Here is a 460134-nt window from a genome sequence, read left to right on the forward strand (position 1 = left end):
CCTGCCTTGAAGACTTTGTCATCTAAACTGCCACAGGAGGCAGAATGCAATGGGAAAGGCAAGCAGGGAAAAGGTGCCGGGCTGCAAATTTCACATCAGCTCTATTGTTAGGAATATTATTTTGGATCTCCTTGGTAGGACCTCTATTGGAGCTTTCATCCCAGTCCAGCAGCACATCAAGGCCAGGAGTGGCAGGAGAGGACCCACAGTTTGGGGAAAGCCGCCTTTGGAAAGCCCTGCTTACCTCCACTGTGGACATGGTTGGATGGTAGTGCTGCTGGCTGCTGGCTGCTGGCTGCCAGAAGAAGGATCCACAAGTGAGGGAATCCCTCAGAGATGGTCCTGCTGCAGCTGTTTCTGGTTAAGTGCTGAGGGAAGTCGGACTTTGGTGCTCTCCAGTCGCGTTATGCAGAATGGGTGCTGCCAAAGTATCGTTCTGGAGCTGGACATGAAGGTGAAAAGTCTTGCTTTCTAGCTGGGTGATTGGGTTGGGTTTCGAGGGAAAGGAGGGGAGACTGAGGTCTCAGTGATCAAAATCCAGCCCCAAAAACCCTCTAGTAAAGCCATAAGATGTCTCCAGAGAAAGAAGAATAAGCTTACTTCAGCTAGAGAAAGAGAATCTCAAGTTGAAAAAACAGGTTTTAGTTCTTAATGTAAGGCTTTGCATGCTTCTGTTGCTTAGTGCAACATATAATTGAGTACAAGAAGTGATGTGTAAGAGAATCTTTGCATGAAAGATAAAGAATTTGTGCTTCAAGCATTTTAGGTGATTTAGGCAGATATGGACCCATTAGTGCATTAAAGCTGGAACAAGCCCTTATTATGACTAAATAGATTTATGATGAAACATGTAATAAAGAGCATACTTTAGTTGTGAAGAACAGCTCCACAAAACATCATTTAATTACTTTTTTTCAGAGACCCAAACTATCCACAAGATCCATGAACTCATTCAGTCCCTCTAGACCATTAATGCTTCCCTGATGTTATCAAACCATTTGCTTTGGCAGCGTAAATTTGGCTGAACAATGATGGCCATGAACTGACATGCAACTCCCCCCATGTGTGCACCTTCTGAAGGTAATAAAAAAATGGGTTTGGGTACTGATCTTGTAACTTGCTTGTAAATTGTGCATGGTGAGAAGACGATCCCTATGGGGATCTCTTGAGCTCCCAGACACTGAGTTGCTCATTCGTCACCCTCACAGTGGCATCAGCCCTTCACAGCCATCAATCGTACTTGCATGAAATATTAAAATAATCAAGGACTGCAAGTGGATTTTTGTGTTATCTCTACCAATACACCATCATTTAAAAAGAAAAAGCTGTTGTTCTTTCCAGTGTATTCCCCAGTTCCCAGCATAAAAAGAGGAAGGAAGAGTGAAAAAGCAAGGCAACTATAGGATATTTCTTGCTAGGAAAGCTAAATCAAGATATGCAACAATTTAATTTTGTTATAATAACAGAGAGCATAATAATAAAGCAAGCATATTGTAGCATCACCCCAAGTGGAACAGAAGCCACACAGGGGCAACCCTGGGTGTCCCTCACACCCCAGAGGAGACTTGGCCAAGACAGCAGGGCAGGTACCTGGACATCCCAGCTTCTTTTCCTCAAGGCATTCACCCTTACCCCCAAAAGCCCTGCGACACCCCATTTCAGCTGCAGCTGAGGAGAACAACCCCTGCAGTGACCCCCAGCCTTTCTGCCTCCTGTTTTGTCCTTGTCTCCCTTCCTTGCTTGTCCTTCCCTATTGCTTTGGCTCCTCTATTCTCCTCTTTGTCTCCTAGCTTTGCCTTTCCCCTCCTGGCCTTTAACTCTACCAGACCCTTCTCCTTGACTTTAGGCTTAACCTTTTCCTTTCCGTTTTTGAGTTCAAATGAAGACTTTTCCTGTTTTCCCCTCCTCAAGTGCTATTTTATCTCAAGACTCCATTTCCTCCATCAATATCACACTTTGTAATTCTCCTTTCTGATTCAACAGGCGCTTCTCTCCTCAGCCCTGAGATTTGCCAGTGACATCTTTTGAGTGACCTACCCATGTATTAGGTGACCTCTAGGTCCAGGGTGCAGCAGCTTTTCTTTCCAACTTCCGGAGAAGAAAGCTGACAACAGTTCCTCCTTTTAAAACCCCAAATCAGACTTCTTTCCCTCTGGGAGACTCCAACGGGTATTCCCAAAGCCTTATTTTTACCTGGTGGTACCAAGCCCTGCCCATCCTGGAGAAATGCGGTGTGACCAAGCCCTGCCCATCCCAGCCAGGTACATCTCAGAGCCAGAGCCCAGGCAACGTGCCCCATATCTCAGTGCAGGGTGGTGGCCTCCCACCAGCAGTAGATGCAGCTATTGGCCCCTAAGTGCAATTAATCCTCAATCTGAGGGATGGGGAAATCTTCACACCAGGCTGGAAGGGTTTCTTACAAATAAATAAATAAATAAAAATACTTAATTTGGGCTGGGTTTTATGTCTTTACAAGTGCTGGTCGTTTTGCTGAGCCATGCAAGCCTCCTGGAGGAGAGGGCATTAGGTGTAATAAAATCACACCAATCTCCACCAATTACCTAAACTGGCTTTTCCAACCATAGTATCATGAGTTTAGAAGCCAGGAGCTCAGGATCTACCAGAGCAAGGAGTGAGGGCTGTATTTCCATCAGTCACCACAGTTCTTCACAGACATTTAAAGCTTCTGTCGTTAATCCAAAAGGCTATGAAACAGCCATCCCTGCGCTCAGATTGCGTAATCACCAGCCTCATCCTCACAATTGGTTGATTTCTGGCAAGAAGTGGTAAAAATGGCAGAAAAAAATTAAAAGAAAGAAGGAGGAAAATAGCATTTCTCCAGCCAGTTGGTTTAATTTGTGTTTTTGAAAGCAGCTACAAGAAGAAAGCAGAAGACCTGGCAGAGACGAACTAGCAGCCAGAGCACAGGTAAGACAGGAAAGGGAGCATGGCCAGAGATTCTACCTGCCTCTCCCTACCCCAGGTGCAGCACATTTCCGTGCAAAGAGAAGGGCAAAGGTCTGAGGCAGTGCTTGGTGGTCAGGGAGACATCCAAAACCGCACTGTGCAGGGACCCAAGGAATGCAATCCCACCCACCCCCCTCCACTCCCCAAACTAGAGGGATCGAAGCAAAAGCAGCAGCAGGCTGTGGGTGAGCGAGCATGACCTCATCCCTCAGACACGCAGAGCTGCCATGAGATTAAACCAGAAAATAGTCACTGCTGCAGCGCCGATGGCAGAAAGGGAGCCTTGCTCTTGGGAGAAAAAAGCCCCCTGAATGTCTTCCCCTCCCTCTCTAAAGCCATTCCCAGCCGAAGCAGGGAAAGACATCCATTTCCCAGTATTTCATCTCTTTTGGGGGGTATTTTTGAGAGCGCTGCTAGAAGGCCACGAAGGAAGGTCACAAAGATGCCATGCTCATCCAGGAGAAAAGGAGGAGAAGCACAAGCCCTGCTTTTGGAGGCAGAGAACTGACAGGCACATCATCTGGTCTCCTGGTGCCCCGAGGCAGGATCATTCCTGGCAGCTCTCTCCCTAATCCATGCTTTAAGACCTCCAAAGATGGGGGGAGCCTCCACAAGCCTCCAGGACATTTTTTTTTCTTTTCTGTGTCTTGCTTTTCTTATCTTAGACAGTTTTTCCTCCTGTTTAGTCTGAATATTTCTTGCAGCTACTTACACCAAGGAATTTTTGTGACATTTACTTGGGTTTTCTTGCCTTTCCTACAACTCCTTCCTTACACAAAGATCACTGTCGTGCTCCTCCACAGCCTTCTCTGATCGCTTCTGACCTCTCTCTACTCAGGCCAGCGCTTTCCCTAGCTGCAATGCCGAACTCATGGTGCACCCTGAATAGAATCCAATTAGCTGTCCTAATCCTCCACAAAGGTCTGGGGATACGACTTAAAGGCTTCTGGGCTTTTCCTTCAGAAGCGCAAAAGCAAAGCCATGCCCATCTGCCATGCACACCCTTGGGTCCCTTGCACACAAGCACCCACAACACCGATGCACAAACACAGAGCCACAGGCTTTGCTCAGGGAAATTATTAATACAAATATGCAGCTGCCACCAAACTCCTCCTGCTAACATCCCGAAGATGCCGGATGCTATTACAAAGCCAAGCAACAATGGCAGCGACTGGCGAAGTTTTCCTATGAGGCCCCAGACATGCTTGGCACCATCACAATTTTGCAAGTTGAGACTTCACTGCAAACTGGAAAACCAAGTTCTTTGTGTGAATTTAGCACCTTGGAACCAAGTAGCACATTATTCTGTGGGTTTTTGGGAGGACTCAGGCTCTCAATGCCCTTTTCCAAGACCCACAAGGGAGAGCTGGGTTTCCAGAGTGGCTGGACAACTGGGGTGGGAAACCACAGTGAAGTCCTGCATGCAAGGTCATACTCTCTTCTCATCACTGGCCGCTCAGTAGCCCATGTCTGCAGCCTCTCTGCTTTCTCAGTGAGATCAGCATCCCATGAACACATGGTGTGAGGCCATTCCTCTGCAGTCAATGAACCCTGGAAGCAGCTGGCCAGCAAACGACATCAAATTATCACAGGAACATGGGGATAATGCATGAAGGATGACAGCAAGAACCCTCTGTGGAGCAACAAGTTCCCATGCAGAAAAACGCCCTGCACAAAGATGGGTATGGAGCCCAAATTCTATTGCATCACATGTCTCCCTCATAGAAACCAGGCAGCATTTGCTGAGATGAGAGACTGCACCCAGCCCGATTTGAGGGGAAGCATTTTCCCTCATCCCACCTAACCACATTGTGCTGCGCCTCTGAGCATCACTTCTCCCACAAGCTAGGATCAGACTCATCCCTAAAGCATACCCCCTAGCAAAGCACTCAGTTACAGCTGCATCTCCAAATTCCTGCAAGATATTTGCCTTGGCAACCTCTCTGGGAGGTTTTTAGGGGCTGGGAGTCTCCCTCCTTAGTCCTCTGGCCACCCAGGGATTAACAGGCAAGCTTGGGAAATGAAACCATAAAGCTGAAAAGGAATAAATGAGCCAGAAAGTGGAAGTCGACGCCGGGCCTGGCTGATGGGAGATGCTGAACTGCAAGTTAAGGGATGGTGAAACAAGGTCAGTGAGATTTATACTGACAGCCTTGGACAGCTTCCAGCCCCTACTGTCAGCGGTGAAGGCTTGGAAAAGAGGAGGGAAAAAGTTGCTCTCCTTCTAGGAACCATACTGCAAGGTTTGTGGGGAAAGCTCTGCCGGTGTGGCTGGGTCACGGTGATAGGAAAGCAAATACTAACCCCCCAAAAACCCTGTTTTCCAATTCGGCAGATATTGAACTCCAGGTCAGCAGGACCACAGAGGAGTTCAGGCGTTCAGCACCACCTCAGTTTAAATAAGCCAGCTGCCCAGCCAGACCAGATGCCTGGGTGAGGGGCTCCCCACTGTGTCAGGCGGAAACCTATTTAACCACTCCTTCCCAAAAACACTGTGCCTACATAGAGGCTTAAAGCCGCCTGATCACTGCGGCATCCAAGAGAAACACGTATACCGTAGCCTTGGGATCTAGACGACTGTTAAAGCCTCTCATGCTGGCCACGGCTCGGACCACCTACTGCCTGGGGGACACGATACTGATGGCAGCATCGCCCTCATCCCACCAGAATCACTTTGTCTCTGGGGCTCAGTGCAGGAGACAAGCTGTCCCTGCCAAAATATGCACCCATACCATGGGGCTGGCTGGTGGGAGACATCCATCCCTGCCTGCTATCTTGGCATCCCCAGCCCTTCCCTTTATTTACAGCAGGATTTTTCCCATTGAGGCCCGACACAAACTAGGTTAACCTTACCCAGCATCCCTGCAGATGCAGCTTCCCTTCTCTCCACACAGACCATCTTATTAATCTTTAACCATCCTTCTGCTAAAATTAAGCTTACTGGCGTGTAAACCCCAAATATTTCTTTTTTTTTCTTGCCTCTTCAAGCTAGCTACTGAGCATTTCCCTGTCCCCCTGGGCCTCACTCATTCACATGGCCAACAGTTTTCATTCCATCATGACCCCTGCCAGCCAGTGAGTGCTTTTGAGCGAGTCTCATTGAGCCCTATTCCCTCTTTTAGCGCTTTCAGCTTGAGCAGGGGAAAATTAATTTTTCAGTGGCATGGGGCCAGAAGCACCCTGGGGTGGTGGACAGCCAGGAAACAGGTTTGTTTTATGCTTGTTTTCCTGCAGTATTCATGGATCAAGTGTGAGAAAGAGAGGAGGAAAGTCAGTTCGTGCCTGGGGACCATGGTTTGTACACACTCTGCTGCAAGGAAAGAGCTAATTCTGATGCTTTGCAGGATACTTCCAATCCTTCATCCACAGGGATGATTTTCCCTCTATGCAGGAGAGAGTTTGCATTGCTCATCTGGATTTAGCCAAAACTCCGCCTTTTAGGGACCATCACCTTTCAACCTGTGATTTATTATAGTCACCGCAGCACACCCCATACCTACTGCTCCAATCCCCAAAGTGATGGGGCTTGGCCCTGGCACGAGCTATGCTCAGGGGTCTGATGAGACTGGGAGAGCAAGAATGGGGGGAAAGGAAAGTTTATGGTGCTCAGAGGTCTAGTATTGTGCCTATATGGATTTTATTTTTAGTTTTCCAAGCCCTGGCTCTGCAAAAGCATCTTAATTACTATTCTTCAACTATAAAATGAAACACAGATGCACTCTCTTTGCAGAGGTCCAACGGTTTCGTCGGGGGGTTCTGCTAGAGAGGTACATCATAGAAAGAAAAACATGGAAATTATTATTATTTTAAGAGCCATTATGTCAGAGCCATTCACAGTGGCGCCGTGCCAGCACATGCCTCCCCAGCACCACTTTCAGCCCGGCCTGCTGACAGCAACCCTGAGCTCAGCCTCTTCCTATGCACCCTCCCTTCTTTAGTAAATAGAGAACTTATCACCCCAGGCCCCCAGACACACTTTATTTTCACTGATGGTTAATGAATACTCCCAAGTTGGTACTTGAAAAGATGATGTCTGTGGGACTTGGGTATGTTTGCCGTTTCATATTAGGCAGAGTTGCCATAGCTGGGTGCAGAAAATAGTGAAAAAGTGGTTGGTGGTTGTTTTTTTTTTTAAACACAGCCCCAAAGCCCCTGATACCTGCATTGATTTAGCTGGGGCTGTGGCAGGTTTCCCCTTGCAGTCCCACGTGCCAGCGGAATATTGGCTCCTTGGTGTATTTTCCCTTTTCAATGTATGAAAAAACATAAAGACACGTGAATTTAAGCTTCCAAGGATTTCTGCTCACCCATAAGTGGGGGAGAAGGCCCTGGCTAAGGTATGAAGAGCCCTGTTCCTTTTACCTCTGTTAAGACCAAAGAGGGGCCCCTTTGCCAGGGTACTCAGCAGATGCAAAGATGCAGAAAGGGAGAATGTGGCTAGGAGCAGCTGTATTTTTGTGCATTTTTGAATAAAAGAAAAAGTTCTAGTAATAATCTTAAAATAAAGGGGTTCCCACAGGCTAACTTACTCAGAGAGAGTTTCAAGGGGGAGCAGTAAAGTTGAGATGTAGTCTTTTGCCACCTTTTCGCACCCATGCAGTGGATTTAAGTACTTATTTATTGCACATGCTTATCGTATGTGTTATTCTGCCAGAAAATAGATTCTGGCAGAAAGCTTTGCTGTCTCTGGAGGGAGGCAGTTGATCTAAAGGTACACATGGATGAACATGGTGTAATTCTCCACTGAAGTATTGCTCACAACAAACAAGCTTCATTCAAACACAAAGGCTGAGCAGTGAGGAAGCACATTCGTACCCACTGCATAGCAGCAATGCCCTTGTATCTGCAAGGAATTAGGGTGTACCTCCACTTACAAGGCAGCATTTGACCCTGAACTTCCCACAGATCAAGTCGTGGGATTTTTATTCAGTTCCAAAAATGTTTTCCTCTATTTTTTAATAAATGTTTTATATTACATATGTTTTAACAGTGATTTAAAAGACAACTTTTATCCCTGTATAGATAGTGAATACCATTTAGCACTACCAATGGTTACAGGTTAATCACGTCATGTGGGGTTTTTAACTATACTCTTATACGTGACCTCTGCTATGAGAAAAGAGCACACATGCAGCACATCTACTGCAGAGAAAAACCTGGAAAGGGCATATCAGCATACACCAAACCCTTAGGGACAGGAAGGCAAATCGAAGCATAACTACAAGCTTATCCATTTTAAAAATAATCTCATTAGCTAGTAGCAGAGCACAGCTACAAAAGTCACCGTTGCCACGTTACCCACACGCTGCAGCCAGAAGGAGGGGAAAAGAAGCAATAAAATCACTCACTGCTTTTACAACAATGGAACTGAATTCCCAAACTGGCCAAAGAAAACCTTTTTGATGACAGTCCAGGGTATTTTGGCATGCAGGAGCAAGCGTCCCTCCTTCACTCTGTGCTCAAGGCTTCCTGAGCAGCATGGGGAGAAATACAAACCTCACTGCTCTGCAAACAGAAGTTGGGGGACTTCTGGTGCCCCCAGCTTTGGGTTACAGCTTCTAGGGAGGGGTGTAACACAGGTCCCACTTGAAGACAATTTGCCTTTTCTCAGCACAAATGCCCCTAAAGCTGCAGGTCCCAGCCCTGTGGGGAGGGAGGCACTGATAAGGATGCATTACCCTGATTTCTTTGGGAGAATGATCTGGCCCAGCCTAGTGCACTTGGGCAAGGCTCTGCTAGCATGGCAGCCTTTAAGTTCACTCCTCCAGTAATATGTGTATATATATATATATAAAATATATGTATTTTCTCTGGCACAGGTAAAAGGCCCACTAGCACTATTTCTTAAGGCAGCTGTGGGCCCCTGTTCAAAATACTCCAGCCCCACATCTCATCCCTTTCAAGCTGCATCAGGGTTCTTGCCACAAAGACCATTTTCAAAGCCATGAATAACTTTTTCCATAGGCAGAGTAAGGGGTGAGTTTGTTATTTTATATGACATGAAGAGTTTGCATGACTCACCCCAGCCTGTGTGTACAAACATAGGTGCAACAGTGGGGTGCCAGGTGATTTCTCCCCTTGCCCTGGTGTAACTTGGAGCCCATGGAGCCCAGCTCTGCACCCTTAGGCAGCCTGGACATTGCATCCCTAAAGTGCTGGCTCTTGTGGCTGCAGAGCCAGCTCTTTCCCTTTTTCCCAGGATTGTGTAGGGTTTGGAAAAAAGGGCTTGTAAACAAAGCAAAGTTCAAAAAATGGTCGATGATACCCAGAGCTGTCGGGATGCCCTGTGTCCCCCAATGGAAACAAGATGCAGACTCAGGATGAACACTGAGATGTCGTACTATCTGCTATACAGATGGATACTATACCATTAGGCCAGTATAGCAGAAAAGCAGCCAGGCATCCATGTTTATTGCTCTGAAATCAGTCCTTTAGGACTGTAGGCTGGAATTTAAGTATTCACTTATCTGCCTTAAAATAACTTCAGGCCCCCTAGGCTGTATTCCTGCTCTTAAAGACCTGAACAAGAAGGTGGGAAGAGGAGAAAAAACAACCAACCAAACAGAAAAGATTTGTCCTGGGTTCAGCAGTAGCAGTCATTTTTCTCTCTCTTAGTAGCTGGTGCAGTGCTGTGCTTTTGACTTTTGGCCTGGGAACAACATTGATAACACCGATGGTTTTAGTTGCTGCTAAGTAATGTTTACTCTGACCAAGGACTTTCGGGGTCTCATGCTCTGCCAGGGAGGAGGGGAAGCCAGGAGGAAGCAGAGACAGGACACCTGACCCAAGCTAGCCAAAGAGGTATTCCATACCACAGCACGTCATGCCCAATATATAAACTGGGGACATTTACCCAGAAGGGTTAGATCACTAGTCGGGTCGGGCTGGGTATCAGTCGGCAGGTGGTGAGTGGTTGTATTCTCTTCCTTTGTTATTTCCCTTATCATTATCATTGTTGGTGGTAGCAGTAGTGGTTTGTGTTATACCTTAGTTACTGGACTGTTCTGATCTCAACCTGTGGGAGTTACATTCTTTTGATTCTCCTCCCCATCCCTCTGGGAGTGGGAGGAGGAAGGGGGGAAGTGAGTGAATGGCTGCATGGTTTTCTGTGTTGCCAGCTGGGCTTAAACCACAACAAGATTACAATGCAGTTAATCAAGAAGAAAACCTGCAGAAACAAAGAAACCTGCAGAAAACCAGTTTTCATGAAAATCAATCAATGAGCACTTCTTCCATGGGCTTTCCCCAGCCGAGCAAAGCTGGCTCTGAAAAACTAAGGTAAACAGGAGTCAGTACTAATAAAGAGGTGAAAAAAATAAAGGCTTGTTTCAGTCCTTGAACCTCACGCTGAGCGATTTCCGTGTAAAGGTCAGCTAACAGATCCAGACAATGGAAAACAGCATTTTTGCTTTAAATATAAAAACACCCTTTGAGTTTCTTTTTTCTGTAAGTATTTTTGTCCACAGATCCCCTGGCCGTCACCTCCCTGGGTCAAATTGTGCCTCCTGGCAGGGAATAGACCCCAATGAGGCTGGAGATCAGCTCATTAACCCCATCTTATTAATAGCTGGTTTTTAAATATATCTTTATATTCTATATATTATATAGAATACATGTGTGCTATATTTAATATAAATACATTCTATAGAATTATAGAATGTATTTTATATTGTATAATTATGTCAGATAATATATGCAATCTATACATTCACAATATATGCTATACAATGTATAGCATATAATGTATATAGTACATATAATTATTATACTATTATTCTATATATTATATAGAATAATTATATATATTGTATATAGTAAAATATTGTATACACTCTATAATTTTTCTGTATATAGAAGATATATCCCCCCATTTGCTTTGCTTCTCGCTGAGCACTTTCAGAACTGTGGATCTTTTCCTTGGAAGGGTGGTTTCCGCAGGCAGAGCTGAGGGACAGAGCTGGGCAAGCATGGCTCTGACACCCCCAGTGACCCCATGAGCCTTTTGCCACCTATGAGTGGCAAAACCATAGCTCAGAGCTGAGGTGCTGAGGCTACGGAGGATGCTGAGGCTAGGAAAGTCCTGCAGTTCAGGATGGATATGCATGGCCAAGTATCTCAGCAGAGCTCAGTGTTGTAACCATGGCTGGTAAAGAATGGCGGGGGAAAACTGAAACTGTGACCCAAATTTGCAGAAAAACAATTTATGGCAGGATTCAGCACAGGAGAATTGATGCAGACCAGGTCACCCAGCACAACTTTGAGGATGCTGTGCCCCATCTTCCAGCAATTCCCCCCTCATTGGGATCCCCCATGGCTTCACCCAGCCTTGCACTGATTGCTCCAGCTGGAGCAAACCCCTCTGAAACCCATTCAGAGCCAGGTTTGACTTATCATCTGGGAAAGGGAGCGAGGTTTCTGCCTCCCAGCCTGGGGAAAAGAAGAAAAAAATAAAGCATGCTTGATTTTTTCACATTCAAACAAACTCCCATCTCCAAGGCAATTTTTTTCCAGGCAATTGCTTTTACCCCATGTTGGAAATCGCTTGTTAGGATGGTGGGAAAGTGGAAAGCAGCTTTTGAGCCCCCAGGTCCAGGTGACGCAAACCTCCAGCCTTCATTACCAAGATTAAAGGGGCTGGGATTTCCTAAGCAATTAAAACCCCTGCCTAATTAAGTCAGGGCTATTAGGCAGGACTTCGAAGGGTTGCGGCTGGGGGCAGGAGAAGGGGATGAGTCTGCAGCCTGGCTGATAGCAAAGGAGCATGCAGGTAATTGCTTAAGTAAGGCAGAATAAACAGAGATGTACTGTGGCTCTGCGAAGAGAAAAAAACATTATCACACCTCTTGCAGATTGCTAAGTCAACTGTCCTACCATATCAGCAGCAAATTATCCAAGCACTGAAATATCTGGTGGGGACAAAATACTCAGGCAGGTATTTCTGCATTAAACAAAACCAAACCAACATGTGGTTAAGTCAAAAAAACAAGGGACCCCTTGGGCACTGGGGCTCTCACAGCCACAGCAGGAACCACACCAAGGTTTAGGAAAAAGCATCCCTGTGATTTAAAAATGTTATTTTTCTTTCCACTCTCCACCTTTGAATTTCTGCTGCCCGCACCTCCCGCCACTGGCAACAGATGAAAGCAGCTGCTAAGAGAGACAGAGCGTGTGCTACTGCTTTTGTGCTTCCCATCCTATTTTATCACCCCTCCATCCAGGCTCCTGCCTGTATCAGCAACTTCCCCATCTCCCCCCCTTGGCTGCCAGGCTCCTCTCCCCCTGCTTCGAGGGAAGGGGGGCACTGGAGCCCTTATTTGCATAGTTTTGATTAACTTTATTTTTCACTCTTCCCTTTCTCCTTTCCTTAAAAATCATTAAATACAAATCTCATTAACTATACTTTTAAGTCTACTCTTTGCTGAACAGCTAAACCTCCCCAGCATCACCTTGGCACTGAAAAAGGCTGGTCTTGGGGGGCAGCAGGGACCCCCAGACCTTGTGCCATGCCTGCCTTTCCGCCAGCCACATCTACAACTAAACAGTTGGGAAGAACCAACAAAGATGCTCAAATCTTAAAAATACCCAGGTCTGCAGTGACAGGGATCTCTGTGAGTGCTAATCCAGGCTACAAGTGTTACGGCTCCAGATATACACATATATGCACACAGAGGCCTAAATTTATAACTCTGTGTGTGTATATATTTATATATACGCATATATGCATGTGTATGTATATTTGTGTATATGTGCATATATATATGCATATCTGTTTATGGGTGTATATAAATATATATGTATGCATGCATATTCTGCACTGGTTTAGGGAGAAAGTGAGGACAGTCTCAAAGAATGTGGCATGATTCCACGCATCCACCAAATTCAGACAATGGCATCCCAGCCTTTCAGAGTCGTTTTTTCAACTCACACCCCACTCACAATCAAGCACCTGCCCAAAAGGGTTGATTTTTAACTTACAGTATTTTTATTGCGTCCAAAAGAACCCCAGAAATTCTCCCATTCTAAGGCAGTTTTGGGGCTCGCCCCTCCCTCCCCACACCCCCAGGTTCTAGGAAAACAGTCTTTTTCCTCTGCCCCACCAGGAGAAAGCAGCAGGGGACGCCCCTGCACCCCAACCTACACAAATTCCCCACGGAAAGGGCGGGAGGTGCTCCCCTGTGCCTGCCAGCGGCCCCGCAGTGTGCACAGGGGCTTGCCCTCCAGGCTCTCCAGCTCAGGGAAGCCCAGCTGGTTCAGAATCTCGTAGACCCCAGCCACTGCCGCCACCTGAAAGCAGAGGGAGAAGAGAGATTTAACTCCCCTGGCATCCTTGGGATGCTTTTGCTACCTCCTGGGGGAAGATGCATGGGGCAGGGCCCCAGCACCTTCCCACATCCAGGTACCCCCCTACCCTCCCACCCCAGCTTTCCTTCATGGAACCATTTATACATTTTATAAGCGTCTTCCTTGCTGCTGGGGTCAGCCATCACAGGGTTTGTTGGCTTTGGCACCCTTCTGGTGAAAAGCTACAATGGCGCCTTGTTTTTGCTAAAAACGCAGGGATTATGCAGCGGGGAAGGGTGCTTTTGGGGTCAAAGGCTCCTTGTGTATCTGTAACTTGGGTGTATATCCCCCCCCCTCCAGCAAATAAGGGGGACAGGGGGCTGTTGTGGTTTAAGCCCAGCCAGTAACTCAATACCACCCAGCCATTCCCTCATAACCCCCCTTCCCTCCTCGGGGTGGGATGGGGGGGAGAATCAAAAGAATGTAAATCCCACTGGTTAAATTAAGAACAGTCCAGTAACTGAAGTATAATAGAAAACTGCTACTACTACTAATAATAATGGAAATAACAAGGGGAGAGAATATAAAATTGAAAGGGGAAAGGAAAAAAAAAAACAAAACAATAAACACAAGTGATGCACAATACAATTGCTCACCACCTGCTGACTGATACACAGCCCAAAACAAGCAGCAATTTCCTACGCAGGTCCCTTGACCTTACTTTGGGTTAGGGCAAAACCAGCCCTCAGAAGGATTTGGATTATTTTCTTCTCTTTCTCAAAGACTTCTTCCGCTGTATCACCCCACATGATAATGTCATCAATGTATTACAGGTGTTCTGGAGCCTGCCCCTGTTCCAGTGCAGTCTGGATCAGTCCGTGGCAGATGGTAGGGCTGTGTTTCCACCCCTGGGGCAGTGGGTTCCAAGTGAACTGGACACCCCTCCAAGTAAAAGCAAACTGTGGCCTGCACTCTGCTGCCAAAGGAATTGAGAAAAATGCATTGGCAATATCAATCGTGGCATACCACTTGGCTGCCTTTGACTCTAGTTCATACTGATGTTGTAGCATGTCTGGTACAGCAGCACTCAATGGTGGTGTGACTTCATTCAGGCCACGATGGTCTACTGTTAGTCTCCACCCTCCGTTAGACTTTTGCGCTGACCATATGGGGCTATTAAAGGGTGAGCGGGTCCTGCTGATCACTCCTTGGCTCTCCAGTCTACGGATCAGCTGATGGATGGGGATCAGGGAGTCCCGGTCGGTGCGATATTGCCGCTGGTTAACTGTTGAGGTTGCTATTGTATTGTGCATCATGTGTGTTTATTGTTTTTTTTCCTTTCCCCTTTTAGTTTTATATTCTCTCCCTTTGTTATTTTCCCTATTAGCAGTAGTAGTTTTATATTATACTTTAGTTATTGGACTGTTCTTATCTCAACCCACGGGGTTTACATTCTTTTGATTCTCCTCTCCATCCCGCCCAGAGAGGGGAAGGAGGAAGGTGAGCAAACGGCTGCATGGTGCTGAGTTATCGGCTGGGCTTAAACCATGACAGGGGCAGATGTAAACCATGCATTAAAGATGCTGCATTAAAGATGCATTTAAACCCATGCATCCAGCCAACAGCAAGCATCACACATCTCCACTAAAAAATGGTCCAGCCCCAGCCACCACCTCCTGTCAGGCTATACAAACACCAGCATAACCGAGATGCCAGGGAGGGCACTGGCCATCCCCCCTCCTTGCTGTGGCCCCTTCAAGCAAGATGGGGCGGGGGGGACGGTGAGCAGAGCTGGCAGCCACTGCTTTCATCTCCCGCCCAGTGGATCAAACATGCCAATACGAATTAGTGGTGCTGGCAGAGGCAAGCAAAGGGATGAGGTTTTTCCCACAAAGGCAGGCACTGCCTGCTTAGCACCATGCAAACCCGGGCACAGAAAAACTAATCTCTGCACCATAATAGAAACAAATAATAAAAATAATAAGTAATAAAATTTAAATAATGAAAAAATAATAAAATACAGTGATAAACATCAAATAAAATATAAAATAACATAATTCAAATTACTGTGTTCTCCATCTTTCCCTTCTCCCCTTTAAATCTCTTGTGCAGAATAACCCTCCAGAGAGCAGCACACATACTCCCTATGCCCCCCATCATTTGTGCCACCTCCGAAGTTCCTTTTCCAGGTCTGGAGCATCTTTCTGCTGCAAATTCACACCCCCTCCATGACAGAGTACAAAGCAATAATCCCCGAATAAACCAGAGCCTACATCCCTCGGAGCAGGAAATAAGGATAATTTAGGGTCTTTCACCAACCCCCCCTTCCATTTTCTCATCTGATTCCCAGTTCCCTCAGATGCTCAGTGCCCTCCATCCCCTATGCCACCTGCCCCAGTTGGGCAAGGCAAAGCAGGGCTGCTTTTAGTTATTCTTTCATTTCACTCCCCGAACTGTTTGTCCAGGATATTGTACTTTTAATGTACTGTAAAGAAACCAGACGTAGGGTTGGGTACAAGAAGAGCCAGCCAAGCTAATCAAGCCAGGCAGAGGCGGCTGGGGCAGGGTTGGTTGGTGGTCTCCCAGCCCCAGATGCTGCAATCACAACTGACAGATCACAATAAACCCTGGGAAGCTCAAAAGAGGAAAAAAGGGGCAAATTTGAGATGGGAGAGCACCCCATCCATGTGGTAGGATACCATCTATCTGCAGTGGCCTGCTTGGTTTTCCATAAGAGCCACCAACCTGGTGGTACAGGAGTTAATCAAGAACAAAGGGACACACAGGAAACCCCCAGCAGCCATATGGAAATCATATACAAAATAAGAACAGGGCTCTACTTCCCAAATGAGCAAGGACTTGGTGGCAGCTTAGGTGGGGAAAGGCTCACCTCACGCATCCAGAGGCTGAAGGGCCGCTGCCAGGAGTCCTTCTTGTCAAGATGCAGGTAGGCATTGAAGAGGATCAGGTAGATGTAGCGCTCCAGGTACTGCAGGCTCCTCAGCTGCAGCATCCGCGTCTCCTTCTCATCCTTGCCCGACTTCCCCTGGAAGGAGCAAGAAACTGGCTGAAATGCCCGTGGCACCCGCTTTGGAAACGCACCTGAGAGGCAGCTCCTGCACCCAGTCCTCATCCATGGTCTTGCCCTCCAATCCCACGAAGGACCTCCTATGCTAGGGAAAAGCCATATATACTGTTACACACTGGTCCTCCAATACTATTATCCCCGAGGGAGCTCAGCCCAGGGTGCAGCCCCCACCTCACCTTCAGCTGCCGAGAGAGGACCACTCTGGGGACAAAAGTAAGCGTATCCTTCCAGCCCGCTCCCACTGTGGCCTGGCAGTCCAGGCTCTCATTATCTTGTGGTTTCCAGCACATAAAAACTTCCCCTTTACCATGCAGACCTCAAAAATAGATGAAGGATTGCTGAATGTGTGGGGTGTGTGCCCAGGAACCAGGAACAGATGTCCAGGTGCAAACCATACCCAAAACCATGAGCTCTTGGACTGCAAAGCATTTCCCCGGGGAAAACTCCAGTCAGATTCAGCCTCCACCACTGAAGAAAGGAGGCCACAGCAGCCACCCAGAGCCCCGCTCTGAGGCTGGTGACCATTGCACCTCCTATTACTACTGTATATACATATAATTATGCTATTACTATAGCTATTATTTTAAGAACAGATAATCCCTGCAATGATGCCTCTTCTGGGAATTAATAAATAATAAATGAGGAATAAACAGTCAGCCAGCATACATAAGAGCCCTGATCCCACAGTGAACCCTGCAGACCATCCCCAAAGAGTAGCAAGTCCTTGCTCCAGTGTCAGCACCAACCCGCTCTCAGCAACAAGCCCACTCTACTTTCTCTAGGTCCTTCCCCAGCCACTTGTTACCAGGGCACACAAACATTTCCACCATGGACTTTTTAAACCACAGTTTGTTCAACCAACTTGTACCCCTGTTTGTGGCAGCAACAAGCAAGTGGTTCTGACCTTGAAAAAGGTGTCTCCTCTGTATTCGAACAGCAGATTCTATTACTATTATACTATTACTTATCATGGTTTTATATTATTCTGTTTAGATTTTATTCTATTATCCTATTATTTATCATTTTATTATTTTCTATTATTTAATTTTATTCTATTACCTTATTATTCATAATTGTATTATCCTGTCATCTTATAGTCTCCTATCTTTTTCCTCCCACCTAGGGGTGAGAAGGGGTAGGAACAAACCAAAGCAAGTACCAGAGCACCATATCTTTCCCTCCTGCTTGCCCTAACCCTGAAAAGCATCTCTGGGCAGGCTCCCACAGCTACAAAGCAGCATTACCCCCACGCATACAGCAACCATGCCATGACAATGCTGGTTCACCCAAACTGCATGCTTCTCTAAACACTAACCACAGCTTAATTAGAAGTCCATTAGGGCAATGTCTAGAATATACAATTCCTGCAATTCTCTTCAAGCTGCTCATCACTGGGGAAAAAAATACAATAAAAAAAAGAGAAAGCATTTGTGCATGCCTCCCCTGGCCCAGCCAAATCCAATGGGGTGGATGGAGCAGCTGAGAGAAAACACAAAATGCAATGACAAAAGTCTCCTCCTAGGACAGAGGGTGCAGGAGGAGCGGATGACTCCCTCTTTATCTCACTTTCCCACTAAGCTGCCAGGGTGAGTTGGATGCAGCCAGCCCGGAAACAGGATACAGCCCAGGAACACCCATATGCTGGTCCTGACCATCAAGAGCCAGGAAGAGGGGCAAGGAGGTCGCGGGAATTGTCTCCTGACAAAAACCCACACTAGGAGCAGGCCAGCAAGACTGCTCTGCTGAGCTTTTCCTCCTGGGACCCCCAGGGCTGAGTAGGGGCAGGAGGCAGCAGCAAGGCAGGGATCATTCTGGGTCACTGGAGAACATAATTGAATCCATAAGCAGGAAGCCGCTAGTTTAGCATGGGAGTTTTTAGCTCTGCAGCAACAAAGGATGCAATAAAGTAGGTGAGGCTTCCCACTGACTACACGGCCACCTCCCCATAATACATAAAGAAGGGGAAATAAAATTACTTATCCCAAATAATTTCACAGTAGCTATTGCTTTAAATAGTCAGGTCCCCAGTGGTTTGTCCCATGGGGCTCAGGTTTTCTCTCCCAGCCCCCCAGAAAAGCAGAGGACCCCATTAAACCAGAAGGCAGAAGCCCAGGGAGCTGTGGATGTTACTGGGTGATTAAATGCTTTTGTTTTCCTTCCCCTGGTCAATCATTCACAGTTGTTAAATGAAAACACAGGTCAATGGCAGCTGTGGCAAAAGCTACAGCAAGGCAACAGTGGAAGGGACATGGAGCAAACCATCCTGGGCAGGGACAATGCTGAGCCCTGAGCTCAGCCTTTCTTAAGGTCCCATGAAAGAATGGCACAGCTTAAAAAAGGAAAAAAAAAAAAATATCCTCTCTCCCCTTCATCAGCTCCACAGAAGCTCCCACATAAAAGCGGGCTGCAGCCCACAGGCTCAGCAGGCCACAGGATGCTTCCTGAACGGGCAAGGATGGGTCCCCTCCCGATCTCGTAGGAGCCTCCGGGGCTGGAAGCGGAGCGGGAAGGACCAGCCCTGCCCTCTGCCGGCTGCGGGATGCGGGACAGCGCCGGGAGGGAGGGATGCTGGGTGGCATACGGGAGGGTGTGGGATGTGGGACAGCGGGATGCTGACTGGGATGCAGGACAGTGCTAAATGGCCAGGCTGCTGAGTGGGATGTGGATGGCACCGGCCAGGCGGTATGCAGGGTGGGATGCAGGAAGGCACCAGACAGGGAGGACAGAGAGGACATCCTGCATCCTGTGCCATCCTGCAGGTGGGATGCAGGATGGCACAGGATGCAAAGACAGCACTGGGTGACTATGACCAAAAGTCACTGGGTGGCTCATCTCTGGTGACATGCTAGAAAACTTCAACCCCAGCTTCAGCAGGGCTGGTCCCAGAGCCTGGCAGCACCCTCTGGAACTGGGTGCAGCAGACCAGGGCAGCCCTGTGCCCACAGGGAGAAGGGCATGCTCACCTGCCGGTAAGTGCAGATGATGATTTCTCGGAGGTGGTAGTGCATGGGTGTCATGGTCTCACTGACTGTGTCCAGAGCCATATCCACCTCTTTCTTCATCCGGTGACCATCGGGCAGGAGCTGGACCACCTTCATCACCACCTGGAACACGGGAAGAAGAAGCAGGGGCTTTACCAGGTGCCTCCTCCCTGTGACCCTACTGCTACATCCCTACCTGCAAGAGGATATGGCCACTCCGAACAAGCAGCCATGGCTAAGGTAGCAAGGAACAGGCTTGGAGGGGGACCCTTAAAACAGAGTCAGGCCTAAGGACTCACCTCAAACTCCCCTTTGGTGTACTTGGCATCAGGCACACTCACGATTTCCTCCTCGCCCATCTCAGGGATGCCCTGGGACAGTCAGAGCGACAGGCCATTAGGGGCTGCACACCCTGCACCATTCATGCTGCCCAACAGCTTAGCAGAAATGCAGATCCTGAACCCAACTCACCAGGACCTCAGGCATCCCCCACCTCCCATCTGCCTGGGAAGAGAAAACCAAAATTTAACCCCACCACCCACTCTGCAAGGAGGGAGCCAAATCTCTCCTGCCTTTAACCCTTCTTCCGGGAGTGGGAACTCTCAGTCAGGGTAAAGGCTCACCAGGAAGGTACCCTCACTACTCCTGAAGCGAACTGGAGGCTAGGCACAGCAAGATGCCAACATATGGGCAGTCACTCCCTTGCAGCCCTGGCATCACCCCTGCCCTCCCCACTCTCCTTTTAACCCTCCCACTGTACAATGACTGTACTGAGCTTCCCCAGCAGTCCCCGCTCCAGCCTGAGCCCAGGGAGAGCTGGAGACCCAGTACGCACATTGAAGTGCCAGAGGGTGAGCACACCAACAACCATGGCCGTGGTGGTCCTGCCTCGGCCACTGGAGCAGTTGAACACAAAGGCTGCCCGTGAGTCCTCAGCCAGAGCGCTCTTCATCACCTCCAGCAGCCGGTCAAAGTCCTGCCGGGGGTGAAGCCAGGGTTTTTTTATCAGTGCAGCCCACCACATGTTGGCACAGGCTGCCCCCCCTGCCCTCCCCACCAGGGCATCCCACTTATCCTACAGCCACCAGACTAAATCCTTAACTTCTTGCTGCTGGATCCAACCCAGCAACCTCCACTCTATCTCTGACAGGCTGAAGGCACTTCCCAGGGACCCTTCCCTGCCTCAGCAAGCACCCCGTACCAAGCCTGGGCACACCACCATAGTCCCTGGCCCAGAGGGCACCGAGCACCCAAGTGACATTCACCCCGCAGCAGCAGGAATGGCTTGGGAAGCAGGCAGCACCATTCCATCCCCAGGGTACCTGCTCCTTGGGAGCACAGAAGTCAGGGATGGGGATGCGGCGGTAGGTCAGCCCCTGGCAGGAATTCTTCTGCTGGCTAAATATCTCCTGCATGGTCAAGCAGCTCTTGAACATCTTCATCTGCTTCTCTGCCTCCAGGTACACTTCCAGCCACTTCTGGCACTTCAGCAGGTCACCCTTCAGCGTAGCCTCTAGTTTCTGCAGAGGATGGAGAAACCCTCACTGTGAGACCCACTCCTGTTATTTCTATTGGGGAGGGGGGGGAGGCAATTTAATTACTTTAATTATTTTTTCAGATGCAGGCTGAAATCCCTCTTAAACACCCACCAAACTCAAAACTCCCAACCAGGTCCTGGACGTCACTCCTGACCAGCACCTCTGTCCCCACCATGCTTGATGGGAGCCTCAGGAGCCTCAACTTCCATCACCCCAGGGCAGCTCCTCCGCATGGTCACACTACTGCTGGCAGCCAAGCTACTCGCTGCTTATCTCCTCTGGACACCAAGCTGGGAACATCTGCTCTTCCCTTTCCCCGGGTGCCTTTTACCCTCACTTTTAAGCCACACAATAAATTCTCTGGGGGAGGATCTCCGCTTTGCTCTGTTTTTGCAAACTCTTACACAGTGACATCAAAGTCAGGACTCTTTTTGCAGTATGATGAAGAGCAGGTCAGCCACCCGGTTTTCCATCAGCGGGGCTGTCCCCAGCCTCCAGCAGACATGGAGGGCACAAGCTAAGCATGGCATCCAATATGACCACTGCTCCTCATTGCTAGAACTAAAAAATCCCAAAACCAGAAGAAGCAGCTCCAGGGGCTGAGAGACTATCAAAGCCTATGGACATGGCCCATGAGGGCTCTATGGGAGGGGAACATCTGCCCTTCCTGGATTGGCAGGAACCCCCATGCACAAAGCATCTCCCCAGTGGGCAAGAGCTCACCTCCAGCTGCTGGGGCGATGCGGTGGGCACAGGGATCAGCTCCTCCAGCTGCCCGGGCTCCCGCAGTGTATAGATCTGCTCGTTCCCCTCCAGGACCACTTCTTCCCGGAGGTTGATCCAGATGATGTGGGCATGCTTTCTCTTGGCATCTGTCAGATATCTCAGGACGCTCCCCAGGGTCTAGGTGAAGGCCCAGGCAAGGATGATGGGAGGGCAGGTAGCCCCTTACAAGGTTAGAGATAGGATTAGCATGCCTCTCACCTTGGAGCTGGGCTGCGCAGTTCCATAGATAGGCATCTTGGGCACCCGTCGGAAGTTGGCCACACTCATCTCCTTGGCAGTGCTCAGCACATCCGGGCAGAAGCGCTCATCTGCCACCTGCAGCAGAGCAAAGCCTGGGCAAGGGGTGCACCCCCTAGCACTGTATCTGCCCCTTTCCCACTCATGGGTTTGCAGAAATGTTCCCAGCACAACACAGCCTCTCACCCATAGTCCTGCTCAGAAGCCCCCAAACCCTTCCAGCACCAGCAAGCCAGGGCTCAAAGCCACACAGCTCCATTTCAAAGGTGGGAGATGCTCTTCTTGAAGCAAGACGATGCCAAAGCTGCAGCAAGCCACCAACAGCTCTGGCTTCCTTCACCCAGGCACAGCCAAGGACCACTAAAACATGAAGCTGCAGCTAGGCTAGCAGCTTAGGCTTGCATCTTGGGGTGCTCCAGCATCATGGTACCCCTGGTCTGAGGGGCCAGACACATCTGTGTGCGCAGGGGGTCTCCAGCCATATGTCCATCCTTGCCAAGGATGCCAGCAGGACATAGACTGAGGCCCCAACAGAAACCTGGAGACCCCACGACTCAGCACTTGCCCCGTACAACAGGGAAGTCCCTTTGCTTCTCCCACCCCACCAAACACCTTTGAGGAAAGTGCCATTCAGGGAACAATGAGGAGCAGCCATGCCCACCCCTACATCCACAGGAGGTACTCACCAGTACTCGTGTCCCCTTGATGATGAGATCCCCAGTGATGGTAAGCTCCGATGAGTTCATCTCCGCCTGCAGCCGGTAGAGCTCGGGGTGCCGGCACATCCACCTGCTGAAGCTGAGGGCAAAGCCCAGGGGGTACTGCCGGCGGGGGGCCGGGGGGAAGGGATGTGCTGTCAGCACGGGCTTGCACCCCCTGCCCAGATGCAACCCACAATCCCACCAAAAAAACCCACATTTGCTTAAGCAGCTCAGAGGTGGAGAGTCCTTCCCTCCCACTGCACGTGGAAGCCAAAACAAAGCAAAGGAGGAATTTTGGGGTTGGTGGAGTTTTGTCTTTACCTGCTCATGAATGTAGTAGTTGAAAGCAATCAAGTAGAAATAGCGTTCGAGGCTCTGCAAAGTCTTCTGGAGAAAATACTCTTTGGTGCTGTTCCCCTGAAAGCAAAGGCAGGTGGGATTTGTGGTGCCCAACGCCAAACAGTCCTGAGCCCCAAGCAGACCAGAAGGCTGGGGGAAAAATCCCTACACACACTTATTTGCAGCTGACTTAGAAGAGAGACAAGCAAGCAGAAAACAGGACTGAGGCATGTTTTTTATGGAGCAGGTTTTCTGGAGGGAAGAGGGGAAAGACAGGCAGAAATGCCACTTAAGCTGCTCAGAAGGTTTTTTGCATATTCATGCTAACTTCACCAAGCTGTTTGTTTGGAAAGAAACTACTTCCAAATGAGAAGGGGCTGGGAGGGGGAACATACAAAACCCAATCTGGAATGCAGTGTGGGTTTTGGTTTTGAGGTTGGTTTTTTTTTATGAAGTATTTCAAGTTTTCCATATTAAATGATGCTTAAAGACATAAATTTGCATTTCAGCTCAAACAAAATCTTCCCTTTAGGCCAAGGACAAACCGGGAGCGGTTCCAAACAGACCCAAGGGGCGTTGCTGTCCCAGGGAGATACGCTGTCCAGCTGCTAACCAGAGACTCAGACCCAAGGGGAGGGGGGTGGTTAACACAAGGTCCTGCCTGCATCCCAGCCACCTCCAAAGCCTTCAGCGGAGATGCTTGGGCAGCAACATCCTTTGGAAAAGGCATCCCCTTACTAGCAATGCCAGGGGTAGGGATGGGGGAAGCTGGCTGGAGACATCACCTCCCAGCCCCATGCACCGGGTAGTATAAGGAATGGTTAAGAACCTTTCAGGGACCCCATCTCTGCCTTCAGAGCCCAGCAGAACCCACCAGGACTCACTCCAGGGTCAGCATCTCATGGAGGATGCAGATCCCTAAATGATGGGTGACACTAGACAATCAAGAGCAAGATGAGCTTATTAAATAGAAACATAAGCCACACACCCTGTAACAGCCTCCATTTCCAAAAGCCTCCTTTTTCCTTCATGCCCAGAAGCATCCCAGTGCCTATGTAGCTGGCTTCAAGCAAGCACTCTTCTTCATCTTCACCATCACCTTCCCAAACCAGGCGTGTGCCTCAGCACAACTATCTCCTCCCAGGGAGAATTTTTCACAATTCAGAAACCACATCCACACTGCCTCAGGGCAGGGGTTTGTACATCTGAGCATCCTATCCAATAAACTAACCCACAATGCTGGCACCAGCAAAGGTGCACCCAGCACAGGACCCACAAGCATCCTTGGAAAGCCTGTCAGGAGCATCCTTAGAGAGCCTGTCAGGACCCTGCTTCCCCCAGGGTACAATGGAAAATCCTTTAAGATGGGGCTGTATACATATGGAGATTGGCCTGGCAAGCGGCGTTGTCCACCTCCGACACTACACGGCTGACACATGAGTATTTACTTGTTCTCAGCAAGAGAAATCCGGCCTGCTGTCATTTATCAAGAGGTAGAGCAGAGGTCTTTGCTCTGGAAACTCCAAAGCCTGCAAGGATGGAGCCATGCCGGGTTTGCGGACAGCACCAGTGGTGGAGCAGTGCTTGTCCCCAGGAGCTTAGGTTCCTGTAGTCTCACCCAAGTTAAATCTCTTAATATTCCCACTTAAATAGGCTTTTGATGAAAAGGGGGATGATCAGCTCATGTGTCAGCCATGGAGAGCTGAGTACCATGGGAATCCAGCTGCAGCTCAGTAGCCCAGGCCAGGATACACCTACAACACCATCACTTTAGGCCTTAAATCTCTGCTTTTGTCCTCAGCGCAGGGCAGAAAACCACAGTCCAGCATGACATCATTCCTCAGTGCCCAGAAAAGCCTTTCCTCTCCCCAAAATCAAGTGGGACTCTGCCAGCTCAGCTGGCAAAGCCCCTCGGTATCACCTACAGCCCCTCCAGCCCTACCAAGCCCAGGCTGTTTTTTTCAATGGTCAAGCATCAGCCCCTCTCCCCTCCTCATCCTCTTTCCTCCAGCACATTTTCCTGGCCCCCTGCCATTGTTTAAACTTGCTCTCACTCCATGTAGATTTCAAATAAACTCTCCTTGCAGGTAATTTATGGCAATCCCCCAGTCGTTTATTTCCCCAGCATCCAGGATGACATGGAGCAGCCTTTCCCAGCAGCAAAAACTCAGGGAAAGGCTTCGAGGCAGCAGGAAAATCTTGTGCCCAAGCTTCCCCAGCTATACACGAAACTGCCTGCTATCACATGAGCAGCACCAAACATACCCAAATTCACCCTAAAAGGGTGCAGGGGTGTGGACAAGTGTGGGGTTTGCCACTAAACGCCAATAAAGTGGCAGGAAATGCTTTCTTTTCCCATTGCTTAATCCTTTTTCATGGTGTTTTTGTGCTCCAGCCTCTTTGCTTTGGATGCACGGCACCTGTTTTCAGATTGCCCTTTAGAACCAGTCCCAGCACTTCCAAGCCACATTCAGCAATAAATGGGAAAATTAATCTCCAAAGAGGCTAAGATAGGGGCAGCACTTCCATTTAGAACATCCTCCCTCCCTCCATCTGCTGCCTGGTGAGGACCCCCTGGGTCAGACAGGGGAGACTACGACTTCCCAGCATGGAAAATGACCCTGCTGGCTTTCCAAAACAAAGGGAAAGAAATCTGCAGATAGAAAAGCATGACCTTGAGTGATTACATTTGCAGGAAAACCTCTCAGCAACAATCCCTCCCAGCTCCTGAGGACTTCTACCAGCCAGGCTGGTATCAGTTTTTCACTTTCAGACCCGGTGAAACCAGAGCATGGGATATTATTTGCCCCCAAGGTCATCTACCACAAGCAGCAGCAAAGCCCAAAACAGCCAGCTTTCCTTCAAATCCCAGCCTGCTCCGTGTTAGGGCTCTAAAACAACGGGAGGGGGAGAGGGGTAAGGGGGAAAAGAAAAAGAAGGAAAAAAAAAAGAGAAGCTCCACAACCTTCCAGGTTTGACATCGCTGGGAAGCTTCCAGCTCACAGGAAACTTTGGATTTCCAGAATTTACATTCTTCTCATCCCCACGCAAAAGCAGCTCAATAAATTACCCTGTGCAGGCAACTTGCCTCCGGGCAATCCTCTAATTAGCATACCTGGATCTGATAGTCCTCCCCAATCCCTTCCAGCTTCTTCTTGTATTCATAGATGGCTTCCTTCATGTCATGCATCTCCGAGCAGCAGGTGATGGCACCATCCACCTTGTGATGAGCAAGCAGAAAGCTGCTCAGCAAACCCCAGACTGGGGGGGAGACCAAGTTCCCCCCCTCTCATCCACTGTGAAAGGGATTTTGCTGGCACCCCCTTACCTCCTCTACTATCTGCTGGCCTTTGGGGACCATCTCAATGAAGGCCTGGATGATCCGAAGCCTGTCCCTGGGGGATGCTTTAGGCGGGTGGGGGAGACTGGGGTGGAGAAGAAAGAGATCAAACCAGCCCCAGAGGAACAGGCATTCCCCCAACCCCTGCCCCAGCAGCTGCGCCACTTACTCAGGCTTCTGGGCAGCTCCTCGGTGGTGGTGGAGGATGAGCATGCCCATGGCCATGGCCAGGTTGGTCCTGCCCACGCCAGTCTGGCAGCTGAAGAGCAGCGCTGGTGGGGGTCTGCCAGGGTCCCGCAGCAGCAGACTGGGGCTCTCCTAAGGGAGGGGACAGAGGGATGGAGACCACAGAGACATCCAGGAGAGACAGGTCTGCCACCACAATGGCCAGTGTGGAGATGACAGCTCTGCCCAGGCACAGAGAGGTGAGCGGCATCTCCCCTTTGCTCAGGGAATGGTGTGTATGGCCCAGGACAGCACAATGGGCAGTCAATCCACCGCATCCTCCTGCCCCATGCCCTCTCCAGCCATGGCAGACATTGGCCTGTCCATCCCACCAGAGATGTTCCCATCACCAGGCCCCAAGCCACTGAGATTTCATCTCCCAGGATAAAAAAAAAAAAGATAAGAGAAGCCCTGCCATTGAAAGCCTTTGCCCCAAACCCAGATCACTTATCCCAAACCCATGAAGGGAAGAGCCACCTGCACAGGGATGATAGGAGGTGGCAAGGGATGGTCATCTCCAGCCAGAGGTAGGGATAAGCAGCTGGACAACATAGGTTTCTCCAGCAGTGTCTACAGCAATGGGAATGGAATGCAACCGCAGGCACAAGCATCCCCTAACACAGAGTGTAAAACCAAAACCAGAAGATGCTGCTCCCATACTCCCCGATTAGTGCACTTGCTCAGGCAGAAGAGAAAATCCCAACCCAAGGTGGCCCCACGGATTAAGCTCACCCTGAGGAACTGGATGAAAGCATCAAACTGCTCCTCCAAAGGGGCTCCCTCAGCAGGCAGAGGCAGGCGGTGGTACCTGAGAGTACAGGGACAGCCCTTGTTAGGAGGAGAGGGACATGGCTGGGCTTTGTCCCCACCACCATGAAGGACACATGGCTTAAAAGGTTATTACAAGCTCAGCTTGCAAAAGCAAAGCCACCAACCACACATGAGGAGGAGGAAGAAGGGAAGCACCTGTAGGAGGGCAGGAGGAAGATGGGTCTGCGGTAAACCTCCTCTGTCACCTGGATGTCCTCCTCACACTGCACCCGCACAGTGTGGGGCTCATCCCTCAAGCGCTCAATGTCATTGTAGACATAGTAGATGCTCTCGCTCAGCTGCGCAAAGTCATGGATCTGGAGGAGATGTGGAGCCCCATTAAGATCCATGGGGTGCCCACCACCTCTGACAACCCACCCACCTCCCATGGGGTGACGACCCCCTCCCATCCCACCTCACCTCCTTGCGGATGGCCAGCTCCAGGCTCTCTGCCCGCAGCCCCTGCTGCAGGCGCTGGAGGTTCTCATGCAAGTTCTCCTTGCCCCGAGGGGTGTAGGACACGAAGTCCCCCTCCAAACGCAGGAAGACCACAGGCTCCTCACGGACGCAGAAGAAGACGCACTCCTGTGAAGATGGGGAGAGGCTGCCCAAAAGCTCTCTTACCTTTTTCCACCCCAGTTTCCACCCTCCCACCAACCTTGTGGCCTTCTCTCTGCAGCTTCTGCAGCATGAGCTTGAAGCCGTTGAGGCTGGGTTGTCCCATGCCAAACACAGCATAACCTCCTTTGGCTTGTCGGAAATTGGGAGCGCCACAGCTGCCAGTAGTGTTCAAGACGTCTAATTTGCCGTATATGTCCCTGACCATGAAATATTTCCCCTGCAAAAGAAGACGGGCAGAGAGAAGATGGGGAATAAGTGGATTTGAGCAAGCAATTTGAACACAGCTGGGAATAAAAGTGGCTTCTTCATGGTTAGCTTCAAAATCAGCAGCAAAAAAAAACTGAGGTCACCAAACCCCAGGCTGAAATGAGTTTGGCAGGGGGTGGTGATGCTCACCTGCACAAGGTAGTGTTCCAGCGTGGTGTCAGAAATGCGTCCCACTGTGTAGTTGGCCTTCAGCAGGTCATCGTGGATCTGAAACTCCTCCCTGCAGTTGTACCTGAAGGAGCCACATGTGGTGGATAGAGTTAAAAAATAATGGCATAGGTAAAGAGTAAAAAAGCAGTATATAGGGAAGAGGGTGCAGAAAAACAGAGGTCTGGAGTTGCAAGAGGCTGCCAAGGACTTACGTGATGACCACAGGTGCCACTTTGTTGGTGATGATGGACTTGGCCTTGCTGTTATGGAACCCCAAGGTCTGGAAGGAGTGGATGCTGAGGGAGCGCTGGTCCTCCATGCTGCCGTCGCCTGGCACTCTGCTCTCCAGGGGGGATGCCGAGACTGCCTGCTGTGCTGCGCTGGCGGTTGTACCCATAATCTGCGGGCAGCTGCACTGGGACAGGGAGGCAGCAGGGAAAACAAGGAGGGAGAGGAGCTTTTTTTTCAGCTGATCCTCGTTTAGAAAGGGAAAATCCTGGGCGGGCACAGGGCAACCCCCTGCTGACAGCCGGCAAGGAGAGGCCCCTTTGGGAAGAAAAGCTAAGCAGCCCTTTCCCTCCCACTCCTGCAAATGGCTTTCTTCCTCCCTGCCTGCCTGCCATGTGGCTCCCTCCATCAGGGAGGGTCCAGACCCGGAGCAGCTGAAAGTGGGGCTGAGGAAGGTGGGAGGAAGGTGAAACACTAGATCCGGCCCCTAAAATCTGCTGAGTCAGCAGATGGCACTGCAGAGGGACACAGCAGCACAGCCCCTAGCCTTACCTTCTACTTCCCCAGCACCTGTAAACCGCTCCAGGGTTCCTCCCTGCATAGAAAACGCTTGAACAGTGGTAAATACTGCTAAATATTTAGTAATTTAGGAGCTGGCTAGCACGCCTGGAGCAGCAAGCGATGGAGGCTTCAGGAGGTTGCTCCCCAAGCCACGCTGTGCACGCATATGCGTGCTCACATGCATGCTGATGCACACACAGGCAGAGGAAGAGCTGGGGAGCAGGGTATGAAGTGTTCACACATGATTTTGCAGCCTCAGAAATTGTGGGCAGCAGCAAGGAGGAAAGGTGTCCCCTGCATAGAAGTAAATAATCCTGCAGTGCTGAGAAACCCCCTTGATTGCACCGGAGGTATCAAGAGCCTGGAGGCAGTGGGATGACGGATTTCCTCCACCAATTAATGAAGAAATCTGAAAGCTGCATTTGAAGCAGCTGGTTATTCCCATACTGGAGGAGCATCTGCTCTCCCAGGGCAGGTAGAGTACCCTGAAAGCAGTTCCCCCTCCCCAGGGAGCTTATCCCTAAACAAGGATGAAAGCAAAAAGGCCAGAACAGGGTGGGGGACTGGCTGCAGCCAGGAGCATCCTGCCACACTTGACCGGTCCAGGACAATGAGCCGACTGTCTCCATCAGCCAGGGCTGGATTCCAGTAACCAAATAAAGTGAGAGATGGCAAAGGGGTAGCCTGGAGAAAAAAAAATGACAAAACAACTCTGCCCACCCTTACTGAGGTGGTCCCCAATAAAATCGCCTTTGTACTGATGCTGCATGTGAAATAACCTTGGCAGCATCCAAAGGGGGATGGTACCCACTCGGTGGCAATGCACAATGCTGGAAAACCCAGAGTAACTTTAACCCAACTCTACAAACGCTTTTGCAGCTGCTTCTGCTGCCTTGCAAGCAGCACAGGATCAATCCCTTACTGCAATCCCAGGGAATGTGATGCCCCCAGCAGCTGCAAATGCCTGAAGTGGGAAAAGCCTCCGGAAAATGTGCTATTTCAAGACAGCCATGTGCTGGCACAGATTTTCCCCTCCTCCCCATCTTCTTTCCCCGCTCCACAGAAAACTTGTTGCTCTACCATGAATTTTCTGCACCATTAGGCAGCCTGGTTTCTTTAATACACACGAGAAAGGGGGGGCAAAAAAAAGCAGCTGCTTCAGGCCAGTGCCATTTCTCCACATCCCCTTATGCATTTCTTTCACATGAACATTGTCAGGGTAAAAATAATGCAAAAAAAAATAAAACATAGGGAGATTTCAAGTGTTTCAGAGCAGGCACTCGTGGCTTTGGAGACCCCAGCCAGCAAGCAGGAGGAGGGCATTCAGCCAGGATGCTTTTTTCTTTATTTTGCTCAGAATTGGTGCATCTTTTCAAAAGCAGCCGTCGCAGCCCACAAGCCGTACCGATCCTTCTGGGTCTGCTCCAGCATCCCCATGCCAGGGGATGAAGACTCACCCCTGCAACTTGCAGGCAGGCACAGGCAGCTTCTGTATTTCATCCATCCTTCTCCCCTCCACTGCAGTCACCCGCTTTCACCATAAATGCCCCAGGGATATTTTTTTTTTTTGCCTGACAAACCACACCGGCAAATAACAGACATAAAAGACGTCGGGCAGATTTGGAAATGGTCTTTCAAACCACAAAATGAATGGAGAGAGGAAATCACATTTCAGCTTCTTTCCCCCTCTCAGCTGGGCAAGCAAAAGCAAGCATCTGTTAGAAAAGTACTGAAACTACCCAAAATGGGTGCTCTGGGCAACCATGGGAACTGCTCTAAAAAGCCACAGGAAGAGGGAAGTGCTGGTGTTATCCATACAGGAGCAGCTATTTACTGGTACTGCTGCTTCCAGAGGGAGTAAAGGGGCTTACACACTCTTAGTGCCCAGCCTGCAAGCTGGGACACAAAACAGGATAGGTGGGGAAAAAGAACTCTATCCCAGAAATCCAGATACAATGATCCTGCCTGAAAACTCTCCTAAATATCACCAGTAGCTGTGATGAGAAGAGATGCAATGGAGCCACCATCACAGGCCAGCCAAGGGGGCAGGAGTCCAGCCTGGGAGGGACCAGCCCAACAAAGGGCTTTGGATTAGCCCAAGTATCAGGTGTTTTTCCCCTAGAGTTGAACCCAGTTAGCAAATCCTGAACAAGTGCTTAGGCAGGCAACTTACCCTTAAAAAATAATTAGTTTTATTATTTTATCTGTAATTTAAAGAACCCCAATGAATCCAGCATCTCAGCCTGGAATACTAAGATCTGAATTATTCCTCAAAATCAGACACCTTGGTGAGGCTTTGCTGTTTTCATGCCACTGCAAGAAATGAGGGCGCTCAGAAGCAATTTGCAAGGATTTTATGATGGTGTTAGCCATCAGCCAGGTCAAGCCAGTTTTGAGCATTTCTTTACAAAGCAAAATGCTGCATTTAGGGTGTTCCTTTCTAGGAGAGAGAGGATGCAGAGACAAAATGTCCTGTACAGCAGCCTTTCCTCCTGTCTGTAATCTTATCCCCACGGTGAGAGGTGCAGAGACAAACTCCAGAAATCCTCACCACGCCAGCTCATCCCCACCAGCACTCACAGCTCCTAATCTCAGAGACATTGTGGCTGTGGCTCATTAACAAAGAGCCCATTTTCTCCCCAGCCACAAAAAAAGATGGACACCCTGTAAGAGGGTGTCTCACCAGAACAAACCAGCACTGTTCTTCTCCAGGTGTTCTGCCTACATTCAAAGCTCCAGCAGCCACCAGTTAATTATTCCTGCTACCTAACAAGAAAGCAGAGCCTCCAGGTGGGCAATGTATAGATGCTTCCCTTCCCCTGCAGACCAGTCCCACTGAACATGGAGTGGATGGGGCATGCTGGAGGAGCTGCAGACAGCACCAGGATGCTGCTTGAGCATCCTAAGGGATGACAGGAAGGCCCCGTGGCCTCTCCCACGCATCTGCCATGTAAGTCTCAATGATGTACAGTGCTCAGCCCCCCACCTCCCCAAGTCGCTCCTCTGCCCACCACCCAGCACAGAAGTTATTCCCACATCCAGGGACCTGGCGAGGACTCAAAGCCAGAACAAACAATGGACTAAATATAGTGGGGGGCGGCAGGGCTACAGCTGCAGGATGCATCTGCCCTGGCCTCCACTATGAGGAGGAAGCGTACACTTGCCTGGCCGCCTCATTGTCAGCAGGAAATAAATCAAATAAATCTCCTTCTGTGCATCCTCAGGTTATTTTACAGGTTTGGTTTGTTGTTTTTTTTTTTTTTTACATAAAGCGCAAAGCCCTATAGGAAGCAGCAGCAATTGCAGCATCCTCCTGACGCATCCATCCCTCCCCTTGGTGTGGGGCAGCCCAAGTGGCTTTTTAGCACTGGACCGGCAAGGATGCATCCACAAGGGACCAATCAAGGGGCACCTGGCACTGCTGACCCAAGCAGGGAAGCAGGAAACACTGCAGTGGGTGGAAGGAAGCCACAGCGCTGCCGGAGAAGCATCGCTGAACCCTGAAGGAAGCACTGGAGCGGAGCCCCAAGCCCCGGCGTGCTCTTTAACCCTTTTTTTCAGAAAACTGTGAAAATAAAAGAACACACAAACAGACATTTGCCAGGGGAACCTGCATGTGTTGGGAGATAACCCAGAGCAGAGGCTGCATGGGAACCAGGCTCCTGTTGTTCCAGATGATGCTGGAAGGAAGCAGCTTGGCTTATTTAAAAAACACAATAAAACAAAAAAGAAAGGTGAGAAATAACATATTAAGCCATGGTTTAGCTGAAACATGATGTTTGCTTGCTGAGCATCAAGGGTGAAATAAGGCAAGGAAGCAACACGACCCAAAACACTTTAAACCTACGCATAAGCACTTTGCAGTGGGAAAGGAAAAGGCTCTGAAAAGCCAAGTTTGCAACAGCTCTGATTTTACAAGTCTTGATTGTTTTACTATTATTTTTAAATACGCAAAAGCAACCGCCCTCCATTATCACGGCTCCTCAGAGAGCCAGCATCGACAGCCAAAAATATAACCAAATAATCAGCATTTCCTAGAAAGTACAGAGGTATTTCTCAATCGGTCCGAGATCAGTGCTGCTAATCCCCTGCATGCCCTATGCTCTACCACTGGCATCTGCCAAGGCGGAGGGGAAAGTATCAGTGGGATATCTTCCCCCAAATCCAAGCAGGAGCACCAGAATAACAAGGACCCAGCATTTCACACCTCCCTCCTTGACGTACTCCTGCCTTTTGGCAGAAAATCGAGCACCACATCCCCGTCCTCCACGTGACCAACCCGCCTTTACTTACTTCATTTAAAAGTCTTTACCCTGAAGTCAGGGAAAGCTGTTTGAGACAGGGAGGAGGGGATAAAAAAAAGGCAACCAGGCATGTCACCCCAGAAATGTGGGTGTGATTCTGCACCCCACCATGGAGGTAGCCACCGATGGGGAGGATGCTGGGACCCACTGGGAGATACTGGGAACGGTACCCAGGCTCCAACCCTTGCTCCCAAACCTCGTTTACAGTGAATCATTAATCAGCAGTGTCAAACCCTCCTGGCTAAGCAAAACCCCAGGCAACACATGGGAGGAATTAAGATATAAACATGTCTCAGCTGCAGGACATGGCTTTTTTGGCCGAGCCACCACAGCTTCACTCAAAACTCACCTGTAACACCTAACAGGGCCCAGGTGCAGGATGCCCTTTGGATAAGCAGCTACCACATGCACCCTCTCCCCTGCAATAAGCATCTTTATTGTGTTTTTTAAAGGGGATCCTCAGCAGGTCCCCTCACACATTACACTACTCCCCAGGGTGCTGCTTTGCATGCCAAGACACAAGAGAGAATTCACTGCACAGCACACAGGAGATGCACAGGCTCCCTGCTATGGAAGTAAGGGGATTTGTCAATAGAAAGAGGAACAAAGCCCTAATTTGCAAGTGCCAGAGCTGCCAGTTGTGTAGTCAGCTCACTGCGGTGGTTTCAAGGTCCGCAAGCATGCTTACTGAAGTTTCCTTTCAATAGTGCAGAGAAAAAAAGCCATCAAGGATAGAGATAAAGGCCAGGGGCATCTCCAAAGAGACAACCACCCTGCAGCCAAGCTTCCCTCCAACACAAAGTACTCCCCAACTCACCAGGAAGCACCACAGCCCCACGCCCAAACCCGTTCAGCCAAGTCTTTCAGCCAGTGCTATTTCCACTTCTTCCCACTGGAAGTCTCAGTGCGTGACCCTGTACAGGCTGGTGGCCGGGGGGTTCCCCATAAGGGTGGGGAGGCTGGGGTGGCACCCACGGCACAGCACCCTGCTCCCAACCCTGGGAGGCTTAGCGCCACGACAAGCCTGACCAGGGCTCTTCGGAAGGCAAGGGCTATGATTTTGTGCTATTCCTAGCTAACCACCAGCTCCCCTCCCGACGGGAGGGCTGGCGGAGCAATGGGACGGCTCCATTTACACGGGGCCGCTTTTCAAAGCCGGGCTGCGGCAGACCACACCTTTCGCAAGACAAGCAGCACCTTATACGCGCCAGCACCCGCCGTCGCACACGCCTTTGCACGCTCAGTGGTTTTGCATGCGGTAGCGCACGGAGCTCATGCTCCTGGGCTCTCCCCCACCCCACTCTCCCAAATAAAGAGAAACCAAGCGAATCCCAGGGGGGTGTTTGCTCACAACAGAGACCTGCCAGTTATTTTTAGGCCCCGTGTCATTTGTGCAGACATAATCACTTCCTGCCTTCCAGGAAGGAAATGTCCCACCACTGCTGCCTGCATGCCTCCCCCTGCCTGCCTGCTCCCTCCTCAGGCAATGCCTGCCCACTCCCAGCCCAGCCACCTCAAAACTTGCTGCCTTCTCCCCCCACTCCCAATCCAGAGGGGATAGCAATCAAGACACAGGTTGGGATGTATCAAGTGCTGCAGTGCAGAGGCTGCAGGAAGATGGTGTTCGCCCCCCCGTGCTTAGAGAAGTGATGCACTGTGGAAAGCATAGAGGAAGAGGTCCGGAAAAGTCCGGCAGCCATAGGAAACACAGCCTGGATGTAGTTTCTGGAAGCTTTCAGCCCCGATAGCTACAGATCCTGGGCAGGAGCTTAGTGAGAGTAGGCAGCCTTTCCTTCTAGGATATCCTCCGCATCCTGGCTCTGCCTGGGAGACACGGCACTGAGGGTGACCCCAATCCTACATGGGGCAGAAGCCCATCAGGCTCTGTGACGCACCATGCATGAACATACCAGAGGGAAACTGACTGCTGAGTGATTCCAGCTTTCCTGCTTCTCCTATGCTCCCCAAATAGGATGCTCCAGAGCAGGGAAGGAACTGTGGTTACATCTGCTCCTCTTCCTACTCTATCCTCATCCTCCAGCGGAGAGCCATCCCACAAATCCCCATTTCAAAGCTGGCTTCTCAGATGGCCTTTGGGGGTGTAAGGGAGGCAAACCAACGGATGCAAACACCAAAACTCACTTTGGAGCACTCCAGCCGCAGCAGGCACGGCTAGCACCATCAGACAGCCACACTGGGCTTCCCGCCTGGGTCAGCCTCCTGCAGGGCTGGCTTCCAGACAGCAAGAGGGAGAGAAAAGCCCCTTTTAAATAGGAAACAGGACTGCAAAGGCACAAGAGCTGGGAGGACACCACAGGGCGGATGCTGGGCCTCAAAACTACTTATCCATCTATTTTCTAGAGGTTTCAAGCACAGCATTGGCTGCAGATAAAACCTCCTCGACTGCGTTGGGGTACCTCATGCCCACACCGTGGAGTTTGTTTTCCTGGGCAAACTAAAGCTTCCTCCCATCATCCCTCGCCTTGGCTCCGGGGTGAAGGGACCCCTGCCCAACAGCACCCCGGGCCCCGCAGGAGGAAGGCTGCTCCTAGCAGCGGCACCCACCCCCTCTCCCGATGGGGGCTGGCAGCAACCTTCCCCCCCTCCCCGGGTAGCGCATGAGGGCACGCCGAGGTCCCGACCGGCTCCAAGCCGGTACCCCACGCTCCCTCCATCCTCTTCCCCATGCACCCGGCTGCGAAATTACCCCACCCGCCCCAAGAAGGGGATGAGCGGGGGAGCCTATCCCGGGGGGGGGGAGGGAGGGATGCCCGGCCCTGGCTCGTGGGGGATACGGTACCTGGCGGCAGCTCCTGGCTCAGCTCCCGCGCCGGGCTGGCCGCGCCATCGGGCGCCCCATGAGGGCGGCGGGACCGGGGTGGCGGGAGCGGAGCCCCGCGGCCGCCCCGACCGCCGGAGCCTCGGCGGGGGAAGGAGGCGGAACTGGAGGAGGGGCAGCGCTGCCGCTTGGCCCCAGCCGCGCCCGCCGGCTGCCCAGCACCGCCCCCCGCCCAGGGACACCCCCACACACACAGGCCCGCCCCACGCGGTGCCCCAGCACGTTGTTACCCCTCAGGGACCCCCTGGCATGCAGCATCCATCACCCCGGAGACCTCCGGCACGCAGCATCTCCCAACCCACAGCGCCCATCCCCTCGGGGACACCCTGGCACGCAGCACCCATATTCTCAGGGGCCCCGTGGCACGTTACATTCCCCAGCCACAGCACCCATCCTTGAGGGGATCTTCCGCTACACAGCACCCCTTAGCCACAGCATCGGTCTCCTCAGGGACCCACAGCACACTGCATCCTCCAGACAACAGCCATCCATCCCCTGAGGGACCCTCTCGCACGGAGCACCCATCCCCCTCAGGGTCCTCCGGGCATGGAGCATCCTCCAGCCACCACACCCATGCCCTCAGGGACCCCCAGCACATAGCATCCCCCAGCCACATTAATCCTTCACATCCCCTCCTGTGTCAATCCCCTCGGATGGACCGGGGACTGGCAAATGCCACCACCTCAGACAGGTTCAGGACACCACAAGTTTTGGGAGCATCAAGGCACTGTCTGCATCTCTCAAAGCCAAAATGCTCTTTTCCTTCCCAGAAATGGAAGAGCAGAGATTTGATGTGCGCGATGGGGACCAGGGCAAGGGATACTGCTGGATCCAGGCTGGGACTGGCATGAAGTGGCCTGCAGTGAGCCCTTATCTCCTTGCTTTATCATGCCAAGGTGGATTGCACCCCAGAACTCACACAGGGAAAGTATAGGTCCAGCACTCACTTGTGCAAGCACCCAGCACAACTTTTAAAGCAGCCTGAGAGCTGAAGCTTACAGAGGAACCTGCGCTTTCTGCTAATTTTAAGCCCCCTTGCAGCCTGCTGGAGATAGAACCCCCCCTGCCCAGCCCCAGAATATCTCCTCTCTCCCATGCTGCTGAACAGTCAGGTTCCAGGGCTCTTAACCACAGATAGGGTGGGAAGCGGCTGCCCAAAGTGAAGCTAGGTATGTAGCATTGCTTTCACAGACCCAAACACATCAGCTGGGCTTAAAAGTAAGCCACCTGCCAAGCCTCCATGCTTGGCCTTCCCACCTTGTGGGAGGCTTTCAGGGCATGGTAGAGAGGGTGTTAGACCTGGAGGCATCCTCTGAAACACCAGGGTAGCTCCAGCTCCCCAAGTCTCAGAACAGTCCCACCTTGCTTGGGCCACTCAAATGCCTGGGGAAATAAGCTGCTGCCCACACAGCTGTTCCCTAATACATACAGGCACCATGGTGGGTTCCTGCTATGACTCTGCCAGTACCAGCAGGGCCAGCAACAAGGTCTATTCATCTTCTGTTAGTTTCCATCACAGCACAGAGTAAAACCATGAGATGACTTCAGGCTTCCCTCATTGCCAACAGGCACTGCACTTATTCTGCTGCCATGGAAAGATGCCGGTTTAGCTAATCCATAAAACCCCAAGTCCTTCAGCTCCCAGCTGCCTTCCCCCATTTCATTTGTGTTGACCCCTGAGCCCTCAGAGGGCCCCATGTAGGAGGACCCCAGCCCCACCTCCCTCAGAGACCCCCAATGCCCCAGCACTACAGCCTTGCTCACATGCAGCATCATTCGCAACTGCTGCACTGCTCCAGGAGGCACCGCCGAATAAGTGTTTATGGGACACCAGCAGACTGAAGGAAAAAGAGAAAAACGACATTAACATGTTCACCGGCGCTGGGAAGGAGGGCCAGGAATGTAAACGGAGCCCGGAGGCAGTCCGAAAATGGTAACGGCTGGAAAGTTTGTTAATCGGGATCCTAGATACTAGCCAGGCTCCCAGCCTCCGGCTCAGCCAAAATACCCCTTCCTGAGCTGCTGTGCTGAATCACGCAGCTGCACACCACGGGGCAGACCCCAGCAGTCACACGTGCAGGCGGCAACTGCTCCAGTTTCAAACTCAAATCCAGAGCTATAAATCCAACGAAGGCTTCAGTCACCCTGCTGCATGTGAAATTACCCAGGTTTAGTTCATTGACAGCTCGCTATCAACTGACAGCTTCAGTCCTAGACTGAAATTTTATCGTTTTTAGAAAAAAAATAAAATCTCCATTTTTAGCTCCCAAATCACCATCTAGAAGCTCCCACTGAGTTACCCACACACATGCACCTCACTGCAGGTGCTTTGGAAGCCAGGATTTAAAAAGGGCACCCCAAAATTCAGGAAGAAAACAGTTGTGCTGCCCTAAGCTTGGCATCTCATGGACAAAGCCAAACCCAGAAGAGGGGAGCTCCCAAATGCTTCCAGCATTTTTTTCTTCTTGCTCCTCTCCTCTGTTCACAGGCTTCAAAACCCATGAACTTTTCGGGCGGAAGAAGCGGAACTCGGGATCCACCACTCCCATTCAGCAGTGGAAGCAGAAATGTCTTACTTCTCTTTCATTTTTCACAAAGACATGCTGCCTGTTTCCAAGCAACACAGCTTTCCTCTGGATTGGTTTCTCCAGCAGGCTTTAGGCACCCCTTAATAGAGACTTCAGGTAAGAAACAACCTGCAGAGCCAAAAGCTGGGGAGAAACTGGAGGAGGAAGCAGCCGTGCAACACGCATGCTTTGCACCAGCAGCAGTGTCTCCTCCAAAGGAAAGGGTTTCCTCACTGCCTTCTCCACCCGCTGTCCTACTTTTAAACTCAGGATCAGGAGCAAGAGTATAGCAATAGTAATTTAATCTTGTCCTGTGTAACAGCACTGTGCGAGGCACTGCTGCTGCAACATGCACCCACGTTAATGGGAGGTCTCACAGAAGAGCCACATGTGTGGCCAGTCTGGGGTGTGCAAGGGGCCCCCAAACCCATGTCAGTGGCACCCTTGGTGCCACCCTCCCAGCTTCACCCGTGGGACCTGCGCAGGCAGTTTGGGAATGTGGCTTGCCACCGCGGTATTTCACACGCAGAGTCCACATCCCATAGTAATACACTTTCAGCGGTGCCACAGCATGGGGAGGGGGGGGTTGCTGGTTGTTTGCTGAGACACCCACAGAAGCTGGGTCCCCTTAGGATGTGCCTGCAGCCAGACAGAGGGAATGCCCTGCGCTCACCTACCTTTTCCTTCCTACTAGGGGGAAAAGGCTTTTGCTGCACAGACACCCCCCTCCCCACCATACAGAGTAGCTGGTATAAAAAAGGGCCAACTTTGCTGCAACATGGTTTGTAATTTATATATATAATTAAAGTGAGAATTTTAATTATACACACCTGCATCAGCACAGCCCCCCTGCGAAAGTGGGGCGGGGTCCCTCCAGGAGCAGCAGAGACGGCGCAGCCAAGGCTGCAGCATAGGCTAACAGAGCAGCCAGGCCATATGCTGGGCTTAAAAGGGCTCCTGGGCATAGAGGTCCTCAGGTGAGGCTGCTTGGGGCTGTTGAGGTCCATGAGGGCCCTCAGGGAGGAGCTTGGGTGAGGGTGGCTGTACCGCCATGCTTGTACCCACCTGCTCTCCTTGGTCAGCACTGGTTTGTGAGACAGCTTTGGCTTTGCAACAGCTTTGCAGCCCCCAGCAGCTAAAACCCAGTTTACTTGATGGCTTTAGCAGCACAGCCGACATTTTGGGAACTTGCCCAGCGCTTGCAGGACAGGGATGCTTGATGGCATGTGCTTCTTTCACATCAGCTGGAAGGGGTCACTGGCCAGGGTACCCCGGGCTCATGCAACCTTGCCTTTAGCAGCAACGTGGGGAGTTGCTGGGGGGTTGCAATTTAAGCTTAGCTTAAGTTCAGGACTTTATTTGCATGTTTGGAGTCTAGCTTAGACATGTCCCATGCTCTTGTGGTACCTCTCTAGTTTGATGCCCAGGTTTATACAGGTTTTTGCACCTGACGGTGCAGGATAAATGATCAATTTGCAGCAATTTTGCACACGGGAGATCCTTCTACGGTAAAACCAGATTTTTCTGTGCATGAAATTTTGCTGGCGTGTCCCTTCTTAACCCTTGGCTGTTGGTTCTGGGTTTGACCCTCCCCTGATCTTTGTAATGCTTAATTTCCGCACAGCCAGAGGCAGGGGCTCACTCCTAATTTACTGTCCTTGGCCTGGATCCCCTTTTTTCCAAACTGGAAATTTGGAAAGCAACTCACCTAAAGAATCTGGGAGGGGAAAAAGTCAAAAGCTAAAATAAAAAGGAAGGAGGGCTGACCTGCAAGGAGGGTGAAACCCAGGAAGCATTTGCTCTGAAGGGAAAGGAAAATCCCCCCATACCCTGAGTCACAGTCAGAAGAAACCTCCAGCACCTTGATTTAATAGACCAAAATCTTTATTGATTTCACTGTAACAGCAACCACTGGTGAGAGCTTTTCTCCTCCCAAACACCTGCTTGAAGAGACAGTAAAAACCCCAAATGTATACCCTGACTAGCAGAGGAGCTGCCCCAGCGAGGCCAGGCACTCCCTCCCTGCTCTTCAGCACCAAGCCCAGTTATAAAAGAGAACCGGGAGAAAGTCGCTGGGATGGGGAATAGAGACAAAAAGAGGTTGGGAAAGGGGTTTTTCAGGGGAAAAGTGATTTCCTTCCGGCTCCTGTCCGTAAGTTAAGTTGTCCTTGGATATTTTCTGATTTTTTGCTTGGAGAGCAGGCTTCTCAAAATGAGCGGCTGTGCCAAGGGCACTAGGTCCCTGCATCCATGGTGACCATGCCCGCTCTGCAAAGGATGTCCTCAGCCCCTGCCCCTGCCCCTTCCTCGATCCGAGGACCTAACAGACCTCCTAGGATCTTCACTTTAAGGAAAATATATTTATTTATATATAATATATATATTTGTGTGTGTCTTATCACCACCCACCCACACACATATACATATTTCTACTTCCACTCACTCACTCGTGTGCCTACGATGGCCAGCTACATATTCACATCCCGTCCCACTGAGCACTACCCATGCAAGGGAAAGGATGGGAGACACCCCATTCCCTTGGGTTTTTTTGCCTTTTCCCCTCAAAAATGAGCAGCAGCACCCCCCTACTGAGAAAAGCAGCTGGAAGATGGGAGCTCACAACCAGCCACCATGCCGACCCATGCCAAACACACCTAGAGAAATAAATTACCGGACGGAAAGTGCACAAAGCCTGCAGCATGGATGTCAGTGTGGGGCGTACCCATCCCTGTCACGCACAGCCACCACCCTGACAGGTGACAGGTCCCTGGGCCTGGGTACCGGGGGGGGGACAACCCCAGTGGGACAGGATGGATGGAGCAGGCACTCAGGTGGGGGCTGATAAAATGGCACTTGAGAAGGTTTCAAAGCTGTTCTGGCTCCCAATAGGCAGTAAAAATACAAAAAGGGGGGGCTAGTTGGAACAGGGGCACAGCACAGCACTGCCGTGGCATCCCCTGTTACGCATGCCCTCACTGGATGCCACTCTTAAAGGCAAGAGTTGCACCAAGAGAGGAGAAAAAATACATCCCATCTCCGGGGGGGTTTCAAGATGCCAGACACAGGCAGGATGGCCACAATATGCCAGCCTGGCAAAGCGACTGGCTCCGGGCAGATTAACATGGAAACCCCTTATGCACTGCAGCGCAACGCGGCCAGGTTAAGACCTGGCACAAAAATCAAGTGGAGGACAGCAACACCACTGGCACCCTGCAACTGGAGCACCCCAGCCACAGCATTGCATCCCTGCAATGTCACCCCCCCCGGGTGCCCTGGTATTCCTGAGACATTCAACAGCGCCAAGGGATTTTGCTCCTCTGTTATTCACATTTTAAAGGGGGGTGAGGTGTAAAAAAAGAAAAGCACTTTCCCAGAGGCGCTCGTCCCCAGCCCAAAATAAAAGAAGCATTGCTGGTGAAGTTCCCCTTTTTAGTACCAAAAAAAAAAAGCACGGGGTCTTCTTTTGTAACATATGGCCAAGTCACTTCAAGTCCTGGCTGGCGGGTTGGGGATATAGCCCCCAGTCAAAAGGACATGATGGAAGAAATCTGGGTAGGAAAGAGATGTGGGCATGCTGTCCAGCGCTGTTGAGGCCTAACTTGGACCCCTGGAGCACCAAAGCGAACAGGCTGCTATGTTGTCCACCAAATGCCAGCAGGTCCCAGGGGAACTGAAAAACCCTCTCCCTGGCGTGCAAGCAGGTGCTCAGTTTTAGAAGCAATTCTTTTCGCCTCCTCCCAAATTTTCTGGGAGAAGAGGCAAAAGGGATGACGCAGCTCTGGACTGCCAAGCTGCCGGCAATGGGAGGTTTGGGGTAACACGAGATTTTTCTTTTTGGGTGGGGGGGGAAGCATAAGGCAGCAGGAGAGGCAAAAGGATGTTTTAAGAAGCCCAGTGGAGATCAGGCTGTCAGTGGGCAGAGGAGGAGGAATAGGGCTGGATCCAGAAGGGATGTTCTGTCCAGTGCATGCTGGGACTGGTCACCCAAAAAAGGGGAGAAGCTAGAGCTGTGCCCCCTGGAAAGAGTGAGGGAGGCAGGCAGGGAGAGGGATGCCAGCAGGGACCGCTGCTGCCTCTGCCTCGCCGGGATGGATCCTGCTAAGCCGAATGGGTGTGCGCAGGTCTGGGGAGTTGCTGCCTCTCCGTGGTTCCCACTCAGATATCCATCTCGAACTGGGCATCGTCCCCTGGTGAGAAGCAAGGAGACATGCGTTAGGGGTGTCACCCCCCACCCCAAATCCTCCCGCCCCACCCCGGGGGTCCTTTACCCATGGATGGCTTCCCCTCCTGGTGGTTCAAGTTGCTGGCATCCGCTTTGGGCTCCTCTCCGGCCGAGCCGGGGCTGGTGACGCCGGGAATACTGGGGAGGTGACAAGGCGGGGTCTGGGCCATGGGGGAGTTGCGGCGGTCCAACAGGAACTTGCGGTCGTAGATGATCCGGGTGCCTGGGGGGGGGCGGTGATGAGAGGAAGCTGGGGGGGATCCGGCCCAGCAACTCTTGTTTGCAGAGGGAGTCTCCCGGCAGGACCAAGAGTAGGCAGGGAGGAGAGAGGGGTGCGCGCCGCCGCTCTGCCCGCTCTTATCTGAGCACGGGGGCCGATAATTCCGCGCTAGGTAAACATCCCCGGTGGCACCTGGGCATCAGCTGCCCGGGGCGCTCGGCGCTGTCCTGTGCGGAAGCCTGGCTAACTCACGGCAGGGGCGGGAACGCATGCCGACGGATGCGGCACTATGAAATGTCCCGTGTTCGTCTCCCCCGCCCGGGGACGAGGGATGCTCCGACCGCAGGGGGTCACAGCGGGAAGGGGCAGAGCCCCCTTCTCTCGCCACCGACACCTCTCGGGGCATCGAGCTTTGATCAGCTCGTCCCACCGGGGCCGCCTGCCACCCGCTACCGGGAGCCAGCTCCCAACCCGGCCGGGACCCTCCGCGCCCCCCGTTACGCCCCGGAAAATACACCCTGCTTCCTTTAACGACAACCGGCGGCAGGCGCTATGTGGATACGATATACAGCGCGATACAGGAGCGAGAGCCGGGCGATAGGTGGTGTTTAAAGAGGCGGGCGGCGGGAGAGCTCCCCCGGCGTGGCCCCGCGGCCACCGCCCCGCAGGCCCCGTCCACCCCGGCTCTTACCTCCCGGGGTGGTGGAGAAGAGGGTGCCGCCGGGGGTGGTGCAGTAGTCCGGGGGCAGCTGTGCCACGTCGCTGAGGGCCACGGTGCGTGTGGGGATGGCCCGACTCTGGCTGGGCTGGCGGCCGCCGGCGGACGACATGGCCCCACGCTATTGTCCCCGCGGAGGCGGCGCGGAGCGGGCACCGCCTCCCCCCGCCCTCCGCCTCCCATCGCCCCCCCGCTGCCGCCGCGCGCCGTCCGCCGCCGCCAGGGGGCAGGCGCGGGGGCAGGCGGTGTTGCCCGCGCCCTCCCACGTGGTCTAGCGGTGAGGATTCCTGGCTTTCACCCAGGCGGCCCGGGTTCGACTCCCGGCGTGGGAAGAGAGTTTTGAGGGGTGCGGAGGAAGGTCCCGTCTTGTCTCCGGTGCGAGTGGAGGCAGGTCCTAGGGTTTAGGGCTTCTTCTCTCAAAACATTTTGGCTGAGGGGAGCTGATCAAAGTCACCAGGAAAAGGGACATCCCTGTATCCCAAATACACCAACCCAAAAAGCTGGGAATCCCACATCCCAAGGGCTACATAATCCTCACATCACCAAGAAAGGGGACTCATCCCCATGTCCCAAAGTACCAACCTGGAAAGTCGTGAATCCTGTCTTTATGGGCCACACCAGCCCCAGATCACTAGGAAAGGGGCTGAATCCCCATAACCCATTCCAGGAAAGGGGATGTATCTCCATTTCACAAAAGTACCATCCTGGAAAGTTGTGAATCTCATACCCTTAGGGCCAAGCCAGCCTCAGCACAGCCTCCCTCCCTCCCCTGGGAACACTGATCCCACCGGTTATTTTTAGCAGGACTCTCCCGGAAGGCCGGAGCGACTGATTTCTTTCTCCAGCCGTGGATCCCCCCAGCCAAAGCACGTCCCCAGCGGGACCAGTCGCCCGCATGCAGAAGAGGATGGGTGAGGCGGTAGCACGGGTAGCCAGGAAGGTGAATGACACAGTGGAGAACAAAACGGATTCCCTGGGTAAGACCATTGCTGCAGCTCAGCTCCCGCTCGGGCCCAGGGAAGGATCGGGTATCTGGGTATTCTTTGCTGCCACAGTCTAAAAATAAGAAGCTGTTGGCCCCACTCTGGGTGCTGCACCCAAGGCTCCCACAGCCATAGGGAGGGGAAAGGTTCCTCCAAAGGACCTTCAACCCCCTCCCCCAAGTTTGAGTGGGTTCTCACTAATGGCATATAATGCACTGGGACATGCCCCAGGGATACAGTCCCTCATTGCAAGCGATGGCAGGAGGCAGATCTTTCCCGACATCGCTTTGTCAATCTGTGTTTTTCTGCAATTTCCCTGTTCCTAGCTAATATCCGAGTCCCACGCGCAGTTCATCAAAACAGATGAAATCCGCTAATTTTTATTGATGCTGGGTTCCCAGCCCTGGGGTACAAACCAGCATACGTTGAGAGTCATAGCTTCATCACTCAGCCTCTCGACAGCCTCCTGAGCGAGATGATAAGCAGGAGAGGACAGAGCTTGTGCAGCCCCTGCCACAGCTTTGGCGAGAGGACAAGCAGCAGAGCTAAGGCTGAGCACCATGGGGCTGGGACAGGGTTTCCATCCTCTGGCACATCCCAAAAAGAGAAATAGAAATAACGTGGAGTAAAACAAAATTGCCAATAGGTCAGAAGCACGAATACCTTTCCCCTCCCCACTGCTTGCCGTGAGAAAGCACTGATCACCATGAGAAAGCCAGACACAAGTAAGTCTAGGGAAAGTTCTGCTCCATCCCCATCCCAGTCAGCAGTGGAGGAGGCATCCCTGCAGGGCTCAACCATCCCCTGAGTGTCAGGGACATAATGGAAGGGGATTTCTGAAGTTGTGAAGGTATTAGACATAGACAGGCTGGCTGAGGTTTTGCAGAACGACTTTGCACCATGGCAGTATTTGCAACATGACAGGGTTGAACAAACCTGAGGCAGAACAGCCTCAGCATTGCTGATGGGAACAAAGTATTGGTTTTTGGGGAGGTAACTGCAGAGGTAACTGCAGAGATCCCTGCAAGAGAGGAGTATGGCAGAGGATACTACAGCATCCTTGGGTGGCAGCACCCAGACAAGCAAGTCAAGCACTAAGGAATGGAAAACAAGATGGAAAGTATTGCTCCATCCCAGCTGAGGTGCATTATAAGACGCCTTGGTCTCTCTGGGACAGATCTAGCCAACTGCAAACTGATGACCTTCCCCATCGGCATCTACAAAGCAATGAGAAGCGTCACTGAGGGGATCCACTGCATTTCTCTGGCAAACAATGAGCTGAAGTCCATCACCAACCGATTTGTCACCACCTTCAACCAGCTGAGAGGTAAGGGGCAGCCCCACTGCTTCACAACAGCCACTTCCAAAACCTCAAGACTCAGTAAAGAGCCCCCAGGTTGCTGCAGAAGAGGCACAGCACCAGAGCTTCCCCATGGCAGTTTTTGCTTCTCTACACACACTCCTCATTCCGAGCTACAGTTCACCTCCTCCCAGATCCATTTTTCTTTACCCTTTCCAGCCCTTGTGGGGGAAGGGGGGGGTGGGGGGGTGGAGAGGGAAACTAGTTTTTATTTCACCTACCCTCCCAAACCCATGCCCTGCCACCTTCCAGCAGTGGCCAGGCTGCTGCAGCATCACTCATCCTCCAGCTCCTTCCAAGGATGAGGCTGGGGTTGAACAAGGACATGAAAGGCAGCTTGGGCTTAAGGGTGCATGGCCAAGATGGGGCATTTCAGGCCGCAAAAGGCATGGTGGCATGCTGCTGGCTGATTAGCCCCCATCATGAGACATCAGTGTTAGCTGATCTCTCTTCATTCACTGCAGGAGATGGGGACAGTCATCAAAGCATGGCTGGTGCCATGCTGTGGAGCCCAGCAAAAGCAACCAGAAGCTAATCTGCTGAAGTATGGTCATGCAAGCACCCAGAGCACCCAGCAACATAGTTTTGAACAATGGGGATTGTACTGGGGCTTTGCCTGCCTGCAGCAACACCAGGGTTTCTGGCAGCCTTTGAAGGCAAATATTTTGTTCATATAATGTACTGCACAAGTGCTGCTGTGGTGGGCATCTGAGGAAGCTTCCTGTATTGTACGGGAGCACCATCCATGAAAACTCCCCTAGGCTGGGGAAAAGAAAGACTTGAGCAAACGAAATCAATTTTCATTTTCTAGACAGCACAGCGAGCCCAAGGGGAAAAAGATCTCTTCCTAGCAAGGGCTTTGCTCTGCCAGTGAACAAGTCATTCCAGTGATGAACATGCTGGGCCCCAGCAGGGCTGTTGCAGCGGACAGCCTTGCAATAGTCTGAATAAGACAGGACCTATAAATACCAGGTATTAGGAGGGGCAGGGCAGCTTGCATGGGTATTTATAGAGCAGAAAGACCTGTGTCGCTGGAGAAGGGTGCTTGAACAGCAGAATTTAGATTCCTATGGCTAATGGCCTTCCATGAAGACGTGCTGCTACTGGCCACACAGAAACTCATTCTGGGAGGGTGGTGGGAGAGCAAACTCTGTAAACTAGATATTTTTCACATATAGATATTTCTTCCACCACTCTGTTTATACCTCAGAAGGGATTCAGGTATGTGAAGATAACAAACTAGCCTTAAACCATGACAAATCTGCAGTGGGGGAAATTGCACCAACTTTACTAAGAAATATTACTTATTTCTACAGCCCCTGCTTGCAAAATCCTAAAAGGTTTTCATTAGGAAAGCCTGAGGAAGGCAAGAAACTTATCAATCCTAAAAGCAGTATTTACAACAGGCAAAAGTACAGTGGCAAACTATTGGGATGAGCAAGAAATCCCATTTTTAGAGTTGGAATCCCATTGCTGGACCTGGCAACCCATGGGGGACAGAGGCTGTAAAGTAAGCTGTGCATTAATTATTTTTCCATCCCCTCTCCCCTTCTTCCCCCCTCTCCCCTGTTCCCAAACCAAGAGCTCAACCTGGCAGGCAACTACCTGCACCGCCTGCCTGAGGAGATCACCTGCCTGCTGCACCTCCGGGCCATCAACCTCTCCCGCAACAGGTTTCGGCATTTCCCTGAGCCCCTGGCTGCTGTCACTGCCCTGGAGACCATCGACCTGGAAGAGAATGAGATCAGAGGTGAGGAGGACCTTTTTCCACGGGAGGGAGGATAAGCACCTTCCTAGGGCAACTGCCCCTCCCACCGGTGATGCTGATCCACATCCCTGGGCAGGGAGGGGTGCTGGCTTGACGCTTTGCTTGCGGTCCACCATGCCCTGAGATGCAGCCAAGCCAAGAGACAGCTTAGTGATCCAGCAACAGCAGCATGAATTTGGCAGAAGAAAGGGCATCCGGGTGTCGGGTAGATGCTAAATAGACAGAGCTTTGTTAGCCTCTTGCTGTTGCTAACGCTTGTACTGCCTCCTGAGGCAAAGCTGTGGTAGGCACAGGGGGAATCAAGCCTCATTCAAGTTACCCCGTTCAGTGCACTGGGATATGGCTCTCAAAGGCAGCTCCAACTGTGACTGAATCACCAGATTTAATAAAAAATAGACCTGATGGCAGAACCCAGCCCTAAGGAGGCTGGGCTAGGATGTTTGATGCCAGGCAAAGTAAGGGCACAAACCCACCTGTTTGTGGGTTTCCCAGAGCAAACAGGAGCTGTAACACTACAAAATCCCCTAAAACAAAAATAAATCAAAGAAGCAGCAAGAGCTGCTCATCCCTTGACCCTGCAGTGGGAGGAAAACCTTTCATGTGCAGAGCTGAAGCTTTTGGAGTCCCCAAAAGTTGGGCAAAAGGGACAGCTGTTGCATATAGATAAAAGAGCTTATTTAGGAGTGAGCTTCCAAGAGCCCAGGCTGGAGCATCCCAGAGCCCACGCAGATCCCCAGGGAGGCAAATATCAAGTCCACTCAATTTTGCTGTTTTATCTAGAATGGCTTCAGCTGCTGCTGGGAAAGCTGCTCCCTGCTACAGAAGTTTTATTAACAGCATCAGCTGTTTACTGGCCATGCCTATAGAAACACAAAATGTTAAATACTGCTTCCATGATAGCCAGCTACATGTTTTTTCCTCACCCTGTTTTTATTCTCCTGCCTCCTGTAGAGAGCTCTCTTGGTTTCCTCCATTACTTTTTGAGCCTAATTGGTTGAGTTAAATCAGACTTGGTCTCCAAAGAGTGTATTCTCCCACTCATTTTGTGCAAGCAGGCTGCTGCAAGAAGGGAATACAGCTTCTTGTTACATTTTCCCCTGTTTAAATGCAGGGAGAAAAGGCTGCAACAAAGGTTGTACCCAGTGGGGTTAATCCTGGGGGAGAATGTGGCTAGAAAACCTAGCTTCCAGGCTTGTCCACCTCCCACCGGGCTCTCCTTGGCTGCTGTTACCAGACTCAGGAAAAATACAGGGTAGAAATTAACAATTTCAAGCTAAAATGTTTTAGGGATATCTTACTAGCAAGCATAATGTTGTCTGGCTGCAGAAATAGGCAAGATTAGCATTTCCTGGAAAGGGAAAAGGGTAGAGATTAGAAAGGTGGGGTGTTGCAGCCCTTTTTCTCAAGGAAACAAAAGTCTGGGCAATCACATTGCCCCTGCCAGCCCTTCCAAATACTTCCCAGGCTCACCTTTGTGTGACTTTGTATTTATATAGATATATATAGACTTTTATATACCAATACATTTTTATGTTTTATCTATGAGCTTGTATTTATACATACACCTTTTCCTCCCACACTAGCCTGGCACAAGGCACAGGAGAAGGAGAATTAAGGAAAACCCGTCAGCTTGAGTTTAACTGGCACAAGTATTTTATTTAACAGTCAGGCAGGATGGAGCCCGTCACACATGAAATACAGCATCAGGACACATTTCACCCCAAATGATCTTGAATCAGACTATAGGAGATAGCACTTTCTCTCCTGCATACCTGTACAATTGACCTGCCATGGCTGGCTGAGAACCATGCTTTGGCAACAGGGACTCACAAAGAGTAACCAACACATTCTTGGACAATGTGTTCAGATATTTGAAAGCTCATTTTGATGCTGATTTTCAGCTGCATTACCCACATACCTCCAGCCAGCCCAACATAGGAAAGAGCTGCCTTAACAGTACAAAAAGGAACAGAAGCTGCATTTTGGTGCCTTTTATAGTTTGGGAGCCAGGTTGTCCCACTTAGACCAATAATGAGTTGATGACCCTGCTCCAGATAAAGGACCATCAGACAACAGAAGAATGCTGTATCTGCTATGGGTGGAGATGAAAGCTGGGGAAGGGTTATAGCTGCTCTCAGAGCTATGGGGGTTCTAGATCACTGGTTTGTAGCACTGCAGTAACCACATGCTGGTCTTAGTCTTAGCTGTCCTCTTCTGCTTTCTCAGTGATACTGAGATACATGGCAATGCTGTAAACCAGATTTTAAAGTACTTGCTGAAAAAGAGGGGTGAGTCACCTTCAGTCACATACTGAACTGGAGGTGGTAGGTAGGTAATGTTTTCCAGCTAAAGGGAAACAGGAGTAAAAGATTAATTAACGCCTACTTGGAGTATGTGGACTCTGTGAAAGCAGACATTTAGTGCCATGAGCTGTCCTTTTCATCTCAACAAGCTCTTAACCCTGAAGTGTAATTATGTATATATTAATATCATTAATATATGCATTAATATATTAAAGGGAAAGTGCTTTTAGATCTTTCCCTGTGATTCAGAATTTTACCAAATTAGCATTTTCAGCTCCCAAACCCGTAGGGGTTTTGTGGTGCCTGAAGCTCCAGTTTCTCTTTCCCTTATTCCTTGATTAATGGTTTATTGTGGAAGATGTTGATATAAGAAGGGGCATGCTGGAAACTACTACCAAGGCTGAGCAGGTCACTGCTGGGGCTGGGGCTAATTTTGTTCTCCTGAGCATCAGAGAGCCACTCTTAATTTAGGATAATGGTATGGAAAATGCATCTCTGTAATAGCTGCAGAGGAGCCAGAGAGTGTGTTTCCACCAGTGGACTTGGAGGAGTCTGGTGGCTGCCAAAGGATGTGGGTAATGCTGAAAGGTGACCAGACAGTGCCTCTACTGATCAGAGCAGAGTTTTTCCACCTTCAATTTGCAGATGTACATGGCTGCAAGACCTCTGGAACTGTCAGTGTTCATTACCTAGCCCCTCAGCTGCCTCTGCAGCTCTTTCATATCTGTCTCCTCTGATGCCTCCAGAAGCCTTGGCAGTCCTTTCATCTGAAGGAGTTAGGGTTTTTGCTCACTTATTATATCATATTCTGATCTGAAAAAAAAATCATTTGCTTTAATTATTAACAAAGCTTCTTTTTCCTATTTTTGCCTAACTGGTGAAGTCAGTATGCATAATTCATGCTCAAAAGCAAGGACTTTATTCACTGAGGAGCTGGCAAGTGATGCCTTGGGTTGCTCATAGAGGAGTTCATGGCTCTCACAGCACAGATATATAGCTGTAGGCTTCACTGCATGCCCTACCTGTTGTTTCATGCCAGGGTGAATCACTGCTCTGTACCTTGAATTAATCTGCAGAGCTGAGCTGTTCCCACCCTGGGCAAGGCTGCTCCCTAAAACACTTAACTCACTAAATTTAAGCAAAGTGAGGGTTTCTCACTCTTCATAGCCTTAGAGGATATTAAACAGGAAGAAATACAAAAAAAAAAAATAGAAAAAGTGCATCAAGGGAAAAGACAGCACAATTATACAGGGGATTGATGGTGAACAGACCTGCCATAAGAGGAGCTAAAAAAATCTGTCTGAAGCTCAGCCTGATGAGATGCACGCTGTTAAGAAATGTGTATCACAGAAAACAGCACTGCTCTCTGGAGGAGAAAGGAAGAAAATCCATCAAGGTGTTTGAGTCTTTTTCCAGCATAAAATAAGTTTCATGGTTTAAAACTATGGAATCTCCTCCCCAGCTATAATTACAACACTGCAATTCTGCCTCAAGTATTGGCAAGAAATCAGACCTGCGGACATAAAAGGCTCTTGTCGTTTTGGTGGCCAAATTACAGAGAAACTCTTCTTGATAAACTGAGACAGGTGGGCTTGTCAAGCCTCAAATATTGTGATTTGTAACAGAAATCTAAATATGTCATCTTTTAGTTATCTTAATGATGAGGCTTTTGCATTGGTCTCATTTCTCTGTTCTTGGTGGATTCACATTGGAGCCATCCATGAGACTTGCACCTTTTTTTAATGTAAAAGGGATTTCCTTTATAAACCCTTACTAAATGAAAACATGCAAATGAAAACATGCAAATGAAAACATGCCCATCAACAGCCAAGAGCTATTTTGCAGCCTGTCCAACAAAGCCAAAGAGCACATGGTCCCCTATTAGCCTGGTGAGGTCTCCTGAGCATTGCAACACTGGGAAATAAACAGTTTTTGAATACCAGCAGGGTTTTTTTGAGTACTAGGAGAACTGGAGGGCAATGGCTACATTTAATATGATGGTACTTGTACCTTGCCAGACAAATGCTTGAGTAGTTCTATAACTGAATATTCAATTATGTCTAGGTTCTGATAAAAGCCTGGAGACTGGAGTGAGCAGGGTTTGTTCTGGGCTGCCCATTGAGCCACGGCTTTTGTCCCCTCTGCCACTCTGAATTCCCTGGCAGCTGAGGCCTGGATGGGTGCTCACCTGAGTGTTCTCTTTTGCAGAGGTGCCAACGGAGAAGCTGGCCTCCATGGCATCGCTGCGGAGCCTCAACCTGCGGGCAAACCCCGTTGGTCCTGAGGTGCGGCTGCTGGTCCGGCCCCTTGTCCCCTTTGACCTGCTGCTGTCACCAGAGGAGCCCATCCCCAAAGCCTGAGAGGGTCTTGGGGTGCCTGGGGTGCAAGCTCTCCTGAGGGGTGACTGTCTGCAAGAGTGGTTTGGCTTAGGTCAGTCCCTGCTATGCTGCTATTTCTCTCCCAACCTGCAGCGAGGCAGCCATTCCCTCATTTTTCATTAATAAAAAGCAAGCAGAGAGGCTCCTCTGTGAAGGGATGGCTTTGCCAGCTCCCAAGCCTGGTAATTTCCTGCTTTGTGCTTTAGGGAGACAGAGGAGCCACAACACGTGCTGTGTGAGGTCTGGGTAAAACTGTGGGAGTCGGATGTTTGGCTACATCCCTCCTGCCTGGCTGGTGATGAGGAGCACCCAGGGCCAGGATGGTGGGGGATGTCCCTGCAGCTATAAGGGTTCCCCTTGGAACTGCTGACGTAGTGGTGTACCAAGTGCCTGATTAAATGTTTTCTTGTTACATGGGGGTTTTGTATCTGCTTAAATTTGAATTACCAGTCTTCCCCTTAAAGAAGCCCCTTTGCACATCCCCAAGGCTGCTTTACTGCAGCTCAGGCTGAAGCCTCCAGCTGAATTCCCCCCATACCTGAGCAGTATTTTGCTGGATTCCAGGGAAATTGTTGGGGGGTTCCCCCCATGTTTTTTTTTTCACTACGGAAATCAAAACAACCCAGTTCCAGTGGATCTCCACACACTGCTCACCCCATGGGTCCCCAGAAGCATGCACCCACATCCTGGGTACTGTGGGTCTTTAAGATGTGCCACTTTCTCTCCCTGGAAGAAACAGCCTGTGGGGTTCAGGATGTGATCCAGAGAGAGCGGCTCCTTGGTGGTGGGGAGGCCACTGCCAAGCATGCTGGTATCCCTTACAGCTGACAGCCTGCAAAACACCTCCTGGGAGAAACTGCAGGTGTTTCCTCGAAATGGCTTGTTTAAACATCTCTCGTGCTTACTCCTTTGTTTTTTTGAGGGATAAATGCTCCCCAATAGTGTGGGCTGGTGTGGGGCAGGTAGGAATGGTTGCTCCTGTAAATATTTGACTTCTAGAGTTGCCAAACCCAATCTTCTTTGGTAAAAGACCATGGTAAGAGGGGATTTGTTGATGTTGCCAATGACATAGGACCTGGAGTCGAGCAGAGCAGCTTTGGGCTGGGACCAGCATCCCAGAGGATCATACTGCTTTTCCCCACTGTGTGGGTGATTTACATTGGGTGGAGAACAGTGGTCCTCCCAACTCGTACTGGGACTCCCAGTGTGTTGCCCCCCCGGGGCAGGCAGGAGCTGGCATCAGCTGGAGGAGAGGGAGTCAGCAGCAGCGTGGGAACCTCTGGGTGGCGGGGGGAACCCCGACCCTCCCCCGGGACCAAACCTGCTCCAGCTCTCTCTTTGCCTCCCCTCCCGCTGCCTCGGGCGGGGGGGGGGGGGGGGCTTGGGGGGGGGTGTGCGTACCCCGGTATCCATGGCGATGGGAGGTTGTCCCCCCGCCGCCCCCCTCCGCTGCAGCCGCCGAGCAGCCGCAACCCGCTCGGCGGCACCAGCGGCAGCGCGGCACCGGCACCGGAGCTCGGCTCCGGGAGGGGGACTGGAGGAGGAACGGGGACAAATTCCGCAAGCTCCCCTGGCGGCAGGCCCCCCCTGCCTGCATGCCGGCGATGCAGCCCCCGGAGCCGGGCTGGGACAGTGGAGGTGAGTACCAAGATCCGATCTATTTTCATTCATTTCAAACAGATGTCCAGCCTCTTCCACCCCCCGCTCCCCCCTCCCTTCCGACCCCTATTCCATCATCCCAGTCTTTCCCTGTGGTGGTTTCCCTAAGCCAGGCAGGGAGACAGGTGACACATCGCCCCCCGGCCGGTGTCCCCCCTTCTCCTCGTCACCGCATCCCAGACGTCAGCGCCGAACGGAGGATGTCTCCATCTATCCAGCACCAACCCGGGCACTTGGCAGCCCCTTATTTTCTTTTCCTCATCTTCCACCTCGCTTTTGAAATTGCCTGTGATTTTTTATGCATAGGATACCCACCTCCCACTAATGCTGTAAGACACTGTAGCCCAAAGAGATGAAGTCCAGCAAAGTTTCAGGCTTAATATTACAGGATTCAGGCAATTTCATTAGAGTCTTTGCTATTACTTCTGCTAAAGAAGCCAGTTTATGTGGGTGCATTTGATGCTGACCAGCTGAAGCATCTTGTTCCAATAGCCCTGATGTTTCCTTGCCTCTCTGAGAGGCTCCTTCTGTGCTGGTGCTGCAAACCCCTCTGACACCTTTCTGAAGCTCTGCTGGAAATGTACTGGCCGAAGCCTGCACCCAGAACAGCGGTATATTACCCAGGCAGCGCAACCCCTGTGTGACAGAGCCTTAGAGAAGCAAGTGGTCCCAGCAGCTGGGAAAAGCATCCTGGATGGCAAGCTGAGCACCGGCACAGGGCTCGGGAGTTGATACAGCCACCCATCATGCAGTAGCTTTGCAGTGCTTTCTCAGAGCAGCGCTGACCTGCCGGTAGTTAGGCTGAGCCTTAAAGCAAAAATATTCCTTTAATTGTCTTAAAATCGCAGCCTGGGTTTGCCTGGAGCAAGTCGTCACTGCAGGCAGCTCCTGCCTGCGCGCGGCATCCTCTTGTGTCCCTGCCTGCGTAAAGCCAGGGAAACCCAAGGGTGGGTGCTGCACAGACCAGCTCCCCCTGTTAAACCTGTAGTGACAAAATGTCACCCCCTTTCCATTAGAAGCTCTCAGGGTCCCAGATAACCATCATAATTATGTATAATTATTGTTTTATATGTAAGGGGATGACAGGATCTTCCCTTCCCCAGCCCCTCTCCCTTGGGTACTGGAGCTTTGTTGGGAAGAAGATTTTAGGGAATCTCACATTGCAGACCTCATAAGCACAAGGAGAAGCAGCAGCAGACACCCAGGAGTAGGGATGCTCCCAGGCTGGCTGTACTAGGGACCCACACAGATAAAGCTCCCACACTGCCAGAGCATTGCAGTGTCAAGACACGGATTTCTCTTCCCTGCATTATCCCTACAAAAATCCCATGAGAACAGGATGTCTTCTGTGCTGCTTTAATTCCTCGTTAAAATAATGATATAAAATACTAATGATATAAAATAATGCTTCAGAGGAGGTGCTGCAGGACCTTGGGATGGGCTGTGTAACCCAAGGAGGAGGAGACTTGTTGGGCCACTGAGATGATGCCAGTGGGACATGTCCCAGCCAGGCTGGGCACTGGTGCAAATATGGAAACCCACCTCCATGTGATAAAGCATAATCGCTTTATCCTCTCCCAGCTTTGCTGTGCTGCCTTCCTTCCCCCAGGCCCTTCCAATGGCAGCTGGCCCAACTCTACCACAAGTGAGAGCCACCTCCCGAGGGAGAACTACACCTTCTTGGCGTACTACCAGCATTCCTCCCCCGTGGCTGCTATGTTCATCCTGGCCTACAGCTTCATTTTCCTCATGTGTGTGATTGGCAACATCCTGGTGTGCTTCATCGTGGTGAAGAACCGCCAGATGCGGACAGTCACCAACGTGTTCATACTCAATTTGGCCATCAGTGACCTGCTGGTGGGCATCTTCTGCATGCCCACCACCTTGGTGGACAACCTCATCACAGGTGAGTAGAGGAGGGCAAGACAAAAACAGGGGGGAGAGAAAATGGTGGGGAACATCACCCACCTTCTGCCCCCCGCACATGAGGCCACCCTGTGGGTGATTTTTTTGCTGAAGATGAGGAGGGCAGGTGGTGGCCACTCAACCACTTCTGATGAAAAGTATAATTTCACTTATAGCTACTATTTTAGGGGGAGGAAAACCTTTTTCTTTGAGGTTTTGGTCTTTTTTGGCAAAATAAGTGACCTTAATGCCACATTTACAAATTTATTTAAAGTTTGGCCACTCTCTATCAAGCAACCCTGAAAAAAAAAACCCTCTTCTTGCATCGATCTTCTCCTGTGCTGGCTCAGCTCTGCCCGTTGACCTTTACAAACATAAAAGGTGACAGTGGCACAGTTGGTGGAGTTTAACCACAGCAGTAGCTGGGCACAGGACAGAGTCTGTATTTATTTATATGGGGTGTGATTTATTTATTGCCAACACCGTAGCATTGGGATCAAGAAACAAGACAAAAGTCCTTCTGATTGAGGATCATGAGGTCAGTCCCCATGAAAACACCCCAAGCCCTACATAAGGGTAAGAGAAATTACAACTACCATGCTTCTTGAGCTTCTAAGAAATGTAACATGCATCTTTTTTACCAATTTTGTTTTTTTTCCCCAAGCATCTGTTGCTAAAGGCCACCCCTGTATGAGCCAAAACACAACCCTCCCCTTAGGAGCAGGATTTAGCAACCCCCAGCAACAACACAGTATATGGAGACATCTGGAGGGAGCTGGTGATGTAATTGTCCAAGCCAGAGGTACCTACAGCCTCCAAGGTGTCCCTTCACAGGTTGGCCCTTTGACAACACCATGTGCAAAATGAGTGGCCTTGTGCAGGGCATGTCTGTCTCCGCCTCTGTTTTCACGCTGGTGGCCATCGCTGTGGAGAGGTATGTTGGCATGAACATGTGGGGACATGGGGTCCTAGTTACCTCCAGAGTGTTACGGTATCCCACATGGTTTCCATCATGGGAAATCTCCTGGGGACATCAGGAGTGTGTCCCAGATCTCCAGGAGGACCACAAAGTTACCCATGGAGAATCCCAGCATGGTGTCCTTCCCCACCTTGAGCTGAAAACACTAAATCTGGAGAGATCCCAACCTATCTCTGTCACCAAAAGCCATATGTAAAGAGAAACCCACCTTATCCTCCCCTCCCACCCCTGGGTCCTGGCTACCCTCCTTTCTCAGAGACATCCCACTGGGTGCCCAAAGCCACCAATGCCTGCCCTCCCACAGGTTTCGCTGCATCGTCCACCCCTTCCGGCAGAAGCTAACACTGAGGAAAGCCCTGGTGACCATCGCCATCATCTGGGTGCTAGCCCTGCTCATCATGTGCCCTGCTGCCATCACCCTGACTGTCACCAGGGAGGAGCACCACTTCATGGTGGACACCTATAATAACTCCTACCCCCTCTATTCCTGTTGGGAGGCCTGGCCTGAGACGGGGATGAGAAGGATCTACACCACTGTCCTCTTCTCCCACATCTATGTGGCCCCCCTTGCCCTTATCGTTGTCATGTATGCCCGCATTGCCTTCAAGCTCTTCAAGTCAGTGGCACCTGCCCATGGCCAAGATGAGTCAGAGGGGAGGAAAGTCTCCCGGAAGAAGGCCAAGGTCATCAACATGCTGATCATCATCGCCCTCTTCTTCACTCTCTCCTGGCTGCCCCTCTGGACACTGATGCTGCTGACGGACTATGGCCAGCTGAGCGAGGGCCAGCTCCGCCTCGTCACCGTCTACGTCTTTCCCTTCGCCCACTGGCTGGCCTTCTTCAACAGCAGCGCCAACCCCATCATCTACGGCTACTTCAATGAGAATTTCCGACGGGGCTTCCAGGAGGCCTTCAGAGCCCCCATCTGCTCGTTCCACTGCCATCACCATCACCACCACCATGGTCCCTACACCTCTAGGAACCATGGGATCTTCTTTGGTGCCCGCAACCGTGTCTTCATGCATGCACAGGCCAGTGATTCACCACCTGCCTCTGAGTCAGGGCCATTGGCACCACGCCGCACCGGTGTCCATGCATGGGACAGCTGAACAGCCACGGCACCAAGGGCCTGCGGGGTGGGAAATAGGGGGCTTCTCCACATCATGGAACAGGTTGTCCGAAGTAGTGAATGCATCATCCCTGGCAGTGTTCAAAGCCAGGTTGGACAGAGCCTTGGGCAACATGGTCTGGTGTGAGGCATCCCTGCAGGGGGGTTGGAACTAGATGATCTTAAGGTCCTTTCCAACCCAAACCGTTCCGTGATTCTATGGGCCGTGAGTCACTGAAATAAAGACGCATCCTGCTGATGCCACATCCCTGCCTTTTGCTCCTCTGCTTTCCGCACCACCACCATGACAGATTGGGGGTAGAAGGGGGGGTACCAGCCAAGTTCCCTGAGGAATGCCAGGCCATGGGGAGAATGGGCTGTCTCGTGACATGGAGAATCACGACACACTCTATCACGACATTAGCCACGAGACTCCGCGCCGTAAGCTGCGGCGGCTCGGGCTCGCGTGGCGCGGGGCGGAGTACGTGCAACGACCTTGCCGCATGCGCAGTGGCCACCCCCTGAGCCCGGGGGGCGCGGCGCAGCGCGTCTGCGCAGTGCGTAACCGGCGGGCGGCGCGGCAAGCATGGCAGGGTACAGCGTGGAGGAGCGTGCCGCGCCTCACAGCTTGGAGTACCGGCTTTTCTTCAGTGAGTCCCCGCCGCCTTCCTTGTCCCCTTCCTTCTCCTCGTGCTCCCGGTGTGAGGGCTGGGGGGCTGAGGTGCGCCTCCTCCACAATGTGAGGTTTCCCCCTCAGGCCGCGCCTGACTCGTGCCCTTTTGCCTTGCAGAGGATGCCGCCGGGTGTTACATCTCCCCCTTCCACGATATCCCCATCTACGCGGATGCCGGCAAGGTAAGGGGAGAGGGCCCGGCGCGAAGAGCACTCGGTAGTTCTTGCGGCCTCGTCGGCTTGGGGGCAGTGACAAGGGAGACCGCTGGAGCTCTGGGTGTGAGCGTTGGTGTATCGGTGCTCCTCTAGGAGAGTGGTCCTGCGGGCCTGGAGTACCTGAGGGAAGCTCCCGGCCCGTTGCACTGCTTCTTGGCAGGAGCACCTAACAGAAGCATCGTCAGATCTTGCAAAGACTTTACCTCTCTTTCGGGTAGAGCGACGTAGGAGAAGAGAGCAGGTGATCTGATTCTCATGTTTGTGTCTGAGATACGAGTGGTTGTCTTGAATTTGCCCATGAGGCCACATGAAAGGGTTTTGGGTTAAAAGAATCAGTTTTCTCTTTAGCTAAATACCTACATCCACGCCCATGGGTGATATTTCAGGCTTGGGTTTTGACTGCAGTAAAGCCACTTTATAATCAGCTGCTGATCAGAAGGCAGGGATGTTAAATTCTTGCTGTAGCAGCTCTTGGGAACCTCTTGCCGCACAAAAAGTGCAATGTTGCAGGGCTTTTACATCCTTCCCTCAGCTGGTGGTTAGACAAATTAGGCTGTTCTGAATCACTGCCTAAGTGCCCCAGCTGTAGGAAGCTGAAACGGCTGTGTTTCAGTTTTTACTGACTGCTTTGTCAGGGCTCTCCGACTGTATTCCTTACCTTTGTAGCTCATTTCTCCTTTTAACACATGCTAAAAAGCTGTGCAGTTTGAGAAATGGGGTGGATGAACTGTTCCTGGTGTAATTTGGAGATACAGAATAGATATGGGAAAGGAAAAGAGTATGCAGAACTGAGAAATGAACCTCTAAAAAGCACCTGATTGAGCTTTGAGGTGCAGGTATTGTCAGAATTTGCTTTGGAAAGCCTAACGTGGCTTTTGCCTGCTCAGAAGGGAAAAGACAGGTTGTAATCATCAAGAACAGTGGTGAAGCAGTTTCAGTGGCTGACTGAGAAAGCAGTTTTCAAAAGCAGGTATCTGAAAGGTAACTCAGGCAAGGCAACACTACACTCTGCAGACACAGAACAGGGGAGGAAAGCGCAGGGGAGTGAGCATAGGGGTGAGGAGGGTTTCCATGGACTGGTAACACTTAACAAGGAAACTGAATTGCTGGGGTTCACTTCAGTTGCTTAGTAGTGCTTTCCAGCGTCTCAGTGCCAAGTCATTAAGAGAAGCAAGAATCACTGAAGGTCAGTCCCTGAAGTTACACAATAGTGCTGGTCACATTAGACCTCTTTCTGTTGCTGAAGTGACTCTCTGCAGAGATTTTACTTGTTATTTAGTAGATTCATTGCCAGCTAAGGTAGGAAGCCCAGCTAGGAGCAAAAGGTTGCTTTACCCTGTCTGGGCTCCTTGATCTTTATCCTTAGACTTCTAAGACACTGAGAGGATTGCAGGGTGGGGTTGTTTTTTTTTTCAGTCTAGGGCTCGGATGTGCTGACCTCATCTGTACCTGTGTGTCTTGGCATTGCGAAGGGATGACCTTGGGCTACTTACTGGGTCTCTTAGACCAAGGCAGATTTGTAAGACCAGTTGCTGGAAAGCTGCAAGCCTAACAGAGATGTACCCCCAAGTTATCTTTTCTTGCCTGCGAGGCCATAAGCACCCTGCCTAGCCAGTTATAATTACCTCATTCCTTTCCTCAAGCTACTTATAAATAAAAATAGTATATACCTTTTCACATAGAAATTGCAAATGAACAGTGACCCCCTGCAATTAAGGGATGTAATAAACTTGTGTTAGGAAAAGGTGTGGGCAAAGTCAGTGATGTAACAGCACTTGTTGCACAATAGCAATCTAATTATGGCACGATACAGGTTTGAGGGGCTTTGTAAGGCTAATAATAGTGCTTAACGTGGGGATTAGAAACCTTGCTAATGCTAGAGAGCAAGGTTTGACTTTTTGTTAAAAGCCGTAATCTCTACAAACAGCAAATGTTAAAGTTCAAGCATGGAGAAGCTTGTTTCCTTGAGGAGGAGGTTGACATTGAACTCTTGAAAGTCCTCTCAGCCCAGCTGGAGTCAACAGTAGATGTTATCAAGTATCGCCTGTAAACTAGGTACTGCAAGATGTGGTTCTGTTTCTACCCTACATCTTTATCCTTGCACCATGCTCCTAACAAGGTCTGCTTTTATAGGAGTGTCAATTTGGAGTGGATGAGCTCATGCATCTTTCCCTGCTTCAAGACAAACTAGAATATTGGGGAGTAATGTTCTCTGTTGGTGAGAATAGTACATAGGTACCCATGTTATTAACTAGATGGCTTACTCCTACCAACTGTATCAAAACTGGCACTGGGAGGGAAAGCTTATGGTTTTCATGTGAATTGGCTGTCATGCTTACTTATATGTGTCCCTAGTTTAAAGTGTGGTCTTGAGATTCCTTCCCATTCACTGATATTTTGCTTTCTTCAGAATGTGTTCAATATGGTTGTGGAAGTACCTCGATGGACAAATGCTAAAATGGAGGTAATTATATTACAGTTCCTAGCTAAGTGCTTGAGCTGACTAGTGTAATAATCTTTGGCTTTGCTGATTTTTCTCCTCCTTACTTCCACCTTGTGAATCTGAGTGGTTTCTAACTTCTCGTGTAAATACTTCCTTGATGCTAAAGGTTTAGTATGGAGTCTGAGACTTGCAGAAGTTACAATAACTTAGTAGTCTTCTGTGACTTCTGATTAAAGCAGCATCTTCTGGCTCTCAACCCCATGCACTTCTGATGTTTGTAAGTCTGCTGACAACTCTGTCCCAGGAGATGGCAATGCAACAGGAAATTGAGTTATTCCATATCTGCTGTAGACTTCAGGGTCAGCTCCTGGTCTCTTGTCAGTGGCCAGCTTCATTAAAAAAACATAATTGAAGTCTTGTTTTTTCTTCGAGCAGAGTGAAGAGATTTCTGTAACTTATCTTTCAGATTGCAACAAAGGATCCTTTAAACCCAATTAAGCAAGATGTGAAGAAAGGAAAACTACGCTACGTAGCTAACGTGTTTCCCCATAAAGGTTATATCTGGAATTATGGTGCTATTCCACAGGTACTATGATTGGTCTGGGTGGCTCATCCTTTCTGCTTGGGAGGAGGGAGGATGACTGTGTGTGTCTGTGACTACCACTACATTAATGAGCAAAAGGTTGGCTGAGAGTCTGATCTGGAGCATAGCATTTGTAGCTGAATATATAGTCTTGATAACGAAGAGAACTTGTTAAGAAAGGTGGGGTGCTTTTAAGTAGAAATCTCAAGAGTTAGGTTAGTAGCTCATGCTGTGAACAAGTTGTTTGAGGATGAACAACTGTTGCGCCTCTCCTTGGCCACCTGGCAATTTGGTTGGACAGTAGCTGGAAGGTCCTTGTCTTTGGATCAAGGAAGGAACTGAGCATCTGGCAATGCAATGCCCTCAGTGCCTGCCTGGTGAAGCATAAAGAGCTAAAGTTTTAAACTAATGGTACAGAATCTCAGTGTACAGCCCTTAGGCTTAATCTTTACAGAAGATTCTTCTTGTAGTGAATTAGCTGATTGTTTTAGGCTTTGGATGTGGGCCACAAAGATCTGAAGACTGTATCTTTCCCATTTCTGCCCCTCTTATTGTTCAGGGTCTAAAACACACAGCTAGACTAATGTATTGACCTGTTGGATGGTAGTGCACGCCCTGTTCTCAGTGTTGGTTCTGAGTGGTAGAAAGGCACTCAAAAGCCCTGAGACTGCACAAACGTACTTTCTCTGAAACAGCTGGTAAGGTGGGACTGACAGATGGTGACATCTGGATATATGCTCTTAGCTAGCTGGTGACTCTTAGGTAAAGAGGACCTTTGAGCAAGGCTGTTTGCCTCTGATGTTCTCTGAGGTTTGAGTTTCCTTTAGAGAAATAAATTCTCAGTGACAGTTCACAGGGCAGCACGCTGAATTTCATAGCTATAGTCTTGATAGCTGTGCATATCAAGTGTTTCCTTCAAGTGGGTTAAGATGGTGTTTCAAAGTTGAATTGCTTCCTACTTGAATGGATTCTGGAGCCAGTTTTTTTTTGTACAGAATTGCAGCTTTTGAAGCCTTACTCAGTCATGTGTTAGTGATTCAAAGTTGTGTATGCACCAAGGACAAGGGACTGAACGCTTCCTTGCAGAGAAGTGTGATGGCGATTGTGAAGAGTCCTTCAGCACCACCCAGGTTTCAGTACATCTTCCTGAGTGCTCTGGATGCATCACAAGGTTTTGACTACTTCAGTTGTGTCCTGGCATGCAGAAATTTGGAAAAAACATTGCGTCTTTTTATATCTCAATAGCCTTAGAGGTAGATGCTCCTTACAGTGCAAGCAGTCACAGTGTCCTTTTGCTCCTGATCAGAAGTGTGTTTTAAGCAGCTATTATATTTGGAGACGTAGCTGACATGCCTTCTGGAGTCCTGTCTTTCAGCTTATACTCACCACTTTAGGTGAGATGCACTGGGACACTGCGTAGCCCAGGGTATGGGACTCTGCATTCCTGTTGCTGCTCTAGTGTAACAACGTGTCTTTAATTGTTTAATTGAAAGGAAACAATCCACCCTGTCTGTCTTCTGTCTCTGGTGGACTGCTATCTGGAGTTCAGGAAACTTCTGTTAAGACATGAATAGCGAGAGGAATAGGCAGGCAGCCAAATCAATGAATGTTCTTTATAGATGTGAACTTTACCTTTATGTAGCTGTGCAATGGAGGAGGAAGTCTGGAAAGTTGTTGAAAAATGGTTTGTCTGTAGGAGGGAGCAGTTTACTTTGGCAAGATAAGACCTTTTAGTTTGGATTCAAACTGCTCTTGCAGGACAAGTGAAATAGTAGCCCAACCACTAGATCTGAAAGCTTGTGTGAAGTGGGCCATCACCTGTATTTTGGAGGCAGTTGCATGTCTGAAATAAACCTGCTTTTTATTTCCTCTTGAAACCGGAGAGTTCTTACTTGTGTAGGTTTTTTTTTGTTTGTTTGGTTGGTTTTTTTTTTCAGACTTGGGAAGATCCAGGTCACAAAGATGAAAATACTGGCTGCTGTGGAGATAATGATCCAATTGATGTGTGTGAAATTGGAAGCAAGGTAATGTGTTCTAAAGGGTAACTCTTTTGAAATATGTCATTAATGTCTCTGAAGTCAGTTATCCAGAGACATTATTCAGTTCCTACCTCCTCTACTTTAAGAATGTTTTTTTTTTCCCTTCACTGTCTCTGGAGATTGTTGATGAGGTCTTACAGCACAAGCCATGTGAGTCAAGGATTATGAACTGCTGATAAGTGATACCTCATTTCCTGGTACCCACTGCTTGCTCAACTCTCATAGCTCACGCAGTCTCCTTTTGTGCATTCCTTGGATGCATCAATACAGACAATAACGTCTTTGTCCTTTCAGGTCTGCTCTCGAGGAGAAGTTATCAAAGTGAAGGTGCTGGGCACTCTGGCACTGATTGATGAGGGTGAGACAGACTGGAAGATAATTGCTATCAATGTTGAAGACCCTGAAGCAGACAGCTATAATGGTAAGTAACAGGAGGGAGGAGCAGGCTTTGTTGAGAGCCTGTAGGAAACTTTCAAATCAGGATGTGGGCTTGATCCTTCTATGCCATGGTATTAATCGGCTGTGATACTGGAAGGACAGCAGAACAGGATGTTGTCAGTCCTATATCAAAACATTTTACTGTTTATTCCAAATCATTTGCCTCCTGCACAGCCTGGCACCTTGAAGAGAGTGGTTGTAAAGCCTGTCCTCTGAGTGGAAGGAAAGGGATTGTCCAGTAAGTCTCTAATCAAAGCTGTTGAAATGAGTCCATGCTCCTGGGAGAAATCAGGATATACTGTGAATATGAAACACTAACTTTCTTGTGCAGATATCCACTTTGTGTCTTTACTGTAACTTGTCTGAAATGTCGCAAAGGCTATTCGGGGAGGGGCTGAAAGAGGGGCAGCTCAGGAGAGCAGGCAAGTAGCTAAGTAACTTCTGTCACTAGATCTGGCTAACAAACCTTTTCTCTCTGGCTAGATATCAGTGATGTCAGAAGAATGAAACCTGGATACTTAGAAGCTACAGTGGACTGGTTCAGAAGATACAAAGTACCTGACGGAAAGCCAGAAAACCAGTTTGCTTTTAATGGCGAATTTAAAGACAAGGTAGCATTGCCTTTCTTAGTTACTGTGAGCGTGCAAAGGCACCCCGTCCACAAACTGAGCTTAGGGACATAAATGAGCTGTTGCTGAGAGAATGGGTTTCTATGAGGCTGCTAATAGTTGACTTAATTCTTCCTGCTGTTTTCCAGCCTGCCATTCAGCTTGTTTCCAACATAGTGGTTGCAGGAATACTAGGAGAAAAAGCATAGCATTATCAACCTGCTGCTGTTGGATATTATCAGTGTTTCTTTTAGATGACATTGATGTGAGATCACTTAAGGGCTGGGAGCCTCTCTCTCAGAACCAGGATGGAAAACACCAGGTTTATTTGCTCCTGCTTTGGATCAAGGGTGCTTGACATCACCCTTTGCTTCCCTTGCTCACTGGCTTTGTTCCACTGCAGGCTGGTGCAAGTTGAAGTGCACAGAAGTTAAAATGCCTCTTTCTTCAGGCATAAAATGTTCCCTCACACCCTTTGAGTAAGGTTCTGCTGTGGCAGCATTGTACCTCTGCCTTTTCTCTGGGTTGGGTCAGATAACTTATGGTTCCTGAGTGGGTGAAATCCTGCCTCTGCACCCTTCCTCTTGCCAGTCCTACTGTGCCTTGAGTGTGTTAGTGAGGTGACTCAACTCCCAGAGCTCCAGAGTTGGTGCAGAGAAGGGGAGGGCCTACAAAGCCCTGCCTGGGAAGGAAAGGGTAAGGGAGGCTGAAATGGAAGTCATGTAGGAGTGGGCCTGTCCCCTTAGGCTTTAGCACAGCTGTAGCTTGGGTGGGCTGGGACATCTCACTGCCTCTCTGGATGGGTGGAACCAGAATCAAAACCATATTGTAAAATAGGCACAAATAACCTTGCACATTTATGCAGTGATTTACTTGGCTCTGTATGGTATCAAACCAGGATATTTATTACTGGTGTTGGTGCAAACAAAGGATTTTGTGTGCTTCCTTCTTCAGCTGACAGGTTAATGCTTGAGCATATAGCACTTTTTCTTCTAAGGGAAAAAGCTGTGATGTGCTTGAAAGCAGATTCATTATGAAATAGTTGCAAAGCTAGAGTAGATGCATGTCTCTTCCTGTTGGTCTGCACAGCAGTTGAATGATTGACCCAGAGTGGAAAAAAGCTCACAGGTATGCTGGGATCAGCTAACTGCTGGAGGCAAACTGAGAGGGAGGACAGCAGAATGGAGATGCTTGAATAATATAGCACTGGCCTGAGACTAGAATATCTGTGTTCAGTTTCTTTTGGCCTCAAGTTCACTAGGTGACCTTGGCATATCCTCCTATCTTGAAAGTAAAACAGTTTGTGTTGTAAATCTCTGTTGTTTCAGCTGTTGTATGCTGGGAGGTTGCTGTTGTTCCTGAATGGTGCAGTAATGGAAGAGGGCTAAGAGTCCCTTCTAGAGTCAGAAACTATCTAAAATCAACTTATAAATAGTGGCCCATTGTTCCATGTAACTGATAGTCTGGATAAGATGGTCTAGTGCTTCCCCATAACATGATGTTTGTTCTCATCTTCACCTTTTAGGATTTTGCTGTGAACGTCATTAAAAGTACTCATGAACACTGGAAAGCTTTAATAGCAAAGAAAACTGATGGAGGGGAAATCAACTGGTAGGTTAATGCTTGTGGTACTTTGCACGTTCCTTTCCCCTAAACAAATAACACCAAAGCTGCCTTTTCTGAGTGGTGCTATGCTTCCTGTTAGCTGCCGGCTGTCTCTGCAGACCTCCCCCTTCAACTTGGCAACTGTAACAGTGATTCTTAATATTCCATTATTTAATACTCTTGGGAGAGAGATACTTGGCTTTCACATTCTCACAACTGACCTATCTCTTCTAGCACAAACCTGACGGTGTCCAACAGTCCCTTCTGCTGTAGTCAAGAGTGTGCAAAAGCTACTGTGGATGCAGTAAGTACAGATTTGAGTATCCTAACCCCAATGTTAGTATTGGGCAAAAGAATACTATTTGTGTGGTTAACTGTCCTCTTTGTGTGAATAGTGCACTGTATGCTCAGAACAGCACCTGTTTCTGATTGAATAGGATGTATGTGGAGCAAGCCAGACTTTCCTCCAGAGGCTTCTCTTTGCCTTTAAGTCATCTGGGAGATGGAATCCAAACCAGAGTTTGCATGAAGGGCTAAACTTCAGCTTGGCTGCCAGCTGTTCAGATAGGGTTTAAATATTTGGCCTTCCAAGAGCTTTACAGTACAGGTCATCATCTGACAAAAGGAAGACTAATTCCTGAGAGCTTGTAGCCAGGGCCCTTGCATTCTTTGCAATGAAAAGCTTAAAGTTCCCAGTGTAGAACTCATGTCCAGTTTCAGGGCTTAACTGCATCTCCCCACATGTGTGATGTGCTGCTGGTAACTTGAAAGGTGTTAGAGCACTGGGATAGAAGAATCAAAATGCAAATGTTGCCTCAGTATATGGAAATGTGACTGGAAGCCAGAGTCTCTCCATAGCCTTGGCGGGACTCTCAAAGCCATTGCATTGGTTTGAAAAGTGCTTGTATTCTCTGGTGGTGTCCAAATTACTTTTAAGTTTTGAAAGTACAGCCCTCATGGAGGATGTTTCACCATCCAGGGCCCATTGCCTCCCTTTGGTTGCAGGTGAAATCTCTTCAGAGAAGTTTTCTGAGAGTCTCTTGTACTTCTGTTCCACCATCACATTGTAGGTTCAAAAAAAAGCAGGCTGCCTGCAGCTGTATTGATGCTGGAGCAGTAACTGCTTGTAGTGAAAAGCAGATGGCACTGCAGCCTGTGCTTAAAGCAGAGTGCCTCTGGCATGTAGGACATCTGTGGAATGAGGAGGCTGTGGCGATGACAGGACTTGTGCTGCATGTGAACTCATTTACTCCCTCACAGCTGACCAGAGCTGGCTGCCACAGACCAGCTCATGCTGCTTAGATATTAAATGGTGCTCATTAAAGACTTATGAAGTTCTAAATGCTGTCTTGTGAGCTTTGGGTGTAGGGACAACCTCTGTCAGCAGCTGCTGTCTGCTAATGCACTTCTTGTTTCAGGCACCACCGTCTAAAGCTGCCAACCCAATCCCACCTGAGGGTGAGTCTCAAAACCCACATTTATATTCCAGTACTTAGTGGTGACTTCCTCAAAGGAATTATCAGTAGGAAAATGAGGGTCTTAGCTGATGGCTGGATTTGGCTCTAGCACCAGGAGAAACAAAGGGCCTTCTTGGACCTAACTTGTGTCAGTAATGCAGTTTAATTCCTGAATAACGTCTGTTGTTGCCTTACTCCTTTGTTTGGGTACACAAGGTGGGTAAATGAGCGGTAAGAGAGACCTGAGGTGGAGTTGTTTGCTTCAGAAGATGTTAGCTTGTCCTGAAAAAGCCCTGCAGAGGACTGAAGTGCAGTGATAACAGGAGACCAGTTTCATTGGTTCTGCAAGATGGGTTTCATCAGTATCCTTAGTGCAGGTGAGCCAAGGAAGGGAAGTACTCCCTACCCACACAGAACAGAGGCAGAAATTGGATGCACATTCAGTACTTCAGTTGCAGAGTTACACAACTCTGTAACAATGCAATGGCTGTGGGATGAATCCTCACTCAGCTGTCATCTTTTCCTTCCATGCGAGGTTGTGGTGGGTTCCTTGTACGGGAAGTCTGGACACTGTAGCAGGGACAAGAGCCAAGGGCAAGCTAATGATGGTATTGAGAATCCACAATTGCGTGGCAGAAAGAGGAGCTAGGCGTTCATTTCCAGTCTTTCTGTGGGCAATAAACTTATGAAGAAATTGATGTCTTCTGTGCAGACAGGGGAGTTGGAGGCAAAATGACTTTGTCTCGGCTTGGGGAGACAAAGGGAAGCCAAGCTAGCTCTGGCTTGCTGTTTCTGCTCACCTGAACTGAATCATGCCTGGGTGCTCCCAGTGGCAGCCTGAGTGAGGGTGGCTTCTTCAGCAAAACAAACCCATGTAGGCAGGGTCACTCACGAACCTGTTTGCTGGGTGGTGGAGTTGTTGACAGGAGCACTGGAGGTGACATGCCATGCTGTATGACTACTTAAAAGTGGGTAGCTAATGAAGGAGTAACCCCCTCATGGTTTGTTTTGTGTTTTCTGACCCTTACAGTTGACAAGTGGTTCTACTACCAGAAAAACTAAGGCCTGGGACAGCTGTGTCCTTTGTGCTACGGAGTCACCATATCTGGGAACAGACCAAACCATAGCTTCAGTGTCAACACCAAGGAGCCACTGCCTACGTCTTTGCTGATTAGAATTCTGTATCTAGCAGTGCAGTGTCTGCTGCACTGAGGTCTGGTGGAGGCTAGAAGCCCTAATTTATAAAACCACACCACCCTGCTTGTGCATGGTTGTGCAGTGTACTTTGTAAACCCTGACTGAAGATCACTCACCTGGTACGTGTATGGATGCTAGAAATAAAAACTACTGCAACAGCACTGCAGAGTTCCCTCTCCTTTCCCTCCATGTTACAGTCTCACACCCCTCGGTTCTCTGCTGGCGTCCGTTAGGGTGGGAGGGGATTACGGGAGGAGTTACCGGCTAATGCGGTACCGTGTCCCTCGCAGGGACTGACCCCCGTCCGGAGGAGGGGGTGCGAGGACCGCCGGGGGCCGGTCTCGAAACCGGCTCCTCCAGAACTTGGCGTTACCGCTCGGGGGCGGCCTCGAACCCCAGGCCTCCTGGTGCGGCCCCGCGGCGCCGTGGCGTCAGACGCACGGCCGACGTGGGAAGCCAGCGCGGCGAAGCCGCCGGGCCGGAAGTGGGCGGGGGACGTGGTACGACGTATTTCCGGCGAGGAGCTGGCGGCTGCCGAGGAGGGGAGTCGGTGGCTCCGCGGCCCGGGAGCAGCCGTCGGTGAGCGGTGGCGGCGGGGCCTGTGGCACCGGGGGAGGGAAGCCCGCGGGCGGCTGGGGCCAGGACGAGCTCAGAGCGGAGGCGGGGGGTGACACGCAGGCAGGGCGGGGGCGGGGCGGGGGCTAGGCCGCGCCGCCCGCCCTTGAGGCTGCCGACAGGGCCGCTTCCCCTAACCTGCCCCCTCCGCCCCTCACCGCCGCGGTCTCTGCTGCCGCCCCGAGCCCGGGTTAGGGGAGCCCGCCAGGGGGGTGGGGGTGTTAGTCACCGCTCCTGCCGCCGGGCCGCGCTCGGGCTCCGGAGCCAGGGCGGGGAGCGGGACCTGCTCCGAAGTGGCAGCATCCCACGGCGCGGGCACGCCGTCGGCTTGCGACCCCTGTAACTGTGGTTTGTCCCCGCAGGCGAGTAATCTTCAGCGATGTCTTTCATTTTCGAATGGCTCTACAACGGCTTCAGCAGCGTGCTGCAGTTTCTAGGTAATGCCACATTATGTGGGTTAAAAAGCTCAGCTCGGGCTGTGGTCACTGCTCTTAGGTCAGTTTGGCTTCTCCCGTTTGCCAGCATCCCTTAAGAGCTGGTGATTAAAGAATGTTTCTTTCAGAGTGTGCAGTAGCTCTGGCTAGGATGAAGTCTGACAAGAAAGCTGCAAATCAGCAAAAAGTATTTTACACTAGGGGGAGAAACTTTCAGAATATCTGGAGGTGTTGGCCTCCCACTCAATCCTTCTCTTGCCATTTACAAATGCAAGAGCAGCTAGGCTGATGCCAAAGCCCTGTGTAGCCCAGGGCCCTACCCCGGGCAGATGTGCTACCTAGCCAGGGAACCCTGTCTTCCTCCTCATGGCATCCAAGGTCACCAGTTCCACCCAAGCTTTCCCTACTGCTGTAGCTCTCTGGCTTGCTTCTTCTCCTCAAATGATCACTTCCTACACCAAGCTACCACTTCCGTGACATGCCCCGGAGAGCTGCTGGCCACTGACTAATGCAGGTGATCCAGGCTGAAGGCTGTTTGGGAAGGTGCTGGCCAAAACATTGCCCAACCCAGGGTGACCTCTGCAGCTGGGCTGGCTGCTGCACTGTGGCACGAGCAGCCCATTCCTGGGCTGTGGGTGATGGAGAAACTCCTTGTGCCAGAGTTGTGAATTCCGTTGGAGGTCCTTGCCAAGGGATAGGGTGCTGTCTATCCAGAACACCTCACAGTGGTAGTGAGGAATGAGAGAAAGTTCTGCTGGAAACCTAAGGGAACTTTGCTGTGGCAGGTACCACAGCATTTTGTTCACCTGGAAGTGAACAAAAAAAAGCTAACACCAAACAAGTTTATCTAAAGAAAGTGATCTGTTGTTTCACACTTTGCACTGTTTCTTCAACAACTTGCTGCTGTCTTTTACAAGTTTATTTAATTTTCACATTTAAATACTCCTTTGGGGCAAGATACTCATCCATAAGCATTGTACATAAGCAGTACTTTGCTGCACACTCTTCTGTTAGGGGGTATGTGAGGAAAGAATTCATTGCTCTTAGGAATATGAGCTTAGGAAACATCTGTTGTTGTAGACATGACTGTGGGCTTCCCTGGTAAAAGCCAGTTCAAGCTGTATGGGTTTTTTTCCCTGCTGTTCTGTGCCTGTGCTGGAAGTCCTATATGTGCACAGGAGGCAGCATAGCCCTGAGACAGGGGTTTGTATGCAAACAGCATCAAGCTGGAGTGTTTTTTGCTTGTTTTCCTTCCAGGTTTGTACAAGAAGTCTGGAAAACTGGTATTCCTGGGCTTGGATAATGCAGGCAAAACAACTCTGCTGCACATGCTCAAAGATGACAGGCTGGGTCAGCATGTCCCAACACTACATCCCAGTAAGTCTGCCAGCAGTGGAGCCCCGTCTGCCTTGTCGTGTGGGTTTTCCTCTCTAGTGATGGGGATATGGTGTCGCAAGGTGCCTCAGCGGTAGCTCTGCACTGGGGAGACAGACTTTAAGAGTCCTAAACCTGCATCTGAGGTTGCAGTTGCATGTTGATTGCCTGGGCTGAAGTGGATTTGCGTTTTCCTCTCAAGTGTAAAATGGAGAGCCTGATAACTGGCATGGCTCAACTATTATGATGTGCCTCTCTTGGGGGGGAGTGGGTTTATAAGGGAAAGTATAATAAGGTATAATAATTGCAGATTAGTAAGCATGTACATAAGTAGGGAAGTGGGAGAAATTATTTTCTCCTGCTCATGACTTTGTGAAATTACTCCATTAGAGGGGCTGAATTCTATGGGAAATGCAGGGAATTCCTGAAGTCTGCAGGGTATCTCATATGAGGAGAGTGTGTGATGTTAACACAAGTCCCCAGGAAATTCTCTGTGACAGCTTCATGGTTTTCCTGAAACACAGCGTGTATTTGTACTTTTCAGCATCAGAGGAGCTGACAATTGCTGGAATGACCTTTACGACTTTTGATCTGGGTGGACATGAACAAGGTAAAAGTGAAGTTGCTGGGTGGGAGGCACCAAATGAGCTCAAGCCCGCTGATGTACACAGTGTTCCCGAGCCACCTTAAGAAAGAAACATCTACCAAAAAGCGATACTGAAAGGTGATGGCAATTAACAGTACCTAATTATTCGTTGCCTGAAATTACTTGTGGAGCAATATATGGAAACAACCTCCCTGCTCTAGGATTCCAGTTGTCTCGTGGCTCAATAGTTCTGCTTAAGTCTGGCACTTTGGAAAAAAATGCTGCCAGTTCATGACTGAAGTATTTTTAGTTCTAAGCAAAGTTTTTCTGCCTTTTTTAAAAATACATAGAAATACTGGAAGACAGACACCCTAATGTTGGCTGCCAAAGCTTGCTTACAAAAGCAGAGTGTAGCTGGCTTTTTGAACTGCCTGGCCTGCAGCCTCAGCCAGACCCTTACCCAGGAGGTCTTCTGTTGTCTTGAGGAAATCACAACAAAGAGTGTGGCTCCTGTTCGGATGTAGTTTTCCCGTTGGCTTCAGGTATCGTTCTCACGGGCCAGTCTTTGTCACTTCTGTGTTCCAGCTCGCCGGGTCTGGAAGAACTACCTGCCAGCCATCAATGGGATCGTCTTCCTGGTAGACTGTGCGGATCACTCACGTCTCATGGAATCCAAAGTTGAACTTAATGTAAGTATACTTTCTTTTTTCCTTCCCCGAGACCTCTGAATAGCTAAATTATAAGTAACAGTTTTTGGGGGGGGCTGAAACTTGTGCACAGCACAATTTGAGAGTCTTGTGCTTTGGATTTTCACTTCCAGTGCAGCTGTTACACTAGCAATGTGCTGTGCAAAGTGTGTGCTTGTAGGAGCTTGCACATGACTCTATGCAGGGATCAGATAAGAACGGATTTGTAAGTACCCTCTCACAGAGCTGGAGAAGCTGGTGTGCCCTTACTGGGGGTTGACCTCAAGGCCAGGTTAGGTGGGACTTCGAGCAACTTGTTCTAGTGGAAGTTGTCCCTGCCTGTGCAAGCGGGGCTGGAAGTGGGTGAGTTTTAAGGTCCCTTCCAACCCAGACCATTCTGTGATTCTGTGGTCACTGTAGGCTCTTGAGCAGCCTTTGAAGAAGTTTTGAAACAGCCAGTGGGTTTAGATAGGACCGGCTTTTGAGAAATCTTTCCAGAGACACTCCCCTCTACAGGAGTGCTGTAGCATGAAAAAATAGCCCTTGCTGGTCACAGAGCTTAGACAAAAATGTTGTCTTCAAATAATGAGGGTTTTGTCTGCCTCTATTTAACTTTTCTTCCATCTTGCACACAGGCGCTAATGACAGACGAAACAATATCCAATGTGCCAATCCTTATCTTGGGTAACAAAATCGACAGACCAGAGGCCATCAGTGAGGAGAAGCTGCGGGAAATCTTTGGGCTCTATGGACAGACCACGGGAAAGGTAGGGGGGGATCCCAGTACCAGATTGTCCATAAGCAAGGGAGGGCTTGTGTGTTAACTTGCAGAATGAGGCTCAGCCCAGAAACTAATTGAGCTGTTAACTGTGAATTTGTCCACAATATCAACCCAAAATGAATCAACAATAATAGTAATAATAGTAGGAATAATAATACCACCACCACCCTTGGGCAAGTTTTGAAACTGCCAGATGTGCAAAACGCAGTACCTGTGCAGCAATGAGGGGATTAGGTGTCAAGCTGGTATGTCAACATGTTGTCCAGCTCTTCTGGCTTCACTGCTCTGCATTTCCATCCCATTACCCATCGGATCACTTTTTCAGTGTTTACAAACAGTACAGTTAGAATTAATTAGGAATACTGGTAGTGGTGGCAGTAAAACACTGCAACTAAACCACTAGTAGTACTCTTGGTGCTAGCTTGTGCATGCAGTGACAGTTGCTTCTTATATCACATTGCCAGGCATCGCAGGTACATCACACTGTGCCTCAAAACCCATTTGCTTCAGTGTTTCTAACACCTATTCTCCCACACTTCTGGCTTTGAAAGTCTGGTGGGTCCCTCTTGCAGCAGAGAGGGGAAATTCCCTGGGCAGAAACTGGTTTCCCTAGACAGAGGTTTCCATAGAGGGCAGTGACTCTTCCCTGAGGACAGCAAGGACGCGTTCTGATTTGCCTTTGGATTTCCTTAGGGAAACGTGCCACTGAAAGACCTGAATGCACGCCCCATGGAGGTGTTTATGTGCAGTGTGCTGAAGAGGCAAGGCTACGGCGAGGGCTTCCGCTGGCTATCGCAGTACATTGACTGATACTTGGACGGACACAAGAGTTTTACTCCTCTGGACTGATCTTGTTCACAGCTTCCTACGAACTTTTCTATTTAGAACACGGAAGACTTTCCAACCGCATACTGGCATTGACCAAGAGACTCCTGGTTTTCGGCTGCCCAGTCGCACAGTGGTGACACAACTCTTTTCCACGTGATGGGGAGGCAGCACCATTCTGCACGTGGGTGCACGTCGTCCCTTTAAGTTTGGTTACAGCAGGGCTGGTGTGATGTGGGAAGTCAAACTCTGCACGCTGCACAGTAACAGCTGAGAAAGAGAGCACGTCTCACCACTGTGGTTAATTGACTTAAGAAAAAGGAAGAAAATGCAATTATATTTTTTAAAGAAAGTGTTCATGTAAACAGCGTCCCTTCTAACTTTTTAGTTGACCGTTCATCTTGTTTAGTCCAGAGTCTGGTTAGGTTTTTTTAAAAACATATTTAACGATATTTAGGTATTTCACAAATTACTGAACCAAGGTATCACGATATTAGAAGTCATCAATAAACATAGCATTTGGGCTTAACCGAGCTGTAGGGTGGCTGTGCTGTGACACGCTGACCGACGACAGCAAGGCTGCCGTTGAGGCTGACGTGTGCAATCCGAGCTTCTTTACTTTACAGGGATATGTTTTAGGTGAAGGGGAGCCCCTGCAAGCACACCTGCTTTAGTGTGTGCAGGTGGCCACTGGCGCTTGCTCCCGGTGGGATGCTGGGCTTAACCCCAGCGTGCTGCTGGCTCCCCCCGCAGCTGGGCTGGGCTCCACTTGCCCAGGGTGTCGAATCCTCACTGCGGCATCACAGGAAGAACCTTGAAGTTATTTTGGTGGTTGTAGCTTGGAAGTGTTTGACATTTGCATATCATGAGGTTATTAATGTAGACTAAAGTGGTTTCTTTTATACTCAACAGACGTTTTGTCTCAAGTTTCATTACTGTCTAGCGCTCATTTTCAGTCAAATAAAGACGTCTTTCTCCTCCAAAGGGGTAGTGATCCTCAGTCTAACCTGGCATTGGCTGCGCATGCATACCTGATGCTGTCAGTGAGGGGAAGACAAAATGCAAACGGACAGAACAAACTCGCTGTCACCAAGCCCTCCTCTTAAGGCAAGCAACGAGTGCTTGACATCGATCCGTACACTCAGCCCAGGCTTGAAGCCACCCTTCTCCCGCGAGCAGCAGCGAGTGCCTGAAGTGCTGCCCTAGCAGGCGAAGCAGCTTCAGGACAGTCCCACACCATGGCGGAGCAGAGCCCATACAAGAATTGAGTGTGCATGGACCTGGCAAGGTGCTGCTTTGGGGAAACGTGGAGGCAGGAGAGCTGCTGGTGAGGGGAACTGCGGCAGAGCAGAGGGCTTGCCAGCCTCAGGGCTGGTAACCGTCAAAGCTGGTGGGTTTCAGGAGCAAGCAGGGGCTTTCTTCTTGGTGTAATAGCCCCGCACTGAGGGCTGCAGTGCCATTTACTCCCAAGGTTCTCGGAGTTCTAGCTCTTTGAAGGAATTCTGCAGGTACTGGTACCTCTTTTGGCAAAGAAAGCGAAGCTTTGGTGCTCCCTCGTGTTGTGGACGAACAAGCCCATAGCTCAGAAGCTTCATCACCCCGAGAGGAGTGCCAGTGCCTCTGGACGAGTGGGCGCGTTGTGCCAACATTTCCCGCTCCTCGGGAGAGCAGGGAGCGAAAGCTTCCGTGAAGCAAGCGGGGCTGGACCCGGCAACATGCCGGGGAACAGAGGGACGGACGCCGGCACCCCGCCAGGGACCGACCGGTCGCGCAGGGACGGGTAAGCGGGCTCCGGTCAGGGGGCGGGGGGGCAGAGGCGTGGCCCAGGGCCGAGAGGGACCGGCCCCTGCCAGGGAGGTGGTACCGAGGCCCGGCCCAGCCCTCCCCGTCGCTGCGGGCCGCGGGGGGGCGGTGTCGCCGCGGCCGGGTCTGACTCGTTCCGCGTTGCGCTGCTTGGCACCGCCCCTCCCCGCCCCGCCGGCAGGGCTGCCCGCGGGCTGCCCCGCATGCAGCCCGCCCCGCGGCCGCCGCCATGGCGGAGGAGCGGGTCTGCTGCGCGGTCAGCGTTTCCGGCCCGACCGACGGCCCCTGGAGCTGCAGCGGTGTGGTCCTGAGCCGCGGCCCCGCGCTGGTGCTGTGCCAAGGCGCCGTCTTCGCCCCGTTTCTGCGGGACGGCCCTGCCGCCTGGGCGCAGCCCCGCGCCCTGCTGCCTGCCGCCCTCCGGCCCTGCCCGCACATCCTCGTCCTACAGCCCCTGGCGGGGACCCGCTCGCCGGCCCTCGGCCTCGACGCCCCGGCCGGCGGCCTGCAGCAGCATGAGGCCAGGCTTCTGGCCCTGGTGCCCTGTGGCGCCTTCCAGCAGGCGCTGGGGCGAGCCTTCGGGCCGGCCGAGCAGTGGCGGTTCGGCGGGGAGGCGGCGGGAGACGACCCGCGGGCCCTGCACTGGTTCGCCTGGCTGCGGGTGCCTGGCCTCGACACCCCCGGGGAGGGCTGGACAGCCCGGGCGAGCGCCAGCTGCCTGCGCAAGGGCGAGGGGCTGCTGGCCTGCGGGTCCCCGTTCGGCGCTCTCTGCCCCGACCTGTTCCTCAACACCCTGAGCAGAGGGGTGGTGAGCAACCTGGCCGGCGAGGAGAACGCCCTCATCCTGACGGACGCGCGGTGCCTGCCCGGCACTGAGGGCGGCGGGGCCTTCTTGCCCTCACCCGACGGGTCTCGCTTAGTGGCCGTCATCGCCGCCTCCTTCTGCTGGAAGGGTGCAGAGTGGGTCGGGCTCACGCTGCTCTGCTCCGTCGCCGCCATCCTGCGCAGCAGCGCCAGCGTCCTGGGCGAAGCCGGGGTCGTGGTACCGCCGGTGCCGGGACGGGTGGCCGCGGTGCCGGCAGGCGGCGGGCAGGACCCGCTGGGCTGGGTGGCGCTGGTGGAGTGCGGAGCAGCGTGGGGCTCGGGGGTGCTGCTGGCGCCGCGGCTGCTCCTCACCTGCCGGCACGTGGTAGAGGCGGGTACCCCGCTCCGAGTGACGCCGGCACCGGGCCCCGGCCGGTGAGTGCAGCTGCGTGTCCCCACCTTGTCCCCCCCCGCTGTGTGCCCCTGCCGTGACGTCTCACGTCCCGTGTCCTTAGGCCTGCCGCCACCCTCAATGGACGCGTGGTATTCACCACCGAGGAGTCGTCCCCCTTCGACGTGGCGGTGGTGGAGCTGGAGAAGAGCGTGCCCAGCTTCATCCCTCCATGCCCAGCAGACACCTTTCTCCCAGGTAAGCGGCCAGGGGACACATGGGGTGCCGGAGGGGGAGGGAAATCACCCCCTTGCACCCACCTTCTGCCTTATCATCCCAGGGGAGGAGGTGAGCGTGGTGGGGTTCGGGGCGCTGGGGCGGGCATGCGGCCCCTCGGTGACAGTGGGAATCCTGTCGGCCGTGGTGGCGGTGGCCGGGCACCCTGTCATGCTGCAGACCACCTGCGCTGTCCATGGGGGCTCCAGCGGTGGCCCCCTTGTCTCCTCCCGTAGCGGACGCCTCTTGGGTAAGCTGGAATCTCCCATGGGTGAGGGGGGCCCATGTGTGTCCCTGAGCAGGACCTGGTGACACAGGCATCACTCCTCTCCCCACCAGGGATCGTGGCCAGCAATACCCGAGACACTGGTGCGGGATCCACTTACCCCCACCTCAACTTCTGTATCCCCATCACCATCCTGCAGCCCCCCATCGCGCACTACCGCCACACCGGAGACCCTGCTGCCTTTGCTGGGCTCAACAGGGCAGGTGACGGGGTGCGGGCGGCGTGGCGGCTCCAGCAGCAGCCGAGGCCTCCCAGCAAGCTGTGACCCCCCTGTGGGGGATTTGTGGCAGGGACAGTGCTGCCCGATGCTGTCAGGACTGAGTGCCTGGACCCCAGCGGAGGGTGGGCATCCTGGGGTGGGGGACAAAGGCAGCACCTTTGCCAGCTGCTGGTGACCCCAAACTGGGGGGGAGCTTGGGGATGGTTTCATTTTCTCTCTGGAGCCATAAATGCTGCAAGTTGAGGCCCTGGTGTGCTGTGGTGCTGAGCAGCTGGGGTGGGGGAGTGCAGGTCCTGGATGGATGTGGGCTGGATTGGGGTGGTCTTGTAAGGGAGATTCTGGGTCAGGAGTGAGACTCAGTAGGGGTCATGGCTGGGAAGGGCTATAGGTTGGGGTCCAGGATCAGGAAAAGATAGTAGTTCTGGGTGCTGATATGGCTCAGGGCCCTGTGGAGGGGGAAGATGGGGCTAATTTGGGGCTGGGCTGGGGTCCTGTGCTGGGGCTGGGGTCAGGAGTAAGTATATTTGGAGAAAGGTCAGTTCCATCCTTATGTCAGCTGAATGCAGGGACCAGACCAGGGGCACCCCACCCTACCTGAGGGACAGGGGCCCACCACCAGCCCTGGCTCCCCTTACAGGAGCACGGAGGGCTTCAGGGCAGGCACGGGTGGGAGAGCGCTTGACACAGCACGGGGTATTTATTTCACAGCCGCTACACAACGCCGGGGGCCGGGGTGGCCACGCAAGCACAGCACAAGGGGGATGCGGGGCGGGGGGACAGGTTATCTACGGAGGGGGTGTTTGGTTTTGTTCCTTTTCTCCCCACGTTTATTAGCGCTGCTGGCCCGGTCGCAGGGCACGCAGCGGCGCACTAGGCCTGCTCGGCTTTACCCAAAGACAAAAAGCTCAGGTTCGCACAAGTGCAGCTCCCCGCCCCGCTCGCCCCCTCCCTGGACGAGTACCCCAATGCCCCATCCCACACAGGGCCGCGGGGGTACCCCTGCCCCACGCCACACCAGTGGTGGGGGTTCACGGGGACCCCCAGCTGGGGGGCTGCCACCCGGCTGTGCTGCCTGCCAGGCTCTGCTGCTTCTCTACCAGATGTAGCCACCATCATCGCCCTCGCCTGCTTCGCCCTCCTCTTCCTCGCCTTCCTCACCCGCCTCCTCCGGCTCCTTCTCCTCCTCGTCCTCCCAGCCCACGCTGCTTCCGAAGTCACCTGAAAATCCTGCTGCCTCCTCTGCCGGGGCAAGGGGCAGAGATTCACGGCCGGGTCCTGGGGCTGTGGCCCCCTTCCCGGGCAGGGGGGTCACCCCCCGATTCCTCTCTGTGCGCTCACCGCAGTCGGGGCTGCCATGGCTGCGGGTGCCCGTCAGCTCGACACCGTGCTGGTCCACACACCAGCATTCACCGCCGCCCGGCTCACACTGCGCCCGCTGGTAGTACCCATCCTCATCACAGCTGGGGATGAAGGTGCCTGCAGGGAAGCAATGACACCCCACGGCCACCCAAACACATGCAGTGCAGGGCCCCCCACAGAGGTCCCCATCACTCCCCAGCCTGGCTGTGCAGGGCCCTGCCAGGGGACAAAGGTCCTGGGACCCCTCACTCACCCGGCTTTTTTTTAGCTGCTTCTTGGATCTGAATCTTCTCCAGCTCCCTCAGACAGGGCGGCTCTGCAGCACCCCCATATACCCTCTTAGGGTGGGCGTGCATCCCCCAGCCCTATGATGGCAGCCCTCTGACCCCACAGTGTGCATCCCCATGATATGCATTCCCCCTCAACCGCATGGCATACAGCCCGCTGAGACCTGCAGCATGCAGCCCCCCATGGTTTGCATCCCCCCCTGACCGATGGTGTACTTCCTCTTGACCCCACAGCATGCATATCCCCTACCTCCCCACCAGTGTGCTGCCCCCCCCCCCCCCCCAACTCCACAGCATACATTTCCCATGACCACACAGTGTGCATCCCTTTAAATCCCATGGCATGCATCCCCCGCCATGGTGTGTATCCCCCCAGTGCACTTCCTGCCATGGCAAGCATCCCCCCCCCCCCAACCCCACAGCATGGATTCGCTATGACCCCACAATGTGCATTACCCTGACCCCTTGGCGTGCATCCTCCTGACCCCACAGCACCACCCCCAGGCATGCACCCTCTGCCCCAGCAGAACACAACGCACTTTCCCTCCAGAAGCAAAAGCACCACTCAGGAGCAGAGACACGGCCGTCCTTGGAGGTGTCGCAGGAGTTGAAGAAGGCGCGGATGCACACCTCGTACTTGTCCAGGTTGATGGCAGCCAGCTCAGCCGCCTCCAGGAAGAGATCCCCGCTCGTGTCCAGCCGGGCAAACATCCACCCCACTGCCTCCTTGCAGCTGGCTGCTACGCTCCTCTCCAGCGCTGTGGGGCAGGATGCGGCCAATGGCTGCCAGGATCCCCCTATTGAGAGTGCCCCATATCCCCTCCCCTGCAATGGGGACACGTACCAGTGGTCGGGCTGGCCGGGAGGCCGCCGGAGCCATTCTGCTTGGCATTCTCCCGCAGGAGCTGGAACCAGTCACGCAGGCGGTCACCCAGGTCGGCCAGGTCCTGCCCTGTGCATGGCTCTGGGAATGGCCCGGGGGCGGTGTCAGGCCAGGCAGGGCTCGGGGACACCCCCCGGTGCTCCCCATGCCACTCACCTTGCTTGCTGTCCATGGCAGGGCTGTGTGGGGTTGGGCAGGGGCACTGCCCCTCGCACCGCACTGTCAGCTGCTTGCTGGCCAGGCACGCCTGCTGCTCCAGCTTGCACTGCGGGGCGGCAGCGGGACATCGGCGGAGGGGACACAGCAGTGCCCCCCTCCCTGCGGTGAGGTGCCGCCATCCTTACCGCCGAGCTGTAGGTGTGGCCGTCGGAGCCGCAGACAGCAACGAGTGGTGCGGCGTGGCAGGGCTTGCAGCCCCCATGCCCCTTGGTACTCGGCAGCTTGATCCTGCGTGGGGTGAAAGGCAGGGGTCAGCGCTGGGCCCGCACCTTCACCTCTCCCAGCCAGCTCAGCCCCGCAGCCCTCCTACCTGTGCTCCAGCTTCTTGCGGCTGATGCACATGGCACGCTGGTAGCCCTGCGCCACGCACACCTTGTGCCGGCTGCATTTCACCTTCTGGCAGGGGTCCTTGGTGGTGTCCAGGGCTGGGGGGGCAGAGAGGGGCAGGTGCAGGTGGGGACCCCTCAGGGGATCCTAGCAGCAGTGGCCACCAGCCGGCCTGGCACAAAGTGCCATTCAGGCTGCAGCTGGGCAGCACCCCAGCACCAGCTGCTGCTTCCCGGCATGCACCAGCCCCAGTGATGCTCCCAGCTGGAAGGGAAAAGCCTGGGGGATGTGGGCAGAAAGTGTTCCCCCAGCCATGGTGGCTGGCACCAAGCCCCATGTGCCCCATCCCAAACCTGTCCCAGCTCCATCCCAGTGGTACCTTCATCCCCAGGCTGGTTGTCCTCCCAGCTCTTGATGTAATCATCCTGCAAAGGGGGCAGAGCCTGGATGAATGCAGGTGGTGGGAGAGGTGACACCGGGCCAGGTGTGCCACCACCCAACTTGGCCCACCGGCCCGGCAAGGCTTCTCCTACATTGCACACACACCCCCCTCCCCCCACCAGGAGGGGAGCAAGCAGGGGTGGGGAGCAGCCTCCCCCCCAAAAGCAGGCTGCATCAGGGCAAAGCGGCCCCTGGACGCTCACCTCCACCTCCTGGCAGCACGGCAGCGAGATGGCCCAGCCGACACCGGAAAAGAGAGAGAAAGAGAGAGCAAGAGTGCCCACCGTTAGCCCCGGGACAGCCTAAAACCTCTGCTCCTGGCCCCAGCCCAGGGCGATGGGCACCCTGTGCCAGTTCACCACCCTGACCTTCGCTGGTGCCCAAAGGTCTTTTCACCCCCCAGATGTCACACTCACCCACCCCCATTCTGGCTCAAGACCTGTAATCCTGGAGAGCCTTTATAGAGGATAAAACCTTCCCTACCATCCCTTGGCCAGCCAGGAAATGCAGGGAACAGGGATGGAAGAGGTATTAGGTGGAGGAAGCCTCCTGGGGCCCAGCAAGGCCCCACGGGATCCCTGTGGGGTGGCAGTCCTTGTGCTGCTGCCCGGTTTTTTCCATAGCAAGCCCAGGAGCAGGCTTAGACGGATGCTGCTGCCTGGGGAGGAAGGGCTGCTCCTCCAGGGTCCTGAAAGCATCCCAGGAGCCAGGAGGAGCAGTGGGGGACTCAAACCCTCCTGGCAGGCAGCATTGCTCACCCCACAGGATGCTCTGTGGTGGGTTTGGTGATAAGGCAGGAGCATCCCTGCAGCCCTGGGGAGGGCAGGCAGGGGTTTGGATGGCAGCCTGAATCAGCGGCAGCTCCGGAGGGGATGTCTCTAGCTTCAGCGCAGCAGCGTTTGCACTGCAATCGATAGCCGCGTTCCCGTGCCGTGATTAGTAACACTGCGGTGCTCAGCAGCTCCCTGCAGCGCAGCTCTCAGCACAGCCGCTGGCCTCCTCCCCGCTGCACCGCGGGTCGCGCGCCCCCCCCCCCCCCCTTCTAGTACTGCTTGGCCAAAACCCACATAAATCCACGGGATTTGCTTATTAATCCACGCTATCCATCGGCAATGTCACAGACCCCTGGACCCGAGAGGATCTGGCACAGCTAGGCAGGCCCCATGTGTGCTGCTAGCACCTGGGGATGGGGGTCTCTCAGCCCCAGATCCCGCGGAAATGCCCAATGCCATGGGGGTACATCCACACGTGCTCCCCCCTCGAGCATTTTGCAGGCGGCTGAGGTCCCGGGTACCCAGTGCTGCGCTGCCCAGCTGGATGCATTGCTGGTGGAGGTCCCCGGGGAGGCATTAGCCCATCCCAGGCACCCTCACCCGTGCTTTGTCCCCCTAGCTGGTTTATCTGGGGGGGGTCGTGGGGCACATCTGCCGGCAGCGCATCCTTGCTCCAAGGTGAACCTGGACACGAATTTGAACAAAGACTGGAGGGGCCGGATGTGTGCCCCCTCCCCGCTCCCTCGGCTGCCGCAGGCCCCCTGGACGACCCCCCTTGGCTGAGACTGCAACGACGTCGCCCCCCGGACACAAGCTGGGTGTGACATGGGGGCAAAGGTGTAAAATAATCCCAGGAAAGATCCCAAGTGCCCCAGAAAATTAAGGGCTGGAAATAGATGCCACCGAGGGGCTGCGTAAAAGCTCGGGGTTAGGGGATCCAGAACCGAATGTGCCCGTCGCTTGCATCCTCCTGGCCCCTGACTCGCGTCCTCCATCCTCAGGACCGCCATCCGCCGGGACACAGCCGGCTCCGGCTCCCCGCAGGGCTCAGGGGAGCGCGGAGCAGAGGTGGCCTGACCCCCGCTGCGCTGCTACCGAGGGGCTGAGGCTAGGGCGCAGCCCCCGCGAAGGGTAGGCAGGGCCTGCCTGTGCCCTGATGCGGTGCAGTGGACAGCACACTCAGGTCCCTGGCGAGACTGGCTTTAGTGTCAAGCCCTGGCCACGGTGGCCTTGGCATTAGCCGCGCCAGGTTTGGCGATGGGCACGGTGGCGTGGCGTCGGGCACTGTGGTCTCGGCGCTGCCGAGCCGCGAGCATCCCCCGGGTACCGGGGCCGGTAGCCGCCCACGGCCGCCGCGGGAGGCAGCGGGATGCGGGCAGCGCCGAGCAGCCCCGGCCGCCTGCGACGGAGCTGGCGCCGGGGGGAGGGTCGTGCTGCGGCAACCGCAGCGGCGGGGCGGGGAGAGGGCTCCCGGTGCCCGGCGGCGCGTCCCGTTCCCCCCACCCCCGCCCCGCTGCCGGCGCGGACTCACGTCTCGGAAGCGGTTCCAGTGCTTGATCCTACCGCCGTACTGGGAGATGGAGGAGAGCCATTGCTCATCCTCCATGAAATTGCCGGGGCTCTCTCCCGCCGCGGCGGGGCCGGCGGCGGCGGCGGCAGCAGCGGGCAGGAGCAGGGCCAGCAAGGCCATCAGGGCGCGGAGCCCGCCGCAGCCCCGCATGCTGCCGCAGCGCCGGGGGCAGCGGGCTGCGCGGCGGGAGCGGAGCGGCGCGGTGCGGTGCGCACGGGGAGGCGCCGGCGGCGAGTGCGGCCGCGGGGCGGCACCGGGCGGCACCGGCGGGAGGGCCGGGGCGGGGCGTCCGCCGCGCCCGCCGCACCTGCGCGCCGGCACCGGGGCGGGGGAGCCGGCGGTATCGCACGGCAAGGCAAGGCACGGCTGCATCCCGGTCCCTGCCCTATCTCCCTTCATTATCCCTCATCCTGCATCCCTGGTTTCTACCACGTCCCCACAGCACCCCCCCCATCCCTTCCACATTTCCGTCGTGCAACCCACATTCTGCATTCCCAGTCCCTACTACGACCCCATCCCACACCCCCGGGGCCTGCCATGTCCCTGTCCTGCAATCCCCAACTTGCATCTCCTGACCCTGCCGTGCCCTCTATCCCCACCAAAACCCTACTCTCTATTCCATTTTCCAACTCCTGTTCTCACCCTTTATCCTCTGTCCCCGCCATGTCCCCACCCTGCATCCCCCATCTTTTACCCCATCACTCCCATGCCACCCTGTGATCCCTTGGCCACCCCAGCACTGCATTTTGGGGCTCCAGGAAGGATGTCAACCCCAGCCCAGAGGAAGGCCACCTAGCAAAGCAAGGCAGGCTAGTTTCACACCACTGCTTTTGGGGTTTCCCTCCTCTCAGCCCAGGGAAGGCAGGCAGGCAGGGCAGGCATGGGGCCACTTGCAGGGACATCTCTGCTGAGGCTTCGCAAGGAAGGATGGTGACAGCTCACTCCAGCATTTCCTCACAGGAGAAGCAGCAGCTAGAGGCCATGGAAGCAGCAAAGCTGACCCTCACAGAGGCTGCTGCATTTGGAAATAAAGCTGGATTTAAGAAAATTGTTATTTTCAACTATGGTTGATGAACTGTGCTCCTGACCTGGGCTCCAATGAGTCTTGCTGCTGAGCAAAATGATGGCATACAGCAACTTCCTTCCTCTGTGCGCTAAGGACGCAGGGATCTGCAAGCAGGGTGGCTAGCCTCCAATGCAGCCTAGGTGGGAAAAGAAGCGGAGCAGCAGATTTCAGTTTTAACAAGATTTAGGCAAGCTCTAAAGCATCAGATTATATTTTACAAAGCCATAACACTGCCTGGTTTAATGGGATTTCAATTCATTGGTGCAGGACCATGCATAAACCAGTTTTATCATGCTCAGTATCGAATTGTTTAATTATATTTATGAACAATGATAGATGATAATCCATCATGGTATATGTTCTTCTGGTCCCCACCCCCAAAAAGCAGTAGTTGTGTTTTATTTATGTGAGTAGCTCCCTTGTGTAAGGGTGAGGGGATACAACACTCAACTCTGTCCTCTTCATTTGTGTAAGTGCTCTTGTTTCAAAAGCACTGCCAGCAAAGCAGAGCTGCCACTCCACCAGACTCATGTGCGTGCTTAACATTATACAAGGGGATCAAGCGAGGTGTGAATTTAAGTACACACACAACAGTTTGCTGGATCACAGCCTAACCTATGACTCCACAGATGAGAGAAAAAGACCAGAACTCTTAATTCTGCCCGGGAACACGGGTGTGAAACGAATTTAGCCGTGCCAGGCTAGAGCAGCGGGATAAGCTGCTTACCACCGAAATTCAACCAACTTCCAAATGCTCACAGAAATAATTGTCCTTAAAACACGTCTGCACTAGTGGGAAGTGGAGGAGTATCCTTAGATCAGCCCCTTCCTTGTAGAAAAGTCCTGTTTGCCTCCATGCCAAGATGCTGTTCAGGTCAAAGCTAGTCCCACATTAGGGAGGTGAGAGGGCTCACTCCCAAGGCCAGCTGCACTGTGAGCCCACCTCAGTGAAGAACAACTCGAAATCACCCAGAAGCTCTCTGAGGTATATCTCTCTTCTTGCACAGGCAGCACGGCTGGTGGCTGTGCAAGTAGCTCCCAGGTCTGTTCTTTGGGTGGCTGACGACATTTGCCGAGTACCTCTTCAGGCTGGCGGAAAGATGACAGAAACTGGTGTCAAGTGCTCTCAGCACCTCCTTGCATCGGGCTGCTAGCGAGCATGCCAGTGCTCTGCTTGCTGAGGAAACAGTTTCAAGTGACCTGTCTTCCTTCACTTCAAGAGCACAAAGGCATTTAATTTGGCTGCAAGAAAAAGCAGAGACAAAAAGCCCCATGGCTGTAATTGGGTGCAAACACGGATGCCACAGTAAAAGGCAACCAGCACAACCACATATGACTTGATTTCCTGGCAAGCAGGCTTGAAGGCAGAGATAGTCAGTTTGGTCTTGGAAACACAACTGGCAACGCATTTTGGGGAAAAAAAGAAAGCCACTCCAAGTCCTGACCATCTCCAACTGCTGCTCAGGCATGCAGTCAGAGCACAGCCACACCAGCTCATTTTGGGAGGAAGGAGATGGGATTAAAACCTCTTATAAACAATCACTACTAAAAGTGGGTGCTGAGGGAGCAGCCCCATCCCTAGCTAACACACTCTCCGCTCCAATGACAGCGTAATTACACATTCATGGCAGCAACTAGGAAGGGGCAGTAGCAGCCGCCGTCACTGCCAGGCTGTTGCAGAATAACTAAACACCAGCATCTTCTATTTTTCAAACCGTTCATCCTCAGGCAAGTTGAAAGCTTGTGTTGCTGTTCTTACTGAACATGTTGATTTACAAGAGCAAACAGTTGTCTTCAGATCTCTGAAACAATCACAATGGTATCAAAGAGTTTTGCGCTCCTTTTAACAGAGAAACCACCTACAAGGCATATATTTTTTGTCATGCTCCAAAATGGTCACTGGAAAAAGCTCCTACCATAAATGCTTTCTTATTAACATAGTTGTCTGCTGGAAGTTTAATTACAGAAACTATCAATGCAACAGGAAATAAACACTTTGCTTTTGAAGGGAATTACTTTATTTGGAGATCTACATCACACAGGCACACTGCTGGAGATCCAAGCAATGCTTGACCTCAATATCCTTAAATCATGCTCCAGGGATCAATCTTGGATTTTAAATACTTATTTCAAGAACAAACTCCCTTCTTCTGAAAGAAAGCTATGCTTAAACACCAGTGATGCCCCAAAAGCCACCTGCACCAGTTTTTCTAGTTGTTTTTTTGGAAAACGAACAGGCCACAGACATCACATGGGCACCTTTGCAACATTTCCACTACCAATGGGGAAAGGAGGTGGAAGGATCCCTGTTCCCCTGCAAGGGAGCACAAGCAGTATGTGTAGGAAAAGCTCCGGGGGAATGCCAGGGTTCCCAGCTGCAGTGTGCTTTCAAGGAGTGATGAGGCATTCCTGACGGAGTTCCCAGGTTCCTATCCAAAATTTGTGTCCCATAAAAACATTTCACTGAAGAACATGTGCGTCTGCACAGAGTGAACCTGCTGCAGTAACCACATTGCCGCTTCAGAACATCAGCTGCCCAGATGTTGCATAGTAGCCAGAGGCATCTGAGGAGAACCTCTGGGAAAGTCGCACTGAGTCCAGCTGCACCTCTCCAAAGTAGAAGTTCTCGAAGAGCTGAAAGAGAGGAGAAAAAAATGTCTGAGTGACACCTACAGAAATGCAACCTGCACCTGGCCCAGGGACTGCTCACAAGAGCTGACCCTGCAAAACCCCTCTACTCACAGACCTGGTTTGCCTTTAATTAAACTATTCTTTAAATTATTGCCCCCTCTGAAGACTGCATTTAGCCTTTAAAGGAATCAGGGTAGGAAATGAACACCTCTTTTCTACAGCAGCAGTTGCTCACACCTTCCCTACCTTGCTTTCTGACTGTGCCTCATTTAGGGAGCTTGGGGAAGCTACTGACCAGCCTGAAGGCCATCACTCCCAGGTGTCTCTTCAGGTTGTAGGCTCCACAGGAGCAGGGATTGAGGCCAGGGTGTTTTTACAAAGCCACAGGACATACGACTTAACAGTTATGGCTCAGTTCTAACTCAAGCTAGCAGGCTAGAGGTGCAAGGTTCTTCATCCCAGTACTGACCCCACTTTGTTCAACAAATCCTTCTTTGTTCAGCAAAGACCTGAGTGCAAATTAATGAAAGCAAGCCAACTCAGGGACCCGGAGGCATGTCTCTGCTGATTAATCCAGTCTATGAAGCAGATCAAAAAAATGACATCAGAATTTCTTACAGGGAAGTTCATCAATACTGCTAGAAAGGTACCGTGTCCAAGAATAAAGTGCTCCTCCCATTCCATTAAGATGCAGGAAATTGCTCTACCTGGAAACATCAGTCGTGCCTTAGGAAAAGCTTTTCAGTGAAGATGCTAATTTCAAAACTTCACTTAACAGGAGCACTGTGAGTTGCCAAGGGCCTGAGCAGCGACATCTCCTCACTGCTGAGATCTTTGAAATGTCCATTCCATCTGTCTCCTATTGAATTTTCTATCTGTCCCTGCAGGCGTTAGCTCAAGACAGTCTCACACCCCTTCCTGCCATTACAGAAGGCACAAATGCTAAGGCTAACGGCCAGCAAAAGCCAATGCATTAATTACAAGGCATCCTCCGAGAGCCAGTGGTGCATCAATTCCTCCATACAGCAAATGACTGAAACCCCAAATACCTAGTTAGCATCTGAAAGGCTGTACTTCACTTCCTCCAAAAAGGCATTTGACTTGCCTGGGCTGATTTGGGCACAACTGCTCTTTTGTTGGCTCTCCCAAGGGTACTGTATTTTGCAAATACCTCTTTTTTCCACATGGGAACCAGCTAGACTTCTTTCAGGACAATTCCTGGTTTCATTGTCACTGGTCCACAAAGGAAAAGTGCCCTAGGGAAAGTGATTCCTTGCCCATCTTCAGGACAGAGCAAGCAGGGCTTTGGCCAGGGAGCACCACCAAGGTAAGTGGGTCACAGACCAGACATCAGGCACCATGATGAATCCAGCCCTTGCTCCAGACCGCCAGCTTATCCAGACTGCTCTCCACTCAGGGTTTGGCTGAGGCCAGCAATTCCTCATCAACACACAGTCAGAATGGCATCTCTGAAGACAAGGGGTATTTATGTGTGCCGAGCCAGCTCTCGGCGATTGCCAAGACCCTGCTTCAGTTTGAAACGGCTGCAGCTGCAGTCAGACGTGCTGCAGAGCACTTACTGCCAGCAGCCCACCTGCCAGGGACCACCCTCTCCTTCCTGGATCTGCCTGTGTGGTAGCACAGGCAGTCAACCCCAAACTGCTTCTGCAAAAAGCCTCTGGGTTAGCACAAACACCGCAAAGAACAGGGTTTCTCTGCACTGGACCATTCAGTCACAGTATGCCTGATGAGGAGAGGTGGTGGGAAGCCTCCAGCTCACCTGCACCTCCCCACAGCTCAACCTGCCTTGGGATGTGCCTTGGGGTTACACTAGTCCCTTAAGACTCTAGCACTTAGTTTGCACAGGGCCCTAAGTAATTCATCACTAATCACTCAGACTCATAGTAAGCTGCAATTCACTGCCAGCTCTTCTGAGTTCCTACTTGGCAGGAGCTAGGCACCCACCACAGGGGTCACCCAGGTCCCTGTCCCAGCAAGAGGCCCTACTGCAGTAGCCGGGCTTCAAGCACTGTGTGCGCAGCTCCATGCAGCCGCTGCTCTAAAGCAGGGCACCCTACTGAAAGAAGCTGTACTAAAGGAGCATCCCGAACAGGGAGAGGAAGAAAAGAGAGAAGAGAAATTACTACAGCCATGCAAACTCCATTTGATACAATTAAAGATTTATACAATTAAAGATTAATTATGTTCCCAAAAACCTGCGTAGTTCACGTTAGATGACTTAGGATAGAATGTCTCATTAATAAGAGATGGTAGTAAAAAGGCCGGGGGGTTGGTCTGCCTTCTCTTTTTGTTTTGACTGATCTCAGAAGGAAGGATGACTTCCAGCTCTTGAAGGCTTGCTGCAGTGCTTGCTCCCAGCATGCCCACCCACCCCAAACCTTAACACCTGTCTTTCAAATCTACACTCGTTCCCTGACAGAGCACTCTCCATCCAGGAAAAAGGGAGGCCATTTCTCTCCACTCCTAATAGAGGGAGCGCTAGGTGTGCTGGGAAGCAAGGGGATAGTAGGATTTGAAAAGGATTTATTTTTTTTTTAAGAGAAGGGGGATGAGACACATTTACTTCTGCAGAATGAAGGCTTTGCAAGCATGAAGAAAACAACAAACTACTGGGATGTGCCAGTCCCTTCAGCAGCCCTGGAGGTCAAACGTTTATACAAAAACAGCCATAGGAAGAGTCTTTCAAATACTTGTTTATACTATCACTTGCACACCACAACCTGTTTTTCTTACAAAACACGTGTACTTATATGATTCTACTTCAAAGCAAAAATTAGTTAATAAGACAAACCCTCCCCCTCTTGCCTCACACAGCCTCAGGCACATTGGACCAGAAAGACAATCAGGAAGTCCCAGAAGACACTGCCCAGGTCAAGGGCACTCCATTTGTACACTGCTGAAAAGTGAAGCAAAACCCTTGTACCAAAGCACTTTGTATTCCCTTGGCTTTTTTCAGGCACACGACCTCTCATGTGTCCGAGTGTGCATGTGTTTCCCAGGGAGAATGCTGCTAGAACTATTGATTTTTGGTAATGTAGCAGTACTTTCTGAGAGTAAACATGCTACAAGATTTAGAGGACAACCACAGACATTTTTTTTGCTCTCTTTTCAAGCTGGCTTCTCACTGATGCTCCTTTGCTCCCTGAGGCTTTCCATAACAGAAGCCAATGGAGAGCAGGTTTGGGGATCACAGCTGAGCCACTGTATGGCCAAGATCTGCCTCAGGCAATGGGGAGGGAGACCCCTCAAACATCATCCTCGGAGACCCCCAAAACATCAGGAGCTGGCTTCCCCTCATGAAAGCATGCTGTGCTCGGGTCCCCAGGGGCTTGGGAAACGATTTCAGAAGACCAAGGCTCTGCTTTCGACTTTCACTTCTATTTATCTTGGGGAGAAGCCAAGCAGAGCTGAGAAAGATATTTATATCTCCCCCCTTTCCCCAGCCACCACGGAAACGCTCTGGTTTTGGAGGAGGCCTGTAGCACTGCTGATGAAATGCCTCCAATAAAAGCATTTTAGCATTTTTTATTCTGGGCCAGGACAGAAGATACCTGGAGGTTGTTATGCTTCATGCACAAATGCTGACAACCCTAATGCTCATCTCCCTCCTGCCCTTTCCCATGGGTGCCAAGGGCCCACCTTTCTCCAGAAAGGCTGCTAAGAGCACGAAGAGGTGCAGATCAGGAGCAGCGAGGAGGGAGATGGAGGGAGGAAAAACATAATCACCAGCATGGTTACCGAAAGCCGTATCATTTGATTGGAGTGGGACGTGAGGCTCAGCAAAAGCACGGTAATTCTATAAATCCAAAACCACTGAAGGATTTATGTCCCCACTGCTTAAAGAATAGGGTAGGGGGTGGGGATTTTTTTTTCTTTTTAATATTATAAATGAAAATGAACCTGATGGAAGTAAAGGTCACCTTATGAAGCCAACACTATACACGCCGTGCAAGCGTGTAAACTTCCAACAAGGGAATAGCACTTACCAGACTAAGTGCCCTCTGTCTCCCAGCTGCCTTCCCAAATAAGGAACCGAATAAGGAAAGAGCGTTGTTAACACCTCTAAGCAAATGTGCCAGAGATGTGCCCTCCTTTTCAAACCACAGGCGAAGGCTCAGAAACTGCATAGTGAGTATGCCTAGAAGGACACAGCATCTCCCATAGGGAGGAACTGGGTGCCTAGTGAGCAGCGCAGCGTCCTCCCAGGAGCAGCATCCCCAGGACATGCAGGGGATGGCAGGGGTTGCAGGTGAAAGCTGTTACCCCTGAGAGAGGGAGTGTACTTATGCATGGGTAACCAATAGTTCATATGTCAGCCTGCAAACTACTGCAGACCCACATGTGCAAGTGCTTCTCCTCCCTGTGCCTTCTGGGGGTCGGGTCCAAGGACACAACTGTGGAGGTAATCATGAAAGTCAAGGTAGCCCTGTGGTAGCTCCGAGAAAGCAAGCTTTTCTCTATTTCTCCCCCAAAAGTAATGTATTCTGAGCCTGGAAAAGCCAGCAGCACACCTGTCATTTCTAACACCCCAGTTTCTCTCATTTAAGGCAATTCTGTTCAGATGTTGGAAACTCTTCTTCCTCTAAGATCCGTTCCCCTCTATTACCTACAAATTACACACCAAGGTCTCCCTTGGGGTGCAGCAATCATTTTCTGAAGGAAGACAGAGGCTGAAGACTTATTTTGGGATAGAAAGAATCACAAATATCAAACCACTCTCTCCTTGCAAACCTGAGCCAAAAATGCTAGTACCAACTTCAGCCCCCAAACCACAACTTCCATATCAAAGGCAGAGCAATGGATGCATCTTTCATACATTTTTTCCGCTTTTACTTAAGCCTGTAAATTAAGTTTTACCAAAACACTGTAGAAACAAATGCAAAGGAGGATGATTCCTCAATGAAGCAGTTAAAATGTGTGTCTAAATGATGTTGTGTTCCTGAGCGCAGGTATTTTGTCAAGCAGCCACCCTTGGGGGCTCGCTTCCCATGGACAACCCTCCCAGAATGAGACAGCACCTTTGTGTTCAAACCTGGAAACAACAGTAATAATACACAGTGCTAATATACGTAAGGACAGCGGCAACGCGTTTCAGCTCCGGTTATGAACAGCGGAGATGCCAACACAAACCAGTGCTTTTAAATCACCTGTCATGGGCTCAACAAGCATAAGAAATATTAACGGATTCGCCTGGAGAGGCACTGGGCAGCAGGAGGACAAAATAAGTCCAGACAAGGGAAGGAAGTAAGAGGTATTTAAAACTTCCTTCACGTAATCTCTGGCTTGCAGACACACTGCCTGGCCTGGATTTTGCTGCTACCATCAGGATTATTGATCAGCTTTTAAAGCCTTACATCGTCTATGGTAGTCAGCCAAAAAGGACCCTTCCTGAATTAATAAAAAGTCCAAGCAGCTCTGCTGAGAGCCTCAGCGCTCAGAAATGCTGAGGGAACAGCGATTCATTGCAGTGCCTTGCAATTAAAAAATACCACCAAAGAGCAGCATTATCACAGGATAAAATGCATCACAGGATAAAACACACACATAACCCCCAGTCTGCGGGGAGCTCACTTTGTTGTGAACTCCAGCCACAGAAAGCAGTGCCTTAGGGTAGGGGTATTATAGATTAACAGTACAAAACTGTCCCTGGTGAATCAGCACTGCAGGCGAGCAGAGGCATGTAATGTCATTAGCCTGTGACCAATCAGCCTAGGAAACCTGTCTGCTCTCAGCAGGGACCTGGAAGCAGACAGTTTTCCATTTTATGTATCTGGAATGAGCACAGAAATTAACAACTTCTGAAATATGGGAAGGAAGAAGCTCACAGCTCCAGGAACCTATGGCTGCGGCCGAGCTCACTGTCATTCCTGCCGCACAGTCTACACTGAGCATGGGACACCAGCAATCCCTTCTCCTCTGTTTCACCTGGGTTGAAGGTGTTTATCCACCAAAAGATCCCCTCCAGGAAGTCCTACAAACAGGCTGATCACCACTTGTCTCTGCCTCCGTGGCAGAACATGTGCAGGAGGATCACTTCTGACACGCAACCCAGCACTGTGGCTCTGCAAGATCGCACCAGGAATCAGGGTCCAGCAGCAGAGAGCAGAACCGAAAGAGCTCAAACGAGATTAAACTCAAGCTTCGGAAGAGCCGCAGGCTTTACAGCTTCATCTGCTCTGCACACAGTTACAACAGTCACCAACTCACCCAGCAGCATCTGCTACCCCTGGCATGTCTTGATCAGGAGCAGTGGTGAATGAATGAACAAACTCAGAAAGCTGGGAGGGATGGACAGTCCTTTTCCATGGGAAATCAGCATGCTATGCTGTTGTTATCCCCTTCAGAGAAGCGAAGCAAACAAAATCCCAAGTACCCGCTGACAAGCATGGAGAAAAATTAAGCATCATTTCTGAAGAGTGTCGACATGGAGCAATGAAACCTTTGTTTTCAGACTCTCCACACCTTCCCCTGGATATTCCTGACGGTACTCACAGCAGAGCATGATCCCAACACCCCAAACCCTTCTTGCACTATCTTACACTACATGGGAGGGGAGGGGCTCAGACAGGATCAGACCATGCGCTGTGACTTCTCCAAACGAACATCAGACTATTTTTTCAACTCATAAGGAATGACATATTTGAATTAATGCTTGTATAACACTCCCACAGCTTGGGATAGAAAACATTGCAGAAGAGCAGAAAACAACTGCTCTTCTAAATCATCTGGCTAAAGCACAACTGTGGTACCCATGACAGTCACAGCAGTGAAGGCACTGACTGACAAACTGCTGTGTTACAAAGCTGATGCCAGCATTAAGCAAAAAAGGATTGATAGAGAAAAGGTTACGGATGGCAAAAAAATATGGATGGATTAAAAAATAATAATAATAAAAAGATATAGAAATGTGAAAGTAACACTCAGAAACACTGATGGACTCTAAGAAGAGTCCGCTGAAGTTCAGCAACCTATCCATTGGAGCCATTCTGACTAACCTCCTTTCCTGCATGAACCACAGCCTCCAATCCTGCTTTTGGGATCCCACCTGCCTGCTTAAGGTGCCTCACTCCTGTGACCTCCCACATAGACCTGTCAGGGCCTCTCAGGTCTGAGCAGCACCTCTGTTCCTCCTTGGCAGGCTGACCTGTGAACACAGTTCAGCAATGGAAAGCTGTTGGCAAGAGGGACCTCAAGGGCCAGCCTGCCTGTGCCCCGTTTTGGCTTTATAGATTTACGCTCCCAACACCTCCCTGTTGACCACCCCAGTGGTCTAGAGAATTCTGTTATCTCCATAGCAAGAAACGTCAGAAACTGTTCCAGTTCCAAGGCTGCAGTATATGCTAGTAGACCTCCTTCTTCCTCATCCTGAGAAATGCACCAAAACCTTTTCCATTTACTATCTAAACACACCCAAACTATGACAGAAAATCCCCAAACCAAATCCCCTGGTGGCTCCCAGAAGATGAGACACAACTGGGCAGTGTGTCAAGATCTGAGAAGTTTGTTCAATTAATAGGTTTTTCCCTTCTATTTTCCACTTCCAAAATATGTTTTCTGAAGCAGTTTGGTGCCAAAAAAGAAATACCTGATTCCTGTATTATTCACTAGGGACACCACTCCATCAATGATTATCTGTCAGAGGTTTAATTGTGCTTGGAAGCTTGCCAGCTGTAATGCATGAGAAGTGTAGGAAAAGCAGGCAGACAGGCACTCATCCAGAAAGGTGGCTCTTTCCAGTGTTCCCCCCCTCTCCAGAAGCAACTGCTTCCTCTTCATGGCTTTTTAAAGGACCACTGGATGGGCATCCAACACCTTCCACTAGTGCATAGGCGTTACAGGATTAAGATGTCATGCAGAGTGGCAGGGCAAGGGTGGAAGAGAGGGCTAGGAAGGGCAGAGAGAAGGTGGTTGTCATCTGGTCCGTCATCACGGGCACACTGCCTGTGCCAAGGCCTCCAGGCATCAAGCCACAAAGCTTGGTGGGTGTATGTAAAAGATTTGTGTTGTTCTGCAAGTGCTCAGCTGGCTCTGGAGTGTCTCCATCACCAGTACAGCATCGAGTCCTTCCATCCAGACAACGCAAGCAACAGCCCTTCCCCTCTTGTTTTCTTCCAACCTCTGGCAGGTTTTAAAAGGTGGCAGCAGAGGCCCTTTCACCTCAGGAAGAAGGAAGAAGGTTTTTACCCTTAAGATGAATAAAACATGCAGACTTCAGGAGGCAGAAAATATGGTCATAAAAGTCCCAACCATCTATCTTTTGGGAGTGCAGCTGATCTGTTATCATTAGCAAAGCACTAACTCCTTTATCATTTGCATTCAGCTTGCTAATTCTGGAGTCATATATATCTGCAAGCTTTGCCACAAATCACCAAGACCTGAAATTACAGACAAGTTAGGTTAGGCATCTTAGGCTAGTACAAGCACAACACAGGATGCAAGTCTGGGGGTATCTCCTCTGTGACACAGAAAAAAGCCTTCCGATTAAACCACCAGTGCCATCCCTTGGAATGCAACAACAATATAACCATCTCTGTCTGGAAAAGTACCACCAGTGTAAGAGAAAGAAACATGTATGTAGTTCAGGGAGGAAGATCCTAGGTGTGCATGATGGGAGGTTTCTTTTTTATGTTTTTATTTTACTGAGCCAAAGTAAATGCAACGTAAATGCCAAGAAGCTTTTTGTACGTTCACAAATGTCATCTCATGGGTGTTTTGCATCCATTTCATGTAGTAATCATAAAAGTGACAACCTGAAGAAAGGACCAAAAGAGTTCATTGTCTCCACTGTCCTCTCCTTCCCCAAGGCAGGTGGCGCAAATTGGTGGCAGATCCCGGACTAACATCTCCGCTCCCTCAAAACAACTGGGACCCCCATTTTTCCAGGTCCTTAGAGCAATGCTTCATTACCTTTCCCATTACAAAGATTTTCCTAACACCTAATCTCTTGCTGCAATTTAAGCCCATTATTATGTCCTCCAGAGAACCACTACTTGCCAAAGCTTTCACATGCTTAAAGAGTTTTGCCTATGAGCTATCCTCCTCCTTCCCTTTATTAGCCTCTAAACAATTCTAAGTCTTCCAGCCTCAGCTCCTAGATATTTTCTAGTCCTCTGATTATCATATTGTTGCTTTCTGGGCTCTTTGGCCCATCCATGGTGCCCCAAACTGGACAAATACTTCAGCCAGGGGCTGAGTGCTAAGTGTAGTCAGAGGTTTACTTTACAGACATTTGCCTCTTTATTTCCACAGACTGACTAGCTTGTGCTCTGAAGCAGTCCCCCATAACCCAACCCCCAGTCTGTGAGGCTGGTATTGAGGCAGTTCTCCATCCTGCACTAATGCCACTGCTCCCTCCTGGACCTGCACTTGTTCGCAGCAGCCTGTTTGTTTCTGCCTGATTTCTCAAGATTATTTGGAGCTCTGTTCCCTCCTACTAGTAAGTGCAATTTTCCTGCCTCTCCCTAGCTGGGTTTTCTCTGCAGACCTAAGAGAAGCCTGTTTCATTCATTCTGCCCATAACATCCTTCTGACCTCCATGGTTAGGAAGAGTACGAGGTTTCCAGCTGAGCTCTGCAAAAATGGAAGCAGCCGATCCTTCTTCTGACTGTTGCCATGCAAAACCTCGTATCTTCATGAAACTGGAGCAAAGCCACCTCAGCTGCCAGAGGGTGATGCAGCAGTGGGGAGGGTGACATTCTGTCTAAATTAACATCAGGCCTGGGTTTTGTAAATAAAACTATTTGGGGTCAGGTGCAGCCCTTTGTTCAGTTGAGTTCCTCTCCCTCCATGGTCCCCCTCCTTCATAAATCAAATCTAGTGGTGCTCCTGCCAGTTCCACACTGCAAAACCTTCACTTTAACTCACAGTTTTGGGTCCACTCTCCCCTGCCACAAATCTATGAAAATTCATGCACTTGAGGAAATCAAACCCTAGTTGCTATGGCGAGAGTCATTCCGCAAACTAAGAAACAAATACAAGTGGGACATTTGGAGGTTACTGGATTTTTGCACATTTCTGACAAGAATAAAAAAACCCTTCAGAATATGAAAGGCTCTGCTAACTTCCCAGACCCTGCTACACCCCAAACATAAGGGATTTACAGTACTTGCTTAAGGAAATTAATAATTGAGCACTGCAATTCACCAAAGAAATCATCCCCATGGCTCCTAGCACTGCCTATTATAGCAAACGCAGGAACAGTTTTGAAGAGCTGCAGAGATGTCAGGAGGCTCGAGACACATCTGGGAATACTAGGATAAGGAGCTCCCATCAATGTGACTTACTCACTAATCTCACCAAACCACCAAGAGGAAAAGCTCACCTATAGAGGCCAGTAAATTAATTTGGACAGACCCAGGAAATTACCTGGCAGAAGGGTCACGGCACCTTTGGGATGAACTGCCTACTTTTGCTAATCACTGTGTTGATCTGGTTTGATTATTTTTTTTTTTCCCTTAATGTGCTGGATCCCTGTCTTCTCTTAAGGTGCCGCTGTAATTCAGCCCCTGCTAGCTCCACCAAGAAAAACTGTCCTCTTAAGATCAAAGAGGTGATGCTGGTGGCAGAATAGAGATCTCAAGGAAATGAAGAAGCAGGATGCCCACTGTGTGGGAATCATGATCTCCAAAGCACCTCCAAAATGGTTGAGCTGCTGAGCTGGAGGGGACTGCAGTGGTGCAGGCAGCCCTGCATGGAAGGGGCAAGAGGATTCAGAAACATTATAAACCTTGCAGCAAATACCCCCTCTTCCAGCACTCACGGTTCCTGTTAAAATTAGTCAAGACGGGTGTTGAATACCTCTGAAGAAAAAGAGGCTTCTCTCCTTTATGGCAAGGTCACCAAATGGATCTCTCTCACAGCCGGGCAAGTCAGCATAAACCTTCTGCACTTCCTGCACTACGTACTTCTCAGCATGGCATCTCAGCCTTTCAATACCTCCAACACTGTCTCATCACTCTGCTCCAAGGCCCAAACACTCCAACAAAGATATTTTCCCTCTATTGTCTAGTCTGATTTTTCAAATGCCACTTCAGATTCCTGTTTCACCAAATGCAAATAATGTGAACATGCCTGCTTTTTTTTTTTCTTTTTCCTAAGGAGTATCATTTATAGGAAAGCATTTTCACAGCAACCCCAGTTCAATCTTTTCCCCCCCCAAGACCATACAAATGTCAATCTCCAGTCTCATCTGCTCAACTGTCACATCCTCCCATCCTACTGTTGCTCTAATTGCACACTGCTGAGCCCCTTCATTTGTTTCGACATCCCTCGATAATGGCAGGATCAGAACTGAAGGCAAAAATCCTCTCATCTGCAAAGCAGCATTACAGACTTTCATTTTTGCTTTTGATTCTTCTGTATAACGAGGCAAGGAAAGCACTGGCTTATTTCTGATATAGTGATGTTGCACTACAATCTCTTATTCAGTCTGTTCTCACCCCAGTGGATTTTTGTTCAGTATTTTTAACTCTAAACTTTCCAAGCAGCCACCTCCTGTTAGGTACTTGTTCCAGCTGCCAGTCATACTTAGGATATATACCTTTATCATCTTGCTAAGGATAATAGAATGTTCTTACCCTTTCCAAACACTGAGCAGTCTTGATTGTCTCCTAATGCCAGTTCTCTGTCCCTTTGATTTCACCTGAGCTTAAAAGTACACCAGAAAAAGACTCTGTCTCCTTAAATTCACTAATGAAAGTTACACAGAAAAGGCCTGGGTACCAACGGCTACAGAGCACCAGAAGCACTCCTCAACTGCAAGTGATGTTGGTAATGGTGGCTCTACAAAGGGGAGATGTTAATTTCTTTAGTGCTTGGTGGGTTTGGAGCATTTTGAAGGATTAGGGGATTTATCCATGACAAGATGAACTACTGCATACCACAGGCACTTCACTATTCTTACCCAGCAAGACAGAAATGATAACACAGAACACTACCAGATTTCTCTGCTATGATCGGCTCTTCAGCAGCCCTGCACTATCCCCCTGCTCCAAGTGAAAGCACATACAATCCCATAACTTAATACCCCATATGCAATCTCAAAAGAGAAGAAACCTCATCGAATTATGGCTTGTCTGACCTAGAAGCCCTCCCAAGCAGTACTGAGAGGTATTCCCAAGAAGTACTCCCAAGAGTCCAGCTGCTCTGCTCCTGCTGCTGGAACAGGGTATTGCAGCATTGGTGTCATTGCCTTGACTGATCCAGTTCCCAGTCTTGCATCCTAGCTTAAAGTCTCCCCTAATGCCCTAAGACATAAGATGTGCAGCTTTCTGCTGTTGTGCCTCAGTAGCTGTTCCTTCAATATTTAATCTTGTAAGCTGCTAATGCACAGATCTGTGCTAAGTTGCAGGGTTCATCTTCTGTACTCAAAATCTGTTTCCTTCTTGTTTGAATGTGGCAAAGGCCGCTCTTATTCCTCAGACCTCTAGTCAAAAATCATTCAATTTTAACCCGTGAGAGTCCAGGTGGTTTTCTCCATACTGTAAGCCCTCCTTGCTTTTTAAAGTACAACAGAAAATGTGGGACAGGCGGTACCTTCACAACGTTTGCATTTTTATTTATTCACTGCAAGCCTTAGTTTTTTTCACTAAGCAAAATAAATAAAAGCCCAGAGGCAGCCAAGTCTCATCTCCGGAGATGCAGGCAGCTGCCCCAGCCACCTCTGTGCCGGCGCTGTGCCACTTGGCCAGCTGCAGCGCAGGGCACACAGCCACTGTCTGGGACATAGGAGGAGGCAAGGCAGAAGGGCTGCCAAATCAGCATCCCTCTGAGGCCCAGCTGCCTGCCCAGCCTCACCCTGCTCTCATGGGATGGAGCTGCTGCTGTCTTTCAACTGTGAATTGCTGCCCCTTCCCTCCACTCTCCAAGAGATGAGCCACTTTCTCTTGACCAGAGATAGATTTTGGTACGTGACTCTTGTCCAAAGGAGTCGATCAGCTAGCCAACTGACCACCCTAAAAGAAATACATAGTGCTCCATATGATGTGGTGCATAAAGCATAACCAGCTTCTTGGGACTAGATTAGACAAGCACAAAGCTAAAGTGTCTAGCACTTTAAGACACAAATCACTCAGCTGTTGGGTCACAATCCCTTGGGCTTTCAGCACCAGCTAGGCCAGGGAGCCTTTCTCATGGATATTCTTCAAGACAGAAGTAACTAAAATGCCCGAATGCAACTCAACCTACAGGATCTATTTTCTGAGCAGTGTGGGAAAATACTGGCCTGCACAGCCATTTATTAGCTCAAAGAGGAGTGTACGTTTAACTCTGCAGAATGGGTAGAACAAAGGATTATTAAATGAAATTCTGATTAGTTCAGCTGAAAGCAAAATACCAGCTGGAGCCTGGGGTAAGGCAGGCATGCTATCAGCAAACATGTGCCGCCAGTGCATCTGCACACACACACCAGACTGGGGAGCCTCAGACGGGAACAGCAGAACCAAGGCTTCTCCATCATGGTCCATGCTCTGATAGCTCAGGTCCTGTTCTCCTCTAGGCAAAGCCTTTGGCACAGCAGTGCTAGTCATAGTGCTGCATAATGGGAAAGAGAGTGACAAAATCCAAGTTTTCCAACTTCATGCCCTCCTATCAGTAGCCGCGTTTTGTGGGCTTTCCAATTGGGAACACAGCCACTCAACATAGTTATCACAGAGTCACTCTGCCTGGAAACACAGGCATGGCACATGGCTCTACCTATAAGGGGATGGTGCCCACAAGCCACCCTGCCTAACTGCAGCCATATTCATTAACAGCCTATCGTTTAGATCCTATTGCAAAAGTTAATGAAGACACTTTACGAGAGGGCAGCCTCCCTGAGATGAAGATAAATAATGTATATAAAAGAGGGCTGGGAGGGAACTGGCACATCCTTGCAAGGTCATGCTAGAATGCATCAGTGGCTGGCTGAGGCTGGACTCCTCCGGTAAGAAGCCTGGAGCTATTTATGACTCATGTAATTAATTAATGCCAACGGGCGTTCTGCTGCAGGCACGTGGGAGACCAAAGGGAAATATGAAGGGAGCAGGTTAGGAAATGTAATGGAGGTGGGGGAGAAGGATGACATTTCTTGTAGCAAGACATGCTTTGAAGTAATTATCAACAGTCTAAACAGCCAGCAGCTCTTTTGGCAACATCAGTACAAAATCAATTAGGAGCTCTAAAAATGCATTGGCTCATATTTCAGGGAGCATTGAGAATAAGAAGTAGCCATCTGAGGCAGGGCAGCTGCATTTCTAAGCACCACATACTACAAGACCCACGGATCCTCAGACCCCGCAGTGCAGCCCACAAATGGTGTGACCAGTAGAGGGAGTATCATTAATGCCTTCCCAATCATAAATGGATATGACAAGCATTAAGAAAGTCCGACAGTTTGATCTTATGTGTCTCTAAGTCTGAGGACAGGTTTAACAAAAGGAAGAGAAAGAACTAAAGGGCCAAGCTAAATGTGAGTGTAAGCCTTGAAAGCTGAGTCCCTGCAGGCACTCTGGGCTTCTGACATACACCCTCCCCTTCAGGAGCCAGCTTTCTGCCACCAGGAGCTAATCAAAACTCATAGAATACATTAAGAAAGGGACCACCTCTGTGGCTTTCCTGCTTCAGTTTGCAATACTGCAGTCTTACACTGAACACTCAACATGTGGTGACGCTGAGTCATGACACTGCTTGCACAAACTGTTTGAGGACAATGAGAGCTTAACCTAATTTTGTCCCTTTGTTTGTCCTCTGCACAGAGGAGATCAATCAGTTCCACTCCCTGCCTTCACATCCCCATGCATTCAGTGCCTAATACATTATACAGCAAAACTGTAAACCAAATAAAGTGCACTCTTTTCCTCCTCTGGTGCCCTAAAGTCCTTCTGGGTTGTCCAACTCCCACTCAGGCTGCATACTCTCTCATATCTCTGTTGCCAGAATATTGGTTCCCAAATGTATTCATGCATTGTCCAGTCTCCCTCTTATCATAGCTGCCTGCAACAAACCCCCTCACACAATGAGGACTGCAAATCTGCTTACAGCCCAGCATTGTTTTCCATTTTCTACTCCACTGTACTTCTCTCTGGACTCTTGCAGGGGCCAAGCAGCACAGCATCAGTCTGCCACTGCCATCTGGATGGGCAGCAGAGGCTGCCTGAAGTCTCAACCATGGCTAGCAAAGCCTGGGAGGCTGCAGGATGCTCCCCTTTGAGCCTGACCCACCTCTGACCACTGGCAAAGCTGGTGGGACTCCCTACTGCTATCTGCTATTTTTCTGGAGCAAAACCATGCAAATCCATAGTGCAAATCAAAGAAAACAAAACAAAACAAAACAGAGTAAGTGAAATGACAGTCGGTTTTAGTTTCATAAATATATGAGTAGAACAAGAGTAACAAAGTTCTCCTTTCTGGTGGGGTGAGAATTGACATGAGCCTGAGTCTCCAGGCTAAAACATGAGTGAAGTAAATGACAACACGAACAACCAGTTAGCATTTGTGTTACCTACACCTGATCTGAGCCTCACCAGCTTTAAGAACACCCCTGTTAAATACTGTAATGCTCCCAATTAGGAGTGATCTGGATTGTTTATTTTCAAAACAGATTTCTCCCAGCAGTGAGATCTCATAAACCTAAGACAAAAGCAGTCTTGAAGAGGTGTTTCAACCTCTTTTGGCTACACAATATCCACAGCTGGCTTGAATTCCCTAATTGTTTCATACTGACCTTGAGGATATTTCGGCCATTAAATGACTCTCGCTCCTTGAAAGATGATTTACCAGTCATTGTATTGTTTCGCTCTTCAGCTGTAAAGAGAAAAGCAACCACCAGAATGAGCTTCAGATGGGAAAATTGTGTGTGCTGTACTTCAATCCCCACTCTCTCCCTCCCCAAAGTCAGCTGCCAGCTAATAGACCATCTTTGCCCAGTTCTTACTGAAAAAAAAACCACTTCCACTTTGATTTTAAAGAGAACAAGGCTGAATACACAAGAATTGGTACCTTTGTAGGGATCACCTATATTACCTGGAGGAAAGACCCTAAATCACAGCTACTGCTAGGGCGATTCTGTAGGGCTGATGGCTCAGTGCAACACATCTGCTTCTCTCTGGCTGATTTTAATCCCACATCCTGCCAGGGTGAGAGTCAGCATGATGAGTGCTTGCATCACCTGGAACAGCACCAAATACCAGACTGAGCATGCAAGCAGAATGTCAGGCGCAACCCGGACAGCACCTCTACAAATCTCTGCTGCCTGCTTGCTCTGGGAAGCACATACATGTGGTGTGTGTGCTTCTGCAGGGTGGGCACGCAGCCACACACAGACATTAAGAATAGCAACCTAGGCCTATAGCAACTGCCAAATGCCTACGTCTTAGATCCATTTCCCCACAGCATGTCTGGATTTTTATATAATCCCTAAGTATATGATTTTTTCTTTCAACAGGACCTCTGCCTCAGTCAGTGAATATATGCAGTATTTCTTTTTCATCTCCAGCATTAACTATGAAGTCCACTCACATCTAGCATGCTACTCAAATTCTGTATTGAATATAAAACAACTTCTGTGTAATGCTCTCACCATTGTGTCTGAATGCTTCACATGCCTCATGGGGTTGTTCAGAATATAGACTCATAATGCCCGATGCAGCTGCCCATGTGCTTCCCCTAACAGACACATAAGCACTTTGGGCTCATCATCAGTTTTCAGGGCTCAATTTGAGAGCTAAGCCCCATCTCATCTTTCAGGGTTTCTACTACCTGAATATGATTACCTGACTTCAGTAGCAGTCATCCCCAAAGTCAGCTGCTGGATGTCCAGAAAACCACAACTGGTTTAATAAACCATCTGCTCTTATCGCTGTCCATTCAGAGGCTCAGAGAGTCAGTAACTAAAGAATACCTGACATAGCCTAGTGACATTGCAGAGACCACTGCACCAGAGAAAGCTATAAAAAGCTTTAGCGAAATGCTGTTAAGGCTTGCAAACCGCACACCAGTGCCAGAGCACATGCATGTTTGCAAATGGAGAACAGGGCTGTAATATACTGCCCCTCCCCAAAAGCAATGCATCTGAGGCTGCTGCATCAAGCAATGCAGTAAGAAAGATGCTACAGACTGCTAGAGCAGACAATCTTTTGGCAGAGACAGCAGACACTACACACTCAATAATACCTTATATTCAGCCTCATAACCATTTGAATCTGATTTAATGAGAAGGACACTGGAATCACATTCCTAAACCAATGGGCAATCTAACTTGACCAATGAGGATCACATTTTTTTCTTGTTTAAAAGTCAGCATAGCACATCGATTTGTTACTGAATGTCAGTTTAACATTAGGACACAGAGAGCCCAAAACCTCACATTTTACTTGAGTGCATTCCTCCCTAGCCCAGATCTTATGAGGGCTACTTGCAACAGGTTTTTCAAAGCTATGACGAAGATCCAGAAAATGCTCAAAGCATGCCTGCCTTCTCCAGCTCTACAGATTGCTTTTTGATTTTCCTCTGGGTTTTATCTACTGATATCCCCCCACAGCCTTGTACGTATTCTTGAGATTAAGAAAAATCACAAAATTAAAAGAGCAAACATAAAAGCCAGGAAAAGCATTTCCTGACCAGTGGGACTACTTTAAATGCACTTATCAGTAAGGATGAGGGATACCCACCACTTGGATCTTTCCTGAAGAGAGTGTTCATGACTGTAGCATGCAGTTTCACCCTATCCCACTCTTTAAGCATCAAGCCGGAGGCCACAAACCGCTCCACCAGTTGATCAGCAATCACCTGCAATCTGGGAATGCAAAAAAAGGAAGAACAAAGCCACATAAACCAAGGAGAAACCCTTGAGTCATCAGCTTTCCACTTTTCAGCCAGGGAGGACAGCATGTGTGAAATGAAGTCTGCACACACACACAGGGAAAGGGAGCTAGTCTCTGATGGAAAGTGAACAGAGCCATCAAGGATTCAGTTCTAATGCAGAAAGTTCTGGCTGCTTTGCAAAGCTTCCTCAGTGATTACTTCTGCTACACATATTCCAGGAAGAAGGGAAGATTCAGCACAGCAGAGAGCTTGTTCTCTGTGACAGATGTTATTTGGACTTGAAAGGAGCATCTTCCCACTGCCAAGAAACACAATGTACCTACCCTTGCAAATGCTAAAATCTGCAGACCCCCGGGAGGGGTTTGGGCACCTTGACTCTTGGAGGATGTGCTCTGCCCAAGGACTGTGATCTGTCCAGTGCATTGGGCTGGAGCTCAGACATTCTCTGGCCCACATAAGCAACCCAGTCACTGGGCTTAATTTCTGGGAGAGTCCAGAATGTGATGACAGAAGGCACAAACCCAGACAGCACATCATGGTGAATGCTCCAGCTTTGGAGCTACTGAGCAAGCAGAATCACAGGATTTATTGCCACCTACTTGTCTGGCCTTGGTCAGGGATGAAGTGGCCGTGGCCGCAGGGACCTGCAAGCAAACCTGTCCTAAGATAGCCACCAGGAACAGGCAAGTGATCAGAGCAATGTGCTCTCATGTCCTACGTCTAAAGAGCTGAAGGAATTTCCAGGCTGCTGCTGTCCCCAACAAAATTTCTGCAGTGCTTCAGCCTTTCCAAAAGCAGCAAGGATGTGGCAGAACAAGAGCAGCCCCCAAAACAGGGGAAGAAGGTATTACTCTATGCAGAAGAATTTGGGCTTCTCTCACCATGTCCAAGGAACTAGACAGCTTTCTGCTCCACCAGGTCTCATCACATTGGCATCTCAGCAGTAGCATGAGAGGCAGAGTGTGGCCTCTTTGAAGCTGGCCCCCAGAGCCTGGGCTGCCATGCTCTGGAAGCCAGTCCTACTCCACCACTGGTTTTGGACTGCTCCTCAGAGGCCAGCCCCCATGTGACAATTTCAAGACTCTCAAACTACCAATTGTCATGGTTTTCTACCATTTTCTGACTTTCCTTCAGTGATTTTTAAAATTAGCAATGACAAAGATTAAATGAATATAATTACAGACAATACTAAAACAAATTAACAGAGAATAGCTCAAGTGGAAATGGTGCTTTATTATGTTATAAAGTTAATCAAAGAAATAAAACAAATTAGAATGAATTATAATGGAAATTATTTGCCATGTGAGAGGCATCAGAGCATGATCCCTCTCTCAGTCTAAGCCATTATATGTGCAGAAGGGCTTGCCAACCCCTAATTCTGTCTGCAGTTATGCAAGCTAAGTCAGGGTAAATCAAATCTCCTGCTTTATAGCTTAAGCTGATCAAGATCATTCAAAGATCAGGAAGGAACTCCACCCCTCAGCCATGCCAGGAACTACACAGAGCTAGCAAGACGCCTTGCATGAGACAGGAAGGCACACACCTCTCTTAAATGCAGACCACAGCAGTCTGAGCCAGCACAACAAGTCACGTGGCTGCTATTCTCCTTAGTAGTGGTCTTGCAGCTGAGAATCTGTGCTTTCTACCTAATTTCCCCATTTCCCTAGGTAGAGCATAGCAGGTTTTAGCAGGCAAGAGGTGCATGGAGCTGCTCAGCAAGGATCCATCTAGCAGGCCAGAAAACAAAGCAGTTTTCTTGAGGGATCACCATTTGTCCCCTCTTTATAGTCATCGTTTGCCCAATACAGTTTGCTGGAATCCCAAAGGAAGCAGAAGAACCTTACGCTGCTCTCCTACAACAGAAAATATCTTCTTTTCCCTCTGCAAAGCTAAATGCTTACTGGATGCTTGATAACAGTTAAGGAAATACACTAGGGGAGAAGTGCCAGATTAATTAGCTTGCAGATGAGGGTGGGACAGGCCTGGGCCAAAGATAAAAATTTAAAATCACTTGGCCTCTCTGAGCACACTGCTATGCAAAAAGCAAAATTGGTGTTGTGGAAGAGAAGTCTAGCAGCTTGCAGGTGCCATGCAAACCAGATGTGGATTTGGTCAAAACCTCAGCTAATAGATCTTTGTGAAAGATAGAGGAGACATCAGCCCTTTCCTGGGGCTGGGGGCAGGGGTGTAGCTTTCAATTTCAAGGCGAGATGGATTTAAATAGGTTATTTCTCTCCTCTGCCAAAAGCACCTCTGCAACCCCTAATGCACGTCATCGCATTCTCTTAGCATTATGGGATGCTAATTATTCATTATGGGCTACATGGAGTCTCAGCAAAACAGATATGGCTGGCATCTGAAGCAGACAAGACCACAGTGCTACTGCCAACAATCCAAGCTGTCTCCAGACACCAGCAGACATCACTGTCCACTTTAGGCCCAATTTATGCTCTACAGGATTTCTCTAGCAGCTCCTCAGGTCATAGACTTATTTTCACATGCAAGCAGACTCACAAACACTGCACCTCAGACTACCTGGAGCATGGTGACTCATGAGAAAAGAGGCCCATACCTCAGCTCTCAGAGCTGACACTTAGGATACTTTCTATAACATATCCACTGAAGGGCACGTTGGTCATTCAATGGTCAATGCCTCTGTCTCATCTTTCTGAGTGCTTCTGCTTTCTCCCTGCACTTCTGTCTCCTGGCTGCTCTATAGCTTGTCCTGGTTCTCCACCTGCCCCATTTGTTTTACCTCACCTCTTTCAGGGCAGTACAGACTTCGAAGTGGAAGAGCCAAGAAGAGGAAAAGATTTCAATTTCTACTGCCTCCCACCAATTCTTACATTTTCATTTTCCCACCCATTTCCTTATCCCACTTCCAATCTCTTACTTCAACACAGACTCCAAAGTGCAGTTTTAAGCAGGGGCCCCCTCTTGTCTCCTTAGCCCTCGGGGAAAGGAGATGCTAGAACATGTCCCTTTTCCCCTGAGCCAGTGCTTGCTCACAGCCTCCCTCCTCCAGCTGCACTGCTCCGTACTCCTCTGCTCGCTCCTGCTGTCTTCTAGCAACAAGAACAAAAGGGCAGCACTGCCAGAAAAAAGAGAAGGCTAAGGCTCAGAGAGAGAAGGCTAAAGCTCTTTTGGCTATTTCCCTACCCTCTTTCTCATCTACCTCACAGCTGGCAGCACAGAATACAACAGCTCGTGTTTCCCCAGTCTTCCAGAGAACACTAGCAGAAAAGATGGTGCTGCCACTGGTGACATACTTGTAAAAAATGAGATTGAGGAAGGTTGTTTAGATACCGCCACATCCCAGGCGCTGCTGTTTGTAAAGTTAAAACCATCAGCCACAGTGGCAAACAACATAAACACATGACTGACACCAATCAGGCATAAAGATTTTACATCAGTAGCTCAGAAGACAGATTCCAGGCTACTTACAGATACAAAAATCAACTCTGTAACCAAGTCATGCTTCACTGAGGACCTTCTGATATAACTGGGTTTTAAGAATAATTAAGTGTTGCAGAATACACAAGGCTGTCCAGATTAATCTGGACTGCAGTTTGGGAACAGCAGACATCAAGTTGTCCTGCCTTCTAAGTCATCTCAGGAGTATCTCCTTGGCCATCTTATCACCTCATGAGCCATGACACCATCATTCAACCTGTCAGACTGCTACAGAAACAAATGACATCTTTCAGCTTCACCACCAGTGACTGATTTAAAGAGCAAACACATCAGTGCCTTAACCGGTTTAGGAAGCAAGAATGACTTCATCTTCCTGACTACCAGCCCAAGAAGGAGGAAAGACAGAAAGAGGCATGAGGAACTCACCTGTCCGAGCCATCCTTCATGTGGACTTTGGCATAAAGGACGTCTGTCATGGCAGGGTCATCGTTCATGTACTCCACTCCTACCACTTCCACAGTCAAGGGCTTGCCTCCAGCAATTTGGCTAAAATGCGACAAATCCGTGATGTTAAAAACCAAAACATCACACATGCTTTTGAAATATGATGCACACACCAAGTATTTGTTTTTACTAGGAGAATGATACAAAATATATTTTTTGCTATAGTTAAATAAATTTGAGGTTAAGTGGGACTTAAATGTTATACAGACCCCATGCGGCAGTGAGCTCCAGCAAGGTGTTTTTCTCTTTTCCAAATCACTGAAAAAAAAACCACAAACACAACACACACAAAAAAGGCTCCCTAACTTCTAAAGCTTGAAAGGCTACAGGTGCTATTGTCTCACCATCACAAGAAATACTGTAGAAACACTTGAATTCATACATTCAGTGTTTTAGACACACATTAAGTCAACTTGTCAGTATTCACAGGCCACCTCAGTGCAGAGATCTCCATTTACATTTCAGAAAACCCATCAGCAGTTAAATGGTACAAGTTCTCATTCCAGAGAAGCTCCTGCCTTCCCCATGAAGAGAGTGATTGTGATAGTGACACAAAGTCTCCAGCTTGTTGATTTTCACTGGAAAATGTACTCAATACAGAATGCAGTTTTAAGTACATCTCAACATCCACTTACAAATGCCGGAAGTAAATGGAGCTCCAGCTACTCTTGCAGAAAAGCTAAACTGAAAATGCATGCAGGATATAATACACACTCCCACACCTGCAAACACACTGTGAAGTCTATCTTGCTTCCAAACATGCTGCGTCCCTGCCTTTACCACCAGAACATCACAGGGAGGTAGGGAGCTGCAGTAAAAGCTCCTTGTAAGTAAGTGTCGACGTCTCTAATACTGAGGTCTCAGTACAGGGAGTGTATGGACAGGCAGAAGCAATAAACAGGAGTTAACAACGTGAGCATGACTTTGCTGTAACCTTGCTCATTTCTATTCAGCTTGCCCAAGAGACTGCCTTTGAGATTTTCTGAAAAGCTTCCCTGGTGCAATAAGGAGATTGTGATTTCCCCTTCCAGTATGTGTACTGGGAGGAAAAGAGCGTAAGTGTATTGTCCTGCACATCAAAACCAGAGCACTAAAGGCCACGTATTATACAAAGAGTCAAAGAGTGCACATCCATGTTCACATAGTGCTGCCTGCATTTAGAAAAGTAAATAAATGCTAATAAAGGTTTATATGGGAGGAAGAGAGCCTAAGTTAATTTTCAAAACATATTTCTTTGGGTGTGGCAGTGGAAATAACCTAAGGGTTACATTCAAGTGTTGATTCCCCTCCACTAAAGAGAATGGAGAATAAAGATTTTCTCTGCCTCAGTTCAACCCACTTACAAGGAAGCTGGTGTCTTCCAAGTACTGTGGGCAGAGCCTTCCCCTGGAAACACACTTGCATTTCTGTTCAATACCTGAACTGGAGCTGTTGTTTTAAAGGCAGAGGTATGAATTTTGGCCATGCATTAATTCGCACAGGTATTAGCTGGCACAGCATGGCTAACTCTTCACACACCAAGGCAATAAATAAACAAATAGCAAGGATCTGTGCTCTATGTGCAAAGGTGTTGCAGAATCCCTCAGGCCATCTCCAATTTCTAAGCTAAACAGAGATAAGCTAATTACAGTGTCATTCAACCACGTTTACAGTTAAAGCCCTAACATTGGCAGCTCAGTGTTAACAGGCTTTGAGAAAGCCTCAGTCCTGGAGCAGCACTGAATGCTTCAGACTGATTACTTGCATGGCTTATGCTGGCTTCCCTGCACACAGCTCCCTGTATCAAGAAATGCATGTCAAGGACACCTCAGCATCTGCTCTTAGGCAGGAGGGAAGCATCATGCCAGAGCTCACTGCAGGCAAGATGCAAAGGTAATGCAGCTCGTCTCTCCCTCTGCAGCAGGTAAAGGACAACAGCAAAAATTGCTCAGAAAAAATTAACAGGGAAACATGTGAGAAAAAGAAATGCGAAGAGAAGGCCTTATGCTGAGGGCCTGAGCTGAGCTGCAAGGTGCTATTAAACTCTTTGTGACTGCTTGGTGATTTCTACTGCTCCCATTTGAAATGTTTTAGCCTTTTTCTAGACTTCTAGAGTTGAGATAGGCTATTGAGCAGCTTATCTCTTTGCTGTCCCTTGTCAAAGACAGCCTGCTGCTTTCCCCCCACTCAAGTACTTGGTGATGACAAGCCTTTTTTATCACTTACTCCACAAAGTCCTCTTTGCATTGCTGTAGGAGGTCACATGCTTTCTGGATCTCTTGTTCATTCAGAAGTACCAGCGTCCCAAGAGTCAGATGAAGCTTAGAAGGGTTCTGGAACAGGCTGCTGCTGACCCCGTGATCCTATAAATCAGTCCATATATATAGGTGTCTTATCATACACGCACACACCTTCCATCAGGGGGAAAAATACTACAGACAACAGGTACCAAGCCATTAGCACCAAACCTTTTATCTCTGCATCACTGGTCGGGTTGGTAGTGGCTCAAAGTTGAAATGAGAAACAAAATTTCACAGGCTTTGTGAGCCAGTAAGCTCAGGCTGGCAGGTAAGTGCAGCCCCCCACCACACACACACTCCCTGCCTGCCTTTTCATCAGAGCTGCTGAACAGCAGCCTGGAAGCTCGTTATGACAGGCTCTAACTCAGGGCCCAGAACAGCAGCACTTGCTCATATGGGGTTTCGAGAGGAGACTTCCACAGCTGTCAAAGTGGCAGCTGCCATCAGCAGTGAACTCAACACAAGTCAGCACAGATTTAAAACTTGAGTTAAGCTCATTTTTTGTGCAATAAAGCTGGAACCAGCTGTAGTGACAAGCTCTAAATGGTCTCTAAATCCTGTCTAAACACAGGTTGCACCTCACAACACAAGCACAGCTAATACCAGCTCTGATAATTACATTTTTCTTGTTCCCATGTGCCCTATAGTTTGCTGAGATGAATTAAATTTAAATTCCCTTTATAAGAAGTGCTACGTGTTGTTGCTGGGGAAGAACTGTTCCCAGGTGGAGCAGTGGTTACATTCAGCTTTAAGAGACATGCTCTTTTGTTCTAGGATGTTTATAAAAATACCTCGAGGATGGTTAACACACCCATATTAAAACAATTATTTCCACTTAGTGGCCATTTCCCATCAGTGCATTAAATAAACTCCACTTTTAACTCCAGGTGAAGCTAACTTGCCAGGCCACTGAAGCCCTTCTTTGTCTGATAAAAGTCCACTGACTGAGAAGGACAGCTTTGAAGTTTCTAGTTGTGCTTCAGTTTGAAATAAAACCTTTCAGATGTTTAAACACTGCCGTATCTCAACCCATCAGAGTTTAATGCCCCACATGTTGCTTGGTATTTTTCATGTTTAATGACAACATCTATATCCTTCTTTACAGCTGTGCTTGTGGGCTGAACTAGAAACAAGCCAGCCTGCAAGAGAGAGGTCTGGGTCTTGCCCCAGCCGTCACAGACTGGCAAACTATGGTGGTCCCCAGAAGAGGGAGAGCATGTACATGCCTTCCACAGCTGCTAATTACTGCTGACTGAAACCCCAAATCATACCATGCTAGTAGTGGCAAAGGATGTTGCAAACCTCAGCACTGTGCAGCAGCATGACACAAGCAGAGACTATGTCAGGCACATTAGGAGCAGAAGAAGGAGGGACAGCTCCTTCTCACTTCTCCCCACCTTCCCCTCTCTGTGGTAAAAGCCTTGCGGCTTCCTTTAATTCATCCTGCTGTTAGTTAACATGCATGATAGGACATGATTCCTCTCCATCAGCCTTTTTTTCTCCAATGGTATCCATAGCCAGAGAATATTTGGCCCATCTCAAAACAATAGCTTGGGTAACAGAAACTGGGAGAAAGTTCGATTTATCCTTGCCAAGGATAATCAGACAGTGTCACTCCCACAGTGTGCACAGATGATGTACAGTAATGAGAAAGTAGTCCACAGGTCAGAAAGCAAAAGTCCTACCCTCATTTTCTGCCCCAGCATGATCTGTACTGCAAATATCAACCTGTCCCAAAAGCAGCATTTTCCCCTGAGCTTTCCAGCACCCGAGTGTGGGCTGATAGCTGACAAATTGATGGCATGTCATCTCCACATGCCACGCTACCACTGCTAGGAAGATCAGCAGGGAAGAGCAGTACACAGTGAGCAGACCAAGATCTAGATAATATTGGTTTACCCCCTAGTATTTCAGACAGCTCCTAAAAACCTGCTTACAGCCCTACTCTTTCACAGGCCAGCAGATCCCACTTCTCCCACACATAAAATAGATGCTATGTCAGATGTAGCTCTCCGTGGAACAGGCAATGTTTCTGCAGGCATCTGAGAAGCCCTTCATGGCTGGATGCTGCTCAGCAAGATGCAAGAAAGCTTGAACCCACTTACTCAAATCCCAGATGATGATATGCTATCAACAACCACTGCGTTGCCTTATGGAAAGCTGCCCTGTCCAGTGGTATCAGTCCTCTGCAACCTGACCAACAGCGCCAGACAACAGCAACGCAGAGCCTAGAAATATATTTTCATAACTCCTGTTAAGGAAAATCACATCCTCCCCCAGGAAGAACAAGACCAAGAGATGTGATCCTGTCAATGTTGTGATTTATGGACATCTTCCAAATACTTAAGGAACCCTTTCAAGGTAACCTACAACCACAAAAGCAGGAGTGAGGAGTGAGATTCACCATCAGAGATGGACAGAGATCCGCTGGCATCTAAGACATGCTCTCCAAGTGCCCCTAGGTGACAAGTTCCTCTTTCACCAGTTTCCTCCCCCATACAATGGAAGGTGGGCACTCCTCATAGCACAAGTCAGTGGCTTGTGACAAGCAGTGGCTTCCTGCCTTAATGAAAGCAGAGCACGAGATCAGGGGAGGGGAGGTGTCACAGCAGAGAATCCCCGTATTCTACAGGGGAACCTGAAAGCAGCATATTTGAGGGTACTCGCTGGCAGATACAAACACATAAACCAGACTCTATCATCTCTCTAAATGTTTGCTGTTCAAACTTAGGTTCTCTAAGGGTGTATTGAGAGACAAGGAGAACACCCACTTTACATACTATCTGTACACGATGACTGTCCATTTTACCTTATTCCTCTTCTCTTACATTGCCTGGTCATGGTCAAAAAGTTACAACTCATTTCCACTCAGCCTTAGAAATCAATTTTTTTACTTCCTCCTGCTACTTTGACTTCTACTTTTGCTCTCCTCCTTTAGAAGAAACATAGGAAGCATTTTATCTGGAGTCTTCACCTTTCTTTGCAAAGCCCAAGCACATTGTTCCTCCAAATCTAAAGCCCTGTAGAAGGGAAACCATAGACCAAAACACACTTCAGTGGTTCTACAAGACAAGGCAAAGAATTAATCTTAGCTTTTCCTTCCTGGTTGTGTCTTGTCTACTGTCTTAAGAGCTTCCAGTGTGTCCTGGGTTCAGCAGTAGCAGTCATTTTTCTCCTTCTTAGTAGCTGGTGCAGTGCTGTGCTTTTGCCTTTCCACCTGGGAACAACACTGATAACACCGATGGTTTTAGTTGTTGCTAAGTAATGTTTACTCTGACCAAGGACTTTCGGGGTCTCATGCTCTGCCAGGGAGGAGGGGAAGATGGGAGGAAGCAGAGACAGGACACCTGACCCAAACTAGCCAAAGAGGTATTCCATACCACAGCACGTCATGCCCAGTATATAAACTGGGGTGAGTTACCCAAAAGGCCCAGATCACTGCTCAGGTCGGGCTGGGTATTGGTCAGTAGGTGGTGAGTGGTTGTATTCTCTCCCCTTGTTATTTCCCTTATCATTATTATTGGTGGTGGTAGCAGTAGTGGTTTGCGTTATACCTTAGTTACTGGACTGTTCTTATCTCAACCTGTGGGAGTTACATTCTTTCCATTCTCCTCCCCATCCCTCCGGGAGCAGGGCGAGGAAAAAGTGGGGGAGTGAGCCAGCGGCTGCGTGGTTCTGAGTTACCAGCTGGGCTTAAACCATGACACAGTGTTTGCAGACAGCTTTATGTTTTCGAGGCTTTTTTTTCTTAGTAGCAGGATACTGCATACCAGCTATATGCCCTCTCCCACCCTGACCCACAAGCAAAGAGGAAGCCAGATAAACAGCATTTCCTCAGAACTGACTGAAGAGCTATAGGCTGAGAAAACCCTCCCATTTTCAGTCCCTTCCACTCTGAGATATATTATCTCATTAGCAATGTTTGATATTTACAGGTTGCCATATATTACAGCAATCGTATTTCTTCTCCCTGCTACATTGTTGAGCCTGTTGAAACTGTAAATGCTGCATTTGCACAGCTCTGAAAGATCCAACTGTGATTTTTCACAACAATATTACTGCAAAGTATTTTCCCTTTTCCACTTGCATACTCAGACATTTCAGTTTTCTTCACTCTGACACCTACATGACTGTAAAAGGAGACTTCCAAGGTCACCCAGTCGTCTGGACTTCCCACTGCACCACATCAAGTAACGAGCCTGCCCAGGTGAGCCACCTCTCCATATCTGTATTAAATTAGCCTCAAAAGAGCCTCCCCTCAGCCCTGCTTCATTGCCTCACCTGGCAGCCCTGATCATACAGTAACGTGAATGACACCTGAAGTTTTCCATATTTCAACCAAGGTTTATCTTATAAAAGGTCTTGAAGACACACATGAAAAAAAAACTAGAAAGCACATGCCCACCAACATAACCCTATGATTTAAAATATAAATGAATGGTTGTCATGGTAACTGCTTCAGAGAGAAATAGAGTCCCTCACAAATGCTCAAAGGCCGGAAGAAATCCTCATACATGCACATCTGGTCCTTTCCCTTCCTTACCCTTATTACCAAGCTTCAAAGGCTGAAGTTTACCTAATTCTGCAATGTTTCACACCAGTAAATTGCAAGAGAAGCACACCACTTCTGTCACTGAAACCTATTCAGATTTCACCAAGTATCCTGCAAAATCCCATTGCTTTGCACAAATCTATAAGCTCTCTTATTGCTCTGTGAGGCACCATTATGAATTACTGTTTTTCATTACTGATGTGCTTTCCAGCAGACCCTGCTGTGAGATAAAGTGGTATTAGAGTGGCATTACCGGCTGGTGGAGTGATTGAGAGACATAGGGGGCTGCAAGATACTCCTTGAACTAACAGACGGCAATAGATCTACAAGCCCTTTTGCTAATACCAGGAGAAGGAAGAGCAGAAAAAGAAAGCACCATATATTCCTAGGCTGTAAATATGCAAACAACCAAATACCTGTTACTGTTCGAATCCTACATTTCAAACTAAAAATGAAAACTCTAGATCTGATGTAAGCTGTACCAGGAACATTTCAGGCCCTCCTGAGAGGTTAACACAACCACATACCTTCCAGGTCAGGGAACCTAGCACCCATGCAGTGTGGAGAGGAGGAACTACATTCCCAGACCTTCTGCCTCCACCCATGTAGATGTGTCTTGCTATAGGGCAGCTTCAGCTGCCACAATTCTGGAAGAGTCTCAAAAGCACCTTGATGACTCGGCTGGTGCAAAAGGCATGCCATGTCTTAAGTGCCACACTCTCTCAGAAATACTGATGTTACTGGTATTAGGAAGAGTCACACCTGGGTGCTGGTTCTAAGTACAGTTCAAGCCTGAGGTCTGAAAGGCAGAAGTAACTGTTAAGTTGAATTGTGTTTCCATGGGCACATCCATGCTGCAGGATCCCTGACCGTGAAGCAGAGCCTTATAGTACCCCGTGAGAAGGTCAGGCAAGAGGAGGAAAACTTAACATGACTAGCCTGGTTAGCAGTGGTCTCAGCACTCCTCTGACCACGTCTTGGTTTCTGTAGCTTTCTAAGACCAGGAACATGTGAAGGTTTGCAGATGCTCCCAGGCAGCTTCTTCTGAATGAAACTGACAACACTGGGGAAAGCACCAAGATAAATGTTTCAAAGTGGATGGCAAACTCCATGCCTACTCAGGGATGCAAACTGATACCAAAGAGTGAGCAAGAGGCAAACAATGTGACAGAGACAGATGAGGAGAGGTTGGAAGAACAAGTAAGGTGACCAACTAAGTCTGGGCCAATGGAGGTCTGCAGAGATGCAACCAAATGAACAAGCCTGAAAGATGAGTGCTCTTCAAGGAGAAGAGCTAGTCCTGTGTGAGGCCAGTGTGTTGTAGGATTAAAGAAACAGGATGAGAGCACAAACAACAGCATTAGCTGAAAAGATGAATAAAAGAGGCCACATCTAAAATGTGACATCTAAGATGTGACACTGGAAGGATTTTTTTGACAACCAAGGCAGCCTGGAAGCCAGAACCCAGCAAAGCATAGGGGATAACACTGAGGTTACCACCCTGAACAGCAGGCAGGTCTGGGTTTGCCGTGTAAGGGAGAGACCCACAAGACCTGGTGGCAGAAAGCTAGAGGAGGATCAGATAAGCAGAGTCCTGAACACCAAGGCTTCAAGCAGAGCAGGGCCAGATCTCAAGGGAGATCAAGTGATAGGACTTTAACAGCCATAAGCCTAAGCAGAAGGGGATAAAGGACAAGAGAAACACCAGACTGAAAGCAATGGTCTTAGCCCACCGCCAACAGCATGAACAGCCGTGACTAGAGCCCTGTGCTGAAGTTACCAGCCCGCAAAGAGCCATTTCTCTCTGCATAACTTTGATGTGTCCCACACAAGGACTGGAACTAGGAACCAACAGAGGGAGCCAGGCCACCACTGATGGCCAGGCCCCACCCAAGGTTGGGCACTCTCTCCAGCCAACATTTTCTCAGGCTAACGTTTCCATCCCCTTATCTGCAAGGCTTTCCTTTGATAAAGTAAGCTTTAATAAATGTAGCTGCCACTGGCTAACTGGGATAGATGATCAAGCCTAGCCCAAGGAAAGAGTGCTTGTGGCACTGCACTGTTTGGTAATCCCTGGATATATTGGCCAATTTCAGCTGTATCTAACATCAGGTGGAAACCTGAGTGATAGAAAGCTCCTAAAATGTCATGGAAACAGGCAGCTGGGCAGAGAGGGACTTAGAACTGCCAGGAAAGACAAGACTGTGAAGACAGCTCAGTTCTGCTCTTGGAGATGAGAAAACTGACATGCAAGTGACCACGAAAACTTGAGCAAGAACTTGTATCTCTCCAGATACCAGATAATTCACACCCACAGCATGCACAGGAAACTAAACTTAAGCTGTGACAGCTGCAAGACTGTATTTTCCCTTTTGAAGGGCATAAGCAGAAGTGACAGACATGAATGTAAGAATATCAGCCCCCGAAATCCTGCTGCTTGTAAACAATCTAACCTATGGTCGCCACAAAGAGGAACTCTTTTCTTTAGCTTAGAGATGTCCTCCCAGCAGACTCAGAGGATACAGTAATTTAATACCACTACCTCCCCTCAGCCTGGGCCTGTGCATTGACATACCACTTCTGCCAAACTAGAAGCATGCTAAAATAAACCAGGGAATACACAGCTTTCACTTCATTCTGTTCCTCTTTTCTCTATGCTTAAGTATTTCCTGCTGCCCTCAGTGATCTGAAGGTAAGTAGGAGGGACTGTCAGCACGAAGTCTCTTGGGGAAGAAGGGAAGCAATTAGATTTGCAGGATGGCATGTGCTACCAAGTAATTTCTTGCTCAGCTCTGGTAATGACACTCATCTTCCCTTACTGTCAGTAACCAGAAGAAAAGTGAAATAGAAGCAGCAGCAAACTTGTGAATTCCTACCTGGTTTCATGGTTACGTAGAAATCACATAAAACATAGAGAGGTCCACTACATTATTTAGTAGCTTTCCTATTAAAACCAAAAAACCCCAACACTCTTTTGAATCTTAGATATCTTCTCACCTAGGAAAATCTCTAAGGAGAGCAAAGTATTTTACTAACAATTTGCTAAGTAAGCCATTCCACTTTCCATAAGATTTCACAACAGCACTGATCTAATTCACAGCAGATCCACCAACTTAAATAAAAGGCCTGTTAAAAATACATTCAGGAAACAGAGCAGAATAAGGCCTTCAAGGTAAATGCTAAAAAGCTATCTCAATAAATTAAATGGCAGTCTGCTGAAGGGCTCCCACTTGATTTTGTGGATCCTTACCTTTGAGCATTTCTCCAACACCTCTTCCTTGAACTGCAGGAACTTCTCCTGGATGGTGGGCTGGTTGAGAGCCAAAGACAGGAAGTGTGTGAAGGGCTGCTTCTTACGGAAGCTGTCCAGGAGAACATCAATCCGCGTTCGGGCAGAGATGACACCACTGCGATGCTGCCCAGTAATCACTACAAGGAAACAAAGCAGCACCTGTCATTTCTGTGAAGCTACAGTGAAACTCCTGATACCAATGCCCATGCAAGATAGAGAGTAATTAAATGGACTGTGATTTTACATTATACTTATCCATGCACTTTAAAATATCAATATTGGAGGATATTGTGAAGGTAGGAACATTTCACCCAGGCGATGCCAGGAAGGAATCAGAAAAGCCTGCACAGCAGCACCTCCCCAGTGTTAGCCCCAGGCTCACTGAAGAAGCATTAGGAATTAAACCCCCAAACCATGCACAGAGAAATCTTGCCAGACTGCCTGCTTGACTTAAAATGCCTGACATGGCTATGTTTTCCTCTGTACAGACAGGACGATGCCATCAAAAGTATCCCTCTGCTCTCAAGAAAGTCAGCTCTGAGTGCCTAAAAAAACAATAACTAGGAGTCTATCATTTCAGCATCTCTTCAGATTTCTAGGGCATTATTTCAAGTTTTCAGAAAGGCAGTCGAAGTGAAAAAGAAAATCTATTAAAGATCAAGATGGCCTCTATCGTCTGTGCATGCACTTCAAGGCACCAAACAGAGAACACTTGAGCTTGAAAGGAAAAAACTGCAAGGAGCAAAATTTTCTTGGCTTCCTGTTATTACATGTTTTCAATGTCTCTCAACCTTCCTAATAGTCCTTCACAGTTCTCAGGAAGAATTCAAGATACACTTGTTAAGAAGTATTGCCACGTTCCTGTGCAGCACCACAGTTGGATCCCCCTCGGTCACTTTTTCCTCACAGCTCTGTCATGAACGTAACTCTACAGCATGCCATTTATCACCAGGGTGTGCGTAATGGCCCTTCCAGAGAGCCACTCAGGCAGAAACCCGCACAGGCCAGCCCTGAAGAGCAATGCCTTCTTTCTTTTTAAGTCACTGGAAGTGATGAGAAGGAACATATGGTACCAGAAAGCCTGCTCTCACTATCAGGATCAAGTGACTACACCAGAAAGGCAGCAACGTCATTGAACACTTCTCATATTAAAGCAGATGCTGAAGTTTATTTTGTGCATAAGTATACAACATGGTAACTTTTTCTGGATGGGTATTACAGTTTCTTATTAATGGAAATGGTATTTTCAAAACAAAACAAAAAATCCAACACATTCAGGCCCAAAGTTCTCAAGCCAGTCATTTGAGGCCCAGAATTTACTTCAATGAGACTATTCATAGGTTTAAAATAGATCTTTTTTTTCCAAAAAAAAAACCCTTACACTGCTTTATAAGGATTTACAGACAAGAAAAAAATAAACTCAGGAGAAAAGTGAAGTGATTTTCCCATGGCCATAAAGTGAGTCAGTGCCATGTCACAAGCAGGAATTAAACGAAAAACATCTCTTGTGCCTCCTCCCTGCTAAAATTGCATATGCGCAAGAGCTGATGAGAGAACCCCCATTTTGTGCATGTTAAACTCACCAATTTCTCCTTCCACTCCAAGCTTGGGAATGCTGATGGAGGTTCGAGTCTCTGCTTCTAGTCTTTTCTTGGTTTCCCCTTTCTTCCCGATGATGTACCTGAGGCATAAAAGTGCAAGAGAGTCACTCATACAGTGTCGCTGGGCCACTCTCCATCAAGTGTGTCCAGCCATGCACAGATGAACCTCGCTTTGAAGCTGGCTCCAGGCAACTGGGTTCCCCAACACTAGGGATCTCCATGCTGGAGGGATGAATGCACACAGCTCCATGAGCAGGACTCGGTGCAGGTATAAAGGCTGCTCCCAAGATGCTGCATGTGACCAGCCTAGAACCAAGGGACAATGTGGAGCTGTGGCTCACAACTAGCTTAAACTAAAATAAGTCAGCTGTCCATGACAGCTCTTCCCAGCACATCCTGCCACAGCTTATTTGTCTGCTGGGTTATCCCTTTTTCCCATTACCCCAGCTGATGAAGAACTAAGGGCTCTTTTTCTGCTTTTTGCTTTGCTCAAGTATCCAAACACACAACAGAACATTTTTGCTTTCCTATATTGCAGTAAAACTATTCAACCAATAAAACTGTCAAAATAACTAGATAAAGCTTTGAACACTACAGGCGTCCCAGGAAACATCAGATTGGAGTGAACAGTCAACTCCAGTCGTGTGTGCTTTCTCTCAAAGCTTTCACAAATTCCCCCTGCCTGGCTGCTGGCCCCAGTTCTTCCTCTGCTTCTCCCACCCTCCCTGATGCTTTTATGTTCAAGGGAAGAGAAGCTCAAAAACCCTTCTGCCAGCAAGAAAGCACCACCTGCTGTCTCTGTCACAGGAAAGGCTAGGACTCAAGCATGGCACAACTGTACTAGAAAGGCATTGCCAATTTTCCCTTCCCAAAAGCTAAAATCCACATCCACATAACGTAATACGCTTCAGAGATCCGGTCCTTACACCAACCTCAAAAAAAATTATTCTGCACTCAACCACTTCCTCAGCTGGCGGAAACGCAAATAAACCAGAAACACACAGGCTCACTTGTATAACAGGCTGGGAACCTCCAGTCTGCACTGGAAGCCTTTCTCAGTCTCTTCCACCACAAAGACATCACAGGGCTCATCTGCACAGTCACCAGGGCCTAACAGAAAAAAACAACAGACCTAGTACAACCTTTGTGAAGTTTGGCAGCACTTTATGTAGGACAGTAGTCTCACAGGCTTCTTTTTCCAAGGTTAACTAAAAGAAGAAATGGACTCCTCTCTATTGCGGCTAACTGCTTTTTATTTCACCTTACTACCAGCTCCAGAAAACATAATGACTACTTCTAAATCCACCGCACTGGGAGGTGTAGGAAAGTGATAGTTACAGCCCAGGTTTTCTCTCAGGTGGAAGTTGTGCAACTACCCAGTGAAAATGGTCTCTGCTGGCAGGGTGGAAGCTGCCAGCCCATTCAGAGACCTGAATAGGAATTTAAAGTCACAGAAGAATACAAATAGAAGGTGAGGATAGTTTTGGTTCAAGGGTACAGGTACAGTGTTTTGGAAATCAGTTCTCATACCTTTGGCATGGAAGATCCACACAGCCAATCTGTTTTCCTCTTTTACTAGAAATCTTTCACAGCCAGCAAGAAACCTGACAGTCAGCAGCAAGTCACCCAATCCGCATTAAGTAACTGGGATTATGTCCATTTTGGTCAACAGGATCATCAGGGACCAACACAAAGCATTTTTCTCCCTCTCAAACACTTTGCTTCATCACATGGGCAGGTCTTTGTGCACGTAAAGACATCAGAGATGACACCAAGAGCTCCCTAGATCCCCAGTGTCAATGCTTTCACCTGTAACATGTCCTGACAGCACCACAGTCACCGTTCAAGCCCCACTCTTTACCTGCACAGAAATCATCCTCCTCTTCATGCTGGTAGGCCTGCTCTTGAATGGCATTCTTCCTATACACCCGCCCCTCAATCCTTATCAGGGTGGGCCGCAGAACGTCCATCCTGCTCCTCCTCCTAATGCAGAAACATAGACAGCTTTACTAACATATGCCAACAAAAGGTAAATTTCACTGTTTCCTCAAGCATAATTTGTAAGAGGCATCAGGGGAGCTCTGATGGGCTCAGCAGTAAAGAGCGAGGTCTGTACCTCCAGAAGAGCAATACCTCCTTCTATGCAGACGTATGAGAGACTTCAGAAAGGCAATACCTTCTCAAACCTTGCCTTACTCGTTCAGAGAACTTATAAGTATACTCTTTGTCAGCTCATGAAGCACAATCAAGTAAAAAGGGAAAATTTAAGTAATGTGAAATACATAATAAAGCATCAATTTTTTTGCCCCTGCAAGGTCAGCACCAGATCACTACTCTACCTGAAACTCACAGGTTTTAGTTAAAACTCTCTGCAGCCTCAATGTGCCTTTTCAGCACTGCTCAGAACTATGAACAGTTCTGCCTCGTAATTTTCCACAGCTACAGAGCAAAGAGACCCTAACCTCTTGCAAAGATTCCCGTACAACACCAACCTCTCTCAAAACACCTCACATCCTCCATTTGTTTCTCTCTCCCAAGGAGCTTTTCAAAAGCAAACCCAGTTCCCTGGATGTGCTCTGGAGGCAGTTGGGGAAGGGACACAAAGCACACTGAGGAGCTTACAGAGCTGCTGTAAGTGGTTACACCTCCTGCCTCCAGTGCAGAGCACTGCAGTAAGCTTGAGGCATAGGCATAGAAGTCTTACCCTGCCCTACATTATTCCAAACAACATCAGAAACACAGGGCAGAGTTAAACTTCTTGTGGTGGAGACCACTGAATGGCGCAAAAGCAAAGCACTGCCAGTCATCGGCAGACTTCACTCTCTCGGTACATAAATGTCTGTGTTCACTGAAACTGTTAACACTGCCTATCTCAGTTGGCCTTGCTTTTAAAACAGAAATGTTGTTACTCAGAAAACAGACTCCACCAAAAAATTGCCTTCATCACCTGATGTTACATTTAAATAAAAAGGCATTCCTGCAGGTCAGTGAAAGAAGTGCAGAGGTAACAACCTCAATCTGCGCCAGGGGACGTTTACATTGGATATTAGGAACAATTTCTTCAGAGAGGTTGATCGGGCATTGGAACAGGCTGTCCAGGGCAGTGATGGAATCACCATCCCTGGAAGTGTTCAAAAACCGTGTGGATGAGGTCCTCGGTGACACGGTTTAGTGGTGGACTTGGCAGTGCTGAGGTAATGGTTGGACTTGACAACCTTAAATGTCTTTTCCAACCGAGTTGATTCTATCATTCTATGTAAACTCTGCACAGAGAAAGACAGAATAAGCCATGAAAAAAAAAAAGTTATGGTTGTGACTGTTTCGGTTTCACTCAGGTTTTGGGCTTTGTGTTGTTTTTAACGGCAGCGCCGGTATCAGAAATCCTCAACGCAAGACCTCAGGAGCGGCCACACCCCATTGCCCCGGCTCTGCCTGGCGCCTCGCTCCCACGCAGGCAGAGGAACGCTGCGGGACGGGCCTGCTCAGGGTTGCTGAGGAAGGTGTTTCTGGATGTATCGTAACCATATTAAAGGTTTCTTCTATTCAGGCATTATTCTTCACAACCGGTAAGCCTCCAGCCTCCTGCCAGCTGCTGCACTGGTTTGTATCACACACCATAAACAAGCTTGAGCTATGTGAATGAACACACAATCCCTAGTTATGACATTTTGTCCACTAAATCCTTAAGTGCTTTCCAAAGGCACCATCTCCATAGCCTAAAGAGTCTGCAGAAGTGTATTAAGTAAGGAGGATAACAAATGTATTAAATGGTCAGGATAATTGGAAAGTGCTTGCAAGTGGTTTGGCAGAGTAGCAAGTGCTGTTTCTTACAAGTGCCAAGTGACAGCTTTTTTACTGTTGGAGAGGTATGTGACAAGTTTGAAGTACCCCATCATGGCAAACTCTACAGCCAATTCCTTTTAAAAGTAAGGCTAGGAAAAGGGTATGTGAGAGGCGACCAGGCTTATGCTGTACAGGCAGGCGGATGCTCAGCCATTGCCAGTTTAGGTCAGATGCAGCATTCCTAAAGTAAAAGCACATCTGGAGTGATTCGGAGAGCAGTTGCTGTGAATCAGGTGTAGTGTGGCTTTGTGCAGGATGCAGCCCTGGAACTGGCAGTCCCACCAGCTTCCAGGCTTTATGAGGAAGCAGCACTTTTTCTGTTTGTGCTCCTGGAAACAAGGCAAAAAAGGAAAATAAAAAGTCTTTTTATGGCCCCTGGGGAGCAGGAAGAGCACGAAGCAGTGAATTCAGGCCAGCGACCTGTACCAGGTTATTTTTATGCATGCTCTGATCACCCTGCTGAGTTCCCAGGTCCCCTTGCCGATGGGGTCAGAGCCTGGGTTACCTTCAGTTTCTGGGTGCCACCGCGTGGTGTGACAGCTAACTGCAGCTGTCTCTGCAGCGGGTGTATGCAGTGTGTGCATGTAGCAGGCGCGGGCGGCCTCTCCTATGCATGCAGGGCAGTCTGGAACCACCAGAGCTTTGAGGCTGCTGAGCCACAGAGGGGGATGGCAGCCCAGAGCTGTGCTTACTGCCTCTTCCTGGACCTCACTGCCTTCATCTGCTGTCAGATACGTGCACGGTTTCTGGCTTTGTGCCCTGGGAAACTCCGAGACGCCCTTCCTAACTTGGCTTTGCTCCCTTTTTGTTCTTCCAGGCTGGGACGGGGTGAAATGGCAGCCTCTTCCTCATCCTCCTCAGCTGGTGGAGTCAGCGGCAGCTCTGTAACAGGATCAGGGTTCAGCGTTTCGGACCTGACACCGCCCCGAAAAGCCCTCTTCACTTACCCCAAAGGAGCCGGAGAGATGCTGGAAGGTGATTGCTCCTGCATTTCTCCTTCCTTGCTGCTCCTGGTGTGCAGGCAGCCCTGCAAAGGAGTTGCTGAACTTGGCATCCTGCTGCCTTTTCAGACTTTAGCTGGCAAAAGCTGAAGGGAGAGAGGAAGGAAGCACCAGGGCTCGGGTAGGTCCTGAGCAGCCCTGGCTCTCCCACCAGTTGTTCATGAGGAAGTGATTTTTCTGGCAGTCGCCTGTTTTTTAGCTCCATGACACTTCAGATGAGGAAGCAATCTACCTGAAAGGGAACATGACAGTGTTAATTGCTCATTGTTAGCTAATCCTTTGATGTTGGGCAGGAATTACTATAAAGATAGCTGAAGTAGGAGTATTTTTCTTGGCAAAATGCGTTCTCATGTTGGATTTGACTGGGCTATTATAGAAGGCATCTTGTATCCCTTCTGGCCAGGAAACACAGGGCTTACTTTTGCCCTCGACCCAAATAAAACCTTGCCACAGAGGTCTGCAACAGGATAAATCAGGACTAGACATTTCCTTTAATCCTTCAAGGCTGAGCATGTTCCCCATTCAGGCTCAGTTTTGTCGGAGTATTTCTGCAGGGCCGCCTGGAGAGAGCTGGGGCTCTGATCCAGCACTGCCTCTGACCTTTGGGTGCCTGAGCCTGCCACCCTCCTCAACAGGGCTGCCTGAAGGAGGACCCAGACACATGCAGCTGCATGTCCCTGCCCCTGCTCTGGGTGAGGGAGGAAGGGCAGGTCCTCCAGATGACAGGGTTAAGCCAGGGTCTGTCTGTCTGCCAGCTCCCCTTGAACTTCCTGTGTCACTATGCTACACACTTGACTGTGTGAGCCTGAGGTTCATGGTGTGGCTGGGACCGGGGCTTGGGTGGCCCTGCATCTCAGAAGTGACACAGCAGTCCAGGGCAGCTGGGAACCGATCACTACATCATTTAAGGACTGTTTTTATTACACATTAGAGGACATATGCCAGTCTATTGAAGTAATTATGACTGAAGGCTTGCTCATAGAACTTAACGAGCCCTCAAAATAATGAAACACTTCACATTACCAAATAGGCAGCTACAGAGCCACTCTGCAGGACAGCCAGGCTGTGGAGTCAGAGGAGAGGGAAGTGTATGTCTGGAAATAGCACAGGGCAGCACCAACATAGCATTTCAGCAGCTTGCGAGAGGATGCTCTGAGCACAAAAGCCCAGCTTATCCCTCCTACCTGGGATTCAGATTTTTCAGGGACAGAGATCTGTTTCTGCCCTTAGTGTTTGAAATTGCTTCTCCCGTCATTTTTGTGGCATGGAGCTTTTAATAGATTTTGCTTTGGGTTGACCTCTTTACCAGTAACACAGCAGTTTGTCTGCTCTGGCTGGCACCAGCAACTAAACACTCTCCCCGTCACAAGAAGCTTTAGGTTGGGTTTTTAATGTCTGAGATAAAAGGTGATACACCAGTTCTTTCATCTGGTGGGTACTAGAGGGTAGCTGCATATCAGTTTCTTGTTCAAAATCCTCACTGACTGATTTTTACTGTTACGTTAACTTGCTTGTTTTTACGTAAACCCTCAGGTATTTTAGGATGTTTATTAGAAGGGAGGAGTGTAAACTCTATCAGTACTTGGCACACAGTTCGCTATGTATTCCAGATTGCTTTATTTCTGGGACAACTGTGTGATCAATTACTGACTTAGATGGCAGGAGATACACATTATTTGAAATCCTTTATACACGGTTATGGTCTAAGTCTGTGGGAAATCATAAAGCATTACAAGGACAGAAGCGTCTGAGCCCCGAGGGAACCAGAGACTGCCATAGTATTAGCTGGCTTCTCCTTAGCTTACCTTCTATTTAAAATGGGCTAAAATTGCTTGACAGAATATCAGCTGGGATGCCTCCCAGGTGTCACAGCCATTCCCCAGCCACACTGGGAGCCGGCCAAAGCCGTGCACAAGATTTTAGCACAGGGTCACAAGGGCTTGAAACCAAAGCAATGCATGCTCAGTGGAGGGCAAAGTGTTGGAACGAGGCAAGTAGGGAAACCCACAGCTCTGACATAAAAATAGAAGGTTGGTGACACTCAGTTAAGGCTGCTCAGTCTTAAAACTCTCAGATTAAACCACCTCCCTTTTTCTGTTTACAGATGGCTCCGAAAGATTCCTCTGTGAATCTGTTTTCAGCTATCAGGTTGCATCTACATTAAAGCAAGTGAAACACGGTAAGCACTGCAGCGCCATCTATTTTAACTGCATGTTGACCAGGAAAGATGGCAGGGGAACACAGAGAAAAGGCTGACATGTTCTCAGGTGCTGACCACAAAAAAGCAGAATAGCCTTTTAAGTTGGCAAATTAAGGCGAAGTCAGGCCATCATCAAGTCCTTTTGCAAGCCCTATGCAAAGCAAGGAGAACCCACACAGCCTGGGTGGGAACAGGCCGTGCCTTTCGAAGGTTGTTTTTCCATCTCTCTGTACCGCGCTGCCTTCGCGAGAGGTGAGGCCAGCAGGGGAGGTTATGGGCAGGAAACACCCACACTCTGATCTTGGCCCAGCACTGACTGTCTCTATGGCCCCAGGCACACAGACACTTGATTCCACCTTTGGTTCTCTGCCCAGCCTGAGCCCTAGTGACACCAGCAGGGTCAAGCCAGGTTTCCAAAGGTGCTCAGGAGATGGACACGCAGATGCCTGGTGTGGCGTGATGGGGCTGACTCCACTCCCTACCTCCCCAAGGAAGAGCCTTACATCTTGTTTGAACTGCTTCCCTCCTGGGGCTTTTGACTAGCTGCCTGTAACTGAATGATGAACTTGACTGCACAACAACTTTCATTCTCAAGTTACTGAGCAGAGCTCAGCACCAGCTTGTGTCTGCTGCAAGAGGGTCACATCCTTTCTGGTCCCCACCTCTTTTCAGCTAGAATGGGTACTTCCATGTGTTGTCTCAGACCAGCAAGGTTTCCTGTCCTCCACCAGCAAGGGTTGTCAGGAGGAGGTCTGGGAATGTGCAGCAGCCTGCAAGTCTGTGCTCCTGTATTTCTGAACCATAAGACAAAGCCAAGCTTCAAAGCTATTGTTTCCACAGCCCTGGTGCTACTGCGGCTGTAACTACCAGGGGCTGCTGCACAGACTGGCACCCTGATAATCACCAGCCTTTGAAATTCATTTATGGAGCACCAGTCCCCTCCCCATAAGAAAGGGGAAAGGCTTAAAAAAAGATTAAGGTCATCATTTTTTGGCTTGTTTGTTTGACAGTTCCCAGAAGCACTCGGCTGCAGGAGGTGGAGTGAGAACAGTCCCACTTAAAAGCACCCACTGCTGCAGTCAGCATAAATCATGCACATTTCAAGTTACGCCTCTTGCTAGCAAGTCAGCTGTGCTGGGCCATTCTTCCAAGAGACTGCTGTGGTGTTAAACTTTGAGCAGAGCCAAAAGAAGAAGGGGCTGTTCTCATCTCCCTACCATGGCAGGCAATTTGACTGAAAATTGAGCCTGCATACCCAACACACAACTGGTTTTAAATAAAGCTAAGAGGAAGAAGATGTCTTGGGGATCCCCAGGGAGGCATCCTGTCTCTCCATAGGGACCTTTATGTCATTAGCATGCTTTGATTGCAGAGCCTTTCTGCTGGAGTCATCCAGGCCCTCCTCAAAGGACCTTCATTAAAATGAGGAGTTCCTTGTGCTGCACCCAGCTCTACCGTGTGCTGACCAAGCTCTCTCTGAACTTCTCTGTTCTTTTGCACTATAAATATTTATGCTAAAGAAATGAGCTTCATCCTGTTCTCACCCCCATACGCTAATCAACCTCGTGTTTCCCTGTTAGGACTTGAATTCAGATGGCACGGGCAGGGATGGGTAAATACACACTGAGCACCGGACAAGGCAGAAAAGCCTGTCCCTGCTTTCTCCTGAGGTCTCACCGTTTGCACAGGGCGTTGTGTAGAGTGGGTTTGTATTCAGATTGGCTCGGTGGGTTTTATTCTGCTCTGCTCCCCACTGGCAGCTGGGAATTTGCATCTAATTGAAAGGTTTAATTGCACTGTCATTGCAAACCACAGTTACCTTTGAACTTCTTGCAGATCAACAAGTCGCACGGATGGAAAAACTAGCCGGTTTGGTGGAAGAGCTGGAGGCAGATGAGTGGAGGTACAAGCCAATAGAGCAGCTCCTGGGATTCACTCCCTCCTCGGGCTGAGTGTGTCTTGGATTGCTGCTGTCAGGGAGCAGAAGTAAAACATTCTCTGGCCTGGCTTCAAAAACACCCCCCCATTTATTAAGATGCTGACAGCTGCATCAGCAGGACTGGGTTCTTGTTGTGTTTTTCTTAAGCTGAGAGTAGGGATCCCCCATAAAGCTGCCAGTAAATGGAAATGACGGGATTCTCCAAGTCTTCTGCAGTGTTACGGGCTGGCGGGGCTCAGTTTCTGTAACTTACAAGGTAGGATCAGTTTCACAGAACTTGGAGAATCCCCTTATTGCTCATGGAGAAGGGAAGATTTACAGTGGGGGGGGGGGGGGGGGGGAAAGCAACCCAGAAACTTGGCCTGGCCTTTCCCTCTGCGTGGCTGAAGGACCGGGTGATTGGTGAGCTGGGAAGCTCGTGTCCTTGTTGCTCGAGCCAGGCCTCTGTAGAGCACAGGTAGGCCATCCTGCCAAAAACACTCTTCACCCCTAGCCATTGTTTTGGGGGATGAACAGGACAGGAACTGTCCCAGGCTGGTTAAGAGGGGGCAAGTGGTGATGCTTTCTGCAGAGCCACCGCATGTATCACTGGAGCTGTTTTCTCTCTTGCTGTTTCCCTTGTGTCTGCACAACAAGTGCTGGTAGGACACTGCTCTCTAATGCAGAAGCTGTATCTTTAATACCCTGAAACTCTTTTTTCTCTTTGTTACATATTAGATTGCTCTGTGATAATAAAAGAATTGTGTCTTTGAAACCGTTCATCTTTTCAAAGCTTGTGCAGGGGGGTCTGATGAAAGAAACAGTCAGCTGTTCCATAGGTAATGGGAGGTTTAATGAAGCTCAGAAGCAGCTTGGCTGTTACAATGGTCAGCTTAAGTTCAAATTAAAAGAAACCCTCTGAGAGGAACCAAACCACGCTTGCTTTGTGCTCAAAAGTGGATTGATTTAAATCAGATTTTAATCCTTGTTTAGCTCTGCCAGCAGAAACCCCTTATTTAAATCCATCCGTTTTAATCATCTTGTTTTCATTTGTACTTCACTGCTGTTCTTGAAGGGAACTGGATTTCCATCCTCTGGCAGAACCATTTAAACGTGTTCATTTTTCCACTGATTACAGCCTCAACACCACGTTTTTTCTAGGCAGCAAGGAGACAGGCTTAGCACTCTACTTAAGCAATTAGACCACTTATTGCTCCAGATGCCCAATTCTTCCATTTTCAACTTCTTATTTACACGAGGATTTTATTTTTACTCACTATTTTAGTCCAGCCACATCTGGATTGAAACATCATAGTTATATGGCCAGCAATTTCTGTTAGCTAAAAAGGGGGAAGCATGCAGGCATGTTCTGTATTTGTCTCTAAATTAGCCCTGGTATCAGAGTCAGCTTTTTGTGATCCAGAGCCACATGTCACCCAAAAGCAAGGCCTGATCTGCAGACAAAGCCCCAGTTCCAGGCCTGTACCCCATGCAAAGTGACCATACGGTTTCTGAAAAGGTGTCTGGACGTTCTCATGTATGGCTACAGCTCAGCTGAGACGTGTCCCAGCCCGGAAAACCTCTTCCTGGTGCTGGCGGGCTGCCAGCCCCTGCTCTGCAGGGCCTCCTGCAAAGTAAGCTGGTCCTTGGTCAGTACTGCTTTAAACGTGATGGCATTTGGTGCTAAACTTCCATCCCCGAGCAACTATTTTGAAAAGAAGGGAGCGTTTCAGTCATCAACCGTTTTGTTTTAAATCATCTGGTTTTAATCCTTACTCCAAACACCAAACGTATGTTGGCCAAACTCATCAGAAATACCCCCTGTATCAAGACAACCCTGCGGGGTTTGGAAACAGAGTTGCGAGCCTTCTGCTGTCTGCCGGCACACAGCGCCCCTCGCCCCTCGTACTGGCCTTGAGTCCCCCCACACCTCGCTGCCCCTACGTGCTGCAGCCGGCGTAATCAGATACAGAAAGAGCTTTTCCTTTTTACTGCTCCACCTGAAACTTTTCCACTTCGCCAGCCCTCCAGGGAGACTGGGGGATTGGTGCCTGTGGCTCTGCTGGCAGGATGCACTGCCCAACCATTGCCCACATCTCCCTGCAAGCCCAGTGCATGCCAGAGGTTCTAAAACGGGGGGCTGAGATTTCCCTGAGGCAGGTCCCCCCCTTGTCCTCCACCCATTCCGTGTTTTCCAGCTGTTTCTTAGTGGTGTGCTGGGCTCATGGCTGAACAGAGCAGGAGCAGGGAACGTCCCGGCTCCATGCAGTACACGGCTTGTTTGTATGCTTGCCCAGCACCAAAATAGACACATGTGTGAGAGCCATTGAGAGGAAGTGAAAAGTTCAGCCTGTACAGTACTACAAATGCAAAAACATGTTGTTGGCTGTTCCCTCCTCCGGCTCAGTAAACACTTTATGTAAGGCAGCAAAAACTGGAGGGATTGCTGTACAGTAAACGAAAAAAGCTTTGTGCTCCCCTTCCTCCAAACGCAGGTTTTCCCTGGCAGCTGGAAATTCCCCAGCTGCCCTATTTCTATTTTACAGATCTGTGGAGCAGAGCCGGTGGTAACTATTCCTCCCCAGGGTTTTGAAGCCTGTTGCCCCTCACCTCAGGGGTCTTTGCAGCATCATCAAAGGCTGGGTGAGCCACTCTGGGGCTATTTGGAGGCTGCAGCTGGGAGGGGAGCAGCAGGGGGCAGGGAGCCCATCAGCTGTGAGCAAAAGTTGATGTGGGGAGGGGAGGGAAAGTAAAAAAAACTGAACAAAGAGCCCGGTTCAGGGCTGCTAGTTGGTTTTCCTGTGGGTGCTCGCAGCAGAACGTTATGTACTGTGCGCAAGCCACACTCGTGCCTCCCCCCCCCCCCCCCCCGACTCCTCGCTGCTGGCCGCAACCCCAGTGCTGGCCGTGGCACCAAAGCACACGCTCGCCCTGTGGCTCGGCCAAAGCACCCGGCTCAGGAGGGCCTCTGCCCACACCCAGGATGCAGGACTGGGGGGCAGGCCCCCAAGCACCAGCTTATGGCTTTTACCTGGGGCAGGCAAATGAATGAACTCGGGAGATGAATTTCACAGCCCCCACCATACAAATGGCACGATGTCAACCCAGCACTTGGCCTCTTGGCTGCCAAAACCCATCCACGGTCCTGCTTGTGTGCACGTTCCTTGTTTCCCCACCCGACTCCCCCAGGTCGCGGGCAGGCAGCCTGCCTGCAGCTGCTTGTCCTGGGGGTAGAGAAGCCTGAAAGGTTCGGCTGTGGTGGAGACCTGCCCAGCCAGCAGCACGCCGGGACCTGCTGCAGCGTCCCACGCAGCTGCAGCCTTCAGCTCGCCTCTGAGAGCTCGCCCCCGAGAGCTGGCCCCAGGCTCAGCACGGTGGTGAAGGATGTATGGGGTCACCCCTTGTGTGCCCATCAGCCCCTGCCACCACTGGGGACCTGGTGACTACAGACAGGGTCAGAGAGGGTTCAAAAGGCACCCACCCTGCAGGCACTTAGGGGGCAGCCCAAAAACTGTGGCTTCCTTCCAGCCGAGACCCTTTGTTACATTCCCCACTTGGACACAGATGATCACACCAGCCTCTGTGTCAACCCCAACTGGCAACTGTGTGCCAAAACAATGTGTAAATCTACCTAAAAGCAGCTTCTGGGGCAATGGAGCTGCTGAAACCCAATGTGAAGACAGGGACCGCACCATGGACAGTGGCAGCCACCCCATGGGGTAGGAATGTGCCCCCCCGCATATGTGGGACACGGTTTGCACCCAACGTGCACAGTCACTCACTGAGGCCCCCCAACCGGTACATCCCCTCCCTTCCTCCTCCTCCTTCTCCTCCGGCCCCTCCCCCTGCAGCCCTGCAGAACTGCTGAGCTCAGCACATCCTGGGCAGGGGCCTAGCCAGGACCCTCCCCAATGCCAGCCACCCCGACAGCTCCAGCTTAACCCTTTGCAAAGCCGGCCAGGCAGGAAATGGGAGTGATGGAGCAAATCTCATTTGGGGGGTGTGGTATGTGTGTGTCCCACAAGGCACAGCAGGCCAGGAACAGGCTGTCCGGAAAGTTTCACCCATCATCCCGAACCCCCTCTGATCTCCGCAGAAAGGACTGCAGGTCAGGGGGAAGGACACGCTGCTTGGCTAACAAAAGTCACGCTGGGTTGATGCCAGCAGCAGTTCCTGGGGAGGGGAAGCACAGGGATTACAAACACTGTAGTTAAAATTTTGCTTTGTAGCACCAAACTTTCTAGAGGCTCTCCTCAGCCTGGGTTGCAGCTTCTTTCGCAAAGGAAGAGGAGCTGCAAGCCCTGCATCACCTCCCCTCCCAGCAAAAGCAGGAGCATGCAGCATCGTGTTAGGATTATTTGATTTCAGAGATCAGAACTTACATTTCACTTTAAAGCCTGCCATCACAGCAGAGGCTGCCTGCTTCCCTGCCTGCCAGGCAGTGTTATGGCAAAGAAAGAAAAATATTTATGCTGGGCTTCAGAATTCAAGGTTATTTATAGCAGGGCACCTTCCCTGTGGCCCTGTACCTCCTTTTCATTTATTTGCCGTTTTCCCCCTGGTTTGACCCCAAAGCCAGCAGTTCCTCATCTATTTTCAGCCTCACCCAGGGAACACTTGCACCAATCACTTGGTGGCTGTGGGGAGAAAAAAGCCACGAGATAGATTTCATTAAAAACAGGATCCCAAGCACCATCCAGCCGCTCCCGAGTGTGTGTGTACATACTTCACTGCACTGCACCGCACCGCAAGTGCACAAGTATTGGTGTGTATTTTTAACAGCTGGGGTTGGTTCATGCTTTCTCCCAAAAAGCAGAGCAGTAGCTTTGCATGCCATGGGCGCAAGCCAGGGCTTGTTCCCAGCTCCCTGCGTAGCCCCTCTGGCCCACACCTCCCTGGGATGCTACTTGCTCCCCCGGCTTGGGCCTCTGCTCCCGAAGTGGTGACGGATCCAAGCCCTGCTTCTCCTTTGACTCCCACCACTACAGCTGCTGGTGGGGTGTCCGGACACTCACACCTGTCAGCCAGCACAGAGGTCACAGGCAGCAAGCATGGTGCTGGCATGGAGAGCCTGTCCCCCTCCCTCCTGACCCACATTTGCTCTCCACCATTGTCACTGCTGGGCTGTTATCACTCTCTGCTCAGGAAGGACAGTACCCAAGATAGCACCCGGAGTGACTTCAGAATGTGCTCAGCTCCTCTGATAAAGCCAGGGCAGTGCGGCAGGAGGACAAAGCAAGCCCTTTATCACCAATTAATGGGCCCTCGGCTCCTGCGCTCCGCTCCGCAGGGTCTGGCTTTGGAAAGGTCACGTACGCAGGGTCCAGCACGCACTGACCTGTGGGGTTCCGCCTCCAGAGCAGAGGGCTCGGAACAGGACAGTGTCCTGCCCCCATTCTATGGCTCCATTGGGAAAGGCAGATGGGGTTACCCCAGCCTGGCACTGAACAAAATCACTGTGCTGAGCCTTCCAGTTTTTAACACGTTTCACTCAGCAGGCTTTATTTTCCTCAGGAAGGTCTATATGAGGCGGCGGCGCGGCGGGTGTAGGGCAGAGCGGGCGGCGGTGGCGCGATGCCGGGGCTGTGGCACCGGCTGGCGGGAGGCGAGCCCGGCCGCCTGGAGACCTCGGACTGCGAGTCGCTAGGCAGCGCCTCCGGGTCGGAGGGAGGTGAGCGGGGTGGGAGTCGCCCTTGGGGTCCTGAGGGGCGTGGGGTTGAGTTGAAGGTGCTGTGCCACAGTTACAGCCCCAACCCCCGGCTCAGCGTGCCTCCACAACCGTGAGACCCTAGCCTGTCCGCAGGCGGTGGTCCCGGTGCTGATCTGCATCCCGTTCTCTCTGCAGATGCTGAATACGCTGATGGTGTCTCCCTGCCGGACCTGGACCTGCTGCATGACCCTGAAGACGAGCTGCTGTGTGCCAACCTGATGGACCTGGTCCAGACCACGCTGGGCAGAGCCCCGCTGGGCGCCAAGCGCTGCTCCCGGCTCCTCATGCCGGCCCAGCTGCTGGCGCAGGTGAGGACGGAGCTGCTGCGCTTGGCCTGCAGTGAACCGTGTGGGCTGCGCGGGGCCCTCCTTGATCTCTGTGTGGAGCACGGCAAGGCCTGCCACGACGTGGGGCACATCACCGTGGACCCGGCCGTGGTGCCCACCTTCCAGCTCACCCTGGTGCTCCGGCTGGACTCCCGCCTGTGGCCCAAGATCCAGGGACTCTTCACCTCGGGACCGGCTTTCACGCCGCTGAAGCTGAGCACGGGCTTCAGGGTCATCAAGAAGAAGCTGTACAGCTCCGAGCAGCTGCTCATAGAGGAGTGCTGATGGGCTGTGCCAGAGAAGGGACTTACCCAAGTGCTTTGGAAGAGCCGGTTAGAGCGTGGCAGCTCCTGGCAGCTGCTGTAGTTTAGGTTAGGCTGGAGTAGGGCTGTAGGTGGAAGTAGTTGGGGCAGGCGGAGGTCCCCGCGGAGCGCCTGCCTGTGCCGGGGCATCCCTGGCAGCAGAGCCGGCCAGGACACGGGCGGAGGTTGCTTCACACTGTCGATGATTGTGGGGTGATTGCGGTGACTGCGCTCCCGGATGTGGCAGCCGAGCTGCTGGGGGCAGGCAACCTCCTCCCGTTGGCTGATTAATCATGGGGTTTTTGTAACAAGGATTGTAATCAATGGGGTTTCTGGGGGAGGGGCTGTGTGGGAGTGAGTGACAGCTGAGCTGTAAGTTTGGATCAAAGGCGAAACCCCACTGCTGGCATCTGGGCAGCTCTGTGCGGGCTCCCCGTGATGCAGGACGGGGGGTCTGAAATCGCGTTGGGTCTTGGATCGTGAGAGGGGAGAGTGAATGGTGGGAGAGGTGACACAGGGGACGGAGGGCAGGACCCCTCACCGTGACACGCTGTGGGTGCTTCATTGGTTACAGTTTACACTCCTACACTTGATGTTCAAGTGCAAGACTTCCTATGCAATCGTGTCGGTGGTTTTTTACTTTTCTAATAAAATTTGTCTTAATTGATAACCTGCTGTCTCCGTTGTCACTCTGGTTCAGAGAGGGATGATGCAACCGCTGTCTAGTGGTGTGAAATCCCCTCTGGCATCCTTGGGAATCTTTTTTCCTGGCAGGTGGGAGCTGAAGGCTTTGGGAAGGGGGGGAATCCCACTGTGACAGCTCCTAATTGCAGGGCATGGGGCTGTGACTCAGGGATGCTGAGTCAGACCCCTGAGCCAGCCAGGTGCATGCCTGTGCCTGGGGAGCGGTGCCTGGGCTCCCCAGCGAGGGGCTGCTGCTCTCCATGGGAGCTGTGGGGGGGTGGGCAGAAAGCCAGGAGCATTGGCTGCAGTGATGAGGGAGGGAGGTGGGAGGCTCACACCTGCCGGGGGAGCGCTCCCCAGCTCCAAACACACTGCAGAAATGAGACCAATTACTCAAGCCTGCAATTAGAGTCACTCGGAGAAAAGGCTTTCACTAAAGGGCAATTGAGCTGCTTGGCAAATGAAGAGCCTCAGAAGGTGTGAGGGATAAAGCCAGCCTGAAAAACCATTTCCATTCAAATGTGAGCTTGTTCTGGCTCAGGCTTCTGTTGGTTTTTGTTTGGTTGGTTTTGTTGTTTGGTTTGGGTTTATTATCTTTTTTTTTTCCACTCTCCTGTGGACAAACAGTAACTTTTTGATGAAAATTTCCACCAAAAAAAAGTTGCTTTTGAGAAGGACAACCCACAGCCGGAGTGCTGGGAGATGAGGTTGCTCACCTATGTAAATACTGCCTCGGAGCAGTCAGGGCAACAAGGAATGCCTGGTGGATACAGCTGGAAACGTGCCTTTACAAACCCACATTGTGCAAAGCGAGGTGGGATGTTTTCCAAAGGGTCTCATGCCAGAGCATTTCCTCCCTCACGTGAGGGGCATCCCCATGCTAGGGTCAGGCGGTGCAGTGCCCTGAGGGGCTGCCCAGCACAAAACCACCCACCAGAACAGCCCTGGAGCCACTGAGAGGGCTGCAAAGGAAGCTCCAAACCCTAAGTTTTGCTGTGAAATCAGGAGAGAAGCAGATTTTGGCACCATCAGCACAGGGTGGAAGCAGCATGTGGTGAGAGATTTACAGCACGGTGACGGCAGCAACACCGGTGGCCTGGCTCTGGCTGTGCCGTCATCACCTCTGAGACACATTGTGTCTTGAATCTATATATATATATCTCTATAAATACACAGTTTTATGTATCGAGCCCCTAAGCACGCAGAGGGGATGGCCCCGTGTCTCGCCTGTTCCCTGCCAGCCTTTCTGGGGTGGGTGAGGGCCTCCACATCACATTCATTTAAATCATTATTACAAGGAATAATGCCAAGAGAATGAAAAACAATGCAGAATGACAGCCTCTTTGTTGGGGGGGTGCCCAGCAAAACCCTCCATGTGGGTCCATACGCCCCTGAAATGCCCCATGGTCACAGCTGCAGAGTGATGGCAGGTGAAGCTTTGCTTCTATTTATAGCAAAATGGCCCTTCTGTGACAAATCTGGGGGGCTCTCAAGGTCCCTGGGGTTTGGCAGCTGCCTGGAAAGTGCCAGGAGCTTCCAGCGAGGCTGTATTTAGCATCTCCCAGTGCAGGGGGCAGGCAGAGGGATATTTTGGGACCTGGGAGGTGGTGATGGGGCTGTTTGTGGCACTGGCCTCGGTCCCGGGAGTCCAGGTGTCATCATGGTGTTGGGAGAAGTGAGATTTTTGGGACATCAGCAGCAATAAGGCAAATGGGGATTTTAGTCCTTGGATAATGCTAAACCCTCTTGTGTTGCTGCCAAAAATGATGGTGGTCATATGCAGGGTCCCCTTCACTCCTTACGTGTGGGAAGAGGATGATCATGGGGCACCTCCCTTCCCCTGCTGCCTCCCTGCCTTTGGCCACCACTCCAATTAAAAGCACGGGCTAATGACCTACCAAGTAGGGAAGGAGCCAATAGGCAGCCAAAATTGCCCACACCTTTGGTGAGTGGGAAGGGACCAGCACACTGAAAGTGCAAAGCATCTCCCATTGCTCTGGGCTGGGAATGACACAAAATGCAGCAAAAGCACCCAAAAACCTTCTGCATGGATGCAGCTGATTACAGAATTAAAGCAGGTAAATGGAGTGGCAGGGTCTGTGCCAGTGGCACTAGGGCTTTGCTGGGGGCTGTGTTGGTTCATGCCAGACACTCCCAGCCAGCATGGGCATTGTGGGAAGTCAGCAGGGCTGACTCACTGCCACGGCTGAGAACACAGTGCCAAGGGGAAATGGAAGCGACGTGACCCCTTGGCCTCTGAGAGGAGGGAAAAAATGGGAAAGTGGGAAAGAAACCACCCCAAAACCTCCAGTCCTTTGATGTGTGGGGCTACGGAGGCAGGGGGGAGCACCAGAGGGGTCAGGCCTGCCCCAAGAGCCAGCAGTTTCTCCTCTTGGGAAACGTCTAGGCCACATTTCCATCCAGGACAAAGCCCACACGTTCCTGCCCACCGCCCTCCCCAGACCTGTCTGAAGGTCACCTTTGAACACTGGGATGATGCTGCCAGGATGGTGGGATTCTGGAGTGAGAATAAAGCATCCCCAAAAACAGCTTGGCCAGAGGATGTGGGGGACCTGGCTAACAAAAGTGCTTTGATTCAAGAGAAGATGAGGCACGAGGCACCCTACTGGGAGCATCCCTGTGGAACCAGTTTGAAGCAAAGATGTCTTTCTAAGCCTTTGCCATCCCCTTACCAGGACCCACGGCTAATTCAGGGGGCACTACCTGCTCTCCAGCTTCTCCCTGTCCTTCCCTCTCCCACGCTGGGGAGGCCTCTGCAGTGCTGGAGCTCTCAGCCACTGGGGCTTGCTGGGACAGTAGAGACACCAAATCCCATTCACTGAATACCTGTGTGGATGCAACAAAGGTGGTGTGAAGAAGGAGCTGTAAAACCAGAGCTGGCTGGGGCAAGGATCTGCAGGACACCAACGCAGCAGGAGCCTTTCAGATTGTAAACATTTATTTATAGATGTACAATTGTATAATTAATTCTAAATCGAGATACAGCCGCTCTGAGCATCCGTTAGGATCTACGCCTTCTGGCTCATTATTATCCATGGGTATCTACTTGGAAAAATATAATCAAAAGGTTTGGTGGGCAGGTTCTGGGCAAGGAATGCTGTAGTGCAAGACATTCAGCAACTTACATGAACATGTTTCTTGTTTAACCCCCTCCCCAGGATCTCTTTGTGCCCGTTAGCCAGAGCCTCTAGTAGAAGCTATTTCCAAATGCCATCCAACTTCCATCCAAAGGTAGAAGAATAATTTAAGGAAACCAACAAAACAACCAAGAAACCCCAACCCTTTAAAATCAGGCCCAAGTAACGGTGCCTGTGGGATAGTAAGGCTTGCAGCTAACAGGCGAGCCAGTATTTTGCAAAACAAATAAATGGCTGAAGACAGAGCATGTGGGTTCTTAATGACAAAGAAACCACCTTACCTCTCACCACTTCCAGCCCCTGCCATCCCACCCAGGAGCTGCCATGCTTGATTCATTCCCCTAAGCGTGTTGGGGGACTGTTCTCACTGGAAATGTCTTTAGACAAAAATGAACTGAAGAGTGAATCCAGTTTATCCCATGGAAGGTAGCTCAGCTCATGCCAGCTTTGCTTTGAAGAGATGGCTCCTAACCTTGAGTGCCCTCCCGCTGCCGTTATGCCAGTCCTGCCCGGTGGTGATGGAGTGAGAGATGCACTGCAGAGCTCAGGTGGGGTGCAAGGAGAGCTCTGGCACACGCGCCAATCTCCCCCAGCAACACTTCTTTCAACAGAAGCAATAGGAAGCTCTGTTTCTTATGAATTAGCAGTATTTTACAGGTCCCATCTAGGAAACGTCAGAGACAGATAGGGTGTCAAGGCCACAGCCAAACTGCAAACACGAATGCTGGTGGGTGAGGAACCCCAAGTGTAGGACAGACCGGAAACAACTGTAACAAAGGGAGGCAGCTCATGGAAAGCCCTCTTTACAGAGCGAACGCTACACGCTGATTACGAGGCAAAATTAAAGCAGACTCTGCAAAAAAAGAAGTTACGTGCACAAATAAACCCAACGACTGATGAGCAAAACCCATCCAGGACAATCCTTCCCACCACCAAGCACGACGCTGGGGCTCAGCTGACCTGCTGCAGCTTCTGCCAACGCGGCAGAACCACACAACAAATCTGGAGAGCTTCCCCCTTTTCTCTGTTACCCCCTACAGAGCTGGAATTCCTTTTATTAAAACCTGAAAGGCAGGTATTGACATCCCAAGGAGCAGAATGCTGCTGTCCTCCAGAAAGCAAATTACAGTAACTGCAAAGTGATTCTTGTGTTAGTGTGTCAGGCAGGAAAGTGCTGCAGGACGAGACACCCTGGGAAGAGACTTCCCGCTTCCTTGTTTACCAAACTGGGCAGAAAACAAAATAATTTAATCATCCAACCCCTGCATAGTTTAAAAGTACAACATATATACAGCTATAAATTAATTCTAAATAGATTATATATTGGTTTTCTTTTCTTTAGAGTTTTATCACCAAATCGTCCAATTCCCCTCTCCGTCAGCAGTGACCAGCATGGTCACAAAGGACATCCTTCTGCTTCATGGCTTCTACAGTTAGTTTGTGTTTTTACACTCTATGTGTCTGTTCTCAGGGTTGTGGGATCCCAGGAGCAACGCGACTGTTGCACGCTAGCGGTGTCAGAAGGGAAGAAGGAACACGGGCAGCTCGATTTCCTGTCCTAATCGCTGCCTCAGATGTAGGTCGAATGGTGGAGACAGGCAGAGAGAAGAAAGAGGGCAGTTGTGCGTTGCTAATTCTCCAATTCCATTTGTAAAATAAGGTTTGATTCTTTGAAATAGCAAGTCTGTCACCTCGATTCAGTGCACTTCACCAAAAGTCTTCAGGCATTTCAAGAGTCTGGGGACAAAAGCGGTAGCCGTGTCAGTCTCTGGACAAGCGCACGTCACTGTACCTCCCCCTTCGTGCCCCTCCCACAATACAGGCAGCAGCTTTGTCAGTCGCACTGTTTCGATCCGCAGTGGGCCCTCTGCCTAAGAGCAGCTCTCTTTTCAGACCACAGGTACAGAGAGGCAATTGAAGAAAAGCAGCTAATTAATGCTGGTCTGTCTTGAAAGAAGAGGCGCAGTTATCAAAACAGGAGAGCGGGTATATCAAGATAAGAATGGCTCCATAAACAGGATACACCCAAAAAAAAGGCCGAACGCAACCCAGGGGATTTGTTTGAAAGGCCAAACTTTCAGGAGCACTCCCTTTGCCACGGAAAATAAAAACCGAACAAAACCTCCCCTGCTAAACCTCCTTACTTGTATCTATAAATCAAGCAGCTAGGTGTCCGACATCCTGAAGTAGTCTTCACAAGCCTAAGTGGTGTCTGTAAAATTAACATTTGGGCAAGCTTCACCTCTGATTAATTTTCTATAGAAACCCTGTTTTCCAATAACTTTGTGGTAGGAGGGGCCTGGGTGTTCTACAGCCATCCCAACACTATCTGGTAGGTGAGGTCAGCTCAGATAATTAAGCAGAAAAAGGACTCCAAAATGCATGCCAATTTTTTTCCTTATTTTTGTGCAGTCCTCCTGTCACCCAGCACACCCGGTCTCACACGTGCCCCCTGGGCTCACCTTAATCCAGGCTCTCTAACCCCTGAGTCTTCCAGGCACCCCCTCAGCTGTTTTTACTTTGATTCCCAGTTTAACACAGTAAGTTGCTTCTACGACCTGCTGTGAACTCTGGCCATTTGCTTTGTTCTCCTTGAGTGTCATGGGAAGACAATAGCAGGGGCAAGAACATCTGTTTGGTAGGAGTGCATTCCCTGTCGTCATATTGCTTCAAGTACCAGGGGAAAACAGCCTTTTCAGTAAAACAGACAATAAAGCAACCAAAAAAGGGTTCATTAAAACATGGCAGCTGCCTGCCATGGCTGGTAAAAAGCTCCCAACTAGCCGAGGCATGCATGGCTGCTCTATCGAATGTGTAGTTGACAAGACCTCAGCTGTGTCGCCAACAAGCCTGGGCCTTTTGCTCTGTTCCTAGAGACCCAACACTACCAGTGCCAGATAAAACAGGGAGCTTGGAGAGAGCCGAGGATGCCAACATGCAAACTAAACAAAATCAATTTCCCGATTAACAAGTGTATGCTTGACAGCAGGGGGTGCTTCCCCCTGTGACGTGTGTGCATCCAGAGGAGACTCATGAGGATCTGTGTCTCAAACAGAGATGTAAGTAAGTATTAAAAGCACTATTGTGCTCTGCTCTGCTGCCAGGAGAAGCATCACCAGCTCATACTTAGACCTCTGCTGAGCAGGCAGGTGGTGACTATCCATGCAGGGCTTGAACGTCTGACAGTCTGCTACAGCTGGGGGTGCTCATGCTCTGTGCTCGTCGGTACAGATCCGAGTCTCCGAAGTAGCGTGCCCGGTACAACAAGCCTTCCTCTGCAAAGGGAAAAGCCCAGCGTTATGAACCCAATGTGGAAGGAGAACCACCTGCCAGGCCACACCCCACCATGGGCTCTGCTGGGAACAGGAGGCAACTCATGGTTTTCAAGGCAAGACGAAGCACAGGATGAGGCTGAGGAAATGCCCTGTGCCCTTTAGGACAGGATGGGCGTAAGCTAACATATGCTGACAGCTCATCCATCCTGGGGAAAAAACCTTAGGAACCTAACAGAACATGCCTCTGGTCCCAGGAGGCTCATGAGCCTACACAATGGTTACCCCAGCAGAAGAAACTTAGAGGGTCAAAGCTTCGTGCATTGGCCTCACCTGGCACTACCTGGGGCTCTAACAGCCCCTCCTGTGTCCCAGGCACTCAAATCCTACCCTTACCACTGCTCCAGGAGCTGTGATCATCACCTGGTGGGAATGGGCAGGCAGAGAAGTCAGGTCACCCCTGGGACTCAGCAAAAGGTTTTCTGCCCTCACCATACTGTGCTGCCTGGCCAGATCATCTCTCATCTGTCTGTCTGGGTAGCTGTCTCTCTGGACCCTGCACGCCTTCAACAGCACGCAAGGCAATGTCAGGGCTGCCACCACACCCTTCTGAACAGGGGTAGGATGTGGGATGGAGGACTGCATGGGCAACAGACTTTTAGATGTGGTCCTCAAACAACTACAATATTACACAGAGCTATGAGAGCCCTCCTGAAAATCAGACATCTGCTACCTTCCCCCTCCGGAATCTCTGGGGCACAACTCTTGTCTGACCAGTTCTACAGCAGCATTAAAAAACAAACCCCCCACATACTGCGTTTGTCACGAAGTCATAGAGTGAAACAAATAGCCAATGACACAGGAAATGTGCTCACACCGTGTTAAAGTATAACCTTAGCTTAACTCAGTCCCCAGTTGATGACCTTTCAAAAGCTGACCTCATGCAGCAGCCAAGACCCTCCACTCCTGACCCCACACTACTCACTCTGCTGCTTCTCTTTCCAGCAGTTATTTCGAAGGTTTGCAATGTAGTCCTCCTCCACGCTCTTTTCAACATTTTTCAGGTTCGTGCCTGTGTATTCATCTGCAAAGTTCTCAGATACGTAGTAGATGACCTTCAAGTGTTCTGTCACTCTCCTGTGTGTGTGACCCACAGACCTAGTTCAGGGAGAAGAGGCAGAACAGTGTCGGACATGCTTCAAGGGAATAGCAAAAGGTCCCAGCAATTTATAATGCACAACGTGCCACGATACCAGAACAGTGAAAACATACATTGCTCCTAAGCATCCATGGGCTTGAAGGTTTGGAAAGGTTTATTTCTGCTGGAAATAAAATGCTAACGCAGGGAGAGAAAACTTGCCAGGCCTCTAGCTAGGTGGGCAGAGCTCTGAATACAGACATAACTCTGAGGCAGATTGCCCAAGGCCTAACCCCACGTAAAATAAAGTGTTCACTAGAATTTTCAGCACTAATTAAATCTCTCAGCAATTTCCTTGCTGACGACACCATCATGTTTTTGGCAGCGAGCCCCAAGGATGGTTACAAAGCTTGGAGGCTGATGCTTGTGCAGTGCAGGGTGAGAGCAGCCAGCAAGGCAGAATGGTGCCTATGCAGAGCAGGGGAGTGCCAAGGTGAGGACAGAGCAGGAGCTACTGTCACAGCTCCCCACAGCCTCCCCTCTGCAAAGGCAAACCCAGTCCCCTCTGCTAAGATATCTGCTAACCCCAGGAGCGTCAGCTTCCTTTACCACATCACATGCTGCAACGAACACTGTGGCTGCAGGAACAAAATTAGACCCGCTCTGCACTCAACCTGCACCAACTAGCACAGAAAGCACTTTCTAGAAGGAAATCTCTTCTTACCCTACCCCCATGGATTTGCATTTCAGACAAAGCCCTGTACATATTTTCCCTGACACTTCAGCAAACCTAGAGATACTCACTAGGGTGTGTTTGCAAGCTGTAACACAGGACCTGTGCCCAAATGCTGGATTCATAAGGAACAGCTCCATCTGGAAACATGCCCAAAGTTTCCCATAATAAATACCAGCTGGCTGCTGCATTAAAAGTGAGCCTGATTCTTAAGGCAGGTATAAACATTCACTCATCCGGCTAGTCCTTCGGTCTGTTATCAGGGTTTACAGGAGTGATTCAAAGACTGCTGCAAGTTTCATCAAGGTCCAGCACTCATAGACGAGTGGTGGGTAACCGGATAGACTGAACGTGACCAAAAGGCTCTGCTGGCATTCTTCGAGAGAAAGGCTAATGCAATTCCAGCAGTGCCTGCTGGCAGAGACGCAGCTCTGGAAGAAGCTCGGCTCACCATTTCACCTGTCCAGACAGGGCCATAAGTTCTCCTTAAGTTCATATGCTGCTTCTGTATAATGATGAACTATGGAGGCTACAAAGTGTACCCTCACAGGAGGAGTACAGCATGCTTGAAGCATCAAAACAAGGGCAGGACCTGGTTCAAGAAACCTGCCACCTGAAGTCAGACATGCAATTAAGTCATGCAAATTCGATGAGGTGTTACTGAAGAGCAGGGTGTCAGAGTCAGGCCCACAGCCAGAGAGGCCCTTTCGCAGAAAGCTAGGTTTTGGAAGAGACTGAAAAAGGTAATCAAGTAACAAATGGTTCTTTAGGACCCTACCTCTTTCAGTGACAGCTTCACTGTCAAGAAGTGGCATTAAAATCTCTGTGTGCCGTTGAAACCTAACCCGGTTTAAAAGCTTCTTGCCTCCTGGTCACTGAGTTCAGTGCAGCAAGCTCCAGCTTTCTGCTGAACGACAGCCAAGCACAGCATTTCCAAGAGGCAGGAGGGCTGCCTGTGGGGGTGAGTGAGCAAGCAGCACCGCCTGCCGGCACAGTGCGCCTTTTGCTCCAGAGCTAATTCCATTTGCAGAGCCCTGGTCACTCATGAAGGATTGCGGAGGTCTGGATCAGCTCATTTGCTGCTCTTGTCCAAATCCAAACTTGGGAATTGGTTTGCTTGCTGCTACCTGAGCATGCAGAGACAGGGACAGCAGAGGGAACAGGGAACCAAACAGCAGAGAAACAGCTGAGACTCAGGGATGGCTTTTCTCTGACAGCTGACAAGGCTGGAAACAAATCCCTGCCCACTTAGAAGCTGTCCTCCACTGAACGTCTTCCGCAAACCACCTCTTCACCAGTATAAACCAAACCGGTATATGCTTAATTTGCAGTCCTAATATCAACTAATATCAACTGCAGAAATCACATCTCAATATTTGTTGCAGAATGACTCTAAGAGCAGGACCATAGAGCCCTGGAGGCCTGTGTGCGCAAGGCAGGGGGTAGCCCCCACAGGTAACCGGAAACCGGACATGGGAGGAGAATGTGGAGGAAGCTGTGGGGGGCTAACCAATACTGTTGTGCCTAGGAGGAGTGGCTGAATACCACTCCTATATATATGTGAACTGCGTCACAAATAAAGTAGAAGTTTGCTTATCACCCATATTGGGTTGGCCTGTCTGCTTCTCCTCGCCGCTTACAAATGGCGCCCGAACAGGGACGTGGACTACAGGGCCCTGGTCACTGGGGACCCGGATACAGGGCCCTGACTAGCGGGGACCCGGATACAGGGCCCCGGTTAATGGGGACCCGGATACAGGGCCCCGGTGAACAGGGACCCAGATTACAGGGCCCCGGTTAACGGGGACCCAGAACGGCGAGTGAGTGGCGCCGGCGGCAGCGGCCGGGGAGCGCGGGCAATGCTGCTGCGGTGGCGTGATGGACCCGGGTGCTTGGACTGACCGAAAGGAGTCCGCCGCTGGGGCGAACCAGACACTGCTGCGTCGGGAGGCCGATCCGGAGACCGAGGTTACAGGACGACCCAGAAGAAGACGATCCGGAAAAGGCTGGCCATGGGAATGGACCGAGAGGTAGCCCTGGACTTATTACAGTGCTTTTTATAAAAGCAGGGAATTGAGCCCTGGACTTATTACAGTGCTTTTTATAAAAGCAGGGAATTGAGCCCTGGACTTATTACAGTGCTTTTTATAAAAGCAGGGAATTGAGCCTGAGACTCTAAAGCAGCTAGCAGGTCTAGTGGCTGTAGGGAAGGCTAAGGGACTTTTTGTAGATCCTAATACAGTTTTTGAGGAGAGTGAGTGGTGAAAGTTCGGTGAAGAACTATTTGACTCAATGCTAAATGATGATAAAACGGCAGAGAAACTTGGTAAACCACAGAGAGAAGTAATAAACTGTATAAAAAGATACAAGGCGGAAAAGAAAACTGCGGCGGTAGCAACGGAGAAACTAGGACCAGATGTCCCCGGTCGGTTGAAACCGGGGCAAGATTACAACTCGTTTCCCCCAACTCGCGGAAGCACAGGGTTTCCCACCCCCCCTTCCTTTTCTCCCCCTCCATCAGAAGGTGCCGCGGAGGAGGTGTAACCCCCTGCTCCCCCACCACCCCAGTTCCGAAAGTAGGGACTTTGAAAAGGACAGAGAAAGTCTATTAGAAGGGATACGCATGATAAATGTCTGAGGAATCCGAAAGAAATTCTGGCGGTGCCTCGGTGCCAGATCGATTGCGGCGCCATTTTGAAGCACGAAGTAGAAAATAGAGATCATGCGCTAGCGGGAGATTTAAAGTAACTGCGAGCCTCTCCAACCCACTATGCTCTAGAGTGGAAATCTTTAACTCGGTTACGGAGGAGCCAGGTCTGCAGATGGCTACATACCGAACGATAGACAACTGATAAGAAAGACACAGCTGCGAGCAACGGAGACCCTGATTTCGGCCCAGGATCAGCCCCCGAATCCCCTGAATCCGAACTAGATTTATATCCTCTGCTTCCGGACTCTGACTCTTCGTCTCCTGGGTCGGTCCCCCTGGAGACGCTCAGTTGTAACAATGGGTAACCAAGGATGCGATCATTACTGGGGAATTTTCTGCAATGGGCATCTTTGCATATCCTGTGTTTACTACACAGCAGGGGGCTAAAGAGTGGGAAGCTCTTGATCTCAAAATAGTTAAGGAGGCCCGACAAACAGTGACCACCAAACAGTGACCACGTAGGCATTAAAATCCTCTTATACTAAAGCTGTATATGTTATGATTTTTTTCTTGCAATTGACAGGGGGAGCCCATACAGTTTCTCTGTGATACTCATGTACTAGAAGTTGGTAAATATAAGTATGTCCAGGTTTCTATCAACCCTTGGAGACCTTCGTAGATACTGCTGGCCACTTCTTCCAGCACAGGCTGGCCACCTGTGTCGGAATGAGTGTGCATTTTGGTCAGTATAAAAGCCCAAGCCTCATACGATGTGGGGGAGGCAGAGCCTCTGCGGGGATGCCCGCTAAGGTTGAGCCTGCCACCTCGCACTGCAATGATGCTTCTCGGAGCTGGTTTGCTGTTAGTCTCCACAGGGTCCTTGTGCCACGTTCTGTATGTGGGACTGGTAGTGGGAGTAATGAAAAAAAAAAAAAAAAAGGAGAGAGAGTAATGATGCTGCATTTAACCTGTCTAACCTGTCTACTTTTCAAGAACTGAAGAACTGATAACCTGGGGGAGGGGGTATATTTGTGTCCTCCTGCCTATGGCGACTGCCTGCAAAGTTTGTGAAGCCTTGCCATGAGCTGGACAGACGAATGGAAAAACCTGATGCCTCAGCTACAGGAGCTGACCGTGAATACCCCAAGCAGAATGAGACAGAGGAAGAGAAAGAACGATTAACTGCAAAACATCACTTGGGGACAACTGAAAAGTAACATCCTGAATATGTGTGCTTGTAAAGTAGCTATTATTAGAGGTTGTGATTTTGTGTATAAAACCACCTGTATTTACTAGCTAGTTGCTAATAAGAAACTGCACCTTGTATTCTATAGATTTGTCACTTGTAAAAGAGATGTTAGAGTATGGAAATTTGCAGTAGCTGCTAGAAAATGCTAAGGCAAGAGCTAGAAAGATTTTAATACAATGGTAGTGTTATAAAGCAGGTGATGGAACAAATTAAGAGGGTGGGAGAATTCCACTGGTAAGAAATTTCTTTGGCTGGTCCCTCACTGCCATCAGCATCTTCAACATACTGCTGCACCCTGTAATAGTTACTCTGCTAATGTATATTTGTGTGTGCCTTGCTGTAGTAGCGACTTGTTACTGGATGAAGCAGGTGAAACTGTGTATTGACAACAAGGTGCAAGGACTGAGGCTGACCAAATGCCTGCTACCACAATCAAGGGCAAGACTGGGTTGGCTTCTGTGTTTGCCACGAAGAAGAACCTTTAGCTCCGCTGTTGGCTGCAACGCAGCAGGCGTGGAGCGGTGGGGACACATGCCATGCCAGACCTTGATGTGAAGGATCAGAGAGCTATACAGCAGCAAAAAGGGGCAGGCCCAGGCAGCCTCTAGTTGGCATATGTTGGAGATATAAACTAGCCCAGATCCCCTGCTCAAGTAGGGTCACCCAAACCATATATAAAACATAAAGGGGGAAGATGTGGAGACAGTGTTCTCATGGGAGAATGCATAATTGGTACATAAACTTTGAATAGTCCTGAAAGATACAGCAAGGCCATGAGAGGCTCGAAGAAGCTTAAGCAAGCAAGATAAGAGGCTGGAATTCACCAAGTTAATGAGAACTGTGGACTGTTGGCAAGCTTTCAAGGTTGAGTTCTCACACCTGTGTTTAACCAATTATATGTTAGTCACTGAGGGTCTTCAAAACATGTATCCAATCATAATATGCCAAATCACTGTAAGTGCTTCAGCCGGGGCCTTGGCTCAACTAAGCAGACTGGGTTGCTGAGTTGCTAAGCAGACAATTCTACATCGAAGGCAATTCCTGATTTGTTTTAATGTTGACTCTGTAAGACATGCAACACTGCAGAACCTTTTGTTGTTGGAACAGGGACATGGATGTGAAGAGTTTGATGGAATGTGTTGTATGAGTCTCTCTGATTATGCTAATTTGATGCATGCACAGCTGAGAACCCTGGCTCAGCTTACCCAGCAATAGTAAATGAGCAATATCCTAGGAATAACTAGATGGTTGTCTTCACGGGGCATTACAGGTTGAGCTAAACACTGCTGTTTGAAGTACTGCGCTTACGTATCATTGTTAGGTTAATCGTAGCTATTAGACTTGCTTATAATTGTGTCATAAAACAGGTGAACAGAATAACCCACAATGCCTTGCTCGCACAAAGAAAAAGGGGGGAATTGTTGCAGAATGACTCTAAGAGCAGGGCCATAGAGCCCTGGAGGCCTGTGCGAGCAAGGCAGGGGGTGGCCCCCACAGGTAACCGGAAACCGGACATGGGAGGAGAATGTGGAGGAAGCTGTGTGGGTCTAACCAAGACTGCTGTGCCTAGGAGGAGTGGCTGAATACCACTCCTATATAAGTGAACTGCGTCACAAATAAAGTAGAAGTTTGCTTATCACCCATATTGGGTTGGCCTGTCTGCTTCTCCTCACCGCTTAAAAATATTCTTTAGCTTCTCAGAATAACCCTTAAATGTGCCCTCTTAAAAACCACTCCACCTTTTGGCTCTGAGCACTAATGTCACAGTCTTCACCTTGGACCCAAAAGCTAAGCTGCGATTTACAGTATTAAACATCATCAATGGCAAACTTTATCAACTATGAAACTAAACAGGGACCACTGGCTGTAACCAGTCTACCCTCTTTAAATACATATAAGGAACTTTCAGTGAAAATACATTAAGCTTTTGTCAAGAATGATGCAAGCAGCCAGAAATCAAGCCTGTTTTCCCATTCTTTGTTGGCACTTCAAAGTGGGTAAGAATAGACTCACTTCATTTGTCAGCCAAGTAAGCATATCAGGGCATTTCCACAGGATCTAGAATAAAACAGCTTAAAAAAATAGGGAATTTATCTAGGAGTGTCTTTTACTCTATGCGAGTGTCTTTTATTCCTTCTTCCCCTACTGCTTTGTACTAGGCATAAACTGAGGCTTTCATGAAGAACAGATCTAGCTTTTGTCTTTCACAGTCCAATTTAACTCTGCATCTCAATTCATTCTGCATATGGGATCTTGGTGCTCAGCTAGTGTCTCTCAAAGTCATTTCATTTGCCCCTTTCTAGGACAGAAACACCCAGCTGCAGAAGGTCTCTGTCAAAGAACATCCTCCCTTAGGCAAGTGAGCACTCTACAACCTTCTGTACACTTTCCATCTCAAGACCTGTTTGAGAACCAGGAGGCCTTCACTGATGTGTAAGACATCTGCCAACAAAAGCAATGTTGTGATGAGATAAAGCAAAAAAAGCAACCCAAACCCCCCAAAAGACAGAAAAACCAGACAGCCTCGATCCCTACCCCACCACACCACCCTGCCCTCCAGAGTCCAACCCCCTCCCCAGCTAGGTAAGTTTTAGAGTAACGGGTACTAACGGCCTATGGCTCAAACTGTAAGGTGGGCTGGCGACCATCATCTGGCTGAGAGCAGACACAATGATCAGGATGAGGATAGGCATCAGCTGGACAAACAACCCAAGGCCACCCTGAAGGAACAGAAACACAGAGTGGAATGCCACCCGTACAGGTGTACACAAGGATCCCATAGCATCACCCTCACACCCTCCCAGCCCTAAGGCAACCTTGATTCTCCTGCTTTTCACAGGCATTCGGCTTAGGAGGCACTCCAAAATAACTCAGGGGAACTCATCAGCCCAGAGTTCCCACCCAGGAAAGGAAGCGTGACTGAAGGTCCAAACCCACTGCCCCTTCTCTGAATGTGACAAACGGCAGAGGGGACTGGCAGAGATACTGAGTGAATTTCAAGTCTCATGCCCATATTTTGTTTTTCTAGAGCACATGTGTTTTCTGTCCTGCTTGTGCTAGTGAGCAGAACCTTCTCCCCTCTTCAGTCAGATGAAAGTAATTCCCTCTCTACCTCACCTCCTGAGCTCCCTCCAGTTTCAGCAGAGTACGCTTTCCCCTTTAAGCTTGAGAAAATACATTCAAGGAGTTTTAGTTGTTTGCTTGCTTCTAAATATAATTGGTTATGTCCAGAAAACAGTAATCTTCACTATATAACCCTGGTTTCTTGAACAGTAAGTCCCTCATTCCCACTGCTCTAAACCAGAGGGCTTGGAGTGCTGGAGGATATACTTAAGATATTCTGTGATGGGAAAACATAAAAATAGTTCATGCTATAAAGTCCCTTTCTTGGTTAATTAAGCATCACAGATTAGAAACACCCCATCTTCAAGACTGGAATAAAAGGGAGAAGGAGCCATGAGCATCCATATTATCTGAAAAGTGCATTTTACCCTTTGAAATTACAGAATTAAATCAGAAAGGAAATGCTTCTTCTGTGATAAAGACAGGAACACTTTACTGGTACCATCTTATTTCAAGGCAGCGCTGTTTAAAGAGACACCAGCGTTTTCCCCACTGGATGACAGCTATAAGAGTCTGGTAGAACCACCAGTAGGAAATTAAAAACTGCAACTTGGTGTAAATTCTGAAGGCAGCTCACTTCCCATGACTCTAGGTTTCTGTTCAGGAGGGTGGAAACAAGTAGGACTGTTTCACAAGACGGCCACACCGACTAGCTCACACCTCATGTGTCAGAAAAACCTTTAGACTCCCAACCCCCCGTCTGCTCTCCACTTACGTCACCCTGATGTTCTCGTCTGTCCTGCCTCTGATGGTAGGTATATCGCATCCTGCCGTTGCTGTACACATGAACGTTACCTACAGACAAAAGAGAAGTGTTACACAAAAGTCAGCGATGGTGCTGGCTGGGCAGGAAGGAACCACAAAGGGTGTCTATGTTCTATGTCAGCCTCACCAGTGAAAACACAGCAGGAAAAAGCAGGGTGCTGGCAACAGCAAATTCAGGAATTTTAACTTTGAACATTGTTGAATAGGCTTGATCTATTTGTTTGGTTCAGGCCACACTCAGCAAAGATATAACGACAAAGAGATTGTAAAGGAATCCATGCTGTGCTCAGATTGGTCTGACAGTACCACGACTCTTATTTCAGCTCGTCTAGACTGACTGTCAGCTCGTCAGCTGGCATGCTGCTGTCTCATAGCCAGCAGCATGCCAGCCAGTTCAGAGCCAGAAGACCCTTATCTGCCTTGGATGGGCTGCTTCAAGGCTGGAACTGGGATGTCTCAGTGAAGTGGTGATTTGACAGACTTGGGCTACTCCAGAGATCCCTGCATATGTGCCAGCGCCCAAGGTACATATCCATGGTTTTGCTCAAGAAGCCACATCGCCAAAGCCCCTGACTCAAGCCACTCCATCATGCTGCCCTGACAAAGATGGCAGGAGCTTTAGGGTGAAGCAAATACAGGACCCCACAGGAGACTGAGATGCACAGGAGACTGAATGCATACAAAAAAAATTCTATTCATCACCTGTAGCCAACATTAAAAAAATGAGCTATATAAGCCACTGCTGAAAAAAGAAGTATTCCTAAGGGGTACTAAGCAGATATATCTGCAAAGGAACTGGTGGTGGGCACGGAGATCCATCTATAGGACTTTGTAGCATCATATAAAAATTTCATCTTGGAAGTGATCTCAGAAGGTCCAGCCTCCTGCTTAAAGCAGGGTCAGCTCTGTAGACATAATATCTTGTATAAGCCTCCTCACTTCGAACTGAATTTACTTTAGATTAAAACCAATTACAAAAAGAAATAATTTTGGTAGTTCTTCCATCCAAAAACCGGAGCTCTTCCATGTCTAGTTTTAAATGTCAAGACTACAGCTGAAAAGGGAGACCGGCTGAGAAAGCAGTCCTGAATTCTCTTGGGGCAGTGAGGAAACGAAAAAAAAGACTGAGCTAAAATAGCAACCTCCTGTTTTCAAACTGGAGTAGCTGTGCCTCTCGGACAGGCAGAACATGCTGCAAAAGGCTTCAAGATGCCTTTGCAAGTATTAGACATTAGTGTGTTAATTCTTACATACCAGATAGGAAAGAGCTACCAGAGTAAATCTTCTCAACTGAACAAAAATATTTATGTTTCCAAGTTGGTCCACAGAGGTCAAGTAACCACTGCCTCCACTGCCAGTCAAAGATGACTAGAGTAAATACAAGGGAGTCTTATAAAATACCCTTATCCTTATATTAAACCTGTCTTTTTGCTTGGAACCGATCAAGTGAAGGAACAGTGAATCGGTTCTTTCTTGCTCCCCAAACCAGGATCAGCGCTGTGGACAGACAGGATATAAATTTAATTTTCAATTCAAGAGGTTTAAATTAAACTCTAGGAATAACACTTTCCTCTTTTTTATGGGACAAAGTGGAAAGAAGGAAGCGGACACTGATCTCTGAGAAACTGCTTCAGCTGCATGGCAGAGCAGATACAGATCAAGAACAAGGCCCAGGTATAACCATAGTTTGTTCTGATAAGAAGACTTAACTTCTAAAACCACCAGAAAGAAAACTTTCTTCAAAATAGGATTATTTTTACAACTAGCCTTAAAACAAGACATTTTTTATTCTAACATTCAACCCAACCTAATAACAGCTAATGCAGCCAACATGCAAACAAACACCTCAAGTTGCAAAGAAGTCCAGCTCTGATAGTATTACCTGCTGGCTGCTGAGTTCTCCAAGGATTCCTATGAACTACTTAGAAAACTCTGGGTGTTTAGGTCATGTGTGAAGAACTTTCATCAAACTCAGCAATCCTTGCACAGCCATACAAATCACTACTGCACTGTTGCTCTGTCAAAAGGATTGTGTCCCATTCAAGAGATTAAGGGTTAGTGTGCTTACTAGAAGGAAAACCACCGCCAAAAAACATGTTGAAGAGGTCCTCGGGGGAGATGTCTGCCTCAAACCCGCGGTGGAAGTCTGAGTGACTGTGTCCGTGCCGAGCTGGGTTGAGCTTCTCGTCTCCAAACTGGTCATATTGCTTCCTCTTCTCTGGGTTGCTCAATACTGCGTATGCATTACCAATGGCTGAAATATTGACAGTAAGGAAGCAATTAGCTTCTTTCTTTTACAGATAATACATTTAGTCCTGCAAACTGCCAGGGCTTGCCTTTCTTATTACACAAATGAGATTCTCAACTACCCACATCTTTTCAACAGGCTACTTCAGTGGAAGAGCGCTAGCACCTGGCATGCTTCTCTGGCAAACACAGACAGAAAGAAACCACAAGAAGAGACTCAATTAAAAAGGCCTTAATTAATTCAAATGAAGAAGTTATGATATGACTGGTATAAATTTGGTATATGTCCCTAGAGAAACCTTCTCAGATGAATGAAACTATGAACTACAAAGGGAATGCTGGTAGCAGAGCAGCTACACGTTTGACTCGAACTTACTTCTTTTGAACAACTAATGCCCGAGTCCTTCAGCTGTAAGCAACTGTATAGGAAAATACAAGTCCAGTTGACAAATTTTATTCAGAAGTGGCACTAAGGGAATTTAATGTCATAGCCTAAAACCAGAACTGCAAAGAATTTATATAAGGGCTAGGTCACTGAAAGAGACTTTTAAAACCAACCATAAGAGCTTGTAAGGAAACACTGTCTAGAAGTTGTGTTCATCAACTATGAATTTCAGGATTTCTAGATGCCAAAAATAAGGTGCATTAATTACAAGGACTGTTAGTGCCTGTGATGGTAGAAATGTCGTGGAACTAAAGCCCCTCCAGGTCCCCAGCTCACTCTACTTCCAACCTCAGCATTTTTGAGCCTCTCTACCAGAATATCTGCCTATCCCTTCTATTTCTGTACTTCTCTGTTGACATGTTCCAGCTTACCACTTCACCTCTGCACCAGCCTACCCAAGAGCCTCCCTACGTGACTTCAGAGCCTATCCTCTCTCCTCCTTGTGTCGCAAGAAGGCAAAAATGTTCATGACGGTAGTTGCCGTGTGTATGAAAGGCAGGGGCAGAAATGATAGAAAAGGGAGATACATGCCCTTTGGAGGAGATTAAGTCCAAGATCCAACATTTTTCTGGTAGATTGAGGTGTACAGTTTCTTTGTAGACCAGAGATTTGGAGTGTGGAGGATGTAATGTCAGTACACTTGTTCTCCTTCTTGGTTATAATTAGTTCACACAGAGCAAACACTTCTACAAACAGGCAGTGAAGCTGGACAACAAGGACTGTCTCTCAGCATATTAGCTTGATCTTTTAAACTGTACGATTAAGCAATGAAAATGTAGCGGTTCAGGGTCTTGTTTGTTTCTTTCTGCTGACAAAGCCCAAGAAACACCTCATTCCAGATCAGGATTTTAGCTCAAAGTAGCCAGTTTCAACTCTTTCTCCAGTATCAGCCAAAGGTAGTGATGCAGATCTGCCAGAAAACAAACTGCAGCTAACTGCAACAACAGACTGAGACAAGGTCTCGAGACAAGCTGTAATACTTTATCAGCTGTCACTGGGAAGATGAATGCCAAGACTTTACCTAATACATCAACGTAAGGAAAGATTAACTAAAATCCTCATAGCAGTGCACATTTTCCCCTTCACCCTCTGGAACCAAACAGTTGGACTTCAGTGAGCCCTGCAAAGTAGGAGCTCAGCTCAGGGGCTGAAGGACAGGGGAACGAATGAGGCAAGGCTTGGAGGAGAGATAGCAGATAGCTCTGCACTGGAGGATAAAGGGCACCTTGCTTAACGCGCGACTTCTGGCACGTAACTCTTGTCACAGCGTTCAGCAAACATCATTATTTAAGATTACAGGTGAAGAAACCTGCCTTTCGCCACTGAGCAGGGATTGAAGGATAAACTATCCAACAGCGGCTTACTGCACATGTGGCGTAGACAGATGTCTGCAGATGCTCCCTCTTTAATCTGTCCCCCATAGTAAAACAGGTTCTCCCAAGTAGCTGGGGGTCAGCTCATTATTTGCTAATGGCAACACACTTTATCAGTTAGGGATTTAAGTCTTAAAAGTCTTGAACAAACCTTACATAAGACTTTTACTGCTGAATTCGTCTGTTAGAAGCCTACCCGAATACTGTATCAATACACTCACAGCAGGCTAGCCTTGCTCCCTGCTCCAGCAGACACCTCATGTATTTCATTCCCAAGATGGCCAGAATCAGATGTTACTATTTAAATGCCTTAACACTGCAAAAACTGTGCTGTACAACTGGCATCAAGAAGTTCTGCATTTAGCAAAACTGTAATAATCAAACTTCTGCAGTTTGCAAAGGAAAATATGGTTATATGCTCCAAGCAATAGCCATTCTCTTGGAAAATTATGCCACTTTTAAGGTATCTTATTACCCAGAAACATCCCTGCTGCATTTGTAGAGAGGCCCTGAGAACTGGGCTCTTTGCAGCAGAACTGAACCTCCTAATGACCCTTTTTGAGTTCTGACTGGGTTCAGTTGTATGGCTGATGATTTCACCCTAAAATTTTTCACCTGGGTTTTCTATCCACCAGTTCCATCTGTAGCCTTTCACAATGGTCAGCTTCTGAGTGCTTGCTTAGAAACCTGAAGGCTTACTGGCTGCCTGAAATTCTCAATGAGCGGAAGAGTCTAAACACAAGTTCTGAGTATCCTGCCACTGGGCCTCCCCAACAGTGTTTCTCTCAAGGGACTCATGAACCCAACAGCTGCCACTAGGTCTCTGCTGTTGGGTTCAGTGGGTCTCTGCTGGATTTGTCAGTTGACAGGGGTGCATCCCAGCGCCTGTGCTGTGCTGGATGGCTGCAGGACTTTGAGCTTCTCCCTGCTGGGTGAATGATCCTGCATCATTCCAGAAAAGACACTGGTAACATCCCGAGGGACTTTCCTTATGAGCAGTGTGGAAGGAGGATGAAGCAACACACAGGAAGGGTTGCTAGGAGAAAAGGAAGGAAGGCTTCTCCTTGTCCAGCTAGCAGAGGTGAATCCTACCTGTGTCCACCTGTTTATTATTTTAAGCTTGCACTTTATTTGTAATACAACCAGATCAGAAGAGAGACAACTTTACAAAGAACTTTATTTCACTCTACCTGGCTCATGAGGTTGCTCTTAAGAGTCCTTGCTACCCCAGCTTAGCACCATTGCCTGATAGGTGAGGGCAAATCAAAGAGTTGGCAATGCTTTTTACCTTTAAATGCCTCTGTAGCCCCTGGTGCGTGGTTCTTATCCGGGTGAAACTTCAGTGCAAGTTTCCGGTAAGCCTTTTTGAGGTCCTCATCAGAAGCTTCTCTGTTTACTCCAAGAATTTCATAGTAATCTTTGCATTGCTTTACCCTGACAGCAGAGAAGGGAAAAAACATGGACAGTTAGTTTCAGCTCTGAAAATCACATTGCATTAAGTACATCAACTCTGCAATATCTCACACATCACAGTTTCAATTGATGTTGTTCAGTGAACTCTGGTTTACTCAGCTCTAATTCCTCACAGGATGAGCCAATTTTTTCACCGACTCACTCCCCCTGTGCCTGCATTACTAGCATACAAACATTCTCACAGAACAAGTCAAGCCAGTAGAAGTACAAGGGCTTCTCCTCAAGCAATGATATCACTCACAGAGGAATGTCATTGGCAAATAAGCTTCAGATTCATCATAGTCACGTTTTAGAAGCTATTTGGGATTGGCAGGGCAGCCCAGGGTAGCTGGGCTATGGGTGTTGTGTGTGTGTGTGTGTGTGTCCCCAGTCTCCTCATACTCAGTTAATTCACAGTGACCTAAAAATAACATCAGCTGAGTACTAGATGAAGAAAGAGGAAGCTGCCAATGCCTATGTGTGCAGCCAGTTTGCTCTGGGTACACTCACAGCCTAGTGATGGTTTCTCCTTCTCACATGACTTTGATGAGATAGAACACAGCTTGCTGGGGTTTTGGAGAAATGGATGATGTAACAAACATCCCCATAAGCCCATTAGCCACAGCTGCTCTTGTGCAATTCACGCCGTGTCCATAACCTTAAACAAAGTTTACCCAGTGACTGTGCCTGCAGTTCATCCTTCAACTTCCAGTATTTTCAAATGGTAGAAAGGAATAAAGAATGGCTTGAAACAGAAAGAAAACAGATGGAAAACAGATGACTGGATAAACATGCCCTGGGATCTTCCAGCAGGAGCTTTAGAAGTGTATCATGCTAATAGAGTGAAGCATCCAACAGCAGACTTCTAGTTTACTGGGCTCTAGGAACAGATTATCATCAGGAGAGAGGAAGAGGAATATGTCCTGTCACTTGCTACTAGACCAAAGCTTAGAGCAGGAGGGCTACCTTCCGCAAGCTGTGAGCCTTGACGTCCACCAACAGGATCTCATGGGAGCACATGGGATTTTCACAGCATTACTGAATAACACTAAAGCAAACATTAATGTGAAGTCCATGAGATGAATGCATCCAAAATGCCTCTTCGGACCTCAGCCAGGAAGAAGCCTACATGCTTACAGCTCAAGCCCTCGTGCAGGCCTTTGGGGGGAAATCTCATCCCTCATAGACCCAACCCAGCTGATTTCCAGAGCTGGTGTAGCTGTAAATCCTCCTAGTACGCTTTTAACACCAAGCCAGCTAAAACCCACCCAATATGGTTCAAAGCTGAAACCCTTAAATCCCTGTGAAAAACAGAATGGTATCACACAACCAACTCAAACAAACTGCAGGTTGAAGCCATGGAGAGCCATGCACACACCTCTTCACTGCATCCACCTGGTCCTGAGTGTAGCCCTTGGGGGCCTCCCCACCAACCTCCCCGTTGGCCGATGGGAAGTTCCCGCCCATTTTCTTGAACTGAGGGTTTGTGGACTCCTTGGACTGGGACTGGCCATTGGCTGATTGCTCGTTCTTGTTGAGTGATTCAAGCAGAACTGAAATGACAAAAAGATGAAAAGAAAAAGAGACCACTGAGTTTAGTCTGCCTTCTCAACTCTCCCATAGAGAGTACCCTTTTCATCACTGCCACCACTCTAACATGCCCCATCCTTCATCAGAAAGTCTCTCACCTATTCACCCAGGAACCCTTGAGCTCCTGCTGCTTTTTGCCCAGATGTGAGAGCTACTGCTGAAGACATTGCCTCCTCCCACCGCACATAACCTTCACCAAAACCCCAGGCCTACCGAGCTGAACAATCCGGGAGCCACAATGGATCACCAAAGTGGTACATCCTTGTCCTCTTTTTTCCTTATGTTCCTCCTTAACAGTGAAGCATTTCCACATTTGTTCTCCAGCATATTATAAAGCATAGAATCATAGAATCGTTAGGGTTGGAAAGGACCTTAAGATCATCTAGTTCCAATCCCCCTGCTGTGGGCAGGGACAGTTACGCTAAATCATATCACCCAAGGCCTCGTCCAACCTGGTCTTGAACACTGCCAGGGATGGAGCATTCACAACCTCCATGGGCAACCTATTCCAGTGCCTCACCACCCTAACAGGAAAGAATTTCCTTCTTATATCCAACCTAAACTTCCCCTCTGTAAGTTTTAACCCGTTACCCCTTGTCCTGTCACTACAGTCCCTAATGAAGAGTCCCTCTCCAGCATCCCTATAGGCCCCCTTCAGATACTGGAAGGCTGCTATGAGGTCTCCACGCAGCCTTCTCTTCTCCAGCCTGAACAGACCCAACTTCCTCAGCCTGTCTTCATACGGGAGGTGCTCCAGTCCACTGATCATCCTCGTGGCCCTTCTCTGGACTTGTTCCAACAGTTCCATGTCCTTTATATGTTGAGAACACCAGAACTGCACATAATACTCCAGGTGAGGTCTCACAAGAGCAGAGTAGAGGGGCAGGATCACCTCCTTTGACCTGCTGGTCATGCTCCTTTTGATGCAGCCCAGGATACAGTTGGCTTTCTGGGCTGCAAGCACACACTGGTGGCTCGTGTTTATTTTCTCATCGACCAACACCCCCAAGTCCTTCTCCGCAGGGCTGCTCTGAATCTCTTCTCTGCCCAACCTGTAGCTGTGCCTGGGATTGCTCTGACCCACGTGTAGGACCTTGCACTTGGCATGGTTAAACTTCATGAGGTTGGCATCAGCCCACCTCACAAGCGTGTCAAGGTCCCTCTGGATGGCATTCCTTCCCTCCAGCGTATCAACCAAAACACACAGCTTGGTGTCATCGGCAAACTTGCTGAGGGTGCACTCAATCCCACTGTTCATGTCAGCGACAAAGATGTTGAACAAGACTGGTCCCAACACCGATCCCTGAAGGACACCACTCGTTACTGGTCTCCAGCTGGACATTGAGCCATTGACCACAACTCTGTGTGCGGCCATCCAGGCAGTTCTTTATCCACCAGGTGGTCCATCCATCAAATTGATGTCTCTCCAATTCAGAGACAAGGATGTCGTGTGGGACAGTGTCAAACTCTTTACACACGTCCAGATAGATGACATCAACTGCTCTACCCCATCCATAGTTCTGTAGCCCCATCATAGAAGGCCACCAAATTGGTCAGGCAGGATTTCCCCTTAGTGAAGCCATGCTGGCTGTCACCAAGCACCTTGTTGATTTTCATGTGCCTTAGCATGCCTTCCAGGAGAATCTGCTCCAAGATTTTGCCAGGTGAGACTGACTGGTCTGTGATTCCCCGGGTCATCCATTTTCCCCTTCTTGAGTATGGGGGTTATATTTCCCTTTTTCCAGTCATCGGGAACTTCACCTGACTGCCATGATTTCTCAAATATGATGCCAGTGGCTTCCCAACTTCATTTGCCAGCTCCTTCAGGACCCACGGATGGATTTCATCAGGTCCCATCGACTTGTGCATGCTCAGGTTCTTAAGATGGTCTTGAACCAGATCCTCTCCTACAGTGGGCCCAAGGTCTTCAATCTCACAGTCCCTGCATCTGCCTTCCAAGACTTGGGTGGTCTGGTCAGAACCTTTGCTAGTGAAGAATGAGGCAAAGAAGTCATTAAGAACCTCAGCGTCCTCCAAATCCAGGGCAGCCAGTTCTGATAGCTTACAGGAGAGGGCCCACATTGTCCCTAGTCTGTCTTTTATTTGCAATGTACCTATAGAATAGACCCATAATACATGAGTCAGAAGGGTACTTTGTTCTCTTGCACTGTCTTACCTCCATATCCAGTGTGTGTACAAGCTATGAAAACCATCTTCACTCTCAACTACTGAATACCAATTGTATAAATTCAGTTTCCCTTAAGTGGGGTGCCCATGTGTATTGGGTAAACTGCTGCGGACTGTGGCTTCCTTGCAAGGCTTGGACACTGCCCTCCATCCTTTTTAGCCAATAGGGGACAAACTTTCAGGCCTGGCCTAACCGCACAGGTGACAACACTGTGAAACCAAGTGAGACTCCTCCAAGCACAGAAATGTCTCACCATTATGCATTTCCCTGGCACCTGGATGGCACCATCTGTTTAAACTCTTTCTGCATTTTTTTTTACCATACGTCAGAATGAACTCTTCATGACAGTAGTTTCTTAAGTTTATATACTGCATCCCACCAAAAAGAATAGGCACATGTTTAATAATATGATTAGAACCAGATATTATTTGCAAAGGCATGAGTAACTTGACGAGCTTGCAGTCCCTTATCCAGGAGCCTAGAGCTGAGAAGGACGTTTCATCTCCTCCAGCAGATTGCATGTTACAGACCTTGCACTATGGGGGTATTATGTTCTTTATGTAAGTGCAAACAACACTTGCAGGCCAAGAGATGAGCCCAGATATCCTACCTGCCCCACACAGCTTGTAGGGGCAAGAAAAAAACACTCAGTAATCCAACAGCCAATACCGGTAATTGATACAGGCTGAAGGATAAAAATGACACCAGGTAACAAGCAGTAACTCATGGAACGAGCTTTTGAGCTTAGGAACTTCATGGATTTCAGCTTTCAGAAAACTAAATCCTTCCTTTGCTCATATTTACATGACTACAGTGCTCACAAACCAGTCTTTGCTTTTGATCCTTCCAAACCTGGAACAAACTCCCCATTATTTTTAAACCTTGCCTTGTGAGGCTGTCTCACCATCCACCCCACTCTTGATGTTCTGGCATCAGTTCCCTACAGCTTGACAAGAGATTTTTGGTAATGTAGTTCCCCAAAACAACCACAGAAGTCCACATATGGCCTCATTTCAGTCCTGTTTTGCTCTACAGCCCCAATCCTATTGCATCAACATCCCAAAGCCACACTGGCCCTCTGTGGAATGGCAGCACAGCAGAAATTCATGAACTACTAAAGCAGAGACTACTCTGAATGAGTTTTCAGTTCTGCTACCTCAGCTCCCAACCACATATGTGCTGTGGGTCACTCTTCCTCACTTGTTAGGCAGCATTTGTCCAACTTCTGCTAATTTTTCCAAAATTCCTGCTTCCAGGTGACCAGTGTGACTTTGTGTCCCATGTTGTGGCAGTGTAGAAGGTTTTTGCTGACATTCCCCTGCAAAACCCTTTTCTGATCCTGTGATGACACCTGTAGGACCCAGCTAGGGTCAGAGTCTGTAAGTGCCGCCTGAGCAAGGTCCACATGGCAGATCATTGCCAAACCCAGTGTAACTCCTGAGAAAGAGAAGAAATTTCCCAAGGGTGCACAAACTATGTAAAGACTCAATGACCACAGTGTAACTGTGAGATCTTTGGCAACATTTCCCAACTATACACCCAAAGTGCACAGGCAAGCAACCGGCAGGACATCAAGCGAAAGGTCCTCGGACAGCAGCTCACACAGCTGCACTAGCAGCACGGTTGGGTCTGGCCACAAATTAGCACAGTGTATTTAACATTAACCTGCCCTGCTGTTTCCCTTTTCTCTGCTTTCTTTCCTTATGCTCTTCTCCAACAGTACATATTCCACCTTTCATTCCAGCTGTCCTAGGCCACAGGAGTAGGGCAAACCCTGATGGCTTTATACTGCAAACTGGTGCTTGCTGTCATCCAGATCTGCTTTTCTGGCTCATGCCCTAGTAGAGCTCCTCAGGAAGAATGCTGGTCAGGGTGGGCTTTTCTGTGTACTAGGCCATGCTTTTGCCTCCAGAAGTTACTTTTCCTACCCAGCAATTTTGAAAAAGTATGAACTCTGAATGCAAAAGAAAACCACGCCACACATGCGACAACCTAACGCGCTACGTTTGAGGGAATGGGAAGAGACCTTCTGCAACAGGGAAAGCCTTGGGCTCTTCATAGGGCAGAGAAGCTGCAAAACACAGCTGAAGAATGAAAACTCAGGTAAGGTGTGTCAAAGTAAAAAAAGAAAATAATAGTAATAAAAAATCCACAACCCTTTGCATAAATTTCTGCAACATAAGAACACATGGAGAAAGAACTGCCTGGCTGCTTCTGCAAACCACTTCCCAGTTGCTTTTGTGACATATTAGTTATGTAGGCCATAAAGCTTCCAGGAAATGAGATTGTTCCTCAAAACCTACAGAACTAGCATAAGATCTTCAAGGAGGAAGATGTTTTTTTTAATGTGCGCTGTAATGAAATGCAGTAGCTGGTCTGTGGTAATCAATGGCGGCATTCGAAATGAGGAGCCACACTTGCTGAGCAGGAGAGCTGGGACGCCAAGTAATGCTCAAACGTCAGTCTGTGTGAGACCGATGCCCACTGCTCCTGGGGCTGAGATGCACAAGGCGGGGATCCTCCAGCAGGGCCAGCACGGCTGCACCCTGAGGGAAGGATGGAGGTGAAGGCAAACCAAATGTGAGAGGATGAAGAGCAGGAAGGAGACGGGCTTTCTGCAGCCCGACCGAGAACTTCCTTCCCCCTCACCAAGCCCCTTCGGCCCCTGCCAACGACATCCTCGCAGCGACGCTCCCACGCGTGGCCATAACCGCGGGTGTGGGGCACAAAACCAGCAAGCTCTTATGGAGAAAATGAAGCCACCGAGCTACGCTCGAACCGTGCCTCTTCCCGCCTTCCCCTCTGGACGGACACCTCCCGCAGCGCCGAGGGGTCCGTGACCCTCCCGTCCCCCCGGGCTGGGGCACACATACACATACACATACACACTACGGACCCCCACACGCACCTCCAGCCCCTCACGGCGGCGCACCCCGGCCGCCGCTAAACCCTCTGGGAGCGGCCGCGCACACACCGCCCCCCCCACAGCGGACTCGTCTACCCGGCGTGCCCCACGAGCCCACCCCCTTCGGCGCAGGCGCTGTGCAGGTGAGAGGTCAGCCGCGGCGGCGGCGGCGCAGGCCCAGCTCCCCCGGGTCCCCCGCCGCCCACCCCCCAGCTCCCGACCGGGCTCTCACCGCGGACCCGAGGCGAGGGGTACAAGCGCTGCGCCTTCTCCAGGAAGCGGCGGGCCTTGTCGGGCTGGTTGGCCTTGGCGGCAGCCAGCGCAATACCGATGCACCGCTCCGCCTCGTCCCTGTTCGACTCCATGGCGGAGCCAGGCCCCGCCATCGGTGCCCGGGCACCACCAGCCCTTGGGTACGGCGGGCGGAACGGCGGCACCTGCTCCTACTCCCGCTCTCGGAAGAGGACCGAATGGTGTCAAGACGGTGACGGCTCCGCGGAGGGCTGTGGGGAGCAGGCGGGACGGGCAGAATAACCATCACTGCAGGCAGGATGAGCAAAGCCTGCCACCAAGCACCCGCCCGGGTAACGTGACAGTCCAGAGGACAGCACCTGAACAGAACGTGCTACCCGAGAGTAGATGCAACACAGCAGCTCTAGGCTTTCTAGTGCTGGAAAGTCATGGTTTTTTAATCCTCCTTCCAAACACCCCATCTCTGGTGACTTGCCAGCATCCTGAAGTGAAGACATGAATCAGTCAAAAGAGACAAGCCACAGGCCATGTTATGAGCAACATCTTTACATGATACAGAGAGGACAACACTTGGCAAATAACGTCTTTCAGGCTACTCCTGTTACAGAACAATTCCCCTCAGAGAAGGATATCTCGCTGGCAGCAGGCTGGTTATGCAAGGCAGGATGGGTGGGCGAGCCAGTTGGTCTTTAACTGTTCTTCCACCAGAGGCAGCACCTTGGCTCAGGCAGCCCTCTTGTGGATGCATCTGTCCTGTCCACCCTTCCTCAAAAGCCTGGGGGAGCATAGAGCACTCAGCCAACCAAAACCCTGCGGTGGCTTTCACCAGCTGGCTGCTCCAGCCTCCGCTCCCAGGTCCCACCACTAACGAGCGATCTAAGAAATTAAAATAAACCCCATACCATTTTGTAATAACATTAAATAAGTGATTTGGGTGTAGCCCCACAAGACTGCTCCATGCCCAGGTGTGCAGGCAAGGCTCATCACAAAGCAGGGGTGGTGACTCAAAAGTCCTTTTCTTTTTCCTGAGAGGCACATCAGCAGCAAGCAGAAGCTGCAAATACAACAGGCTTTCATTTCTAACTTTGATTTACAAAAATCTCCTGTTATGAACAGTCTGGGCTTGCCAGAGCCTGGTGCCATCCAACAGGTGTCTGCAGGCAGTGGTGGCAGGGCTGTGACAGGGAACCTGGGCACTCCTGCCTGACCCCACTAGTGCTTGGGCATGGCAAAGTCCCACGCTGTCTCCTGGGCACATTTCCACATTGCCCGCATGAGTCGTGTGAAGCCCATGTCCTTGGGCTTCTCCAAGCCTCTCATAAGGCGCTGCTTCATTATGGCAACAAACTCCTTGTTGCTCAGCTCACCATTCCCTGCAAGAAGACAAAAAAATTAGAAACACTAAACCCCACCAACAACCTCCTCCCTGCATGCACTAACTTTAAAGGGCAGCAGCCACAAGTGTCATTTCTTGCAGAAACTGAAATCATGTTTGGCTTCAACCTCCCAAAATACCCTGCTGAGCACAGGTTGCTGACCCACATCAGGTCAGCAATGTCTTGCAGGGCCCAGAGTTCTGGGGCTTGAAGATGCAAAAGCAAATGCCCATGCACCCACAGGGAACATTCTGCTTTAAGTGGTTTAGGAAATTACAGGAGCACAGGGTAACAGCAGATTTTTCTTAATGGAGTAGAAGGAAAGGTTCATTGAAGTAGTCTAGTGAGGATACTGAGAACTATGTCAACTAAATTTATACTAAAAATAAGATTATAGTAAATTGGGGCAATTTTTATTCCATAGTTGCTTAACCACAAATAAATTAAAACCTCTGGGATTTTTATTTAGGGCACTGGCTGATCAGAGGGGACAGCAGCACCACAGTGCAAACAACAGCCTGACGCCTCTCTGCTGAGGGGCCGATGGCTCCTGCCACTATGCCACATGTATCCTGTTGCCTGTTCTGCTCCCCTGCCTATGGCGCACAGCTGACAGCACCGATTTTAGCTTCTGGGGAGCAGCAAAGGAAAACAACCCACCTTTGGGCACAGAAGAGATAGAAGGGACATCAGCCCTCCAGAAACAAACTCACCAGTGTCATCAGTTCCCCGGATCAAAAGAGAAAGAACCTCTCTGGCTGATACGGGGAATCACATCATTTTGTTTCATGAACAAGTTGCTTCATTTGAAAGCTTTTTGCCTGCCTTACATCTGAATGCAAATCTGGGCAGCAGAATTCTAGCAAAATATCAAGAGGTGAGTAAAATTCCCTCCAGTGCTGCAGGTTTTTGATGCATGCATGGTAACGTCTTTAAACATTGAGAGAGTGAAAACACACAAAGGAGGTTTGTGCCTGCTTTTCCACTTGATTCTTTCCTTTCAGGGACTCCTTTGGCAACCACAGTCTTTTCCCCCAAAGGTTTGCTATCAAAATATTTAGCAGATTCTCTTAGGAGATAAGAATCCTTGGTTCACTTCTTCAGCACTGAAGCAGAGAGCATAAAACAAGAGATGCAACCTTAGAAAGGTGCAAAGAAGCAGGTGGTGCTGAAACCCAGAGGGACAATAAAGAATAAAATAAAAATTCTTTTAAAATGCTAATATTTATATATCAGAATGCAAAAAACCCGTCTATTTATGTATCACTGCTGCCACTCAGAGCTGTCAGATCCCTATGACCTTGCTGAAGAATCAGGATGCCAGCAAGGTCTCTGGTTTTGGCTTGACAGTTCTGGGCAAATGCAGAATTTTGGTACTTTCCAAGTCTGAATTGCTGCCACCATCCCCTGGTGGCAAAGACTTCACTAATGCTTATGAAGTACAATTCTCATGAATTCCCAACCCAAGACTGCTTCAGTGTGGCAACAAGCTACCCCAAAGTGCTCACATCCTCTATGGGCCAGCAAGGCAACAAGCTTCCCAGCAAAGCACAGAGCTGCCATTAATTAAGCTATTTGTCCAGGACTTTGGAGATAACAAAACACTAGACAGGCTCATTTCCAACACTGGAGCACAATAGCTCATTTTGTTAAACAAAATAGAGTTTGGGAGTGGGGGTGGAACCTGCGCATCCAGTGCTTTAAGATCAACGTCTTGGAAGCTGGGTATCATCAAATACCCTTCCCAGAAGGGCAGGAGAATGGGGCAAGGTTGAGGTCACTCACCGTCACAGTCAAAGAGTGCAAACACCACGTCGCACACATGGTCGGAGAGCTCCACCTTGGCTACTGTCTTGGCCACTTGCTGCATTGTCACTGCAATGGAGAGAGGGCACAAGGTTAGCGAGATGTGATCTGCCAACTGCAGCAAACACAGGCAGAGGAGCAGAAGACTCGTTTTTCCTCCACAGAAAACTACCTTTACAAAAGTGTGTCGTGTTCAAAGAGGCTTGAAATAAGCTTCGTCCCCGGCCCATTTAATACATGCCTCAAAATCACGCTCCTCAAAGCCTTTGCCTTCATAATGCTACACTGCCTGGGGTGTTATGCTACTGGTAAGCACCAGTGTGCTGATACCTGTGTTGAACATAAACGTTAAAAACAGAGATGAAACATTTTCCCCCCAAATTAAGTTATAAAATTGGAGTTTGCACCCTGTCAAACACCACGTGGAAAACCTCTCCAGATGGGCTTGATCAACAAGGCGGCTCCTTCCTACTGAACTACAAAGATGATAGTCTATGAACCAAGTATTCCAACAGGTTGGGAGTAATAACAACCAGTCTTCCTGTTAAGCAACTCAGGGCCAATAACTGCAGAATGAACCCATCCATGGTCTCCCTGTGACTGTGGGCTCATGTGACAGGCTCTGCAACAAGCAGACACAGTCAACCTTGCAATAAAATAAAGAGTTGTAACAAGTTATTTCACTTCCCCCACCTCAGACTGGCAGCTGAGCTCATCAGCAAAGAGGCGAGCAGTAGTTTTATTCACACCTCTAGAAAAGAGCAAGCCATGGAGCTATCAGTCTGGCAGGGTTATGCAGTAGGTTTTGCTGCATAAAGAAAGAAAAAACCTCAAACTCACTGGGCTGTTTTAGCTGTTTCCTTACAGGTATTTGTGCATGTCTGGCTGCCCTCTAGTTTGTTTCTGATGGCTGCTAATTAAGGAAGGAGGGGAGGTAAGAGTAGCTCAGCTGTCACTTTTGTCAGGCTTGAAACAGTCTGCTCCGTTCCAGACACCTGATAAAACAAAAGGGCTTTGCACAACCCAATAAAATGGAAGGGCTTTGCATGGATGTGAATGTATTTTGTTAAATTGTTTCCCTATGAATTCTGACCCAAGGAAACCCTATCCACAGAGGCTTTGCACTGCAGCAGCAAGCCCACAGGAACTAGGATGAATGTTTAGCTGCAGAGCTCCCTTTCATTCAGCAAGGCAAAAGAGTGAAGTGGCACGACACAAAATCAGACTGAGACCAAATAAAGCATCTGCTTTCATCCACAGCATCCTTCTGGGTTCATGTACTCTGCCCTTCAGAAATTTTGAAGAGTTATGTGTCAGAAAGTCAAGAATAAGCAGCTGATCTGCACCATAACAGGATTAAATAGAACCTGCATAAAATGTTTCTAATAGTGTGGGGTTTGTGTGGTTGGGGTTTTTGTTTTTGTTTTTCCTTTTTTTTTTCTTTCAATGAATGTTCAGATTATTGGTTTCTTCCATCCCATTTCTGCTTCCCTAAGTGAGTTTTGGGGTTATCCACGAAGAACCCACAGCCACCATCAGGTCCTTTCTCCCTGTAAAATCCCTAGTGCAGGAGAAAACTGAAATTAAACAAAAGGTGGATTAAAATATAAATGATCTCAAGTAGGCACCCGCTGTTTCCTGTAATTGTTCTTTTTGAGTTAAAGTCCTTTCCTACATGATAGATGTAGCACTGATCTGCAGTTATTATTCTGTATTTCAGTTCTGTCACTGTAAGTCAGGATACAGCTGCTGCTTCTGTGTGTGTCCTACTGGCAGCCAGAGCTTGCTTTGAGGAGGGCAGAGGCAATGGAATCATTAAAGACGACTTGAATTAATTTTGTTCCCCAGCCTTATGCCCAAACCTTGCCAAACAAGCCGAGGTGAGACTGCGTGTCTCTCCCAACCCACCTGCACCAGCCAGGCTGCAGAATGTACGGTGCTACACCTGTGGCACAGCTGGATAGTAAAGGAAAAGGGTGAATCAATGTTTTAAGCACAGGGACAAGCCATCACATCCATGCATCCCTCTGTTTTTGAAGACACACAGATTTGCCGCCAAGATGCAACATGACTGAATGAACCACAGCACAAGCAAGTAGGTGCATTAGATGGCAGCAGCCCTCCAAAAAGGGCTTTAACAGTCCACCACCGAAATTGCAAGTGTTGGTGTCTCCCACTGGTTCCTTTAATAAGCAATCTGAGTTATTTTATGCATTTTTAGTGTGTTATCTTTTTTTTCCACTCCAATTCCCAGAACCACAGAGCAAGCAATGACTCACTAAGTGCTTACAAACACCGTTTTTCAATGAGGGAGAGCCTTGCCAGGTGACAAACTTCATGTTTTTTCCTCTGTCTTGAGATTAATCACACATTTGGCCAAAATAATGGGCAGCTGGGTTGCTGCCATTTCCAGAATGGCACCCAGGGTGATGCGAGCAGGGCTCCCTGCCTTGGGTGGTCCCACACTGCAGAGGCAGGATGTGTGTTTTGGGTTTCCAGAAATCAGGCTATTTAGGGTCTCACATTGATAGGCACGTTTCATTTTAAGCATCCCAGCTGGAAAAGTTGGATGCCATCATTAACAACAGAGCTAGTAAAACTCTATTTAACCTTTTCAAATCATTTGCATGTGTATGTACTGAAATGTCCTTTCAGAAGAGAGATGTATAAACCCTATGCAATCCTGTGGCACAGCATGTTTTTCTTCTCAAAATGCAAGGCTGCAGCCCTGCAGCTGAGTAGAAACTCCTTTGACATGAAAAGGAGCATCATGGAAAGTCATGGAGATCATGCTTCTGGGGACAAAAGCAGAGCTACCAGACCAAAGGCACAAATCCACTGCTTATGTGATAGTCACAGTCATATATAAGTAAAAAAGGAGATTCCAACACAAAGTGGTTTCTAAACTGAGAGGTACTCAGCATTTTCCAGGGGCTGGAGATTTATGGAGAGCCTGTCCTTGGGATTAGTGAGCCGATTTCTTACATCCTTGCGGACAGACATCCTCTGCTGTAACAGCAACACAACAACTCATTGCATCAGTGCTCAGCAAACACTGCACAGCAATTGTGCATGTACTAAAACCAAAGGGGCAGATGAGTTCTGGAGCACTCTTGCCTAAGGACGTGGTGCTGAGCACTTCCGTGGTCCCTCTCCATCACTCCATCAGGATGCACACATATATGCATCAGTGCACTGGTCTGAGGGCAGCAAAGGTGGCAACCCATGACATTGTCTTACCTCTGCAGGACACTAGATTTCATTACTCAGCTCTTCACAAATTACCTTAAATACTCATCCAGGCTTTTTTACTAACCATGAGAGGCTGTAATATTTTCATCCTTGGAGAGATCCGAAACCTGACTGTAGGGGGCCCTGGGCAAGCTGCTGTAGGTGACCCCGTTTCAACTAGAGGGCCTCAAGAGATCCCTGCCAAATTTACCTACTCTACAGAAGTCCTCCCCACGCAAACAACCAGCATTGACCACGTGCCATTACTCCAGAGGAGCAATATGAGCTGCGCCTCCATGGGGCACTGACTTCTTTCATCCAGCCTTGAAGGCAGATTAAAGTAAGCAGCAATTCAATGACAAATACCTGCTGCACTCAAAACTCACATCTACCTCCCTTCAAATTCCCTGTCAAGTCTGCAGCTTTTTCAAACTCCATACTTCAAATAAAATGATCTTCCATTAACCTGTCCTGGGCTCCAGCCCAACACCAAGCCAGCTTTGCCACTGGAGCGAGCAGTGGGCTCAGCCATCTCCCCTTGCTTTGGCCCACCTCTAGCAGAACACATCTGTGCCTTATCCTAAAACACAAAGGAGTTATATTATGGCTCTCTGCCGATGCCAGCAGAATGGCTGCTTGGAAAGTCTGGCTGCAGATGGTGCCAAAAAAAAGTGCAATTCACACCCTCGCCTCAAAAGGGGAATAAGTGACAAATTCAGCTCCTGTCCTGCTGCCAGCTGTAAGCCCATGCTGGGAAAGTTTTCCAAGTAATGCTTCTGATTTAAGAGAATCTCAGCTATTGTGTTTCTGGTAAAATGAAAGACTGACTGACAAATAATCTGTGTGTTATTCTGTGGGTCATTAAAATACAGCTTTATGACCCTTTTTAGAAGAAGCTGCTACTTTAATTCAACACAAAACCCAGGTTGTCAACCTATGGATGTTTCACTGAATCAGCTCGGTTGGAGAAGACCTTTAAGATCATCAAATCCCACTATTACCCCAGGACTGCCAAGATCACCACTAAACCATGTCACTGAGGGCCTCATCTACACGGTTTTTCAATGCTGCCCTGGAAAGCCTGTTCCAATGCCCGACTACCCTCTCTGTGAAGAAATCTTCCCTAATATCCAGCCTAAACCTCCCCTGGTGCAGTTTGAGGCCATTATCTTTTGTTCTATCCCTTGTTACTTGGGAAAAGAGACTGACTCCCACCTCACTTCAACCTCCTTTCAGGTAGTTGTTGCAGGCAACGATAAGGTCCCCTATCCTTCTCTTCTCCAGACTAAACAACCCCAGTTCTCTCAGCCTCTCTCAATAAGACTTGTGCTCCAGACCCTTCACCACCATCTTTGTTGCCCTTCTATGGACCTGCTCCAGCACCTCAATGTCTTCCTTGTAGTGAGGAGCCCAGAACTGAACACAGTATTCAAGGTGCAGTCTCACCAGTGCTGAGCAGAAGGGGATGATCACTGCCCTGGCCCTGCTGGCCACACTACTGCAGATACAGGGCAGGATGCTGTTGGCCTTCTTGGCTGCCTGGGCACAAGCTGGCTCATGCTCAGTGGCTGTCAGTCAACACCCCCAGTCCCTTTTCTGCTAAGCAGCTTTCCAGCCACTCTGCCCCAAGCCCGGAACACTGCAAATCTATGGTGCAATGTCTGATGCTATCCTTTTTTTTTAACTCTTAAATTTTAAATGGCCCTTCTAAAAGTATTTGGTGCTAACCTGATTATGTTTCTAAAAACCTAATGTTTGGTGCATTAGGTTAGCAGCAATTCATTTAATACACTTCCTCCTCCCTATAAGTAATTTTTACATTTCTTGGTTTTTAATAAGCAACTTTATGAAAGCTTGATTTTTGCAAGAGCACACTCCAATTATTGCTTATTTGATTTGTGTGTGCAATATCCAGACTCAGAGTGCACACATGGAAATGGGTAATGCACAGACAATTTAGGCATGAGAGCAGACAGATGCCTACTTCAAAGGGATCACCGAGGTGTACTACTGCAGCTTGCTTTGCACCTTCAGTCAGACCAGAGCAAAACTCTCTCTTCATATCTCCTGCCCAGATCATCTCTGGGTTGAGCAGGATAGAAGGATGCGAGGGTGATATACGTCAGCTACCAGACACATGCAAGGAGGTGATTTATAGAATAACCCTTTTCTCCTGCATGAGCCCGAAAAAAAATCTCTCATGAAAGCTGGGACCCTGCAGGCAGGGACAGGGGTCTGGGGAGAGCCAAGCCCATAAGTGGCTTGAAGCCATGCCCTGCACACCACCAACCCTCCCCATGGTTTACTCACTCCAGCCAAATCCTCCCAGCTCAATGGCTGTGGCTCCAGCAGAAGCTCATTAATTGCACATAATTAAACAGCAAATCACACTGATTTACCAACTGCATGTGGACCTAAATACTCCACGCAAACATATTCCACAATTGGGCAACTGCTAATTTACTGTTGACACTAAGTAAATTGGATTTGCTGGGCTATTACCTCCTTGTGGGACACTGCAGAAAGGAGCACATCTGTACTTCATATTTTGCTTTTAAATGAAAGAAAATCCTACCGGCTTCTTTTAACTTTGTCTTAAGATAATGGTGAACTAAAACAAAGAGTACAGATGATTTCCCCCATAAAAAGTCAAAAGTAAGAAGGTCTGTTCACATTTGACTCCCTTTGTAATTCCACTGCCCCAAAACCTATTAATGTCTTAATATTCCCACAACAGCAGCAGTTGGAAGAATAGCTTACTTCCAGTTTTGCAGCTGCCCAAATAAATCAGTTTTAACTTTCCACTAGACAAGGTTTCCACTTAGCCTAAAAAACTTCTAACGAGTTTGCCATCCTTTTTTTTTTTTATACTCCCAGTCTCAGCGCTTAAAAAAAGCATCTCTTAAAAGAAGAAAACAAAAGAAAGCACTTGCGACAGATCCTGGCAGCAGAGAGCTGGGATATTTTTTGTTTAAATATTTCTTTTTTTTTTTTTTAATCAGTGTGTTGGATCTGAGAACAAACCTGATATGGATTAGCTCAGAAAACACATGATGAGATGAAGAAGGATATGTATTGGTCTGATCAATAAACCATGGTATTACCAAGGTCCCCTGGAAACACCAGCCCTGAGGTTTATTCAGCCAGCTCCTCTGGCCACATGCAGCCTCTGGACTGTGGGTTATCTGAGCCTGCTCTGAGTAGACTTCAGTGCTTAGTTTGGGACCTCTATGGCGTTTTAATGCTTCCCCTGCTTCCCTCCATAATGCTGAGACATCCAAAGGTGGTTGCCATCACTTGCATTTCAGATCAGAAATGCAGTAGCTGGCCATACAGCTCTTACTTCTAGGCAAAGCCTCCTATTTTTAAGCAAAGCTGAAACAGAACAAGGGTTGTGCCTTGCTCTTGCCATCATCTCCGCAGATGGTTAGTGCCTCTAATACACCCATCGCAGAGAGCTCTACAGAAGACACAATTTGCAAGAATACTTCTTATAATACTGCTTGCCTTTGCTAGCAATATTTCAAGTACTCTGTAAAAGGAGAAAAATAGGTCACTTCAGAAATGGCGATGAAGAAGAAACAGCGGTGTGCCTGGGATCTGGTACCAGAGCCTGTGATACACTCACTAGGTCATCTTGCCTCTGCATGTATCAGGCCTGAATAGTCCTGCTGAAGTATTACCGCTATTCAGGCTACACATTTCAGCCTTTTTTTCCCCCCTCTATATCTAAAACTAGGGAAGCATAAAGCCTAACACCCCTCTTTATCCATGGATGCAGCGAGTTAAACCTCTCATTACAGGGAGGAACTGCGATTTTGGTACATTTTTAACGTGTCAGTTGGGCTCATTTGACACCTTCCCAACTCTAAAGACACTGCATGAATTGCACTCCCTCAAGCTTTCAGTGCCTGTCCATCTCAAGTTTTAATACCTTTATCAAGCGAAGCTCCAGCCATGTGGTAGAAGCTCAAAGCTGTGTCCACGTCATTTATGTTCTTCAGAAAAGTGAAGAAGTTCTCCACCTCCTCAAATGTCAGCCCCTGGGAGAGAGAAAAGATGGTCTTACAGTGACAGGAAAAGGAGAAAGTGACATTACCTGGATTACAAATGACAAAATGATTCGTCTGCCCAAAGCTGTAGCCCAAGGGGAATTCATCTGCACACTCAAGTGTGCACTCAAGTAAGCAGAACTACAGAAAATTTGCAGCTTGTCTCTATCGTCACTGTAACTATGTGGCAATACAGCACTGATGTACATTGCACAGCATGCACACCAACAAATGCAACAGCAGGCTTTGTCAGCCCTGGATTTATGGATCCAGACCAAAAAGGATGAGACAGCAAAATGCACACATGGACAACAGATCTGACAGGGAAGGTTTACATACTTACATACATAAACTCAAGGTCCTTTCACCAGCTGAAAAATCTAAACCAATGATGTATGGGGGTATCCTACAAATCTGGGATTTCATGTGGACGGAGACACTGAATCTCTGTAGCAAAAATGCCATCAGTATTATGAGAATTAGTATTTTATTGATGAATGTTATAGTTGAGGCTAGCAGCAGCTTTAACTCCTTTCCAGCTACCAAAAAGAAAATAAAACCAGAGACAGAGACAGCCTCAGGCGTGCACTGACTAGTCGACAGAGGAAAAATTACCTTAAAGTCTGAGTATGAAAGTCTATCTGTTCCCCATCGATGTGTTTGTCAGCACTGCTCAACTCTTTGTGAGTTATTCATGTCTCCACTGAAAGACTAAAAGATGTTTCCATTATATAATAGAAGCTAGTGTTAATTTGGAATCACGAGAAATTGCATACCTGGAGGATACTAGGATAGTGATTATGGGATCTGGATGACCACTCCTTTCAAGGCATTTGCAGATCTAGCTGTTGATTCATAAGCCTGAATCCTTTAATCATTTAAGTAATACAAAGGATACATAAGCAGGCAAACTCCAGAAACATGTATCTGCTTGCAACATGCATCTTAGTTCAAACACCTCTGTAAAAATTAGGGCTTTTCACCTGGGAACCCAGTTTTCAGCCAGGGAGAATTACATCTCACTGCCACCCTCTGCCACCTCAACAGAAAAATATGCTACACCACTCCCAAATCATGTGTGGAAGACAACCTGAATCACTAGTTTCTGAAAAGTCAAGTTGGTTTTCTAGCAGTTAGGGAGACATAAACCAAATAGCTTGCCTGTAAATATTAGACATCTCCAGTCCTTCTTCCTAGCAGAAAAGCAGCTGTGTGTCTAATCTGAAGGTGAGAACTGTTAGCAATTTTAAACAAAGTAGAGTGTGGCAGCTCCACTGAATATGCAGAGGAGTTCACACATCCAGGGTAAGATGGGATTTTCCCTCAAGAAAAATAAAAGCAGGTTATCCATTCCCAGAAGCAGGTATGTAGAATAATGATGTCAGAAAGTGGCTACAGGTTAGATTAAACCCAGAGCTTTAACATTTTGGAGGCTGTCAGGGTTGCCTTGTGCAGAAAAGGTAGTTGCATCAGACAATGAAGATGATGCCTGGCAGACTTCATTAGAAAGCACTCACAAGGTAAACTATATTTCCAGTGTAAAGCTCACTGGGTAGATTTGGTATAATTACTGGTGCTTCCCTCCCAGCATCACACTATCAAAATTATTCTATTTCATTTCCTCTTTTCTTTTGGCAAGTAATAGCAAATCAAAGCCCCTACTGCTTTCAGTGTAGAGGAGAGTTACAGCAGGTTAGTAAACTGTGCAGGTAATTATACTATGCTGCTATAAAAGTAGGGTAGTGAAGCATGAAAATAAGGGATTTGGGGAAAAATTCTTCCTGCAAAACACGTTTGCATAATAAACCTGTGACCTAGAAGGTGTTCAATGACTGGAAAGTATTGCAGGATAAATAAAGTGGCTGGGTGGCTTTAATGTCTCACTGAGGCCAGGGAGCCGAAGGGGGAGCAGTGGATAGCCTGGGCCCTGCTCCTTTTTTATGTGATGGGAGTAAACCAGACCCTGACCAAAGCCGGCCGATCTGCTCTGCAGATGTCTGGGTTACCAACACAGAGGAAGAAACAATGCCAGCATTGAGCTTCTGCAGTTTCAAGCTGGAAACTGGTTTAATACTCCATTCATTTACAAAAAAAAACTTTGCAAGTGCATCCCTGAATAACATACCCAGAAAGCCTGAAAAGGGGTTAACATGAGTGTTGTCATGGCAGTCCTGTTTCTAAAGAGATGGGCAAAATTAAAGCTACTTAAAACCACTGACAGCTGCACCAGGGCGATCCAACAAAAGTACATAAGTGTATTAGACACAAAGCGCTGCACGCAAATCTGCAAGGAATATGGTCTTCTAAAATACCCTGGGAAAAAGGAACCCCTTAAACTTTCAAGAACAAGTTCTCTTGAATAAAAAACAACGCAAAGTTAGGCACCAGGCTGGATTCACTGTGAGCTAAAACCTGATAAAGTGGAGGATTTCAGTGCCTGATTTCTCTTGGTCTGCATAAGCATTGACTTTGAGCTGCCCTGGCTGCAAAAAAGGCTTATCTGCTTCCAGTGCAAAGTGGCTGGCACTTCTTGCATGCTTTAAACCATTAAATATCTTGTACTTGCTAACAGAGATGTTGTCCTGTTTTAGAGGTTTGGGTGTCTCAGTCCCCCTGGTCTAAGGAATCATGTGTTTTCTACCAAGACTGCTAATGTCATTTTTTGTCCTATTTCCCAAATTCTCTCCTTGAAAGTCCTTGAAATAAATAAAGAAAAAAAGACTTGCTCTAAATCTGATTATCTGCAAATAGAAATGCATTCTGGCTGATTTGGGGATGAGGAATAAGGTAAAAACAAAATGTTCTTCCTCTGCCACAGATGTCAGGGTCTTGGCTTACACATGAAAGAAAAAAACATCTGCTGTAAGAAACCTTCCAAAATAACTCCCACTGCCTAATTTCTCATACACTCACCTATTGTTCAATAATATATATACAAATATATATATTAGGAAAATACAAATTACAGAAAAAGAATTGACAGTCTGAGAATGTTAACAACAGAGCTGATACTTTTCTGTTAAGCACACATCACTGTTAAGTACTTTTTCCATAAGAAATCAAATAACTTCTATTAGGACCCAGGGGAAACAGAGGTATTGGAAAAGCTGAATCTGCAGTGTCTCGCTCAAAGATCAAATAAAGGGACACAACCTTTGAAACATCAGTGGTCTTATTCAAGCCGGTGACAAAGACTTTGAGAAATGAGACTTCCAAATATTAACACACAGTGCACCTCAGCTCTGATGACGCTGACACTATCTACTGATAGTAGCCTATTAATTATCAAGCCTATTTTTCCTACAAAACACGAGGGAATTGGCAAAAACCATCCTCTTTCTGGCACTCCAAGGCCACGCAAAGCTACAGGTAATGCAGCTCCTCCGGCAGGAACACAACTCTGAGCGTGGCCTTTTGGCTCACTCATGGTTTCCTCCAGTTTTTAACTTTTTGACATTGCTTGCAGTTAATTACTTGGGGCTGTTGGTCAATGAGAAACTGAACATGAGCCACCAGTGTGCGTTCGCAGCCCAGAAAGCCAACTGTATCGTGGGCTGCACCAAAAGGAGTGTGATCAGCAGGTCAAAGGAGGTGATCCTGCCCCTCTACTCTGCTCTTGTGAGACCTCACCTGGAGTATTGTGTGCAGTTCTGGTGTCCTCAACATAAAAAGGACATGGAACTGTTGGAACAAGTCCAGAGAAGGACCACGAGGATGATCAGGGGACTGGAGCATCTCCCGTATGAAGACAGGCTGAGGAAGTTGGGGCTGTTCAGGCTGGAGAAGAGAAGGCTGCGTGGAGACCTCATAGCAGCCTTCCAGTATCTGAAGGGGGCCTATAGGGATGCTGGGGAGGGACTCTTCATTAGGGACTGTAGTGATAGGACAAGGGGTAATGGTTAAAACTTACAGAGGGGAAGTTTAGATTGGATATAAGAAGGAAATTCTTTCCTGTTAGGGTGGTGAGGCACTGGAATAGGTTGCCCATGAAGGTTGTGAATGCTCCATCCCTGGCAGTGTTCAAGGCCAGGCTGGACGAGGCTTTGGGTGATATGATTAAGGTGTCCCTGCCCACAGCAGGGGGGTTGGAACTAGATGATCTTAAGGTCCTTTCCAACCCTAACTATTCTATGATTCTATAATAGAGACCTGTTAGTCTACGTGCCCTGCTGCTTCAGTACACCAAAATTCTCCCCCAGCACCAGTGAAAGAGAGAGAAAATGGGGAGGAAAAAGTCACTGGAGTAGCTTCACATGAACTGAGGATTCCTGCACATCACAGGAACCCAGTTCAGTCACCAAAAAGGGACAAAAAATTATTAGACCCTGGCAACACTTGTGTTTTATAAACACACTTTGTATCTAAAACAGTTAAGAAATAAATGTCAGTTCTGATGTCAGGAAGAAGAACCTCCAAAACAGTTCGATCAACCCAATACGTAGACAAAGACCTTCCATCCATTCTCATTTTGAGGAATTGCTTATTTATAACCTAATTAACAGAAGAATCCCTCTTTATACAAGTAGACATGAAATTCCAATACTGAAGTAATTTAGCAGCCCATACTTGCCTTACTTGCCCATACTTGCCTTACCTGATAATGCACATCCTTTTAATATGCGTGTCTTATTCCAACGTCTCTCACTAAATCAACTAAATTAAGGTGTAGAATCTGCAACTTACTCTTTTCTAAATCATAATTCAAATAATTTTTCAAGTCAGTAACTAAATACTAAACTGTGCATTTGCAGCAGCCAATTAATCCAAGTGTCGAGCCAGTAACTAGGAACATGGCTTCAATATTTATTTTGGCTCCAGACCCAGGGTGCCATTCAGAAAATTTAAAGTTTGAAAATTGCAGCATCCATTTTAACAGGAATATAAGCCTACACTGGCCACACTGACCACTGCTCTCTCATCTGTCTGCTGCTGGCAAGGTATTTATCATCTGCAAAATCAGTGTGTGTCCCTGCACTGCTTAATGCATGTTTTTCTTAAGAAGATGGAGATTGCTTACTCATTTCTCATCATGGTGCAGGATTGGCTGCCCCCACCACAACATTCTGAATTAGCCATGAATGCTACTGACCTCTCCGTCTTGGAAGTGCTTCTTGAGCTGCTTCAGCATGACAGTGAGCTTCTTGGACTGCACCCCACTGTAGGCCAGCAGCATGCTGCCGAACTGCCGCTCTGTGATCCGCCCCTCCACAGGGTCGTGCCGCTCAAACTGGAAGGGAAGATAAAGAAAAGGATGTGAAAGCAAAGACATGCAGCAGAAAGCTTCATCCAGGGTAAGGGCATAAAAAGGCACTGTAACAACAACAAAACCATCCCAAACATTGCAAGAAACACTCAGGAAGACAAAATCTTAGTGCATTTGAGTATTTGCTTTCCCCAGGCCTTTCTCCATCAATAAGTCAACATTTTCTCTATGTGCTATTCCCTGGAAAACTTCTGGAAGAAGTCTTTGTATCTGACCCTTCTTGTTTTATCTCACAGGAGGGCAGCGTTTGTAGATCTGGACTTGAAAAGGCAGGAGGATTACCTGTAACTTGAAACCAAACCAGTGTTCACAGGTCTCCAAAGAGGAGCAAGAAGAAATAAAATACTAAGGTATTCTTCACATGCACTTCCAGCTTGGAGGTCTGAATAAGCATCCACAGAATCTGATCTATCAGGAAAGGTCACTGCAGCAGCCAAAGATCCATGCAGGACCGAGCTAACGTGCAAGCATATGCTTTAAAAGAAGCGCATGTAGGAGTGCTTCCAAGATTGCTACAAAGTGCAGCAGTGGTTAATAAACCGGGAAAGGAAAGTCTTGCAAAAACTAAGTCTCATTTTAGCTCTTCTCTGCTCTAAACCCTATACGAGTGTCCCAGCAAGGGAAAGCTCATGGATACCTCCAAATCTCATCTACCCAAGTCCCAGAAAGTTTTTCTTGTCCTCAGCCCTTCCAGTCCCAACCCTTACGAAAGCTGCTGTGAAGCCTCTGCAGAACTTCCCACAAGCTCTGCATCAGAGAAAGGTTTACTCCATTAATCCATGTCTCCAGCATTAGTTCATGTCCTCCTGGCTTTTGCTGCAGGGGAGGAGGGAAGAGCAATTCCTTGACTTGGAAAGGTGCTGGGCTACAGCACCAGCTCTCTGCTAGCTGAGTAACCCAGATTTCATATTTTCCTTTTTTTTCCCCCACCTCTTTGTGGCTCTACAAGTATCGATGTCAGACTTCAACCAACTTCAGTTTCACAGATCTCAGCATTCAGGATCCCTTTTTTGATTTCCCTCAATTCTATCAGGAAACATATCACCTAAACTACAGATGATCACAAGCCAGAAGGTGACATTTAACAACAAAATTAATTTTTCAGTTCCTATGGAACAACACAGTACCACTGACTTGATATCATATATTGCTTGATGAGTTAACCATTTTTGCCTCAATCGCACTTCTATGCTTAATTACACAGCTAACACAAAAGCCAGCAAGGCACCCGACCAAGATCAAGGAGGGGAGATGAAAGCTGGCAGCTCCACCAGCCTTGTTTTCAAACCTTGTGCAGGCAGAGCTCCAGATGCAGCAGATATATGCTCTTTTAATATACAGTGCTCTTCAGGTATGCTATATAGCAACTAGGCTGCTTACAAACAAGGTGTTACAGTTTCCATGCTAATGCCAAGTTGGGGGTAAATATTTTTTAATTATTAGAATATCAGCCAGACTTCTGTTGCTTTTCCAGTGGGATACTAAGTGATTCTTACTGCGTCTGAAATACATGGGAGTGCCAGGACTGGAGAGATTTGGATGGACTGTGCTGGCAGGAGGCAGCTCCCAACTGGACAAATTCTGCTTCTTAGCACCTTCTGCTTTCGCTTGAGTGGCCTGCATGGCACTTTTTACTGTCATCTGATGGGAGACTTTGGGCGCTACACCACAAAACATCAGCCTTTCTCAGCCTTTTCATCTTCATTTTTTTCCTGACATTTGGTACCAACTTTAAGGTAAATAGAGGAGGATAATTCTCAAACGCCATGCTGAAGAAGTCTTAACAAGAGCACAATAAGGAAACACATTGTTTCAGCCCAGTTCTCCTCTTTCTTTCCCATTGTCAGCTATGACCCAGAGATGTTCAAAGTGATTGACCTACTGGTGCTGCAGAGGGTCTTGGCAAGTGATTTGGTTCCCCTCACTCAGGCTTTCTCAAAAAAAAGATGATGAAAACACATCTACAGTTTAAAGATTACCTTGAGAAGGTTAGTACATGAAGAATAACACTAATTTCCAACCAACGTTTGCAGCCATGCAGCCAGACAACCCTGGTTTAAGCAGGATTAAATGCAAACTAACTTCCGCTTGTCAAACATCACTATTGAAAACTGATAAACTAAGTTATCTTATTTAGTGGTACCTATTACTAAATGTTTATAGCTAGAGAATAAGCAATGGGGAAACATGCTTATTCCTCCTGTTGGCCATCTTCTCAGCTTTTGGTCTCCAGGGTTTTAGGGATTTCCTTGGTGGCAAGCTGCAGCTGGACCAATATGTCTAAATAGCCCCATGATATTTTTCCCCCAACAGGTTGCCTGATGCCACTTGGCACCCACTAATTCTTTTATATTAGAAAACCAAAGCATACTGGCCCAAAAGTTTCCCAGCAGGTACTACTGGCATGCTTTCACACAAAAGAAAAAGATGGACAGAGCTGCATCGAAACACCCAGACTCTAAGTTTGGGCAACCTGGTTTAGACCAGGCACTGGCGATTTTTCTGTACTACAGGGAAAATAAAAATCAGAAAGTGTTATTGCATGAGCTGTCAAAAACATGAGCTAAGACAGGCGGGGAAAGCCCTTCTGGAGGCAAACCTTTCTATAACATCTGTTAAAAATAACTCCAATATCCAAGTACAAGGATCTCACCAGCTCTGAGCAGCAGTATTGAAAGGTGGAGCACAATTTACATGCTGATGCTTACAGTACTTTTGGTGTCTTGAAACATTAATTGCAAATGAAGTAGAAACATTAATCGAAAATTAAGTAGAACACCCATCCTACTACCACAGCCTGAGTTTTGATCATAGCAGCAGCAAAAGCCTCACCTAAAGCAGACCCACTGAATGAGATGAAAGAGCTTTAGTCTTTCGGTTTATTGCACATTTGGGAGACTATGTTAAAGGACAAAATAAAAATAACATAAACCCAAGATGAAGGAACTAAAATAACTTATTTATATAAATACCTCTTTACAGTACAAAATCATCCCAAGACCCTGGGAATAAACCAACTCATTCATTCCCCCTCCTTCTGTGCTCCAAAACTGGTTCCAATTTTTAATTTCTGCAGGTGGTCATGAGGTTTAGTGATGAGTCACACCACCATACAAATATTATTCATAAGAAATAGAAGAGCCTGAAACCCATGGAATTAATGCTTCTTATTCTGGGTTTACCTCCCTTTAAAATGAACATCTCTAGCATTAAACCAGAACACTCACAGATGCCCTAAGTTAATTTCTGTCAGCCAAGCATTATGCTCTCCCATACAGAGGCATACAGCGGTGTTCATTTGTAAAGGCCAGCCTAGACAGGGGCTTGCAAGTGAGAACTGGTCAACAACTGGTTTCCAAATTCAAATATAAACACCACTGAACTGACAAAAAGCAATAGAGTCAGGGTAACGGGTAAAGAAAGTTCAAAACTTGCCTCCAAGCTCGTGTCAGATACATTTAAATTAATTAGAGAACGGATGAGCAGGGATGTCATTTAAAGACAATGCAGAAAAATAAAAATCCAGATGACAGGATTCTGCCTATTTTTTCTGATATGTTAGCAACTGCGTTTATTCACAAAGAAACTTGAGGGAGAAGGGACACGAGGCGGAGGGGGACAGGACGGGACAGACGCCAAACCCCACAAGGATGGGATGCAAGGCAGAGGACACAGATGTACTGCAAGCAAACAAGTCCTCTGACAGCCTTTTTCATACATCTTAAAGAAAGGAGAAGCACAGCCAAGGCAATTGCTCAGTGGCATCACACTGCACCAACCAGTGTGAGATGAAGCATCTCCCACACGTGACACCCACCATCAGGGAAACTGGGGAGGGAACAAGGGGGTCCTACACCCTCTGAGCTTTAGCTCCAACATCTTCACACTGAACACAGATGGCTGGCGAGTCCAACACCTCTGGAGAAACTTCCACCCACAGCCACTTGGTGCCAGCAGTGGATTCTGCATCCGCACACCAGCAAGGACACAGTAATAATAGAATGCTCTCCAGTGTTCTTACTGCAAGCCAGGATGCCTGAGATGTGTAAAAAATTAGCTTAGAATATAATAAGCAGTATTTTTGAAATTAATTAGAAACCAACATGACTTGAAAGGAAATAAAAGGCATTCACAGGAGAGTAAGAAGGCAAGAGAAATGGGCACAGCACTCTCCCACTGCCAACTTGACCCAGCTTTGCTAGCCTACTTGCAGTAGTCAGTCAATATATCACACTAGGATACTTTCTACAATCATTTAAAAGACTACCTATAATCTTAAACGTGTGTTAAATACTCCCCCCCCCCTGAAAAAAAACCACAAACAAAACCACAAAAAAAAAACAACACAAAAACCCAACAAAACCAACCCAAATCATCAGACGGGACAAACACCATCATGTTCCTCTATAAGCTGAAATGTGGGTAAGGTTCGTTCTATCTTAGCTTTCTGTCTGTATAAATTACTTTTATCTTCAATGCATAGAGGAAAGGCTTCATCACATGAGAAGAGCAAAGACAAATAAACAATTTTCTTCCACATCCCCTTAATTGTGTAACTTTATACAAAGGCAATACAAGGATCCACCATAAAATGACAGACTCATAATCTCTCTGTTTCCAGACTTCACTTTTTTTCCACCCACTAACTCAATCCACCTTCTCCTTTGGGAAATCAAATGCCAGCTTCTGAGAAGCATCCAGCCCGAACCAATTCAGAGATATCAACACAAGCAACATTTTTATTAAAAATAAACAACTGCTGGAACTTCTTAAACATGGACATTCGTTTCCTTTCATTTCTCCTTCTGCCATTAGCTGCAAGCCTTATTGCTGGGAAATGAAGCAGCTCCAACGGCTAAGGAGCCATCTGGCACCACCAGAAGGACTTCCTCTGAGTCCTCCTTAACTGTGCACATGAAGCATCATAAATGCCTCCACAAACTCAGACCACCCACCTCAGACTTTTTCAATCTGAGAAACAATGGGGAAACCAGGAAATGTAATTTAAACCAAAAGTTTAGGGTACAAACAGCATTGTGTCTCCATGAGCACAGACCTGCAGCCCTGGCTTACCGTATCTTTTGGGCTAAGGGCTGAATTGCCCCTTTCAGTTGAGACTCAGTGCAGCAGGATGAGTGGTGACCTCTCATTCCAGCTGACTCTCCTCCCTTCTCATTAAATTTGTCACAACCAATAGCATTAATACGAGAAATTTCTACTTAAAAATCTAGTGCTGAAGCACTGTCCAATCAGAGACTGCAAGTGCAAAAACTGTTTAAAAACAGGGAGCAGTACTGTCATAGCTGTCACCAGACAGAACTATGCCCAAGAGGAAAATACCAGCTCTGCAATTGCTTGGGAAGGGAGAGCAGAGCACCAAACCCCTCACAAAGGGCTTAGCATCACTGTACAACCACAAATCGCTGTAAAAATCTCATGCTTGATAAGTGAGGTTTCTTCTCCTTCCTCACCTGGCATTGCATTTTTGGTCTGTACAATGAATGGTGTCTTACTTTGTTTTGCTTGCCTTGTTTGCTGAAGAAGATTGTTAAAATAACCATCATGTCCTTCCAGTGACTGCACTCAGCATACATTCAAGTAGCATTTAAGATCAACCAAAACCAGCAAGAGGCTTGAAGCCCGTCAATGCAAGAGACACACACCCAGCTGTAACAGGATGCAGCACTATGAGAACACAGCTCAAACTTTTCCCAGAGAAATGACAAAAAAGCAGTGGTGCCTCCCATGATGTTTGCCAATCACCTCTACAGTGCAACCCTTCCAGCAGTCCCAGCGCAACAGGATGGGAAAATCAGCTCAGTTTGTACTCTGGGACAAGAATCTGTATTCCTCAGACCTACCCTTCAATGGGAATACCAACTGCTGAGCATGCAGATGAACCAAGACTCTGTGTTGCTTTTTCTGCTATTATGCCCATAGCTATCAGTACACAGGCTCATCTGAAAGTTACTGCATAGCCGTGCTAGTCTATAAACACCAGGAAAGAATATTAATAGAATCACGGAATGGTTTGGGTTGGAAGGGACCTTAAAGATCACTGGATTCCAACCCCCTCTGCCATGGTCAGGGACACCTCCCACTAGACCAGGTTGCTCAAAGCCCCATCCTACCTGGCCTTAAACACTGCCACGTATAGAGCAGCCACAGCTTCTCTGGGCACCCTGTTCCAATGTTTCACCACCTTCATAGTGAACATTTTTTTCCTAATACCTAATCTAAATCTACCCTCCGAGTTCAAAGCCATTCCCCCTTCTCCTGTCAACTACCTGCCCTTGTAAGAAGTCCCTCCCCAGATTTCTTATCAGACCCTTTAGGCACTTGGAAGCTGTTTAAGGTCTCCCTGGAGCCTTCTCCAGGCTGAACTAAGCCCAAGTCTCTCAGCCTGTCTCCATATGAGAGGTACTCCAGACCTCCAATCATCTTTGCAGACCTTCTCGAGTCACTCCAATACATCCACACCCTGGTTCTGTGGGTTGTTTGGTTTTTTTTTGGCAGGGCATTTATTTTGCCTTTTGTTGTTGTTGTTTTGTTTTTTTTTGTTTGTTTGTTTGTTGTTGTTGTTTGGGGTCTGTTTTGTTTTAAACACAGCCACATCAGTTTTAAGAGGGATACACATAAGTGCTATGAAGCACAGCACTCCTGCTATGCAAGAATCAGCATCTTCAACTTACTAGGTTTTTATTTTTCAGAAATACCCTTAAATCCATCTTTAAATTTTATGTAGGTATTCCTGAATGTCAAAGTAGCTGCAAGTAGGCATCCCGGCAGTATAACTTCTATCCTCTTTAAACACTCACATTACCAAAATATATAGCTGTATTTTAACTGGCTCTTCAATTTCTAGGAAGGCTTCTGAAAACCAATCAAAGTATGTATTCCCTAAAAATCTCAAAGCAAGCATCTAAAAACTAAATTTACATGTGCCACATTTCCAACTGAGTCAGCAAAAAAGAAAATATAAAAGGACTTTTGGGTGGAGAGAAAAAATGTTGAGGGATTATTTATGCTGGTTAAACAAACATCAATAGCAGAAATATTGCTAATACTAATTCTGTCAGGGTTAGTGGCAGTTAAAAAAGGTGACCTGTTCGGAGAGCCATGGTATGCATAATAAGGAATCAAAAGGATCTGGGAAATAATGATTTATAGGGCAATCTTCAGATTCACAATATATGACCCTTTAAAGTGGTATTTGCTCAAAGCTTTATTTGACAGGCTGTAATACATTATTTATCTGCAAACTACTGCAGCACTGGCTCTGTTTACTATTCTGGAGAAGCAGGCTGCCAGGATCTCTTGTCAAGTTGCATATACAACTATGACAGAGGAAAAGAAAACGGGGGGAAACACTGTGTATCTTCCTAAAGCCCAGCAACCTCCTTCATCCAAAAAAAGTTAATAAATTTAATATCCGTAGTATTTGCACAGGCACCAGATTACTGCCAGAAAGGAAAGAAAGGCAAAAGTTTCTAAAGGTTTTTATTTAGAAATATCAAAGGTCTCAAAATGTTAGTTTTTTCAGTTAATTATGGTCAAAGGTTCCAGTGCACATGGATCTAAACCACTGGGTTTTGCAAGGGGGGAGCCCAGCCTGCTCCAGATACAGCCTAATATACTGCACTGGCAGCCTGCAAAGAGCGACTGGATGGGATCAACAAAGCCTAATTACATTCTTTGGTAAAAAACACTCAGAGAAACAGCTCTAAAGATTATCAGAGCTACCAACATCAGGAGAAATGCCAAGAGGACGGATGGAGAGGAGGAAATGCCAAACCCAGCCTGAGCCAACACACACAGGCTGTTCTGGGCACCACTCTGCAGTGCTGGGCCATGTGAACTCAGCCTGCCCAAGAAAGTCACTCCAGAGCTGGACAACCCATACAGAGCAGCAAACCATGACCATCAAGACCCACCTCCAATGCCTGGAGCAGGCTGAGAGGCTCCCTGCCTGCAGTGGCTCCTGCTCTGGCATGCTGCAACACAAGCTGTACTGAACTGGCATGCTACCTACTGCTGATGGCAGTCCCTGCTCCCCTGGTGAGAGGCAGACAGCACCATGAAGTCCTCAGGTTTGGAAACCATATCTCAAGCTTGTAAAACTAGGCAGAGCATCAGTATTACGTGACTTCCCATTCATACCCTCTCCTACCTGAATCCCTGGACACAAACACAGGTTGTACAGCTGGATCAGGCCAGGAAAAACACTCCCAACGCTACCAGCAGCAGCTTGCTCCTCTTAAAAGGAAAGAAGCAACTATATTCACAGAAGAAAATCCAGTCTTCCAAGTACGTTCCCTATTTTCAGTTTCATTCTGCTCTCAGAGAGCAGCTTAGGTGAGTATCTAGCAGCTAGGTTTAAAATGTACATCTGTCAGTGGCAGTACAATCCCAGAAGACCACGTGTTTGATAGATGCTTTTGAAGTTCCACTGACCTTGGAATGCCACTGCTGCCTATAAAGTGAAAAACATTAATTCCAATCACCAGCAACTTGTTATGCTTTAATGAGCAATTAAAAAAAGGTTACATAAAGATGGCTGCACCTGAACTTCATTCTCACGAATCAAAATAACTTCTTGCCAGCTGTGAAAAGATCAGTGCTTTGAAATTTCATGCAGTAAGGGAAAGAAAGGAAGGAAATCTAAAGAAGAGGAATCGGTAATACTAAGGGAAAAGGACATGTTTGAAATTAAAGGGAAGCCTGACTGCAAAGAGATGGAGAGGGAGAAGAGATAAGCAACCACCTCCCGCTGCTGCTCACCAGACCTGGCTCCATTACTGCCATTCCTGCCCTTGACAATGCTCCTGGTACCTAGGTGCAAGGAACAGAGCAGAGCAGCTTTTCCATCCTAGACACTCACTGAATGAGAAAAAGAGCAAAGTTCAGAAGCAGAGTACAAGTTCCTGACCCCCACCTCCCTCAGCAGAGAAACCCACAGGACAGCAGAGCCTGGAAGCAGAGCGGTACCCAGCAGAGCAGAACCTGAGTGAAACCATTCCTCTGAAAAGCACAAATAGAAGTCTCCATGGAACAGATGTACACAATTTTACTAATACAGCTCTCTTACTGCCTGCTAGAGCTGTTTCTGTTTGACCTTGGTGCTTAAGTCCCCAAGAAAAATAAGTTTGCAGGAGTTTGATTCAGCCTAGCAGGGGAAAGAGAGAGTCTGTGTGCTGTTTCCATGTCCTTAATGCACCAACAGAAGCAAAGCCAAGAGCTGAAGCAAAGCTAGCAACGTGCGGAGGTGCAGAACAGCTGTCTTCAGAGCTTGAAAGGGAAAAAAAAAGCAAGAGGACTAAGGCATCTGTTCATATAACAGAAAGGTGAGGCAGAAAAGTCAGATACCTGCTACAAGAAGCGCTCATCAGAAACTTCCCAAACAGTGAATTTAGCATGCTGTTGTGCAGGATTTGATTTGTATGTATTCTGGGTTATGCTTAAGAAGCTGGCTGACATGCTCACAGGAGGAGGCAGAGCAAGCACACTGGGTGATAAACATCTGACTTTTCTGTGATTAACACATTGCCCACACTGCTATAGTCACCGTACTTAAGGGTCCACAGGAAGATGGGAAACACGGAGCCCTAAGAGTCTGCTTTGATTTTTGCCAGCTCAGCAGGACATTGCAAGCCCCTCAGCAAGGGCTCAACAAACGGTAACAAAAAGCCGTGGAAGCTTCTGAGACAGTTCCTGCCTTTCCCACCTTGTTAACAAGAAGAAACCCAGCACCAGCATGAAATCCTGCACATGCGCTGAGCTTGCCAAGCATGAGCTAGCACTGGTCCAAAGCCTTCCTCTGTATGGGATTTACGTGCCCAGGTACATCCTGCAGCTAAAGCAGCTGTACCGCTGTGGTCCCACCATGTTCACAAAGACTCCAGTCTCCTGCCCATCAACTTTTGGGATTACCTAGGTCTTGGCTAACTGACCCATACATGAACAAAAGCATTTGTGCTTACTAGTTTATCCCTTCTACTTTTATGGACTCAGTGATACAAACCTCCACACACGCTCTCATGGCAACATAATTAATCAAAATATGATTCTGGGGATTTTATTTGCAGAGGTCCTACAAAAGGCCCTGTGCATGAGCACAGGGCTCAGCATGCTGCACTGTGGGAGCTTGGAAGTGGATTTACACACACTTCATAAACCAAAGGAGCTCGTTCTTACAGAGCCAAACCCTTTACTGCTAATGATGCAATAAATAGAAATTCCAATAAAATCCTGAAACGGCTTCCTCTGCAGAGCTGCTGCATCAACCACATTTAAGTCACCCAGTTCAAATATAAGCAAAACAGCAGCATATACCATAGTGGGTGTTTTCTCACCAAGCACTGTGATGGTTGCTTTAATCAGTCCATGAAGCACCCATCCTAAATGAGAAAACAGCAAAGCTACTCCTGTGCCTTTGAGTGACGTCCCAGCAAGGCTCACAAGCAGCTGCAGCACCCCAATTCACATATTGTTACACCCATGCCAACTTCAGTGGCATACTTCCGGACCACTGACTGTTTTTGACTGCTGACCACAGGATGGTGGTAAATGATTGTCTTGATGCTGGGTACCTCCTTGGTGCCACTGCATTAATCTCAGTGTGTTGGTGCCATCTGTAGCACTGCAACTGCTCACTTGTCACTGCTGATGGAGTGGAAACAACTTACAGCTAAGACAAAATTTAAGAAGTGGCTGCCTGAGTGCTTTTGCTTGATTTCAATCCAACAGGTATGTTGGAGACAACCACACAGGCAAAAAGTCTTCCTGTCCTCATGTAGGCTGAGCATAGAGATGACTGAAGTACAGCCCATGGGCTAGTGTGCCCCCCACTACTTGAAGCACACTGGCCAGCACCTCGAGGATGTCTCACTAAGCAACTGACAGCTGGCATGAAGACGCTTGATGTGCTCTTGTGATCCTGAGCCCCTCAAACCACCCCACAGCTGATATCTGACTCTTCCTCCACCTTTCAGAGTGAGGCAGTGGAAGGGTTTGATTTCTCTGGTACAGGCCATTTCACCACTTGCTTTTGCAACCTGTACTGGGCAGGAATTAGTTAGGAATAGCATTTGTGGCATTTTCCGACAGAGACAAGAAGCACAGCTTTTGGTACCTCACCCATGACGGTGAACCACCCACCCACCAGCACTGTCCCTTCCTAATGAAAAAAGGGACTGAAATTCAACTTGCCTTGTATTTAAACTAAACTTTCCCTGGTGCACATTTAAGCCTTTCATTACCTGCTCTGCTGTTACTGATTGATAAAAATTAGTTGCCCCCCATCTTCCTTATAGTGACTCCTCATGTTTACTGAGACAGTTTTGTCTCCCTTCCGTCTTTCTGTTAAGCTGCACATGCCATGGCCTCATAATTTATTCCTATTTTCCAGATTTCTTTTTCGCACATTAACATCCCACTCTAAACCTGAATGCCATCTTCTCCCCAAACCCTGAGACAGTACAGTCAACTTTAAAGCTTCACATGACCCTTTCCATTCACATGCCAAGATAAAAAGAGGCTGTCAGAAGCTTTGAATGCCATCAAAAACATGATAACCCGTCCAAATAATTTCAACTGCTTGACTAGAAATTCCCAACTTAACATATGTGTATGCTGGGCTGTGACTCCTTGTCTACAGGGTTCCCTGACATGAAACTATTCATCGTGGTCAAATGATCCCATTTTTAACTAAAAATGTCACAAAATTCTTTGACATCTTCACAGCTATCCATCACAAACTCATGGTCATCAGCTTTATTTCTATTCCCTAAAACTTCTAACACATTAAACACAGGAGAGGGAATATACAGATCTGAGGGAATATGCCTGACAACTCCTCTCCTTGGTGCTAAACTTGTGGCTTTGTCCATCCCTGACTCTAGTAAAGACTTCTGGAGGGGAAAAAAGCCTCAACAGCAAGTTCCCCTTGCCTTCCAGAGCTGCTACTTAAAAGTTATTAGCTATCAACATACCTTGAAACTAGAGTCAGGGGATGACAATAGTGACACAGAGTGTTTTCTCTCATTCTCCGATAGAAATGGATATGATATGTAAGACATCCCAACCAGTGATCTCTTCTTTCCCTATCTGCTTTGTCAGCTGGGATTGACCAAAAGAAAGAGGTTCAGGCTGAACTTGGTATGTAGTAGCACAAAAAGACAACCAAGTAGCAGAGGATCTCTGCAGGAGGTCTCCCCTCATTAAGTAGATCTGATTTTCCACCATCATCTCCCATGATTCTCAGCTTTATCCTGCAGCTGCACAGGCAGTTCATAAGCACACATTTGGTCTGTTGTCTTAGCAAAGAAGAGCCTCCTAGGCAACACACCAAAACACAGATATAAAAGCCAAGCTGCTCCAGGTCTTTCTTTGGTTTTGACGAAAAAGTGGCTGCTTTTTAATTGTGCTCTCAGCTCATTAATATTCCTCTTCCTGCTCTAATTCTGTGCTTTACCTATACCCTCTTATAGCAGCCACTGTTTGCCCTTCACCACCCCCAGGGCTTGGACTGCCTCCCTCACACTGCTCACAACCCAGCTACACTGCTTGTGCTCCCTGGGGCAGAAGCTCTCAAGCTGTGCAGTACATGTTACAGAACCTGGGTCCTCTGTGTTGCATCCCCACCTCACCTTCCCGCTGAATCACTCATCCTCTGGGATGAGCCCTGAGGCACACTTCAGGTTTTCTGTACTTAATGATCAGTCTTTCTCTCCTTCCCCATGGCACACCATATGATTTCAAAGTTTCTCTTTTAATACTTCATACCACAGCCTCAGAGGCACATCACAGGTGACTCAAACCATCCCTTAAGACATCTGCACATCAGAGATGCTGCAGGGAGAGACACCTCCGGTTAAGCACTGCAACTAGGTCAGGAAATCACTAACAATGAACCCAAGCAATTTTTGTATCTGCCATCAATTGCCCCATTAGAGAGAGAACTTCACAAGTGCTGGTTTGGCTTTTCATATGGAATGACCATGCGAGGGAAGAGAAAGCAAGTAGGGGACTAAAAGGGGAAATATAAAGAACATAGATATAGAACTGGCAAAGCTATGTAAGTACACAAAATACAGGATGCAGAGAAGGAGGAATTCGTAAGAAAAAAGTGAAAATGCTACATCCCCCACCATTGTTTCCACAGTGGCCAGGCCAGCAGTGAAGCTGACTACGAGCAGATCAGCAGGTAAGGGACAACTTTGTGAGACCACACTGCTAACCATGACAAAGACTGACATACAGGTGACTTAAAATAAAAAGGTCTCATGTAAGTTCAATAGTAAATTAACCTCCAAAAAGTCTTGACTTTTGGACCCTTCCTTATGAAGCTTAGCCAGCCTGACACTGCCAAACTTCCTTTATCAGGCCAGTCAAAACAATTCAAGTTACTCTTTTCTTTCACCTAAATTACTGCAGGAGATACCAAGAAACGCAACTCATTACCACAAGCTTTGTAGCCTATACTAACAAATCACTGAAAATCTGTATCAGCCTGCAAGCCCACAAAAAAACAAATCAGAACTGCAAAAATAAAAAAGAGTAAGTTGGTAACAACACAGCAGCTTTTAATACTTGTACAGGACTTCTTAGATATCAACTACCCCAGCACCGGGACTCGGAACAGAAAGGCACTTACAGACTCGAGTTATTACCCTAAAACCAGATTGTGAAGCATTACAAATGCTTTCTGAAGCCAAAATATCTCTTAAGGCAGGGTTGAGATCCAAAAAGATCTAGAACTTTTTAATGATATGTGCAGACGGAAGAGCATCCATCACCCCTTCATAAAAACCAAACCACGTAGCAATCTTATAAGCATTGGTCATGAAAACATGAGTTTCCGGGGTAAAGAAGTTACTCTCATCACCTGTCACAGAACAGACATGCATAATAAATGATTTTCTGAATGGCAGCAATGATGTGTCGTACCTTTGCTGTATTCTCACAGAATCCCATTTTAGTCCTCTTTGCCTCACAACTTGGAAGACCTTTTGCCTGGGAGGGACCCCTGTTGAGGCATCCTTGGGTAAACAATAATCTGCAGAGTCCTATGTATAAGCATAAGGACACACAGCTGCATGAGAATCTGACTCTTCAACCTATCTGGCAAGCTCCTCCATATGAAGCTGCACCTCACTACCTCAAAATATAGACCCTAGATCACACCAGACTTGAGATGCGGGGTTGCTCAAAGCCGTGAAGCACAATCTTGCCTCTGCAGCCATGGCATCTCCTTCCAGGAAGACAGCCCTCCACCTACAAGGTGTAGGGCTGGATTAGTTCCTGCTTCACCACTTCATCTAAGAACAAATGCCCTCTGTGAGTACACATCAGGGAAACAATGTGCTATAGAAATCTAACTGCAGGCAATCTGGAAAAAAAAAAGTATCTTTACTAAGGGCTTATGCCATAGGCACGTATCCCACTGCTGGCAGAAGAAGACCTGGGGAAATAAGACTAAATATGGAGATTAAATCACTGCTATTAGCAGGGTTTAGGTTGCCTTTCAAGGGTGACACAGATGTGGATAACAAAGGGCTAACACATCTTTTCTATGTGCCCTTACATAACCACAGAAAAATTTAGGCTGGAAGAGACCCACAAGCTGGTTGGGATGCCTCTTCGTCCAGCAAGGACACGGTAATATCTAGGACAGACACTAACAAGCAGAAACAGCATAAACAATGATGTCAAGTCCTATTCATCTTCTTACCTCACACAGTACTTCCACTCAAATAAACCAACAAACCACCGTCTGAATCCAATACTGCCTGTCCTAACATGATATACTATAGCCGCAGAGCCTGTCCAGACAAACTCATCAAGGTTTGTCACACTAAGTAATAAGAAAGGAAGTCCTTCCATAAGCACTAATGCAAGGCAGCATGAACGCAGTAAGAAAACAGTGAGGACTTCGCTGGGAGCCTGCCTCATTCAGTGGGTTGGCTCCTGTGCCTCAGCCTTTGCTAAGCTGGGTCACCCCGCAACACCAGGAGGTGGCCATGGCTTGCTCATGATAGCCAAACCACAAGAAGTTGTAATAAGCCATCAAAAGCTTCTCCTCTCCCTCTGGCTGTGGTTACTTTTCTCATCCTCCCTTTCCTGCAATCAAGCTGATTGCTGAGTTTCCATTAAAAGATGGAAAATGCATTTTCATCAAAAAAACAAAACCAAAACCAAACAAAAACAAACAAACAAACAAACAAACAAAAAACCCAAAGAACCAACAAACAAAAAATGGAAGGAAAGAAGAAAACACCAGGCGCTGGTTACTTAAACATGCTGTCAGCACTTCAGCCATAAGGAACATTGAAATGTTCAGGGCTTTCTCTGATCTAACTCCTCTGAGAAAGTGTCTGCTCAATCTTAACAACATGCATGAATATTCTGGTAAGGAAAAAAGAAAAAAAAATATCAAAATCAGTAAGAGGAAAATGGGTTCGCTTTCCTTGTGAAAGTCTTGCTCCACCTTCACAGTGAGCAGAAGAAACTGGTTCTCCAGCATATTAACTGCAGCTACACCTGTATCCTGAGCCAAAGGGAAAACAGCTTTTAAAAAGATCTTAATGTAGATTTCTTTTGGAAGAAATAAAGCATCCCTGTTTGAGAACAGGGGTACTGTGCCGCTCAGGGACTGCGCCAGCCCCAGAAGATACTCTTCAGACCTGCTGATGGTGCAATTCACCAAAGCTTTTTCTGGAGTTCAGAGACCAAACATGAACAAAAACTGGTTTTCAAAATAACATCCCACCTTCAGACCATGTACTAATTTTGTTAAGCCAGCAAAGGATGAATAGATGAGGGTACAGGAGTTCAGCTGAGCCCCTGGCACACTTGCCACCAGCTCCTTTCATGTCCTTCTTGTCTCCCAGTGTCAAGGTTTAAACCCAATCCGGTAACTCGTTCACTCACTCCCCCCCCTGCTTTCCCTCCCCCTACTCCCAGAGGGACGGAGGGGAGAACCAAAAAGAATGCAACTCCCACGGGCTGAGATAAGAACAGTTTAGTAACTAAGGTATAACACAAATCACTACTGCTACCACCAATAATAACAATGATAAAGGAAATAACAAGGGAAGAGAATACATCACCTCACCACCAACCAACCAATAACTCGCCCCCCAGCCCGACCAAGCACCGACCCATACCTCCTCCAACCCTGCAGTCTCCCAGTCCTTTCGGCTAACTCCCAGTTAACCTCCTGGGCATGACTTGCTGTGGTATGGAATACCTCTTTGGTCAGTTTGGGTCAGGTGTCCTGTCTCTGCTTCCTCCTGGCTTCCCCTCCTCTCTGGCAGAGCATGAGGCTCGCAAAGTCCTTGGCCAAACCAAAACATTGCTATCAGCTCTGTTCCCAGGCCGAAAGTCAAAACACTGCACTGCACCAGCTACCAAGAAGGAGAAACATGACTGCTACTGCTGAACCCAGGACACCCAGTAACACTAATCATGCCAACAGAAGGATCCAGAGATGATCTGCATGGCCTGTTGAGCATGGGGCTGTTGAAGGACCACTGTGCTCACAGGCTCATTACCCGAACAGACATACAAAATAAGGGAAACCCTTAAAAATCAGCTACATGAGTTACCTGATGCTCTGTAATACAGTATTCCATAGCACCACTTCTCACTACTCTGATTTGCATGGGTCAAGGTAAATACGTGAGGTATGTCTCCTCTCTGAATTACCATATTTTTTAAGTGAAGAAGTTCATTACAGCACCCCTTGGAAAAGGAGCAATGCAAACCCACTAGACACATTTGAAAAGATTCTTAACCATGAACAAAACACATCAAATGTAAAGCAAGGAGACAAGGTGGGAGATCATGTCAAAAGAGATAAAAGTAGAAGAGGAGAGAGGCCACACTGCATAATGTTGAGGACAGAAATAGGCCTGTATTGCCTAAATTGATGAGAACTATGAACACAAAAAAAGGGTGTATCATGAACTTAGATAAAAATTAAGTTTGGTGGAACAGAATTTTTACCTTTGTGTAGGTCAGTCTTTCAGTTAAAATAAGTATAAAAAATGCTAAGCACAGCACAGCACTCTGCTCAAGGGTGCTATCAGGAATTCAGTAATGATGCATTTATGATATTCATTAACTTAAAGACATAAATATCTGCAATAACTAACTCGTTAGAAAGGCAACTAACGTTCACCAGGACGACGCACAATTGACCAAAATCAGCAAGAACTAAATTAGTACTAAACTGCTGCAGGAGGAAAAGAAGAAAAGTACCATGTTACTGAAAAAGCCCCATTGCTTCTTAGTAAGTGGGGACCCATGGACGAAGCACAGGACTCCGGCAGAGGGTAAAAAAATAAACTTAAGTGCTTCCTTGTTGCCTGCACTTGAAGTGAATATGGCAGTGGGAAACCAGATCTGGGCAGAGAAAGAGGACAAAATCATCTCTATTTACAAGGATGGAAACATATCTATTTCCCTTCCCTTTGTGTTTGAGCTTCAGCTTATTTTTCTTAACCTTAAAATGTATTTCATTTTTTTCAATTTGTAGTGACACTGAGGAATTGACATTTTCCAGTTCACAAAGCACATTGTCTTCAACCAGTCTACATCCTGGCAAATGCAGAGCCACACCACCTGCTTTAAAGACCAGTTACATTAAGTCAGTGAACTGGACAATTACTTTCATAAAAAATAGAAAAAAATTAGTCCTTGAGTAAGTTTCTTTCTTAGATTTGTAAAAGTCCAAATAAAAAAGGGAATAAATTCAGCTAAAGTTTGCAACGACTTAATAGGAACTTAATAAAATGCTGTTCATTAGCTGGATCACACAAACCTGAGCATGCAGACAGTCATACATCAGACTGAAGTGGTAGTGAGGTCTGAATACTGTTGGCTTAAAAGGTTACAGGTGTGGACCAATCTTCTTGTGCACAAATCCTCATTTCTGCTGCAAATAAAAGCCTGGCTTTACTCAAGCCAGGTCAAACCTCTGAGTCTGCTGCAGAGAAGGGCACTGTTTCTAATTGAGTCAGCTTCCTTTGGGAACTGAGAAACAGCTGTACTTGCTGTATTCAAAAGAACCAAATTTTAAAGCTTAATGCTTAAATTCAGGCTATGTGACTACAAGATTAGGAGCTGGTATTAACTCATGCAAAGAGAAAAAGGAGGCCTTCAATTCAATTCAAAAGTAAAAAAACTCAGAAGAGATGGATGACATTTTTTATAAAGCACATTAATCCAGGAGCGAATAATGGAGGTCATGTAACAGAGATCACCTATTTAGAAGGATTCAAACAAGGCTTGAACACTTACATTGCAGAAATAGTCAGAATAGTGAAGCAAACAAGAAGGCAGGGTCAAAAGCAGAGGTGAAGAGTTTTGGGGATTTTGTAAACCCTGGTCATCCCAGGACACAGCTCACTCATCAGGATTGACACAAACTTTCCTCAGTAAGGTAGTAACATGTCCCACATTCCCTGTACTGGTTCTTTTTTTCTAAAGCATCTCAGTCATCTCCACTGGTAGTGCCAAGACAACAGCAAGGCAAGTACCACATGGAGGGACAGCCATGCTGGCTGCTGCTTCAACTCCACAAGAGCAACTATGGACAAAAGCTGGAGATGTTCCTGACAAGTGCCAGAGGCACCAAAATGTTCATCAGAAATTTAACAACAGACTAGATCCATGAGTGCCAAGAGCTGCAGCTGTAGTAATTCCCTCTGAACCCTTCCCACGCTCTTGCTCTTCCTCCAGGAACCACATCATGCAGCATGCTGTACTGCCCTCTCCCATATGTAAAAATAACCCAAACCTCAAGTTTCAGAATATCATGCTGCAGTTTACGCTGGAAGTCGAGGAAGTGGGAGATGGTCAGCTTCCCCTTCAGATCCGCTCCAAAGAAGTATGTTGTCAATGCAGAGTTGAAGCCAGTTTTCAGTGTGTTCCCTGTTGTAGACCGGTCTCTGTGACGCATTCCCATGCTGGTTTGGGAACGAATGATGCTCTGGACCTAAAAATAAGAAGGATGCTAGTTTAAAAGACAGCACTGGGGCTTATACTAGTCAAGTATCAGCACAAAGTACACCATGCTTAGATGTGCGACCTTTTTCTTCCTGAAATAATTCTTGAAAGACATAACTCAAAAATTTGGCTGAACTTAGGCTCTGGGTTTTTTTTCAGTTCTTTTTAAAGAGAGAAGAGTATGAAATGCTTAGATGACTCTTAAGAAACAATTCAGTCTGCAGATTAGCTCTCTAGCACTGATCCTAAGCCTGGTCAGCAGAGAGCAGCTTTTTCCCAGAAAAGTTGCAGGAGGAAAGAAAGCCAAAACAACTGTGGGGAAGAAAACAAACCTGCACACGTTTTGGAGCTTCCATTCTTACTATACTACACATCCTTGTCAGCTCACACCAACCTCAGTAAGCCCACACTGTATTTCCTTTCCCCTTGTGTACATAACCAGGGGTTTTCTAACCCAGAAGCACATGCACCTTGCTGCCTGCTGCTTTCTACCATGGCTAGAATCCTCCATCCCTGGGGCTGTGCAGCAAGCTGATCTGCAGGCAGGGACTGACCCACCTGCAACAAAGAGCTCTTCAAAAGTCCTACAGGCTGCATCAGGCCAAATACAATCCCAACGGCAGCACTAGCAGAATAAATCATGCAGAAGTATCTGAGTTACTGGCAGACCAGGATATTTGCACAAAGACAGCCAAGTGTGAAAGCACACATTATAAGAGCAATATCTCAGACAAACCACACAGGCAACCTTCCTCCTTCTTCTCCTCTGAGCTCTCAGTAGTGCCCTGGTGCCTTCTTGAAAGCACTGCTCAACTTGAGCTGATGCTATGGCACACAGCGAGGACATGCAGGACAACTTCCCTGACCCCTACAACAAAAGGTTGAACATCAAGGATGCCACAGCCTGAAAAATCAAGAGTTTGTTATTGTAAGGGTCCTGTGCTAATTTAAGGGGACAGCCAAGCCAAGTATTCAATCCCTTCCTCTCTCCATCCCCAAGTATCCTACTACCCCCTTCCCAGCATCTACCCATCTGAACGATTGCTGCTGGGACATAAGAAGCCAGGCTTATTTTTTGTGTAACAACTCATCTCTTCCAACAAGGCAGCAGCAGGATTCATTTTAAGGATGTGTAAGAAAGAAGGGAAAAAAGAGCTACCTGGTGTGCTGCCTGGCACTCAGCATAGTCTCAACAGCAGAGACTTCCCGAAGCTCCAGCTAACACTGCTGCTTTACCTTCAGCCTCTTCCTCCTGTTGACAAAAGCTGGAGGAAGAAAAACAGCTGCCAAGAGCCCCAGCCGTCGAAAGGATGCCAAAACCTTGTTATCATGGTATATGGTGTGTTCATTTTTTTCCTAACAACGGAGCGAACGTTGAAACTACCCCAAAGGGGATGCTGTGGAGGAGAACACTGCATGTTGCTGCTGGGCTTCCCCCACTTGAAATGCTGCCTCTGAAACACAGACTCCTGGCTATTCTTCCACTACAAAGAAAAATCAAGTCAGAGGAAAAAAAAACAAAACCCCATAAAAAAAGGTTTTGAGGCTTTTTGTTAAACACGCACTATGATGCAAGGAAGGATTTTTGCCCTGTAAATAGCATCTCCTTATTTTGCTTTGTGCTCCACTTTAACTGCAAGACCTGCAAGCACATTTAGGAGACAAATATTTATAAACTGTCTGAAGCAATGCAGTTTATGACCAGCTTGGAAAAATGCCCCTGTTTCTGCAGAAGTGAATGTTTACCACATTGCAGACTGTTCAATAGAGCATGTTTTCTTGGGTGTTATTTATATGGCATCCTACACCACGCTTTCTCTCAGAAAAGAAAGGAAAAAAGTGTCCTACAGTTTGAAAATCCATCTGTAGGCACTGAAGCCAAAATTATTTGGCTGGTCCCTATCTTAGGCAATCCATCCAACACCAAGAAAGGCAGGAAACCACTGCAAGAAGCTGCCCTCCAGCCCAGCCAGTGCTGTCCTCCCCCACAGTTCATCGATCATACTCTGATGTGAAGCACAGAGATGCTTCCCTGCCTTTTGTGTGTATTTCAGCCTAAGTGTTTGTGTTCTGTTCCACCTTTTGCACCAGACAAGGAAAACCAATTAAAAAATCAATGAAAATAGTTAATGGTTTGACAAGAAATCACAAGTAACACTGCCTGCAAGTTTACTACTTTTCATTCAGCTTTTTAATTAAAACTAGAAAAGTAAGCAAACAATTTACATGCTGATGCAGGCACTGAGCTATTCAGCACTATCCATTGATCATATGTATCAGGTGGGGAAAAAATCTGAGGCTCTTCAGTGAGGCTTGGAGAAATTCAGTATTTTCTTATTAGGTAGCTGAAGCCTCTGACTTGCTTGCATATTAGCTAAATTACTGCAAGTAATTTCCTTTCTTGATGAATACTCTTAAGGTTTTGCAGACATTAATGAGAAGAGGAACCCGCTGCTGGGTGTCTCCAATGACTATGTGTGAAAAACGAGTATGAAATTCATTTCCATGAGCTCATAGCTATCAGGGACAGTATGATGCTTCTCTGGCGACCCTTTTCTTTCCCTTCTTCTTCTACCCATTCTCCTCAAAGCAATGTTGCTCTTTTAAGCTGATGTTACCTCTGTCGGCAAATCTCCTTGAAGGGCTAGTTCCAGCTGCCCCTACCAGGTAAGATGTGTATGGGACAAATCTGCAAACCCTGCCATCCTTCATGTTTACTCAGGCATTTACACAAGGAGTGAAACAGAGTATACAAAATGTTGTGTGTGTTATATGTTTATTGCTATATATGTGCCTCCTGCTGAAGCTATTAATTATCTTTGGGAAGTGCAGCAAATAGGTTATAGTGATACCTGCGAAAGTACTGCCAGCTGCTTCTCACTTTCCAAAACAGCTCCTTCATTCTCTGACTCAAAAGCTGTGGAAGATCAGACTTCACCAAAATATTCTGATGCTACCCAGGAATTTTATTCCCTTATATAGAGGCAGTGACGCATGTAACAAGCTTAACAAAAGTATGTTCCCCTTCTAAGGACATTTATATGACTTAATGCACAGATAATGTCCCTTTGCCTACCAGATGATCTGAGATAATCCGATTTTGTACCTTCATCTTCATAGCACTTCTGAAACATTCATCCTCAAGAAGCATTCTTACTTTACATGGCTAATAAAAGAGCCAAACATGACACCTGCGCTCGTACCTTGGCATCACTACATTGTTGGTAGGCGGTTAACTGTTTCCCACTTTTCTTGAATTCATTTATCTCCATAATTGATTTCACTCTAAAACATTAGTAGCTAGTATAAAACACTCTTGAATTGTTAAATATTATCAGATTGGTGCAGTGGAGTGCTGTATTCCTGCACTGTGCAAGCAGAAGGAAGAACAGTATTTCTTTTTTTTTACTTGGGAAAACAGGAAACTTCGTTTTCCATAGCTAGATCAGTAGCTTGTAGGGAGGCAGTGTCAAACAGCACAATAACCTGTACACGGCTGTGTATTCAAATACGCACTTAAAGGAACATGAACAAACTGCTGTGTTTACATTACAAACTGTCAAGTGAAAGGATATCATATTGGAGAGAAATATACTCCATTCTTCTCCAAAGCTTGCAGAAACATATAAAACGTACAGCTCTGGAGCAAACTCATAGTAATGACATCATACCCACAGGTAATAATTCAAGGAGGATGACTGCAAAAGATTAGGAGGAGGGAATTAATTAAACAGACCTGCTTTGCCACTAGTACTTCCCATTTATAAGCAAGCACTCCAAGCATGCCCTCTTAAGGACTCTTCCAAAGTTAACCAGTCTTTCAATCAACTGATGAGTAAGAATTTGTAACTAGATTATTCACGGCTGTTTTGTTCTTAGATATCAGTAAACAGCTTTTCACCTTCACCAAATATGGATGTCCTCCAGCGTAAAGAGCCTGGCAAGGGCAGGTTATTTTTTTAAACCAGAGAGTACAATTTCCTTTGCCCAGAAGCAGAAGCTTCCACTTGCCCACTAAACATACTGCTCTAAGGGATATCGGGTCACAGAAGTGCCAGGGGCCACATGAATATTAGGCAGATTAGTGAGTGGTGTATCTCCTCTACCTTGTTCTTCTGTAACAGAGATGGTGAGTTTCCAACCAACCGGTCAATTCCCTTGTTTGCAAATGCATTTATTTTCCTTTCATGAGTAGCACACACTGGGAGCTTTGCTAATATTCAGGGACTTCAGGATGTTTATGAGTTTCCAAAGCCTTAAGGCTGTTTCCTACATAGGTAAGAAAACCATACCTTCTGCCTCAGGAGGTCAGATCTCTCCACTGACAACTCAAGTCTTCAATGTATTCTCACGCTAACACAATCACAAACTACAGCTTTCAGGAGGACCTCACTAGTGTGAGACATGCAGGCTAAGCTCATTAAAAAGCTTGCATCAAGCTCCCTGTTGATGAAACCTTGTAAGTAGTAGGGGGAAAAAAACCACCCTAATAACATGCTTTCGATTACATGGAAATAAGTGGCTAAATTCTTCTTCGAAGCAGACTCATCCTAGTTATTCTCTGAAGACAAACAAAATTAAGGAATGCAGTAAAAGCTGTGGAAGAGAACAGGATCAAAATCCTATGACACCAGTAGAGTGAAAAAAATTCTTTATCTACATTGGAGGTAACATCTTGTAAAGAAAGATACCTTGGTGACAAAGTCATAGCAAATCAGAGTTTATACTTAAAGTTGTCCTAGTTGAGTGAAAAACTGCCTTGAAATATCCAGTTAAAAAACAAAAAGAACAAAGGCAGGCACTAAGGCAAGACAGAAGAAAAAGACGTAAACCAGCACTAACCACAAAAATAATTCACAATGACATTGCAGAGGAGTGCTGCACTTATGACTAAGATGCCATAGCATTAAGAACTCAACCTGTCATTCAACTTGCCTGCTCAAACTCTTCCATGTCCACCTCACCGTCACCGTTCAGATCAAACATCTTAAAGGCAATTTCAAAATTCCTCTGGGGAGCTACATAAAAAGAAAACAAGGCAATACAAAACAAACACCAGTTAATAAAGATACAAAAGCTCAATAAAACCAGCACAAGTTCAGAATGACTTTATCCAAATGCAATTTTCTGCAATTCTTGCAATTTTAATATGAAAATACAGTTCTTGGGAACCTCTAACTACAGGCTTCATGGAGCTCCCTTTACCAAAGGTCTCAGCAAGGAGGCTGGGAGGAGGAGATGCTTTTTGAACAAAATTTATTACATTTACAGGTAGAAAAAACCAAGACAACATCTTATATTTCTACTAACAATCAACAGAAGACAATGCTGTAGAAAGAGCTTCAGCCCGCTTCATAAAGCGGAACACCAATTTGGCCAGAGGACATTCCTTCAGCACTGCAGAGCACTCTCAATGCTTTGTGAAGCAGCCAGTGGGTGAGGAGCAGACATGGACTTTGAGTAATTCTATCCCAGGCTCAGCTCTTGTCTTGTGCTACAAATTTAAACAAATCATTACCAATTCTGTCTCAGTCCAGTTATGACATTGAGATAACGCACGAGCTGATGCTCACCAGCTAAGACACACTCGCGGTAGTGTGGTACCTTATTTTTCATTGCATTTAGTTTATGTTGTCATGGCCTATCTAGTCAGAACTCTGCAAAAGTACTGCATCACAGCAAAACCACATTCCTTCCCCTGCATCCCACCAAAGAATTTCAGTATGCTTCCAATTCGGGCTCTGTAATACATCAGCATTTAAAGCTACACCACACTGCCACATTTTTTTCCAAATTAAGTTAATATATGAGAATTTGTCTTGCTCTGCTACTTTCAAATACATACCACCTACAGGAACTTTGGTGTTTGCTGGGATTTCTAGGGAACCCTCTAGGCTATAGCTAGTGCTTAAATTGCAATCTTAAATGACAATTAAAACTTGGCACCTTTTTTGTGTTCTGAAGATAGCTCTTCCATACCCAAATCTGGCAGGAGGATGTACATCACTGGTGAAGCTCATCCCCCTTTAATGTAATCTGTTGCAATCAACTTTGAGTATTTCTTGCGGATGCTCAAAAAGGAATGAGTTTCTGCAACTGCCCTTCTGTGCTAATGCATCTCCCAGATGGAGGTGGAAGGGAGGATGCAAAGATGAATCACTCAGACAAAAAGAAATTAATATGGAATTAACTGAACTGAATTTTGGACATTAGTTACAGCTTCAGCTTAAGGCCAGGAGACTTTTACAGGTTTTGCTCTTACTGTAATAAACTGTAGTACTTTTATCACTACAAGATTCAGCAGAGTTAATGAGATCACATTTTCACTTTCTGCCTTAAACAGATGTGTAACAACATTAAACTCAATGGCAGGAATGGCCTGTAGCTAAACCACTTGACATACAGTCCTGCTGTTATCATCTCTGGATTTCCATTTTCCTCATGCCACTTTTTGGAGGTTTTAAATTCCAAACACCACATGGATAAGCAATGTTTCCTACAAGCCAGGCAATTGCCAGCAGCACATGGTGGGTTATCCCTACACAACCCTGCAGCAGAAGCCCTGCCTCCTCCACTCAGCTTCTCTGTCCTGTCTGCTGGGATGAGACCTTTGCTCACCATCACTTGTTAATTCTGCATGAGCTGAGCTATAATCAGGGGGAGTGGCTGTGCCCAACACCAACTTTACAATCTCTCCAATGATGCAATCTAATTAAAGGGATTGATATAAAAAGCCTCCTCTGTAGCCATCCTTCATTTCCAGTGATTAATTCCACAATTATATTAAATAATAAATATTAAGCACCTTCCAGCTACCCTCTTAGTGTTTCTATAACACATCCAATGTTATTCAGTTGAATTGCAAGTACCGCATGAAAGCCTGGAAGCAATTTCTTCTTAGCCACAAAAATCTAGTGCTGCATGGAAAATGTTGTTTCCTCTATGAGGAAAAGTAGGAATATGCAGAACTCTCAAACAGATACAAGATACTAGAAAAAGAGCAATTCACACATCTCATCTTTCTTCCCCTATTTTCTCTGCCAGGGTACAATGATGCATATTGTGAGATAGGAAAATATTTTACTCCTGTTAAAAATGGGTGTAATTTTTTTGGTGAGTGCCCTCCCTTCCCCTTTTTCTTTACGGAAATACATTATACCATGTTCCATTTGTACCAACAGGGTGAACAGAGAAAGTGAGATACTTAACTTACCCCTCCCAAAGTCCATTTCCTTCCTTTCCTTTCTCTAATACACATTTTCAAGAGCAGTTTATCTAACTCCCAGAGGAGAACATCACTTGCAAAATTAAAATGAACAGTTCAGCACCAAAAATCTGCAGGGTCAGTATTTTTGAAGGACAGGGAAAGAAAGTAGCTTTAAATTGGCAAATTTAATTACTTCAACCCTTTAGCTAATAAATGACACAACCCGTTTCTTCCTCTGATCTGCATATCCAACTCCAATTACTTGTAATGACACATATCCAACAAATGTGAGTATGAACCAGGGAAACCAGAGGGCACCAAAGACAATTAGTTCATCCCACTCCTGCTCAGGAGGAAATGTTCATTAAGATGCATGTCCCTGAATGTATTGGTCCCAGACAAGATGATTTCTGCCTCTCCTCTTAGGCATGACGTTTCTGCTCAGGATTTATTGAGGAAGAGTCATCCCAATGGCAGCTGACTCCCCTTGCCCATCCTGCCCCACTACTCGTGGTTACATCAGCTTTTACAACCTCCATTTTTCTTCTTCCTGTTGTATTTACGTATTTCAGAAATTTGCAGACCATAAGAGCAGCAGATACCAGTTTGCCTAGTTAAACTTAGCTTTCCCCCCATCTTTTATTCTGCCCCAAATTTTACCGTTCTTGACTGCAGTGTCTCCAGATTTCCCCACCACTTCCTTAATTAAAACGCACCAAAATGAACACAATATTCCTCCTGCAATAGTTATTAAAACCACTTAAAGGACTGTTTGCTTTTAAAACAGTGCAATGCCTGTCTTTATAAGGGAAAACCACTTCTGCTCTTTTTCCAAGTGCTTTGCTGCATTTTCAGCTCTCTGATTTTGTGAGCTATCTCCTTGCCATCCTTTTTGACATTATTAAGAATCAAGATGTTTCATTGCATCTCATTTCCTTTGGGCAATGAGTCAGGAACTGGTGAGAGCAACTGCAGTTTCTTTTCCAGTTTTATTTCTAGTCTGTAGGTGTTCAGGATATGACTTCCTAATGATTCTTCCAAATCATTAACATGAAAACATGGTACTGGTGCCCACAACAATGCCAACTGATGTTACGTACTTCTAGCTTGTAGATATTTGTAACTGTAGCTAAAAAGATCAGGTTGAAATCGTTCCGTAGATCTATAGGTCCATCAGCTCTACACACCAAGGTGCTTTTCGACTCACCAGGGAGTTAGTGCAAAGGACAATTAATATTTTTCTTAACTCATTTGTTCAAATGAAACATTATGGAACAGAAAGGCAATAATAAAAGCAAAAAGCCACACAGTAACATTATGAAGATGACCAGCCTCAACCAGACAAACAGATGATAAGCAGCAGCACTGACCATACTGAAAAAAACCCCACTCTATCCATCAGTATAAAGCTCCAGAGAACCTCTGAGGGATTAGATGGTTTGATGAGGCATCTTTAAGTCAATTATGTCATTTTCAACTATTTTCAATTATTCAATGGACCAATGTGTAGCACTCAATTGCTCTTTATTGCCATTTACTCTCACCAGAAGCAATGCATTCTTGAAAGACAGCAAATGCTCACTGATGAGAAAAGCCATATTTTACTATTTTTACGCTCATGTGATCTTCCCACCAAGCTCAATACTCACAAAAATTGTCTACAGAACACCCACCTCCAGCAGAGGTACTGCATTTTAAGAAAACTATTTTTAACACCCTTTTTGAGAATAAACATTGCACCCTTCAGGTGAAGTTGAGAATTTCTTTGACAAAGTAGGGTGGGTTTTGGTGATGTTACCTAAAGGATGTAAAAATTCTGTCTACTCCTTTGAAAACCCTGAAATTTCTCATCTTCCATTGGGAATTCAAACACAAAAGAGCTCAAGCCTCCCATATTGATCTCAAAGCCCAGTAATGACCCAAGCAACACCAGTGTGGGAAGAAAGATCAAGAATTTGGCTGGGGAGTTATTCTGAGGAAAGTTAATCACTAGGAATTAAATACTCTGTGAACACTTATTTCCCATCTATCTAAAAATTAAGAAAAAATATATTTGCAAAGGCCACAGTACCCTGAAACTAATAAAATGTCTCTTCACAATCAATTACAAATTAACACAGTCCTCTCCTAAAGTACAGACAGGTTTTCATTTAGAGAGATGGATGCTCAAGCCTTGCAGCTGTAATTGTACTTTTTCTTTTCCTCTTTAAGGCCACAGCATTAAAAAAAAAAAGCTTACCTTTTCCTCCAGCCAAAGATTAATCAAATTTCCCCACCCCCTTAAGTTATGTGAATCAACACGGTCATTATTCTATCTCACTTCGCACAGCAGTATTTTAGCCAAGAAATGTTTCTGTACCTTTTTGAATTGGAACACTTCTGTCTGACGGAAGGAATCAGGGTCATAGATGAGCTCACCCTTACAAAATCACAGCCTGCAGCCCAGCATCAGTATTTAGTTTATTGTTAGCAACTGCATCAGGAACAGAGAAAGATGATGTGCTTTCACATAATGAATTTTAAAATGCTCTGATTTTTTTTTTTTTTTTTTTGAAAACAGAGTTACAGCTTCATAGGGCACAAACCACCCATAGAATACAGACAGTTGAGCCCCAGCTACAATATATATATATATGGGGGGAAACCCCACTAAACCGTCCTAATGCTGCATGTATTTTCCTTTCAAATTATTCCACTATTTCAGAAAAATCCAAATCCCACCAACTTTTTTTTTTGCTGGTCTTGCAAGGTAAAAACACCACCACTGCTAACTGTAAGGCTCTGAACAACCCAGACCAAGAGAAATCAAGCTTGTGTTAGCTCCTCACTCTGAATCCATGCTGAGGGTTGACATGTTTAAACCCAGACATGTGGATTCAAGCTCTACTTGAGTACCAAGCCCCAAGGTTACTGAGCTGCACATGCCCACATTGTCACCAGAGACAGCGTCAGGCACTCAACAGAAGACTAATAAGGGGTTAACTAGTACAGTTGACAGGTAAAATCCAAAATAAACTGTCATCTTGTACAGAAGAACATGGATCAGACACAGGCATAAGGAACAGCTAAAGGATCAGCAATGTGAAGAGATGCTCTGATCCACCTTTGGAAAGTTGTCCCATGACAGTTTGCTACCTCCAGATACAGAAATTTGTGCCAAGCATGCAGTACATTTTTCCTTGGAGTGATGTCCCAGATAATGCCATTTTTCATCTTTCATCTTCCTTCTACTTAGGCAATAAAGAAATTAAAGAAAAAATACTATGCTGCTTTACATTTTTATTTTGCTTGTTAGCTTATGAACCAAAGAAACTGAGTAATTTTAACACCAAATTTTGTATTTTGTCTTTAACATCAAATACACGCCTCAGTTGAGAGAATGTGACAGCGCCTCAGCTGGCGTACAAGACTTACCTTTCAACAGCTTCTCAGCAGTTGCCACATGACTTGTATAACACTGCTGGAAATCAAGATTCTCTCTTAAATGACACCCTGAAATAAGGACCTGGTAAAAAAACTGTGGAAATGGCAGCTCCAGACAAAGGTCATTAGAAGCTGCACCCTCCAGAGAACCCCTGGAGAAACAGGACACCCCAAACATCTGCAGGCTCTGGGATATGGCTACTCTGTTTCCTAGTTCTGTAATTCTGGAACATGTCAATCAGGCTACGAATTGCTACATGCAGAGCAGTCCTTTCCCACCACAAATTTACTCTCCTCTGCGATACAGAAGGTTAGTGGAGATCCATCAGCCCACCACACCATGCAAATGCAACGGGTGAAGAGCTGAACAGACAAAGACTGCAGGCAGAGAGGGTGGTAGAACATCCTATTTCCTAACACTGGTTTTCAAGCCAGAGAGGTCCAGCTCTGCTTGGGAAGATCCCAAACTACTAATTCCAAGAAATCTGTCCAGTTTCTGTCCTTCAGCACGGCTACCAGCCCATGGCAGAAGCAGGATGCTGCCAGACAGCCCTCGGTCTGACATGAAGTAACCACGCTTACATTTGGAAGTTGGGACATGCCTTGGAAGAAGATCTCTGTGCTGCTCAGATACATCTCAGAAATCCCACACAGTGACTGGGCTGGTAGAAAGGTACTGAAGACATCCCTGCACCAGTGTAGCTGAGACGGACCCATGTATATGCATGTGGGTAAAAAGAGGGTCTTGAAAGTTTAAAGATAAAAATTAACATGAACAGTACCACAAAAAAAAAATCCTACAAACTCAAAGCAACCTTATAACTTCTTTTTTTTGTAGAAACAAGCCCTACGGCACTTACTGCTGCTTCAAAGGATTAAAACACCATTTGCAAGATAACAGATCTCACCTGTGGCAGGGAATGAGGCTGAAGACATTTGTGTCAGTCAGCAATACATATTCAAAATGGCCATAATGCAAACAGACCCTCGAGATACATCACCTGCATGCAGCAGTGTGGGAGGACATGTAGTGCCAACTCCATCGCAGGGACCTGCACAGTGCTCAGTATTTGGCCAGAAAATAACTTCCAGAGCTAGATGGCTCAGGAAATATTTCCTACACAGGTGAAAGAAAACAACAGCAACAACCAAAAAAAAAAAAAAAAAAAGAGTGAATCTATCCTAGGCAAGAGGCTTCTTGCAGGCTGCTACTCATAAGGGACAACAGCATGCCATGCTCTAGAAAGAATCCACAGGAGAACGAAAAAAGACCTGGAGGTCTGCTCCAAAAGCCCTGGCAAGAAAGTAATTACTTTGGCTAGAGCCAATGCTATTTAACCCTCCTTCCACAGCTGGGACAGTCCAGTGACAGCCCAATTACAGAAACAATACCAACTTATTCTTTTAATGCCCAGCTCCCTTTGGTACCCGTTAATCAAGTAGGCATTAGCAAGCCTGGAAAATGGACCGCGTTTGCTCTTTCTCTCCTTCCTCCACCTGCTCTGCAAGTTCAAAAGCAAAAACTTCTTTAATCAGAGAAGTGCAGTCTTTGCTTTCCTATGACATTTGAAGGACCCTGAGGAAATCCCATCAACATTTTGCTTATCCCATACTTTGCTCATCTTTCTACCTCCTCCCCAAGAAACAAGGAGTGACTGAAGCAACAGAAACCATGAGGTAGCCTTAAGGCTGATCAGTTCTCATTGCCCTTAACAGAAAGTTGTCTTTGTGAAGCTGCTAAATGCTATTTTATTAGTTGCTTCAAAAATACATTTTCACAGAAACACGGCAACTGACAAGAACAGATAGTGCTAGAGTGAAAAATCACTTGTAAATAAGATATGGTGACAGACTTAATTTTCTGTGCAATATGCAAACAGCTCTCTGCGAGCAACATACAGATGAAGCCTCCAGCCCTTTCTCCTCCTCTCCCTCTCTGGCAGCTGCCACATGGTCCACGTTTCAGAGAATACAACTGAAGTGAGCTTCAGCTCAAGCTGCAAAAACTAATTAAATGGAAAGCTTTGGGAAAAGCTCTCAAAGCCCAGCAGTGCTTTCGGCAGACCCAGGGAGATGGGCAGGAGCCATCTCAGCAGACTTGCTGGGCGCAACCCTCCCAAGGAGCACGGTAACACAGAGCCCTTTGGTTTTCTTGTTTTCAGAGGTTATCATTGATCAGTTTTGAGTTCAATAAGCCAGATTAGAACACGACTGATTTCCACCTATTATTTCTGAGCACACAGCAGGGGAGCGCCTCTCCCTGCTGCCTCCCACCCCCAGAGCTGATCTCACACTCCCCTTTCTGATTATCCTGCTTTAGTCCTCAATACAGCACCTTCCTTTCTCAATAATTAGTGACTTTTAGCTATTTGATGTAATCTACAGCTCAATCTCATCCAGATACCTCCTTCGTGTTCCAGTTATTTAAGCAACAAAGTGAGAAAAACAACTGTCAGGTTGAAGATGTATTTTCCTCATTCCCTTTTATTTCCCAGAGGAAAAAACAACGCAAAAACTCAAACATAAACTACAGTATTCCTGAAAGATAGCACTTACTAATTGGAGAGTAATCCAGTGTGGCATAACAGTGTATTTTCTACTTAGCCATAGGGCAAGGTTTGTTTGGGAGCTTTACTTTTATAAAAGCAAATACTTTAAAAATGAAATCAAAACTCTTCCTCTGGGGAACTGCTGGTTGACAGTAGGCTCCAGAAACATTCCTCCATCTTCAGTAACTATACAGCAAACTCCCAAAATACCCACCAGCCAGCCTAAGAATCCCAGATCACTTTTCTTGCCTTTTTGTGGTTTTCCATTTTGAAAGCTCCTTCTTTGCCCACCCTTCACACCATTCCTCAAAGTACACACCACTCAATTCTTTCCTCTCTCCTTAGTTTGATTCCCCAATAATTGTGAACATGTTTAAAAGCCCAAGAACAAGAGGAGAAAATCCTCCAGACCAGGGCTGGCTGCTTGCTACTCTAACACAAGGAGGTCCCTTTTCTTTTATTCTCAGAACAAAGAAATAAAACCAAAGCAAGAATAATTTCTCTTACTGCTGCCTGTGGAAGGACTTGAAAATAATTTTGCACCCTGAATACTTGATTAGGGGGCTGCTCACCACCAGCACAGCCATAAAGCCAAGGGCACAAGTGTTTTCTAAACCACATTGAGTAATGCAGTACTACAGGCTTGGGAGTTCACTGTCACTTGTGACAGATGAGAAGCCCTCGTTACACAAGCGAAAATACCTTAGATAATTTCAGCACAGACTAAAGTTATGTAAGAGAGGAACAGCCAAAGTCTGAGGAGTCAGGACTGAGACTGTCAAAAAATAAAAAATAAAAATAAAAATATCAAAAAAAGAGAGTGTAGATTGAAATCCTAAAACAAATTCCCTGCCTTGAACTAGCTTTATCTCTTAGTGTTTGTTTTCACAACATGAAGGTGACACACGTCTCCCCTACCATGTCCATTCGCTAAGAAGCAAGACCTTGAACATTGCTTCTCCCTGATAATAGATCCTCAGTAAAGGAAGAGCTACCTCTCATTTGTCCATGTTACAGTAAGCAAGAGCACAGGGAAAAAAATAAAGCACCTGTTGCTTTTACAAAACCTAAGTGAATTACCCAGCTGACTCCCTTGAACAGTACAGGGCAATGAGGGTCTATAGTAAACCAGGAAGTGTTCTGCATGTTAAGTCCTACAATAAGGTCACCATGAAACAGATACTTTAAGATTAGATGGCCAAGTTTTCTCTTTTTTTTTGTTGGAAGTCTGAAAATAAAATGTTTCAAGTTCATTTGGACAGTGGCATATAAACCATTACCCCACACTTTCTAACAGGGCTGAAAAATAACTAGTTTCTGTGGGCTCTGTGATGTGGCACCTTCCAAGCAGCTACAGAAGCCCTGCAAATGAGATTTTTAGATTGCTTTTCCCCATGAAGAAAGTCTAGAAATGCTGTTTGACATTACCAAAGGCTTCAGTTTCACTGTTTCTTGCCAGCAAAGCAAACTTTTAAGTGTCAGCACTTCAACTGCAGAAGACTTTGCTGGAACAGATTAGCAGATCACAGAAATACCACAAATGCAAGTCAAGTACAGCAGGGTGAAAAGACAGAAGGTATCTAATGATACTTGTTGAAATGTAAACAGCTTAATTTGTCTTCACATCAGATTGCATCATGCATAAGTCTGAGCTTACCCAAGTGAAAATGCAACTGGAGAAGAGAGTCTGAACAGACTGGTAACCAGTGAAGAGCTGGAAAGCAGCATTCATCCAAATACAAGAATATCATGCAAACAAAACTCAAGAACACATCTTCATTTACAGTTTTGAACAGCAGGTCAAATGACTCATTAAAAAAAAATTGCCACATTTGAAAAAGAGAAATCTTCAGAAGTCATCAATCTGTTTACATTTCTGAACCACTCGAAGCTAAGTCTAAAGCAGATGAAGCAATAGCAATTATTCACTCGGTCTGCATTTCAGGCAATCAAGAATTCCTTTTAAGGAAATGCGTGTAGACAACAATAGCAAACTCATTGCTTGTAAACCTTCAAAACTTAAAAAAGCAGTAATTGCAGAGGAAAAAAAACACTGTACTTACTGGAAAGGACCGTTGTGAGGAAGATGTAGTCAGAAAAAGAAATGAGTCCACATTCTCCAAGTGCATAAAATATGCTGTCTTCATCGGCAAACTTCTCTCGCTCCTGGGATAATTTCTATTTATTCATCCGACCCACATCACAGAAAAAAAAACCAAAAAACGCAATTGATTAAATAGAGAAATGGAAGGCTTTATTTGTATCCTTACCACCAACAAACCATTCTACGTACACACACCCCTACTATCTCCATTCATATTCAGTGGACCTTTTCCAGCCTTCAAATCTGTCAGAAATGCTCTGCAAAGATCAGTGCTTCCCCATCTCAATGAGGGGTAAGGAACTGCACAATATTAATGAGTTGATTTAGCCTAGCTGAAATACAGATAAATAAAACTATGTCTATTTTGCTTAAAATTGCCTGAATCTTTGAGTTTGTTACAAAAATCGTATTTCTTAAGATAGGATTAAAAAAGGACATTATTGTATTTCACTAATAGCATTGCAGTTATATTCTGTTGTTGCAGTAGCCAACAAAGAACTCTTTCACATTAATACAAAGTATGATCAAAGTTATCAGAAACACATGATTCAGGAGTTGGCTTAGCAGGCTCACTAGGAAGACCAGGAGCGATACCATCTTTCTCTCTCTCTTTCTCCAGCTATTTTTCAGTATGTTCTTTTAATAGAAAATTCCACGTTTTATCAGCTCATATCCCTTACTAAGCCAAAAATCCAAGTCCTTTTGATCTGCAAAGCTTTCAAAGACTGAAAAGGATCCATAACATTGTTAGGAAATCCACACTGGTGACCCATTTTAAGAACAAAGCAGGAGAAGGCACACACACACAAAGGAAAATGAAATTAATATATAGGAGAGTAGGCATGGATGAGGTTATTCCACAGAAACCAGGTCATGCAAGCACACAAGCATGGTGAAAGCAAGGCTGAATTTAGGAATGGTTTTAGGAAAAACCACCAACAAACACCACCACACGAGGGGCCAGCTACACAACTGTCCCCCACTGTTACCTCTGTCTAGCGGAGATCCCATCATATACAAGATAAAGGAAAGAAAACTGGTTAACCAACAATAAAATAAGCAGGCAAACATAATATCAAGTTGAATGGTTAGACTTGCGAAAAGCAAGACAGTTTTGAAGCAACCACATTGTTGCTTTGACTGGGTGCAGCTAAGAAGCCCAAGTAGACATCCCAGCAAGAGTTAGCACATAGCCTTTCCGGGTCAGATCCACTGTCTGCAGCTGATGTCTCTCATCCACCTCAAGTTTTGTTGGGTTTGGTTTTCTTTTCTTTTGAGAGAACTCACCATTGTATGTGACTGCAGAGTGGGGATGAGCTCAGCTAATAATTTAGATGAAAATTTAACCCGTATCTGGCTCGGAAACCACAAGAAAAGAGACAAAATAATCATACAGATCACACAAAAATACAGATTCCCGTGAATAAAGTTCAGCTCTATTGATCAAATATAAATCTCCCAGTAGCTCTGCTTTACCATCTGCAGAGTGTCAGGAATTTAATAAGAGGTGAACCACTAACAGCAAACAATACACTAATGGCATTCATTCCATGCAAAATAACTGCTATTTATGCCTCCAGAATACGAGGCCAAAGTATCATTTACTTTTTTGCTTCCTTTCCCATCGAGATGGATCCAAAGCAAAATTACACTTATGCCTATGTTGAGGACAAACAAATAATGCCTGGTTTTCCCTTAAACTGAAGGAAGAATTTGTGGAAAAAGCAGTTTTCTGCTGCAGGTGGCACTGCCACCAGCATCTCACTTGCTCCTGTGATTTACTGCATCTTCCAATTGCCTGTCATTAGCAGCATTTATCATAAACTAGCTACTAGCATCCTATTTTACCTGCACAAAGGATCCCATGAAAAGTTCCAGAGGTTGGCTTATTAATTTTTATGGGGTTCTTTTCTGCACTTAAAATTCATAGTTGGCAACAAACAGCTCAAAATATTCGTCATAAGCTGAAAACCACATCCATAGACTAACAATAAAAAAAGATATTAAGTTAGTTGCTCTCAAAAATACAAAGGTGCAGACAGATGGGAGAGAGCAGCATTTACTCATCTGCATCTTACTTTGAGCAAACAAAGTAAAACTTTTTATTTTAAACAAGCACCTACTTGTCAGAAACCTGGGGAAGGAGAGCATACACTGGCTATGCTGCTCACCCTGCCCGCAGCTAACGGGAAAGGGAATTTCTCCAACTGATCTTAACAGGTAAAAAATAACAACTGACCTGATCAATGAGATTTTCAGGCTCCCAGCAGTAGGAAGACTGAAGCTTTTTTTTTTTTGAAAAAATAATTTAAAAATCACAACTCTCCCATTTATTTTCTTCTGGCACATGATTTTCTTCTGGCGTGTTTGACTGCTTTCCACGAAGTATAAGGGAAGCTCGCCCCGCTATGGGAAAGGCTGAAAGCATCCTCCTCAGGGCTTTTCCCCCACCATTAAACATTATATTCTACAGAATTGCATTACAACCCTAGGAAAAAAAAAAAAAGAAAAAAAAAAAAAAAAAAAAAAAAGAAAACCCAAACAAACCAACCAACCCAGCCACTGCAAAACAAACAAACAAACAAAACCCCCCAAAACAACCAAAACCCAAACCCAAACAGCAAAAAACCCCACCACATCAAACCACCTACTTCACAAAGCACAATGTAGAGTGTTGTGATCCCTCAAATTTCAAGGTGGAAAAACCTGAAGTCCTCACTAACATCTAAAACCACTGTCTATAGACCTCAAGCTTCTTTTCCACAGTCTAGTTTCCTTCCATCATACTCTACCACCCCTTCTAGCCAGGAAGGTAATGCACAACATCAGTAAATGTAGGGAAAAATCCCCTTCCAAGCTTCCATCCTCTTTTAGAGATGGCATCTTCACAAATTCGTTATCCACAGAATTTCAGGACAACCTTCACATTTCACGCCCTTTTGTACCTGAAGACATGCTAATTCTCAAAGTGTTCAGTTAAAAGTCAAATGTCTTCCACTTCAGATTTTTTCTCTATGTTAGATCCATTCCCAAAAACAGAATAATTGGTTAAGACCATTCAGCACACCCAAAAAGACATTTAAAACTGAGCATTCACGAGTGAGCAAGCCACAGGAACAGTTTACAATTGTGATGTATTTTCCAACCAAGCAGTAGATTCATACTAAACAAGCACACAAACAAGCAAACATTCAAATTAACATGTAAAAAGAAAACAAAATCCAAATATACCATTGCTTTTGGCACAAGCATGGCTGTGTAAATTGAGTGAAAAGCCACTAGTCCAGTCTCAGTGGAATAAAACTTTTTACATTCAGGCAGATTATCATAGAATACCAGACATGAACAACAGGTGAAAAAAGATAATGCAACTGCGTTTCAAAATATGAAGCTTGGTTTGCCCTTTCTTCTGGACAAACTCAGGCTCCAAGTCCATCAAACAGCATCACGTGGGCTGAACATATCAGTAGCAGCAATCAACCTCCCCCAAACCCATGTGCTGTAGGGAAGTTGCATGCCATATGCAGACAGCTCCCCAGACCTGTGTTACTGGCTGGCCGCAAGCAAGCAGAGCACCCTAAGATATATCACAGACTTCACATACTCTACCTCAAACCTGATCTACTGCTGGAGCATCCCCTGAGCCAAGTAAATGGCTGCAGCTCCCAGGTAACAAAGGATTTTGGGGAAAAAACACCCATCAATTCCTTCAGTTCCTTGCCAAATATTACCTTTATTTTGGATTTAAAAACACTTTTCCCAGGACTGAGTCAAGTGTGAAAGATGGAAATACTTAATTACATAAATCTGAAAAAAAAAAGATGTATTTTTGCAAATTAAGGGATGCCTTCTCTGTAGAGACAGAGACTGAGGCAAGGTGCGTTGCTGGTGTTTGCTCTGCACATTTGGAAGCACCTTATCAGCTAAATCATTGCAGCTCCACTTCATTTTGCATTTCAGAAACTACTTAATAACCAGCATTTAATTTGCCTCTTTGGGAAGAACACCTTCTTGGAAAGTCACTTAGAGTTGACAGTTTGTGTTTCAATGTGGAGTGGAAACACAGCACATTTATTCAGGTAACTTGTGTATGTTTCAACATCACCTTTGTATTTATATAAACCAAAGCTTCAGGAATTTATTGGCCTTATGTGGCCACTCGACAGCAACTTATGCCTTCCAAAATGACATCAAAAAAAATATGCAATGCGGGCAAGATAATGAGCATTTCTCCAGAATCAGAAAGTAGTTTTGTAAATTAGTAAGGAATTCTAGATGAAGCATAACCATCTTTTATTGACAAACATCAGACTCAGTTTGTTCCTTTTTAAAAGAAATACTTTAAGGTTACCAATACTGTGTAAGCAAATACAAAACCATGAATGTTTCAGTAAAGTCACCTTGCTGCAAAGCAGTTCTCTTTCAGTCCCAACTGATCACCTTCAATTATGCAGTTATTCAGTTATGTCAGTTATGACACTTCTAAAATGTATTTCTTTCATGGTTAGCTGTAGGCATAGAGGAAGAGAAGCTAAAATGCTCTATGTTCAGTGTTAAAAATAAACATTCTCTTTTCCACAGTAGGAATTTCTAAAAACTGTGTTACAAGTTGGCCTAATATAGACAATTTCTGTCCTTGTTTCTGAGTTTTCTGGCTTTAGAAGGTGGCCCTCCACATTACTGCAGTTTTGGGATACATGTCTCTCTACAAATGAAATCTCTTACCAGAGGAAAAGAACCCCACATGAGGATTTGTGCACATACCATTAAGGAGTATGCATAGACATGATGTGCTATTAGTCCTGCTTACAAATGGCTTGATGCCTTGGGCTTAAATCAGTAGACAGCACCCCTATAAATAAAAAACTATTAGGAATCCTTCTAAGGAAAGGAAAACAAATCCTTCTGTAAATTATTGGACAGTACATTTAATTAATGTATTTTAAAAACTTATGAGCTCATACCACACATATTGTTTGACATCTTTAAAATGTATTAGCTAGCTTCTGTCATCTCATTAGAGCTACACAACATTTAGATGTGCAGCGATGCAGCTCCTATCTGCCTGGTCCAGCAGTCTGGAGGATAGCATCATGCTGGCACAGACTACTGCTGCTCCTTCCCCAAACAGGGCTGTTTAAGATCTGGGAAAATATATACCAAGACACTCAATGCGTTTCCAGCAAGTGCTCCGTATCAGTCTGTCAAACACGACAGAAAAGGGAAAACCCTTAAGACATGCCAGTGAAAACTGGAGGCAATGCAGCCTGCTGTGGTAACTAAAAATATCGATGCTTTGAACTGTGTCTGCATCAAAATGCTGAACTGAAGGCTCCAAAATGAGGAAAATTTTTCATTTTACTTTCTTTTTTAAGATATAAACTTTAAAAACCCAAAGCCACATATTTAGAGATTTCATAGAATCACAGAATCAACTGGGTTGGAAAAGATCATCAAGCTCAACCTCTCATGACAACTCACACTGGCACCTCAGTACTGACATTAAGAAAACTGAAATAAGGAAATAAAAAGGATTTCAGAATCAGGTTTTAAAAATCCAGCCTTTCAGCCCAGACATTCAAAAGGGAACAAGAGGTGGGGAAGGTCCCTCTGTGTTATGAAATGGGAATGAAAAAGGGACCGGGAGAAGAATTGAGACACTTACAGGTTTTAAAGACAGCTTTATAATGCAGATACAAAATAAATTTGCTTAGATGCACTACCTTGGATTTTTTTAATATCACTTTATACCTATCACTAAATTAGAAAAGTGTTTAAGTTGTGATAGAAGCAGCACAAGGACTTTCTGAAACTCATAAATCTCTTTTTGCAATGGGAAAGTTTACAGTACTATTCCTAGTGGCTCTAGATTAATTTACTATGAAGTTGACGTGCTAGCACAGGCAAACTCAAACAGATTCTGCACAGCAAAGTGTGGTGGGTGAGTGTTAGCACAAGAAAATGGTAAAAATTTACTGTTGGCAGATAAATACTGCAGCTCACGACCTTTCAAGAGTGTATTTTAATAAAGAGATTTTTAAAACCTGATTTGTGGACTATTTTCTCTCTATATATATACAGGGGGACAAAAGTATAGAGCTGGTCATGGATGAATTTGCTCTGCGTACTCTCCCTGTGAATTTGGACATATACAGAGAATTGGGCAGCCATTATTACTATGGGTGGTCCCCTGAGACTGGAAAGAGAAATCTGCATTCTGTCCTTCCAGCAAGGCTGTAAATATTCATCACCTTCAAAACAAAGGGCACCTGAAACACAAGGCCATCATTCTGTACAACCAAGAAAAAAAAAAAAGGCACAGACTTTCCCAACCCTTTGCAGGCAGCAGACCCACTCATGCAAGGGAGAAACCCCTGCTGAAAGAGCAAATAGGAAATGCCTCAGAAAAGGGACAGTATACACTCCTGCTCCCCTGTGCTGTGCTGTCTCAGTCCTCTGCAGGGTAATGAAATCACAATCTGTAGGATCACAGTGGCATTTGTCATGGAAATTTGATGGGGAGGATTAGAATTGGGACCCTGATGTCCCAAGCCAGGCTTCTAAAATGAGTCAACTTTTGATGCCTTTGAATTTAAATGGCTGTTTAGGTTTCCAGATGGAGATTGGGATACTGCTTTCCCTTGGCTCAGCTCAAATTACCAACATTAACTCATTATGTTGATAATGCACGCTGCTTGTTTTTCCAGATAAAAATTCCAGTGTGAAAATACATGAGGAAAATAATTCTGTACAGAAAAATAATTCTGTACAGAAAGCAAATATTAAACGTTGGCTCAGATGATAAGGTTGGGGCCATACACTCAGTTCTAACCACCCACCAAACCAGAAATGGGGTTTGGGGAAAAAAAAGCCATATGTAATTTGAGATTGTCATCACGACTGCAAACATATTAAGGAACAGAATTAAAGATACAACTAAAAATCTTGCCATTCTCTTTCACTCTCTCACTACCCCTTTTTCACCCACTTTTCCTACCCAGACCTCCCTCCTTCTGTAGTTAGTGAGGTCAAACATCTCCTAAAATATTCCCTCCCACCCTGCCCAATCCATCCTCCTTCCCTCTCCTCCCAGCTAAATCCATGTTACACAAGGACAGAGTTCTCGGAGCTCATTTTTTATATTAAGCACTACTCTAACACCATTAAAACTACTGAAGAAATTAAAGCCCCAGACTATCCCATAAACAACTTTTTGATTAAAAGACTACATACACCCACTAAGGGCACTTTGTCACCAAGTTGCTTATTTTTGGCTAACTTCTTGTATGGACTGCACTAAATCACAAAGCTACAGAGCAAACTGAAAGCGTTTAGAGTACATTTCCCTCTTCACTTACTAATACTGAATGAACTTTTCTCTAGTTTCTAGTTCTTTTTCCTAGAAACCATCTTATGAACTATAGCATCTAAATATCTTCTTCCTAAAATATTCGTTAAAATAGCTCACCCTAGATAGTTCTGTAACTTGAAAAACTTAAAATTTGAAAAAATAATCTTCCCCAAACTTACATTTAAATACATGATGTTTCTCCCACAGCATTTGGCCAGAGAGAGGACTGTCCTTTCTCACAGAATATAATTAACTTTGTGGCCCCGAGCAGAAAACACCATTTCCCATAGTCAGCTCTATCACAGTCTCATCAAGTTCCAAAATAAGTCAGAAGCCTCAAAAGACACCATGAGGAGGGAAGGGAGATACACATCTGAGCATTGCTCAGATGTTCCTGTTAATAAAGCCATGCAGTAACGGTTACCCTGAGGACTGTACTCTTAACAAGCCAAATTCAGGTATTCTGATATAAATCCTTTAGACTGAGGATCAAAGAAAGGATTCAGGATTATTTATTAAAGGAGTAGGGAGAAGGGTTGAGCATACACTGTCCCTTTTACATGTAAAGTGCATATTATGAGGTCTGAAGCACAAACTAATCAAAGCACATGCTGTCTGCTTTGTACCTGCCAGAAATCCTGGTGGAAGGGGAGAAGGTTAGAAAAGGGAAGAAAATGAGGTAATTCTTGGTTACACCAAAAGAACCCCAAATCATAATAAGAATAAAGACACAAGTATCAGAGATATTAGTAGCTGGAAGAAACATCCACCAGGTACCTAGAAACCAGAATAAAAGAGGACAGAGAGCAATCAGAGCATTTTAGTGTCTGCCAAACAAGCCCTGTGAAAATGAGCAACAGAATTAGCAGTACAAAAAGATAACTGCAAGTAGAGCTCTGTCAAAACTGATATACCATTAACTTATGGTAGAAGAGGTAGGAAAGGATGAAGCATGTTCTGTATGTGGACATAAAGTAACCCAGGTGTCCACAGGGATGTTTGTGCACCATGCATTTACTTGTTAGAAGCAAGTATTTTCTTTGATTAAATTTGTCTTTATTAAAAGCAAATGAAGAGGACAATTTGTAGCTCACTGCCCACCCAGTGAACAGGGAAAAGCAGTGAGGAACACAAAAGTAATTCAAAATTGCTAACCAAAGCAGATGGGAGAGCAAAGTTTGTCTGGAAGGAGAAAGCTAGCAAGCAAAAGAAACCCACAAACATGGACAGTGGTGTAAGCAAAGAAAGTCAAGACAAGAAAAACTCTTGTCAGCTCAACTTAGATTTGCCGATTATCTGCGATAAACTGCTCCTCTGCTTGTTTACACAAACGATCACAGTCAAGAACTGTCTCTTCCACAACTTCACAATATGGTAGGGGTTGGAAGGGACCTCTGGAGATTATCTAGTCCAATCCCCTTGCTAAAGCAGGCTCACCTAGAGCAGGCTGCACAGGGTTGTGTTCATACAGGTTTTGCATCTCTCCAGAGGAGACACTGCAACCTCTCTGTGCAGTCAGTTCACTGCTCTGCTACCCTCAGTGTAAACAAGCTTTCCTTCATATTCAGATGGAACTTCCTGTGTCTCAGTTTGTGCCCATTGCCCCTTACCCTGTTGCCTGACACCACTGAAAAGAATCTTGTCCCATCTTCCTGACACCCACCACTGAAATACTTGTATGCATTGATAAGACCCCTCTCAGTCATTCTTCTCCAGGCTAAACAGACCCAGTTCTCTCAGACTGTCCTTGTAAGAGAAATGCTCCAGATCCCTGCTCATCTCTTTAGCCCTCTGCTGTACCCTCTCCAAGTAGTTCCTTGTCTTTCTTGTATGGGGAAGCTCAGAACTGGATGCAGTACTCCAGGTCAGTCCTCACCAGGGTATAGTAGCAGAAGTGGCCACACTCTTCCTCAGGCACCCCAGGATACCCGTGGGGTATATATATACATGGCTGGCCCATGGTTAACTTGTCCACCAGGATGCTCAGGTCCTTCTCCACAGATCTGCCTTCCAGCAGGTCAGCTTCTAAGCTGTACTGGTTGCATAGGGTTATTCCTCCCTAGGTGCAGGACCTTACACTTGGGTTTACTTAACTTCATTAGGATAATCTCCACCCGACTCTCTGTCCAGGACTCACTGAATGGCAGCACAGCCTCCTGGCGTACCAGCCACTCCTCCCAGTTTTGTATCATCAGCAAACCTGCCAAGAGTACTTTGTCCCTTCATCCAGGACACTGATGACTAAGTTGAGTAAGACTGGATCTAGTATTGGTCCATGATACAAGCCTGCATTACGTAGTGGAAACAAATTTCAGATGGCTTTTTTAAGGGCCAGTAAAACATCTGAAGTATTTTCCTTCATCTTGCTACTGCTCTGCATTGCTTACAGCATCCCCAACATCTAAAGATGTAAATATAAATGCTGGCAGGAAATACTTTAATTAGTAAATTTAATTAGAGTGCTTTGAAAGCCTCTGTGATTACTTACTGCAGCAATGGTAGCAGGAGGGTAAGCTACTGCTGGTAGCTTGAAGGCTTTTATTTGTATTGAGCAGTAGCAAGAAATTTTCCCCACAGGGGAACAAAAAGAGAAGTCAAGTGTATTCTGTATTAAACTAATAAGCCACTTAGCATGTCCTGGTGTTAATTTTTTTCCCTAAATAGGCTAGAGGTCTCTTAAAAGCACTACATCTTACCTTTGTTGTAAGCACCCACCTACACAAAGACAGATCTAAGCTGTGCACTCACCACAACCATTTTCTGCCTCTGCCTACACCTTTCCAGCAGGCTGCATTGCTGAAAGCTCAGCTGTGGGACACCTGGGAGCTCTCCTGTGCTGGCTCACCGGGATAGGAACAGCACCAAATGAATTAGGTGACAGGATGTAATTTTGCTCTGAACAGGGTGGATATGCAGTTCACGCATTAGAGGAACATCACTGACAGCATCACTTGTTTTTTTCTTTGACGTATTAAGCTTGTCAATGATCAATGCATAAGCCAAAAAAGCCCCATCAACTAAACAAAGAGTGCATGAAAGAGGAAAATTTTAAACAAAATTTGTACTACAACTTATGTAACATTAATGAAGCTTATGCCACATTACATGTGCTAAGATGCATACTACTTAGTGAGTTTATTCATCACTATCATCTGGCTAAGCAAGATGTACACAGTGAGTGATGAAAGAGCCCAGGTGCCTCAGTTTGAAAAATCAGATGTGCAAAGAACATCTCCACATGACTCTCAAAAATGCCCTTTCTTAAGCCCTAAGAAGTATTATGAAGCAGGAAAACAGCACATCTTAAATAAACATCTTAAATAAAACTTCTCTCCTCCTAACCAGAGATGTTCAGGATGGTAGGACGAGAGAAAGGACAACATGACATTTTTCCTATAGATTGGTTAAAAAAGCTTTTGCTTTTCCACTGCTGAAATACAAGAGGAGGAAATAGACACAGTAGAAATGGAGCAGATGAGCAGCTGTGGTCTGGACACCTTTGCAATACAGAACCCTGAGCTACACATTAGAATGTGTTTACTCTGAGATCAGCCTTTAGTTCAGGCTCAATATGAACACTGAAGTATTTGCAGACTGAGTAATAGGGGTTTTTTTCCTACCCTGAACAGATACTAAACAATGCACTTTTTTTCTACTTTCCAGAGCTTGCTTCCCTGGGGGAGAAACCACAACACTTAGACAAAAACAAAACCAGGGACAGAGTTACCTCCCTACACATTCAGCCCAGCAGCAGGTCAAAGGAAAAGTATGAGTTCATGTTGGCAAATAGACCTGATCAAGGGCTTTTGCTGGATGAATGTCTCCAGGGGTTTTGGTCTTGCAATGAGTGGAGAAAAAGCATTAGTCTCAAATTACAGAAGCGTTGTTTCCATTAATAAGGTAGTAACATTTACCTCCCTCCACATCAACTCTATAAATTATCACTAGGAAGAAGGAAGGGCAGTCTTCTCACCATAGCATTCAATCACAGGCACAGCAAGATGCTTCGGAAACCCGACACAATTACAATACAGAGCCACATCGTTCCATAAAAATCCTTTGGCAAGACTGGTCCCGATCACTGCATGACAGCCAATTTGTTATTTTGATTGTAGTTTTATGTAAATAAAATTGGTTCTGTGAAAACAGCAGCTCATACATCTGCTTACTAATGCTGCAGCATTTAAATCTCAAACATGCATGCACAAAATTCACACTGATATTTTAAACATTATCCTGTAATATGTAATTAAAATGCAACTGATTGCATAGCTGATAGTATTCTTTGAACTGAATCTGTTTCTAGATTATTACTTGCATGCAACCCTGGGTGTACATTTTTGTTTGGAAGTAAATTAATTCTCTTTTCTGCTTTTCAGCCAGGATCTAGCCTGCATATTTTCAGTACCCTTCAGTACCACATCTTTCTTGTGTCTGAGCGCTCACAAACTCCCTTCACTTTAAAAATGAAGAGGAAATTTCCAGTGAACAGGCCTATTACTTTCTGAGAGGAAGCCTGAACCACAACGATGCTTTGATAATGCAATACGAATACATAGTTGGAAACATGGAAGAAGGAAGAGATAAAAAAGGGTTTTATCCCTCAGGTACTACTATGCAAGTGAAACTGAATGATTAAGGTCAGCTCCACAGCACCTCAGTTAGTGCTTGACTGAGTAAAGACAGTGTTGTTTTTTAAACTGAAACCCAAAGCAAGCAGTAAATGAGAACAAGATGCTATCAGACAGATCAATCTACTGTCAGCTTCTTTCATTACCAAGGGAGAGCCAAGGCCAACTTATTTATACTCTTCTCAAATTACCGTTTTGCCTGGACATTACTGCTACCCTAATATTCACAGCCAGATTTAACCAGTCCCAAAGTATCTTTAAGCAGACAACCAAGCAAACAGGAACCTCTATTTCTTCATTATCAGGGGAAACTGCTTCTAGGGTGTTATTAGACTGTGGAAAAAATAGATCCCAAGAGCAGATAACAATAAAGAAAATGCATTGCAGTTCCCCCAGTCTGCTGCCTCACTTTCAGACTACCCAAACCTCAGCAGGCAGACATCCAAGTGCATAATCAGCATCTGTAAGTTATATAAAAAGCTATTTCACATTCCTATAGGTCAGAGCAAAAGGTGGTCAGCGTGTAAGGCAAACGGTATCTCTTCTCCAGCCTTCAGCCAGCACAGATCTTCACCGTGCTGAACAGTAAGATCCTAAGAGCACAGATGACTATGCACAGTCACTATGCATGTGCACTAAGCAGGGTATATCACAGAATTGTAGAATAGTTAGGGTTGGAAAGGACCTTAAGATCATCTAGCTGCAACCCCCCTGCCATGGGCAGAGACACAGCCCACTAAACCATGTCACCCCAGGCTCTGTCCAACCTGGATTTGACCACTACCAAGGATGAAGCATTCACAACCTCCCCGGGGCAACCCATTCCAGTGCCTCACCACCCTAACAGGAAAGAATTTCTTCCCTACATCCAATCTAAACTTCCCCTCTGTAAGTTTGAACCCATTACCACTTGTCCTATCACTACAGTCCCTAATGAAGGGTCCCTTCCAGCATCCCTATAGGCCCCCTTCAGATACTGGAAGCCTGCTATGAGGTCTCCACACAGCCTTCTCTTCTCCAGGCTGAACAGCCCCAACTTCCTCAGCCTGTCTTCATATGGGAGGTGCTCCAGTCCCCTTGATCATCCTCATGGTCCTCCTCTGCACTTGTTCCAACAGTTCCATGTCCTTTTTATGTTGAGGACACCAGAACTGCACACAATACTCCAAGTGAGGTCGCACAAGAGCAGAGTAGAGGAGCGGGATCACCTCCTTTGACCTGCTGGTCTTGCTCCTTTTGATGCACCCCAGGATACGGTTGGCTTACTGGGCTGCAAGCACACACTGAAGCCAGCTCATGTTCATTTTCTCATCAGCCAAAACCCCCAAGTCCTTCTCTGCAGGGCTGCTCTGAATCTCTTCTCTCCCCAACCTGTTGCCGTGCCTGGAATTGCTCCAAACCAGGTGTAGGACCTTGCACTTGGCATGGTTAAACCTCATGAGGTTGGCATCAGCCCACCTCACAAGCGTGTCAAGGTCCCTCTGGATGGCATTCCTTCCCTCCAGCGGATCAACCGAACCACACAGCTTGGTGTCATCGGCAAACTTGCTGAGGGCGCACTCAATCCCACTGTCCATGTCAGTGACAAAGATGTTGAACAAGACCGGTCCCAACACCAAACCCTGAGGTACACCACTTGTTACTGGTCTCCAGCCGGACATTGAGCCATTGACCACAACTCTTTGTGTGCCGCCATCCAGCCAGTTCTTTATCCACCGAGTGGTCCATCCATCAAATTGATGTCGCTCCAGTTTAGAGACAAGGATGTCGTGTGGGACAGTGTCGAACGCTTTACACACGTCCAGGTAGATGACGTCAACTGCTCTACCCCGTCCATCAGTTCTGTAGCCCCATCATAGAAGGCCACCAAATTGGTCAGGCAGGATTTCCCCTTAGTGAAGCCATGCTGGCTGTCACCAAGCACCTTGTTGATTTTCATGTGCCTTAGCATGCCTTCCAGGAGAATCTGCTCCAAGAGTTTGCCAGGCACAGAGGTGAGACTGACTGGTCTGTAATTCCCTGGCTCATTCATTTTCTCCTTCTTGAAAATGGGGGTTATATTTCCCTTTTTCCAGTCATCGGGAACTTCACCTGACTGCCATGACTTCTCAAATATGATGGCCAGTGGCTTCGCAACTTCATTTGCCAGCTCCTTCAGGACCCACGGATGGATTTCATCAGGTCCCATACACTTCTGCATGTTCAGATTTTTAAGATGGTCTCGAACCAGTTCCTCTCCCACAGTGGGCCCAAGGTCTTCATTCTCACAGTCCCTGCATCTGCCTTCCAAGACTTGGGTGGTCTGGTCAGAGCCTTTGCCAGTGAAGACCGAGGCAAAGAAGTCATTAAGAACCTCAATCTTCTCCAAATCCAGGGTAGCCAGTTCTCCTGAGAGCTTCCGGGGGTGGGCTACGTTGTCCCAAGTGTGTCTTTTATTCGCTACGTACCTATAGAATCCCCTCCTGTTATCTTTAACATCCCTAGCCAAGTTTAATTCTAACTGAGCCTTAGCTTTCCTAACCTGGTCTCTAGCTTCCTGGACAACATCCCTGTACTCTTCCCAGGCCGTCTGTCCTTGCTTCCACCTTTTATAAGCCTCTTTTTTCCTTCAAATTTTCCTCAGGGGCTCCTTATCCATCCAAGGAGGTCTCCTGGCCCTCCTGCTGCACTTCCTTCTAGTTGGGATACAACACTCCTGAGCTTCCAGGAGGTGATCCTTAAATATCAGCCAACAGTCTTGGGCACCCCTGCCCTCTAGGGCTATATCCCATGGAACCTTACTAAGCAGGTTCCTGAAGAGGCCACAGTCTGCTCTCTTGAAGTCCAGGGCAATGAGCTTGCTGCACGCTCTTCTCACTGTCCTGAGGATCTCGAATTCGACTATCTATCTCCTGATAACTGCAACCAAGGCTGCCCTGGAGTGTCACATTTCCAACCAGCCCTTCCCTGTTGGTCAAGCACAAGGTCAAGCATGGCACCTCTCCTTGTCGGCTCCTCTATTACTTGCAGAAGGAAACTGTCTTCCACACAATCAAGGAACCTCCTCGATTGCTTGTGGCGGGCTGTACCATCCCTCCAAAAGATATCAGGCTGGTTGAAGTCACCCATGAGAACAAGGGCCTGCGAGCATGAGGCTGTTCTTATCTGTCTATAGAGTGTTTCATCCACAGAGTCCTCTTGATCAAGCAGTCTGTAATAGATCCACACAATAATGTCTCCCATCACTGTTATCCCTTTAACCCTGACCCACAAACTCTCTGTTGACTGCTCACCTCTCCCCAGAGAGTTCCATACTCTCCAGCTTATCCCTAACATAAATAGCAACTCCATATCAAACACTGATTGTGGCTTTTCAATACCCCTGTGTGGTGACTGTCCATGACATCCAAATGTGCTGTAATTCAAGCCCTAGGTGCTGAAGGACAGAGGAACAGAAGCTAAGGGATCATCTTTGAACCTTTTTTACCCAATGTGATAGGAACCAACTGCGGAGTGCTCAGGAACAGAGGAACGATTAGCAAAAATAATGTGGGATTCAGCATTTCTTCCCTACAAACAAATCTTGCTTATATAAAGCCTAAGGGATGAGTGTGATAGTTTGACAAGATAAAATGACAAAAGTGAGCGCACAAACCAAAGGGAGAAACATTTGATATTCTGCAAAGAATATATGTACTTTCGGTTTGGTTGGGTTTTTTTTTTCTTTTTTTGAATCAAAAAAGGCAGAAGTTGGGTTTGTGACACAGGGAGGAGAAAACAAGTGTTTACAACATGTTTTGTAGTTTTATGCATCAAAACTAACTGCCAAAATACTAGCTGCCACTTACCTGTTTCAAGCAAAATCTTGCTCTGCTGCCTGGGTAACCAGAACACTTGTACACTGCTGACGACAGGGGCCCCAGGTATTTGATACCCTTAATGTCCTTACCTTTCCCTACTAAACACAAAACAAGACAGAGAACTGTGTGTGTTCAGCCCACGCTGTGTTTATATAAAGCTTTAAATACTTTTTTTTTTTTCAGCATCGAGGTTTTCTGTAAATCCTGACACTATATGTCAGGTACGCCACTCAGCAATGAAGGGATCAGATGCTGACTTCCCTTTGGAAACACAAAAGCTTTATTTTCAGATGATACAGATGGAATGAAAATATTGCTAAAAGGTGGAATACCATTATGTGCCCATGGTGAAATGATGCAAAATTAAGTAACCTGCAGTTATCTGCATCAAGAAGTCGATATGTGCTGCTAGTTCTTGGGCCAGAGCTGTCTTTACTGTACTCCTCCATACCAGTAGGATTTACAGTGTGATTAATTTGGTCTCTGGTTTCCACAACAGGTTGGATGCTATGTGGCTCCTCTTACGCAAGCAGACAAAACTAGATCAGATCATGCCCAACGTTTTACCAACATGTATCATGACAGCACAAACATCCAGAACAGTTGTGTATCGCTGTAGGAAGGACCTAGGGTTCGAAAGGGGAACGGAGTAATGCTTTTTGAAAGAGGGGGAAACAATTGCTTGGTATGCAGGTAAAAAAAATCACAAGACTGCCTCCTTCCTTTAGAAATCTGGAGATGAGTCTGGAAGGAAAAGGTCAAAGGAGTTTCAAATGGGGTTAACTCGTGGGACTCTCATACAGGCATAAAGAAGCAGCAAGAAAACATGATTACAACCTGTTTGCTGGCTTACCAGTATATAAGAAGAGACAATACATTGTCTGTAAAAGTTAAAATAAGACCGCTAAAAAAAAACCACCCAACTTTCTGCCATTACAGAAAAAACACCGCAATGCTACTAAACAACAAAAGCTCAAAAGAGAATATGTCAAATATATTATTTAACTTAGACCCCACATGGAGGTAGTAACTAAAGGAATTTAGGTGAAACAGGAAACACTGACTAATATACAGACTTAATAGTCTATTATGCTCACCTTCCCATCATAGCGCTTCACTATAAACTGATCCAGGCCCAGGTCTGAAAAAGAAAAACCAAACATGCTCTTAGAGCGTAGAAGTGAGCACTTCTTGGGTTTTCTCTTCAAGTGAGGATTAGAAAGCAAAATGCATTTTCTGAATAACATCAGTAGAAAGTATAAGGACAAAAGGAAATCTTTTTGGCTGTGTGCATTTTTTATCTTGTATTTTGATAATGAAAGTCAACAAACTCATGGCATCAGAGAAGAAAGCCTTCTTCTGTCAGGGACAGTAAGAGCACAGCTCCTAGCACTTCTCAAGAGCCCAAAATCCCCATCCCAAAGCAGAAAATTTCTGCACTATTACTAGGGAAACATTTTGCCTGTGATGCCCCATGTAAATGCACGTTGATAAAACTCTTACTGTTTTTAATAATACCTTTTGAATTGCTCACAAATGGGAAAACAAAGAATTACTCCCACAATTAATTAGCATACTCCCAAATAAATCCAAAATTTACACATATTTTAGTATAAAATTGCTAATAGATTTTGAAGGAGATAAGTTGTATTTACATTTGTAAGAAGGTGAGAGCTTTAGCTAGAAGGGCATTTTGGAGAAAAGCAGGAAAAGTCGTTATTTATACCAGTAAATCCAATCTTTCATACCATTACAAAATGTTTTTTTCTATCTTGAAGAGGAAAAAAAAAATCCCAGCATTTGCAGAGTTTAGGCAGAGAGCTCTCAATCTAACCCACAGAGCCCAGCAGGCTTTATGTACACTCATGAATGCACATATTAGCAAGATAACAAAAATATTCAGGAAGATTAATTATCTGAGCTTTCCAATCCAAAGTCAGGAAGATGCACCCTGAGAGGAGATTAAGCAGAGCTCAAACTGAGAACTTCCAGGCCGCCGGGAGAGCACGGGCCAATTTTTGGTTCTCTGAAGAATAAAACTGCTCAGCAGAGCTATGTCCCACGCATTTTCTGCCACTGTTTATGATAATTATCACATCCTCATTTCAATTTAAATTAGGAAACAAAAAAAAAGATGGAAATAACCCAATAAAACCTTTCCCATGCCTGCTGCATCTCCAGCTCATGAGAGAAGATAATAAATCCCGTCTATTGCAAAGGTTCATAATGGTTATGTATTGAAAGTTTAGTTACTAATCTCTCCAGGGTGACCTCCTCGACCTTTCTGAACCAAAGCAGCTAATATTCCTCTATCACCAATTCAAAGGTCAAGGCAATTGTCAAAGGGCTCTGTAGATTTGTGAATAATCAATCCAGAAAGCATCTTCTCAATATTTTGTGTGCCTGACAGACTGAAAATTGTACATTCAAATACATGTTCAGACTTAAATCATCATCTTCTGAATTTTGGCCTGCTCAAAGTTGTAGGTATAAATGCAGTACAGTAAGCATCGTCACATTTAGAGGCAAGACTCATTTGATAAATGTGCTGATTTTACCAGAGACATGTTATCTGGCCAGAGCTTGTCCCTGACCATCCATCTGGATGTTGACTGCTAAACTGAACTTAGCTTACACCCATGTGTCATAATAAAGTCATTTCTCAAGAACACCTCCTGTTCCAATGCCAGGAAATAGTGCTGTAAGACATATCCCGACTTTATACATGTACTCATGTAAAGCTAAGAAAGAACACATGGGCTAAAAATAGCAAGTGAAAGCATGTCTTAATGGCATCCTCTCACCCCTGCAGCTGGACACTACTATTGGGAAAGCAAACAGGTTTCACAGGAGACTCAAAATGAATTGATGCTCATGTAGATAAATAGCAAGAAAACATGAACTAAAAACTCCTTTCTTGCATGTACATATAAATGAAATATCACACATATTTCTAAATATAGATTATTTATATAACAAACTGAATAATATATACACAACTCTGTATGTATGTATAGAATAGTTACTAAAACCAGACAAACGACACCTAAAAATGCAGAATACCAGTACCTGTACTAAAGAGGCTAACATTGTAAACTTTGCGTTCTCCACAGCTGTAACATGAGATGAGAAAAATGGAAGGTGATGGGAGGGTATAATTGGAGGGGACTAAAAGGCACCAAAATAGTTAACAGCAGTAAATTACAATAATGATGGGGTCAGCAAAAGAACACACTGACTATATGAGGAGTTTTGAATACAGGGTAGTTTGCCTCCAGACTGGGGTTTGCTCCAGCCTCATTCACCTAAGCACAGAGATGTTGGTTTTCATGTATTTCCTTGATTGCTACGGCATGTAACAAAAAGACATGTTTTTGGAAAAACAAAGTGTCTGGGTAACCTGGTATTCCTGGAAGGAAAGAGTGACAGACCTTTACTTACACACAGCTTTCCTGTAACTGCATCCAAAGAGCTCCAAGGATTTCATTATTTGCTGAAGAAACTGCTTAAAACACCACAGCTGTTATAGAAATGTAGTAATCATTACCTATATCACGTCAACCTTGTTCGACACAATCACATCTGATGAGAAGGAAATATACAACGTTGGTTTACGCATGTGTCTGAGATCGGGGAGAGACATTTATATGAAAATATAGCACTAAATTGTCACTTATACTGCTGCCTTTTTTCATTTTACTGTATCAGCATGCCCTGGAAGACAGCCCTGGTGAATGGAGTTAAAACAAGGTGACAGAAGTGGTGTTTCCTAGGGCTCGGTGTTTCCTGGGGACGGTGTTGTTTAATATCTCTACTGATGACCTGGATGAGGTGATCAAGTCCACCCTCGGCAAATTCACAAATGACACCTAGCTTGGCAAGAACATTGATCTGTTGGAGGACAGGAAAGCTCTACAGAGGGATCTGAACACACTGGATCAATGGGCCAAAGTCAACTGTGTGATCTTCAACAAAGCTCAATGCCAGGTTGTGCACTTGGGCCACAAGAATCCCATGGAAGGTGACAGGCTTGGGAAGAGTGGCTGGAAAGCTGCTTGGCAGAAAGGGACTGGGAGTGCTGACTGACAGCCGCTGAACATGAGCCAGCTTGTGCCCAGGCAGCCAAGAAGGCCAATGGCATGTCCTGGCCTGTATCAGCAATAGTGTGGCCAGCAGGGCCAGGGCAGTGATCATCACCCTGGGCTTGGCACTGGTGAGGCTGCACCTCCAATACCTCAGTTATGGCCCCCTCACTACAAGACAGACATGGAAGTGCTGGAGCAGGGCCAGAGAAGAACAACACTGATGAAGGGCCTGGAGCTCAAGTCCTATGAGAAGCAGCTGAGGGAACTGGAGTGGTTCAGTCTGGAGTATGAGGCTCAGGGGAGACCTTAACACTCCCTAAAACTACTCCAAAGGAGGATGGAGCCAGGTGGGTGGTGGTGTCTTTCTTCTTTTTCAAATACAGGTTATGTTCTTTTTACAGATTTAGCTATGTGTTTTTCTGTGAGTCTTCACTCTTAAAAGTTGACAAAAGGAAAGCAAGAAGAGGGCCTGTTGCTTGATACCTGTGGTGTTGTTCTCTGTGTTACATAAAAAAAACAAAAGACTTTTCCTCTGAAACACTACAATAGGAATTCAGTGTTTGTGTAGGCTGGAGAACTAATGGAAACACTGCAGGAATTAGGACACTCACATCTGAACAAGGAAAGGAAAGAATGTTAGTTATTACTTACCCGTTCGTGAAAAGACAGTGTGCTAAGTTAAAGCTACTGCAGGATTGCCTGTGATACACTTGTAAAACAAATAGATACTGACTGTCCTATTGCTGACAAGCTGCAGGAACACAAGCTAATAGTCATGTTTAACAGTGAAAAAGAGCTTTTTCATCTTTCACTGAAAAGCAGGAGATGAAATACCACTCTCTCAGGAATGGATTAAAAGATCTCCTTCAAAGGAGATGGCAATGAAAACCAGAAGTCTTTCCAGGAGGACAGCTGGCTACTTCACAAAGCTTTCCTGGGATGGAAGGCAGCACAACGCACCACACAGCTACTCCAGATTGCGTAGTGACCACCCAGATCAGCTGCATTTTGGTGCTCATTTCTGCTTGAGCAAACTCAGAACTTTCACTATGACCTGCCCAGAATACGCCTTTTATTTACATCAACAACTGCACAACACCTCACGTTTTACTACACATCTGGATTACTGAAGCCCTTTTTGCTCCCCTAGCCAAGGGTTCTGCACCAGCCACTTTCAGTAGTGCCTATGGTGACCTGCAATGATTTCCTAACTTGCTCACCATAGCCAGCTTGCTTGTAATCTTTAAGTACCACTATGTATTACTCCTACAAATTCTGATACCACCTAAGGTGGTATCAGGAGACCAAAAGAAACAGCAGCACTGCGGTAGAGTACCTAAGCAAACAGCATCACTAGAGCTGTTATTTCAGATTAGACTGACACCATTTACGTACCAATACTAAGAATATAGGCCTCCACTCTTATTCATGTGATGGTATTTTCACAGCACTAAAATCAAAACTGTTTCAAAATAAGCCAAAATGACTTGCACTCACTACCTGCTACAATGGGGAAAAGAGGCTGTTCAACAGGAGAACCATGTTCTCTGAATTTACTTATTTTTCGTAGGCTAGGAAGGATATTTTAATGGAGAAGGAATTATTTATGTAAAGGAAAACAAAACACAAAATAACCTGCTGTTACTCTTCTTCAGCTCTAATAAAATCTGAAGTCAAATGCTTATTGTATTTCTGCTCATTAATGAATACATTCCACAGATTCACTCAAAACTACCCAATTACCGCACTTGATAAATAGCTAAACAATTACTAAGCTAATGTCATCTTGTTAAAAAAAAAAAAAGGAAGAAAAACAGCAGCCATGAACAGCAGATTATAGATTGCAGTTTAAGAAATATTTTAACGAACAGGTTTCCAGAAAAAACGATTCTATTATGCCAAGAACACAGTTGAGATCAATTAGAAACCATCACGATTTCCTCTGGGATGCCAGCAGTTTTCCACTGACAGAAGAGCCTTTTCAACTCCTTCCAGTCTTGATATCCTTGTCAGATTTTTCACATTATTTGGGTAACATTCACTCATCATCTGCTTTTCCTTTCCAGTTGCTCAATATATAACATGGACTCTTTTTCTTGCGAATAGATGAGTAAAAGGGCTAATGACCAAGACTGAAGAACAGCCTGGTAACCATAACATGCAACATACTACGTTATGGGAGGAGAAAATGATGGACCCAGTTTTCCCCTCCAAAGCTGTAACCCACATTCTGATTTTTCTATGAGTATTCTCCCCTGAATTTAGAATGTAATCTGCAGGCAAACAATGAGCTGCCTGAGATTTCTCAAGGGGTAACACTCTCAGGTTTGCATTAAAGCCCAGAACTGTTCTATTCAAGGAACTACTTTGCTCACATCTGACCCCTCCTACAACAGGCAAGTCAGTCTCTATGAGATGTGCCTTCATGACACGTTGGTGTGGATGATCAGTTGTGTTATCTACACTAAAAGCTGTAGTAATTTGTTTCTTCTGATAACTATCACATGAGCATGCACATAAATGTACCTTTCGTTCCTCCTTGGCTAGGTTCCTGGGGGCTTGTGTCAGGCATTACAGGCTCAAAGATGATTCTTGCCTTGGAATGATGTATTTTCACAGAAAAAAAAAAACATACCTATTTACCCTCCTGGTTCAGGAGATAGCCATCAAGTTACCTCCCCCTCTCATTCACATTCTTTTCCTGAAGACCTCTCCAGCAGATGTATTTGGGAGAGAACACAGAAGTTCCCATCAACAAACCAAAGGCAAGTTCAGCATCTCTAGTTTCCTTCTGGGTCTAAGCATTTCAGCTGAACACTTTGTATAACTTTAGGGATCTGTACAAGCCTAGGGAATCTTCCCCCTCCCCTCCAGACCAGGTGAGTGCATGTTACAGCTCATGACAAGCTGGTTCTGCAAAAGATAAGATCCATATTTTACACATTTAACACAAAACAATAAATAATCACACAAGCACTGCAAACAGTCCAGAGCCAGCTTGTGCTCAGCTGCTTAACCAGACATAAAACCCAAACCATTTCAAAACTGAGAATCAAGCTATGTGGTCTGAGCAAGCCACCAGACATCAGCTCTGCCCTTCACAGTTCCTCTCCTCTGACACCACCCTGTGCACAGAGGCACAGCTGCTGCTCCTGGCTGAGCTTCAACAACATGTCTGTGGTTTCTTAAAGGCACAAAAAACCACAACAACAACAACCCCCAAAACACACACACCTTCCAGGACATTTCCAAGAGTTCAGATATCTGAACTGCTGCAGTGCATGGTGGATCTTGAAAGGCATCTTTCATGTGGCAGGAGTGAGGTTAACACGGACATGAAAGAGCAAGACCGGTTTGGGTGTAACCCGTCTTCGTTACAGTGTGCTGCAATAAGATATGAAGCATTTTCTACTTCTTTTAATTACTGGTACTGGCTGAGTATGCCACAGTTCCTTCTTAGCATAGGATGCTTCAAAATACTCACTTTCCCCAGGAAAACAATTAGTGCAGAACAGACCCAGAGAAAGCTGGGGATATGGAGGTAACTCAGAGGCTAGAAAAGACAGGAGGACTGCACAGGCCACCACCAAGTTAAGTCCAAGCACTTGAAAATGTTCATGCAGGCCAACAATTACCTAAGCCTACAGAGGATGTGCCAGCAATGACCTGCCACTATCAGGCAGTTACAGCTCTCCTGCCAAGTGTCATGGCTTCATGCATCTTTTTCAGCAGTCCACCCGTCTTCAAAGAGCTGCAACATTCACAACTAGGTTTTTACAAACCCTTACCCTTCCTACCAGAGACCGAAAGATAGTATTTTCAGCTGAGTTTGGGCAAGCAAACACCAGCAGGGATGGACTGAAGAAACCACCCCTGCTCATCCAACCTTGGAGAACAGCTCGCTCTCAGGTATGAGAGGAGGCGGCAATTAAAATATAACACAGGACTGCAGGGAGCAGATATCACTACCCACACTTCTGTTGGCACTTGAACTTTACAGACAGCATATAAAGACTTTTTTTTCAAAGCAGCTTCTAAGTTTAATGCCATTGTTTGTCTTATTCTGACAGACAGTTCCAAGCTCAGCAAGAATGTGTCACACCTTAAGCACAGCTTGCATACTTGGGAAAGCTATGGCAGGAAATTTTACTGAACTGGGGAAAGCAATCTACAGGAGGTAAAGCACTGGCATTCATTTTCCCCAAACCAGCAAAATACAGTGTAGAATTAAGCTGACATTTTTACTGACAATAAATCAACTTTCCCGTATGTAATCCATAAAAATGAATCAGGCATATGATACCCTGCAGTAGATTAGCAGTTTAAAAATAAATACAACAGGGACTCAGATACCCCATCACTCCCTTTCATTTATATTCCATACTATTTTCTTTCTGTAAGATAGCAGACACATTAACAAAAAGTTACTTGCTGAAATTACATGCAGCAGCTTGAGCACACAGAGCAGCCCCTGTCCTCCTCATGTCTCAGACTGCTTATGCAGGACCATATTAATTCACAGGTCCAGAAGCCAATTGCTTCACCAGACAAACCTAACAACAAATACCACTCACTGAAAACCTTGCAGTCAGTGGGACTGCACAAAGTAATCCACAATTCAGTTCAAGTGTTATCGTACCAAGCAGGCTATGTCACTACCTGAAGGAGATTTCCAAGGGGCTACATCACCATCTGCAGGAACACCCTGAGATGAAGGAGGAATGTTCCAGTCGGGGCAGAGGACGCACCCGAGTCGTGACTAAAGGAGAAAGTAGCCCCAGCATTTCCTTACTGATCCATAATCCTGATTTCCTTATGAGTCAACAGTGCCAGACGGATGTAATGTTCATAATCTGGTGAGCAGGTACAGTCTTTGTTTTTAACCTCCGAGTTAAAAAAAACACAACCACACAAGACAACTTTTTTTTTTTTTTTTTTACGACCAGATTTGAAAACTTTTGGGAACAAGGTTACGGATGGTTTGACTTTACTGTAGCATTTAGGATTTTACTCTTCTACTGTTCGTTATAATAAAAAAACATTTACTGTGATTGGCATGACATACAGCACCTAGTAGAAAAGAACCATCCTAGCAGCAGCTTCATCTAGAAGTAAGTCTGCGAGAGTTACAGTCCTCAAGACATACTTTCAAGCCAAGAAGACCTAAAATGCCCACTCTCGTGCTTTGCCTGCTGATGGGCAGCCGAAGTTCAATTTCCATCTCATTCCACTTTCCAAGAGCATCTGTAAGTATCACTAAGGCAATTTTCTTCCTTTATAGTCTGCCTTGTGTCACTTAACAAGCCACAACAGGCTTCACAGAGCCATTTAAGCAGATGGCCTAGCCAGGATAATGGTTACATTGGGAAGTTAGTGGCTAACACTGACAAATTATTTCCCATTAGTCACCTTTGCTTGTCTCCGAAGTAGGTGTTTTCTGAGCACTCTTCCACCTATTTTCTGCTCACCTTAAAATGCACCAAGCACATACAGAAGAAGTAAAAGACAATCAGGTGTGTTGAAATTAAACACAGGATGTTTTCTATTTTTAAGCTGGCTGACAAGAAAACCCCAACATTACTTGCATGGGAAGACTTGCACTCAAAGTACTGCTACTGCTTTTCAAAGTACCAGTTCAAGGAGCTTTAGATAAGTAAGATGGTAGTACACAATTTCAGCATCTGTGAACATGATCTTGTGTTTATTGCTTAAGCTACCTCTTCACTGAAGGTAGAAACCACGTATTCATATGAGAACTACAGCCATTTTCAGGACTTGATGAAAAACTAAATGTCAATTTACCAACATGCATCTAAGACTAATGCCAGGATTGTTTTTTCTTCCCTTCTGCACACACTTCAGATCCTTGTTTTCTAAGCATAAGTGTACATTAAAGAGCTGTCATGGAAGATATCAAAACAGTTTCACACTTTGTACATAAACCCCACGCTCAAGAAGTTAACATTTGAGGGCTGAAGTTCTTCATTAATGCCTGCAGAAAGGAGTTTTAATTTGACAAAACCCCTTTCCATTCTTTGAGATACACTGCGAGACCAGGAAACCTGATTGTCCATATCTTACCTGAAACACAAATCTCCTACAGAACAGAAGACAGGCAAAATCCTTAAAGCCACCCCACAAAAACCTGCCTCTTACCACTCAGGACACAGCTATCCAGACCAGGAAAACAGTGTCTGCTCTCCCACCTGCTGCCTGCCAAACCCCCACAGGTACCACAGCTGATCTGCTTCCCTGCAATATACAGGGAATTTGAAGCTGGCAGAGATCAGTTGCACCCTGACCAGCAGCGCCACGGCTCAGCCACAAACATGGGGCTGCCTGGACCCCTTTATTGCTAGGGGTTTCATTGCTATTCATAAGGTCTTCCTTGCCAAAGCAACCTCCTTTTGTAGGCTTATGAACAATTCTTGAAGCGTTCCAGTTGAAGGTAACCCTTTACTATTGAATATACGAGAAAGTTGTCTCATCTACTCCTCATGGGCTCATACCAATGAAATCTACCATGCTGCAATAGTACTTCAGGCAACACAGGAGGGATTAGGCTAATTTGGGGTTTGGAGCATGGAGGTGGAATAGATAGCTTCAGGAGGTGCTTCCTAGCCATAGCAATCCCCAATTTGAAGCTCCAAAGAAACATACCATGAGCAACACTTCTGAACCTGAAAGATCACTGTTATTTGGCTGCTGCCAGCCAACTGGGTTCAAGCCAGCATGGACAAGCTGCAGACCCATATGGAGAGACAAAAGTAGCTCCTTCACAGCTGCACTGGTAACTTTCTGCCTTGCTCCTGCATTTGTTGTATCTGTTTATCCCCCTGCACACTGTCGCATTGCTATAATGCATGGGGTTGAGAGCATCACTTTTTTTGGCGGTGGCAGCACCCTAATCATACAGCAACCCACCTTCTGTGCCATACCTCTGAACATAACAAGAACAATACTCAACAACATAAATGTTTGATGGGAAGTTTAAAGATCAGGCAAGCAGAGACTGAAGAGTTTATTCCCCCTGGCTGTATTAGTTCCTCCAATTACTACACAGACATCACTTACTTTCCGGTTGTTTTTCATTAGGCGTTATTGATCTCACGAAATCCTGCGGTGTCATAAAAACCTCCGATTCACCATGCTCATTTATGACTTTCAAAGTGGCAAAGTATCTGAAGATTTTGTCTGGCGTAGAGTAAGCTCTGATCCTGTTCTCATATTCCATCACCTGGAAATTAAATGTAACCAGTGTTAGATATGCATGGTTCCTCTCCCAAGACCTACATTAGAGCCTGAAGATAGACTCTCCTATCTTCAGCCTCTGAACTACCAGTTAAACTAGAAGTATCAGCTCCTGATATCCCAGGAGTAAGATCAAACCCTAAGAGCCTTTTACTGTTTTTTAAGTTTTGACTCTTTATGAGGGCAAAGTAAAACTAAGTTAAAATCCCTGAAGGCACTTTTAAACATGAACATAAAAAAAAAGCACTAGCATCACATTTGTGCCCCTAAAGCAGTTCAATATTTTAACCACAGTGTTGAAGGGTTCTGATTTGTGATTAATAAATGAAGGGAAAATGTCTTAGAGAGTTGGGAGAGACCTTTACTTTCAAGCTGAGTCTTGGAAAAAACTACTTGGAGCCACAGCTGGTTGCTCAGGCACCCAACCTAATTTTTTCCTCTTTTCTATCACATTGGCAAAATTCTGCAGAAACATTCTTTACTCAGTCCTCTTTTCCCGACCAATCTGCCACTTACTAACTCTGCCAGTAGTGATTATTTTGTACCTAGAACCATATTCCCCACACACAGCTGGAATTAATCAGAGAACAGAAAGCTTTTATAAATAAAACCACAACAAAAGGTCACAAGTGAGGAAAAAGGCACAAGGACCTACACTTCATCATGCATCAGAGCAGAAACTTTCCTTCTTTGTATAGCTTTTTATTCCTGCATTATACACCATGTTTAACAGTCCATAAGGTACTTCTTGAAACCTTCAGTACTTCTGGCCAAGAGCCACAGGAACTAAAAGCAAAATCAAACAAGTAATGATCTGCTAGAAGAGAACACTCAAGATCAAGGGTACTGCCAAGGCAGCTGTAGATCATTTATGGCTTTGGTTCTGTTTCAGCCTTGTCCTTTAACTTGAACAACTTTTCTACCCTGATGTTTATCAGACAGAAAACACCCTCTCTAGTGTTGTCATATTTCTAGGATAAATCAAGCCAAAGGCTTTTAATCCCTCAAGCCAGGCTTCAGTAAATCAACTAGGGGAAAGCAAACCCTCTTTCTTCTACATTAGTTCCAGCTCAGATCTCCAGCAAATGCAGCCAGAGATGGCAGTATCTATAATGAAAATCTCAAAAGTGTTCTCCCCACTCTTAGCATCACCATAGCTTTTTCATAACTCAGAAATGCCCTTGCATCAACCACTATAACCAGCTCCTTCTCTCCTGCAGTCACCTAGTCACGTGCACAGAACAATGTTTTTGTCCCTAGTCCCTTTTGCACCTACAATCAAAAAACCTAAGTCCAGTTTTACTGCTTCAGTCCACCATGTCCTCCAAAGATAAGGGCACTGGATCGAGAGTAACTGTTATATCGCAAAATTACAAGTCGCCATCTATCAGCCGTAAACAACATCACGTGCTTCCCCAGCTCTTCCTGCTGTCAAGCTGCACGTGTCTTTGTCTACAGCTCCCACCTGGCAGGCCTTAACTTGTTATGCCAAAGTGATCTTTTGACTTGTGATTGCAGGCTCGTATCTCACTCCTTCCTGTAGAATGACCTGAGTAATACCCCCACTCAACTTCATCAGCCAAAACCAGAGTTAAGTATTTTTATCTTCAAGCGAGACAACTAAAACCAACTACAGTATCAAGTCCAGGACCAGAGCTAAGAGCAGACACCAAAGACCATGACCAGCAGCTCTCTCCATCCACGACACCCTTTCAACACAACTTGCTTTCTAGCCAAAACACTTGTCTCCCTGACACTCTACATTACTCCTGATTTTCCAAGCCTGTGGAAACGATTCTTGCACTATCAAATGCTTTCCTTCAACCCAGCTAAATAAGTTATACGTCTTGTACTCAAAACCATCTCCGCAGCAGAGACTTTAGTCCTGACAATTCTGCCAGTAAAACCATGTTTCCTTTTATCCCATTCAACTTCACATCTGCAACAGATCTTTCCTCTGTATCTGTTTTAAGATCTTTCCAAGATACTACAGGCAGGCCTGTTTCTGTCAGGTGCTTTTCTCCTCATTTTTGGAGTGTGGGCATTGCTCCACATCTGTCATCTTTACCAAGACTCCTTCTTTCTAGTCCAGCAACTTCACTGCCAAGTCTTTGTCATCTCAAGCTCAGGGTAATCCTCAAGTCCCCTCCTTTATCAACGTTCAGCAGTCTACATTTTGCTATGACTTCACACACAGCAATTTTCCCACCCATTCAGATCCACACTGCACCTTCAAGTCTAATACAACCATCACCTGCCACAGAAGCAAAACTACATACAAAGTTTGCCGCATCCGGCCAAAGACAGCCAAGCTGACCTATCATCTCCATGAAAGCTCAAAGCAGCTCCTGTAAGCCCACGGCAGTTTATGAAATGGGAGTTACCTGTTAAAGGATTTGAGTTTCAGATCCAGAAGGAAATGTGATTATGTACAGCTACTCAAAGCTCCATGAGAAGCTACTGTTAGTTTCAATTATTTCCATTCTTTTGAGTTCCAGCAATTAGCTGTGACATACGCAAACATACAATTTTCAGGACAAATACATTCTGGAAAAATTATGAGGAAGAACAATCTTGAATAACTCAGAAGCTAGGGAAAAAAAAAAAATAAAAGGAGAAAATCTAAAATGTTTATCTCTCACGGGCTGTTTTCATCAAAAGAGAAATCTCACTTCTTCCTCAAACGTCCCTACAAGAGGTGAACAAATGCAGCAAATTTCTTCCCTTCTGCCCACAGCTGAACTCACAGTCACCTCATTTTCACTAACATGATCTAATCACTGGCAAAAACTAAACAAACATGCTACAACTCATCACTCTGACTTCAAGACTGGATTGAACACGAAAACAGGTCAAGAAGGGAACAGCCAAGGCCCTGCAAATAAGAACAACTCCCTTATCCAAGACAGGGCACTAAACACAAGCAGGCGATAACATGGGTGCCCTGATCACACTATACAAACATGGAGATAAAAGCACATGTATGTATTTGGGTGTACATACCACCATTTGTGAGGTGTTTTTTGCACTACTTGGAAACAACCTGGACATAAAGTCATCCCAGACAAGTCTCTCCTCCCATGACCTCTCACCTACAGAATATTCCAAAATACTTTCCTGGCAAAGTGGTTGCCTCCCCCCGTATGCACGAGTCCTCAATGCAGTGGACACCAACCAAAAATGCTCATCCTGCCACCAGAACTGCAACCTCATGTAATCAGGGGCCTCCAGAAAGATTACGAGTCCGAAAGGGAAAAATCCTATTTTGGCATTTATTAATAGAGCATGCACTAGAGGAGAAAGATGGGCAAGGAACCCATATTGTGCTACAAGAGTAAAGTTGCTGTTGAGACAGTCGGTGTTTATGCTAAGCTTCAGGTTAAAAGTTAAATATAAAAAAAAAAAATCCTGCGGAGACATGAAAATCAAGCTCTAAATTAACACCTCAGTTCACTTCCAGAGCATCACTGGGGCCTCCCTGACCATGCAATAACACACACATCTTAGCAGGGTAAATTAATTATGACTTTCTTTGGGCTTCCTACTGTAATGCACACAAACATGAAGTCCCAGCACAACTGACACTCCTAAGGCAGCATACCTGCAGGACCCAGCAAACACTGTAAGCAGATCTTGAAAAATGCTTTTAGCAAGTTAATTAACAAATCAGCCCACCCACAGCATGTATTACTGCTCATTAGCTTTCAAACTATAAGAGCATTCAAACAATCTTCTTTTTCTGCCTTACCCAGTCAGGACCTCTACACATAGGCTGCAAGACAACACATGCCCATGAACCATTCACACACGATCCAGGCACCAGCCCCACAGCCCCAGCAGCTGCCAAGTAATTTGTATTTCAACTTCCTCTTCACTGAATCACTACCCAAAATAGCAATGTCAAGCCTAATTTATTATTTTCACTACTAACCATCGACTTCATTAAAAGCAACACTGGGATAACAAACAAGCGTTAAACACTTTCAATTAAGCTTATATTTTGTCAGGGAAAACGTCACACTTTTAATTTAATTATGGGAAAAAGCTGGAAATGTTTTTTACTGTGGGTGGTGGTAGGTTTTGGGTTTGTTTTTTGGTTTTTTGGTTTTTTTTGTTTGATTTGGGGTTTGGGTTTTCTTTTTGGTGGCTTTGTTTTGATTTGTTTTTTTTAATACACTGAAGAGTTGGGAATTCCCAAGGTGCTACACAACTCATTAGGGGAGCAGCCCATCCCGGGAGCAGCCCGGATTTTGAGTTGGGAGCAGGGGCACACCTTCCTCATTCATCTGAACTGGAAACATTCAAACATACCTCCTGAGATGACTCACTAAGGCAACTGCTGATCAAACACCAAGCCCACAACGTAGCTGCTCAAACAAACACTGAACCTGGCAACAGCAAGGCTGCCAGTTACATACTGCATTAAATGAAGCAAAAAAAAATGCTAGAGTTCAGGTCACAGAATCATAGAATCATAGAATAGTTAGAGTTGGAAAGGACCTTAAGATCATCTAGCTGCAACCCCCTGCCATGGGCAGGGACACCTCACAGTAAACTGTATCACCCAAGGCTTTGTCCAACCTGGTCTTGAACACTGCCAGGGATTAAGCATTCACAACCTCCATGGGCAACCCATTCCAGTGCCTCACCACCCTAACAGGAAAGAATTTCCTTCTTACATCCAACCTAAACTTCCCCTGTTTAAGTTTTAACTGTTACCCCTTGTCTTATTATTACAGTCCCTAATGAGGAGTCCCTTCCCAGCATCCCTATAGGCCCCCTTCAGATACTGGAAGCCTGCTATGAGGTCTCCACACAGCCTTCTCTTCTCCAGCCTGAACAGACCCAACTTCCTCAGCCTGTCTTCATATGGGAGGTGCTCCAGTCCCCTGACCATCCTTGTGGCCCTCCTCTGCACTTGTTCCAACAGTTCCATGTCCTTTTTATGTTGAGGACACCAGAACTGCACACAATACTCCAAGTGAGGTCGCACAAGAGCAGAGTAGAGGGGTAGGATCACCTCCTTTGACCTGCTGATCACGCTCCTTTTCAGGCGCCCCAGGATACAGTTGGCTTTCTGGGCTGCGAGTGCACATTGAAGCTGGCTCATGCTCATTTACTCATCGACCAGCACCCCCAGGTCCTTCTCCACAGGGCTGCTCTGAATCTTTTCTCTGCCCAACCTGTAGCTGTGCCTGGGACTGCTCCAACCCACGTGTAGGACCTTGCACTTGGCATGGTTAAACCTCATGAGGTTGGCATCAGCCCACCTCACAAGCGTGTCAAGGTCCCTCTGGATGGCATTCCTTCCCTCCAGGGTATTAACCGAACTACACAGCTTGGTGTCATCGGCAAACTTGCTGAGGGCGCACTCAATCCCACTGTCCATGTCAGTGACAAAGATGTTGAACAAGACCGGTCCCAACACCGATCCCTGAGGGACACCACTCGTTACTGGTCTCCAGCCGGACATTGAGCCATTGACCACAACTCTTTGTGTGCGGCCATCCAGCCAGTTCTTTATCCACCAAGTGGTCCATCCATCAAATTGATGTCTCTCCAATTCAGAGACAAGGCTGTCGTGTGGGACAGTGTCAAACGCTTTGCACAAGTCCAGGTAGATGACATCAACTGCTCTACCCCTGTCCATCTGTTCTGTAGCCCCATCACAGAAGGCCACCAAATTGGTCAGGCAGGATTTCCCCTTAGTGAAGCCATGCTGGCTGTCACCAAGCACCTTGTTGATTTTCATGTGCCTTAGCATGCCTTCCAGGAGAATCTGCTCCAAGATTTTGCCAGGCATGGAGGTGAGACTGACTGGTCTGTAATTCCCTGGCTCATCCATTTTCCCCTTCTTGAAAATGGGGGTTATATTTCCCTTTTTCCAGTCATCGGGAACTTCACCTGACTGCCATGATTTCTCAAATACGATGGCCAGTGGCTTCGCAACTTCATTTGCCAGCTCCTTCAGGACCCACGGATGGATTTCATCAGGACCCATGCACTTGTGCACATTCAGATTTTTAAGATGGTCTCGAACCAGTTCCTCTCCCACAGTGGGCCAAAGGTCTTCATTCTCACAGTCCCTGCATCTGCCTTCCAAGACTTGGGTGATGTGGTCAGAGCCTTTGCCAGTGAAGACTGAGGCAAAGAAGTCATTGAGAACCTCAACCTTCTCCAAATCCTGTGTAGCCAGTTCTCCCAAGAGCTTCCTGAGGGGGCCTACGCTCTCCGTAGTCCATTTTTTATTTGCTATGTACCTGTAGAATCTCTTCCTGTTATCCTTAATATCCCTAGCCAAGTTTAATTCTAACTGGGCCTTAGCTTTCCTAACCTGGTCCCTAGCTTCCCAGACATCCCTGTACTCTTCTCAGGCAACCTGTCCTTGCTTCCACTTTTTATAAGTCTCTTTTTTCCTTCGAATTTTCCTCAGGGGCTCCTTATCCATCCAAGGAGGTCTCCTGGCCCTCCTGCTGCACTTCCTTCTAGTTGGGATGCAACACTCCTGAGCTTCTAGCAGGTGATCCCTGAATATCAGCCAACAGTCTTGGGCACCCCTACCCTCTAGGGCCAATATCCCATGGAACCTTACTAAGCAGGCCCATTTCATCTTAAGGCTGAAAGAAGAGGACTTACGTTGGCAAAAAGATTGTGAGGTTTGTTTTAAACTGTGCTCTCCCTGCTGAAATTGTTGCTCCCAAGTTGAGAACTGTAGGAGGAAGGCAGGCTGTGGACAGAGAAGGGATCTAGGCTGCACGTCGTTCCCACTGGATCTCAGGGTCACCCTCCATGCCTGGCTCAGGTGTTACTTGGAAAGTGTGGCCATTTTCCTCCCTGCCTAGTATGGGAACAGAAAAGCTGGTCAATGTAGCCATGTCTCCTAACAACTGGAATAAAAATCTCCACCTGCACACAAATATTCTCTGGTTTTCCTAGCCAGAAGCAACCAACCACGTTAAAATTAGTCATTACACTTGCTGTATCAACAAATAGGTTTGTATTTGGTTTTGTTGTTTCGGGGTATTTTTACATAACAGTGTGGATGAAAGTGAATCACTTCCTCACTCTTTGTAACCTGCCTTCATCTGCTGACACCGGTTAAATTAACCTTTTTTTCTTGAGTAGCACTGGCAAGAGTTGAAGTCTTGCTGAAGCTGTCAGTGTATCGAACATCCAGGTGCCAAGAAAATCAGCAGAAGCAAAGAACCCATACTCCAGGACCATTGTCCTGGGTTCAGCAGTAGCAGTCATGTTTCTCCTCCTTGGTAGCTGGTGCAGTGCAGTGTTTTGACTTTCGGCTCGGGAACAGAGCTGATAGAGATGTTTTGGTTTGGCCAAGGACTTTGTGAGCCTCATGCTCTGCCAGGGAGGAGGGGAAGCTGGGAGGAAGCAGAGACAGGACACCTGACCCAAGCTAGCCAAAGAGGTATTCCATACCACAGCACGTCATGCCCAGAATGGAACTGGGAGTTAGCCGGAAGGGCTGGGAGACTGCAGGGTTGGAGGAGGTATCGGTCGGAGCTTGGTCGGGCTTGGGGGGCGAGTTATCGGTCAGCGGGTGGTGAGGTGTTGTATTCTGTTCCCTTGTTATTTCCTTTGTCATTATTATCATTGGTGGTAGCAGTAGTGATTTGTGTTATACCTTAGTTACTAAACTGTTCTTATCTCAACCCGTGGGAGTTGCATTCTTTTGATTCTCCTCTCCGTCCCTCCGAGAGCAGGGGGAGGGCAAGAAAGGAGGGGGGGAAGTGAGCGAACGAATTACCTGACTGGGTTTAAACCACAACAACCATTCTTCATATTTCAGCATAGAATCTTACAAAATAATTTCACTGAGCTGCCACCAGCAGGTCACCACAGTAGATAATAATTATCAGAAGCAAATCACACAGAAAGGAATATTGAAGAGCATATACTCCCACTCTCCTCTTTGGCACTGCAAAGATACTAATCAACAAATATAGCCCAGTAAAAACAACATCCAGACAGGTTTAAAAAATAAAACACTGCTGTCTGCCAACTCTCAGTTACAGGACTCTCCATCAGACCAAGTAACACATCTTATAATAACAGTGGTTACAGATTGTACCAAACTAGTTGTAAGACAGTTCTGAGGACCCCTAAGCTCTCAGGATTGTCCAACAGTGAAGGCAGGTCACAAACTGACAATATAGCTCATTACTCAAGCTTTCTTCCTCTTGAAAACATGTCTGATATGAAAATCAAATAGGCATGAGCATCAAGGGAGAGACAACTAACTGTGAATAGAGAGTGAGGCTGTATTTCAAGAACTACGTTTACATGGAATAATTAAAGGAAAAAAATCAAGTACCCCTTTCCCATAACCTCCCTTCCACACTCACCCTCTGCTTCCTGCATACACTGTACGTTCACAGGCAAAAACAGACCAACAGATGGACTCAAAGACACACATGATGGATGCTTTTGCACCAATTCCCTACTTTGCATATGCCATCCTAACAGCCATCAAAGCAGGAGCCTTGATTTCTTAACAAGCCACTTCTCAAACATCCAACTGGAGATGGGAAAAGAGGTCTCCATTTCAGAGAATCAGTGTACTGTGTTTTCCAAATAAATGAGCTTCAACCTGAAGAAACTCAAGGTATCATGCCAGGAAAGGAGATTTTCAAAACGCTGACATTTCTTAGAAAATAAAGACAAGTACAGAGCTAAAGCCAGACTCTTTACATGCCACAACATACCACAACCTGAATAATATGTTCTGCAGCTTTTCTCCCTTTTTCCACTGCAGTGCATAAGATGCAGGTGAAATATGCCCAAGTTTGGTACCTTACGGTCCCTGAAGCCAGAACGCTTCTTCTTCTTCCCTTCTGGCTGAGCATCCTCATCACCTGAGGCAACAGCCTTTCTATCCTCACTGTCACTGCTCTCCTCCTCGTGCTTCATCTTCTCTCTCGGCTCTGTCCTTGGATCGTGTTTTACAGAGGACGAGTCTTCTGCATAAGCCCTGTGCAAGGGAAAAGAAAACAGAGGGTTAGGAAAATGAAATGGGTGCTAAGGCTACAGAGATGCCTGCAAGGCTTACCCTGAACGAAACGCTTGTTATAGTTCAGCATGGAGGACTGCAAAGCAAAAACAAAGAAATGACTGGTCTCCTTAAAATACTGCGTGCTTTTCCCTGCTGTGATCAAATTTCCACCTCTCCATCTCAAACCCCAAACTTACAGCCACAGTAAGTTTTCCCAGTCCAAGAACACCAGAGCAAATCACTCTGGGAATTACTGTACCCTCTCCGAAAAAATACACATACGAGAGAGATTGGGAAGGGCATACCATACCTCCCGTAGCCCTAAATTCCACCTCACTCCCTCAAGAAAGATTTACATAAAGGGATAGAAATGTGTTTTACCATCAGCACCACAGGACTCGGAATAGCCTCTGTTTCATCTCAAGTGATTTATTTTCTATCTCCAGCAGGTGATAGGCTGGTTTATTTCCTTCTTTCACCAATGACTCTTCTGAACTCCAATGCTGCAGGATTTGTGACAACAAAAACTGGAGTTGTTTATCCTCAAGCTGGAAATACGGCTCTGGCAGAGCAAAGGACCCCGCAAAGATCTTCAGCAGCCCTGTTTGTAGACTAAGACTCTAAGTCTAATCATAGAACCATAGAATAGTTAGGGTTGGAAAGGACCTTAAGATCATCAAGTTCCAATCCCCCTGCCATGGGCAGGGACCCCTCACACTAAACCATGTCACCCAAGGCTCTGTCCAACCTGGCCCTGAACACTGCCAGGGATGGAGCATTCACAGCCTCCATGGGCAACCCATTCCAGTGTCTCACCATCCTTAAAGTAAAGAACTTCTTCCTTATATCCAATCTAAACTTCCCCTGTTTAAGTTTTAACCCATTACCCCCTGTTCTATCACTATAGTTCCTAACGAAAAGTCCCTCCCCAGCATCCCTATAGGCCCCCTTCAGATACTGGAAGGCTGCTATGAGGTCTCCACGCAGCCTTCTCTTCTCCAGCCTGAGCAGCCCCAACTTTCCCAGCTTGTCTTTATATAGGAGGTGCTCCAGCCCCCTGATCATCCTCATGGCCCTCCTCTGGACTTGTTCCATGTCCTTTTTATGTTGATGACACCAGAACTGCACACAATACTCCAAGTGAGGTCTCACAAGAGAGAGTAGAGGGGCAGGATCACCTCTTTTGACCTGCTGGTCACACTCCTTTTGATGCAGCCCAGGATATGGTTGGCTTTCTGGGCTGCAAGCACACACTGCTGGCTCATGACCATTTTCTCATCAACTATCCATGAGCATCCACTAGTCCATAAGCAATTCATGGAACTGTAACTGGTAACAGAATGGTTAAATAAAAAGCAGGATAAATCCATAAGCAAACAGTGTGATGGTTTTTCCATGCTTTAAAAGCAGTTTATTACCAGACAGAGCTCAGACCACATTAAAATACGTGAAATTATAATATCCAATGATGGCAATTGTAATTATTTATACTTTTTATGTGAATACATATATCTATATATACAAACATAAAATAGAATATAATCTCCAAGGACACTCCTGGAAGTAAGTGATCAAGATGAGGTTAGATGTGGCTCTGAGCGACCTGGTCTAGTGGAAGGCTAGCTTTGGAGAAAATAAAAAACAAATCAAGATTTTTGAAGTCGCCCAAGCACTAAAACCAAAAGGCTATATAAGGCATATTTAATCCTACCAGTTTCCTGGAAAACACAGATGTGCTATATAAAATTAACAGAGAAGAGTCTGTGCCTGTGTCCCCAGAAATACACAGCTTTACAGCAATCTCAGCACATCATCTTCCAATAAGGAGAAAGGAGAGTAGATGCTTCTTCAATCAATTTTAATGCTACCAGAATAAAACACAACTGACTCCTTATCAGCATCCAGTAATTCACTAACAGCATGATAAAGGGTAGATTGGGAAGGGCTAAAGAACTCAAATCCTTCCACAGTACTGGTAGGAAGCAAACCCTGTACTATTCTAGAATAAGCTCCCAAAGAGCATACTTAAGAATAGAGGAAATCATGACAAAAGCAAGTTAACTTTTGTTCATGTTGTGACAACTACTTCAGCAAAGTACTGAAAGCACTGGAACAACCACCAAGATCCCAGCATTGCTTTGAAATGCAAGAATCCATGGCACTGTGGATGTGTTAAAGCAGTTCAGAGGTTTCTAGTCCACACTGGGACAGAACACAACTCCATCACAAGGGTTTTATTTAATAAAATAAGCAAGTGCCTAGTGAAGAGCTGTACAAAACATGCCTTTTCATGCAAAGTGGAGTCTAACACACCAGCTTTTCTGGACCTTCTGAAAAGGTCCTGAGCCTTTATTTGCAAATATATTTTTCTGAGTCTTACAGCAAAGCACGATCTTTAAGGCCTCCACTGAACCAAGCTTTCAGTGGCAGGATCCAAACCTGAATCCTCTACAAGCATCTCAAGAGAGGGAAATGATTTCCCCAGAAGGCCCAGGTAACTGATCTGTCTCTTGGAGCATGAACTCTATGCTGGCACCTCTCCTGAAGCTTTTCCTGAAAGTTTAATCAGGACTGGCACATCCCTGGGGAGCTGTGGTTTTCACTGATATGCAGTTTGCTAGAATAAACTTTTGCCAACTGAAGCTACAACAGCAGCGCTGACAAGGAAAGCCCTTGGGTAGGCAGGTCACCAGTTTTCAGTAGCTTAGAGAATCTCTGGGGAAAAGGTCCTGGGGACAAAAGCACCAGAAAATTGATTGCTTATCTGCACAACCATGCTATTCCCTATGAAGCATGTCAGAAAATAGCTGTATCAATAAAGATTTGCTCCTGTAATGCTTGACTGACATCTAGCAAACCAAAGAAGGATGAAACTCAAAATCAAACATTTTCAGCAAATCCTACACGTTCCTTCAATTCATCACACTGTCAAGCCAGTTTGCTACAGCAAAACAGATGTAGACTGTTTGAATACAGTCCCGTCCCCCTCCCCAGTTTATCCAGGTAATTAAAACTCTACAGTTAGATCATCATCCCAACATACAAGCAAACTGAGCTATGAGAATAAAAGCAGAGAAGCAGAGTTTATAATCTATTTCTCAAGCAAGGTTTTAAACAGTACCTGCTATTCCTCACCTCCAGGCCACAGTCTGAACTACTTACTCAACTAGCCATTGGAGGATCTGCTCTCTATGTACACCTACTACTCTGTGTATTTTACATCCTGCACAACCATCCTCTGTTGAAATCCTTGGCTTCCAACAACTGCGACTTCCATACTGCATCCACATAAAGGAGTCTTTCATTGCAGATGTCAGATTACAGCTGAAAAAAGCCCATAGCTCCAGAAATATCCACCCCACTGGACTGCCACTAGCAACTGAAGAATCTCCACCTCCTCTTCTGATGAGACGGGCTTTCTAATGGCATGACTGTTACTACAGCTTCCGCATGAAAGGGAAACAAAAATACAAAGACACCCTTCACCTTGTGCCAAGGGTAACTGTCAGCCTCTATCCACAGAACATGCCTGGATCCCAGCTGCCATGCTACACCCCCCCCAGTCTCTTCAAGATTCCCCAACTTCTTTCCCTCCATTCCCTTAGCTCCCCACACCACCATCTCCCTAACCATCCCCCCCCTCCCCGCCCCGAGAACTGAATCTGAGGCAAAAACCATATTTACCACCTACTTCGCAATACCTCCTTTTAATCCTTCAGAAAAGCTAAGAATCAGTCATAACACTGAGTTCAGCATCCCCAAAGAAAACCACCTAGAATCCCCTAGAAAATCACAGAGGACTACTTAAGTCACTTGAAGTGATAGGACAAGTGGTAATGGCCTCAAGCTGTGCCAGTAGAGGTTTAGACTGGATAGTAGGAAAAACTTCTTCACCAAAAGGGTGGGTTAGGCATTGGAATGAGCTTCCCAGAGAAGTGGTGGAATCGCTGTCCCTGGAAGTGTTCAAAAACCTCCTAGATGAGACCTTAGTGACATGGTTCAGTGGTGAACTTGGCAGTGCTAACAGCTGGACTTGATGATCTTAAAGGTCTTTTTCAACCTAGCTGATTCTATGACTGAATGCTAAATTCTCACTTAGCAAATTGTTCTTTGAGAAAGCTAAACTCATGCAACCATAAGATACACATCCACAAAGGATCCTGGGACTCACACCAGGCACCAGCACGATACTCCACAGTTGCAAGTCTTCCAGTTAGAGAAATCACAATCCCTCATTTAAAAGTATTTTTCTCCTTTGAGTGACAGAAGCAGAACAGTGTACTAAAATAACCAAGTTTTGTGCCAGAGATAACAGTGCTCAGTTATTCTAATCCAGAAGGCAGTAGAAAAGTACTTAGCTACCAGACACTATTTAGTCTCAGCAGGAAATGTAGATGTAACAAAAAGCTGGGCACTCAGGAGTCAGCAAAATCACTGCCACCAAATAAGAAGCATGAGATCTTGCCTGACAGATGTGTTCTCCAGTTCACTAGAGATGCCCCTCTCCCTGCATGTAAACATCTAAAGACATTCAAGTGAGGTTTAAAAGCCAGTTAAAACTTCAGGCTTTCATACTGGAATGCAAAAGTAAGCTTTGAAACAACATTTATAATCATAGGCAACCTCCAGAGATTAGGAGTACTTCCAGTGAAGAGCTCCGTCTCATCCCCAGTTCAACCATACTCAGTGACTAAACTAGTTAGCTGAGACTTTAATAAGAAATCAACCAGAAATGATCAAGATCCACAGCCCAATTTTTTCAGTATGTCACCTCACTCATAGACTTTTTACTACTTTGCTTCCTCAGTCTTTCATGGTACACGACACTGACGTAAATTAGCATAGTGAATTTGTGGCAAGAACTGCAATGAACACACCAAAATTAAGACAGATTCCAGAGATAAATGTGAACAATCATATTGAAGAGACAGCTCTGGATACCAGCCATAGCCTAAAATATATGCAGGAACATGAGGAGACAGCAGCATAGTCCGTGAGATGTGTATGTCATTCCTTCTACCTGAGCCAGCAGCAAGAATGTCCCCGCAAAAAGCACCTTCAGCTACTGATGGTGCACTCCAAGGAAGAGCTAGACCAACCAGAGAAGATCTGACAGGGAGCAGCAGAAATGACTACAGATAAAGAACACATTGTAGGAAAAATTACCCAAGTAAGTCAAATTGTAGTAAAAAAGATGGAAAAGAGGAAGGTAAGATAACTGTAATACACACAAAACAGCTGCTGCAGGATTTTTCTCTTGATCCAGTGAGGACAGGACAAGATGCAGGATGTACTTAACATCATAAAGAAAGAGACTTACACACCAGGGAAAGAGAAGCCTGCACACACAAATGTATACACAGACACATATATATACACAGAAAGCGTTTAATGTTAAGGACAGGGGAACACTGGAATCAGCTGCTGGGGAGGATTTATTCTGTCACTGCTCTCTCCATCACCCGCATATTGCTATAAATAGGCAAGACAGCTGTCTGTCAGGACCACTTGGAAGCACTCAGCCCTGCCTTGGCAGCAGACTAGCTGATTTCTCACACTCCCTCCCACTCTTCTCTGCTGTGGCCCAGTTTAGGCATAGGCACCAGCATATGGGAGCACATGGGCAGGCCACATGAGGACCTCTGCTCCAAGCCACTTGGAAGAGACTGCTCTGAAGAACATGAACCTGAATCAGCTTAGGTCAGTCTTACCAGCTGAAAGAAGGGGGGGGGGAAGTGAGTGAACGAATTGCCTGACTGGGTTTAAACCACGACACCAGCTAACTTGGATCATACGGGATAACATGCCACTCCTTAAAGATGGCTCCCTGATAGCCTGCAGAGTAAAACTATTGCTTCATGAAGGCAGTCAACCCTAATGATGCATGTTGGAGGCATCCTACTGACCTAATGTTAACATCCTCATAAACTATAAATCTGTTAATTGCTTAATCCAGGAGACACTGCTTACGTTTCCAAACGGAGTTCTCCCAAGTAGGGTACAGGACGATACCCCCAAGCTGCAGCCCTGATGCATGCACACAGCTGCAACTCAATTAGGTCTGTCATTCAGTGTAGTCCCTATGAAATTGCAGCAAACCCAGATGATTTGGGAAAACGGTGTCTTCCATTTCTACCTGACTTCTCTGCACAAACCCCAGCTTGGATTTGCTATGCAACATTTTAAAAAGATATTATGAACGTGCACTGATTGAACACCAGGGCTCTGCATGCTTAGGGGCAATACACTAAGCTCTGCAGGTCAGCTGAGGTCAATTTTCCCAAGGGCAGTTCAGATGTTTTCCTAATTGACTCCAGTTTTGACTTTGGCTCATTCCCTGGCATCAGATTCTTTCCCTCCCCTGATGCTCATGGGTAAAAATAATATGAAGCCACAAGCCACCTGAAAGGACACAGTGCTCTTGCAAGCCACCACTCATGGATTAATGTGTCTTCATGCCTTAGGAGAAAACCCTGAGCACAGCAATCCCAACGATAATTTCTTGAGTCCTCCACCTTTCTCAAAGAATTAAAACAATGGAGCAGAGCTCTCAAAATAAAAATAACCTCACATGGATAATAGCTACATTTTTTAATCTTCTCTCTTACATCAGGTTAAGTAGTACCTGATACATCTATAGCTATAAAACAGGTTTTTCTCCTCTTGACTATGATTTATGTGGTTTCCTTTGTTTTACTAGAATGAAGGTTTTTAAAGTCTGAGTTTCAGCTGGCACAAGATATTTTCAGCAATTCTGACATGAAAAAAATGTATTCTAAGCAAATTACTCTAAAGCCCTTAAGACACTGATGCAAAAAAGCAATGCATTCTTAAACAGAGTTAGCTAAGGGCTGATCTAGGCTTCAAAATTAATTCCAGAAGCACTGATGGAGAAAAGCCAAACATAAAAACTAGGAAAGGTCAGCAGAGTAAGGAAGATGAAGTGTCTTTCCTACAGAGATCTTCCATAAAGCAACTGAATACTTGTTACAGGATGGCAGAAGGAAGAAAGGGTGGAAGAAGAGAGGAAGAAATGGTAAAGATGGAATGAAATCTGTAGAAGTGGCAGCCAGCACCTGAACAGCTCAACTTGCTGGTGCGAACTGGAGCCTGAAAAAGAAGAGCTTGTAACAGAATGACAATACACCACCAGGTCAGGGAGACAGGTATCTTAAGTGTAACTGCGTTGACTTACATCCAGGACAAGGCAAAAGGCAGAAAAGCACAGAATAAGGCCGAAGGGAGGCAGCAAAATAAGACCAGGTACCATGTTAGATACAAACATGCTGGTAGCAAAGTATCTTATTCTTAAGCAACTTACGGAGCAACATGGATGTCTCGCCCTTATTCTTACTGCTAATATACCTGTGGAAGGGTAAGAAATTAAGAATAACCAAATCCTTCCAGTCAGTCAGGAAGAGCACTGGTAAGACTCTGCTTACAGAGGTCCTTCTGTGCTCCCCAAAGGTACATTTGCTCCCTTATTTCATTAAGTACTAGACTGATTGAGTGACAAGCTTCAGAACTTAAATGCCAATTGTTTTCAGATGCTCACTGCCCACAGATTCAGCCAGGAAGGCTTGTGCCGAAGAACGTTATCTGTGGCCATTTAATAACATGCCAAATGGGTATTTGGAACTACCAATACAGAATAAAAGTTTTACATGAGCATCAGTAACAGAATTATTATCTATAAACATTAAGCTTGCCACAAACTGTGAGGTTCAGTTCCTCTTCTATATTAATAATTACTCATTTAGATTATCCAACGACTGTGCCAAGATTTATTTCAATTAATTAATTCAGTACATTATACCAATGACCAGATTCTTAATTGCTTCTGTTGCCAGCTGGAAAACCTCAGAGTTTAAGTTACTGCTTAGAAAGGATAAATTTCATTAGATTTCTAAGCTCAGTTATTTGCATTATTGAAGTAATCTTCACCACAGCAGAACAGAGCAGCATTAGCTCCTCCTGTCATACAGTTATTTAGATGAGATATATTTCACCAAAAACAGGCAGCAGGAGCTCCTGGAAGATAGCTGCGGAAACAAGACCAACACTCACCTGCAACAGGCAGCTATGCAGAAGGCTACAAGCGGATGCAGATCAAATGTGAAAATCCCCCAAGCCACCTCACCTCTCAGGAAGAAACAGTTTCTCCTATCTTGCATTACACAACTACTGTTTCTTTTATATACATATATATAACACATATATATAAATATATATATATATATTTATATCCTTTTCAATCCTTGACTTCTCTACCTTTGTGAGGGCTTCCTTACACCAGCACTGGCTTCTGATGCTTCACAAACCATATCCTACAGGATCAATCTGAAATATACCGGTTTCAGGCTGCACATCACAGTTGGAAAACACCCAAGAAGTCTTGATTTTCTTCATGATAGGTAGTGGAATGAGTAAGTTCACATACAGCCACCACCTTAATACTCACTTTTAGCAACGTTCACCATCATTAGGAGTACAAAAATCTTTCTGACATAAGACGTTTGGGTGTTTTTAAAGTATTGATGAGAGATGTAGTGCTGCTTCTCACATGGCAGTAGAGAAGAGCTGGGGCATTTACACAAGGCTTTATGGAGATGACAATAAGAAATACAAGTCAGATACTCTTTTCCTTTTATTGCTGCTCTTCCTCTAACATTGCATCATCTTCTACTTATCTACCCCAAGAAGCATAAGATTTTCAACTGCTTCTTGATTCGGCCTATTACATCTTTTATGCCTTAACTATAAAGAAAAATAATTATAAGAAAACAGAAAATGGTAGACATACCTCACCTTAACAGAAAATTTCACTGACAGCCTGCAGGAGAGCATCCCTTACTGCACTCCCTACTCAAAGGGTGATGAAGTCTCAGCTTCCTTAACAGACCCTCTAAGGTTATGCAGAACATTAGCAGGCACACATTCCTTGTTACAGCAATCTGCCATCAGAGTTACAGTAGTTCTCTGCAATGCCAAGGGAGCCACACTTAGGATCTGCTGGACATCTCACAGACTAACTGCAGCACAGGAGAGCTTCATATCACAACAAAAGCAAAGCTGCTTCACTTATCAAAGGTAAGCAAACATCCTAAGTCAGCCCTACGACAGACTAACTGGTTATGCCCTGGACCTCCCTAACCTGCTTCCCATTTAAATACCACTGCAACATCTAATAAATCAAAATCACTTACTGCTAAGCGTAATACACAGATGCACACAGACATTTTTCTCTGTAGTCTATAAATTACACTTTCAGTGACACTTGGCTTATTAGATCTGTGTGCCCTGGTTACATGTATTACATATTTACCTTCTAAAACTAGTTCATTATACTTACTGCTACTTACTGTAATAACCCAGGATGTAGCTACCTGAATAATAAAAGATGTCATTACAAACTTCTTGTATTCACCTACACTTATTCTAAAACTCTATTATAATCACCCACTTTATATATTGTGAAAGACAACGGAAATTTGGAGTTCCTCATCCCTCTTTATTTAAACACAAAGTTAAAATGCCTATTTGAAAGTCTGTTTAAAACTTCTACAGGTGTCAGTATGAAGTATTTTCTACACCAAACATATCAGTTTTGTTCTTCCTCTTATTCAAGAGCTGTATGCCAAGTAATTAATTATATGAGTATCATAAGCCTGGATGTCCATCTATTTCAGTTGCAGACATTAAGGATTTATTTCATGGCTCATATAGGAAAAGAATACTTCAAAGTCTGTACAGTTCCATTTAGTGCTTTACAGATTTAGAAAAGACAAAGGAGACAGCGCAAGGAAAGAACAAAACCAAACAGTAAGAGCAAGTCAATCTGTCCAGACTGATGAGGGCTGGGGAGATCACAGACCACACTACTCCAAAGAGGCTGCCTCTCTCCTTTATCTGATTTCTATGAGTGCTCTCAGCTAAGCAAGGTCAAGCCTGGCTACAGTGCCCAGGGGCCTCTAAGGAACAGACAAGTACACCAGGAGCCAAAAAAATCACCCCCAGAAAACAACCCGGACCTAGCACTCCACATACCATTAGCAGCTCTGTTGCAGAAAGCACCTTCCCCCTGATAAAAGGCAAAGCTAACAACTGATAATTTGGCTGTTTTAAAAGCAAGGGTGAACTTCCTACAGAGGAGAGATACTATCTCTCTCTGTGTCTTTGGGACAGCTTCAGTCTGACATGATGTCCTACATACTTTACAATAATACTGAGATTGTTTTAAATGTGAAAAACCCTGCTCGATTTCCTGCCTGAAAAGGAGTGTTACCGTGCCCATCCCTCAGAGGCATTCAGGTTCTACGGATAGAGGCACTACATAACTGCAGATTTTTAGCAAAATGCAGCATAAGATGACACTGCTGGATCACAGTGTTCCTCCTCAGCCTGAGCAGGTATCAAGATTTGACAGCTCTAGGAACAGCCACCATCTTCCTCCTACTGCATTAAAACTAGAGCCTTCTAGCCACAATACATGTGAGAAGAGAGCCAGCAACAAATAACCTAAATATTGGAAAAAAATAAGACCTTTCAATGTCTTTTTTTTTTTGTCTGTTTTGAGACTTTAATTGCAGTCATGAGCTCAAGTGACACTGCTGGTGCCATGTGGCTCCCACATTTTGAGAGAAGGCAGTCCTCGATTTATTTCAAATGTGGCATGGGCCCCAGGGTTCAGTGAGCCCTCAGGCAAGCATAGATATCCCTTTTCTCCTCACAGTCATGCAAACAAGTTTTGAGCCTCATGGCCCATAAGCAGGTGTCCTCGGACTCTGGCCCTTAAAAACAACCTAAGTTCTGTCTGCACCTACCTGACCACTAAAGGACAGACTGTCCCCTTCTGCTCCCCTAATACATTTTATATATGAAGCAGTCAGCAGAACACAAAGAAAATCAGAGTAGCCTCCTCTGGCCAAGCATGCTGTGCCTAGAAGCCCTCCCAGAAGCTGAAAGCACATTTACTTTCATTTGACCCAGTTTGGTCAAGTCAACCAAACTCTCTTTGCACACCACCATAGGCCCATGTAGCATCACCACACAAGGGGAAGCCAGGCAGCAAATCACCTCAAGGGCTAAAAGCCCATGTGAGAACAGCTACAGAGTAAAACTCTTCAGCCCTGAGCTTTTTCACATCTCTGACTACTCACAGCAGCAAAGAAGCTCCCCAGAAGTCACCAACAGCCATTCCTTCCCTGCAGCAGAAGCAGGACACGCAATAATGCTTTACAAACTCTCCTGCAAATCTTAAACCCATCTCCAAGTACAGGACTAAAGCAGCACGAGGTTTCAAACAAACAAAACAAAACAAACCCCAAGCAAACAAAAAAATTACCTCTGCCAAAGAAATCTGGCACTCGCTGTTGCTGCAGTTGTCCCTATGAAAGCCGCCACCATGAGCCTACGCCTGGTCCTGGGGTAATGCGTCGTCCCATGGTAACGCCGTGAAACAGCAGAAAGCCCTGCTGCAATGGGAAGAAACCGAAGGCGAAACATCCTGTCAAGTAAGAACAACACATGAGTAAAGCAACAGTTCCAGTCGTGGACTCTCACACTGGCTGCCAACCAGAAATTTGTTTGCATTGTTTCTAAAATAGGAGAAGTTACAGAAAGTAACTGTCACAGATGCTTATTAGCTGCTCTGAAACAGGCAACCTGCCTAAAAAATAGCAAATCACAGCTATTAGGTATGGGCATATACCTGTTTGACACACTTTGCTGTCACATCCCAGCTACTTTCTCAGCTGCTCTTACAGCACTTTTCAAATTCCTCTTCAGTTTTTCCCCAGCACACTTCATTTAGAGGAACTATGTGTACTCACCTGCTCAAGGGCCAAGGCATGGAATATGCAGGTACATCCTGCAAGCAACTACAGCAAGTAAGTAAGAACCATTTGACCAGAGGGAAAGACACAGCTGGATTTTAAAACACAAATTAAAGCAAATAACAAGCAAACCTACAAAAGAAATCCCAGTCCAGTCATTCTACATTTCCTAAGAAACCCCTATTGTTCTTAAATCACTTTTTTAGCTAGCCTGGAGCAAAACAGTTATATTCAATTTTAAGCATAAAGCAAGTTTCAAAGTGTCAAAACTCATGAAATACAATCCATACCCTGTTACACACAGTAGTATAGAGATAAATGGGAAACCAGAGCTACAAATCTAAAAATTATTACAATGGAGAAATCTGAACAGCAAAAACGTCACCTCATCACACACACACACCAGCTACAGGAGGCAAAGCAATTTTTGCTAGCTCACAAGATTAACAGTGACGGGCAAATGTTGCCTCTAAAAAGAAAAGGTGCTGCACTTTATCTCTAACTGATGCAAATTCAACTTTCTGATCATGGGGTCATGATTAAAAAATTGGTCCAAATCTCTTAAAAAAAGAAATTGGGAACAGAACAGCAAAAGAAAGCCCAAGGCCAGCATTGGAAGTGGAGCACAGGGGAGCAGGGGCCCCATTTTTTTCATTCTTGCTGTTCTATTCAAATATTCCCAGACAGCAAATAACTACAGAACACAAAAATAAAGTCACATCTATTGGTTTCTATTTGCTTTTGCAACATGAGATACCACTATTCTGCTAAACCATTAACTTCTAACAATGAGACCATTTTATGCAGACATATCATACATGTGTGATGTGTTATCCTATTTCAGCTATAAAGAGTTGAATATATTACTGCCATTTTCTGCCGATTAAAGCAACACACAGCTCAGGATTTCATAATGTGAACCACTGATGTGAACTTAGGGAAGGGAAGAGAAGAAGAGGGAGGGAAGATGCACATAAAATATTCAGTAGATCATTTTGAGTACCAGAGCTAAATATCTTTTAATGCAAGAGGTGGTGAAGATGCAGCTCAAGACTTCACAGCACAATAAAGAAATATATAGCAAGGGGAAGGAAAGCATAGACAATGAAGAATCATTAGGAAATCCCACACCACCTATTTTTCATTATCAGATGTAAGGCTTTTGCACTGTCCTGGGACACGAAAGATAGGATGGAGCACTAGCAGGTGATGGCAAGGTGGGATGGAGATGGCAATACTGCTGTTGCTGGGTAGGGCAAAGCCACAGGGTTCCAAGCCTCACCACCCTGGTTTATGGGCAAATACAACAAACTCTGCTGCTCACAGCTAGTGTATCTGAAAAGCATCCGTTTTATATTCATCTGTGTGCATCTTAACCTTCGCAGTCAGCATTATCATTTTGTTTAATTTTAAGCCTATTTATTTTTAAAGGATTGAAGCTTTAATGGAATAGAGCCAGCCAACAGTGCTTATTGTCCAATCTTCTCCAGCTCCGAACAATAGCAGGTTGTTACAAAAAACAGCTCTTATTTAAAATTTAAAGTAATTTCCATCCTATACAAACCTGATGCTCCCATTTCATCTCCAGAGATGAATTCCTATTAGATACACAGAGAAAAATCTGCATGTGTAATTTTCACCAAGAAGCTAATAGTTGCCCTTACTTGGGTTCCCCATCCTAATTACACCTTTATATGCATATGATATAACGGATAAGGGAACTGTTGCCAGTACAATTTAATCAGTCAAAATGAAAATCAAGTCCCACAGTGCTTACTTTTGAGCTTGAAGAGACTTTTACAATATTTCAGATTGTTGGCTTTCGTACTGCATAAATGTTTGCTCTGTCTGAGCCCTAAGAAAAACTCTACTATCCACTTTGTCCAAGTAATCGCTACCCCTGATGGTGCTGGAACATTCACCAAGACAGTGCCCAGTTCGCAGCAATTGCCCAAGAGAGCTGAAAGCTGGTGCTCACCCCAGTTCTCCATATTCTCCATTTACCAACTGGTACCACTGAGAGAGATTTGTACAAGGATAATTCAGACAAAGGTTACCCACAGGTGGATTCCAACTACCAAGGCATCTGTATACGTTCCTTCCCCCTTCCCCAAGAAAGATGAGCTGCTCCTCCTCTTCAACCTTCCAAGCTTTCACCTTACCCAGTGCAATTTTCAGATAAAGGATTATGCACATCACTGAAGTTATTAGCTTACCAAGATGCATAAGTCAGGTTTGAGAATGAAAATAAAATCTAGCAGCAAAAGTAATTTCTTCTCAGCTATGAGACTGGGGCAATATTTGATCACATTCATTTGCTAGAAAGGGAAACCAGATTTGTTTCAGAGCATGATTCAAACTGATGAACCCACAAAGCACCAATCAATAACATGCTACCAGGTCTTTAGCAGAAAGCTAAGCCATAGCCTGGCAATATCTTTCTAACTGTCATTGCAGTAAGGGTTCACCTCTTCCTAAAATCCTCAGCCCTGAAAATGCACACTTCGTAACTCTACGGCTCTATGACTATACTTCTTATCATCCCGCTGGGGACAATCGGTGCTATCCCTCAAATGGCCAGCATTTAGTAGTAACCTTTTATCCTGCTCTGAATGCAGCTGCTATTACAGCCATACTACTGCATTTCATAGCATATTTAAAAATTCAGTCTAATATTGCACTGCCAACATGTTTCTGTGTTCTGCAATCACCTCACCATTAACATGGCTTATTTAGTATAATGACTTACTGGGATGATATCCATTAAGTCTCCATTATTCATGTCATCCTCATTTCACAAGTTGCTTTATTCTGCTTAATTTATCATTTAGAATCATAAGACACAAAGCGAAAATAAACCAGCAAAACCATGGCTAGATGGAATCCAACTTACTAAACAACAACTTTCACGCACAATGTTCCTCTCCTCAATTTAATGCATACGTCATTACTATTAACTATATTTAAATTAAGGAAAAACTAGGTTTCTCTGTTACTATCAGTTGCTCTAATCCATCCCCTACTTTTAATCTCCCCATGGGCTACCTGCTAGGAACTGCAAATCATCCTAAAATAGCAAGTACTGTACAGAAAAACTAAGCATTTCTCCTTGGTGCATACGAATCACCCATGCCAATTTCTACCAAGTCTGCTACCACAGGAGCTTCACCTTAGACTTGAGCAAACTGGCCAGAGAAGAGTCAGTAGCCCCAAACACTGCTGCACAGTCTAGATTAAAACAGCCAAGACAGAAAATAATTTCACTGATCTTCAGTGCTAAGTAGAGAAGAAAATACATTGCAAGCGTGCACACAGTACTTCTGATTGAGTTTTAATAAAACATTATTAGCAATAACAATTGGATTATAAGGGTGTAGGTCAGTAGCTGGCTTGGTCTTCCCTTGAAAGGGAGGCAGGAGTGATTATTCACTGGGGAAAGACTTTGGTGCCAACTAAAATGGCAGAAGAAACATCACTTGGCAAGCTCAACATCAACCTCAAATCTAACCTGCTAGATGAGTCACTAGAAGACTTCTGAGTGGATGCAGCCACCACAAACTGCAGCTTTCAAGAAACATGAAAAAATGAGTGTACACGAACAAAATAAACTGGCTACATCTGTTGCAGCAGCACTGAAAACAGCACCTTTAGCAAGGATAAAATATTTGCTTGCTACTCCAGACAGTCAGTTTCCAGCAATGCACAGTAGCTTTTTAAGGGGCAACTACAGCCTTCCACAGAAGTGAATGCTAAAGGCTGCTTTTTCCTGGTTAAAGTTTTCCTTTAACCACCAAAACCCCCGCAACTCAAAAACTCCAAACAAAACCCCCCAAAACTTATCTCACCCCTTATTACGGATAGTGACCCTGCTTCATAACTACTCCTACCTTAATCAGTTCAATGTTAAATTTTCATTTTCCAGTCACTATTCCCAAATGTGAAATTTTCTTTTTCCAATCACCATTCCCAAACAATCAGGCTGCCTTTGCAGATGAGCCACACGAGCAGGCACACCAGAGCAGAAGCATTTTCACAGGAAGAAAAGTTACATCACTTTGAGGAACAAAGGTTTGTCAAAGCACTTTGGCAGAGGGATAGAAAAAGTAATACTTCTGCCTTTTTCTGTACAAAGTTACAGCCAGCAAGAATATGGCTGCCTAATGACCTGAGTGATTTAACATCCCTTGCACTATCAGTGTTGACTGGATGTGATTTTCCTGAGAATTCTTAACTTTCACAGAAAACCGAAAGACCCTCCATGAACCTTCTGCCTTTCTTCCAGCTTACAGTCACCTACCTGCATGTACCTTACAATAACAGAGCAGCTGAAGTAGACTTAAGAGATGTTTATGGCTTACTTGGCTCCAAGAAAACTCCTATTAATTCTTAACAAACAAACATGTTTCACAAGAAAATAATGCTGGAGGAGAAGAATGTCAGTAGTCTGAGGAGAAAGCAAAAGCCTCACTAGGCTGTGGACAGTTTAGGCTTCAATTACCTGCAGATACACATCCAGCTCCAGAAAAAAAAAAAACAAAACAACAAATTTCTTTTTGGAGGTAGATAGACAGCAGATGATCTCAGAATTTTACAGGAAGTCTGTATCTCTTCCTCTCCAACAAAGACAAAGAGATTTGTGAATGCACTAAGAACCTGAATTTGAGTATCACTATACAGTAATTTCCCCCTTTCCCACACTATTTTTTAAACGGAAACATCACCTACCCCAGCCATGGTCACTTGCTGCTTTAGAAAATGCCTCTCCTGCCCCAAGAGCCACACTTCAGTGGCACATATCCAAAGAAATTTTAAATAAAAAAATCTTACTGAAACAAACAAAAAGGTAACAGCATCTGTGAATCATCTAATAGATGGCAATTTGTGAATTCAAGATAAGAGAACTGGTTCCAAAAAAAAAAACAAAAAAGGCAAAGCAAGTTTGAACCACTGCAGCTGCTCTACCAGCAACACATTATTTGATTAGCTTGAACTACAGAGGGAAAAAATAATAAAGGTAAGCCTAGCTAATTCTTTGTGCTTTTAGAACACAACCTGAGGAGCTTACTTGCAGCATGAAAAAGGCAGCAACAAATACTTGGCTCCCTACAAAGTAGTCAGGCAGACAGCACACATATGCTTATGTGCTTATCTAGAGCAAATGCGAGCAGAGGACCAGATGACTCGTGGTGTCTGACCACTACTGCCCACCACCTCCCTCCCTGCAGCCATGAAACCAAAAAGCAAAATATCTATCAGTGGAGGGAGGACTCTTACTTTGCAGTTCACCAAAACTTCAGCCATCAGAAAAAAAGGGGGATTATATTAATGGAAATGGCAACCCATAGTTACAGGCTTTAAGAAGAGGTGTAGAGTAACACCTCTGCATATCAGCACTGTCGGGGGTTAAATTAAGAGGCTGGCAAACTCCTGAGCAACTCCAATATACAGCAAGCATACACTTGGTGTGGACACAAAGGGCATCTAATACAGTGACAATCCTCTTGTATTCTTTAACACTAACTGGCATAAGGCAGGCATCAATTCTTGCCGATCTTCCTGGTGTCTGTATCATAGCTAAGATTTTAGTGAAAAAAATTAAATCACTCTTGAAGCAAAAATGCCTGAGATGGAAAGTTTGCATCAAACTAATGAAAACACAGATGCTAAAGTGGTGGTACATAACACAAATAGTCTGTACAGATACTGGGTCTGACTCAGAACACTCAAAGCTGCCACAGACCAGCTTTATCTGCATGACAGACTTGACCCACTACAAATCATGAAGCCACACAGATTCACAACTCTCATGTTTCAAGCACAGGTCAGCTGCAGTGTTGGTCATCTCAAACCATGATCATCTATCTTGCTGTCTACATGAGGATCTTGGGTTTCTTTTCAAAGAGCTATAAAGTCTAAAAGAGAAAAAAAAAAAAAAAGAATTTGAGCTTGAGGGGCCCTGGTGACTTTAAAGAAACCCCAGAGCAGCCAACCTTTTTTATTTAAAACACAACCCGAAAACCATGTTAAGCCACTGATTTGGAGGGGATGGGGCGGGGAGTGTGTAGAGGAAGGGTGACAAGTTGTCACAGGCTGCAGGGATAGAAAGGAAACCTTATAATGAATCAAAGGCTGTTTATGCAAAGCATTTAAGGCCACACATTCACAGCTATTATAAGCCAGCACAAGCAGCTGGCCTGCCCCCAGCTGCATATTCCCACCTTGTGCCAGCTACAGCACAAAATCCCTCAGCACTTTGGTCTGTTCTACCTTCTCCTACTCCATATCCACAGTAGTGCCACCCCAGACAAGAGGATCTAGAGGATCTCTTCACATGGTGGTACTGCCAGCTCCAAGCAGTTGTGGGACTTTAATTAGAAGTTGCTCTTGACAGAGGTTAAATCCAGAGTGCATGAAAGAAAATTCCATGGCAGGTTTCTTTGGAGGAAAAAAGTAGTCACTGCACTCACAGACAAGGCAGCAGACAAAGATAGCCCAGAATTTACTAGCCAAGAACTTTTCAGAGAACACTACAGAAGCCACAGTAGAACAGTGAATGATCTGAACAGTCAAGCTATTTTTTCTGTTTATAGTATCTTAAATCTTTCACTAAGGAGCAAGCCTGTCAAAGACTTTTGGATGCTATGTACTTGGGCAGCCAAAGTGCGTTTTGACTCAGATTCTAACCGAGTCCTTCTTGCATAAGTGTTCAGAACATCACCATAAAGATACACAGCCATCCTACTCATTAGGAGGTAGCCATGCCATCTGCAGCACACCTTTCTTAAAACTATTCTCTTAAAAGAACAAAGTTAACGATGTTCTTCTCAAAGGCATACAATGCTGGTGACGACCCTGGGTAACCGTTTCCTATGGAACTATCCCAAACAGCATCATCCCACCCAGTCACACCAAGATACTTCTTCACTTAAACCTCTGCAATGTCCCAGCAGGAATGCACAGCCTCTACAAAACTAGCAAATAAGCCTTTTTATTGCTGTACACAAACATCCTCAGCCCTACTGCACTGAACTGTGTTAAAATGTGTACCAGTAAGGCTGCTGGAAACTTCAGAAGACTGAAACAAGTATCTCCATGTCCCAGCTCAGTCCATTTCTAGAACTGCTACTGCAGCAAGTGGAACAGCATGTAACATGTTTTTCTAAGAAACCACACATGATTTCTACAGAACTTATTTTGCTCCAGAAATGCAGAATGGTTGTTTCCACATCCAAGATCTGAACATAGCTGTTGACTCCTTCAAATATCACCTGAAAAATGTAATGCTTCCAAGATACTGCTTCAAAGCCCTCCTGAGACTTCAAATGATTTTGCAAACTGCAAATCTTGCAGTGTGCCCTGTTAAACTGCCTGACGACAACAGTACAATCTCTCTGAAAACACTACTGTGAGCTTACCCAGGAACCTGACTTCTCAGCCCAAGAAGCATAACAGGAACCTGTGCATAGAAGTTACACAAAGGCTAATATAATAAGAGACCTGGAGCTCCAGAGAGCCCCCAGTAGGCAGATATTGATGATGTAAACAAGACGCACTTTTTCCTCCAGAGTATGAAGTTTGAACTTCTTCAGTTCAGGATGCATAATGAATATCACAAAGTTTCTGCAGAATATGGGTCAGAGAACAAGCCATTGCCACAAGTAAACAGCAGGGATTATGTGAGTTTAAGATACAAAGCTGAATACACACATTATACTCTTTCTAAAATACCACTGAACACCAGAAAATTTAAGAGGATGGTTATCCTCTTAAATATCTCCAGGACCCTCCATGTCCTCTTCTGGCAGCAGCTATATTGGCTAGAGAAGCTGCTGCCTGAAACTGGTGGCTACAATGACCCCCCAAGGAGACCCAGAGAAGTGGGCAGTGATGATACTAGAATGCGTTTCCCTTGTACCCCTGGGCTGGCCAAGAAATGCTGTGTTGCTTCAGAGGGACAAGCACACACAGCATAAGCATCTGTAGCTAGTTTTGTAAACGAACTACTAGTTTGGTTGGGGTTCAGGTTTTTTGTTTAGTTGGGTTTTTTTTTTTTTTTGTTTGTCTGGTTTTGGTGGTTTTGTTGTTGTTGTTGTTTTGAGGGGGGGGGGTGTTTTGGTTGTTTTTTTTTTAAAGCTACCACCCCAGTTCAAATACATTTTTACTGAGTGCACAGAAATAGTGAGTTGCATTAGGGTTTTTGCTGGGGGGGGGGGGGTGGGGTGGTGGTTTGCATATTTTATGAAAATGGCACAACTGAGGTTGGGTTGACAGAAAGCAGCAGGCAGCACGCTTCTTCCACAGCTCTCTTCCATGCCTGCTTCGCTCCTCCTTCCTAATCACACGGCACTGCGTAAGGCCTTCCAAAAGAAAAGTCAACCCAATTTTTCACACTGAAAAAAGTCAAGCTATTTTCCTACAGCTTCAGGAAAAAACTGTGTAAATGCTTCAGAACAATAATTCCAAACAGGGCAGATTTAAGGGTAAGTATCAGTCAAATTATTATTTCAGCAGAGTTAAAAGTACCAGAGAGCAGGGCCACACAGCATGCTACAAGTTGCACACACCAGCAAGCAGCAATACCATCCTCACCTGTAGCGCAAGCGTATCTGCTGTCAGCTTGCAGGTCAAGTAGTCACAAATAACACAAGAAATTAGATCTTAGTGATTGCAGGGCTGTGTTCTAAAAACAAGAAAGAAACATAATATAGATTATGAGTCTTTGCTGACAGCTATGTGCAGTCATGCTCTTTGTACAAGTGTTCATACATACTGAGATCAGTACATGCAGTTCGGACTGCCCACCAAATAAAGCCAGAGGGGGAAAAATGGTCATGTAGCTGATTAAAAGAAAAGGCCAGTCAGACCTCTACTTTAAGTGAAGTCTGAGCTGGCACTCAGATTTCTAGAGGAGTAAGCCTCAAAAAAATCCTGCTTTGTTTGACCTGCCCACCCCTAGTCAGTAGATGCAACTTAACACATTCAGATTTATTGTCTTTCTCAAGCAGCTCAATTAAACTAAAGGCAAATACAACATACTTAAATCATGTCTGATAAAGATCAGGCCTTTCTACACCCTCAGCAGTTTATTAACCCAATTCACCCTACAAGTTTTTCCAAAACCAAACTGCACATCAAATACAGTTTGGCCATTCAGTGAAGTTAGAGCTGTTTAACAAACCGCTATTAAGAAAACCTGCTTTGACATTAGCTATGACATACAGCAGTAATTCATACAGCCTTGGCAGCTCCACGAGCAACCCCCTCCAGCAACCACAAAAAAACCGAACCCGGGGAGCAGAGATTCAGCTCTTCACTGCTGCACTAGAAGCTCCCCAAAACACTCGTTGCAGGCCCCCCTTCGCCCAGGCATTCTGAGGGGGAGCCTTCCTTCTCCTGTGTCTTTCCCAGCAGGAAAAGCTGAACCCTATTTCACAGGGAAGAAGTTACAGCATCACTGTAGGGACCGAGGCATGGAGAAGCCGTAACACGCACCCCAAGCCCCGTGTGACCCGAAAAGCCTGGTTCCCCCGGACAGCAGCTCTCCTCAGCTCCTGGGCCTCGACCCCCTCAGCCCTGGGCCCGGGCACCCCGTCTCAGCCTGTTTCACAGTAGAGCACCCGCCTACATGTCCGCAGCCTGCTACTCGCCAGTGCGCGGGGAACAGAAGGGTCAGTCCGAACGGAGACTCCATGGCCAGGCGTGCCCCGCCACCAGCTGCGGAGGAACAGACAAGACTCCCCTTCCCGCTGACCAACGCTCACCTCAACCCCGCAGCCAGCCCCGCCGGAGCGCACTCAGGCCCTACCCACCGCAGCCGCGCTTCCGCGGGCAGTGGCACGCCGGGAGGGGGCGGGACCGGGGCGGGGCGTGGGGCCGGTGGGGCGGGGGCTCTGTAGCGCCCAGCAGCCGTGTAGAGCCGGAGGGGCCGGTGTTGGGGTGTGGGGTGCTAGTACGTGTTCTGGAAGGGCCGTGTGGAGGGTCTCAGAGGCACCTACGTACAGGTCCTGAGAGTCCTGTGTGTGAGGGTCTCAGGGACCTATGTCTATAGTTCCTGAAATGCTCTTACATGAGGAATGTTTGTACGTCCTGTGTGTAGGGCCTGACGGTCTTGCATGTAGGGACTGAAAGACCTTCATATGGGCTTTCATGTGCTTAATATATTTAAGTGCTGAAAGGTCTGTACATAGGGCCTCAGGGGCCCAAACATATAGGTCCTGAAAGGTTTGTGTATAGGGTATGATGAGCATATATATAGTCATGAAGGGCCGGTATAGAGGGTCTGAGGGGCTTATAATATTATGTTACATTAATGTATTATTATATTAACCTGAGAGGGTCTTCAGATGTGTGTGTATATAGGGTCTGAGCAGCCTATATAAACAAAGCCCAAAAGAGTCTACACACAGGGTTTGAAGGGTCTATGTACAGGGTCTGAGCGACCTATGTTTAAGGCACCAGTGTGTCCAGGGGCTAAGACAGCAGCCTGTATGGTCTGCAAGCCCTTGGCCATTTCTGCCATACTGTATTGAATATCCCCAGTTTTATTTCTGCAATAAGTAATTCTCTCCTTCTGGACAAACACTTCACATGCTGGAGGGGTTTCCCGCTTGCCCATGTCCGTACCTGGAGCACACAAGTGATTGAGGTGCTGTTGGTGCTGAAAAGCAGTCTGAGATATACAAACCCAGCACAAGGAGAAAGGAGCTCTTCCATCACTTTAGAAATGTGGAAAATTTGACTTTCCAGGAGTGATCACATAAACTGCAAGTTCTTCAATAGTATATGATTTGAACTGCTTTTTCTTGCAGTGGTTTCCACCACCCCACCACCACCCCCGGCATATCTTGTTGAGCTTTTCTGTGTTTCTGATGACAATTCACATTAAAAAACAAAGTGATTATCTCTTGAGCAATGTGTCTCATGAGCAGATAATTCTGTGGGGTCCAGAACAGTTGCTGGCTCCAGACCTGCAGCAAGGAAAACCTGCACTGCTGAAGTGCAGCACGGCCAGAATTAGCAATGAAATGGAAATCATGGCCTTATATCTATCCCTCACCCTCCAAGCTGTGCCAGCAAGCCTGGCCAGACAGTATTAACCACGTCCTCCTATTTCTGCATGGATTTCCTCCCTAGGTTATTGAATTTACAAACAAAATCTCTGTGGGAGGATTTTTTTTTTCCTTTTGACCATAATATTTACAAAATACTAAGGAAAGTATTTCCACTGAGCTGCCAGCTTGACACCTCCCCCCACACCAAACTTCTCATGTACTGGGTATGGCAGGGAATGGCTCAGGATGATGACCACAGGTAGAAAAACCTCTCGAACTATCAGAGATGAAAGCAGCACCAAGGGCATCACATCAGCCCAGCAGCACTGTGATTTCAATTAATTTCATGCGCTAATAAGATTTAAGCATCAGGAAAGAGTGTGCTTTAGTACCTCCCCCAGAAGGGGCTTTTTTGGGTGGCAGAGGAACTGGGAAGGAACTGAGACATCTTGAAAGTAAGTGTGGCTGGGTGTCATGAGTGGCCAGGATTTGGGGAAATAAGTGTTGCTCTGCCAGGACAGAGCAATACCCAGAAGTCCCCATCCCAAACCGTTCCTTTGCAATGGGGAAACATCATAATTTTTAGCTGTTTCTGAGATGGGACAATCCCAAAATGTAAAATTGGAGGCTGATTTTTGAAATGAGGGAGGCATCCCAGCAAACCCAGTGGAAGGATGCTATTTCCTCCTGGGTCGTAGCACAGGGTGGGCACGTTGCCTGCTGCAGCCATGCCCGGCAGCTCAGGAATGGGGTGGCAGCGGGAAGGGAAAATGAGAAAGGCACGCCTGGGTCATGTGCGTCTTAGCATCTAGATCAGAGGAAGGATTCACTGCTGAGGGGGCTAATTTTAGGTATTTTAATTTTAGTTGCTTCCAGATGCCTTTTACATTGGCTCTCTTCATGCTTTAATGAACCCCCCATTAAAAAATACATTTTCCAGAGGCATAAATAGACAGCGATTGCTCTTCAGGAACATGGGAGGCTGCTGAATCCTGCCATTCCCTCCTGCAGTGAAAACACTGCAGGATGAACCTTTTGGTGAGGCTTAAGGTGGTGCCAGAGACTGGAGGGATTCCTGTGGGGATGGGGTGCAGTAGAACACAGAGGTCTGGCCATCTCTGATGGAGATACTGGACCCCAAAAGGAGATCGAGGGAGAACATGCTGCAGTGAGCAAATGCTGGCATGTTTGGGTAATTGGGGGTTTATAGCCAAGGTCCTGCAATGGGACAGGGATCATCATCCTGCACAGCCCAGGGGCATTTCCCCATCATATCTTGTTGCTCCCTGAGCAGCCATTGCAGTACTCAGCTTACGGAAAATGGCCAGCACCATTCCTTTAACAGCAGGTAAACTCTGACCTCTTATCTCAGGGCTTGGCTGTGTTATCTGCATCAGTCTGAAAGCTCCAACCTTTCCTCTAAATAAAAGGAGGCAAAATGGACTTGGACCCAGCATCCTCCCAGACTTCCACTCACACCCAATGCACCTGCAGGATTTTGCAGATGCACCAACCTCCATGTGCAGGATTTTGCAAATATCGCAGCCCTGGACATCTATAGGAATAAAATAGAGTAAATCCTAAATTTAGTAACATGAAGAAAGTGATGAGCCCATGGACTAAGGCACCTATTATTTTTTTCTTTCTTTTTTTTTTTTTTTTAATTCCTAGTCATCTTATTTAATCTGAGCACTTTGGGGCTTGCTCAGGTCTGAGCCAAAGCATTGGATTTGCCTATAGGTTCATTGAACACTTGCTTTCTTTTAAATCGGTATCTTATTTGCATGAGGACAGCATCCATGCCTCCATCAGCAGTTTCAGGATGGCTGATGGGAGCTTGAGGTTTTAGCTTTCCACTTCAGTCTTTTCCACAGCAGTAATATTAATTGTGAATGCTGGTGTGCTTTTCCCCATCAATTCTTCTTAGGAACACTTTCCAATATTCATCCAGCTGTAATTATAAGCACCAGGAGAAAGCCTTGTTAAATACATTATTTTATTTAAGTTTTACAAGAGTGGAATATGCTTCTAGCAGGGTACTGACAGCTATTTGACCTTAACAGATGGGGTTTCATTTTGGTGCAGATATTCTCACTCCTTTCACCCTTGTGCTCCTGGGAAGCCATTCCCTGCTGGCTTGTTTATTTGCATGGGGTATTGATCTTGGGGGGTCGTGTTTAATTCCTATTTATATGTGTTATAATGAGTGCCCACGTGCTCAGCATGGGCTTGCTAACAAATTATTGGCCTTTCTGCTGCCCTCTGCCTTTGCTTGTATGCTGTCTTCTGTCACCTCTGTCAAATACTTCTTGGAAATGTTTAAACTCTGCCTAAAATATGACTGCGGGTGAACACTTCCAGCTTCTCTTTAAATCAAAATAAAAATCTAAATATGAACAGCTAGAGGACTAGGGAATAGGAGAGAGCAGTTGGGGCAGGTCTGACAGCCCAGGGTCTGCTGGACATGCCCATCCTTGCCCTTTTCTGGAGCTGCCTTCATCAAGCCCCTGGGTTTCAGCCCATTTCTTGGTTCAGCCAAGAAAAAAACTATTGGATTGGGTAGTTTATGGCTTCATGCCATTCATGTGTCTCTGCCCCAAAGGGGTGCTGGGGCTGCATCCTCTGCCTTCTTTGGGACCTTCTCCATCCTGGGGACTTCTCCATCCTGGGGACTTCCTTCCAGTCTTCCTTCCAGACAGTCTTTCTAATCACCCTTTTCCAGCTCCTCTGGGATGCATTAACCCCAGTTTTGCCATTTTGAGGCTTTAATTCCACTGTGTGGGGATCCTGCAAACCACACTGGGAAGAGGCCAATGTCTCTGGGGAGGGACACCCTGGCTATGGGCCACGAGACAGCTTTTCAGCTGAGATGTGCACAGGAGCATCTTTTGGTGCTGATGCTCCCAGTGTCATCACAGAGGGCTGCCCTGCACAAAATCCTGACTTTTAAAGCCTCTTTCCTCATGCTGACAGTTTTTAGCACAGAGGGAGAGGGAAATGCAACAAGCAGGGGCTGAGAAAAGGTTTGAACCAATCCAAGCAGTGGAGCTCAGAGCAGCTGCTGTAATAGGTCTCCATGATCTTGCAAGAAAAAACAAATAATTGTCAAATTGCTAAACATGTGATGCTGAAAAGATGATGGGTAAATCCTTCCAGAAGGACACAGTTGAGACTTGGTGACTTCAACCACATTTTCCCAACTGACAAAGAGAAGAAAGGGAAAACCCATACCTCCCTTCTGGAAAACCCAGCCAGAAATGAGAATTGAGAAGGAGGATTGCTCAGGGATAAGCTGAGTGGCTCCAAAATGATGTTGCCTGGGGAAAAGCTGAAAACAACCCTTCAGCATCTCAGCGGATGTGATGGCAGGACTTGGGGAAGGTAAAATTGGAGGGAGATGGGGATGGAAGGAGGAGGGCACTGGCGTGTTGTGATAGTGTGGGTGATGGCTGAAGCACATCCATGTTACCCCATCACCCTTTCATGCTTCACTCTGTATTTTTAGGTGTCTGTGGCAAAGAGCAGTGGTAAATAATAGCCAGTCTCTCGATGTGCTTTCCGCAACCTCCAGTTTTGTCAGTTTTCTCCCCATTAATTTCTTGTGACTTTCCTTTCCCAAGCATCTTCTTCTTCACACCTTGCGTCCCGATTGCTCCATGCAGCAGGGATCCAGGCTCCTCGACTGCAAAAAAGTAATAGTAACACAGGATCCCATCTGCTTTTAAACCAAGGCACTTTGTTTCAGTCTCAGCCATAACAGTAGTGCTGCACATGGGAACTGCTTGTGCATTAGTGTTTTGTAAAGCTCTGTTTTCTAATGAGCAATTCTGGGGCTACTTCCAGTATTAAATGCAATAGGCTTGTTTCCCTTCTGGACTCTTCCCTCCCAGGAGAGGAGCTGCTGGTGGTATTGTAAGAACTCCCAGGCTGAAGGGAAAAGCCTTTTCTAAGAAAACCAATTCAAGTTAATCACGTTTTAGGAAACAACTGGGCACATTATTGCTTATTTAGCCTATATGCTGCAAGGTATATATGCAGGCAGCCCAGCCCAGCCCAACCCAGCCCAGCACGTATACATCTCTCTCTCTCGCAAACCGGGTATCACCCACTTTTTATACAATTCATCAAAATGCCATGGGAGTGGGATGTTGGTTTGACCTGGCACCCCAAATCCCTGTGCTGAACTCACACTGCATCTCCAGGGCCACCCCTTCGCAGCCTTCCTTGCTGCACCGTCTTCCTGCACCCTCTCCCCAGTGCACCCCGCCTCACTGCATTCCCTCCGCTAGCGCACCCCCTCCCTAGTGCACCCCATCTCCCCTTGTGCACAACCCCTTAGTCCACCCCCTTCCCGGTGCATCCCATCTCCGCGCACCCCATCTCCCCCGGTGCACCCCATCTCCCCGTTCCCACCCTCCCAGCGTAGGCTCTCCCCGCCGCTCCCAGCCCCGCCCCGGGCCTAGCTCCGCCCCGGGACGACCCCGCCCCACGGCGGCCCTGCTATCCTGCTCCGGGCAAGGCATCTGCGCCGCGTTGATTGGCGGCCCCGGCCAGGCTTGACAAGCCCCGGGCCGGCGAGGGGGACGCTCGGATTGGGAGCCGCCGCCGGCAAGCCCCTCCCCACCCCTCCGCCGCTCACACTCCCTGCCCCCTCCTTCCCCGCCCGGGCGGCAGCAGTAACGGCCGCCGGCGCCGCAGCGTGAGGCGGCTCCAGCGGTGTGATGGCGGCCACGACCGGCAGGTCGCTGCCGTTCCTCCTCTGCCGCCGTCCCGCCACGCTGACGGCGGCTGGCTGCTTCCCGGCGCTGGGGCGGCGCCGCCAACAGCAGCAGCAGCGGCACCGGACGGTGAGTGAGGCGGGAGCCGTGCCCTTCAGGCGGCTGCTGGTTGGGGCGGGCGCGGTGCCGGCAAGCCGCTGGTGGTGGTGGTGGTGGTGGTGGTAGTCGGGGGGTGGCGGCCCGGCTTTCCCCCGGTTCCGCGGGAGGCGGTGGCCCCCGGCCCGGCCCCGGCAGCTGCGCGTTATTCTTAGCGCCGTCGCCGGGCAAAACTTGAGTGGGGCTGGCGGCGGCAGCCGAGACCCCGGCCCCGCGCCGGCAGTGGGCAGCTCCCCGGCCCTCTCGCAGCCTCTCTGCACCGGGGACAGGCGATCCCGCCGCGCCGCGCTGGCTGCTTCACTCGCCTCTTCCCGGAAGGCGCGGGAGCGGCCAGGCGCAGCCCGCCGTACCGGGCACGGGCTCCCGGGGAGGGGGGTCGGATCCCGGCGGGGCAGGGCGCGGCCGCCAGGTGGCGCGCGGGGCCGCGGAGAGCCGCGGGGGGCGGGGGGCCCCGCAGCCCTCTCCGAGGCGGGAGGGACTGGGGGAGCAGCATCCGCCCGGCGCGCGGACGCGAGCGGGCTAGTGCCCAGTGGATCTTCGCCGTGTCTTGGTTATTTTCCTCTTCTCTTGCCGCCCCTCGTCAAGGTCAGCCAGGGGAGAGGCACTGCGGGGCTCCCCAAATGCGCTCCGAGGCGGTGTCATCCAGGTTGGTGCGGCTTGTAGGAGACGGAGGGGAGCAAAGAAAGCCCGCTGCAGAAGCAGCATGCTTAATGGCTTTGCCAGGAAAGGGAAGACTGGCAGCACGTGCGTTGCTTACTATGTGTCTTAGGGTGCAAAAAAAACGTAAAGGCAGCAGGTTGCGTCTTGGAGCTCAAAAGGTTAGCTAAAAATACCGGGAGGTTTTTTCTTTTTAAACTAAGGGAACAGTATGTAGCTGGGGGATATTCCTCTGGCTTTTGCCACAATCTGTTTTGCTTCTGCCAATAAAAAGAGTTGCCGTTGGAGGTGTGCACCTGTCGCTCACTTGTTGTCTCGCTGAAGCGACTAATCACGAAACTATGTAAAGCCACCAAAGTTGCGTATTAATCAGGTGATGGAGTGGGGCTCTGACCTCCATTGAAATAGCAGATGTAATGTTGGGTCCCTAGGGTACTGTTTAAAGAGCAGCTAAGTGTTTGTGCCTTGTATCTTCAGGGTGCCCATAGTTCCTCTGACAGAGTCGGTATGTGTTCACAGCGACAGGGTGCCAGAGATTCTGTTGGTATTGAGCGTCTCAATTGCATCAGTCCCATATTTGCAGTGCGGTCATTCACATGTGTGAAGTGTGACTTCTGTGGTGTTGACTTAAGACTTTGTAAATGCCAGCCTGGCAAGTAAGGCCACTGGTACCCTGGCTTCTGGTCAGGTGTGGAACAGCCTTTTCAGCTTTTGTAATTATCATTTAAGTTGTTTCTTTTAGCAGTCCGGCTCAGAAAATAATAAATCTAAATGTTAGTCAAACTTGGTGATTAATAGAGATTCTCATTCATGCCTGATTCTGCTTATCAGGCCAAGTGTAGCAGTAAACATGCAAGAAGGCTGAAAACAACCATTCACAAGTATCCCAGATATCTTCTGTATTTCTGTGATACTTTGGTGCTGCTATTGCCCTAGCTGAGCAGGTGTGGCTGAAGTGTGGGGACACTCAGGAGTGCACAAAAAATCATACTGTCAAGCCGTCTCCTTAAGTGCTTGGGGAAGGAGAATGTTTTTGCTTGTGTCTTGTGGGCTGATGATTAGAAAGCTCTTCTGGCTTCAGTACTAGTTGGGTTATGCTGTATGTTTTTTGGCAGCTTGGCTGTTGGCTGTCTGTGGTGTTGCAGTGATTAATTTTTGGGTTTTTCTTCTTTTCAGTAGGGAGGTTGTACACAAGTCAGTTCTGTAGGTGTTGAGTCCCTGTGAACCTAGCAACCAAGTGAAAGCTTGCTATGAGCGACTGGGACCCAGTACCCTAACTGTTCTGACAGCATCTATAATATGCCTATTTATCTCTTCACAGAAAAGATGAGTTCTCCTTTCTGTCATGCTGCACTTGAGAAAATGTATGGACCACTGGGAGAGAATAGAGACCCAAGAACTGCCGAATCATAGAATAAATGATCTCCAGGGACAAATTACAGGAACTGGAACTCTTAATAATAAAGAGAAAATTGAAAGGAGGTTGCTGCAAAGAGGATGCAGAAAAACAGAAAATCTGTGTTGGATAGGAGAAGTAGTAGTGGGCTTACTATGTGGGGAGGGATAGGGAGGTGCTGGGGATTTGTTTAGGTGCTGGGAATTTTTCTTTACTGGCAGTAAGACTAGTGAAATGCTGAATTGTTTCCTGGGAATGCCGTTCAATCTTCATTACTGGAGGTGGTTAGAATGGGTTAGACTTGCATCAATCAGTTATGGCTGGTGAAGAAATGATCCTGCTCTGCCATCGGTCTGCACCATATAAGCTTCTTGAGCATAGAGATTACATTAGAAAATAGGTCGGAAGAGTTTGTATAATGTAGGTGTAATTAATAGAGTGATTATACTAGGTATGTCTATGTAGTATTGTATTTGTAACAATAAATTCTACTTGTTTACTTCTCAGGATGGCTGGTTTCTAGCAGAGGTGATAAATGGTTTTTCTTGAAAGGGGGTGGAAATGCTAAATGTTCTTATGGATGAGTTCTTTCAAAAGCGATACAAAAAATTTGTTGGAGGAGTCTGGACCAATTGACCAAACTGCTGTGAGAGAACAGTATATCAAAACAAACACAACCCCCACCCTCCAGATGGGTAAAGAATGAGGCTGCGATAAGATTGAACAGTAGAGAGGGCAAGAAGTTCTGAACTCTTGAAAAAATACTTGATTTATTGAGGGTCATAGGGGAATAGAGTAATACTGGGAAGCTTGAACAAAGAATTCACAGCTTGCTTTAGAGTTTTGAAAACAGAGAGTTGGGAAAGGTCAGTGGGCTCAGCATATAGATATGGGGTTATGGAGGAGAGAGCAAGCCTTTGTGTTCTGTCCCAGCTAAAGAGTACCACAGGGTGTGAGAGATGTTAGGAGGAGGATGCATAAAATTTGAATGGGAAATTCACTTACTGATTTTGAAATATGAAGAAGTAGGCAGGAGAATGTGTTTACTGATACTTGTGAATTTCTCCTCTGAAAGTAATGCTGTTGTGCCTCACAGGATGCATAACCAGGTAGAAAGTAGGGCTGGAGCATCCATAGCATTGGAAGGTTATGACAAAGCTGAATAAATGGACTTACAGCAGAAGTATCAGAGCTTGTATCTCTTTCCCTTTTCCTAGTCTCAGTTATATGTATGTGAGAGGGGAAGAAACCTTGTAGAGGAGTAGAGTAGAGAAACTGCTGAAGTAGGCTGGTGAGGGGTTGTAATGTCAGGGGGAATGATTGGATGGCTACAGCTTTGACGATGAGTACGGCTGAACAGTTCATAGAGTAAAACATCAATAGTATTGGTGTTTGTTTTAAACCTATGTCATATGTACTTCCTCACTAGGAGGGAACTGTGGAGATCTGATGCACTGTTGGGAGGTTGCATTGTGGAAATGAGACATGAGTTTAGTTAGTTGTTCCAAGGTAACTTCTGCTGGTGGGAAGACCAGAAATGGCAAAAGTCTGTATCAGCAAGCCAGATGAGGTGGAATAAAAGACGTGTGTAGTTTTCTTTTTCTGTACATGTGCTACATGCAAGAAGTGGCAAAGGATGGAGAAGCAGTGAAAAAGTGAAGAGAAGCCTTGCTGGTGGTTAGCAGGGACTATTACAAGGTGTGCTGTGGGGGGATACGTATGCACAGCCCCATGCACTGACCTTTTTAGCAATGGGAGTGAGATGGAGATGGAGCTTTTGGCAGGTGATTAAGTAGCACTTCTCAGTCTAGCAGTGGGAAGCATTGCAGCCATAGCACTACATATTAATTAAGGTCTTTGTCCTGTGGTAATTTCTAGTGCTTAATACAAAAATTGCTGTTCCCCTGTTAGACAGCTTGCCCACATAGGACTGTGGAGAGAGAATTAAAGTGGATTTTCCTTGAAGGAAACTTCCTAATGAAGCAAGGGAAGTCCCTTTTTTGACTCCTACTTGCTCTGTGTCCTGTGGGTGTTGAGGGTGCTGCCAGAGGCAAGAGTGCCACACTGCTGAGATGCAGTAGGGCTGGGAAGCAGTCTTTTGTGGGGAAAAAAAAAGAATAAAAAATCATAAAGCAGTAAGCTATAAATGCTTCTCAAATACATGGTGGTAGACAAAGGACTTAAATAAAATGCTTTGCTTTTTGCATGTTGAATGCCTACTCTTTACAGCTTTCTTCCTACAAAGATTAGAGTCTCTTGTTATTGTATTTCTTAGTGCATGTAACCAGTGGTTGAGCTCTCTTGGATCAGAATGTAATCAGCTGGTTCAGATCTGAAAAACATATACCTGTAGAAAATTAAGGTGTATGTGTATGTGGTGTTCCTATGGTAGTTAATCCTGGCAATTTTGAGTAGGTCAGGACTAATGAGTCCTAGTGACTCCTTCCAAACCTAAGAACGAAAAACTAAACCTAACTGAATGGCAGCCAATTTTCAAGTAGGTATCAGACAACCTGCAGGTTTTTATTTGTGCTCCAGATGAGGATCAAGGTTACCTATGTTGATTGGTCCTCCAAGCCAGGTAGGCTTTTGATGCAGGTAGCCCTGTATTAAGGATGCAGTAGAGAGCATATCCCATAAAGACGAGGACTCTCGGCGGAGGAAAAGTGTCCTGGGATTTGAGGAAACCTTGGGAGGAGGATGCAGTGAACATCCTGATGAAGCTGTCCTTTATTCAGTGTAGATACAATGTGTGTTGGGTGGGTTTTTTCAATGCTATGGCTGAAACAGAGAAGCTGTTTCTGAAGACTCTGGTAATTTCCCTGGTGAGCCCCCTGTAACCACCTCAAGCCCTTGCCAACAAAAGAAACAGTTTATTGCCCTAGTGTGCTCATCTCTTGAAACAGATTTATTTAACAGGTGAAGCTTGGGTTTCACAAAACTCACAAAGCGACAGTAGCAGACTGCAGGGATGGGTGAGGCTTGGAAGACTGTTCTGGCATGGTGTCTGTATTTTTGCTGAGGATGGAAATGGGTGGACTGTTTTAATTAACTGAGCTCCTGTTTTCCTGACCTTGTGTACTGCTGACTGTAATTTCCAAATGAGCGATTAAAAAGCTGAAGAACTGGTGGCTGTCCAGTGGTTGGAAGAGGCATAAAACAAGTATTCTCACCAGATCTTTGGCTGCACTTGTTGCATACCCTGACCTCCAGTTTTTCCCATGCAGCGACATGCAGAGATGCTTCTGGTGTCAATTTGGGAATTAAGATGGGATGTGGCTTGAACTGCAATATAAGTAAATACCAAGCCAGCAGAACCTCATCATTTATAATGCTGAGGGAACCCTAGGAAGACTTGATTTGAATGTAAAGATGAGTCTCTCCAACAAACCTCCTTTTAATCCTGCTTCTTCCCCTGCTACCTTCCCACACGCATGCACTTGCTGTCCCACTGACTCCTCACTTGTCTCTTGCTGCCACAGGGTAGCAAAACCATAACGATTTCTTGTAACTGTCATTGCCACTTGCCCATGCCATTACTGGCTACACTGATTAAAATGCAAGGCAAAGCAAGGTCTGCTGCCTTATACCAGATTTGCTGCCACAAGGCAGGCTATGTCTCAAAGTTATTTTGAAAGGTTCAGGAGGAAAGAAAACTTTTCCAACATTTTTACTTCAAATGATGCCAGGGAATCTGCCCTTAGCTAATTACAGAGCAATAGCACACCAGTACCAAGATGAAAATGTTGAGCTTTTTAGCTTCTTCTGTTAGATTTTGTTGAGGTGTTTTTTTTATTTGCATGAACAAAACCATAGAGGGGGATGACCAGGAAGTATTTTTTGGTGTATGGAAGTGGCTAAAATGTTCTCTTGATTTTATTCATTCTTGCAGAACAAAGTAAGTTTTGAGGGGAGGCTGTAGCTTTTCATGTGCCTATTCATTAAGTGAAGAAGAAAAAGCTTTACTTGGTCATGTTCAGACCTTCCAGGACTCGCTCTATGTGAAAGAGGAGTGCTACAAAGAAAGAAGTAGATGTTGGGGTGTTTTGACGATGATATTACTTTTGTTGTTGTTGTTATTATTATTACTACTACTACTGCTGCTTATAACTCAGCCTGTGGGAATAATCAAGACTTTGTATGTAGGGTCTGTGATGAGAAAGGAAGCTACAGTCATGGTAAGGTTGATCCAGTCATTAATAAAAAAAAATTCAGGATGTCTTTTTCCATAATGGGGAGTGCTTCTCTGCTGTGCTCAGGCAGGGTGAGTGTAACTCTCCTTATCAGAGCCGAGCCTGAGAAAAAGAAGAAAAAACTTTTTTTTTGGTAATTTTCTGAAGCTGTTTTTAGACCAATCTTAAAGACAAAACTTTGTGAGATTAGGTCCCACCCAGTCTTGAGGGTAAAGTGTAACTTTTATGACTTCATTGAAGATTTGTGTTATGAGTCACTCGTTTGCCATTCTATAAAATAGCATTGAGATGACACAAATCTGTAATTTAAACTATTCGCCTATGTGTAGGTCCACGTAAATGGTTGTAGATTTTGGTGTGGCTTTTTATGTCTTTATTTTTTATTTCTTTATTTTTTATTTCCTCATTTATTTATTGCAGTGTCATCTGGCGGTCATTCTTCCTGAGAACCCAACTGCAGCCTTCTGTTCCCATGGCCTCTGATAGCCCTGTATGGGAAATTTTGCTAGATGAAACTGTGTGCTCTCTGCTTCCCATGGAGGAATATTACTTACCTCTGATGCGTTCTCTGAGTGAGAGGCCACCTATGGTACTGCTGATGGAGTTTCATCACATTGTGACACTTTTTGAGGGCAGACTAGAGCAATCGGGCTTTAAGGACTGTTTTGCCCTTGAGTATTTAATGATAAAAAGAAAATTACTTGTCCCTTTTCTATTAAAGTTTTGGCAAAGGGGTTTCTTCCTGTTATTAAGGTCTCAATTGGTCATCAAAATGAGATGACATTTTAATGAAGATGAAAATATGCAGCACTTGAATGTGAGGGGGAATTACTTTCCAGTAGGGCAAGCCTGTGGAGTATTGCTTATGTCTCATGTAAATTATGAGGCATGTCCACTATCTTTTTCTGCATTCTTGATAGCTCCTAATGAATTAGGAAATGTAGAGCTTGTTTCAGCTATCAATTTTCTTGGCTTCCCCAGGAGGAAAGGACTGCTGTGCAATGAGGAAACTCTCAAAACTCTGAAACTGCTTACTGGAGTAATTAAAACTCAAATGTCACTTGGATATATAACTTAGGAAGGATCTACCGGGGTGACCACTATAAAAGAAAAAAAAAAACAACAACTCTCTGGGTGATCGTCAGTGTTACATTCTCTCCTGCAGCCTGCTGGGAATAAAATAATTCCCTCTGAAGAAATTTTATAGGGTTTAAGAAATGCTTTATGGAATGTATTGCTGTTTTGAGAGGATTTGGAATAATGCTGTAGTAACAACTTTGATTGCATTTGTCACACTGGTCCCAAAAGGTCTATGTGGCTTGCTCCTCCTCCTGTTATCCAAAGTTTATGTAGACTCAAAGTGGTGTGAGGTTATACAGATGGGGTGAGGGAAAACGCTGGCCAGATAAAAGTGGTAAGCCTTGGCTTTTCAATGTTTCTCAAAGCAGTATCTGTGCCTCTGTATGTGCGCAGGAGCTAGGGACACCTGAGCACTCTACCAAATGGGTGCTGCACAGAGCTTGTCTGCTGCAGAGCATCTGTGTATAGAATTAGGTGAGAACACCTTTGTTTCTGGATTTATCTTAGTTAATATACACAGATTGGAAAGAGGAATGCAAAACAAGCGGATTTCTTGCATGAATGCACATGCAATTTCAGGTGGGAAAGCTCACCAAGCGGTTCATGAATGAAGTGACTATAGGGTTGGCAGCTGGCAGACAGAATACTTTCCTTCCAAATTGTGAGCAGAGTTGATATCTCATTTTCCAGTTTTCTAGGTTAGTTGCTGGAAAAGAGTCTGAAGTTACTGCATGTTTTCCCTGTTCTGCATCACCGTATTACCTCGAAAAGCGCCAAGAGAGGCAAAGCTTTCCTTTTATTTTGTTATGAAGAATGTCATAACAAGCTGCATAATGAGTTTACTTGGATGAACTTGTATCAATTGTTACTGTGCCTTGCAGCTGCTAAGGAAAAATGTGTCCCCTAAATGTAGTAAAGGAGGTGGCTTGTTTATATGTTTGAAACTTGTGTGTTTTGGAAGTGGTTGGAAGAGCACCTTTAAGAACCGTTCAGTTAGAGCTTGACATACAGTCCGTGTAACTTCATGGTTTTGTCAATGATTTGTAAAAGGTATAGCTTCCAATGAGCGGGAGGTAATCCCTTGACATATGGGCATGCTCACTGTCAGCTGAAACGTGAATTGGTGGTATCTGCTGAACTGTGACTGTTTATTCCTTGCCAGCTGCTGTTCTCTTCTACATAGTTTCCTTTGTGTGCCTGCCTGTCAGTTGACTTATGTACTGTATATCCCCTTGTTAAGGTACAGTGATAATTATTTTAAGCCTCCATTTTTCTCCTGCCAAAAATGACTTCTAATAATGCTGCATTCTTTTAGATTTGCAGCTGAAATCTGTAGAATGAATAGTAAATGAATGTTCATCAGTCAGAATGCAGGTTGTGAAATTTAATCAGAATAGTGAATTCTAAGGTATGTCTTGAAATTAAAGAAATTAGTTGTTCAGACTATTGTAAAAGAAAATAGAGTTATTCCCTCCACTTAAACCATTTTTTTAGAAGACATCCTCATTTTTTTAGATGTTTGGACTTAAGTGTGATAGTGAGTTTTCTGCTTGGCGGTGTAACTCCAAAGGAATTTCTCTCCGAAATAACAGTGAACTGAAAAAGTGCAGAGATGTCCCAGGGGAGGAAAAATGTGATTCCTTTTTTGGAATGAAAATGCTCTAATTTATCATGTGATTTGGGAAATCCTCTTGGCGTCCTGCAGAAGGGAAAGAGGGAGCTGAACATTTCATCAGATGTTAGAGCATGGCATGTTTGTGATGCATAACAGCGTCTGCTGTGTAAAAAGCTCTCAATGGAGACTGCTGCTTGCTGCAAGGCTATTTCTGTTATCAAGGGACTTGTTTCTAAGGTAATGATAACAAAATTCCATTGTCTAAATATTTAGAAGATTTGATAATTACACTAGTACAGTGCTGTATGGTTTCCTCTGAGTTTGGGGATATTGTATTTAAGAGGAGAATAGGACTCTTCACTTGGACTTGGGTGTAAGGGATTCAAGAGAACAAAATCTAATCTCTGTCTTAAGAAAGAAAAGTTGTGTTACAAGTAATGTATATTGCTAGTAATGAAACAAGCTCCAAATACTCTCCTCTGAATTAAAGGAATGTATTAAAGACTTTTCCTTTAGTTTGCAAGTTCTAGATGCTGCTCTTGTGCTTTATGAAGTGCCTGGAAAACTTATGTCAGAGTGCTATTCAACTTTCCTTCAGGCTATGGTGAGTGGCATGCATCATGCAGGACCAAGAAAGCAGAGGGCCTGATGTTTTTGACACGTGGAAAAGTGCTGTGAAAGGGAGAAAACATTACATGTGCTGAAACATCCATTCCTGGTTGTTTAGCGGCATGATGTGAGTAACAAGAAGCTGATGGTCCAAAACAGAGCTTTAGTTTGAAGCCACATAGTTCTCTGAGTGCGAAGTTGAAAAGAGTGATGGTGTCCAAGATAAAAAATAATTTTGTCCAAAGATAAAGAACATGACACAGACTTGCACACATAGTCATTAAAAATAAATCACAATTTTGAATTAGCTAGTCACTCTTGTGTGTAGGAGTGACCATTTCCATATTTCCTTTTGGCATTTAGTTCTCAAGAGAGTAATTTTAAACAGTTTCACAATGTACTCCTCTTGATTATTTAGCTAGACTGAGTAGGGCAGGATATGAGACTATGCAGATACTGTCTTTAGAGTTGGCAGGGATGCGCAAAGTAAGGATTTTGAGAAAAGTATTAATACCACATGGGTGCTTGTGAAATGAATTGTTTTGTAAATAGCATTTTGAACAGATGTTGTTTTTTATCTTTCTCCAAAAGTGGGTTGTAGAAACAGTCTGACTATTCCTGCCATTCAGTTTTTCCCTACCTAGTAGCTGTTTCCTTGTGCTGGGTGTCTATTGTAATTACTGCATCCCAGTTTTTCCTTTTGCAGTCAATGGTACACAACACATTGTATCTGTTGCAGGACATCCTTCTTTCCCCTGTTCCAAGCAAGCTGGTAACACACAGCTCCAGTTTGTGTGGAGCACACAGGCCTTTGGATCTAGGGCAATGAGTTTGGTGGAGCTGCTGTTTTCATGACTTCTTGGGCAAGCATGGAAGTAGAAACTGCTCTTGGTGGCTCAGATGAGAGACTTGTGGGTTTTTGTGGTTTGGGCTGAAGAAGTAATCAGATACAGTCTGACACAATCTTGCTTCTCAAGGTTAGGAGCTGTGTCCCCTGAATTATTCCGGTGTTGGTGGGGAGGAATAGACAGGAACACCTAAGCACAGAACAGAGTTGCTTTCAGGTTTTAAAAGGAGCACTCTGTTTTTCCTAAGGAGTTGTTTGTCACTGTGGTCAGTCAGACATAACTAATTTCTTAGTTTGTCCTTTGAAGAGAGATAAACACTTTTATCCACATTTTTACTTCCATTCAAGAGATTTGGCAACACTCATAAAGCTGAATTGCTATGATTAGCCTGACATTTTACATAACAGAGGGCACCGCAGAGGGTTGTTAATTCTTGGAATTACAGTGTCAGAGTACTGTGGTACTTCTCAAGGCAATATTTACATTATTTGTGTGGATTTCTACACTTGAGGGAGTCTGCATTGCCATGTGACAAATCATGGGTGTATCTTCATGTTCACTGTGTATCCAAACAAGCAGTATATGGGGCTTGATGTAAGTAGAGAGTTCTATGTGCCTCCTTCAGGATGTGATCTTTCTAGCTACGAGTTGGAGCCGATGATACTTCAAACAGGTTTCTGGTTCATAAGCACTTACAAGCTTTCTTACCGTCTTGGGAATGTGGAAATACATGACTTGAGGGCGCATGAAGAAAGCTCAATTGCTATTATAATGCTGCAAGACACCCTAGAGTACATGGAGAACCTTCCATATGAGTGTTTGAGTAAGCAGACTGGAAACCCACCCTTTGCTAGGGACAGATGTCTCTACCCATGTCTATCACTGCTGAATCACCTTGGCTGAAGACTAAAGTAAGTCTGTCCACTGAATGCAGGCACAAACACCCACCGCACCACCCCCTGCCCCCAACTGTTTTCTAATGCACTCCAGCTCTGTTACTCTTCCTCCTTCAAGCTTCTCTAAAGAAAACAAAAGGGGTTGGGGGGGAAAGCTTTCAACATTTTATTATTATACTTTACAAGTTTAGGACACTTTCAGTTTTTATAATACTAACTAGTATCCCATGAATCTTGTTTTTAGGTTAGGCTAATTTAGTTCTCAAAAGTATTTCCTTTGTTTTCCATTTGTAATCATGGGGTGGTTTAAAACACTTAAAAATTAGTTATTTTGGCCACAATTTACCTTGGAAAAACACATTCCCTGAAACACTTCATTTGAAGACAGTTATACATACCTGCTAGTGACTGGCTTGGCTTACTAGCACTGGAAGTAGTACATGTGAAATTTGTTTAATTAGAATTTGCATCTTATGAGTTGTGTTTATTGCTGCAGCTCTCCAGCTCTGGATTTATCTCTACTGGGGTGAAACTTGCACCTTAATAATAATTATCAGTCATGGTAACAACTGAGTTATGTGAGGCTTTTCCTATCCTCATTTGCAGTGTCTGCAAGTTTTCCAGCCTGAAGCTCGTACAAGTGAAAAGATCTGTCTGTGAAGAAATGTAACTAGTGAAAAAGAAGGGGTGTTGTTGTTACTGTATCTTCTGTCCTACTGCAAAGGTGTTTTTCTGAGTCCTTCAGCTTCTACTGTAGACTGAAATTCATGAGTTGGTCCTACATAAACATGAGCTAAGCACTAGAAATCTGTGCCACTTCTTGGTAGAGAGATTTAGATTTATTGTATATTACCTGAATGTAAAATCCTTCCAGCTCTCACTGTGAAAAATATCTACATAATTCATTTTAGAGCTCAAAAATATTACACATTGAAAGGATGTTGTAAGTATAACAACTTCATCTTTTTGAAACCAGTTAATGAAGTTCAAGTTGAGCAGTATTGAAAGTCAATTTGATAACTTGCTGATCCGTATAAATAAATCTCACTGACTGTTTTGAAAGCTAGTTGTTTTCCAAGCTAGACTGGAAGGAGATTTCCAGGCAGAAAATGAAAAATAATGGGGGAGGGGGAAGAGGAGGTAGCTGAGGAATAGGGTGCAGTTCAACTATTGAGAACTCTTTGTATTCTACTTTGCTATCTATCATTGTTATTGTAAGTACAGGAATTTGATGGCACATGGAAGCATTTCAGTGACTTATATTCCTGATTTATATTCTGGTGTAAAGATGCCGTTCCTACCACTTGGTCTTTCCAGTGCTGTCACTGCAATGTTACTTCTCCCCCTCTTGCTTAATAGTGTACTTATAATGATACTTTTTTTTTTTCTTTCCCTGTCTATACTAAGGTGTTTCTCTAGCAGTAGGGTTCTTTCCTTCATCCTTGCTGTGAGAATAACACTAACAAGTTATTGTGGGGCTATAGCCCTTTTTCAGAGGGGTTGGAAGGAGTACAACCTTACACATAACTTAAGTCTTAACTTTTAGCAGTTACAATTGGTGTTTGCAGGGCTAATTGAGATGTGGTGTTTGCAGGTAAATAATCTGACTAGAGACTTGCTTCCTTTCTAGCCACAGCTCTGATCAACCACAAATTATCTCAGGATTGAGTTACGAAGCTCAAAGTTTGAACATAGTGTATTAACCCTTGTGTCCTGCAGAGAGGGGATGGGAAGGTATACCTTCCTGTGACTGGAGTGACAGTGCAAATGATCTGCTTTTTTTGTCTTCGTTAGTTGGGGTTCGTAAAAATATTTGCTTTATAAAACCGTTTTTAAGTAATATTCAGGTAGAGCTTAGAATAATAAAGTTGAATAAAGCCTATCAAAGCAGTGTGACACTTTACTACTAAAACTGCTTGTTTCTTTTTTCTTATTAGTTGCATGGGAAACATCTGAGTTCCTCAGCTGTAAATACAGCTGCTAGGGTAAGAGATTTTGTAAGAAACACCTTTACATTACAGTGTGGACTATCTGAATGTTAGCATTAGTTTTTGTAGTCTTAATCTAGGGTCCGGTGATTTCTTTGGAGTACAGGGCCTCCTTCCTTTGAAGTAGCAGCCCTTGCTTCGTCTGTCATAAGGCAGGGAATTTCCCTGGATCCTGTGGAACAAAATCAACTGTTTCCCCTGTTAAACTGCTACTTAAATGAGAATTGCCTTTGGATCTCTGAAAAAGGCCCATGAATGTCCTTTGTGTCACATTTAGTCAACTGAGTGTCATTTCATATGATTGCTAAGCGTTCCTTTCAGCCCCTGTGATACTGGATGTACCTTTCTGCTGCACTGGTGTGCCCTCTATTGTATCTCCAAATGGGTGCATATATAACGAGATACAAACTCACCTTGTACATCAGTCCTTCCTTTCTAGTGCTTGTTCTGGTATGCTGTGCCTCTCCATAGAGCTACTGACTGTGACTAATGATTTTCTTGCTGAAAAAGCTTAATACCAATAGCTTGCAAGATTAATTTTATACAATGTGCTGACTTGATGTTCCAGAGTCCCCAGTTGATAAATATGGCCTACTAATACCTCTCTTCCTGTCCTCCTCCTTCTGTCTTCTACCAAGTCTAGTTTCTAAAACACAAACCCAAACAGAGTACATAGTGGTGTAAAATGTCCACTTAATCCAGCACAACCCCTTATCTTCTATGCATGATGGTTACTACCAGTTTTGCATTTCTACAGACTAGTTCTTGATTATTAAATAGCAAAAAAGCTGTAAAAGAATGCATATGGAATAACAAAAAGAAAAAAAAATCCCAAACCAAGTAAGTTTTAGAGCATTGTTGGCTGAATCATTCACTGATGGTAATTTTGGGAATGAATTGTTACTCCTGTTCTAATTCTTGGAGAACTACTGGGAGGGTTTTGGGGAGCCCAAAACTTCTGGTGGCAGTTTTCATTCAGCATGTGTAGAAACTGATTTTTGGAGTATGAAATTGAAGATGCATACTTCCAAATGTTTTACTGTACTTATGTTAAGATTATCTTAGCTTAGAAAAAGAATGTGGAATTGCTGTCAGTAAAACAGTAATCTGGCAGACTGCTGTCATACAGGTTTAAATGGATACACCATGGGTATTGCTAACAAATTGCTTGCAGTGAACTGAGTAGAGATTCAGCGACAAATATTTTTTTCCTTCTTGTTCTTTTACAAATTGAGATGAAATCAAATGCCCTGGTACAATGGGAAGTGTAAGTGCAAGTTTCTTTACATTTTGCTGATTACACAGTCAAACAAGTAGAAAATTACTTGTATTTTTTGAGGTTTAGGACAGTCATGATTTTTTGTTGTTTTTTTTTCCCCTCTTGATTTCTTTGAAAGCCTTTTTTGGCAAAGAACTGTTTTGCAAGACATCCCTCATGAAGTTGGAAATATTGGACAATACACAACCTCACCAATTTTGTGGTTACAATTACAGTGTACTCTGATATATATCTGTTTACTATGGGAAAAGTTAATGTTTGTGTTGGAGGACAGCTCTCCTCCTTTTTGAGTTGGAGGTGTGAAGGCATTCGTATCTGGTTTTCATTATCAAAAACTGGCATTGCCATAGTCCCCTGACGGTAAAAATGTGCAGAATGACCAACTGGCTGTAATTCAGGTTGTCAGGACAAGTAAGCTTGAGTTTGGAAGGCTGTGCGCAGAAGAGGCTAGTGTAACTTACTTCATGCTGGCTCAGTAGTCGCTGCTGGCAGAGAAGCCTCAAAGGAAAGAATGTCTGCAGTTATGTGCAGGGAGATGATTTAGCTTTATGAATCCTTCCTTGTCTGGATGCACAAGAGCATTTCAGAGAAGGCTGAGGATGCCGTGGGGATTCTCTCATTTTTTTCTGTAAGTAAATATTTAGTTTCTATGCCACTGCTCTTCAAATGGTGACCTCAGGGTCATTCCTGAAGTAAATGGCATGTGTCTTGGACCTTTTGAACGATATTTGATCTATGGTGTTAAACTGGCTATTTGTTCTGATTTTTAAAACTGCCTTTGGGATTGTGGAGTAGTTCATGTTGGAAGTGTGAGCCGGAAAGAAAGAAATTTATCTTGAATCAGGCTGGTGTTGGTGAGCATCCCTGATTACGGGAGAGTAGAAACAGACCGACACCAGGCTGCTTTGATACGGGGTTTCTTTATGCGGCTCTCATGGCTTGCCATGGATAAGTATCGTTGTTTTATACCACTAACTGAAATGAAATAAAAAAAATAAATTGTTTAGTAGATATATAGTACCTAATATAAAACTTCATTTTCCAGAGGTTGTATCAGCAGTTGGTTTTCCTTGAACTGATGACATATCTACTTCTGCAGCATGGCAATGAAAAAATAATAATCTCTGCAAATATGCTATTAGCATTGATGTGCTTTAGGAAGTACCTCTGTGGTGTCAAATTTGTACTTGTGGCTGCGGTAGCACAAGCATTAGAGTTTGATTTGTATGCAATGTACTGATGGGCAAAGAGTGCGGGAAGCTTGAAGGGCAGAACTGCTTAACACATGGGGAAGCTACCCTTTTTTCCAGTACCTACAAAGAAATGAGTTTAGATTGCTTCCAAAATTGTATGACTTTCTACCATTGCAGCCTTTAACTGGGTATTTTCTCCACGCGCAGTGTCCAGTAAACCTTCCCTTAGTAACTTTTAATGTTTTATGGCAAAAAATCTCAAACTGTCAGGATAGAAATCAAACCAGTTAAGAACTTTAATACATTAAGGGAATTGGTTTTAAATAAATACAGAAATGAAGCAGGGGGATCACAATGCAATCCCCTTTGTTATACTTTGTCTGTCTTTCCTAGTGGGGGATTTTTATGTCCCTCGAGCAGCTTTGCTCAGTACTCAGAACAAAACCAGCTGAGAAGAGGATGGCAGACTGACCTTGGTGGGTTTAGAAGGATGAGTCCTGCCTTGACCCCGAGGGCTCCTCTCCCCCTGTGGTGATTGGATGGGCTGTTTGTGCAACAGCCTGATCAGGAGCAGCTGTGGAAGGGGCCTTTGCTCCCCTGATGAGGTGTGGGGAAATCAGCAGGCATGGGCTGAGCAGAGCAAAAAGTTTGCAAGAGCACCACCACCTCGTTTGGTGTTGCATTGGTTTTCCCTTTCCTTGGTACAGGGTGTGCAGTGAGTAATATGTTATTTCTGCCTACAGGGTTTTGCTCTTCTGCTTGAATTAGCCTTCCAAGTTACTTAATATGTTGTGTTGTAATTATCTGGCATTGTAAGTCCTCTAATCTTTATGTGTTGGGGTGTTATGAAAGCTTTATGGCTGGGGGAAGTAAGACATTCCTTGTAGAGAAAGAATGTACTATTTACCACCAGGACACTTGCCCAGGGGAAATAATGTTTTTGCTTTGGAAGTCTTGTTTTCTCTTCCAGTATTTCCCCTATACCTCAAAGGGAGTACATAACGAACTTGGAAACTATGGTATGGATATTTTCAGTGCCTCTTTTCTGTGTTTATACTTTAGTAATAACTTCATGACAAATCTGTATTTCGGGAGAAAACATTTGGAAGCTTTGCAGTCGACATTTGATGTCTTGATGGTTATATGTGTACTTAGATTGGAATAAGCCCTTTATATTGGCAGGGCAAGGGATGAAGAATAGGTTTTTCAAGCATGTAAGTGGTTGGATAAAGTAAGTAAAGGTAACGTCACACATTTCTATCTGCTAATTGGGTTGTGTGTGATAGTGTATTAGGTATCATGTTAAAAATTGAGCACACCCCCCCCTCCCCAAACCTGGATGTGTACCTTATCTGCTAGGGTGAAACAGAGAATTATATCCAACTTTCAATAAAGGAAAGCTGACTGTTAGGACCATGTTGAGTGTGAGGAGGTAGAGACTGCTTTCTGAGCATATACTATAAACTCCTAGCTGTGCCGTCTGTGGAGTAGGCTGTAGGGCTGCTTTCTAATGTTTCTGCCCATGAAGGAATGGGTTTTGGGTGCAGTTTCAAGTACGACTGGGTGCCTTCTCCTGTAGCTTGTCTTGGGAGCTGTACTTTCTAGTGGAAAAACATGGAGTTTAAATGAATATATGTATACTGTTCATGTGGCTAACGAACTCTTGGGTTTTCTTCTACTGGGGCTTGCCGTGGCTGAAGCTGCATTTCTGTTCCCATGGAGGCAGTTAGTCAGTGGCTTATCAATAAAATGGTTGCCTTTTAATTCTTGTTTACCAACTAGGTGACTACTCTGCTTCTGTTGCTCATCTATAATTTTTTTTTTAACATATATTTAGTAACTGACAAAAGAACTTTTTCCCAGTGTGCCTGTGCATGTGAAAGGAAAAACTATGCCTCTTTCACTTCTTTCTGCCTCATATTTGATTGGTGTTTCCTGAATGTGCGGTAGGAAATATCATCTGTAGCTCTTCCAGAAGTACAGAATTCTCCATTGATAAATAGGTAAACACACAGTGTTAGTATTTTTTTTTGTTCCAAACCCCTTGGTATTTGATCTAAAATAATAAAATCCCCCCTCTTGTTTACAAAGTCAGTTTTATTTTTGGTTTTCAAGAAAATAAATAGGTCAGCATTAAAAATTCTGCAGTCACCTCTTCAACAAAATTGTGTAGGCATGATTATCTGGATTTTCCTGGGCACAGAAGGCGAAACAAATGTTGCTAGCAAATGCTTTGGCTAAGTCTTTTTTAAAAAAGCAACTTCACATTTTTTAATAACAAAATTCAAGTTGAGTAAATAACCTGAAGTTGTATGTATCTTGTTTTTTCCAAAGGGAACAAGATCATGCCAGTCTGTGTTGGGCCTTAATCTTAAGTGTATACCATCCAGACATATTCAGGACTACAAAGAAATCCTGTTTCTGCAGGAAGAAGTATTAGCAGAAATCTAAAAATCCATTAGCTTGCCTTGTGTTGAACATTAATTCTGTATAGAAAGAATAAATGGATTTACATACAGATTTAATAATAACAAGAACTGATGATGAGTCCCCCTATTATTAGAATTAGTAGGAATGTTGCCTGTTTCAACACTGCTTGGTAAAATTGAGTTCTTTACAAGGTATACATGTGCTAGATTGCTTGCAAGCTTCTAAGTAATGGTGACTGTAATGCAGGGCTTAAGAACTGCATGAGTGACCCACTGGGACTGAGTTAGCAAGAGGCAGTGTTGGTGGCTTACTGCAGGTGTGTCTCAAGTTGCTTCTCAGGTGATTTGATTTAAATTAGGAATGTAGCTATGGATTGTAGCTATTAGGAATGTAGCTATATATTCCCTTTTCAAAATAGGTTCATGAAATTGGGTTTTCCTTTTCTTTTTCTGCCAAGCAGTGTATGGCTGTTGAGCATGGGACATGTCATTTGAATGATATTAAGAGATTTTGGTAGTAGTGTGACCATTTGAATGTTAGAGAGAATGAAGTAAAATATATGGGCAGATTATTTTCAGTTTAAAAGTCACTGTGATATCAGTGGTGTGGTATTGTGGCTTTTAAAAGCTGACTACAGTAACTTCTTATCTGAAATTGCATCCAATTAGAATCTTCCGATGGGGCTAATCTGATAGGCAAAGAAATGATGAACTTGCCACACCTATTATGTGAAAATTAGTTTTACTAGATGGGTGGTGATTTTGCTTGCAACGTGTACATGTCCGAGTACAAACTTGTTGGAGGTTTTTACATTAGGAACTCTTAGAATGGAGAATTCCATCAACTTGAAGGATATTAAAAGTATTTTAAATGATACTTATTAAGGCTTTGTCAGTGTTCAAGTTGGAAAATGAAATTTTGTGAGTTACCCCTATAAATGTTAATCCGCAGTAAACCTAAACAGTTGTTGAAAATGATTAGGTAGTTATTATTGGAAGGGGCCTCAGCAGGTTGGCAACTTTTTAATCTTCTTGGGGCATGGCTAGATTCATTGCTACATCAGGTTACTTAAGGTCTTATCCAGGTCTGCTCTGAAAAATCTACAAAGATGAAAATTTGACTGCTGCTTTGGGCTTCCTTTTTTTGGTGCTGCACAGCTCTCATGGTAATCTTCCTACCATTTTTTGCCAATAAGAATTCTGTTACAACAGTTTGTGTCTTGAGATATTGCTATGCAACACCGGTAAGAGTCTGTCTCCCTCTTGCTTGTGGTCCTTCTTTAGTAGGAGATGGATTGGATCAGATAGCAGTTGTTTCTTCAAGCTGTGAACAGCCCCCAGTGTCTCTTTACATGTACCTCTGCCATAGCCTTTTATTGTCCAGTGCTGTAGACCCCGACCATCTGATAGACCTTCTCCTGGGCTCTTTGCAATTTCAGACTTCTCTATTGTACTGGGGGTGTGCACAATTGAACTGTGCTATTCCAGATGTGGCCTTGTGAGGCAAATAACCTGCAGGCAGAGAGACTCAGTTTTGCTTTTGTTAATGAAGCACAATATGTGGTTATAACTACGTTTTTGGAACCTCCTGGACATTCATCTGACCTACTGAGATGCCCAAGGTGAAAGCCTTGCCTTTTAGTGTATCAGTCATTCCCCTTATTTGATGTGGTCTTTAAACATGCTGAGAGTTGAGTTCTCTGCCCTTACCCAGGTCAGTGAGGAAGGTACTAGTGTTGCCCCAATATAATTTAGTTTGCACATGGTTTTACAACTCAAACCAAAGTGGACAGCTCTGCTTTTGCCTTCCTGTCCTATTTTAATATGCCTACAGTAAATCTTCAGTTGTCTTAAACTGTCTGCATTCTGGGCCTGTATACCTCTAGTTAAAAAATAATTTAATCTTGGAATTTGGCAGTACTATTCATTCCACACTTTAATTAAACTCTTGCCTGACTAACGAGGCTCTTCACCACTTCCTTTCCACCCCCGCCACATTACTTGTTCTCTACTGCTATCCCTTTGTTCATGGCTTTTGTATTTTACCATTTTGATCTTCAGGCTTTTGTCTACAAGCATGAAAGTAAAAACCTGAAAGTCTTGGATAGTAAAGGTTTCAATTCCTAGAGGTATGTTGAGGTATTGAATGTCATCGTTGATTCAGGTTTTGGTATCTTAATGGCAATAAACTTCTGAGGCTTTTTACATAGGCAAAAAGAAAATACTGGTTCTCTGTGTGCTGAAGTTTCATCAAAGGTGTAAACTGTTAATATTCTTTGAGAATAACTTGAGAAATTTCATCACACATTTGGAAATCCAATGGGGTTTTGACTTTGTTAGATGTATCCTGTTTATTGGGAAGACTGACTGAAAAGTAATCTGGGAGGAACTAAATGAGATTTTTTTTCAGAAGGTTAGACTAATCTTTGTTTAAGTTAAGCAATGACAGGTGATTTTTTGAGTAATATAGAACGGGATATGAATTGTTACGGGTAAGATGTGATTCCATGGGTTTTCATTATCTGCTGATGAGGGAAATTGCCGTAGCATTTCTGAATGAAATTGATACAGAATGGTTTGGAAGGGACCTTAAAGACCATCTAGTTCTAAACCCCCTGCTGCAGTCAGGGACACCTTCTGCGAGACCAGGTTGTTCAAAGCACCATCCAGCCTGGCCTCAAACACTTCCAGGGATGGGGCTTCCACAATGTCTTTGGGCAACGTGTTTCAGTGTCTTACCACCCTGATAGGAAGAAGTTCCTTACTAATATTTAATCTAAGTCTACCCTCTTTAAATTTAAAGCCATTCCCTCTTGTCATATCACTACTCTTTTTTTATAGCAGGTTCCTCCCCAGCCTTCATGTAGGCCCCCTTGATATGTTCGAAGGCTTCTAGGAGGTTTCACTGGAACCTTTTCTCCAGGTTGAACAAGCCCAACTCTCTTGGCCTGTCTTCATGGAAGAGGTGCTCCAGCCCTCTGATAGTCTTTGTGGCTCTCCTCTGGACTTGCTTGAGCAGGTCCATGCCATTCTTGTATGAGGGGGGGCCTAGACTTTGATGTAGTACTTGAGGTGAGGTCTCCAAAAGCAGAGTAGAGGGGTAGAATCACCTCCTTTGACCTGCTCATCATGCATATGGTTGACTTTCTGGGCTGCAGTCGTGCATTGCTGGGTTGTGTTGAGCTTCCTGTCAACCAGCACTCAAAAGTCCTCCTCAAGGCTGCACTCAATCCATTGTCTGCCCAGCCTGTGTTTGTGGTCAGGATTGCCCCAACCCATGTGCATGTATTTATCATTGTGTTTTAGAGCTCTGAGCGTGCTGTTCTTGGGTGGTCGAGTCAGTGAAAGGTGTAGACTGAGGAAGTCTCTATTCGGTGTGGTACAGTATTTTGAGACCAACTGAAGTCAACAGAATGATTAATATATCTGCTAAGTCAAGGCTGTTACTAATGCAATGACTGAATCTTTTAATCCCATTTCCCCATGAATGCAGCCATATGTAGAAGTTCCTAGCAGCCTAAAGCTGAGGATGAGTTGGTGAGTGCTTGTGACTCAGGAACCAGTGGGTGTAGTGGTCAGAGCTGCAATACTTCGTGGTTACTGTATTACCTTACCGTTGTTGAAATGAGTTTACAGCTGAATAGCTGCATTCATTAGAAACTACTCCCCACATCTCTAGTGTGTGCTTTTCTGTCTTTCTGGTGAACTGCCTGGGTATTCAACCAAGTGCAAGCTTTTATTTAAAGTCTTTGTTCTTATCTGTTGTCATGTTTTTGCAGGTATTTAGACAGATTTAGTAGAATTGTTATTGTTAAGTGTCCTTCTCCGGGTTGTAATACTTTCTTAGATGCCTGCTAAGCTTCCGGAACACTGACAGGAGGTGGTAATCTGTGCCTCTCGAGGACTGTTAAACCCCCACACTTCTGCCAATACAGGGAACCAAATAGAAGGAAATCATCAGGGTTTTTCTGAGCTAGGAGTGTTTGCTGGGCAGGAAAATGTCTTGGGTTAGAGCATGGTGGATCTTGATAATGAAGTTATTTACTTTCCTAATGTTGGACCTGATAGATGATTTGAAACAAATTGAATGCCCATCTTTTCAATGAAAGAAGAATGAAATGGCAGATGAAACTGTCTTTTCTAGTTTATCAGTAGCTGTGCCTGACTCTTTGCTTTCCTTCCTATGTCTTTAGTTTGGGCACAGTTACGTACAACGTGGTAAGACTGTTTTGTTAGAAGAATGTTGCACATGTCAGTGAGAGTCAGTTTGACTCATATGTATGTTCTTGTGGAGTTGTTTTTTTCCCTCTTTTGAAGAGTATACTGAAGGCTGAGCAGGTGGTAATGAGGGAGTTCTTTTATTATAGCTTCATCATTTCTGCAGGAGTCTATAAACAGAGCAGGAGGACCAGTGCTGGAGGGTGGATTTACATTCTTGGCATTATTTGATGTGTATTTATCTGGCAAACTTGTAGAACCCTTGAATACTATAACGATTAACTTGGTATGTCCTACATACATCCTCCAGTACTGTCTTACAGCAGCCTTTACTGTTGTGACGCATCTTACTTGCTTATCATGAATGCTTAAAGCACAGGATGTGTGCTGACATTTTGTTGATAGCCTGCAATTGTAGATTGCATCTGTATTTATATATCAGTTATATATTTTAAGTCTCTTGCTATATTCTATGTGATGAGGCTGATCAGAAACATGGAAAACCATTCATGCAACCACTTCTGTCTTTGAAAACAAGCAAAATCTGCCTATTTTTTGTCTCTCACCAGTTCAGATGTCAGTGATGGAATTCTACCTTGCTTTTGTGGTGGATTTTAGCAGTAGATGAGAATATAAAAGTATGAATTTGATTAAAATAAATGCTTTTGATACTGAATTGCAAGGTGCTGTCCCAATGTTAGAGTGGGTATTAATGTTAGAGATATGAAATTGATTTATTTTTAGCTTGGTTTTAGCAGAAGTACAGGACATTTGTACTTTAAAAGGATAATGTGTAGTTTACAAAGACACTGGGGTTTTTACTGAGGTGTTTTGGGCCAGAATCTCCAATGCAGTTGATAGGGTTGGGGGGTAGACACATGACATTGGGATAAGTTCAGGAAATAAATTTGGACTTTCAGCTGTAACCTCTGTTACATTCAGGTCAAAGTGAGCACTGTATTCAGTTTGACAGGCATTTAGTCTGTGCTGAGTGTTGTGGTTTGTTTCTTTCCTCCCCTGCCCTTGCTATATTAGATCTGTTCAAAATTGAAGCTAAACTTGTGATTTTTCAGGTGATAAACATAGCTTACATACCCATGGTTTGAGAGTGAAAATTTTTAACAGGAAGCAGATGGAGTGGTTTTTCAGTAAGTTCACTTAGTTTGGGGGAGCCAAGAGGAACTCATTTCCTTCAAGGCTAAACTTGTGAGAACCTGATCTGTAACTTCTATGCAAAGGACTGATTCAGTATTGCTGCAAGACTTCTTTTTTTCAAATGCTAAATTTTTTTTAATGCATATATGAATTTGTCAGCTGCACTCTGAAAACAGATCCTAAATACCTGTTGTATAGCTGAGCTAACCTCACTCCTTTTATTTCTGTGCCAAACTTACCTTCCTGCATATGTTTATCTGAAGATGGTGGTAAACACTGTTATAATAACACAACACTTGTTGTGACTACAACAGAGTAAATTAGTCTTTGACATGAGGAAGCTGATGGTAATCTGTGCTTTTTGCTAATCTTGGTCAGGATGTTAGCTCCTAGAAGGTATTGTTTGGTTTCCCCCTTCCCCCACCCCAGCCTCTGAAAAGCATGTATAAAATTAAATGTAATAGAAATAGATTTTTAGTAGGTTGTGGTGTTTGGTTTTTTTAATGTGAAGATCAAGATCAGATGTATATAAAGAGTAGCAGTGATCACAGGTGTGCCTGGGCATCTCCTTAGGACTACTGACTGAGGTAAGATATGCAGGATGTATTCTGCTTTATCCCTCCATAGCCATATTCTCTTGCAAATTTATTAAAGGGAATCAGAGACCTTTATCAATGGGTAGAGACGTGTATGTATGTAAATAGTGTGAGGCTGGTTAGACCTGTGTGGCTTTGTGGGGTTTTTGTCCTGTCCTGTTCCACCCCCCACCACTGCTTTTTTTTTTTTTTTTCTGTGTGTGGGTTTTCTTGTGTGGGTTTTGGTTTTCCCCAGCTTGGTGTCAGCTCATGGTGCTTCCCCTTGTGTACTCTGAGCAGATGGAAGGATTGTAGGTAATGATGATATGAGTCGCGAGAAGCTTTTCCATGGGCTCTTGTGGTCTTTTGATGGTGGTTTTATCAAGGTCTATAAAAGGTGCAGTAGAAGGGGTTCCTGAAATAAAACAGGCTCAGAAATGTACTTTTCTCATGGGGTAGGTAAGAGTTTTGATGCAATTTAATAATACTTGACCATGATTTCTGTGTTTCAGTTCTGCTACTCATTTTTCTTCCCTACTATTAACCTTTTTGACAAATTCCATTTGTAGAGATGACCCATTTGGTTCAGGGTCATGGCTTGGCCAAAGCCATCTTGAACTCTTGTCACAGTCTGCAAACTAAGTTTTGTGCTAAGTGAAGTTATGGATCTAGCTGTGTTCAAAGAAGTCTCTCTTAGGAATGTAAAGCTAGATATGATGTTGGATGCAAGGTTGTACATGGAGTACTAATTCTGCAGCGTTGTGATTTATCTAGACACCAATTCTTATCCGGAGCTTAAAAAAATAACAGACTATGGAGAAATCAGTGAGCAGTGCTATGGGTGCCCTGGCTGTAATAGATTTTGACCAGCTAAGCTGATAGTTCTGGGTGAGTTATTTGCCTGCGTAGCTCCCCTGAACCAATGAGACCTGTTCTTTCCCGCCTATTTTTGTTTTTCTTCCTTCAGATGGCTTCAGTTTTTTGGAAGTGGTTAGTGGCAAGGTGGTATGTCTGAAGATATTGTGAAAGGCAATAAATACTTGAAGTAACCAAGCTGTTAATCTGCTGGATGTCTGGGGGGTGCCCTCAAGAAGCACAGACAGACCTGCTTGCTAGAAAGTGCTTTAAAAGCTGTTGCAGAGGCCTGGGAGCAGCACAGGACTGGAGTGCTCTATGTCTGATTGAGAATAGCTTTCTAATTCAGGTTTAGCCGGGTTTTGCAGTAGCCGGAAGAGTTATGTTGGAGAGGGTTTTGAGTTTGTTTTTTGCAGCACCTCTGAAATAGGAAAGCTATTTCAAATACCTGTGCTTTATGTGCTTTCCTAGAAATTCATGTGGACTAAATGGTAAGGCTGTAGTTGCCAGCTGGAAACTGTTTTTCTTCTTTTGGTATATATTTTTATTGCTAGCATTGGAGGGAGGGGGGTGGTACTGTGCTGGGGCAACGGGAAGGCTGAACAGAGGAAGAACAGATGTGTTTGCAATAAAGGGCTGTAGAGGAGTCACACCAAGCCATTTTACACTCTAATGGGAACATATGGATCCAGACTTCTCTTCTGAGTAATGAAGTCATCTAAGAGACAGAAAAGTTCTACTGACATGATAGTACTGTATAGTACCTGAACTACAGCTGCTTACACCCCCTTAATTTTTTCCTTGATTATTGATGGCACAGGCTCCTGACAAATTTTTTGCCTTTTGCTATAGATTAGCTTCTCTTTGGGTTTCTGAAGTAGAAATTTCAGCACTTGTTATCCCTCTCCAGACTTCCTGCAGCGGCTGTAAATAAAAAGCTTGGCAGATCAAAGAACATTGCAGATACTTGCAGCCTTGCGGATCCTGTTAACATTAACCTTGTGGATCAGCTCCTCTCTCTGTCCCTTGTCCTCCTCCACTGTTCCTAAAATCGTTTGCAGTGTTAGGTTGCCATACATAAAAATACTGTCCTAAAACACAAGCACAGAGGCTTTTTCAGATTTTACTACTGAGCATTGTTGGAACTCTGATTCAAATTTGGTACCCAACCATAGAAGTTTATGTATAACACATGTATGTTACAGATAATTTTTAAATGTTTAACATCATTTTCACAGAAAAATCCTGTGGAGAATGGATTTCCTCTGTGAATCCCCGTGGCTATAATAATGATGTTACTTTGGCTACAATTACATAATTTAATCCTGTTTAATGCTTAACCTCTGAAATAACAGGTGACAAAGGATATGCAAATTACTACGTTTCTCATATGTCCAAATGTAACTATTAACAAGTAGAACAAATTACTCCTTGTTTCTCTGCAGTATTCAGTAGAGCTTAATGTCGTGTTGCACAAAAATGTAATGGAAATCTAGAAGTCCAGCAAAAGATAGTTGGTCTGAATGCAGTTTTTTTTATTTAGTTTCTGACCATTGAATGAGTTGTGTCCTTTTGCCATTAAGCATTTCAAAATCATAATGGAAATATGTTCTTGGTTTAAAAGGAAAGCTGCAGTTTTTGTCTATGCCAGTTTGCAGTCCATCATCTTTTTGGAAGTCTGTCCAAACATTTAGCTGACTGCTTCTATTCCCCCTCACTCTTTTTAGTCCTGTGTTTGGTAGGGACCACTATCATGTTTGGGCACTGATTTGTCTTCTGTGAGCAAGCTGTCTGCAATGTGATGCTTTCTTTTGTGATAGTTTGGTTTGTCTTTGCTGCTTGAATGTTGTCTTACTGTAGCCTTCTATTGAAAGTGAAGGAACTTTTTTTTAGGGAAGTTGCTGGTGAGATGTGTGGGTAATCATATTTCTTACCAATACCTCAAAGTTGGCCCTAAAAACCATCTTGACTGCATTGCTTAAGCAAACCATTTTGCTTGAAAAATTGATAGTTTAGTAAAACCAGATACTTTTGATGGGCTCCAGCTATATCTACTGGGGTGTTACTACTTCATGGGGAAATTGCCTGTAATATTGCAGAGGAATACTTTTTACTTCCCCCTGACTATAGAATGAGTAACATTTCTCTAATATGTTCCTGCTAGCTTGTGTTAAGAGCCTGTCAAAACATATATTGAGATTTCATTTTTCCTCAGTGTTCCTCACAGGAACCCTTTGCTGGATAGTTGGGTTACATGATGTCTGGCATGGGAGCTGTGAACCCTTTGTGACAAGGGGAACGCTGTTCTATTTCCCATCATGAGGACTGTCTGGGGTACGTAACTGTACAGGCACTTTGGGTGTTCTCCTAGTGCCTGTGCTCTTCTGTTCTCCAGCCAGTTTTCCCCTTAGATGTTTGGGAAGCAGAACTGCTATGCAGTAAATACACCAAGTTTCCTCGTAAAGCTGCAGAGAAATCAAAATATTAGGGACAATGTCTGGAGTTTGTTGCCAGAAGCATTTTTCCCCTTAATGCTCTGTGTAACATATGTATGCTGGTTCTTAGCCACGTAAAGGAATTGGGAAGACCAATCTTGCCTGTCACAGATCTGAGGCTTTAGGGGAAAGGAAAGATTAGGTGCAGATATATATGCTGAGTATCTTTAATAGGTGAAGAGTTCAAGCTCCCTGTCAACTGCCAAGGAACCATGCAGCCTGGTTAACTTTGTGATAAGTTCCCTTTGATCCAGCACTCTGTTCACACTAATGTCACTTCTTAGAAATGACACTTCATTATCTTGCTTCCATTATAAATACTCAGGGAACGTGTAATGCAGTCCATGTATCTGGAGGTTGGTGTCTTGCTTCTGAAGAACATCTGAGACTCCTCACCTTGGTCACTCCCTGCTAATCTCCTGGCACTGGGAGCTTGTTTGGCATGGAGCTTGTTCCTACAAAAACTCTGTGTCTCTCAATAAAAACAAAAGCTCTTCTAAAGTCTCCCAGTGTCTCTGGTATGATGCTTGAAAGCAGTCCGAAGGCTTCTCCAGATAGTTCTGGTCTCCATGCATTCAGCATGTTCTTAGTGCTCAGCATTACAATTACTACTCTTAAATTTTTTTTTTTTGTATGGTTTGAATCTGTAAAAAAATCTGGCTGTGAAAACTGCAGCAATCATCAAAGGCCTTTTTCTGAATGAGAGCATTCCATAAGAATGCTTTTGAGATTATGCAAGTTGGTTATTTTTGAAATATTGGCACCCTAAAGATACTTGCTCTGGATTCCTCTTTCCCCTTTATAGAGAGGCTGTAACTGGTTATGATTTTGAAAACAAAACAAAACCAACCTCCCCCTCAAATTACTTACTAGAGACAGCTTGGAAGAACAACGACATCTAATTTTGCTTGAAATTTGTCCCAGAAACAGTATCAATATGTGGACTACTGAGATGTTGCTGTCATTGGTCATGTTTGGTCTAGTAGTTGAGTCAGCTGTGGTAGTTTGGATAGTACTTGTTAAGAAATCTCTTCTAAACACCTTGATGCGTTATTAAAAATATGCAAGTTCTTCCTATTGAAGCATAACAATATTTTAAAAAAACAGTTAAGTGTAGCTTCAGCTGAGCTGCACTGCACAGTTAGGAATGGGATACTTTGGGCTTTTAACAGTCTTATTGCTTTTGGGAGATAAAAGCTGTGGTCACCATCTGCTTTTCATATGCTCTGATAATGACAGATATTCTTCCTTTCAGAGTCCACTAGATACATCTTGAGACATTATGCTCAATGTTAATGCTGGAGTAAAGCTTGAAAATAGTTTCAAGTGTCTCCAAAGTCCCTTGTAGCCTGGGCTGTGCTGTGATTCTTGCCCCTCCTGTGTCTTTGCTGGCTTTCCTGGCCTGACTGTTGTCAGTGCACTGCAAAATAGTATGGAAAAGAGTGCTGTGTTGGGCATGATGGCCTCAAATCCTGACAACAGCTTATATTTTTTTCAGGCAATTTGTAGGATTGGAAAACTAATAAGAGTTGAGACAAAGGAAAAATAAGCTTATTCTACTAAAAAGGGTTGTTCAGCTCCTGTCTTAGCTTCTGAGATGTAGTCAGTTGGTGCCAAATAATTATATGCTCTCAGCTGGACAGAACCTGCTTCATTCCCTCTAGCAGAATATAAAATTAATTTCCTGTGATTGCTCAGCCTACTTGAATATCCTGTTTGGAAGTTTTGTGAACTGTCAAAAGGTTGAAGTCAAGGCCAGCAATGAGCTTCTCTGATTTGTGAGCAACTTGAGTTGAGAATTTTGTGACTGAGCCACAGTGGCACTCTACAATCCCAGAGCTCACCAGACCAGGCTTAGCAAAAAGGGGCTAGTGTGGGCCTCTTGTGCCCTGGATTTCTGCTGTGCATCTCCTGTTCTGCTGCTACACCTGAGCTGGTCCTTGAGCTCTGAGCCCCATCTTTTGGTGTGAGACCAGCAGCTGCTCTTCATGCATGTGACTCATACCTAACGGTGTTCCTCATACAAGGAAGTTAAGTTTAAAAGTAACAAATATATATATACACTTATCCCTTCTTCCTTCCTCTATGCAGTGCCTGGCAAGTGTTTTGCAAGCTCGAGCTTGCAGAAAACACCAGCTTGGGCTGTAGGATAGAGATGTTACTAACTGGTGTTGCTAGTGATATCTCCACTTCAGCATGCGATAGCTGTATCTGAAATGGGGATCAAAGTGCTTATTTGATTAAAGACTGTACTTGTATTCCTGGCAAAGTCAGCCCTTACTGAAGGGAGGCTGGTGTTGCAGGCCATTACTGATTGCAATGGCCCACTAGTTTTAAACCAATGTAAACGCTGCCTTCTGTAGTAAAAGATCATCACAACATTGCCAACTGCAAGTCCTAAGAGAACTAGCCTTAAAACAGGAATGTGAGGGCTTGGATAAGTCTCTTGTAACACACACCCCCACACTCAGAAAAACACAATGCATGTCCTAAAGCTGTAGATATAACACCATTGGTATAAAGGAATGGAGCAGCCAAAATAAATGCACTGTAGGAAGAGATCCACAGAGATGCTGAGCATTAGTGCTTCGGGCACCTTTAGGTGTAATGCATTAGCTAACTGGGAAGTGAACAGCACCTACCTGAAGAAGAAAATAAGTACCTTCATCTAATCTTAATTGTGTATATTCTCCCCCTTGACTGAGATGACTTGTGTGTGAGGATGCTAGTGTGGAAGGTATCTGAGTATCATTAGGAGTTCTGACATATCCAGTCTTCCTTGGTTTGGAGTAATTAGTTTCCCTTTGAGGTAACAGGGTGAAGCAGAAGAAAAGACAGGCAGTGGGAGACCCGAGGCTTGATAAAGTGGTGTAGATGTATTCAGTGTTGTCTTTAAGTGTTGAAGCTTGAAGTCCTTTTCAAGTTGTGTACTCTTTCTTCCCATCGTAGCTGGAGGGCTGCAACACTTGGACTGCAGTGCCTCTTGGGAAGCTTCAGAAACACTTGCATGATTAAGAAAGTAAATGTTAGAAGACCTACCAAAATCCACTCTTTTTTTCTCTTGGGACAAATTGCCCTTAACATGAACTCCCAGTAAAGGGAATTCTTTCTGAGCAGATAACCTGGGTGACAGAGTGCTTGCAAGTTTACAACCTTGCTGTAAATGTACAAAATAGCAAGCTTGTATATTTATACACACAATGTGTTCTGAATGGTAATCTGCCTGGGCTTTGGGGTGCTTCTTGTAAAACATGAATGCCTACCAAGAAAACCCAAAATGCCAAAACACCCCCCCCCAAAAAAAAAAAACCAACAAACCCCCAAAAAACAAAACCAAAAACAAAGCAAAGAAAACTCCAACAAACCAACAATCCCACTCACAAAAAAAAAAAACAACAACAACAGAGGAAGCCACGAAAAAACTCCCTGTACTTTAAATGGTACTTGATAGAAGAAATGACATGGTTCAAATATACTGAAAGGGTTTCTAAAATCCTGTTTTCTCCTCTCTGAGTGGACGTTTTTTCTCTCTAGGAAAGCCTGGAGCACTGTCCCTGTAGAGCTTGGGCTTTCCCTTTCAGCGCTCTGTGTGTAACTCCCTGTGCTTTTGTAGGCATGACTGATCTTTCAACTTAAGCTTCTGGAGTAAAAACCTCTTAAAGATGAGATTCAATTCAGTTCTGCAGCATCCAGTTCCTATTGCTTATAGGAAGCAGTTTTACATGTCTTACAGCAGCTGGTCATCTAAGTACTTGTCTCTAATGAGCTGACTGGTGAAATGTAACTTCAAGTTAATTCTGTGGAAGGATTAAACAGTGGTGTCAGAACAGGAATTTAAACCTCTGGAATTTTCAGTGATACTAAGCCTGATGTAATTCTTCAGTTAAGATTCTCTAAACCAAAATAGCCTTACTTTGGTTTAGCTTTTTTTGCTTGGGCCATGTAGAAAACCCTTGGTTAATTCCCCCCCCCCCCCCCCCAGTCATCCAGTTGGGGTCTTACCAGCTGGAGTATAATTTCCATGTGGTTGTGGAGCTAAATGTTGGTTTACTCTGCGATCTCAGATACTGAGGTTTTTATAGACATACTGCAAGCTTAATTGATGTCTGAGTTCTGAATCAAAAAGACATTTGTATATATTTTTTCTTGCTGTGGGAAGGCTTTTGCCAGATATTCTGAATAGCTTGAAATGACATGCTGTAGGTAGTACTCCAGAACATGTGCTAATTGGTAAGCTCCACCTTAGTAAGCCACCTGCCTTGAGCTCTTATGCAAGTTACATCTTTCTGTATTTGAGCCTTTTATGCCTTTTTGTGTTAGCATGTGAGGGAGGGAGATGGGGAGCTAATGAGGCTTTATCCTCAAGGAAGTTGAACGTCTAGCCTTCAGTGGCTTGCAGCACTGTTTCTTAAGACACTTCATTGGGAAAATATTCTAACTTGTTCCCATCCTTTCTGTTGCTGCTTAAGCTCTTAATGAAGCAGCAAGCTGTTTGTGAGCCTGTCCCTTTCTGACTAGGATGAACGCTTGTGACTGTGGCCAAATAGAACAGTGGCACCAGTGGTGTGGCTATTGAGAAGCACTAGCAATAAATAATATTTAGACATATCAGGCTGCTGCTTTTTTTCCCTTTTAGTTCTCAATTTGTATGTTTCTTGGGTTAAAGATATGTTATTAATGACTTCATTTCTTCACCAGGAAATTCTGAGCTGCTGTTTTAAGTCCTTTGAAGTGATTTATCCCATGTAAATGTGATAGAACTTAGTGATGATGCATGTGCTGAGGTAGGAGGATAGAAGCTAAAGCCAGTTGCAGCTCATATAAATAGTTATTTGGAAAATCCTGTAGTGCTATTTACATGGGAATATTTTGGCAAGTGGAAAACATTCATGTTAGTAACTGCACAGTTAGTTATCTTCAATATGCACATTTTGGTAACTCTCAAGACTTTAAATCTGTTTACTTCACCATAACAGCAGGAAGAGAAACCTGTCAATTGTTTGATCTGTGTGCTTTCGTTTTAATAGCAATCTTTACTGTGTTTTGGGCTTTTTTTTTATAGCTGTGCCAAATGATAACTACTGCATTGAAGTAAATCTTGGTCTTTTCAGTCGCTATACTGTGACAAGAGTTACCTTTGCTATATTGAAAATGAGTGTCCTGGGTTCAGCAGCAGGTGAATAAGTAGGCTGAAGTTAAACCTGTTAGTCAGATGCTGTGATGAGTTCCTCTTAGGAACCATCCATTCCTGAAGTGCTGGATTTCTACAGAATAGTTGCAGTATTGGGAAGAGGCTGCTGTGGGTGTCACGTGTTCTTCTCCCAATCCCAATCATTGATGTCCTTGTCCCTCAGTGACGATGTTTCCCTCCTTATTTTCCCTGACTGGTTTTCCTATGTTTTTTCTCTTGGATGTGATAATAGTGATGTCTTTCTTCCTCTCTCTTTCCAGGTCATCACTACTTCTCTGATATATGATGCCTTTTAGTTTCTATTCACACTGTAACCTAGTTTAATCTTACTGAAAAAAAGCTTAATGTTGCTGTACTTCCACCTTTCTAAGTGGGATGAAGACATCTGTACAACTTGATGACTACCAGGTCATTTGATAGTCTGCTGTTAAGTCAATAAGCCCTTGTGTATGGTAAGCTTGTTTAGACAAACAGAGCTCCTGTCAACACTGAAGAGAAGTTTTTAATTTCATGCTACTTCTGAATTTAAATAAATGGTTCTGCTGAGGAAAGGTTTTAAGGACGGCAACATCATTGATATTTCCATTAGAACTCTATAATGGTCATCATGAATTTTGGCATCTTAAAAGTTGGAGTCAATCATGCAGCACTACTCTAATTTGAAGTGATGAAGGATTCTTGAGTGTTGGTTGAGATGAGAGTTGGCACCTTAATGATGCTCTGTTATCAAGAGTAAATATCTTTGACCTTTTAAAGGAGGACTCCTGAATTGAGATTTTGAACTCCTGCAATTGCATCTTTCACTGGCTGCCTTGAAAGCCTCGGTGTAATGCACCAGGTCGGGATATTTCCAGGAACACATAAAAATAGCTGTCCAATACATCTCTCTGTTTTCCTTGACAGATCTGAACCTTGAAGGGCATGTTAAGGCCCTTGGGTCAGAGTCATGTTCACAGCGGAAGGCAGCCTCACATGGGTTCCTGCCCTGGAGGTTTGTAGGGCAGCCTTTGGCGTGCCCTACTTGTTTTGTTGAAACGACATTGCTTGGGTTCAGCATCATGGCATGAGTGCAGGTTTGGCCCATCAGAAGAAACTTGTCTGATTTGGGCTTAGCCCTGACCCTCTACTGCTTTTTCTCAGTTGTAACTCTATAGTCTCTTAGGATATTTATATATGTTGCTGCTTGGCAAGTGCCTTAATCTAGAAATACTTCTACTTAGCCTTTGGGTATTATATCTGTTGTGCTAGACTATACATTTTTGTTCAGACTGTAATCACTGTTCCAGTCCTTCTGCCTTGTATAATTACTCTCTTGATTAGTTGATTAGCAAGGTTGTTTTGCTTTTTGGAGAAAGTGTCTATTTTTGTGAGAGAGAACTTGTTTCCTCTGTTCTGTGTTGCTTTTGTCGTTTATCGCTCCCTCTGTTAATATTCCCCAGTTCAGACTGCAGTAATTTCAAAGCTTGGAGCATTGAGGTAAGTGGTGAGGTCTTGGACAGAGTTCCCCAGAAAGTGAAGAGCATTCTTATTCCTCTTGTGTGACTAGACGTGAGTAACTATTCTCTTGTCCTGGAGAGAGAAAGGAATTTTGTTCAGCTCATTAACATATCTTTTTCTATATTGAGTGTATATAATCCATACTTGGAGAAATGTCTTCAGTTTTTATTTTTGTAATCTAACAGGATTCTGAAGTCATTTTGGCTCTCCAGGCACAGATAAAAAGGGTGGAAAGGCTTTTTGCATCCCTTGAGCTTTGTCCAGTCCTCTTGGGAAGTGTTTTTGCTCAGATGACTTATGGTGAAACATTCTTTGAAGATGTTAGCTGATTCCTTAGTCTGTTGACTTTGCTTATGACTAACACTGGAGACCTGCTATCCTTTGGAAGCTTGTGGTCTTCTGCAGGGAAGGGGGTGGGATGAGAAACAATACCGTGAAAGTCTTGTTTTCTACAGGGTTATTAGTGAAAAGTCAAAGGTTCTGCAGAAGAATTGTATCAGTAAGCCTCTACACATTTAAATGAATGAGTGTGCACAAATTACTAGAATAGCATTGGGGAACTGTTTTTTCACTTGCACATCCTTTGGTGTATATCTAGGGAATATTTGTTTCATCTCTTAAACTGCTTTCTTGACACTTTACTGACTTTGTGAATACTGCACTTTGTCATGGCTTTTAAGTTCTAATACAGTACTGCACGCAGTAAGTATTTTTAGTCCAGCTTCACAATTTTGTAAATCTTAGCTTAATGGAGAAGAGTTGAGAGCAAAAAAATTGGTTATTTAAATACTGTATCTATAAAAAGACCTGTTATCTTATGAATAATGTACTGTGCTGGCAGGAGTGTTAGAGGCTTATCGTGGTTCTGGGAGTGATGTGGATTGTACAAGTACTAGTAGGTAGTATTGCCTGGGCACTTCTCCACAGCTGTTGCTGCAACAGCAGATGTGAAAAAAAAATCTAAAATACTGTGGCGTTGCTAAATGTGCAGTGGCTAATTTAGTGTAATGCTTTCCAAAATAAAGAAATCCACAATGAGGAATGTCTGCAGTGTTTAAAACGAAAATTTCTATTAATAATGTGGCAGAATACCAAAGAAACCAAAACGTTTCAATTGGGTCAACAGACTGTCTACAAACTTAGTCCTTATTTGTATAAAATAAAAAAAGCCTTGTACAGGTTAGCAACATACTGTGAAGCTTTGATTACTTTGAATAACTGTAATAATAAATTGTACCCTGAAAGCCATGAATTGTGATGTAGAAATCTGAAGAACAAACAGTAGTATACTTACTGTATGTTAATACTCTATTAAAGGTCTGTTGTGTCACTTAGCTATGTAGCACCTTGGGACCTTAACGTATTTGCAGGGCGCTGCCCTCTGGGAAAATGGACAGACTATAAAAATGCCTTCAGTGTATCAGTTATTTTTCTTTTGATTTCAGAGTTTGTTGTTAAGAAACTGGTTGGCATAATAGAGTAAAAATGCATAAAGTTCCAGCTTTAAATACTGCATCCAAGACTTCACATCCAGGTTAGCAGCAGCTTGCATTGCCTCTAAGGCACCATTGGCTCCTGAACTGATGTGCCAAGTGACAAACACAGGAGAGTCTAATAACGGGTACAATTTCCAGTTGTGATATCAGTTGCATTTTCTGTAACACATCTTATTTCATCATCTCAGGGCTTTGAAATAAGCATATGCTGGAAGAATACTCCTGGGGATAAATCTAGGTGTGATAAGAGCCTTCTACTGTACAGGGGAAGAAAAAAAAAAAAGACAAAACAGAAGAAAGCCAGCTAATTAGCTGGGATCTTGGATAGATGAATTGTTTTGGAGTAAATTTGCTGGACTTTGAAGATGTAGGTCAGTTGAGGTACCAAGACTGCCTGAAATGGAGATCTACAACTGCTGGAATCTGAGGGGGAAAAAAGTGACTTGTTTTTCATGTTAGCGTCCTAAAAATTGTGGGGTTTAGCAAATTTGATTTTTGATGTCATATTATTTTTCCTTAACATTTTGGACTATATCAAACTACCCAGAACAGCTGAGGCTATAAAGAAGCATTTGAAAGAAAAAGTGAGGAATTTAAAGAGTTGGACCGTGAAATTAGGAAGAGGCAAGTAACCTGAGCATTGCTTATAAAAAAACCTTGAGGCAAATCAAAAGGTATCACTGAATTTTTGAATTTTAACTGTTATTAGATGGTGGTTAGCCAAAGAGAAAACTGCTTTCTTGCCATGCCCTTTTCTATGGTGTCAATAACTTGTCAATCTGTGGTCTTGTTTCCTGCCCCTGAAACTATTCCAGTGTTGTGGAGGGAGTGTTTTAGCTGTGTGCCATAAATGCTGCTAAGACAGGCTTTGTGCATTATATTCCTGGTTCTGCATAGCTTGAGGATACCTAGCAAGAAGTCTTTTGTTACTGAAATTGTGCTGCTGGAAGTCTGCCTACTCTCTGTTTTGGCTGCTTCTCCTGAATGGCAGAGTAGGAAAATGCTTGATGTTCATGTGTAGTTAATAAAGAAGAAAGAAGTTGTCAGTAAAAATATATGCCTCACTGTAATGGCCTAGCAGTTTGTTTGTCTTGCCCATCAACACACCAGCAGCAAGATGCCTTTCCAGGCATTTTAGCAGAGAATGATGTCCTACGTACTTTTTTTGTGCATGCTGTGAAGAGAGCAGTGCAAACACTGCTGCACTTGAGCTTTGGGAGAGGTAGTGTAAGGGGCTTTGCAGAAGTACAAATGCAAGAGTTTCAGTTTTTGCACCTGAAAGCATGCAAGACTAGTGTGTCTTAAAACAGAGGTTGAGCTACTGATTTTGTCTGTTAGAGCTGTCAAATACTTATGCTGACTAATATTTAGCTCTTGAAAGCATCCTGCAGCAATTACCTGTCCCCTGAGCATGTGGTTTAGCAAGCATAGAAGAGCAGCAGCTGTAACTTCATAGGTAACTGGTTCATGAATTCTTCAGAGGCATATTGTTCCTCTTCCCTGGAAAAAAACTTTTGCCTTCTCTTCCTACAGCCAAAATTTATAATTCTCTGTGGATTTATTAGTGAGTAAAGATTTCTTTTAGGCAAAGATACACAAAATTAGGCACAGAAAAAAACAAGTTGCGATCAGTTCTGCTAATAGTGAAATTGATGTGTTCTGCTTTCCAGAATGTACGCTATCATTTTTTTTCCACATAATGACTTGTATAGTAAGTTCTTTTGCATCTCATTAATTATAAATGCTGATAGTAATGATGGTGTGGTCAAGTTAAGATTTACTGGGACTCAGTTCTGCAAAGCAGGTATGGCTATTTGTTAGGAAAGCTGTTTCTGTAATGTATCTGTAGTAGGTTGGAAGCTTACTTAAGTGACCTGGGTTTGAATCTTTGTTCACAGAACTGCAGAGGCATTTTGCATTATTTATTGAAGAAAATGCGTAATAAGGCCCATTTTTCTATTTCTGTCTTAAAGCAACAACACTGTCACAGTAAGTGTAAACTTTCAGGGCTTCAAATGTAAAATGAAATGCTAGTACTGTTTCCAAAGACGTTTATTCAAAGTTTTATGGCATGCAGTTTATTTCTCTAAACCCCAGGGCTCACAAGTCATAGAGATATTTCTGTCCTTAAAAATGTTAGTTTCCTACATCAGTGGCTGCACTGAAAATGATTAGCGATACAACTCTCTTAAAGACATACCAAGTGAGGATGTCATTAGTGATACTTGAGATCTGATTTGTAGATCCCTTTACTTATGGGATTGACAGGAGCAGCTTACCTGAAGTGTATTTAGAATAAATAACTATGCATGTGTTTTGGAAGCTATATTGGAATTGGCTGTAGTTTTAAACTGTAAGCTCTTCAGGGCTTTTTATTCTGTACTGCCCAGAATACAGTGGATCTGATAACCTGTCTTGGTTGCTATGAGAGGAGACATAAAGACTCCTTTATAAACTGCTTAAATAAAAGACAAAGCTGATGGGCTAATTGCCTTCTCTCTGTTTTGCCATATCCTGCTACTCTGGAGTGTTGTTTGATATTGGCACTTACCATATAGAACTGAAAAAAAACACAAACACAAACCCCACAACTCTGTGAAAGGCTGTCTCTGGAGAATTATCTTCATACGTAGAAGGAGGTGGCTACCTGAGACAAATAGCTTCATATGAACTCTTGCAGAGGGAGAAGGTGACTGTAATAGGAGATATAATAAAGTATGTTAAAAGAAAAATCATTATTTGGCTGGGCAGACAGCATAGAAATTGGCTTCTAGTATCTTTGACCCTATAGGAATTTGTCTTGGACCGTGGCTGGCTTTTCCAAGCAGTATACTTGGAAGAGTGATGGGTGAATCATTCTGGAAGTAGGGAATGCCTTTTGATGGGAACTTCTTAATGGTACTAAGTAGTTTTCAGCTTGGCTTTCAGTATTCAGCTGAGCCACTGGGGAGCTGAATAATATCATGTGGAAAGGACTTGGACAACTTTATAAGCTTTAATGAAAAGAAAACTAAAACTGCAGTTTTGCTGACACTGCCTCATAATATGAGACCATTAGAGTGATCAAACAGCCTAAGCAAGCAAGCTGGAGAAAGAGTCTTCTTTCAGATAATCATGGATCTTGCCTAGGAGCAAGCTGCAGTATGTAATGTTTTGCACTTTACTGTCTGTAATGTGCTCACGTTGCTGTGCGTGTGAAGGTATGGATCCTTATGTTCCATGGCTGATGTGAAGAAGAGGAGAATACAGCAGGAGGGAATAACCTCTACTCTGCCCAATGCTGTTTCCTGTCCCAGACATAACAGGATGCGTGCACATAGCCAACTGCCGCTCTCCTGGATATCACAGGTGTTATTAAAATAGGTAAACAAATTCACAAACGGTTATTTTAACCTGCTAATATCATCTTAGGTTGAGCCAGAAGGTACAAAATGTTTGTAGCCATTGAAAATATGGTAAAACACACTTCAAATTAACGAGTGTTATAATTTATTGCCAAAAATGAATTTCTATTGTCCTTTCAGTGATTTTTTTTTTTTTTTTTTCATACCTAACTAGTGGAAATAAGGCATTGGTTAGATTCTTGCTCACAGGTTTAGCTGCACAGTGAGGCATACCCCCCACCCCAATAATATCCAAGTAAGGTGAGCAATCTCAAGTCCCTTGGCTTTAGGGCACAGTCATGTAATTATATTTTCCATATATTTTAATAGGTGTTGAGGAGACTGTGTTTTCCAGGCTTGAAGTGCACCTCCACTAAAGTCAAGACCATCTTCTCAAGCTTTCCAGAGGTCACCTGACACTGAAACAGTTGTTCTTGTAGCCTGACAGCTTCATAAAAAGTGATGCCCTCCCTTACAAGAGAGGGAAGAAATGGGATGGGGTGCTTGGGACTTCGCTGAGCTGCTGATGGCTTGGGTATGTCTGCCCAATTTGTGGGAATTGTAGTAATGAGGATGAAGTAGGTGACATAATCACTGCTACACAGGCTCACTTCAGTATTTTCTTTGTGCTACTACAAGAGCTGAAAACTTGCTTTACCGTTTCACCTGAAAGCTGACATTCCTTGTATCAGCTGGAAAAAAATTGCATTAACATCTGAATCTTCTTAGAAGTGAAGTTGTTGATTACGTTGTAGCCAGCATAATTGGATCCTATCATATATTGTGAAGCTTTCCTACATAAATGCATGAAGAGAGAGTTTTATTTTCTTGAAGTCATCCCTTGAGTATCAGAAGATGGTGGAATAAAGCTGAGATGATTTTGATGAACATAGGTTAGTCAAGTATGCTACTAAAAATTGCTACTAAAAACTCACACCAAAATAATTTGAGGTAGCTTGTTCTAGAAATACCTCAAAAGCCATTGTTTCAGCACTTTTGTGTTGTGTGAGTCTATCACATCAATATGGCATTGATGTGAAGGGTAATAGGTCCCAGGGTGCTCAGAGAGGTTGCCAGTGCAGCAGTGGGAAATGGGTTGGTACAGTCTGCAGTGACACTAACACAGCTTGCACAGAGCAGATGTTTAATGCGCTTTCAGAGCATATCTAATGCACATGCAAAAGGAGTGATTTCCAAGTCATTCAGAACATGTGAAGTGGAGCGCCTCTTCCTAGAATGATAATGGCAGTAGGGTTTGGACAACTGCGAATGCATGCAAGAAGAAAGCTGCTGAACGTTTCATTCTTCTCAGGAGCTGATCCTTCAGATTTGGCTGAGATGAGAGACTACAGCTGTAAAGCAAATTTTGTTGTTGTTGTTGGGATTTTTTTTGTGGGTTTTTTTGGTAGGTTTTTTTTTCCTCCCAAGTATATTATTATATTTCAGCTGTTTATCCATTAAGCCATCTTTAAGTGAAACCAAAATTTCATATCTCATGTGGGGATGATTACTTTCTTAATGCAAGTCTCCAGTATTAAACTAGCCCTTTCTGTAGGGGGGGCAGAAATATCTATAATGTGAATTTGTGAGGCATTGAAAATGTTTTCATTTATGTCTAACACTGCTGATAGCATGTGTCATTAATTCATACGAAATACCTCTGCTTTGACTTGCATGTATGTTGGGAAGTCAAATTAAAGAGCTTTGTGCAAAAGGCACTTAGGTATAGATAAGCTCTACTGTAATGATGAATATAAAAACCATTGTTCAATCAAGCTTTGTAGCAGTGTTGTTCAAGTTAACTTAGCTTGCAGTTTGGTTAACAAGAAGGTTTAATTGCCTGGAATACCCATGTGGAGTTCTATTTGGACAGGTTTCTCTTGTAAGTAATCTCCAAAGAAATTCATGCTTTTGTTTTTTCCCTTTTAGCTGTATTGCAGAATGCTGTATACTCTTTTTCACAGCCATCGATTGAAATATTTTGGCATATTTGATACTCCATTTAAAGCCATAGTAAAAGATGCTAGAAATAATGCTTAAAAAAGCAGCTTGTTCCTTGGTTGTTGGGTTTTTTTTTGTTGTTTGGTGGTTTTGTGTTTTTTTTTTTTTTCTGAGCGCCTACCCAAGAAAATTTTACGTCAGAGCTATAGCTGACTTGGATTTGATTGAAAGAATAGTGGCAGCTTCAGGGGATAGTTAGTCATTATCCAAGGAGTTATGAAAAGGCTAGCAGTTTATAATCCTCAGAGATATCCCATAGTCAACTTGTTCCTATCATCCTGATTACCTGACCTTCGACCAGATGGCTCTATGGGGGTTATTTTGTTGGTATGGAGCTAAAAGATGATGTTGTGGTTTAGATGGCTGTGTTTCCACAGGAAGATGATAAAAATGGTAGTGTGTGGCAGGGTAGTCCTGATCTCCATCTTCCTCTGTACCCTGCCTTAGAAGGCTGTTGGCTTGCAATAAGTGTATCTGTTGGGAAATCGCAGTCTCCTAAAGAGGTCTATAGGATGAGCAGATGGCATTTAAATGTATTTGGGTGAATGAAAACCTGAAGATGGCTCTTAGAATTCTGGAAATAAATACCTGCATTCCCCCTACCCCTTCCTATGAAGATACTCATCTTGCATATTAGATGCTTTCCAGGAGAAGACAAAACACCCTTCTATTATTGAAATGACTCAATAAACTTTTATTACTTTAATACCTGAAACCTAGGCTGGTTTCACTGGAGATTAGCCCTGGCTGACTTGTGGTAGTAGAGCTTTCCATATTTAGCAGCAGGAATGTAATGGTATCTAGGGCCTCAAACATCATGGGAATGAATTGGTGAGAATCCCTTGGTACTTTCACTTCACAGCCTTCATTATCAAAGTAGGTGCCTATTGCTGTGGAAAGCATCACTTTCAGTGGTAAACATGTGTATCCCATTTTCTTATGAAGGGGGGAAGCTTTAATATTAGAAGTGATGTTTTCATGCATCTGCCTGATGTTAAGGAACTGAGATTAGTTAAGCCTCACAACAGGGAGTGAGATAAATTCAGGGACTGCTTCTTGTCTGAAATACAGATGCCCTGATGGGATAATAAAACGGTGTGAGTTTCTGGTACAGCAAAGCTAGGAAGTCGTGTGATGTAAAAATAGTCATAGGAGATGGGAACAAAGAGATTTCTTTGTCTGCTCATCAGAGTCTGGAGTTGAGCAAAAAGGAACTCGCAAAAAACTTCAATATTGGCCATTTTTTTTTGGTTTGGTGGTTTTGTTTTGTGTGGTTTTTTATTTTTAGCCCTTTGTTGTGATTGAAATCTTTGTCTAGTGGCGCTATCAGTTCAGCTGCTCTACTCTGTAAGGGAAAATGCTTTTTTTCTAATGCTGGTTGAGTACACTGATCTCATCTCAGTCCACCTGTGGAGAAGGAATAGCATAGTCCTGAAATACGCTACCTAGTGCATGAATTTTCCTGCTCAGGTAGGGCAGGTGTTATGGGGTTTCTATGTTTTTCTCCATTACACTTCTTTTTGCATGTAATTCCTGAAAATCTGTAACTGTAGGATTAAAATAAGTTCAAAATGGCATCAACTTTGGAAACAATTATAGCAAGAATGGTGTGGACCTGAAGTAATTAATGTAGTTTTTCCTCTCCCTGAGATTGGATGGAAAATCCAGTGGTTTCTGCCAGGTGGACTGTGGAAACACCTCTGGGAGTTGGAGAGAAGTGTTTGAGTCAGTGCTGTTAATAAGCAGCATTGTGCTGCATGTACTGTGGCTGTGTCTGCTAAGCAAAAGGGTGGTGGTGGCTGAGATTGTTAGTACTGGCATACATTTTCTAAATAAATATCAAAATTGGTAGTTGAAGAGACAGGTGATTATTTAAATGTTTGTGCCATAAACCATCTTGAAGAAATGTGGAAGAAAATATTTTCTTAGATGTCACAAGAGATTGTAACTTGTGTTTCCCTTTTTTGCCCACCTAACCTAACTGAAATGTCCTGATGATTGGAAGTCTCAGATTTCTTGTTACACCATCCTTTGACAGGGAAGAGAGAGGCTGCATTTTCATACAAAGGCCCTATAGGACTGAATACTTTAAGAGCAGCTTCAATAAAACTTTTGCATTGCTGGTTGCTATGAGCTTCTGAATACGAGTTTATTTTTGTCTGCACTTACAAGCCCTGCCACCTCCATAAACTAAAAACGTGGCTTGCTGCTATCAAAATGGAAGTGAAATTGTGAACACAATGCTAGCAGCAGATCTATATGGGCTCTCTACATGCTTTAAAGCTTGGTGGTGGCAGTGCCCTCATTTAAGGGCACTTAAAACAGGTTGTAAGCAAGGCTACAGTGCTAGGGAGATTTAATGTGTCGATCAGAGATGTTTCCTGCCTGTCATGTAACCTTGAGATTAAGACGTGAGTTTTCCTGTCTATTTGCATGGTATTGATAGCCTTGTGACACAGGAAGTGTTTTGTTGCAAACATGCTCCTCCAGCTATGTAATATCCTGTGAGCTGTTCTGTTTAGTGAAATTACATAGCAGAGCCTTGGAGAAAGAGTGGGGGCAGAGTGTGTTTACTTAGATGTATACAATTACTTAGAATCAACAGACATTATCTCACTGTAGAGCTAATGCTTTTCCTTAAACTTGCTAATACTGTGAATGTGAGTTTTCCACTCTTTGTTGTGGTACCACAGCTGACTAAAGAGATGCTGGTTTCTTGTGAAGGCCAGTTAGAAGTATTCTAGGTTGGTGGTTTTGGTTTTTTTTTGGTGGGATTTTTTTTTTGTGTGTGTTTTTTTTTTATTTTTGGTTGGTTGGTTTTGTGGTTTTTTTTTTGTTTCTTTTGGGGTTTTTTGTTTGTTTGTTTGTTATTTTGGTTTTTCTTTTTCTTCTGCCTTCCAAGTTATTTTTTGCATGTGTGGTATCCAAAATGTGGTTGACATTTATCCATTTATCAGTGTCCTACTGCTATTCTCTCTGGTGGTTCATAAAATTAAGTATAGAACAGGATATTGGATAAATACACAGAGCAGAATATGCCTATATCTAATAAACAGCTGAGGTTAAGTTGTAAAATTTAGTTTTTTGTTTTGTCTGCAGCTTATGAAGTTCCTCTGAACTTGAGAAGTGGAACCAAACCCTTGGTATTAATAATGTTCACCTGATTCAAAAATGTACAAAAACAGGTGGTGTGCAGGGGTGGCAAATCTTGATGTCTCAGTTTGCATTTGCTGAAAATACTAATTTATTTTGTAAACATAAGCCCTTACCTATTGTGTGTGTTTAGCATCTTCACTTGGTTTGAAACAGATACCTAGCTCAAATATAATTAAAAGAAATAATGTCGAATGATTTAATTGCCGAGTACAGTATGTTACTACACAGGAAACCAGCTGTTGATGCAACCCTGTGGCCTCATTGCTGTGTGCTGCCTGGAGCACACTGTCTGAGGTACAGTTCTTTCCCTGGCCAGGGGCTTATGGGGTAGGTCTTAGGCACTCTTGTGGCTGGTGAAACAGCAACTGTAGGAAAAGTACTGCTTGCTTAATGCTTCTGTTGGAGAAGTGGGCTTCTGAGGGGAGCGTGAATGCTCAAGAGAAAGTAAAATCTTCAGAAGTGTTCTGTTTAGTGTAAAAACTGCTGTATAAGTTTGTTTTCTAGTTAAAATCTCCATTGGTGTCTCAGAATAGAAGACTGCCCACCAGTCCCAATGCCTGCATGTAATTAAAAAACTCAGTTCTCAAGTTTGATTAAATTTTTTGAAGGAAAAGTCATCTGGTGGAACAGAAAAAAACTGTCATGTTTGTTCTTTCATGTAGTCTCCATAATTAGTTCTGCTGCTTAGTCTAACGTGGTTAGAAGATGTAACATTGATAGGTGGGTGCACCAGACTAAAAAAGGAATTGATTCTTAGTTTCAGCAAATGCTGCAGCATATTAAAAAGATTTCATTCTGCAGCAGTATCTACAGTACGAGCGTTTGGCTTCAGTAGAAGAGCAGAGTGATTTCTGCAGCATTAGCTCATAGTGTTAATGCAACTCTGGATCATGCTTGCACTTAGGTAAATATTCATGGAGAAATCTTAATTTTTATTTGGTAAGATAGGTGAATGCAAAAGATCTTGAAGGGTTAATATTTTTATACTAATTTTGCAAAGTCCATTTTTGCTATATTAATATATAAACGGAAGAATTTCTGCGTCGTTTTGGGTGGGTAATTTGTTTCATTCAAATCACTTGACTGCTTTTTCAACACTATCTCCTCTAAACACTAAGTATCTGGTATTCTGTGGGTTTTCTTGCTTTGCTTTTAGAGCAGTGTAGCTACTTCTGGGAGCAAATGTTCAAACAGAAAATTGATGAGGTAGGAGCGTAGAAACATTAATATATCTGCTGGTATTGCATGCTGTAGTATGCTAAGAACTGGGGGAGCTGATGACGAAAATACTCCGATCTATTCTTGTACATCCCTGCCTCCCTGCAGTTACTTATAGCCGTAAGTGCAACGCAGAGATAAGGCTCTAATTTCAAAGCATTGGGGGACCCCTAACAGGATCGCAGAGCAGCAAGTTGAAAATGAGACCGGAATTGCCTTGCGCTTCTGATGCTTAACGTGGGAGTTCCCTGCAGCAAAGGTAATTCCCCGAAGCAGCAGTTGCCAGGAGCATTGAGAGGAAGGAAAGGGAAGAGATGCAGGTTTAGTTTAACTTAATTTCAAAAACACCTTTTATTGTGCCTGATTGAAACCTGTTCAGCAAAGGCATCTTGTTGCCAGGGGAGCTGGGATTCCTTTTACCACATCACTCTTCCCCCACCTTGCCATTTAGTATGTAGGGAGAGCTGCTATCTCCTGCCTTCCACCTCCATATTATGCTCAGCAAAGCAAGCTGCAGTGGACACAAGCTGCCTCTGCTGCTGGTGCTCTATGAATAAACGCCAAGCTCCTGCAGCATGGTTGTTACCTTTATCGGCTGAAAGCAGTAACTTTATTTCCCATGTCAGGTTTTCTGGGGTGCCCTTTGTCTCTAAAGCAAGCCCTCTTTTCAATAATACAAAAAGAGTACACTTTCCTTCCAGAGCATGCCATTGAAAATGTTGCTGCTGGAGTAGCAAAATTTGTATTGGAGAGCCTGCTGCTAACAAGTAGCTTTCTTTTTGCTTTTAGAAGAGGGAAATACATAAGAAGACTGTAACAGATGGTCTCAGTGTGTTTGGTTTGATCAGTGCCTTTAGAAACAGTGTGATTTGATTGTTCTTGTCCTAGAGTGTTAATTATCCTGGGGGTCTGTGGTGCAGGGAGAGAAGGAAGGCATTTAATCATGAAGACTTGCTTCCCATGCAGTGCACATTAAATGGAAATCCCTTTGTTTGTATTCACTGCACCGTTAAGTATTATTCATTTTGAGATGCAAACCTTGCTGTGTGAATTGGCTGGTTAAAGTAATTACGTGTAGGGATTTCCCAGAACAGCCATTTTTGATGACTTCTCACTTTTCAAAGTGAATCAAATATTTTGACCTGTAGGCAATGCAAGAGGAAAAAAAGTGACTTAATTAGATTATTGCCCATCTGCATATTAACATCACTGTCTCAGATATCGTCCAGTGCATTACTGGTAATGTAGAGGAGATTAGATAATATTGCGGTAACTGCTTGTTTAGATAGACTTTAGTTCTATTCTCTGCAGACAAAATATGATTGTATATGATTTTTAGGCTACCTGAAACAAATCTGAGTGTCAAAAAAGAGATTGTAGGATTGAACCAGTATCACTTATGTAGACAGCAAATTACAGCATCCACGCAGAAAAGTTACGCTAGCAATGTCAGAATTAGCGTGAGACTATTTTCAAACTAACCTTGCTGTATAGAATGTATGGAGATTTTGGTTCAAGTGCTCTGCATGTAGATTTTTGCGTTGTGCGTATCAGCCCAGGTCTTGGTAACTTTGCCAAGCCCTACTGCATTCAGACTGAGGCCTTGATGGTTCCCATGTAAACCATCAGTACCTATGTAGTTTTGGAGTGGCTTTGGTGAAAGCATTGGTGTACAAAAAAAGAAAAATAATGCCTATTTTTACCTAGTTGAGAGTGAGTTGAGTGAGAACACTGTAAGTTATGTCTACTGTCAGCCCCTTAAATAAAACTAAGAATTTATTTTTTTTTTAATTAAAAAAAGCTCAACTTGTATAGGGAAGTTTCTAGTTATGTTTTCAGATAGACTGTGTATTAAAAGCTTATGCTGGAAATGTAGGGGGCATGTGTATAGGGACTTGGAGTATGAATTTGAGTGCTGTGTACTTGAGGATATTAGCTTCCTTGAAATATGCTATGTATTTCTACACACTACTGCTAAATGTTCTTGAATGTAAGATGGAAGCTAATCTGTAAAATCCCTGCTAGTTAGATTGCTTCTGTGTGCATCTTTTTCCAAGCCCTGTGTGCTTTTTCCTCAAACACGAAGCTATATGCAGGTTGCTGTGTATGTAAAGTTGGAACTAGTTTCCCTGAGCTGTGAGATATCAAATAAGATGTATTTGGCCCCCTGAGCATCTTACCAGAACCCAGAAGTGAAACTGCAGAGGAACGATACCCTAGTACGGGAGAGAGTTCATTCCCTTTTTCAAGGAAGAAGGGAATTCCCACTGCTGTGGTCAGGCATGGCTACAGGCAGCAAAAGGACAGTCCTGGGTCAGGAAAGAATCCTTCTGGAGGTCCTGGAGGTGGGCTTTCCATGTGTCAGCTGTGTGGGCTTCTGCTGAGCACAGGAACAGCTATTGGTGTTCAAGGACATAAGCTGAGCATAGTGAAGATCCTTGCCCCATATGTGGTAGAGAAGATTGGCCTGTGTGTTTTCAAAGCTATGAAATTTGGTGGTAAAAGTAAACCAGCCCTGGGGCTGCACAGCAAGCATGCTGACTGAGGAAGTCTGGTATTTGTTTTCTGTGAGTTATTGGCAAGAGTGAGAAACTCATCACAGGTTTGAACTTCAGTTCTCTGCAGCTAGAAATCTAATAAAGTTCCTGCTAAGTACTTTGATCAGCCTTATTTTCCAAACAAGGCACTATTTTTCTAAACAAAGCCTGGCAAAAACTGATAAAAAAAATCTGTGGTGTTTACAGCTGCTGGAATGGAATCAGGAAAGCAGGGAGGAAGGTGTTTCTGCTCTTTTGCCCTTAGGACTGCAACTTTATCTAATTTTACTTTCATCCATGCTGGGTATGAAAGGTATTATGCTTCAGTCCATGCTGACTGAACTGATACTGCCTCCAGCAGATGCTGAGATCAGTTTTGGTACTGAAGCTGGGTAAATGGCCATCAGGGACATTGGTTGGATGAGTTATTGTATGGCCTATATATGAGCTGCATTCAACATTTTCCTTACCAGAGGTCATGAGGTTAGGCAGCAAGTTGTATTGATTCTCTCACTCAGCTGACTGTCCTTGCAGGAAAAAAGATAGTTGAGCTTGAGTAAAAAAGAGGACATGGCAGCACCCTCATGGGCAGGGGTTGGGAAGGCAGCCCCTTTCAGTGACAGCACAGTCTGGGGCCTCCTTAATTAAGGTACTGCAACAGATTGTACTCCAGTAGTTACAAAGCTTCATCTGTGTAGTAAATTAAGATGTATTTTTATAGCAACAACACTGAGGATTCACATAATCTGCTTTTGTTAGCATTGTCTGGAGCAGTGAAACTTCTTCCCTAAAGCTTCCTTGAAGGTAAGATGCTGTGCAGACAGACACTTAAGACAGGTGTGAGATAGATGGTACATGCTGACAGTCTGTGGGGAATGTATTGGCAAGCAGGCAGTGGATACTCCAGAGGGATGCAGGTGATATGTCAATGCCAAAGCGTAGTCTTGTTTAAAATGCATCCTTGAGAGGGAGGTGTGAAGTGTCATTTCCCTGGAGTTCCTATCGGCTGCGATGTTGGGCAGATCAACAGTGTAAAGATCGAATGGTGCCAACATATGGATGTAATAATGAAATTACCAAATGAGGAGTGTTTCCCAGAGGTAGAGCTTCGTGGTGTTGTACAGTCTAAGGTTTTGGACATTCTTTGAAAGGTGCTTAAAACCTTGCCATGCATGACCAGTGTTGCTGGTGTAAGTGCCAGGAAATAGCACAAGAAATGCCTCACTGCAGCAGTGCATGTGCAATGCTTTGAGCCTTGTGGAGAGACTGAGGGGGGACCTTGTACTTCTGATTTTCATATAGTGTAGCAGTTAGATTAATTTCCCAGGATGCAAGACACCTTGAAAAAAATAAAGCAAAACCCTGAGGAATTTTGTCTTGTTCATAGATGGGGTGACATAAATTTGTCTTCAAGCAAATACCTGAATTACCGTGCTACAGAGTTTCTGCTGTTAGAGCTGCCGATGCTGTAAATAGGGTTCTCATTGGGCTGGGCAGGAACGTATATGTCCTTGTTATTCTGGTGTAAGGACAGGCCCTGAATTTTTGTGAGCAGGGATGCTGCCATTTATTAAGTTGGCCCATTCAGAAATTTCTGTATCTCTAAGACTGTTCTGTATTGAGATGGGAAAAAATGAGATTCATTTTTCATTAGCCTCTAGAATCACTGTTAGATAAGTAATATTAAAAATTTAAATTTTAAAATTTAAAATTTTTAAATTTAAAAACCTCAAAACCTTAAGTCCTGCTTGTTCAAAAACCTGTGTTTCTCAGTTTATTTACTGAGATGGTGATACCCACTGACCACTGTAACTACAGTAATGCTTTTGAAGTGGTGTCTCTTGACAGCACCCAAAACTGTTCTAATAGATTTCTCAGTTCAGTGCCAACTTGGGAAGAGAACGGGTTGATTGAGTAGCCTTAACCGTGGGTCAGTGTTGCCTGGGTGAGCAGAGCTGCTGAGCTGGCAGCACATCAGCACAGGCTCCTTGGGCTTCCCTTGATGCTGCTAGCATAAGCAGAAGGTCTAAGCATTTTGGAAACGATCTTCCCAGGGCGCGGTTTAGGGTGGGGGAAGCCTCTGCTTTGTACGTGCACTGCTTGTCCTTGTGGAAATAAAACCAGTGATGGTCATTTAGTATGAATGAAACCTGATCAGTGAGTCATTTCCCAGAGAAAGACCTTGCTCAGAACTGTGACATAGAAATAAAGTGTCCTCCTTCTGGGCTTCTCCTGCTTGCATTCCTTTGTGTGCTGGCAGCAGGAGAGTCGAAACCTTTTCGTTCCAGTTATCACTCTCACTGGCAGGAAAAGGCAATCACAGAGCCCTAAGCATTACTGGGATTCCCTGCTCTTTATTTATTCATAGGTCTCAAGCGCTGTTGAAAGCAAACAAAAGGAGAAAGTACTGGGCATAAGGAGTGTCACTCAGCGTGCTCTGAGCGAAGCATGAATGGGGTGATTTGCTTTGAGATCACGCTTAATGCTGATGAAGTTAGCATAATAAAAACGCCTTCTAAATCATTCTTTTGGCATAATCACTGGCGGATTCTGCACAGATTTTGCAGACAGATATAATTTAAAGTTACTGTCTGAAGTGCGCCATAGATGGGATAATATGTCTACTGAAAGATGTTAGCTTATTTATAAAAATCTGTAAGGGTAACAAATGGGAAGAGCTGATTTTTGTGGAATTAAAGGGGCAATGACTGTTTTTTCTCACTTGAAAGAGACTTCCTCTACCAGTGTGAGTGAAGAAGCGTCTTTCTTTTTCTCTAGTCTTGGGCAGTTACAGCTCTATTTTTTTGGTTACAAGCCAAATGCAAGGTACTGATTGTCAAAATCACAAGTCAGGTCTTACGCTTTGAATATTTTGTGATAAAGACGCCTGAATATCTATTTTCGTGCATGGTAACTTTATCAGACTTATTCCGTGGGGGGAAATCAGCATAGTCTTAAGTATGCCAAAGTGCATTTTAACTACTATATCCTCGTAAACCTTGAAATATAAATGTTTTCAAGGGGAGCTGTTTTTTAAAATATAGGCCGAGAGAAGGAATTGTATCTCATCATTAAGATCACTTCCCAGTCTGTAGAAGTCAGAATTGCATGTATTAATTAAATATGTTTTCTGTATTTGCAGCAGGAAACATAGATATTCCATATTTATTTTTTTTTCCCCCCAGGTGTATGTGCTCTTCATTTCTCTTGCAAGAAAGAGTTCCTGATTCTTTAGGGTTTTTTTTGGTGGGTTTGTTTTTGTTTGGGGTTGTTTTTGTTTTTTTTTTCCCCCTTCTTGGTTTATGGAAATTAAACTTAACCAGAAACAGGTTAAACTTCGTAAAAATCGGGGGGCATATTGGACTGGAGTTTTAGATATTTAGGCATTGAAAGGGCAAATGGTTTACTTACATTCATTTTTTGCTCCTTCTCAGTTTCAATGGAAGACATCAAACCTCCCATATTGTTCTGGAAGTTTTAAAAGTACCTGGTTGTGGGGTTTCTATTCTGCACATGCTAAATTTTTATGTCTATTATTGCAGTTAGCAGTAGCTTCACATTTCTTAACCTGAATGCTATGAATAATGTTTAGAGTATTGATCTATGGGTTACCCATGAGTTACCTACGTTTGACTTAGATATTTATATTTCAGCTTCTGTTTGAATAAGAATATGAATAAGAATGTCTTATTTAGTATATCTTTTTTGTTTAAATCCAAAAGTACATTAACTCTGTAGTTATTTACATGCTGTGTATTTTCTGAGATAATAAGCATAGTATTAAACTGGGAGCAGTGATTATTTAGTCAAATAGATGCACCTGAGTGTAAGTAGACCTCATGAAACTGGATAGTGGTGGCATTTCAGGAAACTAAAGTATAAATAATGCATATATTTAGGGTTGACTATTTTAAATGAGTTTTCCTGCTTTTGGTGACTTGACTTTCTGAAGCTAGAGATTTTTGAAGTTGTTTGGCTTTGAAGTCGTATATCCAAAAACTAATTTTTGTTGCAGCATTGCTAAACCAGCCACAAATAATAGGTAAGCAGGTTTTGCCAGGCTTGATTGAATCCAGTAACATGTACTTTTTCCTTAATTAAAAGTGTATGTAACCAACCTTTCTACTCCTGAGTGTTTAATCTGTAAAAACTGCAGCTGAAACATTGAGCTAAGCATCAGTTGCTGCTCCCAGACTCCTGCACTGAAGCTGTACCCCTTTGCCCTTCTGTACTTTTCATGCTTAAACTTGTTTTTCTTTTTATCATGATCCTGCCTTTGAAGGTAACTGAGTTAATGTAGATTGGAGTTTTTCTCATTTTGCAGATATATCCTTGCTGCTTCTCAGTATTGGGGGCTGGAGCAAAAAGATGGGAAAGAAGTTGTAACTTGAAACTTACTTTTTGCTAGAATGAAGATTAACTTTAGTGAACATATTTCTTTCCCCTTGCCAAATGCTGGCTGAGAGTTACTGTGAAGCTCTTCACAGGCATAGGTCTTTCAGGAAAAGTACCTAGTCTTGGTAGTACTATAATTACATCCTGGGCAGTGCACAGAGGCACGGTCAGGGATCACCTGCTGATCCAGGCTAGGTTCTGTCTTTGCACAAGTTCTGCTCCTTTGTGGGCACTGAAAAATACCTCCCTTATAGTTCAAATTAAGAATATTTTTACAGAATTTCAAGTGGCTCAGCCGACTATGTGCCCAATCATTCTCTGAAACAAATTGCATGGAAATAATGTGAATCATAACTGGTTTAAGTGATTTACATTGGCATTATCAGGTGGCAATTCTGTTGTGGTACCCATTATGCTCCCTGTAACAGCTGGATAGTGCAGTTATGAGGTTAGATGAGGTGGGAAAATGCAGGTTAAATGATCTGATACCTGCTCCCTGGGCTCTAATTTTATTCCCAAAGCAGTTCCTGACCTCACACCTTCATCAGCAGAATTATTAACTTTAGGTTTTCTCCTCAAGAGATGTAGGAAGCTAAATGTAAGAAATTAACTTGCTGAAAGTGGTATACAAATCTTAACTAGGTTTTTGTAAATGTATTGGTGAACACAGGAAGGTGAAATGACACTGCAGTTGAAGGCTAGGCAAAAGGGTGGTAACTGCTGGGGAGGGTTTTATGGCCTCTTCGAAGAGCAGTTTCACCAGGGGGAGTAGAGAATTCCCGTCAGTTCTCAGGATGTGTCCCTTTTAGCCCTGGTGATGGGAAGAGAAGCCGTAAGCACGCAGCACTGAAATGCATCCTGATGTCAGCCTTACTTTCAGCAGTGCCAACATGCAGAGTACTTCACAGAGGGGCAGCAAACACCTGCTGAAGTTGTAGCTACAATAAAAACAGAGCTTTTGGTTTGGGGTTGGGTGCTTTTGCTTTTCCTTATATCGGTAGCTTTACAATAGCTGTTGGAAGCATGACCTGCAGCCTGCCAGTATGTCTTAGGAATGCTCATCCCTTATCTTGTGCACCCTTGCAGACTGCTGCCTTTGAAAGGGCACACGTTCTTGTAGAGTTCTTTGCTCAAAGCATCCTGTTAGCTTTAGTCTTTCTCTAAGGCAAGCATAGGCTTATAGCCTACTGCTCTCCCTCACCCAAGTGTCCTTGGGTGAAACTGAGGCTAGCAGATGAAATCCGAATGTTTAACAGAAAAATTGCTTTAAAATATTTATTCAGTAATAAGGTTGAACAGCTTTCACTCTCCAATTTAATCAACTGTTTTATACCCACTTCGGGCTGCAGGTAATAGGCTGGACTGAATATTTTGTACCTTACCTCTTTTGCATTATTCATAGCCTATTGTCTCTGTTCTCATCTTGCAAGATAAATGACCTCTGTTTTCAATAGTTAAGTTTGATTTATTCTTTCTTCAGCCTGTGTAATATTTGAACAATTCCCAGACAGATTTGGAAGATAGCTTCTCGAAGACATGAAGTGTAGGACTGCATTGATCTAGCATCCACTGATGCATCAAAATGACAGCATCCATTTGAGGGGAAAGCAGACCAAGAAGAACTTTAAGAAGTATAACTTGTCACTTCCACAAACCAATTTTTTTTTTTTTTTTTCTCCTGGCAATATTAGAAAACTAGTTCCTTTTAATCTTATCCTGATGACTCATATCCTTTAATACTATAGAGCTATGTAATACTGGAAATTACATACTATGTTTTTTGGCAATAGAACTGTTTTAAGAAGTTTGTCCTTGTAGTTTATCCTGCTTAGCACAGCAATTGCTTGCCTTCTTTCTATGCAATGCATATGCCCTATGCAACAGCCTGAGGGGCTGTACCCCAAGGAGTGCCACGTATAGAGGTTAAACCTACAGCATGTAGAACAGAATACATAAATATTGGAGGGTTTAAGTAAGTAGTGGTGTCCTGGCAGTATACCCACTATGTATGGTGGACAGTAGGATTGTTAAGGGTGAATGAGGAGATTGGGGGATTAAAACAAGAGCTGGTAGCGCTAAGAATTTATCTTGAGTATAAAATGGAAATTTATTTTTCAGGGAGCTAAGACAGAAATAAAAATGGTGATTTGAAGCTGAATAGCACATTTTGACCTGTGTACTTCCTGCTCTGAGTTGGACAATCTATTTGTGCTTGGTGTCTGACAAATCCTTCTCAAGGAAGAATAAAGTTTATTGACTGAAGGAAGAATGCTTTTTATGTGTAGGTACATGGAAAAATCACTTGCTTTTTACCTGAATTGCCTCTCTGGGGCCTTTCCTACATGAAATCTTTCATCTGAAAGAACTTAATGAGTAGTTTAAGTGCTGTGTAAACAGAGGGCTGTAGAGAGTAAGGCGGTGACCCCCTGAGAAATGACACAGCTAGTTTACACTCATTAGTTAGTTTAAATAAGAAAAAAATTGCTTTCAGTTTGGAGATCACACTTGGGTGGCTCCTTACTCAGGAGGATAGAGTGTGTGTGCATTCACGTGTGTGCCTCTGTTGAACTCCTCTGCGGTGTCTATTCTATTATTTCTCCATTTTTGGTAAGTCCTTGAAAATAGTTCTGTGATGAATTGAATTGTTGATGTATTCACAAAGCAGTGATCTCATGGATAAACTTGCTTAGAAAGTACTTTCTCACCAAATAGCAAATTTAGCCAAACATTGAAACGCTTCAGGTTTTTTCTTGTTTCTGTGCCAAAATATTTTAACTGCATTAAATATCCTTGGATATCTTTGTATGAGCCAGTGATAACTTTATATGTCCATGAGCCAAGAAGCTAATGAAGGATGCACAGTTCAGTTCTCGGCCTTGCAGCTGTAAGGAAGCAGTTGAAGTTTCCCTGGGTTGCAATAAAGAGCAATGAGCAGTTGAATGACAGGAGGCAAGGACACCTGAAGAGGGTGAATGTTATGAAAGCTTGTTTCACCACCACACGGTGCCCAGTACTGGGGTCTGTCGATTTGCTGTGAGATTTCCTGGGCTGATAACAGCACAGTCCAGACCAATTAACTGGAAATGGACAGTGGAAGTAGGTATTGGTTGCCTTCCTCAGGCAAATGTGACTTGCACTTATGAAATGTTCAAATACTGTATGGCTGTTACCTGGGAAGATGAGAAGTTTAACATTTAATAAAGCTTCTGGTATGGCTGTCAGAGGATACGTGTCTTGGTGACCTGCTAAAAACACCTGAAATGAGGTATGTGAAGGGTCACATAACTATTTGCAGTGCCATATAGAAGCAGGTTTCAAGTTTGTACCTGACATTCAGTAACTGGTCACATTTTGTTTTTATCCTTGCTCATAATTCATGCTACTGAGTATGGTTTAGTGGATCTGCTTCCTTGTGCTTGATGCACCACCATGAATTTGCTCCTGGAGAACTGCAGCTGAGCCACTATTTCTGATGTAGCAGTATGAAAAATTCTGTTTTATTCTCCTAACAGCTTTGAAACAAACGCGCAAGCAAATTCCCCCAAACCCAAAATGAAGTATCTGATCCTTTTGCTTCAAAGCAACATAGTATTTCTGCATATATAAACACCCCTTCCCTCTTTTATTGTCTTTCTGTTCCAGGAATGCAGAGTTTGTTTTCCCTATGCAGTGTGATTTGAACTCTTTATGTTGCTCTGTAAACTGGTAACTGGCAGAGGCATGTTCCACTCACATTTTAAGCCAAAACTGGTGGTCTTTGACAAAACTACATACTTTTTTGATGCAAACCCTGTAACTGTTGACCAGTTATGCCATTATACAGAGAAAACTTTAGCTTTTATTATTTCTTCCTGTTTGTAAGGAGTGCATGAAGTGCTTATGTTAGTAGGGTGTGTATAGTATATGGTGTCATGAGCTGTGTTTTGAAGAGAACTGTGGTGGGGAAACTGGTAAACAGGGCAAGGGCAGCCTCTCTTGTACATGGTAAGTGCTAGATGACTGGTGACAGCTGATGAAACAGCTGCAAATGTAACGTATGAGGTTGCCTAATATGTGACATAGCCCAACTGTGTATCACTTCTTGTATTTTAGGTTTGCTCTGAAAACATATTAATAATAAATCCAGATGACTGTGCTTTATTAGCCAAGTTCATGATGTCATGGCTGTCTGCCTTTCAAAGATGATTAGGTTGTTGGGTTTAAGGATTCAGTTGGGTTTTTGTGATGTAGTGCTCCATAAAGATCTTTGCTTTCAGCTAGCTTTGGCTACAGGGAGCTCGTGGAAATGCGCAGGTTGACAACAGAGCTGGTGCTTGTAGTAACTGACTGTTCTACTGTGAGGAGCCTGACAGACACATATGGGTCCTAGAAGATGCTTGTCGCTGTTTTATTTTGCACAGAAATGGTTTACTGATCTGAAAGTCTAGTTACCCTCCACTTTATGTTGGTTACCAGTGTGCCTTTATCCAGAACTGCAGTATTACTACAGCTTCAGCCACCTTCTTGTGTGCCAGGTGTGGATGTCTCTGGATTCTAATGAAGCCCTTGCTGCTTGGTTAAAAAATAAAAAAATAAAAATTACAGTCTGAAATACATATCAACTGCCGGAATAAAATCTCCTTGCATCAGTTGCTCACTACGTGCAGTAAATTGAATGGTGCCCCCCTTACGGGAGGTGTGTGGGGGGAAACGAGTACAGATGCACTGTTTCAGAGAAATAGATGTATAATAAATGGTTATCTTGCTCATCTTTAGGTTGTTCAGTTTTGTTGTATTAATGTTTTTAATGCTTAGAGGTTACCTGAAGCTCCAAAGTTTTTTTTCATAGCTTAAAAAAGAAGTATCTCTGGTCTTTCAGCTTGTAGAGGGTTCTACAGATTTGTTCATGTGTTAATGGTATGGACAATTTGTGAGCTTCTCTAATAGCACTGTCCTTGCTAGCTTATGAATTGTTATTAATTTTGTTTTCCTTGGTAGCCATTAAAGCTTCTAGCAGATGATGGCTGCAGAAATGATGGTGGCAGAAACTTGAAACACTACCACTCTTGCAAACTGTTATTTTAACTACACAAATAATATGTGCTGTTGGCAACAGTTCAAAAACAAGCCAGCTGATTTTGCATGCTTTCTCCTGTTCATGCGGTCTGTTCCATGGGTGTAGTGGTCACTTCTAAGATGGCCACAGTGACATCTACAAAGATGCTCCAACCCCCCACCCTGTGGAGTGGTAGGGACTGTACTTGGCTGACATGTTAAGGCAAAATAGCTACTGCAATGTTCAGTAAAGTGCTGATAGTCTGTGTTGTATTTTAAGGTCGGGAAAGAAGACCTGGAATTTAATTTGGTTCCCCAGCTGTGCTATATTGGCTCCTTCTCCAGGTGTGGGACATAAATTTTGCTATTGTGCCAAAAAGGGTGTGTGTGTGTGGGGAAGGATTCTCAGGATTGGCTTGCAAGAGAGTGTGGTGGTTGGTTTGGTTTTTGTTTGGTTGGGTTTTGTTTGTTTTTTTTATTATTTTTTTATTTCAGTGTGGTAGAATAGTATATTTTGATACTTTAGTGATTTCTGTTATGTGAGATTCCTTTTAAACGACATGGAACATCTGTGGTCTCTGTATCAGATTCCTCTTGTTCCCCGGTGCTGCAGCACACTGGAGAGAAGAAAAGGTGCCAGTCACCCAAATGGCTGTTGTGAAATGAAACTTCTCTGAAGAGCAAACACTGACACTAGTTTAAAGCTTCCATTATCTCAGCCTTCGCTACAGGCAAGCTCTTTGCTTTTTCTTATTGTCCCCAAGAACTAGCCAAAGCCACTTACTGCAGAGAAGGCAGCTAGCCTGTGACATTTGGCTGTTTGAGTGAACTGATAGTTCTAGCTCTTCACATGGCCCGCTGTTAAAAACAAACTTCATGTCACTCTGGCAGTTGGTAAAGATGGAAAGATGGTCAGCCCTGCTATATGGAAGCTGTGTGGAGCTGCATGTTTAGGTGTATGTGTTTGTGGTGTTTGTGTAGCTTCAGTTTCCACTGTCAGCCAAGGTCTTCACAGGCCCATCTTTCTTTGAAAGGGAGGTCTGCGTTCTGCTCCTGCTGCATAGCATTAGACTTGGGTTGCGATCTAGCTTGTGACAGTCAAACCAAATAACTAGGTGAAACTTTCTGTAGGACAGAATAGGCATGAATTTTGAGGAAGCTTAGGTGAGCAAACAGGACCTGACTGAAAGAAGATGCAGCTCAAATAACACTGTTTCGGGTGCTTTAATCCTGGGCTGGTCTATAAAACGTCTGCTGTTGTGGTTATAAATCCACTGCTGCACAATGTTCAGGCAGAAAGGGTGGAGGAAGTGAGTTGCTGAAGCAGCTCCTAAGCAGGTAGTTGGCAAAGCCAGTAGCTGTGGCTGCTGCTGCAGAAGGCCTTGGTGTCACAGACTTGCAAAATGGTTCCCCTGTGCAAATTTGTATTTTGGACAGGTTTTCCTAGAAGGGGAAAAATAGCTGTTTTAAATTAGGCTGTTTACGAGTCCTTCATGCTCTGACAATCCATTTGGGCACAAAGACTTGTTAAATGATTTCTTACTGTTATTCTTTACTACTTAATTTGGGATTCTTGAAGGAATCACCAGATGGAATACGTGGTAAAACACTTCCTTCATAGAACTTAGTCAGCTGTCATGTGGTTGAAATAAGCTTCTTGCTACACACTGTACTGCCGAACTTTGTGTTGTATTTGGAAGCAGACTAATTCAAATAATGTGAGGCGCAGGAGCCTTTTTCAGGTAGCAGCATGTGAGGCACAGGAGCCTTTTTCAGGTAGCAGCATATGACTGAATATGCTCTATTTTCTCCTGTGATAAACATTTAAAGCAGCATTTAAAAGTCAGAGCTTATGGGCTCTTATACCCTTTGCTCCTAGGACATGTCACAGTAAGTCTTAGACCTCAGGCTTATAAAAATAAAGTAGGGAAGGATCTTTGTACAGTCTTGAGAAAATATATGCTCTTTTACTTTGCTGTTACAACTTATATGTACAGTAGTGCTGCTGAAGTTGCCCAGTGGTGATTCCAATATCTAGCTGTTGTTCTGTCCTTCAGAAGTGACCTTGGATGCAGGATGCCAAGCAGGTTGGGTTAAAGTTATGGTTTCTTGTCTTGCCTCTGTTGTTAATGGTAAAAGGGTATATGGTTCCCCAAGCAGTGCTTTAACAGCTGTAGTCGTATGGCTGTGCAATCTAAGGATCAGTGGTGGTTGTTTCTTTGGAGTCATGTATCATTTCCTCCCCCCCCTCCCCCAACTTAGCGTTGCTCTGTCAGATGGAAAAAGTACCATATATTAGCTAATGATTTGCTTAATAGCGCAGTTTAAGCACCAGTGCAATCAATCTAGTGATAGAGTTAAAATTATCTCCTAATTACAGTGAGAATCGAGGAAGTCCCAGCTCATGGGGGGAGGAGGGAAGCAAGGAAAGAGATTGCATTTAAATGCAATCCTAGGAAGATTTGGGGCATAAAAGGAAGTTCAAGTCACCCCACTAATGAGAGCTTGACACTCCTGTGAGTTACATTTAGTCAGATCAGAATGAGTATTTTAAGCCTCTTGCTAGCCTGAAAATAGTGTGGGAAAGCTTATTGAAATCTCTTTTGGGCTATCCAGGCTTTCTTTCTGTCTATCTTTCAAACTTCCTTTTATACCAAGTCCATGAGTACTTGTTGTTCTTGCCTAGAAATAAGCCACCACCTAAACAGGCAAGTGTCAGAGGTGTTTCATTCTTCTGTGCAATTATTTTAAATGGAGGGGTAGGGGTACGTCTCTCTAGTCTTGTAATCTCCTTTTACCCCAGAGGAAACAACGTGGGACCTCTACAGAACTGCAGGGGCTTGTCTGTGGCTTGGTAGTGTTGAGATGGCTGTGAAAGAAATGACCACAGGGGCTGAGGCAGCTAATACCAACTTCCTGGTACGCAGCAAGGGCCCACGATGCTAGTGACATTTGTAATGCAGATCAGTGAAGTAACAGCACCACAGTGTGAAGTTGAGGGGGCTTTGCATGCTCATGGTTCAGCCAGCAGGAACGAGGAGTCCTCTAATGTCTTGCTGTGATTTCTGGGACGGATTGTGGGTTTAAATATCACAGGAGAGCTGCCTCTGTTTCGGGAAGTTACATACAGATCTGACACTTGAGTAAGAGGAGTGATTTGTACAGAGTGCTTTTCTAGAGATCTTGTTTCTTTGGTGGAACCAGGTATTTAATCTTCCCTAGGCAAGACTTTCTGTCTGGAAGATGCAGAATTCTAAACCAGGAGCTTCAAATTAGCCGAGTTAACAATAATAAATGTGTGTGGGAGAACTTCCTCTCCCAGAAGTCATCCCTTCAATTGCAATGTGATTTCCTACAAACTTGTGAACGGGTTTTCCCATCAGCTGCCAAAAGCAGAAGGGTGGTGGTTATCCAGTGGTCTTGGAGACATTATTTCTGAAATCTGGAGGATGGAGGTTTTGGCAAGCCTTTGGTAATCCAAAGAGTCATAGTGTCAAACTCGTTTAATTTAGTACTCTAAATTTACATCTGTCATCCCATTCCACAATAGGCTAGGAGAACAGCAGTTATTACTGACCAGATTTACTACTGTGTAGTATTGGTCTGCCAAACTTGCTTTTGTAGTTAAATAATGTGTACATAACAAATCGTATCTTCCATGAGATACAGAACAGGTCTCACTTGGAAATGTTTCCAAGGACCACAAACAGACTACATTCCAGCCTATAAAACTCTTACTGTATCTCTTTATTATGAGTCTTCCTTGGTTTCTGATGTGGAAAAGTAATTTGTCATAGGAGAAGGGTATGCTAGCCACCCACCACCTGTGCATGATTTCACAAATTGTACTGAAACTCTTGCAATGGTAACATGTTCTTAATTTTTTTCCAAGATCATAGTTATGTTCTTAAATTACAGGAGCACAATTTAGAATGAGACATGCCTTTTTAATTAGCCTCAAAATACTTATGTACACTGTGCCCAGTATGAGAAAGGGCAAGGTAAATGGGTTTTTGTTTGCTCTACAACCTCCTTACTGATAATAGCACAAGGTTACTCCAAATGCCACTGCGGAAGTCACACTTGTCTGGACAAACCATGTTGCCTTGTCACCTGTGTGGGATGGACTCTGGCTGAGTAGATTTTCATGTTCCTCAAAAAGTACTGTTTGCAGTTGGTGCATTGTCCTGCTCTGCCATGCAGCGTTGTAGCAAGGAATTGTACCTGCGTTCCGTTTTGCTCCTCGATGACCATGCTAGCTACTGCTTTTCAAACCTCTGTGCATGTTTCTTGTTTCTGTCATGACTGTTTCCCCCAGAAATTAGTGATCTTTATTTAATGTGCATTTCATGGAATTATTACTGGTTTGTGTGTCCCTTGTGTCTCTAAAACAGTGGTCTGCTTTCCACTGGTTTAATTTCATTTTTGTTTTTTGTTTTTTTTTTTTTAAACAGCTAGAGCTCTCTTATGGAATTGCTTAGTATTTAGCTGGCCAGCTACTTACAGTACTTACAGCTACCTGTTTTAGTACTTTTTAAAATGCTTTCTCAGTGGCTAATGTGTTTTCACTGCTGAGAAAGTACTGAGAAAGCAGAAACTTTGCATGCTACCTGAATTGGTTTGAGAGTGCTATCAGGGGACTTGGTTGCTGCAAATAGAACCTATTTGGTTGGAAGTGTTTCGGCCTCATACCTGAACTCTTAACTAGTAATGCCTTGCTGCTTTCTATTTTGTTTTAGTAATGAACTTTGTCTATACTAAACAAAAAAAAACAAACCAAAACCCCAAAAGACCAGCAGAACAAAAGCCAAACCAAACACCCCAAAGAAACAAACCCCCAAAACTCCAAAACAAGTAAACAAAAGACACCAATGAAAAGAGGAACCTGCTTTCCATGTCTCTAGAGAATATTTCTGGACGTGTAATCTTTTAGCAGATATAGTTGGAAATCATCATGACTAGCAGCTGTGACAGCTAATTGTGGTTCACTTAGAAAAATTTGTTCTGATACAGTTCACCTGTTATCGAAATAGTGTAAGCAGACAGGGATGAAAGAAACTGCTTATAATGGAGTCCTAACCCTGAATCATTCTTTTACTTTTGGATCATCTTAAGTTCGTTGGTATCTATTTTGGAGATGATTGCAAGCTGTGCCTTGGTGCAAGCACAAGACTGTAGAACTGTGAACCTAGCAGATTTCACAAGCTTTGATAACACGGCAGAGTCCTACCGGTATGTGAGCTGTTAAAATGTGCTCTCTCCGTTGTTTGCTCACTCAATACAGCTAAACCTAAGATTACAGCAAGGTATGGATGGAAACTCCAAGCTGCTTTAAGATGACAGCATTTTAACGTGGAAAGTGGCCTTAGGACTTCAGTTTCTCTCATTTCAGGAATGACCCAAACTGGTCCTGGTGAAGGTCTTAAATTATTTGGAGTTTTCAGTATGTTCTTGCTAGTATGTGTTAAGTCCCTATAATGCAAATAGCAGAACCAGTGAAAGTGTAACTTGTCTCCAGTGCTGTAGCTGTTCTGTAACAACTTGGGTGCATGGCCTGGGTGGTAGTAGAGGGAAGGGTTTTGACTCTTTGCTCACTGCCATGAAAGCAGGGGGTGAAGTTGTCCAAAGGAGGTGTATGTATCTGGGAAGCTGAGGGGGCTTTCACCCAAGTTGCATTAGCACACATGCATGTGAGGTGGTACGGTTGTGTGGTAGTGGATGGGCTCTCCGTCAATGTAAAACTTTACCTACAGAGGGGAAGAAACCTGGGGTTCCAGGTTGAAAAAACTTTAGTAATTAACATTGTATCAAATAAAAAGTCTTGCAGGCTTATTTACTGCAGTGAAAAAGTATTAAAAAGGTTCTTTTAAAGAAAGTAAGGAGAGTATCCTATTCTGAATGAGCTGAGCCAGCCTCCTTGCTTGGATCAAAAGCATGTTTTGAATGTTGCCTGTCCCTTTGTGTTTCTCTAAGGAGGCTTTTTCGCTCTGTTTTGTGTGTATATTTAATTTTCCTGAGAAGAATGATTCAATTTTCATTAACTAGCTGAGGCTGTCAATGAAAATACCAACTGCAAAGGTGTGTCTGACAGATTATGTAATTCAGAGCCGAATTACAAATTGTTGTCTTCTAGGCCACTGAACACCTATCACAATATATTAAACCCAGTTTAATTGATTTGGAAAAGCTTTAAGGAAGTGACCTAGCCAAATACCTCCCACTACTTTCCACTCCAAGTCCCCCTCTCCCAGGATTATCTCTTTTCCCAAGGTCGGCAATTCTAAAACTGTCCTAGAGAAATGGTAATTTTTCTACTGGTTTGTTTCCAAGACTTCTCAGTGTCTTAACATGAATTAAGCTGCAGTGTTCATATTGGAAAGAAGTGTGAACTGCCCTTAGCATGCATATCTCTGAGTGGTTTAGGGATTATGGTGGGGCAAGTAGTACAAATTGGCTTTTCAGGGCTGACTGCTGAAAACTGACTTGTGTTTTATTCTTTGCATGAAGCTATAACAGTTTCTGTGAGGAAAAAGATTTAGATGGTTAGAGGTATAAACACAGTAACTTACATTCTGGATTTTAAAACAAAAAAATACTTTCACTGAAACAATCTGGAAATGTTCAGTTAAAATCCTACTAAACAATCCTTGTAATCTGCATGATACAGAATTAGTAGAAAATAGTATTTTTAAACCAAAACCCAAACTGGAACCGGATGTTATATAATGCTTCCCTATGATCTTGGTTTATCACATATACTGGCAGTTAATAACATGGTAACTACTGAAAATGTGTAGGGAAATTTTTGGTCTGATTTTCTTTTAGATTCTTTAGTGATTTAACTTAGATGCACTGGATTACTCATATAAACTGAAGGTGTGTTTATGTGTAGTGCATGTGTCCATCAGCACAGTTTCAACTGGTTCTCCTAAGATGGAGGAGGGATGTGACAGAATTCATTGGTGCCGATGATGCCCTGGCCATGAACTCTGTGGTGGTACCTGACAGGGAGAGGCAGCCCTTCATTAGGGTGTTCAGCCTCTTGTCCTGCTGTGCTCAGCCTGAAGGAGTGATGGCCATGACTGAGCTTGCTCTGAGAACAGCACTGGCTGCCAGATGAAATGATCTGTTTGAAATGGTTTAATGTTATTAGCTTTCCTCAGACTTTGTTTAGCTGTTAGTGCCTCTGTTGTGCTTTCATGCATTTAAGAATAATTATGTTGTTCAGTTTCGTAGCACGGTAATTCTGTATGTGAGAAGCTGAAATTAATAGTTTTGAGCTAGTGAGGGCTATAGGAGATGCTGTTACAGTTATTTCCTTTATCAGTGGTCAATTAAATAAAGCCCTTTTGATTGCTGTGTCTCTGCCTTATCTTCCCAGAGATGACTGATGATGAAGTGGGCAGTACAGGAACTGGAGCTCCAGTCACAAGTGCTGCTGCCAAGGTTGAGAAATGGGGTTTTGGGTAACTGTTGCACAGATGATAAATGTTAGCCTTCTCTAGAGGAACAGGACCAGATTGGCTCTTCCGTGCATTTCCTAGCCAGAGTGGAACTGTAGCACAACAGTATTGAGGAACTTCAGACATACTGCCAAGTTTGTGTTTCTGAAACCATGCACAGAATGCTACAGGGTACCTACCATATGGCTCTTCCTTGTACTGTACAGAAGGGGTCTACCTCAGTTTCCTGTCTCCTTTCACAAGCAGGCCAGGTGAGATGAGCTGAGGAAAGCTGAACTGAGAAATCTACAAAGCTGTTATTTAACATGCTATTTAAACATCAGGCTCAAAATAAGTATGTTTGTGTTCTTACTGCAGTTCATTAGTATGTCAGTAAAGATCTGCCCCTGTAGAGTGCTGCCTTTCACTTGTGTTTTTCTGCTGAGTTGCCTTCTCTGGGCGTTTAACCTATGGCACACAGTAGGTGAGTACTGCACCTTTTCTTCTCTTGGGGTGGGTGTGAGAGGCTGTCCACTGAAGCAGTCAGGTACAAGGTACATCGTTAACTAGAGGACATTAAACATTAATGTTATAGGGATATTAAGTTTGTGTATAAGTTTCCGTAATCTGTGGTCTGACAGCACAATGAAACAATGCTTTTTAATGGCTTTAAAATATTGCAATTTTTTTCATTTTCTTTGGTGACTGTCATATGATGGTAACTTGCCAGGGAACATAAGAGGTTTAGAAGTCAGAGTTGCACAGTAACAGTCCTTATGGCAGATAGCATATCTAGGGGAAAAATGTGCTTCCATTCTGACTCTGAACTTCCAGAGTTCAAATGGAAGAATTTTTCAGGGCTTAATTGTAAGATATGTGTGGGACTAGCAAAAAGTCTGACTTTCACTGTATTAAACACACCTGATGGTGAAGTGATGCAAACAGAATGTAAAAAGCAAAGAAGCATGCCAAGTTAATGTTCTATGCTTTGGTATTTCTTACAGAAGAAACTTGGCCAAAGCTAGTTGGCCCATAGGTGTTTGCAGCCATCTGTCAAACCTATGTGTTTTGTCTTTGGACCTGAACATTATCTGTAAAACTTACCTGCCACTTTGGGGCAATAATCAAACTCCCCAACTAAGTATTCATAAAGTATTCGGTCTTAAACCTAATTCACTCTCCAGGTTTACCCTGTAAGGCTCATAATCCAGCAGAAGGAACTACTACTTGTCTTTAATGCTTGGACTGACATGATATGACTTTGAGTGCAAAAGAACTGCCTTTTGCTATCCAAGGCACTTCTTTGCATGTACTTATGTTTCTGCTTCCACCAGTTAACTTTTTTGGAAAAACCCAGGTGAGGCTAGACAGAGATGAGAGTTTTTTAATTTTTATATATATATATCTTTATTTCCTTGGTGATGCTCTTTTCTACTGGAAAATGAGCAGAGGATTGATGTAGTAGGACTTGGCAGGTAGTGGGGATGTACTGGGCTACTGTGGCTGCAGAATGCTGTACCTCTGAACTTCAGCGTGTGCAGCTTCTCCAAAGCTGTGGATATGCTGATGCTGTAGCCTGCAAGAGCCTGCTGTGTCTTTTCAAGAGCTGAAAGCAAGGTTCCCTCACTTCTGAGTTGTTTTCCCTGGAAAATGAGTGCAAGTTGGCTGCTCCCCAGCACACACAAAGGCAGAAGGAATTTCCTTGCTGTCGTGGAGATCTCGCTTCATAACTCTTTCATTCTTGGTGTTTTAAGTGCCAGGGATGTGTCAGTGAGCTGCTGTTTGCTCACCAGGAAGTGCTTTATAAGGTATGGAAGCAAGGTGGGAGAAGGGGGGTAAGGGCTCTTCTTATAAACTGTCTGTAACAAAGACAAAATTAGTTGCCTAATGGGGTTGAAAAGTACTAGAGGGAGAAAAACAACAAAGCAACAGTAAGCTGCTTTGGAGGAATGCTGTGGGGAATCCATTTTTTCCTTCTCTCTGGCTGTATGGTTTTCAGCTGTGAGTGGCTGAGGAAGACAAAATCATGTACCCTGAAGTCAGTGGCATCAGAACTCAGTAAATTCTTCAAACTGCTTTTTAAACAAGGGTTGGTTGGACCCTTTTATTTGAGAAGGTACAGTACAGGAAGATTCAAGAGTAACGAATGTGGAAATTGGGAAAAGGAGTTCAGCTCTGCCTTGTCTTTGTCTCGGGTTTCAAAGCTGATACAGGTTTAAATGTACCATGGTACTTTGGTTTGTATGCCAAGCCTTCAGAATGCAAGGGAATTAAAATTCTCAGTTTTTTTTTTTTTTTTTGCCTGGTGACCATGAGGGCTGTGTTAAAGAAATGGAATTTGAACTATTCTACCTCCAGTAAAGTAAAAATATTTTCACAGTGAAACTGTGATCTGGCATCACAAACTGCAAGGGAGATGTTTCAGCCCTGCTCTGGTTTGTCTGCAAGAGGACTGTGTGAAGTTTGGATGAAAGAGGGAGTATGGTGGTCTGGTGTACCATAGTTATCATCTGTTTCAAGTAATGTAGGAATAGTGTAATTCTCTTAAGTTGTTGATGTCAGCAATAACCTTAAGAATATAGACTGAGAGAAAATTTTGGTTTGTTTTTTTGTAGGGGGAGGGATGTGGGGTGAGGAGTGTCATGGAATGATGTGGATGGTGACAAGTGGAACACTTGTTAAAAGCAATAGAGACCGCTTGACCAATATGCTTATCATGTCTGTTAAACTTCTTCCCTTTCATTACCTTCTCTTCCCTCTCTTGCCCTGAAGAGGCTCAATCAAAGACGTCAAAAGCAGTGATACTTCTGTTACAAGACTTCTCTTCTTACAGCATTACAGCATTAATGTCTGGTAGAAAGGTACAGTGAAGAACAAGGAACAATTGCTTCATACATTTATTTTTTCTTTTCCCTCTTCCTTTTTCTGCAGAGAATGTATCTCCTTCCTCCTGCCCCCACCTTTTCCTGGACACCATGGATTACCTGTTTAAGGCAGATGGGCAAAGGAAGTAGGATGAGAAAGGAATATTTCTATCTCACCTCCTGTTTATGTTCCTTTCCTAGCAGATGTAATGTAGCTCTGTACTAATGCTGGGAGAAAATTCAGGCAGGAATAAGAAGTGTAGCAAATGAAGACCATTTGCTGGTGTGTAGATCAAACAAAGTGCTTCCAAATGCAAAGATTAACGCTTCCTACATTTTCTAGCATTGCCTTTTTTGTGTCAGTCTCCTCAGCCTGATTTTTAAAACAAAAAAAAAGGAAAACCTGCAGAGGAATAACACTGCAGTTCAGATAGGTTCTTGTTTTTTTTGACCTTCATCTGCAGAAACGCTGCCCTATGGAGGCAGCAGGTGTGAAATGTTCTATTTGGGACAAATGCTGTCCTCTCAAGTGGGATGTGAGCAAGGACATACTGACAAAGAGAAAGAGATGAGTTCAAGACAGTGGGATTTAATTGGGCAAGTGCTCAGGTCCTGGGAAACAAGCCATATGGTTTGAAAGCCAGCAGTTTGGACTTGTTGGAAACTGGGAGGAAAATTGTGTCCCGAGGCTTGGGGCTCTTCTGCCTTCACTGCAGGTGTGTTGCAGGAGCACAGCTATGAGGTACAAAGGCTTTCATTGCCATGCTTCCCCCTCTGGCCAAATATTTGGGGGTTTTGCATGCCAGTTTGCTGCAGGGCAGCAAAGTGGTGTGGTGTGAGTGCTACCTTTGCAAGAGCAAGTGCTGCTTTATTGCATACCAGGCTCTCAAACAGAAGCACAGGGTGTACCTTGAAGGAAATACTTAACATAATATTTGCTATGTAAATGTATCCAGAGACCGTAGCAAAAAGCCACCATTCAGGATTGTTGAACAAATCCCTGGTAAAGTTGGGCTCAATTGCAGGGGAAAATTGGGATTTTTTTTTTTTTGTTATTGTTGCTGAAAGGGACATCCCGAAAGGGCCAAGCTGTTCAGATGTTTCAAAGGAACAGAGGTAGTGAAGAAGGGGATGAAAGATGCTACACTAGTCCATTTTTCCCTCTTTGGAGGTTTCTGAGGAAGACTGGGAGGATGCTGAAGAAGGCATCTGAAATTAGCATGGCTGTGCCTGGACACTACCAGCAGGATCCTGCCTTGCTGGTACTGTGGACACAAGGACAAGGACTGCTGTCAGGTCTTCTCTTTATCCCCTTGCTGTCCTCAGGCCCCCATGAAGCACTGCTGCAGGCATCCTTCATGTTGGAGGGCTGAAAAGATCCTGTCTGTGCTTAGAGCCCTGCTTTGGTTCATATGTAGATGATGTTATTTGTAAGCCTTGCTTTATTAGTTGCTGTATGGGGTGCTCAGGGGTTGAGGAGTCTATGAGGACAAGCTGGGGCTGCCTCAGGCCTGTTTTGGGCAAGTTCTGGTTGGGAGGCACAGCTCAGCCCCACTGGCAGTGCCTTGGGGAATCTGAGGTAAGAAAAGGGAAAAATGGTGGGGAAAATGAGAGGAATGAGGGGAAAACAGTGTGAGGAACAGCCCTGCAAACACTGGGGTGGGAGGAGAAAGCTCCAGGCACCAGGGCAGAGACAACCCTGCTGCCTATGCTTCAGCATGGGGTCCTCCATGAACTGCGGCATGGATGTTTCCAGAAGGAACCTCCATTACCCTGCACCCCTCAAGCAGGGGGAAGGGGTTGACAGTGAGGGTGAGAGCTGGGCCCTGGAAAAAGGGGTGAGGTGAGGCAAAGGTGTTTATTTCTGTCTGGTTTGTGCTATTACCTACTTTAATTGGCAGTAAATCAGCTTTCCCCTAGTTGTGACAGTGATTGGTGAGTGATCTCCCCACCTTTACCCTGACCCATGAGCTTTTCCATCTTGCATCCTCTGGTCCTGCTGAGGAGAGAAGTGAGAGGGCAGCTTGCTGGGCAGCTAGCCACAGTCAATCCACCACTGTTATGTGTACTTAAATCCAGTAGGAGCTTATATACTGGTGCAAAAATATTAGCTGTTTTGGTAAGTTACACCTGGAACTAGGACTGCAGTTTCTGGACAGAACATGGTTCTGCTCTGTATCTCCGGTGTGAGGGGGGAAGCAAAATGGGAGCGCAAAAGGGGACCTGCTGACTTCTTATGAAAGTACTGTTTTAGAGACCAGAATAAAACAGGCTGAGCAGATGAGCAGGAGTGGAAGCCTGAGGTGAAGAAAATACTGGTAAATGGAGCTCTTTGGCACTTTTGAGTTGGGTTGTTTGGGTTATTGCGATTGCTCAGGGAAGCTTACAGCAACTTCTGTCACCAAGATGTTGGCCAGGAGGTTTTAGGGTAGCTACCATCAGAGCCAGGAAGGGCACATAGATTTTCATGTTGTGAAAGTCGGGATAGAGAGGAAAATAGCTGTTGCTTGTAGGAAAAGGTGAGATGCTTCATGGTAGCCTCATTTAGTGGAAGACCTTCATAAACTGTAAAATAGATGTTGTCGCTGGCACTTGCAAATATATCTCATAAAGATTTCACTCGGGGTAAGCAATTTTTACACAGCAGATGCTCCATTTTTCACAAAAGCTCTGTGGCTTTTGCTGTACCCCAGGTAACGAATTAACAGCATGTTTTGCTTGGTTTCCCGCATTAAGATATCCACCTTTTTTGTGCTTGTGGGAGGTTTAGATTATGTTTTTTCTTCTTTTTCTAGACAACTTCATTCCTGATTTTAATTAGGGATTGGAAAAGTGGTACCCCAAAGTTGTTACCATTCTATCATTGATAATTACGTAAAATGCAGAATCTGAGCTCTGCCAGATATCTCCTTCTTTTCCCATCAGCGAGCAATCACTGATAGCTAAAAGGCTGGGTTTTTTTTTCCACTAGGGCTTTGATTAACTTTGTCAACCATGTAGAATTGGGATAACAGCATCTCTGTAGGCCCTAATGTAGCTATTTTTACCTTTTAGATTGTCTAATAAAGACCTTGACAAGACTGGAGAAAGTGTTAGTTTTTGACAAAGGACTGGAATTTTATTGGGTATTTTTTTCTCCTGCTCCCTTAATCATTCTGGGAGTGAAGCTGCTGCATAACCAGGAGCCTCTTAAAATGCATCTTGCTGCAGATAAAGACAGGAAACACTAAAGATTGAATGAATGTGAAAAGTGAATTCTTGCATATGTTCTCTTGAGACCCAGAAAGTTTTTCTGATGCTTAAAGCTTCTGATTTCAGTGGTCTGGCTTTGGTGCTTTTTACCCTATAAGTACCTTTTATTTTGGAAGTGGTGGACAAGTCTGTCTCACTGAAACCTGTGTGAATGTAGTTATTCCACACTTCATTGCTGAAGTGGTGAGCTGTCGACTGTCTGCAGGCAAATGATTGTGATTGGCAAAGCTTGAAGACAAGTTCTTGTCCTCTGCCCCACACTGCTTATGTCCCGAACTTCATTTCTGCATAAAGCTGTAGGATTGCAGATACTGTATGAGGTGTTCAGATATTTCGTTCCATCTCAGTTTTAAAATAGCTACCACCCTTCAAGTGATTGATACCTTAAGCCTTCCCTAACTTTTGATGGCAGAAGATGGCATTTACGTCTCTGCTGACTGAGTTCATTTGTTCCTTTTTTTTCTTTTCCTAACCAGTAGAGACTGTTTTCTTAGATAAGAAATTTCTAACAACAGCTTGTATCTCAAGGTGCAGTTTGGAACCACAGGAGTTAACAGATACTTATAGTTTAACCAGTGTTTTTTCCTGTAAAATGTAATAGCAGCATACTGCTGTGGGGTTAATGAAACAGGCTTGCTTCAAACCTGAACTGGGGTGAAAGAATTGTCAGAAAGGTTAAATCCTGAGGATGCTTCAGCTTTTTGATGAGCCACCCAACATGCTTTGGTTTTTAACTGGTTTTGCCTCTTCCCTTGTTCTTGCTTGTATTGTATGAGGGCAGGAGACTTCCGGAGCTAGCTTATACTGGTCAGATACTTGTGGTCTTCAGGTAAAGTCTTTGAGGATGCTGCTGCTAATACCTTTGGGTTACACAGCTCTTTTGCAATGGGGTAACGCTGGCTTCAGTGGGTTTTAGGTTTTTCAGGAAACTGCCACTGAATTTTTGGGCTGCTGTGGAAATCTGGTAGAAAGGCAGGCTCTTGATGTGCAGTATTTCAGAAGTAAATGATTAATGCCATGTCAAAGGGAAGAGTAAAGCAGTGAAAATCGCATATTTGAAAGTGCCAGCTCTGCACTGGGATTGGGTGAAACAAGTATATAAACTGATTTGTGGTAGCACACTCTGACAGGAGCTTTTGTATATTGCTGTATAAATTCTGCCCACTTGCAACTGTATGTGGTCTGATACTGTTTTTGGAAGGATAAAAATTGAAGTTGCTGGTTTCAGATAGGAAAAAAACAGTCCTTTCCTCCCTCCCCTCCCACCCTCCACCGAAACTTCCTATAGAGGTTTCCCCTCTTTAGATAAAATTTGTTCAGAAAATTTGCTTACGTGTTGTATGGCTTCTAATCATTGAAGCTTCTGACTTTTTTCATACGTTTGTCCAGGATGAGACACATCTGTTTTGCTTGGGTGCTTTTTGGTTTTAAACCTGTTTTTCTTCAGCTGCGTGGAGGTGTTCCTGGTTGCTCAGTAGCAGCACACGAGTGTTAGTCAGTCCACAGGACTTGCTATTTTTCACATATCAAAAGGCAAATTTGTCCTTGGGTTCCCAACACATAGGGTTTGGGTTTCTTTAAACTTTACTTTTGCCAAAGCATGCAGCTTCCCACTGAATTTCAGTTACAGCAGTTTAATGCCCGGTTCTCTTTTCCTGTAAGCTGCCTATTTGACTTGACTGTGGGAAGCTGAAAATGCAATTGCAAGAAGGAAAACCAAGAATTATTTGACTGATTTTCATTGTCAAGACCTAGTAAAATGGAGTGTAAATACAGCACAAGTGAGGGTGAATTTCTAGAGCTGTCAATGCACTGACCACCTGGGCCATAGGTCCTGCTTTCAAGACACTACTGTAGTTGAAACTCTCCTTGATTTGTATAGCAGGCTTCAGAAGAAAAGTGAAGTAGCAGATAAAGCTATTTTAAGTAGATTATTGAAAGCAGCCTCACAAAATGTGGAGGTTTAGACAATTTGTCAGGGAAGTAATCAACAGCCTGGCTTTTGTTTGTAAACTTCTGTTAGTAATTTGCTTAAAAAACAAGTCCTACCTGTGAGATACCTTTATAGAAATGCAGAGTTAGCAGCTGTATTTTAGAGCATAGGAATGCCCATATTGGACAACAACTGTTGAAAACCTGAGTGGCAGTCACCAAAATACATACTACCGTAGAGAGATGACAGCTGGTGTTGCGCTTTACTTTTGTTTAAAATTGGTCCCTCTTGTGCTAGGATTGTAACTTCACTGTTGGGGGAGGATTGCAGTGCATCTCAGTATCACAAATTTTTGTTTTCATCTTGAACAATTTGTTCTTCTATGAACAGGCGTGTGTACTACTTGTAGCTTGTAGAGTCTGGCTTTCTGTAAGGACAAAAAAAATACGCTTCAGCACTGAAACCAGCCTTAAAAGAAAGAACCTAAGAGAATCCAGAACTAACATCCCTACCTCTCCCCCACTGTTAGGCTAAAACTTTTTTTAACCTTTTAACAACTGATGCTTTTATGACTTCTGTTTTCCATATCTGCGTAGTAATACAAACTGATTTCTTAAACTGATTAACTGAAGGTGGCTTTAAAAATGCTTTTTACATTAAGGGAGGAAAAAAGGAAAATCACAGCTGTTCCGTTATAGATTCTCACTCAAACCTATGTGCGTTGAGAGTGAGGTGTGTGGAGGTGAACTTGGCTGAAGGGGGAAACCCTACCGGGTGACAGATGGTGAGAGAAGAGGCTGTTCTTGACAGGTGCTCCTGGTTTACGGTTACCCCTGCGGCGGATGGGAGGAAATGCCCAACGCAGGCGCTGGGGCAGGTGATGGAGGGAGGGGGGACAGGAGGTGGCACTGGAGTGTGATTCCGCCAGACGAGCGGTACTGAACATTTGTCCTTTTTGCTGTGCTTTTATTTTCTAGGAGCATCAGAGGCTTTCTCCTTGGCAGAGTGTGAGAGTGGTCTATTGCAGTACAGTAGTGCCCTCTGATGGTGAGTATTGACACGGAGAAACTTTTTGCGCACTTTAGCCTTTGCTAACTTAAATGGTATTCCTGACCTCTTTTTTGCTTGAGCCTTTTTTGGCTTGGAGGTAATCCAGTTTTGAACTAAGGAAGTGAGAACAAAGTCAAGAAGAATTAAAGAAATTGACAACCTTTCCAAGAACTGTTCTGACAAATCTGGATATGTTTCATGAAGAAAGATGTAGTTGCAAGTAACTGTTCAAATATATTTCGCTACATGTTTTCCTGATGTGGCTGTGAGGTCTGCGTGATGTTTACCTTCCAGGCTACTGTCTGCCCTGTTAACTTCATTTGTGTAATGAAAGTGCAGTTCATACCAGCTACTTGCCCAAACAGTTGAAAGCACTCTTTGCTGCAGTAAGTTGTGAAGCCGTGGCAATTATGTTCCTTTATTTAAATTCTGGGACAGCTCAGACATTAAGCTTTTTTTGATAAAGGTTTTCATAACATATAGCAAAAGAATGCACTGGTGGAACTTTAAAAATGTCAGTATATCTGATGCAAAGAGAAAACAAGCAGCTTTGAGATCACTGCCCGCTTAACATCTGCATGCTGTGTGCAAAGGCGAGAGCACTTACGCTGACTGACACAATCGGTTAGTGAATCCTGTCCCCATTAAGGCTTGTTAATAAAGTCTGAAAGCTAATAAATTAAAGGGTTTGAGCACAACTGCTTACCCTGCCAGGATAGTGTGTGCAAACACAGAATATGTGACTGCTGTGGAGCACTCAAACACCTGAACGCTTAAATAGGTAGAAGTGTAGAGGACACATGTAGGGTTGAGAGGATAATTTGTGTAGCTAGTTGCCTGATTTGATGTTACCTCTCTTCACATTGTGCTTGAATACTTGATATTTCTTCCAATAACTTTCACTTTACCAGTAGTAAATATTCAACACTGACTTCTTTGGCTTCCAAGGTTTTTTACTGTCCTTTGTTTTGGCCTAGTTTATTGCTTAAGTTATTCATATGTAAGAACAGAAATCTTTAAAAAAAACTAATAACCTATGACTGGTGCACATATGGTTGAGTCAAACCTTTGTGGTGCTTGGATGACATTCATACCTTAAAGGAACCTCACACTTAATGTAGTGTATAAGGCTTTGGAAATCCTCCATGGTCTTATTTAGCAGCATCCCTGGCCAGGTTGTATGTCTGTAAGTGTAAGTGAAATACACTTGTATACAAATGACTTCTTTTTCTTGTCCTATGAATTTAAATACTAGCTTAAAATGTAATCAGTGAAGATGAGCTAAAATGTTAGCTCTATAATCAGTGACATGCCAAAATGCTTTGTCCACTTAGTAACCTGTAGTTGCCCTCATGCAGGCAATCCACAGGGCTATTGGAGCAGATGAGAGTGAGGCAGAAGGCCATATCACAGTGTCTTTAATAGCTTGTAATGGGGGTTGCTGTTGCTGGCTGTTAATTCGTGTTATTGACATGTCCTTCAGATTTTCTCTTTGCCTCTGAGCTCTTTCCTCTCTATGAGGATATTTCCTCTCTATGACCAGATATTACTTGTGCGGCAGGTGTTGAGAAGATCAAACTGGAATTATGGACTTTCCCTACTGGTGAATTAGGCTAGAAAATGACTTCTATAAGCTTTTTATAAGGAAAACCTGAACCAGCTGTAATTCCAGACTTACTGAGCATGTCTTCCAAAGAGAAGTAATTTGGTCTGTAACATTTCACCGAAGCTGGAAATCCTAGAGAAGGGTTTTGTGTGTGCTACCAGTGCTGGTGGTACTTGGTGCAGTTTGACCTATTGCATTGGTCGCTGTGATCTCAATCTGATCTGTGGAGGGTTAGAATGTGGCAGGGCTGGTGCTCATAAGCCTTTGCTCTAAAGCTGGCACACCTGCAGCTGTGCTTTTTGGGGATACACCAAAATGTTCAATATTTAGGTGGTTACTTTAAGCTTCTGAACATGTTGATCATTCCTTCTGAGATTGCTATCACAAATGTTGCTAATCTTAATCTATTTCTTAAATCTTTTGCTCAAATATTTGAGTGAAAAAATTCAAAAATCTGATAGCTGGTGTCATAACAGCTGCTGATAAGGAGCTTGAAAGTAGGTCTAACTGTCCAAATAAATTGGCAGCTTGTTTGACTTTTTTAGTAAATATCTGACTGTTGTCTCTGAATTTTAAACTTTGAAACATTAAAGCTGCTAAAATCCTGTCAAGTCCAAGTCTTGAGACTAATCATTTATACGCTCACAAATACTGGGGTCTCTCAGGATGTTTCAGTCATCTGAGATGTCTATACTTGGTTACTTCCACCTGGTCTTTAACAATGACATGAAGACCTCTTTGTCAGCACTGGATAGCAATCCCCTGGAAGAAGGGAAAAAGCCTTTGTAGGCTTGATTCAATTCAACAAGTTATATGACAGTAAATTCAAAAGTTTGAGTGAACTGTTCTGGCTTTGTAAAAGTGTACTTGGTGCATCATTCCTCAACATACATGAGCTTCTCTTTTCAGAAAAGCATGTCTTCCCAAGACTTGTTCTAATACACGAATGATCCTGTGATAAACAAGTTCATAATCAGGCAGCAAATCATTGAATGAGCAGGTATAAAGGCTGTTGGTGGCAGAACTTTCTGAACAATTTCATACTGAAAAATAGTTCCCTTTGGTTGTTAAAATGACATTATTTGCTTCTATTTCTACTTGTGTTGACTTCTTTGACCAACTAATTTTGTTGTGAGCTCCTTAAATTTACTTGGTATTTCAATACATGAGTTAGATGAGTAGACTGTGGTCATGCAGCTGGCCAAAGCTACCGCAGGTGGGAATAATAAGCCAGATGCATAGTCCTTCAGACATGACAAATGGTTTGTACAATAAAGACCTTGCATTATTACATGAAAAAAATACATAACAATCCAAAGTAAATTCTTTTTAGGTGTGCTGCTATATCTTAGCAGCTGCTGCATTTGGGGAAAATCTTGACTGTGACTCAGTAGAGAGCTTAGGGAATATAAACTTTTTTTCTTTTCTATGTATAAGTATCCCGGAGCACACATAATGGGCTGCTTTTCTGTCAAAATAATAGCTAGCTTATAGTTCATAGAGGTCACTACCATAAGCTGTAGAAGGGTCCACTGAAATCCTGAAGAATGCTCTTGAAAGAGCTCCTGGCAGCACTAAAGAAATGGAAAATGTTGCTTTATCTACACCTAAGAAGCAATGTCTGTCTTCTGAAGTACAGAGTGTATTGATCCCATGAATTTTAGATGAAATGACCTTGAAGCTTAAACTCAGAGTGCTGTTCTTAGAACCTCATATTCCTGCCTGCTCTCTTAAATATTTGTTGTCTCAGGACAAAGGGGAGGAAACCAGAACTAAACAAGAATAAAAAGGTTTGAAGTAGATCCTTCCTTGATGTTTCCTAATATATGCAGTCTGCCTTTGTGTTCTGGGCTATAAATTCTGATAAATCACACAATGTTTTGTCTTCCACAGTCCAAAATACTTTGATTGTCAAAAACTAACCAAAACATAGTGTGCTGCTGTGTTATGGCTTCTAGATATCATGTTGCCTTTAGTATAAACATGGTTGTGCTTAAAGCAAGTATCTCTTACTTTTCCACAAAGCACAGAATGCTTGGCAAATATTGTTAATAGGAGCGAAAGCCTCTGACATCCCTCAGTTTTTCTTCGATGGACGCATCTCTTGATAAAAGATAACTAACAAATTTAGTCTAGTTTATGTTCAGCCCATAACTATGTTTGCCTCTTTCTCTGTGAGACAAACATACACCTGTTACAAGAAGACATGTTAATTTTTAGTGATAAACTTTTATTTTTGTCTTCTCTGCAGAAGTGACGGTGGTTTACCAAAATGGGTTACCTGTGATTTCTGTGAATCTTCCATCCAGGCGTGAACGTTGCCAATTCACGCTTAAACCCATCTCGGACTCTGTTGGTGTGTTCTTACAACAGCTGCAAGCAGAGGACCGAGGAATTGATCGAGTTGCAATCTACTCAGCAGGTACTGTTGTTTACAAACTAATTGATTTATTTGCTTGCCAGCTATTTTCATCTAGCCTTTTGCTTTTTAAGTAGAAGTTTGCTATGCTGTGAGTTCTTCGACATTCCTGAGAAAGCAGAAGGTAGAAATGCCATCTCTGGAGGGGATACATTACTCAAAGTGTGCGGGATGAAGGGAACTGCTTTTTGTAAGATGATCCCAAATACCATGTATGTAGAAAAGCAGCTGCATGCATAGCTCAGTATTTGCCATGTAAGGTCTCTATATCTGTCTTAAAGAGTACTGTTTGTGGGGAAAATGAAGAAGTCCAACAGTTGGATTTGGGATAGCATTACAACTTGGTCACAGCTTGTTTAGGTACTGTGTTTCTATTGCTTAATGAGTCATCTGTGCTTGCTTTACAGATGGCACACGTGTTGCTTCCTCCACAGGCATAGATTTGCTTCTGCTGGATGATTTCAAACTGATCATTAATGATGTCACATACCATGTTAGACCACCAAAGAGAGGTAAACCAGTCTGGTTATGGTGAACATCAGAAATTTCAGTATTCAGTTCCCTGTTTAACTGCAGCATGCTTTATTAACTTGTTTAAGAACATGAAATCTTATTTCTAAAAGGAACTTGCAGTTTCTAATCCTGCCCTTGGAGTCTAATTTACTGATACACAAGTAATAGGAATAGTCAGTAATGAAAAGTAAATATTCATTCTGTTCAAAACCAGTACCTGTTAGAGGAATAAATGAAGAAATATAATTTATTTTAATTTCTAAATTTTTCTGAATGTTCTCTAGTTACTGAACAGTAATTTAATTTAACTCATTCTGAAGGGGTATAATACAAAATAGGAATTAGATTGAAACTTACATTATGTGATTTGGAAGAATAATTTTTTTCCCTCATCTGACAGTTAACCCTTGTTTCCTGTTAAGTGTGGTACTTTGATTATTGCCAATAAACCTCAAAACCATGTTAACTTAGAAACAGTGAAATGAATGAGACCATGCTCTTACAAGGTTACATTACCAAGAAGTTCTTTACTGTAAGGTTACATTGCTAAGAAGTTCTTTACTGTTCTTTACTGGTGAGGCACTGGAATGGGTTGCCCAGGGAAGTTGTGAATGCTCTCTTCCTGGCGGTGTTCAGGGCCAGGTTGGACAGAGCCTTGGGTGACATGGTTTAGTGTGAGGTGTTCCTGCCCATGGCAAGGGGGTTGGAACTAGGTGATCTTAAGGTCCTTTCCAACCCTAATTCTGTGATTCTACTAAGAATCAAATAGGAAGGGAAACAAACCTATTCTGAATCAATAAGAAAATCCTTTTAAAAAAATGAGCTTTGGACGCTTGTGTAATTTTCAAGATATGAAAACTGGCAAGAAACTTTTGAGATGCTCCAGAGTTACTGTCAGAGGCAGGAACTTGGTGTTCTCATCTGCTGTCTATTCTTTCCCATAGGCAACTTCATGGGCTTCATAAAGCACCAGGTTCTTGCATGTCTATACTTGCCTCTGAGGCCTTAAACAAAAGAACTGGTTTTGGAAATGTTGTTCATCTTGTTGCTTGGCTCACAGATATTAGTGGATCTTTGTCTACCTTATTGTTCTGTTGTTGCAGGCAATAATGTGAAGTTTGCAAGCAGTATTTTTTCTAGAAACCCTGTTTAGCCCTGTAGACAGCAAACAAAATTAGGAAGGATTTATAACTTGACTTGCATGTCCAGTCAAGGTGAGATGGTGTGGAAATACATTCCTCTCTTTATCTGGTGGTTTTTCTCAGTGTTTGGGCTTTCCTCTCGTGAAGCAGTGGATTACAAATAAAATACTCCTAAAGCAAAAGCTGTGAGGGAACTGTTAATATTCCGTTTGTCATCTTGACAAGTGTGAATAAGGCAACTTGTTAAAGCAAGGTAATCTATCAAATATCAGGAGACTGACCATATCTTTTGGGTCTGAGACTACCCTGACTGACTGACCTCCAGAAACATCTGCTGATACATGCCATCTTCCTCTGCAGATGTAGTTAAGTTTCCAGGGACCTTTTTGCAAGGAAAATAATAAAAATAGATTCTAGCATTTTATAACACAATATGAAAATACAGAGTAAAAAGAAATTTGACTTGGGAAGCTGTATGCAGCCTTTTATGTGCAGTGTGTGGGAAAGCCTGGAATTGGGAGCACAGCCTTGGGTGAGATGCGGTTTCTCCCTTATGTTTGGGTTACACTGACTTCCACTAGAGAGAGGGTTTTTTCCAGACTTCTTAAAAGCCTCTGAACAGAAACTCTAAGACTGGATATTTAAATCACTAGATATCACACACACAAACAAGTTACCCTCTGCTCACTGCTCTGTCATCAGTGTGCTGTTTTCACAGGCTTAGAAGGCATTATAAGCTAGAGAAGTGGAGTGAGGATTTTAACAAAGTATCTCTTTTAACTATTAGCCCCTGGAAGCGGGTGGTGATATCAAGCCTTATTGGTCTAGTCTAATTTTTAATACAACTAAATGAAAATGCGAACATGGTGTCTATATTTCTGCACTGGAGAAATTGGTGTCCTGAGGTAAGGCAGTTCATACATCCCACTTACCTGCTGTTTGAGAGAGCAAAATCTGTGTCACTGAGTTGGTATGGTTTTTGGTTAGCTTGCTTGCATGATATACCCATTGTGTGCTGGTAGGTGAGCTATGGGATCACGTAGGTTACATGAAATTGCCACCTAAGATTCATTTGCCAAGGAGTTTTCTATACTTAGTTTGTACTAAAATGAATGTTCCCATAAATAGGCTCTGAGATTAGTTCTGTTAAACTTTTCAGCTATTGCTTTTCCATTTATATAAAATCACCCTGTGTATTTTGAAATAGAAATGAGAAGCACTTTAATGCTAAATACTCAATACTTTTTGATGGTCACTTTGGTAGAAACGTGTGTTTTTTTCTTCATAGGGGAACAGGAGCCCCCTTTAGCTGGGAGAGGGGTATAGTGTGCTTTGTGTGCTCTTGGCACAGGCAGCTGAGTCACTTCTTTCTTTCCCTTGAGCTGCTAGTGTTAAAACCTAAGCTCTTCATAGCTTTTTATATCTTGGTAAAATAATATTTTGAGAACATAACCTAAGGTATAAGCCCAAAGAGGCTACAGAAATTATTTATATTTGACTAATATAAGTACTTTTGCTTGAATTTGAAACCTTTTTTTTTTTTCCCATATGGAGTGTGTAATAAAATACCACTAGTCGCAACTCTCTTAAAAATTTATTTCCTTTAGGAATCTTTTTTGCATTGAAATGGGGGGATGAAGGCAGTTCCAATTAGTGACTCTGTTGCTGTCACTGTTTAAATATGGTGAGGGAGAATTTAATTGCCCTGTAGGCAGCGCAGGAGGGGGGTGCCCACAGAGTGTTGGGAAACAATTCCTGGCATTGGTGTGCAACATAATTATCATAAGGCTACATGTGCTGGGCCACTAACCTAGGATGTTGGGTTGCCCTTATCAGTAACTGTGGTTGCTGATGGTCTGTAGTTCTGGCTGTTTCTTGACAGCTGGTGTGATGGATCATACTAGTTTAGTTGTTTGTATGTCTTTAAGTCTTGTATATAAATATGGGATCAAAAGTAGCTGTTGATATCTGAGAAGCTTAATAGTATCTCTTGTCCTTACTCTTACCAAATTTTAGGATGATCCAATAATAAAGCCTGTTCTTCTGAAGAAATGGCATGTCTTAGAGTGCTGGGATTCTTCCTAAGGCCCCCCCTTTTGTTGAAAAGATAGCTTCATATATTTCCTGTGCAGACTAATAGCAGTTTCTCTAAGAGTATGTGAGAAGTTCTGTGCATATAAAGCAATCTCTTTTTTTTCCTAGAGCTCTTAAGCCATGAAAATGCAACGACACTGAATGATGTCAAGACATTGGTTCAGCAGTTGTATACCGCCTTGTGCATTGAGGAGCATCAGCTGAACAAAGAGAAGGAGCTCATAGGGAGACTAGAGGAATTGAAGGAGCAAATAGCACCCCTAGAAAAAGTGAGAAGTTTCTCATTGTATTTTACTTATCCTCCAAATGCAACCTCAATTTATTTCAAGATTTGAATTCATTCCCTGGTATGCTTCAAATAGTTCCAAGATCACTGATGCAGAAGATGCATCAAGTATCTACCAAACCATGTCTGTTTCTGGTTTCTGTGGAAGTATCTTTTTTCCTGGATTTATATAAATGGAAATGAGCTTGGTGTTAAATAAAGACTGAGGCTAATGCAACAGAACATCTCTGAACACAGAGAAATAAACATCTTTGTGAGGCATCCAGAGCATGTTCAGAGGAAAATACAGATGATGGCAAGACACTAAAGGAAAAATCTAGATTTGTCTGCATAATCTAGATTGAAATCATATGTTTCAAACCACCTAATATAAATATAAGGCGCTGTTTTTACATTATCTCTGAATGATATTAACATAATTATTTTTGAGAATGCAAGGTGTGTGCTTCTGTCTTCTGCAGGTAAAGATGGAGCTCAGCAGGAAAGCAGAGAAGAGGACAACCTTGGTGTTGTGGGGAGGCCTGGCCTACATGGCCACTCAGTTTGGCATTCTGGCACGCCTCACCTGGTGGGAGTATTCTTGGGACATTATGGAACCAGTCACCTATTTCATCACCTATGGTAGTGCCATGGCAATGTATGCTTATTTCGTAATGACTCGCCAGGTAGGACTTGCTGTGCTGACATTGACGCTTCAGTAGAAGACTTTGTTTGAGCTCTACTCCCTAGAAAAAACAGCAAAATTGTGCCTTTTAAAAGTAGCTTTGCCCTTTCCTTATCCTCTTTGAACCTAGATGCTACTTGATTTAATTTGTGCTGTCCAGGATGATGGTGTATGATTGTGTGGTTTTCTGGTAGTGGTCACTGCTGTTCTCTGGCTGTCTTGCCTTATGTGCTTATGTATGTTTGCTGGTTGACTGCTTTAGCTATAACAGGTTCATCTTCTGACACACAGTGGTTTCTGCGTGCACACACATGCAATCTCACATGTTGACTTGCACTGGAGTCTTTCAGTCAAGTGAAGCTTGGACTAGAAGCTTCCAGTCCAAGTGAAGTGCTGTGATTTATCAGTCCAAATGAACTGTGTGTGTATGAGGAACCTTCTGGGCTTTAAGGAAGTCCACCTTTTTCACATGAGTCCCTGGCCTTTTTAAAGAGGCTGAAGTTCAGGGATGTTGTTGGAAATGCCTTTGTGTAGGTATTTCATGCATCTGGCTTCAGAACCAGGCGAAGGATCCTTCCCTCCATCCTTATAGTTGTGATAGACTGTGGATCTTCTAGTACATGGTTTGTCTCACCACTCAACTTTTAAACTTCATAACCTCTTTGAAATGATAAGGGATGGAGAGCTTGGAGAGTCCCTACTGTCACAAGACCATCAGAACAAATGCTGCAGGGTTCTGTCAGCTGCGTTGTTTTCAAGGGCTGAGAACACATGGGCCTCTCTAAGCACTGCTGCAATTGTCAGAGTTCAGTTTGAACTTCTGCCATTTTTGAACCCAGATTTGATTGTCATCTGGAATCAATTAGTACATCTTCTGCCAGACCTTAAGATCTCAGTATTTCATGAATGGCATGATTCTGAATGCAGTTTTTGTCCACCTGACAGCCTTGATCATTGAATGCGTAACCAATACAGAGGCTGTGTAATGTTGCAGTGCAAGGAAGAATTAACTTCAGCAGCAGACCTGTGCTTTGCAGGGCTTATGTGGGAATTTGTGTGAACAGCTCTGCTGCTCCAAGTTATCTGAACACTTTAAAAAGCTGTGACTTTTTGCAGCAGAGTATCCTTGGCAAAAGCTGTGTTACTGCGGTTTTGTTCTCACTTGCATAGCTTGGTTGAAAGATGAACTCATGAGCAGCTATTGTTTCTTTAATTAGCTATTGCATGTTTATGACCTTAAGAAAAAGAAAGTAAAAGCCATCTTACAAAGGCTTTCTGCTGGTATTTATAGCCTCTTCCCCCCCGCTTTCTCCCTACAAACTTGTCAGTATTGGAACCCTCAAATGTGTTAGTTTTTGTTTTTTCTGCATGGGAGGATTCACACCTTTAGGACAGCAGGAAGGTGATGGTAACTCACTGCTGGCATGTGGTATACTAGCAGAAAAGCAAACACCTGACTGTACTGGGTCTGGCTGGGATGGAGTTAGTGTTCTCTTCATAACAGCTGGTATGGTGCTGTGTTTTGGATTTGTGACCAAAACAGTCTTGGTAACACACCAGTGGTTTTGCTGTTGCTGAACCGTGCTTGCACAGCATCAAAACCCTTCTCTGTTGTTCCACCCTCCCCACTACCACCACTTCACCCCCAGGAATAGGCTGGGGGTGGGCGAGGCGTTGCAAGGAGATACAGCTGGGACAACTGACCAAAGAGAGTCCCATGCCCTATAACATCATGTTCAGCAATAAACTGGGGAAGAGGGGTGGGAGGGAGCATGGGGATGGATGGATTTCTCCAAAGTAGCTGTTGCTTGGAGACTGGCTGGGCATTGGTCTACTGGTGAGAGATAGGGAGTGATTGTGTTTGCATCACTGTGATCTGTGTGGGGTTATTTGTTTTGGTTTGGGCTTTTTGTTTATTTGTTTGGCTTGTCTTTCTTCTTATAAATAAGAAGTGAATTGTCTTTATGTTGACTCAAGTTTTTCTTGTTTGTTGCCCTTTCAATTCTCTTCCACCATCCGGCTGTGGAGAACTGAGTGACTGGATGGGAGCTTAGTTACTTGTTGGGGTCACCCCCACCACACTGGGTGAGCTTAGGCAATGCTCTCTGGTCATGTGCTTTCACCAGTCTTCCTCTCAAAGCACACCTGATAGATACTGTACTAATGTTATCCTGTTGCATCCTGTTGTGGCTTTATTTGTATCTTCTCTCCTTTCTTCTTTTTAGGAATATGTTTATCCAGAAGCCAGAGACAGACAGTACTTATTATTTTTCCATAAAGGAGCCAAAAAGACACGATTTGATTTAGAGAAATACAATCAACTCAAGGATGCAATTGCTCAGGTAACAAGAATTTTTCCAGAAATAAGACAAAGAAATTGCTGTTTGCTGGTTCTTAACTGCTATTAATAGGTGTACCTCAAACAAGAGTGGATATATCTTAAGTTTTCAGCACATTTTCTTGTTACAGCCCCAGTGCAATCACTGAATTGGCTTTGATATGCCCATAAATAGACCTACTGGATGTGTAAATGAACATGAAACAGTTGCCTCTATCTGTAAGGGCCTTTTAGAAATTGCTGGCAAATCTTGAGTTGCTTCAGGCATTTCATGCCTCAGAGGAGCCTAATTCAAGATTTCCTTTCTTCTCAGCTCCTACACACCAGATGGATTTAGTGAGGAATGAAGACTTGCATCCATTCAGTTCATGTCTTCCTGACATGGAGCACTTCAGTGCCCTGGTTGCAGTCCTGGAAAATAATGTTCAAAAAATTCAACTGTATTGTTAGAGGCAATGGGGACAGATTTCTCATAATCTGGAGGCAAACACTCTTGGTAAAGTGTTCACACTGTGGGATCTGTTCCACAAAGGAGTTGGGTAGAGATCTTTCCTCATGTTTGAGAGTCTTTCTGCAGAAAGATTACATGAGTAGGAAAAGCAGGGCTACCACATTCTTATTCACTGCGCCATATCATTCCGAGGCTCTGGAAATGACAGGGTAGGATATCCAGGGCAAGATGTGTTCCTCCCCTGCTTTGGAGAAGGAGCTGTGCCAGGAGGAGAGGGAGGTCAGGGTAAGGCTCTCTTGGTTTAATGAGAAAACCCAGAAAGACCTCAGAGTTTTCTCATTTCTCGTGCTGTGTTGAATGTGGATACCCTTGGGTGGCTATATTTTTGTGGAGCTTTTCTTGTAGAATCAGCCATTCCCCTTAATCTAGTTAGGTTGGAGTTTTTTGGTGGGTTGGGTTGGGTTGCTTTTAGTGTTAATATTTTTGTTAAAAAAGTAATAAAAATTATCTTAAACATATTTTTATAAAAAAAAAAAGGTTCCAGTGAGCTTATGGGGATCAAGTATGCCCTACCATATTCCTTTTAAGTGGTTGCATGTAGACAAGTTTAGAGAAGCACAAAGTAAATGTCTTTAAGTGCTGAGAACAGTTTTCCTATGAGCCTGTGACTTTGTTTTACTTCTTGAATGCTTCCTTCCTGGGCAAGAAAAACAAGGAAATAAAGAAAAGCTTTCCATTCTCTAAAGGGGAACTGGACTGGTGAAGGTGTATTGGGAGCTTGTTCTTTATAATGTGTCTTTTACTTTTAGGCAGAATTGGACCTTAAGAGGCTTCGAGACCCACTGCAGGTTCACCTGCCCATCCAGCAAATTGATGAAAAGGACTGAGCAGCAAAGAAGCTCTGAACCCCGGCAACAAAAACCTGTTCATAGCTCGCCTTTTTAATTAACGTATTGCAGGTGGAAGCTAGGAGGTGGTGTGGGGGTGGAGGGTTTTTACCTTTAATCAAGACAAAGGACTGTATGGGGGGAAATATCTTATATCTGAAGATGGGACATGGTGGAATGTTAGTTCTGAAACGGGCTTGGCAAATAGCCCCATTTAAAATCTGTCTGAATGGCAATTGTGTACAAATACAGGATTGGGGGGGGTTCATGGAAAGAATGTAATGCTGGGGTGTAGGGGTGTCTTCTTCCAGCTTTGCAGGGTCTGCCACTTGATAAGACACCAGCAGCCTGCTTAGCTTTTTAAATTTTCCTTTACCTGATTCAGATCTCTTTCTCTCTCTCAAAACAAAATAAGGAGGGAAAAAAAAACGAACCCAAGCTACCTGGAGCTATGGCTGGTGATCAGAACTTGCACTCCGCCACCATTAACACGCACACTTCTGATCAGACCTGGTCTCTTTTTATAAAGTTACTACAAGACTGCTTTCTACTGGAAAACCGTGAGCTTTCCCTTTCCCAGCCTACCCCATGTGCTCCACTGACTTCCTCCTTTGTTTATTTGTAGCACATATTGGTTATAGCCAAGTGAGAGAAGGAATGAGTTTTCTTCTGGACTATTTGATAATTGGTATTTTGGATTATTCCATAATAACTATTTAAACTTTGTGTCCCAATGCCCTTGAGCTCCTAGCAATCAGCGGCAGCATTGCATGAGAGGTTTTTTTATATTCAGTCTTAAAGGGAGGGAGATTCCCCTCTTCCTACCCCAGATCTAATAGCCACCTGGACTATGAAATTATGAAGGTTTAAAGGATTATGAAACTGTTGCAGAATCATGACTCCTGCTTTTAAATGGACAGATTTTGAACATGGAATAATTAAACTTGATATTTGACTGTTTGTGTAGTGGGATAAAAGGTCTCATATATGGACAAAGCATTTTCTGTACCCAGAGTCTTTTTGAAAGCCTGGGGTTCTTACAGTGCAAGACACAGAATGACTCCAGTTCTCTAGCACTTTCCCCTAATTAAGTAGCTTTAAATGAACTTCGTGTTCACAGGTCAGAATTTCTTAGGATTGGCTAATGACATCTCTTTTTCTTAGCTAAAAGAAATAGAGGAAGGAAAGTCAGCCCATTGCCCTCTCTTCTAGCCAAGGCTGGCTGATTTTTAAGTAGATAAAACATCTCTCTATTCAAAGCATGTCAGTCTATTTTAGCATCCTGCTGATAAATACTGTGGAGACAGGATGAAGGTGGGAGAAGGGCACTAAGCTTGGTATACACAATGGCTGGCTGCTTTTTTGATGTTTCACTGCTGCTCCTCACTGTGTCATGGAAAGAGGCTTCTGTTTTTTTTGGAGAACTATGTTTAAAAAAAAAAGGAAATAAGAAAACAAATAGGTATTAACTAGTTGCCAGGTGCCTTGCAGATGTGGAAACACAGCTGGGATTGCTGCCTCTTCTCAATGGCATGTTGGACTGAATGGGTGCATGTTTCTTTTTTTTTTTTCCCTTCCTTTTTTCCCTCTGTCTTTCAATTTACATTGTGTGATTATTTTTTAATCTGTTTTATCCTGTTTGTGTGATGAGTTTTAAAGGGAAAAAAATGAACAGAATCCTGTAGCTGAATCCTTGGTGTGTGTTTGGGATGAGGGAGGGAGCATGGAGAAAAGTCCTTCTTTACAAAAAAATCAAACAACAAAACAAACAAAACCTGAACACGTGTAAAATCCTGTATCATTTATGAAATATGTATAAAAGAGCAATGTACTTCTGGAACAATAAATAACTATTCAATTTTTGAATCAGTGCTCTTGAATAATGTTATTTTCCCCAGCTAAGAATATTCTATGTGTGGCAGCTGTCTCCTGAGTTTCCTCCATTTCTTTTTGTTTAGGTTGTTTCTTCTTGACATGACTGAGGCGGTGGTGATGCAGATAATAGCTTTCATGAAGAAGCTTGGATGGAGATCTTGCTGCCATGCCTAGCTGCGTAACACAGGGATCTCAGGAACAGTTGAGGTGGTGAGGTGGAGATACTGGGTCCAACAAAGATCTGCCTTTGTTTGCCCTGTATAGTAGCTCCATGTGAAGGCTGACAAAACCTGGAGATGTTTGGCAGGTTGCAGGATAAGAATATATATGGGCATGTAGTGCCCAGCAACCTGAAAGGTACCAAATGATGTCAATGCATTTCCTTATTGCATTCAAGTGCTATATCACAGGAAAACTGGCGTTCTAAGCTTCTGTTACTTTCTTTCTGGACCCTTGAATGGCTGTAGTCGGATTTGTCATAGTGATATATTGGTGGTTCATTAACTTTGGGAATCGGCAGACTGTACTTTCTACTAACTTGATGGGATGGTAGAATGATATGTTTGGTGCCAGATTTCCATCATGTCCATTGACTGTTTAGCAAAAAGTAAAATCCATGATTTTATTTTTTAAAAATTGGTTTTTAAAACAGCCAACTCTTTTTTTGCTTTTTAAAGTTGGAGGAGAGGGGCTGGAAGCTGCTAGTTGTTGTGACCTGCCTTTAATCACTGTTGAATTTTAGTTCAGCAATGCTGACTAACTCTCTTTTTCCAAGCAGTCCTTAACCTGATGCTGTGTACAGATGAGCTGCTGCCCTCCCTAGACAAATTGCTTGGATCAGTTGCATAAGAGCTCATCTGTTTTGGCATCCACAAGTGAAAGACTTTGACATCTAGCACCACAATCCCTATTTTGAAAAGGCTGTGACAAAGTTGTTCCTGCACGTGCTTTAATGTTGGTCTAGAGACTGTTTGAGAAAAGGAGTAAAGTAAGAGTCTGCAGTTGTACCCTGAAATATGGGCTGTCCAGTGGATCTCGTTTGTACCCCTGGAAGATTGCTGTCTCGCTCCTCTCTGCACCACCTGGGCATGTGGCCTCTGCTAGGGATGGATGACATGCCATAAACCTCAATCTTAGATCTCAGTGCTTCTCTGCTTTTGTTGCCCTTGAATGCAAACATTGACGGGAACGGTGATGTTTGTTTGCTCTCCTGATACACACAATTGTATCACAGTTGTACACACATCAACACTTCAACAAGTTCTCTTGCAGTAGCTATTTTATGCCAAGGAGTCAGTCAGGTAGTAGGCTCCTGTCCCACCAACAGCACTTTAAGAGCAGGCAGTGCTGCCTGAATCTTAATATAATACTGTGTTCATAAGACCATATGAAGGATAAACAGCAATGTACCTTGCAGTGTTCGGATGCCGCTTTTTCTACCAATTTTGTTGGGTTTTTTGTTAACCTTCCTTCCCTCTTTTTCTATGGCAGAGTTCATATAAATACATGTCAAGTTCAAAATTGTCTGGAGAAATGTATTGGGTTCCCTTTTGCCATGCCTGTGAGGCTTTATCTTTCAAGCTCTCCAGGAGAAATGTTCATGGTTCCTTTTTCCTGAAGAGCAAGCGAGAAATCTTTCCCCCCCTGTAATCCTTCCTAACAGTGACGGTGATCACCTTGTTGCAATTTCTTACATTTCCATGTTGGCTCCAAGAGGGTTTGCACGATTCACTGTCAGACCTTGGCACTATGTCAGTCAAGTGAAGCTTGCCAAATTGCCATGTCTTTTTGAGCCAGTGGAACAATTTCTTTGATCTCTTATGTTTGTTTTTTTTTTTTGTGTGGAGTTGTAAATGCAGGCTGCTTCCCTCTGTGCCACATTGTATGACTTTCACATAGAAAGAAGATTTTGAAGTATTTTTCTACCTATCCCAAGAGATTATAAATATTTTCTTAAACAAAAAAACATAACAAACCCAAAACAACAGTTTTACTTCTATACAGACATTAAAGGGGTGAAAAATAAAATACAGGAATGGAAATTAAACTTGCAGTGTATTTAAGTCCTGAACTATGGGAGAAGCTGATGTTACGCTGTGTCATTGTGGCTCCATGAACTTGTAAAAGAAGATGGGTTCTACTCCTGTTTCTGCCCTGACTAGTTGTGAAATTGTGGGCATGCTGTCTATGCCCTAATTCCTTCATCTAGAAATTGAGGATCCTGGATGATACACTGGGTTCTGCAGGACCTGTGGAAAAACAGTCTCAAAACACCAAGTTCTGCATCACAGAGCTCCACTAAGGGAAAGAAAATAACTGCTACTCTTCACTAGGAGTTATGTACTTGTCTGATTTTACCATGGTCTTGGTGTTTTACTTCTTCTGTTGAGTTTGCTCATACTTCACCAAATTCATGTTCACTCCCTCATCTCAAGAGTCCTTCCCATTGGCACCAAGTTATGGGACAAGTTGTTTACAGCAACAATGCCTATCTCTGAGTCCTTGACTTACGTGCAATCCATCTCAGCAGCCTGTCGAGGCTTATTGTGAACCCACATCCTAAAATCAATTGCAGACAAGGGATCCTGTTGTGTGTGTCGGTTTCTCCTTTCTCAGCGACAGGAAGCACTGATTAGCTCTTCCGCCTGCTCCTTCCAGACAGGCTGCAGGAGTTACTCCTGCTTTAGGAACTGTTCTTCACACAACTCACTTTCATCAAATGCTGGTGTGTCTTGAGAGGTGGCTCTGACAAAGACTAGGCCTGCTTCAGCAAACATCTGATACAAAACATCTTTATTCGTTAGTCCGTTACAAACCGTATGAGGCTTTCCAGCCTAGCCAATGCTTTGGAGAATTCGAGTTCCATGTGTAAAGCCCTCCAAATCTCTGGGAAGGGCAAGAAGTGTGATTGCCACCTGCAAAATTAGCATGCTTTCTTGCGTTAAGTATCCAGGTTTAGACTGCAGCAAGTTTAGAAGATCCTGTATCTTGGGTACTAAAATAAAATCCTAGCCCCCTACTTTAATATTGCCTTCTCTCTTTGTACCTTTTAACCCATACTGATGACTACTTCTAGGAAATAAAAAACAGTCCTGATTCTTCTTGTTTGTTGGGTAGTCAGGCTCCCTTATCTTTGGAGTAGGTTGACCAGAACTGCCAAGAGAGTGCAGGCCCTACAGCACCCAGAGCATTCAACTGGAATTCTATCCTCTCTCTGAGGCTCTGTTTCAGGAGGGGTTTTAGTTGGTTTGGGTTTTTTTCCTCTTTTACCTTGTTAGGAATAATTGCTCCAGCTCCCTGGGGCATAGATTTGCAGTGGCCTACTCTAGTACTATTGTTTATGAGGGAACTAGAGCTATGTATGTCACCGGAAATAACTTACACAGAAAAGAGAAAGTGCTGATAGAAGAGTTGTGCCCAGTGCTTCTTTCAGGAGGCTGAGATCGTCTTTGTCTTTCCTGTGGCTTCCCAGAATGTTTAGAGGCAGCACACTGAATCTTCTCTATCTTTAAACTCCTTCCTTGAGCTAGATGTTATGGTGATTTGGAATAGTATCATCTCTGGGAATGGTGGGGCATCTCCTGCTTTTATCCATTTTGGAGAACTTGGGCCTTTTTTATGATACCTTTGAGGCTCAAAACTGCTATGATGTAGTTTGTTTCCCTATGTTAATTGTCAGTTGTCAGTCACACACAACTGTCAAAATGTTACTTGTGTCAGGGCTAATATGCCACCTACAAAAATAAAAGAAGCTGATAATGAATTGTTTCAGAGAAATACACACACCTCTAACACAAATAGAAATTCAGTTGAAGTTTGTCAGTTTTATTTACCCAGGGTCTTAAGTATGAATAAACCTCTCAATGAAAATGGCCAAGTATAACTTCCTGTGGCTTGCTGTATTATTCTCTGTTCAATTTTAGTTTCTCTTCTGGGAATTCACATAATCGCCTTTTGAGGGTTATCTGCCTTGCTAGCTTTGCATAGTGAATTTGTTTCCTGTTGTTGAAAAAACACTTCTAGTACTGCACAGCTGTCAGCATAATATAGCCACAAAGACTTATATATATATATTTTGGGGGGGGGTGGGGGGAGGGGAGTGAGCAATGGCAGTCACTTATAAAACTTTTTTTATTGTTCCCTAGAGTCATTCACCACTGCGAAAGCCTCCTCTTTGGGGTGGAGCAGAGCAGCATATTGTACTTCACTGCAAGGGGAACACCCAGAAAAAGAGAAGCCATTGAGAACTTTCGATAATGTATAATCTCCACAAAGCAGGCAAATGCCTAATTCTGTCTCATGCAAACTCAATATGAAAATAGCAAAGCGATTTTTTTCCCTACTGGGATTTGAAGCTACCACATCCATCAACCTTGACATTATTCCTTACACCAGCCTGCTGCAGAAATGCAGGCTACAAAGGAAATGCGGAAATGCCTTACTCTTGTTCGATTGTGCAGTTATTGTAGGCTTACCTGTACTTCCTTGCTCATGGAGAGCTTTTTGCCTGCAGATGATTTTCTGGAGAACTGTTTGACTTGTTCATACACAGGGAGGGACACGTGTATATATACATATATGTTAAAACCAGAGCTTTGAATATTCAGAGCTACAGCTACAGGGATGAGAGGGAAGATTCATCTCTGCTTATCTATGTTGCCCTTGGTATCTCTAACTGCTAGTTGTGGTGCTTGTTTTAGTATTGATTTCAGTGTGCTACATCTCATCTAGGGCTAGGGCTTATGGTTATGACCTGTGGCTCCAATCTTAGTTTGGTTTCAACTGGTAAAGCAGAGGTTCTCGATTACTCAGTTTTGTATGGAAGTTAATTCAGCAACGTTGGCTTTCTTGATTGTTTGTTTGTTGAGGGTTTTTTTTTAAAGGCAGAGATCATAAAACTACTGCAGAAAAATGTCTTAATTTGCCTTGTTTGATAATTTTGCTGCAGTGATCAACTTATGTGACTAGGAGTGGAAAGGGTCTTTGTGTAGTGTAGGAACAGCTTATTTCTCTGTGGGACACCAGTCTTTCATTTTGACTGATGTTCCTATTGTAGCTCTGCTCCAAGCACTCATCTGCAATATCTACTCGGAAGGATCAGTTCTCCTCCTTTGGCCACTATTTCCTGCAGTTAAGGCATTCTAGCTGATGTTTTTTGCCTGTGGGGAGCCATGAAGTCATATGACTAGTGGAAGGAGAAGAGATAACAACAGGCACCCATCTGTTGTTCTTTTCCATCCCTTCAGGATGTCTGGGTGTCCCTGGTTAGAATTTGTCTCCAGATAAGATATAGGGAGGTATCACTGTGGGGCAGTCAGGCCAGAAAACAATAGCGGGTTGAGTCCAAAAAAACAAGATTGATCAGTAAGTACATCTCTGTTGTCAATAAGGGGCAGAGCTGCTCTGTGAAGGTCAAGGCTGGAGCTGTACCCCACATCCCTTCAGCTTCCTCCTCTGATAAACTTCTACGAAAGCCATCACACTTCCTCTTCAGAAAGCTTGGGATCAGAAGCTCCACTAAGAGGAAGGCTGCAAGAGCCACAGTGTGTGCAAGGGCTTTCAAGCCTGTGTCACTTGAGTGGTAACTGTTCCTTGGCTGAGTGGGATGTTTCAGTACTTGTTTTTCTGTATCTGCTTCATCATCCAGTTGCAGCCAGTGTCTTCGATGGGTGAGTAAAGAGGCATTGCCTTCAAACTTATTTCTGTTTGTCATCTTTAGGATTCATGTTGAGCCTTGATATTCTTAGGTGAAACACTGGAAGATGTGACAAATTTTCTTTGAAGGTGGTGTGACATTCTTTCCAATTGGAAAGATCTTTCTGTCACAGAGAGTGAAGCCTCCCATATTGAGAGAATGTCTGCTGCCAAAGCACTGTGGGATTTTCCTCTCCCTTCAGAGGAGAGGCTCTATGAGTAGATATTATGCTACTTTATCACCTGCTTCTTTGACAAATCTTAACTGAATTTAGTGTCATAATGCAGTGCTGCTTATTTCATTGCTTAGTTGTGCCAGAGCAGAGAACTCCAATTGCACAATACACTCAGGATTAATCTCTTTGCAGAATGGTGGACTTACAAATGCTTGCTAGATTGATTTGTCATCCAATATATATGCTAGCATGTCAGCTAGAAAACTAATTATATCATCAAGATTACAAATTGAAAAGCTTTACTTCATAGCTAATGCTTGTCAGGCTGAATTGCTCAGGCCATGCAAGAAGTGTTGGAGAGGAAAAAAACTGGGCAAAGAAAAATGAAAAACAGGGAGCTAGAGATAGTTACATGTCTTGTGCGAAAACACCCATGCTTTTGTTGTTTTGGGAGAAGAGATGAGAGATTGATTGCTTCTATATTTCTGCGGATTTTTTTTCTTAAGCCCTCAAGTTAATTTTCAGTAACCTGCTGCCAAAGACTGCTTGGTGTCTGCAGGGAGTGTGGCTTGGGGCAGTGCTGGCAGTCTGAGAGTGGCCCTGAGGATTGAGTGTTCAAAAGAGCACTGTCTGCTTTTTCTGCTTGTTTGTGTCCCTTTCACTCCTGCCTGCAGCTTTCAGAGAAATAAAATATGTGAGGGTATGCTACCCCATTCTTCTGAAATGCCTTCTTCTGGCTCCCTCTATACATCTCAGTGGATTTTGTCTTAAAATTGTCTTCTGAATGTTTAGGAGACAATGTGATCTTCCCTACATGAGTGTTTTTAGAGTCTGTCTACAAAGGATATTTCATAAAGTTAATTATACTGTATGAAAGCTAATGAGTGTGTGTGTATTTTTGGTGCTGCCCAGCTGGGAAGCTGACAGGGCATTTCTCACTTCACCTCATTTGGCTTTTAACAAAACAAAAATGTTTTAATCTTAGTCAATGGCTCACCATAAGGCCATGCCAAATCACCTTGTGGAAACCGAGGGAGTTACACTGAGGGAAGCCCAGAGGAAGTTCTGTTTAGTTGTGCGCAGAGAAAAGGCAGGACCTATTCTTTCCTGTTGCAAGAAGTCAAGCAAGCTTTTGGAGGATGGGATTCATCACAGCTGCTGCTGTCTGTGGCTAAGGGGAGACAAGGAAAGGCAGATGAAAGAGAGAACTCATGAGGGATTACCTGATGAATCTCATCAGAGTTTTTTTGCTGCATTTCCCTCCTCTGCTGCTCAGGACAAACGAGCTGCTTGTGGTGGGGAGTGAATCTGCTTCTCCTAGCTTGTGAATTATGGCACTAGAGATTCCCTTTGTAACCCAGATTTGCACTCTATGCCAGCTTGCAACTCTGCAGCACTCACATTACTATGGCAACTGCTTCTGCCTTTTAGGCTGGTTTGGAGGCCAAACAAAATGTGCCTATGGCTGAGGAAGGTGTAAGGATGTTTGACAAAAGAGATATTACATTTGTGAGAAGGTACAAGGTAGCATGTCAGTGGGACAGATCCTTACAGATGCAGCTGAATAAGGGTGACTTGAAGTGCATTCTCTGAAGCACGTGTAGTTCCCACTTTAAAGTCAGTGAAGCAAAAAATGATGAACCAAGAAAGTTTGCCTCTAGAGCATTCTAATGGAAACAATATAGTGTCTCCTCCCTACCCATTTGCATCACCCTACTGCTTAAACAAAACAGAAAGCAAATTTAGTACTTAAAAAGAAATGTGATGTAGCAAGTAGAGGGTATTCCAGTCTGAGGTGCATTTAATCAGAATGATAGGGTTTATTAGTCTAATTCTAGGAAATGGTAATCAGTTTTCCTTAAGGCAGGATTAGCATTCATTTTGCTTAATAGGAAATAGTCAGGGATAAGTAGTGCTTAATCAGATACTAAATGTAAGTGAAAATGAAACCTCTGGACTTCTGTTGAGGAAGCTGCCAAATCAGAGTTAATCAGAAGACTGAAAATGTAATGAACACTTCAGTTTTTTGGGGATTTTTTCACTGTATGGTATTCTTATATTTTGTTAGCTGAAGGTTCAGAAAGGCCTCTGAAAAGAACACACTCCTTGAGCACTTCGTGAGCAGACGTGCGTATGTCAAGAGGTCCACGTGTTTATATTTTTCCCTCTCAAACACACTTCACTCACAAACATCTCGTCTCTGGCAGAGATTAGGAGGGTTTGTGGGCTTATGAGGAACATGACTGTGTAAAGAGTTGAATATTCTGCTCCTCAGAAGGTACTGATTCAGATGTTCATGCTCTCTAGATTTTAATAATATAAAAAGGTATGGGGAAGCTGTTTCAGATGCAGGGAAGCTTTGATATCACACAAATCCACAACAGATACTGTGAATCATAGAGGTGGTTAGTATTTGACAGAAAGGGAAGTGGGGAACAGTTTCTGGAGGGAACCAAGGCATATCTAAGTGGATCTTTAAATACAGGGAGCTGCCACCTCTCTTTCTTGCCCCAGGGCAGAATTTTACAGAATGCATGGTTTTGAGTTATAGATCTTTCTACTCACCTCAAGATATATGTACATAGCTATAGGAGAGACAGTGGAGAACTAAAACTTATGTAAATGGAGCAGGGTGTGTTTGTTCTACCTCACTTCCCTAAGCAGACACTCTGGGTTAGAAACAACTTGCTGAGCTGTAGATCAACTTCATTGTGGCCTGGGAGAGCAGTTCTTATACTAGCTGTTTGAAATTGTACCCTGAAATGAGTAGGATCTGATAAAATATGCTTAGAGATGATTTACAATTATATAGGGGTCTAATAACTGAAATATCTTCGTTCTGCACACCTTGAATATAGCATTCCCATTGCGTATCTTGCATTTCACATTTTAACTGATGCATTGCATGGTTATCTCTGCCTTGTAACTCAACAGTGAGGGCAGACACCAGGTATGGATGGATTTTGAGAGAGGTTGCATAATGTGCTTGAAGTCTGGGCCTTTTCTCCAAGGCATTTGTGACAGTTACCAGTGCCTTCAGGAAGGGCTTGCAGGTGCTCAGTTAGTACTTGAAGATGGATGTCCTAGGCTAGATCCAGTGCTCCCAGGACATATTTCCTATGGTAAAATCACTACCTGGACCCCAGATTTTCCTTTTTTCTTCTTTTCCCCCCTGTCATAATCTACAGCATCTAAACAGCAAGTCAGACTGTTGCATAATGTTGTAAGAGCTCTGTTAATTTACTTTTTCTTCCAAGACATTTAAGCCGACCTGTCAGAATTTTCCATGAGGCAATTAGCTAGCTGGTATCACTGTTTGTCCCTGGGGATCTTTATCTATCACAATGATTCTGTAAAGTCGGGAATAGAAAAAGAAATTGCAAGAAATTTCTTGCAATTATCAGTCATCAACTTGATTTGATATCTACCAGATGTTCTCTCTTGTCTCTTGCTGCATGTCTCAGCCCTGGATCCCTGCTCTGCCTACATCAGCCTGAATGAGCCCTGGAGGAACACAGATCATCAGATAAATGGTTCCCACGGCCAGCCAACATGCGACAGTCAAATTGACGGGGAGTGGTATCGCTTCACTGGCATGGCTGGCGATGCTATGCCTACCTTCTGCATCCCAGAGAACCACTGTGGCACCCACGCTCCCATCTGGCTCAATGGCAGCCACCCACGAGAGTCAGATGGCATCGTCCCACGCCAGGCTTGTGCCAGCTTCAATGGGAACTGCTGCCTTTGGAATACCACGATTGATGTCAAGGCGTGTCCGGGCGGGTACTATGTGTATCACTTAATCAGGCCTAGTGTTTGTTTCCATGCATACTGTGGCCGTAAGTAACTGCTGAGATTGCTTTTCTGAAACCCCTTGGTCCCCATGATGCAGGGGAGGTAGTGAGCATCCATATACCTGAGAGAGGAGCTGACTTGTTTCTGGCTTTCTCACCCTAAAGTGAGAGGTGGTGCAGTGCAGTTGGTGGCCTGTCTATGCGAGATCAATCAGGCAACTTCACCTCTGAATTCTAGCCTTTACTCAGCTAGCAGAAATCTTCCATGGCTGGTCTGGCTGCAGTGATTTAATGCTCTCTGTGGACCCTGTGGTTTGTGTTGGCGTGCTGCCAAAGCCAACATTTGCATCTCTGACTTACAGTAATTAAACTGAATTGTTTCTTACCAGCTTCATTGGTTCAGCTTTCCTAATGTGGGCTAGGTCTATAACTGATGGACTAGAAACAGGGCTTGAAGTTGGCAATACTAGTACAGTATTTTTGTGCATGCTCAGTGGTTTGTGCTGACAACATTCTTGTCATGCCCTAGATTTTTATGACATCTGCGATGTGGTGGATTGCCAGGGCTCCTGCCTGGACACCAGTGACTGCACGTGTTCCCTTGGGACGACACTAGGACCTGATGGACAGACATGTCTGGGTAAGGGTGGAAATAACTTGTGTCAGTTACTGATGCTTTCTTTCTCCTTTGTTTCATTGCTCACGTTTCAGTCCATTGTCCTACAAAGCAGTACAAAAAAGGAAAATTATTCTGGAGGAGTTTTCTCCTCTTGCTGCCTAGAACAGGTTTTTGATTCCATAAATTGTTCCCAATTTCTCTCTGCAGGGTGAGATACAACATCCATTGACTGAATACATTCTGGTGCCCCTGGAGCTACACAGGCTACATTTGCTTTCTGCATGGCTCAGCTGCTGAAGGCAGCAGCTTCACTGACAGTAGTAGAGTCTCTGCAAGATCACAGTACAGTCTCATTGGTATTCAGGAGCAGTTGTGCAGTCTGCCACTAGAGACTTCCTTTTTCCAGCCCTGTTGAATGTCTCTTTCCTCCAAGAAAAGTTTCACTGGCTGGCAAAGGGCTAGTGAAAGCTTCAACATAGTTTTAGTGCTCTTGTAGGGTATTGTCCAGGGCCTGGGTCTTGAGAAGAGCCAAAGTGGTTTTAGGCAGCATGACAAGGTGGTATTGAGGGGCTGGCATTTGGTGGCTGCACTGGCAGAGATTAGCATGACCAGGAGGAAGGTGGATGGCTGTGAGAGCAGTGCTGGGAATGTGGACTTGAGGGATTTGTGAGGGAATCCCCATGAACCTTTGAGGAGAGGACAGCTGTGGTTGTGCGTGTGGTGCTGGGAGGAGAGCACCTGGACTGTGGGGTCTTAGGAAGAAGATGGTCTGTGAGGCAATGTAAGGGGCTGTTGGATTGCTGCAGAGCTGCACCAATGGACAGGAAGAGGTGACACAGAGGGAGAAAGGGGTGCTAGTGTTCACAGAAAGTGAGGTCTCATCTTTGTTCTTGTGTCTTGATTTGATTAAGAGGTTGAAAGCAGAATTAATCCAGGAGGCTGTGTAGCAGGTCACTTTCTTCCATACAGACTACAGGTGACAAAGCAGGCGTAGTTAGTTTCTTTCTTCGCGTTCCTCGTGTCTGTGGGCGTCAGGGTAGGGGTCACAGTCATTACAATTTGTGAAGAGAGCAGCCTGGCCTTGCTTCAGATTTATACTTGCTCACACTGATTCTTCAGAAGGGTTTTCCTTAAGCTGCTCCACATCTCTGCAGATGAGTGGCTGAGTTAGCTCTCAGCTAATTAAAAGCATTTATTGGCTGCTTCTGTATCAGACTTCCAGTCACAGAAGTGCCCTTGACAAGCATCAGCACTCAATAAATCTGTGGCAGACTCACAGGAAAGGATTTCCTCCAGTAGGGAAGCATGCAGGAGTCTTGAGCCTGTGTATCTGTGCTGCAGCTGCCTTCATCCCCAGATGGCCAGGGCAAGCAGGATTTCTGCACTGCTGCTTCTCTTCATGATAATCATATGGCACAACACCTCAGTTGTAATAATCGCACTAGTTTACCTACCTGCACCCTCTCTTGTTGTATGGCTCATTCATATTTCTAATGACTTTTTGTTGTGCATTGTCGGTGAACCTCCCTGTGCTAGGTTGACTTCTCTTCAATACATTGTAGGTTTTGAATCCCACAGTAGAACTGCTGATCCTGAGTTATATTTTCATTTGCAAACTTACTTAGAGGTTAGATTAGGTCTAGGACTTTCTGCCATGGGTCCGCAATGTCATGGATACACCATTCTGTTGCGTTGTAGAACTTGGAGGACCAGCAAGGTGAATTGCTGGTTACAGCAGCGCTTGAACAAGCCAACCTCTAGGGCCTTCTTACAGCATCTCTGTCTTTGCCAATTTGCCTTTCACTCTTCACTCTGTTTTTTAGGCAGCTTTAGTTTTACTGTTAGAAGTGAAAATATAGAGCCTGTCACATGTGTGAAAAGGGCCCCTGTCTGTGTGTGTGTCCTGGATGTGCTTTCTGCCTCCCAAGCCAGGGTACCAGCCATTTCTTTGGCTAAAAATATTCAACTCACATTGGTTGTGGAAGGAGACAACACTACTAGCTGCAGGCTGCGAGTACTGTGTATGTGTGGGATCACCCTACACCTAAGAGAGCTCATCTCTGACCTGTCCCTTAAATGGTATTTTTCTTTTTTCTTGGTTTTAAAGCTTCTGACATCTAGGAAATGGTAACTTCTAAGCTGTTTTAGTGAAAGCTCATGTGAAATCAGGTTGAAGAATGAGAACCTTGGAGAGCAAAGTACTTTCGGAGAGAAAAAAAAAAAAAGCAGAGAGACATACAGAAACTTTAGCCTTTAAAACAGAAAATAAGGAGGTTTTCAGAGCTTTACCAAGAGATTCAAAAGCATCTGCTGTGGGTTTATTTCAACAAATACTCTCAACATCTTAGAGGGCTCTACTGTAAAGCTGAATGCAGCCAGGGCAGAAACATGACACAGGTATTATACATGGGTATATTACTGTGGGTTATAAAAACTCAGTGCAGGCCTATCAAAAGGTTGTTCTGCAGCCTTTCTCCAGAGTCCGCTCCAGAAAACAGGGTGCCAGCTCAGGCACTTCTCTTTCTTCTGAACTGGAGAGGTAGGAGCCATATCTCTGTGGAAGCTCTTTGCTTATTTTCAGAGTAAGCAGCTAATGGTTGTGATGGTCTGTGAGGCACCAATGCCCAAATTAGGTCTCACCACAGTGAGTTGACAGTTCTGTTATGCAAGAACACCTGAGCTGCCCGGTGCAGAGAGCAGCCAGAGCTGCAGCAAGAGGGCAAAATGATGAAATTTCTCATGAAATTGGCCACATGTAGCAGTAGCAGGTGTGATACAGAAATAGGGTTTATTTTTGACCAGTTCTCATAATCGCCTAGTTTTACGATGCAGTGAAGTCATGTTAGCTCTATTCTAATGTCTTTGTGAGTGGAGAATAGTTTAGGATAACAAGATAAGTGCAAACACAAACTCCCCAGTATGTGGAACCAGTTTGGAAGTTTCCCAGTGGGACTGTGCGCATCTTCACTCAGAAATGGCTGCTGTGCGCATGTGTTGTTTCCCTCCCAGTCTGCTTACTTCCTGATGTAGACACAGCATAGCGTAACACTGCTACTGTCAGTAGGCAGCGCTCTTTAGCATTTTAATGGGATTGACCATCTTTGTGGCCAAGATCCAGATTATGAGGCCAGAAAAGCCAGTCCATGGTCTGACCAGCACTCCCATGTAACAGCCCCTTTTTACCAGGTGTGTTTACCCAGGGGTATGTTATGACATTGGTTTCTTTTTTTCAGATGAAAATGAATGTGAGCAGAACAATGGAGGCTGCAGTGAATTCTGTGTTAACTTGAAGAACTCCTACCGCTGTGACTGTGGGATTGGGCGCACACTGGGAAGTGATGGGAAAACCTGTGAAGGTGAGGTTTCAGCTATCATAGTCTGCTGGAAACAATATAAATCATTCTCCTTCCCTTGCAGCACTAGTTCTCTGTAGCTGTTTGAAGCTGGGATTAAATGTCACTCCTATCACTTCTGTGCTTCCCAGTGGTGTTGTTACTGAAATAACTTTCTAATCAAGCAGAGAGAAGTCTCCTTGTTGTTCTCTCTGTCTTGTGCTTTTCTATTAGGGTTTGCTTGTATTTGTCTCTAGTGGGGGAGAGGCAGCAGTGGATCTTCAAGTTTGGTTGTCCAGACAGAGCTAGTTATCACTGGAGATGCTGGGATTTGTCTCTGTACATTTGTATGAGAGTTGTGCAGGGGCAGCTTTAGCATTGCTGATTTTTGACAGCTAGCATTAGCTATGGGGTAAATATCATGATATTAGACAACATTAACATGATATTAGACAACACTTAACCTCATAGAGTCCAGACTGAGAAGAGGGGGTGCTAGTCTGTAGACAGAAGCTAGATTTGACAATAGGGATGTGTTTTGTTTGATTTTTGTAAGTAGTTAGTCGTGGGCTTTGCTGTGTGCAACTGCTACAGTTACATCCCAGTGGTGGCACAGCCAGGCTGAAAACCCTTGATGAGCTTGATAGCTTAGCAGGGACTTCAAGACAAAATTGTAGGTTTCATCTGTTATCATTAACAATGTACAGACATCTTTGAGCAGAAATAGGAAAACCCAGGAAAAAATGATGTATGCCTGATGTTTTCTGTGGTCAGCTGTGAAGAGCACTGTGCCCCCTCACAGGCAAAGCTGCTGTGTGGTGTGTTCACAGATACTGTGGGGCCTTAGACAAAAATAATGGCTTACATATGTGCCTCACTTCTGAGCTACCTGATTGCCAGAATTGAATATATCTGCAGTCTGCATGCAAATTTACATTAGCTGTTGTGTGGCAGGCATCCATGGTGCAGAGAGAGAGGGATTGCCATTGCATTTTTGGGCTGCACTCCAGCCTTCTTTGTAGTTCATTGACAAATGGCTCCAAGCTGCAGTTTTTGTCTCTCTTTTCCCTCTCTTTGATAACAAAGCATATTTCATTTCACTTCTCTGAAAATTGCCTCTCCGAGCTCTATTAATAAACATCCCTCATCCAGATAATGATACTTCCCTGGGGAGCTGCTGTGCAGAGTGCTCCTTAAGTATACTTGTTAGGTTGGTTGGGGCCAAAAGTGATCTGTGGGCTTCATCCCTTCCACATCCAGCCCTGAACCTGTGGGGTGTCATGTAAACCTACCTGTGCTATGTGGCAGTCTTTATTCCTGAGCACTGCACTTTTCTAACGGGCTGGAGTAGTCTGTGCTTGGAAGCTTGTTTCTTTCTGTTGTTCTTAAAGTTGTATTTTAAGACCTTTTGATATATCATTTAACATCTCCTCCTGTAAGAAGGATGGTGCTTTTCATGAGTTTTGACACTGCTGCTGAGGATTTTTACAATCTTGTTAGTGAGTTTTATTTCTAAGGATGTGCCCTGAGCTTTGTGAACCATTAGAGTATGTGATTTACTTGTGAGCCACCTCACAGCTGTTGCTAAAAATAATAAATGCAAGAGATTTATCTTGATTATATGAGCTAGTGAGGCTTAGTAAGGTTAAGAGCATCTCAAAATTTCCATTCTAATGCCTTACCCATTACTTTGACTCGCATGGAGAGCCCAGGCTGTTGTTTTTCATGTAATCTATAGGATTGAGTATGGGATTTGCATCCTTTCCTTTATATTTGTGAAAACCCATACAGTCATTTCCAATGGTAGGCTTAGGGAGAAATATTTTGTATTTATGATTTCTTACAATATGTGTACTGTTGTTCTACTGAGAATACGTTTTCATTCCAAAAGATAAAAAGAATATCAAACAGTGAAGGTTTCAGTTTTCTTTAAATGGTGATACTCTGTTATTTTCTCTATAATAGAAAGCCAACAAGTGATAATGGCCTTACTTGCCTTAGTTTTTCAAATCTTCAGATAGTGTTTGGCTGACCTTTCAGGCTCTTTTCTGTTCAGGTGAGTCAATCCTCTGAAGAACTGAGATTTCATGTAAAACATCTTCCTAGCCGCTACAGCTGAAGAAAAAATGACAAATCCTCCAATTATCTGTGTTGCTGTCTCTCCTCTGCACTTTAGAATGGGAGAGAATTAGGAGGTGAATTGACCTTACACTGTGATCTTGTTTCAATCTGTCACAAACTGTCAAAATTCCTGCTAAACAAACTCCTACAAGCAGTGCTTCATCCTCAGCCTACAAAGGGGATGCAGGAACTCAGTACACCCACCTCCACAACAGCTGGCAAACCCAGAGGCAAAAAGCACAATGTCTTCTCACTCCTATTCCTGATGGGAGTAGGAGCTGGCTACCTGTGAGTCTGTTCTCCCCAAGACACATCCCCTGCAAATCTCAGGGCTTTAATTCTGGTGGTGACGAAGGGAGTGAGTATGTTTCCACATGGTAGAAGTTTTAAGAGGATTTTCCTCCCACCCTTTTGAATCAAGAAACAACATAAAATTTAGTCTAAGAGGATGTCTTAGAAGTTAGAGACAAGCTGAAGATTGCCTATTCAGCTGCCTTACGTATGCCAGTTATAGCATGTGATTTATTTTGGTAAGCTTTTTCACAAAATTCCTTGTTAACGTCATGGTGACATGAGAAACACAGGAGACTGTACAATTAAAAACAGGTTTTCACCCATCTTCTTGGAAGAAAGCTCTCACTGTGCTGTTGCCTTTGAGTTCTGTGTTGGTCATGGTGTTTGTTAGTCATCCAGGAGAGTATGTTGGGGGCCTGTGTAACTGCTGCACAGCTGTCTGAGGAGCAGTGTGTGCCGAGTTTTCTTTCTTTTGCAGAAATTGAAGGCTGTCACAATAACAATGGAGGCTGCAGCCATACCTGTATTGAAGTGGAAGACACATACCAATGTGAATGTCCAAGGGGACTTGTTCTATCAGAAGACAATCACACTTGCCAAGGTAGGTCAACAGAATCTCCCCGACAGCCTCTGTCCCCTGAATGCCGAAAGTATGTTTGAAGGAACTTTTCTTTTTGGTTTCTGCAAAAAGTTGGTTTCCGCAAAAAGAGTTGTGTTTTCTTAGTTTGACCTTTCCAGTTTGGTTAATGGAGCTCTGTCGTTAATGACAGATCATCCAAAACTGAGAGCCTGGAGATACTGCTCTTTTTACCAGGCAGGAGAACAGAGGCACAGAACCTAGCTGGGTGCCTCTTGCATCACAGGTGGTTTTGGCAGTGTTCACTTACAATTAAGATTCATAGAATCATAGAATAGTTAGGGTTGGAAAGGACCTTAAGATCATCTAGTTCCAAACCCCCTGCCATGGGCAGGGACACCTCACACCCTCACACTAAACCATTTCACCCAAGGTTCTGTCCAACCTGGCCTTGAACACTGCCAGGGATGGAGCATTCACAGCTTCCTTGGGCTACCCATTCCAGTGCCTCAGCACCCTCACAGTAAATAACTTCTTCCTAATATCTAATCTAAACTTCCACTGTGTAAGTTTGAACCCATCACCCCTTGTCCTATCACTACAGTCCCTAATGAAGAGTCCCTCCCCAGCATCCTTATAGGCCCCCCTTCAGACACTGGAAGGCTGCTATGAGGTCTCCATGCAGCCTTCTCTTCTCCAGCCTGAACAGCCCAAACTTTCTCAGCCTGTCTTCATACAGGAGGTGCTCCAGCCCCCTGATCATCCTCGTGGCCTTCTTCTGCACTTGTTCCAACAGTTCCATGTCCTTTTTATGTTGAGGACACCAGAACTGCACACAATACTCCAGGTGAGATCTCACAAGAGCAGAGTAGAGGGGCAGGATCACCTCCTTTGACCTGCTGGTCACGCTCCTTTTGATGCAGCCCAGGATACGGTTGGCTTTCTGGGCTGCAAGCGCACACTGAAGCCGGCTCATGTTCATTTTCTCATCAACCAACACCCCCAAGTCCTTCTCCGCAGGGCTGCTCTGAATCTTTTCTCTGCCCAACCTGTAGCTGTGCCTGGGATTGCTTCAACCCAGGTGTAAGATTGCTTAACATCTCCCATTATATTGCTCTGCTTCAGCTGTGTATGCTTTTAACAGATTTATGCCATTAGAACTGGATCTTTTCATGCTTCAAACTGGGCTTTTAAAGTTTCAGCTAATGTGCTTCAGTTCCCTCCAAGAATGGGATGAGAGAGAGCATTTTTTGCCCAAGTATTTCAGTAGCTGCTCCAATAAGTATTCCTATGGATTGAAGCAGTGTACTAGTTCTGATACAGGGTGGTTTTGCTGTCCCTTAGAAAAGCAGCCAAGATAGCATCTGAAAATTGACTGTTGCTTTTGCTGCTTAGAGGCAAGGGTAATGCAATCCTTGGGAGACCTTCCATCTGAACTTTGCTCCATTCCTGTATGCAGGGAGTCCTTCTCGCTGACTCACTTGCACCTATAGCATGCAATTAGAATAACATGTTCCGTGTTTTGGTTTGCAAGAGCTGAGTGAGATTTCCTCTGCAACTACATCCAGAGTCCCCAGGGGTCAGTTTAGCTCTGCAGCAGTGAGTGCAGGGAGCAGAGGACCAGGGGGAAGTTCGTGAGGACTTTGAGTTGAGCAGAGGGTCTGTAGCTCCTCGTGCAATGACTTCTTACAATCCAGGACTTGCTCCCAGGATTCTTCTGGGTCTCATAATCCCACAGCTAGCTGAGCTCTTGAGGTGCTGAAAGCATCGAGAAGCCTGTGTGTCTTACAGAGAAGATGTCTACTATGATCTGCTGATGGAAGGATATTCAGTCAAAATTGTGTGTTGAGGAAAGGTGTGTGGGCATGTGAAAGATGGGTAATGCTGTCTGGTGGGATTCATCTGACTTGCCTGGCCACTTCTCAGACATGTTAGGCTCAGTACAGAGCTGGAGAAGCTGACTACTGCCCTGGTAGAGACAGACCTCATAGCTCTCTGCTTGTGTTCTGCCTTGGTGGGCCCATGAATAACCTTTGCAGTTGCTTCCAGATGTTTCCATGGGAATTTGCAAATGGGCTAGACTTGAGCCATAGCCCAGGGTAGGATCTAAAAATGCAACAAAAGGAAGCCTGTCATGGGCTAATTCGCTTGGGTTTTAGATAATACCGATGTGCTGGTGTTACCCGGTACGCTCAGAGCTTTCTGTAGTCTGATGCGTTACAAAGTGCCCAGATACAAGAGGAACAGACCCAGACTTCATGGGGGACAACAGGGCAGGCATGCCTTAGAGAGGAAGTTGGAATGATTCTAGTTGATGAATTTTCTGCTTTTTAATCTTATTAGAAATTCAGGGCACTGTTTTCAGGGATGAGCACTCACACTTGGGATTCAGGAGTGCTCCTCCAGCAGACCCAGGTGGGGAGGAGGAGATGGGGATTTCCAAAAGCCATGATTATACTTACTGAGTAAAGGTCTGACTGATGGATAAGAGCCAGAAAAGAGTAATGTTTTTCATCCCTGGCTCCCTGGAGCAACCCTAGCAGGGTGAAAAGGCCATTCATTTTCCAGCCAGTGTTTCTTCTTCTTCTGGGGCTGCTAAAGAGAGCAGCAGCATTGCTGGGTGCCAGGCTGTGGCTCAGGATACAGCATCTCATAAAGTGAAATTGCTTGTTCTTTTGCATTTCATGAATTTATGTCCCCACGCAGTGGTTTGCAATTTTGAGAAGATGTAACAGAATATATCTGGAACTGTACCACACGATTTTTTATGGCTTCTAATCAGGTTTAGAGTTGTACAATTAACAGTGCAGGGCAGGCACAGTTGCCTGAAGCAATTGGATCTGCAGCCTATCAACCCTCCTCTGCACTGTCCATCTGCGGGTCCTGAAGGAGCTGGCAAATGAAGTTGCGAAGCCACTGGCCATCATATTTGAGAAATCCTGGCAGTCAGGTGAAGTTCCCGATGACTGGAAAAAGGGAAATATAACCCCCATTTTCAAGAAGGGGAAAATGGATGAGCCAGGGAATTACAGACCAGTCAGTGTCACCTCTGTGCCTGGCAAAATCTTGGAGCAGATTCTCCTGGAAGGCATGCTAAGGCACATGAAAATCGACAAGGTGCTTGGTGACAGCCAGCATGGCTTCACTAAGGGGAAATCCTGCCTGACCAATTTGCTGGCCTTCTATGATGGGGCTACAGAACAGAAGGACAGGGGCAGAGCAGTTGATGTCATCTACCTGGACTTGTGCAAAGCATTTGACACTGTCCCACACAACATCCTTGTCTCTGAATTGGAGAGACATCAATTTGATGGATGGACCACTCGGTGGGTAAAGAACTGGCTGGATGGCCGCACGCAAAGTGTTGTGGTCAATGGCTCAATGTCCGGCTGGAGACCAGTAACGAGTGGTGTCCCTCAGGGATCGGTGTTGGGACCGGTCTTGTTTAACATCTTTGTCGCTGACATGGACAGTGGGATTGAGTGCGCCCTCAGCAAGTTTGCCGATGACACCAAGCTGTGTGGTTCGGTTGATACGCTGGAGGGAAGGAATGCCATCCAGAGGGACCTTGACACGCTTGTGAGGTGGGCTGATGCCAGCTTCATGAGGTTTAACCATGCCAAGTGCAAGGTCCTGCACGTGGGTTGGAGCAATCCCAGGCACAGCTACAGGTTGGGCAGAGGAAAGATTCAGAGCAGCCCTGCGGAGAAGGACTTGGGGGTGTTGGTTGATGAGAAAATGAACATGAGCCGGCTTCAGTGTGTGCTTGCAGCCCAGAAAGCCAACCGTATCCTGGGCTGCATCAAAAGGAGCGTGACCAGCAGGTCGAAGGAGGTGATCCTGCCCCTCTACTCTGCTCTTGTGAGACCTCACCTGGAGTATTGTGTGCAGTTCTGGTGTCCTCAACATAAAAAGGACATGGAACTGTTGGAACAAGTCCAGAGAAGGGCCACGAGGATGATCAGGGGACTGGAGCACCTCCTGTATGAAGACAGGCTGAGGAAGTTGGGGCTGTTCAGGCTGGAGAAGAGAAGGCTGCATGGAGACCTCAGAGCAGCCTTCCAGTATCTGAAGGGGGCCTATAGGGATGCTGGGGAGGGACTCTTCATTAGGGACTGTAATGATAAGACAAGGGGTAACGGTTAAAACTTAAACAGGGGAAGTTTAGGTTGGATGGAAGAAGGAAATTCTTTCCTGTAAGGGTGGTGAGGCACTGGAATAGGTTGCCCATGGAGGTTGTGAATGCTCCATCCCTGGCAGTGTTCAAGGCCAGGTTGGACGAGGTCTTGGGTGATATGATTTAGCATAAGGTGTCCCTGCCCATGGCAGGGGGTTTGGAACTAGATGATCTTAAGGTCCTTTCCAACCCTAACGATTCTATGATTCTGTAATTCTATGTTCAGAACAAACACTAATAATCCTCCACAGAAATCGCAGTTTTGGCTACAGCGTTCCCACAAAGGTACCAGCCAATGAAATACTTGGAATTTTGCAGACCATCCTAGTACCCCACCTCTTTCTGAAGTGTGGTGGTGAAATGTTCCTTCTCCCCTCTCCTGTGCCCAAGCCTTGTGTTCAGCTAGGCAGGGTACAGTCATGTAGTTGATCTGGGCTTTGCTAGTAGTGGTTCAAGGCTCCCCAGCACCAGAGAGCCTATTCCACTGAGCAGCCTGTGCAAAAAGATAGCCTCTGCTCCAAGCAGCTGTACTTTGAAAGGCCAAGGAAGGAACCAAAGGCTGGACAAGGAACATGGTGCCAACAATAACAGACAGTAGAATGAGTCACAGAAGCTTCCTACCAGCATCAGGGTACTGCAGGCATTGGTGCAAAGCAGGGTTTAAAGCTGTAATGCAGAGACTTTCTTAATACTTACAGATGCTCTGGGGTGTATGAGGGTGAGTAACTGAAATGTTTGACAGGTGAAGACTGGGTGAGCCTCTTAAGAGGCTTGCATCTTGGGGTGAGCCCAGGACAGGGATGCAAGAGATGGATGCTGACAGCAAGTCAGGAGAGTGCAGTGCTTCAAATAGATGAAAGAAGTTGTGAATTAAATTAATTACTCTTGGCACCCAGGGTAACTCATTTCTGCTGGGCATCTCAATGCTGGCAGTCAGGACCCCACCTGGAATAACATGTTTGCATATAGCCACGGGCTACCTTTCCAGCCCCTTTTCAGCTCCCCCTGTGATGTTTCTGGCAGTCTCTCTTGGGAAAATCCAGCCCGATCAGTGAATCACACTGATAAATGCAGTCTCTTTGCTTGCAGCACCGCTGTTAAATTGGTAGAACTGAAACACTGTTCTCTGTATTGATTACTCTTCCATATACAAATGTGTAGGGTGGTTGGAATTACATTACCAGTTACTCCAATATGGTTAGTATAAGGAGTTTCCCAGATTGTTTTCCTAAATAATGATGAGCTGGCTTGAATCAAAAGTGGGTCTGCTCACAGGTTCCATTCATTTGTTTCTGTGCCCAGGTGGTGGAGTGCAAGCAGCCAACTCCTGCAATGCCGGAGCAGAGGTTTAATGGGTGTCTCTTCTTTCTTCCCCTTTGTGTCAATCAAAGACATTTAGAAAGGGAGAGAGCCTGAACCAGATTGGTCCTGAACTTTGGAGAGTTGCAGTTGGGATCCAAGCTGCCTTGCCCTGAATTACACCTTTATAAAAGCATTGTATTTTCTTATCAAGTCACTAGAACAGTGAAGCTTTAAATCCAAGTTGAGACAACCAGGTCTCCAAAGGATGTTCATCTCTCTCTGCATTGCACTGTGTTCTTAAAGTCCCTTTGTCTCCTTGTGAGGTTTGCCACTTGATGTGCTCAGTTATTCCCACTTGCCTTCTACTGTGGACAGAGGAAAATTGAAGGTAGTTCTATAGTTTTCTGTTCCAACCCAGCAGTTTCATTATGCGAGCGTATTGCCTTAGGCACACTGCATACATTTTAGCATATAACCTTGAAAAGATCAACTTTTAATAAAATTACTCCCTGTAGGTATATAGTAGCCATTACAAATACCTCAGCTGGGACAGGAGAGTTTTCTTAAGGAGGGTGAAAGGTATGTTTTAGCTGTGTGCCTTGTATCCAAGGTCCAGAATAGTGGATCATACAATAAATGATCAAAATTAAGGGAAGAAAGATCATATGAATGTCAGGATTGGGACTGTAATTAATTTTAGGAAAACACTTGAGTAACTAGTGTATTTGCAGAAAGTTTTGTCATATGATTTTAAAATGATACATGAAATTCTGCAGGGGGGGGATATGGATGGGAAGAAACCAGAATATATGCACAACTACACTTGTCCTCTGCCTAACTGAGTGGATGTGTATACACCCAAGGAATATAAATAGCAATTACTTTTTTAATTGAAGATTATTCCTTCTTCTTCCCTTTTTAATTTTGCCCAATCTCTACATATTCTCCCACTTCTTATGTATTGGAATTCTAATTTCTAAAAGTTCACATGGAGATCTGTATTAAAATTCAAAGTTTGGAAGGAGGTGGGATGAGTGAGCTAATAGGTTTGTTTGTCAGAGCTGGGTTTATTGCATAGAGGAAGTATTATTGCAGCATTTTGAGGTGCTTCCACTTTAGCTCAGCATCTCTATGGAATTGTTTTGACCTCTTCTGGGTTTGATATAAAATCTGATTAAGGGTCTTTAAAAATGGCTTTGCTTGGTGTGTTGTGAATTTGTTATCCATATCTGCACAGCTGAGTTTCTGCCACAAGTTTAGCAGTCGTCTTCATCATCTTTTGTGGCATCACTGTGCCAGGAGGATATGGGGCACTGGTAACCTAGAAGGTCGGTGTACAGTAAGCAGAAATGTAATATAGGTAGTTAGATTATTATGGTAAGATAGTAACCATAAACACAGCATATGATCCCCCTTTTTGCCCAGTAATAATTGATACAGCCCTTTCCCAGCTCCCTGGAAGATTTGTAGTGCTAACGGTTATTATGGGGACTTTTCTTGTAGTTCCAGTGCTGTGCAAGTCCAGCTCTATTGAGGTGAACATCCCAAAGGATCTGGTTGGAGGCCTGGACCTTTCCCTTATAAACACTTCATGCAAAGGAGTATCCAATGGCACTCACGTCAACATCCATTTCTCCTTGAAGTCCTGTGGCACTGTTGTAGACGTATGTATACCTATTGCTGTCCTCTCTCTTGGGATCTCTCAGGTTTGGGGACTTGGTTGTGGTTTATTTGGGGAATAAACTTAGCTGTACTATCAGAGAAGTTTCCTTATTGCCATGCAGTTGGCCTCAGGCTAGACCTGGGGTCACATCTCAAAGTGGGAGAGCTTGTTCCATCTCCTCTTTAGAGGTGTGCATCTGCCGGCATGGCTACAACTTTCTGCTCACCTAATCCTTCACAGAGGCAGCTTCACCATCGTTCCAGTGCAGAAAGTGCAGGTGGTGTCACTCTTCACCCTCCTGCTGAGATGGAATCTGGTCCCCTGATAATATTTAAAAGTTTTAGAACAGCAAGCAGTCAGGAGATGCAGATGAGCAGATAGCTCATCTCGGGAGACAGCTTGCAATTGGGAGCAAGTTCCTCTGCTTCATGCAGGAGTACAGTGCATTAAATTTAACAGCAAATTGATAGAGGCCCTTATTTCATAGGTGAGGAGGAACCTACATTCTGGTTGCAGTATATGAATTCACAAGCTGTACTTTCAGTGGCTAGCTTATGTCTGAGTTTCTGGAACAAGGTAAACTCAGCTGCTAGTCTGAACTCAGAGAGGTCTTTCTCAATGATCTCCCCTTTCCCTTAAACTCCTTTCTTTGCTGCAGGTAATAAATGATAAAATCATTGCCACCAATCTGGTGACCGGCTTGCCAAAGCAGACTCCAGGAAGCAATGGGGACATCATTGTCCGCACCAGCAAGCTGCTGATCCCGGTGACCTGCGAGTTCCCACGCCGGTACACCATCTCTGAAGGTTATGTGCCCAACCTTAAGAACTCTCCCTTGGAAATCATGAGCCGCAACCAGGGCATCTTTCCCTTCACTCTTGAGATCTTCAAAGACAAAGACTTTGATGAACCCTACAGGGGTGCTCTTCCCACCCTTAAGCTTCGGGACTCTCTGTACTTTGGGATTGAACCCTTGGTACATGTCAATGGACTAGAGACACTGGTAGAGAGCTGCTTTGCCACTCCCACCTCAAAAATTGATGAGATCCTGAAGTACTACCTCATTCAAGATGGGTGAGTTCACTGTTCTCTCTCTTGCTGGCTCTTAGACTGGAATTGGCAGCGGGGCTAAATTGCATTGCCTGTGTGATGCAGGACACACCATCCCTTCTTCACAGCAGCCTATCTGCTGTGTTCCTAGACCATCAGTAGCCAGGCCTTTCAGTCAGCAACCTGAAACCACCTGTCCCATCAGAAGTAATAGGCAGAAACAGTGAGGAGGCAGTGAAGGAGGTTACTCCAAGTGCAGCCTTTACAGGACATATTTCCCTCTGGCTAACTTTGTAGATAATTGAGTTGGCTTCTGTAGAAAAGATATCCTTCCTGATATCCTCTCTCTGCCAGCCTGCTGAGTGCCAAACCAATCGGCAGAACCCCCTGATGGCTGTGTGCCACTGCCACCCAGCCGCCGCAGCAACTGGAGCAGGCTTTTGTTTTTTCTCATCATGGCCTTATTATATTATGAGCCAGAAGACTTTGTGGCTGGTCCAGGTTGGAGCTCCAGGAGCTCCCCTTCCTTTCCTCTGTCTCATACCTGGCAGTGCAGTAAGTTTGGGGTCCCTCGGTTTGGCTGTAATTTTCTGAGGCATTTGGGGTTAAGGATCTTTCCAGGGTGGATCTGTGGGTTCACTCTAATGGGTTTTGCATCAGAGGTTTGGGGAGCATTGCTGTGGCTTCTAACATGGACCCCTGTTTTCAGACACTTGTTTGGGTGGTAACATGACAGAGCCATGGTGCAGTGTTGCTGCGGAGTGTTTGCATCCAGCAGTGCCTGGCAGCTTAACCAGACAACACTGTGGTAAACATCACATGTGGGAAGCAGTCTGCTATCATCTAGGGAGAAAATAAAAAGTAATATCTAAGCCAAAGTAATATGTAAGACATACCCAAATGTCACAGCCTGACAGTCTCGTGGAAGTTCTGTATTCTGTCTGCCAGCCCATCTAATGAGAACAACAATTATTTCCTCAGCTGCCAGGCTAAATCATCCACCGTTACAGCTGGTGATGGCAAGTCCTGTGTGACTGCCTTGTAACAAAGGAGTCCTGCAGAGTACATACACAAAAATACTGGTTTTGTTTCCTTCTGACAAAGGTTTCGGCATTCACTTGCTCTCCCCTCATCCTAGGCTGCAGTCCTTCTGTGCCTGACATTTTTCAGGTTTATGAGTGGATTTGTAATGAAAGGATTGATTTATTAAATCCCTGCCTTGGCTGTTCCTGTGGACTCTTCGCACAGTCATGGCTCCAAACATTCATTCATTTTCACCATGAGTGAAAATGATGGGATTCAAAACAGCGGCCAAAACCTGAGCTAGCAGTGAAAGGAGAGGGCAGAAAATGTCATCTGTCAATTTCACCACAGCACAACTTAGAGGATTTATGGCACCAGCAGTCCCTTTGGTACTGTTAACCTGCAGAGGGCATTAAAACTTCATCAAAGGGGAAAGTGGGCTGGAGCCAGCTGGCTGGAGCCTCATCCAGTCACTGAAGGCCCCAGTGTCCTCAGACACCCAGCCCCGGTGGGCTGTGGTGTATTAAAATTGAAGTGCTCACTTAGCAAAGGCTAATGATGTGCTGTTGAGCTAACTGGAGTGCTTTGTCTCTCTGTGTGCTTGCAGCAATTAAAAAGTAAAAATAGCTGAATACACTGCTGATTTGTCGCTTCTCCAAACAGCTCTGTAATAGCCCAGTTTCCTTCCATCAACTCAGCCCCGGAAGCCCAAGGCAATAAAGACAGCAATCCGTTTGATTATGTAGGATCAGACCTGCAGGAGTTAACTGCAGCTTCCACAGGGAAACGTTTAAATTTAGGGAATATATCTCAGACTGAGAGATGGGAACACTCCCTCTCATGCTTTCTTACCTGTTAATTGCCTGCCATAGCCATTTTGCAAGGGTGATGGGGTGGGAGCCTTCTCCTGTGGGACTCCTCAACCCTCTCTCTATGCTGATGTGACCATGCTGGAAATCGGGGTTTTCCCAGATCCCTCCCCACTGTCTCTGTAATACCCTGTACTGCTGCCAGCCCAGCCAGCCCCCAAGCAGCTTTCCTGTTTCTGATCTTGTTCTTCCTTTTCCGCAAAACAAAAATAAGTAAAAGGCATTGACCTATAGCACAGGCGATAAACGTTGAAGCTCTCTGGGGCATCTGGAGCAGGGTCGTGTCACTGAGGGCAATCTGTTGTAATCTGATGTAGTCAGGAGCTGCGATTTATCTGAGCATGATGGGGTTAAGGTAGTTCCGTTGCAAGGCTTTACCAGGGTAGAGAAGCTTTGGAGACCCTGGGATTTAGGAGTCAGTTTGAGCCAGTGTCCAAGAATCATCACACTTTATATGCTTGCAAATGAGAACGTGACTGTGAGTTGACTTTATGGCCCCAAAGCTTGGCTAGCTGCTCATGAAAAGTCTGTAACTGTCACTCTTTACAATTGCATGCCTTCAGGAATGCTACTTTTGAAAGTAATTTTATCCTAAACAACTTAGTGACATCTAATGTATGGCCTCAGGAGGGAGAAATCTCAGTCTTTTTTTTTTTTTTTTTAGGTGTACAATATTAATTTATGAGCTCTCCTTGATGGCTTTTACGTTTGCATTCCAGGCAAGTTAACTAGACAAGCACTGCAGACAGGGATAGCCCTTCAGACCGTGACCGCCACTGGCTGAGTAAAGCTACAGAAATACATGGTGGTGAAAACAGCGCTAGGATCAGACCAGTGCTTAGTGCTCCCATGAACATACTGTACTCTACATAGCAGAAGGGCGATTGCAGCAGTCTGCCACCCACACAGCCTAGTCAGCCAAGCAGTGTACAGATTTCCAGCAGAAGCTTGAGCTACGCATAGATGTGGGGTTTGCTGCTGCTTGATAATTGAACACATCAAACGTCAGCATTTCTGACAGCGCCCTACGAATTTCTGATGTAAAGATAGAAGCTAAAGGTTGCTGCAGGAGTAGGACTTTCAGCTCTCCCACCATTACCTCTTGTCTCTTCCACTATGACTTCTTTTTTTTTGTTTAACATCTTGCAAAGTCCACATTTCTGGAATTAACTTGCTAGAAAGGACAAGCTGCATTGCAATGCAATATAACAGCAGCAGCTGGGCCTCTCATAACACTTCAGGCTTTGCACTAGGCAGCAATAATCACCAAGTCACCGTAACTTTTTGTCTTGCTGTTTCTCTGTTAAACTCTAAATAGGCTGTAACAGTTTATAAATAGACTGCACCTGGAATGTAACTTTTATAAAAGTAGCTATTTTCTTGCAGTTCTATGATGTCTTGCATGATCATATAATGCTAGTGAGGAAGAAATTGAAATGATGAATTTTAGTGTAAGAATTTGAGCTGTCCAACCAAGTGTAGCAGAAAGAAAAACATAAATGATGTAAAGCAAAGTAAGTCTGGATTTTTATGTTTTTCACAATCTGTGATATTTTAGTAACGTGAGTACAGGCTTCTTCATTTTAAGCATGATTTACGTGCATAAATATGTGTGTATAGAAAGCACATAATATATACTGTATAACAGCTCTGTTGATCACTGCAGACTCTTGCACAGGAAGGTGAAACGAGGACAGACTTGCCTGCAGCTCTCTGGCAAGTCCCTCTGACAAGGGGACTGGACCACGTCCTGCCAACTCTCTGCTGCTGAGCTGTTGTTTGTCTGGATATGCTATTATCACCACTGTTGTTTTTCCCCATCATTCGCGAATTTTCTCCTGTGGCCAAAGAGGAAGTAACATGAATGGTAGCTTAGCTTGAGAGAGCCAAGTTCTCCTTTCCTTTCTATGGTTAAATATGCTGGGATGTTTTTTCTCTTTCATTTTCCATTTCTGGGAAACCCATTAAAGCCTATCCCTCTGCTTTTCTCAGCTGCGTTTCTGATGATTCAGTGAAGCAGTACACGTCAAAGGACCATCTTGCCAAGCATTTCCAGGTTCCTGTGTTCAAGTTTGTGGGTAAAGACAACAAGGTAAGCTCACAGCACACCTCTGAGATACTGCATCAGCTCTGATCTGACTGGGGAATCTCAGCACAGAATTGGCTGTATTAGAGTGCAAAGGAGAGGAGTGGCTGCCCTAAGGCAGGTGATGCTGTGCCTATCCCAGCAGTGTTGTCTTTCGGGACCCTGACACAGGTACTTTAGGAGAGAGTGATAAAACCAGCTAAAATTAAATAAAGCATGAAGGACAGTTGCCATAGCAGGCTGAAATCGTTGTTTTCTGCATAGTCTTACTGGACACTTGTACACTGGGTGAGAAAAGTGTTCCCAATCACCAGGCACAGTGTCCTATCTTTAAAACAAAACAGTCTATGGTTTTAAATCTCTTCAACCTTATATCTTCTCTAGCTCTTGTGAGTACAGGTGCCAGGTTTCCAGATACAAGGCCACCAAACTGTTTAATTCAATGTGAAACCATGCTGTCAAGGCTGGTGGCACTCTGAGGCAGAAGCTTTGTAGTGGGAGGATAATGCCATTTTCCTAATGCAAATAGCTTCTCTGTGCTAGAAGAAATCTAGTCTTACAGTCACTGTTATGTTCAGCCAATGTTGTTTGCTCCAGAAGTTATAAAGCTGCCACTCCAGCTACTGGAGAGCCTCAGTAGAGTTAAAACAGATGAGATCGTTCAAAATTCAAAGATTTCGCTTTGCTGTCTGTTTGCCACTGCTGCTTCCAACCTGCATCTTCCCTGCCTGTGCAATGGATTTTGCTTCAAACCTCACCGTTGACCAAACATTCACAAATATTTGCTTCCCTACTTCCTGCTTGCAGGGATCTTGCTTACTCTCCTTGTCATTTAGAAGGCATGGAGTACCCATCTTGTCACAGTCTGACTTTGCTGTGCAGAAAGAAAGGGCAACTGTCTCCCTGGCCTTTGTTTCCCCTTTTCCCCTCAGCTACCAGTTTTAGCTCCTCATCAACTTGAGTTTTCCTCCTTTGTCCCTCAGTCTCCTAACTTTGTTTTCTCAGCTCATGTCAGATTCTCTTGCATCTTTCTATCAGTCCATTCTCTTGCATCTTTCTATCAGTCCATCTCCTTGTGAGACTTCACATGTTCTTGGCCTGCTTCCTGCTATGCAGCTCCTACCAGTTCATGTGAGATTTTCCAAGCTTATCCCTGGCATTTTCATCCCTTCCTCTAGAGGATCATTTCATGCCTTCATATTACCTGTTTAGCCCTTGGCTAACAGACAGATGCCATACTCTGACATCTCAGCCAGGCGCTCTGGAAAACATGCCCTCTCCTGGGCACTTAAGAAAACATGAAGCAGCCAGTTTGGCTGTGGATGGCAATGGTGGATGCGGGCCTTGTTGATGTGGGAATGGAAATGGCTGGACTATGGGAATAGCATCACCCGTTCTCTGAGAGAGCTAGCAGCAGTGCCAGTGTGATTCCCAGAGCTGTGTGCTGACTTGGCCTGCTGTCTTGCCACCCTCCAGGAGGTGTTCTTGCATTGCCGCATCCTCGTTTGCGGGGCGCTGGATGAGAGCTCTCGCTGTGCCCAGGGCTGCCGGAGACGGGTGCGCAGGTTAGCTGAGACAGAGGAAGAGGAGGAATCTGTTCACATGGCAAACCACATCCTGACAGGTGGCCCCATCAGAATCGACTTTGATGACTAACACCCACCTACTGGAACAGCATCTCTGTTGAGACGACTTTCCTTGTCAGTGCCTTCTTGTATGGTTGTTTAAGAAACAAGAAGTATTTGGTAAAGCCCCACTGAACCACTTACAACATGTTTCCCTAAGTGTGTGATGATTATTTGTGAAGTATGTTGGGCACGCAAGGCAGTGTGCCTAGACTGAGTGCAACCCGGACTGCAGAACAGTTTTATCTGCCATTTCTTCCCAACAACCCTTCAGATGAAGGGACCCTATTGCTTTTCAGGCCTGAAGCATTAACCAACTTGGTCTTCCCTTGCATCTACCTGCAGGCTCCAAAGGACTGTTTGTCCTTGACAATGTTAGTCAAGCTCTTCTGTCATCAGACAATACAAACACTATCTATCATAGCTGAACGTGTTTGCTATGCAGTTCTGTGAATGATGCTGAAGCTTTGGATGTACTGAGATTTTGGGATGACCATTAAAAAGCATGTATAAAAATATTATATCTCATAATGTCTAAGTTCCTTGGAGCTATAAAACAGTTGTCATTGCATGCACATTTAAATGTTATTTTTAAATAGTAAAAGGTATTTAATAAAACTTGATTTTTTTTAGTGCCTTCTTATAATTACATGCAGTTTAGCAGTATTTCCTCTTGTATTTAGTGTACTGTTATTTTTCTCCCTCTTCTGCTTCAAACAAAAATGTGGTCCCTTTCATAAATGCTATAGCACCTTGATTGTAAGAGAAAGACCATTAAACATCCTTTGTATTGTTTAGTACCTTGATTGTAAGAAAAATGCCATTAAACAGCAGCACCCCCTCCCCCTAAGTGTGCTGCTACCAAGTCTTTGAAAGTTGTAATCCATCATTACCTTGGTCTAGAGAGGCTCTGGCCCTGACAAAGGGATTAGAGGAATGCACATTAAGTGTTTCTAGCACTCATTTGTAATGTAGGTAGTTCTCAGGACAAGGTTGTCCCCAGTGAGCCTGGGGACAGGAGATATGGCAGCATTGTTTGAGTGCCTGTGCACATTTGCAGTCCTCTGGTGAGTGAAAGCTGGGTATGGATGCAATTACTGGTGGTGGTGGTGGTGGCATCATGGTTATTTGTCAGGAATCCCTTTGGGGGCTGTCAAGGTCCTTCCAAAGAAAACATAATGGATGATCAGCTTGGGCTCCTCTGGGCTTCACTGAAGAGGAGGAATACTGTGTGGTGAAGGAAATGTGGGGTGAAAGGAAGGAGGCACAGTGAGCTGTGAAGGACTAAGCAGGAGAGGCAGGGCTGGAGGGTGAGAGAGGAAGGATCCATCTCCACCACTGGCTGTGGCACTGCAGTGTGTTCATGAGGTTTTCTGCAAGAAGCTTTGCAGTGTGCAGTGTTCTCCTGTGTGTCTGGAGGTGTGCTGGGTGTCCCCCCTAGCCTGCCTTACCCATTTTCTACTTTGGTTGGAAACAGCCAAATTGCTGCCAAGGCCAAAACTTGTTGCTGCTCTCAAATGGACAGGGAGTCTGTTTGAAGGACCATTTAGAAGGGAGTCGCAAATCTCCTCAGCAGTGTTCCATTTCAGAGATTTATTTCTTTTGCTGAGTGAGATTCCAGGAGGAACATAGTGATGGGCTGGGAGCTTAATGATTTTTCTGAGTAGCTTCATGGCTGCTTTTCCCATTTGGGAATATGTGTGTGTGTCAGAAGAAATGAAAATGTTTCTATGATGATAAGTCAGTATAAGTGGAAAGACACTTTTCATGTGCTACCTAGCCATATGTGAAAGAAAAAGAAAACAAAGAGCCATCTCCTTGCATTGCTGTGTGTCTCCTGGTTCTGCTGATGCACGTCTGCATTAGGACCACATGGGCAATTTCGCACTGTCATTTCTTTGTTCAGGCACCCCCTGCTAAATATACTTGTTTAGATAAAACAAGAGCTGGAAAATTAAATCAATTAGCTGGTGCCTTCTGGAAAGGCAACTGGTGTTTTTTGTTCTTGTGAAAGGGACATGGGGGAGTAGTGGAGGAGAGATTAATTTCCTGGCTTATTTCAGTTATTTTGCACATTATTTCATTCTTCCTGACAGGTTCATATGAAACAGCCTTTCCGCTCTGCAGCTTTTTAGTTGAATAATCTTGAAGAGTAATGAAGAGGAAACACTGGCCTGTGTGGCCATGTGAATGGAGCAGTCCGGGAAGGTGCTTAGTTTGCCTTGAAAGCAGGATAGTAGGTCTACTGTCTTCCACTAGCCTGTGGCCATTCCTCCTCTGACACAGAGGGAATGGCTCTGAGGCACAAGCACCACCATTTCTCAAAGTCTTTTAGCTCTCCCCAGTTTGCTTCTTGCTTCCATCTGTCTTTCTCAGCAGTACAACCTCGGCATGAAATCAAAGACCAAACTCATCTGAGAGCCAAGGCATTTGTCTGTTTAATTTAATCTGCTGCACCACATAGTGGAAGCAAAACACACTGCACAAGCAGTGGTTGAACATCTGCAAGAGTTGCAAACAATCCTGCCAATGCACAAAGTCAGCAGGAAGCCATCAGGTGAGCACAGTGTTGTCTTCCTGCTCAGAGCAGGGTGGAAGTGAAGATGACCCAAGATTTGTCCATTGACATTTGTCCATTGCTGCTTCAGTGGCTGTACACCAACCAGGTAGCAGGAACAATGTGAAGGGAAAGTGACTTTTAGTTTGGATGCCAAAGTTTTACTGTAGTTCATGTACTGGTTTTCTCCTGTACAGGATTATTTGGTGGGTTTGAGTCACTGCCACCACTTGAAGGCTCAAAAGTTTTCCTGTAGAACTGCTCAGAGGGTTTTTCAGCTAGCCACAGTTCAATTTTGTTGTGAAAAATGTACTTACTCAGTATTCAGTAGCTGCCCTGTGAGCAGCAGTCTGTAGTGTTGGGGGATGAATGGTGGTCTGAAAGCATAAGAAACTGATTTATATTAGTGGTGTCTCTGACACATCAGTTGTCGGGATAGAGCAATTTTGTTTAGAGCCCTTCAATTTCTCCAGTGTATGTCATTGTCCCTCTTCAGTTGCTTGGCCTGGCTTTAACCTGATGTCACTTGAACTATAAAATGTTGTAAGACATTTGCCAGCCAGTTGGCTATTGAGTGTAAATGAGATTTTTTTTTTAATTTTGTCATTTAATTGTAAGAGCATGTTCACTTTTAAAGCTAGCAACAGGCACAATTTCATCAATGAAATACAAAGTTTGGGAAGGTCTGAAACAAAGACAGTTTCCTTCCCATCCCTAGCCAAAAATACATGTTTCTTAGATAATCAGAACTGTCTGTGCAGCCTCATGCTCTGACAGGCACACATTGCGAGAAATCTTGGCAATACAGTGTTTGCTCTCCAGTGGCATTAACACAGCTAGGAGAGGATGTCATTGCTTATGATCGGTGTAAACCAAGGTCCTCCCTAATGGAAAACATCCCAGTACATCTCCTATGGTCACCTTTGTTTTCCTGGTCTTAGTACCAGTGTGCTCTTGTTGTTTCAGTCTGTCTGTGGCCAGATGAATGTCTCAATGCTGTTCACTGTAAAGCAAAGATGACTGGGAGGAACAGGAATATGGGGCTTAAATAATTTATAGTTCCATGCATACATTTAAACCCAAATGAGAAGAAACGTAACTAAGACAGACTCTTTCTATTCTTGTTAAATCACCCTTCTGTAGCCTTAACTTTTCCATGGCAGATGGATAATCACAAATATGTTTGCAGAAGATGCTGAAGTATTTATGCGGCACGGAACGCACACCCAGAAGCAACTTCCTCTCAACAAGAAACAGATGAAAGCTGTCTGCAAACGTTGTATGTAGATGAAATTCCATATACCACCTTAAACTCTCATTTTGTACGCAAAAAAAAAATCTCCCGATAGCAGGTGGGAGTATTAACCACATTTTAGAAAGAAGGCTGTCTGAGGCTGCTGATAGCTCTTCAGCTGGTAGTGTCTCTGCCCCATAGAGGTAGCATGTAAGCCCTGCCACCTGACAGGTAAGCCTCTGGGATTTTTGAATGTCTCATCCAAGGCAACTGTGAGCCTCCTGTTTCCCTCACGCAAAAGATGGAGGAGGATACCCAGTCATTTTGTGTAAAAAGGGATCCTAAGGGAAAAGCTTTGTTAAATGATATAGGAGGAAAATAATTAAATTGATCTGGATGACACTGCAAAAGAAAAGCAGCTTTGTCTCCTGAGACTGTGGGAGAGTGCTATGATTTCACACCTCAGACACAATGCACTTTGGTCCCTGTCTGCCCCAAAATAAGTTGTACCTATATCACAAACACTTAAAGTTTCTTCTCATGCTTACCAAATCTCCCTGGATGTTTTAAATTGGTTTTGGATCCACCGAGTATTTAAATAAGCAGGGTTGTTAGGTTGTGTAATGATAAGATGGAAAATGTCACAGATGGTACTGAAAGTAAATTACCTCTCTTCTTCAGTCTGTCACCAGTGGTGCAAAACGTAAATAGCATGGCTGTGGACTGGGATTTTCTGTGGTTGCAGAAACTTAATGCCCTGCACTGCAAATTACAGAGTTCAGGTAGGTGGGGGGGGGAGGAGGCTAATACATGTGTGTCTAAGGCAAACAAGTGAAGTCTCTTGTTTATACCCAGTGCTGCATCCTGCTTGCCTCTCCTGATCAGAGATCTGCAGAGAAAATCAGATCATTCAGGCTGATGGACCTGGAAAGGGCTAGGGCTGTTAGACTGCATCTGTGGTGGACAGCAGACATCACTGCCCTATATTCATAGACTGTCTCCCCTTTCGCAGCTCTCTGCCCAAAAACTGTGGTTCATGTGTATTGCTTGGCCCAGGTTCCCCCATCCTGTTTTGGGCCAGAGGGCTGATAGAAGTCACTGTGCTGAAGTGCAGTGGCAGAGGGAATGCTAGGCATCAGGCTCATGGAGGCCAGGCACCTGCTCATCTTCACAATTCATCTCTTTCTTCCTCATTGCAAATGCAGGCGCTTCTTTGGCTGTTCATGAAGGGCCGGCAGCCCAGGGTCCAGACGGCATTGAACACTGTGTCTGCAACGGATTCACAAGCTGCAGGGAAGAAAAAAGGTGAGGCAGGTAACAGGCACTTCATGACATCTGAGGGATGGGTTCTGTGGTATTTACATTTGGAAGCAAGGACTATTGTCTTATCTCTGGGTACTGCAGATTTATAAATCCAGAGGTTCCCTTCTGCTGAACTGGGGGCTCTTTTCTCCCTAGGGTGGCACCAGTCTGACACTAACTTCTCGCCCCTTTCTGTTCTTGACTCTCAGGCTTTTCTGGTTGATGGATCTCTTGGGCCACTGCAAATAGCACTGTTTACTGAGCAGATTTCCAAGATCTCCACAATACTGTCTTTCCTGGCTCCCTCTCCCCTCAATTTTTCCTATAGCCACTACTAACCAATCTTTTCTGCTTTTTGGGAGTTGCCAGCCAGCATGACAATCCTACTGCAGTTGTAACAGCAGAGCTGTTGATAGTCTGCCTGACAACTAGCCCCTCTTCCCCAAAAAACAAGCCCAAAACTGCTTCTCAGTAAATAAATAGGTTAATATGAAGTCTTTTAGGGTTTACTCACTGGCAACCAACATTGACTGCTGAATGCATATGGGAAAGCCCTGCCTTGGGGCTGTCTCCTCTTGCCTCAGCCTCTCAGAGCACCTCACTCTGCTCCTGCTGCTTTAGGAGTTTGCCCAGTTGGCAGGTGTTGGAGAGCCTGTAGCGAGCCATGGGAAAACCAGGGCTTTGGTTAACTGGCACTGCTGCAGCTGGGATATTTGTGCCCACATGGAGGGAGTGCAGATGCTGTTCCCCTGCCTGCTGTCTCTGTCGTGGTGACTCAGTGGAAAGGATCCCAGATAAGAGCTGGGATGGCGGTGGTGAAGGACTGTGCGACAGGAGCTGTTCATAGCAGCACTGAGGACAGGGAGTGGCAGGTATAGAGCACAGGACAAGAGGCAGAGCAAGGGGAGGAACAGATGACTCAGAGGTTTGTTAGTTTGCAACTACCTGCGCTTCCTGCCACAACCAGGACAGAGATGATGGAGGTATTTAGTCCTACTTGGCTATGAGCAGAGGTGGCTTAGCTCAGCCAAGAAGTAAGGGCTCTGCTCCACCTTTACTCCCTAGTATTTCTGTTTCACTGCTGCAGGCAGAAAGGAGAAAGGAGAGATCTGAAAAATTTGCAGGGGGAGAATCTGAAGGAACAGGAAGAGATTGGCTGCATGAGGATTTGTGGACAGGGGTGACCATGGAAGATTTGCTGTACTTTGGCCTGTAGCGCTTATATATTAGTCCATGTCTTTGTTTTCTCTTGCTGGCCTGGACACTGTTTCCAAACATTTATCTGTGATGAAGTAGAAAGCCATCTGCACGCTCCTAGTCATGCAGCCTTACCTGTGTGCCCTAATCAGGCCTCAGGAGGAGCAGATTAGGGGAGGCTCTCCTGCCGTGGCTGACCTCTAGTAGTGGCAGGGTCTATGTTTCCTCCTTGTCATACAGTGAAGAAGTGCTTGATGTTGGCACTGTGGACTAAGAGGCAGGCTTGGACTCTTCATGAAGGTTATCAAATGCAGCCTTTACCAAAAAGCTCTCTACCAAAAAGCTTCTTGCAGTCTGAAGCTTTTAAAATTAGGCAAAACCAGGATGACTGTTGAGCTGCTGACAAGTCACTAAAAGTTTGTTAGTATGGGGGCTTCTGAGGAACCCAGCGCTGCCCACCATGGCTCAGCCCACCACCCATGTCCCTGGTGCCATCATCATCTCTTATCCGTGAACCAGATCCCAGAGAGCCCTTGTCCTTGGCTCTCCCAGTTTGTTGGGCCTTGGCCATGTGCAGGTTTCTGTGTGTGGTTTACTGGCTGTGGAAGGTTTTTTGACCACGAGAAGGTGTTTTAACTCTTGGGGAGAGCATCCAGGGGTTGAAGGAATTGCAACTAGGTTTTCTTTTTGGTGGGTTTGTTTTGGGTTTTTTGTTTGTTTGGGAGAGGGGGCAGGTTTTGGTTTGGGCTTTTTTCTTTCCACATGTGTTTTGTAATGTTTTCCAACTGTAAATAATTTAGGTCCCCAGTCTTGGGACAGAAGTGTGGGTGTAGGGGACAGATCTCAGTGTTCTCACTCATCTCTGACCCATCTGTGACAAGCATGGGGCAGATGTTCTGCTCCCTACTGCAGATTTTCGCTGCTTTTGGCAAGGAGAGAGCTCACACCCTCCCCTCCCTGCCATTGCTTGTCCCCTCCATAGGGGATGTGAGTGAGGAAGCCTACCTTCCACCTTGGAGACAAACCCAAGGCTGCGCTTGAGGTCGGAGCAGATGGAGTGGAGGCACCAGCGGAACTTGGCATCACAGCGGTACTTGTTGGCCCCACAGGTGTCGTAACAGATGTCCAGCTGGTTACAGCACTTGGTCATGGCAGGGATGCCCAAATCTAGCTGGGGAAAGAGAGGAAAGCAGTGTTCCTTGGCTGTGTCCTGGCCTCAGAATCAAGCAGTTCCAACTGGATGAGGTATTGCAGAGCCCAGCTGGATCCTTTCACAGAAGCTACTTCTGATAGCTGGGGCAGCAGGAAGGAACACATGCTTCTCCCTCACCATCTAAAGTAAGGGGCAACGGTAGTGCAGGTCCAGTACAGGACAGACCATGTTCCCTTCTTTCTGTTGCAGGGGATTAACTTCTCCTACAGAGGTGGGAAACAGCCGCTCCATGAATCTGCTAGTTCTGGTTTGTCAGAGTTCATTAGAGAGTTTCCCGTCCTTTCCAGAAGGGGCAAAGGCCCCTTTTCTCTTTCCTCCTTTTCTCACAACCTGGCAAATCCTGTTTTTTAGCTTAATAAATCCACTATAAGTGTTATTTATGCCTTATTTCTCAGAGAGACACTTATGAGGCCAAGGGCAAACGCAGCTTGATCAGGGGAGTTCTACTTGTTTGAAGGTAAACAGCAGCTTAGCTAATAACCATGGGGGTGATGGGGCAGAAGGCCTGCTTCCTTCAGAGGCTGGACTCATTAGCTTGTTGTAAATTCTTCCTCTGTTTGGCCTTCCTCATGTAATATTTAGGAGACTGTTTCTTCACTGCACTCGGTGCTTATGACTGCCTGCCTAAGGAGAACGTACTGCAGAAATGCCCAGTTTGCAGTGAAATGTAGTTTAAGGATCTAATATTACATGAAGAGTAGGATGCAAAGAGAAGGCTTTTTGGAGCAGGAATCTGCCTGATGGCTGCAGACTTCATGGGCAGCAGTAATGCGTAAGGTAAATAGTTTTTCCTGCTCTTAGAGCCTCCTGGGAGTACTTTTCCTGGTGATTCTAATATGATTTCATTAATTGCTTTTAAAATAACAGGTGGGTGCAGTGTTAAAGCTCGCAGGTTTATTTCATTGCTTGGCAGAGGCAAAAGCATGGGAGAGGGCTAAGGGCCAGGTGTAGAGAATGCCTTCAAGTATTGCTGTTTCTACATTCTGCTATGCCACTGAGCTGTCATGGAACATGTTCCCTGTCCTATCACAAGGGCACAGGATTGTTCTGGGCCTTTATAAAAATATGTTTCTCTGCTTGGCCAGGTGCCCCCTTTTCTTCTCATGGTACTAACCTGCTCAGGAAACTTTCTGTTTTGGCACCTACCAAGACAACCAGAGCAACAGCCCGGTCCTTCGTAAATGTAACTCATATCTATGTGACTGCTGTTTCACTGCCACCAGCAGTTGAAATCTTAATGCATCCCTGACTGACAGTTAGTTAGGCAGTGCTCAGACTGACATGTTTTCCTTGCTTGCTGACAGCAGACAGCTTTGTCTTCTGTCAGTCCCAGGCAGATAGCTTGTTCCCTGACACCACATAAAGTGATACTTCCTCCCTTTTCCAGAGCTCTGGCTTCAGCTGTGAAAAGAAGCCACTGCACAGGCACTGTGTAATCAGCTGAGCCTTTTCCCTCCTAATACTATTAGCTGCTTACTGTGATTAGAGAATTGCATCATTTGTGGTTGGCGGGTGTGGCAGTACATACACTTTCAGGTACCTTGAGCCCCAGGAAGTTGGAGCTACAGCCGTTGGGTTCCTGTGGTTTGTAGTGAGGTCGTGGCATTGGAGCTTTCCCTGAGAAAGAAAGGAAAAATGTTACGAAAGCAAATCTTCCCAGCAGCAGCACCACCAAAAAGTAGGAGTGTCAGGCAGCTCCCCTGTGGTCTGCATCCCCAAACATTTCACTCTCCCAGGAGATGCAAGGAGGAAAGGATAGGTACTAGATCTGGCTGTGACTTAGGTTTCTCTATACTGTTCCTTGATGTCTATTCAGTGCTTGTTCTGTTTCTGTCCCAGCTGGGTTTATGAAAGGGATATCTCAAATGCAGAGTGAGGTGTTAAGATATTTTGAGGTGCTAAAACAAGACATTTAAACCCTGCTCTGGGAAAACTTTGCGAGCTGAGTGAGCACTCCAACAAATGTGTGTGAGTTGAGCCTTTTGTAGGTCCATCACCTCTAGGGCAAAGTTTCTACTTCCCTGAGCACCACTACAGAATTTAAATAGACATAAAATGGATGTAATTTAGCCCTTGAGGCAGGGTTGAGTTCTTTTAAACTCCATTTCCACTGTTTTCTTGTCAGCACTGATCATCATTTAAGGTGCTTTTCCCTTTTTTCTGTCTGGGTCCTCAAAATACCAGTGGTTAAATAGAGGCATAAATCTACCATATTCTTGAGAAGACCTCACAGACAAATGCATCAAAAAGTCTTATGCAAGAATGTTCCCAGCACCTTCTAAATTAAAAATTGCTGGAGTGCTTTTCCTTGAACAACAGATTTGCAACAAATAAGCAACAAATGAGCAACAAACTGAAATAGCTGAGGGATGCCAATGCTGTTTTCTCCAGCCCTACAGAAATACAGTATGCACCAAGGATTTGGCTGTACACAGGCCAGGGTAAAGCTCTAGCTGACACTGCCGCCAGGTGATGGCATTTGTGTGGGAAAGTATTTCTCATTACAGCAGTTACCTATGGTGTTTCTACCTGTGTACTTTTGAATAGGCCAGATTTGCTTCCTGCTCCAGATACAATTTTCTAGTGCAAAAAGTGCTGTTATTTTTAGCAGGTGGAGCTGTCTTAGCAGTAGACAAAGAGCACAAATCACTTGGTTGCAGTGCACCATCAGTATGGGATTACTTTTGCACCAAAACATAACTGAGGTAACTGAGTTACGTGGATACAAGGATGACTTCTGAGTTTACTGACACATTGCATAATACAGTATTTTGGTGGTTATGCTAAGGAGAGAAGGAATTATGCCTGTGTATGGTCTGAACCTATATCCCTAGGCTCCTAAGAAATGTAATGAGAGGAGGGCTGCACCCAGGTCTTGGTGCAATTCACAGCATAGTTGCTCTTTTGGAAAGGCGTGAGAATTGGACTCAGAATTCAAATTTCCTGAGCTGAGGCAGGAGGCAGACGAAAGTTCAAAGTCCAAGGTGGGTTTTGCAGGGCAGGGTCAAATTTTAATGATTTGCTTGTAATATTGACAAATTATCTTTCTGCAGCACATTGTCAATTAATGGGATAAGGTGGCAATTCAGTGTAGGAGTGGGACTGCTTGGAGATATGGAGATAATTGTGTTTCCAGAGAAAACCTTCCATTAAGCTGAAGGTACAGCTATTATGGCTTAGAAAGTTGTCCTGGGGAAAAAAATCTTACATGAGAATTGTGATCAACAAAACATGAACTACATTCACAATGAGCCCTTGCTGGAAACCTCTCCTCTTCCTCCCTAAAAAACAGTTTAATCATTTGTAAAGTGCCCTTTGGTGAACCCTCTCTCAGCTAAAGTCCAAGACACCAAAATTAACCTCTCTCCCATATCTTGCTTTCTAGTTAACAGTAAAACAAAAGCAAAGAAGAAATAATAGGCATTCCTGACTCTACATGACCATACACTCTGTGCTCTTGTTATCATCTGTTTCTTGACCATCCTTACAGCCACTTCTGTGGTGGGGGAAGGGACTTGGTGGGTTACACTGGCTGTTTGCTAGCTATGTTTCACCAAAGGCTGACATCTGTCTGCTTGCTGCAGGGCATAGCTGGGATGAAGAAGAGAGCTGCAGGCACAGCAGGACCTGCATGGCAGCATGCTGAAGGGTGATGCTGATGTGTAAAAGCACAGCATTGCTGAGGAAGCCTGTTATTTGCAAGGAGTTTTATTTCAGGGCATTTTCTTGTCAGCACAACCTTAGAGGAGGACTGAAGTTGGGTTCCTAATGGAAGCAAGTTTCCCTGATGCATTTTAATATCTTCAGGCTGTTGTAGCTATGCCAAGAGACTGGAAAACAGCCAGCTGACTAGAACAGCCACTGGCCATGCAGGAGGTCTCAGACACTGCAGTACTGGCACACTGGCAGGGGGAAGTGAATGTATTTCAGGATGAATAGATGGTCTTGGGGCTCCTTACTGTTGTGAGTGGCCCATTGTTACTTCTCTGCCCCAGGCAAGCAGGCTTTGAGCAGACATTGTCCTGTGTAGCACAGCTGTGTTGGAGTGCCTGACTTTGAAGGCTCTTTGCTCACAGCCTGGATGTGCCTCTTTATGTGAAGCCCCTCAGGACTAAATTCTGGGCAAGATGTTGAAGTCCTGCCTGCCCAGACAGCTCAAGGAAGCTGTCAAGGGATTTACCCCCAGTTCAGGCTGTTTCCCACCCTGAGATGCCCAGAGAGATTTTGTAAGGAGGAGGAGGTATTTGTCAGCAATTGCTAGCGTTAATTCTAATGCCCTGATTTAAGGGAGTAATCCATCAAGTTGTTTGTTTTCAGACCTCACTAGCTGCTGAAAAATCAAGAGTCTTACAGCCAGAAGAGCCAAGTACTGTGTGCTCAGCTGAAGATAGATGTGGCAATCACAGGTGAGTCCTGACCTTTGTTATGGCAAAATAAGCTATTATTGGTGTCTCAGCTGCAATGAAAGAAGTAGAAGGCAAAATTTTTGCTTTGTGCCTGGGGAAAAAGTAATTGGGCCCTGATTCAGCAGAAAGATGGTAAAGATGGTTTGTGTTCATTCTTCTGGGCACAGACTGGGTCTCCCTGGTTTGGTATCATCCCTACATCCCCTCTACTTGCAGCCTGCAATGTTTGGGCTAGAGACCAGCAGGGACAAATAGTTCTGGAAGGGTCCAGCAAGACCTTTAGAGTCACTTGGGCAGTGTTTCAATAGTTTCCTCCTTCAGCCTTGATTAATGAGTTGTTCAGCAGAGGATGAGAACAGCACTAACGATGTGCTTGTTTGTTTTCCTTTCTAGGTAACACATTTTTCCAGTAAGATGCAGAATGCTCTCAGGGAGCAGGCAGGCATTTGTGCCACCACCCTGTGGAGATGCTCTTCCCTCTGCCCAGAGTGCAAAGCTGGGGCAGCAGGAGCAGGGAGAGCCCCAGCCTTGTGATAAGCCTAGAGTGACCACTTCTGCAGGACTTGGTGAGTCCCAAGACTCCTTGAACTGAGCTCTGATACCAGCCTTCACAAACCTTCCCTCAGGCCCACAGCAGTCCCAGCCATGCTATGGCCACTACAGGGTTTTCAGTCACTACGTTAAGAAGGGCAAATCCCCTTCTGCTCTGCGTTTGGAATGTGGTGTGGACCTAAAGGGAGGTTATCACACACAGTGTGGGGCTGCCATGCTGTGGGCCTTGGGATGGGCTGTCTGGTGGGCAAATGGGCTCATCCTGTGTGCTGGGGCAATGCTGTGGTGTGCAGGGGGTCTCCTCTAGACATTGTGCCCCTGGAGTGCACACTGCCCCCAGTGGGCTCCACAGAGCGGCCATGGCCCTCCGGAGCTGCTGTGGAGAGGCAGCCCTAGCTGGGGAATGTCATGGGGCCCTGGGATGAGGGACCGGGGCTGCTGTGGGACAGAGGCGCTTGGCTCCCTGCAGGTCTGTGGGGCTGAGGTGCCTGGCCTGGTGCTCCCTGTTTTCTGTTAGCATGGGCCTGGGGAGCAGAGCAAAACAGATCAGATATATACATGTTATTTAAAAACAAGACATAGCAAAAAGAAAAAGAAGACAAAAAAACCAAAACAAAACCAAACCCACTTGAAAGCTGATTTTAAACTTTCTTTGTAGCCTTATTTTGGCTAAAGGTGGCCCATCTGCCCTCTCGTCCTGACAGGCAGCTCATGTCCCAGCCCTGCAGCATCTGTTCCTCCCAGCACCCTTGCTACTGGACTGGGAGGAGCAGGAGATGCTTCCCTTGGCTGCATCTGTCAGGGCAGCAATACAGACAACCCTGTGCAGGCTGGAGACGTGCAGCACAGAATGCAGCTCATGCTCTGGAAGAAATGGGATGCATACAGACCAAAACTGAGTTGGTGGGGTCTTTCTAAAGCATGGAGTCTTTGTCTGTGAAAACCACAGCTCAGGGAAGGAGAGGGGTTGAAATCACCTCTGTGCTCACAAGCACCCTGCCCAGGCAGTCACGAAGGGTGTGAGGTGAAGCTGGGGGGAAAAGGGCTAGCAGGTAGTTGTGGATGGGCTGGCTGAGTTGGCTGAAAACAGTTATTGCTGTGGGGACAGTTGTAGGGACATAGGGAGAGGACACAACTCTGTAAGAATCCTCCTTCCTGTTCCCAAACAGGTCCTGCTGCACCTCTGTGCGCCTGGTTCCCTGCCCTGCTCTCCCCAGGATGTCATCCCCTTTGTCCTGACCCCAGGAAAAACTCTTTCTTTTTGGTAAATCATTCTAAAGTCCAAGGCAAGCAGCAGCTGCCTCGTTCTGCCTTGAGTACTAAAGGTTCCTCCATGCTGACTGCATGTCTTGTGTGCCTTCCTGTTATCTCTCCTCCTCCATCCCACTTATTAACCAGCTTGCAACTGTTGAACAATGACACTCTGAAGATTGCTGAGATTAGGGCAATACTAAACCTTTTCTGAGTTAGGCATGCACAGCCTGCTCGTCCTCCCCTCCAGGGCCTCACTGGTGTTTCTCTCCAGCGGTCTGGGCAGCCTGGTCACCTACTGCCCTTCCTGTAAAACCTAAATATCCTCTCCTCTTGTCCCCTTGCACACAGCACAGTGGCTTCAAGATCAGGCTCTCGGTTCTCGGTGAGAGGGGAAGATGAGGGTCAGTGCCCTGGTGCTGGCACTAGCAGGGAAGCTGTGACTCTGCAGTGACTTTTCTGTGCTGAGCAGAGCAAGGGTCAGGTTACGGATAGGAGCTTAGGGTGGTCTTGGGGAAGGGAGAGCGCAAGAGAGGGAAGGGCAAGGAGGGAGGAGCCAGCAGGAGCGGTGTTCACTTACCGTATCGACATCTGTACTGACATACTCCATTTTTTCCCCCAAGCAGTTCCAAGAAGGAGTCAAAGTAGCTGTTAACTGTTTCAAAGCTGTCCCGGATGGTCTCGATGCCCCAGTCTGAATAGGATGACTCTGCCTGGGAAGCTGGGTGGACAGTGTTCACCTGTGTTGCTTCTTCTGTGCATTGCCCTAAGCCCAGCGTCAGGCACAGAGCCACTGCCTTGAAAAGCAGCCACATGCTGCAGTCCAGATCCAGGCCCCAGAGCCCTCGTCCAGGCAGATGTGCAGGCGGGGAGGAGTGGGAGTGAGCTGTGGCGTGCAGGAGGCAGGTAAGCACCCCTCTGCTGTGGACTTTGTGCCAAGGGAGCCGGCACGCGGTCACCACAGTCAGAGTGCAAAGTGCACAGCAGGGATTTGGAACAAGTTCATCTCGCAGAGAAACACCGTGGAGTGCGTTTGCACAATCCCACTGGAGCCCTGCAGCACCAGGAGGGACTGCGGGCCTGCCTGCACGCAGGAGACCCTCTGCCTGCCCCACCGAGGCACTGCCTGGGCTGCCCTGCTCTCTCCCCAGCCTGCTGGGAGATGAAGAGTATCTCTGTCCAAAATTTTCTGCTGCTCGGGCAATGGCAGTAACGGGTCAGCAGCAGGCTGGGGAGCACCCGTTGCCTTTCTCCTGGGCACATAATGGGTGGGGTGAGGCACAGCCCTAGTCTAGCTGCTGTGGGAGAGACTGCTCCTAGCAAACCTGAGGGACCGCAGGGATGACACACGTGCCATGTGAAGGCCCTTTCCAGGCCTGCATGCCTAGGGCAGAAGAGGGTGGCAAAGCAAGCCATGTCCTGCTCTGCTGTGGCTAGAGGGTGCTGTTGGGCCTCACAGGAGTTGATCCAGCAGCTAAGGAGTAGTTTGGGTTTAGAAACACTGCATTCAGGGTGACCCCTTGGTGTGTCCCCCCAGTTACGGGATCAGTGATGCAGATGAGTATTGGCCTTTGATGGGACTCCTGCAGGCTGATGTTAGATGGCTGGTGTTACAGCTTTTGTGTAATGCTAGTGCAGCCGAATTAAACGTGTTGCATAGGTGGCCCTCGGCAGGGGAGAGCTGGCACCAAAGCCCAAGTCAGGTAACAGGCCTGTGGTCAGCTGCAGGTCCCGGCTAGGACTGGCCTGTCAGGACCTGGGGCCTGCGCAGCCAGTGGAGGCTTCAAATAAGTTACTCATGAAAAGAAACCAACGAAATGAACACCAGCAGCGAAAGACAACACAAACTACTCATAAAGAGCAGGGAAGGCTGCTCATGAGAACCTTTCTGGATGTGCCCCAGCGCGGGACTGCCTCTCAGAAACAGCCACTGTGCAGCCGATGGGCAAATCGGCCGCTCTCTGTGGGCCCCAGCAGCAAACTTCAGTAGCCATTTCTGTGTGATTGGCTGGGCTGCCGAGTGGAGACTCCCTAGAGGCAATCGGAGCTGGGCAATGGGACTTCTGAATACGTGGCAAATGTAAGTGCAAGTTCTGACGTTTTACTGTTTTGAAGGACACTTGGCCCCACTGTATCGTTACTTCTGAAGCACCAGAGCTGTGCGGCACCTGTCTGCCTGCATCCTTCTGCATATGGCCATGTGTTTGTTATGTGCTCCAGACGTGGCGTAAAGAGGAGAGAGCACAGCCAAGTCTTGGTTTCTCAGGTAAGTCAGGAAGCAGGGAAAAGAAGCAAACAAGCTGTCTGGTCCTTTTCCTGTGAAATGGTGTGAAGCCAGAGCCAGCTGCTGCCTTCTTGCTTCATCTGGTCTGATGCCCATCACTGACCGCGTTCCTGTTCTGTGCCCCTCAGGAGGGGCATGCGAGGGTTCCCCAGGTATCAGCCAGAGGTGATTTGGGTGTACAGCTACAGCTGATACTGTGCGATGCCTCCCTGAATGCCGCCTCATAGGCGGAGCTGTGCACCACTGTTCCAGACTGTGGGAGGAAGCTTGGCTGAGTTACTGGATAAGAGGACATAAAAGGTGTGCGGGAGGCTCTGAGGAAACCTCAAACCTGCTCTGTTTTTTGGGAGAGCGGCAGAGAGTGCTGGGAAGGGAGGCTGGCAGTGCCGTTACTGCAGACAAGGAAGTGGAGCACTGTAATGCCTGGTGATAATTAGGGTAAAGTTTTGCATTAAGCTAAAGGTGCCAGGTTACTACTAGATACGGTGTGTTCCCTGGAGCCTGGAAACCAGTAAGTCTCTGCCTCTAGTGAGCCTTTCTTGAACATCGAGTCAGTGGGGACACTTGTGAAGTGAGGGCTTCCCTGCAGGAGCACTTTGCAGGGCAGGACTGGAGAGCTCGGGCCTGTCCTGCTGCTCACCGTGCTGGGGACTGGGCTGTCAGTCCTGGGTGGAAATGGGCTGCTGTCCCTGGAATTTGTTGTCAAGGAGCCTCAGTGAAGGGAAAACCAGGTTCAACAGTCCCACATGTGTCTTGCAGTGAGTGGAGCTGTTCGTGGCTGCTGGCTGAGTCCCTGCCCTGTGTGACGTGCTGGTTTGCAGCCCTAGTGCTCCCCACCCTGAGAAATGGCCTGGCAGGAATTAATGTGAAAAAGAGCAAAGCAGCTCTTCAGAATTAGCTTGGAAACACTGTGCGGAGCCCCTGGGCAGCTGTGCTTGGTGGCATGCTTTTATGTGGAGCCGTTTAGGGTTGCTCTGGATGCAATTCCAGAACATGGCTTTCCTTGTTATCCCTTTTCCCTGGTGGCTGATCCATGTGCTGCTCCATGGAAGCGGGGGGGGAATACCATCAGGACTGCAGAGGATGGAGTGTGAAGCCCAGGCTATTCGCAAAATCAATTGGAATTAATTAGGAAAGCTGATCAGGACAGGGGGAGCAGCTGGCAAAGTGCAGGGCCTGGGAAAAGGAGTCGGAAACTTTACTGTGAATTCATTGCTTGTTGTCCTGAAGTAGAAGTCTGAATAAAAAAAGCAGTCTAACTGCTCTCCCCAAATGTGGCTGCCCCTTTGCCCTGCCCCGGGGATGAGCTGCTCTCCTTCCTTCCTCCTCCTTCCTTCCACCCCGCCCCACACCAGTCTCCAGAGACGTTTTCAGTCCAGCTGCAAATAGCTTGGTCAAGATCTGAAGACTAGGAAAAACGTAGGGTTGAGTAAAGCTAGCAAACGCCTAACAACACCTCCCCACACACACAGTTGCTGCAGGGAATTGCTGCCCAGGCTCAGCAGCAGCTCGAGTGAGGGCTGCCTGAAGCAGTTGTGCACAGCAGGTACCTGCAGGTTGTCTGACTCTGCTTTGACCCGCAGTGGTTTAAAATACTCCCTCCCTATGCCAATTATTCTCTCTCTGAAGATTTGAGAGACTCAGATGCTGTGTGCCACAAAGGTGAACTCTGACAACTGGTTTCTGAACCTCATCTTGACCTCAGGGTAAGCAGCTCCTGACTCCATGCATTCATTTCTGACTCTGTAATGCTTAAATATAGAGCAGTCCTCAGGCTGCAATGAGTCATTCACCCCTAATGACACTATCAGACTGTTGGCAGCCGCTCCTGTCAGGCAGGAGGTTGATCTACTCCACAGGGCAGATGTCCCTCCTACAAGTGGGATGTGCCTGTGTCCCCCCCATGCTAATGGTAGTGAACCCCTTCCTGGAAGAAGCTGGAAACCCTCTTGACTTTGCATTATCAGCCAAACCAAAGCAAGAACTGACACTTGTGCGGATCCTGGCTTTGGCAGGATCCTTCTGTGTTCTGCTGGGGACATGGGGGAGGATAGAGGATCTGAGCTCTTTTTCTAGAAGTTTTGGCCAGCTCAGTTAGTTGCTGGTTGATGTTTCAGCACAGCTTAAGTAAGGGGAGCAGGCAGCTTGTAGTTAAGGTTAGTGGGTAGTCGTCTGTGATTGTTTCAAAGCCTGGTTTGGGAGCCAGATGACTCACTGGTTATCAGAACCACAAATGCAGCTTGATGATGAAACACAGCTTGATGGTGAGTCCCTCAGAGTCAGGTCAGAGTCCAGAGCTGGAGGATGGGTGGAGGGTTAACCCTCTCCGTCAGCAAGGAAGCACTCAAGTTCGTGCTTTGGTCCAGTTTCCAGGGGTCCCTGGACAGATGACTTCAGCCTGGTGCTGCTTCTCCCCATCTTTAGGTGCTGATACTGCCAGACCCTTTACTTTGTCTTGTCCTGCCCTGAGGCAACTCACAGGCCTTTTTCCCTCTCTCTGACCCTACCCAGCCTTGTTTAGCTGCAGCTGCTGCAGTTCCTACCCACGCAGGGTTCCTCCCATGGTCATGATCCCCATGGGTTGTGCTCCAGCTACAGCTGTGCTGGAAGAGCCCTAGATACCCAGGCAGAATGGGTGGGAAGCCACAGCGCGTAAGTGCTGGTTAGAGGTAGCATAGGGCTGAACCACAATCCTTCCTCCATGGGAGAAGGCAAAATCCACCCAAGCCTGGGTAGGTGCCTCAGGCTGCCTGCAGACAATAGGGCAGCCCCTCTCTTGTTGTACAAGGGGAGAAGGTTCTGAGGTGCATCTCGCCTCATGAGGACTCTCTGCTACCCTGTGCTCTGGCTTGGCAATAGCAGCTTGGGGGCCAGGCTGGCAGCATGAGCTTCACACCTTTTTGCAAAGAGGTAGGCCTGCTGCAGTGTCCCCAGGCAGGGAGGCAGCCTGCAGGCACCCCAGAAAGCTCAGAGACTTAGAGCAAGCCCTGTCCTCCAGCAGGACAGAGCCATCCAGCTACTCACATTCTCCTGGCATTGACCCACCTTGGTGAGGGTGCAGCAGTTCAGCAGCATGCACCGAGGAGGAACTGGGGATGGAATTAATTCACATTTCTAAAATGAAAATTAAACTGCTCATATGCTTTAGACCAGTTTCCTATCCTGTGGCTGCCGAACTGTGAGCACATTAGCTGTGTCCCTGGGCTGCAAGGGGAAGGGAGTGCAGGTCCGTGACTGCAAGCCAAGTGCTCCATCAGCAATGCAGGGCTCTGTTCCACAGGGCTTCTAACTAGCCCTCACTGTGTTCTTTTTGCAGGTTCCTGAGGGGACCACAAACGAAGTCCAAGCTCCCCTGTTCTGAAGCACAGAACAACCACAGTGATATGAACTGTGGATGTCTCTATCATGGCAGACATGAGCCTGCCCTGCCTACATGTAGCGCACTGTCTTCTTGTCCTGTTGTTGGTGTCTGGGCTGTAGGTACAGGCTCATTCTTCCTCTCTTGTGAGTAACTGGTTGTTTGGCCTGTTGGCTCCAGGAGTTATTTATTGTCCCTGCAAAAGGGTCTCTCAGCAGCTGACCCTGTGCTGTGCCCGTTTTGTTTCAAACCAGGGATTCATGCAGTTCCCCCATTAGTGTTAAACCCCACACCAGCTACTGCCATAAATCACTGCACTGGGGAGACAAAGCAGCTGAGTCATGTCCTGCCCCAGGAGCAGTTCAGCTCCTGTTCATACATGTTGTGCAGAGCATGATTTCAGTCCAGCCTTGTCACCTGCCCTTCCCCTTAGCAGCCATCAGTGCTGTGTTTCCAACTGACAAAGTCCCGCTCCAAGAACACGTTTCATAGTACTTTGTGGTGTGAGCATCTTTGGCACCTGTCCACCTAGGTTATGATGTGAAACAAATGAGCTCAGTATCCAGGAAACACATGTGGTGATAAAAGTATGTCATCAGATTTACAACAGCCATATATGAGGAGAGTTTGATGTGGAGGATTTTTCACTGCTGCTGGCAGTGGCTTTTATTTTAAGCCTTTTTTTTTTTTTTTACATTAAAAATTTAATTACACAAAAAATCAACAGTAAGGCAGTATTCGTTGTCAGTCACTGTGAGCCAGTTTTCAGTCATCTTTAATACAAAACTAGAGTCACACAGGAGCCATGCCCTTGATCCAAAAGCCCTTTGAGAAATGAAGGGGTAAGGGAGAAAGCAGCAGCACCACCTGTAATCCCTTACACAGTGTTGGGTGCACGAATACTACTGCAGCGGAGGAGGAAATAGGATTGTCTGTAGTTTAAAACCATTAAGGGTACCCTTTCTCTTCCAATGATCTGGCAACATTTCAGCCTGACATGCCTCAGCAGGCTGGAGTTTTAGTTTTGGGGGAGTTTTATTTCTTTTTAGACCAAGTCAAATTCCCCCCCCCCCCCCCCCCCCCCCCCAAGACAACTATTTTTCTTCCCCAGAGAACTGCAGGTCATAGAGTAGTTCAATGATTTAAAAAGTGACACACTGAAGGTTGGACTTAGATTATCTTAAAGGTCTTTTCCAACCTAGTTGATTCTATAAGTCTAAACCATTTTTACTCCCCAAGCAATGCTTCTTAGAGAACATTCCTAAAATGCTGTTTAAGACTGGAGATACTTGCGATGGCTGAGGCGAGGGAGGGAACCATTTATTCAACTTCCGTAGAGGTTGCACAGCTTCTCTCAAGCTTTTCAGGTTTTAGTGCCAGTTCAAGAGAGATGGGAGGAAAAAAACCCACTGCTTAATATAACAAACCTGTGATTTCTCTGTGGTTCAACCCTTCCTTTCTTCATTCAACATGCAGGATGCCACAGTGTTTCTTCCACTACAGCAGCACCTACAGCGGTCACACTGACACTTTTAATTCAGTATTTCTTGCTTACCTCAGGTAAACTTTTCATAATTTTTATGTGTCAAGTAACTCCTCTACTCACTTTAGGAAGGAAAACAAAAATGTCTTTTCTGTGATGGCAAAACCAGAGGTTTTCTGAATGTGGTCACAGTGGTAATACATGGATTTTTTTGACTGGCTTTTCCAAAAGCAGTTACAGATGCTTCGGAGCTGCAGAGTGAAAATGAGTGCCCCGAAAGTCAGACTCCCAACACCTCACTGCTTGCTCTACTATTCTCCTTGCAAGAAAGTGGCAGGACTCACCTGCAGCTGTGGTTACCTTTGTTTGGAGTTTAAGTAAAAAATATGGGAAAGAAGAGACCATGGACAGGAACGAAGATGACACTGTGTCAAAGAGAGAAAATTCAGGGAAGTAGAAATGTTACAGGTTTGGTTTTTTAATTATTACGATTCAGTGATCAAAATATGCTCTGATAACCCATTTCTTCAGTGAATCTATTTGTATCAGGCTGCTCTGGTGTACCTGCTATTCTGAATGTGAAAGAGAAGTACAGACATGAGGTGGAACCATTTCTGATTTTAGTTTTTATTTGTTTTCTTAAGTGCTGGATGGACTCTGTTTCACACCTGCCAAAAGCACAGGTGAAATGCAGGAAGGTGCAGGGCTAAGGATAAGCAGTTCCATAGGTCCCATGCCTAACAGGCTCAGTAGAAATCTGACAATGCGTTTTCCAGCAAAGGTTTTAAAGTGTCTTCTCAAAGTATGCAGTTTCTCAAACTCTAGTACCTTAAACTGCATTCTCAGTATTCCCGAGGTATTTCTAACATGCTAACAGTTGGTTCCATCTACATTTTGGCTCAATTTTCAAGATTGTATTGAGGCAGAAAATCCAATTAGCTGACACTGGAATTTATTCCTTGTAAAGACTTCAGGTTTCACCCCTAAATCAGCAAAACCACCATCATACAGAAAAATCTGACTGTTCAGGTATGCCTAGTGCTGCTCACTTGGGTTCTTATCCTCGTGCTAGTGGAGTATTTAGACATTTTGCCCAAACCCCTGCTGTTGAAGGGCTTAGGAAAGCAAGCCTCAACCCACCCTGTTTAGCTCTTCCTGTGCTGGGAGGTGTAAGAGGATGGCAGTTACTGTTCCCACAGGAATCTGATGCACAGAAGTTCAATAGCTATAGCAGCCATGACCTAGTCTCCCTCAGAGGTTTCAACTTCATCTCAGTATAAGGATGAGTCATCACAAACTAAGGTCCCTGACAGTCACTGGGAGAGTTCTTCCAGTGAGGGCACTCTGGGGACACTTTTCCTCTGTGGGTGGCATGAATCAGAACGACTCCAGCCGTGGCTCGTGGGATGAACAGCAGAGAAATGAGCAGCACCAGAGCCTCCAGAGGAGGCCCCTTCCTAGCGCTTCCTCCCTTCCTAAGTGCCAGTGACAATGCAAGGAGCGTGGATGCAGTGGAGGCAGTCTCCACAAGCCGAGCAATACCAAACCACCCAGAGCAGGCACAGTCTCTGGCATCCTGTGCAAGCAGCTGCCCTGTGACTAAAGGCATATCACTGCAGTGGCCTGCATTCAGCATCTGCAGCAGGAAAAACATCTGCAGAATAAAAAGCATCTAAAAAGATTTAGAATTATAAATAGGGCCATGTATTTCCCACAAAGCCTTGAGAAGCAGGAGGATGAGTATGGAGAGCACTGTATTCTATTCTGGGTGACTATGTGTTACCTCATCATCTGAAGTCTCACAACCAATTAAAAATTCCAGTGTGCTAAGGCACAACTATTCTGATTCATGAAGATGGTAACATTCCCATCCCCACTGCGCAAGGAACAGATGTAAAAGTTTACTACTAAGACAGAATAGAAGCAGCATTTCTTTATGTGGACAAACATACAAAAAATAAAGAAGAATGGAGGGAAGAGCAGCTGAAATTGTCAGGCTGCTCTGATGCAGGCATGTGTTTTGAGACAACACTGCTGAAGCATCTCATCTATGTGTGTGCAACTGCCGAATTCCCCACAGAAGCTGAGAAGGAAGAAAGCTTAAAAATTGGGGCTTTTGTGGAAGTGGAAAACCACGCTAAAACATGGTAATAACCTGTTCCCTGGCTAAACACAAACCATGCCTGCAGTTCTCAACAGCAGTGGTCAGGCACTCTAGAAAAGCAAGGAGTCGAATGTCTGGGAATTGAGGAATACGAACTGGTTTAATTCAGCCCTCCTTAGAAGGGAGCTCTCCCATTAAACCAATCCACCCTTAGAAGATTGACAGAGTAGGACTCTGAGTAAACAGTCACCAGCTTTCTGTGCTGATCAGAGGGGTGCTGGTGAAGGGAACACCACATACAACACCACTACTGGCTGGGGCACAGATCTCTATTTTGTCTTCTTTTTCTTTTCTTTCTGTAGCACTCATAGACCTTAATATATTCTGTTCATAAAACTTAGGGGGGGTATTTTAAGGGAACTAAAAGCATATTTGTTTTGTCCACAGATGAAACACCGGTGTAGTTGAAGACTGAACCTGGAGTGGAGTGTTAGTCGATTGTAAACTGTAGGAGATGTGTGCATTTTACACAGACTGAATACAGAAGAGCCAAAGGACAAGTCTGCATCATTCCAACTCTGATAAAGTGCATGGCCTTCGGAATTCCTGTCCCCGCTCATGGAGCCATTTATTGGATACTGCAAAGACATAAAGGTATTTGATCACTGTACCTGGTTAGCTTGTGCTTCTATTTAAGCTAAATATACACTATCGTCAGCTTTTCGTTAAGCACGGAATTATCTTAATTTTCCTACATAAACACACACAAAAGTGAAGTTGGTCTAATAAATCCAAGATAGAAAAAAAAACCTTCCCAATAAATCAAAGATGCAAAAAAACTTCCAGGAGCTGCAAAACTACAAAGACTACTGAAGCAGATACAGCATTATATATATTTTAGATATTTATACATATATAACAGAAGATATTACTATATATATCATACATAAAATGTAACATATAGATATATGAAGTAGACATAGCTACAAAGTAGTTCTTTAAAAGAAATTCTTCTATGATTTCATAAAGGCCCTAATTTCTGGCTGCTTTTTATTCTACCCTGAAATGCAGAGCAAAAAGAAAACTAGGACAACCCACCAGTAAAGCCCCAGACCTCCAGGTTGTTTGCTGGCAGCGAGAACAACGTGAGTGGTACTTACCCCATTTGTTTCCAACTAGTACTGGGCAGGCTGCATGCCGTGTGCTGTAATCTCCTTCTCCACTTGGAAAGAGATTGTACCAGAATACAGCTGTTCCCTGGAAATTGCAGTGGAAACCCTCAACATTTTGCTCTGTGTGAGACACACTTTCACACTCACTTAACAATGAGGCAAAGGTACGTATATTTGTATTTCAGACATTCCTTTTAAATGCAAGGCTTTTTTCCTAACATTTGCTTTCCTCAGGAATAAATCTCCTTTGACTCATTCTGTGTCTATATATTATTGGCTGTTATTTGTAATGAAACCCTAAGCCAGTTTCATTCAGCTCTGACTGGTTTTATAATGCAAGATGATTTAGTAAAAATGAGCAGTAGGCCAGCAAAGCCAGACGTTATTAGGAACCCTTCTGAGAGGAAAAATCTTAACATGAACTCGCAACTTCAGGGAGAATTCCCTACAGATGGCGCAAGACTAAACCTGCTTACAGATCGGAGTACTGTCATGTTTTGCAAAGCCTATGCATCAGAAGCAGCTAAGTCTAAAACATAACTATGCATTAACAGGCAGAACAGCAGAGGCCTTTGGTATCACCGGTACTACTCTAGTTGCTCCACTTACAATTAAGTACCTCTGTGCTTCTGTGAACAGGGCTCTAACCTTCTTCACATAAACTCATTGTAAAGCTTCTTTTTAAACGTTTGTACATCTGTTATATTTGAGTAGGTGGAGAGGAGTGGTTACACTGGATAAAACATCCTGCTTACCTTTTTAGGCCACACACTAGCTCCTACTTCAGGAAAGACAGTAGCTCCCCCTGCTGACACATCGCTCATCTGAAAAGGTGGGAAAAGGCACAGATAAATTGCAAGCAGACACATTCTCACAGATTAGTAAATCACAATTAGGTTACTAAAGTTAATTTCTACCTCCCAGTTAGTGAGCAAAGGCTGCATGATTAACGGCCTTGAAAAAGGCTGCAACCTACCCTCTTTGTTCCAATGCAACAGCTAGCCTGAATGTTACACGCTCAAGTGCTTTGGCAATGAGCACGCTACAAACACTGATGCAGATACAAAAATGAATAGACAGTCAAATAGTTTAAAATGATGCTGAACTTTGAAGAGGAAAAGCCTCCTTAAGAACATACAGAAGAACTATTATGTATGGGTAAGAAGATGCCCTGTATGTGTCACCATGAAGATAGTGACTGCCCTCATTTGCAAGTCACTTGAGTAAAAAAACATAAAATCATTCAGTGGTATAGAATATGCAGTGATAGGGGTTTTTTTTGGCACTGACACCTGGCAGAAATATATCACTTACATAAAACAACCAAGTAGCAATTCTGTTGCCTGTTCCCAATTCCTTAAAAGCATCTGGCTCATCTTTCTGTGAACAAAAGCAGATTTAGTAAGCATTTCATTTTGATTCTTGAGAGAAGCCAATGACGCACAGCTGCAGAGCCAGCAGCAGACAAACTCATGCAGAAAAATTAATTCACTCCTTCTATTTGGAAGGAGGGGAGAATACAGTATGTACCTAGTAATTTAAGTAAACTAGTCATTTTAAAATTCTGTAGGACAGGGAGGGCATAAGCCCAAATTGCTAATGATAAAGAACAACTCTGCCGAGTATATAAACCCTCTTCACAGCCACAAACTTATTTACTTACACTCACTTATCCCTTCTCGTCCTTGGCCAAGATGAGCGTGGGCAGCCCTTCAGTTCCACATTCACAGAACTGTGCTGCTGCAGAGCAATGCTGCAGGGGTGGCTCCAGCCACACCCTGAGGGTAGCTGCCAACCCTGCTCCTTTAGAGGTGGCTCTGCCTTTGTGGCACTCACAGCCTTTCCTGCTCCTGCCTTTCTGATCTGTGCCAGGCAGGCTGCTGCTCGCCTAGGTGGCCTTTTGCATTCTGCACTCCTCCCTGGCACACAGAGGCATTTTAGAATGCTGTTAAAAAAATCCACTGAGTGATGCATTAAGCACTGTGCTACCCCAGCCGCAGGGTGTCCGTGGCAGCTGTTCCTGAAGCTTGCAACAGGAGTAAAGTACGTCCCTACCTAAACGCAGGAGAACACGTGTGGTGTGGCTGCAACACCACCAACCCCCTGCTGTGCTCAAAGGGAAGTCTCTTCCTCACCCCACTCCAGCATGTGCAGGTTACTGTTGCTCTTTCATTATAGGTGGGATGGAGGGAGGAAGCTGAATGTGCCTCAGCAGAGCTTGTAACTAGCCAAGTTACAAGGTTTTTGGTAATTAAGAGGGTTTTTCACATAACTTGTAAGAACCCAATTTTGGTGGGTTGTGAAACCAACTTTTGTCACACCTCTATTTTTACTTCTAGAACCCACCTTCTGTGACCACTATTTGAATGTGCTAAAATTCCAGGAATCATTACTCCAGAAATTAACCCATGCATTTCCAAACAAAAAATGTTAATCATTTGCAATGCTTTTGAGCATGTGCTTATAGAGCAGAGATTCCGATTAATAGTTGGTGGCTTGGAATCACAGTGTAAGGTTAATCTGAAGGTGTTAAATCACACGCAAGTATGCCCAATAAATAACCAACTGAATTCAGTGGCATTGTTTCCAGCAGTCTGTGTTTTAAGCTGGAATAATTTGGGAATTTAAGTAAAATAAATTAAAAAAAAAAAAAAATCAGGATGGTGAGATGAGAAGACCTCAGTAGGCTTCTTCCAGTTTCAGGACTCTGCTAGCAATCAACACGTGAACTACAATAACAGAGCACTTGTATTTTCAAAATCTCTTCAAGAGTAGCTGTGTATCAGCTCTGGGGAAAGAAGTTCTCTCTCAACATTGCAGGCCTATACAGTAAGCAGCAATGAAAGTTTTCCTGTACTGCCAACAAAGCCTTTCTCATAGAGGAGGGCATTATAAGCTCTCACCCAGTTTAGGTCTATATCCTTCAGTGATTTTAAACAACATGCTTTTACATGGCCAGTGCCTTGGTCAGCCAGAATACTTCACACATTTCCTCAGATTTAGAATAAAGCTAATGCCCCTTCCTCTCTTAAGAGCTATCACTCATCTCCTTCCAATATTTTTTTTAATTATAGTTTTGAAGAAAAACCTTGCTGCTTTGTGATATTTGCATGATGTCAAAATGTTTATGGATTCAGCTGGTGGTTTAGAGGGCTTTCTCTGCTACCATAGATCAGAAAAGTTGAAGAGCTACAAAATTTAATACACATTAAAGAATAAAAATTGTGCCACAGCCGAGAGGCTGGCTTCACCAGGTGACTATCTCTCCTCCATCTCTTTACTTGCCCGTGCAAAGTCAAAGTGGGGTTCATACTGTCCTCCCACTCCATAATTTGCCACCTGAAAAAGAGAAACACAGTGCTTGTGAAGAAGAAAGAGATGGAAACAGAAAACAGGACTTACCCTTCCAAAATCAAAATGAGGCTCATACTGGCCTCCTACTCCGTAGTTGGCTACCTACAGTGAAAGGAGAAGCACAAAATCTAGTAAAGCTCTGTTTTATCCAGACAAGAATTTGACCATCATTTACAACCTTCTGACAGATGAAGTTTAAAAAAATCAAGCCACAGGAAATTGCCAACTGCTGTCAGCTAAACTGTCCCGTGTGTAGCAAAATCCTACTGGGTTTATTCACAAATAGCTCTGACTTCACACAGCCAGAACCTGGCTCTGAGGTTTACTGTCTCAGCCCTTCAGTCCACCTTTGCAGTTCTCAGCTGGACACCAGCTCCCAGCAAAGCCACAGCTCAACCTTCCCTTCCCCTCCCCAGGAGTCGCCTCTCCTTGAAAGCTCTTCTGTTCACCCCCAGCTGAACAGGTAAAGATATTCCCCCATTACCGAGTGCCTGCTGCTCTCTGATCTAATGACTTCCAGGGCACAGAACCTGACCATGAAACTCCTGAAGACCTGGACAGCTACAGACTCCGAGGAGCCCCAGGATGTTTGGCTACAAAAGCAGCAGCACATCCAAGACTGGCACCACAAGATGAAGTATAGTCCAGGTAAGCAATCTGAGGTACTTCCCAAAGGTACAAAAATGCTTTTCTTCTATAGAAACTTCACAGGCTCTATTCTCTTCAAAACAGGTCATGATACTGTATAAAGTTTAAATCACTTTTTGATGTCTTTCAATAAAGAGGATCCATTGCCCCTTTTGCTGATCGATTTTTATTTTTAAATCTCTTCTGTGTATATATAACCTCAATCTTCAACCAGATGCTTGGGCATTTTATCAGCAGGAGTCTTGATGGAATAACACAGTAGCACAACAGCTTTCAGGAATCACTTTCTAGGTATTTGTGCTTCCTCAGAATGAGTGAAGCAGCTATTCATTTAAATGGCTCAAGCAAATGAATAAATGTAAATACTTCTAAAATAAAATTTACTCAAGTTACAGTACAGTCAGTCTTTCCCACATTACAGAGACACCAGATAATGTTGGCCTTCTAGGACCAAGGATGGGATGGCAAATCTAAACACCCATTCCTTCCCCCTTTCTGTAAGTATCAGAACAAGCTAAGCTTTTATTATCACCACAGTAGTAGTAGCAGCAGCAGCAATAAAATTCACTTTTACTAGCATAAATAAAAAAGATTTACACATCCACTTCAACAAACATCAGGAGTTTCAGTTATTACTGTTTCCCTCCAGTAATAGAAAGCCATTCACACTAAAGTAAGCACTGCTCTGCAAAGACAACTTTGTTTCTTCCTCCCTGTAAAAAAAAAAACAAAACCACACACATTCCTCCCATGGCCTCAATTCAAACCAGCCATGACATTAGCTGCCTCCGGCCTGAATGACCTTTTGTGGCCACCTCACCTGAGTGAGCATGGAACTGCACACAAAGCCAACCAAAATGAAATGCCAACTGGCATTTGTCACCATGCTCGTCCTAACAGTTTACCTGTAGTTCCTCTGCTGTGGAGACATCAAGTCCTGTTAGGTCCTGTATCCTTGTGTTAATGCGAGATACCACAGGGCTTTCATATCCAGACAACCAAGCACTAAGTAGGAGGGAAGAAACCAATTAATAAAGTATGGTAGTAATTGGCAGTAAACTGGCAGCACAAAAGCAACATTTGGAAGTACCTGGAATTCGAGATTATTTTTTCATAGTTTTCAAGAATTTGGTATGATGATCAGAAATATTTCCAGGGCATTATGAAGGCTTGCATTTAATAAACGTGTTTTCTACAACACTTGTTTAATGAAGCTCTAAATCCAAGTGCCTTAATTTCCATACTGGACTATCAAATGGCTGACAAGAATATTCCAACCAATGAAATCTGCTTGAAGCTGTTTTAGAAAAAAAGTATCAGTTTGCTCTTACCCATTCCAAACGGCTAATTTAGACTGCACACTGGATGCATTCTGAAGCAACACTTGAGAGAGGACTAGGTGAGTTACTTTATTTACAGGCAAGCACCTCATTTCAAATTTGGTATTTAACCCCAATTTTTATTAATATAAATGTGAAAGGTCAGCTCACAGTGCCAAAGACATCTTCAAAACGTCTGCCTCCTACCATATAATGGAACTTTTCAGCTAGAAATACCACATTTAAAATAACTGGCAAACTACTTAGCAGAGAACAGTACGCATACCTAGAGCGGCAGTTCTACACAAAAATCACTGCCATCACCCAGACCCAGTGTGGCATTTGCTATTTTATGTGGTTGCTCATTCTTGAAAGCTGGGACTGGGAAGCAGCTGTGCCAGCCAGAAGCAGCCACATACCCAGAAGAGTGGTGTTGTTTGGCAGAAAAAGGCACAAGCTTAGTATAACCGCAGCTCTGTGCATCCCCGCTGGACCCTTACCAGCCACGAACGCATCCAGTTGCTTACATGTAAACAAACACACAGGCATTTTTCATCTCTTTACAAGTTATTTTATTCTCTTTGAAAATATAACTATTTCATCTACCCACTCATCTGCTCACCTGTTGCTTGGTTTTCCTGCTGCTTTATTCATCCTACTCTAGCCAACACACCTTCATTTTCAACCAGGCCTCTTTTCCTTCTCTTGGCATGCTCACTACCTTTGCGGTCCTCCTCTTTATTCACTTTGGCAGTCTCCTACGAGCCACTAATATGGATAATAATACTGATGATTTGGCCCCATTTTTGCCCTTCTTGCGGGTCAATGGAAACAGCTAATTCTACCTTTTTTCTAGCATCTGACTCGGCTCAGAGGTTCCTGCTACTTTTACAAGACTGTTTGTTAGAAATACCTGCTGGCAAGTACATCATAGTATTTCTACTCAACTTTTACATCTACACTAAAATTAAGGTTGTATTCTTTAATGTAAAATTTGTATTAAAAAAAGCCCCAAACAAACAAAATACTGTGCATGGGAGGAACAGTAGCATGACACGTGACACAAGGCACTGACACAGGTTACAGAATCTCTACAAGCTTTTTTTTTTCCTAATGACAGATGAACTACAGATAAAATGAAATAAGATTTCTCAAGACAGACTTGCACAAACACATATTCATCCATTTCCAAACACTGTTAGTATAAAGGAAGTATTACAATGCAATCTTACTTAAGTTGGTAGGAGAAAGACTGTATGAAGCACACACACACAAACAGCTATGCAGCCGCATGCTATGCAGCCATGTTGAACACTTAAAACTCACAAGCAATCCTAACATCACTTGATACACAAGAAAAGCCCCACAGCCACCAGCTTCAAAGGGTAGGCTCTTGCTGCTTCTATCCAGTCTACACATAAGGGATTGAAATTAAAAAAAACAAACAAACCCCAAAACAAACCAACAACCCAAAACAAAAAAAAACCACTAAAGTAATACAAAAGCAAGCATTCTTGCCATGTTGGCTGTTCAGAGTTGCAATTAAAGCTTTCAACAGGGAGAATACTACACCCTTTCATGAAGGGGAAGTACTGTATGTACTTTAGAAATAAAAGTAATTGGGCTAGGACACAAAGAAAGTCTATGAAGGGTTAAGGAAATGGGGAACTAATACCATCTTCCAAGTGCCAGTCTGTCTGCTGAGCTAAACTTAGGGGGAGACCTGTAATTCTGAAGTTTCCTATGAAGAGTTACAGTGTGATTTAACCCTGAAAGTGTCATGAAAGCTGCTTTCCACAAGGGCAGAGAACTCAGGAGAGCTTGCAGAACCTTGCACCGATTGTCCAGTATCAGGAGGTTTCTGTGCCTGTGGCGTTTAGGATGTACAACAGGGGGCTTCTCTTACTTGCAGGTTTTGCCTAGTGGCCTTCACAGATTATAACAATCTGTCTGACATTGTCCTTCTTTGTTGCTAGTCTCAGCCATGTCCTCTGCTGACATCAGAGTGTGCGCCTAGTTCAAGACCATTTAGAGCCATTTAGATATTCCTTCATACAAAGGAGTTTTTCTCCTGCTCTTGTCTATAAAAAGAGACTCCCCCACCGGGCAGAATAAGCAGCCTCCTTGAACTGTGCTCAGCAAACTTTTTTCTAATATATGCATAGTTCAAGGTTCAGCATGACGCAATAAATGCACAGAGCTCTATTCTTCAATATACATTTGTTAAGTTAAGTTGCTCATCTGAAAGAATAATTTGTATGAGCACCATTTTGTCAGTGTTTTTGACCAGCTGACACCTTTGACTCCACTAAGGGCAGAAAACATCACACGGAGAAGGGACAAGCTTACTTTTGGGAAGTCATAAGCATGGCAGTTTAAGATGTGAGTGACTTGACTTCCAGGAAGATTTGGTATTTCCTTAATAACTACACCACACCAAACCCCAAAATTCCCTGACTACAAAGGCATATTATTTTGGTGTCCCACCTGGCTTTGTAAAAACACACCCATGAACTATGCTAATGTTACAGAAATTGGAAGAGTATCATTCAAATGCTGAATTCACATTGGGGGATTGGCTTTTCTTCTTTCTCACACAGATCTGGTTTTTAACAACTTTTATATTCATTACACAGCTAGCAGTAATTGCATTTACTCCTCCCTCTCACACTCCTGTATCACGTATCTTATTAGAGATTTTTATAGCACAATACTTACATGCAGAAGCAATTTTAGACTAATCAGTATATTAGGAAAAAAAACTAAGTAACTTTCCAGAGCTAAATCACATACAAGGGCTTATACACCCAAAGGCTCATGTTCTCCAACTGTACTAGTCAGACTAGTACCAGATATTATAAAGGCTATGCTCTTACTTTTGCTATACCAGCACGGCAACAGAGTATTTCAATGCAGCTTTTGTACAGTCACTGGTCACACAAAACACTGGCATTTATGTAGAAAACTTTCTGAAAAGTATGTAAAAAGTACTAGTAAGAGACGCAACAGGGACTGATATTTCTGAAGTGGAAACTAACATGTGCTGCAAGTTCCAACTGGCTGCTGGGAGGAGAGAGAAAAAAATGCCAGCAGCTTCTTTAAAAGCAGTGTCAGAGTGGCAGAGTTTATTCTGGTACCGTACACAGCACAGCTTGATGGTGCTCCTAGTACTGCTGGCAAGGTGCCCCCTTTTATACAGACTGCCACGTACTGCACAGTGAACAGTAGTCTTCTCAAAGAGAGGAATGCTGTAATTTAGAAGCGCATTTACTAGGAAAGAATGTTTGAGGGGGGAAGGCAGTCCTCTATTAAAAAAAATAAAGCAAGCATTTTTTGGTTTTCAGGAGCAATGATTCATTTGAAATCCAAACCAGCTCAAACAGCTCTAACAGAAAGAGATTTCTACCAGTGGTTCTGCAGGGGAAGTTTAGTGATCCAGCATTAATAACGTGATCCTTCTAAAGCAGCCTGGCTTGGGGATTTTGAGGGTGGCTTTTACCTGCTACTATAGATTAGAATTACTATAGATTTAGGTGTCAATTTCTCTTGAAAAGTATATATACCTTGAACAATCTGCACAGGGAGGAATGTGACAAGGGGAACCATGAGAAGGGGAAGTCTCCCTCCACTCCCAAAGCTGTTCCTACCCTCAAAAAATTGTCTCCACTAACTTTACAATGTGCTATGCCCCGTTTACTTTTCCGTTTCTTTACATTTGTAAGTCCATATCCAACTGCGGCATCAGCAGTACTCTCAAGGTGTAACAATTCCCACTAATGAAAAAATAAAACTATAAAGGCTTTTTGGTTACTTTTTTTACTAAGGATCATCTAAGGGGACAATTACGCATCTCAATTTCATCTAGTGACCTGGTCACCTTTTCTAATTCCTATTACTAGCACAGTAAGTTTGACAGAAATCCATGAGGATTAACAAGTGTCTTCAGTAAATGCCCCAGAGCATCTGTGTGTCACAGCGTACAAATGTACAAAAGACTGAATCAATGCTTTTAAAATATGCAGTCACAAATAACCAAGACAGATAAGACATGGACAGACTTTAAAATTAAAAACAAACCCTAAAAATTAAATGCAACACATGTCAAACAAGAAGATGTACGTTTCTGAAGCCATCCTGGAGGGGGCCTTTGGAGGTAGTTTCAAAGAGCAAACGTTTAAGTGCTCACCAGACAATTTCCAAAGAACTCCCACTACCTTGCACACACTGATGAGTAAAGTGACCTGCAGGCTGCTGAAGGTGCAAGGCTATGTTCAGCATATGAAAAGAAGCATTTTCAACTTGCCACTACTTCTAACAAAAGTGGCTTTAAGGATCAGACTTCAGCTACTATTAGTTTTCTATCCCTGAGTTACAGTCATTCCTAAATTGATCCATTTTTGTGATCCAGTGTTTTGCAGCACTTTTATTTAGCAATGAATTTCTTTAAAAAGATAAGCCCCTTAAGCTACTAGCCATTCAAATTTCAGGGGTTTGGTTCAAAGAAGCTGAAAGAATACTAGCTTTCTTTTTCAAACATTTAAACAAGGAAATTCTCTAAAGTTATCAACTGGCTTTATTTTGCACTATTCCCACAAATCACAGCAGCTCATCAGCGCCTAGTTTTAAGCCAATGCCAAAGTCTAGAGGTAGGGGTGAGCTACCCAGGCAGCCTTTTCCACCGTTTGTTAGTGTAAGCAGAACCTCATGCTGCACTAACATTTTAGTATATTAGTTACACTAGACAAGCCATGCTAAGCAGAAAAGGGCACTCCATCTTCGCTATCACTAAGATTTAGAGCTACTTTCTATTTCAGCAGTCCAGTTGCTTTAGGCTATTCTCTTTCTTCTAGAGAGACTAAGAATAGAAAAGTTATGCAAAAACCCCTATTTGCCCCACATTTAGAGATGAAGCAGGACAGTCCCAGAACAGACTTCCTTGGAGTGAGTATACCTTTGGAAGACGTTCCCCTTACCTCTTAGAGACTCTGTAATGGGCTGTGGTCAGTTTCCCAGTCTCAGGGTCATGAACAGTAGCACGGCTCAGCTACAAAAAGAGAAAGGACAAGGGCTTACCCACCTATTAGGCTGCTTTCTTTGCCAAGCCACAGGTGTTTGAAAGGGTTCCGATTGGTCTGGATGGTATGCAATGCTCTTAAATTAGCAATATTAGAAGGGCAACAGAAGCTGTAGCTGCCGTGTCCAAATCAAAACAAATTGGTTGGAAAAATTTGGTGAGATTGTCCTTTCACTTTTTTCCTCCCTTTGTATTTTTTTCCTTTTTTTTTGTTTGTTTTCAACTAGAGACTTTCTGCAAGTAATTTATGGTGCTGAGTTTCACAGACAATTCCTCTTCACCAGAAGTTTAACTCCTTCCAGAATGTTGGTTTAACACTGATGGAGTATGTGGCCAATCTTTAATCACCACTATTGAAAACTGGGGGAGGGGAGGGGTGGTGTGTGCCAGAAGGGAGATAGGACATGTGGGGGGCAGATGGTTTCTTTTAAAGCAATCCAATTTTGGAAAACGTTGGCTAAAACCAAGACTCGTAGTACTTAACAGCCAAGCTGGAAAGAACCAGGAGCTGAGTGAAAACAAGCTTGCGTTCTGCCAGACTGGTGTCAGGCAGGAAATAAAAGAGCCCAGGCAGGAGCATGGGATTATCTCTGACAATGAAATGCTGCTGTGTGACTAATGAACCACTGTTTTGATTGCCACTCCAGCTGTCATGCACAGTAAGGCCTTGAAGCACCTCTTACATACAGGCACTTTCAGTAATCTGCTAGTTTTTACAAGGAAAGGGAGAAAAATTTTTGGTTGGCGAGAAAAGCAAGGGGAAGGGAATAGTAAAAAAAAATAAAATCAAAACAAAAGCCCAAACAAACTGCATTCTGTTGAAGGCTTTGTAGCATCATGTACTTTTTAATACTGATTGTAGAGACCTGCTGCTTGTACAGATCATCACTGGAGAACACACACTGAGAAGGTGACCAAGAAGAAGAAATCAAAATATGCTCCCAGAACTTCTAGCTGAAGGAAAAGACTGAGAAACTCAGCAGTAACAGCCTGTTACAAATCTGCACGTAATAAAGTGGTGGACCTCAAAGCCAAAGTTGTCTTTTTAGACCACCTCTTTTTTCCCCATAATGAGCAGAATCTACTCACTCATTACAGGCCCAAAACATCTGGCAGAGCTCTCTTACCTTTTGCTAATTCTGTAATGTGCCGTCTCCAAGGCTCCTGTTATGGGGTTTGAAATGGTGGCTCGCCTCAGCTGTGAAGCGAACCATCAGAATAGTTGCATTACAAAGCACATATTGCATCACAGCAATCCGACCATTCAGAAGCCTAAGGGGAAATGTCACGCAAGCTGCCACACAAGCCACTCAGTCACATTTTGCAGTGGGTTTTCTTTTATAAAAGAGGTGGAAATTCATCCCCCAGTGATGGGGAAGGAGGGAAGGTCTCCAGTTTTACTAGAAGAGAGGTGTGTTTTGTTGGTTTATTTTCATTTTTTAAACAGAGCATTAGAGAAGATCAAATTTTCTGGAAGTAATGTTTCCATTTCTGTAGCAAGAAGAACGGTCACCTGAATAAAGTAAACTAGAAGCTTTCGTTTCCTTCATATTGCTGGAAGCAGTACAATATTACGGCATGTGTACAATTGGGCCTTTGTTAGCACTCTGTCTTGCACGTGTAAGACGAGTTCCACAGTTAAACTGAATCCAGGCAACACTCTGATCTTGTATAAGCCAAAGATGAATAAAACCCTACCTTTTTTATTCTTTTCACACCACAAGCAGCACTGAACAACTTTAACACTAACTGCTAACACAAACTAATTGCTTAGTCCATAGACGCATTTACACTGTATTCCAAAGCTACACAGTGCCGGAACTCTTGATTCAAGGCCTTTCTTACCAAGTACTGCATTCACTTGACACCATCCCACCTACATCAACACTCTGATTCGGAACCTTATGCGTGCCTTTTAACTTGGTTCACGTACTATCAGACACTCTCTATCATTCATAAAAAGATTCAGCCACAGAGCCCAAATTTTGGGAGAGACACAAAATGGCATACTAAATCCCAAACAATTCAAAGTACGTTTCTATTGTTAAAATAAATGAACTAAATCAAGGCCTCTCCATGCCTACTAACAAGAAAAGGTACTAGGAACTTTTAATATAGAATCACAGACTGGTTTGGGTTGGAAAGGACCTTTAAAGACCATCTATTTCCAACCACCCTGCCACGGGCAGGGACACCTCCCACTACACCAGGTTGCTCAATCTGCTGCCTTTCCTCTCATCCCATGCAGACATATATAAGAATCAAGTCTCCAGCGAGACTCCCAAAGAACAATAAGGCTTCATCCTGCCAGTTTATGCTGCCGGCATAGCAGAAGGCTGGGCACAGATCAGACAGCACTGTCTTCTGAGAGGCAGCAATGGTAACATCCTTAGCATGGCAAAGAAGATGACCTCTTGGTGTCAAAAAACACAATCCTCTTGCTACACTTTTTACGGAGCTCGGCAAGGCCTTGGCCATAGGAAATAAGTGGAACACTGACTGCATACAGATGCTTCTACATTAATGAACTCCATGTCTTTACTATGAACCAAGTATTTTTCAGGAAAATAATTATCTCAGCAAGTTCAGAAGTTAAACCCACCAAATTCACAGGTTTTCAGTTTCAGTGCTAAGACTTATTTCTACTCCACAAAGAAGCAGTTCGGCCATATTCCACAGAATATGCCAGTAATGCCAGGGCTTTAGCAGCTCTGACAAGAGAGCAGGAAGAGATGTTTCACAGGTAACTGGAGAGAACTGCTTGTACTTCTTGCTTATAGTTCAGAATGTTACCTCAGAATTACAATGCAGTCTTTAGTAAGCTTTAAAATCACCTTCAGGCTACTGAGTACTCAGTGAAGTGACCAAGGACAGCCTCATCTTTGATGTGCTTGTGTATAACCAACAGCTGCTTTACTGCAGACCAAGCCAACAGTTTCTCCTGTACTTATTGCAGTTATTCCCCCAATCTCCATTTGCTCATCTCTCTCTAGCCAAAAGCCATTTAGGCCACAAAAGCCACAAATAAAAAAGCAGGAAAAATGTATTTCTACGAGTTTAACCTTATTTTTAGAAGTCACTGGTAATGGATAGAAAAAATAAATCAACTAACTACATTTTTAACACACATCTTTGAGACACATAGTCACACCAACTGGATACAAAATGCAGCTCCATCAGTTTGCTGTTTGTCTTGGGTGCTCCTGTTTACTCTTAACAGTTGAGCTGCCCAGGTTTATTCTGCATTCAGAAACAGGAACCTCAGGATCCAGTTTCTGAATTAGGATTTGATGGGCTGGCAGTGCAACGAAGCAGCTGAGTACAACTAAGTACTGCCCTCTGGAAGCTCTTTCATCTGCAGGCAACTTCAAAGCCTGGGAGACAGAAGTCAGTTTTATACCAAATAGCAGATACAACCCTTCTTCTCTACACAATAGCGTGACATTCCAGGACCAGAGGAATGGCTGCCCTTCCCTTGACAGCACTCTTCTCCACATCACAACTTTGGCAAATACAGATTTAACAAAAAACAGATGACAGGTATACTTCAAGGCAACCTAGCTGCAGTGTTTGTTTTCTGTTGTAGAAAATTCTTCTCCTTATCTGAAAGGGCACGCACTGAAATCGTGCCTGCTGGAAGAGTCTATCAGTCCTGCATTGCTGTTACCTGGCTGTCTTAATTACTCAATTTCCAACTTCCCCACTGTCTCCTTCAAAAAGTGGGTCACCACAAGCTGCAAGGTAAGAAAAGCAATGTGTGAGCACACTGCACACACATCTGCATTCAAGAGGAGACAGAATCACATACACTCACAAATTACATAGGATATTTGAGATTCCAAAAGACAAAGACATGTAAGGCATTTACCCTTGGCTTTGCTAGTTCCTTCACAGTTTCAATTTCTTCATCGGAGATGATATCAAGGAAGCGAACAATTCGAGGTTTGTCCCACTCATCTTCCTGTTTGACAGGGCCCAGAATGTACCTAGGATTCCTGTTTCCATCATAGTAGCGGCAGAAGAGTCTTTTTTGTCTCTGAGGAGTCTAAAAGCAAGGTGAAACAAGACAATCAGAGAATTTCCACATAACATTAATACCTCTAACATAAAAAGAGACGGAACAACTCACTTTTCCTACCTTAATGTTAAATTAAAGAGATGCTTTAAGTTTGAGAAATTGGTACTTTCAGCACATTAATGTTACTCTGTAATACTGCAATGAGCAGTACTTTATACAGTCCTATTAAAGATATTTCTTTTTGCTAGAACACCACCCTCATTCAGTTCTGTGTGCAGACTTCCAGCATCCTTATTTAATTAATTACAATTCTGTAGTGCATCCAAGTTAGTCAGCAGTGCCTGTGGCACAATTTATTTTTGTCTACCAAACAGAATGAAACAGGGAAGAAATCCAACACACACTAATAATCCTCAGTTACACACACTCAGCCAACTGCTGTAGCAACTTCCATTCTTGACATTGTTTGGTTACAGCTGGTTTCATACATTTGGAAACAGTCTACTCCACTTTACCATTTTGAGACCCTCCCCACGGCACAGCATTTCGTACTTCCTTCTTTCAGGCAGGTAATCCTTTTTCTTAACCTCAGTTTCCTTCTCCATTTGGTCTTCTGAATCTGTACTGGACTTATTTGCCTCCTTTTCTTTTGCCATTATATATTCAAAATATTTCATGTTCCCATTTGCTCTTTGATGTTCGGGATCTATTGACAAAGAAACACAAATATCACTGGCAAGTTTCCAATTTTAAGAAGGATTCAGAAGAGGCTTTTTACAAGAAGAAAAAGAAAGCAGATGCACACTACTGCTTCTCAAACAGAAATCAGGAACATCTACTTTGGTTTGAAAGCTTTCACAGGATAGCTAAAAGACTGAGCTAAGCTGGAAGCAATGCTAGCCTGCAGCATGTACACATCCTTACTTACCTGCAGGAAAACACAAAATGAGCTTTCTAAGCTGATCTCAACTCGTCCAGTTCAGAGACTGCTTACTGTGAGACCTGGATCCTCAGTACACATAGAGGTCCAAGAACTAAGAAAAAGTGTTTGGCCACTCCAGCCAACCTCACCAGCAAGGGACAGACAAGAGACAGCATGACTGGCTTTAAGCCTAAAAGCTTCCCTGATGAGAATTAAGATTTCTGGTGATAAAGCTTATAAGAATAACTAAACTTACAGGATTAGCTTAATTTTATTAATAAATTGTTCTCAGTAGCCTCTGCTGTATTAGGTTTTGTTCTGAACTTCCCACAGCATCCCTTACACAGTCAATTGGAGTACTTGGAAACAAATGCTTTTCATAATTCAAAAACCAGAATCTAAACTCGCTGTACTGCATTCTGTATTTCTTATTTTTCCAAGCTGTTCATCCTCACCTATGCTTAATTTGCATTTAAATAACCTGCAAAGATTTTGGTATCACCAGTTTAGTTTCAAGTTCATTCATTCTGTTCTTACCTGTACCTAAGGGGAAATAAACTCAACATCAGCAAGTAAGATATAGTAAGAGAACCAAATTTCAGGCTCTTATTTTACTGAAAACTACACATCAAGATGTTAATGGTAATGTCAGTAATAATCCATTAAAAAAAACCCCACATACAACTCAGAATACAGGCAAGACCACACTCTTCAGTACAAAACCGTAACTAGCACCTGCTCAAACACAGAGCTGTATTTTGGTGAGCTGCAGACCTTTCACATACCCAGTTCCAGAAGGCGTTTGGTGAGCATCATGGCTTTGCCCAGATCCCCCTGCTGATACACAGCATAACTCAAGTAGTCCAGAATGTAGGCTTTATCTGCAGAAGATACTTCTCCTTCATCCAACTGTTTCAAAGCTTGTTCCATCCAGAGCTCAGTGTGGTAGTAATCAGCTTCAGTGTAGGCAATCTTTCCCAGCTCAAAGCAATCTTCAGCTGTTAAAAAGGATTTGTGCTTCACACCTGTATTCAAAACAGAACACACAGAATTTACACATAATTCCAAACCAGCCTTCAGTCACATTCAGTTATTTCTTATTCTTTACAGCACAGTTTATTTCTGTTCTTCAACATCTCTCTTCTGTGGTGGCTATTTACTAAAGACTCAGAAGTATCTAAAGCCTGTAAATATTTGGCAGAACACAGAAGCGGTTAGATGCAGTTTTCCATTGCCAGAATAGCAGCAACTGGCTAAATGTCTTTACTATTAGTGAAAAATTACATAAGGTAAACCTTCCTTCTTCAGAACACCAAACACTTTGAGCAACAGCAATAGTAAGCCAAATATGAAGCTTCAGAAATCTGTTTTCAAAGACTTTGCATTATCCCTTTCAAAATGTTACTGAAGCTCATCTTGTTAGCAAGAACTTAGTGGGGAAGGAAAAAGAAAACAGTAAATTCCCAGCTGCTTAAGATTTTTGAAGTCAGTCATTTTTAGAAACATTTGGAGAGACCTCTGAAAGATTAAAGCACCAGCAAGCAAATTACAGATTCCTATTTTTGCCACTGTAAATTAAGGTCCAATGAAAAACCAAATTTAATCTTGTAATAAGGACATACGATCTGCTGGTTTTACAGCTAAAATTACATTCATGATTACATCTTAATACATCCTGAGTTTCTAATAGCAGCTCCCACAGCTTCATTCAAACAAGAGCATTCTGCTGAAGACATGCCTTAAGAGATTAAATAGCTGAAGAGACAGCCCATGAAATGCAGTATCCCACAGAGCAACTTTGGGTTTGCTAACTAATTAAACACTTTGTGGTCCATCCTGTGGTGGCCAGTGGTTTCAGTTTCTTAAGCCCGAATGTGCAAACTCTAAAATAACAGACATTGGGGAACCAGGTGTGGTGGTGGTAGAGTGCTCTTAAAGAGATCCTCTTGAATGAGTAACAGGTTGCAGGGCCATAGCTGGTACATGTAGAAGCAATGCAACATCCGCACATAAAAAGAAAACTCTTACAAGGGTGCTTAACACACCATCAAATACAGCTGATAGCTAATATAAAGAAACAGCACACCCCATAATGCAGGAAAGAAGATTAATAAGCCATATTGATAGCAGTTAAGACTCTGATCAAAACTTGTCAAGGTGGCAAAAATTCCCTGGGAAGAAAAACAAATGGAGCACAAATGACTTTATGGGATGTTCCTCTCTGGAGCTCTGAAGAGACTAACCTATTCCGTTTTACACTCCAGAACTTTTAGGTTCTGCAATTACACTTTATTTCATACAGTCTGGACAGTTTATTGCCTCAAAAGAAGCGATAAGCTACAGTCCACCCAAAGCGCTTCATCTTATATTTTTGTGCCCTTTCAAGAAACCAATAAAAAACTGCTTGAATCTGTAGGTCTTTGAGACTGTCATGAACTAAACCCAAAAGCAAAGTTATAAGTCATAACACATAAAGCAAATTCCCCTTAATTTTATCATGCATCTGACCACAATGAGCAGTTGCAAAAAACACAGATGGATTATACAGACTTGACTGTTTGCCAGTTGGCACAGTACTATTTTTAAACATAGGGAACAACGAAAACACAGCATAGAGTTTTCTAACAAGAAAGAAGTGTGTCTTCTCTTGCATATAAACCCAATGAAGATTTACTCATGTAACACCACATAAGCTCATCTGTGTGTGCTCTCTTTTGTTTTTCAGTTTATACACTTCATGCAGTTTAAGCTCAAAGAAACTTCTTTCACTCTGACAGGTCCATCTTACCAATCAGAGGGAAAGGGATAATAAGTGATAGAACAGTCTTGTTAGAACGCATTACACTGTGCAGAAAAACTACCTATCTGCCAGTGCACAGCCACTTAATTTAAGGAAAATCCTCACCCAGACCAAAATTTTACTGCTGTCCTTTTTTTCATAAAAACTATTAACAGTGCATTATGTTACAGTAAATAGAAGATGCAGACTTCAACTAAACAAAAAGAATCAATTTCTAGCACAAGCAAAAAATGAGTATGTGAGTAGACTGAGGAGAATAACAGGACAAAAGAGTCTCAATTCAGAAAGAAGCTTTCATTCTGTGCAGCTTGTTTTATCCATGTGTACTGGCATAAGGAAGCCCACCAGGCAGGGAAGCCAAGTGGATAAAGTTTCCAACAGAACCACCACAGCAACAGCCCCAACACTATGTCAGAGTGAGTCAGGTCTTCCTGGTTTCTCTTTACCAGCACAGCCTGAAGCAACAAGTTCCTCTCTCTTGATGTGTGGCAGAATTAAAACTGACACCTACACCAACCTATGTTCAATGACCCACATGATGCCACTTTTCATAAAGTATTAGCTAGCTCAAGCATTCTCCTATTGTTACATTCACACCACACAGATGGAAAATGGAACAGAATCAAATGATTTATAATCAGGACATTTATTAGAGATTCAGTGTCTTCTGAAAATAACATCCATGAGTCTTACCTGGAAGATTCCCTCTTGAGAGGGTATCTGTATCCAAATTATACGTATCTTGAAGCCGCAAGAGGGCTTTTGCTGCACCAGTCTGATCTTCATCATTTGGGAAAAACTGCCGCTGGATAGTCATGTTGGAGATAAAGCCTGGAAAAGACAAGGAAACACCTGGCCTTCTTTGTCCTGAGAATTCTATGAATTCTACGCATGAAATGACTCCCTGCTCCATAGCCATTAGCCCTGTAGCGCACCAACAAACACTGTGGGAATACCCCTTTGGTTTCACACAGAAACTATTCTTGTCTTAATAGGTATGTTTTTGTGATTTTTTGTGTTTGGGGGTTTTCTGTTGTTAATTTTGGGTTTTTTTTTGTTTTTTGTTTTAAGTTATGTACAACAGAAAAGACCACCCCCACATGGAGAACATTACAGATAATATATTGGATAATATATTGGTAGTTTTCGCAAACATTCCACTCAATCTGCCTTTCAAAAGGCTTTACATTTAGTAACACAGAATTTACAAATAATTTAGAAGAGGAAAAAACAAACAACGCTAAGAATAGCGGTGTAAAGATAAGGCTGGCCAATAAAAAGATGAAAAACAAAACTGCTGATGTCTTGACTGCAAACAGCTTTTGACAAGGCTTTAGGCAACTCAGGAGCCACTATGAACTTAGTTACTTACTTTCCGTGGACTTGGACATTAACACATTCATACAGAAACTTGGGAAACAAACAAGGTTAAAAAGGTTTCTCAAGAGCCATCTTCATGCAACTGTGAAGTCAAGACACATGCTGAAAAGTCAGCATTTTAAAATATTTGTGTGTGTATGTGAAAAGAAAGCAAAAAAACAATGAAAAAACCCAAACAACTTAGGGGCTCTCTGAAGAGCCACCAGGGTGACATTTATAGAAAAGACAAGCAGGTTCTATAAAGGAAACTGTTCCCTGGTCATCAGAGTCACATGTTATAAAAGGTTCCTACTCCTCTCTGATGAACACACACACACTGCTACTGCTATTACTTGAAGGGCCCTCCTGCAGAGCTACTGTATTATCCTTTCTTCAGTGGGAGAACTGATGCTATTTTCCCCTTCTGCTTCTGCACAGTCGAGAGGCTGGTGAACCGTTTGCACTGATGAGGGAAACAGAACTCCAGAAAGCCAGATGGGCAGCTGAGGAAGGCAGAACCAGCATCCTGGTACAAAGGCATAACCAGCAGCCAAAAAAGTGGAACAGCAACAGCGAAGGCCACTATGAGAACGTCAGTTTGAACAAACTGACAGCCACTGGCATTTTCAAAAAAGTAACTTTTCTACTCAACAAACTCTTGTCCCAAGATCCTGAAGCACAACAAGCTTCACAGTGTTAACTAAGGACAGTGCCAATATAGAATCATAGAATAGTCAGGGTTGGAAAGGACCTTAAGATCATCAAATTCCAAATCCCCTGCCATGGGCAGGGACACCTCACACTAAACCATGCCACCCAAGGCTTCAACCAACCTGGCCTTGAACACTGCCAGGGATGAAGCATTCACAAATTCCCTGGGCAGCCCATTCCAGGGCCTCACCACCCTTACAGTAAATAATTTCTTCCTTATATCCAATATAATCTAACCTAATAGGATGGTTGTTAAATTTATCTAACATAGAACAACAGCAAACTAAGCAGCATGAGCAAAACCAGATAAAGTGGAGTATGCAACACTCAGCTAGCTGTAAAAACCATCCCCAAAATAATGACTGGCCAAATTTATGATTTTTGCCACACTCTAGTACTACTTTTTAACTATTCAGACCTGATAGCACAATTTGTTAGTTTATGGAAAGCAGTTCCTGCTTTAAAAAAAATGCTATATTCTTGCACTTGCATGCATCCTTTCTTTTACTACACCATGCTTTCCCAGTATTTTCCTCTTTCCTGACAGTTTTCTTAAAACCTACCCCGTTCAGAAGATAGACTTAGGATGCACTGGTGCAGATTTTTGGCTGGCAAGTGCAGAGCCTTTCTGGGTGGCATATTCAGTCCCTCACAGAAGCAACAGCAAAGTTGAATGTGCTGAATCCTTGGATAAGGTAATTGGAGATTAACCCTTGGTCTTTTTTGAAAGCCACACTTTATCAGTTCTTAATAAAACCTACACCTGGTATTAGTTGTAGAGAAAGATTCTCACAGGTCATATGTAATCATCCCAGCTTCCTTGCTGTTAAATGTCTTTCACAATCAACTTTTTATATCCTACTGCCTACTGAAGAGCTTCTATTCTTGATGAAGCAGAAATGTTTACTACACTAATTCAGATCAGTTCCACAAATGCTTAGTCTCTGCCAGCATTCAAGTTTTGAATCATCAGACAACTGTGGGCATATTAGCAGCAACAGCCCTTGATCACACACAAAGACAACCCCATGTCTTGCACTAGAAGAGTTTGTTGCCTTTTTTTCTCTTCAAAGGGGTTATCGTACTTAGAGATGAAATTTCCTAAAATACTTCTTTGCAAGAAGTGGAAGAATATATGAAACAAGCCCTGATCCTTTGCAAAATTTAAAGCACCCAAGGGGATTACTCAGTTGAAACGTCGCAGTCCTAAATTCTTGCAAAGGTCAAATTATAGCACACTGACAGCAAAATGCAGGTCTTCTAAGATCATTTTTTTAGGAAGACACCTCAAAAGAAGACTTAAAAATCTAATTCAAACCATTACATGTGAAAGACATAGTCAAGTAAAAGCAATTATAATGTAATCCTTGTTCTTGCCACAGGCACACTTACCATCTGACATATCCTTCAGAACCAGACTCTCAAGCTCACCCCATTCTGTGTTAAGCCGTTTCATCAACTTGAATGCGTTTACAGGATGTCCCAAAAATCCCTCTGGGTCTTTCGTGGCAGTATCTGTCAACTGATCCAATTTCTCTGCCCATCTATAGTGAAAATATGCATTCATTAAAGTCTCTCGCAAAAGTCTGTCAACTTGAACTGATTTCAAGCTACTCAACTGTCTTCACTAATAAAACCCCCAATATAAATTGCAAACTTTTACATTATCTATATATAAAGCTTTCCTAGAAGGAACAAAAGGGGCAATTTTTTTTATTTTTTTTTAAGTCTTCTTCCCCAGCTGCAGCCTAGATCTTATGTTGCTCTTGCAGTCTTTGTGGGAACACGGCTGAATGAACTCCTTCTTACAAACACCCAATGCAGTATGCCAGCAGTTCCATTATGAGTTTTCATGCAGGACTAATCAAAACCAAGCTTTATCTGCATGTTTGATCTTTTATTTTTAAATGCCTACCTCAAATTATTTTACCTTTAGACACACACCCTTAAATCCATGATAAGCCCCTTACCTCCTACCACAAAACTGCCTTGCATACAGTAGCTTATACTAACAAACGTATAGTTCTCACATCCCCAATTGAGGAGCCCAGGTCAAATATCTGGTGCTACAGTTCTGACTCCACCAAGCTCTCTTAACACAATTAGCGACATAACCCATTCACAACTCCAGCACCCTGAAACAAGCACACTTTTCAACAACTACTGTTGCTCATCTATCATTTTAATGGAAACTTCCAGAAAGTCTGATCCAGCCTCAAGTCAGGAAGCACATCAGCCATGCTATAAGCACCAGCACTATGCTATTACGAGTCCACAAAACAAGCAAACTTCCCCTAACCTAAATAATGCAGACTTAGAACATGAAGACAGGTAACAACACCCTAAACCCAGGACCAATTAAAGTTAAAAAAGCCACACTCCAAAGAAAATACCAAACTTCAACACCAATATAAAACAAAATCTGTAGCCTGAAGGGAACACTGCAGACAAGCCAGCATTCGGCTTGTTCCAGAATGTGATATGCCTGAATTCAGTTTGCCTGCTTTACCTGAGACAGGTAAATGCTTACAGCTGTTAAAGGTGCCACTGTCTGCATTCACTCTTCCCACCCTGTCTTTAGTTGTTTTCCTACACTCTGCCCGCCCCCATGTGTGTTCTTGCCAGCAGCAACATGTGTAAAGGGGCTCCCTCCAAAATGGAGGGCTCAAAGTGCTCCCATGGACCCACTTCAGCTACTAGCAAGCCAAAGACTGAAGAAACCAATGTCAAAAAAAATGTGCATTCACATTGCATGTGGTTAAATCCACTGTGTATTTCTTACTGCATGACTATCAAACCTAATGAGCAGCTGAAAATCACTGCAACCATGAGACACAACCACAAGGCCAGGATTTCTTTCATGTAGTTTGTTTCATGGAAGTCTCCACAAGCCACCCACAAGGTGTGAGCCATCCTCTGTATTTCAGTTAATTACCAACTTCCACTCAGTTGATGTCAACACAACCTACCAATATGCTTCAGCCAAAGTACAGAGCTCAACAAATGATGCTAGCATTTTTTTTCCAGGTGGTTCTGTGACAGTTATTTTACTTTTTCTGTCCTGACAGTAAGCACTTCTAACATAGTAAAAACATATCTGCAATGCTTATATGATAAGCTGTATCTACACACTTTTGGATATCCAATTGGCATGTTGCTATCTTAATCTATAGCTGCAAAGAATATACTTAAAACATTCCAAACCTGTAGAGCAATTCCAACTCTGTATCTTAAGTGATAAAAATAAATACAGCCTGACAGAAGTATCTTTCTTCCTGAATAGTAGAATGTAATACACAAATCCTAAAATAAAATCCATGCATCTATCTAAAACTATTTAAACATTCTCAAGCACAGATTCATATACAGTTTTTAAAGCTGAGAAACCATCGTCAGACAAGCAGGAATCCTAAACTGAAGGTATCATACAAAAGGCAGATCTCATCATTAGAAAGCTGCATAAAACAAACCAATGGCTCAGAGATAAAAACTTAGGACAAAACCCCAACAAAACATACTAGTTTAAACTTTGCCTCAAGAAAATTCCACAAATGTAATCAGCCTTAGGAAGCACTTTTTACATAAGGGTAGACTCAAATTATTAACTACTAGCATTATGAAACAAGCCACTTACTTTTTGATCTGTTCCAGCTTGCTTTCTTCTGCCTTGATATAGTCTTTCAGTGACACCACCAGATCTTTTTCTGTATTAATTAAGTCTGTCATATGACCTAGAAGACAAATCAGTTTGGTTAGACAAGGAGAAACAATAAACCTGGGAATTAGAGGTATTCTTCCTCTCTTCTACTTTCTCCCTTCAACTCTTTCTTTCCCATAGTCCTTCTGTATTTGCTTAAATAATCCTGAAGGAGTATCTGAGTAAGTCTTCTTGCCTTTTATTTTTTTTTTCTGAAGGAGAAAAATCTCACGTTGAACCAAACTCATTGCCATGGAAATTAATGCAATATCACATATTTATTATTAGAACTAATTTAGGATTCATTTGGAAAAGGAAGTAAGTTGCAACAAAATCTTTCAGCCAAGCATACATAATGTAGAGCAAATACAGACAAAGCTACAGAAATATACAAAACCATCATGTTTGATATACAGTACTAATCCAGTGTTTTATTTTTAAGATTACTTGCATGACTTCAACAGGTCCCATAACAGACTCTGCTATTAATTAATAATTGTTTCATTTCCTGCAAGCAGGCAGCTAAACTGGTTCATCATGAAGTGATACAGCCCACAGCTTCAGCTGTGTCACAGGCCATCGGAACCCAAGAGAGACTATGCTGACATACTGCCATCATTATGCACCCTTAACAGCTATTTTGCTTACTTATATATATGTGCAACTATCCACACTAAAAATTTTGCTTATAATCAAATACCTATGAGAATACATAATGAATACAAGGACAAGCCTGGTCATTAGACTAACTGGACTGACTTAACTCAAAACATGTTTCTCTCAAAAGACAGAAGTCTGTAAGGTTGTGAGAAATAGTAAGGAGACTTAGGTCTGTACCAGTTAAAGCCTTGGATGCCATTAACACATCACTGCAATATCAGTTTTGAGAGGAGTCAAAAAATGCTTTGGCAATGCAACATATACTCCAAAGCATGTCTCACCAATGGAAGTGAAGAAGTCCGTATGGGCATAAGAGAAAGGCAGCAGAAGTCCAAGGGCTACGGTATACCACATCCTGTTGAATGCCATAGCTGTTACCTCACCACGTACCTATGAAAGAAACAAAGTAGGTAAAAAAAAAAAATAAATCCCTATTCACTGGAGAATTGAATCTACCTTCAAAAGAGACAGCTTATTCTCTTGGGGCTGCCACTAGCTCTTGAGGTAGCAGAATCTTATGACCTTGAGCAGCTCTCAGAGGACTGATCTTTCTTCTGCAGACTTTCTTATACTTCTGTGTGGTAAGAGAAGTAGTAATAGCTTGGAGACAGGGTCTTCACAAGCATGCTTCACCTTTTTGACATCTAAGACACATTGCAGATAGACTTGCTTCTCAAAAAGAACCAAAAAAGCCAAGATCAAACACTGAGAAAACCATAACACCAAGTTAAAAAAACATATTAGCAGGTTCATCCACCCACTGACAAAAAAAAAAGTTTCCTTTGATCAGTCAAAAAGATGAACACGTCAAAATGAAAACCCTACACAACCAGTCCACAGAGTAAGCAGCATTCTCCTGCTCTTCAGCTGCCACCAGCATTAAGCCAACCTCCATACACTATACAAAATGCTTCTCTGTCAGCTGGTTCAGTTAGTCCCTGGGTAAGTCCATAGTAGACTCAAAGGCAGTGCTTTCTCCCACAAACAGCTGCCAAGCCTTCAGCCTTTCAAGATCCTGAACCCTTTTAACAGCACAGGATTCCCTTGCTACTGCATACTTGAAAAGTAATTATGCTGTCTTGGAATTCACAAGATTTACTTCTTTACTGTCACGGTTTAAACCCAGTCAGGCACCTTGTTCACTCACTCCCCCTACACCCAGAGGGACAGAGAGGAGAACCAAAAAGAATGCAACTCCCATGGGTTGAGAACAGTTTAGTAACTAAGGTATAACACAAATCACTACTGCTACCACCAATAACAACGATAAAGGAAATAACAAGGGAAGAGAACACATCACCTCAGCACCAACCGACCGATAATTCCCCCCCCCCAAGCACCAACCGATGCCTCCTCCAACCCTGCAGTCTCCCAGCCCTTCTGGGTAACTCTCAGTTACATCCTGGGCATGATGTGCTGTGGTATGGAATACCTCTTTAGTCAGTTTGTCTCTGCTTCCTCCCACCTTCCCTCCTCCCTGGCAGAGCATGAGACTCACAAAGTCCTTGGCCAAACCAAAACATCATTGTTATCAGCTCTGTTCCCAGGCCAAAAGTCAAAACACAGCACTGCACCAGCTACCAAGGAGGAGAAAAATGACTGCTACTGCTGAACCCAGGACAAATATAATAAAAATATAAATATAAAATACAAAAGCTTAAACTTTCATGCATTGTATCTGCTCAGAAAAATGAGAACAGCCACCTGTACTAACAGAAACTATTTTACAACTCTTCTAAGGGCAAGACAGTTAATGAAGGGGAAAAAAAAAGCAAAAAAAAAAAAGCAACATCACAAAGGAAGCCCAGCCACAGAGTGGTTCGGCCTAGTTAGGGAAGGAAGCAACATGCTTTTGATTGAGTTAACAGTACTGATAGCAAACAACATAAAGCCAGGCATGCCATCACACAAGGAAGGTGTAAACAAAGTCAGCAAGTGCAAAAGTTACATCCAAAAAAAATTATTTCACCCACAAGTTGAGGTATTAATAGGAAATATTCCCTTGCCTTCAGAGTACAGGATCTTTTCTGGCATTGCACCTGAAATGTCAGGAAGCAGTTTCCTCCATTTCTTTTCCACCTCTAGCACTACAGAAAGAGCAGTACTCAGGTTTAGATCTACTGACTCTGTGTCCTGCCTCTTGGACAGGACAAGTTCAGTTTCACTGGCACTAACAAGAACAAAAATAAACTCACACAAGCCTAGAAAACAGCACAACCTCCAACTCTTTTAAGTCATCTGAATCTGTATGACCACAACTGAAGGGCTGAAATATTCTGACACATTTGCTGTTACAAAGCAAGTTGTAAAGTAAAAATCTGGAGAGAAAAGCCTGGAGTCCTGCTTTTCCCTCAACTGAGTTGGGTGCCTCTGCCTCACCAATGCTCTAAACCAGCCCTGTTGTCCACAGCATCATTCCTCACCTTATCCCCTCCACAGGCAGCCAGGCAACAAGCTAAATCAGATTATTTCAAACATAAGTAATAGAACAAAACTTCCCCCAAAACCTCATTTCATCCAAACTTCAATTCTGATACAGTTCACTATGTAGCTATGTAACATTCAGGCCAGTACAAGAGGGCAATTTAGATGCAGGAACTGGCAGCCAAAGATAGCAAAGGCAGGCAAAATTGTTGCTTCTGGTGGCAGTACACGTTTAACCCATTTGTGAAAACCCAGCCCTAAACACAATGAACAAATATACAACCTCCAGCCAGCCTGTAAGACTTCCCTAGTTTTCAGCATATGCCAAGGATCCTAGGTATGGTCTATACAACTGTACCTAGCTCTCCTGTGACTAATGTCAGTCCCATTAAAAGAGTTCCAACTGAGTAACTGCTGTAAATTAGGAGGTCATATCTAGAAGCAAATTTTCTTGCTGGCAAATCTCCTTGCATTCTTTAAAGAAGCTGTAGCCACATGCACAAGGACACTGATGTATACCTGCACTTTTAAAAACACTACCCAATTCATATTTTGTTCTGCAGAAAGCCAAATACCTCCTGCTCATTCAGCACTCAAGCCAATACATCTGTGAATCAATTACAAAGCACACACAATTCTACTACATGATAAATATTTGCCAACCTTGTCAGTACTCACAATTCATTGAGCTATTTTGTTTACTGCACTCAGTGAAACAAAAGGGCAGCTTCAGGAAGTTTACTTTTTAATATTAATCAATATTATTAACGAATATATGTAAAAAAAAGGGCACCAAAAAGGTGATAAAAGCACCTTCTGAAGCAGTAGGTGGACAGGTGGTCTTCTCTCCACCTACTGCTCTTTGTGACAGTCTTGGTGACACCTCAGTCAATAGAATGATGCCTTAAAGCCAGTTTGAGTAGCATGCTTTGGGAACAGTTCTTCCTCTTCTCTACCTGCTTTTACAGCCTGCTCCAGTGCTGTGCTGATTCCAAACACAGCTGCAACTCTATTCCCTCCTCACACCTTCACAAGCACAAAGCAGTGACTGCATGGTAATGGTCACAAATTGCAACAAGGGAAATTCTAAGGGGGTACAAAGAAAAAGTTTCTCTCAATGCCAGCAGTTAGGCACTACAAAGAGGTTGCCCAGAGAAACTGGAGTTCCCATTTGTGGAAGAATTTCAAAATTTAACTGGACAAGTCCCCATGCAGCCTAAACCTAACCCAGCTTCAAACAGGAGGCTAGGCTAGATGACATCTAGAGGTCACATTCAACTTCATCTTCCTTCTCGCAGTCTGAAGATTTTCTGTCACTTGCAAGGACTTGGACTCCCGTAATAGTTTTCAGCCACCCAAGATGACTTCCTTCCCAGAGAGAATTCAGAGAGCTGCAAACAGAGCTCAAGGCAGTGGCCAGCCAAGCTTTCACTGCCCTAACAGCAGTTGCCAAGTAGCACAGCTTTCAAAACTACTGCAGAAGGATCAGCCACAGGTTCCCAAATCAAAGACAATAAAGCTCAGTTAAGACAGATGCTGGAAATCTCTCAGATACACAAGCTGCCAAATAAGTAGGCTTAATATCTTCCTGTCAGTGACATGAAGGAAAAAAAAAATGAAAATCCCGTCTTCTGACTTTCCACAAGAAGCAAATTTGCTAAGCCTGAAAACAGTAAAACATGGCAATGCAGGGAAAAAGAAAACCAAACACCGCAAAAAACAAAAAAAACAGTAAACAAACCCACCAAAGCAAAAAACCTCCACTAAACAAAAATCAACAATGGGGAAACTAGCAAAGAACAAACAAACAGAGACAAATAAAACAAAGCAACAATTATAGGAATGGTATTGCCAAGCACAGCACAGGATTCCCTGATACACAACAGGGATACACAACAAATGTCATTTCAAATTATGAAACTTAACAGGTGTTTTGGTTTTCTTAGGACTTTCATAGATCTCAGCTCTGTTCTACGAGTAAAACAGGCTGCAAGAGTCGTACGAGTGTGGGCATGTATGTAGCATCCATACAAGCAGAAGAAAAAGTTATGACAAACTACAGATACAACCTCACAAAACCAAGGTCTCACTAATGGGTGACCGAAGACTGAAACATTTAACTAAAGATGCTGATTATACAAGTCTCCTCACTGCCAATGCCAAGCTCCCAGGTGCTTACCAGGATCCAGAAAACACAACAGAAAATGGAAACTGAGGGTGTATGTCAGCATAGAATTATTCTGGAATAGCTCTAACTCAATTCCAAAACAGATTCTTTATTTAGCCAAGAAATAAGTGACCTACTCAAGTATGCTGCAAGGCCAGGAGTCAAAACTGTATCACCGACAGCCTCAACTTCTGATTGAAACACTGGTCCACTCTCACAATCCTTACTGTATCCCACTGTATGTAAAATCCTTACTGTATCCCACTGTTAAACTGAGCTGGAGAAGGGGCACCAGGAATAACAGCTGTTCACTGCACTAAACCTCTCTGGTCTCAAGGATAACTGAAGTTATACTCTCATGACATGATGCAACTGGAAATACTACTCAAAAGGAAAGAGCTTTCCCAGACTAAGCACCAAGTATCAAGAAAGTTTAGCTGTCATCATTGCTTAACAGTGCCACAGGACAGAAACATTAGAACACAGTTCCCTAAGTTTTCCAGCACATTATATTTGCTTAAAGATTGTTTTAAGATTAAGATCTAAGCAGTGAAAGAAGAAATAGTTTCTAGAAATGCTGCTAACAAAAGAACATGGCATGATTTAAGCTTCTTTTCAATGGCGAAGTTTTAATACAAGTAATCACATATATAAGTAATATAATAATCTAATAAGATATGACAATCAACTTTAGACTCAAGTAGGTGATGTGCTTCAAGTATCATTATTGACAACTTGAAGACAACATTCATGAGTCTGACTATACAGCAGGCGTGTTCATACACAGATTTGTACCCAAGGAACTGAAGGAAGTTTTCCCTTAGTTTCTTCCAGATCAAGACTGAATGGACCAAGCCCTTTCAAGAGCCCACTTGTTTTAACTTTCTAAGCCAAGACAAAGAACGATGGCAATGGAGTGGAGCACTTACTAGATGCAACAAGGAGGAGGCTATCCTTCTATTTATCCTTCTGCTCAAGGATTAGCAGAACACCTACACAGATACACTGAATGCTTTCAGAATTTAAGAGTGACTGTAAAAAAAGCAGGACAACCCCAATCATCAAAGGCTGAAACCAGTAACAGGTAAGAGCTCTTTATGCTGAAGACATAGCCCCATAGGTGGCCTTGCAGTAGCAGAAAGTCTGCTCCTCTGGAGCAAGAATACTGCCTAGAAACACATAGCAAAAGTGACAACTAATATGCTGTTTCAACAGATTTTATTTACCATCTTTCCTCGAGTTAAAAAGACACAACTTATCATGTAACTTTCAAGAAGTATATTCTTGAGACACCTCCTTTTTTTCTTTTTTTAACAAAAAAACAGTTTCCTTATCTGTATCAACCTCAGCATAGAGGCAGTTTTCCTCCCATAAACCTCTATTTATCTGAACTCCTTCCACACTGTTACTCATTAGCTATCATCTGTTTTTCAAACTGCACACCTCAAAAAGCTTTAAATGCTATGATTTTAAAACCTTTCATTATGCAATGGTGTTTAAACCTCTACAGGTCATAAAGCTCCTCTCTCTTCCGGCTCCATGCATAGCTCTTAAGGCTATTCAACCGAAGTTTCTGCAGCAGCTCCTGTCACCACCCAATCAAGTGTAGGGCTACACAGCGAGTTAGCAAAGGGAACTAATCAACATCAGCTGTTTTTTTTTGCTAGGAGGCAAGTTAATGATTCCCTCCTCCCCCACTCATTTCAGATTTGGTTATCAGAAATACCACCCCACACGAAGAGCACAGATCACAAATGGCTTAGGACAGCACTGCTATTGGACATCAGTTCATGAAATGGTGCTGCTTTCAGTTTCTAAATGAATTAACAGCTAGAAGAAATGTGCCTACCTATGCCACAATCACTGTGCTTAAATGGCAGAATTGACACCCTTAGCAGAGCAAGATTTAGGTACATTCCTGTTACTTTGAATCCCAGGAGGTTTTAGGGAGAGGGAAATCAGTACTGGTCTTGTTGGCACACAATTAAACAGCAATGCAGAGAACTCTAGGTCAAATTAAATGTTTTGCAGTATGGTTTAAAACACTCAAACGCATCCAGCAACGATCCAAAAGTAGTAATGGGTGCAGAACAGTAAGAGAATATCACTTACCCCAAAAGCAGGCCTCCACTTCCCAGACAAACTGGGAACTCATTACTTTTACTTTCCACCCCTGCCAGAGTGCTGCCTGCATGCTTAGCTGAGCAGCCTTTGGCATGTGAGAAGCTGCACTTACCTACCTGTTGTAACAGACTGCTTCTTTAATTTACTAAAACTTTTGAGCACTGAATGTTTACACATCTAATGTAGGTGAACACTTAACACTGCAACTCCTCTTACTGAATTCACCAGAAAACAACCCATGTGAAACTGAAAACTGGACAATCCTTTTGATACCTTCTCTCTGCAACCCTGATGTATCTTTCCTTTAAGCCCGTTCAGCTTTTCAGGTAAACTGATTTACTCGAAATATATGGCTTTTTTAGTCCCTCTTTATTCAACAGCATCCTTAAGACTCCATATTGGAGTTTTTCCTTCTAGTCAGGTTAGATCCTATCAAGACACCTACTCAAGGGCATAGCTTACGTCAAAGTTACATACAAAATTTCACGTAATATAATTGGCTGAATCCAACCCCAAGTAGTAGAGAGGGAAATCGAGATAAGCCTTATTCCTCACGATGTAATTACTACACACAGCGCCTGTGGTTACAAACACAGTGTGTGACAACCAGGGCAGCTCCTTCAGCGATTAATGCAAAGTAACTTTCCATCATCCAAGCACGAAATCGCCTCAGTGCTCCGGCACTCTGGAACCCCTAAGGCAACACACCCAAGCGGGCCACCAGATGCCCGTAACGCAACAGCAGCAGCCCCCGGCTGGAGACACCGACAGCCGAGGTGGGGCCAGCGGGCGGGAACCCACCTGCGCCGCGCACCCCCGGAGAAGGAGGGAGGCGAGCTGGGCGGGGGCCTCGGGGTGGGGGTGTCTCCGAGTCGCTCGCAGCCACGTTCAGACGGCGGGCGCGGGGAACGGGCCTCACGGCGGCGACTAGCGACAGGAGGCGGCGGAGGCGGCAGTGTTTAGTCTACCAGCTGCGGGAAAGCAGGGCGGACCGGCGCCCTCCCGCCCCCCTCCGGAGGCTGCCGCCGGCTCCCGTTACGTAACGGCCGGAAGGGCCAGGGCACCGGTCCCTCGCCGAGAGGGCCGTCGGCGGAGCGCTGCCACGTATCGCACCCACCCCCACCTCGTCCGCTGCGCCCGGACCCCGACGCCCCCCTCACGGCGCGCCGCCCTGTCCCCGTGACCCACCCTCCCACCGCCAGTGAACAGCGAGGGCGGCCCGGCCTCACCTGAGCGCAGAGGGCGGCGGCGGCGGAGGCAGCTGACGCGGCGCCGAGGGGCGGCGGCGCCTGTAACGCACGGGCGCGAGGTGCCCGCGGACTTAACGAACCGCGCGCGAACGGCCCCGCGGAAGCTTTTATAGGCTGCCAGGCCACGCCCATCCCGCTCCCGTCCCGCGCGAGGAGGGGCGGCGCGGGCCGCTCGCTACGTGAGCCCGGTCACAGCGGCTGCTGCCCCAGCGCGCAGGCGCCGCCGCCCCGCTCCGCTCCACGTGGGGGCAGGCGGGGAAAGCTCTCGTCGCGAGCGGGGTGCCGGGTGGCGGCCGTCGGGCCGGAGCTCCCCGCCGGTATCGCTGAACGGACGTGCCCGGCGGCAGCTGCTGTCTGACCACCGCAGTGCGTGGTATGCGATGCACGGTGGATGCGCAGCTTGACAGCTCCCCTCCTCCCCGCACAACTGTAGTTTATCTCTGCCTTGTGCTTTAATTTATATTGGGAATTTTGATGTTAAACTGACCTTGCACCTCCTGCGCTCCAACTGGTGTCATCTGCTGTAGTTCACAGCATGCTTTCTGTTCCACCATCCAAGTCGTTGCTGGTGGCCAATACTTGCACTCATCTTCTGCAAAGCCCAGGTGGAGGTGTTTCCAGATTGACGGTACCTTCATCAAGTGCCATTTCTGAAGCAGCCTCCCCTTGTTCCAGGGCTTTCAGCTCAACTTGGCTGATCAAAGAGGCGCCTTGTGAGGCAGTATCAAAAGCTGCAGCACAAAAATCTAGGTGTAGCTCACCCTATTGCAGAAAGACATTAAGCTGCTTGGATGTATCTTGCTGTGACAGATCTATGCTGGCTGTTGTTTTCTAGGAGCTCATAAATAAACTAGTTACTTGCTCATTGTAGTTTCAGCAATTAAGTTACAATTGGGGATGCTCATAAGCAAGTTTTCCCTTCTTTTTAGATGTGAACTTCAAACAATCCTTACTAGTATGGCCAGCCCGTGATCCTCCTTATGATAGACATTTTTGGCCACCCCAGCTCGAAAGCTTTCACAACAATTACTCAGTGCTGGCAAAGCCGTAACAGGGGTCAAAATCCCTTTCTGACACACATTCTTTAGCAGGGTTACTTTTCAACTGGCTTAAACCCACCTCATTCATAAAGAGGTAACTGGAGGTTGCAGCATGATCTTTAACTAAGGTTTGTTTCCTTATTCCTAAACTGTTGCCTCAGCTTCAACTCCCTAAGCAACGTCTTTTGAAGAGGAAACATCATAACATCACATGTTATGCCCCATTTTAGGGAAGACTATGAGATATGACATAGCTCATATGAGAAACAAACAACAATGTTAAATGAAGTTAGTAATTTCTTGTCCAACTGTGGATACAGATGTGTCCACACAGCTGACTACACTGCCAGTACTGCAAGTGGTGCTGTGCCAGAGCTGAAAGAAGGCCAGTTTTTAGTGGAGCTATCTGTCAAAAAATAAGCTTTCCTTTCCTCTTATTTTGGTCACCTTCCAACAGAAATACAACTCCTACAACTAGCAGGAAATACTGGAATGATATCCAAGCTTCTAGCTGAGGCATCTAGTTAAAGCCCTATTATCCAAAGAGTCCATAATATAGAGCCAGAGATTTAACAGCAGCTTCCAGAGATTTGGCAAAACCTCACACACTGTAGAGCATTCAGATTTTTTCTAGTGAGATTCACTGCTTTTGCACTATTGACAAACATGTCAATCAAAACTAAGGCAGACAGTGTAGAACAACATGATTATTAGCATGTTTGATTGCAGGCTTGCTTGTACTGGTCAGAGTGGGGCTGAAGGCAAAGAAATTTCTGCTAAAAGGAGCCCAGGATTTTTGTATCTACCACGCAGGTAAATCAAGAGTTGCTTCTAGTAGTCATGGCATCATCGTGCTCTGCAACTCGGTTTCTGCCCCTTACGTGCTTTTTGCCAGTTAGGTAGAGAGTACTTATTTTCTCATGTCTCCCCCAACTCCAGCACAATCACTGACCTTCCAGTTGCATTAAAAGATTGTAAATTGGTTTATGCTGGACTTGTGCATTATCACCTGCTGTCAAATGCTGATAGGGCTGGGCAGCTTCAAACATGCCTTAGCAAAGCAATTTGTTACGTTGTCACCTTGTTAGGAAGCACTTACTATCTCTAAGAACAAGTGCAACAGGAATGCTTCTTGAAAGAACTACAGCAGAACAAGTGGCTTTCAGCCTTTCTTTAGGGTTTGCAGAGCCCTGTGTGGTTTTTAGCAAAAACACCGAGTCCTTTGTAGCACACACAAGCCTAACAACATACTTCCTTTTCTGAGCAATCCTGTAGAAGCACTCCACAGGCCCTAAGCTGAAAGATGCTAAAAGAAATGTCCATCTAAAACAAGAAAGAAACACAAGAGGCTTCACAAGAACACAACTGTAGTGGCTTACACCAAAGCTTTGTTTGCCTAGAGTACTGTCCCAGCTTCCAAACACTTTTAACAGGGATTTTCTCAGCCTAATGTGGTCTATTTAGTAACCCTCAATAGAGTTCTCTGGTAAGTATTCCTCGTCTCTTGAGCTAGAATTGTTTTGCATCCACAACATCCTTGACCTAGTAGTTATGCCAAGGCATGGAAAACCAGCTAGTTAGATTTGATAAACCAGGTTCCTGGATTGGCTGAGACAGCAAACAGTTGGTACATATCCCTTACACAGACTGAAGCATTAGAGCCTACCTAGTTCTTTGCAATGGCTGTAGTCCAAGTCTTTGACCATGCCTGTTGTCCTCTTTGAACCTTTCTGAGTTTTTCAGTATTCTTTTAGAAATGACAGGCTGTCAGCTGCATTGAAATGTTTTAAGACACAGGTGAGTCACCTTTCTATCATACCAAGTTAGCTCACTGTATTGCTTAGCTTTTTAAACTACTTAGGTTTACCCTTGAAAAGAGATGAAGTCTCATCTTTATTTCACACACGTTCATCTAACAGTGCTAGTCTGCTTCCCAAATGACATCATTACCTGCAGCCAAGAGGCTAGATCTTATCATCAGTTATGATGTGCAGTGCTAAAAATCAGTGCCAGACTTGGAGGATCTTCCTGAATCAACAGCAGCAGGGAGGGAAAACGTCAAAAACCACACGTGCTACCCCAATAAGCTGAAATGAGCAAATCCTACTGAAGTATCTTTCAGATGTTAAAGAGTCTCCTCTACACCTGTGCTAGTGTTAGGAGCACCAAATGTAATCAGCAGTATCACATTAGTTTCCTGCAAGGTCCGCACCTGGAGCATGAGAAACTGAAGGAGTCCATCTTATAAATAACATACTCTACAAGTCTCACTTTACAAAAGGTCAGATTTGGTTAGTTTGCATCTAAAATGTAATGATAGAGGGAAAGACTACTCATTAACTTTCTCTTTAAAGAAGTGGGTTTTATCTTTCCTTGGGCTCTTCCTAAAAAAAGAAGTATCTTTTTATTCCAAGAGGTTTCTTGTGGCTTGACCATAAGTGTTCAGTGGGAGTTTGCTAATTTTATATATTTAAAGCAATTAACATTTGTTTTGTAAAGGCCACCTGTTAGCAATTCTAATGCTTGTTTCTGCTTATTGGACAGCTGGAAAGATACCAAACAGAACAAGCAAGAATAGTTCTATAATCATTATTAGCCTAGGATTACATTTTTCCCAGCCACTTTGGCTTGAAAATCCTTTTACCAACTGCTAATACCAATATGAGTATTTTTTTTAACCCACATTAAAAAAAAATAAAAAAATCTTAGCAACGTAGGACCAAAGATCTGTCCATTTTGCAGTCTTGCCCATGCAAAAGATAACAAGTATTTGTTCCCACTGCTTGTGTCCTCCTTGTCTGTTCCTTTTATTTGCTCTTCTTACATCAGGAGAGTCTGAGGATTCACTTCCTCTGGTGGCCTGCCAAAGCTCAGTAAGCAACAGGAAGCTGTCAGAGATACATTTATAGGGCCAGGCCTTCACTCACAGGATGGCTTCTAGCATGAAGTACAGTATGTGCAGAGACTAATACGCATAGTTTGTAGATGCAATTCACACAACTCAGAGCCCAGCCTAAAAATACTGACAAAGAAGCAACTCAGTGCTGAAGTGACAAGGGATATTTGTGCTCCTTAAATTAATTAAATTATCTCCCCTGCTTATGTACTGCAGAAATATTTGGTAGGGCCATGCACAGTCCCACACAGGTGTATGGATCCTTGGAGAAGGCACAAGGAATCTCTCACAGACTGCATGGCTCCCCACAGAGTCACTCTAATCTCATTTTCTCTGCATATCTTCACACAGCACAGAGGCTAGGCATACACAATTGGGCTAATCCATGATTTTTTTTCAGCTGCTTATAGCAACAAGAGACTACAGCACTGTACCTCCTTCAAAGGAGTCTTTACATTGCGGCATAGTGCTCTGGCGTTTAACCCTTCACGTGAATAGGGGTGCAGTTACCAAATGATGGATTGCTTTGGGCTGCGGGAGGTTGAGAGGCTGTCCCAAGATTTGACGTCCAAAGTATCTCCTCCAACTGCTTTCCTCAAAAAACAGCTCTTCTTGAAAGATCCATTTCTGGGAGCAGTTAGGGTCAATAAATCTGTTAGTTTATTTTAACAGCAGGGTGGATACTTCCCTTA

General features: G+C 45.1%; 17 protein-coding genes, 2 long non-coding RNA genes and 1 other non-coding gene across 43 annotated transcripts; 11 read left to right on the forward strand and 9 right to left on the reverse strand.

Annotated features, from left to right (window-relative positions):
- Positions 1-12926: 12926 nt before the first annotated feature.
- On the reverse strand, positions 12927-36384 carry PALD1 (phosphatase domain containing paladin 1). Of its 3 annotated transcripts, none has more exons than XM_057403330.1 (20): positions 36225-36384; positions 28544-28741; positions 28311-28413; positions 27952-28131; positions 27714-27878; positions 27450-27610; positions 27216-27291; positions 26428-26576; positions 26247-26343; positions 26034-26138; positions 22901-22996; positions 22565-22699; positions 21840-21956; positions 21579-21758; positions 20640-20837; positions 20153-20293; positions 19617-19688; positions 19300-19440; positions 16139-16294; positions 12927-13251 (listed from the first exon to the last, which is right to left on the reverse strand). In XM_057403330.1, the coding sequence occupies exons 2-20, from the start codon at positions 28726-28728 to the stop codon at positions 13102-13104; spliced, it is 2607 nt and encodes an 868-aa protein (XP_057259313.1). In that variant the 5' UTR covers positions 28729-28741; positions 36225-36384; the 3' UTR covers positions 12927-13101. The 3 variants fall into 3 exon arrangements, with proteins under 3 accessions (XP_057259313.1, XP_057259314.1, XP_057259315.1); XM_057403331.1 differs by having other exon boundaries at positions 28544-28746; positions 36225-36380; XM_057403332.1 differs by having other exon boundaries at positions 28544-28669; positions 36225-36360.
- Positions 36385-40696: 4312 nt separating this feature from the next.
- EIF4EBP2 (eukaryotic translation initiation factor 4E binding protein 2) lies at positions 40697-44157 on the reverse strand. Its single transcript, XM_057403333.1, has 3 exons — positions 43964-44157; positions 43099-43275; positions 40697-43017 (listed from the first exon to the last, which is right to left on the reverse strand). Exons 1-3 carry the CDS (start codon positions 44100-44102, stop codon positions 42986-42988), a joined length of 348 nt encoding a protein of 115 aa, XP_057259316.1. The 5' UTR covers positions 44103-44157; the 3' UTR covers positions 40697-42985.
- Positions 44158-44250: 93 nt separating this feature from the next.
- TRNAE-UUC (transfer RNA glutamic acid (anticodon UUC)) lies at positions 44251-44322 on the forward strand. The gene has a single exon. It is a non-coding gene; the product is annotated as a tRNA-Glu (tRNA).
- Positions 44323-44743: 421 nt separating this feature from the next.
- Positions 44744-53125, forward strand: LRRC20 (leucine rich repeat containing 20). The gene is made up of 4 exons (XM_057403224.1): positions 44744-44967; positions 46151-46300; positions 47916-48083; positions 52613-53125. The coding sequence occupies exons 1-4, from the start codon at positions 44886-44888 to the stop codon at positions 52762-52764; spliced, it is 552 nt and encodes a 183-aa protein (XP_057259207.1). The 5' UTR covers positions 44744-44885; the 3' UTR covers positions 52765-53125.
- A 1066-nt stretch (positions 53126-54191) lies between these two features.
- Positions 54192-58442, forward strand: NPFFR1 (neuropeptide FF receptor 1). 2 transcript variants are annotated; one of them, XM_057403335.1, is made up of 4 exons: positions 54192-54420; positions 56051-56347; positions 57181-57280; positions 57630-58442. In XM_057403335.1, the coding sequence occupies exons 1-4, from the start codon at positions 54378-54380 to the stop codon at positions 58432-58434; spliced, it is 1245 nt and encodes a 414-aa protein (XP_057259318.1). In that variant the 5' UTR covers positions 54192-54377; the 3' UTR covers positions 58435-58442. The 2 variants fall into 2 exon arrangements, with proteins under 2 accessions (XP_057259318.1, XP_057259317.1); XM_057403334.1 differs by lacking the exon at positions 54192-54420 and having other exon boundaries at positions 55863-56347.
- A 517-nt stretch (positions 58443-58959) lies between these two features.
- PPA1 (inorganic pyrophosphatase 1) lies at positions 58960-69852 on the forward strand. Its single transcript, XM_057403336.1, has 11 exons — positions 58960-59083; positions 59224-59288; positions 61732-61785; positions 62231-62350; positions 64285-64371; positions 64681-64807; positions 65308-65435; positions 66958-67043; positions 67272-67341; positions 68456-68495; positions 69525-69852. Exons 1-11 carry the CDS (start codon positions 59020-59022, stop codon positions 69554-69556), a joined length of 873 nt encoding a protein of 290 aa, XP_057259319.1. The 5' UTR covers positions 58960-59019; the 3' UTR covers positions 69557-69852.
- A 328-nt stretch (positions 69853-70180) lies between these two features.
- Positions 70181-75976, forward strand: SAR1A (secretion associated Ras related GTPase 1A). The gene is made up of 7 exons (XM_057403338.1): positions 70181-70270; positions 70669-70743; positions 71998-72117; positions 72659-72724; positions 73286-73389; positions 74022-74153; positions 74861-75976. The coding sequence occupies exons 2-7, from the start codon at positions 70686-70688 to the stop codon at positions 74975-74977; spliced, it is 597 nt and encodes a 198-aa protein (XP_057259321.1). The 5' UTR covers positions 70181-70270; positions 70669-70685; the 3' UTR covers positions 74978-75976.
- A 978-nt stretch (positions 75977-76954) lies between these two features.
- TYSND1 (trypsin like peroxisomal matrix peptidase 1) lies at positions 76955-79012 on the forward strand. Its single transcript, XM_057403225.1, has 4 exons — positions 76955-78031; positions 78112-78245; positions 78328-78513; positions 78603-79012. Exons 1-4 carry the CDS (start codon positions 77025-77027, stop codon positions 78812-78814), a joined length of 1539 nt encoding a protein of 512 aa, XP_057259208.1. The 5' UTR covers positions 76955-77024; the 3' UTR covers positions 78815-79012.
- Positions 79013-79447: 435 nt separating this feature from the next.
- SPOCK2 (SPARC (osteonectin), cwcv and kazal like domains proteoglycan 2) lies at positions 79448-84793 on the reverse strand. Of its 3 annotated transcripts, none has more exons than XM_057403340.1 (11): positions 84590-84793; positions 82489-82497; positions 82224-82269; positions 81828-81942; positions 81643-81745; positions 81455-81563; positions 81260-81379; positions 80955-81173; positions 80382-80444; positions 80108-80245; positions 79448-80008 (listed from the first exon to the last, which is right to left on the reverse strand). In XM_057403340.1, the coding sequence occupies exons 1-11, from the start codon at positions 84776-84778 to the stop codon at positions 79863-79865; spliced, it is 1257 nt and encodes a 418-aa protein (XP_057259323.1). In that variant the 5' UTR covers positions 84779-84793; the 3' UTR covers positions 79448-79862. The 3 variants fall into 3 exon arrangements, with proteins under 3 accessions (XP_057259323.1, XP_057259322.1, XP_057259324.1); XM_057403339.1 differs by having other exon boundaries at positions 82405-82497; XM_057403341.1 differs by lacking the exon at positions 82489-82497.
- Positions 84794-85767: 974 nt separating this feature from the next.
- On the reverse strand, positions 85768-126930 carry ASCC1 (activating signal cointegrator 1 complex subunit 1). Of its 7 annotated transcripts, none has more exons than XR_008971456.1 (11): positions 126578-126930; positions 123649-123770; positions 122798-122897; positions 121770-121867; positions 120145-120323; positions 112269-112405; positions 109986-110105; positions 105992-106116; positions 104047-104126; positions 88572-88903; positions 87525-88328 (listed from the first exon to the last, which is right to left on the reverse strand). XR_008971456.1 is itself a non-coding variant. In XM_057403343.1 (10 exons), exons 1-10 carry the CDS (start codon positions 126682-126684, stop codon positions 85783-85785), a joined length of 1116 nt encoding a protein of 371 aa, XP_057259326.1. In that variant the 5' UTR covers positions 126685-126930; the 3' UTR covers positions 85768-85782. The 7 variants fall into 7 exon arrangements, 5 of the variants coding, with proteins under 5 accessions (XP_057259326.1, XP_057259325.1, XP_057259329.1 ...); XR_008971457.1 differs by lacking the exon at positions 88572-88903 and adding an exon at positions 94172-94722 and having other exon boundaries at positions 88212-88328; XM_057403343.1 differs by lacking the exons at positions 87525-88328; positions 88572-88903 and adding an exon at positions 85768-85830.
- LOC130596074 (uncharacterized) lies at positions 125586-126430 on the reverse strand. Its single transcript, XR_008971458.1, has 2 exons — positions 126323-126430; positions 125586-125959 (listed from the first exon to the last, which is right to left on the reverse strand). It is a non-coding gene; the product is annotated as an uncharacterized LOC130596074 (long non-coding RNA).
- ANAPC16 (anaphase promoting complex subunit 16) lies at positions 126321-131524 on the forward strand. The gene is made up of 3 exons (XM_057403347.1): positions 126321-126605; positions 128736-128810; positions 130668-131524. Exons 1-3 carry the CDS (start codon positions 126464-126466, stop codon positions 130781-130783), a joined length of 333 nt encoding a protein of 110 aa, XP_057259330.1. The 5' UTR covers positions 126321-126463; the 3' UTR covers positions 130784-131524.
- A 4756-nt stretch (positions 131525-136280) lies between these two features.
- DDIT4 (DNA damage inducible transcript 4) lies at positions 136281-137757 on the forward strand. Its single transcript, XM_057403226.1, has 2 exons — positions 136281-136420; positions 136595-137757. The coding sequence occupies exons 1-2, from the start codon at positions 136324-136326 to the stop codon at positions 137068-137070; spliced, it is 573 nt and encodes a 190-aa protein (XP_057259209.1). The 5' UTR covers positions 136281-136323; the 3' UTR covers positions 137071-137757.
- Positions 137758-142162: 4405 nt separating this feature from the next.
- DNAJB12 (DnaJ heat shock protein family (Hsp40) member B12) lies at positions 142163-280453 on the reverse strand. The gene is made up of 10 exons (XM_057403365.1): positions 280446-280453; positions 166292-166427; positions 160755-160929; positions 159213-159358; positions 155928-156113; positions 153810-153889; positions 152582-152691; positions 145187-145359; positions 144062-144204; positions 142163-142666 (listed from the first exon to the last, which is right to left on the reverse strand). Exons 2-9 carry the CDS (start codon positions 166422-166424, stop codon positions 144086-144088), a joined length of 1122 nt encoding a protein of 373 aa, XP_057259348.1. The 5' UTR covers positions 166425-166427; positions 280446-280453; the 3' UTR covers positions 142163-142666; positions 144062-144085.
- MICU1 (mitochondrial calcium uptake 1) lies at positions 167256-274229 on the reverse strand. 4 transcript variants are annotated; one of them, XM_057403356.1, is made up of 14 exons: positions 274096-274217; positions 272924-273014; positions 263845-264006; positions 252302-252479; positions 243314-243476; positions 233252-233295; positions 217621-217686; positions 216293-216407; positions 205986-206068; positions 200842-201039; positions 181866-182003; positions 176659-176767; positions 169473-169562; positions 167256-167684 (listed from the first exon to the last, which is right to left on the reverse strand). In XM_057403356.1, exons 3-14 carry the CDS (start codon positions 264003-264005, stop codon positions 167524-167526), a joined length of 1506 nt encoding a protein of 501 aa, XP_057259339.1. In that variant the 5' UTR covers position 264006; positions 272924-273014; positions 274096-274217; the 3' UTR covers positions 167256-167523. The 4 variants fall into 4 exon arrangements, with proteins under 4 accessions (XP_057259339.1, XP_057259340.1, XP_057259341.1 ...); XM_057403357.1 differs by lacking the exon at positions 274096-274217 and adding an exon at positions 273827-273849; XM_057403358.1 differs by lacking the exon at positions 272924-273014 and having other exon boundaries at positions 274096-274229.
- MCU (mitochondrial calcium uniporter) lies at positions 279994-368455 on the forward strand. 4 transcript variants are annotated; one of them, XM_057403361.1, is made up of 8 exons: positions 279994-280232; positions 354117-354186; positions 358047-358217; positions 358622-358726; positions 362072-362232; positions 362711-362914; positions 365139-365255; positions 366512-368455. In XM_057403361.1, the coding sequence occupies exons 1-8, from the start codon at positions 280107-280109 to the stop codon at positions 366587-366589; spliced, it is 1032 nt and encodes a 343-aa protein (XP_057259344.1). In that variant the 5' UTR covers positions 279994-280106; the 3' UTR covers positions 366590-368455. The 4 variants fall into 4 exon arrangements, with proteins under 4 accessions (XP_057259344.1, XP_057259345.1, XP_057259347.1 ...); XM_057403362.1 differs by lacking the exon at positions 279994-280232 and adding an exon at positions 281003-281077; XM_057403364.1 differs by lacking the exon at positions 279994-280232 and adding an exon at positions 346331-346447.
- OIT3 (oncoprotein induced transcript 3) lies at positions 367713-399663 on the forward strand. 3 transcript variants are annotated; one of them, XM_057403350.1, is made up of 10 exons: positions 367713-367852; positions 368548-368679; positions 377799-378173; positions 378658-378768; positions 381981-382103; positions 384973-385095; positions 392054-392214; positions 392872-393287; positions 397148-397247; positions 398718-399663. In XM_057403350.1, the coding sequence occupies exons 3-10, from the start codon at positions 377930-377932 to the stop codon at positions 398895-398897; spliced, it is 1458 nt and encodes a 485-aa protein (XP_057259333.1). In that variant the 5' UTR covers positions 367713-367852; positions 368548-368679; positions 377799-377929; the 3' UTR covers positions 398898-399663. The 3 variants fall into 3 exon arrangements, with proteins under 3 accessions (XP_057259333.1, XP_057259334.1, XP_057259332.1); XM_057403351.1 differs by having other exon boundaries at positions 368548-368671; XM_057403349.1 differs by lacking the exons at positions 367713-367852; positions 368548-368679 and adding an exon at positions 373354-374133.
- Positions 399664-402688: 3025 nt separating this feature from the next.
- PLA2G12B (phospholipase A2 group XIIB) lies at positions 402689-413524 on the reverse strand. 2 transcript variants are annotated; one of them, XM_057403369.1, is made up of 4 exons: positions 413159-413524; positions 407910-407986; positions 406162-406327; positions 402689-403944 (listed from the first exon to the last, which is right to left on the reverse strand). In XM_057403369.1, the coding sequence occupies exons 1-4, from the start codon at positions 413391-413393 to the stop codon at positions 403826-403828; spliced, it is 597 nt and encodes a 198-aa protein (XP_057259352.1). In that variant the 5' UTR covers positions 413394-413524; the 3' UTR covers positions 402689-403825. The 2 variants fall into 2 exon arrangements, with proteins under 2 accessions (XP_057259352.1, XP_057259351.1); XM_057403368.1 differs by having other exon boundaries at positions 407898-407986; positions 413159-413523.
- On the forward strand, positions 410588-412744 carry LOC130596083 (uncharacterized). The gene is made up of 3 exons (XR_008971459.1): positions 410588-410775; positions 411169-411341; positions 412497-412744. It is a non-coding gene; the product is annotated as an uncharacterized LOC130596083 (long non-coding RNA).
- A 6505-nt stretch (positions 413525-420029) lies between the features above and the next one.
- Positions 420030-447931, reverse strand: P4HA1 (prolyl 4-hydroxylase subunit alpha 1). Of its 4 annotated transcripts, none has more exons than XM_057403354.1 (14): positions 447823-447931; positions 446819-446915; positions 444577-444728; positions 441808-441945; positions 439100-439339; positions 437908-438098; positions 437243-437419; positions 433274-433344; positions 427887-427986; positions 426265-426318; positions 424294-424359; positions 423735-423803; positions 422968-423064; positions 420030-422445 (listed from the first exon to the last, which is right to left on the reverse strand). In XM_057403354.1, exons 1-14 carry the CDS (start codon positions 447908-447910, stop codon positions 422375-422377), a joined length of 1611 nt encoding a protein of 536 aa, XP_057259337.1. In that variant the 5' UTR covers positions 447911-447931; the 3' UTR covers positions 420030-422374. The 4 variants fall into 4 exon arrangements, with proteins under 4 accessions (XP_057259337.1, XP_057259335.1, XP_057259338.1 ...); XM_057403352.1 differs by lacking the exon at positions 426265-426318 and adding an exon at positions 426382-426435; XM_057403355.1 differs by lacking the exon at positions 433274-433344 and adding an exon at positions 434502-434572.
- Positions 447932-460134: the final 12203 nt, after the last annotated feature.

Source organism: Pezoporus wallicus, unplaced genomic scaffold (assembly GCF_028554395.1).
Source record: "Pezoporus wallicus isolate ANWC-B61680 ecotype Strahan unplaced genomic scaffold, APGP_CSIRO_Pwel_v1 contig_4264, whole genome shotgun sequence".
Lineage (NCBI taxonomy): Eukaryota > Metazoa > Chordata > Aves > Psittaciformes > Psittacidae > Pezoporus > Pezoporus wallicus.

What these genes read in the sequence shown, in the direction of transcription:
- SPOCK2 (XM_057403339.1), bottom strand. Translation starts at nt 84,778, where the DNA reads ATGCGGGGCTGCGGCGGGCTCCGCGCCCTGATGGCCTTGCTGGCCCTG. An exon ending in CCCGGCCAGCCCGACCACTG is followed by an intron (nt 81,174 to 81,259) that starts GTACGTGTCCCC and finishes CCTGCCCCACAG; the next exon opens with CGCTGGAGAGGAGCGTAGCA. An exon ending in AGCAGCTAAAAAAAAGCCGG is followed by an intron (nt 80,246 to 80,381) that starts GTGAGTGAGGGG and finishes GCTTCCCTGCAG; the next exon opens with GCACCTTCATCCCCAGCTGT.
- EIF4EBP2 (XM_057403333.1), bottom strand. Translation starts at nt 44,102, where the DNA reads ATGTCGTCCGCCGGCGGCCGCCAGCCCAGCCAGAGTCGGGCCATCCCC. An exon ending in CTTCTCCACCACCCCGGGAG is followed by an intron (nt 43,276 to 43,963) that starts GTAAGAGCCGGG and finishes GCCCCCCCCCAG; the next exon opens with GCACCCGGATCATCTACGAC. An exon ending in GGAGGGGAAGCCATCCATGG is followed by an intron (nt 43,018 to 43,098) that starts GTAAAGGACCCC and finishes GCTTCTCACCAG; the next exon opens with GGGACGATGCCCAGTTCGAG.
- ANAPC16 (XM_057403347.1), top strand. Translation starts at nt 126,464, where the DNA reads ATGGCAGCCTCTTCCTCATCCTCCTCAGCTGGTGGAGTCAGCGGCAGC. An exon ending in AGCCGGAGAGATGCTGGAAG is followed by an intron (nt 126,606 to 128,735) that starts GTGATTGCTCCT and finishes TTCTGTTTACAG; the next exon opens with ATGGCTCCGAAAGATTCCTC. An exon ending in ATTAAAGCAAGTGAAACACG is followed by an intron (nt 128,811 to 130,667) that starts GTAAGCACTGCA and finishes AACTTCTTGCAG; the next exon opens with ATCAACAAGTCGCACGGATG.
- LRRC20 (XM_057403224.1), top strand. Translation starts at nt 44,886, where the DNA reads ATGCAGAAGAGGATGGGTGAGGCGGTAGCACGGGTAGCCAGGAAGGTG. An exon ending in GAACAAAACGGATTCCCTGG is followed by an intron (nt 44,968 to 46,150) that starts GTAAGACCATTG and finishes TCTCTGGGACAG; the next exon opens with ATCTAGCCAACTGCAAACTG. An exon ending in CACCTTCAACCAGCTGAGAG is followed by an intron (nt 46,301 to 47,915) that starts GTAAGGGGCAGC and finishes TCCCAAACCAAG; the next exon opens with AGCTCAACCTGGCAGGCAAC.
- SAR1A (XM_057403338.1), top strand. Translation starts at nt 70,686, where the DNA reads ATGTCTTTCATTTTCGAATGGCTCTACAACGGCTTCAGCAGCGTGCTG. An exon ending in TCTGGGTGGACATGAACAAG is followed by an intron (nt 72,725 to 73,285) that starts GTAAAAGTGAAG and finishes TCTGTGTTCCAG; the next exon opens with CTCGCCGGGTCTGGAAGAAC. An exon ending in ATGGACAGACCACGGGAAAG is followed by an intron (nt 74,154 to 74,860) that starts GTAGGGGGGGAT and finishes GGATTTCCTTAG; the next exon opens with GGAAACGTGCCACTGAAAGA.
- TYSND1 (XM_057403225.1), top strand. Translation starts at nt 77,025, where the DNA reads ATGGCGGAGGAGCGGGTCTGCTGCGCGGTCAGCGTTTCCGGCCCGACC. An exon ending in CCGGCACCGGGCCCCGGCCG is followed by an intron (nt 78,032 to 78,111) that starts GTGAGTGCAGCT and finishes CCGTGTCCTTAG; the next exon opens with GCCTGCCGCCACCCTCAATG. An exon ending in CCGTAGCGGACGCCTCTTGG is followed by an intron (nt 78,514 to 78,602) that starts GTAAGCTGGAAT and finishes TCTCCCCACCAG; the next exon opens with GGATCGTGGCCAGCAATACC.
- NPFFR1 (XM_057403334.1), top strand. Translation starts at nt 55,924, where the DNA reads ATGATGCCAGTGGGACATGTCCCAGCCAGGCTGGGCACTGGTGCAAAT. An exon ending in GGTGGACAACCTCATCACAG is followed by an intron (nt 56,348 to 57,180) that starts GTGAGTAGAGGA and finishes GTCCCTTCACAG; the next exon opens with GTTGGCCCTTTGACAACACC. An exon ending in GTGGCCATCGCTGTGGAGAG is followed by an intron (nt 57,281 to 57,629) that starts GTATGTTGGCAT and finishes GCCCTCCCACAG; the next exon opens with GTTTCGCTGCATCGTCCACC.
- DDIT4 (XM_057403226.1), top strand. Translation starts at nt 136,324, where the DNA reads ATGCCGGGGCTGTGGCACCGGCTGGCGGGAGGCGAGCCCGGCCGCCTG. An exon ending in CGCCTCCGGGTCGGAGGGAG is followed by an intron (nt 136,421 to 136,594) that starts GTGAGCGGGGTG and finishes TTCTCTCTGCAG; the next exon opens with ATGCTGAATACGCTGATGGT.
- OIT3 (XM_057403349.1), top strand. Translation starts at nt 374,070, where the DNA reads ATGTTTCAGTACTTGTTTTTCTGTATCTGCTTCATCATCCAGTTGCAG. An exon ending in TTTCCATGCATACTGTGGCC is followed by an intron (nt 378,174 to 378,657) that starts GTAAGTAACTGC and finishes GTCATGCCCTAG; the next exon opens with ATTTTTATGACATCTGCGAT. An exon ending in TGATGGGAAAACCTGTGAAG is followed by an intron (nt 382,104 to 384,972) that starts GTGAGGTTTCAG and finishes TTTCTTTTGCAG; the next exon opens with AAATTGAAGGCTGTCACAAT.
- PLA2G12B (XM_057403368.1), bottom strand. Translation starts at nt 413,393, where the DNA reads ATGTGGCTGCTTTTCAAGGCAGTGGCTCTGTGCCTGACGCTGGGCTTA. An exon ending in GGCTCAAGGTACCTGAAAGT is followed by an intron (nt 406,328 to 407,897) that starts GTATGTACTGCC and finishes CTCTTTCCCCAG; the next exon opens with CTAGATTTGGGCATCCCTGC. An exon ending in GTTTGTCTCCAAGGTGGAAG is followed by an intron (nt 403,945 to 406,161) that starts GTAGGCTTCCTC and finishes TCTTCCCTGCAG; the next exon opens with CTTGTGAATCCGTTGCAGAC.
- P4HA1 (XM_057403354.1), bottom strand. Translation starts at nt 447,910, where the DNA reads ATGGCATTCAACAGGATGTGGTATACCGTAGCCCTTGGACTTCTGCTG. An exon ending in AAGCTGGAACAGATCAAAAA is followed by an intron (nt 444,729 to 446,818) that starts GTAAGTGGCTTG and finishes TTTTCACTATAG; the next exon opens with ATGGGCAGAGAAATTGGATC. An exon ending in TTGCTACTTGGTTGTTTTAT is followed by an intron (nt 423,804 to 424,293) that starts GTAAGTGATATA and finishes CCACCTTTTCAG; the next exon opens with ATGAGCGATGTGTCAGCAGG.
- PALD1 (XM_057403330.1), bottom strand. Translation starts at nt 28,728, where the DNA reads ATGGGTACAACCGCCAGCGCAGCACAGCAGGCAGTCTCGGCATCCCCC. An exon ending in TCACCCTCTGGCACTTCAAT is followed by an intron (nt 19,689 to 20,152) that starts GTGCGTACTGGG and finishes TGACTGTCCCAG; the next exon opens with GGCATCCCTGAGATGGGCGA. An exon ending in TCAGCCTCTGGATGCGTGAG is followed by an intron (nt 13,252 to 16,138) that starts GTGAGCCTTTCC and finishes CTCTGCTTTCAG; the next exon opens with GTGGCGGCAGTGGCTGGGGT.
- DNAJB12 (XM_057403365.1), bottom strand. Translation starts at nt 166,424, where the DNA reads ATGGAGTCGAACAGGGACGAGGCGGAGCGGTGCATCGGTATTGCGCTG. An exon ending in CCCCTCGCCTCGGGTCCGCG is followed by an intron (nt 160,930 to 166,291) that starts GTGAGAGCCCGG and finishes TTGTCATTTCAG; the next exon opens with TTCTGCTTGAATCACTCAAC. An exon ending in TGGCGGTGGTTTTCCTTCTA is followed by an intron (nt 153,890 to 155,927) that starts GTAAGCACACTA and finishes TTTTGTCTGTAG; the next exon opens with GTAACGTTCATGTGTACAGC.
- MCU (XM_057403361.1), top strand. Translation starts at nt 280,107, where the DNA reads ATGGCGGCCACGACCGGCAGGTCGCTGCCGTTCCTCCTCTGCCGCCGT. An exon ending in AGCAGCAGCGGCACCGGACG is followed by an intron (nt 280,233 to 354,116) that starts GTGAGTGAGGCG and finishes TTTATTTTCTAG; the next exon opens with GAGCATCAGAGGCTTTCTCC. An exon ending in TACAGTAGTGCCCTCTGATG is followed by an intron (nt 354,187 to 358,046) that starts GTGAGTATTGAC and finishes TCTTCTCTGCAG; the next exon opens with AAGTGACGGTGGTTTACCAA.
- MICU1 (XM_057403358.1), bottom strand. Translation starts at nt 264,005, where the DNA reads ATGTTTCGCCTTCGGTTTCTTCCCATTGCAGCAGGGCTTTCTGCTGTT. An exon ending in CTGGCTTCAGGGACCGTAAG is followed by an intron (nt 243,477 to 252,301) that starts GTACCAAACTTG and finishes TTTAATTTCCAG; the next exon opens with GTGATGGAATATGAGAACAG. An exon ending in CTCTGCAGTCACATACAATG is followed by an intron (nt 216,408 to 217,620) that starts GTGAGTTCTCTC and finishes ATGAATAAATAG; the next exon opens with AAATTATCCCAGGAGCGAGA.
- PPA1 (XM_057403336.1), top strand. Translation starts at nt 59,020, where the DNA reads ATGGCAGGGTACAGCGTGGAGGAGCGTGCCGCGCCTCACAGCTTGGAG. An exon ending in ATGGCGAATTTAAAGACAAG is followed by an intron (nt 65,436 to 66,957) that starts GTAGCATTGCCT and finishes TTCACCTTTTAG; the next exon opens with GATTTTGCTGTGAACGTCAT. An exon ending in CAAAAGCTACTGTGGATGCA is followed by an intron (nt 67,342 to 68,455) that starts GTAAGTACAGAT and finishes TTCTTGTTTCAG; the next exon opens with GCACCACCGTCTAAAGCTGC.
- ASCC1 (XM_057403342.1), bottom strand. Translation starts at nt 126,684, where the DNA reads ATGCCAAGTTCAGCAACTCCTTTGCAGGGCTGCCTGCACACCAGGAGC. An exon ending in GGAGGATGATTTCTGTGCAG is followed by an intron (nt 122,898 to 123,648) that starts GTAAAGAGTGGG and finishes TTTTTCTGTTAG; the next exon opens with GCCCTGGTGACTGTGCAGAT. An exon ending in ATGGCCGAAATATCCTCAAG is followed by an intron (nt 88,329 to 104,046) that starts GTCAGTATGAAA and finishes CCTCTCTTTCAG; the next exon opens with CTCTTCGAGAACTTCTACTT.